The following is a 485046-nucleotide window of genomic DNA, read 5'->3' as shown; positions in this document are numbered from 1 at the left end:
GTGCGCTCACCCAACCAAACACCCAAACTCTGGCACAAAGTGCAAATGCACTATTAATTCTGAGGTTACCAATGTTACTGATCTTGATGCGAATATCAGTTAGACTTTAGATTATTTAGGGCAAATCATTATTGATGAGGTAATCTTTTTGCAAATGGGAAACATGCACAATTTCATTGGAATTGAATTGATGGAATTTTAATCGCCCCTTAATGTGAATAGGTATTTTTGTTAGTTTGACTGTTTGCAGAGCTATTTCCGAGATATGAGATGTGTATGTATTTCTAATGTGCAACTTTGAGAAAAAGTATAGCCAGAGGGTTGGAGTCAGCTGGGTGTTCCCCACCATATTTGACCTTTGGGCCCCTGTGGTCTGCCACCAGCAGCGCATGAAGTCCTCTGGTCCAATGGCAGCATGCTCAGCTCGTGAGTCATGGATTTCAGAGAATGGGTGTGCATCCTGTTGAACTGATAGGCACAGTAATTTTTTCATTTAACTCTCCTTTCATTATGTTTGGGGTCAATTTGACTCCATTTAGCGTCTTAAAAATCAGTTAACCTTTCATATTGATACTGTATGATTTTTCAATTTCTACAGGACAGTTATCAGATGAAAAAGTAAATGTAATAAATGCTGGACTTTTATCAAAACAAAGCTTTTTACAATCCATTTTCCAATGCTGTTATACCAAATACGGGGTATTCCACAGCAATTGAAGTGTAATCACCAGGAATGCCCTAGAACTGTACTGATAGTCTATAGTCATAGCAAAGACACAGAATGCAAAAACATTCTTTCTGGATGAAAGATATTTGTAGGATCTGGAGACAGCCGAGTTAGGAAAAAAGTAGACCCATTATTGTTTCATGAAGAAAAGAATAAAGAGAATAGAGACATAAAAGTTTTGCTTTCAACCTGCTGAGGACTCTTGGAAGTGAACAACTTTTTGTGAAATGACAAGATTATACTGTTGATGCCACATAGACTTTCTGTACTTGGATTTGTGTGCTTCAAATCCAATTTACATTAACTTTAATAATATGTGGAGTCATCCTTCTACATGATATTATCCGAGTTGAGTATACAGTAGGCCTTCTTCGATCTTCTTTATATGTTTGATTGGAATCATGATTGAGGGCAGGACATGTTGTACCTGAATACTTTTCAGAATACACAGCACAATGATTTCCATCTGGAAACCCATTTTCTTTGTTGAACTGATTTCCATGATTTCTAATTTTCATCAAAGAATAGGCATTTCATTTTCTGTGGCGCCAGTCATAACTGGTTACACTTGATTGAAACTGGAAACAACTGTATTGGCTCCCTATCTAGCTTGAGGAAGTGGAAATAAAGATTTCAGTTTGCGCATTTGCAGTTTATCACAGATTTGCCTGCACTGCTCAGAATGCACTGCTTTTAGCCACCTTCCAGGTTATACAACAACACCAGACAGGTGGCCTGCACTGTGGAGATAGATGAGCAGGTGACAAATACAGCCGTGTAGCCCTGCTATGGGAGGTCAGTCTGGAGGCGAGTTCATAACGTGCAGCTGTGATGATTCCTGGAGCAGATTTGTGGCTGACTTCATTGTTTGGATGGCTAGGGCACGATGAAAGCTGTGATGTGTTACCTCGCACAAGGTGTGTGTGTGTGTGTGTGTGTGTGTGTGTGTGTGTGTGTGTGTGTGTGTGTGTGTGTGTGTGTGTGTGTGTGTGTGTGTGTGTGTGTGTGTGTGTGTGTGTGTGTGTGTGTGTGTGTGTGTGGGGGGGGTTCTGGGTGACTCATCCGGCTACTGTAACACCCAGTTCCACGGCATGGAAGCCGTCAACAAGCTGACTGTGCCAGCGAGGGCAATGTCTAATTGGCCGTAGTGTAACCCGAGGTGGAGAGGGGTCCAGCCAGCAGGCCTGTCCGTTGGCGCCAGAGCAATATCCCAGTCAGCACCTTTGACATGTACGAGAGACCCTCATTATTTTGAATCAACTTCGACCTCTAATGGTAAAAAAAACAAAACAAAAAAAAAACCATTATGGTCATATTTGCTGTGGACAGACAGACAGGAATACAGACACAGAGCCAGCAGCAATACAGCAAGCATGACATGAGGTCTCACTGTGTTGTGAACAGGCAATATGCTTTCACTAATCACTGACAAACAGCTAAGCAAGCTTCCTTATGAAAGCTGTAAATAAAAGCCCAAGAAAAAAAGAAGGGATGTGCCCAGGCTACCTGGCACAGCAGTGACTGTGCACGTTATCCTGTGCCTGCAGCTCTCCCACAGTCAAATAAACACAATTGTGTTTGAAAAGCAATTATCTAGCATTCTCCTGGGAGAGAATGATGATTGCACTAGTGCCCATTGAGCCAATGCCAGCAAAGCACTGCATCACAGACAAAAACAAATAATAAACTCTTTACCCTTTACCAGACCAGGTTTAGGTCAGTGACTCTATCTTTATCATGCTGCACCTACTCAGAAGAAATAGTATACACAACAACTAATGCAGGAGGATATGCATGTTTTAAGGTAGGTTTCATTTGGCAGAATTGTCACTGTTTTACAGGAACTTCTCTGGTCAATAGAGGACCTACAAACGTCCCAGACGCATCACAGATAGAAGAAAAACAATTCATTCTGAAAGCTTCAGCAAGCACACCCTCCTTCAACATGGCACTGATAACCTCCTTTTCAGGAGTTGAACAGAGATGGGAAGACAGGCGCTCTGCTGTCTGTGTTAGCGTACCTGTCATAGTTGATTATGGTTACACATAAGACCAGCACAGGCATGTCATTGAATGTCATTGATTATGTTTCCTGCTCTGAGACAATCAATGGTCAATGGTCACTGGTCACTGGTCACAAAGTCTACTAAGGTCCAATAACCACCAAGAACATGAAGAACAAGAAATTCTTAAGCTTACAAACGAAACCCTATAATTTCATGGAGAAGAAATTAAGACTTAAATATTTTGTCGCTGATGCTTTATGCAACGCAAGTACTTGAAACATGCAACATGAGCAAACATTGGTAACATTTGTATTCATTTTGGTAACTTCTTGGCACACAGCAAGTATCCTGGACAAAAGAAAGGGCATGAATTGCCCATTAGGGACTGCTATGATCTCACAAAGTCAAACCTGCAATCCATTTGTCCTAGAGTGGCCAAACTTGATACATCTGTGTATTTCCTCATACTTCACATTTTCGGCCTCTGGGATTCAGAAGCTCCATATATTATTATTCGTTGCCATTTAAAGATTTACTGTCAAAAGACAATATCTGAAGAACTATATCTCTGCATTATGCCCGATTTGTTATGTGTTGTCAGTGAATGTGTCTGAAACAAATGATAAGGCAAAAAATGAAAGCAATATTAAAATAAATTTCAATATACTGTCAATGGAAGTCTGAAAGGTAATTTGTTATAAGTTTAAGAATGCCACATGATAAAACGTCATATTCCAAGCTCAGTGAGTTGGGGAAGGGGGAGATTTATCATTTTATGCTCACAGAAAGAATTGTGTATACATGAGCGGAGAAACACAATGAAGTTTTGCCTCGCCCCTACCTTTGGAAATGAGAGATCAAAAGCTTGGATGATGTCACATGGCTCATGGAACCTACGCGTCAAAAAGGTTAGAAAAATGGCACAATGGCTTCATTCAATCTTCATTCAGTCTTCTGACAGGACCTTTACTACAAGCACTCCTGAAAAACAGGGCCGGTATGATACCAGTCTAGGAGGGCTGCCATCCACTCTGCTTTCTTTTCCAATCATGCAATGGAACTGGTAGCAGCTGATGCTACTGCTTTTTGCACTGCATTAACCGGAACTGCCCCAATCCCAGAGCCTGGCAGGTCAATGTTTCACAGTAGTTCACATGAACAGGAGACAATAGCTGAGATTCAATCAAAATTAGTCCTCAGCTTTGACAAACACTTAAAATCTCATTGTTTTGAGACATATGAGAAATATTAAGACATAGGACAAAAAAATGTATATAAAAAATAAAAAAAAGACTTGATTTGGGATTGAGCTTTCTTTCATACAAAGTAACGCAAAAAAATAAATGTGTAACAAAATCACCTAATTGAATAGTTGGTTAGAGAGGAATCATGGATTATGTGGAATCAGTATCTTGTCTACTATTCAGGAATGAAAATAAATGGCTTATGAAAAACAATCGTACTGTTAAAGGTTCATTTTTCTTTACTGCACTCAAGAACTAACCAGATGCCAGACCCTGAATGATCCTAAACTCGTCTCTGCCAACTAGCAGTCGGCTGGGTTTCCCCAAGTTGGACTGATGTAACGGCCAACTGAAATGACACACAGGGTTTAAGTGTGCCTGTATTTCAGAGTGAGGAGAAAGACACGGACAAAGAATACAGATCAGATTGAGAGAGAGAAAAGAATACACATGAAACAGAAAACAGACAAATGCCTTTTAAAAGTCTCACCAAACTTTTAATTTCGATTTTTTCGAAAGATGGATGCGGAGTATAGTACCTTCACGTTTGCCTAAAGCAATGTATTTTTTCAGTGATTCTTTAAAGCAATCAGGAGTACATATGGTAACGATGCAAAGGACATGTTCCATTTTCATTGACTTTTTTTGTTTTTAGAAAATAAAATATGGAAAAAACATAAATGAAATAAAAACAAGTTTAAGTTTATAGAACAGACATTGGTGTTGGTAACTGTACAGTCCCGCGTGTGCCAAGAGTGCTTGACGATCACACCAATGGAATGAACGGATGACACGTCTACAGCCAGACGGGTTGCTATTTCTGTGTGGCGTTCATTATTGGAAAGTAAAGTTGAGTCAGGCAGAAAGGGTGGTTCTATATAATACATTCCCTAACAGGACAAAATAAAAATGTTAAAATTTGATGAGGATATAGAGACAGCTGTATAAAAAAAAGAAAAGAAAAGAAAAAAAGTTTTGAGGGCATTAAACATGTATGTGTCTGTGACTGCTACTATAAAATCCCCCCCGCCCCCAAAAAAAACAAAAAAAAAAAAAACTAAGTAACAAAACAAAGAACAATGTTTCCTTTGATTGCACCAAAGCAAATTAAGTCAGAGGACATTGTCCCCCATCAAACATAAGATACATAAGTGCCAAGACAAATTCTGTACAACATGTTACACCATTAACAGCTATTCCAAAAGCATAACTCAAGATAAAAGAATTCCTTCGATGCAATGTCAGCCATGAAAAGCAAATCACACTGACATATTAAGGTGAAATTACCACATTAGTCCGAAAAAAAAAAAACCAAGTCATCTGTGCAGTCAGCCACGCAACGAGCGCCTAATGCCCTTTATCCCCCCTCTGAAAAAAACACCACAATAATAAAGGAGTGTGAAAGGTTGCATGCAGAAACAGAAGATAAAACAGGCTGCATGCCTTTTCCCGAGTCAAAATGGTGTACGGACGACTGGTAAGACTTCTAGTTATTGGGAGTTGCGTTGGATCTCGCGTACTGTGAGACGGCACTATCCTTTGACAATTCAGGTGGTTCGGCATCGGTTTTTGCCAAACCCTGTCTGGTAACCCTGAGAATAGCAGAACCCTTTGTGTGACAGAAATATCATGCATTCTCCTAAATATACTAATACCACTTCAAGGACCACTTCACATTGTGGGAGCTTTTCTGGCTCCAAGAACATTACCAACCGACTTGCAAACCTCTTGTTCCCCGCTTCAAAGCACATACACATGGGCAGTGAGTGTGGCCAATCTTAATGGCTACATGCTAGTGCACCAAAGACAACAGAAATGCAGAATTACTGGAAACTATTTCAATATCAGGGATATTGAGAGACGTTGATATGTGGGTGGATGAAGGGGTAAAACAGACATTGAATCAAAAACCTGTTTCTCAGTAATCAATTTTTAGAATGATATGCTTTAGGTAAAATAAATAAATTCAACAATAGTTGTTCAAATAAATGTTTAGCCTCAAATTTTAATTCACCTTGGATGAAAAAGCGACAAGGCCTTTACTTTAAAATTTCAGTTTCCCTGGGTCATGCTATGGCTGCTTTTTAGGAATTCAGACCAAACTGTACAGTTCTGAGTTTCCCCCTTCTACCCATTTTCTCCACAAATGGCCATTGGACCAACAAGTCTTATTTCTGTTAGTAAACACTAGATATAATGAGGTTACAAAGATGCCAGTGGCAGAAAGTAGCAAAAAAAACTTTTGTCTGAATTTCCTCTCCTTATTTTAAGGCAAGTGGTGACCAATACGTCAGAGGAGCAAATTAACACAGAGACAGGATGAAATTAGTGATTATAGCAAACACACATTTAAATATGCCACTCCACCACCACCTGAAGGAATTTTACTTTGATGGGTGAAGTCGGGCTAGCAGGCCATCCCATTTCTGACTCCTGTGGATTGGCATCCACTCTTGGTGGAAAGGGTTCAGAAATAAAGGACTAAAATGCACAGTCATTTTCTATACATAGAGTATTAAATAAATAACAATAGTGTGTACATAACCTCACAAATGACTGGTCACAAATTCACTGTACATTATAAATCAAAGGGAACCATGTATGTATGTATGGAGCTTTCTATACAATGAGAGCTTAAATTACTCACAGTACCATGTGGCTGCAAGCACAACCTTGCTCAGTTTTTACCCCCAAAGAGAGTTTCAATAATGGCATAGGCCAATAATGGGACTTATTGCAAATGCTTTTGACACACATGAAATTTGGACCTTCGGGCCTATGATCCTCGGATGGAAGAACCTGCTCAGAAGATGTTTGCTGCGTCTGGAAAGCAGTCACATCCCTGATTCATGCAAATTTTAGAGGGGGAAATATTTCACTGGAACTCATGTCTGGGCAAACGTGTTGGTCACCACAGTGCACCACAAAACAGTAAATTCCTCCAACTCAACAAGGGACATATCTATACATATTCAATTACTTTCTTACAAAATCTCCATCAATACTAAATCTACCACAACACACTATATTACACGTACAACTCATTTTTTAAAATTTATTATTGTTTTTTACAAAGTTATATATCTTCATTATAAATATTGTCTGTGCTGTTGTGCCCTCTATCAATATAAATAGCAAAATATAGTGTCAAATTTCCTATTCCTAGTTGTATCCCTTTATTCTCTCTAAATTAAAGTATCTCTTTTTCATACATTTAAACAAAAAGAGTTCACTATAAAACATGAACTAATTCAATTGTCCATAAAAACGAATTCAACTGAATAGAAAAAATAATAAATTAGGGAAGAAATAATCATCAGACAATAAATCACATGAAGTATCCAAGGGTCTAGAGAGTGCATAGATATGAAACTCACTACATATTACAACCACTAATGTGAAATGAGGCCCTGGGGACACAGAGAGCTGTTCATCAGTGGAAAGCAAAATAAGCCGTTATTGTCGTTCTTCTGTGTTTTCGATGATTTTATGAGTTCTGGAGCCGTCAGGTCTTCTTTCTAGTCCTTCCGCTTCTTGACACGGACTTTTGTTTCTTTCACCTTGACTTTTTGTAAAAAAAAAACCAAAAAAAAAAAACAAATAACAAAATAAAATAAACAAATAATCAAAAAATAAATTTACAAACAGTCCATTCTTTTTTGAGGCCAAAATATTTTGAACACTTGGTGGTGGTACATTCAGGAACATTCATTTTTAAAGTGAAGAAAAAAATGATGATGCAACAAAAAAGTTAATGGTAAACATTATGATTATTAATAACAACCATTTCCATAATAATTTATTGTATATTACAAATTATTCCTATTATTTGCAGTTTCAGATCCATGGCCTGGGTTGTCTTTATAATTTCTCTTTCGAAGGAATCCAGATGTAAGGTCCAGACTGTTCCTCTATCACCAGCTTACAGTGGTTATAAATGTCCTCTAACGTGTCTCCTTGCACCAGAGCTAGAAGAGAGCGGAGTTTGGTTAGTAAATTCCTTACAAAACGACTGCGTATCTCATGCCACCTGATCTCCCCCCATTAAGAAACCCCTCAAGTAACCTGTGGGTTTCATATACAAAGTTGACCCCCTTAAAACCAGTGCATATCAAGTGGGACTACTACCGACGCGTAACAGGTTGCGGTTTTGTTAAAGAGACCATCTTTGAGTATTATCCAGCCGCTCCTGAAATAGAACTGCTGCCCCGCGGTGTGCGGAGGGGTGAGGAGCGGCCGCTCTTCAGGAGGGCTCTGCTGTCCCCGTTTGGAGAAATGAGCCGTGAGCCGGTGTTAATTGGCCCCGTGGATAGAAACCTCTCACAGCAGTGCCCTTCTGCCCGGTCCCAGGGCCCAGGAGGGCGGCAGGTTTTACATAAACCCCGTAAAAAGGAGGTGTCTTTACCTGTGAAGAACTCCCCAAACTCCTGCTCCAGCTTCAGTGCACGATCGTACGTCTTCTTGGCCTGCTCCTCCGTCAGCCGCTTGTTCATTTCCCTACGGAGGGAATGCATTTAAGCAGGAGGCTCGGAGAAGCGGGAACCAATGAGATTAATGTTTAAACCGGAACACTATAACAAAACACTCCGCTATTGATCCAGTGCTACAAAGGCATTCTGCACTTCTACTTACATTACATTAAGCCCCACTTACATTAAGGACTCCATAGATCTGGGCTTTATAAAGATGGCAATAGGGTAGAGTTGTGCTACTTGTAATCGTTTAATGGCATTCCCTGACACGTCCAATATGCAGTGTTTGCCCTGGAGGAGGTAAAGAGAGAGATCAAGAGACAAAGAGGGTTCAATCTTCAAACGTCACATCAGTTTTCATTTTTTCTTCCACATCTACACTTCTATTTATCCCACCACGGCTTCATTCGAAAAATGTGTAGATCGGAAAAAGGTCACCTAGGGCTCTTTGATAGTTACAGTGCACCACTGTAATTTAACTTTGATTTGAACATTTTTAGATGTTTAACTCCATACATTCATGAGGGCTACTGGAGACCAGAGGTGCCGGCGTGTTCCCTTACCCGTTCAGCCACATATTTGACAGACTGGACGCTGGTCCCGTACAGATTGTCATTGTACTGGCCGGCCTCTATGAACTTGTGCTCCTGGATGTCCTTCTCCATCTGCTCCCTGGAGACCACAAAATGGTAGTCCCGCCCGTCCACCTCATACTCCCGCTTCGGCCTCGTGGTGTCTGCTCCCGGGACGAAGACCACCGGTGGGAGAGAGAGAAAAGAGCTCCGCATGAGAATTCACACCAAAGCCCAAAAGAGTAAATTAACAAAATTCACAATACGTTTCTAACACCAGAACGGATCCACAACAAAGCTTATTGCTCATTACTAATAACTCAGCTCATTATTCTTCTGAGTCTATGTGAAACTGCACACAACCATTACATCTTTCCATTAAGTTCAATTAAGCCTTCGATGAGACAGTCACTGAGGTGCCAAAGACCAGCGACTCTGCAGTAAACATATCAGCTTGGATATGAGCTGAGTCTTCCCCAGATGCAGCTGCCTTCCTTAGATCAGTTAAATCAAAAAAACGGTGTTGTGTCAAAAAAATGAGTTTGCTAAGGGCACTATTAGACAGTCTCAGCAACAGCAAGTATAAGCTTTGCTTCACACAGGAACAAACAGCTGTACATTGTAACAGATGTTCACAAACAATCACAGTTGGGGATATGTTACATTTATGACACTACTTGCTTTATAGCAATGACTACTTCACTTACTCACCCACGCGCCCTGAACAGTTAGCCGCTTCAAAAGGTATTAAAAATGAATAAAAAGAAATTTGAATTAAAACAAACAAAACAAGATGTTCAAACTGAAAATGACCACAAGACCATGAAGAAGACACATTAAAATATGTGGATTATAAGCCAGGTGTCAGTTCTGCATTTAATAAATTGAGTTGGATAAACTACTGAATTAAACATGACGAACACACTGTGCAAGTATCTCAGCAATTGTGAACTTTATAAATGACAATGCTTGATACTGACGTGAGCTTCATTGCAGCTCACTTGAATGAGTATGACTACTCTATTCTTTTGAATAATGACAATGATACAAAATACAATTGTATGAAGGTACAAAAAAGGAAAATGAATAGAGTAAGAGAAAGAAAAATTGACCAACAGAACAACGTAATATGAAATGAAGACACAAATACTGTACCTACTTTGTAAAATGTTACAAAGAACAGAATTGAGGCATTTATGGTAAATAATTATAAACAATAGATGTCCCGTATGTGGGAAGGTGGTTACCAAGTTACCTCAGGACAACCATTCAAATCCTGACAAACTTTGTTTCACCTTACCGAGAGGTCTTTGCACTGCCACTCCTACTTAGTACAAAAAAGCCTGCTTTGTGTTTAGACTGTATATATGCTGAGAACATCTATGGCAGAAATGAAGAGGCCAAACATACATAGGAACATTTTTGGACCATGAGCACAGCCTACATCAGGCCTTTCACCTATTATTAATGCACATGAAAAGCATCACAAACTACTAGAGGTTTGAAAACCAGAAGAACTGCTTCCTGAGCAACACCATCAGACGAGCATCAGAAGAACAGATATGTATTGGGGCATTCTAGGTCAGGCTCACCACAACACACCACTGTTTGTAGGAAACTCGTGAGCCTAGATACGGCTGAAAGGCCTGTATTATGTGTTCTTACATTTGTATGCCTATAGCGTCTCAGTCACAGTGGTTCCCAGTGCTGCATACTTACGTGGCACGCACGATCCAAACTTGTCCGGGAACTCCGAAATTAAATCATCGTTGATTCTGTCCTTCATGGGTCCGAGGATGATGACTGGTCTGGCATAGTTAACTGCTCAGGAAACACAAGGCCAGACATACACTGTCATGTATTCATTTATGAACCTCCCCATAATGAACCCACAAACCGCGTAAACTGTGGTGTTTCTTTTTACCTTAAAACCATGACCTGACGTATACATGGAAAAGGAATTTCTATTACTGAATATACACAATGTCATATACTGAAATGCAATGCATGTTAGATGCCATTCAATGTCAAAATGTAACTCTGAAGGCTAGAAACTAAAACCCCAGGGCTTTTGGGTGCTGCATCACTATTCTGCACGGATGAGCAACAAGGTCTGATTTCACATCCGGACCGGGCGAGTGACGACTGCAGCAGCAGCTGCATAGAGATATGCACAATTGGCTCAAGTTGCTAAGTAACAGAAAGCTTTCAGTTTGGCCAGGAGCGGACAGGTTAAATGTGCTGTCCCCAAATAGGACACTGTGGCTGCCTTTGTCCTTTGGCCCATAATCTAGCGCCCACATCTCTCTAAACGGAAACAGCATCTGATACTGCCACCTGCTTTGTTCTGCAGTAAAGGAAAAACTGATGTACCTTTGCCTGAGTGTGGTGAACCCCCTTTCTACCACAGTGAATCAAATCTCATAAACTGTACGTATATAAAAGAATGCAAACAGATGTATTCATTTAAAGAAATTCCCCTGCCCCTACAATGAACAATACACTTGAATCTGTTGAATATACTCTAAATGCAAACAAATATGTATAAGTGAGTGTGTGGTATTTAATTTCATGGTTTGCACCTCCTTGAAAAAAAGTTCAGTGACACAGGACAGTGTGCAAAAAACATCAGCAAGTCCCTTGCCAGTTAATCAATACAAACAGGAAGTGCCTTGCCAACCAAGGAATACTTTTAAAAAGTTGTGATTCACTTCTTATTTGGCTCATTGAGAACCTCATCAAACGAGATAGCAGGCCTTATGGGAATGTGGCATACTGAACTGTTACGCATCACCATTATATAAACATCCCTTCACATGACGCCATTTTATAACAGCACTACATTAACTCCTGGGTGAACAATTACACTGTGTGACACAATCACTGGGAGCAGTTATTACATATAACTACTCCCAGTATATATAAAAAAAAAAAAAAAAAAAAAAAAAAAAAAAGAGAGGCACTTACTCTCTTGCCGGACGACGGGCTCATAGGACAGGATTAAATCTTCTTGGCTCCCTGGTGACAGAAAAAAAAAAAAAAGGCCATTTCCGATTGGTTGCTTGGACATAGCGGGGGAGTAGGGCAAGTGCCAGGGAGATGGGGCATGCAAAACATTCCGATGTGACGTACGATGCAACTGTGGCTACGTGAAGGAGACAAGGATCCAGCAAGAAGAACGCAGGGCCCGACATGAGATATGATGGGCGTCCTAATGCCCTGTGAATAATGTGATCAACACTGTAACACTGCTTTGAAGATGCTGGCCTGGAATTGATCAACATCTCTCCTTAGTTTTGCCTCTCTACAAAAGTCAATTTAATTTTCTGTACAAACACAGCTTGAGAAGTTGGTTTTGACCATCAGTGAACTTGTGAAAATGACACTTGAATTTACGCTGTGGACAAATGTTGATTGAGTCCAGCCAGTGTCTCCCCCTCTGTGTAGATGAAACTGAATTATCCTAGACCACACCCTTCAGAAAGGTTAGGAACATAACCAGGAAAAACAACAGCGGTACCCAACTCTGTACTGCAGTACTTATTGCACCAAACACCACATGAATTAAAACTGGAATACCAATATCTTCCTTCAGCGGATCCAAGGGAGGGAACAGGAACCCGGGAAGTGCTCCAGGGAGAATTTCCAAAATCAATTTCAACTTGGTACATTCATCAATATAAAAGCCTTGGGAAATGCTGCAGTTATGCCTCCACCCACACCCCCCACACCACTCTCCAGCACATGTTGTGGAGCTGCGTACTGAGCATGTGCAGACAGGGGCAGCTACTGCAGTGTTTTGTGACGTCTCTCGTGATTGCTGAGTAATGAAGGTGAGTGAGCTCAGGGGTCCTGCAGCGTGCGAGGCTGGGGTCTCTGGTTAGTCCGCACCCATCCCCCTCCCGGGGCGGAGGTGCATCGCTACCATCCCAAAAAGCAATCACCCCAGCCCGTCCCACCTCCCGTGATGGATGGCTTTGAGGAGGAGTGCAGACAGTGCATACATCACTCAGTCCCTCAAAAGACCCTTAGAGGCTCCACCCCCCACATTATCCTGCTGTGGGATACTGGATATGGGGGGGGGGGGGGAGCTGCCCACTGATTTGTGGAGTCCGTACAGATTTTATCAGTTTGAAAACAAACAAGCGCGGAGAGCTCGAAATAGGCATGGAAGAGAGAGAGAACTGGAAGACCGTTCTGTGTGTGAGGAATCCACACCAATGTGACATTGTACTTTTTTTTGGAGCACGGCCGAATGCACATAAGCCACAATGATTGCAACAAAACTACAGATATTCCAGAACATGTATTACTTGGCTAGCAGTTATGTTGTGGCTCTGCTGCTATTCAGAGAAACTGTTTTGGGATATTATAAAAACATACTGGGCAGCATTCACATTTATCAAAATAATGCACATTGAAAAAAACAACTTCTTGTGCCATTTCTGCTAAGTGGTATGAGCAAAAGTCTTGAATTCGGGTATGGGAAATTAAATGAGGTAAAAATTATTTTAAAAAATATAACTGGAACCCATGTTTCAATCTGTCCAAATGATAAGATAGATTTTAAGGATAAATTCACTTATACACCATCATATGTACTTGGTATAATTTCTACAGCACTGAGTTTAATGAGAGATTTGAGGAGACCACAGAAGCACACAGTCCGGCACCCATGAAACAGTCAAAACTGCAGTCCCTTCTTTTATCATTCGCTAATGACTAACTTATCTGAAGGCAAAAAGAGAATTTCTAGCATTACATTACATTACATGGCATTTAGCAGACGCTCTACAACAAAGTGCAGATCAAACACAAGTACAAGTGCGAAGAGGACCTGAGAGGACAGTACAGTTCCCAGTTCCGAGCAGTGTATAATCTCAACAGAATTATTTTAGCACCACTAATAACCTTCTCTGCATATCATGACATTTCATATAATGCTTTAAAGTGTACAGGCACAGAGCATGCAGGAACTGCCACAGAACAATGACTGAAGCAAGCATGGGCAACTGTTCACATTTCTGCACTGTAAAATATGTGGGTGCACAACAGATGGCTTTAATAGCAATATGTCACTAGCATTAGGAAAAGTGAGGCTTGCAGGGAAATAATAAACATTTTCGACACGCTTCCCTAAGAGGGGCGGTTGCATGCGGATGGAACAAAGAGAGACACAGAGAAAGGACCTTGCCAGCTTGTTACATATTTTATGAAGAACCAAAAATGATTCAGCATTCCAGAGGCACTGCCAGTGAGCCATCTGAGGCATGGCAGATTCAAATGTAGAGCAGGAGAACACTCATAGGACTGTCGTACGACCGAGAGAGACAGACAGGCCGTCCGCCAAATAAATCCCATCTTATCAAATGTGGCTGCGCACCAAAAATGTGAGAGTGCCACGTGACCTTTCTGTGCCATGCATAATTATTATTATTATTATTATTATTATTATTATTATTATGTCTCTTTTAAAATGAAAATAAAACAGAAGACATAGGTGTAAATAAAAGACGATGGAAAAACAAATAACTGGGGACATTCAGGACCCGACGAGGGGGTTAAGGGTCAAACATACGGCTATTCCATCAGTGCATGCTGACAGGTTTCTCAAAGAGCTCGTTAAAGACAAAAAAAAAAAAAGTTTAAATATACAAAAATATTAAAAACATTAACAAAAATAAAATCATGTTGATGTTACAGACGAGACCATTCCTGCCCAACTTACTCAGTGTCTTTGTCCCATACCCGTCGTCACCTAGCCCTGGGATGTCCTATTCAGCGGTCCCCAGAGAGCGGAGAGGGAGAGAGAGGGGGAATAACCGCAGAAGAGGAAGGAAGAGGTCAGTGGAGTTAGGAGGGAATTTGTCCTCTGGAGCCAGGTCCGATTCTACCCCTGCTCGCCACTCGCATGACCAGACACCGAGCAGAACCAGGCTCTCTCTGACCTCTGACCTCTTTAACCAATGTACTCTGCTTGGTTTTGTTTTTGGGAAAAAAACCTGGCATACAAAATAAAAGAATACAAAAAAACCTTTAATCGGCCAAATCAGAGAGAGGTGATTGGTGTCTGGACAGGTGTTAGCCTGCGAGTGGCAAACAGACCTTGAATAGGCCTTCATTTCCCCACCGTTCCAGAAGGAACCAGAAACAGCCAGAGACGGAGCCTCCCTCCAAAGAAGGACCCTACACCCTGCACGCACGTCCGTGTACCTGTGTGTGGTCCGCTAGCTGTAGCCTAAACGTGTGTGCTTGTGTATGGTGCGTGTGTGTGCGTGCGCACACGGCCCCTGAAGGTCTACTTACTTTCAGAGTCACTGCCCTCGGGCTCACCCGCCTCCTTGTTCTTGTAGAATGGGAATTTTCGTGAAAAGATGAAGTTCTTTTTACGCTTGTCATTGAATGACTGTGAAGGAGAAAGGGCATGGGGCAAACAGGGATGTCTAATTGTCGTCACAATCATGCTGACAAAACAACTAGTGGCAAAGGTGGGAGGAACAGCAGTGACAGTGTATTTGGTGGGCATGCGAGATGCTGCAGGCCATGAGGGCTCTATCAGCAGGGTCAGGCCCGGGTCAGTCGACACTGATATAATGTCGCTGGATCTGTATTTTCAGGGGTTTTAACCCATTAGGGACTAAGGCACCCGATAGAAAGCCCTAGGAATCACTATGCATTTAAACGGCAATGAGTCTTGATCAAATACCCACCCATAAGGGGTTAATGACAGAAAATACCAAATATGGGTAAAATTATGACCGTGCCACAGAATTCTATATAATTGACCAGCTGTCATTTTTCATTAAAAACAAAGGCAATTAATTAGTGTCAAAACACTGACTGGAAGCACTGAAGGAGTTGAGGAAGATTGTTATTATGGTGCTTCAGCTAATATTATGGTTCAAAGAGCTGTCACAGCTGCTCATGCCACAATTGCACCTGAAGCATTCAGGAACATTTGTTAAAATGGTTAAACATTCAGGATAAAATTACAGACATGAAACGTGAAAACATCTGCAAAAATAACACACTTAATGCCATGCAAAAAATAAAATATCAAGAGCCATGCTATGCATGGATGAAGAATGAAAATGTGCAAACAGAAATGTATTTCTGAAACCCTGTTATCAACCATGCAGATTCCAGGAACACAAAATGGGATCCAATGAGATGTATTTAATGGAACTAAAACCGTACTGTTGTAATGATCTGTTGGAGGCAGGAGTGAGCGGATTTATATTATACAGTGTGTCTAAAAAGAAAAAGTGTCACGAAATGAAGTTTATTGGTTAAAAAATAACTAAGTCTGAAAGTTGAAAATGAAAAATGACTACCATTTCATGACCTTGATCAATAGTAGATAAATTATATTACTCTCCTTTTAACAAAGGGTTTAGTTCACAGTCCTTAGATGAATGTTCCATGTTAAAATAAAATGTTGCTCTATGCTGTAGTGCAAGCATTAACAGTAAGCCTACTATAACAATCATGCAAATTATCAATAGTTAAAAATAAAGAGCCATTTTTGTCCTTTCAATATGTTGATTTTACTGATGTGTATTTATTAACTTGGGACATTAATGTGCCTCTAAATGTTGGAATATCACAAATACTGTAAATGCAATTGAAGAAAATCACATTTTTAACTATTTATCATACCCAAAATAAATAAATACATAAATAAATAAAATGAAAAAATAAAATAAATACAAATCATACCAGTTGTTTAAATACAGTATGGCATTGTTAGAAATCATACTATTACACTGACACTGTAGCCACAGTGACTGAACTGTGAAGAGAAGGCTACGCGTTTATTCTGCAGGGTGACAAACTGAACCAGATACAGTGTTGTGTATTAGCCTGCCATACAAACAATATGTCAGTCATGACAATTCAATTAAGCAGGCATCCAAACCTGATCAATTATGCAAGTTGCCGGTAAAGAGCTTAAGTTGACAAAAGACCTTTAATTAAAACTTGCCACTTAAGCCTCTTCCTGTCCTCAAAAACATGGTGTACAATGTGCTTAAGATAGAAATGAGATTAAGAGGCACCGCACTACACTATCACCGCATCAAACCCGAGCCCACACGAAACCTCTCTCTCTCTTTCTCACACCTTCTATGCTGTCAAGTTGCCATGGATACAAAAGGACTTCACACAGTTGCGTATGTTCATTTGAATTGCAGCTTTGTTTAGAAAATACTACTCATGAGAAGGCTAGACTGTAGGCTAGACTAAGCTGTAGCCTACTGCTCTGTTTTTAAATAGAGACACATGAGGTGATTACAACTGTGAATCTCTGCTATTCTGATGTAAAATATTTTAAAAGAATAACAAGGTAAATATAAACATATAGAAGTAACATTGACCTCCACAGTTTCAAGAAACAATCAGACAAACCGATGTGCAGGAATACAGGAGTGGGCTGCAGTTGAACTGTGTCAAACTCCTGCTCATGTGGCCAATGTTACAGTAGCCTAAATCCACAGTGTATTTGTTGGTCTGTTGCAGCTCGAATGATTGAAATGAAAATCTCTTGGTACAAATAATTACATAGTATGGTAATTGCAGGCCTATCAGGGAACTGGGCTGGCAGTCACTAGGCTGGCTTAACTAGATCCTGCCAATCACAAACATTGAAGGCTAGCCATTTTTGCTGCACTTATTGACCTACAGTAAATACAATAATAAGCCAAGGTCAGGCAAGGTACAAAACATTACTTTTGGCTGTGCATTCAAACACCATTTCATGGCCCACATTTCAACAATTACAATTATAGTGGCGTACTAACTCAAGTGCGCTTGTGAGATGAGGCATTCTGTTAGTCGGGGTTGATAGCGATGCGTTCGATTTCTATTCAATTTGTATGACAATGCATGCAATTAAGCATATAATATATCCGATTCAGTCATTTTGAGGATGTGAGGCACACTAAAAAAGTTAGCACTATAAAATTCTAGCTTAAATTAATCTGTCTACAGGGCGTTTCTTTCTTTCAATAGTCTACATTTTCAACTCCAGCAGTGAGGGTACTGTAAATTACAGCAGCATTGGATATTTCACAAGTGAACCCACACTTATATGAGTGGTTCCGTGCTAGTACAGAAACCTCCTTATTCAGAAGTCATTTGCTTACCAGCCACATTGCCCTTTAGTTTTTCAGCTGTCAGGTAATGTCGACTTACCCCTTTAGAATCAATTGTTCCTGGTTTGGCATTAAACTTGACTGTCTTTAGCCTTGCGCGTTCTTTCCTCTCCACCCTGTGAAAGCAAACAGACTAACGTTAAGAGATTATCAGATCATGCAAATTGTGTAAGACATTCATTATTTATTGTCACTGCCCACTACCATTTCTAATTTGTGTGGTATGCACTTGGCCACATTTAGATGAACACCTGAGAAATGTTATCCACAGAAGCAGACGCCTACTTAATGCTGGTACTGTAGTGACACTGAAATATAAAGGATTCAAAGTTTTCTGATGCAAGACTAATTAAGACTAACTAGTTAATAAGCACACTAAAAAAATGGCTTCATATGATTATGGATATGCTGAGGTTTATGTTCTCATATACAATCAAATATTTACAGTATATTCAATAACATTTACATACATTTACATGCAACTGAACATGCTTTGGTGGTGAACATCTATTCTCAGCAATCTCTTGGCATGGGGGTGTAGTCAGGTCAAGTGTTCACAGTGCATGTAATGGTCACGGTTAGGTGCCACAAACACACGTCGGCCGAGCATATGGTAATGTCATGATGGACACGCCAGAGCAGGCGGGAGACCCGTCGCCGTGGCAACACTGACAACACACCTCCTCTTGCTGGGGATGACACCCATCTCCTCGCTGTCCCCGTCGGGAGTGACCCTCCTGGCCTGCCACCACTCGTCATCGGAGGCGTTGGTGACGTGGAGGATGTCCCCGTACCTGAAGCTGAGGCCCTGGCTGGGCAGGCCGCTGTCCTTGGCCTTCTCATAGTCAAACAGGGCCCTGTGAGCACCAGAGACAGCGGGTCATTCCCCCTAAATATCCCCCTAAATATCCCCCTCCAAATATCCTCGCCCCGTTGCCATGGCAGTCCGGTGATGCCAGGGAGGCGGGAGAGAAGAATGCGGTCACTGGCATCACGGGAGGAACACGTGGCCAGGCAGAGCGAGCAGCAGACGGAGGCTGGCTGAATGGCTGTCACTGCAGGCGGCTTTCCAAAACGCAAACAAAGACGCTTCCTGCGAAATGGCGAATCCCACCTGTCACTGACTAATGGTCACGCAATCTCGGGCCAGCGATACTGTAAAAATCGCACGTTTCACGAAACACTTGCATTAAATATGTTCAGATGCATCTCACATTTTTATTATTCAGAGACCTCGCAAAATGAATGCTCTAAATATTCATGACATTGTGCTTTTAAGAATGAAAACATATTTTTAGACACCTTTCATCATGATGGGAAAAAATGAGGGTAATATTATAGGATTAAAGCAGAATGAATAAACACCATACATATTCAAAATGTTAGGGAAACCATATCATGTGACATGTTTAATATGTTATGAAACAATATTTCACATTTTATGTGACCTATATCATAGTAATTTTTGAAGAAATAGCTGCTTCGGTCACAAGAACAAATGGAAGTGGCTTAAGGAGGTGACTGCTTTAATCTAATTTGTACACTTAAGTTATTCGAGTAGTTGCATTAAATTACTTTGCTGACTAACGGTAGCTTTGACTAGCCTGGGAAGCCTTCTCACAGAACTGACCAAGGTCATGTGATGTATATAACTTGGGCAGCCTTATGTAAGCAGAATTATTTTTTCGGCTGTAAATCAGCCTCGGAATTCAGTGGACCCAGCAAATCTTAAAATAAAAATATCCAAGTATTAAACGCCAGCTTAAATCACAAACTGTGATAGAGACGGTTATGTGAAACTCATAGAATTTTTTTCCATTGAGAAATTGCTTTATATACATATGGGCCTATACGTATTCCACAGGCGATTATACAGTCGATAAAAACACCTTCTAGATCTTGAGAACGAAGGGAACATCCTGTTCCTGAAAATCATATCCCACAATCACACTGTAGCTACATGAGAAAGCCTGTAAATAAGAGCTGTACAACACTGTTCCTGGAGATCTACCAACCTGTAGGTTTTCACTCCTACCCAAACAAAACACACCTCATTCAATGACTAGATATTTCATTGAGCTGCTAGTAGAATCAGGTGTGTCAAATCAGGGTTGAAATGAAAACCTACAGGTTGTCCAATAACAGGGTTGGGCTGCCCTGCTGTAAATCAATGCATTTATGTGGTCAGGCTGAATAAAAGCGGATCTCAATTTCAATTTCACCTGCTGGGGATGGGTGTGCCAAATGGGGACATAAAATGTACCATGATTGAGAACATCAACCCTGCTTCCAGTCATGATGGAGAACTGATAAAAGTTTTATATCATGACTGTCTGTAGTGAGTACCCTCGAGCTAAATCAAAATGTTGTCTAATAGGAGAGGAACTATTTATGACCCACATGTGCACCAGAAGGTTCTTCAATAATCCAGTGAAATCATGAAATGAAAGCTTTCGCCTTGACATCATCATTGGCCCGGTTTCCCTCATAACAACATGTTGCTTCTGGTCCTCTTCTCAAGAGGGCTAAATAAAAGTTTAAATGCGGATATTAAAGTTTAAGGAGACTATATTTAGTGCTTGAAGTCTGTAGCGTCCAGGAGGATGAGTGAAAGTGGTTACTCCAAAGAGACGAGTGGCTGAACACCCTGCCAGGAGAGGCAGCAGATGCAATCTGGATGTCAGGAGGAATCTTCTAGACTCCTCAAATGATCACGTCTGCATCATTGCTGGTGTCACGCTGTGCGTCATGAACAGCCCTTGCCTCCTTCCGGCACTGCTGAAATGACCAGAATGTCGCACACCCGTCTGCTCCAATTCCACCATAATTCTCCAATTTGGCGACAGCAGAAATATATATGGTTCTCCCCAAAGAATGTAAGTGTACCTTCACTTGCACCACTATGTAATAAAAACAGCAACCTGTGTCACCTGTATGTCACTGCCACTCTCCCCTACTGTACATGCAGCCAGGGGAGACCACTACTATTACTAACACTACATAATAATAATAACAATAATAATAATAATAATAATAATAGGTACCAAACATTTTTTCCACACTTTCAAAAGGCAATCAGCTTACTCTAAAGCTTTGCTTTTTTAAGTCACAGAGCTTTGGGACATATGCCGTACTGCAGGAGTCCTCACAAATGACCTGGTTTCAGCTCTGCTTTTGAGTCTCCAAGGTAACAGAATGCTAGCTGGCATTGCCTAAATGCTAGGCTTGGAGGAGGGCCACTTTCATATGGCAGACTCCACACAATGGATTCAGCTGCAGAAGACCGGGAAACCAAACAAGGATGCTAAGTTTAGCAACGAAAGCACGTAAGCAAACGTGAACCAAGGGTTTGGTGCGCTCATCATTCCACCCGACTCAAATACTCTTCAGTCAGAACCCATGGCAAACAGTCCCAGAGTACACTACATGTAGCCAGTGTGCATATCCTAAGCATCCATGAGTCTGTGTTGCGATCTTACTGCTGTATTATGAGAAAGGATAGGCAAATTCAAATAGTTGCATTTGTGGAAAAAGCAGAGCTCGGGTTTATTATGTTTTTTTCCAAAAAATATTAAAAGATCCAAAAAAGGCACATTGTACCTCAAATGTTTTTTCTTCCAACTGAGCATGAAAATCAAAACACAAGTTCAGGTTTTATAGACAAGATACACTGTGCAAATCATCACAAATCATCCATGTTTTCCAATATATTTATTGCATTTTCTATTGTGATGCACACAAGCCAAGGTTGTCGCTCTCAAATTATACAGCGTAAAGGTCACACAAAATCAAACGTCAGTTTAAAGAGAAATGGTTTTTATGAGAAAATAACACGCATCTTCCAGAAGGTCAGGTCTGCCTTTCTGCCGACCCTGCTCTGCTCACTGCTGATGTCTAGTGCATGGAGCCTGGGCTATAATTGGGTTATGGAAGACCCAAGATCCTCAGAAAGACCTCAGGCTTCCCAGAATTCCTGGCTAATTGGGACATAAATGCCACAGGCCCTGAGCACAAGCGATGACTCACACACTGAACCCACCCCTCATTATGAATAATGTTGTTCTTTGCTTTAACTCTTCTTTTTTTCTTGCTTTGTTTTTCTCTGAGTTCTCTACGGCTGGCTAAATCATAATCCTTAGTCCTTCAATGTCACAGCCTCAAACCATGAAGGTTATATGCCACTAGCAACTAAATTCATTGGCTTTCAGTGCTACATATGAGTCGTAAGGTTATCAGGCAAGACGAGAGTTACAAGCTAGAACCATCTAGAATCAACACACTTCAAGGTTATTGGCCAACTAGGCCTTACTCGCTGATGTCACCAACACCTTCCAACGCCTGAGCACATTCAGTTTCCTGTCGCACACAGGCTGCACGGGGGCTCTGGAGAAAGACAGGTATGTAGGAGGGAGACGGAAGGGCGGAACTGAGAGGGAGATTTCAGCTGCACCAGCAACAGCAAGGACAGGTGTGTGTCTCTGGTCTCTGTTCTACACTCCCACTCTTTCCCCCTGACTGACCACAGCTCCCAAGGTGGCAATTAGCATCGGTGCCACGTGTCCGTCACAGTGGAAAAGTATCTTAATGTTGTACACAGATTCAGCCATTCCCGGCGATGCACTGATTTCAAATGCTGGACTTCTTGTTTAAACTTTTTCAGTTTAATTTTAGAAAATGTATTTAAAAATATCCTGCTACTGTGGCATGTGACATTTTGAATTCTGCCTTTTTAAATATCAGGTCTTCTCCTCAGCCATGTGCAGGCTGAAAAAAACTGAAACGCTTTAGTGAAGCAGTGTGGCCCGAGTGGTCTTCCATTAATGATTGAGAAAGATAGAGAGAGCGGTGGCTGTTTCTACACTGGACTGGGGCCCCGCGCCGTCACCATAACAACAGTGCTTTTTTGGAAAGGTGCCCCGTGACGCAGACATTGAGACATGGCAACCGCATTCAAATGAACGCACGGCTGCTTTGTTCTGAAGCCGCTGATATTAAAAGTGTGAGACGCTTTAGACGCAATGGGAAGCCCCACACTCTCTTCAGGCACTAAGGGCTTAATGCAAGGCCACACTCAGTTAAATACTGATTTACATGCGAATATAGAGGTGTTCAAAACATCTCTTCCTGATTGTGATGGTAACTGGCTGCATATTGTCAGATACGATCACCATTTTCCTTCTTCTGATGGAATATTGGAAATTTTAAATGAAATTAAAATAGTATCAAGTTTTTTTTTTTTTTAAACAATTGTGAACTGTTGTGTTCATTAAAGCATGCAGAATTTAACCAGAGCAAAAAAAATAAAAAATAAAAAATAAATAAACTGTATGATGGGGAAAACATGCAAGTATAGATACTGTATATTTTCCTTACACCCCAAAATGTTCTTACAAGGCTATAGATAAGCTTTCAAAATTGCACTGCCAGTCAGTAACAGATACACACATTAAACATATCTACATCCTGGTAATATATATATAATATATATATTCACAGAACTGCTATGAGGGCTACATCATCCAGCCATTGCAGTAGACTAGCACTCTGCTCTACGTTCAGCCGACAGTCTCAGGGGAGGCACCTCTGGCACCATGCTACCATTGTAACTGCCTGAGGAATTTTGTTTAAATAAGAAAAAAAAATTATGACCTTGCAAAATGCAAGACTTTCTTGCAAATTTCGCAGCAGCCAGCCAAGACACTTTTAAGCACTTACAAAAAGTTGCACAGAGTCAGTTATTTTACAATAAGACCAATCTTTCCATTCCTCATTATTTAATAATCCTCATCTCCCAAACTTTATGCTCACTTTCTTCACTGTCACCGACTCTCACTCTTGGATGAAACTGGTCCCTATCATGCTAGCACATAATCCACCACAACATACATCCATCATTACTAATGACACAAGTGAACGTAGTATCAATCTCTGCCCAAAAGCAATCTTCTTGTGAGTTCACTACTCTTGCGTCTTAACGTTATTGAAGAGCTATCAGGATGAGAAGGCTAAACTCCTAAAGGAGACAAATCTTTTCATTGAAAAAGGCTGGTGAAGACAATAGCTTTTTTTGTCTTCATTAAACAACCCTGGAGCTGTGCACTTGGCAAATGAAGCACATAAAACCAGTGTGGCTCTGTGGACGCTAAACAATTTGCGAGCGTTAATAGTTTTCAGGTAACAGGCCAGTTGCGTCTCTCCCCCCATCGCTCAGGTCGATCATTGTCCAGGAGAGGAGCCTTTTGGCAGCTGTACACGAGTCCTTCAAATGCTGAAGGACAACTGACGGCCAGGCCAGCAGTGACCTTTCCAAGGATTTTTATGCTAAGCTACACCAAAGGTGGGCATTACGCATATGCAATGCTAAGTTGGCCGTCGTCACGGAAAAGTATTCAAGTGAGTCCAAGGATGGGCTCCGATTGGCTGTTTTACAGTCCAAGCCCCAGGCCAGCTCCCTCTGTTTCTACCTCCCGCTGAGCGGAAAAAGTGCACTGCGTGACACTGTCAAACTCCGCACAGGGAAATCGCATACCCTTCATTCTCACAGGCCTGGAGAGACAAGAAAGAGATGGCAGTCGGCATGGCAACCATATGTAATGTACTGAAACAAACTAAAAAATAATAAAAAATGAGAGAAGAGCTTCACCACGCTTTGATCTCTCCCTCCGGGAGGAAAATTGTGAGAAGAAAGAGGATGTCACCAAGAGACACATACAGTAACATAATGTAAAGGCAAGAAATAATATTATTATACAAAATACAGTATATACAAAAATACATTAAATCTGAGTAACTTCATCTGAGATATCATATCATTCCCAAGTGTATGCTTTGGCATTACTACCTTGTTTGTCCAGTCCGTAAAACACCATGGAATTGAATGGAATTTAAATTGGGTTTTTATCAGGAGTGTCTCTTAACAGAGAATACATGCAAATATGTAATGGTGCTGTAAAATTCCAGCCACACATCAGATTTACACTCATGGAATCTTATGATAATAAATAACCTCAACGAGACCACACCACCGCATTGGGTGACTTTATTGTCGTCCTCTCCTTATTGTCTTGCATGGGGAAAAGCGACTATATTTGATTAAACGACACATCACCCGAGTTGAGGATTTGGGTATACAGAGTAACAATAGAAAAATTGGAATTTCAGATGGAGGACAAAACTTCACGAGGTGCGTGAGCCCTAACGCTAATGCATTGAATTCATCTTTGTTGGCCCAAGGAGTTTGTTTGGTTCTTCCTCCCCATTGACAGGAGGAAGAAATGCGCCCAAAAGGCGAGAGGCACTCCGAACAAATTAGAGCTGCTGGGTGAACTCTGTGCTTTCCACACTGCATTAGGTTAATGTTTCATCAGTCTAGTGACGCACATATGGGAGCCAGCAGTCTCTACTCCCTCTGTGAGTGCTGAGCATTGTGTGGGGGTCTCACATCTGGCAGTTGGCGGCCATTTTGTGCTCCTGTGCACTGGAGCCCGTAAGAACCTGAATGTGGCGGACATCTGGCCATATGGTGTAGCCATACGAATGGTTCGGTCGCCCAACCATTAGTCAGACCCCATCAGAAACTGATGTGTGCTAGAGCATGAGAGATAATCGGCCAGAAAAAAAGACCCTGCAAAGAAATGGCGGCTGCTTTGAGAAAAAGTGACACTGGTCAGCTGCGGATGGATGGATGAACGGATGAGAGGCTCATACAGTGCACAAACATGTGAAACACTGTAAATAGTGTTCAAAATGAAAGGAGACGTGAAGAGGCTGGCACACTGAGCAGGGGGCACAGCGCTAGTAGCGGTTTTTCTTTGGGCTGCGATCTGTCTGGGTGAGACTGGATGTGTGCTAGCGCACTTGGCTAGCAGTGGCTGGTCCAGCAGCCAGTCACGCTTCCCTCCCAGATATGAATGACACAATCAGAGGGAGTCCTGACAGCTCCCAGCTCAGAGCGAGAGAACCACCACAGCAGGCTACGACAAATATATGCACACACACTACATAGTACTGCACGCATGTACGTATATGTGATGTGTGCAATAAAGAGAACACTGACTTATGCCATGCACTGGAGCGGTTTGCAGCCGAGTGTGAAGTGGCCGTGATGAGAGTCAGCACCTCCAAGTCCGAGGCCATGGTTCTCTGCCAGAAAGCGGTGGATTGCTCCCTCCAGGTTGGGAACGAGTTTTTGCCCCAAGTTCAAATATCTCAGGGTCTTGTTCACGAGTGAGGGTAGAAGGGAGCGTGAGATCGACAGGCGGATCGGTGCAGCGTCAGCAGTAATGCGGGCATTGCACCGGACCGTTGTGGTGAAGAGGGAGCTGAGCCGGAAGGCGAAGCTCTCGATTTACCAGTCGATCTACGTCTCAACCCTCACCTATAGGGATGTGTACCGGTTCCTAATTGGTTCTGGACAAACGATACTGTTTTCGGAGTCTACCTAACCGTCGCGTAATTATGACACTGCCGCCGTCGACAGGTTATGACGCAGCGCCCCGTTGTTTTCTCTAGTAGTCAATATGTCAGCCATAAGAGCTAAGCGCTCCAAGGTATGGGCTGACTTCATCAAACTCAATGAAGCCTCGGCTCAATGCAATATATGCAAGAAAGTAGTTGCGTCAAAGGGGGGTAACACCAGCAACATCATGAAACACTTGCAGTCTACCCATAGCATAAAGCTGAAGGAGTGCGGCGTGTTTGACTGCCTAAACAACGCATCTAAAGTTAGCAACCCGGCAGACGCTAACAACACCGTGCCCTCCTCCGTGCAGGCAGACTCTGACAGTGCTTCTTCATCAAGTCACGGTGAGTATATGAATCATTAAAGGGGAAGTGAAATACTAGATTAAGTTGGCATAATGTACAAGATTGATTCCCAATATCCTTAAAGGTTTAAGACTGCCAGTAAAGCTGGATAAAAAATAATAAGTAATAAAATTACCCTTTTTTAAAACATGCGCAGCGCCATTTTATCCGAGTGTATAGTGTGACGTCACTCTGTCCAGAGCAATCTCGGCTGCTGCCAGAGAAAGTAAATATGTCGCTTTTCCTTAACAAAAACTGTTAGGGCTAAATGCGTCAGGAGAAGCGCCTACTGTTCCGTTTACATGTATGTGTCTGTTGGGTTGAACATGTAGGCAAGGGCTTTGGTCATCTCCCTAGGTTTTTTTAAAATTTCATCTATTCTGAGAAGCATTTGTAATTTTAAGTTAAGCTTCTTTTCTGTTGAAGCATTATCACACTGACAGTTACCTTTAAGGCTGTATGGAGCTGCCTGCTCGTTTTTTTGACATACCTCGCACTGCACATGTTGACTTGCTAAGGGCTTAAAAGGCAGGTGCTGTAAGTTGTTTAATGATGTTGCTGGTGTTACCCCCCTTGTGGTAATAAAAAACGATTGAATCTTTTACCATCTTGTAACGTCTTTATTTTATACACTAAATTACATGCCGTGGTATCGATAAGAGTATCGATAAATACCGGCATCGATAAGGAGTATCGGTATTGGTATCGGTATCAATAAAATCCTAACGATACACATCCCTACTCACCTATGGTAACGAGCTTTGGGTAGTGACCGAAAGAACGAGATCGCGTAGACAAGAGGCCGAAATGAGCTTCCTCCGTAGGGTGGCCGGGCTCAGCCTTAGAGATAGGGTGAGGAGCTCGGACATCCGGAGGGAGCTCGGAGTAGAGCCGCTGCTCCTTCGCGTCGAAAGGAGCCAATTGAGGTGGTTCGGGCATCTGATCAGGATGCCTCCCGGGCACCTCCCTCTGGAGGTTTTCCGGGCTCGTCCAACTGGGAGGAGACCCCGAGGTAGACCCAGAACCCGCTGGAGAGATTATATATCGCCTCGGGATCCCCCAGGAGGAGCTGGAATGCGTTGCTGGGGAGAGGGACGCCTGGAATACCCGGCTTTGCCTACTGCCACCGCGACCCGACTCCGGATAAGCGGGTGACGATGGATGGATGGATGGATTTTTAAGGCCAGTGTGAAATGCTGCATTGTCAGTCTTTATGTCCATGCTCAGGTCCTAGTGCAAAACAGATTGCCTTCAGGAAATGTATTAATGAATTTTATTTCTTTCATATAAAACTAAGCTATAATAGCATACACAGCAATATTAGCACAATAACACCTCTCTATGAGTATATATCATGAGTTGCTGTGATTTATGCCTTATGTAATATATATGTTGATGTAGTATGTATGTATGTACTTTTTCCAATTCTCTAGTCTGTACATTTTGCTGGTTTGCAAGAGCGTATACATATAGTATGCATACACACGCAAGCATATAGTACACACAGATCAGCAGAATGGCTTGGAGAAAATACCTCCAGTGAGATAATGCATGCTTTGCTACAATGTATAATGAGGTGCATTAATCTCGGGGGCTATGAAGTAGCTAGGTTAGCCAGAAATGGAAGGATACTTCACAAGACTGTCCTAAACATTTTAATTATACACATTCATAAGTGCACAAAATAAATATCTGGTTCTAAAAACACAAACACAGGAAATATACTTATCATCGATCTCGATCCCTTGGGGTATTGCACATGGGGAATGGAAAAAGGATAAGTTAATGTTGTCACGCTGCCCTTTGGAACACCCTTGTCCTATCGTGCAACTGAAATGCTGAACTTGCAAAATGGGAGAACAAAAAGCATGTAATTTGATTAAGCGCCATTTCACGATGGCGGGGGGGAGTTGGGGGGGGGGGGGGGCGGGGATGCTGAGTCATCCCACTGTCTCTCTGCCTTCATCTTCCTGCTGGAAACGCTTCCTGACAAAAGGCCTGCAGAGATGGTCTGAGTGACACAGTCTCAGCTCCCACAGACATCTGAGGAAGGCTGTGGCCAACCAGGGGTCACGACAACAGCCCTACATGCTCGCAACTTTCAGCCCCGTTCACGCTCCACTTTTTTGACGCCTGAAGCGCTCCTTGAACAGAGTACTCTAAACACAAGAAATCAAATACAGATTGGACCTGTCCAATTCTAACCAGAGATCCGGACTTCCAATGCCTTCCAACTGACTGTGACTGGTTATGATTGATATTGACTTTGAGCTACACCAACTTCTTGTGCTTCAACATGTACCTTATTTTGTCAAGAAATTGCATCTATCTTGTGTAAACAGGGCAAAAGTAATGGCATTGGACATGACATGCAACACGTAAAATTAAAAATACCAAAACAGTAAATATATAGTCATATGTATTAGCTGAGTAGAAATGTTATCTAATTTTAGTGAAAAAAATTCCAAACTTAGATCAGTGGGTACTGCGGCTGTTTGAAAAGACGGCGAGTGCACTGATCTGTCAGTGACGTGGGCATCGGAGAGCAGCTGAGATAGCACATTTGGGCGGTATAAACACGTCTTTGATTCATCAGTCTGAGGAAAGAGCTGCATTAATGTTAATCACTCCAGTGAAGGTGACAGGTTTATCTTGGCACCGTCAGGCAGAGAGAAATTGCCCCTGCGTAAACGAGAGACCTGGAAGCCCATTCCGTTCAGACGGGAACAGGAGGGAGTGGGAAGAAGGATTCTCAACGGTGTTGTCATGGTAACCTGACAATGCCACACTGACATATGAAAAAAAAAACATAGCTTAAGTAGGAGAAATTCAAGCAGCTTGGACTGGTAGATTTAGTGTCCGGCACACCCTCAGTCTAACACAACAAAAAGTTATTGCTTAGACAGGCTACCGTTTGGCATTACATTTCTGACCTGTTACAGTCAAGGGCCTATTCCAGAATAAGTGAACCGTTTCCATGTTACAGCTCCGCTCGGTTTAACATCAAATTAATGTCAGAAGAACATGGTTTTATCAGTCTCGAGGTATAACGGCGATTTGGATCACTGCAGAGGTCTGTTGAGAGACTTCCCACGTAATGTCATTTACATTGTAGAAATGCTCTCTCTGTAGACTGCCACCACGTTTTAGCAACACGTGTTCCTGATGAACATGAGCTTGTGAATGGAAGCACCATCCATGTCTGGGCATAGACTGATGATGCACTTTGATGATGATGCTTTAACTTCCTACTGTTTGATTCTTTATTTGCACCTACCGCATAGCTTGAAGGCATGGACTTATTGTGAGTGGACAGGCAGTCAACATAGTAGATGCACCACACAGCAAATGTTAACGTTATTGAACAATTTCGCGCAACATTAATGCCAAAAGAAAATGGTCCATCAGTCACTGACTATTGTATAAGACCGATTCAATCAACCACATATCGTATAAACCGTAAAGCTGAGACTGTGCGACTTATTAAAATGTAATGTTCACTGTGCAGGCTGCGTGTAGGTAGTGTTTGACAGGCCTACAAGGCTTGCAATAAAGTCTTTCTTTTTCCGCTGTCAGCAGTGCGGTCAAGTGCGCGCAATCTCTGCCCGCCTCGCGTTTCGCCTCCATTACGTCCGAGGGGCCGGCCGCCATCTGTCACCCGCTGCCGGGGCAGCTGGGACGCAGAGGGCCCGCGCCGTCAGCGTGCGTGAGGCTCAATCTACGGAGACGTGTCACTTCCTGTGCCAGGCCTCGATTACAGCTGTCTAAATTCAACTCCGTGTAAACAAGTCCCTCCGGGGGTTGGGACGTAGTGCGGCCGGACCCAGCTGCTGCCCTGCGCTGCGGCCCGTTCGTAGCACGGGGCGGCCATCTTAACCATCAGGTTTCCATTAAGTGTCTATTAAGTTGGGACATTGCCGAATGGGTTAGGTTAACGTTGCCCGTGGGTGGGAGATTTGTAGTTGCAAGCTGCAGCTGATTTATTTAATGGACCGACTGGTTTGGCTCCAAAATTATCACACCCTGTGCTCTTAGGATTCAGACACATTCTCTTCTCATTCAGTTATCACAGCCAACCCGCTAACAGATGGTCAAAGCTTGTGCCTGAAGCGAACGCACTCCGCATAACAGATCTTGAATTAATCTGATGGAAATAAAGGGATGTAGAGCATGGTACGTGCTCAAAAACATCCCTGCATGCTGGTTTGGTTCGACTGCAGATGCCACATAAAAGCATCTCTGGGAGCGTCCCCACAACCCACTATGTTTAGGAAATTAGCAGATGCTCTGACACACACACACACACACACACCCCCACACACACCCAGACACACCCACCCACACCCACCCACACACACCCCTCAATCAAAAAAAAATTGCTTGATCTCATACACATTACAGCTAATTACCTCATCATTATAAGTTCACTAGAGCATAGTTGAAAAATGTCTTCCGCTTGTCATATTTAGCTTTTTCAGCAGTGTGTCAGGCATAAAGTCAGGCATAAAGGGGCACAGTAAAATAGACCTATAACTGTGAATGAAAATCTCCAAAAACACACCATGACCTTCCATTCGACAGAACCTGGCTCTGGTCGGACACCCTCAAGTAACAAGCCGGCACTCTCCGCGGCGCTGACTGGAACAGGAGAGAGGGACCAATCCCGGGCCGCGATACTGCAGACCTGCTCCAGGTCACAGTTTCCCCATCCACCACAGGGCCCTCTAATAAAATAACGTATGTGGCTCTATTCGCTTTCCCCCGGAGAACTGCTTGTGACTCCAAATATTCAAAGTCAAATTATAAAAGTCACCTAAAGGTTAACCATATTAACCGCCAAATAACACTGTTTTCCCTTGGCTGCTAAGAGGGGAGCGGTATGAAAATAAATCAAGTCAGCAAGATTAAGAATCTCTATTCGTGAACTGAAAATCCAGCCAGCACAGAGAACGCAAAGGTAGTCCACACAATGCAAAGATTTCCTGCTTACGCTATGAAGTTATTTAGAATGATTACATTTTAGGTCAACTCAAGGGTGGAGTGGAGGGTGTAACAGCCCATAGTTGATGATTGAGCAAGAAGGATATACTTTAATAGTAATGCATTTTTTCTCTCAGAAGATATTTAAATGTCAAGTGATTCAGCCAAGAAAATAAGTATTTTAAATATGTAGATTAAATAATAATTGTTGAAAATGCTGACTCTATAATGTTTTTAAGTATTATTAAATATACATTTACAGAGTATCTTTGTAATGCACTCTGTAATAATATACCATATGAATAGATATCAATGTGGATGTCAGTCAGCACAGATATCCTGCACACACAATAATTTGAACTATCAATATACTACATAACATATGCTTTCAGCATTTATGTTGCTTATCAAGACAATATTTGCTGTATTTTGCTATTGAAACGGGACAAAAAGAGACAAAGCTCCATTAGCCAAAGAGGATGCACACAACCCCGACTCAAATATGGGACCTGGACGTTGAGAGAATGAGAAACATGATCACAACACGAGAACACGCTGGGAGAGAATTGCGTCTCACCTGACGTAGAGTGAGCGCTTCTGATTGGTTCTCAGCGATCCTGATCCGGAGCTCATGCTGTGGTTCATCATCTGCTCCCGCAGGTCATGGATTTTTGCCTCGAAGCGGCCGTACTCTGAAACGCACAGAAAAGAATGACTTACGCCCCGAAGCCGGCCCTGGTGAGCCGCATGGCCCGACCGCGGCGTCCCGGGTTCTGAAACGGGCCGGGACACGGGGCGGCCTGTGTGGGAAGAGGGTTCTGAAACGGGCCGGGACACGGGGCGGCCTGTGTGGGAAGAGGGTTCTGAAACGGGCCGGGACACGGGGCGCGCCGCCCGGCCTGTGTGGGAAGAGCGCGACGGATCGATGCCGTCGGGCCGCTCAAACGATCCGCTCCGAAGGCGCCGGGCGTCCAAGGTCACTGCGCTCTCTCTCAGGAGGGGCGGCTTTCAGAAAGCCGTGGGTCCTTTTCCATTCCCGATCACCCCGCTATTCAGCGTCCTTTCACCCTGACTGAAAGATATCTTGTAGGTTTTCATTCTGAGGAAAGTATTTGAGGAAGAATGCATGTAATATCCAGCTGTGGGCAAAATACAAAGCGCGCAGGGTTTCTCAATAGACAGGAAAAGGGAAAATGTCACCTTCATAATGCTATTCTGGGAAAAAGATATTAAGATGATACTGTCCTATTGGATGACAACATGGGCGAGGCTGCAGTATCCTATTCTTTTTTTAATGGAAACTGCGATTCAAAAATCAATTGGTTGTACATTACATTGCCAAAGGAAGAATACAGGAAGGACATTACCACAGAACCTCAAATACTGCATGTGATGAGAACGAATGACTTGACACCATCCCATTGAAGCTCATTTCAGGGCAAAAATCTACAGTAAAGCTTTGCCTAGACAGATTGCTAAAAAGGTTTTCTTTTCTTGCAAAAACTTGAGGTATAATAATGTAGCAGATGTACAGTATGGTTCCTTAGCAAAAATAGCAGTGTCAAGCATCTCCTAATTACATGGGAATCTGCTGAAACACTGCAAGGAATATCAAGGCTCAATTGTGTCTCAGTAGCCGAACTATAAGACTTAAAAAACAAAATCCAATACCATTTCTTTTGGAACAACACGGATTTAGCAAGTATATTGCAAAGGATGCATACACACAAAATTCATTCATGCATACACACACACCGCCAAACAGCCGGTTCTTTGAGTTGTCTCCCTACGACAGCACTGAAAGCTACTTTAGTTTATTTATTTTCAGTCCATTTATTTTCTGACTTTGGACAAATGGAGTAAGAAATAAACAGAGTAAAAGCCACCTGTTATACAGGCGAACAAGAAAATGCATTGAGGACTGCAACAACTACTAAAAATGCTGTGGTGTGTAGCATAACCAGTAATCTAAGCTTCAACTGCCCAATTGTGCACAGCAACACTGTGTTCACTGACCGGCCCCAGTGCACCTCACTTCACCTACCTGTCCCTCCCAAACCACAAATGCACACTCGAAACTGCTGCACTCAATATTTTAAAAATCTCAATATTTAAAGGCACAATAGGTAAGATTTACGTGTCAAAACATTTGTTACAAGACCATTGTAAATCCCTTCCTATCGTTGAAAAAGGCTCACTGACATGTTGACTCAGCTTGTGTGTATAGTCCTTAAATTCGGGTTTAAAATATACCGTTGACGGTCCATCACTCTGGATCAAAACATTGTACAGCTGTATAATAATTAAAGTTTCATTGGTTGAAAATTGGTTCGAATTACCACAGCCAATGGCGTGGGGGCTTATACAGATTGGCTGCCCAAATTGCACTCCAGACAAGCGATCACGGAAACTCTGTTTTCTATTGCTTATTATCCAAGTGAAGACTACATATCAACTTATAAAATAATACCAGTTCGCTATCGGTAGCAATGGATATTTGTAAATTCGGCAAGCTAATAGCACATTTGCCATGGCCAGCCCACTTTGCTGAGGAGTGCTAATGCTGTGCACAAATGCAAAAGTTTGATAGAAACCGAAAAGGAAGCAAGTGGACGAGAACGATAGCCGATTTACCGACTGCCTACATGAACGTGCTTGCGACATGCGTTTGAGGCTTGCAATTGCGATTTCTACGTGAAACGCTCCAAAAAGTGCAGGAGAAATCTGTCGCATCTGACAGATCTCAGCTCACACATCGCAACTTTTGTGAAACAAGCCCCCTGGTCATGAAGCTCCAGAGAGATACGGAAGGAACCTCCATTTCAGAACTAATAAAATGTTCCTGCCTCAGACTGTGGCAGCCGGGCAGCTAATGAGGCAGGGAGACTCGTCTCTGTACAGCACACACACAGACCTGAGTAACAGCACACCCTCCACCGTGCTCCTCTGTACAGCACTCACACGGGCTTGAGTAACAGCACACCCTCCACTGCACTCCTCTATATAGCACTCACACGGGCCTGAGTAACAGCACACCCTCCACTGCACTCCCCTATACAGCACTCACACGGGCCTGAGTAACAGCACACCCTCCACTGCACTCCCCTATACAGCACTCACACGGGCCTGAATAACAGCACACCCTCCACTGCACTCCTCTATACAGCACTCACACGGGCCTGAGTAACAGCACACCCTCCACTGCACTCCCCTATACAGCACTCACACGGGCCTGAGTAACAGCACACCCTCCACTGCACTCCCCTATACAGCACTCACACGGGCCTGAGTAACAGCACACCCTCCACTGCACTCCTCTGTACAGCACGCACACGGGCCTGAGTAACAGCACACCCTCCACTGCACTCCTCTGTACAGCACTCACACGGGCCTGAGTAACAGCACACCCTCCACTGCACTCCCCTATACAGCACTCACACGGGCCTGAGTAACAGCACACCCTCCACTGCACTCCTCTGTACAGCACTCACACGGGCCTGAGTAACTGAGCCTTTCAGCCACTGTGACAGCCAGCACTCTCGGGCTGGCTCCTTCCCAGCGCTGGCTACTGGATCCTGGGGGCTGGGACACAGCCAGTACTCATCACACACATCCCCAGACCCAGAAATACAAAACACACACACATACACACAACAGCAAATACATGAATACATACACACATGAACAGCTACACATACACTCGTATATACTCGATGGCAAAACAAGCACGCACGCACGCACGCACGCACGCACACACGCACGCACGCACGCACACACGCACACACGATATCCATACACTCTCACACAGAAATACAAAGACAAACACAAGTGCAGAGGTATACGCCTATATACACACAGGCATATAAGCACACACACAAATGTGGGTCCACAACAGGTCCACATACACTCATATACACATATAGACACTCATATGTGCAGTTTCTGAATGTTGTCTTTTACTGCACCAGTGGATACCACCATCAGCTGGCACCAAGTGACACACACCCACTAAATCACTTTTAAGTACATTCATGAAAGTGCTTACCTAAAGGATAATACTAACTGGAAACAAAAATTTCTTCAGCGATGCAGTATTCATATAGTATAATCGCATTAAATGAGCTCAGAATCGCCCTGTCTTTGCCTCTGGACCTCCCTCGAAAATTGCCAAGTTGTCCGAATGGCAAAGAAACATTGACTGCAGTCTAATCTGCCCTGTACTAGACAGAGTGCCCATGCTGAGGACTGAATGGAATGGATGAAGAGAAGAAAAACCCACACATCCTGAGAGTGAGAGAGAGAGAGAAAGAGAGAGGAGAGAGTGTGAGCTTGAAGATAGAAGAAGAAACATACAAAGGTGTTTCAGAATCATATTCAGCATCAGTAAAGCAGGAAGCAATACTTGCATTAGAGCAAGTGTTCTAAAACTGCCTGCACACCACCATCCTCAGCATTTTAAACAAACGACAATATCCATTCATCTGACTGCACTGAACCTTGTCTGAATGAATTACTGCTCACTGATGAGTCTGAATTTAAAATGAAGACCAGACACGCTGGGAAAACAGCATACATTCAAGCACCGGGAAGCACCACGAACGCTCCTTCAATTTAAGAAAAAGACATAAAATTAAAATGAACAAAATGAAAGAAATAATTACAAAAAAAACAAAAACAAAGACTCGGCAACAGAACTTAAACGGGTGCAGTCATTTAACAGCCACGAGGACAGAATCAGCGAGAAATCCAGGCTGCAGCGCGTTTCCCAGATGTCAGGAGCGGTTCCGATAAACAATGCCGCGACCGGCAAGCGGCTTGAAAACAAAGCCCACGCGCCACGATGATTCCCAATAACTCACCGCCGTGTCGCGTCGCTCAGACCCAGCGCGATGGCGAGCCTCCTTCCCCAGCCTTTCCTCCTGCCACCGCCGCTCGATCAAACAGACGCTGCGTCTCCGGCACAGCGCAGCACACGCACGCACACACACACACACACACACACACACACACACACAGACGCCGGCGCGCACGCCGTGGGATACACAGAGCGCAGGAGGAGAGACTCGGGGCTCAGCAGAAGCCGGCTCTTGACGGTTAGCTGGATGACTGGGGGGGGTGCGGGGTCTCTGCCAGCAGCGATGCAGCGATTGGCTGCGGATGTGCCAAACGGAGTCCAGTGCGCCAAATTGCCGGCGCCTCCTCCCACAGCGGACCCACACTTCGGCATCGAGACCCTCATTAGGGAAGGGGATGGAGCAAAACTCGCACGCACGCGCACACACACACACACCGCCAGTCGCACACAAATACACACCCACTTCACGTTTTTCCAGACGTCTTGGTTTCCATTATCGACCTGAGACATCCGCGTTTCCACCCCTGAAACATGAACTTTTTTCTCTCCCAACCACTGTGGCAGTCAGATGAAAATGTCTACATGTCACTCAGAATTTTTAAATGCCACTACTGAAAACCACAGGGGAAAACAAGCGCATAACTAGAATTACAAGCACAGAATCTCACAAGGGACTGCCTGCTCTTGACAGCAGCTAGCTCCCAGCACACAAGGCAAAACATGCCAATGCCCACATCATAACCCAGCATCCTACCCTTTTCTCAAAACTCTATTAGTCACCGAAGAGCCACTCTTTTTTTTTTTGCTGTTCCCTGCATCCCCAGTTCCTTAGCTCTTGCTTCCTGGAGTTATTTCAGGAAATGTGGCTGCATATTGTACGTTAACACACCTGCCTCCGATAAGAGCAAGCAGCATTGAGTGAAAAGAGTGGGAGGGAATGTCTGGGCGTATTTTTGATTGATGCTCCTGATAACTGACCAATGCAAACATCAAAGAGAGTGAAGTCTTGACTGTTGATCTAAAGTTGCATAGCACCTATGGCACAGACTTTAGGTTGCATGTGCGACATTCAAATGTGTAACTATATCCAAGTATAGACATTTTATAGTCAATTTACCCACCACAGCCAACAATTTACCTGCATTAGGCAGGTGTTATTTCAGACCCTGCTCTGAAACTACCTCAGCTGCTACATTACAATCGAATTAATGTGCAGTATCCAACTGACTTCTATATCAGCAAGTTCAAAACAAATGAAGAAAGAGACGAATGGTGTTTTTTGTTGATAAATTGCAAGTGGCTTATTCACCAATACTGCATTTAAGTGACTTTGCCTACCAACAGATTTAACAAGCTGACTCTGATGTTTTAAATAGCCCTATACAGATATGTATAAAACTCACAATAGTGCCTATAATCCTTCAGAGGACACAACACATCCCCAGGAGAGTCTGCTGGGTGGCTCACCCTGCTAAGACACTGTTGCACTAGTGCATAGAGAGGCCCCAAGTTCAAATGCTGATTTTCACTGGTACCCCCATCCAGGAGCATTGCCCTTTAGGGGGAGTCCAATTGGCAGGGAACCCATTGCTCTCTAACGACCCCCACTGGTTGATTGGGCCTACAGCTTTGCGCAAAGAGTCTTCCTCCAACTCATGTTTGTGCGAGGCAGGCTTGTGAGCCACGGTGTGAAAGGAAGCAGCTGGTGACATCACGTGGTCAACAGGAGGCTGTGCTGGTCCACACTCTCCCACATCAGCTGGGGAGATTTCAGTCTGGGTGTATATGGCTGGGTATCCCAAAACAAGAGGAAGATGGAGAAATGGGAAACGATAGGATGAGGCTTCTGATTCAAATCCCAGCTGGGACATTGCAGTTGTGCCCTTGAGCAAGCCTGACTTGCTGCAGCAAACAATTAGCTGCTTACAAGGGTAACACACTGAAAAATGCAAACAGTGCAAACTGCTCTGGCTAAGGAGATGTACAGAGCAAGTATATTCTGGAAAGATTTTAAAATGATAGCATAGTTGGACTACTGCTCTTAAGATTACACCGGTGCCAGTTCATACAGTATCAGCAGAACATTTGGCATGGGCCATTAAATAGAGTATACACTCTCCAGAGATCAGATAGCTGAACAAATTAACCCAGCACACCACAGACTATGGGCTTTACACAGAATTGTCAGTTTGTGGAGGGATGGACAAAAAGTAAGGCTGTTATTTAGCTTGGCCATAGATGACTATCTCTTTTTTCCATTTAATCTCAAAGCTTTAGTTCCAATTTTCTCCACGGCGTTCCTTCTGAAATCTCAGAGGAGTTTCAGCAGCGGGAACATCTCAGGGCCCAGATGGAGGCTCATCCACGCACGGGCTGAGATCCTAGCCGATTAAGCGCTCGATTGCACTGGAGAAAGTGGCAAGAAGACTCGGGATGGGATCAGCTGGATTTCATTCTACTCAAAATGGGATCAGCTGGATTTTATTCTACTCAAAATGGGATCAACTGGATTTTATTCTACTGAAAATGGGATCAGCTGGATTTTATTTTTCATTCTACTCAAAATGGGATCAGCTGGATTTCATTCTACTGAAAATGGGATCAGCTGGATTTCATTCTACTCAAAATGGGATCAGCTGGATTTCATTCTACTCAAAATAGGATCAGCTGGATTTTATTCTACTCAAAATGGGATCAGCTGGATTTGATTCTACTCAAAATGGGATCAGATGGATTTCATTCTACTCAAAATGGGATCAGCTGGATTTGATTCTACTGAAAATGGGATCAGCTGGATTTTATTTTACTTAAAATGGGATCAGGTGGATTTCATTCTACTCAAAATGGGATCAGCTGGATTTCATTCTACTCAAAATGGGATCAGATGGATTTCATTCTACTCAAAATGGGATCAGCTGGATTTCATTCTACTCAAAATGGGATCAGCTGGATTTCATTCTACTCAAAATGGGATCAGCTGGATTTCATTCTACTGAAAATGGGATCAGCTGGATTTCATTCTACTCAAAATTGGATCAGCTGGATTTCATTCTACTCAAAATGGGATCAGCTGGATTTTATTCTACTCAAAATGGGATCAGCTGGATTTCATTCTACTCAAAATGGGATCAGATGGATTTCATTCTACTGAAAATGGGATCAGCTGGATTTGATTCTACTGAAAATGGGATCAGCTGGATTTTATTTTACTTAAAATGGGATCAGCTGGATTTCATTCTACTCCAATAACAATATTCACACTGCATTTGGCGGCAATTTGCCCCATACGTTTTCAGTCATGCAGATGTCCTGGAGGTGCTGGAAAAAGAAGAATACTGTATGATGTCTCTAAACTCCTCACTGTGGGGTACCCATAAGAATCAGGCGTAAGAAGAAAACTGTATGATGTCTGTAAACTCCTCGTTGTGGGGTACCCATAAGAATCAGCCTTAAGAAGAATACTGTATGATGTCTCTAAACTCCTCGTTGTGGGGTACCCATAAGAATCAGCCGTAAGAAGAATACTGTATGATGTCTGTAAACTCCTCGTTGTGGGGTACCCATAAGAATCAGCCGTAAGAAGAATACTGTATGATGTCTGTAAACTCCTCGCTGTGGGATACCCATAAGAATCAGGCGTAAGAAGAAAACGGGAGCAGTCGAGGCTGCGCCCCAGTGAAGGAGTGCACAGTGAGGACACTGTTTGCGAGACACCTGGATGTGATCTGAAGGATAGGGCCTCAGCTGGACGTGTGTGCATGATAATGATGTACAAAACAACTACTTTAAACTGGCAGGAAAAAAGCATTACACAGAACAGGGTTGAAGTAAAGAATAGCAGAGAATGAATTACCTCTCGTTTCTCTGAGAGATTGCTCATCATCCTTCTCAGTTCAGTCTTGATAGAATACATTCTTCAATGTTTAAAATGAGATGCACATAAGCTTCTAAGATTTTGATGTGATGTCAGTTCTCATTTGATATTTTAAAATTGAACAATGGCTGTTCATTATATCAAGTGTCATTGTAACACTTGCTCACATTGTTAAATTTGTATTTCACACGTTTTATTGGTTGTAAGTAAACATTCTTCATTGAAGACATGTTCAAGAAATACATTTACAGACTTTACAGGCACCAACTTTTTTGAGGAGGTGAGGGTGAAAGTAAAAGAAATTATCATCCATACATTATCAGGGGTCCATCAAAAAATATTTTCAATGTGAACTAAAAAGTGTGCAATAGAGGGATAAAGTCACTTGGTCACATCCGTCCCCCAGTGGAGTGAAGATTCAGCCTGACAACAGCCTCGGCAGTCACTCTGACCCACTTGCCGAAAAAGCCACCCAAAATACAAAGCCAATTATTTTTTACGACTGCAAAAGGCAAGGAGCAGTGAAGCACAGCAGTTTAGTCCGCTTGGTCTAAATGCTTGGTTATATTAGCTCCATCTATCCACAGACTGGCCTCTTTGGACAGAGCCTTTCGCTGCCCATTTCCCGTCTCTATTTCAGGGAGCTGCACAGCTTGGCAGGCAGGAACGGGCCAGCCGGCCGCTGGCACGACACCCCGCCAGAGAAATGAGCGATTGATGCCTTTCACCTCGCCAAACCAAAGACGCACAAATCTCAAAATGAGCTTTCTCAGAGCTTTCTCTTTTCCCTTAAGAGCGGGACTTATAACTCTTCACTGCAACCGCAATGTTCCACATCGCTCAGTAACGGGAAACCATGGCGGGTTTATGCAGTTCTAATGCTTTTTTTATTCATTCAAATGGCTGGCTTTACTCGGGTAAATAAGTCACTTAAACAACGAAAGTGACTGATGCAATGGTTCTTTACATCGACCACAAAAACGTAAAGAGAAATCATGTTCGTTTAGACTGACCCTTGACCACCGCACGGTACAACAGAGCAAACTGTTGTCGATATTATGAGCGCTATAAAAATGTTCAGTACTACTGGGAGCCCAGCTCACTCCTTTGGCAGACTGGAGATGTGCCGCTCTGTTGCCTGCGGGCACAGTCACCAGAGCACCCCTCCACCCCCCTCGCACCGCTCCAAACCGCAAGAATTCACTGTTAATCTGCTTACCCCTGGGCTCCAGGCAGAGCAAGCCACTGAGCTCCAGAGAAACGGACACACGCTGAGGGAGAGGGGAAGAGAACACACAGAAACGCTGTGTGACAGACGTGGGGGAGTGGGCCTGCAGCCCGCCTCCGGGCCCCGGGCCCGCGAGGGCCGCTGAGTCACCGGGGAGGCCGGCTCTGGCTGACCCCTGCCTGGGTTAGCCCATGACAAAGGCCGCTCTCCCTGGGGGTGGCGCGGGGAAGACGTCGGGGCGGGGTCGGAGGCACTGCCGGGCGGCACTCCGCATGTCTGCATCCTGCTAAATAAAGACACGCAGCGCTGCCAAGAGAGGGACAGAGGCAGAGCCGAATCCTCTCCTGACTCACCGCCCGACGCTTATACATAACGCAACAAAGCTGCAGCCGCCAGCCCGCCTCTGTAAGCAAGATGCTGGGGGAGAAGGGGTAAGACTGGGGAACGGACAGTGGAACTCTCCAACCACAACGAGGGGCATCATGTAAACTGGACAATATAAAAAAAATTGCGAATTTGCAATGTGAACCACGGTACGCCGGGCTAAGTGGAAACGACAGAGCTCTCTCTTTCTCTCCGCCTCTTTTCTCCCTGCCTGCCCTTCCCACGGTGACGGACGGGTAGATCGTTCAGGGTCGACTGCACTTCACACAACGCGGACGCACCGTGCCATTAGGCTGCTGAAGGAGGGTAAATAACGGGCTGAACGGAGAGAAAGGAGGGCTGAAGAGACAGAGAGCGCGAAGCGGGCCCAGGCTGGCACCGATAGGGCACGGCGGGAAGTGGGGGGTATGGACCCTCAGCCTGAGGGGCACTCAGACGTTCCGCGGTACGGCACGGCGGGAACGTGGGGGGTATGGACCCTCAGCCAGAGGGGCACTCAGACGCTCCGCGGTACGGCCGACCATGCCGCCTCTCGCCGTCCTTCCTTACACACACACCGATCGTTGCTGATTTTTTCTACAGATGAAAACGTGCAGCATCGGAGAGAACCGAACAGAGTAGCACACACACCCCCCCCCCCCCCCCCAATTGCTAATGGCCTTGAAAATATCTCTATCAATAGTAAACATTTTCTGGTGCACGTACTCACTGTGCTACACTTCCTGTAACAAAAAATGCTCACGTGTACATCTGCAGTGATAACACAGAATAACAAGGTGCCAGTGAAGGACAGTGGAAAATTACTATATACTAAAGTATAACAAAACTGATCATTAATTTTGCTTCAATGTGCACAAAGTGCTTATTAACGTCCAGCACCCATGTCCTATGATCTCTTCTCAAAAACGAACATGACACTTCTGGCATTGCAGCAGGACAGTGAATGCTATAATTGGATATTTCTTTCACGAGGCTGTCTTCTGTCAGTTCCATTCATTGAAGAATAAAATGGCTGCATACAAATCAAAATGAATCTGACATTTCACACGATCGCTCTGTACTGTAAATAATGCCTAAGCCAAACATTATTACCATGCAAATGCAGATACTGCACAGAAATAGATTGCATAATTATAATAATGTATGCAATAATCGCTATGGAGAACGTAACCTACCAGCCAGAGGGTTTAATTCATGATAAAGTGGAAATGCACAAAATTAACATTGCAGGGGTTAACACAAACCTTCCCTTGTAAATGCAGAGTTAATTTCTGTCTGTTTCCGCCTGATCTCCTGGCTGTGGGGGATTATGTGACAGCTCAACAGAAAGCCAAGAGCTTTATCTGTACGTTTCCAGCCCTGTCTCCGACTGTCTTCCCGCGACGGTAACACTATCTGCCAGCTGAGACAGTTAAACTTTCCCTTACTGCGGACTTTTTAAAAATTGTTATTTAAATTTCCCCCCCTACCATTTCAGATGCGCAATATAAAGTTTTTCCAAAGTGCTCCACAAGGAACACAATGAAGGAGCAAATTACACTCCGCAGAATTCCACACTGTGACGACGGTGAAGATGAATAAGACACAGAGAAACGCATGCACACACACGCACGCGCACGCACGCACACACACACACGCAGACAGACAGACACACAAATAAACACAGACAGACAGACAGACAGACAAACAGACACAAACACACAAATGCGAGTGCGCACACAGACAGACAGACAGACAGACAGACAGACACACACACACACGCGCAGACAGACAGACACACACACACACGCGCAGACAGACAGACCGATACAGACAGACACACACACACACACAAAGACAGACAGACAGACACAAACACACAAATGCGAGTGCGCACAGACAGACAGACAGACAGACACACACACACACACACACACGCAGACAGACAGACAGACAGACGCAAGCAGACAGACAGACAGACAGACAGACACACACACACACACACACACGCAGACAGACAGACAGACAGACAGACAGACGCAAGCAGACAGACAGACAGACAGACAGACACACACACACACACTATTGGTCCCTGTGCACTACCCATCAGACAGGGCGCATGTCTGTGGCCCTCTGAGTGGCAGCAGACCTGACTGTGCGAGTGCTCCAGCCCCAGCGAGCTGGCTGATGTTTCATCGGGGCGGCGATAGGGAGGCCACGCGGCGATAGGGAGGCCACGCGGCGATAGGGAGGCCACGCGGCGATAGGGAGGCCACACGGCGATGGGGAGGCGATGGGGAGATGATGGGGAGGCGGCGCGGCGATAGGGAGGCGGCGCGGCCGGGCTGGAGGAGATCGGGAGTTGGACGGAAGCCTCCGGAGGCGGGGCGGGGGCACCGCTCGCCCTCCCCAGAACTGCACGCTTGCACTTTGCTCCGAGTCTAATGAGCTGCACTTCCCCCGGTAATCAATCGTCTCTGCACCCCGCTGAGCGAGCGGAGTCCCGGGGGGCTTATCTAATGGACACCGGTGCAGGAGGCAGAACCAAACGCTGACTACACCCCTTTAAAAGCACAACAACCATAAACTACGCAGAGAGTGACTGCCAGCACAGCCCACTGCTCAGAGATAAAACAGACCTTGTTAAAACATGAGGCGTTTATTAAAAAAAATAAAAACATTTTCAAAGCCTGACTGCTTACAGGGTCTGCAGGACTCACACATTTCAGGTGCGGCCCTGACATTACTGGCTTTGACTGGGGAAACTGATGTGTGGAAACTGACTGGCTCTCCTGTCAGCCTTTGCAGCTGTGAGCTTCATTAGATCTGTTATTTTAAAGAGCCCTGGACAGAAAGCTAATGCTAATGCTAACATCTCTCTGTAGCTCTGCTGCTTTGAAGGGCATCGGCCAGGGCAGGGGCAGGGGAGTCCCACGGCGAGGAGAGAACCCCCAGCCAAGCAGGCATCCTCACCAAAGCCTCCTCCGCTGGTGCCCGGAGCTTTCCTCCGGTCCCCCAAGCCCATCGGCTGCGCCAGGACCCCACAGCCAGAGCCAGGCTTGTCCTACACGGGCTGAAGGCACGTACCGACCCACAGGGCACAGGCCGAACGTGCTTTAATTAATGGCTTTGACATCCAGAGGACGCGTTTGGGTCGAAGCCACGCGACGGCTGAGAGAAAATGCGCAGGGCTGGCCCCGTCCACAGCTCCGCGGTCTGTCAACGAGGAAATGAGCGGCCAACAGCTCAACAAGCCGTGGGCCGCAAGGGAGATTCCACAACCAGCAGACCGTGCCAGCGTGAGCGGTCATCTCCAATAGGGACCATATGTGCTCTGTAAGAGTTCAATTAACACTGAACATTTTACTGTGCGGCCTGGGCAGACTCCTTGTGACACCATTTTATAACTGTTCAACTCAAAATGCTACCAAAAACACACTCCCTGTAGAAGACATAAATACACACCTGCTCCTTAATCACTAACGGTTATGAGAAAAGTAGTAACGAAACAATGAAAGGAAATGTTAAAAAGTAACAGAAGACTTGAAGAATACAACACAGACTTGAAGAATACAACACAGACTACAGCTGAGGGTGCATTATTTTAGCCGTTTCTAAGCAGCGCTGGATGATTATGACATACGGTACAGGGTGCAGGCGGAGGGACAGGGTTCTTGGAGACTTTATGAGGTGCTGGGATTGGATCAGTGTTTCTCAAAGTGTACCGTGTGCTTTAGAGTGGGGGATAGTACTACTATCCAAGATAGCTGCGAGGGAAGTAGAAAGTGGTGGGTGGAGGGTGTGTAACAGATGTAGAGTGTAGCAGGGTGTGTGGGTGGAGGTGAGTAACATGTAGAGTGTAGCAGGGTGTGTGGGTGGAGGTGAGTAACAGATGTAGAGTGCAGCAGGGTGTGTGGGTGGAGGTGAGTAACAGATGGAGAGTGTAGCAGGGTGTGTGGGTGGAGGTGAGTAACATGTAGAGTGTAGCAGGGTGTGTGGGTGGAGGCGTGTAACAGATGGAGAGTGTAGCAGGGTGTGTGGGTGGAGGTGTGTAGCATTCAGACGGTGGGGGAGAGTGTAGCAGGGTGTGTGGGTGGAGGTGTGTAGCATTCAGATGGTGGGGGAGAGCGTAGCAGGGTGTGTGGGTGGAGGCGTGTAACAGATGGAGAGTGTAGCAGTGTGTGTGGGTGGAGGTGTGTAGCATTCAGGCGGTGGGGGAGAGCGTAGCAGGGTGTGTGGGTGGAGGTGTGTAACAGATGGAGAGTGTAGCAGGGTGTGTGGGTGGAGGTGTGTAGCATTCAGCAGTCGCAGAGAGCTGAAGGGGGCGATGCAGGTAGAGCTGGAATGGCGTTACTGTAATGGTGTGCATTACAGGATGAGGGGGAGGGGGGCTGCAGACTGCAGCATTAGCAGTGGGAAAACAGACACTACTGCAATGCAGAGGGAGACTCACTAAGACCAGCCTGACAAGACAATAACGCCTCCACACTCATGCACCTCTAAACTCACTTTCAATGAGAATAACTCTCCACCCTCATGCATCTCTAAACTCACTTTCCATGAGAATAAACCTTCACCCTACATGCACCTCTAAACTCACTTTCAATGAGAATAACTCTCCACCCTCATGCATCTCTAAACTCACTTTCCATGAGAATAAACCTTCACCCTACATGCGCCTCTAAACTCACTTTCAATGAGAATAACTCTCCACCCTCATGCATCTCTAAATTCACTTTCCATGAGAATGAACCTTCACCCTACATGCGCCTCTAAACTCACTTTCAATGAGAATAACTCTCCACCCTCATGCATCTCTAAATTCACTTTCCATGAGAATGAACCTTCACCCTACATGCGCCTCTAAACTCACTTTCAATGAGAATAACTCTCCACCCTCATGCGCCTCTAAACTCACTTTCCAGGAGAATAAACGAGGCCTGTAGCCTAGTGGTTAAGGTAAATGACTGGGACACACAAGGTCGGTGGTTCTTGAGCAAGGCCCTTAACCCTGCATTGCTCCAGGGGAGGATTGTCTCCTGCTTAGTCTAATCAACTGTACGTCGCTCTGGATAAGAGCGTCTGCCAAATGCCAATAATGTAATAAACCTTCACCCTACATGCACCTCGAAAACTAGCGGTCCCTTTTAAATACCATCGTGTGAATATCCTGACATCTTCATTCATTTTCCAGAGTAAATTGTGTTTATACTCTGGTGGGGGGGTTAGAATCATGGTTTAATCAGGGATGCAATCGGGAGAGGACAATGCTATCAACACATTTCACGTAGAGGAGCTCCACCTATTATGGAGTACGCTGGTAACAACAAACAGAACTACGGCACTGGTGATTGGAGGACACTGTTAGCCTGTGTCTGTTGGATACAGTCCAAACCCCTGGAAGCACGGCAAAAAAGCATCCTCCAATCCAATTTGTTGTTCTGTTGCTTATCACCAACATACAGTGAAGTCCGTAAGTATTTGGACAGTGGTACAACATCTGTTCTTTTGGCTCTGTACTCCAGCACATTGGATTTGAAATGAAAGAATGAATATTACGTTTAAATGCAGACTGTCCATATCAAGTGATCCGTGTTGGAATTTGAATACAATTTGAATACATTTTCCCATCCATTTTTTTTTTTACTTCTCAGCAATTTCTGATCGCACAGGTGTATTCAATCACTTCCTTAGTGCAGGTATAAGAAAGACTTTAGCATCTAGTTTCAGGTGCGGCTGAACGGGGTGGCCCTGACATTACTGGCTTTGACTGGGGAAACTGATGTGTGGAAACTGACAGTGCAGGCTCTCCTGTCAGCCTTTGCAGCTGTGAGCTTCATTAGAACTGTGTTATTTCACAGAGCCCTGGACAGAACGCTAATGCTAATGCTAACATCTCTCCAAAGTTATGCCAATGGGGTGTCAAGGAAGCCATTATTCCAAGAAACAAGAAAAAACAAAAACAGTCCGAGACATAGGCCAAATAATAGGCGTGCCAAAATAAACTACTTGGAACATAATTAGCTAGAAAGCACTGGTGAGCCCAGTAATTGCAAAGACGCTGGTAGGCCAAGGAAGACCTCAGATGACTGAAGAATTTTCACCATAATGAAAAGAAACTCCAAACACCTGTCTAAGAGATCATAAACACTCATCAGCTGGTAGGTGTGGATGTGTCAGTGATAACTCTCTGCTCAAGTTCAATAAAAAACACCTCCAAACTTATTGGGGGGTGCATCATCCCAGAGCCAGGCAATGATTCCAAACATACACCAGTGCTCTCTTCTTAATGATGTTCCAAATAGTTTGTTTCAGTATGCCTATTGTTCTCATTTCTCAGTCTTATAATGACTTCCTTGACCTTCATTGGCACAATTCTGATCCTCATGACCAGACACACATGCCAATAACAGACTCCAATGCTAATCAAAAGCCTAGACTCAGGACTCAACACTGAAAGCTTTCTTATACCTGCACTTAGGAAGTGAGTGAATACGCCCGATTAATCAGAAACAACTGAGAATCCAATGTATAAAATGGGACGTAATCCCAACACAGATCACCTGATATGGATGTAAATAACCTCAAATTAGAGGCTAAACTGCACTTTAACCTCAAATTCATTGTTTCATCTCAAATCCAATGCGCTGAACTACAGAGCCCCCCCCCCCAAAAAAAAAACAATAAAATAAAATTGCACCACGTCCAAATACTTACGGACCTCACTGTACTCCCTGATTGGCGGAGCCTCTCTTCGGTTTCTGTGTGAAAGGTGACAACATCCAAACTCCATTCAGTTATTCCTGGGTTCAGTCCAGAAGTGACCTCCGCGGGTGAGGGGAAGGGTGATGAGTGGGGTCGGGGCGGCAGTAAGACAGAGAAGGGAGGGGGGGTGGGGGGGGGGGGGGGGGGGGTGGAGGTATTGGGTTCGGTGCAGGCACGGCTGGGACACCCCAGTGCTAAACAGGCAGCATTAGCAGTGCACACGCTCTCGAGGGACCCCGCCCCCCACCCCTACCCGCCCCGCTCGCGGTGCAAGTGCACATGCTGAGCCTCCTCTGGGCCAGACTGGACTTTGACCCAGGTGCTGGTTACATGTTACGAACCTGGTGCTGGAGGCGGAGCCCGTCTCGGGGAGCACAAAGCGAGCTCTGGCGATTTGGGGGGGGGGGGGAGGGCAGGGAGGAGGAGGAGGGGAGGAGAGAGAGAGCAGTTATCAGCACCGCCGTCCGTCATCGCCGGGTCAGTTATTCGCGGTTAAAGCCCTGAGAGCATTTCAGCAGCAGGTCTATGTGCAGGTACAAATCTGGTGCTGGTGCATTCCTGAAAGTCACACTAATGTTCCCCACTAGTGTTCATCACTCCGGATAAATGACAGCAATGGAATGTAGCTTATTATTCTTTTTCATTCATTATTAATCGTTTATTTAACCGGGGAGGTCCACGGAGGTCCATAGTTTCACTTTTTCAAAGACAGCCAGAGAGAACAGTTGCAAGTGAGGAGAGTGAGAAAGAGAACAGGGCTAAAGCCATGGGGCAGTTTTTGGGTTAATAGTCTTGCTCAAAGTTGCCCAAGTTTTTCAGGACCCAGCTTCATTTATCTAGCCACTAGGCTAACCTGGTGCCCAGGGTAGCTTATAATACACAGTACACTTAAAGCTAAGCATTAATGTCATCATGAAAACATAGTTTCAGCCATTTTCTTGACTGCTGAACCCTGGGATAAGATATGAGGCAGCAGAGCTGTGCGCACCCCCGTGTTTAACAGCAGACTGGATCTCTGTGTTTCGGGCTCACCCCCCTGTGACTGCTGGCCCCAACCTCACTGCTGAGCTCCACAAGGCCAGGCTGTCTAACCGTGCTCAAACAGAGCTCCCGCCTACACTCATCCATATCACAGGTGGTGACTGAACACAGGCCACTCAGGGTGGGGACAGGGTTTGACTGACAGGGAGATTAGCGTATCCGGGCCTGCTAATCAGGCAGGAGCTGTCTGACCCGCAGGGAGGGAGGGCGGGAGATGGGCAGGGCTCCAGTCTGGCTCTCCTCCAGCACATTTAACACTGCACATTTAACACTACTCTGCAAACGCAGCTTGGTCAATTCCCCTTTGAGCAGACCTGGGCAAATTTCTGTCAGGTTCCCTAACTGTGAGCCATCTGCAGTAGGCCATTCTTTACATTCAGTACCATAAGAGGATGAATTTAATTTTGCCATATGCTGTCTAACCAACAGGCCCTCACAGAGATGGAACATACCGATTACATATTCCACATATATGGACTTATAACTATAAACACATTTCATAGCAATGTTTTTTCAAAATATCCACGCCAATCTTATTGAATATTTCATACCATACATTTATGCAGTATATATATTTCTTTTACCACATTATGTATTTTACAAGACTATGGCACATTATATTCCCTTTCAGTAGGTAGGTATCCAGCTGACCATGGCCAATGAGGCAATCAGGAAAGATAATTCGTACTGATGGCCGAGGCATGAGAAGAGAACATCATTTGACAGGTGGATTGTATTTGAAGTCATCCCTGCATCCCCCCCCCCCCAGAACGGACCCCAGAGCCGACACTCACCCTCCGGGCGGTACTGCGCGAAGATGGTGACCGTCTGGCCCGCCCCTTTGAGTGCGGCGGCTGCCTGCTCGTGGGTGGCGCCTCGCAGGTCGATGCCGTTCACCTGCGGAGGACCAGAGCGCACGCCTCACCAACCGCACCTCCACATCACCCAAGCGGTTCGGGGAGGTGCCGTACCCAGGGTGCAGGGGGGAGGAGAGGTGTAGGGGTGCTAGGGGTGGATCCTAAATGCTCATTTCTACTTTGGCGACCAAGTGCCGTGCGACAGTGTCTGCGGACAGAACTTCGCCGGATGGCGTTTCGCATTTATAGCTCAGCGGCCGTGCCCATCGTTACTATAGCAACCCCACCCCTTCTGCCAGCTTCTCCTAAAACCCGTCCATTTTGCTAGCCTGCTTTGTAAACAAAATGTCTTCATTCATAAAAAATAAAAAAACTTAAAAAAAACGAGTAGTGGTAAACTAGCTTTGCCGCTTTTCATCTTGGTTTCAGCCAAACAATCATTGCTGTGCGACACTTCTGACAGGCTTCTGTGACCTGCAGGCACGCAACACCAATCACTGACCCTCAAATGCGTCAGCTTGATGTCAAAACTGTTAAATTTACATTATTTGTAATGCTGCATGACACTTTGTCGGCAAGGCACAAATGAGCTTTAAGATGGCGGGGGGGGGGGGGGGGGGCAAGGGAAGGACTGTGAGGGGAGTTGTGTTAATTAGAGGGGGAGAGGCGTGGCAGGGCAGGAATAATTATTCTGTTCCACAACCTACCAGGAGCAGTTCAGCTCCACTCTTCACAGTACTGAGACAGGGGCCAGGGTTATAGGAGTGGCAGCACCACTGACATCACTCCAAGGTGACAAACCACAGTGACAGAAGCTGTCAGAGAGCTGCACGGAGGGTGACTATCAACACAATTCACAAAATGGGGATAGGAGGGAGGCACAGCCTGTGGCATTTGTTCATGACAAACTCTGCATCCTCTTCGTCTGAATTTACAGTGCGGACCCAAATCATCTGCAAGCAGAGATCAGCAGTTCTGTCTATCTCGCCCCAGCTGAGCTGCAGTGGTAACAGATGGAAAGGGCATGTTGCTCTTATTAGGGAAACTGTAATGGCTTGGTTCTCAGAAGTGTTGAGTTGCGTGGGGGGGTGTTTAAAATTGTACATCTGTCTCAGCCTTCGCCAAACTCTGGAGAGATCTCTGCCCTCATTGTGCCGGAACGCAGTGCTGAGCAATTTCCTCTTTTATTTTTACCAACGGAGAAGTTAAAAAAACAACTTACGTTATTGATAAGGCAGACAGATGTAACCTACAGTCATTATAACAACATTTTTAAATCAAGTGTGTGTGGTGATTCAATGTATTTATCTCATGGCATGCAAATTAGCTACAGAAATCATTTCGACTTTGTATAATCTGGGTCATTCCATGAAAGGCGTGTGACCACTCTTTTTGCTCAAACCTTGTAGAAATGTTTATATATTCAATGAAGAACACCCAAAACATTAGGATTTGTTGTTCTAGAGATATCAGCTCTTAAATAAAGGGTGGAAAAAGAAATGTTAAAACCTTGGTCAGGTATAATCAAATGCCCACCGCTTAAGGAAATAAACGCAAAACAGAACAGAGACGGGGCTGTGGTGAAATCATCATTGGATTTTTAATTCTAGAGATATTGGCTCTCTAAATAAATCACTCTCAAGTGGAAATTGGGGTTTGTGTTGATTTTGTAGCACCATATCTTTGCCATTAAAGCAAAGGGACAAACCTGACAACATGTAGTTTAACACCATTTTCTGTTTATTTTCAGATTATTAATTTATGAATAGACAGAAAATTGTGTCAGACTACGCATTTTCAGGTTCAGGTTAATTCTCTAGAATTAAAAATCCAATGAGACTATTGTTTTGGATGTTCTTTATTGAATACATAAAGAACATTTCCATAAAGTTTGAGTGATCAAGACCTCAGACCTCATTTTTCACAGAATGACCCATCTAACTTGTTGCTCAACAGATTTAGATCTGCTGATGGAAGGTGGTCGATTTCACCACAGCCCCGTCCTCTGTTCCGTTTTGCATTAATTTCCTTAAGCGGTGGGCGTTTGATTATATTTAACCAAGGTTCTTCCATTTCTGCTTTTTAAAATCAGTTTGGATAATCCCTAGAAAAGAGCAGGGACCGATTAAAAAGAGGTTACTATTTTCTAAATTAAGAAAAGCATAGCAGACCACATCACATTGTATCACTAATACTAATCAGATATATTTCACACTAAAACTCCAATAACGTCTAATGATTTTATAGAAATGCTCGGTAATCCAAGGCAGAGAATAGACCCACCTAATAGGACACGGTGTTACATTTTTAGATTCAAATGAGTTTTTATGGTGTTCTAGTGCCCTCTGTTGGCATTTTTTATTTTTTTATTCCATTACTACATCTTTAAGATATGTTACGCACATTGTTTAGCCTTGCTGTGGTCCTGCATTAACAATCAAAGAAGTCTCCTCCTCTGTCCTCAACCCGGTCCACTCACCTGTATTATTTTTATATCTCTGTTTTTCAATAGCTGTTGCCATCAAGGAAAGGCAATTCTAAGGTTGACCCTGTTGGCTTGTTGTTTCACTTTGCTGTATTTGTGCTACTTCACCTGCGCCATTGCAGTGGCTAGTTAGCTACAAACACTGCTGAAAGCCGATCCAACCCACAGCCTCTGTAGCCACACTCACTACCCACAAAGAAAAGGGCAGTCCACCCAGAAACATCCCAGAAACATTTCATCACAAGAAATACAGGCAGGGGAGCACAGCTGTGGCAAATGTGTGCAAAGACAGAGATTGCCAGTGCATTGTAGATATGACTAAGCATGGGGATTTCATATTTTTTCAAGGTAAAAATCCTGCATAGTATGCCTTTAAAACACTTCAAGCTTCACTGTGACATCATGAGGTCTAACACAATGAGAGCCTCAATGCAACACTACTGTCAGACAGGATGGATAAAATAATTAAAGTGAGGATAAAATAATATCAAGATAAATGCAGCTGTAAAAGGGCACCACCTGGTGGAGAATTCTAAATTCACTCCAGCTTAAATCGATAAGAAAATACATACCTTTACAAGATAAAATCATATTTTGAAATCGACCGCAGGAAACAAAAACAAAAACAAAGAGGAGCACAAATGCTGCCTGTGCTCAATAAAAGGCACAGAAAAAATGAGGTGAATTGGAGGATGAATGACCTGTAGGGTCATCATATGATCAAAGCACAGCCCGAATCCCGGTACTCTCAGTGTAGAGAGTGACATGGGGCGACATGGCTCAGGCAGTAAGAGTAAGAGCAGTTGTCTGGCAGTCGGAGGGTTGCCGGTTCGATCCCCCGCCCGGGCTGTGTCGAAGTGTCCCTGAGCAAGACACCTAACCCCTAAATGCTCCTAAATGGTCGGTACCTTGCATGGCAGCCAATCGCCGTTGATGTGTGAGTGTGTGTATGAATGGGTGAATGAGAAGCATCAATTGTACAGCGCCTTGGATAAAGGAGCTATATAAATGCCAACCATTTACCATTTAGTACCGGGAGTACCCTGAATGTATCATTTTGCATCATCACTTTACCTTGAAGGGAAGCTACTGAAAACGTTGCATCACAACAAACCAAGAATACGACCTACATATTGTTCAATAATGTACCAGGGATTAGTCATGGCTAACACTGCTATAAATACACAAATATGAAAGAATTCATAATGATTCACATAAAATACTGAAGGGATGCCTGGAGGTCCGGGCAGTTCACACTGCGAGTTTTAAAACGTGCTAGCTTTATCATCTTAAGAAAATAACGGAAAATAACATCCCGACAACGACTGCGCTCTATCAAATGAAAGCAATCTTCCTGTCACCCCAAACCGCACTGAGTGCGTCCCTCCTCTGATATTACATTCCAGAGCTCATAAACGAAATGTCTGCGGGGAACAGGCGAGCACAGTGTGTTATAACTGTACGGGAAACGCATTCCTCTCTGGTGCACGGACACTATCTGTGTGCGCGTGTTTTAGAGGAGGACGGCGTTTTACCCACAGACTGGTTCTCAGCTGGAGAGCGCTCACTGCACGGTGTTGTATGTACAATGCCTGCACGTTCTCGGAGTGACAGAGATGGTGTTATGGTCACAGACAGGATGTTGGTCTCAGACGGGGGATGGTAGCCCACTCATTTTGACACAGGATTGGGTGCGCTAGAGGAAAGCGTGGTGCGTTGCTCACACACATCAACTGTTTGTTAGAAGAGGATTTGTGCGTTTGTGCTTGTGTGTGTGTGTGTGTGTGTGTGTGTGTGCGTGCGCATGCATGAGTGCGCCTTTGTGCATGTGTTTGTGCGCGTATGTGTGTGCATGACTGTGTGTGTGTGTTTGTGTGTGTGCATGCATGAGTGCCTGTGTGTGTGTGTGTATGTGTGTGTATGTGTGTGTATGTGCTTGTGTGTGAGTGCATCTGTGTGTGTGTGCGTATGCGGACATGCGTGAATGTCTGTGTGTGTGTGCGCGCATGCGTGAGTGCCTGTGTGCGTGTGTGTATGTTTGTGCGCGTGTGTGCGTGAGGAGGATTGTGCAGTGTGTCTCAGCAGAGGAGGAAAACGGTGTGAAACTCACAGACAGGATCTGGTCTCCTCTCCGGAGCTCCCCGCTCAGGTCGGCCGGCCCTCCTGCCAGGATGAAGGAGACGAAGATGCCCTCTCCATCCTCTCCGCCCACGATGTTGAAGCCCAGGCCTGTGGAGCCCTTGTGCAGGACAATCTTACGGGGCTCCCTGTGTGGGGCAGAGAGAGAGAGAGAGCGCTCAGAGGGGCCTGCTGGCGGCTGGGAAACACTCGCTCGCTCGCTCACTCACTCACAAGCTCATACACACTCACACCCACACACACATACACAAGATCACACACACAAGCACACACACGCTCACACACGCTCACACATGTACACATACCTGCCCAAGCACAAATACGCGCACGCACAAGCACGCATGCGTGTAAACATGCACACCAGCACACACGCATACATACATACATACACAAACCACACACACACACATAGAGGCACAGACACACACACATATGCAAACACACATGCATTCTTCCAATGGCACATGCCCAACAGGGGCTTGCCCAACTTAAACATTTCTCGGCCCATTTACGACAGAAGCGTCCGCATGAGCAGAGTCAGCAGTGTCCCTGGACACACCTGGAGGGAAAGCACTGTGCACCTATCCAAAGCTGCCCCTCTGACAGTACATCTGCACAGGCTATCAGAGTTAGCAGCCAAAGCCCTGCCAGCTCACCGCAAATGGCCCGAATTCAACTGTCCTGGTCTGAACTCCTTCATCATCTCAGATTTGAGTTTATAGCTCTCATTTCATTAATGGAAAACGTGGCTGCTCTATGCCTCCACACCCCTCCCACTCAGTCATAAATATTTTGCACTGCTTATAATGGAGATATTATTCCAATACAAAAGACATAATAAATCTAGTGCAGCACACTGCAAAAATGAAAGAAATAAGAGATGAACAGTAACACTAAAAAATTCCATTAGGAAATACATCTAACTTGCAAAAGGATTCAAACAGATTATGAATATGACATGAGAATTCAACCTTGGTCTCATTTTATCGATGTGATTAGCCAGCAGGCAATGGCATTACATTTAAAAACCTGGATTTACTGGGGTGTCTCGGTGGCGCAGCCTGTAGAGCACTGACCGCATGCTCATTGCGAGCCGCGACTTCAGCGGTTCGAATCCGACCGTCTGACATTTGTCGCATGTCTTTCCCTCTCTCGCTCCCATTCTTCCTGTCTCTCTATACTATACTGTCCAATAAAGCTGAAAAAGGCCGAAAAAATATCTTTACATCCAACTGTCAGTGAAAAAAAGGTTGTGCACATTAAATCACACCACTAGGTGGCAGCACAATTAAATAAATGTTTGTTAACGTGGCTGAAGCAGAAACAAGCACGGAAAGCCGGCTTTCCCATTTCAGAATGCTTCATTTTCTTCTGTAATTCCTCATCCAACAGTGCACATTCAGGCCACTTCTCGCATCCAACTGCACAGCAGATGGCTCTGATGCCCTCAACAATGACAGAATGAAAACTCAAAGCCAAAAATGATATCAACAAGGTAAAATATTAGCAGTGACTTCCTTGAGAATACATATACAGGAGATTAATATCTCCAGAGATAATACTGTTAATATAATGTAGTTCACTCAATCAATCAATCAAGTCAGTTCCACCAGAGGCATGAATGAGTTGTTCTCATGAGGGTTTCATAAATTCATAAAAAGCATTTGAATAAGCAACGTTTAAATCTCAACTGGTCCAATATGTGCGCAGCCAAATATAATTAAATCCACATATCCCATATACATAAGAGAATAAATTTCAGCCTAAAAGGCGGTTTTGAATGCAGTGAACAGCAGTGTCCTGTCAGCTAAAACACTGCTGTAAATCACCATGTCCTTTTCAAATGTTCAAGGTCAATGTGGACACCTTTTAGTGTTCCATGACTTCCAGAGGGCGTATGCTGGCTGGAGGCGTATGCTGGCTGGATAATTTATCACAAGAAAGACGAGCCAGTACTCACAATTAGTAATGAAGTGCATTCGTTTATTATTCTGTTTTAAAAAAGGCTAGAATAATTTACAGTGTCAAAGCTGTAGCCAGAGCTTGGATGATATTTTTGGGTAATAATGTCGTAACTGCGCACAGATAGGTCAGATGGGTAGTGGTATTTACTTTTGCTTTCAAAACGAATTGCTGGTTCAGCTACGCCTTCTGTACCTTCTTCATGATATTGTACTTTTGTATCCCTGAGACAAATGTTCAGTATTCGGACTAGTATATCTGTTGTCCTCCATTTTGTAAGTCGCTCTCGATAAGAGGGCTGCTAAGTGATTATAATGTAATGTAATGCAATGTCAGGGTTCCTCTCACAAGCAGCCATGACTCACATGCCTAAAAACCTGCCTACAAGACAATTTGTGGCAATTAAAGCAGTAGTTAGGCCATGGCGAAAATTACTTCAGACTGACACGTCAGGAGCATTTAAGGAACTTCCAAGAGCAGTGATCATGAGTCTACCCCAATGCTACTGCGTGTCATTTCAGTTCCTAGATGCCTCGTATAGTTTATTGAAGATTTGGAAATGAAATCTAGGGATAGTGGCTGACAGAGTACTGAGCCAGGCATGCAAGGCCACTTCAAAAATGTGGTAGAGTGAAATATCCTTTTTTTTTTCCAGAATATTCTCTTGAGCCCTTTTACAGCAGAGACCACTCTGACCCTGCCTCCATTACATTGCATTAATGGCATTTGGCAGACGCTCTTATCCAGAGCAACGTACAACAAAGTGCATACCCATAACCAGGGATAAGTTTTTTTTTAAACAAGCAAACAAACAAACACATGCAAAAGTATGACCAAACCCCTTAACTAACCAAACACTGCTTACCTAGCCAAACTAAAAATACTGATACACAAAAAAGTACATCACAGAAAGACAACAATTAAGGTTCACAGGGAGGTAGGGAGGGACGGGGGGAGGTGCTGCTTGAAGAGGTGCGTCTTCAGTTTGCGCTTGAAGATTGGAAGAGATTCTACAGTTCTGACCTCAACGGGGAGTTCATTCCACCACCGTGGAGCCAGAACAGACAGTAGTCGTGAGCGTAAGGTGGGAGTTCGGAGAGGAAGAGGTGCCAAGCGGCCAGTGGAGGCTGAACGAAGAGGTCTGGCAGGGGTGTAGGGTATGATTATTTTTTGTAAGTAAGCTGGGGAAGACCCCTTAACTGCTTGGAAGGCTAGCACCAATGTTTTGAATTTGATGCGAGCCATGACAGGCAGCCAGTGGAGGGAAGTAAGCAGGGGGGGTGACGTGAGTATTTGGGAAGGTTGAAGATCAGACAAGCTGCTGCATTCTGGATAAGTTGGAGGGGTCTGATGGCGGACGCTGGGAGGCCAGCCAAGAGGGAATTGTAGTAGTTGAGGCGGGACAGAACCATCGCTTGGACCAGGTGCTGGGTCGAGTAGGGGGTGAGAAAGGGGCGGATTCTCCGTATGTTGTATAGGAAGAACCCGCATGACCGGGTCACCGCCGCAATGTTCTTGGAGAGGGACAGTCTGCTGTCCATCACAACGCCGAGGTTCCTTGCACTGGGTTACATTACATATGATGAGCTTCAGTAACACGTGACATGTGCCAATGTCAGGTACTACACATATAACAATTCCCATCAAAATCTGAGATTAATATTCTTTTTTATTAATATTCCATTTTTCCACAAAAGCATTCCCAAATGCCCTTTCGTGTCCAAGGGCCGACCTTTAAAAACCACTCCCGTCAAAGCCGCCTTCTTCGAATGACCTTTTGAAGGCTGCAGAGAAACGCTTCATATCTCTGGCATGTTGTCAGATAAATAACTCATTAATGTCATATGCTCTGAGTCAAAGGTATCATCCCTCTTTCCTAATGCACCGGCTCATAGAAGGCTAACTGCAAAAGCGTCAAAACCCACCGGACAGCCTGCGAAAACAAAACCGCCTTCGTTTCATTTCGTTTGCCGTTTTGACCATGATCACCTCGCCTATAGAAACCGTCGGGCCTTGCGCAGGAAGGCGGGCCTTGAGACGGACCAATGGGACGAGAGGTGGACTGAAGGAGCGGTAGCCTCAGGGGGTAGGGGGAGGGGCGGTGTGATGGATTCAGTAATACATTCGGAGAGTCGTTTCTTCCCGTCCGCGGGCAGTCATCAGCTCCGTGGTGCTCGCAGGGCAAATGCCCTGCCATTTCCTTCACTGGGATCTCCCTTTGCAATAAGACATATACCGCTATTCTGCATATTGAAAAATATTAAATAATAAATGGAATACATGGAGGCACTACAAATACATTATGCAATGCATCCTTATACAGTAAATCAGTTTTTTGCTTCACACATTCTGTTGAACATCTGGATATAGCTCACTGAGACAAAAGTGCAATAACTGGTGTATTCTGCAGTATATTTCTATTCATTATTCATAGATTTCTCAAAACAAATTATGATAGAATGTACATTACAACTTAGTGTAGCTTATTTATAACACAAACATCAGTTATGTCTTGAAATGATTGCTGAAAGAATGACCAGAGAAATCCCTAAATTGTCACAAACAATTGTATATGTGCATATTTGTTGTATATTTTGTCGCATAAAGGCTGAAACTCCCAGGCTGGTTGGGAAAGAGCACTGCTGCTTTAAGCACTGTTGTCAACATGGTTCTATGAGCCAGATTAATGTCCATAACCACAGTGATTAACCAGCATCCTGCCACTGTCTGACCCTCGAATACAGCCTCCTCCAAACCCTCCTTCCTGTGATGTCCTGTGCCAGTGACAGCTGAACAGAGACAGGACCACTCACAGGGCGACCTGCATTGTCAGAGGACGCAGGAATCCTCTCATTGGTGAAGGGACATTTGCATAAACAAACAAGCCCCAATGATTGTGCCCGATGTCAGCCAAGCAGCTGCTGCCATACTAAAGGCTAGCAAACCACCGAAGCCATCAAGTCCCTGAGCACATCCATATAGATGGGGGGGGGGGGGGGGGAACTAAACAAGATAAACTACTATTAGAGCATGCAATTTCCCAATACTGGGGGTCATTTTCTCAGCCTCAATGCTCCAAGTCAACCCCCTACTGCACACAGCCACTTAAATGTAGCAGCAAGCTGTGGGAGGAATGATCTATCCTCACCATCAGTTGTTTTCCAGTTCCATTAAACCTTTTGATAGGTCGCAGGAGATTTTGGCTTAAGTGCTTTTTCGGTACACGGCCGATTGTCCCGGACCTCGGCCGCCTACAACCACCTCTCTCACCCGGCAGAATGTTCCGGGAGCTTTTGTGTGCCGCTGACAGTGGCCTGAGCTCATCCCTGGCGTAGGCCGCGAGCTCCACTGCATTAAGGGCTGCTCACGCACAGAGGCAGCCTTGTGCATGGTACAGCCATACGCACAGGCAATTAGACTTCAATAAACACATCTGACTGCCCATGGTCACAGGCACAGGTCCAAGTTCACTATGAATCACAACATTCTGACAGGAACTATTAAGTACTCATAACAGGGTAGGAGTGGACAAAGAATGTTATTATTAACAGAACTAGGCTAGTGTTAAAAATATATATATGTATTGTATACATAGATGCATATACAGTATACACATTTTTTCTCTCAACCCATGTTTAGGAAATATGTACATTTATCCGAGTTCATCTCTCAGGTCATGAGGTTCAATTGAGCCCTTAATGCTTATCTTTGCTAAATACCGCTCTTTACATGATCTCAACATTTAATCAGTTCCATATTCTTTGCTGTAAGAAAGATGAAATAAGATGAAATATAACAGTCCCTTGAACAAATGTGATAATGCGGTCTCAATGGTTCTTAAATATCACTGTTCAATTACCACTGGTCAAGGGCCCATTTTATCTACACTTCATACAATGGGGCTAAAATGAAAATCTATGAAAAATAGAAACCAATGGAAATACTACTTGTATCACTTCCATTACAACATTTCTAACAGACCGTAATTTGTTAATTCAGGTAAACAGCTGAAGTAAAACGAGGGCTCTGAAGAACAGGGAGAATACATTCACCATCAAATCACTTTAGACCTGAAGCAAACACGACTGGATCAGTAACCAAGTATCAGTATTGAGTTCTGGGGACTGACGGCGGCAGGATGGAATGAAAACCCAAGAACATAAACTGTTTTTGAAAGTCACTTCAGCTACAATAAAAGCTACCAAATGACTACATTTTAAATTGTATAAGGCTTCAGTCTCAGTTAAACATGAACTAAGAGACGAGAGAAATGTTTGGGGCCCAAAGTGCCAGAATTTATTCCAACTGGTCGATGAGATCTTGAATGAAAGCAACAGCAGGCCTGACCTGGGAGGCTGCTGCCAAAACCACAGTAGTATGACCGTGGTTATGATCGTTATTCAAGCTCCAAAGAATGTTTACATACATGACTGGAGTCATTCCACATTGCCGTGACACCAATGCAGCTGTTAGTGCGGAGAGTTCAGCAAATCACTAAAATGAACTTGCCAAAAAAGCAAAACAAAAAACAAACCCTTGCGCTGAACCAAAACAGTAAGGACAAAGCACAGGTCGAATCGAGGCCGTTGCGTCTGTATACCTGCTGTCAGTCAGTGTGAAAGCCACTCCTCCACTGTGGCTCTGGAGTGGCGGTAAACACGGCGGGGGGGGGGCCGCACGTGGGCTTACGGGAGCTGTGGGAGGGAACGGCTACGCTCTAGTTCCCGCGCGCGGCGAATCGGCGTGGAGGGAAGGGGGGGGGATGAGATGCAGTGTTTGACCTATTTAACCCAGCTCTGGGGAAGAGGCGGAGAACGCGAGACCCCAACAGAACAGGAACGCGGGAGTAGTTCTCTTTATCGCCGTAGCCAGCGCTCACGGCTAAGCTGGTTGCCCCATATTTTGCCTGGACTCCTATGAACTGGGGGGCATGGGGGGAAATTTCAGCCCCCTTTGCTATGACAATTAGCTTTGATCTGGCCAAGACAAAGAAACAGGTAGAATGCAAAAATATCTATCCCAGATCAAAGCCTTCTGAATGGGCGGGCCTGCAAAGCAGCCTGCATGACAGGTATAAATTCAAAGGGACTAACTGGAGCCTCCACCAGTCCCACTCACAATCAGACTCAAAGGAAATGCTTCGCTAATAAAAGCTCTTGTTTCTGGGGGAGAGGGACAGAGACCTCCGGGAGGCGATAAAACTCGCTCTACCTTCACGTCGGATATTCCAGAGTCAATCCTGCACTTTGAGAATGTGAAAAGGGCTGCAAATCAAGCCGAGGGTGGCTTCCTTGACACGGCGAGCAGCGGTCGGTTAAGCCGGGCGCGGGGGGTTCTGACAGCTCTGTATTGGATTCCATTCAAACCGGCTGAGCGAATCACACACTGCGAATCGATAGCCGACAACTGTATGCTCACATTCAGCAAACAAACACACTCTGGGGGGGGTGGGAGGGGGGGCGGTGCATCCTCAGAGGAGCGCACTGATGTACTCTGCACCATGGAGGACTGCCCGAACAAAAAAAACAAAACAAATGCCCCTTCCCGCAAAAGCCTACGTCAACCCAGTTTGCAGATCAGAGCTCGTTAGCTATTTGAGGCTGACACGACACAAAAATAGACTCTCTTTCTTCTGGCTTCGAACCTCCAGCAACGAAACAAGAACGGCCATGTTGCAAAGCTGTCTGTTGCTTTGCCTCAGAGAGTTAAGTAAAAAAAGAAAAGTGGAAAGAAAGCAACTGGAGAATTAGAATAGCAGCATAATTTCAAAAAACAAAGAAAATGCTCAGCTTTCACCAGCTAGTACCCAATCAGACATCATTGGTCCTTCTCACACACCGCATGTAACCCACGACCAATTAATTAGCAGTAGGTGCACAATAACCTTTAGTCACCACAACATGTGACCCAAGGACAATAAAGCTAAGGTGGACCTTATAATGCTAGCAAAGAGCTGGCTGACAACTAAAGGCATCAGGACATGCTCCCTTTACGAATCTGAACACTGGAATAATGAACATGAGAAGTCCGTGGTGAAGGTGAGTCCGTATCTGCACATCACCCTCCCCCGTGCCCCACCCTCCTCACTAAGCGCCATCTCCAGCAGGGCTCCATCACGGAGGCCCATTCCCCTCTGTCAGGGCCTCTGGAGCGTGACCCCAGCCTGGCCGCAGCGCCGAGGTGGTCTTCACCATGGCGACAGGTCACCTTAAAGTTCACATGACATCACATACAGTACAGTCACATCCCCTCCGGACGAATGACAATTCTCCTTCCAACATCTAAAAGGATCAACTGTCCCTCATTGGTCAGGAAAGCATAGCTCCACCCACATCTTCACAGGCCAGTTCTCTCTTTCAGCTCTGATTGGATCACGCCACCTCCCCTCCTGGCACTCTTCTAAAACTCATTATGGGGAAACTGGCTGTCTTTCAGACCATCGGCTTTTCCATTCAACTTTACTTAATCAGACTTTTTTATGGCAGTGAGCGGTAATATAAAATGATGTTCAATAAAATTCTGAAAACTCCTATAAAAACATCAGAGGTTGGCGCACTGTAATTGATGGTGACGATGACATGTTCCGGTTCACAGCTGCGTTCCGCCAAGTAAGAGTAATCAAGCTAAATCTGCCAGATGACAGGATAAAATCATCAATGGCCAACTCTTAAGGCTGTATTTACAAAGTATTTGCGTGAAGCCATTACTGATGTCTGACAAAAAAAAAAAACGAAGCAGTCACACCTGCACTGATATCAGAAGAAATGGGATAAATACCTTAGGCACCTTATAAAGAGCATATACTGTATATTTGCATGCAAGCGTCAATACTTATGCACTTCTGAAGGCACTAATGAGAGACTGCAGGAGATGAGCATGCATATAAATGCAAATTAACCACCTGATGGGAATCATCAGAGAAGGCTGCAAGTATGGGAAATATAATTTACTGTGTTTTTAACACCGGGGGGAAACGGGTGTTAAACTTGGGTTAAAATGAGAATCCTGGCTTATGCAACTTTGCTAAGAAGGAGATGGTGTTGAATCAGACAGTAACATTTGAAAGGATAGCATTTCCCTGCTTGAACTTCTCTCTTACAGTTCAAATCAAACATTGTTGGGCTCAGGGCTGGAGATGCAGCACAGTAAAATGTCCACCGTAAAAGCAGCTCAGACAGGCTACATATACTGTGTACTACGTACTCTCAGAAGAGCACTTTTGCTCTTGGACTCATTTAAACTCCGGGTTCATTTAACACAGAATATTTTATGTGAACGAGATGAAAGAAGATTTGTAACCAGACATTCCCACACACACTATTCTTACAGCGCATAAAGCTTCTCCCTGGGCTTCTTTTCCTTGCTTCATGCTCATTCTAGATAGAAGCAGCATTTGGAGCATTATCTGACATGAAGCAGGCAGTGTGTTGCCTCTTGTTCTGAAATGAACAGGTTTCTCTTGCTTTTTGAGTTGGTGCCATCACCACCATGTACCGCATGAGATTGTAATAGCGATAGCATTAATTACACAAGAAACGTTGTGGCTGCATTAATTTACATAACAAATCTACTTAATGAAAAAACAGCCACCCTGCTAAACGGATAAGGGGCGCATGCTTCCACATTACGTGCGGTTTGTTTGGCGGCAATTAAAGTACATTTGCGTCGCAGTCCAAGTAGCACAAACCCTCCCACCGCCCCCTAAAAAGTATATTTATTTACAGTTCTAATGAAAAAATAAATAACCTTTTGCAGTATGTTAATGCTTTGTTTGGATTGTTGCAAGTTGAAAGGAAAGGTTAACAGTGACAGGCTGATTATTTCCTGGTTCAGTGGAGCACATTGTTCAGGAAAGCGAAGCCCTCTAAACTTTAATTGGATTATAAAAAAGTGCCCGGGTTAAGGTGGCAGGGGAATACCAGATGCAGGGGGGACCGGCTTGCAATTCCGCTTGCACTGAAAGCACAATGTTTTCAGCCAATTCCTCCAAACGGGGAGCAACGGACAATGTTCTCACAGGGCTGACTGATTATCCAGCCAACAAACAAATCAATTAACAGCCATTTTTAACAGTCAATGTTTCTAAAAACAAATGGACAGCCACACATCAAGTATTACTTGATTTAAACAAATATAAGAGGGCTCTGGGACCCATGGAGACAGAGACAAAATATACTGTAATAAAATGCAACAAAAACTTTAAAGATGAATGGATTTCTTTGTTTCTCTGCACTGGAGACAAATTCTCCGGCTGAATCTTTAATATATACAATATTAATGTGATGCATTTCAATGTGATAAAGAATACATTTATATCCTTTTTTTTTTTTTACTGAATTGAATATCATATTAACCTGCCAGGATTCTAAGATTGGTGTTTATTAAAACAGAATGTCTCAAGATTAAGATGAATGAGCACTTGCTGTACTAATACAACACGTTTAACATTATGAAGCAGAGAAAAATGCATGTGCATATTAAAATGTCATTTTCGTTTGTTTGCCAGAAGGAAATGAACGGGATCCACATCTTCATTTGCGGTCTTGTGATTTGGAGGACGTGCACTCTCAAGAAAGTGGCTATCACAGTGATTGACTCTGTCAGCCGTCTGTGCGCTGGGACTAAATGGCTCATGAACACTGTGCTTCTTGAAAGGAAGCTTCTAGGCACAGGAACACAAGCCAGTTTTGCGTGGCCATTTTCTGTATTACAGAGAGCCCCCAATGCCTCAGTTATGGAACTAAGATTAATAAGTGTAGATAAGACAACCAGATCCATTGCAACAACCTCTCTGGAAGCACTTGAAACTGCAAATTAAAAGATAGACATTTTATTGACATATCGCTAGCTGTCTGACTCACTCGTCTCAGTGCCAGTGATGCGAGTGAACCAGTGGGACATTCACTGACACTAGGGGAAATTTACTTGCAAAACAGAAATGCCAGGTCACAGTGCTGTCAATTTGTGTTTTTCAAATGTTATGGTGAGAGGCAACATAAACCTTTCCACAACATTAAAAAGACAAGAGAAAAATCTAAATAAATTCTTGCTAAATTCTTGTTGGATAGCTGGGCTGGCTATATATAGTCGATTTACCTAAAACTAAACTTGTTCTCTTTCGCAAGAATTTTCTTTCAAGTAGTTTCTAAAATGTTAATTGTTTTTACTCCCATGCCTAGAAATTGAGGGAGAAATACAAAAACCGATTCAGATCCAGCACAAATAAGAAAATGACAAAAGATTTCCAGATAGCACTGGTGCCACTGAGCTGAAAAAGCCGCCATCGTTTATGAATGCGCATCATTACCAGCGTTAAGGCAAGGCGAAGGGAAATAGTCCAATAGAAACCGCCAATCCTGGAGGCCGTCTCTGTGCTGTGCTTGTTAACGACAACCTTGAGAATCACCCGCTACAAAAATACATAAATAAACAAATAAATGAACAAATAAATAAATAAAGGCGCTCAAAATTCAAGTCGACAGTAATCCATCAGAAAAGCAATTAAGGGCTATAATTTTCAATCTAAACACAAACCGTGTCTGATCCATTTGTAAAAGAGGAACAGCAACCGAATCTATTCCCGCATGGGGGGGGGGGGGGGGGGGGCAGAGAACGCACGCCAAGCAGATGGCTCGCAGGCAAATAGGTTTGCAACACCCATCCTGACCTTGTAACAGTTTGAGTCATTACATATTAGACAAACCATTTGTAAAAATAGCATAAAGACTGATTATGAGTGGAAAAAACCCCCCTCAAAAAAACAAGCATTCATCACAACAATTCCAGGCGGGTTGAAGGAAGGCACTGTAAGTACTGGACAGCAGAGAACAGCCCCGGTACAGCAGAGAAAGGAGCAGAGGAAGAGAGCGGACAGGGAGAAGCGGGGCATGCGGGCATGCGGGCATGCAGGGTGTGGCATGCGGACGGCCCGGGGGGGTGAGGGCGTCGGTACCTGGTGATTTCGGAGTCAGGGAGCAGACCTGTGTGATAGTGAGGGAAAGGGACCGAGTGCAGGAGGCTTTTATCGCACTCCAGGGGGGAGTAGTGGCGGGGAGACGGGGCCCTGTCACACAGTTTGTTCACAGTGCTGTAAACGGGCTCTGGAGGCCTGCTGGCAGAGAAGGGCAGAGAGAGACAGAGAGCTGTTAGTGGAGGAGGGAGAGACAGAGAGAACCGGAGGAGGAGAAGAAAATATTTTGATGTCAGAGGTCAGATTTATCATGTGATTATGCCTCTTGATTTCATCAGGGGGTGAGAGGGGGAACCCAAAAAACTATATAGATAAGAGCTACTGCATAGCTTTTATGGTATGCTTTGGGAAAAGAGGATAGAGATTTGCTTGCACGGCTGAAAGAGAAGAGAATGCACTGTACCGTTCATGCAGATCAGGCTTTGAAGCGCCCCGTTCAAACTTAAGTACTCATCCTCCTGCCTTGGTCACAGAGAGCCACTTTCTGTTCTGCGTGTTAACTTGACCCGGTTTCGGCAAGCCCCAACAGTTATATTTGAAAGTCTGGAGAATCATGGGATAGCTTTCCCCAGGGTGACACGCGCTGGAGCCACTCCCCGCCATATCCCTCCCGCGTCAGCGCTCGTATTAACAGAATTATGTTAGGTGTTGGGTGAGATGTCACGATTCCGCCGTGTGAGCCAAGCCTGTGCTTTTGTAGTGAGATGCAGACGAGCGGAGTGAACGAGGCGTGGTGAGTGTGAGTGTGTGAGCGCGGTGAGCGTGTGAGCAAGGTGAGCATGTGAGCACGGTGAGTGTGTGAGTGTGAGCGCGGTGAGTGTGTGAGCGCAGTGAGTGTGTGAGCGCAGTGAGTGTGTGAGTGTGAGCGCGGTGAGTGTGTGAGCGCAGTGAGTGTGTGAGCACGGTGAGTGTGTGAGCACGGTGAGTGTGTGAGCACGGTGAGTGTGTGAGCACGGTGAGTGTGTGCGTGGTGAGTGTGTGAGCGCAGTGAGTGTGTGAGCACGGTGAGTGTGTGAGTGTGTGCGCGGTGAGTGTGTGAGCACGGTGAGTGTGTGAGCGCAGTGAGTGTGTGAGCACGGTGAGTGTGTGAGCGCAGTGAGTGTGTGAGCGCAGTGAGTGTGTGAGCGCAGTGAGTGTGTGAGCACGGTGAGTGTGTGAGCACGGTGAGTGTGTGAGCACGGTGAGTGTGTGAGCGCAGTGAGTGTGTGAGCACGGTGAGTGTGTGAGCACGGTGAGTGTGTGAGCACGGTGAGTGTGTGCGTGGTGAGTGTGTGAGCGCAGTGAGTGTGTGAGCACGGTGAGTGTGTGAGTGTGTGCGCGGTGAGTGTGTGAGCGCGGTGAGTGTGTGAGCGCAGTGAGTGTGTGAGCGCAGTGAGTGTGTGAGCACGGTGAGTGTGTGCGTGGTGAATGTGTGAGTGTGTGAGCGCGGTGAGTGTGTGTGTGATCATGGTGAGTGTGTGCGTGTGTGAGCACGGTGAGTGTGTGAGTGTGTGAGCGCGGTGAGTGTGTGTGAGCACGGTGAGTGTGTGAGCACGGTGAGTGTGTGAGTGGGTGAGTGTGTGAGTGTGTGCACGGTGAGTGTGTGAGTGTGTGAGCGCGGTGAGTGTGTGAGCGCGGTGAGTGTGTGAATGAGTGAGTGAGAGTGTGTGAGTGTGTGTGTGTATGAGTGAGCGTGTGAGCGTGTGAGTGAGTGAGTGAGCGTGTGAGTGAGTGAGTGAGCGTGTGAGTGAGTGAGAGTGTGTGAGAGTGTGTGAGTGTGTGTGTGTGACCGCAGTGAGTGTGTGAGTGAGTGAGTGAGTGAGAGAGTGAGAGAGTGAGAGTGTGTGAGAGTGTGTGAGTGTGTGTGTGTGACCGCAGTGAGTGTGTGAGCGTGGTCCGCACTGAGAGGACAGACGGGTGAACACTGACACAGAGACACTCACGGCTGACCGGGAGGCTCACCTCAACTGGAAGTGCTGGGAATCAAACCTGTGACTCTCCCCATCATCTAACGAGGAGTTTCTGATCAGAGACAGAAGTAAAGCATAATAAATACAAGATAGACATATAACTGCATATATATTTTGTCCATACGAAAAGAATGTGAATTGATGTTTTCATTTCAGACATTTTGTGTTTTGCATTGACATAGAGTATTACTTTTTCATATCAGACATGCTTTGTACACATTTATACATATATACAAAGACATTTGACTGAGTAGACAACAGAAAACAAGCACACGTTCTGAAGACTTTCATAAACAGAAACGTGAGACTCCACATCACACCCAGAGACCTGTGTAAACGCAACTCCAAATTGTGACGCACAAACACGCATTCCCAAGAATCCACCACGATGCAGCCTTAATCACGAGCGGTGGGAGAGCTCTTCAAAGGGGACGTAAAAACCACACACGCTTTTTAAGAACCTCTGACGGTTGCCTCAAGACTAAACTCCCCGCCCGACCCTGGCAGATTCAGCGTGTTCTCTCGCGCGCGCCGTGTTCGTTCCCGATAGCGGAATCTGGTGGGTCACGGGCTGCTGGCTCCGACTCCTTGGGATTTGGTCGGGTAGGTGGTGCTAAGCCTGGGCTCCATGGCCCACTTTCTCAGGCGCTACGCGGATTGTGGCTCAGCCCCGCGTTCCCCGCCCAATCCCCGGGCGGCATGCTTTATTTACGCTCGGACGACACGCCTCGCGCCCTCCCTCCCTCCCTCTAGGTCAGGCTAAAACAGCAGAGCTGGGTGCGGAAGCCTGGTTAATTCATGCCTGCTCCGTAAACCTCCAACAAATTTATACATTTATAGCACTCAATTAACGCTGCAGCACACATCCTTCAACAAATGTCGCCAATTGGACATTAAACGGACACACCGGCCTCTCTAAACACTAATAACGTAATGTTACATAATCTCAATTACACTGTTTTGCAGGGCCGTGGTTAGATCTGATTCATGTTCCCCTGTAATGCTGCCTGCAGTGACTCAGAGGTAATGGAGCTCGTTGGGCCCACACTGCCCACTGCCACGGAGGGGTAGGGTCAGAGACATCAGCTCTGTGCCGGGCAGGCCTCCCGCAGGCTGCGACTGTAACATTATTTCTGTGGTGGGCCACAGCGAGGCCTCCCTGCATGCTCTAGTTAAAAGAGAGAGAAGAGAGCAGCCTGGAGAGGGAAGAGAAGAAAAAAATCCTGCATGCAGTGCCGGGCTCTGAAAAGCTGCGCAGCTCAAATGCGGAGGAGATTCGTTTTTCCGGAGGTCGTCGGCAGGGTTAGATTTGCCGCAGTGCCATCTTTAAAATGGTGCCTCAAGTCTCTTCCTCTTGCCGTATTCCAGGGAAAATACGTTTTTTCTTGTGTATTTCTCCCTCCCTCCCTCCCTCTCTCTCGCTTGCCATCAGAGCGTCCCTCAGTGGACCAAACTGCGTTCTCGTTCACTTGACAAACTCTAAACTGTCCTTACATCCTAGATAATCTCAAAATGATATCCGTGTATTCTAGAGGCTCAGAACAGCCAACGGCAGTACATTGAGAGAAAACAACAGCAAGGGGAAAACTGATTGGCAAGGTCCAACCCATGCACCTTTAACATACAGATAGATATGAATGCTTGTGCTCAGACTAGCAATATGTAATTAGAGTATTGCGTACATACATTCTGCTTTAGCACAAAGACAGAAGTGCCTAGATTCAGCCTGGGTGTAGAAATAAGTAATGCCATACAATTACAAACGCAACCACTTAACAAGACTGAATGAGCCGCAATCGCTGATGGTCACATGGTGCTTCAAAACTAAACGTTCAAAACAATTTATTTAAAAAAATTAAAAAAACTTGACAGCTATTCAGTAAAGGTCGGCTTTCACCGCTGTCACAGGTAGCTCCACGGTGGAGCTGAGCAGTTTTATTCAATAGCACACTAAAAACACACTTTAAAAGTGCTGGGGGCCAGAACTTGATTGACAGGCACTTGAGCTGCAGCATAATTGGCCCACTGGCTGGCTGACTGGCTGCTGCACAGTCTGTCGATATGAATGATTCATGGCTCATCGATGGGGCGGATCGGGACCTGAGAGTGACCTGGTTTCCAGCACATCGGAGCTTGGTGGCTCTGAACATCCTGAGTAAACTCCTCCATTTCCGGGAAATAATGCTCATTTTCACAGGTAGGCACGCTGACCTTCATGAAAAAAAAACGTGGATGCTTTGTGAAGCCTCAAGAATTCTAACTAGATAGCAATGATTACTGGATGTATGTTTGGGTACTTCACAGAGAAATCTATCAAACGTGCAGAGCTAATTTTTCCGGCAAGAGACACAACTCATTTATCACTTAAATCAATTCTACATTTTCCAGGAAGAGAAAACTAGGAACAGACTGCAATAGATCTGAGGATTAACAGAGAAGATTAGGCTTTCCATAGAGTGACACCTGGCTCCAATAAACCTCTTAGTCCAAGAGAATTGAGATCTCTCATCCTCCAATTAGAGCTGAAAACCAAGAGGTCTGAGCTCCCAAGTTCTCTGACGCTTAGCATTTCACGGCAAACGTACCTCACTATGATAAGTACAGAATCGTATCTTAAAAGACAGACTTCAGTTGATGCCAGGCTTAAAAGTTGAAGATTGCAAAAAAAACTGAAAAAACACTGCACTGTCCTGTTGTTAAATTTGAAGAGAAGTGTTTTATTAGGTCTGATATTTGCCTCTGTATTGGCACATGAATATGTCCTTGGGACTTCTGTTGTCCTTGTTCTTGTATTGACGTGAAGGGTTGACCGTGTCCATCACCGACGCAGCTGGCAATGTGACCGTCTCTCACAATGACCCCCTCGCTCCTCGCCGCCATTTTGTGCCCACACACTTGCGCCTTTGCCATTTCTCTCACAGAGCGTCCTCCCATTAGCTCTGTGACTCACGCTCTCCTTTCTGAGACACCACTTTGAAGTCTCTTCTCGAAATATCGCGCTGGAAATCAGAAAATGCCTCGGGATCAACCGGCGCATAAGGCGACTGAAGAAGAGGTTTAGAGCCGGCTCTAATTCTGAGGGCTGCTTTCTTCAGAAAGCTGTGCATAAGTATGGTGCTGTGAGTCATACCGTGAGAGGACCAAATACTCTCTAATGCTCTGTTACAACAGCCACTAACACGCGCCCGACACAGGCCCTAATAATAATAATTAGAAATACACGTGCGGGGAAAAAAATTATGAGAGACTTCGTCTTCGAGGAAGTTAGAAAGTTGGAACTAGGACCGCTGAACACGCATGCATCCTCTTCCATCTTCTGCTGGTGGAGCCCAGTGACCCACGCACCTTCTGAAGGTACTTGTAAAACGTATAACTTCTTCAAAAACAACGTCTCACGTTTTTTTAAAAAGAATTTCCGCACATATATTTCAAATACTCATGATACCTTGTGTAAATAAGGCAGCTTCAGAGTTGCTGTAAGGAGTATTTCTTCACTTTGTAGGAGGTAGGCTACTGACTCTGACAGGCTTCAAGTCTGGCTAACACATTATGCTAACACGGAAATTAAGCCTCTCCTAAGTCTGGGTATGTCTAAAAAACATTATAATCCCCAAAATATTGGTGTTTCCCTTTAAGAGCAGGCCAGCATTTACAGCCAGAGATCCTGCGTCTCCTTTAAGCTGAAGGCTGCAGAAAAGAGGACCGCGGTGGATGGACGGTGCTGCTCGGCGCTTTGCGGCAGCGGGGAATAAGAAGTGACAGAAGGGGCTCCAGTGAGCTGACTTAGCGGCTCTCTTATTCAGAGGGGGAACGGTGTTATAATGAGGGGCAGCCGGGCCTGTCGAGCCTTGGCCTCAGAAATGCCAACCGCCACAGAAAAGTGCCGGCCTTTCTCACTGCAGCATGAATAAATGAGAGCCGCTGTAAGCAAGGATCTGTTCCAGGCATTCCTATAACTTTCATGATACAGGATGAGATGTTGAGAAGCCCTAAAAACTCTTTTTAAAAATAAATAATAATTTTCACTCCATTCGCTCGCTTGCACCCACGAGGGCGAAAGTTTCACACCATTCCACACAATTTCACACAAGTGGATAAATAAATTAATAAACAAATCCTAACAGTCACATTTGCGCAAGTTCGCACTTTGTTGTTGTCAGTCTACCACATACCCACAGGTGAATTTCCTTTTTGCGTTTCCACATGAGATTATGAGATTAGGCTGAGGATTTGTGGAGTTGTAGGGGGGGGGGAGGGGGGAGGGGTACAATAACAACCACGGCAGCAGCACAGAAAACAGAGAGAGCACCATCACACAAGCTTGGGACGGGGACAGACGGGGACGGACAGGGGCCCGGAAGTCATCGGCGTCGGGGGCCGAGCCATGACTTCTGGACCGCGTTCGGGACGTCGGACGGAGACGGCAGACGACGGCTACGCGGCAGCTACCTGCGGGGGGCGCTGTCTCTCGGGCAGGAAAGCGGGTAATTACCGTAAGAACGAGAAACCATCCAACCTGTTAATGTCCTCCTCCCCAAGCAAGTGTTTCGGGATGGGGGAGTACCTTCCAGGGGAGACGGGCGTGAGGCCGGACTTGTACTCCAGGGAGCCGTTGTTGCCGGCGGGAGAGATATGATTTTCCGAGGCCGGGGAGAAGGCTGCGGAGCGAAACGGCAGACGCCCAATCACATTCGCGTATCCGTATCGTGACATGCCCCCAAACTGTCACTCGGCCAATAGAAAATAAATAAATCTCTCTTGATCAAGTCTATCAGATTTCATTTAGTCTGTTGCCTCTAACGGTGGCCTTTCCATACGGCCTGACAGAACGAGAATCCACTGCCAAGACCATTATGTTCAAAGCTGACGACGAGGCTAAAAATAAAACCAAGTTTAATTTGTTTGTGCACAGTAAATACTGAAAATATTCACCCACGGTATATCAAAACAGACAAAAGGTTCTGTATGAGAAAATACTAAAATTGTTTGTACTATACAAATGACACATTCAAAGTCAAGTCAAAACTTCCCAAAACAGTAGGTTGTACTGGTTTAGTCAAGTTGAACAAAATTCTAAATTGAAGAGCTATTCAAAAAAGTATCTTGAATTTAAATGTGAATTTCCTTATTGCTGGCCTATCAGGAGTGGGGGCAGAAGGAGGCGAGGACTCACAGTGTGTGATGTCCGGAGGCCCATAGGAGTCCGATAAGTAAACGCTGGTGGGCTTGCCCACCTTCAGGTACACCACATCAGACGTGTTCTTCAGGATGGCCACGGCTTCCTCATGGCTTACTTCCTCCAGAGTGTAGTTGTTCACCTACGAGAGGAGGGGGAGGAAATCCCAGGTTTACGCCAGGCGGCCAGGGCACGTGACCCCGTCTGTCGGCTGAGCGAGCGCGGCTGTGTGTGTGTGCTGACGATCGGATTATGACGACAGATTGCCAGTGGAGGAGCAGCGACGTGCGCATAATTCACTTAAACTCCGCTTGAGTGCCCGGCTAATGCCGCGCAGCGGTGCCGGGGCTACGCGGCAGGGGGAAAACATTGGCCGCCATCGTGGCTCAGGAAGGGGGTTTAGTACCGTTCCGTTCCGAGTAAATCTGGCCCGTCCTGTTTGTCACGTGACCCGGCCCCACCAATCGGGCGGCTCACCATGAGCAGCCTGTCCCCGACCTGCAGCCTGCAGTCCTTCTGCGCCGCTCCGCCCTCGATGATCTTGGTGACGTAGATGCTGTTGTCTCCGGGGATGTGCTGGTTCCCCACCCCCCCTGCGATGCTGAACCCCAGCCCTGCGGACAGACGGGGGGGACAGTGTCGTTGGCATCACTCCCAAATCCCTGAAGCGCCCTGAAGCGGTACCGGCACACCCATACACCACCGTCTCAGGAGGAAACACTTTGCTGAAGCTACAGCTCCTCCTGTTCCCTGCTGGGAGTGACAGCAGCTGTGCAAAATGTAATTAAGTTCCTCTATCCAGCCACTGACTAAAATATGACATCATTAAAAAAAATTCGGAACCAATCCCCCACCTCCCTAATGCCTTTACCTATTTCCTGACCACCAGCCTTTCAAAATATTGCATTCCACAGTATCAGTATTAAGACAAAACAGACAGTTGTGAGGCAACAGTACAGCGAAACACACATTTGAAATCCCATCCTCCACTACCAACCTCTCTGAAACTACCCCAGCAACATAAATTGTGGTACCTAAACTCTCTCATTTATCATTCAATTACCCAGAAACCTGGTCTCTTGTGCCAGCAAGTGCATAAGTTGTACCTTAACTGCATAATTAAAGTTAAATTAAAAGTTTTTGACGACTTACCTCTAATTACTGCAACTGGAGCATCTACCGTACGTACAGTGACACAATGAGGATAAGAGCTGAACTTAAATCCACACACTGAGAAACCCCCAGGGATGCAATGTGTAATGAGCATGCCAGCCAAATTACCTTCACTGAACAAGGGGATACTGTCATACAATATAAACTCACAATGCATGCCATGAATTAGTTTTTTCTTCCAAACCAGAGCGACCTTCGGTTAAGATTAGAACCGTTCGGCGCCGCGGTGGAGCATGGCTAAGGCACGGGACCTCGATGCAGGCATCAGTTTGATGCAGCTGCACACCGAGGATTGGGGGGTTCGCGCCCTGGCCCTGTTAGCCGAGTTTGGCCGGCTCATGGGGAGCGGCATAATTGGCCTGCTGCTCTAAGGGTGTGGGGAGGAACTCGACAGGGAGGACCCGCTGCATACAAAAGCGTCCCGATTGCCCCAGAATCACAATCCTGGCTTGGAGAAGGTGTGTCGATCTCTTTCTGGCTGCTGGGGGGAAGGGGTCGTTGTGGTGTTTCCACAACTAACACAGTTGATTGAAATGAACAGGGTACAATTGGCAACCAAACTGGGAGAAAATGGGGAAAAAATTTATTAATAAATAAATAAAAAATAAAAAATAAAAAAAATGAAAAAAAAAAATGAAAAAGAAAATCGCATCAAATCTGGCAGCTGAGGCTTCAGGGAAGAATTTCACAGTTTTCATGAGGGACATGAGATACCTTGACTGAAACTAAACTTGCTCAGCAGCATTTCACTGAAATGCTGTCTTTGTATTGTTCAATAAGGGGGTTCGATTGAGCTCTGTAAATATCAAACTAGCATCCAGCACACAGGGGAATTAATTCATGGGGCACAAAAACCTGGATTCTTTTCTGCCCAAAGAATTTCCACTTTCAAATCCACAGCGCTGATCCGTGTCCACACATTTCCAACCACGTTATTTTAGGTCTGCTTCGTGTACAGGGAGGCCTTAAAACCTGTTGACACCTTCTGACTTTTTCTGTGAAACCAGCGTGTTTCCACTCCACCCAGAATTGTTTGTGCTAATTTTTGTTAGGGATGACACAGTGATGTGAATGCAGTCACGGTCACTTAATGCACTCCTACTTAATGTACTTAACGTAAGAGTATTCTCCAGCTTACCGCTATAGTACTGTTCACAGTGAAAGCACTAGAATCGGTTATGAAAAGGGAGACCATGTGAAAAAATATCACTCTGAAGTACACCTGAACTATACTATTACATACTTAAGAATAGCTGAAGTATAATTAATGTTTATCTGAAGTACGCTTAGTATGCCACTTTATTCACATGGGGGGGGTTGAGAGAAGAACGAACAAGGGATAAAGAGAAAATGTTTGTGTGTGTGTGTGTGTGTGTGTGTGTGTGTGTGTGGTTGTGTGAAAGGAAGGGAGAGTGAGAGAGGGACTGAGAGACCGTGTTGTACCTTTTGGTCCTTTAATGAGTTTGATTTCGATGACGGTCTCCAGCATGGGCCTCCTCCGCCTGACGTAGAGTCTCACGATGGAGCCGGCTATCTTCAGCGCCTCCACGGCCTTGCTGTGAGACACCTCGGACACGTCCGCCTCGTTCACCCGCAGGATGCAGTCGTTCACTCTGGGAGAGGGAGAGAAACGGAGAAATGGAGGGAGGAAGAGAGAGAGTATGAGTGTGTGAGATAGAGATTAAATTTTATTTTTATGTCCCCATTATTTGAACATTGCAAAATAAACCATGTCCTTTAAACCATATCAATCTTCCTAAAATAGATTAATAATGGACAAAACACCAAGTATAAGAACCAAATAAAAAGCACAATGAAGCCAATCGCTTTAAAACAGTCAGAAACAGAGAGAGAGAGAGAGAGAGAGAGAGAGAGAGAGAGAGAGAGAGAGAGCAAAATGGACTCTGCACGATGGTCGAGGTCATGATGCATCTGAAACTCAGGAGACAAACAAAATACAGCCCCGGCTCCACCCCGCCCAACCGCTACCCCACCAAGGACAGAACTCTCCGGAGGGGCCGTCGGAGGGCTCAGCTGTGCCCGGGCTCTCAGTCTCCAGAGGCAGTCGAAGCAGAGGTTCTCGCTGCTGACACGCCTGCCACGTCTCCCAGGCACCGTGCGGGGGAGGGGCTGGAACGTTCCAGAAGCTCTGGGCCAGCGGGATCATGGGTACTGATCTCATGAGGGAACACTCTGGTTATGCCCTGCAGTGTGATACTGCAGAACCCCTTATACACTGTGACCACTTTATTTGGTAAACCTGTACACCAGCTTGTTAATGCAAATAGATAATAAGTCAATCAGGTGGCAGCAACTAAATGCATTAAATCATGCAGATGTGGTCAAGAGGTTCAGCTATCAGAAATGGGAAGAAATGTGACTTTGACCATGGAATGACTGTTGGTGCCAGACCGGGTGGTTTGAGTATCTCAGAAACTGCTGATCTCCTAGGATTTTCACACACAAAAGTCTCTAGAGTTGGTAGAGAATGGTGAGAAAAACAAAAAAACATCCAGTAAGCAGCAGTTCTGCAGGCAAAAAAAAAACACTTTTTTAATGAGTGGTCAGAGGAGAAGGGCCAGACTAGTCAAAGCTGACAGGAAGGTGACAGTAAACTCAAATAACCACGCATTACAACAGTGGTATGCAGAAGAGGATCGCTGAACACAAAACATGTCAAACCTCTAAGTGGATAGGCTACAGAAGCAAAAGACCAATACTTCTAAAAAATATATGTTTAATAAATACTTAATAAAGTGCTCACTGAGTGCACATCGTACCATACATGTATGTTACTGTGGGTAAGAATGAGGTAAAGGCCAGTGCGTATGCAGTAAATGCTTCTGAAGAGTCTGAAGACAATGTAAACACTCACCTGCACAGGGTACTAAAGCATCTCCATTAAAGTGGATTGATAAGTGCACCACATTCACGGTGACTGACATTCAAACCTGCATTAAAGTCTTCAGAACCAGCCTTTCTAATTCTCCAATGTTAACACAATGCCAAAAACCATTTAGTCTCTGCAAAATGGCAAGCTCTTTCCTCTAATGCATTTATCTCCTCTCCCATCTCCACAAAAAAGAAAAAAAGAAAACATTAATTGTGATGTCGTAGTGAATTCTCCATAGCCAATCAAATTCAAACCCTTCAAAGTCAAACAAGGGTACAAGTATGCCAAGAAACTGCAAAGAGTAATTTGGCCTTGGTCTAAATTGCAGACACTCTTGAAAACAAATTTGACGCGGTTAATATTTTATTGGCTATATCCCAAGATGCACATCCCCGATAGCTCTTGCTTACCAGAGATAGGAAGGTAACTGAGTTTTACCACCCCTGTTTGCCGCCAGCTATGTAAAAGAAGCAGTGCCGTTTCACGCTCTTGGAGGAGTCACCATCCCGAGACATTGTGAGGAGTGGTGCACACCTTCAGGGTTTGGCAATGAGACAGCATTTACACAGCGTGAGGGGGACGTTTTTGTTCCTGTTCAAATCCTTCCCGCAAGCAAGCCCGCACGTAGCAGTCCCGCTGAAGGACGCAGAACTCCTTTAATACGGTTGACCTGTTAGGGAAGCACTCTTCAGAACATGGCTCACACAAAAAAGAAAATACTGCAACAAAAACCTCAAACAGAGTGAATCTTAATACATTCAAAACTGCTTCTCTGAAGACCTTGACGAACTGGAAAAAAAGTGCGATATGCCAAAAAAAAAAGAAGCGTTTGTACTTCAGAAGATTTCCTTTGGCAGAGCAATGTACTTTGGAGACTTTTAATCATGCATTCACACTAACAAAACTGACAATTAGCAAACTCTAGCGCTAAACAAGCTCAGTAATTGAGAGGGCTCAGTCAGAGTGCAAGGCCATTACAGAGCCTTCACCGCAATCTGGAGGCCTCAGCTAAAAAGCCCAACCAGCGGACCTCTCAGGGGACCAATTACAGCTGCCCCGGCAAGGCTAGCGCAAGACTGAGGGATTTAATCACTACCAGCAGGGACCCACGTTGCTGCACTGTGACATCACCTCTCCCAGAATAGCGCTGTTTGCAGGTAACTGCTGTCGACGCGTTCGGGCCGAGAGGCGCAGTGCACTGACGAGGCTCTTGTTCCCTCCTTTGAGACTGCTGCAATGCTGCCACGGGGATGCTGAGAGCATGTTTTGGCACAAAATGGCTGCCGCACATCACCCAGGTGCTAAGCATTCATGGTGGCTGAGATGAGTTTCCCCACTTTTAATGTTCAATGAAGGAAGCCCATTCATCTGCAACAGCCACAAAACTGCTGAAAAACTTGAAATCGATGAATTGATACTGTAGATACATGGTTTTCAGTTTGTGAACAATTTTTTCAGCCGTTTGCTTCACACATGTCTTTGAGCACCCTTTGATTGCAATACACCCAGGGGTCCCACCAGGAACCCAGAAAACTACTGCATGTTCTCATATATTTTGAGGGCCCCTGTCAGTCAGTGCCTTTTTGAAACTCCGCCCCCGCTCTTTGCCACTGTGTTTAAGAAGGAAGTGGTGTCTGAAATGAGTCTGATTCAATAAGCTGTTGGGAACTCCAGAGGGTTGTAGACCATGACAATGTCTTCAATATTTCCATCCATAAGTTTAATGGTTCTGGTTTAAAGCTCTTTTTTTCCTTTTTGCAAAACTAGAAATATGTATGAGAAACCTATATGAGAAATATAGGGGCCAAAACCATGCAGTTTCTGAATATATAATATCATAATTAATATGAATTATATGAAATGACATTGTGCGTACAGGTAACAGGTAATAGTCCTGGGGGTAGGCGCACTTAGCCAAAACCCTCAGAAGGTGTTAGAGGAGGGGGCCGCTGCTTACCTCAGCCGCCCATCCTCCGCCGCTGCCCCTCCTGGGATGATCTTGGTGATGAAGATCCCGGGGTCATCGCCGATGTGGGGGTTGTCCGTTCCTCCAGCGATGCTGAACCCCAGCCCTGAGTTCCCCTGTGGAGCCCAGAGAGAAAGAGCCTGTTGTGTTCACACGCTACCCACACAAGGTAAAACCGACACCATGGACGTTTGCGATGAAACAGAAGAAAGGCAAAAGACTGATGTGTGGGTGTTGTAGAGTGGGCCTCAAGTACCTGCAGCAATAAACCTGCTTTTCAAAATTTTTACATTACATTACATTACATGGCATTTAACAGACGCTCTTATCCAGAGCGACGTACAACGATAAGAGAGGACTAAAAGACCAGACGTCAAGGCTGAGATGAAAGCTTTCACCTACCCAAAGCTCTCTAGATTCAGAGCCAGAACACTGACAGAGGAGTGTAGGTGTGACTGGGAGTCAAGAGAGACGCTTTGAAAACGTTAACACCAGTCCTTATTGTCTCAGCTGACCATTTGCATTAGAGACCTTTCGCAGTAATGAGTGGGAGTTCTTTCACACAGCACAATGCAAAACTCAAGACACGCTTTGTCAGTGATGCCTTTAACACAGACTATTCGACAAACAATTTTAGCAAAGTTTGGCTACACAACACTTTACACCTACAGTCAGCTTCTGACTGAAGAGGCAACCCTGGGAATGAAATAAAACAGATCCTAAACGCAGTATTTTATGCAGTAAGTGGCGTGTAAATACAGATACAGAAAAGAGATTACAGTCATGACCCAGGGAGGACAGTGAGGTGGTGCTACTCAGATACAGGGCCTGATGTCAGTGACACGCCATAGTGTTGAGCAGGGGACTTGTGGGTATCTTCCTGGGTCCTCTCAAATGCCATAGGTGCAATGCTCTGTACTCAGAGCTCCCTCTGTCTGCATGGAGGTGCACCAACATTGTCTGGAAGTGTCCTACCTCAGTCATTGTAATGCTATCTGAGGTCTCCCATTGTAAACCACCTCTGGTTGGCCTGGGACTTACCTAATGCAGCAGTAGGTTTAACCAAACCAAACCTGCTTCCCACTGCAGTTCAGGTGGTGCTGAAACACGCAGCCCTGGTTCTTATAACTGAGCCTAACTGAAGCGGTCACACTGAGATCAATTAGCTTAAAAAAACAACAAACAATGAGTGTTTCCTCTGTAGGGAGATTCACAAAGACATCAATTTTGCCCAGGAGAGGATATTGCTTTTGTGGTTCTCACTGTGTCTGTTTATGCCACAGGAGAAACTGAGGGTATTTTGACAGCTGCAATTAAAGAACATATATGCGTAGAAGAACTTTTCACGTCATGCTGTGGGCCTCCTGTCCTACTGGTGTCGCTGGATCAGAATACCACTTCCCTTGTAGACTCCACCCCCCTTTTACTCCTATATCTGTCTGGGAGACTTCCTGTTCTGGGAGTATTACCATCATCTTGCTACAGATGTGGTTTGCTTCCGTATATGTAAACAAAATAGAGACCAACAGCATTCATTCGAAGTGTGATCTTTATACACAACGCAGAGAAAGGGAACTAATTAAAGTTCCACAGCATATGTATCCATCTCTGTCTTACCAACTCTTTCTAACTCTATCCAAATCTGTTTCTACAGCGGTCTCTTTCACTCCCCTTCTCGCTCGTTCTCCCACCTCCATCTCTCCCCTCCCTTTTCCTCGCCATTTCTCTCTCTTACATCCATCTCTTCTTCGCACTCTTTCCATCTCTCTCTTCTTTCCATGCCCTCCCTTCCTATGTCCCTCTCGGTAATGATCCCGGTTGTTCTGCGAGCGGTTTGAGTTCGGGGCCGCTTTCAAACGGCGTCAGCCTCAGTGTGGCCCCTGTCTGCTCCAGTGCCCCTGCTGTCTCTGAGCTGTAGTGAAAGCTGGCCTTGTTAGTGGGCGGCCAGTCAGGCTGTGCAGAAAGCTCCCGTCCCAGAAGAGACGCAGAGTCTAACCAGGCACTGCGCATCACAGCCAGCACCTCACTACGCCCTGTCTGCCCCACAACAAACTCCCTTCCCGATTTCACCGCATCTCATATTTAATAAAACCTTTCACGATAAGCTCCGCTGCTTCCTTTTGCCTCTGGTTAAGGCAAACCGAAACACTCACCCGTTCTAGCGTGATTTCCTCAAATTCATACTCGATTTCAGTCCCGTTGACCTGCAAAGCGAAAACAATTGAAAACAATTTAAAAACGAGTCAAAACAAAACACCCCTCACCAAGCACATTTTCTTCTTCAACCGCAACCCGTGACAGTGTAAAAGAACTGAACCAAAAAAACAAAAACTGTGATCGAAATAACAAGGCCATCCGAGCGCTCTTGAGTCGCATGAATAGAGCGAGCATATTCTGATGACAGCTGGGGCCAGTGCATTGGCATTAGACACAGAATATATGCAGAAACCTAATCCTTCCTCATCCTGCCTCTATTCGAAGCCTGCGTCAATGACAGGCTGTACAGAACACAGATGCCAATACAGGCTGCAGGGTGGTTGTTTGAGATAAGAGAATGGCCCTCAGTGAGGGTGAACTCAATTCTGGATTTTTACAACATGTTTTATCTATGGTTCTCCTCTGACAATTTGGGATGATGTTGGCCATTTCCTCCACAAACGGAGTAGAGTGCAGGGAGCAGGAGCAGACATCCGAAGGCTGCAGTTCATACCCAGTTGCTGCAGGCAGATATCAGGGGCATGTGTGCGATGAGAGGAGGCCAGACCCACTGATCAAAAAGGTGATTCTGGAGACTATGTGTAGTCTGTACTGGCAAGGTGCTTGCTATCCAGATAAATGGACTTGAAAACATACTGCTCTGAAAAGCTAATCAAACTCTGAACCCATCTTTAAACAAAGACCATTTAAATGATCTAATTAACGTTAATGACACTATTACACATGCAAAGCAAAGACCGTGCTAACGATCCAATCATAAAAAGACAGAAAGACAGAAACAAACCCAATAAAATAGGAAAACAGGAACCTTTTCCATATTCACATGGTAGCTAAACATAGTCACCTGACCCAACACCATTAACACCTCTTGGCTAACAATGATGGTGAGTGCCTGCCAGATTGGTTGAAGGCTTCTGCTGTATAACGATTAGAATGTCTTTCCTGGAAGAATAACTACCTCCTCTACAGCACACAATGGACAGCAATGAACATTAATTCATTTCATTTTATTTTTTTTTCTCCATCAGGCATGAAAGCAGTCCTTGGGCCATCCTGGAAACCTGCTATATACAAGCTACATGTTTAGCACCAGAACTATGCCATGTTAATAGAGCGCTTCCTGATATTTGCAATACCTTCACTGACTGGCAGCAAATAACTCCTCAATTGGGGGAAAGGAAGTATGAGAACGATCAAAAAATGATTCATTTTGTTCTGCAAAGCTGTTAAAGGCTTCTTTGCCATTGGAAAAATACATAATTTATGCTTTTTATTTCTTTCTTATTACTGAGTTTATACCTCGGGTATGAAAAGCAAAATGAGTCTTCATGGGTATATACAAATTAGGGAGCCAGCGAATTTCAGCTGGGTCCCCTTCAGCTGTTTAAATACAGGTGAGAGAGAGGAAGAGAACACATGAGAGAGGAAGAGCGGAAGAGAGAAAGTAGAGTGAGTGTGAGAGAGAGCAAAAAGCTACCTGCTATCGGTCTTAATACAATCAAAGCCTGGCCAATAATTCACATCCCTTCTTTATTATTGGATTGATTTAATTTTCTGTGCAAATTATATACAGAGTAATTTCTATCAAATTATCAAACAGGATATTTGCTTCCGCTAATGAAGACTAATAAGAAGTTCACAGAGACAGAGCCGAATGCAAGCATAAACAGACTAATGCAGGGCCACAACCATCCATGTTCTGCACAGAGAGGTACCTACTCTACATACAGCCTTTAGCTGCTCTCGTGCATTCTGGTTACACTGATGTGGGTACAAATACTTACACTCACTGAGCACTTTATTATACGATTATGTAATCAGCCAATTGTTTGGCAACATTGCGATGCATAAAATCATGCAGATACGGGTCAGGAGCTTCAGTTAATGTTCACATCAACCATCAGAATGGGGAAAAAATGTGATCTCAGTGATTTTGACTGTGACAATTTCTGTACCTGCAGATCTCCTGGGATTTTCACACACACAAGTCTCTAGAGTTTACAGAAAATTGTGTGAAAGACAAAAAAACATCCAGTGAGCAGCAGTTCTGTGGGCATAAATGCCTTGTTAATGAGAGAGGTCAGAGGAGAAGGGCCAGACTGGTCAAAGCAGACAGCAAGGTGACAAAAACGCAAATAATCACACATTACAACAGTGGTATGCGGAAGAGCATCTCTGAACACACAACACATCATAACTAGGTGGATAGGCTACAGCAGTAGAAGGCTAATAAATACCTAATAAAGTGTTCGTTGAGTGTATATGAAGCAGAGAACCTGTGAATGAGGACGCAGGTGAAGCTTAGTGACTGTGGAATAGGTTGACTCAGTGCCCTAGGCTAGGGCTCTAGCAAGCCTATTCCTAAACAAGCTTCTTTCTACATTATAGCCCTCATCCACATTCGGGCATAAGGCACTCACAGAGTACTTCTACTTGCGTATGTGCATAGCTGCTAAAACTGAGCAAATAGACAAAATAGAATGGAACATCACAAACTGAGCAGTTTAAGTCATCTGTAACACCAGGGTTCAGCAGAGGGATGCTTTTAAATAATACAACCACCTGACATTTCATATCAAATAACTCAGGCAGGAGGCAAGGCAGGAACAAAAACTCATTGAAAAAGAGGACACACAAAAACACAACATGCCAAAATTACAACCTGCAGGGTTATTACAACGGTCTAAAAATAAGTGGTGGAAAAACAAGCACACTCACACACTCAGTCTGCGCTCGTTAACAGGGTTAGCCATCGTTAACAGGGGGAAGAGTTACTTAACGGGGAGGAGGGGATTCATGGGGGGAGGGTATTTTTGCTTCACAGTTGACTCATTAGGCTGAAATCATCAGCTGAAGATAGTGTCATGAACAGTTTTTTAAGGTCAAGAAGAAATGTGCCCTTTCCATCTCTCTCCCCTGAAGATGTGACCCAATTATCTCAAGTCGAGTGGTATTTGCATTGCGGGAAAAATCTGCATTTTAAATCCGAAGCAACTGGGACTTAAGGAGTGGCACTTTCTGGCAAAAATAAAATACAGCAGAAGAGGGACAGGTAATTTGTCAGCTTCCCAAAATCTTAGATACTGGACCACAGGTAGTGGTAGGTTAACATTAAACTAGCAAGTAACCTAACATAAACCCCCCCCCCACACACACACACACACACACACACACACACACACACAAACACACACACACACACACACACACACACACACACAAACACTCAAACACACACACACACACATCAACAAAGGCAAAAGGCCCACTGCTGGCATCACAAACGGTTAATGGCACATACACATTCTTCTAAGACACTGTGTAAATGCACTAGACCCCTCATGTCTCAGTTGTGTCTGCTCATTTGATCTAAAAGAAAGTTGTTGAATTATTCAAAGGAAGCTGCTGTTGTTCCTCTGCACCATACAGAAGGCATTGTATTATACTACTTGGCTTGGCAGTTGACAATCCAGGGACACTTACAGCACTGGAACATTTTACCGTGTTACACTTTTCAAAGCTGATTATAATGGATGTGCTGAAGAAGAGAGGGTGCTTTACTGAAGTGTACAGCAGCAGTGGCCCCTGGGAATCACACCTACGAACCTCCAGTAACAAGCCCAGCTCCGTATCTTACTAATCAGAACTGGGTCAAATGCATAGTCTCTACACTAGCTGAACTCTAGATGCTGGCAAAATGTGAAAATTCTGCTGCAGAACCCTGCGAAACTTTCAACAGAATACATTAGCATCCAAAATGTAGAATTGATATGAGATATTAACGCTGCTCTGGGACTATGACACCAGATAGCAATAAAGCACTGAGTTACGGTAAATCAACACAAACAAATAACAGCCAGCAGGAAGCCAGAGGAGGGTTTTTAGAGAGACTGGGAGTGCCTCTAAAAGGCGATGGATGACTTATTCAGTTCAGGATTAACTGTTCCACAATGTAAGCTGGGACCTTTTTGAAACTAGGCCGCTATGCAGCACTTTGTGTGTGCCAATTGGAAGACAAGCTAAGAAACACACATTGCTTTTTATCGATGTCATAATGTAAGCTTGTCTTTGAGGTCGTGTGATCATTCAATGACAAAAATGACAGCCATTTTTACAGGTAAGAGAATAAACACTTGTAACCTTGTTCATGGGGAAATTACTTTTGATCGAATACCTATACCTCAAAGTGCACTCAAAGGTACTGTACCCCCCTAATGGTAAAATGGGCAATGCACCAATTCACCAAAGTGGAAAAACCTTATTGATTCACGATTGCAGGCATCGCTGCATACAATGCATAAAACATGCATCATAAATTCAAGGACACATGTATAATTCACAATAAAAAAAGGTGTCAGATAAAAGGTTATATAAAATGTGCTTTGCACAGCTATGAGCTTAATGTCAAATGGGAATGGCTCACGGAAATTCGAAAAGGCATTGCTTCAGGCATCTGACGTTAATCAATCAATATAATCATTAAAAATATACTTACAGATGGAATGATACAAACATCTCATTTACATTATTAGTGAACTGCCATATTATGTCAAATAAAATCGTGAACATTTGGTATTTCTACCTTTTGCACAGCAACAAAAGATCAACAAAATCAGTCATTTGGTCAGATGATGTGCGATGAAATTTCACCCAGGTTTACAACAGACAGATATTATTTCATTGTAAAAATTGGCCATTGTAAAAAGTAAGCAATACAGAAACAGCAAATGTATCACATTTCTGGTTCTCTGAAAACAATCTGAAATTGCATGCATTGAATGCCTTATCGGATAATATTCATCTCAAGCTCAGAGAAAATATATTTTATTTTGAAATTGCACACAAAGGGACAGGGTGCGGAGGAGACAAGAACACACTATAAAAACGGAGGATCTGTGATCTCACACCAGCGTGGCCACCTCGTTATGCTCCACAGTAAGCCCCACTAAACAGCATCCTTGTGAACTACGCATCCGAGACTTTCACTTACACCTCCTCCCTTTCCACAAACACTTCTCTCTCACACTTATGAACATGTATACACACACACACACACACACACACACACACACACACACACACACAATTACTCACTCATTTACGAATGCATGCACACACACACCCCACGCTTCATGGTTAGATGGGCAGATGTCTCAGGGCAGGGCCTTGAGCCTTGCGTTGTCACTGAGGATCGCAGCCTCGAACATCGATGCCCTAGGGCTGTACTGAAGAGAGGGAGATTCCCCCCGGAATGGACCATTACTGACCACATGAGCTCCGACCAATTGCTGCACTCTTGGGCTTGGCAGGAACAACTTCCTTATGGTTAATGGGGGCACAAGTATGAAGAGGTAGCTTTAGCAAACAAATACCAAGACAAATCATATAACTGAATTTGAAAGGTCTGCTTTTCGTCAATATCATTCTCCTTTTATTATTTTTTTTGAAAATCAAACGCATGTTTTGGGTCGATGGTGAAGCTACATGAGCTCAGAGTAGAAGAGATGCTGCTCTGTGCTTATTGACATTATTGCCATTTAAGCATTTCATGTGCAAACTGTGGAAATGTTTCAAATGTTAACATCAATGAAGAACTTAAAGTATCAGGGAACATTTGCAAGGCCTAAATTCACTAGCCTTTCTTATGCAAATTGCTCTTAACATTCCACTTCCATTTTACATCTGTGTCAAGGTCTTACACATGGCCCTTTACCAAAACAATATCAAAAAAATTAATAAAAGTATATGCATTAATAACTGATTAATTGTATAATTTTACTTCTTATCAAAGGCGCTATACTTAAAGGAATTAAAAAGTGCATTTTCAAAAGACATTACACCTCACAACCTCCTATTCCAGGCCCAGAAAGAGCAGAGATGGCTTTCACGTTCGAATGCGTGTTTGATTTTCCGCTTCATGGCTGTTACCATGGTGTCCCGCTGCTCAGGCATGCAAGCATGTCCTAAGACTGAGAAACCGCAGGGAGAAGCAGCGGACATATTAATATTGCAACATCCAATCCAGAAAAAAAAAAAAAAAAAAAAAAAATTCTTTGACATAACAAATAATAAAACACCAGGGCCAATCAAATATTCACTATTGAATATGAATATGGAATGATGTTGAATAATTAATATACAGAAATGTGCTTTGACAAAGACAAAAGAAAGCAACCACAAAGAGCACAAATGAATAAAGTGAGAATAAAGAACATTTCACAAATAAACGTAAAGGTTTTGTAGTTGGTCTACCTCCGCTCCTGTGCTGGCGTTCCAGTCAGGAGTTGGATGTAGGAGTTTGTAATTACACGATTCATCGCTCCGGCTGATGTTCTATCAGACAACATTTGTTTTCCAAAATTGTGAGCCCCGAAGCAGGGAGGACTGGGACTGCTCCTGCAGGAGGGGGGCAGCTCCAGACACCTCCCCTGCTCTGCTGGGTTAATTATTTGGGAGGCTGCGGGGGCAAAGACGGCAAGGCGCAGGTCCAAAGGAGGCCAAAACACAGCACTCCGATCTCCTTCTATCTGATCTCTTTCTCAAGCGTGACCCACCTGCTACAAAATGCTCTCCATAAAGTGCAACTTCACACCAATTCAATGTTAATATATTTGCTTTATTCCCCCCAAAAAACATGTTTTTTTACCCATCGTGCCTTGCATCTGAAAGAGGTATCTGATGGAGCTCTGCTTGGTTATGACACAGAGAGCATCGGTGAAGCACTTTTCCTGGACGGGAGATGGATATCAGAAACTGGTACTGCGTGCTGCAATTGGTGTCTATTTTTAAACCATTTTACTGGTGGGCACCATGTTATTTGCTCTGCCATTATGGCTCTTCACCTGAAGCTGCGTGTGATCATAAAATTGCATTGATCGCCTTGTAATGCATTCTGTAAAAATGCTGCCCACCCATAGACATGGGACTGGATAGAGTGGCAAGCAAGGGATGATGGGGGAGAGGAGGAGGAGGAGAGCGAGGGCAAAGGGAGGGGGATGAGAGAGAGCGATAGAGCCCGCGCCACACACAATGCATTTCTTTTTAATAAATGCGTATCTCCATAAAACATGCTCAAAAAACAATGTTGTTCAGATCTACAGCAATTTAAGAGCTGTAGAAAATGAGATGGACAAAGTATGGAAAACAACATGTGGGTTCATTGTGCGGAAGTGAACACATTTCGGAACCTACTCCTCACACTCAAGACAGCACACTGACTGGGCTTGTCATTTGTTTCTGAGCCTGGCTATTAGCGTCACCACCAAATGTGGGCCAGGCACGTACCACAGTGTAAAAGGGGGGTGAAGTCAGCCCTTCAGCTGCCCCATGAGTGCTCTCCTTTCCACATTCATATTCAATGGACCCCTGCGTGTGGTTTTGGGTCAACATCTTCTTCAGTGCTGCAGAAAACATTTACTTCCACAAGCACGCGCAATGAATGGTGTGTCCTTTTAGGCAATCATAAATTTACTCACTACTTTTACCCCATAAATCACTACCCTTCATCGTGTCCTTAGCCTATTTAGCTTGCCATGAACACTAATACTTACCTACAGTAGCAGAGTCTGTAGAGCGGTATCCAAAAACTTCCATTTGCTAATTACATTATAGCACAGACATAAAAATCTGCGGAACAGCAGAAACAAAACAGTCCTTTATTGTGTGTCATCATGCTGTATTGTAACAGCATTGTATGTGCAGAAGCACAGTGGTTATCGTCATCAATGCTACGTATACATAGACCGTAACTCACTATCTCAGCTTTATTTTCCCCAAGCGACACCGTAGGTGTCCTTGTTAGCACAGACTGCTGCTTTAACGCACACAACACTGATGCAAACTTCACTCAGCCAGCCACAGCCACAACAGCACTACGAGTGCCATTTAAAAGCACGGTCACGATTCCCTGGGAACAGAGGCTGCCGGCCTTGTGAGAACATCGATCCCCCTTGTGCATCGTTCACGTCCTGACACAGACCCTGCCGACTTTACAGCTTAAGTCTTGGTCAATTGCCCCGGGCTCGGATAGTTCAAAACTTTCCTCCCCTTACTGCAATATATCCAGCCTCCTTCCAACAGCTCCCGCTTGAAGAAGCAACTCAACCCATTTGTGTCAATGCGAGTGGTTTACGGTGTGGTTTATCTCGCTGTCCTCAATACACCCAGGTTTCGCAGACACTGAGAGGGGGGCGCTCTAGATATTAAGAATGGCTTCTCCTAATAAAAGAATGGGTTTACAGAATATGCAGTCCACACGCTGGGAAAAAACGGCAGGTAAAAGTTTGTTGCTAACTGGAGTGTTAGCAGTATCCACATTTGTGGGTGAAGATAGTTGATTATTTGGTTCGCAGAACACATCAGGTATGAATTTCAAGCCTGTTAGCAAATACATTTTTCATAATACCTGAAAAAAGGTCAGGGAAAAGCAATGGCCCTCCAGTCGAATTTGGAAGAAACGTGAGGGGGAGACCCCAGCTATGTGAAAGCTTTTCAAACTCTACCCAAAGAGATTGTTCCGGGATGTAAATGTATTACAGTTCAACCCCTAATGGGCGGATGGACCTGCACGTTACATCTCCCTGAACAGACGGATGCGACACCAGCACTGTATCTGATTTCCGAGACACACGACTGTTTGAAATGCCTTGTGATTCTAGGCCTTTCTATTGGTTTTCTATAGGGCGCCTTAGTCCATAATGGCTTAATGAGTGGCGGATCTCAAAACAATACCCCTCGATTATTGCAAATTTGCTATTTCTGCACAATACTGTTTATAAACATAGGGCCTGATTTACAAAGGCTTTTAGTGCAAAACCTTTTAGCACGTGCAAAACTAAAAGGCAAAACTAACAAAACCCATGATTGGTGCAAAACAAAAGACATGACCAATCAGTGGTCATGTTATTGGATCTGTGTGTGAATCAGACCCTCAATTGTTTATGGCAGAGGGAGGCAATGAACTGAAAAAAAAAAGAAAACGGACATTTTCCAGCAGGTCATTCGGGAAAGAAAATGACATTTCAGTGAATGTTTAGTGACATTTATTTAGATCAGATGAGGGCAGGCATTTATGTTTCACATCAGAGAACAAGTGAAAAGTATAAAAAACAATCTGAGAGAACACATCTGTGGTCTTTTAAAAAGCCTTTTAGTGATGCCCTTTATTACAGAAATCACAAGTCACTATTTCAACTGCGCAAGCTGACATGCCAATTATATTTTTCTTAATGTCCTGCCATTGAGTCTTATCTGAAGACATTAATTGATCAATGTTGCATAAAAGTCATTATAAACAGTGTACAAATATTTTATAACTATACACACATCAGAATATCAGAAATTTAATTGTACAGATGATATAGAAAATAGAAGACCAGTTGCAGTCTGAAAAAATGTTTTTCCACGGCTGTTTCTAGCTGAAGCACTGCGGCACGACGTCACCTGTCCTTTCCTGAAGATTGATGCCTGTTGGATCGACTGGAGAGGAACCACTGACGGCATACAACGCCCTTGTGCCGACATCCAATTGCCTTTGATTAATTAGCCCTCTCTCACTCAGCCCTCTCTAGCACCTGCTTTCTTTCAACTTTGCAACATTAACATCTCATAAATTCTCTCTGTTATTTATTTCTTCCTTTCAATCTGCTTTAAGCAAAGAACTTTCTCATCTCCACACAGAACGTCCATTAATAATGAATAGCCGTGAAAAGAAAAGTTCTGATGCAAATCTGCACTCAGGCTTTCTTAATGCAACAAATATCGTTTTTCTACTTTTCTTTTTGCTATACTTTGAAAGCTACAATATAGCCGAAATAAGCAACCAATGCCATGCTTCACCTTGTGAACTATGTACCAAATAATTGAATACAGGGCAGGCATACACACTGAGTGCCCTTTCCCTGAATGCTTGGCAGGAGTATTTTACAATCTGTACAATACAGTACGCCTGAGATGGCATCCACACAACGTCCTTTTGCAGGAGAGCTTACGGTACACTACGGGTGTGCAGTGATGACACAACTTGTATCTGTACAACCAACACATTTGTCTGTATCTGTATTCAGCCTGGAAATGGGCCTGGCTTAAACCAAAAAAAAGTCAGAAAGGGAAACCACAGATACTTGCAAACACTGAGGCCCTCCAGGACTGGAGATGGGCACCCCTGTTCCAAATTATTTTGCCATTATTACAGTACACTACATTATTGGCATTTGGCAGACGCTCTTATACAGAGCGACGAACAGTTGATTAGACTAAGCAGGAGGCAATCCTCCCCTGGAGCGATGCAGGGTTAAGGGCCTTGCTCAAGGGCCCAACGGCTGTGCGGATCTTATTGTGGCTACACCGGGATTAGAACCACCGACCTTGCGTGTCCCAGTCATTTACCTTAACCACTTATATGCAAGTACATGTTATAATAGTCTCTCTGCAGATTAATGGCATAAAGAATGTGGCCTACATGTTTCAAGAGGCTAAAAGCTATTAACCAATAAAAGCGCTAGAAGCATATGCTACAAGTGGGCACTTGTCTTTAATGACATGATGCCAGTGATGGGACATTGAAAGGCGAGCAGCAGTCTTATGACTTACAGCAACCCAGTTTGAATATACATTAAACCACCTCTAGCACTGTTAATGATTACACACATCAATGTCTTAAAGGCATTTAAAATGCACGTCATATGCTACACTTTAGGAGCTAGCTGATTTTAGATGGACCCAACCTAACCTCGCCACAATCCAATCCTTGATACCATTTGGCTACAACAAAAATTAATGTTCCAATACAAACACAAAAATATACAATTCAAAAGTTGCATGAATGAACATAGGTCAGTTTTATTCCATGTCAGGCCGACATTTCCGGTTTGGTAGAAATACACGTTTGTTTTGCAAATTACTCTATACATTATTCAATGCTACACTGCAGCTTTGATACCAATATTCTTACCCGTCTACTGAAATGAAAAGTAACTGAAAAGTAATGTTAACAGGTAATCTGGTCAATTACAAAAATGGGGTAGGGGGTTTTAAACACAATTCTTTAACATAAACATGAGTCAATTAATAATAAGTCAAAGACTGCATTACTTACATACGGTACGGTCTCCAGTGTCTCCGTGTTGACTATTATTGGGGCAGGACTGGCCTGTAAAGGAGAAATGAAGAGAAGGGACATGAGCCACACACTGAAGTGTGATACTGGAGGCTGGAGCTCCCTTCAGTTGGCCCAGTCTAAAAGGGAAAAGCAATGCTGGTAGCAGACGCTTCCTCAGATAGTATCCCATAACTGTTTGAAACAGAACATTCAGCTCCAAAAGAAGCTCACTTCCATTCAAACACAGCATGGTGGAAAAATATGAAACGCTTAACAGCTAAGAGAGATAGTGGGGGACAGACACCTCTGGAAATAGAGCATGTGAGATTACAGATCTGCTGTAATGGATTCTCTGCAGTTCACTCCTGAGTAAGCTATCTATGTGGACTCTTTGGAGCATGCTGCAATACCACATGTATTATACATTCAATGTTATTATAATGTACATTTAGCAAATTAGTTAATTTAATGTACAAATGGTAAATTGGTAAATGGTTGGCATTTATATAGCGCCATTGTCCAAAGCGCTGTACAATATATGCTTCTCATTCACCCATTCATACACACACTCACACACCAGCTGCGGTTGGCTGCAATGCAAGGCACCAACCAGCTCATCAGGAGCATTTAGGTTGGGTGTCTTGCTCAGGGACACTTCGACACAGCCCGGGCAGGGGATCGAACCGGCAACCCTCCGACTGCCAGACGACTGCTCTTACGGCCTGAGCCATGTCGCCCCATATGTACAAGAAAGACACACACAAGCATGCACATACGCACACACGCTCACATACGCGCACATGCGCACGCACGCACGCACGCACGCACGCACACACGCACACACGCACACATGCACACACGCACAGTGTCAAGATACAAAACCAGAGCAGTAGGAAAAACAAATTAACAAGGTAAAACATGTGTCACAATATATTTCTTTCCCCCACAAATTTCGGAAAGCAATTTACGAGAACGCCATCAAGCAGCATCACAGATCCGCCTGGATAAAGAAGGATGTCACAACCTTTGCCAAATCTACTGCCATCGCTTTTAGTCACTCAGGGTGCAGCTGTGTTTGGTCAGCTGACCAGATGGGCGATTTGGGAGCGGGGGTGTTTGGAAAGGGGGTAGATTTTTTTTTTCCATGGCGCTAAATCAGGCAGAAATTAAATGGCACAGATTGCTGTCGGCCGGAGACCGGGACAGTTATTTAGGGCTCAGGCCCCGTGTCAGGGGCTCAGGGAGGAGGAGAGGAGCCCCAGCACAGGGGCAGATGCTGCCTCTGATCACAGCCCTGTGGGAGAGAGGCCTCCGTGCAGGATGTGGGCCGACAGGCAGGGCATGGTCCCCCTCCCTCCCCCCCCCCGGGGTGTGCCCTCAAAAAAGGCACTTATGATGGCAATCACTCCTGCACCCCAGTGTGCAAACCCACAATCCAGGGACTGTGAGGCTGAGATGACATCAGCCATACACAGTTTCAACAGTGTTCAAATGACATCCATTTTAAGCACACTAACTCATTGATCCAGATTTTTTTATTTAACTCCCTGATTTTCCCAACCCGGACGTCAGGAGGACACGTGACTCCTCTGATTCACGTGAAGGCTATTCTCGCCATTTCCCATGCTGCAGATGCACCATACATTGCCTACATTGCAGGGGGATAACGTATTCTTAGTCTTTGTGCTGCTATAGAGCGATGAGACCAACTGAAATGGCGGCTTACCCCTATCATTCCAGGCTGAGCCAACTGTCGCCTTGCCAATGCGGACCTCTGGCCAGAGCAATGGCATGACTGAGAATCGAACCTCAGGGCTGCTGAGAATGAGCGTCTTTACAGCCTCCCGCAGACCCTTATCCAGAATTATGCGCACTCTGTCAGGGCATATCTAGGGCATATCTAGGGCAGGATGTGGTGCAGCGGTTAGACCACAGAACTAGGACCTGGATTTATGACCTGTTTGTGATGCTGCTGTAAAAAAACAAGGTCAAAAGAGAACAGATGAAGGCAACCTAAGATGTGACATTTAACGTTACCCTTGATGGGGACAAACTAAATGCACGTAATATTACATTCAATGATGCAATTTAATAAATATACATTTTCCACAATTGAAATAAATGCTTTTTCGCATTAATGTTTCCTTACATTCGGACACATTAATTCCCCATACATTTACACTGAATACATTTTGTCAGAAACCGGTACAGTCACACTCCTGAAATGTAGTGGATTGAATGCAGTATGGCATGCCAGTTAAGAATCAGCCTTCCCAACAACAAGGTAAATGGCTTAGCTCCCAGATGGGCCATTCTGCAGAATGCACAATGCGCTTTGAGCCGCTATACGGCTATATCAATATCGCTCAACGTGAGGCAAGCAGGCGTCTCGGACAGAAGGCCCACGGCTTGCGGTGAGCGGTCAGAAGGGGTCTGTGCTTGCCTGTCAGTGAGTGGACAGCGTGACAGCGGTGGGAGAGGTTCTCCACACAGGGCCTACAGAGACCACAGCTCCACAGATAGGCCTCCTCCTCTGCACGGAGGGGTGGGCGGATCGATAAGAGGCGATTCGGAAAACAAATACAACTCGTTCGGACGTCCGCCAAATTACCCAGGGGACCCCGCTCCCCCTCAGCCCATCTCCACGAATTACCTGGAACACATCAAATGAGCTTGGCTAAAAGAGTTCCCATTAAACTAGAATGAACCCACTCTAATAACCAAACGGCTTAAAGCAGCTAATAAAGTTTGTAATTAAGTAACTGCTTCTTTGTCTGAAAGCCAGAACGGAGCATGAGCAAAGATATTTCATCCAGACCCAATCATCGCAATCCCAATAGCACTGGAAAATCCAGACTCCTGAACCGCCTTTCAAACAAGACGAGAGGGAAGCACGCCAACGAGCACAAAAAGCTCCCAAACGGCAGAGATGCGCCTCATTTCGGCACATTAGGGTAAAGTAGCCGTGCGGGCGCGTGACGGAGCTCAGCGCTGGCTGCTGAGGCACGCTCGCCTAACCGCACACTGCAGGTAATTGCACTAATGGAGGTGGCGCCTGAAAAGTAATGGCTTCAAACAGGTGAAAATGGATGGGAGAGAAAGACGGAGAGATTCACAAAGAGGTGCTGCCTGCAAATGCTCCGCGGCACAGGTAAACGCTGACGAGGAACTGTACAAAGAAAATACATTCATGAGCAAATAAAAAAAAAAAAAAGCGTTATTGTGCGATGTCCTTGGGGTGATGCCAGCATGAATGAAAAATGTCTCCTTTGTCCCATCTTGTCAGCGTACACAGCTTCATTGCAGTTAGGGGAAGGCGGAACAATGGTGTTCTACCGGGTGTGGACAGCTGTGGGTGGAATAGGGGAAGAGATGTGAGCTACATCAGGAGAGGATGGAGAAACAGTCACGACAGGAGGGCTCTCCTCCCCCCTCAGACTTCTGCAGCAGCTCCAGTGCCACAAGAAACTTCTACACCAGGTTCACGTCCCACTCATGCTTCAAATGCTTCATGCTTGACCGGCTCCACCTTCAGGGCCTGTTGCACCTCTAACCCCTCACTCTTCCTTCCACTCCCAACCTCTTAGTCCACTTCAACACGTAACACAAGCTACCCTGGAGACTCATAGACAGGCAGGCTTGCGTGGGAGGGTTCTCGCATCAGAGCAGGTCAGTCATTGTCAAACTCAACACTGGACTTTGTGTGTGGGACAGCCATTTCCATTTGAACTTCTTAAGTGCACAGGCATGACAGTTATCATGACTGCTATCGATTTAGCCCAAATGCAGTGGGCACCGCAAAATTGCTCACTGTGGAAGTGGGCTGCAATTCAGATGGAGCACGGAGCTTTTAAAGGCAAAATCACAGGGCTTCAACGGTAACATCATTAAAGACAGACGCAAACCTGGAGGCCTCATTACTCATGGATTACTACCAGGATTTCACCATTCTTCCTCAAATCATACCTGGATTCCACCATTCCTCCTTAAATCATACCTGAATTTGGCCATTCCTCCTTAACACATGCCTGGACCTGGAACTCACAATTCACTCTGAAATGAAAGACCAGTTTTTTTTTCCTCCTTCACTGATGCCAACACTTGTTTATTTTTAAGTCCCGAATGAATTCACGTAACAGTCCACGTCTGGTCTGACCACAGGCTTTCTGCACTGATTAGAAAAGCAATATCCAATACAAGGCACCCTCAGCATACTAATACCAAGGCAAACAGCCCTGCTGGACTGATGAAGTTGTGCTGATAGCTGATGCAGTGGGCACACTCTACAGTTACAGCATTAGGCTAGTGGCAGCATCATATCCACTGTGCTGAGACTGCACAATAGCCATTTATGCACAAGGGGATTGCATTCCGCAGGGCAGAAATATAATGAATGAGGACATTTTTAAGCTACTCAGTAGAACACAAGGACCGTGAAACACAGTGTGCTCATCGAGAAATGCCCAACATTTGAATGTGAACAAATTGCAAAAACAAATGAACCAACCTGCATAGATCAGCACACGAGGGCAATGAATATATCAGTAACACCACTCTAATGTTAAAATAACTAGACCCCCAATGTGAAAAATGTAATGCAACATAATACATAATTAGATTACAGTAGTTCCTGAGGGAAGAACTGGCTTAGTTCAAATCAAGCAAAGCAAGTTAAAACACACAGAAACTCTGCACTGAAAGATTTGAGGTAGGGGGATCAGGTAAAGTATACAGGAACTGCAACCCAAATGGACAGCTGTGTTTGTTAAGTTAATGCTTCTTGACACGTAGACTTGGACTTCTCTGTACAACAGCTGGTAACACTGGCATTCTGGAATGATAAGCTGAAAGGATTTGGTGACCAGGCGATACCTATGGGATGCAGCCACTTTCCAGAAAGCTCTGGGAAAATCACCGCTGCTGTCATCCAAGTGCAAATGTAGTGGCCAGACATTTACCAGGGCTTTATGAAAGATGCTTCAACTTACATCTGAGACAAAACTACTTTCATGTGTTACATTACAGCCCATGTATTTATTCAGTTAAATAATTCCACCATTTTACCAGCCTTTAAAAGAAAACACTGAACAAAATTAGCAGACAGTAGACAATGGTAAGTAATGAAGTCATATGATTGAATATGGATCAATATTTATACTAATTCTGCATGAATAATCTCATATTTATATGGATCCATGCACTTCCAGTAAGAACCCTTTACTCCTTGACAGAGCAAACAGCTTCTGTTCATCAAAGATAATAATTTCAGAAATATAACTAGCATTATGTTTATGCATTCTCCATTCTTCTATAAATAAGGCAACAGTACTTGAAAAAAGTACATTTGTATTGCCATTTGCAGGTAAAGCCTATTACACAACAATGTGAAGACAGAGGGAAATCATCTAAAGTACACTTGTAAATGTATTTAAAAATGATCAAGTCAGTTAGTAAAATGAAAACGGGTTTATTCCTCACAATTTTACGAAGCAGGGAAAGCAGGAAGATAAAGTGCATTTCTGCAGGTAAGTTGAAGCAGATGGCAATGAAAAGCAATTCCCTGTACATGCATTTTTTTACCCTTGCTTTTTGTCACCAAGGCTGATTTTAAAGGAGTACTAATACAGAATCATGGGTTATCACTTGGGACACTAGTTTATCTAGGGCATGTAACCAAAAATAATTTCAACTTGCATTACCCAACTAAATCCCCATGGGGCACTGCAGGCATTGTGTTGCCAAAATCACCTGACTTAACATACCGTGCTGTACAGTTAACTTCTAGGTTGACTTTAACAGTGTAACTGCATTTGTCTTGGATAATGCAAGTTACAGGTACATGTTGAAAGCACACAATTATATCCTCAAAGGCTGGACGCCAAATGCAGTCCAGAATGCAGTGCCCATATTATGACGAACATGAGTGCCATGCGGGCTACTATAGGTTGACCACCTTCATTAGTTGGCTTATTTTTGGTTTTACTATTCTGGATTTGGAGGTACTGTACATGTTTATGAACAAGGCATGTTTAGCCTTCCACCCCATCTGGCTTTAGTCTGGGGAATTACACAAGAATAATTAATATTGATAATATCCACCCAGGTCTGTCAGGTGAGGCCTGCTACACCTGGGGGTACCGTTCTGCAAGCACAGACGTGAGAGCTGTCAGGGGCAGGCGAGTATTTGGGGCAGTGCTCGAGCTGATTGAGGGACATGGTGAAGGTTTGTTTGAAATGATCTGCTGGTTTGAGTGGCGCGATCGGCATGAATCATGCAGTAAAGGCTGAATAACATAGGGATGAATAGCAAACACTGGGGCCACAGCAGACGGCACTCTCGAATGAATAAACACCCATTGCGTCACATCATTCAAAGGTGTTACGGACGAACTGAAAACATGCACTCCAAAGAAAAAGCGGTTCTTTCAGCCGACTTATTGGCACACGAACAAAGCACTGCAATGATACTCGGGGAGCTCTGATACAGAGGCGAGAAAACCATTCCAAATATCGCACAGAAGTAAGAAGTAAACAACTTTTCCCATGGACACGTTCACACTGGGCACCACCAGAGAATGACAGAGGAATTTAATCAAAGTTTCGAGTTTAAAAGTTTATTTCATCTGAGGCTAATCCGGGTTTTTTAAGTCCATTTTGTTCAGGAAACATAACTGCAAAATATCAGCTCCACACCTGCGGTTCTAAGCAGTGAAACTGGCAGAATGTGGCAAGATAACCGTATTGTGTATGCGTAATTACTGACTATTTCTTTTTTGAAGGTTTTATGGGCACTGCAGGGATACCTGCTATGGGATGACTGAACTGCATGAGAAAACTGCCCTAGATAAACTGGTGTCCCTAATCACAACTCTCAAATAAAATGAAACAGCCTCAGCCATTTGCATACCGCAGAAGAGTTGACAACTGGGAAAGCATAACACAAAAATGTATTCTCTTTTACCTACTGCCAACTGACGTCAGATCCACTGTACGAAAAAACCAGAGCCCAAGGGGTTACTAATGAATTCACCTGACACCTAAAGATATGCAAATATGGATATGGGCATTCTCCAATGTGTTACCTTTCTGGATAAATGCTTCATTATGCATCCGTCATATTCACATTAATAGGACAATAGTTGAGTCCGCAACCTTGGGATGCAATGGGTAAAGTCAAAGGAACAGATATGCTAAAGGAGGAGAGCTGCCCGTTTTCCCCTCTGATACAGAAGAATCCTCACACCAGGAGGAAACTGTGGAGTGGTTGTGGGGCAGTGCCTTCTGTTCTGCTGATAATCTGAAGATGACTTCATTAACAGCATATTTATGTAACTATGTCATATGCACGTCAATCTATTCATGCATTTCTCTCTCTAATTGGAAAGTGTTGGGCATTGTAGGGCATTCAAAGAGATCACTTCTGATTCACAGCTTCCGTGCAAATATGAGGGAAACGTTGAAGTGAAATCTAATAAACATAAGCAACTTTTTGTTAAGTCGCGTCCTCCGTTCAGAGACAGTTACGCAGTGATAGCGTTAACCGTATCAAACACGTTTCAGAGATGTTCTCCTAGTTATCAGTGTCACACTGCATCGCAGTGTAGCCTGAATGAGTGCAGTGTCTTGGTAACGTTACTACGGGCAGGGGGTTAGCGAGCTGATCAGCGCATTGGACCACAGGGCTCCACCCGTGGTTTGGGCCCAGTCAGGGTGCTCATTAAAGGCCGTCAGCAGTCCCTGCTACACCACTTCATGCTCCACTGCGGAGGAAGGCCTCTCGGTTGCCATCTCCCCAAAAACCGGTTGACGGGCGAATATATTTCCCTGTCTCACTCACGCTCTCTCTCCAGGCAGACAAAGTCTCTCCATCTCTCTCCTCATCTCTTTCTCCCACACTGGGCGGACATGCACAGCACTCCTCTCTCCCTCTATGCATCTCTCTCTTTCCCTCCCTCTCTCCATCTCTGCATCTCTCTCTCGCTCTCTCACTCTCCATCTCACTCTCGCACTCCATCTCTCTCAGGCACATGCATGGCATTTAAAGACACTCACATATGTACACACACGCATTTACCGCACTTACCTCACACACACACATACACACACACACATGCACAAGCACACGCACACGCACACGCACACACATACAGACTGAAGACAAAGTGGGATTTGATGCAAAAAAGTTTCAGTCAGATTTCTCAGCTTTACTAAAGTTGAGCTGCCCTGAAAACCCAGCGGATTTTCTCCACAAAAAAAAAGAACAAAAAGAAAAAAGTGAGAGTCTGGGCTGTGCCCATTAAGCAGTGAGGACAGAGAGAAGAGCTGCTGAGAGAGGGATGGAGGAAGGAGGAGTGGCAGCCGCTTGCGGAGGGAGGGACGGGGAAAAGGGAGGGAGCAAAACCAGGGAGCAGGCCGTTTCTGGGCCAGCCAAATTGGGTCAAAATTACCATTTCCAGAAGCTGGTGTTTTAGCGTGGTTTCCTCCACGCGTTCATGACCCGGGACGGTGACAAGCTGCACCTTCCATTCCAGCACTGTTCATCACCACTCCACACAAAATGAAGGGTGTAAGTCATGACGCTCCTATGAAATTAAAATGTGCTGTCAATAAATAAAAACAGCGGAAAAACAAAAACAAGCGTAAGGCAAACGGGTGCTTCAAAATCTATCTAAGGCACTGTTGGTCAAAGAAAATTTGGCGAAATAAATAATAAACCAATGTAGGTCCCATGCAAGGAATGGACTGGAGGAACTTGCATTCGTCAAGGTGGGGCACTGAGTAAGACGTCAGCAGCAGGTGTCTTTGAGTGCCTCTGATTGAAGACAATGCAGCATGTGGCGCATTAAATATTCATCAGAGGCTCATCTCAATGCCAGCGCCCAGGTTCTGTACAGTACAGTCTGGCGCAGAGTGGTCCCTCTGTGTCGTATGAAGTGACTTCGGGGCCAACAGTTGCAGAACACAGCATAGTGTGCTCAACATTCAATTGAACAGGGGAGCCCATTTGACAACCATGATTAATTATGTACTATTAATAAGCATATTGTACAATTTAATTACAATTCTCAACGCTGTCTATGGAAAATCATTCTCGCAGTGGGAATCACTTGATGGAAATTGCTATGGGAAGTTTAATTTATACAGGCTGAGTTATTTTAATTACCCCTAAAGTATATTCTTAAGGATCACTGCAAATTGAAAAAACTGCCTTTATGTCTGTACAAATGTATGAATGGTGGTCAGTTACAGATTTGCACAGCACTCCCTTGTAAAATTTAAATAGACTACAAATATTAAAATATTGTAAAATATGACTTTTTGAAAAAAGAACTGTTGTTAATTCAACAGACACTGGCTTTTTTCGCACCTGGGAGGCAAGCATTGCTCATTTAAGTTAATTAAAAAACATTTTCAGCACCACTGCTTGGCACTTTCCTTCTTCTCCCGAATTGAAAGTCAGTCTCCTCTCCGTTTTAGATTTTTTTTTATCCATCGTTCGAAATGAGAGGTGTAGGTCAGTTCTCCTTTGTAGTCGATGCTTCAAGCATACTGTACAGCTTTTTTCTGCTCTATAATTCAGTGCAAAATCTATGAATAGCGCAAAAACGGCTACTATCAATACTTAAAAAGCAGTTGTTTTCTTGTAACAAAAACACCTGTGTAGAAGCTTTACCTTTTAATTATTTGAAGAACACAAGAACACCTGCAAGCTCAGCAAAGAGCATCAGATGTCCAACTGTGAAGTCGGGAAAGACTAAAGCAAAACAGAAACGGGCAAGTTGCAAAGATGGAGAGAGAGAGAGAGTGAGACAGAGAGAGAGAACAAGCCAGTGTGAGACCAGAGCTCCATACAAGACCTGGCCTTGACCTTGCGATTTAAACCCAAGGCCTGCTGCCCTTGGGTTAGTGGAGAAAGTAATTTTTCATAGCTGATCTGCAGTTAGGGACTGCTGAGTGCAGGCTCACATTGAGATTCACTGGACTTGAACGTTCAAGCGGTGATGAGCATTCTCTCTGTACAGGGATGGGCAGAAACCCGCGTGCACCTGCCCCACGTCACGCTACGGGACCGATGCCACACTCTCCCACAGTCCACCTCCTGCGCTGTTCTCCTGCCATGTGCGCTTTACACGTTATTCTCCTCGCAATTTTAAATCATTTTTCATTTATTCGCTTAGCAGACAGCTTTGTTTAGTAGTAATTATACACCATTTCCAATTAAGTAACCTGGACAGTTCTGATCTGGAAGATGCTGCATTGAAAATGTTTGAGGGCAAAGTCAGAACAGCTAGGTGATTGAGTATTTCCAGCATTGTCCTAACAAACAGCACGGCTCATCTCCGTTGGCCTTGCGGGGGGGAGCCCCAGGGGGGCAGAGAGAGTGAGAGGCGTTCAGGTGGCCAGCGGATCGGAGGTGCGCTTTCGTGAAACTGAGTCGCCTGAGTTCCTGCCCGCATGCGGCACGCGGGGGTGCCCAAACTCCAGAACCCCGTTTATTTACCGCAGCCCTGCCCCCAAGCACACGCTCTGCAGAGCCACAGTGACCGATTTCCTATACACATCCGACTGCTCTCACAGATCACACCCCGCTCACGGCCTTACCGGATTCCACTTCAGAAAGAGTGGCAGCAGCATCGAGCAACTGCAGCAAGCCCCCAGACTACAGCACGCAACACCAGCCCTGCACATTTAGTATACCTCACAAACATGCAAAAAGTACAAACTCTAGAGATGGAAGATAAGGCACAGCAACGCAAAAGCACAGATGGAGAGAAACCAGACAAATTGAATTGTGTGATTTCTAAGAAAGGTGAAATGGATCCTGTCTCTTTATCGAGTCGCAGAGCGAAACACTGGCCCACCTGAAGCTGATGCGCTAACACTACGGTTTACACATGACAAACGTCTGCACCCGAGTGTGAGCAAAGAGTCACCAAAAGGTAGCCAAGCCAGCTCCTGAGCAAACAGCCGCACTGCTCCCAAAAAGACTTTCCACACCCTCACCCCGACTAACACTGCACCCTCCACCTAAACACTCCCTCGTTCTTTCTCATCGTTCATCCGTTTACGCTTCGAACAAGAGGGCCAGCTGATTACAGCCACCCTGCAGTCCGTACGCACAGAGCCGGGTCCGGTGGGTTTTTACCTGGTAGGGGTCGTGCCAGCCCTGGCAGTCACACTCGCTCCACAGATCGCAGCTGCCCGTCTTGGCCCGGACGATGGTCCGGCTGGGGCTCCTCCACTCCACCTCGGAGCGGGTGGCGGTCAGCCGGCCGCGTTGCCGGGGCAGCGTGGCCCCGGCTGACTGGAGCGCCTGGGAGCCCCCGAAGTGGTACTGGGGGGGCTGGTGGGGCTGGGGCGGGTATCCGTGCGGCTCCTGCTGCCAGCCGTAGGGGCACGGAGACTCGCACAGCGCCAGATCCATGCCCCTGCCCTCGCCGTCACGGCAACAGCTCTGCTGCTTGTTCAGGTAAGCGTTCATCCCCGACGCGCTCTGTCCCGCTCTCCCCGCGCTGGAATCGGGCTCCGGTCCTCTCTCTCGTTCGCTCTTCTCGGCCGGCTGCGTGCGGACGCTGAGGTGCGCTCTTTCTCCTCTGGCAGTCCCCCCGTCAGACGGCGGGCATGGCGGCGGTTACACGCGGAGACCGGAGCGGCGGATTGGCGGCGGCTGGAGGGAGGAGCGGAGGAGCGGAGGAGTGGCAGCGAGCGAGGAGGAGAGTGAGAGCGGGAGTGGAACAGTGGCGTACCGCCCGCTCGCCGCTTGCTCTTTGTCAATAGATGACTCAACTCGCACAGCAACTTGACAGCATCCCCGGCTCCAGGCAGAAGCAATCTATGCCCCGCACAGCTGGGGACTGGAGACTCGGGGCTGCGCTGAAAATCCTTTTAGGCGGAAGCCCAGTCGGGTGGCGCGGACGGCAGCGGCAGCAGCGGCACTCAACATATTTACTCATCAATTACTTCCCCTGGCTTAAGCTATAAATCTCCCCATCCCTCCCCCCTCACGCGCTCTCTCCCTCTCCCTCTCCCTCTCCCTCTCCCGCTCTCTCCCTCTCCGGCTCAACAAACCGCTTATACAAAAAGCATGAGAAAGCACGGCGAGGAAACAAACCCTAAATAATCAGGGAGATATTTACACCGAGCACAGCAAAAGCAGCGAGCCTGCTTAACTTAGTGACACAGAGTAATCCCTCAGCCACATTTAACCAAATCCAGTGTCTTTAATGTGAGCGGCTGATACTAAACCGCTCACGCTAAATGCTCCGAGACCAAAGTGCTGTCATTTCTGAGCAGGGCTAATGTATGTAACATCTACAGTATGACTCCTCCTACTGGATACAAGGCTATAATTCAGGCCAGCACTCTAACTCCGCGTTCAGCATTGTCCCAGAGGAAAGAACAGCACACAGTACATTTTCCTTAAGAACACCTCACTACAGGTTAAGCAAATGTCTTTGTGAGAATTCCGTTTTTACCGTCACGGAAGAACAAAAGTGAAAGACGTCTGCAGGAAGACACAGAGATCTTATTTGCAAAGGACACATTTAGCCAGATTAATTACATTTTCAAGATGCTTCAAAAATGGCACCAGTCTCTCAGCCAGAATACACATTTCCACAAGCATATGTCAATCCGCCATTAATCAAACACCATTTACTAGAGAGGTGGAGCCAGGGCACGCCATCTCCTACCAGTCATCACTCAACAACCTCTCTCCAGACTCCTGTTCTCCTCATATCCGCCTCTCCTCCACTGCAATTTGGTTTCTGCTGTCCCTCTCCTCCTTTCTCCCCACCTCTACTCTTGCTCTACCCCCTCTTTGTGTTCCTTTTCTATCCTCTCCTTTTCTATCCTCTCCGTCCCTCAACTCTCGTCCCTTCTCTCCCCCCCCCGCAGGAGGACTGCCAGTTTCACACACCGCCACACATCTCACAAATGGAGAGAAATGGGCTGGGAGTGTGAGGTTAAGCTTCAGAGCCCCGGTGAATGATGGGATATTAGTCATCAGGCCCCACCAGAGCCCAGATCCTACTCAGGCCTGCAGCCATCCCCTTCTCACTGTGCTTCTCTGGGTTCATTTACATTAAGCTCCCGTGACATCTCGTTCACGGGCCAAACACAAACATCTAACAGCACAGTGGAAGTGGAGCATTTACATTAAACTCCCGGGACATCGCGATCATGGGCCAACCACAAACATCTAACAGCACAGTGGAGACGGAGCAGCTTTCTTTCTTTTTCCACATTCTGACTGCCCAGGCCTGGAAGACTGGAGTAACACAGAATAACTCGATTATAAATCTGGAACACTTGATTTAAGAGCGGTTTGGAGAGCTTGACTCCAAAACCCATCACTTCTGAAACACTTTGGCGATTCCATTACGGCCTCAGCCATCCAGCCTGCACGCAAGAGCTCCGCGTGCTGCAGGGGCACCAGCTCCCTACTGGCCGCACTCCTACGATTGGACACATCTCACCGGGGCCGAAAGTGCCGCAAACAACGGCTCTTCACCGGCAGCCGCATGAGGGGTATCCATGGAAACGCTATGAAGAGTATCACACGCGTGTGATTCAAACGAGAGATGAGGAGGACGATCTTTTTGAAAAATGTAATCCAGACCACAATGAGAGCCTCTGCCAGACTGAGTCACCGAGTGGCCCTTGTTCAATGAGCGGGCACTACAATAAAGAACATACAGTGGGCTCCAGAATCAGTGACACCCTTGATAAATATGCACAAAAAATATTGTAACCTAAATACAACATGTGTAATATAGTGTGCTCTATTAATAATTGAATGGAATTAACAAAAGTCTTATGTTTTTTAAATAAATACATATATTTCCAAAATTGTTTGACAATTATTGGCAACCTTGGTTTAATACTTTGTGTAAACACCTTTTTCTATAATTTATGATAAGTATTTTTGACCATTCGTCCATACAGAATTATTCATACCCTTGGGTTTGTACTTATGGTCTCTTCAGTGCAGACCACAGGTTTTTAATGGGATTTAATTCTGAAGACTGAGATTGCCATTATTATGCAGGCTCTCAACATCAACCAGAAAATCTAAACTAAAATGGAAAAAATAGTCCCTCTCCCCCTCTCTTATTTGGGAGGGAGAAAGAGAAAAATATTTAATCAGTAACTGCAGATGGTTCCGGCGGCCTGTAGCATAGTGGTTAAGGTAAATGACTGGGACACGCAAGGTCGGTGGTTAAAATCCTGGTGTAGCCAAAATAAGATCTGCACAGCCGTTGGGCCCTTAACCCTGCATTGCTCCAGGGGAGGATTGTCTCCTGCTTAGTCTAATCAACTGTATGTCGCTCTGGATAAGAGCGTCTGCCAAATGCCAATAATGTAATGTAATGCAATGGTTCCAAGTCAACAGGTTGCTGTGTATTTGTATGGTTGTCTCACTAATCACACCTACCTGTTTAAAAATGAAAAGCAAGAACAAAGGTTATTCTGGACCACACTGTCCAGCATGATCATGAGTTTTTTAACGTAGCTGAAAAAGATTGATTTCCTGACTAAGGCAATGTGCTTCACGGAACGCACAAAGAGAACATAAAGCTCAATTCCTGCCCGCGCCGGTGAGCGTAACCCTTCCCCTGGAGTGGTGAAGAATGGGCCGCAACATTCAACTAAAACAAACATGTCAGGTTCCAGGGGAAGAGGAGGGCTGCCGGGGCTTTTACCGCTTTCTCTTAATGTTCCTCTACGTCACCCTTCGCTGGAAACCGGCACGTGCACGCACACTGCATCCGTCAAGCGTCTGACAGCCGTCGGCTACGAGGTGGAAAACTACCGAGCTTAGCCTTACGATGATGTCATCTCACTTTAGGTTCAGAGACTCGGTGAGGTTCAATGAGCATAGCATGGGGGGGGGGGGGGGGGGGCACGCTGTCGGGTACTGACTGAGGTTGAAGAGCGTTTTCACACAGGCATCTATGAGGACACCACATTGTCAATCACACACACGGCGCCCGAGGGCACGTGAAACCGTTCTTTGCTTGCACGGGAAAACAGCTGCGGCACGACTGCGAGAGACATGGCCGTGCCAGAGGATGGTCGGGCGAAACAGACGCTGGGAGGGGCCGCGGTGACAGTCGCTGGTCTCAGGTTTACAGGAACGACCTCTCTGCCGCCCCCTTCTGGATCATGTGAGCGTCACGTGCCCTCTCCATGGAAACACATTGTCAGTTCCCACCCCTGAGAACAATACCTCATCACCATGAAAGAGGCCTAAATGAAAATTACACCGAGAATAAGCCACAAGCACCTGTCTGATTTACATTCAGATTGATATGAAGGACACCAGGTGTGAAATAACATTTCATTAAAGAGGATGCTCACGTTCAGAGAGAGAGATAGAGAGCAATTCGAACACACTGCATACTAATGCATAAGCATCAGGACTACCTTTTCCAAGGCTACCATACCACGACGCCCTGACTTCAAGCATGATGAACAGCCATGTTGCCGTAGATGCAATTTCTCTGTAGTGCATGCTGGGACATCTCCCAGCCAATTTCCATCGAAGCTTAACTGTGGATGTTAGAATCAGACCCTCAAAACCAAGTTCCTACCTTGGCTGGGGTGTTGTAAAATGTATAATCACTAATGTATAATTATCATTCCTTGAAGGATGTCCGTATGTCAGAGGCTCACTAAATAGCAGCATGCTTCGTTTATTCGGATCGCAGCACGACCGCGGCGATGGATCTGCCAGCCCTCGCCGGGTCCAGGAGGCCAGGAGGGGCTCCCCAGGGGCGCTGGAGACTCGTGACCGGGGGCCGGCACTGCCACGGGTCTGTGAGGCGAAAGCCCGGGGAGAGCTTCTGCTGAAAGGGGTTGGAGGGGCCAGCGTTTGAGGGTTCTGCTTCCGGCCACAGCCCACAGCGAGCAGCCACACCGCGCTCTGAATGAACTTCACATCAGCGCTCATTGTGACCACAAAGACAAACAACTGAGCATCATATTAATAAGCAAGGCCACGTTCCACGTCGCCAAATGAGCCATTTCTTTAAAATAAATAAATAAAACAAACACAAATGTACCCATTGTGTGCCCAGCTGGCATTTATGCTAAGCTGGGAAGTGACACAGAATTTGATTCAATGAGGGGTAAGTTTCATAGAACTATTGACTGTCAGAAATGCAGTGGGATTAGTGAATTCAGCTGTCGCACTTTGGCTGACCCGGTGCCCTGGGGGCCTCTTGGCGTGTGTTGCGTCCTCGGCCTAATTATTTTGAAAATAAGAGGCCCATAACATATGAGACCAGACTCAGGTTGACAAAGTGTAAATTAACCACTTAGTTGTATTAAACAAACACAACGGAAAACAGATAAGCAAACAAAGAACGGCCAATTCCAAAAAATTACAAAAATAAAAATAAAAAAAGATCTCAGAGACCCGATCAAAGGAACAAAAGAAGGGTAAACTCTTAACCTTGAGCTAACCTCGAGCTAACCTTGAGCTAACCTCGAGCTAACCTCGTACTGGGCCATAGGACCCAGAGCTTACCTTAAACTGTCAAAAACTGAAAGAACTAAACTGACAAAGCCACAAAAACTGCTTTACTGGATCTCCATTCCCAAAAGAATAAAAGGGAAAAAATAAATGCCAAGGTTACAGGCAGAAATGAGTGCCAGCAAAAATTTAATTTGAGTTGCACAACAATTATTTGAATTTGTAATGTTAACTGAATTATCGTATTATTTCTTTTTTTTTCTTTTTTTTATTTAGTGCTGGGTTTTGTTTGTCAGTGATTGTGGCCCTGGGAGCTGGCACAATGATAATAGCATTAGGAAAGCCGTTCACACCCTATGAATAATGCATAAAAAAGAGAAAAATGTAAAAAAAATTTAAATTTAAGGCCCATGGGTGACTGTGGGCCTAAATGTCCACATAGAGCTCTGATGACAGCAGCCAGCATCATCCATTCCACTCGGCCTGCTATGACATTCAGCTTCCAGCAGAGGGCGACCTTGCCCTCCGCCGAGAGAAGAGACGTGCGTTTACCCGCACACAGCAGCCCACCCAGGGAAACCACGGGGGGACAGAAAGTGGCGAGCCATCTCTTCCACATAAATCCCCGATTTCTCCACAGGCTGTGCTAATTAATCTCTAATAAATGGGAATCCCAGATAGCTGTGCGAGTGACTCAGGGTGCCAGTGAAAAGCGGGGTCTCTAATTACCGCGCAGGGAACGGACGGAAGCGCCACTCAGTACATGCAGTGTGGGTCTCAGCCGTACAGCATCAGAACCGACACTTAAGCACTAATGAATGCTGCTAAAACGGAAACAAAACACATTACAAAACTTCATTCTCAAAAAAGAACACAACGGAATGAATTTGAAAGGCCCTCATTTGCATTCTCTAATAATAACAATAGACAACACCTGCTTTAATAATTATTATTATTATTTATGACCCAACATCAGCCATCTGGCGAGACATCAGTAGTGTGATCACTGTAAATACGACTGTGGTTGCTTTGCGGTTTGACCCTCTATATTCATTGATAAGGCAGTGTTGATTCAGTATGTGGACTCACATCCATGATTTCCCCCAGGTATTAATAGCGGAGGTGCGGTACCTCCACAGAATTCACCAGCGCACCTCCGCGAACAAAGAAAAGCCCAGACTCAGACTCACAGATCTCCAAAATCTTTTGTAGAACCATTCAATAAAGATGCTATTTAACAAACCTGGTGTGGTGTGGTCATGCCTTCACCAGGTCAGATGTCATCTATACTGTGTGTTACACACAACAGTGATGAAACTGTTCTATGATCCTATGCTCAGTGAGGAGAACCAACAGATTTTCTGACTTACAATTCACATTCTAGCCACCAGATGGCACTGACAAATCACATTAAGTGAAAAGTGGTCTTGCTTAGGATCGATGGGCCTCATGCAAGAAGCACAAGTATGAAAAGATTTGCTGTTTTGTTTGGAATTAAGAAAATTGAGTAAGGTTTTAATAGGGGCTCAAAGCAATAATATAGCAGTCATTTCGATTGGGTGAAAATGTTTAAGGTTGATAGTGCCAAAGTGGCGTATTCACCAATTTTGTCTTATTTAGATTTTGCTTGAAAAAAGAGCAATTTATGATAAGAATACGGAAATGTTCTTATATGTGGCCCAATGTGAATGCTGCAGCACAGTTCAGAATCCAAGACAGAATGTGTGTTTGAAACATATCAAGATGGTTGTGTTACAATCAGTAATACAGTGCTGTGGATTGCAACACCCAGCAGAGGTGCTGTAAAACTGGACAGAACCAAGCAGAACACTGGAGGGCTATCCTGCTCTCTTTGTGTAACTATGGCACCTGCAGGAGAAGCCAAACCCGTCGAGGTCCCAGTCATATCCACTACACAATGCATGTGCACTTGTGTGGTATAAAGAAAGCCTCATTAAAGGTCAGACCACATCCTTTACAGATGAAGCTCATTGTGGGATTTCATAAGGAAATGTGTAATGAAAGAAGATGCAGAGGTGTGCACTCAAAGAGGAAAGATGAACTGGGCACTCTTGTGCTCATTGTTCAAAATGAAACGGAAGAAAGAAGGCACAGAGAAAAGGTGTAGCAGCTTTTCAACAATTTATCTCACCAAAAACCTGAAGGTCAACAATTATGAATTGCTGGAGTAAAAATCCCTTAACAAAGAGATGTTTTATCTGTAACATGCAGATATAATGTCCAGGCTCTAACCTATCAACCTGCAAAAAGCTGTGAGTCCTCATATAGATCCTCACACTGTCACAGTTGATCCCAAATAGCAGAGTACGTACAATTTTCCCAAAAGACAGTTTGAAAGGCAACAAGCAACATTAACTGCTACCCGCACGACAGGCACGAGTCGGAAGTTTCCAGAAGCCCCATAAACACAGCCCAAATGCATGATACAGCATTTATATTAACAAAGAATCCTTCAGGGTGATTGAAATGCATTTTTTTTAAAAGGCCTGGGAAATCATAGCCTAATGGACCTTGTTTTACGCATTACTGCTGCCTCCAACACTCTTTCTCCTTAGTTAGCGTGCCGAGTGAATTATGATTTCAATAACTCACAGGCTGCTGACCTACCGGCCCTCCGCTGCGTAATTATATCAGGCCAGACCAGATGAACTACTGAAGCAGGAGGAATCTGAAGCCCTGAATGCAGAGCACAGAGTTGATTATAAATTCATTAGGAGGAAGCAAAGGTCGGGGGAAGATGGAATAATCCGCGGTGGTCACTGCTTATTTTAGACAGCCCGCATCGAGGCGGCCGAGGGGGGCGGGGCCACCCCGATGTGGGCGATTACCTCTCTCCCGCCGGCTCATGAATACAAACATGAGCCCTGGGCCGTGAACCCATCTCCACACGTCAATCCTCCCGCGGGGCCGCCCGCTCCCCGCCGCCCTCTCTGGCCCCCCTGAGTCACCTCACCCCCCTGCACACCGGGCTCAGGGGTTTGAGTGAAGGTGTGGGCCGTGTGTGAGCCATGCTATTATACCCTGTTCCATACACACATGCTATTACACCCTGTTCCATACACACACATGCTATTACACCCTGTTCCATACACACGTGCTATTACACCCTGTTCCATACACACGTGCTATTACACCCTGTTCCATACACACGTGCTATTACACCCTGTTCCATACACACACATGCTATTACACCCTGTCCCATACATACACACGTTATTAAACCCCGACCCATTCACACACACATTATTAAACTCTGTCCCACACACACACACATCATTACTGTCCCATACACACACGTTATTAAACCCTGTCCCATACACACACACACATTATTAAACCCTGTCCCATACACACACGTTATTAAACCCCAACCCATTCACAAGTTTTAAACCGCTTTCCATACACATACGCACATTATTAAACCCTGTGCCATACATATACACATGCCATTAAACCCTGACCCATTCACAAGTTATTGAACCTCTTTCCAGACACATCAATGTTATTAAACCCCTCTCCCATACACACAATATTAAACCCCTTTCCCATACACACAATATTAAACCCCTTTCCCATAGACACAATATTAAACCCCGTCCCATACACATATGTAGATGTTGTTAAACCCTGAGTCATACACAAAGGCACACTATTACCCCGTCCCATATACATGCAACATTAAGCCTGTCGTACACATACGCGCATGTTATTAACCCCTTTGTGTGAGTTATTTGCTCAACAACAATATACTGTACAAACACTTTTAGAATCGCATGGCCATTAAACGACATTGTGACTACGTCATCAACTACAACAACGCCAAAATGGCTGACAAGTATACTGCTACAGCTAAGATAGTAGAAAACAGATTCCATTAGATATATGAAATGCGTGGGTTTCTTTGGGCATATTTTCCTCTCCGTTTGGGTTCCCAGACTGAGGGGTTCTGGATTAATGCCTAGCACTGTCAGTAACTCTCTGAATGATGAAATGCGTTCAATAGTTCAGCAGCAATGGGCAGGGTGGCACAATTCCCTGTGGCAGCTTGCAAGGCTGCCATCTCACAGAGCTGTCAAGAGGAGCTCAAAACCAAAAAGGCCAAAACGCATCAAAAGCACAGCTCGACAGAAAATAAATTCAGCCTTTTATAAGAAGCACCACACAATAAAAGGCGTTTGACATTGACATTAAAATCTTGAATGAATGAGCGTGAGATACAATAAGTATTAAAAATTGCTTTGCAACATCACCGTTTAAACTCATCTGGCTTAACAAAAAAATATCCTTGGCCAGAATGGGGCAAGGTGGACTTGCCTCACCTGGAAGTGGCTGAGGTTACCGTGGCGACGCGTGAGGGTTCGCTCCCCCAAACCCAGGGCTCATTACGATAGCTCGCCCTTCCTGGACAGGCCTAGAAATCCAGCAAGGTACGTCATATTTGAGGACATCCCAGCCCGTTAGATGAAACGCAAGCGCATGTTCTCCCTTAATAGACAGCTGCCACACGGGACCCCTCTCGCACAGTGACGCCAAACATCGCTCGAAGCTCAGGTTTGCCACTTCTGTCCTCAGCCTCAATGTCAACGCCTTGGCAGAGCCCTTCGATGTCTAATACAGGGGGCGGCCGGTAGCGTAGTGGCTAAGGTAAATGACTGGGACACGCAAGGTCGGTGGTTCTAATCCACAATAATAATAAGCCACAATAAGATCTGCACAGCCATTGGGCCCTTGAGCAAGGCCCTTAACCCCTAATTTCTCCAGGGGAGGATTGTCTCCTGCTTAGTCTAATCAACTGTACGTCGCTCTGGAGCATCTGCCAAATGCCAATAATGTAATACAGAATTACACTTTGTCTAAAGACTGCAAACCATTGCCTGACATACCGTACTTAACAATCGAGGAATTCAGGACAGGGCTAAATACTTTTTCACGACACTCTAGCAACTGTGTTTCTCATCTCATGGGGCATTTGTGGATCCGTATCACACACAGGGCGTAGCAGCAGCTCCTCGCCCGTGTGTCACCGCACAGGGCATATTAACTGACAGGAGGCATCATTATCTGAGAGCCGCCATTCCCCTGTACCTCATTGTGCGGCAGAGGATTATCCTGTGCTGTAGCACAAGAGATAAGGATGCGCTCCCTTCACAAACAAACCCCACAGCCAGGAAGAGGAGGAGGAGGAGGAGGAGGAGGAAGAGGTGGAGAGACCCGGAGGCAGAAAGGCGCACGGGCGGAGACGCGAGTGCAGCCAGGCAGAGCGCGGCGGATATCACGGAGAACACCTAAAACCGCCATCTGCTACGGCTGGTCAGGCGCCGGACTCTCCTGCTCCATAATTCAGAGAGGCCGCCCACACGAGCGGACCTGGCCATTCATTATGGATGCAGTTCGGCAGGGAGGCCTGGCTGAAGGCAGGCAGCCGCGGCCTGTAAGGGGACCCAGCCCGAAACGAGAACGACACAATATGATTAAACGCCAGGAAGGGAGTCGGATGGGTTTCCACAAATGCCTTATAAACACTTTATAGCAGGTTTACAAATACTCCATGGGGTTAGTTTACAATTATATGGCCACAATTTATTTCCAAATTAGACACACATGATAATTCATACAATATATATATATATATATTTTAAAGAGAATAGTACTTTGTATCCTTTGGTTGGCAGTGGATAAACAAACAATACTGTTCATTATTCACATTTAGATTCAGGCACTTGCCAGATGCACTTACTCAAAGCAAGTCTGTTTATTTCTTTTCCATGCAATCCATTTATAAAGTTGGATATTCGCTGAGTGCCTCACCTGAGAATTGTATGCATTATAGCTATAGACCCAATTTCCTAACTATTATACTGCCACCGTTTTTCAATTATTTTGATGCACCATGTTTCCCCGGAGAGGAGAACCCCTAAAGTCTTAGGAAAGAAATTAAGTGGGGGAGATGCAGCCGCGGCAACCGTGTTAAAGTCGGGCTTCAAACAAGTTGTAGCGGATATCAGGTCTTCCATCTGCGAGCTGCAATTTGGGTTTGAGTCTGCTCGAGGGCTTGTAATCTTCAGACGAGTTCAAAGGAAATCATATCTCCGCATTTTAAAGAGGTGCGCGGTCCAATCTCCATCGCGTTAGCGAGGCAGGGAGAGGGGAGGGAATTAAAAGGCGGACAAGGCCGCGCGACCCCTCTGAAGCTCCCCGGTGCGTATCGCTTCAGCTCTGTGAAAGCACTTCTGGGCAAGGGCTGCCTCGTCGAGCAGCTGTTGCTGGTAAAGCGACGCTCCCAGGCCCTTTGAAACGCGTTCGGTTCAGGTTCGTAGCGGAGCGTTTCAGACGCGGGGGGGTCTTGTGAAAGCGGGACGACCGCTCCCTTCTGAAGACCAGGCAGGTAGCCAGGTAGACCGTGTGCAGGGGGGTGAGGTCTCCGTGTTTGTGTAGAGGAACGGACGGAGCAGAGAGGCAGTCGGCCAACCCCCGCTCACCGCAGCTAGGCTCGCCGGCTCCGCTCCGCGGCGGAAACCGCCAGACGGCTAATGAGGCTTAGAAACGGTGACGGCTGCAGGCCAGGCGGTGCTGTGCTGACAGCACGCCGCATGACTGTGGCCAGACAGCCTAAATGTTGATGGCAACAGTAACAAAAGCAACAAACCCAGAGAGGCGGGGGGGGGAGAGGTAAAGAGAGACAGTCCGGCACATGACAAAGCACCCAAATTTACATGAGCCACAGATAAACCCAAAACCTAGCCTATTCCAGGAAGGGGTGCGATACGGACAGGGACGTTAAGAAATGCTGATCGGCACCAAGCCAGGGGACGCAGAGCCCAACGCTCTTCCTTTTTCAACTTGGCGACAGCTACTGGAGCTCACAAGCTGCCAAAGGCGTCGGTCGCCTGCCTCAACTCGCCTTCTCCTCACCTGCCGCCTCTCGATGCCGCTGAGCCGCGGTAATCAAGTTTCCATCGAAGCCGGCAAAACGGCTCCAGAACAAAGCACGCTATGGCTGGCGAGATAAAGACGTCAAGGCTTCTCTGAGTGTATGGGTATTAGCAGACTCATTTTAGGACTACAGACTGGAGGATTGGGTTGCAGACCTGCCTGAGTCATGGTCCCATCACCCTCCACACACGTGGGCCTCTTAAAAGTCCCATGTTCTACGTTATAGAGAGAGCAGAAACTCTCTGGTGATAATGTTCATAAAAACATGGACTGTAATTATCCACGGATTGAGACATGTTGAGCAATAGGAGATGTAGAAGTCTGCTGGGATCAGGGTACTTGTGAATCAGTTTTACGGCAGCCAACACAACCGAAAGTGAAGTCTTTTTACAGACAGAGCCGATCCTTTGAGACAACTCATTAATTTAACACTGTTTCACCTTTAGCACGGCGGCTGCGTTTCGCAACGTCAAAGCAAATTCCCGATTCGCCTCCAGTGCTCCAGGGGGGCTCTGAGACGCAGGAAAGTTCCTCCAAACTTCTCAGACTTTTCATCAAGGGCAACATCAGTGACCCGGAAAACACAAGGCCTCCGCGGGGAACTGACGACCCCTGCTGGTCTGAGGGCGGTCGGCCCAAACGAACTGATTTTGATGCCGTTGCGGAGCTCATTAAAAGCAGTGACACTCATTAAACACTCCTTAATGTGGTTTCCATGGCTGCACTGGAAAGGAGCAGAAAAGCACCGTCGCTTTCGGGTTTGAAAGCGCTGTGGCCGACGCCCAGACAGAGCGGTGTCGAGAGGGACGAGAGCCTTCTCTGATAAGAAGTGATGCGTCCCTGCCGCCCACGCCACGCTAGAATCAGCCCTGGAGCCCAGAGGGGGACGGGAGCGGTCCCGCTCCCTCCCGCCACAGACCACTTCTTTAATAATGAAACGCTGCTGGTGGATCCAACCGGGTCTTTCCGGAATAAATCAGTCAGGGGAGGGAAGGTAGCCTCAGCCAGGGATCTTGGGCTGAACTGGATGGTGAGCTGTACGGTCAACTACATTTTAACCTGGGAAACACATTAGTCTGCAATGTGTTGTATAATAAAAGGCTGTATTACTCTTATTATTATTATTATTATTATTATTATTACTACTACTACAGTCTACATTGAGCTACATAACTCTTTGGTACATTTGTGGGCCTGTGAGGATCAGCGCTAAAACCCAACGGGCTCATCGCAGATATAACCCGAGCTGTAGAATCAGGCTGTGAGTCTCGTTTCTCCTGTTGTCATGGTGGTGTGTGATGTGTGGGCTGGGTCCTAACAGCCACTCTGGAGCGGACCGCACACTGCCTGGAGACCCGCAGGGTAATGCATCACCTCGTGTCTGAGAGTGGCCGAGTCCCCAACGAGACGCGTCAGGAAATCACTCACCGTTCTGAGGGAGAGCGAAAGTCATCGCGTTACTCCACGCGGCTGGCTAAGACTGAGTGACGAGGCAGCAGGGAGGAACAAGCGGTGGAGAAATGAGGATGGATCGAGTCTTTCTTCAGGGCCGAGGAAGGGGGGGGGGGGGGAGGGGGGAACGCTCGAGCGGTAGAATCCCTTATCTTTTCAAACCGATTTCTAATTTACTTTGATAATTGTTTGGTGTAACTCACTACAGGAATTCATCAGTATGAAGACCCTTTAATGTGGACTGTCTCCGACTCTTGCCTTAAAAAAAAGCAATTACCGCGCTGTGCCGAGAGAATATGGACCACTCCATCTCGGGCTGCCACGCATCGCCCGGGTTGGCGCTACACATTAGGGGTGGGTGAGGTGAGTTATCCCCCTTCACTGCGAAACCCTTTCAGATGAAAGGCTCAATGTAAACATAACAGATTACAATTGGACACATAATTCAGAGTTTCCCCCCCCCATCGCCACAACAGCAACAGCTGATGTTCAGAGAGAACAGAAAGCGCTTTCCTTACAGATCTCGGTCTCACATTCAGATTGAAGAATAACCAGTGTATTGCTGTAGCAGTCCTGTCGTACAGTTTCGCAGGTTTTGCCTCACGTCCTCTCCCGTGGCACTGCTGTCCGTCCGGCTTAATCGGCCAGCGCATTAGCATGCAGTCCAGCCTGTCTGGCAGCCTGACGACCGGCCCGCCCTTAATTACACTCTTTGTAATGAAGCTGGCCGAGACGGTGGCCACTCAAAAGTAAGAGAAATAAAGTGAGATTGAAAGGGGGGGAATTTTGGCGGCTCACTCCAGCACAATGGAAATGCAGTGCATGAGTCTCCCACTAGACCCCTTCACGGACTATGTCAAAACAAACCTGCACGCGCATTTTGGGAATATTATGGAATTACTATTGATTGCTATGACATTTGCCTTTATCCTTCATTGACAATATGAAGCTAGATTTGTTTGTCCATCATAAACAGTTTGGTGACACTAAAACCCCATTCAGCAAAAAGCTTGTGATGAGAGTAACATTTCCATTGACTTGCATTTAAGACACAGTGAAGGACAAACATTGATTTGATACAGGGCTTTAAACTAAATTAAGTAGCTAGTGTGTTTCACAGAAACCACAAAGTCATCCATGGCCAGCACATGCCTAAGAGTAAAATAACATTTGTTTTCAGTTACAGAAGAACAGCAACAGCAACAACAGCAGCAGCATCAAGAAAAAGGAGGCAAGAGATCCAGAAAACTCAACTCGACTGTTGAACTGCAATCCTTTTAAAAACAACATTTTCTGTATTGTTATTCGGCTTCTGGCTCTCAGACAGATGGCGACTGTGTTCCTGCCATTATACTCCTTATTCTAGCCGCTCTAAATAAATTGCTGAATCATTTAAACTGACATACATCATTTCTTTTCTGCTTTTTTTTTTAATAGGGATTCCTCATTTCTTGCCAACAAAGAACAGCTACAGTCCAGTGCCAGCTACTGCTGGGAACAATTGAGTAACTGGAGTTTTGTTAAATGAATCAGTGTGATAGGATCCTCTTCCTGAAAGCAATTTAAGAACCCCCCACTGCACAGCGATAAACATGGCGGAGGGAAACAGGTAAAAAGGATCTTCAATAGCAATAGATTTAATAAGATTTGGCTTTGTGGGAACATTCAGGTTTTTAAGCAGTACTGTGCATTGCTGATTTGTACCCATGGGGAATAAAAAAAAAGGACTCAGAAGCACATAGAGTAACAAGAGTCACTTCAAATTAAAGAGAACTATTGATAAACTGTATTAGGAAATGAAACGATTTTACTGGATGCTGTCAGACATAATGAGTCTTTTGTAAACTGTTGAAAATGTGTTATAACCAACCCATTTTCTGAGAAATAATTTTTAATATAATTAATAATATATACTGTAATAGCCCGCCCTTTATTTATGCTCTTCTCTTAACAGACCGGATAAAACACAGGTCCTGTGACTGTCATGTCAAAATGATAAATAATGAATTCCATCATTAGCGGGTATTAATATCCATCAACCTGGATCTGCTGGCTCAGCTGTGATTATTAGCAGGGTAACATGTCTTCATGCCGCTGTCTCGTGACTGTATATTCTCACGCCAAGGTTGCCAGCAGGGGTTTTGAGGAAAAATACCACTCAACATACTGAAGAATCCCTCTCAGAAAAATGCACTTAAGCACTCAGACATTGAAAAAACCCCCCACTTTTTTTCTTAAAAAAATAAAAAAATAAAAAAATAAAAGTCTACAATTGTAATCATTCACACAATAAAAGACAGCTTGTCACATCAATCTAGCGAACAGTTTGCAAGCCATCACTTTCCAGCGCTTTGATTGCTTTGTATCCCGAACACAACTCCATCAACATATTCAGCAAAGGAGACCCTGAAAGCAATGCAATTTCAATATGGATGAGTGTCTGCATGGACACTTCAGATTTCGATCAACCTCATCAATCACAAAACAAGCGTCAGGCCGTAAAAATGAGCCCAGAGACTGCCGCAAGGTCTCCCTGAGTGTTCGAGTCACAATCCATTAATCTGTGCGGGGTGGAGCTACTACATACTACTAATCACTGGATTTCATAAAGGAATCGAATAACTTCTCTAGGCAAAAAGGATAGTGGCGTTCATTACTGGAGGCGCCGTTAGCCATCGGTGCGGCCTGCACGACTCTGCACACACGTATGACTGGGTCTCCTCCGCCGCTGCCCTGCGAGCGTGCAGCTTGTAGCAGTGGTACGAAAGGAAGAGAAACATGAGCTGCCTTCACTCTCCCGAGCTGGCAGCAGGGGGCGTATATTACATTACATTACATTACATTAATGCCATTTGGCAGACGCTCTTATCCAGAGCGACGTACAGTTGAGGAGACAATCCTCCCCTGGAGCAATGCAGGGTTAAGGGCCTTGCTCAAGGGCCCAACGGCTGTGCGGATCTTATTGTGGCTACACCGGGGATCGAACCACTGACCTTGCGGTTCCCAGTCATGCACCTTAAGCACTACGCTACAGCGTAATGATTGTTAATCATAGCCCCACCTGTTTAAGAACACATATAAACCGCATGAGGATCATGTTCTCTAGCACAAACAGAAATTCTGATTTACACACAGGATGTTTGCTCGATACTAAATTTACATATGAAAATGAATGCCAAGCAAAACAACTCCAAAACTATGATGGTATGCATCTATCTGGATTCCTTATTTCAGTAAAAGGTCAGTTGTCCAGAGGCAATATTATTTTGCACACAGATAAGCACACACAGTGCTAGAATTCGTCAGCTGTGTAGGTTTGAGGACATGATGCTTACAGCACGTGAATCCAAGCAATCAACCTTCACTGCTTGAGGCCCGACTGTGATTGGTCCGTTGCCTCTAAGCCAGTGAGTGTCGTCTTGTATCTATGGCTCTAGGTATTCTCTCCAACATCTGACCCATCTCCCAACCATGCAATGGCGAATCTAGGATGAATCTTAATCTGCTAGGATTAAAAAATAATCATTCTTCAACAAGCTGGTGTTCTTCTCTTCAAAGTCCCCACATTCAGCAGTGAGGGATGTGTGTCATAGCAAAGGGGGCAGAGCACTACAGACAATAAACAACATTTAACCAGGTAATATACAACCAAAGCATACCTCCGTTTTTCAACAACAAAATCACCTTTTATTTGTTTGCTTTCATAAAGGCAAAAGAGCAGACTGCGTTTGGCTGATCCCAGGACCCAGAACATCTGCCAGTCATTCGGTACGGCAGTGAATGCAGATAACACTCAGGGGGCCCCTGTGATATAAACTACTGTACGCTTCTGTTCAGGTGGGATGGCCATTTCTCTTTTTATCTTTCAATTTCACAACTAAATCACCAACAGCTAAAAGCAGAAGGGGAGAGTTTATGGGAAATCATAATGTGCGTGCTCCTTTCTCAAATTTTCAGTCTAATTTTACCGCTTCAGTGGTTGTTCCCTCTTAATAAGATTTGTCGTTGAACTGCCCTTCTGTCCCTCTTCCTTCAGGCAGAAGAATGCTGCAAAAAGGCTTTATCCTCACTGACGAACACAACTGTGGTCCCCGGGGCCAGTCAGAAACAGGGCTGGGACGCAGATATGACTGTTAACATCACCATGCGGAAGCAGGTAGGCACAAAAACCACCGGCACAGTACTGGCAGGGGTCCCCTCAAATAAATCACATTAAAATAATAATATTACCCCATCCCCATGGAACATACCCGCTCTTATTTCTATATGAATGTAAATGTCAAACGGGAATATAGACTAAAATATACAGCACATGTGTGTGCGTTCATCTGTGTTTGTCTGTCTGTCTGTGCATGCCTCTGTGTGTGGGTGCGTCTTTGTGTGTGTGGAAAGTAAGCAAACAATGTATATGTAACAGTTATGCAAGTAAGTTTACAGAGGTGGAGGCAAAACTACTCATTGTGTTCAGACACAATGTTAATCCATATCCTGAGGAGAGGAAAAAAAATCTATAAGTGCATACATATATACTCTGGGTCTGTAGGCTCAGGATCAATGACAATCTATCTTCTATTGGCAAACCAGCAAATTATGCCCCGGCATGATGGCCTCCAGGGATGGGCCTCAATGCCATGGTCAGGATTCAACACCAGACTTCCGGGCACTTCACCATACACAAGTTCCTTTTCAACGAGAGCCAGCCGGCAAATTCCCGACAAGCATTTCTGTGGCATTTATTTCAAAGTACCAAAAAGAGAACCGCAGATTCTCTTCCTGCTGATAATGCGAGCCGGGTCAGATAAGTCCAACAACGCTTTGTGGATCGACTCCAAAAGGTTTACAGTATATCACCGCTGACGGTCTTGCAGCCGGACAAAATCCTGAATGGTTAGGGAACCGCATTTATCCCTTCGCTTATTTCTTTAACGCACAAATTGATAATGGTAGGTTTGCCATCGGTTAATGGGAGTGCTCTGGAGACCCGATATTTTGTTGACTGGAAGATTTGAAGAGCTGGCTTTGCTGATCCCTCTTCCAGTTGACCTCAGCCTGAGCGGAGACGCAGAAGTAATATCCACCTTCCCACAAAGACGGCAGACATCATTTTCTCTCTCCGCCACAGAGCGAAGAAAGCCAAAACCAAGTGGAGGACCCGGACCCGGGCCCCCGGGCTGACTGAAAGGATCCATCTGACCTGCTGCGAGGCCGGGTCAGCGCCGGCTGCTTCCAGGAATCGGCTGAACCCCACGCTTGAAAGAGACCCTCCACTCTTCCCTCACCCTGCACACACTCCGCACACACGCTGCTTTTACCTGTTCAGCACAGCCCGCCTCTCCTTCCTCTTCAACCTTGATTCGCCGGATGACAGTCTTTCGCTTCTCACTCGATGTCATCTACAGGCCAACTGTTACCCGGGTCCCTGGCGCTTTTCAAAAGGGGCGAACAACCCTGTTTTCTTCCCCGAATTGAATACAGCCAGACACACGTCCCATCCACTTGCCGTAATGAAGCATTGTGTGGAACCGCACTCTAGCCATGATGTTCAGAGTATCCGCTGAGTGCTTTCCACAGTTACTGTGTCGACGCTTTGATCCCGCGTTTAAGCTCCCTCTTCGCTCGGAAAGAGGGGCCGGTTGGCTTGGAGAAAGGGCCGTGATGTTGTCTCGGCTGCTATTTAGGCGTCTTTACAAATGCCAGGTCTGTTGTGTTCCACCTCATTCCTCCCCCACCCCCGCCCCATGACCTAATAAAGGGCAGGTACGGCTGTTCTCCGAGAATGTCAGCGTGTCCGTAAAATGACCATCTCGGCTTTGAAACTAATTGGGAGTTAGCCTGGAGATATTCAGAGCTAACGTCGAGAGCTGTAAAAGGCTGATCAATAGGCAGTATGTTCAATCGATCGCTCACATGAGGTTAATTTCGTCACTGAGTACAACCAAGGTGTCCTTGAATGTAATTATGGATGCCTAAAGTGGTAAGAACTGTCAGATTCCCATCAAAGCAGGGGAGGGGAAAAAAAAAACACACAAAAAAAACAAAAAACAAACACATTTTCCACAAATATCCAGATATGCATACTTCACACACTGCTGCTGAAACTGCAGAATCCTGTGCTTAAAAAAGCGATAATTACCGTGATTCTGAGGTGTACCGTGCTGACTAAGTTTCAAGCTCACACCTCAACTACAGCACCCCATTGCATAAGAGAAGAAAAGAGTCAAAGAGTGGCCATCTAAAACAGGAAGAATACATTTAAACAGGATGAAGAGTCAAAAGACAAAATCACAGAAAGACTGCAAGTCATGCAGTATTGGTAGATGACCAATTGGGTGTTGTGCAGCAGAAGAACAGAGGAAGTGGAGTGTGAGAATCCTTCCTGTTTGAGTCAAGGGGGAAAAGTCACCACTTTCACATTCACCAGAACAAAGGGACAACTGAAGCCATTTTTCACAAAACAAGACAATTTTGAATCTGGATTCCACATCTTGACACCTTCAGCTGTTTGCATGCCATATAAATATTATTGTCATAATATCAACAGACAGAGAGCATGGCAGCTTTAGCTGGGCGAGCTAGCCATCGCTCTTTTTTCTTTTCATATTCCTTGGACTATCCTGAACTTGTTGATCTCCCTCCAGCAGCCACTCGACACTTTATGTGACGCCTATACTCGCTATTTTCCCACCTGCAGGCGCACTGCCCATGTCGCTTGAGGAGAACAGGGTCAGCGTAATCTCGGTTTCAGCATCCGTGGGGCACCTGGTCTGACCGCTACAGAGCGGTGAGACGGACCTGTTCACCCCTATCTTTCCCCGGCGAGGCTGAGCCAACTGTTGCCCCGCCGACGCGGACCTCCGGCAACCAGCCATAGTGCGACCAGGACACACCCAGCGGCGTCAGGGGGGCACTGGCTGTCGTTCCCGAACTATAGCATTTGGTGAACAACGTCAGCAGTACGATGCTCTCCTATGATATTATCCATAAAGAGGAGTATCAGAGCCGTCTACCCTTCCATTACTCCTCTCTTCCCAGCCAGGGTAAGGGGCCCTTCCCATCGCATCGCCCGATATTTCCCCTACAGATCAGGGTGATCTGAAACCCTGTCACAGGGCCCAACAGCACTCCCTCTGCCCCCTTCCCAATAAACACCACCATGTCTCTGGAGTGCACACTCCCCTCCCTCCACCTCCCAGGGACTCATGTTGCCTTGGCAGCAGCCTGCAACACATCTCAGCAGGTGTCCAAACGAGCAGAGTGCGTACTTCAAATTAACTACAATGATGACACTCTTCCGATCTGCTACACTGACTCAAAGCGGGAAAAAAGAAAACACTTCATCAGCGTTTCATCAGAACATCACAGCACATTGCTTTAGAAATCCATTACAAAAACACATTTAGAACATTAGACACATGAAACATCTGGGACACGCATATACACTTGATTTACTCGCTCAATCTCACATTAGATTTTTGTGAACTTGTACCCACAGTGGCCTTGATTCGAGCGACCGACTACGTTCCCCCCCAAACCTCAATACCAGCACATACAGCAGTGTATCGGCTGAACAGGACACAGTGCTGGAGCTACTAGTGTTGGAGCTGCTGACAGACTCTGAAGCACGGGCAGAGCAACAGTTCCGGCGCGGGGAGGGACGCAGACGCACGCGGGCGCCCGGAGCAGCTGGGAGACGGGCTGGGGCGGGGAGGAACACGCGCTGCACAGGCGCACGCTGACGCTCAGCGGGGAGAACAAGGCACCGGATGACAGGGTGATTAGAGGACAGATCGCAGTAATAACAGAGGGGAAAACGGAGCGAAAGAGACAAACGCTACTTTAAGCCCCCTGCGTGAGCAGTGAGGTCACAGGGGGAGAGCTCGACTGCGTACAGCATTTATCCTCCCCCGGCGAGGGGAGCGGAAAATCAATACGTCCGACCGGCACTAACAACATTAAACTGCACTCTCCACACAACCGTCGCCGGAGCGAAAACACGCACCTGACGACATTCCTCACGACTTTACACACACGAGCGCACAAGCAACTTATCCTCCGCCTTATATCCAGCACCGAAAAAAGAGATTCAACAAGGAATGGCTCAACAGTTTGTGCTAATATAAGCACTGCTCATATTCTAGATACAATAACTCTTTCTGTAGAAAGTGAGCATGAAAAAACCCTTATAAAAACCCATTCGCTTCAGTTTCACACCCATCAAATGAAGCATACTTTCTCATGCACGTACAGACAATGTATTGAAATAACAGTTCAGCAAAAGTACTCCGGACCACAGCGCACACCTACCTTCTGCATCTTAGCTTTCCTAGCGTTGAGCACCAGCCTTCTCCCCAGCTTCTTGGCATACCAGATAGAGGCGAACATAGCAGCAGGGTGGAGGAAGGCTCTTGGTTCAGAACAGGACGTGTAAAAGCTCTAAGGATGCATCAGTTCTGCTCGGAGCTGGCAGGGAGGCGTCTCCGTGTATTCCACAGGAGAGAGAGTCCGTTTGGGAGGGGTGGGGGGGGGAGCCAGGAGCAGGATGTGGGAGCAGGACCGGAGAAATGAGTGCACCTGTATCTCAGCGCTGTGGAGTCCGGTCTCTTTCCCTCCCTCCCTCTCTCTCCTTTTCTCTCTCTCGCTCTCTCTCTCAATCCCTCCCTCCCTGCCTACCCCCTCCTCTCGCTCTCTATGACACACTCTCTCTATCCCCTCTCCCTCTTCTCCTGGTCTGTGATTCTCTCTCTCTTTCTGTCTCCTTCTCTTCCTCTCTCTCTCTCACTCCCTCACTCTCCTCCAAACAGTTCCCATCTGTAGGTCTGTTTGCATATGGCGCATGCTTTCATATCCCGCTCTGATCCAGCCCAGGGCACCACAGCGCGGTTGCTGCTGATGAGCGGGGCGATCGACAGCCCTGTGCCCCACTCGGGCCCCCGCCGCTCGTCCGGAGCCCATAAAACTGAAAGGGCCATGCCCCTCAAGGCGCTAACCAAACGTTCATCTCCCTCTCAGGGGCATGACCTGCCAACACACTGGACTCCACGGACGACTAGTCTGCTGGTGGCGGTCTTTTTTTGGGGGGTGCTTTTTAACTGTGACTTTGCTGCCAGCAACCCAAACCAACCTTCTGGCCAGCTATGGGCCAGTGCAGTCAGAAAACCAAGGCCTCTCTCTGGGCAGCCGAGGTCTGGAAACAGGGTTGGTTCCAAAGCGACCGGAAACGCTGTGGTCTCATCCTGCAGGATCGAACCATGCCAGGGCATTCAACCCATCACTCCCACAACCGCCATTACACAAACAACCCAAACACAGGCAGTATCTACACCATGATAACAACACTAATAATGAGGGCACTACTTTCCCGCATCTACATATAACTGATATAAACGGTTTTAAAACCATAATTCCACATTGTCCACTGGCCCTGTTATCTCTGCTCATGGCATCTCATATCATTGTTACGCCGATGACACCCAACTCTTTCTCTCCTTTCCCCCATCAGATACACAGGTCTCTACCCGTATTACATTACATTACGTGGCATTTAGCAGACGCTCTTATCCAGAGCGACGTACAACAAAGTGCAAATCAAACACAAGAACAAGTGCAAAAGTGGACCTGAGAGGACAGTACTGTTCCGAGTCCTAGTGTAAACATACAGAAATTCAGAACCCTTGAAGAGTACAATCAACTTTCAAACTAGCATACCACAGTTGGCAGCTAGAATACAACAATAATATCTCCGCCTGCCTGAGAGACATCCAGAGCTGGATGGGCAACCACCATCTAAAGCTCAACCCAGGTAAGACGGAGGTAACCTTCATCCCTGCTCTAACCTCTCCCTTCTCTGATTTTTCCATCTCACTAGGGGATACCACAGTGACCTCATCCCCTAGTGCAAGAAACCTTGGAGTGGTGATGGACAACAGGCTGTCCTTCTCCGAAAACATCGCTACGGTGACCCGGGCGTGCAGGTTCTTCCTGTCCAATCACTCATCAAGACCTATACACCAGCAAGCCCCCTCCGTTCTGCCACTTCGTGCCGTCTGGCGCCTCCCCCTCGCCACACCTGCACTTCACGCTCATGACTGCTGTCTGTCCTGGTCCCACGGTGGTGGAATGACCTCCCGGTGGATGTCAGAACGGCAGAGTCTCTGACCTCTTTCAAGCGCAGACTGAAGACTCATATCTTCAGGCTACACCTTTCCCTCCCTAACTCACCACCATGATTAGCCTTATATATGTCATAGACTGTCATGGCACTTGTATAGTTGTATAGATATTGTTGTTTTTTGTATTAGTTATTGTATTGTTGTACTCAGGGTATTCTAGCTGCCAACTGTGGTATGCTAGTTTGGAAGTTGATGTATTCTTCAAGGGTTCCGATTATATCTGTATGGCTACACTAGGACTCAGAACTGTACTGTCCTCTCAGGTCCTCTTCGCACTTGTACTTGTGTTTGACCTGCACTTCGTTGTACGTCGCTCTGGATAAGAGCATCTGCTAAATGCCTTGTAATGTAATGTAATGTGACTTACACCAAGGAAATTAACTCTATAAAACAATCCATGGTGAAACTTAACCATTTATCATACAGTACTCCTCAGAATACTGATTGTGTTCCATTTTTGCCACTTGACTAACTTTTCTTGCTCCCATTAAAGCGATTAAAAAAATGGAGACAAAAAGTTTTTTTTAGTTTTTTTTTAAGGAATACTTTCGTAATAGGAAACTTGACAATTTGCTGACAGTGTGACTGTTCCTGTGAGGATTGTTCAACACATGAAACAGTAATATTAAACATATATTATATAATAAACACACTCAGTGAGCACGTAGACCTTTACACCAGCTTGTTAATGCAAATATTTCTGTGTGTATATTATACATTATGAGAAGCAGAGTGGGGCAGGACAGAGGTGTCGTTCCTCCTGTGGCCCACAGGGCGTTTGATTAACACACCTCCTGCGCCTTCATTAACACCCCGACCATTGCCTTAGCAAATACGAGAACCTGCTGCCGAGAGGCGTGTTATTGACAAGCCTTTAAATAACGCAGGTTAGTTTGCACCTCTGAAACAGTAACGGAACACTCCAGAAAGTCTGGGGACTTTGGAGCACTGCGATCTCGTAGGTACGGATTGAGAGTACATCTTTTTTTAAACGTGACGACTTTGGCTGATGCAGAATGTGACGGTTGAGCGTTCTGCGGAGGGGATTATACGGTTCGCCTCTGTGCGCGTCAGACACGGCGTCGAGTGGGAGCTTCAGGCCTGGTCACAGAAACCTCTTTCCAGTGCTTTACAAGAGTCGACGAGACTCCGTCCCTCCTTCCGAGAGAAAGCGGGGCCCTTTTTCAGCCGGTACCTGCTTATAAAGACGGAGCAAACAAAAGGCTTTTCTGTCCCAGCGGCGGACCTGGACCGTGCCCAAGCTACGGCACTTCATCAGACGAAGAACAGGCCCCCGACGTCAATGCGCCGATGCGTCTGTGCTGTTCCTGTAAGTTACAGCAGCCGCAGCACCAGTCCCCGTGCGGCCGCCTCTGCCTTATTATGTGGGCTGGAGACACCCCACAGCATATGAAGATAGCCATTTAGTCAGAAAGCCTGCCTTTATTTATCCGCCATTTTCAAGGGGACGGCAGACCGAATATCTCGCGGCAAGCAAGATACACGCTAGCGTCAACAGCAGCCATGTGTGAAACTTTAATACCCGACCGCTCCTGAAATTAATATTAAGGGCTTTCTGTATTATCTTGGCTCCACTGGATTTCCCTGTATGTGAGAGAGCCACGTCACATGATACGAGCACACAGTGGAGTGGAGGCATTCTGAGGGAGGGGAAGAGCTCCACAACGCAGCAACCATGGCGCTACAGTAAGAGGTTGGGCCATTTTCGGAGGCTTAAAAGCACCATTTTCAAGCCCTTCCGGATAATGGCTCCCAGTGTGCCAAGCTGTAACTGAATTTAGAATGGAGCAGCCGGCTACCCTACCGATTATGGAAAGCCATTTTAACAGTCCACCTTTACGGATTTCAACAACGTTACTCCTGCCATCTGGGAATAGCTGTCACTACTGTTAGCTACAATTTGGATGTGATATCAACAGTTCACATGCAATTTGCTGATGTTCCACCATTACAGGCTCCAACATGAAAGATTAATGGACTTTGCATGTATGAAGAATACATGCTAAATAAAGACTGTTTCTCTTTCTGGACAGAGGAATGCTCTCGCCATATACAGCAGCATATTCCATTTGAAATCTCTTGACAATAAAATACCTAAAATAAGATATACAGAGATGCACATTATTAGACTTAGGGTCTTGAACTGCACATTATTGTTATTCTTTGGTCAGCTAATTGGAAAAAACATTTCTGTTCATGTTATTGAAGCATTATTATCTTTTAATCTTTTTTATCATTATTATCTTGAAAGCAGATAAAGTTAATCTCAACGTTACACTTCAATCGTGAAACAGATTAACTTTGCATTTGTCTGTTGCCTTTTGGCTTAGGATGTAACCTACATATTTAATGTGCTTAATTTTGCATGACAAGAGAGACCATCAGAAGACAGTTGAGATCATTCAACGTGGGAGCAGAAATGAAATGTCCCCAACCCAAGGTTAGATTAGACAAGATTTATTTGACAATAAGAGATGCATGCAAGACTGTATTCATACAGTCCTTACATACATTTTAAATTGGCAAGGATAAAATACACAATAACACCCAGAGGGTTATTTCTATTGTGATTGAGAGGAAGGGGAAGGGACAAGAGGGGAAGGGTTGCATGTTAACTGAACAAAATCTGCTTTCTGCACTAATTAGCCTGCAAAATTACCCATCTTAGAACAATACATTTATAAAAAGGCTTTCTTAATCACTGTGCAGCCAGTTGCTGGTGCTAAATAATAAACTCTGCTATGCCTATTTGCTTATGGCAGTATTACTGGATATCCAAATTATGTAAAGGCTCCTTCAGCATAACTGGAGAAAAAACAAAAACAGAAATGCATTTCCCTCACTAAAAGCTTTGCATTTGCTCGTAGAGATTTCAACGTAACCCACATATCAAGACAGTTCAGAGTGACAGCATTTAAAAAAAAAAAAAAAGTAAATGGAAAGCTAATTCACAAAATAAAGGGAAACCGGTGTCGGCTAATTAACTTAATTAGCATGCATTTTTGACATAAAACATTCAACTGCATTTCTGGGTATTAGCACTCTGTCTGTTCATTTGTTACCCTTGCATCCACAATTTCTGATTTAAACAATTAGTCATTCACCATAATTGTTATTCTCCACATCAGACATTCTATCCTTCCTGCTCTTCCATCATTACTATCTATGAAGGAAATAGGACCAGTATAATCGGGCTAAATCTGTGTGCACATTCACATAGATTTAGCCATTTATAACATATTTACATTATTATTTCAACTGTGTCCTACTGTTGCCTAGACCAGAATATGTGACTGTACACAGGCTCTATCCAATGTAAAGTCAGAGTTAGTGTCAACTTTGCTGTCCCTGGCAGCCCTGAAGCATTCCAGTCGGCTGAAAATCTGGCACTGGCAAAGCCGGTCTGTTCAGCGCAGATAAGTGCAAATCATAAACAATTTGAAACATTTAACCGTAGACTGTGCGAATTACGACTGAGTCAAAAATGCTAATCTCCCAGAATTGTAAGTACAATATGAACAGGTATTCTGCGACCGAAAGTGAACAATGCACTTGAACTTTAGAAAGAACATCTTCTCCCGCATCCAGGACAAGCGCGACAGCCACTGAATGAGAAACAGACTGCGTGTTTTCATTAAATAGAAATTCTCCACACAAATCTGCACTCAGGAGCTCACAGGAGGAACAGAAAACACACATAATTGCTGTGTTTAACCAGACTGTTTTCATTGCTGATCCAGCCCATGAAAATAACTCTGGCTAAAATAATACAGCCAATTGAAATCTAACGCTAAATTGGAAAAAATTGAATGGAGATGGTGTGCGCATACGAGCTAACATTGTTATGTTCATTGTTGTTTTTTGTTTAATTATGCTCAAGCTTGACCAAGCGGGAAAAAAAAAAAAAATGTGATTCTTTTCCCAGGTACAGCAGTGAATATTAATGTTTGAACAGTCAGCGTAAGCAACATAATGACGCAGCGTTCTCCCCTTCACAACAGAATTACAAAGGCAGCCCGTCTGCCGATCATATGAATACCTATTCATCTCAAAGCAGAAACGGGCCTTGAGCAAATTACATCTTCTGTTGATCAAGCACTGGCATAACATTAATCTACAGCCTGCTGTGCATGTGTAACCTCAAAGAGAGACGGACCTATCCACATTCCCTCAACAACAGAGACGCAAAGGCCCACGCACGCACAAACTGGACACATCTATTATATTACTTGTCATCACCCTCGCCAAGTTAAACTGCTTCCGTTGCCAAAGCCTGCAGAGAACCCGATCGAGAGCTTTTTAAAATTCATGATGGAGACACGTACCGGTGCTCGCAGAATGCTTAAAAACGAGAGGGCCTGGACTTGATTTGACGAATGGCGTAAAATGGTTCCTTGACCATCTGCCACGGGCACCTCGGAGGGTCCCCGGTGGTCAGAGCGAGAGAGCGTCCTCGGAACGGCGCCGTAAACAAGGCACTCCAATCCCCCGGCTCCCCAAGCCCCCCTCCTCCCGCCATCCTTGGCCAGCCCACACGCACTTAAAGGAGCCCGGCATGCGTCAGCATTCACGCCCTCCTGGGCCAGCTCCACACCTAGCTCCCTACGCGGTCCACACCCAGCACCCTACCCTGCCCCGTACCCCCTACGCAGCATTTCTCCTCGTCCAATCCTGCCCGACTCATGGCTCACTCCGTCTCCAAAAAGGTCCCTGTCATCGTCGACCGAAGTGTCCATCAGGGCAGGGGGACTTGTGAAGACCGGCCGCTTGGTGTAACCGGAACATCCGCGCCGGACCGTCCGTGCTGCGCTGGCCCGACGGTGGGAAGCGATTCAACGTGCACGGCGAGGTTAATGGTGTCTGCAACGTCCTCGACGGGGGGATGCGCATGACTACTGAACTACAGGCCGAGGGAGAGGCCTCAGGGCGCTGTCTGGGCCAGTTGTTCCTACCGTCCACCCCCACACCTCCTCCAAGGAGATGCACAAACATAGGGAGGAGGGAAGGAGCTTCTGACAGGTTACACAGGGAGATTAGAGGACGCAGCAGAGACACGCAATAACCAGAGCTTCACGCAACAACCAGAGCTGCACGCAACAACCGTCTTATCTCCACTCCCCCACGCAAAAACCAATCAGGACCTGCGCAATCTGCTCTCACGCTGGAGTCAGGGGAAACCGGTCGTGGCCGCGCTAGCAGGCGAGGGGATCGCGTATCTCCCGCCAGTGGCCGAGCCTTGCCTGTCCAAGCCCTTGGCCTGTTCAGAAAATGCACCAGCACAACCCTTGGTTGTTATTGCTCCCTGGACAATAGCATCACAGAAGCTAACAAAATGAGGGACAGCCCCACAATTGCTGAAATTGCATGGCACAGACCTCGGTTGTTACTGTATACTGCACTTACAGCAAATATACAGCAAATACAGCTCATCTGAAAACAAGTTCTGAGAAAACCGTATGCTTGTCCACGGTTGCGCAGCAACGTGAGGGATTTGAGGTTAGATTTCAGGACTCAAGTTAAAAGTATGGTTATGGTCATAATTATGGGCGGGGGTGAAAGGAGGGGCAGCATTAATGCAATTGTCGGCTAATGGATCAAACCATCTTAGAATGTTCTGACGGTTACAAAATTGGTTACAGAGTACACAGATTTATCAGCAGAATTGAATAAATCAGAACCAAATGGATCTTATGACCACAGAAAGTGTGGTCATAAGGCCTATTCAGGCATGTTGGGAGTTATTCAGGCCTTATGGCATGTTAGGTGTTATTCAGGCCTTATGGCATGTTTGGGTAATCCAGGCCTTATGAAATGCTGCAACATAAAAAATGCACACAGGCCAGCATGGGTTGAAGAACAAAAACCCCCAAAAAACAACAGCTGAGATAAGACATGCTAGTATTTCATCGCCCTCTGAGGAAGACTGCTTTTTCTTCTGACCAACGAGATAATGCAGTAAAATAAGGGCTCTTTAAACAATTTTGTGTTATACTTTGGCACTTGAAAGATTACTTTGTTATTCTGCACTTGGAAGATGAGATAATGGCCATATGATCAATACTGTAGCACTATTAGTAACTTAATGATTGAGCTAGTTCGTTTGTTTTTCATCATAACAAGACAATGACATTGGACAGATCACATTATGTGTAAAGCGCACTAAATGTGAATATCCACACATCTACATCATGATCACATCATTACACAACAGACATCTAGAAAAACACACAATCCTTAAAGTAAGCAGATTCAATAAAAGATGAATGCAGAAAGACTCTGGAAACCTCATTACAAGGGCTACTTTCATTGGAAAAACGTTTCTGCGACAATAGAGAATGGCATAAGCGCTGCCTCTCTCATAGAAAATCAATTTCTGAGCATTGCATATGGTGTAATGGCTTCTCAGAGGGAGTCAACTACCACCTTTCCTATCCATTATTTCCTAACTTTCTGGGGAGGAACAACAATACAAACCAGAAAGCCCTCTGCTGTGTTGCCTTCTGAAGTGGAACGCGAGCGCTGATTTATGCAATCTCTCCCTCCGAGAAGCAATCGGCAGCCAGCTATTTCCTGTCGGAGGCCAGAGCGAGGGTCACCGGTGCTCAACGCAATAATGAAATGGCGGTAGTTCCTAGGCGCTCTCTTAAAAAGTCTGTGCGCCAACACGTGTCGGGGGTGGGTGGGGAGGGGTGCCAGGTCAGGAAGCCCGCTTTCAATGTCGTCCTCCTGCTATGGGGAGAGCTTCCTGACCAACCAGCGCTTGTTCTCCCTAACGAGGGGATGGCGGATTTCCATGCATCCGTTGCCAATTTGCTCCTTCGTGAACGGCCATCGTCCCGGTGAGATGAAGCCAGCCGAGGGAGTGCAATCGCAAGGCAGAATCGGACAAAGAGCACTGCAATATCCGGGGGGGGCTTAAGCGCTTAGCATGCCGGTGTGAAAAATGGCTACAGACAGGGGTCGATCAAATGCTTTGTTTAAACAAATGTCACAGACACAGAAACGGCACTGCAAACGACTTGTAACGCGTGATGAAGGCTGGGGGGACGCGGCACGCGCGTTACCGGCTAATCCCTGGAGGCTACAGAGCACCCTGTTCCTGAGGACAGTCCCTCACCGGCTGCACGGCTCACAGCGGGGCTCCCCGAAAGACAAATCTACAGGGACCAAACACAGCACGGAAAAAAACATTCTGGATTTCTGCTGAAAAAACTTCATTTCCTGGCAGGTAAACAACCGCATTTCGGAAAGGAAGTACCTTGGAAGGAAGGCCAATGAAAACAGAATTTTTTGCCATCTTGGCGGTGATATGCAGTGGATTTTTGACCAATCAAAATGCTGGTTGAAGTGGTCCAATCAGCTGACCAGTACTTGCCCCTAGACAACTGAATTTGTTCACAATTCACAGCTGCGGTTACCTAATAAAATTCATAAAACAACTAATATTCGAGATGAGTGACACAAAAATAGTGCATTCCTCAATCCGCTATGAATGGGGAACACTCGTTACAGGATAAAAGGTATAATTGTTCAATGGTGGAAAAACAATTTTGTCAATCAAACAAGACGAACTGACCAGATGTACTGCCCTCTGGGTACCCATTTCCAGGGCCTATTATTTCACTAGCAACATATTATGCCCTATTACATGATTCATCTCTGTTTGCATCATTAAGCTAGTCCTCCACAGCACTGCTTTACCAACAAATGCATTTATAAATTCACACGAAATAAAGTGTAATGCCAGGAAGCATTAGGAACGCCATTAAAACAAGGTTATGGGGTATACATCAAATTCGATTATTAGAATGATCTGGTTACCAGGCAACCACACTCCGCTCCCTACGCACAAGGCGTTTCAGACGGAGTCTGGCACAATGCCACTTTCCTTGTATGGACACAATCCCTCTCCGAGATGAACAGATTATTGTTTGTTTAATACAGATTAATGCTCTGAAACAAGTCTCTCCAACAGCAGATATTGCCTGAATTATCCCAATGTTTGTCATTCCTCTCCCTCTATGTAGGTGGCAATGTTATCAGCTAACCATATTGCGGTTCTTAGTCACCACAGTGAACTCATATTAATGTCTGCAAAAATTGGACTTGGTGCATCATAAATTACAAGGGACATATTGCATGGAGCTCTCAGTTCTGGCATCTCAGAATCAAGTTCCGTCAACTCAGCATATTATAATCTATTCGCAATGATCTGATAATTTATTTCTATTCCACATAAAAAGCAATTCTCCTGTAGAAGACTGTGTGGTACACTGAGTTCATTCAGAGTTCATGGGTCATAGAAATGCACTAAAATTAATGTTCAAGTCCTCCGGATTACATCCTGTTTTTATCATATACAGTATAAGCTGCCAAACAACTCTGCTTTTGACAAGTATAAATAAAGGTTGGATAAGACGCCTGCTCACGATCAAACCTGCCAGGGAACAGTGCAGACCTTGAACAGTGTTTGTAGAGGAGAGAAGGCTTTGATAGCTTCACAACATCTGAAGGTACGAAATGACAAATCAAATCAGTCTGTGACCGCGAAGGGTGACTATAAAAATCACAGTACTTCTCTTCATAACGAAAAGATTTTTAGGCGGTTGGGGACTACATAGACAATGCACTTTATGGTTAATGGACTCCAGAGGATTGAAGTGAAATGGATGTAAAGATGGGTTTCTGTATAGGTAACTGGTAAATACCTGCATTTGTGTGTATCCAATTAAATCACGATTGCTTTTTCCATATTTGCCTGTCTTGACAGATTTTTCTCTTATAGAAAGCCCCTTTAAATATAACGAGGGGAATCCATTTCAGTTGTTGTTGACCCCTACAACCTACGTACAGAATTAATGTCAACTCCGTCTGATTTTAATAGGATGAACCATGGACCTATTACTTATAGACATAGTTTACACTTCATACGGCCTGAGGCATATGAGACAACAGACAGAACTGTAATTGTGTCAGCCTTTCAGAATAAGACTCACTAGAATATGAAATATAAATGTTTTGACATCACAATTATATTGTCTAAAACATAAAAAGAACATGCGCGCACGACTGCCCTCTTTACTGCATATCTGTAGTTTGGGTCTATATATTATAGTGTGTATTGTAAAACCACTAAGCGTAACCATTTTGTGACCCAAATTCTATTCAGTACTCGTGAGACCACCAACGCATGCAGTGCTGTTAAAGCAAATGTACTCATCGATTCACTGCTGTCATTGCTAATATACAATGGATATGAGCCTCATAGTTTAATGACCTTCTAATCATACCCTTCATGATCAGAATTCATATCCTGCAGAAACCAGAGTATGTGGTAATTCTACTGTCATTTCCTTCAGTGACACATCATGAGCTCAAAAATCCTGATAACTGCCTTTTCATAGCCTTTTTGTTTTAACGCTGTCTACTATTCTTAATCTAAACACAGCAAGAATTTAGACTATGTGAAACAGTTCATTTTCTTTTGCATTCCCACAACAACCATGCTAATTTATAAAGAATGATGAAATATGAGAGCATTTTTAATATATTCCTGAGCAATAAATGTCTAAATAATTATTTGACCATGTTGACCAAATCCTGTCATGAAGGCTTTCTTGAGTAATGGCAAAATGGAATAGCAGCTGATAATGTGATTTATGCAAGTATCATGACTAATTTGCATCTCTGAAAAACAATAAATCTTTCCTCCACACTCCAGGCTCAGTGGATAATATCACTGGCATGAAAAATACTTTTTCCAACTTAAGAAAGCAACTAAGTACATATAATTCCACAGAAATTCATGGACATTTGTAATGGTGAGAAAAAGTACTGTGCTCTATCAACAGCAACAAACAAGGCATTCAAAACCAGTACCTATGAATGAACTAAAAGCCAATATTTAGCCTGCAATTGTATATGAACTAAACTTTTACCAAGAACGTCATTCTCTTTGTATGCAATAATGTGTTAATGAAATAGACAACCAAACTTTCATCAGCCAAGAGGAGACAATCTGGACCTGCAGCAAAGCACACAAAGTAGGCCTCAAGACTGAAGTCAAGGTCACACACTCAAATTCTAATTATTCACTCACATTGATTACTGTTGGTAGCTCTGGTGGTAATTGTGTTGAACTTAATAGCCACTATAAATTAATTACCATAAAATTGTATTAATAATGACACATCCCAGCTGTTTCCATCACAAATAAGCATGTGCAATTTCTAAGCTCAATACTGTTTGACATCATGCCAGAATCAACACTGACTGAATGTACACATATAGTGTAACAAGGTATACAGAGGCATTGAACAGCAGAACTGTACCATACAGTACATGCAGCACTATGGTGCCCTGTACTACATCTGTACTGAAAAGGAACATTATGATTTCATAATCATAATTTTATCACCTTCATAAATTTAAATGCAGCAATTATCTGTAAGGGCTGAGGGGGGGTCCACACCTTGCCCTCCTTCCCAGATCCCACCTGAGCGTGCTAAATTAAGACTGTATGCGTGAGCAGTAAAGAGGGAGTCTTCACATCAGCACAAGTGTTTAGAGTAGCTATACCCCGAGTTACAGAGCCCAGTATGGATTTGAGTTCACCCAGGCACCATTACTGGTCTCATTAACATATGGTCTTGACCATATGGTCTATAACTGTGGCAAGGCTATTTCGTATGAAAAAATGACCCTGCTTTATTTATTTATTTTTTACCTTGAACACACACTCACCTGCAATCATTCCGTCAACTGCTGTACCTTTTATCTCAGACGGTAGAGAAATTGTCTCTCTGGCATTGGGGTGACAACCTCTAATCTCGATGACTTAAAGAAGAAGCAATAAATAAATAGCATCAAAATTCCAACAAAATTCTCCGAACTATAATTATACAATGCAACAATTTCTAAGCAATAGGAACCAGAAATTACAAAAAAGCAGTTTCTCTCAAAAGGAAAGCAAGTGCATTTTGCCAAACGTCTTCTTAGACGACGACTGCTTGGCATCATAGCATCTTTAACCTGTGTAGCATTTTTTAAAGCTCGCTATACATGTCCTAAATTCCCTCTGGATGTGAGCCCTGACAGCAGGCACCAGAGCCCTAAAGCTGGATGCTGTGACAACAGACAGGCACAGCGTCTCTATTAGAGCAGCGCTTACCAACAGTCCTCTCTCTTGTCAATCAATCTGGCAGGTGGAGCTAGACAGGTGTGCAATAAGCTCTCACTGACATTTTTGATTTGCACTAAAGCGAGTGGCTGCGAACGAGAACGACCAGCCAATGAGGACGCGGCAGCCTGAATTACACGGATGTGGGATGTGTCTACTGAATGTAATTTGCCTGTCCAAGTCAACATGTTACTTAGTGCAGCAAAAAAACGAAAAAAAACCCTGCTCTCCCCTTGCCTACTAGAGAGGCCTTGACTGTCATGGGAACGCAGCAACGACATGACAGCCTTCATGAGCTCAGAATAGAGAGGGGAGGGGAGCCTTGAGCTGCGTCTTAAGCTGCCACATGTACGGAATACCCAAAATCATTTCTAAATGAATGAGCGTTGGCATGACACCTGAGAACCCTCAACATATGCCTTCTAACAAATTAATGAGTTCTTTTCTATTAAAAGCCCCTTGAGGCAAATTCATTAAGCTTTTGCTTGAAGGCCCAGGATCTACGATTTTAGTTGCAACAGACCTAAGCAATGCAAAGGGGAAGAAATCAATTAGTAAGTCAATGTCAAAAATTAAAAGCCTATTTTCAGCTATAAATAGCAGTAGCACTCAAACAGTGCCTCAGCTCTGTTTGAGGGAATTACATCAGTATTGTAGGTATCGAAGCACAAGCTCAGGTTGCTTCTGAAGCGTGATTAAAATGAATCGTATTAGAACTGCCACACATAATATTACTTTGTAGAGCTGCAAGAGACTAGAGATCATTTCTTCAGTACAAGAGAACACTGCTCCTACATCACATTCACATTCTCGAAGAGCACCTTAAATTCATCTCCAGGAGAAATCAAGACCTATAAATCCACTAACTGCCTTTAGGCTGACTGATATTTGCTGAACTACAGCCTTGTATTTCCACAGTAAATGACCACCCTTGCTCCCTCCACTACATTCCTCAGTCAACCCTTATCCACACAGAGACAAGAGGAGTCAGAGGAGGACCATTAGCTGCACAGTTAGCACTTTGCACTGAGAGAAAATAAAAACTCAGAGGTAATGTTCTCTGGGGAGAGTTTGGATGGAAGCACAGGCACATCTCCATACACTCGACTCTTCCCCAGAGGGACCGGCTCGTAATTAAGACCGTTCCTCACACATAAACCCGATTCCTCTGATAAATACCCCTCACCGTCTCTGTCCGAGCTTATAAAAGCAACAAATATCACTTAAGCAGCTCCGTGCGGCTGACTGATATGGGGGTAATTGTGTCCACGCAGCGACAGACATTTTCAGGGGGAGATATAATCAGGGGCACGGGACGACAGATCGATGACCTGACGAGGCAGATGAATCACGCTCCGTTTGCGCCTTTCCCTCGTACTGACGTCCGACACTCCTCACCACGTCTAAGGCGAATAGAGCTCTCACTGGCTACTCAGTTCCAACGTTGTATTAAAGCTATTTTTCATTTTAAGACCCAAGGCCAAGTAACAAATAGGAATATAGTAATTCACAGGCACCGGCCAGTGTGTTATTCACGTATAATGGAATGAAACTCTCGCCATCCTTCTTTCACTCAGCATAAAAGATTTCCTTCGCCGGTCAAAGCCCGACGAAAGCTGGAAATTACGTTCGGAGTAAAAGTCGATACTTATTCAATCAGAGAGAGAGGGGGGGAGAGTGAGAGAGAGAGAGAGAGAGAGAGAGAGGGGGAGAGCAAGAGAGAGAAAAAGAGAGCGTGCAGAAGAGAGGAGGCCAGGAGAGGAGGGAGGTGGAAGTTTGAGGACAAGTGGGGCCCAATTGAAAAGGATCTCAGACACGTGGCAATGGGCACATTTTTTTGTTGGGGAGTGACCTTCCAGAAAGAGCAGGCAAGTGAGGGACCCCCGTTCATCACCCTGCTGCCTCCGACGCTCTGATTGGACGACTTAAGCACAGCCACACTTTATGCTCCATGAGCTGACTTCTGTGTGGTCTGTCTGAAAAGTACCACTGAGACTTTACAAGAGAAGGCATTTCAAAGGTCAAACTCTCTCCCGAAACGACACAATAACAGCACTACAGCTTCTGCCACAACCTACGCTCTCAGAAAATAAAGAAATACCTCAATGTTGTGCAATTTTCTACGCCATATTGGAGACGTCAATTCTCCTTTGATGAATCAATACAGTGGCCTTCGGTGCAACACAGCTTAAAGAATGCATGTCAGGGCCGCCTGAGACCATACCATACTCTTCGTCCTGCATCATACCTCAAGCTCCACAGTTATCAACCACCTTTTCTCAGGAAAAAAAATAAAAGTATAAAACAGAACAAAACTCAAGCTACATCACACTCAGCCAACAGAGGAATTCTATTAACATAGCTGCTCTGCGCCGAGTAACTTATCCTCCAGATCACTGGAGCGACAGAGCCATTAGCAAATTACCAATTATTGCATTTCCATTTTTCAGTAAAATGGAAAAAAAATTCTGTTACTTGGAAAAAAACTGTGCCTTTCCAGATGAAATACCACTAATTAAAGGCATAAATAATAGATAATGCAGAATTTAATCCAAGTTTAATGTAGAACTTAAGCAAAGAATTTCAAAACCCGGGCCAAAGATGCATTGCACACAGTTCTCCATTGATCTCCAATACAGCAGTGCATCAATGCAGTTAAACAGATCTCCAAACATTACCGGTTCCCATGAGAACACTGGAAAAACATTGTCAAAATAAAAGTCCCACTTGCCAGGTAGCTTGCTGCAGTCAGACCCGGGTATGTTAGATCAAAACGGGTAACCAGCGCAGGCTGCAGGTGAGAGATAAGAGACAGAATCACTAGCAGGTTCACCTGGATGATGGTGCACAAGATGGTGAAAATAATCAATTTTAAGAAGGAACATTTGAATGAGGTCCCAGTCACACTGCATGCGCCATGGAGGCTGGGTGGGGGCAGGAGAGGTGGATGAAGGTGGGGGAGGGGTGTGAGGGGAAGAGTCTGGACTTCCTCCATAGCGAGGATGAGGAAGAGCCTCTAAGAACCGCCCAGCGTACAGCAGAAGGACCAACAAGCGATGCCGCACCCCTGGAAGATGACAGAGAGCTGTACCAATACTGTATCCCTGCGAGAACATTGCTAGCTAGAGCTCAGATGTCACAGTAACTACTGTAGAAGGAAGCCCCAGAAGCTTCCATCCTGTTCAATGCAGGTAGCGAGAGCTGGGAATTGGACGTTAACCGTTACCATTAGCAGCACAAGGAGAGGAGCTCCCACGTGACACTGTGGAGAGGGGGCACAGAGCAAAACAGAGTTAGGGCTTTTTAGCACTTCCTTTGCCCTTCGCCAATCTGGGTCGCTAACAGAACACACGCGCTGCATCCAAAGTATTTTCACAACCTTTCTCTGCAACACCCAAGCAGTATCACCTGACTTTGGCATCCAGATACCGACGGTAAGCAGAACTACAGCACTGGCAGCACAATGACCTTGAAGCACTATTTCAGTAGTCATGTCTCAGTTTATTGAGAACTTGTCACCAGTAGAGGAGGGAAAAAAGGGATGCTTTTCCTGTGCTCGGGAGTCCAGCTGTCCAAGAACACTCACTGCTTTTATGGTGTTAGGAAGGGAGCTTATGCAGATATAATTCCTTCAGTAACATACATTGTCTGTGTATAGCCATAACAAGTAAGAAAGCTATTTGTTTAAATCCACGGACATGTTGCCTGAACCGAAGGTCATTCTCAGCAACAACTGCTGTGCGTAGAGGCAACTCGACAGCTTGCGATGGGCTTTATTTCTGATACCAAAAAGAACCTGAAGATAAAATGCAGACTACAATGTTGCCTGCAAACAAATGGCAGGCATTTGTCTTGTGCCTCTGCGCTCAGGGGGGAGGAAGAAAAAAAAAAAAGCTTGAGCTTGTGCTTTTCCGTCATCTCCGTCAAGCCTTTGCAGAGAGAGCGCTGAATTTGTCAAAGTGACTATTCTCACCCTTCCGGAACAGTCCGCAACAGCGCTGTCAAGATTGTGACGTGAGGGAAAGACTGTCACTTAACTGCTATCTAACCCTCAGCTATGCGAGTGTGAGTGTGCCGTGCCTCTCTTTCCCCTTTACACGTGTAACCGAGCCAAATGGGCTTCAAGAAGGCAATGATACGGACGCACGCCCCCCCTTATTCGACAGGAAGGCAACAACACCTGAAGTCTGCAGGTGTGGATCAGCGTGGCAGTCGCAGTTGTTTTGCAATGCAAATCCCAAGTGCTGAATGTTTAGCCACCGTCTGTTTTCACCAACAGGGGACCTACTTTAAGTCCTACCATACTGTACGCAGCCAGCTTGTGTTAGCCCACCCACTGACAGGGGAATTTAAAAACTACTTCTATTTTTTAGTCACTGTAAACAATAAGACACTGTAAGACACTGACAAACAAATTCCGACGCTATCCCAATGTAGACAACTTTCCAACTGTGGGATGTTTGTCTCATACCTCGTTAGAATCATCCCGTCTAAACTTTGACAGTTTCCACTACCCAAACTCCTGTGGTTTACAACAGCTTGCTTGCTATTTGCTGTGGTGCTAAAAATTTCACCAACTAATTACACAGCTGAGTAGCTATAGTTGAATAAAATGAATTAGATTATTCATTGAAGTGCTTGTCAGCTAACTGGGCACATAATAATAATTAAGATAATCTCTGAACAATAAATGCCACTTTTTGGAAGTTTGACCATGTTTAAATTATCGTTTCTCTAATCCACATGCTGGAAACAAGAGCCAACGACAGTAGCCGTTTTTTCAAATATCCTGTGTAATAATTAGATACCTTTTTACTGTAAAACTTTGTCATATTGCTTTGCTTTAAACAACATAATTAATTTAGTGAACAACAGTCTAACAATGCTAGAAAAATAATCTCACATAAAGCTGCACAACACATGCATAAACACTTTCACACAAAGCTGTTTATGCATGTAGTTATCACATACTACAGATTTCACATGGTATTAGCACCATTTCTACAGCATCCAACATCCAATTATACAGCATCCAGTTGCTGCCGACCCTATTTGTTATCCCAGAGCACCAAATGAAGACTGTTGTTTAATTTCAGCCCTATAGTACTCGTAATATATCAGGCCTGGTACTACAGCAGTTCAATGTCCGTAGTAGTACTATATCAGACCTGGGCGTTATACCTGAAATAAACAGATATATAGGCAAAGAGAACCTTCCTGGTTTCGTGCTCGGAAGATCCAGCAAGACACAACAATCTCATTCTCAAAATGAACTTACAACAAACTCATGCAAAATAAAAACTATAAATAAATACAATATATAAACGGACTAAGACCTTTTGGAGCTTAAAGATGACTAAAATATGGTTTTTTTTTGCCATGATTCTGAATCACACAAGTATTATTATGAAGCTACTCAGAGAGCATGCAGTAGGAACAGAAATGTGTGGTGTATTCATATACAGATAAACACTCAGTCTGATAGTATGCAGTTTGAACTAACGCCACAATTAATTTAACCTGAGGATCAGGCTCCACCTAGTGGTGATCAGCTGCATCACCTCAGAGCTGGGAAACTGCAATCCAATCGGAGGTACAAAACCAGGGCCCTGTCCGAAACGGCTTACTTGCTTACTGTTCCATGGGTATATTGAGTACATTATTAGTTATTAGTAGATTATAACGTTGTTAAGTAGGGAAAAAGTTTCCCTCAATGTAGGATGATTGTTCACGTATTTCCAGCGTTTCGCTGAGTGTGGGCGTGGCCCAAACTACCGTGTCCTGGAAATATGTTGTGTCGACTAAACATACTGCAGACTCTCCCATTCTATTTTCCATCAGTACAGCTGAATGGCGTAAGACGCCCGCCCTTGTAATAAAATGCCCCCGCCGCTTCCTCGATGATCTATTCGACTGTGACTGGACCTAAAAAGATGGCTCTGCCTCTTTCTCTCTGTGGGACCTCCTAAAAAGTATGGTTTACTTACTCGAAAGTCTACTTGTGAATACACTCACGAAAATATGTATATTACTGTACACTATACAGAGAGAAAATTTCTCCAACTTAACTCCCTCATGCACAAACTCATGGTCTGCATTTGGGAACACACAGTACTACAGTGTACTAATATAAGTAAGCAGTACGTTTAGTAGACAGTAAATATTTTGAGGACCCGGTAGTTAGGAAGCTGTTTTTAGAAGACTGCCCAGGTCTTCAAGCACCCTTAAACATTAACTGTACATCCAAAAACGGCAGGACAAAACACTGATTTGACAGGAAAACATGCGGTCTGAAGTGACAAACTCCGAAAGCAAGCAAGCAAGCAAGCAAGCAAGCGAGCAGAATCATGTTACCAGGTTGTGCGTGTTTATTTTATTTGAAAGATCACAGAAATCAGAACTTCAGGTGCACCATATGCCATCTTTGAACAACTATTTACTGGCTGCATTTACTGCCGAAGTGTGTAGACTGTATATACGTATGTAGTACCTAAGACTGAGCTTATGGGAGAGGGTACAAGACCCATATTCAGGACAGTCATGACCCACACGTTCACTGCAAAAATATGCTAGACATCCCAAATTCTGTCTTTGTGGTGTTATCACAAAACCAGTCTGAGACCAGGTTGTGTATCAATAGAACAGCAGAAGTATCAGATATACCTTAGCAATATTAATAACTATCAAATACAATTTCATAAATGTCTGAAAAGGTGTTTATTTTTGTAGATACTGTTTTTAATTATTAATTACTTACTCATCTATGAACATTTTCCATCAAATTTGGAATGCCAAATCATACTCGCAGTCGATTGGGAAGAGCACGTCAAGCCAGCCTACAAATCGAGCTTGCACAGCTATGAGCTGGCCTGGGGCACTACAAGCCAATAGCCTATTTGACAAGAAAAAACATCTGTTTTTAACGAATACCTAGACAATTCACACACCATAACAGTTACTTCTGTCTACAGTAAAACCTTTTTTTGTTGCTGGCTTCCTTTAAACTTTAAATGTACAATACGGTCTTATTTGTGTGCTTAAATTAATACACGATTGACATGAATAAATACTGGAAAATGTAAAATGCTCTGGGTGAAATATCTGTGTATCAAGCTCAGTAGAGACAGCCAGAATGATTTAGTTGAGGTTTTGTCTGATTTGACAGCTGCCCAAGGAGTCTGATAATTCCAGAATTAGAGGCTAATGCTATAGCATCACCATAGCAACCGATGCCGTAAGGTCACTCCAATCCCATTGAGTTTGGAACCCAGTCTGGTTCGGCAAGATGCAGGAGCAGGAGACCCCTCCAAAGGTCACACTAAAAGCTGGGCTCAGTCAGAGGCTCAGCTAGCCCAACTCATCTGCCTGAAGGGTCACCTACAGCCATACCCTCACCTGGCCTACACAGCCTACAGCCTAAACCCCAGTCCTGGAGACCTACAGGGTCTAATTTCATTGTTACTTTGCACTTAATCAAATAGAGCAGTCGATTGCACAGTTAATTCACCTCACCTGGTTATCTGGGTCTCAACAGGGTGGTGATTTTAAGGTGAAACCAAAAACCAGCAGACACAGTAGCTTTCCAGAACCAGGGTTGGAGACCACCAGCCTTACAGCTTAGCAGGTTTGCGTCCCTGCGGATACTTTCGAGCGCATGCAGCCTCTTCACGCGCTGGAGGAGAGCGAACGGCCTACCCCGCGGCCGTCCATTCTGAACGGACGACCCCCCAGAGAGGCCTTTCAGAGGCGTTCTCCGCTCCGGTGGAAACGTGCCCCGTTCGTAACGGCAGGCGGAAGCTGTACGCATCTGGCTTAGAGAGGCTTTTACGGAGACTCGGGGTGGAGAAACGATGGCTCAGCGAGGATGAGAGACAGAGGAATGGAGAAACAAGAGACGGAAGACGGATAGAGACACACTTTGCACCAGGGGAGAGGAGGACCCCATGTAACAGTCACACCGTAGCCCGACCCCGCGCACTGACCTTGAGCGGGGAGATGTGTGAGTGGGAGACGTAGCCGTGGACGTTCTCGATCTCCGACAGGTTCTTCTCCGACACGTGCACCAGCTCCGGCGCTCGAACCTCATTGGTCAGACGGGGGAAGCCGTGATCCAGCGGGGGCGAGTCTTCATCCTGGTACCTGTACTGCTCGAGGGGCGGGAGGAAAGGGCAGACGGGCCAATCAGAAAGACTGCTGAATAGACCACACAAATCCCAGGGTGTCACTTTCCCACTTAAGAGTAGAGAGTAGGTTATTAGTCTTCCTAAAGCAGAGCACATGGTCTGCACCACACACCCACTCAGAAATAAGGACATGGTTAGAGTACAGCACATTAAAGTAATTAAAGTGCACACTAAAATCTCTAACCGCAATGTAATCCAACTCTGACACAATCCATATGAGTCTGTTATGGATCTCATGTACTATACTGTATATTTAGTTATATAATGATATATTGTATAATGTCTAATATGAATAACAATCTTCACATGGAACTAGTTCTCATTTTCATTATAAATGACATAGAGATCACTTTGCTCATCACTTTACCATCAGCGACAATGTGACCCGGAGCTTTTTTCAGAGATAGCAATGTAGCAATGACAAATGGGTGATGTTTTTCCATGTCAGAGTGAAACCTGAAAATGATGTTTCATTGATGGCACACATTTTTCTCCTCAGTCTAAACCTTGGCATGCTTTAAATTTTAGAGCTTTCAAAATATTCTGGCTTGATATGTCCACACATAAAATTTGAGTGTTTGTGTGTGCGTGCACGCGAGTCTGTGTGTGTGTGCGCACGCAGGCATGTGTTTGTGTGCGCACATATTTGTGTGTGCGTGCGTGTTTGTCAGAGATAATTGGTGTAGAACATTGGGACACGAGGCTGGTGAAACAGAACGGGAGAGGGGGAGTGAGTGTTACTGCCTGTCGAACAGAACAGTGTGCAGAGATCTGTAGGGATATATTGCCCTCCAGCGACAGATGATGCCAGGAGGAGAGATGACAGTGCAGATTACAACTCCACAACTTTTACATGCCTCCCCGGACCTGTCCGTTATCCCGGGAATATAACATGCAGCGATTACCGCTGTTTTTTATTATCGTGTGCACTGTATGTGTCTGCCTACCTGGTGCTACAGGTACAACATTACCCCTGCGCATGCGTGCGTGCGAGACGCATTAGCGTCGCTGCGAAAGACCCGCTGATTGCACGGCTGGACGCTTATTTTTTAGGTCAACAAAGTCTGTTCAATCCTCTTGAAACAGCCCCAGTGAAGCCTGGACTGTGGATTTAACTTTAATGCTCTTCTGCTCTTCACATCGATCTGATGTAGAGTGCAGCTTACTCACAAAAGCTCACAAATGGAAGACGCCGGATCTAGACAGAATATATGCCAAAAAAGAAGATTATATGACTTCACCCTAGGCTCGTCTCTGAATAGTGGTGAAACGTTTTATATTTTAAGATAGAGGTCTTTCCGCAACTATAACTTTTTCAGATTTTTTTTTTTGCCTTTTTTTCAGAAAAAACTCAATGGAGAAACTAAAGCCCTGGTTCTCCTTTCTCCGAGGTAATTAGTGACTGGCCAGAATGTCTTCAAAACTGACTCCCAGATAAAAGGTGAGAGGAAAACCAGGAATTAGTCATCCAAAACAGTGTGACAGTGCTTCAGATAAGTAATGATATCTAGGCAAGAACTGAAATATCAAAGACCAAATGTTCTGGAGATGGTGCTGACATCATAACCTAACTTTGGTGAAAATTTTATCTCCAGGTTTTTTCACAAATCACAAATCAAATGACAACCTATAAATAAGATATCACAACCATTTCTATACGACCTTGAGAAATGGAAATGGGGCCGTCAAGGTCATGGAGTCACACAACTTAGTAGTGTGTAATTTTGGTTAGAGGGGTTTCTTATGAGACAAATCAACATGTCAAATGTCATTAAAATCTGTAACAATGCGTGCCAAAAGTGCAAAAGTGTGTTGAGTTGACATGGAATTACCCCAAGATGGATGCATCACACACACACACACGTTCAATGATCCTTATGGCCCCTGGTACATGCCAATCAAATCCAAACCCCTCCCACCCAGGGATCCCCTTAGAGCCACCCTCGTCTTTTGAGACACAACACTGAATACGAGTTTGGACTTTCTTCTCAGTGACCGGCCCATGATTGGTGGAAGCAGAACGGAATGGTCTGGTCGGTGGCGTGGATGAGGTGGATTAAGCTCGGGGGCGGGGCATGGATGGCGGGGCGGGGTGACCAGCCCCTCTCTCACCCAGGGCGCGCTCATCAGGGCGGGGTTCAGACATGTCGGGGGCTGGGGGGTGGGCGGGGAGCCCTGCACCGCGGCCGGCCTGTTCTGTGGACAGAGAGAGGATTCCACGGTGACCACTCCAACGGCGGGAAGAGAGAGAGAGAGACTCACACAGACCCCACAGTGGCAGCAGGGGGGGCAGACGCTGACCCATGGCGCTCATTTTTTAAAAACCCAGCGGATTTCTTGAAGCTTGCACAAGCACACTGACACGGGTAAACCACGACACCCAGCCAAGACACAGAAATGGACTTCCACAATGCGTTAGCAGTGACAAGAAACATACATGGCCATCACAGGGAGGAGGACATTTTCAAACAAACAAACAAGCAAATAAATGTCCTTGGTTACCCTGGTGTAAAATCCAGCTATGACCAGCTTGAAATACCAGCTACCAGCTCTTTCAAAGCATAGCTTGAGCTGGTCAAACCATGTTGAGTATAGAGCTGGTCTAACTGGTCAATCAGCAACTCACTCAAAACCGAGCTTGAGCTGTTTTTTACAGCAGGGTCTACTGACTTAAGCAATGCAAAAACTGACAGCGGAAGCAAAATCTGTTTTTGCCTTCAAAGAGATAATTTTATACACTAATTACAGTTTTCAAAAACAGACATTGCCCACATCCAGAGGACCTTATCAGCTTTCTGAAGATAACTGGCCAACAGCACTTGAGAAAATATTCTAGAGTTACGCCATTATTACCCACAATTGGGTGCAAGACCTAAAACAAGGATGTTTTATGCCAAAATACATTTAGTACACTATCCCACTGGCTACATTTAGAAAATAAACAGATTTTTACAAAAATAGTCCAGCAAGAACTTTAAATAACTCCCTTGACTGCACAATATGAACTACTGAAGGGGTTTAAAGATAATGGTGAAATGGTAAACTACAGTATATCATGTTCCCATGCAATACATAAAATAGGCCACAAGAGGGACTTCCGACACAAAAACCCCCATCAACGTCACACTGTACAGCAATTCTCACTGTGAAAAACTCCCGAGGCATTTAGGAATGACATTTAGGAACATAACCTGCTTACCGATCTCAGTATAATACAACTGAATGCAGCACCATTTGCAATCCATCACTTGGTTATTCAGCTGAATTTTAGATCCAGGCTCTTCAGACTCAAGGAAATAACAAAAGCATCTCCTAACATGGGTCAATGGCATGTGAACTAGTGTGAATCACTATAATAATAAAATGGGGCGACATTGGCTCAGGCGGTAAGAGCAGTGGTCTGGCAGTCAGAGGGTTGCCGTTTCCCAGCCTGGGGGAAGTGTCGAAGTGTCCCTGAGCAAAACACCTAACCCCTAAATGCTCCTGACGAGCTGGTCGGTGCCTTGCATGGCAGCCAATCGCCGTTGGTGTGTGAGTGTCTGTATGAATGGGTGAATGAGAAGCATCAATTGTACAGCACTTTGGCCATTTACCATTTACTATGCCAGAACTCTAAGAACATAAGAACACATAATGACAGAAAAGGCCACTGAGTCTCTCTAAGCCCACCCTTCACCTGCAGAGCAGAGAGAGTATGAAGCATCACCAGCGCCTCCCACCTGATGATTCCCACTGTATACCAGTAATTCAGGAAAGAAGATGTCACATCCTGTTTCTATTTTTATTTTCCACACTGAGCTCCATCCATCAGAAAGATCTGTACGTGTGTGTGCCCACGCAGGGAAACGCTCTGAAGCGAAAACGCTAATGTCGCTGATACTTCACCGCCGCGCTCTGACCACGAGCACGCCAACCGTGCGGTAATGCGTAATCCACTCGCCTTCCCTGAAACAGGGCCCCAAGCGTCTACTTCCAGGTCAGAGGTCACGCGAAGCCAACTAACAGCTGCCAGGGCAACAGCAGCCCACGGAGCTCCCGCCCGTTCGGTGGGGGTGTGTGGGGTTTGCACTCGTTCGTTCTGTGCAGGACGGGGTGGGGCAGAGGGGTTTGGGTGTAAATCCCGTGCTCAAACAGCAGGGCCTGTCAGGTGACAGACCGCGGCCTCTTGAACACAGAGCTCATTCTGCTGGGGAGCACGGCTCTCACACCAGTGTGCGTGACAGCAGGGTCCGAGCGTGAGACGCAAAAGAGAAGGTGCCTCAGTCACTGCACAAACACGTACGTAGATACGCACACACACACCCAAAAGCACAGCACCTACACGTACGTACATACGTACCAACTAGCACACACCTGTAGATACACACGCACCCACAATCACACCTGTACACACACACACGCACACACAAGCACACACCTGTACACACCTGTACACACCTGTACACACACACACACGCACACACAAGCACACCTGTACATACACACGCACCAACAAGCACACCTGTACATACACACGCACCCACAAGCACACACCTGTACATACACACACCTGTACATACACACGCACCCACAAGCACACACCTGTGCATACACACACACCAACAAGCACACACCTGTGCATACACACGCACCAACAAGTGCACACACACACATGCACACACTAGTGAGCAAACCGTAACCTCCAGCAATAAGGCGTGCTACCAATTCCACAGCAGAGCATAACCGTAATCGCTGCGTACAGACACTCAGCTCTCCACTTCATATCATCACTATTCACCTACGCTCAATCCTGCACTCACAAATTACTGCTAATTGCAAAGATAACACCCTGGCTTCTAAAAACCGCAGAGTCTAGCTAAAAATATAAAAGCAGAAGGAAGGAGAGAGACTTCCTGTGAATTCCTCCTTTCAAGTGAGGAGAAATGAAAACACAAGGACAGCAAACCTGCACAGTCCGACGTAGCGAAAAGCACACATGAAACCAAGAGAAGAATTCATTCATTGTGCGTGAAAGCAGAACAGACGTGATATCGGACAGTGAAATCTTCACAGTCATTATTAAACAAGTCTGGCGAAAAAACTTCAGGCACTTTGTGGATAAAGGCTTGAACGTGTTAGGACCGCCTCCCCTGGAGAGGATGAACTGCACGCAGGTCTCTTCCTACGACAGTCTGCCGCATACGGCTGTTTCCCGGCTTCGCGCGTACAGCCGGATGGCAGGGGGGTGGGTGCCTTGCGTCGGCCCGCTTTCAAACAGGGCTTTTTAATGGCCCACTGTACTGTGTGAACCCAGTTCTCATTATACAGTGAAGATATAATTATAATCGCGGGACCTCACCCAGGGCAAGGCACACACTGTCTGTGCTTTCAGATGAGACAGGCCTGTCTTACCGAGGGCTGAAACGGGCACCTGGGCATCGCTGGGCGGTCTGCGTCTGCCGCCGGCGTTTAACACGCGCGGCGCACAACCCCTGCAGCTCCGCTGTCACCCGCGACAGAGCGGACGCACCGCCGCCCAGGGCCAGACAGCTGTCAATCAATCTGTTCTCCAGCCCCGGGAGGGTGGGGCCACACGGACAGCGGTCTGGGTCCAATATTCACATTCCTCAAACACGGAGCCTTGGCAACGTTATGAAAAAGGGTCTGCCGGTACAAATACAGAATCTTTTGGTCAGCACGTTGTAAATTGTCATAACTTGACATGAGTATAAAGTAAGCCTGCATACATGGGAATTCCGGATGATACGACCTAAAACAGGACTGAATACTGCTGGAGTTGCACACAAGCCTGGTTTCCCCTCTACCTGGTTCTTAATGAAGTACAGGAAAAGGTCTGTGTGCAAGAGTGTACTTCTCTGCTGTAATACCAAATATATGCGCAATACTGAACATAGCAACACAGAGCTAAAATCAATGGAGATTTGATCTCCAATCCAACAGTGACAGTACGCTCGATGCTGCTTTTGACAGAAACAGAAATGACATTCTCAACGCACGGCGTTTGCTCAAAGTACCTCCATTTCCTAGCTTCGGGGTCCATTTCCACCCGTTTCTATTTTGAACAGATCATGTGTTGTGTTGAACAGTATCGTGCTGTGAAAATACTACAATGGTTTTCCCCAATACCGATCAAACAGTACAGCATATTAATTCTAATATAGCATTTCAATAATGCCATAAACATCATCTGTCTCCAAGCCTGTGTATGCGAAATCACATATAAGCGCACACGCGCCCACAAAGACAGCATCAACACTGAGTCATGCTCCAACCTGTCACTCACAATACACGTGTAATTATCACATCAAAGTACTCCCATTCACTTTAGTGGCCCTTGTGGGCAGGACCAATTGGCAGTGGCTCAGGTTAGTTTCCCTGACTTCAAGGGGCTTTATAAATCCTGACATCTGTGCCAAATGAATGCAATGCAAAGTCAATTACACTCATCCCGTAAAAGGCCAGCACACTTTCAAGCTACACGTATCAGATCTCACTTGGGAGTCGGATATTATACACCCTGCATTAAAAAGGACCAGGGGGCATTCTGTTCCCAACGCTTGCAAAGCAGGGACACTGAACGTCCAGTCCACCAATCTGTCCCTCAGTCAAGCTCAAATTTCATGGGCTTCTACAGCAATATGTCTCTGCATTGAAAATGCAGCGATGAGGTTAGCATTTAATTACACTAAATACTGCATTCCTCTTGCTGTAAGCCAGAGGCCAAGCATGCCATTTGCTGATAATTATTTTTTGGAAAACAATCGCTGCCACTTTCTGTGCCTCTTGAACACCACAATGACTCCCACGCGGGGGCAGTCCATGAGCTGAAAACTGGAGGGGCACAAAACTTTCCTTTAAACTGTTCGTTGACCACAACCTGTTTTCATTCATTTCCCTTCATTAACAAGAATGCCAACGATGTGACTCATCAATTGGCCAGTAACACGCAGCTTCTACATATTGTGTTAAAGAGAATAAATGATTCATTCAATTTAGAAATGGAATTTTTTCAATATTCACTAAGTACACTTTACAGTAACAAAACAAATTGACAACTATGTGTTAGCTTTCAGCAAAAACAGAAGTAGCAAATCTTGCGCTTCAATCTGTGCATTCCAGATGATTCTCTGAGTGCAAGTGCATGAAAGGAGAACGTCTACATGCATCCACAGATATTGTTGATAAAACGTGCACAATTTTGCCACGCAAATAAAAATAATTGTAGGTTATAAATGGCCTAATTGAGGACAACTGGCTATATATCTGATGGTATTGAGTACTTCACGATTTAATCACGGGATTGCTAATCAAGGAAAATTACATTACATTACATTAATGGCATTTGGCAGACGCTCTTATCCAGAGCGACGTACAGTTGCTTAGACTAAGGAGACAATCCTCCCCTGGAGCAATGCAGAGTCAAGAGCCTTGCTCAAGGGCCCAAAGGCTGTGCGGATCTTATTATGGCTACACCGAGGACCGAACCACCGACCTTGCGGGTCCCAGTCATGTACCTTAACCACTACACTACAGGCCGCCCCTGTAGCGTAATTACTGAAAATTTATGAAAACAGGAGACCAATAATCTGTTTAAAGAAAAGTTTTGTGCCACCAATTTTCAGCTCACCAGCCACTGCACGCACATCAGGAGAGCATTGTAGCTGCACAGAAAATGCTCCAGCGCGCTCATCTTTTAGCTAGGGACTGCTTTACACAGCAAAGTACAGGTCACACAGTGCGAAAGAAGAGCTAGCTCAAAACCAAGCAAGGCATTTCTCACTGACAGCATCTGGCCCCCTGTGGGCACCTGGCGTCTTGTTGGGAGAAACTAATATAGTGATATCCTGAGAAACCCTGTCAGAAAACACCAGACCTTAGCCTATTACGTTTTGCCACTGTGGACTCCGCAGTGACAGCTGACTAATGGCACAGCCCTGGTTTAAACCCTGCATTGTCTCTGCCTGTTAAATGGCCGTTCCCAAGACTGGCGCTTTTAGTGATGGAGCCATTGGAAAGGCCCCAGCACCATTTACTCCCATAAGCTTATACACTCATATTCAACCCGACTCCTTTTCATGTAATGTAGGGATTGAAATAATTTGGTTCTCCCAAATCCGACTGCATCTTCTCCCGCTGTCAATTAGGGAACACCGGAATATACAGGAGGTAAACACTGACGGATAGCAGCAGGGAGGATGAGAGAGAGCGGGAAGGAAACAAAGGGGTTGTTGTCGAAATGAGGAGCCGGAGAACAGGAAAGGGTGGCTAATTTGACAAGAGGCATATCCACGAGAACACCCACACAGTTTCCGAGCAAGGAAAGGATCAGGGCTGCTGGCTGAACTACACGCCGGGCGCGCTCTTATTTGACAGTGCAGAGTCATTACTCTAACGAGCAACTCTACAACCGCAGATATAGCAATGTAAAAATCGGAGAGAAAGCCTCGGTTTCTACATACCGCTATGACTGTGTATTCTGATAAAACCTTGTGTATGAACTTATACTGTGTGAGAGCAATTGGATGCGATTTAAATGGAACGTCACAAGTTTTGTAGCTATAATATTGAGCAATCCCACACTACAAGGTTCATTAACGTGTTTCAATGCGTGCGCGACAGGGGAAACACACCGATGGATTTGTCCCACTTTTAGCTGAAACTAAGCCGTCACACACCTTTAAGACGGGTAAACACACCGAGAGCAATGAAGATGCGATGCTATATTTACTCCCCTAGCGCAGCATCCATAACAACAAGGGCTGACATTTGAGGAACGTGAGCTTTTCCGATCCTGCAGTGAGTCATTGTGGAGCACGCTCGCTGCATCGTTCACTGATTAAAAAGTGCGCGTAAAAAAAGAAGAAAAGAAACGCGTGCTGCAATTTCTACTGGTCGGATAACTAAGACATGGATACAAATGTAACTCCACTGTCTCATGTGAGAAAGCGTCGAAGAGAGATGACTCAACTCCATTATAAAAGCCACACGGGGCACGGAACAGTCAGTCACGATTCGTAGCACTACTTACTTCCAGGTTTACATTTGCAACAAAAAGCCATAGGGTAAGATTGTCAAATCTGAAACCAGACAGCGCAGGCGGAAAGAGCTGGACTTGAATCTGGACTGAATCATGACAATTAACAACTCTGGCTTCATCAGGCATACGTATCCTCCCATCGCTAAAAACTGCGCGGAAGCGAGTCATACTGCAAACTCAATGTAGAGGGCCCCACTCTGTTGCTAAAGAATACTACATACATAGTTTAACCATGAGGAAGTAATGCTAACTCCAGGACAAAAGCCCATCTGACAGTTGCTGTAAAGGGTATAACTGTCTGACCCTTTAGATGAGCTAAAACACACTTAATAGTTCAACTGAAATTGAATTGAACTTGTTCTTAGGTGTTTAGCAGCTAAAAGTGTGCCAATTTGTGTGTTTCAAAAGCATGTACTAGAAAGTGAAAAAAGTAGGCCTTGATACAATAACAATACAATACAATAACCATCTATGAGATGACAATAAAATATAAAGGAATTAACCATTAGATATTGAAACAGAAAGAGTAAGAAAGACAGGACACCACAATACCACTCCACCAGAGTCAGTCTACCAGCAAATCGGATCACGCTTTCACGGGTGGAGAACTACAAAGAAAGAAAGACTGCCTGCATTGACAATGGCACAGGGGTAAATATACATCCATCTGAACAGAAAATCAATACACTTCTATTTTAGAACTAATCCAGCCAGTAACATGGTGAGGCAAGTTCTCCTGAGCCACTTCAAGAACAATGCGAAACGGGGTCTTCGGTCACCACTGCATGATGGCCATTGTGTGAAGCAGCATTTATCAGTGAGTATAACTCCCAAGGCTTTTACAGCCTGGCAAGAGGGTTGCTGATAACCCCCAAGCCAAGTGCATTCTGGGGGAAAAAATCTTTAATGGCCTGAAATGGCCCTAGGGCATACAGTACAGAATTCTCCCTGCCTGTAGAATAATAGGACTGAGAATCTAGGTCCAGGAGGAAGTTGAAGTGAACGGTCAAGTCAGCAAACATGCGATTTGCATGAATTTAATTTAATTCACTTGCATCTTTTTAGTGGAGTAGAGTCTCTGTGTGGTAGTAGAACCTCCTGAAGAGGTAGTAGGATGTGACCTGGCATTACACTAATGCTAGGTTCCAGGCAACGTCCTACTACGGAAAGTGCAATAGAACGTCATTAAAAGTCAGAAATCCTACTTATAAACTCTGGCCATCTACCCAGACTTCACAAGAAGCAGTTATCTGACATCACACAACAATGGCAGCACCTAGCATCCAGTGTGTGGATTGATGTAAAACATGTTGCCAATGTTATTAATTAGCTGGTTAGGACAAACAATCTCTGAAAGTTATCTCTGCACAAAAGTTATTTGGGAAAATGTAAAAAATATTGAAAAACGAAACAAAAATGAAACAAAAAAGAAACGTGAAACCATTCAGAAATATACCATTTACTGACTTTTGTAGATTACTACCAATATAGCTAGACCGGAAGAGAGTTAACAAGTAGTATATTTCTGCCGCTGAGTCAGTGCAGAATGCGGACAGTTCATGTGGTTATGAACATAAACACCACCAGTTTTTCACAGTCAGCCATGTTTTTTGTTTACGTTTGGCGTTGTGCACCTAGAATGCTTGGAGGTCGGAAATTGGACATTTCAACTGGGAAATTCCATCCTGGTAAATGGAACACAGCATAAGAAGTACATGCTATTCATGACTAATGTAATTATGACTGCCATCAGCACTGTCCTTGGATCAAATGGGCTGAAATAACAACCTTCCCCTCGAGATTAATTCAGTTTGGCCACTCTTAACTTACAACGTGGACCTCAGTGGAATAACGTACTATGGGTGTGTCATTCGATATGAGATCTCGTGTGGTCACAGATCTCGCATTGTGCAATGTTCTGTCATGCCTGTCAGATCGCTTCTGTGTCTGTGAGATCTCCTGTGGGGTTTTGAGATCTCGTGTGTAGTTGCGAGATCTCCTGTGTCACTGTGAGATATGCGTGTGGTTGCGAGATCTCCTGTGTGGCTACGAGATCTCCTGTCTGGTCATAGATTTCATATTTTGCAATGTTCTGTGCCCTTGTTGGATCTCCCGATTGCCTGTGGGATCTCCTATGCGATTTTGATATCCCAGCAGTTACGCTCCTCTGTTTAGAAGTTCATATGCAGGCTATTTGGCGGAGCCATCCCCACTGCTAGCCCCGCTCATTGGAGCTCCGCTGGTGAAGAGGACCTAGACGAGAATGTGAGGTGGCATGGCTGCGGGCAAACCTCGGCCTCCGAGCAGAGCTGGGTGGAATCTCCGGCTCAGAGCGGGGTGGGGTGGAATCTCCTGCCGGTTGTGTGTACTGACTGCTTTTCTATGCCGACATTCCCCCACACACTCGCACACAGAGATACTCAACTCCACACACAGACACTCAACCCCACACAGAGATACTCAACCCCACGCAGACACTCAACCCCACGCAGATACTCAACCCCACGCAGATACTCAACCCCACACAGATACTCAACCCCACACACATACAGACACTCAACCCCACACAGATATTCAACCCCATGCAGACACTCAACCCCACACAGAGATACTCAACCCCACACATACAGACTCAACCCCACACACAGATACTCAACCCCACACACAAACAGGCCTTTCTGTAACCAAACCTACCGACAATTCAACCGATTTCTGCAGCAGCAGCTGGTATGATCCTAAATTAACATCTTGCGTACTGTAGATCATGTTTACTCAAATGGAGGTTTAACCTTCCATGTCAAAATAGTAACCACGATAACAAGTGGTTTGCCAAACCCCGCCCCTCCGGCTGCCAGGCTGGCAATTGAGGGGGAGCTGGGTGTGCAGTCAGGTTCAGGAGCTCTACATGTGTGTGTGTGCATGCGTGTGTGTGTGTGTGTGTGTGTGTGTGTCAGAGAGAGACAGAGAGGAACTGTGTGTGTAAATGTGTGAATGGGAGAGAGTGAGAAAGTGTGTGCATGCAATTAGGGACTGAGTGAAGCAGTGAGAAAGTAATTGCAGTTGTAATATTGTTCTTTTAACTGATCAGTTGTTTTTTCAGCATTTCTTTTAAAAGTCATAAATCAGCAATACATTTTTCAAATTACAAAATTGAATTGTGTGTGTAATGTGTGTGCGTGCGAGTGTGAGTGAGAAAGATAATGTGTTGGTAATAAGATAATGAGAGGGAGAGTAAGTGCTTGTTTGTCTGTGTGTGAGAGAGAGTGAATTGGTGCATGTGTACGTTTCAGGGAGAGAGTGAGAATGAGTGTTCGGGGGAGGTGGTAGTATTGAAATTATACTGACCTCGATCTAGAACCAGCATCTGGAGACACATCAGTATCTGAGGAACACCACTGTGCCCCTTTCCAGCTCCCTCCATCTCTCTTTCCCCCTACCCCTCTTTTCTCCATCCTCCATTTCTCTTTCAGATACTATGAGAGCAAGCATGGGCTGAATTAACTGTGCCTTTTCAGACAGGAATTAACTGTAATGTGACTCTGTCCCCACACAACCATGAGCAAATAACACAGGGACACAACGCAGAAATCAGCTTCAGCTCATCAGATCACACCGACTGCATGCGCTTCCCAACACGCATTAAGAGAAATGCTCAACTAAATGTACGGTAAAGCTAGTCACAACGCACCACTCGGTGTAAAGTAACTGAACACAAAAAGTGAACATGAACACAAGTTGCTTTCAAATGAAAAGCATAAAAAAAAGAACCGTAAGATTGAACATAACTCATTTAGTGTTAGTATGAGGGGGGGTGCATGCAGTTTTCATATCAACTGTTTGGCAGAATCAGCCAACGCGCCTTGCTGTTCCTAAGAAGTGTGAATCACTGGGTAAACACTGGTAGCCTGAACAGCGACAGTGCACACAGTTCCCGGTGATGAAAACGGCTGGTTTTCAGGAGTTATTTCCCGTGTTCTTGGCATGATTCAGTTTTGCATATGTTCTGAATCACCACGTTAATGTGCCCCAGGAGGCTGACAGCGGTGCGGACATTAAATCATTTGCTCGGAGAGTCGCCGTCGAAGAGGGGATGGACGGAGAAGCTCAAAAGCGAACCCGCGCCTCTTTCTGCCGATTCAGCCGAGGTAACGGTGACCTTTAAGTCCAGGCGTAATGAGGGAAGCCAGCGGAACAGAATGTGGGGAAAGGAGGCAGTGGTTAAGCGTTTGCTTTCGAGGGAGATTACCAGCCTGTTCCACTGCACTAAAAAAAGCAGTTATCCACAGCCACTCTCATTTTCTGATAACTCCGGCTGGATAAATGTATATACTTTGGAGAAACAAGTGCCAGACAGATCCTGCGCTGCATAATTATCTGCCTCGAAAATAATTCCCCTTTGAACTCAACGGCATGTTTCTTTTGGTCTCGCTCTCTCTCTCACACACACACGCAAGCACGCACACACACACACACACACACACCTGTGATTTCCCTCGTAGCGCCACAGCTAACTACACTGACAAAGTAATTACCCTACAAAGTAACAGTGCCATTACTCACACACACACACACACACAGACAGACTTGGGCAGTAGCCTACCTTGCATCCGAACATTAAGGACAGGGTGTTGTCGGAGCAGGCAGCTTTGCAGTGGCACAGCATGGGGGGAAAGCAGTCAGGATCTTTGACCAGAGGAGACATTCCATCCGCGACGGGAGTGCAGCTCTCGCTCCGGGGGGAGAGGCATGGAGAGAGACCACGCTGGGAATCTGCTGTGCGCTTGGTCAAACAACCATGATGCTCTGCTCCAATCTCCCTCTCCTTCTCCGCTTCCTCACGCTCTCTCTCCCTCTCTCTCCTTCTCTACCCGGCTACTCCTCTCTCGCTCACAAGCTGGCTCGTTCTCCCTCTCTCTCTCTCTGTTTCACTAGCCTAGTCTCCCAGCTTTCTACTCCAATTCTCTCGCTGTCAAACACGCATGCATGCACACTCATACACGCTCGCACGCACGCCTGCTCGCACGCACACACACAAAGACACACACATGCATGCACACACACACACTCACAAAAAGACACACGCACACACACACACACACACACACACACACACAAAGACACAAAGACACGCACGCCCACACACACACACAAGCACAAAGACACGCATGCGCACACGCATATACACACACAAGCAAACGCACACACGTGCGCACACAGGCACACGAGTGCATACACACACGCACATACACACACACAGTCCCTCTCTACATCTAGTTCTCACTCTCTCATGTCTCTTTATACAGATGGGAAAACTACACACATGAAGGCGATGAACATATGAAAAAACACTTCCCCGCCCAATGCTGCTCATCCCCCCATCCCAGCGGCTGAGAGACGGACGGAGGGATGTTAGCATGCGGTAGTAAAGGACAGAGCTGCAGCTAACTCTGCCAGGCTGCTCAGACACACCGCAGCGGGAGCAGCAGATACAGCACCCCCCAGCAGTGCAGGGAAACCCCAGTAATCTCTCAGAGCCCAGCCCCTGCACTCTGGGCGCTAACGCTACGCTAGCTCATAAAGGCAGACCTTCATGAGCCAGCTTCCACTGGTGAGGCCGGGAACGCATTTCAGGCTAAAAACATGATCTATTAAACATAGCGCATTAACATCTACACATTAAGAGCCTCTTAATGTCCCCCCCGCTCTTACAGGCAGTCTTTAATGATCCAACTGCTCCATTTTCAACATGAAAAAACTTTCAAAAAAAGGAAAACGGAATCGAAGCAGAGAGAGGGACGCCACGATGCGCTCTGCACTGATGCACTCTGGGAGAACGGAGGTGGCACCGCTCACCGGAGAGACTCCCAGCGAGTGCCAGCCCCCGGGACCTGGACAGCAGCCCACATAGTGATGGCAGCCTGCCCACGTTCTGCCTGGCTGGATGGGGCTGGATGGGGCTGGATGGGGCTGGATGGGGCTGGAGGGAGACGGGGTGGGGCTGGAGGGAGACGGGGTGGGGCTGGATGGGGCTGGAGGGAGACGGGGTGGGGCTGGATGGGGCTGGAGGGAGACGGGGTGGGGCTGGATGGGGCTGGAGGGAGACGGGGTGGGGCTGGGTGTTTCAACTCCTCAGCCAGCGACCTGCAGCACTGAACCAGGGGGAGCCTGTAAAACACCGCGTTAACGCAGGCCCCCAGCAGAAGCCACCCTCGCCCGCTCCGTGAGAATAACGGGAGGGAGGGAGGGAAGGAAAGCAGCAGCTCCTTCTGATCAAGGTGGAGCTTCAAAGCCACCCACACACCGAGGCAGGCCCTCAGGTAGACTACCCACTGGGGTTTTCCCTGGGGTGAGCCACAGGTACCCAGGGAAAACAAGGTCTGCTCATAAGTTGTGAATAGTACTGAGGAAAACATATTTATGATATTTGATAGGATAAAATGAAATCCTTTCGGATGAAAGGCGAGCGGTAGCATCCTGGCTCAGGGAGAAAACACTGCTCAGGCTGCGTCTGCTTCATTACCCCCAAGACCTGCAGCGGGAGAGAGGGAGCAGGCCAGTGCAGCGTAGACCGCTGTGTGTTAAAGGCAGGACTGGGGTAATTGTATTAGTAATGACCCCCGGGGTGTCGGCACTGAAGCTGGTTCTGCCCAGGAAGAGGGCTGCTGTGATCAAACACACACACACACACACACACACACACACACACACACACACACACACACACACACACACACACACACACACACACACACACACACACACACACACACACACACACACACACACACACACACACACACACACAGAGCTACACCGCCCTCTCTCCGCAACGCATGATAATCTTTCCCCAGTCAGGGTGCTTTTACAGTCTCAATATTAATTTTAATGCCTTAAAATAAAGATTTTATTTGGTGTGCTCAAAGCAGAGATCTGCGTGTCGTTCTAAAAACTGTCCCCAGAGAAGTGGATGTGTTCAGAGGAGTCTGTGAAAGGTACTTTCAGATGCTGCGCAAAGTGGAGTGGAGAAGGGGGAGATGGTCTCTGTTCAATGTTTTACACCCAGCTTCTATCCCTACTTCATTTCTGCTTGAAGTTTTGTTGCGGTTCCTGCACATGGTTTCAGATACAGCTGCAACACTTAATCTTAAAAAGCAGGACCCTGTGTGTATGTGCGTGTGTGCACATGAGCTCGTGCACGTGTGTGTGTGTGTGTGTGTGTGTGTGTGTGTATGAGCTTGTGCATGTGTGTGTGTGTGTGTCTGTGTGTGTATGAGCTTGTGCACGTGTGTGTGTATGAGCTTGTGCACGTGTGTGTGTGTGTATGAGCTTGTGCACATGTGTGTGTGTGTGCGTGAGCTCATGTACGCACACGTGTGTGTGTTTTAAGGACAGCAGTCTTTTTATCCTTCATTTCACTGTTGCTCCCATTTACAAAGAATGGGTCAAGTTGCCAATCATCTCTCGGGTAATATGCAACCAAGCCCCACACACACACACACACACACACACACACAACCTCAGGCAAAATGCATAGCAGGGAATGTGGACTAATGTACCAAACACAGAATCATAAGACCCATCTTCCTATGACTGATGAGTAATTTAACCTACATCTGAATGCTCACAAAAAACATCAGTAATATGATGACACAATGAAGTATTGGAATAACAAGCTAAACATTATATGTTAACGTGAATAGAAAATAAGTATTTTGTATTAACAAGTCCAGATATAATTTGGGTATTTTTCCTCCTATATATCATTTATACAATATGTAATGTATCCAGAACTGGCTCACATGCAATAGGCTATACACTGGCATTTTCTTAAGATATAAATAATTTAAGGCAGAGAGTGCAGTGATTCAGAATCACAATGTCTCCACTGCACCATCAACCGCAACCCTGATCCTGAGGTTTTGTGTGTGGCCAGTAGAGGGGGTAATGGGACTGCAGGTCCATCACATACTAAGAGGGTCTTGGTCAGATTGTTGATGAGATAATTGCTTTAATTAAATAATTCCCCAAGTTCTTTTTCAGGGCAGGATTTATAGAAATGTGCCATCCTTGCATAACCAAACCTGAGGACCGTCATCTTTACTGTATCAAACCTGTTGACTGAAGCCAGCCTTCTCTCAACAAATACCCTGCAATTATCCCCGACATTAAATACTAGCCTAAATGGTGGAGTGAAATGCTCCATAACATCACTGAAAAACATAAACATGGCTTTTCACAAGAGGTAAGGATCTTTACCGATGCCCTGCTGCATTCCCTTCAATCTGCAAGAAATGACCAAGAAACACTTCCGAGAGAGAAGGCCCCACAGAGAATCACTGTGAGACGGAAACACTGAGACAGAAAGCCCCACAGAGAAACACTGTGAGACAGGACAAAGAGAGAACCCCACAGAGAAACACCCAAATGTAATAGTGGTGCAACACAAAACAACAAGTATTCTGTAGTGAGAAAATAATACATAGTAGGCATGAGGCCCAAAGGTATTCTTCAGAATTTGTACAACAATTAATAATTAAATGTATTTGAGCACTGATAGGTTTAATAGAATCATAAGAGACAGCCTGGTACACCGGGGGCAATGGGGCACAGTAGACCAACGGAAAAAGCATACACGTTTCCCACAAGTGATTTTAAAACTAAACACAATACACCTCTGTCAGTGACTCCGTGTTCATGCATAATTCATGCCAGCTTGCAGTTAAAGACCAGCACTATGCCCTCAGGTAATGTACTGCAAACCAAAAAAGAAAAGAAAAAAAGAAAATCTATTCTGTACAAAAGTTTATCCAGCATGTCGGCGCTGTTCGGCTTTGATTTGGGCAAACAAAATGTCAAGCCTGCTGTAGCAAATAATGCATTAGGCCAGCTTTCATTTTTACAATGAAATCTGTAATATGAATTATTAATATGGTCTATATATTAGGCAACTTCAATTTTCATGCTATTTCTGAGACTGCAGTAATCATTAACAATTTGACATTTTCACACAACATACCTCTCTGCAATACAGAATCATGTGGCTGTAACACAATATATAAAGCATACAGACCTGGTTAAGAAGTTTAATTTTGTGCAATCTCAGGTCGTAAGAGCAGTGGTCTGGCGGTCGGAGGGTTGCCGGTTCGATTCCACCCGGGGTGTGTCGAGTGTCCCTGAGCAAGACACCCAACCTCAATGCTCCTGATGAGCTGGTCGGTGCCTTGCATGGCAGCCAACCGCAGCTGGGGTGTGAGTGCATGAGAATGAGAAGCATCATTTGTACAACGCTTTGGTCAGCCCTATATAAATGCCAACCATTTACTATTTAAGCAATTTATTAATCATGGTTTGATTGTCGGTGCCGGCATCTCAAACAGCTGTCGTTTTGGGATTTTCAGACTACACTCTCTAGAGCTTATTGAGAAATAGTGGGATAAACAAAAACATTTTCCAAACAATGTTGATAATGTGCCCCAGAACACTGGCATGTTTTCAGACTCTGCACGGATATAAACAGTTGGTGTACTTGAGTACAAAGTCGTTTTAGCCGTGCAGTACAAAGCCTGCGGAAGTTCACAAGAAAACGTATCATTATATTTGGAAAGAGAAAGTGCTTGAGTTTTTTTTCGAATGCAAATTTTTGCCGCTTTGAGCACCACAATCATTAGCCCTGTTGAGGCCTGTTGCATCAGAGTGAGCTGCAGCAGATATCTAGAAAACATATTTTTACTTCTTTTAAAACTTTATAACAGGGCCAGTGTTCAGCCGTGTCCTTCAAATACTTACATCAATTATGGAAAAACTGACATTTTTGACAAAAATGAGTGTCATAAATATGTTGTCTATAGGGCACTAAATACCTGCGTGAAGTTTTATACAAAAATACAGTTTAAAGATAAGAAAAAAAGCTAAATTGATAAGGTTGTATTTGCTTGGTGCCCATTCACTTTGGAATCTTTGAAGCTCAGTATCTTAAATCTACTGAGGATGCAGACAGAACCTTCTCATTCTCAGCTCGAGGGGTAGGGCCCCAAAACCACCTCAGCCGGAGACACGTCCTGCTCTTACCCCCGGATTCAAGAGCAGCTCACGGAACCAACCTCCTGACACACTCCAGTAATGTCCCATCCATCTGCCAGACCTGAAGCTAGAGACAGTACAGCTGCTATATGAATAGATCGGTGCTGTCAAATTTTTATAAGCCAGTTAATCAGGCTTTATTCATCCATACATTTTAGAAGCGATTTCCTTACCAATATTACAAAAAGACTGTAGGAGGTATTATATGAACTAGAGATAGCTATTCTATGAGAGAAATACAGGCAGCACTGGGACATTTTTGTAAGGTAACAGGAGTAACCAGCAGGTACCACTCTAATTCACAGTGCAGGCTGTTGAGCAGATTCAGTGACCTCTATGAGACCCAGGCTCTGGGAGATGGACACACCAGCAGGGGGCAGCAGCAGTGAGCTCAGGATTGAGCCTGACTGGGGTTGCCCAAGTACAAGAACAATGGCTACCATATTTAGCATCCTAAAAGTCTTATCTCATGCACTCATGATTCAATTTTCTGCTTTCTATTTCTTCTTCCAAAAACTCTGAAACCACAGCCTGGTTTCAAGACGAGTAAATCACTCAATCAATCAATGTTCCCTGCTCGGAAATTTGTTTTGGAGCCAAGCTGTCGGTTGTGACAATTTATGGTGCAAAAAGCACAGTCTGGAAGCGTGTGAAATTTGCTCTCAGTCATATGCCATGTCCAAAACAGTTGCTAATGCCATTTTCACACATGCAAATCGTTTCTGACAGAACGTAGTTCTTTACTTCAGTGCTGCTGTATCCATCAGGGATGGACAGCATGCATAATGTAAAACTAATGACAACATCCGACTGTACCTGTAACAGTAATATATCTCTGTCCTGAAAGCAGTGCACAATTATACTTTCAAAAGGTCTTTGTGTTTGTGTTTCTTAGCATTCAATCGTTTGGCATATTCCTGAAGCATTTCAAAGCCTTTTGAAGGCATTGCAACAGCAACCTGGGATTTCCTGTGGACAAAGAACAACCAGTGTGAACTGGCATCTGTGTGGCACATGCGGCAGACAGGCTACAAACACACCCGACACAAGAGGCTAACATTAATTAGCGCGTGCTGAGCAGGAGTTGTCTTTAGGAGCGCTCCTTGCTGCGTCACCCCACAGGCCCCCTCCCCCACAAGCGGTAAGGAGATTATCCCTTCCTCCCCCGTCATGGGGTCCTGACGGGGCAGTGTACAGACAGGTAACAGGGAACACAAGGGGCCCTCTTCACAGCAATAATGTCACCAGGAGGAAACCAGCTCACAGCTCAAAGGCCCTTTCAATCCAAACAAGTTGTTTGGTTGTTACAGCGAGGACAGTTCCCCCATTTGGGAGAACATGCTATGCCACACACACACACACACACACACACACATTTGCGAGTTGTTACTTCAGGGAGTCTCAGCCCTCAGAGTGCCGAAATAAATGTGCGCCTATTAATTACTTTACACTGTTGAGTCTTGGCACTAGCAAGCAAGCTACACTTTTCAGCTGTCACTTTTGGCTTGCTGAATTGAACACAGAGTACCTGTTTTTCTCACTTTTCAGGAATTACATACCCTCAGGCTCTGGGTATCTCATGGGCAAACTGACCCCTTTCCACAGGGCTCTCTGAGGTAACTGGAGAAGGATTTTCTGCACATGTCCAAAAATTCTAACAGACTAAGGTTGCACAGCTGTTCCAGTTGGTTGGTACATTGGTACAGGTTCCACTACAATGTCCTTCCAGAAAACACTGGGCCTGCGTCAATCTTTAAATCCCTACTGAAACACAATGTTTCTCATTACCCGCCATCACATCTGTATTATTATTAGTCATGTTACTTTTTTGTTTGTCTTGCCCTCAGCTTTTTTATATTGCTGTATACAGCTTATTTATTTACCATGTGCTTCCAAAGTTCAAGATAGAAACATGTATGTATGTTTGGTGGCAGTGTTCGTCTCCGATTGTGTTTATAGGGCGGCCTGTGTAGCGTAGTGGTTAAGGTAAATGACTGGGACAGGCAAGGTTGGGGGTTCGAATCCCAGTGTAGCCACAATAAGATCCACACAGCCGTTGGGCCTTTGAGCAAGGCCCTTAACCCTGCATTGCTCCAGGGGAGGATTGTCTCCTGCTTAGACTGATCAACAGTACGTCGCTCTGGATAAGAGCGTCTGCCAAATGCCAATAATGCAATGTAATGCAAGATATCTCAGAGAAACTGGTCTGGAGTTTGATTCAAGCTCGCCGATCTGCAGTCTCAATGTGGGGGGCCCTCTCCCACAACATCCAATTACATAATCCCTCTCTTGCCAGTGCGAATCAAAGGCCCAGTCGTATCAGCCAATGAGCAACTCCGACACAAATTGTATTTAATCAATCCAGCCAAGCAATCCGAACCAAAGCAAAGCAGCCTAAGCCATAAAAACTGTTCTTGGCTGGTGTTTTCTGGCACTGCGATGCGCGCATTGTCCTTTGTGGTGGCCGCCAGCCAGTCTTGTGAAACATATTGCGAAATGGAAGGGTAATGACAATGTAACTGAAGGAGGAGGAACGGCACAGACCACACGCTGGATTAATACGCGAGTGGGTTAAGCGAGAGCAGCCTGCGTCTCATGTTGAATTTATGGGCGCTGTGCCCAGTGACGATTTGAGAGAAATCTTCAAGACCTCTCATTAAGGGCTAAGGTAAAAAAGGCGTGTTAATTATTCATCCCACCTTCAAAGGACATTGCTTAAAATGTCACCCTTTAAAGTAGCCACCACACACTGCAAGCCCGAGAAGACGCACACTGACAAATCCAAGTCACTGTGCAACATGAGAACAATAGTCATTTTTAAATGAAAATTCAATTCTCTGAGACACTATAGCAGGCGTAAGCAGGGCGTTGTCTATGTTTGATGAAGCTGGCCTCATCGGTAGGTACTGAGAAGTCTGGACCCGACCGGGGTGCGGTCTGCCAGCGGAGCACCTTTGGCAGGCGGGCTGAAGCCCGTTTTTAGGACAGCTGTTGTGTACGAGAGGGACACTGCGCAGTCCGAGGTGCTGCAGTCGGGCAAAGCCAGGCACTGCGAGTGTGTCAGCGGCTCCACACACATCTAAAACGTGATTCAATAACAACCCATATTCATATTCCTTTTTCTGTAGCGCTGCCATTAAACCCACCTGAATGCAGGTGTGCACCTCCTTTTGAAAGGCACTCTGGATAAAAGCACTGTGTAGACTGAAGGTGAATTAGGGACGATTTTCAGGCCAATGAAAACTGCTGTCCAATAGCTGTACTGACCGGTTTTAAGACCTCAGCACCAAGACCGAAGCGGAAGGATGCGCTATACCTCCAGAAGCCACCTGCATCTCTGCAGCGTGTCTGTAACAGACTGCGATGCGAAAGGCGTCCTCTGCATCGGGGCGAAATATCATTTTTAATGAGCCAATGAATAAATCAGGTGGCGGGCGAGAGAAGCGGTCGGCACTGTGCCCGACGCGCTGCAGTGTGTTGGCGGTTCTCTTTGAAAAACGCAGCTCTGGGCGAAGGGGGGGGGGGGAGAAAGCAGAAGAAGGCAGCGGATGTGCATATGGCAGAGTGAGGCAGAAACCATCCTTCCAAAATCAGGTCGAACAAGGGACTCTGACACACCGCTTACAGATCCTCCCGTTAAGACAATTGGTGTGACCCCAATATCTGTGCATTTGGTGTGCCATTTGAACTTGTGTACCAAAGCGAGGCCCACCTGTTATAAAAGCCCTAATGATATATATCAAAAATGTTTTAAACTGGGTGACACTGGCTCAGGAGCAGTCTTCTGGCCAGTTCCTGCCCTGGGTGGGTCGAAGTGTCCCTGAGCAAGACACCAAACCCCAAATGGCTCCTGAACGAGCTGGTTGGTGCCTTGCATGGCAGCTAATCACCTTTGGTGAGTGAATGTGTGTGTATGTGTGTGTGAATGGGTGATTGAGAAGCATTAATTGCACAGCGCTTTGGATAGAAGTACTATATAAATGCAGCCATTTACCATTTACCATTAAACACTCATCAAAAAAAACACCATTCACCAATGGCCATCGTCCTGACAGGTTTAAATAAAAGCTCAGCTGGACTACATTACAGGTACTCCAGATCATGAACAGAACATTCGGCCATGTGCGGTACGGACAGTAGAAAGGCTGAATGTTGAAATTCAGGGGAGAGTAGATAAATCCTCTCCACTCGTGAGTCCCTCCCGGCGGACGGTCTCAGAAGGAGTTGCAGGACAGCCCGTCGACAGACATAGCACACAGGAACGAAGCCTAAATGAGCGTGGAGTCTGTCTGCTGCAGCGCAGGATTTAATGAGCGCTGGGGAGGGCCGATTCCAGCTCACCACTGGAGCCTGATGGCATCTCTGGGGTTTGGGATCAGGAGAGAGGCCTCCAACAACGACCCCACCCAGAGGCCTCGCCTCAAACCAGAGGTCCCGCAAACCTCCTCACCTGGACTGCAGTGCAGGAACACCACTCCACAGTCTCGCCCACTGCATTAATACACGAGACACACGGTGTCTCAGACTGCTCGCAAGCCATCTGCTGAGTGGTTAAATAAATGAAGAAATGAGGGCAGACTCACTTTGCGAATGCTAATTCAATCAATGCAACAATTTTAAGGCCTTTTGCACAATGGTTTCTTGCCATTTATTGTTATATGTATAAGCAGGAAAAATGTGCTGTCCCTGTTCTGCTAATACCTTAATTGAAATTAAAATACAATGTGAACTAAAATCATAAAATTATGGATGGCAGAGTACATGTCTTTTAAAGTGGAAATCAAAAAACATATAAGTACCATTTCACAAGCAAAAAAATGAGACTAAGACTACCTTGACCTGGCAGGCCCAATATGACCATGCTAGACAAACAAACATAGCACTGAAAAGTGACACAGCGCTGTCATCGGGGATGTACATTCGTAATGAACCAATGGAGAGTTAAAGGTACAATAGGCAATTTCGGACTTCAAGAGAGGAAAAGCAGCAACAAACACGGTCAAACCACAACACTGTTTATCCCTCCCCCTTCTCTGTAAACGTTCTGACGTTGAAACACCAATTAGAACCAATTTTCGTTATATAATGTTTTGGTATAGAGTGTCAACTGTATATTTTGAAGCCCGAATTTAAGGACTATTAACACAGGCACATGGTGAGTCAACATGTCAGTGAGCCTTTTTCAATGACAGGAAGGGACTTAGAATGGTCTTGTAACAATTTAACACAAAAATCTTACATATTGTACCTTTAATACTTCTGACAAATCACGATCTTGTGTGGGCGAGCCCAATTAAAGCGGCAAATCAAAGCTGGAATGTTCTCCAGCAGTGCTGCTTTAAGTAACGTACACAGAGCATAACAAGCCACAGCCTTTGTTTGTAGTTTACAGCAACTTTTTGAAACTTTTGAAAAAGCCAAAATACAAGTCAATGTGACAAGAAGCCACGTAATTCAAAAACTTTAACAGCAGTGAAAAGCCCTGACATTTTATTTCATCATTAAATTAGATCACTTTTCCTGAAGTGACAGTCACCCAACCATTAGAAAAATTTAACATTGCCTGTTTATTGTATTTTTATACAAATTGGTCATTTTTACCCCGCTGCAGTTATGAAATCAGAAGTCATAATCAGTTATGCACCACATATTACAGCAAATTAATTGCTTTGTGGCTTTGTGGTTTTTTTTGAGACTGGCGAAATACGACTGTCTCTCTGGATTGTGAAGTCAGATACTGTGACAGGTTGTTCATACCTGAGAAATATTTATTTAGGGTAAAAATGAAGAGGCAATATCCGGTGGGGAAGGGTAGGTCATTTTTTACCCTGGGTGTATTCAAAAAAATTAAGATTACATAAAATACAGTTAAATAAAACTGCTTTGGCAGATTTGATTAAACACAGGGAGAATAGCAGTTTTGCAGCCTGCTTACAGAAAGCTGTAGAAGTCTCTCCATCCTTCCAAGTGCAGTCTAAGTATTTGGACAATTTCTGTTCTTTTAGCTCTGTGCTTCAGCAGACTGGATTTGAAATGGAACAATGAAAATTAGGTTAAAGTGCAGGCTGTCACCTTTAATTTGAGGGAATTTACATATATCCGTATCAGATGACCTGCATAGGAATTACATCCCTTATACAGACTCCCTCCATTTTAGGGGACCAAGAGTAATTGGACAGTTGGCTTTGCAGCGGTTTCTGAAAGACTTCAATGTTCTTCTCCAAGCTTGCCAGGCTTGAAATGGTCTTGTTCCATATCTTAGTGCACAATTACTGTATTCAGAAGGGGCTGGCTATTTTGAAGTTTGAATAACAACTACAATTCCAATGGGAGGAAGAGCCTTCTCTTAGAAAGCTCCTATTTTATAGCTGAAAACTTACCTTTTCTGTCAATCCTGAAGTAACAGATGTATGGGAAGGGAGGACCATAGAACTGTCTGGTGAACTGCACTGGTGGTGTTGGCGCCCTATCACTAGACGTGAACATGTCTGCCATTCCATGCGGCGTTGGGGTACCGTCAGTCCAGGATCACTCTCATGGTTACAGTGGTGTGAAAAAGTGTTTTCCCCCTTCCTGATTTCTTATTTTTTTTGCATGTTTGTCACACTTAAATGTTTCAGATCATCAAACAAATTTTAATATTAGTCAAAGACAACACAAGTAAACACAAAATGCAGTTTAAATGAAGGTTTTTATTATTAAGGGAGAAAAGAAATCCAAACCTACATGGCCCTGTGTGAAAAAGTGATTGCCCCCCCCTGTTAAATCAACTTAACGGTGGTTTATCAAACCTGAGTTCAATTTCTCTAGCCACACCCAGGCCTGATTACTGCCACACCTGTTCTCAATCAAGAAATCACTTAAATAGGACCTGCCTGACAAAGTGAAGTAGACCAAATGATCCTCAAAAGCTAGACATCATGCCGAGATCTAAAGAAATTCAGGAACAAATGAGAAAGAAAGTAATTGAGATCTATCAGTCTGGAAAAGGTTATAAAGCCATTTCTAAAGCATTGGGACTCCAGCGAACCACAGTGAGAGCCATTATCCACAAATGGCGAAAACATGGACCAGTGGTGAACCTTCCCAGGAGTGGCCGGCCGACCAAAATTACCCCAAGAGCGCAGCGACGACTCATCCAAGAGGTCACAAAAGACCCCACAACAACATCCAAAGAACTGCAGGCCTCACTTGCCTCAGTTAAGGTCAGTGTTCATGACTCCATAAGAAAGAGACTGGACAAAAATGGCCTGCATGGCAGAGTTCCAAGACGAAAACCACTGCTGAGCAAAAAACATTAAGGCACGTCTCAATTTTGCCAGAAAACATCTTGATGTTCCCCAAGACTTTTGGGGAAATACTCTGTGGTCTGACGAGACAAAAGTTGAACTTTTTGGAAGGTGTGTGTCCCATTACATCTGGCGTAAAAGTAACACCGCATTTCAAAAAAAGAACATCATACCAACAGTAAAATATGGTGGTGGTAGTGTGATGGTCTGGGGCTATTTTGCTGCTTCAGGACCTGGAAGACTTGCTGTGATAAATGGAACCATCAATTCTGCTGTCTACCAAAAAATCCTGAAGGAGAATGTCCGGCCATCTGTTCGTGACCTCAAGCTGAAACGAACTTGGGTTCTGCAGCAGGACAATGATCCAAAACACACCAGCAAGTCCACCTCTGAATGGCTGAAGAAAAACAAAATGAAGACTTTGGAGTGGCCTAGTCAAAGTCCTGACCTGAATCCTATTGAGATGCTGTGGCATGACCTTAAAAAGGCGGTTCATGCTCGAAAACCCTCCAATGTGGCTGAATTACAACAATTCTGCAAAGGTGAGTGGGCCAAAATTCCTCCACAGCGCTGTAAGAGACTCATTGCAAGTTATCACAAACGCTTGATTGCAGTTGTTGCTGCTAAGGGTGGCCCAGCCAGTTATTAGGTTTAGGGGGCAATCACTTTTTCCACACAGGGCCATGTAGGTTTGGATTTTTTTTCTCCCTTAATAATAAAAACCTTCATTGAAAAACTGCATTTTGTGTTTACTTGTGTTGTCTTTGACTAATATTTAAATTTGTTTGATGATCTGAAACATTTAAGTGTGACAAACATGCAAAAAAATAAGAAATCAGGAAGGGGGCAAACACTTTTTCACACCACTGTATATACACCCCCTTGTTCAGATATTTTAGACATGCTGCCATAGCATTGCACCCTCAGGCTTTTATAACATTCCAACCCGTGCAATTCTTACACCATTATTATCTAGTTTCTAACCCATTTGCATTTCTGGTCTTCCCTGGGGCATCTACCCCTTTCCTCTATAGTTAAAAAAATGACCTAGCCCTAATCCTCTTCTGGGTTTCAAGCCCAACCTGGATGTATCGTCTTGATCTGCATATTAATATAGCCTACATTTCTTGCTTGGATTGTCGACTTACCAACTAGTTTATATCTCTGACAATAATCTGCCCAATCATTCATTTTCCTATTTGCTATAATATACTGTATCCTCCAGTATCTGTATTTTACCATTTAGCTAATCTTTAACTATTGACACTTTGGCTAGCCAGCAGTGGATAGGCTCCCCGTCTATTTAACAAAACTTACTTCATTCTAATTTCCAAAATATAATGCTAGAGCTCAGGACTGGACATCTTCCCAATGGGGAGTTGTAGGGGGTTCAGGCTTGGTCTTGATTAAATTGTCCCTAATATCCTGTCTGCAAAGCATCTTTGTGACATTGTCTCTGTAAAAAGCCGGTAAAATTGAATTCAACTGAATCAAATGAATGAGAAGAAATGTGATAAAGGTCTGGGGTTGTTTCTCAGAAGAATAATTGGATTAGCTTGGAGACCCATCCTTTCTGCAAAGCAACAATGCTAAAAATATTATTGCTGATCAAACACAGCTGTTCATTGGTCCATGTACCTACAGAATTCAAATTAATTACAACCTTGGAATCACACAGTACAAAATCTTACCACTACAAGCATGCAGGAATAAACAATTGTTCAAAATATAGATACATTTGTGTAATGAATTTGGTTTTTGTAATACTAATTGGGTTCTGTTAGGATAACACACAAGCAAGTGTAACTCCACTCCATCTGCGCTCATTTCCACGTGCCTAAATCAAGGACAAAATGGGAGCCATTATTATCCACCAGATAATGTGTGTAGGATTGTAGGAAAAGACCACAGATTATCTCATGGAGCTGTGATATTGCACCACTAGACACACCACTGAGAGGGTTCCATCACGGTCCTGCTGCTACCTGCAGGCTCAACAGCAAGGCTCTCTGCACAAGGACACCCAGCCGCATGGAGACCACGCCAAAGTCCACGTCTCAGCTGCGAGCAGAAGGGCGCGCAGTGGGCGCTAATGCAGGTTAAACTGCAAAATTATGTGTGGGGAAAAGTGTGACATTTCGCTACTAAATATAATTACTATCTCCACCATGAGGAGTCGAAGGAGTTTCTGGAAATGGAAATCTGAACCCCTGCTGCACGTGTTTTTGGACATGTTCTTAGATCCTCAGTCAAATGCAAAAAGAGCGGAACAAGAAGTCCAGTTAGGCTACCTTTACGTGGGAGAGGGAGTGCTCAGGAAGCACGGCTAGAGAGTATTACATGGAGTGATTGACTCAAAGGCCCCTTACTGAAATGTAGACAAGGAAAAGAAGAATCAAGAAAATATCCTTTCATAAAGATTCTACTGTCTTGTAAATTCCCTGTTAGGACATTTTAACTCAGAGAATCTTTAAGATCTATAAAATTGGTTAGGGTGACAATATTTCTTCAAGGACCTATCAAACAATATTCTATACTTCCTTGATGGAGTCATAAGGAAGAGTCTTTAGCAGATATGTGACCACAGGCAGCAAACATCAGATGCATCAGTCAGTGGGGTGGGGGGAAAATGGGCGTAAACTACATAAATCGCTTAGGAGGCCAAATCGTGATGAAATCTGCACTGCTGCGGTTTGAAGAATTGATGATTCAGGAGGATGAATGAGACGTGCCTTAAGAAACAAGATTCCCAGGATGGGCTTGGGTTTTCCATGAAAGGCCCTGTACATCTGTGGCCAGAGAAAACGTTAACAGGGACTTGCCGAGATGTCTTGTCACCAGTGAAGTGCCTCGTGGACAAAAGATTTCTGCTTGATGTGCCATCCATGGAGAGGTACGGTAGGTGAGGTCAAAAGTGACTCGGTTGAGTGGACTGACAGAGAAATCCCCTAACTGGCAGCAGCCATATCGGTACAATGTCAATCACTTAACTCAACACTCCTCGCAGGGAAAATACCTCAAGGAGCAGGAGTCTAGCTTGAATCCCATTACACCCACATATGCAGTCCGACGTAATAATATTATCAACAAAAAAAAATGTATTGTGTCGGTCAGAACACTTCCTACATGCTACTCCCACGTTGATGTAGGCCACAGGCCCTGTGCACAGGATGATGGGACAACAACACAGACATTCTGTTTCCGGAATAAATCACAGCCAGGTGATAAACATCTCAAAATGACCACTGTTGGAAGAAGGTAGTTGGCAAAGGCAGAAGTACTCAGATTCTCTGGCTCATTGAGAGCAGTCTTGAAGGACCATATTTCACACAGCAACGTGGACAGCACATAAATCTCGACAATGATTTACTGGCCCCTCCGAAATAAGGAAGTACAGAGGGCTGAAAGAAAGAACACGAGTTCACGCGACCCTTAATGGTGTTTTAGTCTCAGTTCTCGAGTCTAGCGTGTCCTCCAAAGCAACACTCTCCCATAGGGATTGGTTGAATCAGCTGAGAGGTGGAGAGCCAGTAACACAGCTGTGCTGAAGAGTCCTCAAGAGGCAGAATGAGTAACAGCAGGACCCCACCCACAGGGGGACTACACAGAAAGGTAAGCATTCGCATCATTACCATACCCTGCACCTGGAAGCCTGGTCTACAGCACGCTCCATCACACCAATCACCATTAGGGACATAACTAATGCTGTGATCCAATTAGCACTGTACTGGCACTAGCAAGGGCTGCACTCAATCTGTTCAGCAGCATACTTTCCCTGCGATTCACTTCCAAAAACTTCTCAACTTTTCTACAAAGCATTTGAACTTCAGGTACACCCCGGCTGGTTCAACTATAACGGAAAGTAAAATTTCAAATGCCTTGTCAGCAAAATTGCCATTAATCCTTTTGATGGTCGTAAGTTGTCTTTTTTAATGAAGTGGAAAGCAGTAGCGTTGGAGTGAGAATGCTCCCCCACCGCAGATGTCACTGTCAGCTGAGCTGTTTGACTCACGGGAGTGAAGAGGGGGGGGCTGGAGGCACCATGAGGGAGGGAGAGAGAGAAACCAGGCTTCTGTCTGTGAGGAGCCTGTGTTTACTTATCTCCGCTGTGAGCGAAAGCGTAATTCGAGCTGCCTTTCCCGTCTTTGGTTGGCCAACGGGACGCTGACGGCGAAACATGAGAGGGCTTCCCTTAACAAAGGCCACATTCTCGGCGAGGCAGCGAAGAATGCACGGGGCCCGCGGCTCGATTGCTGGTTGTTGGGATGGGGGGGGGCCTAGCGAGCCCATCAATCGTGAAACCCCCCCCCCCCCACAATCCCACCCCCACAATCCCACCCCCACTACTTTATCCATCCCTTGAGCCTGAGCGGCTGCCAGGGTTCCCCCGCGCCCGCCCGCGCCCCCCCCCCCCTCCCCGGGAGCAGCCCCTCTGCGACCGCCTGTCAGGTCCTCAGCAGGAGCAGCACATCTCCCTGAGCCTGACCGCAGCCCTGCCCCGGAGCAGCACATCTCCCTGAGCCTGACCGCAGCCCTGCCCTGGTCCCAGCGGACGAGCGCGGACGACACGCTTCTGTTCCCCGACCCATCCGTCTCCCGCCGTGCCTCAGAGAGCGAGTCCCGACCCCCCCCGGCCTCCCCGCTTCCCTGCAGACCCCCCCCCCCCTCCCGCTCCCTGCACCCCGGTCCCGCAGTTGGCTCACAGCGATGCCCAGGATGAGAACTTCACACAATCCGACTGTTCGGCAGCGGTACGAACTTTGGCGAATGCGGTCTCGTGCGCCCGCATGCAGCATGAACTCCTCTGAGCAGTTTAATGGGAGATTTTACAAGCGCATTACATTCAGTAAAATGAGACCGTTTTGGCAGAGAGAGATTGCCAAAATGTGTGTGTGTGTGTGTGCCTTTAACAGAGCAAAAGAGACAAAGAGAAAGTGAGAGAAAAAGTGAGTGAGTGCAAGCAGAAACACTTTTGCTGCATTGTTGTTCTTCCGAGTTGTACAGAATCTCACCGAGGATCTCTGCTAACTGAAGCGGTCCGGGCTCGCCCTGATTCACAAAGCCGACGGTGAGGAAAAGCGCCCGGAGAAGCCCGGAAGAGCCCGGGCTCGGTCGGAGCCCGACGCCGGCTCTGCGGCTCCACTTATCTCCGGAGTCTGAAGTGCTCTCATAATTTATTGAGTGCATTCTTACCTCAGCTCTCGCTGCCTCGTCCTGCATCTCTGAGCTCTCTCCCTGTGTGCCTCTGTTTCTCTGTGGCTGGGGCTCAGCGATGCTGGCTGTTTATGGAGTTGCTGCCCTCCCCCTGCCTGGCCGATGCGGAGTGCTCTGCTCAGTGCGCTGGGGTCCGACGCGTGCCAGGGAGCTGCCGGGATGTGGGACAGCTACGAATCGCTTCCCCATCGCCGCACCGGCCCCCAATGCGGCAGAGAGTTTCCTCCGCTGCTGGGAGAGCAGCCAAGCCGGAACCCAGGGAGGGCCGGGCCATGCGGCAGCCCGGAGCCTTTTGGACGCTGCGCGGGCCCTGGCTGACCCCCGGAGCCCTGGCCCAGTGGAACAGGGAGGGGTGTGATCCGGACAGCCGGTGCACCACCCTTTTTTACATTCCGACACATTATCTAAACGGTATAACCACCCCCTCCCCTCCCCTCCCCACACATTTCTGTGACTGGGAGTGAGGGCTGATGGGATTGCTGCAACACCACTCCCATGTTACTGACCATCCGCAGCCCTGTGCTCTGCACACACAGATGAGTGGGGGCGCTGCAGAAACCTCACACACAACAAATGAGGAAACATCCTATGAGGAGCACAGGCCATTTTATACAAGACACTGTGCCTTTAATCCAGTGGTAAGCAGGGTAATGCAATATCTGTGCTGAAGTCGATGAAGCAGGGAGGCTCTGTGTTCTACACAGGGCAGCATGCGGAGCTTGTGCTGTTGATAGATTGTACACTCCCTGTATTGATCGGAATAGGGAAGCAGTGCTCTGTGGGATGGGCAGGTTATACAGGCGGGGGGACGTGGGTGGCTGGGGCAGCGACACAATGAGGCCAGCAGGAGAAGAGGTGACTGTGTGTGTGCGTGTGTGTGCGTGTGTGCGTGTGTGTGTGCGTCTGTATATGTGTGTGCGTGTATGCGTCTGTATATATGTGTGTGTGTGTGTATGCATCTGTATGTGTATGTGTGTGCGCGTGTGTGTATGCGTCTGTATATGTGTGTGTGTATGTGTGTATGGGTCTGTATATGTGTGTGTGTGTGAGTATATATATGTACTTTCTGTGTGTGCGTGCATGCATGCGTGCGTGTGTATGGGTACGCGTGTGTATATATGTGTACTGTATGCGCGTTTGTGTATGTGTGTACGTGTGTGTATGGATGCTGTGTGACAGGCTCATGGGTGAATGATGGGTTAGTCAGACGGCCTGTCTGTGTGTGTGTGTGTGTGTGTGTGTGTGTGTGTGTGTGTGTGTGTGTGTGTGCGTGTGTGTGCGTGTGTGTGCGTGTGTGTGCGTGTGTGTGAGAGAGTGAGTGAGTATATATATATGTGTACTGTATGTATGTGTGCGTGAGTGTGTGTGAGTGTGTGCGTGTGTAGTGTATGTGTGTGTGTGTGTGTGTGTGTGTGTACGTGCGCGTGTGTGTGTGTGTGTGTGTGTACGTGTGTGTGTGTGTGTGTGTGTGTGTGTGTACGTGTGTGTATGGATGCTGGGTGACAGGCTCAGGGTTAATGATGGGTTAGTCAGACGGCCTGTCTGTCTGTGTTGGTCTAGTGGGGCCGCCCCTGCCATTGGCTCTGTGTGTTTAGTGTCGATCGGCCAGCGCTAAACCCCACGATCAAGAGCCCTGCATATCGATGAGCTGCGGGAGGGAAATGCGGCAGCGGACGCCAACAGAAGCCCCACACACCCACAGCAGGCTGGGCCTTTGTGTGCCTTTAGCACATATGCTAATCAAGGGTAATGCTCCCCTCCCGTGTCTGCTGAGAAAGGTATACATGGTCAATGCATTTCTACCAATGATCACAGCGAGGAACTACAGCTTAGCGTGCCACGTCATATCGCTTAAGGGTTCCGTGTCATTTTACCACGGCCGTAAGATAAGATAGTAAAGCGCCCGGTCTAATCCAGAGCGAAATGAAAAAGGAAACCTACAAATAGAACGTTTATCTTAGCAGCACACAATTGTTCCCCAATTTACGCAGGATGTCTCGAGAGATGAAAATCCCTTTTAAATCAATACAGACAATCACCAATGAGATCCAGCGCACTTCTCCACTGTGAAAGCTTAACGGAACTACCATCTAAAATGCATCACACAGGAATCAAAATGAAGTCAGATTAACATACTATAGCTACAACACTAACATGAAGAACTCGTGAAGATGAAACTACCTCACTGTGCACTTGAAGACTGAATGCTCCAAAAACAGCATCAAATATCATGGAGCAGACAATTCTGTATGAACTGTACAGCAACTCTGAGGCACAATATTAGATGATACACGTGCGCACTAAACGCAGTGCGTTCCCATAGTGGTGAATTCTGCTGACCTAATATGTTCTCAGTCCCGCGTTCCGCTACGATTTCGCGGTTCATTTTTAGAAGCTGGGTCAGAAGTGACGAAATCCACCCACATTTTCCGCCAACACAGCCAAACTACAGTAGAGCAGGACCGGCACCCACTCGTGCTGGATCCTCAAGCATCATCCCGCTTCATAAGGCAAAAGTTACGGTCTATCACAATCCATCTCTATCGTGTCTGAAGCTGCCCCGATTGGAAATGAGAAAAAAGGACATCCAAACAGGGCCGTGACAACGCAGAATGTCTTGTGAGGCAACTCAACCGATGTTGTAAGTGGAACCGTTTACAAGACTGAACGTGAATTGTTTTGTTCTACACTCTCAGAGATAAAGTGACAGTGGAGGTAACATGTTTGTTCAAGGATCACATTTCTCCCCCAAAGTAGTATTCTCTCTTTACATTTTCCAAGCAAAAAAGGTACAAATTAATTATATATTGCTGGCTCGGGGTACAATTCTATGTACCTATAGAGTACCGCCACAGCAACAAGCATTTGTACCTTTTTAGGCACTTTTCATACCTTTATTACTGAGAGTGCAGGTCCTTACACCAGGCAGACCGATATAGTCTCAAATGTCCCAGAATACTGCAAGTGGTAAAATGTGCTGACTGGAGACGTGAGTAACGTCATAATGAACGAGTCAGGCCTCTTCTTCAGTCACTGACCTGTAGCTTCCCGGACAACACCGCCCTCAGAGGTGCGAGTGTCAGCGACCCACGGGTCACTAATTAAAAGTGAAGAAATCCTGCCACTTTTTATTCTTCCACTGCTGAGAGCTGAATCACCGGCGACTCATCTGTGGGTCACGCGGCTGTAAGCATTCAAACCCTTCTATACCGGCACAAAGGCTTTAATCGAACACAAGCCCAGGTGGCCAAACAGAGGCAGCGGCCAGTGTAACCCTGATCCCAGTATTGATCGGCAGCGTGCGCGCTGGTTATATGATGTGGACGGGGGTGTGCTGTAGTGCAGCCGAGCCCCTCGGGAGGATCGGGGCCTTTGGGTACGTGGGAGCTGGGATCTTAGTCACGCAGCCGGGAGAAGAGGCCTTTTGAAGCTCTGTCCACGGACGTCTTCCTTTCGTCCTATTGGCCACGGCCGCCCTTGCCCCGCCCCTAACCAACTCTGAAAAAAGAAGTATTTTTTCTCTACGGAATCGGCCATGGCAACACGAGTCTGCGCTGCCTCAGTCCATTAGCAATAGCAAAACCGGTTGTAAAAACCTGTTGGGTTATTGCAGACTGCATGCCTATAATTAGCAGCAGACAAGGAATGGGGGAACCCCTAAGTAATAAGCAAGCAACCATTCACTTAGGGAATGCAATAAACTTTCCACCACACTGTCCTTACGGAAATGTTGATATCAATGATATGATATCAATGGTTTCAGCTGTATGGTAGATGACATTGACATCATTAGCTAAGCAGAGGCTGCACGTTTTGAACCTCTCAGCTGCAATAGGCAGCAATGAATTGCAGATTCAGATTGACTCTACCATGGACGGTGGACCTGTAGGGGTTGAAGCAGAATTAAAGCTAAAGTTCTGCAGATGGGCAGGTGTATCTTTAACCCCACATACTTTCAAGTGTGAGTGGCACGAGGACCGGGCCCAAGCAGGGATACCACCCCTGCGTCAAGAAGAGACTGAGACGCTCATGTTCTCATGAGGCCCAGGAGAATTTAGTCTGAGTCTGTAATTCTGTACGCTGGGAGTAAGATCTGTGGGCTATGTTAGCATGCACAACCACCCCCACTCCCAGCCTCCAGGCCCGCGCCATCGACTGGGGGATTGCCACTGATCACACACCGGAGTCAAGGAGTTCCAAGAACTTTGAGAACTCAGAACGGCAGCAGATGATCATAACAGGGAGAAAAGGAAGGGGGGGGGGGGGGGGGGGGGCATTGCATCAACAGATGTTTTATCACTCAGTAATGTTCTAGAAACATTCTGCTATCCTACTGGAGCAGCCGGTCACAAAAATGCCATTAATGAGGCGAGTCGTCAGTAAAAAGCCTTTCACAGCTGCCACAGCGGCTCGACACATTTTATTTGTATTTTTTTGTCACTATGCCAGGACTGGTGGCGGTCGGCGCATAACGGCGGTGCGCCCGGGGTGCCCAGCCTTGAACCAGGCGTTTTAACACGGCGGTAACCCCACGCTTTCTGCTCCGGAGGAGGACAGGCATCTCCGCCGAAGAAGCTTTCTGTCAGAGTGAGTGAAAAGCCCCTCGCGTATCTCAGTCGTTAGCGACAGCGGCGTGAATGCGGTCGCCTTTAAAGAGTCAGAAGGCAGCGGAGATCACCGTGCCCCCCCCCCCCCCCCCTTCCAGCCTGAAAAATGCTAATAATTCTACTTCAAGGCTTCGCCATGCTAATAATTCCACTTCAAGGCTTCGCAATGCTCTTTAGCGGCAACTTCACGACCTCTTTCGATTATCTCCGTCTCCATTCCCTCCGGTGACGCACGGCACCGTTTCTCACAACAACCTGGACGATGTGTGTGTGTGCAGCTGCAGTTCCAAAGAATCAGCATTTAAAAGCACGAAAGCACATACACGTAGTCCCCCAAATCTACTCCAACTCTCGCTCTCTCTCTCTCTCTCTCTCACACACACACACACACACACACACACACACACACACACACACACACACACACACACACACACACACACACACACACACACACACACACACACACACACACACACACACACACAGACAGACTCACACTCACAGACTCAGACACACAGACCCTATGCAAACGTGCGCAGAGCTTACCTTCACATTAGTCCTCAGTGCACAGTAACATGCAAAGAACATTGCAAAGCAACAACAAGCACATGGACCTGCAGCAAGTGCGTCTCAAGGTAAAAAAGAAAAGGAAAAAAGAAAGCAACCAAAAAAAGCCCCAAAATGAAGCAGGGCAGGAGGCGAAAGATCACGGTCACATCACATCCCTGAGCACGTGCGTCCGCAGGAGGGAGCGCTGTCCGTCTGCGGCCGGCAGCTCCAGCGCCAGGCTGGTTTTGGGAGACTTTCAGAGAGGCTCATGGGTAAGAGACATGGCGTGAAGGCTTTATTGCTGGATGGAGGACAAGAGCTGACAGATACTTCACACTGCGGAGACACACGCGCACACACTCCAACTGCCTGCGCTGCTGTCAGGAGGATGAAGATGAAGAGGAGGAGGAGGGAGGAGAGCGGTTAAAGTATAACTTGTTACTCTCGGCGGAGACGAATCGGGAGAACGAGGAGGAAGAGCTCAGGCTTCCAAAAGGCAGCCGACCCTGGCGGCGCCGTTCTGAAAACGAAATGACTGCCTTTCCTTTTGTATTTCTTTCAACAACCCCAAACGTTACATAATGCCCCTGCCAGCTTGAGACTCTGTAGGAAATGCAGGCTCCTTAGCGATGAGGAGGAAAACGCGTGCAGTCTTCGCGATACACTGAGCATTTCCTGTGAACGCTACAATTGAATTTATCAACCTCGATGTGTGATTGAGGGAAGACTTGGATGACCTGTTGGTTTCCGCTGCCAGCTTCATCTCCCAGATCTCCCTCTTCGCAGAGGGGAGCTGATTCCATTACCGTCCCCAATTCAATAACCCAGCGGTCTGATGCATTGAAGCAGTCCGCTACAGTATGAAACTTTTTCAGCATTTCCTCGTATTTCCGACAGCAGCAAAGAAATAACTGAATTCAGTATAATGGCACATCACATCGTAACTGCCAACCAGAAAGCCTGAGAGAGAAGAGCAGCTGAGGCCTACCAATCAGAAAATCTGAATCAGATTTCCACCCATGTGACAAACAGCACTGCCATTCTCTCATGAGAGTCCACTGCAGCCTCTCCCCTGACAGGCAGCATAGAGTTTATAAGTCTATAGTGTTTATATTGGTAATGTAATCGTATTTCTCCATTACACAAACATCATGGAATCCATTTGAAGGAGGAGCTATGATAAAATTCTGTGGCTCCGAAAACGAGTCAATTCTTTTTTTTTTTTTTTTTAAACAATGATTTCATGTCGACAATATGATGACTGCAGAAGAAGGTGGTGCTTATCACTGAAGTGTCTGGTTGTAGACAGGCATATCTGCCCCCGACAGTCAATATCAACCAAACCCAACCTTGTGGTACAACCCCAGTAACATTAGAAAAGAGTGAACATTAGAGGCTGCCATCAGAAATTTACATCAGACCACAAGGAGAACCACTTTTTTTGCTTGGAGGATGGTGACAGTTGCTGCAGTTGTTACTCAGTTTCAGTGCAAATATTACTTCACGTATGATAAGGTTCAGCATCCAGTGAGGGAAGGTAAACTGTCTACATGTACTGAAAAAGGCATGCACAGTTTACACGTAATGCATTCTGGCTGCTTTCTGGAGATGTGTGTGTCAAGAACATTTCGTCAAGGATGAGTTGAGGAGGTAATCAAACATTTGCATTCATTAGATGGCCTATATGCTATACTGCAGATTTTTTTTATAGATTACAGATTATATTATAAATACACACATTTGAAAAAGATACAGAATCACTCTTTAGATTTCAGCTTTTGGGTGAAAATACCCAGTAAAAGAAGACAGTTATTACACAAGTCTAATACAAGTCAGACAATATTTCCAAATGGAACAACCGACAGTGAACGAAACGCACCGCTAAAGCAGACCCAGCTATTAAAAAGGCAGCAGGGCTCCAATGGCCAAGGTCACACGCTGTAATGAAGGGAAAGGGTGGTTATCTCAAATGTAAAATTCCTCTGGACCGTCATGGGCCAGCCACTGCCCTGTCCTGGTCCATCTAGCATCAGTCGAGTTGACGCGGATTGAGACGCAGCCCGTCACAGATTGGAGACAGAGGCGCTCACCAGGCGCGAGGAGGAATGCGGTGGGAGGAACCGAAGGCGCTTTATAGAATATATTTTTGTGCAAGCCTCCCCGTTACCGTGGTAACTAGTTCCGTGGTTAGCGGCTTTACAGTACAGATGAAAAAGATCCTCCCCTCCCCCCCTCCCTTTGGTTTAAAGGCATTTGGGAACAAACGGAATGTGTGAGATAGGAGGTGGGGGAGAAAGAGGGAGAGGGGCGAGGAGGTGGCAGAGGAGTGAATGAGGATGGAGGAGGAGGAGGAGGAGGAGGAGGAGGAGGTGGTGCAGGACGGAGGGGGTGGGTGAAGGAGTAGAGCAGCCCGGGGGATTGCAGGGACAAAGCGTACAATTAGGATCTGAAAACCGATAATCACGCCGCTCCTCGTATGCGGAAATACAGCCTGGCGTGAACCTTAAATTCTCCGAAGCAGAAGGGGGGAGCTGCAGCACGTCTCCCGGGCATCCATGCCTATTTGGTTTCCAATAATTCAGCCGCCGGGGATTTGTCCGCCGTCGAATGAGACGTGATCCATGAGAGCGGTCAGCCGCAGTGTTGTGACTCATTAACTGTACCTTCACCTCCATTATCGATGTCATTACTTAAACTGCATTACATCACACACACAGTCCCGGGGAAATAAAAACTCTCATTTAACGCCACGGCTGCACGTGTGCAGCATTGGGATTTCGATTTGACATCAAAATTCATGAGAGAGAAAATGACTGCTCCAAGACGGCATGTCATTTTAAATGGATGGCACAGGAAGCACTGCCAACCACAGGAAACTGAGGCGAAAACCCTTGTTGCTAAGGCTCAACAAGATTGGAACTGAGAGGTGTTAAAGCCATGATAAATGGCATGATTGGCTGAGATCACACCTTCTGCTAGGCGAGTCAGAGCATCTGCCCTCATGCCCTGACCACTAATCTCCTTACAAGTGCTTCCTCTGGAGGGTTTAGACAAACACGGCAAAAAAAAAAACAAATCAAAAATAAGACAACCATAACAAGCGTTTCAGTCTTATATTTACAATACATTCATATTACTTTTATGCTACACAAGGCAAAAAGATAGCCAATGAGGTGAGACGATTTGATTGCTTTCAAGAATGCTTTACTGGCAAGGAAGAGGTAACTTAAAACAGGCACAATATTTCTACTTGAGAGCAAAGAAGTAAGACATTAAGCTTTTTTGTGCATTTCACTGTTGCCTGTTTGCGAATTATTTTGTACTACTTATTTTTAGCAAATGGCCTCATGCCAGAGAAGCAATTAATAATGCCAGAAGTAATTTAGGTGCCTTTGTTGAAGTTGCAACACAACTTGAATCCACAACAAGTAGAGCTTAATGTATTTTTATTATTTTTATACATTTCATTAAATAATTAATGTGCCGTTTCCTTGTCATTGGTGTAACCTATAATGTAAACAACATTAAATTAAGAAACTATTTTCTCATTACAACTTGAATATTTAGTTATTTAGAGTGGTGGAAGGATAAGACAAAGAAAAATATTTAATTATTAAAATGTCACGTTTGATTTGCACCATCATTTTTTTCTGTCAACCCAACAACTGAAGAATATTCAAACAAAAAGTGTATACTAACTCTAAAATATCAACTAATGATTACATCACCAATCAACAAACAAAATAACCCAAGATCGTTTTTTCAGCTACAGTGGTAAGCAAAACATTATGTCAGTGAAGTTGACCTTTGACCTTTCGGATATAAAATGTCATCACTTCATCATTTCATCCTATTAGACATTTGTCAGAAATTGTCATAATTAGCATATAAATTCTTGAGTCATGGATAAAAATGTATTTTATGAGGTCACGACCTTTGACCATCAAAATCGAATAAGCTCATCCTTGAGACCAAATGGGCACATTTTAAGAAGTTCCCTCAAGGTGTTCCTGAGATATCGCATTCACAAGAATGGGACGGATGGACGGACAGCGAACTGAAGGACGATGGACGAAGAGACAACCTGAAAACATAATGCCTCCGTGCCGGCAACATCGAGAAAAACAGCATGCTTCATTATTTATGTGAATTATTTATGCAGAATTTTATTCATGCTGAACATGAAAACCCAGATTCTCATTCTGTTCTTCTGACAAAAAGACTTTGGCTAAAAGATGTGTTGCATCTGTGACTTCACATGTTTGGATCTCTATAAAAAAATAAATAATATATTTATAAGACAAAATACTCATTAAAAAATAAATCATAAACATGAAAACAAGCTGCCGTGTTTTAAGTCTCTCTGTAAAAAAGTGTCTCCCAAATGAATGCAATGTAACAAAGCACTGGCAAAGCAGCTGTGGAACAGAGACTCTGAAATGAGGACATCTCCTCCCAAGTCTCACGCCCAGTCCCAGAGTGTGAGCCTGAAGGCCCCTCGGCATTATGGCCCTACCGATGCTTCCTGCTTTTAAAACTCCTCAGTCAGCACCACACACAGCTACACCCTGCCTTCAAGTCCCATTCTCACGTCGCCCGTTCCTAAGTTAGGCCAAACACCTTCCTGAGGGGTAACCCATTGTAAGTAGGGCTGAGACAGACTCGGTAGACAACAAGGTGGAACTCCTCCAATCGAGGAATACGCGCTGGGAATAACTAACAACACAGTGTCGGCACTAACTGGTAGACGCTACTCCCCACTGGGAACTCATAACTAAAATGTAACCACCAATTACCATCCACATTGCCCTGCTGGTTGTCATCAACATGCTCTCTGATTTGTGGAGCTCCTCTCTGGTATCTACTAGTAAGCCTTACTGCTATTGTATTATGCGTCAGGGATGAGTCTGAGGCACTCTAACCTGGGTGAGCGCTGGGAGGCTGGGATCTTCAGGTTAAGTTTGCCAGTTCAGTTACCAAGCCAAGCGCTGATGTCACATTTCATTACATTTACAGTAAACTAGAGAGGTATGAAAGACCTGCACACTGGCAAAAAAGTACATTTACAATGAAATGGGTTTATTCATTTGACCACAGGTATGATTCAGAAGAATATCCCCTGCCCCACACTGTTCACATCCTCACTCACTCCAGCGGAACAGAAGCTGGCAATGCAGTCAAACGCTCACGAGACTGCATAAGGCTGAGAGAAACAGAGATTCATCTCCTGGGATGAAGGCTGCTCACTTGCATGTCCGATTGACCATTTTTGAGGACCCCACCATAAAAATCATTGAATCCTGGGTCGTATTCTGGTAAAAATCCGAGTCAGATAATTCAACACGCTAATACATTAATTTGCCACGTGTGTAAGCGTTTCAGCAGATGTGCTGATCAGCAAAATGCAGGACCGTACACTAGCATTGTCCTCTGTTTTGATTAACGTCGCAAGGTGCTCAGTGATTTGTGATGAAAATAGCTTCTTGGTGCAGGGGAGCGATATGATTGGCTCACTGAGCGTAAACAATGATGTGTGCTGACAACTCCAGACATGCTGAAAAGAGGGGGGGGGGGGGGGGGGGGGGGTAGATAAGCGTACTTGGATTGCCCGCAGTTCAAGTCCGATCAGCTGACTGCTTAGAATCCACATTGGGCTTTCTTTTATTTTTTTCATACACAACCATTTCTTACATTTGAAATGAAGGCCACCTATTATAGCACTAGTTTTTGACAAGCTGTAACTTAAAAGGTTCGCACTGCATTTGATTCCAGCCAAAGAGAAGTCATGGCGTACCACAAGAGGGGGTTGTGCAATAACACAACACAACACTGTAAATGAAACGGCAACACTTGAGAGGCCCCAAGCTCATGCAGCATCTGTATTCAACTGTTAGCAACCATAAGATCCCTGAGATTAGCAAAACCACTAAATATGTAAAGCCTTATTTAAGGAAGGGCCAAATGAAGAGAGAAAGAGAGAGATAAGGTGACACGGCCTTCTCGCTCTCACAGATCTGCTCCGCCGGCCTGGCGGAATATGCGGATCATTCCCTCGCGTTAAAATCTGTCCGCCGGGATTGTGCCGTGCTAGGCCTACACGGGGAAGTGGGCCGGGGGCTTGTCTTCAGCCCCTTCCACAGGGCGTCTCCCAGGGGCGGCACGGGCCACGGGAGGGACCAAAAAACACGAACACAGAGCAGAAATGGGCCGGGATCGCAAGGGCGGGGCGGGGCGCGTCAGTCGCACTGATCCCGTTACACGTTTCGCCAGCGCACTTTCTGCGCATACGGCATATTAATACTCCAGCCATTTTCTTCTCTCTCCTGCTGCTGCTGTAATGTGACAGCATTAATCCTCTTTCTTAAACTCAGTCTCAAGTCCACGGAGCGATAAACCCCTTCTGAAGAGCGACTTCCCGAACTGCTGATGGTTCGCAGAGCTGCGGTGGGGGGGGGGGGGGAGGGGGGAGGGGATGTGATTTCAGAAGCTGCCGAACTTGCTCTTGCCTCCAGAGGCTTGTGTGGTAAACCGCAACACCAGAGATCAGCCGTTCTTCACCCCTACAAGGGCTTACACAGGAGTCTTTACATTAGCGTTCTTTGTGACTCACCTTACTTAAATAATGCTGTGATATTTTAAGAGATACGCAATATCATTTCACCTGCCTCGGTAAATATAGCATAAGCCCTTCGCTAACAAGGCCCAATATCGAGCAGTGGCATAACAGACTATCTGTACCCTGCATGTGGAAGAAGAATAAGGGTTGTGACTGTCACGGTTTACCGGCTCCCTTTAAGGTGACTGGGGGTCTGCAGTCGGCCTGCGCAGTTCGGTACAGTACACCAGCCCAAAGTTGGACTGCAGAGTGGAAACAGGGGTGGCCGGGTGCCAAAGCTTCAGCGAATGCAGGAACATTTTGCTGGGGTAGGTGGGGTTCAGAGGCACGACGAGGCTTTCCAAATTAAGCTTGAAAAAGGGGGACAGATCCGTTCCACGTGGTTTCAATTGGCTCTCTCTGAATCCCCTGGGTTTTTGATGTCTTTTATTACAAACTAATTGCAACTGAAGTTGTAGCTCAGCTATGCCCTTTTTGCGAATAAAATAAAATGAGCATCCATTTCAGAAACTAAAAGGGTAGACAGGGTTTTCATCCTTTTCTTTAGAGTGAATTTCTTTACAATGAACATTGTGAAATTAATTTATTTCCAGTTCACCAGTAGGGCCCTGCACACACCCAAGAAAAGCCAGCAAACCGTTTCCTGGCAACAAACATGCCACATATCAAAAACTGAAGGGACTGCATTGAGAAGATATTTTTAACAGTCACACTTTTCTGGTTATTAGACAAACTGGATTATAACACTGGCAGAATTTTCCTTTTCATCTTCATTCTCAGTTCAGAGTTTTCGTTCTACAAATATTTACAGTGGGCAAGGTCAGTTAAAAAAAAAAAATGAAATAACAAATTAAAAAGGCTTGCACTGCACTAGAGACCGGCAGTGGAACAGGCAGACGTGTACTCTCAAATTAGCACCTCACCTCCAGGCTAAACCTACATGACACGCAACACTGTATGCGTTATGCTCTTTGGGGCAATATCTGCAGTGATGTCACCATCTGCTCATTACCGAATGCACCCAGACCCCTGTGTGTCCAACACTGCTCTCTGCTTACGATCGGACCGAGCAAACGTAACGCAATCACACTCCCAAGTCCAAACGGACCCGGTCACAGACGGCGTACCGCGTTCATAAGCGTTTGCGCTTTTGCGTCGGTTCAGGCCGCGGCAGACTGAAAAAACGCCAGCGCTGCACATCGGCAGCTGAGAAGGGAGCTGAGGGAACGTGACCCTGAGTCCGCTCTTCTGATATGCGTCCTTTTCAGACGCGCGTCATCTTTTTCTGTAAAAGCGCAGCACAGCGCGGCTCCAAGCATGAGCCAGCACATTCGGTAACGCCCAGGGCCTGCTCCGATACTAACCGCTGGCTCCGCATGTAAATAGGGGGCAATAGAGGTCACGTTTCCCACGTCATAGTGAGACTGCTCTAATACAAAGCAGTCAGCTCCTGGATGCGGATACACCGTAGCCCCGTAGTAATTCAGAAATCAGGTTCATGTAAAACTAAGAAAAGGAACAAGTACTTATATGAAGAGCAGCAGTGAGTCGGAAATTATTTTTTACATTTCCATTTATATTTACAAATATTTACACATACAACACTGAGCACTTTCCAAAAATGATTAGAACAAGACCACAAATATAATCAGGATAGGCTCTTGATATTTTACTCCAGTAAGAGAATGCAAAAACATAATACAGGCCAATTTAATAATAACAATAATAGCACACACTGAAAGCCAAAGTCAAAGAAAAAATATGAATCAGATAACTATTTAATCTGTTGTACGAGAGTTTAAGCGAATTAGAAAGCAGCATTTGAAAGGAAGTTGCCTAAATGGTCTTGTGTAGTCTCTGTCGTTTGAAGAATGAGTAGATGTGGCTATTAAGTTAAAAGGTGAATTTGCTACTAATCTATAAACACAATGATATACATAATATATGTAAAACAGGTAAAAAAAAAAAAAAAAAAAGAAAGAAAAAAGAACTGTGACTGTCACCACACAAGGGCAACATTTGTCACCAAAATCCAAACATCAAAGATGTAGATCAAAAAGTTCCTTCTTTGAAGAAAGTAAACTTACATAATTAGGTAATACCCCTTTTAGTAAACTTATTTGTGTAAACATGAGATCGTAGAGAAATTTGACAATACTGAAACAGCCGCGTTTTCAGGACATGACTTTTAGGTGTCGTTCACATTCAGATGCTGTACCATTCAATTCTCTCAGGTTCAATGAGACTAAGGAAAATCACACGACAGCAACATTTTACCTCAGCCGCAAGTACAACACAGACAAAGAGGTTATGAAATGCCCTGTAAGCGCATGGTCTGTAATAAGAGTACTGTAATAAGAGCACTGCAAGTTCCCCAAGTCTGACCCCAGATGCCCCTACAGACCTGACCGTGGTCTTACCACGAGACGGGGTTCAAACTGTGCTGTGCTCAGTTTCAGCACAATTCAGCACAAGCAGGGCTACTGGAGTCCTTGTGGGAGCATCCCGCTGTACAGGGAGCGGAGGAAGCCAGATCCACAGCCTTGGGCAGATCCTGACCACAGACATGGTTGTTACCTGTAATGCTACGTCACAACCAGAATATGCAGGCCCTAATCATTGAGAACTAGTATTTCAAAAACACACATTGAATGATGCATTTTCATGTGTGCATTTAAATTTTATAAACAGCGAGTAGCTGTTGGACAATATCGTATATTTGGACAGCAAATAACAAATATTGCATTTGGACAGCAGTACAATATTTGTTATTTTGGCTCTGCACACCGACACACTGGATTTGAAAGAAAACAATGACTAGGACATTAACGTGCAGACAGTCACCCTTCATTTGGGGGTATTTAAATCCATATAGGGGGACCAGTGCTGGATTTACATCCTTTTTATACATAGTATTTTATACATTCAATTCATTGTGCCTAATTACCTTTAGGGGACCAAAGGTAATTAGACAGTTGGCTTCTCAGCAGTTTCTGGTTAGTAAGGTGTTGTACTCAATTGCTTCCTTAGTGCAGGTATAAGAAAGCTTTCAGTATCTAGTCTTGATTGCCTTTGAAGTCTGTTATTGTTGTTTGTCAAGATGAGGTTTTGCCAAAGACAGTCAAGGAAACTATTATGAGGCTGAGAAATGAAAAATGTCACAGACAGGCAAACAATTGGCTTACCAAAATAAACAGTTTGGAACGTCTTCACAAAGAAGAAAGAGACCACTCACTGATTTGAACCTCATTGATATCAACTTTGATTCACTTGATTTGTTTCATTGTATTTTGGTGAAGAGTTAACCTTCTCGATTTGGTCAAAAAGATTGAGGTAATTGAAGGTCCACACACTGTCGGTGTCATACCTCATTCTTCGATCCCTGGAATCCCCATTCAGTGCACGTCAATGTGTTTCTTCCCCATTTCTGGTGTGGATGAACTTACCAGAATCTAAAAATCTAGCGTGCCAGATGGCTCGTTATTCAAAAAAAAGCTGATCACATGATTGCTGTTCCCCACAACATCTAGCAATTTAAATAATGTCTTTCCTGATGGAAAGTGAATTCATATGGAACTTGGTTGGCGATTGAATTTCCTTTCTTCCAAGACGTTCAACCTATTTGATGAGCCTGTAATTACATGTAATTACAGGGTAATATGAAACACTTAATTCCAATAGGCCTTAGCCCTTTAATTCAGTAGCTAGACAATTATGTGCATTTCTGCAGGTTAAATCCCACACAACAACAAAAAAATAATGGGAACTAGCCTATTTTTTTTAATCGTCACATATAACTTGTTATTTAAGTAGTGGGTAAAAGGGCTCTAGGGCTACAGTACCTGACCAAATGAAAAGCACGACTGTCAAAACAGCCGTGCACCTGAGCACGCTACGTTCTGAAGGAGTTGGCGGCTCTGGAAGCCTTCCTGCCAAACCACCGGCAGACCGCTCCTGATCCCGAGCTCACCTGACCGAGCGGGGACCGCTGGGGGGGGAAGCGTTCTTCAACCCCGCCGTTTAGTTTGGAGTTACGCTACGTCAGCCCGCCCGGCAGCCATGAAAACCCCAGCTCTGCTCGCCTCATTTCCCACACAGCGTGGGGGGAAAAATAAAGCAAATTCCAGTTTTTTTACATTCGCGAGACGTCTTTTACCGTGAAAAGGACCTCGCTTTTTCACGCAAGACTTGCAGCAGATGGCGTACGGCCTTTCTGGCCCTTCGTGTGACAGCAGATGGACCTCTGGCGAGCGAAGGTCGTGTCAAGGTCGTTACCCAACGACCGCACGGCAGGGCCAGAGGCGAGGCAAGGAGAGGAGAGGCGAGAGAGCCCCTCTTCTGTTCCCCGCCTTGGTGCTGGAAATATGCTTAAATATACTTAAAACTCCAAATCTGTGTAGATTTCCAGTTACGTGGCACGTAACTGGAAAGTTACGTGCCACGCGACAGTGTGGGCCCGGTACTGGTGTCGCACCTTCACGCCGTCCTGCCCTGCTCCCTGCTCCCTGCTCCCCGCTCAGAGAATCAGAGCCTTCCTGCGGCACGAGCAACCGATGCAGGATTCCAATTAGACACCATAACATCCCTGCTGCTTCATGAATGTTGCATGCCGAGCAAGCTTTCGGGCGTCGTTGCCGAGCGCTCCCCGTTGCCACGGTGTCAGCGTGGCCCGCCGTAACTCGCCGGGGACGACCTTCGTCATCACCATCCTCATCATCGCTGCGATCGCCGCGGGTCATCCTGAGAGTGGCGGGGTGTCGACAGCAGGCCCAGGAGGATCATGGGAAGGCAGAGTGTTTACCCGTTATGCAACGCCGCGCGCTAGCAGGGAGCCTGCGCAATCTAGCACTTACGCATGCCAGGACAAAAGGAAGCACAATCTGCAAGGGTTTTTTTCTCACCTAGCGTCGGCAGGAGTGACGGGGCACCACCCCCGCTGTAACCAGGGGTTACTGTTAGGCAGTAAGGGGCCCACAAGTCCTGCATTAACGCATCTTAACCTTCACAGCGAGTGAGGTGAGCTTTCAGTTTCAGAAGCCAGTCTGGCACTGAGAATATGATTCGCCCAAGACAAATCCCACACAAGCACTTACATGACTCACAACGGAATGCATTAAGGCCACAGTGGACATTCTCACTGAATAGAAAAATAATTGTGATAAAAAAAATAAAAAAACCTTTTATCAAGTATACAAAGTCATGGTCTTTTAAGAGGGTATGTGTTATACAGACAAGGCTCTTATGTCACGACTTTCCCTAAAGACTCTGGAAGAAAAGGCCTTTAAAATAGACTATATTAATTTAATGTTACGATAATCCAGTGTGAATAACGTGACATTTTCACATGCTGTCCATTCCTCTCTCACTCCTTACCCTGATATCCTTGTGAGCGTCACAATGTGCAATAAATTCACCTGTTATACTTCAGTCATCTTTTACATCACAGTAACAAAGCCCAAAAATAAATAAATAAAAAATAAACACTTTTCAACATACAGATTTCTCGGGATAACCGTACCGGATCGAGTCGAGCCAATTTGATTCAAAACAAAAGCACGGTGGGTTCATCAGGACGACTTCAAAAACCTCCGCGTGCGTGAAGCTAAACCATAACTATTCTGAGCGAGAGCTAAACCACGCTATTAATAGGCCGTGGTGGCGGGCGGAGCAGTTTGCAGTCAGAGGTCTTCGAAGAAAGTGCTGGAAGAGAAGACGTGGCACCAGCGACAGAGCCCAAAAAGCAGACCCAAGGAGACGAGGGGGTCTTGGAAGCACCCTTTGCAAATGCCTTTTTCTGAAAGGCTGGCACATATTTTCCTGCTGCTAGGAGAGAGAGAAAAGAACCGCAGAAGGTTTCTTTGTATTATATAAGAAACCGTCTGGCCAGAATAGCTACGGTAATTGCTACTGCCAAAAAAAAAAAGAAAAACAGACACACACACACCCCGTACAAGATATGCAGAACTGTACACCCTACAGCAGGAATCCGGCAGAAATCATCAATAATTGCTTAACCTGAAAACCTGTCCAATAAATTACACGTTCAAGAGATTTCCATCTTGCATCACTGAACCGACTCCACCCACAGCCGCACTCGCTGGATGGAGTGAGTGTAGCCAACGCTGTTGAGGCAGAGGCACTGAAGAGCCTGTGTGGAGAGCCCTCCTCCCCCAGCTGAGAACAGGGTGAGGAGGAGTTTGTGTGGTGAGAAATCAGCGAGCTGCTCCTACGCGGGTGAGCCCGGGAACCCACACCGTACGGTCACACTCTAATTCCACCTCCTGGATGCCTTTTTCTGCATTACGTCATCAGTGCGGGAAAGGGGGGGTCCGTCTAAAAAGAACTTCTTAAGCTGTGGGCTTCGGAAAGATTACATAACCTCTAAATTATTCTCTCGGTTTTTGCCATCATTAATGGCGTTCGTTTCTTTTCTTTCTTTCAGAGCTGCTGATATTGTCATTATGTTAAAGAAGGCTCACTGCCAGCTGTTGAAATGGCTGAATGTTTATAGGGTTCCAGTCTTCGGTTTGTTTTCTGTCAAGATCTGGTAATGGTGTGGGGATAGAAAGTGATGGCAGAGAGCACCAAGAATTAACATGGAGCAGGCCTTCCCAGATTCAACAGGGCAATGCACATTCTCTCATATCCATGAGTTCATATTCACAATCTACGGGTCTCCTTCAGAAGCTTGTTTTAAAAACTGATAGTATGAACTGTGCAATTATTTAAGCTGAAATTTGAGTCTGCCCACCAAGTGAGACATTTTTGTATTAACAGTAATATATACCAAGTGAGCACTTTATTAGGTATTTATTAGACTTATTTTTTAGACTTATTGGTCTTCTGCTGCTACCCACTTAAGAGGCTTGATGCGTTGTGTGTTCAGAGAAGCTCTTCTGCATACCACTGTTGTAATGTCTGTTTACTTGTGTTACTGTCACTTTCCTGTCAGCTTTGACCAATCTGGCCCTTCTCCACTGAACTCGCTCATTAACAAGGTGTTTTTGCCCGTAGAACTGCTGCTCACTGGATGTTTTTCATTTTTCGCACCATTCTCTGCAAACTCTAGAGACTGTTGTGTGTGAAAATCCCAGGAGATCAGCAGCCACAGTTGAACTTCTTGACCACTTCTGCATGCTTTTATGCATGTAGTTGCTACTACACGACTGGCTGATTAAATATTTGCATTAGCAAGCTGGTGTGCAGGTCTACCAAGTGTACATTTTTAAACAAGGGAATCATTTGGATGTCATCAGAGAGAGTCCAGGCGCACAAGGTAGAACGCAGCTGACAACCCCTACAGGTTCATCCCGAGATTTCTTCCCATCAGGGAGTTTTTTCTCGACACTGTTCAGGATCCATCTTTCTCCCCGAAAGGGGGTCGTTTTCCTCATATGCTATTGGGGGTTTAGGGCTGATATGTTTAATTCTCTTCTGTGTTACTCTGTAAAGTGTCTTCAGTGAAAAGCACTATACATTAAAAAAATTATATTGAATTGATGGAGCATGTCTCCAGTACAAACAGGGTACTTCGTACAGACATAGTCCAGCTCCTGTACAGGCTTTTTCCACAATTCTTCTCTCGGTTTTTTGGTGTCGCTAAGCTGTAACTACTTTTTTCTCCAGGAAAACTGTACCAAGGATCTTCAATTCATTTTTAACATGACAAAGACTACCAATGTTTACAAGACTTACTACACACAAATTATGAGAAACACAATTTGTAGATGGATTAATTACACTAATAACAAGCGCATGTACTCATCAAGTTCTTTTCCAGAACTCTCTGTACTTTCTTACTCTACCAAACATGACAGAGAAAAAATAAGTACGTATGCGAAAATGGTTTCATGCAAAGCACACAGTGCTTACCGTAAATCCTCAAATTGTGGCCGGGGTTTTTTATTTACTTAGGCTGCACAAAGCACAGGCCTTTATTTGGGGCAGGCTTGTATTCGAGGCAGGCCTTTATTTCTTATTAGGCTTCTGTTGCAGAATTTTATTCTTAGAAACAAAGTAAAAGGCTACACTTAGTGGGCCAACACTGTTCAACACGTCCTGTAACCGTTCAGAAATCAATTAGTGTAGGCTAATCAGGAACACCGTTTGGTATGTCATAGTGTTAGTCTTAACAGACTTAGTTTATTACGCCTTCATGAACAATAACAAATTAGCGTAGATAACAGCAAGTTAAGGATCTTTTTTTCCCCTAAAGTGCGTTTTATTGTGAGACATGCGTTTCGTTTGGAGCAGCAAATATCAAAATATTTTCGCTTTGGTTTGGGATTTAATTTACTTTTGGACTGTTTGATTCTATTGCTAAATGTCGGGACTGATGGGCACTGAAATCTGGGGGGTATTTGATGGTTCACTGTTAAGTTTTATGTAGTTGAAAGAGTGTTGGGATTTCCACCTGTCTGTTTATTGTGAGCCAAGGCAAATGCTTTCATTCATTCATTGAACGTGCACGGTGCTGTAAATATATGGAAACCTTATTGTGTAGCCAAGTAGCCTAAATTGAGTAAATTTTTTATTTTGCCTGATTTACTTTTTATTAAATTCGTAGGCTGGAATGCCTCGCGGCAACAATTGTGTTTAAATGTATACTGCTTCAGCCTTTGGCAAGCTACTCAGAAGGGGGCGGCAAGGGACTGGTAGCTTGAGAGCAACATGTTGGAGACCCATGGTGTAGGACAACGACTTTTCATTGGCAACAGTATTAAACCAACCAACAATTCAAAATATTAAGAAGAGCTCTTATTTCACTGAGTTAAATCAAAACAATTGTTCTAGTGCTCATGGACTGATAGCCCTACAGGTAGGCAATAATACCCCAGCTTGTATTTGGGGGCCGGCCTTTATTTGTCCGAATCGACCACGCCCCCGGCTATTTGAGGATTTACGGTAATTAAATCTGGATTTAAAGTCAATAAAGACAGACGGCAACCCGTTACCGCAGGAAGACGTTAACCGCTAGAAAAATGAACTCCTCAGCGATGCAGTACACACGACATAAAGAAGTTGACAGCCAAAAGCAACAGGCCAGTGGCAGCAGAAGCGGAAGACACTTTTGGCCTCTGCAGCAGGAGAATGAAAGAGGGGGGACCCTGGGGATTGCGCTTGTTCTTTGGATCAAATTTTTCCCCAGTCTCCCCTGGACTGCCATTTTAGCCCCAAGACAAATATCAAGCTCTCCATATTCCAGACACAGTCTGTAACACTCGCCACAGTGGTACCCAGTGAACCATAAATCAAGCCCTGCCCCTGTCATGGTGGCCATCGGCCCAGTCTGCTAGAATGAAATGGGATAGAGCTCTTTTTCCACAGCGCAACACTGCAAACTCATAAGAGTGTGTCTCTAAGTAGCCTAGTTTCTTTCAGCACAAAGCATTGGAAACATCAACATGTTTTTTTTTTTTTTTTAATGATGTACAATAAAACCTGCTGGGAGCAAAATAACAGGGCAGTCTCAACAAGCCATTTTTAAAAACAATATTCTAATTTTCACTGTTTCACTTAGCAATAAAACTTTAAAACAAAGCATGCAACTTCATATTTGTCAGCACTATTAAATAGGTAGCTGCTCGGTCATTTTGTTGTAGTGAGGATGTATGACCTTGCTTCAAGAGATAGGTATAGCACCTTGTCTGAACAGGTTAATGCAGAGTATTCCCTGTTCATGTGTCTAGTGTTAAATCAACATAACCACGTATTTACACAATTACACTATAGTACAGATGGAATTTTACAAATATTTAGGCAATGTGCTTCCAAAAATAAAATTGTGACTATAATTTTACACTCAAATTTTTTTGTTTCCCCTCAGAAAAGTGCTATGCCTGGCTCTGCTAAATACAGCACACTTTTTGGTCAACAGAAGACATGGAAAAGCTTCAAAGACCTTTGAAGAGAAAAATGACAGTCATTTAGTTCATCCTTACTTCTGTTAAGTTTCTTCAGAAAGATAAGGTTTAAATCAAACCAAAATAGAACCAAACAAAGAGCAAACAAAATAAAATTATGAAGATTTTAGAATGTGAGGACTGCTCCATGCTTTTCGATATTGTCCATCTTTACATTATTGGCATTTGGCAGACGCTCTTAACCAGAGCGACGTACAGTTGATTAGACTAAGCAGGAGACAATCCTCCCCTGGAGCAATGCAGGGTTAAGGGCCTTGCTCAAGGGCCTAACGGCTGTGCGGATCTTAGACCGGGATTAGAACAACCGACCTTGCGTGTCCCAGTCATTTACCTTAGCCACTACGCTACAGGCCACCCTATCTCATGGGCAAGCTTCTGTCTGCACACAGTGAAGATTGGATATTTCGCCCACATTTATTTTAGAGGACTAAACACACTTTGGAGTCGAGTTTATGAAGCTGCTGTATCAACACACATGCGTGAAAAAGCAATAACAACATCACTTACAACATCATTTACAAATGCAATTACCAGCCCGTGCGGGACTAAGGCACCTTATATCATTCCGGCACAAATTAGAACGATGGCTCGGAAACAAAAATGTTTCAGGAAGGGGTCATCCGTGGTGAAATTAAACTCACATCTGAATGCCAAATTTATTGCACGGTTTTATTACCAAGATCTACTGCATGTGGCAGAGTGCTGGGTGAGGGATGCAAGCTGCTTCTCTATGTAATAATTGTTCTTCACTAATCACTTCTTGAAAATGCTGGCTAGCTTAGCCGAGGAGTCAGGCATGTGGTCTTTGCTCACTCTTCCAGGAAATTGTCCAATCAGTGAATGCGTATTGAAGCGCCTAACTGACAAGTAGGATCCACACACACCCTGTACATCTGACACCCTCCCTCTCCCTTCTCCTTCTCCTTCTCCTTCTCTCACGCACGCACGCACGCACGCATTGAATTGCAATCACATATCTGTTTGAGCACTTTTATATTTGACTAATATCCAGAAAGGAATATTGGTACCAGGGTCTAGATTGTAGCCCTTCCCCAGAAATTCACCCAGCGAGTTAAAATCACATATGGTTACCAGTTGTGTTGGAACCATCATAGCTTTATGCTTGCACCATTAGGACTGTTTTACTGCAATATCAGTAACAGCCAAAACAGCCAAATAATAGTTCACATTATTTGTGAACAATACAATTTATAAATGTCTCTGGGATGCTGGGATTTCAAACCAGTATACAGATGCTCCTTTTCCCACAATGAAAGGGCATCCACATTCACAGTGGAACCTAGCATTACTGGCCATGCCATCACATAGCAACTAATCCACATCACTAAAGGCCTACTACACAATTTCTGGATGACCACTTTCATTTTAGGGCTGCCGTATAGGTACAATTACTACATTCGGACAAATGAACACTGGAAAAGAATATAAAAAAATAAAATAAATAAAAAAAGGCTACAACATAATGGAATATTATGTAACAATATTTTTTTTTATGGCACTCTGCCTGATGGAAGAGAACACCACACGTTGGCTGAATCAAGCTGTAGCTCTTTTTAGCGGCAGCCATTCTCATCATAGATTTAACATGGCATGCAAATAAACATGAATATTTCAACATGCTTTCAGAGAGAAAACAAACATTCTAATCACCCAAGAATAAACGACGGAAGCTCAAACATTCCAGATGAGACGTTAAAAGCACACAAGATTTGCGTGTCTTTACTTCCTCACTGAAAACTCACACTTTCACAAGTACTCCCTTCAACGGAAAGCGAAATACAGCGATAAAGCTATGGGGGAGTTCTTCACACAGATGGATAACCATACACCGAGTGATTTTATCCACCCTTTTGACAAAGATAACAGCCTTTATTCGCAAGACACCGCTAAAGAGCTCAAATATGTATATTGGTTTCAAATCATTATGTACAGTTAAACTGCCAAAAACCGAACTGAGACCGCGCATAAATTAATCCACGCAAACGAACAGAGCACAGAACGGTGTTATTTCGAAATGGAATTTAGAGCCGCTACAATAAAGAAGCCAGCCCCATACAACATCCCCACGTCGAGTTCCAGTCATTTTCTCATTGTCCTCGGGACTAATTAGCAAGGTCCGGAGCGACCGTCTCTCTAAAGGAGGTCATTATCTTTTGATTAACAAAACAGTGGCCGTCTAAAGTTTCCGACAAGTTCCGACACAACGTCTCAATAGAGGCGGTCGCGGCGGGGTTAATCCTTTTTCCCTATTCCAAGGATCACAGCGACGCTAGCTCATGTCAGTGGAAGCACAGCATTCACAGAAAGGAAAATAAGGGAGACAAACAGGGAAGCGTGTGGTTATACCACTTTCAACAAGCAATGTCACTTTAAGGTTAAAAACACAGGTGACAAATAAAGACAAACGACGTCCGCTGTGCAATATCAGACATATTCCGCAATCAGGCGGCCGTGGAATATGCTGAAAACACCGCTGTAAATGCGCCGGGGGAGAGCGTCGTCCCTTGTTCTCTCCGCGCTCTTACCTTGGTTGTTACAATACAAAGACAGTCCATTCTGGGGGAAGTGGCTTAACCTCGGCTCGCTCTCATCACCACAAAACCAGCGTTATGCAGAAAGGGAGATGAACTAGCCGCCACGGGAGAAAGGCACGCGGGCTGCTATTGGAACCGGGCCCCTTCTGAGTAATGGGAGTCCTCCTCCACAATGCTACAGGCAATCATGTTTCCAGCGCGATCTTAAAGCCCACCAGACGTCGTCCGGCACAAACTTGCAGCGGTTTTTTCGGGCTGATAGCCAGCGGCTTGGAAGGTTTAAGTCTGCTCATCAGAAATCTCTCCTCTCCTGGAGCCGACGACCGCACGCGGTGGAAGGAGGAGAGGCACAAAGCACACCACTGATGCTCAGAGCTCAAACGGTGGCTAAGAGGAAAGATTCAGGTTTTCTTTCTCAGTCTCCCTATCAAAAGCCGGATTTGGCGCTTCAAAAATATCCATTTCTTTTCACCAACTTTCTTTTCCTCCTGCTTACGTGTGTGTGCACGCGCATGCATGTGCGTATGCGTGCATTTGCATGTGAAGGCTATGTTCGAGCGTGCGTGCCAATGTATACGAAGCCTGTGAGCGTGTCTCAGAATGAGTTAGCGGCAGACCCGAAACCTCTATTAAAGTGCTGTCTCAGCTCTGCAGAAACGATCATTTCGGAGGATTTATTTATAAAGACCAAGTCCTGGAGATTTATACGCAGAGGAATTTGAGCAAAACTGTCAAGACGAGCTGTTTAAAGAACTCGTTATTGCGTCAGATCAGCGAAATATAATTTAAATAAAAATATACGTTCCCACAAGACTTAAAAGGAGCCAATATCTTGTCAACCAGCAAAAACACTGAGCTCAAATTACCATACTGATGGACCACGCAAGCTGATACAGATTTGTTTTTAAGATTTGGAAGCTTTCCTTGTTTCCTCTTATAAATTGTGATAAATAATATCGGGGCAAAAAATGGTGGAGGCCACTTAAGGAAACAAGCAGGTTCAATGACAGAAGGACCTGCTGAAATGAGCCTGAAGAGAAGGACAGAACTTGTTTCACAGAGAAAGAAAGAGAAGGGACATCAATGCCCTCCATTCACAAGAGCAAAACATTTCAACCAGCTGGAGCTTTGACAAGACCGAGGGGGAACGGCCGTCAAACACTCACGTTACACTTCACCTATTCAATATCCCGGATATGTGATCCTACAGTCATTGCCATTCTCAAAAAAAGAAAAGAAACCCTTTTTTCTCCATTCCCCCCTCCACAAATCCCTGAAGCACTCCCTCAAATCCAGTAGAGAGTGTCTCTCCCTCTCTTTAGATCTTAATATCTGTGACAATGGAAGAGATAAAGATCACACAGAGAATCGTTTGTATCAAAATCCATGCTGCCATTGGCCTTTCTGTTCAAAGCTTCAAGCGCCACTAGGACCACCAGGTGTGTAACCATCGTCATGAAGCTGCATGCTGGCTATTAGTTCCCACAAAGTGAGGTCACAGCCATACATGGAGGGGGAAAAAAATCAATGAGTACAAATGACAAAGTCAAAGGACAGGGTAGCAAGAATTCATGTGGAGAGCTCAACAGGAAGTTCACTCGGGGCAGGTGGTGAATCGCAGGGTCTGGTTTGTCAACAATATGGTTTTCTCTTTTAAGACAAACACACTTTCAAAAACAAACTGTGGCCAGCTTTGAAGCATTAAAGACAAGCTGAAATCTAAATTCACTCACTTTAGTCAATTTTTCATAACCTTACGAACATGTCTTAAAGTAGTTTAAAGTTCTTCCATGCACTTTCGGGAAAACAAGATGTTATGTTATTGTGTACCAGTGGGCGTTCATGTTGATTAAATGTCCGTCAATTTTCCCTCCCCTTCCCCACAATCAATATCCTTTTCACACACGTCCTAATTTGTCGGTCAAATCAACTCCCTGCCCTTCAAAAATTCCCCGGAAAGATCCATTTCACTTGTGTATATATGTGATATCGCAGAAGCTAGTGCTACTCTAACTTTATTTTGTCTTTAAACCAAATGCAAGACAAGCTGACAACTTTCTGCCGGAAATGCACCCAGGATGCCATTACGATGACAAACCCAGTCATCAAAGTTGTCTTTTTGCCAACCAAAAAATACTGACTATACAGTAAATTAAAGACAAACGGTTCCTGTAACTGAATTGTTACATTTTTACAAAATAGTCGTCTTCATTTTAAGGTTTTTTTCCCAGAGTTTGCTAGAAACAGGTCATGAAATCGGTCCTTTGAACATGTCAGTGTGCTTAACACACCAAGGCACACCTCAAGGGGAAAGGGGCTAGACCAGGCTATAACAACTACTGTGTAAAGCCTGCAGCATGCTAGGATGCTAATACTAAGGCTAATACGAAAAAACAACTTAAATTTCACCATTTTAAGCTTCAGAAAGAGTCTGCCTCTCCACTTAAACGCATTAGGATTTCCATTTTGTGAAGTGTGCTTCACGGTCACCGTGGCCACTGAGACAAGCTTCTGAGAAAGCACGGCTATGGACAGTGCGACAGGTCTTACTGCCTCATCGTCCGGGAGAAGGATCAGGCAGCGCGTGCGAGGAGAACAGCCATTACAGTCACGCCACATTCAGCTTCTCGGCGACACCTTGGGTTTACCTGCTGCTTGTAGGATGCCTGGTCGCCCAGGTGGAGCTCCTCACAGAACAGGACTCTTATTACGGCTCTCATTTGTGGACACGCAGTATCATGGCATCTTGCACAAGACCTTCTGCGCAGAGACCAGCGGGCTGGGTAAGCTTTTCAACAGATGGAGCCCCAAGCAGCTTTTCCTGATCATATTAGAGAGCGAGAATGCTTTAACCGCCTTTGCCGTTCCTGTTGCCTAAAGACGCAAGTGGCAATAATTAGTGAATCTACACAAAACGAGAGCTTTGGACTTTATTAAACTGGATGAGAAGGGGATGCTTACAGGCCTTGATTTTCTCTTCGTTGGCAGACAGTTTGGCGTTGCCCTTCACACGACCTTCAGATAACAAACACCAGAACCGTCAAACAGATTGGTCAAAACGCCACTTTCAAGATTTCCAAATACTGTTTGGTTCTCACTAAAATAATCGAGAAGGAAGTGTGACTGGCATGTAAGGAAAGGAGTGTGAAAATATTTCTGGAGAGACTGCAGTGAAGTGGGAGTCTAGCACAAACAGAGTACCATCATTGCCACACAACAAACTAAAACTAGATTCCTTGTCATGAAGTGGGTAGGGATATAGGCATATTACCCAGGATTATCAAGTGTATCAAGTGTGTTTTGAAGTCGATCGGCGTTATTGCACCAATCCGGACAGTTAAAGATTAAAGTCTCCAAAACCCGTTGAGTCTAAAGGGGTGATATAATCATCTTACTCTGGTTCCACGATGTCTCTTCCTCCTTCACAAGCCGATTAAATCTAATTTACTTTGCTGAGCTCCTCATCAACCACAGACGACGTAACCACTCTCTCTCCACTTCTATTCTTGTGAAACCAGAAGAGGGGAAAGAGTGGGGTCCCAATTTTATTGGGCCATGGGCAGCTGCCTCTCACTCCGAACCAAACCAAGCACCCTGCCATGCCTCCTAAAAATATGTTCTGGAGACACCAGCAGGTACCCTCACCTTGCATGACCCACGACCAAATCCTCCCATGTTCAGGGAGGGGAAATGGCACCACGCCCTTGAGCAGAGCCTCTTGTATGTACTGCGGGCGTAGAGGCAAAGGACACTCCGCTGTGTTCACCTGCTGATACTGCTATATGAACACAGGATGATGATGATGACAGGAACAGTTCATGCAGACCAATTAGGCTTTCCACTTATCTACACGCCAGAGTATCCAACAGCACAACAGGTCTGGACTTGAGTACTCCAAGGGTCTGTGCCTCCATTACGGGGCCCAGTAAGCAAGCCCAATACCGATGTTATTCCCAAATCCCACACCCACCTCCACAAACATGCACAAACACACGCACACAACAAACATACGTACACACCTATTCACATATATATTCATATATTCAATATACATGTACACAGGCAGACACGCAAGCACGCGCGCACACACACACACACACACACCTGCCTAAGTTAACAGCTGGTTCCCTCCTACAGCTGAATCATAGCCTAGGTCCTGGCATAGCCTAGAGACAGGAGGCCGCCACCTGCTGCTTCTCCACCACCATGTCATCTGCGCATAGGAAGTCCATCATCAGTGGCGACACTTGGCACCGCCAATACTCCCACGAGCCGACACCCAACGCATCCTGCAGTCATCTGTACAGTCAAAGAGCTTTTCCATGGGATGCAGTCCTACACTAACAAAGCTTGGATCCCCACACAAACCCAGAACTTAAAGGCACAATAAGGTAATGTCGGACTTCTAATGGTCACGAGAGGAATTGCAGCAACAAACACCCTCAAATCACAACACTGTATATCCCTCCCCATTCTATAACTATAACTATAAACACAGGCAGAGGGCGAGTCAGCATGTCTTTTTAAATGATAGGAAGGGATTTACAATATTCTTGTAACAATGTATTTACACAAAAAACTTACCTGTTGTACCTTTAAGGAATTCAATCCACTTTGAGTGGTTTAAGTCATTAAACTACCATGCCTCACCAGACAGAACAAGAGGAAAATATTAGTGTTACGATAGTGATCACAGCACCATAGTGATAATGTTAGTGCAATTGGTCTATCAATAATTAAAAGTCTTTAAGTACTGGGTGTTCTTAGACAACTGGATATTTCCACATGCAATGCAAAATCTCCTAGTCCATTCGTCCTCATCCTTGGCATCGATTACTGCATACATTACACATAAAATTCAACAAATGCTGTGCTCAGTGCTGCCTCTCTGAACATAATATTTGACAGTGTAAGTACTGTAGCTTTGTGTCCTGAGGGTTAAAGGTTTTGTTCCGTGGCAAGACACCTGTTATACCTTAAGTAAGGCACCAAGTGTGAACTGCTTCAACAGATATGAGCATAAAAAGAGAAACGGGTTGAAATATGAGCTATATAAACCACCCCGAATAACAACATTTGTTAATGAAATAAATCAGGCAGGGCTGTGTTACGGGATTAACTAGGAAAGGGATACCTAAATGCTACATTGAAAAGTCTGTTCCCTTTGGTGTGTGCACGGGATTCAAGCTCAAGACAACCCCAAGGTTTCGACGAGAACAGGGAGTACGCAGGCGAGGAAATCTGCGGCGTGCCTGAAATATTTACAGTCTGGTTCCGCCACACTGCAGCGGGTGGTCAGGGAGGCAGGGAAGGGGTGCAGCTGAAGCGAGGTGGCTGTGTGGGTGAGACGTGAAAATGAATGCTAGTACCAGCACCACGCAGTGAGGGGGGGGGGGGGGGGGGAAACCTGGAGATGTCTTCAGAGGCCCTGCGTTACATAAAGCCATCAAAGCCAAACGCACACTGCATCCCTCTCTGTCAAAGCACAGGTCTATTCACAGTCCACAGTGCCTCTGCTTCACCCAATTTATTCCTCTACGGCAACATCAATTACGGCCCTAAGCTGTGGACAGCACCCCTCTGCAATCCCTCCGTATGCTTACACACTGCTATCTGTATGCCCAAATAGGTTTTTATTTTTTTAATCTGCTGCACACACACTCACATTCTCAAACAGACACTCTCGTGCCATCTCTCACCATCTTTCTCTCACACACACAAACGCACCTTTTCATGGCAGTGTTCAGTAATAGTTAACTGCGCCCATAACCAAAGAGGATTTGCATGCGCAAGCTCAGGTGCTAATCCTAAAATAGATATGACTTTTAAAAATCAGAAAGTGTCAGGCATGCAAGTTACTGATCAGTATTCCACTATGAAGTAGTATCTATTATGATTTGCACAAAAAGCCTCTTATTTCCACAGCACTTTTGTACCGTGTTTGACAGTAAATCTCTGATGTCTGCCCAAAGGATGATGGGAAGGCTGACTCTCTTTAAGCTGGTGTGCACATGTGCAGAATAGGAGCTTGGTCTACTGCCATAGTAAAAGCCTTTGCTTGCATGCTTGTAGCAAGTTCAAATTTACACCCAACCAACATATTCTATGTACAAAGAACTGTAAATACAGTATCTGCTCTCTACCAAACCCAGTGAACTCTGCAGGCCAGCTCTGGACTTTGTCCAAGGATGATACAGATGAAAAATCAGCAAACGCTAAACAACCTCCCTCCTGACACCACTGATCGCCCTGTCGCCGATACGCGCATGTTAATTAGATCTAAACGGAGAGATGGCAGATGTGAGCTCCCACTGTTGCCTCTAGCTTCAGCTCCCTCAGTAATATCTGTCCTGTTTAGAAACAGGTGTGGTCCATCACTGCCCGGCACTCTCTCCTGCATCTCTCCTAGGGAGCGGTCCAAACGGGGGTTTTAACAGTGCCGGCTCCCAGATGGACGCATAAAGCCTCCATCTGCACTATCGGACGATGGCCTAACCGCAATACCTGCACTCTGCAGCATCAATTTTACATGCAGCAAGTCATCATTTTCACAATGCATGGCAGCACATCCTGTGCATCAGACGTTAATACTTTTAGAGTATTACTATCGAGATGAGCCAATGTGACATGGAAAACTCTGTTTACCCACTATGAAAAACCAGAAGGCATGTTTTTGAATTTTGAAGACCGGTTTGTTCTGTCACTGATGGCAGTATGCCATGATCCCGTTGAGACAAGACGCCGCCTGTATTTCCCACAATCCCGTCTGCCCCCCTTGCAGCCATACACAGCCCGGAGTGCACTCACCTGTGCGGGGCTGTTCTCCACCTGCTCCGTCCCGTTCTGCTCCGAGCTGCTCAGGTCTCGCGACTGTGGGGGGGAGAAAACGCCGGTCAGGGCCTGTCATGCAAACGCATGGCACATCGAGGGGTGCTGAGGCCTGTTTTCTCACCTGTATTTACATCACAATATTCAGATGCAGGATATGTCCCCCGTGCGTGTAGCATGTTTAACACGAGCTGGAGAAACTCCCTATTCTAGGGGGAACTCTGGAAAAATATTCAGTTGGCCAACGTGGAAGACATGGGAGATTATTGATATTGCTTGGTTTGGCACAATAAGAGACTTGCGTTTTCATCCAGCCTTGATTGGGCTGCCCATTTGGTTAAGGCACCACGCCACAGATCAGCCTCACAGTCTCTGACGAAACCTGGTGCCGAACGTGACCGGTAGCTCCACAGGTTGACACCCAAGAGGTGACTGCGTCTCCCAAGGTATGGAAGGGTTCAGTTGGTTACGTATCCAAGTTCACTGCTAACTAGCGACCCCCGCTGGTCATTCGGGTGCCAGTGTACTGCATGCCAAAGCCACAAATGAAAGGTTTTCCTCCGAACCAACACTATGCAAGCTTAGCTGGTGACATTACATGTTTCAGAGGAGAAACATGGATGTACACACTCTCAGAAATGAGCAGTGGGGTTTGCAGCATGAACACGGCTGTGATTACAAACCACTGGCTATTCCAAATTGGGGCACCAAATTTATGCATAAGCCTTTTATGGCAAAAGTGTGTTTACTGTACTGACCTATTTTCAGTAGAATTAAGCTTGTTTACTGAATCAAGCCCCATGTTTGTTAACAACTCCAAATGGAGCAACTGGGGGAAAAAAAGGTGAATAAATGCTTATTTCCAGTCATGGAGTAGGTGAGGATGGTGAGCAGCAATTACTCAGTGAATTCCGCTACATTAGATAATTACAGCAAGCTCTCTTACTCAAAACAGCTGTGCGACAGCGCTATCCAGTCAATGTTTGAAACATATCTTCCACAACAACTACACATCTGGACAATACGCTGTAAAAGTGAACACACAAAGAAAACTCCCAATACAAATAAGGATTTTACTTCCAATAAAATATAAAATGTGATCAATTGAACAATACGAATTATCTTAATGTGTTAAACACAAATTGAAAGACTTCACAATCATGTGAAAAATAAAAATGACTTATCCAGTCAAAATGGCATTCAATAGAACGGATAGAGATGAAATAAAACATAGTTTATTTAGACTTGTGCACATAAAGGTCTTCCTGACAGTTTAACAGTCAAAAACAAAAGCTTGGTTTGTGATTAACTGGGCTTTGTTGTCGCTCATTAATCCAGTGACTTTAACAGTGGGCAGCACTGAGAGAGCCGCTTTGCAGCCTCATAGCCAAGAAGAAGGGTGTTAAACAGGAAGGAGGGTGACCTCATTCCAGGCCTCCCTTCCCATGGGAACGGATTAATCCCTTTTAATCCTCTGGTACTCTTCGAATTTAACCGCCCATGTTCAACCTGCACCGTCCTTTCTGCTGATTGTCAACACGCACAACCAAAAAAACCATACAGGCATGCATAGGAATGCTGCAGCTATGTGCACACAGGCATACACTCTCTCTTCTCTTTCTCTTTCCTTCACCCGAGGATAAAACAAAATGGGACCAGAAAACACTGAATCTCAGATAACAGGATTATTCCCTAAAGGAGCACGTGGGCCTGTGTTGTTTCCAGTCTGACGGTCCAGTCTGTCCCTGTAGTGTGCGCTACAAATCGCCAGAAACTAACAGCGTTTCTTCAGCCTCTCTGCAAATTAAGTAAAATAAATACCTTACAGACAAGAAGCAGAGTGGTTATTTCTTCTATATTTATGCTATATTCGAGGCAGTCGGCAGCCCTGGAAAAGATTGAAAAAAGGCTGCTAAAAATAAACAGGCAATGAGTGATATATTATGCGCCAAAAACATGTGAAACTACATTCTTTAATTGTAAAAAACAGCACAGAAAAATTGTCAGAATTACTGGTAGCCCTGTTGAAACTTCATTGAAAGTAGGTGTATGCTGTGCACCCTAGCATCAGAAGTACTATGTTTATGTTGAAAAGGACATCATACCTACTGTAAAATATGGTGGTGGATCTTTATGCATCCCCTGGTCTCGGGTCAATGGAATCATAAACTCCAGCAAATGAATCTTTCAGAAAGAGAATGATCTCAAAAATATCTCAAATCAACCAAGAAATGTTAACTGACCACATAATTACTATTTTGCAAAGGCCAACTGAAACTTGAACCAGAGTGAAAATGTGTGGTTTGAATCGGAGGGCAGCCCAAAAATCACAGACTGAAGGATGTTGAAAGATTCTGTATGGTGGGGTGGTCAAAGCTCACCCCACAATATGTTCAACAATCAGTGAAAACACTATACAAGATGATTTGATGGTGTTACCCATGCAAATGAAGTGTGCACAGCAAGTACGGAAGCAAGGGTGCCAATAATTTGTGACACCCATATAAAATGTGTTAATTGACAATAAATCTCTGAGCATTTTTTGTTTTCCCAAGTTGAGTCTTGTAATTTTATTTATATAACAACTTGGCTTGGACAATGTAGAACCTCCTACCATTTGTGACAAAAGCCAAAGCCATAGAGCAAACATACATACCTAAACTGAAAACATTTGATGAACATATATTGTCCCAAAATGTATACACATCACATGCATAGACCCTCAATAGCCTCTTTATTAGGTACACCTTTACAGTACCAGGTAGGTAGTTGCCTCCAGAACAGCCTGAGTTCTTCACACCATGGATTCGTAAGTAAGAAGGTGCTGGAAACATTATTTAGGGATTTTAGTCCATGCTGACTCAATGGCATCCTGCAGGGCTTTCAGCCACACATTCACGCTGCAAACGTCATCGGATTGAGATCTGGGGACTGTGCAGGCTCAACTACTGCTCTACATATGAGAATATAATAATAGTACATACAGTGTATAATATAATGGAGTGTAATAGTATATAATACTATAATTTACAAATGGGGAAAAAATGAAGATGGACAAACAAAATTCATATAGAAAAAGCACATGTTAAACAAAGAGTGGTCCTTTATAAAATAAAAAATAAAAAACACACACTATGAACAGACTGAGGGGAATATACCTCTCTAATCCTCAATGGCTTTTCTTTCCTCAAAGAATTAGTTTCCCCCTAGTGGAAGGACAGGAAACCAAAGCATCTGTGTCCGTCTCCCTCACCCTCTTCCTCTCCCTCTATATCCCTTTAATTTTCCCCTGCCGGACCTGCTTTACAGATGCCTACAAAATCATTTAGAAAGGCAGCCCTGAGGTAAAAACACAGAGAAGGCACTGTGCAGACTGAAGCGGGATGATTTATCCATTTCATTCAGACCCTGATTGTCTCTTCGAAGGTATATATTGAATGAGCTGTTTACTGCTCAGGACAACAAAGTTTGTGAACAGGATGTACCAAACTGTCCCAAGCCACCTCAATTATTTCCCCTTTTTCCAAGACAAGGTACAAAGTGGCGGTGCTTTACACCAATTGGAACAGGCTTCCTTTTCACTCTGTTTCTCAGTCTTTTGGTCGTTTAATCACTCGCCAGCCAAATGAAGCAGGACCCATAAGTCAATAAACTCCAGGCAACTCCAGAGGGGAGCTGTGTCTAGAAGAAGTGCTTTTCCCAGGGCCCAGTGCTTCGGCCCGATTTCAGTTTACCCGCTCGTCAATGCAACGAAAGGAGTTTGTGGCAACTTTACCAAAGGTGCAAAGAGCCAGAAAAAGCTTGTCAAGCGCAACAAGTATCTAACTGTTTAGGCAATGATGACCACTTTTTCATATTATTCAGTTTTCTGGATTTAAACATAAGCAATCAATATCTGACATAAGCATAAGGAATCTCTGACAGGACAAAACCAAAAGCACCCAGGCAACCATCAGTAAAGCAAAATTGTCTAACCGCAGCATTTAAATTCAGCGGCAGTGCAGTGCCCAGCTCAGTTTCTTTAAGGGGAATGTCGGGTGCCGGTACATCACTGGAAAAGGCTTCAGGCAGCTCTTCTTCACTGAACAAAATGTCTGCCTGGGTAGGATCAGGCAAAGCTTCACTTCCACAAAACGTGTCATTTACATTCACATTATAACATTACGTACAACTGTATATCCAATACCTACTACTGTGATTTACAGTCGGAAATTGAGATTTACAACACAATTGACTGCCTACATAAACTTGAGGGAATGCAGGCTTCAATCCAAAAATTGTCTCACCTGCTCTCCTACACTACTAGTGGATATTCAATATTCGTTTGTAGGTTACATAGCTTCAGTGAGTTTATATTAAAGAAAAACAAAAGGGCTTATGTCTGTACTTGAACACAGATGAACACTATTTAGGGATGTTGCCTTTAGCTTTTGACCAAAGCTCCAGCACAAATTACAGAACAAATATTCGGCATGAACACAATGCAATTTGCATTCTGGACATCAAAATAACAACTCCTACTGATGTAAGCCAACTCATCACTTGTCTGGCAGGGATAGAAAAAATAAATGTAAAAAAGTAAGCCGACTGATCATTTTATCATGGTTGTAAAAGCTTAACAATGACACAAACTCATCATTCCAGTGCGGAGTCTGACTGACCTCCTGGCCGGGGCAGGGGTGCTGCAGGATGACGGTCGGAGAGCTGGCCCGCTCCCACTGGTCCGCCATGGAGTTCACCTCCTCCACCTTCTCCTCACAGCTCTTCTGAGTGTTCAGGAGCGTCACCTCGTAGAATTCCTGAATATCTGTGAAGAGGGAAAAACATCCCGGAAATAAGCAATGGGCAGTAAAATGCTGTATACAAGAGAAAACCTCAAAAACACAGCTGGGCCAAATGTCTCTTTGTGGGGGGGGGGGCGGGTTAGGGAACATATACCAGAAATTAAAACCTAGGATTAGTCTTTGATTGGCCACATACCAAACATGTACAGTGCAGAGCATAAACTATGGGCTTTGTATCATGTGGTACCATTAGTCAAATTGAGGAGTTGCCATGTAAAACTAAGTATCAACAAAATAAATAATTTCATAAATCCATGAATTGTTGCAAAAAAAACAAATTTCTCACTGGTCTGTGAATTTATATGCCAATATGGCTGGTAATATGTAACACAACCACTATCAGCATTAGATATACAGTAGTACATACCTCTATGTTGTTATAGGTTTCTATTAAATGCGTGCAAAAGACATTTCAAAAGCAGACATGGTTCTGATGTGGCACAACAGAGTAAAAGGCATCAGTAAGATCCAGGAAAGCCAATAATCCATCATGGATGACCAAAGGCCAACAACAACAAGAACATCTCTCAGGTGCAGGATTGCCCCATTAGCTAAAGCAAGAAGACTAAACATGCATCATGCTCAAACAAAATTAGTACTGACCTAATTGAACACTCACTGCTGATAAGTTAGTGTTTCCATCCTTCCTCAGGAAACTTCTGCCACAGATTCTCCCATCTGAACCACAATATTATCTCACCACACACTAAATAATTCCTATAGCCTTTTTGTGCTGTGAGGAGTCTGTTTTACTCCTGCCATAACAGGCCAAAGGAAATATTACAGCAATGTAGGAATGCTGCTTGAAAAAAAAACTTAATCAATTCATATATTCAGTCTTGTGATGCTATGGGCAATGGTCTGAAAGGCATAGTAGATAATTATCTTTTTCTAGGCCATCTTATCCATAGTTAGATAATAAGATTAATATAACAGATTATTATTTCATCCCTGTGTGTCCAGGACAAAAATATTAGAAAATATCTATGTGCTGCATGCTAGCGGTGCTAGCTCTAGGAATGGCTCCAGATGGAAGGAACATTAGCTTTGCTAATTAATGATGAAAATACGCCTTCCAGCAGCTCACAAAGCTGAAGTCTTCACACTTGTATGTCTTTAATGAGATAAATAAAAACTGAGAAACAAGATAGTTTAGTTGTTTTAGAGGCAGCGAAATTCAGAACTAAGTTGGGCTAACCCTTTAAGGGTTTTCATAAACTGCATCCAATAGACTCTACTGAAAACATGAACACATTCATGTTAATATTATTTCACTACTCACTAGATGTGAACAACTGAACTTAACGTCCAGCCCTTCAGTCAAATGTGGGTAAATGCATGCGCGTGTGTGTCTATGTGTGGGCATTAAATCAACAACTAAATAGCACCATTTTACATTCAACATTACTCTTGTTTTGTGGTCAAATTGTGCCACATCTTTCAGAATTATTTTTCATGATTTTCTCTTTATTTATTAAGAGAGTGTCCAAAACCTGGGAGGTTTACATTCCCCTGAGCTGCACTTAATGCAGGGTCCAAAAAACCATGGAGAAAACATTATTTCTTTAATGTTCCCAAGAATGCCACACAACTGCCCTGAATCCAGCGTGTCCATTTCTGCTTCAACATTAACACAGCATGGCAACACAACTGCCCTGAATCCAGTGTGTGCATTTCTGCTTCAACATTAACACAGCATGCCAACACAACTGCCCTGAATCCAGTGTGTCCATTTCTGCTTCAACATTAACGCAGCATGGCAACACAACTGCCCTGAATCCAGCGTGTCCATTTCTGCTTCAACATTAACACAGCATGGCAACACAACTGCCCTGAATCCAGTGTGTGCATTTCTGCTTCAACATTAACACAGCATGCCAACACAACTGCCCTGAATCCAGTGTGTCCATTTCTGCTTCAACATTAACGCAGCATGGCAACACAACTGCCCTGAATCCAGCGTGTCCATTTCTGCTTCAACATTAACACCGCATGGCAACACAACTGCCCTGAATCCAGCGTGTGCATTTCTGCTTCAACATTAACGCAGCATGCCAACACAACTGCCCTGAATCCAGTGTGTCCATTTCTGCTTCAACATTAACACCGCATGGCAACACAACTGCCCTGAATCCAGCGTGTCCATTTCTGCTTCAACATTAACGCAGCATGCAAACACAACTGCCCTGAATCCAGTGTGTCCATTTCTGCTTCAACATTAACACAGCATGCCAACACAACTGCCCTGAATCCAGCGTGTCCATTTCTGCTTCAACATTAACACAGCATGCCAACACAACTGCCCTGAATCCAGTGTGTCCATTTCTGCTTCAACATTAACACCGCATGGCAACACAACTGCCCTGAATCCAGCGTGTCCATTTCTGCTTCAACATTAACACAGCATGGCAACACAACTGCCCTGAATCCAGCGTGTCCATTTCTGCTTCAACATTAACACAGCATGGCAACACAACTGCCCTGAATCCAGCGTGTCCATTTCTGCTTCAACATTAACACAGCATGGCAACACAACTGCCCTGAATCCAGCGTGTCCATTTCTGCTTCAACATTAACACAGCATGGCAACACAACTGCCCTGAATCCAGCGTGTGCATTTCTGCTTCAACATTAACACAGCATGGCAACACAACTGCCCTGAATCCAGCGTGTCCATTTCTGCTTCAACATTAACGCAGCATGCCAACACAACTGCCCTGAATCCAGTGTCCATTTCTGCTTCAACATTAACACAGCATGCCAACACAACTGCCCTGAATCCAGCGTGTCCATTTCTGCTTCAACATTAACACAGCATGGCAACACAACTGCCCTGAATCCAGCGTGTCCATTTCTGCTTCAACATTAACGCAGCATGCCAACACAACTGCCCTGAATCCAGCGTGTCCATTTCTGCTTCAACATTAACACCGCATGGCAACACAACTGCCCTGAATCCAGCGTGTCCATTTCTGCTTCAACATTAACGCAGCATGCAAACACAACTGCCCTGAATCCAGTGTGTCCATTTCTGCTTCAACATTAACACAGCATGCCAACACAACTGCCCTGAATCCAGTGTGTCCATTTCTGCTTCAACATTAACGCAGCATGCCAACACAACTGCCCTGAATCCTGTTTGTCAATTTCTGCTTCAACATCAACACAGCATGCCAACACAACTGCCCTGAATCCAGCGTGTCCATTTCTGCTTCAACATTAACACAGTATGGCAACCAAACTGCCCTGAATCCAGCGTGTCCATTTCTGCTTCAACATTAACACAGCATGCCAACACAACTGCGGCGCAGTGGAAGAAGGGAGACGGAGAAAGACATGAGAAAGAGAGAGGGTAAATTTTCCATGTATTGTGTATATGCAGATTTTATTTAAAAAGCTGGTGAATCTGACAAAGGGTGAGTGCGCCTCTTAATTTCATAAACTAAACTGCTAGATGCTTAACATTAAACATGTTACCTGAATCATTAAATTAGAGGGGGGGAGGATATAACTGTTTATTAAAACAACTGTCAATTTGAATTAGGGAATGTGTCAATTCTCTCAAAAGCCAGAGACCATTACCTGCTTAATTGCATGAGGTACAATTGTCGCTTTCAGAAAACTAAGCTTACATAAGCTAACAGGCCTACATTATAAATACATTTGTTATCATTTAGTAATTGCACTTGTAAATTACTTTAAATATTTTGTATTAAATATTTCTTATGTCTAATCAATTTTCAATATCAATCCATCAATTTGAGTACAGCGCTCATGCTATACCTGTCCCAATTCAATTCAATGGATCAAATAGACAGCTCTGCACAGGAGCTGTAGAACACAGGTAACCACCAGCAAACCAAACAGTCAATATTTTAATGGCTATATGGTTTGCTAATGAATAAGATTAAAATTTACTGTGAGAGGCTTCATTAAATAATCAGTACTGAAAATGGATACAGAATCAATTGGTGGGTAAATACATTAGTAAATGTAGGCAATTTAAGTCACACTGACAAAGAAAACAATAATAACAATTTCCAAATACACAAGTTACTGCAAACAAAGGGCATTGAAAGAAAGCACTAATTAATGTCTACTGGCAGATAGCACAGTACATACAGTATGTGTACTGCAGTTCCAATGTAATACTTGATGCTAATCAAGTATTCGCAAATAGATAAGGAAGTTAAAATCTATATATATAGGTTATATTCAAATATAAATCAATCACCCAAAATAAAAAAAACACTGAATAACGGTCCTAAATATAAATTCCAGCAATATTAATAGATTGTTAATAGATTGACTTTATGTTGCATATCATGGGAGATGCATAGAAGCCATTTCACACCAGAATGCTCTCAATTAATCAGCTAAGCTAGAGAAGGCAGAATATGGCTAACTAAGATGGGGGTGACAAAATGTGCCAATTACGATTAGACTTTTGGCCACATCAGCAGAGAACCCCCTACTCTGTGAAATTCAACTACTGCTAAGGGATCTGTGGCAATAACTAGAACTGTGCTTAAGCCAAGACCCCAGATTAACATCTCATCTAAAATGGTTGGCAGTCCTAAAGCACGGTGTCCATTACTGTACTGGGGGGCACTAGGGTTTATTTATTATGCTTGGTCCAGAGGGATGACTGATGACCATCAGCCCACCAACACTCTTCCGGAAAACAACCTGGAGGCCTGCCATCCTCTTACTTGTGTCAACACAATGAGAGAAGCTGCAAAATTCAATACAACAAACTGGAAGCAATTAGGTACACGATAATCAGATCTGCAATTATGAGAAGAACAATGTACAGCCACAAAACACTGAATTCAAAATGAACAACTGTGGTGTATGGCATATCATAAACGGTATTCTATGGTGTATCCTGACAGTCACGTATAGTATTCGAATAGCATGGCACAGGGAGGCAGAGCTTCAGAAGCAGGATATGCCCTGCCTCACTGTGCAGTCTCCTCGTGTAAAGGCCCAGGGAGGCCCTTGGTGTTCCTAAGGCAGTGGGTAGGGTCTCCAGTCCCCCTACATGAAGGCTGAGCAGCTCAGCTGGTGGACTGATCAGTGCAATCAAGCAGTGGTCGCTCTAACACATTTTTGTGGATGCTCACTCAAGAATGCACCTTCCTGAGAGTTTTACCACAGTGGGACAGGGATTATCCTTACAAGGGATGAAAATGTTTAACTATGAGCTGTAGTAGTATGACCCACCTTGAACAAAACAACCGTGTACCTACTACATCGAATTTGCATTTGGAATGAAATGCGACATATCAAACAAAGAATTACAGCTTGCACAAAAGACAACAGGGTAAACGTAGGCTGTATAGAACAGAACATCTTTTTTTTTAACAACAACAACAACAACAACAACAATCTTAAAGGAAGGTTTTCAGAAATTCAAACATCACAACTTTTGAGAACCACCAGCATATTTGGATACATTTTCATTAGGTTTTTCCTCTCATGCCAGTTTGGGGCAGCTTAATAATATTCCATCAAGGGCTTTTTAATAAGAGCAATTCATCAAGAGCCAATAAGCAAATAAGCAAATAAGAGGGTAAAAATCCATCTGGACAGTGCCAGTCTCCAAGAAATTTCCTGAGCACAAGACAGAATTCAATATCCAGAAATACTGCTTCTTTGTGACATGCCAATCAACCATTAATACCAATAATTTGTTGAGTGGCCACTACTATTTGACAGATACGGAGTAACTGTCATTGTAAAAGGTATGTACACATTCCTTTCTGCAATGCTGGCTACGCTCTCAACATTGACTGTAAATCAACGGTTACATAAAACCATCTTAGAGGATGGAGGACATATCTTTTAAAACACTGGATGTGGTCTCAGCAAGCTGTGGGACACTATGGACAAAAGTCCTTTTGCATGAGGTCAAGGGCATACATGATACAATCATACCATTGAGACCGAAATTTAAGTGTGTTAGCGTTATAATTATGTTACCGTAAATCCTCAAATTGTGGCCGGGGTCTTTTATTACCTTAGGCTGCACAAAGCACAGGCCTTCATTTGGGGCAGGCTTGTATTCGAGGCAGGCCTTTATTTCTTATTAGGCTTCTGTTGCAGAATTTTATTCTTAGAAATAAAGTAAAAGGCTACACTTAAAGTGGGCGAACACTGTTCAACACTTCCTGTAACCGTTCAGAAATCAATTAGTGTAGGCTAATCAGGAACACCCTTTGGTAAGTCATAGTGTCAGTCTTAACAGACTTAGTTTATTGCAAATATTCTCAAACACAATAAATCACATGCAAGTCCAGAATCCATAAAATAACAACTTGCCAGACACGCCTTCATGAACAATAACAAATTAGCGTAGATAACAGCAAGTTAAGGATCTTTTTTTCCCCTAAAGTGCGTTTTATTGTGAGACATGCATTTCGTTTGGAGCAGCATACCGGTAGGCTATCAAAAGATTTTCGCTTTGGTTTGGAATTTAATTTACTTTTGGACTGTTTGATTCTATTACTAAATGTTGGGACTGATGGGCACTGAAATCTGGGGGGTATTTGATGGTTCACTGTTAAGTTTTACGTAGTTGAAAGAGTGTCGGGATTTCCACCCGTCTATTTATTGCGAGCCAAGGCAGCCGCTTTCATTCATTCATTGAAAGTGCGCTGTGCTGTAAATACATGGACAAGACAAGACAAGACATGGAAACCTTATTGTGTAGCCAAGTAGCCTAAATTGAGTAAATTTTTAATTTTGCCTGATTTACTTTTTATTAAATTCGTAGGCTGGAATGCCTTGCGGCAACAATTGTGTTTAAATGTATACTGCTTCAGCCTTTGGCAAGCTACTCAGAAGGGGGCGGCAAGCGACTGGTAGCTTGAGAGCAACATGTTGGAGACCCATGGTGTAGGACAACGACTTTTCATTGGCAACAGTATTAAACCAACCAACAATTCAAAATATTAAGAAGAGCTCTTTTATTTCATTGAGTTAAATCGAAACAATGTCTTCTAGTGCTCATGGACTGATAGCCCTACAGGTAGGCAATATTACCCCGGCTTGTATTTGGGGGCCGGCCTTTATTTGTCCGAATTGACCACGCCCCCGGCTATTACCCGAGGCCCGGCTTCAAATAGAATCCCGGACACAGGGTGTCTCGGTGGCGCAGCCTGTAGAGCACTGACTGCATGCTCATTGCGAGCCGCGACGTCAGCGGTTCGAATCCGACCGTCTGACATTTGTCGCACGTCTTTCCCTCTCTCTCGCTTCCATCCTTCCTGTCTCTCTATACTATACTGTCCAATAAAGCTGAAAAAAGGCCAAAAAAATATCTTGAAAAAAAATAAATAATAATAATTTAAAAAAAGAATCCCGGACACAATTCGAGGATTTACTGTATGTACACTTTGGCTTTTTATGACCCTTTTCTCAAAATCCAAAGCTGTTCTCAACCATGAACACTATCAAGCATCAAGGGAGACAATATAAAGAGTTATATCGTACAATGAAAATAAATATATTACCACAATAGTATGCCATTTTAACTTTAGAATATATATTGTTTTTTAATAAAAATGACATTTACACATTTAATTAATCAAGACAAGCTAGCAGAGATTGAAGGATTCCACCGAAGCTGTGATTAGGAATAAACTTGTCAAACGATTGGGTGCAAAATGATTACCAGTTTGGGGTAGGTTTCTCATTGAATGATACCACCTACTTTCTTTTTTCAGTGAAAAAGCCTCAGTGGTTCAACAGAAAAACTATTCAGCGTCCAACAATGGGAACTGAGTACACAATCCATTACTGCTCCAGGAAACCTGGGTCCCATATCCCCAGAGAGAGGCTGGATTTACATTTAAATGAAGGTTAATGACAACAGGCCATTGGTATTCATAACAAGGTCTGCTAACAAACATCAGCTCACTGCCCTGCCCACATGATGATATGGATGACTCTGTTGAGCTTGCTTCAAAGTTATTTATTTATTTATTCCCCATAGTTGGAGGGAAGCTACCAGCTCCAACCTTTGATCGATCCGTTTTTAGATTAACTCCTTACAGAGAGAGAAAGAAAGAGAGTGAGAGGGAGAAAGTGTGAATGTAGAGACCTCAATTTATGCAAATCCTCTGACTCACAAGACTCTCGGCGGCACAATAAAAGTGCTGGATTCGCAGCTTTAGCAACGCGTATTGAAATTTTGCCTCTTTCCCCCCTTTCAGGACCTTGCGCAGAAAACCAACATCGTACCACAAACGACTTTCTCCACCTCTTCAAAATTTAAACGGAAAATACAAGGAAAGAGAGATAAATTTTTGCACTTACACTGAAGCAGAACTTCCCTGGTCTCCATGAAAAATGGGGAGAGCAGCCGGTCCCTTGGAGCAGAGTGGAATGGGAGAGCCAGATGCCTCCACTAACCGCATCTGAGCAAGGCAGCCTAATCCACCGGCGAGGCCTCCTGCTCTCTCCGATTCACACAATACCCTCGCGCCCCGGGACGGCCGATTTCCAATTCAGCTCTGGGTCTGCAAATGTACTTAGCACCGCCACGCTCTTCCAGCTTTGGGATGCTGAAGCCCGGCCACCCCCCTTTATCTTCCCCACTCCTGAATTGTTTTTAGAGCCAAAGAGGGTGTCTGGCGCAGGCCTCCTCTTAAATCCACCCCCCTTCCCTGGGCAGCTGGTGGGAGGGGGGGGGCAGTTGGTTGGGGTTTAAGGCATGTAAGCTTGCAAGTGAGGGGCACTCTCGTGTCTGTGAAGACAGTACTGCTAATGGGCCAGTGTCAGGATTGGGCTGGTCTCTCATTCTGCTGGGAGGTTCCGATCCGTCAGGAACACACGAGCAGCGGCATTGGAGGGGGCCAAACACTGTAGCCATAATTTCTTCCAACTGCAAAGCTCATGGGGGGAATAGCAACTGCAAATGGCTCTGCATAAAATTTACACTGTAAAACAATTTACTTTGTTCTTTGCAGTGCCTACTGGGATTATCTGCCCATCTGTTTGAAATGCTTTTTTTTTTTTTTTTTTTTTTTTTTTTTTTAATTACACGCAAGATTCTAAAAAGTAGGCCGAAACAGAGTGGGGAGTAATAACAAAATTCAAGGAAGCACAAGGAAGTATACTTTATAATTTTCATTCAAATTGGCTTTGGCTGTGGGGAATTAACCTTATGACAGTATAAACAAAGAATTATTTTTTTTTCCCTGCAAAAAAACTGTCCACTCTGAGTGACCTGAGAGGATCACGCCCCCTCTGCTCTTTAATCACAGCGCAGACTTAAGGTGGCTCCGCCCACGACTCGTCACCATACACTGCAGTGTGTAGCGGCAGACATGTCTGCGTCATGTTTCACGTATTTTGGGGGGGGGGGGGGTCCGGGGGTTGGGCCAGTTTGTGCATTGCAGGGGAGGATGCCAGGGCCCAGCTGGGGGAACAGGTGCAGGCAGAGGTGGGGGCGGGGACAGCTGCGGCGGAGGACGAAACGGGAATCAAGTGCAGCCAGGGTCATGTGACGGAGGGGTGGGGGCGGAGGGGCATGTGACGGAGGGGTGGGGGCGGAGGGGCAGGGGGGCAGGGGGGCAGGGAGGCAGGGGGGCAGGGGGGTAGGGGGGTAGGGGGGTAGGGGAGTAGGGGGGGCGGTGAGCTCCACTGTGGAACCGTGCCAGTGGGTCCGCGAGGCATGGAGCCCTACGTCAACAGATCGGAAACCTGACGCAAACGAACATGAGCCGCTGCAGGGCGCGCGCTGCCAGACGACTCAGCCTAAACTAATCAATCACCGCAGGTAACCTGGCTCAGCCGCTGCTCCCTAAAGCCTGGAACGGCAACAAAGAAAAAACAAACACATGACACCACCCCACCGATCCCTGCTCAATTACTCACGGTGAGGAAAGAAACTGCCCCAAGTGCTTCAGGGAGCACAGATTCCTATACCATCAAAGCCAGGCCGCCTCACTCCGGGACCCAGCAGGGCCTGGGGTGGCTGCTCCCAGGGATGGGCTTGGCCCAGAATGCAACACCTGGAGACATGCCAGGTCAAAACACCGTGGATAAGGTCAGAAACTACACCAACTCTCAGGTACATCTAACGCCCTCATTTTTACAAGCTTAAGGAGGGTCTGAAGGGTAACCTACGAGATAGTTTCTTCACAGCAAATTTGGCTTGGTTTTGAAGGCTATTAATGCATTTGTGAGGTCAAGTCTGCAATGAGAAGCACTACCAGGTGGCACTACAAGGCTTAAAACCAGCTCCTCTCTATCACGATAAATGCGTTTTTTACTCTGTTCTTTTTTTCAGGAGAGCAGACGGACCACATCCTCCTTTGTTCAGAGAGGGAGGGAGCAGAGGGCAAACGGCAGAGAAGGGATCACAGCTCAGAAGGTGCCACAGCAGGACTGAACATCTGGGACTTGTTCATGGCTCGAGAGTCCAGCCACCCCACAGGACGCACCATGAGTCCCACCACTATAAATCTTTTGAGTAGGTGAAATGAAGTGGTGGTCCAGAGACCTTAATAGGACCACACACAGGAGAATTGCTTTTATTTACTTTTTAACAACATAGCAGCTAGTGCACAGCAGGCAGTTAATGACAGAATAAGGGGTGGTGCAGTGTCCCTACTAGAATTCGAGGAAAAGCTTGCAGTTCTGGATCTGCAACCTGCTGTTGATAATGTCATTGATGCTCAATTCAATTAATAGAGAAGTGCTGACCCTGAAAATCTCATGGTCACGAACATGTTACACGCGACCACTGGATGCCAAAACCTCTCACGGTCCAGCCATCTGTCTGGCCGAATGGGCTCATTTGTGTTCGGGTAATCTGGAATTAGCATTCCTACACAGATACAGTATCATGTTCCCACATTAAATTGAGTTCCACACCAGAAGTGGATTCTGCTACTGGAAGTGACACTGAAGCGCATTTTCAGCCATGAGGACGGAGGAGAGAATGGACAGTCCGGTGCAATGCACCCAGGCAGTCCGTCGATAACAAAATAATCGAATCTCATGACCGGGAGACAGGGAGTACCCAGACGCCAGCCCCTTCCACAAGCAGCTCTCAAAAAGCAGTAATATGTCTCCATCACGCCTACTTATCTCTGCCCTCCATACGGTGCAGAAGGCAGATCAGTGCAAGTCCGCAGTGAGGGCCATGTTACAGCATACCGTGGATATACCGCAACGTCAACTGCTTTCGCAGCGCTCTCTAAGGGTACAGGTCTGCGAGAAGCCCATAAAATAGGGTGTTTTATGACCACATCCAGAAAACTTCTTTACTTTCCTCCCCACTACTCTATTGTAGTGCTGCAACCATTTATGACTTTCGTAAGGTTTAATAGTGGCTATGACTGATTAAATGCCAAATGCTGTTGCCACAGAAGAGTCAAGGACAGCGTGTCTCACTGTTCAACTCATCTCTGCCAGTTTATACACAACTTTTGATGCCCATTTCCTGCCGCAGACTGAAAACACACCTGTTCACACGGAGTCATCAACTATAACTGAACTCTGAGCGTTATTATGGGTTCAGCAGGCATGTCAATACCGCATCTAATGCAATACCCTCAGACCCAGTTTCTACGACAACTATCTGGAGTAATATTGATGACTGGGCACTTCTGAATGCCACTCTGGAATATTGGGCCTGCCCAGTGCTTGATTGGAAATGGAAAATGTAAAGGAGCTAAAGTCTGGACACGAAGGTCCCCTGGCACTGCCCTCCCTGGAGCAGAATGTCCCAGCCCGCTCAGGCAGCTCACTGAAAAGAACAGGGTGGTTAGGAAGTGCTCTCTGCTTATCACAAGCTTTTCGCAGCTTCGGAGCCTTGCATTGACAAACCGCCCAGAGCAACAGCTCTGCGATGCTCGGCCTGTGAAAGGCCCAAGGAGGGGTCGAGCATTTGATCGATGCGGCGTTAAAAACAGACACTGGCGCTAGTTTAAGTCTGTGGGTGAAGGGGAGGGGAGGTGAACTCCGATGCAGACAGGCGGCCAGTGCCCACATGAGCGAGTCGTGTTAAGATTGCGACCGCTGCCATGAAGTCTGAAATCGAGAGAGAAGCTCCAGAGATGGCAGATGTCTCCGGCTCCTGAAGACACATTCACCTTGCGTTTGCACAGCTGCCACTTACACGTCATTAGACTTTTTTTTTCTTTTTACGCTCAAACCATATTCTCGCTTCCAGGTACAAGACAGCAGCTGTTTGCGTGTAGGCTTACCAACTGAGTTTCCATGGAAACCATTACACTACATTCACTAAGCAGATGCTCCTCTCCAGAGCAGTTTACAGAAGTGAAGATCAGTGAAAGTCTGAGAAATACAAAAATACAGTATCACCAAAAAATTATATTACACTTATTTATAATAAGTAACTTATTTACACGAAGTGTAAACTTAACCTAATAAACCAATGGTTTAACAGTAGTAAATAGCACTAGACAGACAATCTATCTTTACACAACTACACCTATAACATTATCCCAAAAGCAAAGGAGTGGTAAAAGATCAGGAGCCAGGGGCTGGGTCTTCAGTTTGAGTGGGAAGGTGGACAGGCTTCGTGCCGCTCTGACTGCAGGGGGAAGCCAATTCCATTATCAACAGCACCTGGAACAGCAGGCATGATGGGGGAGGCACCCGGAAGAACAACAGAGAGGACTGGTTGGTGTGTAGGGAGATAAACACGTGCACACACACGCACAACATACATGCCACTATACTCGCACACACACACACACAGGCATCCACACACAGGTGCAAACACACATACATGCACCCATACTCATGCACACACACACACACACACACACACACACACACACACAATTTGTAGGTGCACACACACATACATACTTGCACCCATATTCGCACACACACACACACAGGCATCCACACACAGGTGCACACACACACACACACACACACACATTCAAGCATGCATGCACCTAGCACACCAGCCTCTTTCTTTCGCTGCTTAATGAAGGTGGGTGGAGGGGACTTTGCGGTGTGCCACCGGTTTCTGTTATCTCCCCAGGGGCTGATTACTTCTCTTGCCTCTCCTTCCCACAGGCTGATCTCCCCCACAGTGATAGGGGTGCCGGCTAATTGGTACGTTTCCAAAGCCACTGCAATTATGGGGCTGTTCGCACAGCGTCGCGTTTCCACACAAGCGGCTTCACCTACCCAGAAATCCCAGCAGCCACGCACACGACTTGTTTTATCTTTACAGAACAAACGTGAACAAACAGCAAATTAAGTACAACACTATTACAGTGAAAGGCACATCCATTGAGCTTTTAATTTTCAGAACGAAACACTTCCGTGTATAGATAAGTCTATCCCTTCTGGAAGATGAGCTCACCGCATTAGCAAGTTGTTAGCATGCCATCATCAGCAAAATCCAAAAGAGAAATATCGAGGGAAAGATTGTTCCTTCAGCTGTGATCGCTGGGTATTCCTTCTCATCGTGTAGTGCAGTTAAAGTCCAGCGCAGTGAATGAACGCAATGCAACCAAATGAGAACTACAATAGATCAACACAGGAGGAGTCCTTCCCAGGGTTCATACTTGTGCAAGGACTATCATTCCTTCAAAATGTCAGGTTAACAGTGGTCAGAACATTGATGTAATCAAAATTCACAATAGTTACATTTTCATCTCTGCATCGCCATTAAAAGAAGTCTGAGTACAGTATGTAGAGTAGAGTATATTCATCAAAAGGAGAAAAGCTTTCTTGCTGCAAGGTAAATGTTCTTTTATTTTTTTAATATTGTTCTCAAAACCTATCTCCAGTGTAATTCTAAATTCCATTTAGTAGTGCAAGTCCACAGATTATTTATTTGCATTTTTTTATCATGCACCAATAGGGCAGTTTTATCTAACACATACCTGACAAGCAACAGCCCCACTCCAGCAAACCCAAATAATGAGAGAAATGCCTGGCAGAGGCCTTGGAAGTGACAGGAAGAGGGACTCAGATGCCAGAAATGCAAATCCACCAACAGAAGCTGACAAGACACCCCACAGGCTGACGGTCTGATTTACACCGTGGCCTCTCGGGACTCTCACGAGGGACAAACGCACTGCTTGCCAGTCCTCAACCTCCGATTTCACACTTGAATGGTCCATCTACACAGTAGACCCAAACGCACATGCCAAGAACCAATCAAGCCAGCTGCGCTAGGCCAAACTGCAAAGTCCAATATAAATTGAAATTCTTGAAACCAGAAGGACCAAAATCCCCCAGACTGTTTTAGGCAAGGATTTGAATCACAGTAATGAAAAATCGATACTGTGACCAGTGACCCTTCAAACCAGAAAGCTTAGCGCAGCCTTGACTGATTCTGAACTGAATGAAGCCCTTATGCTGCGGCGTTTTAGACCACTGTTCCCCCGAACAACCTCTCCTGTTCCTGGGTGCTCCGCTTCTGAGGAATTGTGTACCCCCACCCAAGACTGACACCCCCCCCCACCCCCCCATTCCTCTTCCTTACCCACAATCAAATCCTCTCTACTCCTCAATGAAACTGACAGACAATGGCTTCTCCTGCAGAAAGAGATATAAACACCAGCACCTATTATCATACAGTATTACAATTACACCCTCTGATTTACAATATGAAAAAAGGACTTAGGTCAAGAATACATTTTTTAAAACAGATTATTGTTCTCAGTCTCAAAAAATAAAAGTGGTCTAAATATCAGTTATTAGTTATAAACAAACATTTATCCATCTGGTGTTAACGGTGGGGAATGGACAGGAGACATAGTTCTACATCCAGTAATGTTAAATGGTACAATTAACATTAATCACCACTCATGAAATGCACTGCCCTCAAAACAAACTCCTATTTTCAGTTTATTATAACCTCGCCCAAGCCATGTCATGCCGGCCAATTTCTCACCCACGTGTAGCACACAGCGAACATAATTTGACTAAAGAGCCTAATGATTATAATATATATGGCATTTTGGCTGACCCTTAAATCAAAAGTCGCTTTAACTAATGGAAGCAGAATTATCCATTTTTCCACAGAAGCACCCAGGACATGGTGTGGGTAAATCACTCTGCGAAATCCCCGGTGGCTCCAATGCCCCTAGCCACACTCGGTGACCACTGGCTGTTTTTCAGCAGATCAGCTCTGTTGCCATGGAAACTAGCTCAGACTGCGCTTCTCACCGCAGTTTGTGAAGACCAAGGCATCCCTCCTTCTGAAGCCTTACACCACCAGCATGTGGAACCGCATTGACACGAGACACAGTCAGAACAGAGAGGTGGAAAAACACGTTTCCTTTAATCTGCCTGCCAGTATTGCAGCAATACTACCCAGTATTTGAGAATAGGATAATGGATATCATGGCGGTACCTGTAGTTTTACCTTGGTACCCACCTTTGCTGATTTAAATGTTGCCCTTTTAGCTTCATAATCATAGTGAAATCAAAGGTCAGTTTTTCAGACATCTGACTGAACGTTTGCCTGGGTCTTTGTTTAGATTTAGTTTTGTTTATTTAATCCAGAATTTGTTTACCATCAGAGTGAGGTTGAAGGTGAATTCTGTTTTATGTTAGATATACAATGCTGTAGCAAGATAAATGATTCAATTTATTAAATAAAAAAAGTTAGCAATGTGTTTTGTGTTTACAAGGGTTACTTTTGTCTAATATTACATTTTAGGTATTTATAACATTGCCCAGAGATATTCTAATTATTTATGATTAAGTGCTGAGGATTGTGCTTTAATTGACTGTCTTGCCTAATTTAACTAATGAGCTGTGGTGTACATCAGCCAAAAAAATACAGACCGCAGATTCTGTTGCATCGAGTGCCCAAAACGTTTGTAAGGGTAGAGTGTGAAGGTACAACAGCATAAGGAAACATGAAGCATGTGAAAACTAATGAAAACAATGCCAGGCAGGAGGTTTCATCACCGGGAGCTGGAGATTTGGGCAGTGAGGGTAAATGCTGTGCTGACTCGGGACTACATTAGGGAAAAGAACTAAACGGAAAGGCGTCGGATTTGAAACTCACTCACATAATATTAGTATTGTCGGTGCTGCTTGACGCAATAGAACAGATATCAGGAAAAGATGAATGATCTTAAAACTCAGGACTAAAGAAAAGTGGTCTTCGATTGAACCAAGACATCAGGAATGGGTGGGGGTCCTCCAAATGAGCAGAGACATGATGATAATGTAAGGTAATCTATGATCTTGAAGAAAGTATTCAAACACAGCAAGACATCGGAGTGTGTCTGGGATCTCAAGCTGAAATGGTCTACAGCAGCTAGGTCTGCCCATTTATGGAGTGTTCCTTACTTTAAGTCGCTGATTAGCCAAAGAGTCACACCTTACCTCCAAGGCCTAAATCAGCAGACTGAAAGGAAATCACAAAAGACAGCAGAGTACAGCCCTCCAGGACTGGAGTTTGAGACCCCTGGTGTACGGTATTGAAACCACTGAGTCACACACTGAAGAAAGGCTAATTTAATTGCACATTACAAACAGTTGTTTGGCTTTGTTTGTCGTGTACATTTAATGAATACATTTAATACAGACTATGCATAATGACCTAATTTACACTGCCATAAACTGAGCACCAATATAATTTATCACCTTGGAGAATTCTATTATCACAAGCTTTCAGGCAGCATGGGGGAAAGCGGTGGAATGTCTGAATTTGAACATTATCTACATTGTGCTGCTATGTTGGCAGCGAGCCACAATTTTAACTGTTACTACAAACAGTGTGACAAAAGCTCACACATAAACTGCAACAATATGTTTTCAGTGGCTAAACACAACATTTCAGCTGTCAGACAAAGTTTTATCTCCGCTGCATCTTTTCACAATTGAGATTAAACCTCATCTCAGTGTTCTTTTTTTCGAACTCAAATTTAGGTCTTGGTGTGAACTTCAATCCAAACGCACAAATAAATTTCACACTCGTTTATTTTTTTGGAGAAAATGCATCAACATCAACTGGAAACCTGCCTTTGATCTTAATAAGGGGTTACATTTGCACGGAAATGATAGAGCAAGACTAATAATGACATAAGGAACCAGACTGGTTCACCGAGCAGTAAATGGACCTTTGCAATATTTCTTGGAACAACTTCCTACCTCAATTCAATTAAAAAATGAGCGTATCAGCATATATAGAGGTCGCTGAAGTACGACAACATTGCTTTACATTTTTCCATCGCGTGTGTGTGTGTGTGCGGTTTAGCCATATAGCCAGCGAATCTAAAACCGAGTTGAGCGTTTGACCTTTCAGTTGATGCCTTGTGGCATACCCCATTTCTCAGGATATTACTAATGCATTAAGCTGGAGTCTAATCTGCCATACACTCTTCATTTTTCAGATAAAAAGTGTCCATTAAGAGGCTAAAGCACAGCATTCTGAAGCAGAATGGCTTGGGTTAAAAGGCAAGATAACATTAGTGTGTTCAAACAGACCAAAGTGAAGCTGTTCTTTTTACACAAGGAAGGAAGGAATCGAAGAAATGTCTTACATTTGTAAATACTGCCCTCTACAACATAAAACATGGAGGTGATCATATAAAGAATTAATAATAATAAATAGCACAATTTAACACAAAAAATAAATGCAAGCGATATAAATTTCATAATTTGTGGTCCCATGCTGGCATTCTGTTACTTCATATCGCACAACTCAAGAGTAAAATGTTTAAAAACAGAAAGCTATTCAAATGTACTGTCACAAGATGGCGCTCTTCCCTTTACCATTTCAAATCTGTTAAATCTTCATTAAATAACAGCAGTTTTAATCCTAGTGGATGAATTTATGCAATCAGCTGATGGGCTACTGTCCCCCCTTTTACATAATCAACTTCATCAAAAACTTAAAGGAAACTAGTGCATGAGACAATGTATAAAAATAAAATGACTTACTTACATGGGAAAACTTGTTAAAGTCAATACTTTTTCCCTCTTTTTTACCTCATTACACATTTCTTAAAAGCAGCCGCAATGTTGGATGTTTACCTGAGTGCTGGTGATATAAAATATTGAAGGTCCATGACACACTGAAGTTAACTTGGCATGAACCGGACACTGGGAAAATTCCAGAATCCCAGCCAGGATCTGAAGCAGGAACCAGAGAAAATGGACGAATGCATTCGGGCAGGAGGGGGAGGGCAGGGTTACCCAGAGCTGGCCTCGTGACACAGGTGATGCACCAGCGTCAGGCAAACATGACGGCGCAAAACAAGAGCCATGTTTTCCTGTCTGGGCAGCTGCCAGTCTCCCTGGCTTCACTCAAACAGCGCGCATCCAACACACACACGCATTTACCCAGGCGGGACTCCACCTACAGATCCAAGCTCATCCCAGCTAAAGCTAGCATTCAGGGAAGAGGGAAAACCCTGTATTTCCTAACAAAATGGAAATAGAAGAACTGATTTATGGACAATGGGGGTAGTTTTCAAGGGAAACCCAAAACTGAGAACACAGTGGGATGAGATGAAAAGGGCTGAGTCAGACTGTCTCGCTTCATTACAGGCTCAGGCAATGCGTGCACGTTCACACACTCACTCACTCACTCACTCACTCACTCACTCACTCACTCACTCACTCACTCACTCACTCACTCACTCACTCACTCACTCACTCACTCACTCACTCACTCACTCACTCACACTCACACTCACACTCACACTCACACTCACACTCACACTCACACTCACACACACACACACACACACACACACACACACACAGAAGGGGGAGGTCCAGGATTAGAACAAGAGCTGAAACAGGAGGAGCAGATTACCCACAGGCACAGCTGACTGCAGCAGAAAGCCCCATCTAATCTGGCTCTACCTGCTGCAGGGGCCGTGGGAGAGAGGAGCCTGCAGGTTTCCGCCCGGCGACGGCACCACAGCGCCCACGCGCCAGGCTCTGTCCCGGGGAGCGCCAGGCTCTGTCCCGGGGAGCGTGAGGCTCTGTCCCGGGGAGCGCAAGGCTCTGTCCCGGGGAGCGCAAGGCTCTGTCCCGGGGAGCGTGAGGCTCTGTCCCGGGGAGCGCAAGGCTCTGTCCCGGGGAGCGCCGGCCGTCCACCTCCCTCGGCCGCCTTCCGGGGACCGCCCTCCCGAGAGAGCCGGGGTTTAATTACACCGCAGGAGCGAGCCGCGCCTTCTCCCAGGATGGGATTTCAGCGAGACGGGACAGCACAGACACGGCTTCCCCATTAAGGGAGGCCGGGGGCCGGCCATGTGCAGCTGACAGTGACAAATGGAGAAGATTAGGAGAACTCAGGGAAGCAAATTGGCAGGCTGCGGCTGGGGCTGCAACTGCACGTCTGAAGCCCTGTGTATCAAATGCACTCAGATGAACAGGTGTGATAAGACCCGCTCTGGCAGACGCATACGAAAGGCAGGCGCTCACCGACAGCAGACAGGGTTCCCTTACATATGGGCTGTGTGTAGACCGCTCTCTACAGCTGCCCTGTTTAAAGGACACTGTAACTGCACCATAATTACACAAAAAACTGTGTGTGGGAATTTTCTGCGGTGGTAACTCGGCCTGACGCTGCCAAGTATGAACTCAGGAGTTCTGAGAGAAAATGAGGACATTCCATTATATGAGACACCTTCACAGGGACGAGCCCGAAATAAGAGACAGTGGAGCACACAGAGCTCAGAGAAATGCACTCTGTTTAATGGACAGGGGAGACTCTGGCATCAAAAGTCAGTCTCCTCTGGACATTCCCGAGTATGGTTTAATATACACATTTCCAGTGTGATGCAGCACAGCAATCATTTATGCTTGAGGTAGGGCATTGCATGTACCTTTTGTCACCAGTTCAGAATAAATAAATTGGGCCCAAATGGTTCTTGATGTATTCACCAGCCCACTGAAAGGCAGTTCTAAAGATATATTTATAAAGATATAAGTGCAAAATATGTTTTAAGTATATTTGTAAAGCCTTTCAGTGTCATCTGTCTGACCTAGCAGATAAAATGCTCAGTTTGAAGGTGATCAGTTGGATATTCTCCCATTTGAAGAGGAATTGCTTTGCAGTGAGTATTTTGTGCTCTCTGGTGAATGTCTGCAATATCCTGCGAACATGACCAAGGGTAGTTTCCCTAAAACAGTCAAATGTACAGAATGCCACATCTCGGGGCTCTCCCCAGCAGCGCCGCAGTTTCGGTTACGGAATCCCAGCTCCGTAGCGTCAGAAAGATAATTACAGGCAGGTCAAAAATAAAGCTGGAGCGGGAAGAGAGGCCGCCGCGCTATTTCCCGCAGCCGTTTGAAGGGAGGACTCGGGTCGGCCGGAGCACTGCACGGCCGCGGTCCACAGGAGCCGCCCTTCGCTCTAATCCAGAAGGGGTTAAATCGGCTGCAGAGCAGCTCCGCTCTGCAACGATGGGGTTTTATCAGTGAGTGCATCCTGGCAGATTAGATTGTACCTAATGCTTGGTAAGATGATTACGTCTATTTCAGGAGGCATTAGTTCCGCACGGCGGTTCAAATGGCGCTTTACTGACGATTCATAAAAAAAATAAAAACTTGGTTGGTGGGTGGGGTCACAAAAAAATCTGCATGCCCCTAATTGCAACGTTGAGAGATTTTGAAAATCGAAGCGCTTCTCTTAATGAAACCATTGCTACCGTGTGAGCCAAGTGACAATGAACACAGGTGCAGGGAAGGGAGAAAGTGCAGCCGGGAGGCACGCGGATGGGCTGGCGCAGACTAAGATAAATCAATAAAAATCGCCAGACTGGGGATTAGGTCCACCTTTGAAACAGTGGCCTGAACAATCCATTTAGAATGCACAATAGAAACCGGCAAAACAGGAAGAAGCACCAAGATCTGACTTACAGTTCTCATTGGGGAGCAGTTAAATAAGATTCCAAAAGCAGCCTGCTGGTCTGCTAAACTGAACAACAAACTTTTAAACTTCAAAAACAATGTACCCTTCTCAAAAAAAGAAACACCCTCTGTATATAGATGCAGACTATCATGAGAATCTCATGAAACAATAATCTAAGAACACTTTGATTAACACAATTTTTTTGAAAGAAGTGTCAAAATGAAGACATTATGTGCAAATGGTAAATGGTTGGCATTCATGGCATTTATCCAAAGCGCTGTACAATTGATGCTTCTCATTCACCCATTATACACACACTCACACACCGACGGCGATTGGCTGCCATGTAAGGCGCCGACCAGCTCATCAGGAGCATTTTGGGGGTTAGGTGTCTTGCTCAGGGACACTTCGACACAGCCCGGGCAGGGGATCGAACCGGCAACCCTCCGACTGCCAGACAACTGCTCTTACTGCCTGAGCCATGTCGCCCGTGTAAATAAAGTGTATTGAAATAAGAATGTGTGGCCTCTTTATTTCAGTATAAGATATGTAAATGTGTGCTTTCATAGATACCTAGTGTTCATCATTACATTCCACTGCTGGAACAGATGTAGCAGTGTTCACTTCAGTTTGAGGGGGGGAGGTAATATTAAAAATAATAACCTGTAATGGGACCAAAAGCAAAGATGTCAGTACTTCCAGAAGGACCACAGAAATGTTCTGGAAGTGCTTACTCTGGAATGATGGCTAATAGTGCATTAGCCATCATTCCAGAGTAAGCACTTCCAGAACATTTCCTTCATGACCCATAAAAACAGGAAATTAGATATAGAAGTGCTCCTATAGAACATCTGCTATGGCATTAAGCATTATTGAAAGAGCATGTAGAAAAAGATTAGAAATATAATCCCCCAATTAAAATCTTTTTTAACGTCTAGTAGCTAAGCCTTGCAGGGCATTAATATTAAACGTGTACTGGGACATCAAATCATCATTTTGTTCGATGTTCGTATTTCAAATACACGAAAAAAAGAAAATAAATACATTAAATGTATGGTTACTTATTTATGGTCTGTGGGCCACATTGGCTAGATAGGTCTGCAAGCCCAGTAAAAAAAAAAGGGTCCAGCACATTCCAGTGTAGCTAAGGCAGGATACTGAACTCTCCCGAGCAGTCAGTGCTTCTGACAGAAACAGGGTCCAATGACCAGAATAACAAAACGTGTTAGCGGAGCATGGGTTTTCAATGATTGCCAGTCACTCCAGAATTTGTTCCTGATGGATTCTTCCTAAGTCCTAATTCCTGGTGTAGCCTGGACCCCTACTACAGCCAGCTAACAAAAGACAAAACCTTCTGCATCATAACAGGCAAAACCCCAAACTGCATCTGCCAAGCATTTAGGGTCATCTAAATTGTTATAAAACTATCAGGACTGAATGTACTGCAAATTAATTTACATCTAAAGGTACAATAGGTAATTTCGGACTCCTAACGGTCAAGAGAGGAATGACGGCAACATACACTGTTTATCCTTCCCACAGTCTATGAAGTCGCCAAAAACAATATTAATTTATTACTTCAATAATTATTTATAAAACATAATTAATCAGAATAATTTATTGTTAGGGTCCCCAACTGGTTCTACTACAGAACTATCCTAGTTCGGTCACACATTTGGAAGCACTGATTCCACTGACAATCTTGTATCATCATCAATCTTTTCCCCATCAAGCAATACATTTAACCAACAGCTATGTTGCTGTTGCTGATATCATATTTTATTCAGAGCATTTCAACACACAGCAAGCACATAAATTATTCCTGACATTTCCATTGTGTAAAACGCAAGATATCCCTGGAAAAGAAGATTGCATCAGGGCCCCATCTCCTCATTATGTTCTGTGGACCACCTGGAAAGACTGCTTTTACAGCATTATGACACAGTGAAACCAAGACGACAGTATCTTACTGCATTTACCGGAAGCCGACTGAGTGAGGGGTTTGTTTCACCCGGTATTTTTCACAACCTGATACCTTTTCCGTGTAATTTCCAACCTGCCACATATTGATATGCCCGGATCCATTTTCACGACAAGCTAATCCAAACTAAATAAGGTTTGGAGCAAATCCAAAATTGCATTGATCAGCACTGTTACCCCACAAAATAAATGACACCTCAGACGAGGTTGTTTTTTTCCTGACTATCTGGCAAGAAAATAAGAGAAGTTTAGGGATGTCTACAGTATTGGCCTACACACATTTGAACATCAATATTATGGGGACAAAATAAACTTCTGTGTGATACCGGAAGGAAGACAAATTCAAAAAAGTGTATTTCCTGAAACTGCGACATTCCAAGCAGGGCAGTAAAGTTCAGGGCCTCTTCTGTTAATTCAGAGAAACACCAAGAGTCAAACTACCTTTTCAGTACCTGGTCAGTAAATAGACAGTACGTAACTATTGCCCAACTATTGCACATCAGAAGACATTTGACACGTCTGACAATCAAATGTAAAATGGAAAAGGCTTGACATGTTAACTAGTACACAGCTGATTTCCAATGCACAAGTTAAAAGTGAAATGGGGCTTTGCCAATTCAAACACCAATCACATGAAATGATGTTGGTTAGAGCTTCTGGCATTTGGAGGAAGTTAGAAAGATTGCTTACAAAAAAACTAAAAGTCTGCAGTACAGTGACTTATGGCAGCATTTGCCCAAAGAAGACATAACAATAACTTTTAAAGAACAATTTAATATTCAACTTAATGTGCGTTTCAAAAAGCAGTCGTCACAATGACTTAGTGCAATAGAAACACTCTTTGGCCATACTAAATAGAAGAACTAGGCTGATACACTCTATTTTAAGAAAAGACAGGATTAAGACCATTCCAGGTGGATAAAATTCATGACTCGAGAAAAACAGCCAATGTTTTCCCACCACAAAGCAGCAAAGGTGATATTTCAACTCCCACAGTTATACAACTTTAATTTCTGCTGTGACACACAGGCCAGACAGCAACGGACAATGACGTGGTCAGGCCTTGCATTGTTATGTGGACCGAAGGGGGAAGATATTCAGATATTCAAATGAGAGGGTGTCACATCAGCAGGTAATTCCAGTCTCCCTGTTAGACCTACCTAGTAAAGCTTGGAACAGGCTGCTCTTGAAGATGCCCATCACTCTCAGAATGGCAGTTTTAAGCTGTTGCTCCTCTGGCTTTCGCAGTTTAGTACAGTAGTCCTCCAGCAGCCGGAAGGCCCGAGCCGTGTCTATAGGAAGGCGACAGAAAAGATAAGACTAAACACACTGCAAGATGCAAAGCAGCAAAGAAAGAATATGGAACTGCTATAGGGAATATTAAGGCTGGCTGAAAGTTAATAGAAACCATTGCCAATGTGTCATATCTCAACAGGGTGCCAAAACAAATTGGTGGAAATTGGTGGTAAAGGTGGACATGATTTTACTTTTCGGCACAGATTTCAGTACACTCAGTTATAATATAATGTGAAAAGACATGGTGAGCATGAAGGCACCCAGGCAGAGCATTTGAGGGTATCCATTTCCGTCACCTGTACTTTGTACACACAGGTGAGGCCATTACTTTAAAGCTGGAGAATTCCCACACTGGTGGCATGTAATTTGGGGGCATTTTCATCAGAGACAGAGGCACTTTACTGCCGTACAGAAATTCTGCTTGGACAAAGCATTTGCTCGCGGCTGACGTCAGAAGGAGAGATGTCACTCAGTTCCACCAAGGCGTGACTGAGAGCTGCGGCTGAGCTCAGGCCAAGTCACAGGGTAAAGCAGGAAACAAAGACACCTTGTAGTGAAAGGCCAGGTCATTGTAACACAAACAGAAAGAAACAAGGGAAAAAACAAAAGCTAAGCTTTAAACAAAAACCAGCTAAATATTCTCCATTATACTTTCTGGAGAAACTTGATTTTTCTATTCTTAAAAATAAAATAAATTCAAATATGAACAGTTGCATGATTTGGCCAAGATGCTCCCTCAAGGTTATTCAATGAATCTAATTGCGATATTAATCTCAGTTATCCTAATTAATGTGCCCAGTTATTTAGTCGAGAAACCAACACTAAATAGTGCGAACACAATCTCTCAACTGAGATGAATACTTTACTCAAAGGCAGATAAAATATCTGTTATATATATTTATTACAGCTGCTTCGTACAACATAGCTGAGGTACTTTTACCCAACATAGCTTTTGCTAAGACTATAAACTGCCTGCAGTAACAATTACAGTCACAGCAACTCAGATAATTTGGGGTCACATACAGTGAGTGCTGTCATTGGACAGTTTTTCTTATTTTGGTTCTGTACTCTAGCACTAGACAATGATAGGTTGAAGTGCAGGCTGTCAGCTTTAATTTCAGGCTATAATCCATATCGGATGAACCGTTTAGAAATGACAGCACCTTTTGGATACGCCCCCCCCCCATTGTAAGGTACTACAAGTATTTGTTGAACTGGATTCACAGATGTGTTTCCAGGTGTATTACTTTGTGTTGTTAAATAATGCAGAAGAGAGCTGGTGATGTCCAGTCTTGATTCTAGAATTTTCAATTGCCTTTGGAGATTGTTGTTGTTGTTGTTGGGGTGTGACAACATGAGGAAGACAGCAGTTTGAAAAAAACAAAAAAAACAAACAAAAAAAACAACAACTGGTGATCCCAATTATGACACAGTGGACTAAGGAAGACCACTGTAGTGGATGACTGGAGAATATTCTCTATGGTGACGAAAACCCCCCCCCAGACAACGGCCCAACAGATAAAATACACTCTCCTGGATGCAGGTGTTGATGTGCCAAAGTCTAGCAAACTACACCAGCAGGACTACAGAGGGTACACTACATGATGCAAACCACTGATAAGGACTGACTGGGAAGATTACAATTTGCGAAAAAGCACCTAAAAGAGCCTCAAGAGTTTTGGAACAAAGTCTTCTGGACAGATGAGACTAGGATTAACATGTGCGAGAATGATGGAAAGGGGAAAGTGTGGAGAAAAAAAAAGGAAATGCCCAGGATCCAAAGCATACCACCTCATCCGTGAAACATGGTGGAGGGGGTGTTATGGCTTGGGCCTGTATGGCTGCCAGTGGAACAGGCTCATTGTCTGCATTGATGATGTGTATGTAGACAGAAATAGAACAATGAATTCTGAAATCTACAGTAATGTTTTATCTGCTCTGATAAAAACCAAATGCCTCCAAACTTATTGAATGCCACTTCAACATGTAACAAGACCCAAAACATACTGCTAGGAACTGAAGATTGCTGCAGTACAGCCCTGGCAGAGCATCACCAGGGAAAATTCCCAGCATCTGGTGATCGCGTCGCTGGCTTCAAGCAGTCATTGCATTCAAAGAATATTCGACCAAATATTTAAAATTATTACTTTATTCTTACATTATGTTTAACTGTCCAATATTTTTTGATGTCCAAAAATGTAGGAGACTATGTACAAAAGATTCTATAATTTCAAAACAGTTCATCTGATATCGTGCAGGGGTACAGAACCAAAACAACAAAAAAATGTGTCACTGTCCAATGAATTATGGTGCTCACTGTATGAGCAAACAATCTGACAGTTCATCAAAAAAGTAAGCACATCAAAGGAAAATTGGCCCATACAATGAATGGGCCAAAAAAAAAAAAAAACATAAATGAAGGGGTCCAGTTTGAAAATAATGACGTCAGAAATCATGGCTAATATTGTAATGATGTCAGCAAGTTGGTTGGACAAGTCAAGATATCATTTACATCTTTTTATTGAACGACATCGATCCTTGAATTTGGCAGGTAGGCTGCAACACAGAAAAGTTACTTCCTGCATGAAATTTTTAAAAATGCAATCGTGTATGAAATACGACATACATGATATTTGGATTGTATCTGGACAGACATTTGGATTATGCAACGTCGTTCCAAATAAAGACAAATAAACAAGGAAAACATTTTCCTGGGTCCCAGACCAATTCTGGTGTGGCTTCAACTTTTTGTAACAGTATTGTATTAATCAAATGAAAATCTGTTTTGGTAAAGAGGCGGGGAAATGTACACCTGACATAAATGGTTGAAATCATCCCTGAGAAACGCAACCGCTGACACGCATATCAACATGACGTGTGCCCCTGCATGAGGTGCACCTGTTCGGCAACACATTAACATTAGCTCTACACAGTCACTCACCTTTTTTTCTGACAGGCATCCTTGCTTCTTTGCAATCCGTTGAGTGTATTATAGTGCTGAATAACATATAAAATACTCCTCCTCTCTACATTACATTGGCTACAATGTTCAGAGTTATAAAAGTTTTAGGCGCACATGTAAACCGTTAGCAAAAGGTGTTATTGGCGAGTGTATAGCCTTAAAAACGTGCAGGCACAGAGAACGACAGACACATAGTTAGAACGGCAGATTCCAGACAATGGGGTCGCTGGCAATGCGATAAAAAACGCGAAGTTTAGTAAAACAAATATTGCGGTGCTTGACTTTGCTAAGGTTTTCTATTTGTGCTACACCCAAGAAACGAGGATTGATCCAATTCCACGCCTTACATGACTCCCGTTTGGCGTGATACATGCTCATTTCCAAACGAAGCCACGTTACAAAATTCAACGGGAAGCTGAAACTATATCACACAGGTGTATAATTTCCCCATTGGTCATGTGGTCCAGCTAAAAGCATTACAAATAAATCTTTGCTGCGCGAATTCCCGGAAGATGGACCGACACGGGTGCTGTACGTTTTCCTCTCTTCTTGGCACAAGCCAACACGCAGGAGTCAAAACGACGTTTTCAGTATTGTTAAAAACCGGAGACTGCGGCAGGTTTGGGGACTTCATTCAAATAAAGTTTCCTCAATTGTGTGAGCTCCAGGAAATATTCCCCCTGGTTCCATCACTTTTTCTTCTTCATAGCCCCAAGCAGCCTGTTGGCATGGTGTCAGTGACCCTCCCATGTGATGAGCATAGGATTTAAAAAAGGAAACCAATCGCAGTCCTAACATTAAAGGCACAGCGATAGTTCGCCAGCTGGCTTGACCAGTCCATGTATGTAGAATGACAGAGACGCCTTACATGTTTCGAGTGTGTGTAGAGGTGAATACATTTAAGCGATGGTTTTCTTCATACTTTTTGGTGAGGTTAATTTGCCATTCGGTCCAGTGTGCACGTATTTAACGTGCAGATGATCAACGTCATTTTAATCTATGCTCTCTACATTAATTTGAGTAATATTGCAGGGCAGGCTACTAAACGTCATATCTAGATCCATGGATGGATGTAAGTTATGCACCGTTACGTTAGCTAGCTAACGTTAGTCTCCTAACTTCGTTATCTTGTCCTACCTGGCTCACAAACTCCATAACGTTACGATAACTAATTAGCTATCGTTAACTAACCAGCGAGCCTAACCGTGAATGAAGTAGCTAACGTTACTCAATATTATCTTGTTTTACGCAAAATACAGATCAGGAATTTCAAACGTTCTAAACGTTATTATTTAGCCATCTAAGCTGGAACGCGTGTTTGATAGTGCTGCTTCACATGAATGACTGCCTTTAAATAGAAATGAACATTTTGGAATTTTCGCCTTCTAGCAAGCAATAGATCAGCATCTTTTTTCTATAGATCACTGTCCAACGTAACGGTACCTAGTTAGCAATCTGGTCAGTTACCTAGCAATACGTGTTCAATATTCTGACGTTAGCGAACTAGCTCGGCTAACTATAGCAACCTGCAGTAACATAGCCAATATGAAAATATCAGTATCTAGACATACGAAGCGTGCAGACTTACAACTGCGCTTGCTAGCCAGTCAGAAGACTAGGTAAATGCGGGCAGTAAAGTAGAAATATAATTCCCCAGTATGAGCGTTAGCTTACTAGCTAGATTAGAACATTATCTACGTTTTTCTCAGTCATTGCGACGCCTATCGGAGGTGCTCTGCAAGTTTTCAGTGAAAACGCATGGCTCTGCAATTACTTGTATTTTCACAATTCCAATGAATTGTCTTATAAAACGTGTCCTGTAAATATAATGTTGAACTGATGGTGGGTTTATCTGATGTCCATCCATCGCCTTGCAGGTCCTGGCTAACCACATTTGCCTCAAGTCATCTATAAGCACGAAGTAGCGCCACTCGGCGAGCTGCATCAGCACGTAGATTCCCCTTAGCAACGAAAAGGCTGGTTACTACCTGCCGTGATCGAAAATGCGTGATCCAATTGCAGTAGGCGTTTTGCTTGCCTGTGGGTGTATTGACCAATAGGAAACCTGAAAAACTGTTTCGTGGTTTTGAGTTCAAAGTTGAATTATGCAGCACATGTGAACAAATATGGCTGCGCTCACTAGTGACTATTGAAGATCAAAGCATTGCATTTCAAACTCCAAAATTCACGGGACGCGATGTAGAAAAATGATAATGTAAGTGTTAATATACAATTGCTCTTTTGTGCCTGTGGAATTATTCCAGTGCCATGTTTTACATAAATCGGTGGCCATTTAGCTGGCGCTAGGTAATTTACTTTATAAAGATGAACACATAACCTGAGAAGTGGATCTGCATTGATCGGAAACATCCATAAAATGTATCATTTTGTTTGTTCCTCCAGAAAACCTAAAAATCCACAAGTGACGGTGGATCGGGTGTAAATCTGTACCCTCAACAGATGACGCAGTGAGTTTAAGTGGACTAAATTCACAGTGCACAATCCTTAGTCAGTTATTTTAGCGATTACGTAATTAATCTATCTTTACGGGTTACCATGTCGGAGAATACCCCACCTATCAAAGACACGGGGGGAGTGCTTCCGAAATCGGTCATCGTGGAATTACTCGTATCGAAGTACGAGCGACTCCCAGAGAAAGACAAGTACGTTAACTGGCAGAAATGTCTTTTCAGATCCACCTCACTGTAAATTCATTGGTTGTTAGTTTTTGCATTTAATAAAATCGTTGTCTTCATTGTCATTATTCAGGCGGTATTTTACCAGTGGCCCAGTGTTTCTTGGAGGGACCGCTGCGGTTGTAGGACTTGTTGCAAATAGTGTTTTTCGACGAACCCTCAATATCACCCAGGGCCTGTTTACGTCAAGTCTTCCTATGGCGGTTCTACCGTTTCTGACAACAGTGGCGTTCTACCAAGTCACTATAATTAATCCTCTGTTGTCAGGTATGCGTTTAAAAATACCGTTTTGCATGGTACAAGAGTTTAGTGGTCTGTGTTGTAAAATCATTTATGACATCCAGGAGATCTCAACTGTGCAACCTGCACCATAATCCGAGGTGGGCTTGTTGGAGGGCTTGCTGGTGGCCTGTATCCGGTTATGTTGGCATTACCCGTCAGTGGCGGCCTTGCGACAAGGTAGGCAGAATGCAGTGTCTGTGTTCCTATTACTGATGAAAACAGTTTAAGTATCCGACCTATCCATTTGTTACAAGTAATTTGAAATAAATCAATTGAAAGGACTTGGTATACTTCCCATTGCTGCAACATCAGTTTTAAAAGATCAAGAGCATATTTGATGATATAACTGCATTTCAGTAGACTGTCCCATCTTCCACAGATACAACTCCTCACCAATGCCAGAGAAGGGAAATGTGCTTCGGTTCTGGATCACCCTCACTCAGCCCGTTCTGAGGAAAATGAGTGTGGTGGTGTTGCTACAGTCTCTTTTTGGCATTTGCCTAAGCTCGATGCACTACGGGATCTACACGAAGATGCTTGAATTGCCAGCCTCAGACAGCGAAGAACTGACAGAATAACTCCAAATATTTTTTATTTTTTGTTAAAGAAAAATGCCTTGTGTGCATGCCTGTTTATTTTTGTTCAGTAGTTCAAGATAAAACCTGTACACTGCTGGCTTACAATGTTCCGAATTACACATTAAGGACCCAATAAATGTTTCGGTACGACAATTCACTTATTTCCACTGACTGTTATCCATGTTTGCACAACAGAATAAATAGTTTCTTAATCTCATTCCTAATCCTCATCTGGGCCACATATACTCAAGTATACTGTTAAGGCATAACAAACATGCTCAATCTTTTCCAATGCAGAATTGAATGTTTCAAAATAAAGTATGGACACATTTGGCATTTCCTACAGAACCAAATGCATGTAACCCATCAGATGTGTAGGTCCTCTACACCAACACCGTTACAAGTAATTTGGGAGTTTAGTATGACTTAAAGCAAACTTCATATACAATCCTTTTATACACCTTGACATTTTAATATTTTAATTAAAGGGGCAGTTCACAAAAATGAAACTGAAGTATGTTTCCACTTACCCAGAGTACCATCTATCCATCCAGATGACAACTTTTTAGATGCAGTTTGCCTTGATAGAATGAACCTATATGGAATTTTGGCAACAAATCCGCCAAAATTTTACATTAAAAAACTCACAGCATATCAAAATATGCCAGTTACTTGTGAGCATTCAACAGAGCCAATAAACTAAAACAATACACATTTTAATCCAGAACAGTTTCTTGTATTGCCGGGACTCAATGTGATCGCAAGCAGCAGTTGATCCTCCGAAGTACGCTTGGGGAACTACGCCTAATAGGTAGTCAAATCAAAATTTTGCTGATATTACAGCTTTATCTGGATGGATATAGATAATATTCTTAGTAAGTGGGAGCTTACCATTTCATTTTTTTGGTGAGCTGCCCCTTTAATTCAAGTTCGATATCTTGCTCAAGGGTACATGGCAATTCTCCATCTGGGAATGAAATCCAATTTCCATTATATTGCACTGCTTGACACTACTACAAGACCATTGACCAGCCCTGACTTTGGATATCAAACTGACTGGGTGGCACCAAAACAACCACTTAAGTACACAAGTTACTAATGCTTTTTCCAGAAGCATTTACCGTCATAGGATATGCAGATTTGTTCAGACAAGTACATTTAGCATACATTTTCCACAGCTTCTGCCAATGAATCATTGTTCATTATATATGGAAGCAGTTCATAACCCTGTTCCTGAAGATCTACCATACTGTAGGTTCACTCCAACCCTAACAAAGCACATCTCTCACATCTATTCATCTTGTTGAATTTGGTAGATTCAAGTGGACCAAACTGAAATTGGATTTAAATGAAAACATACAGGTCAGTAGATCCAGGAACCAAGTTAGGAACCACTTAGTCTCCTTCGTAAGGTGAGCCTAAAAACTCAAAAACTCACAAACTCACAGTCTCATGCTTTAAAATGGCATTTTATATTTTGAATGTGGACACAAAAGTAAATGTTTATTTAGGACCATGAATAATAAAGGAACCAATTCACATACCATCTGAAATGGTCTCAGCAGATTAGGTCAGTTTATTTTTCCATTTAAATGTGATGACTGAGCTAACAACCAAGGAATTAGAGGGGTTTTACAAAATAGAAAAAATAAACTAATGCCAGAAAAACACATATCATTTTTACACATGAAATACCACATGAAATATAAATGCCACACTATATCCCAAAGCACTCTAATATTTTGAAGTTTTTCTTGTGCTCGGTTTACTTGACACGTCTGGTATAAAAACATCTAAAATGAACTTGGTGGTTTCTGATAGATTCATACATTTTATAAAACTACAGTAGAAGCCAAATATCATATTACAAAACTGACCTCTCCAGCCAAAATTGCCCTTTTCACCTGTGGTGCCTCCCCTTAAGCAAGTTTGTTGGCTCCATACGGTTAGTGAAAGCAACTTCCTCTTCCTCTCTCCGACAGTCGTTTTAATATAGAATGCTTCACTTCGTGTTAAAGCCATTGGCATAACCAATTACCCTGACAATGTTAACTATCCAACTACTGAGACCATGTTTCACCAAGAATTTGTTGGGATAGCTTTTTCCATCCATCCATCCATTGTCTTAAACTGCTTATCCTGAACAGGGTCGCAGGGGGGCTGGAGCCTATCCCAGCATACATTGCATGTTTTTGGACTGTGGGAGGAAACCAGAGCAGCTGGTGGAAACCCACAGAAACACAGGGAGAACATGCAAACTCCACACGGAGAGGCCCCGGCAGACCGGGATTCGAACCTGGACCTCCTTACTGTGAGGTGGCAGTGCTACCCACTGGGTCCATGCCACCCCTGGATAGTTTTTTGTAAAAAATAATGAAATGAGCACCACGTGCACATGCTAGGCCTTTCCTCTTAGTAAAGCTCAAGTCCAAAAAACTATTTCCCAGCTTTTCTAACAAATTACCTATACACAAAGGAAGGAGCTGTGAACAATCAGACAATCTGAATTGATGCAGAGGGGAATTTTAAAGGGGCAGTTCACCCAAAAAATGAAATTAAAGTATGTTTCTACTTACCCATTTATCCATCCAGATGGTTTAAGCTGAGATGTGACATTTTCTAGATTCCGAGAACTTTTTTTTAGATGCGGCTTATCATGATATAATGGACCTCTATGAACAATTTACATTAGAAAAACTCTACAGCAACATCTTTCCAAATGTAATGCCAGTTACTTGAAGTTACTTGTGGACATCAAGAGTTCAAAAATGCTATTTTTAATCAAATAATTTCTTCAATTCCCAGAACTCACCCACTCTGTTGGCCCAAGCAGTAGTTTCCACCAAAGCACACCAGTATTCTGGGGAAAATTGTCAATGATTTAAGTGTTTTGATCAGCGTTTTCGCTAGCTTGCATATCAAAATGTACAATAGCCAGCTGTGAACTTTAGTTCAAAATTGTGCCAAAACAATATAGGAACTCCTAACAATGTCAGACTACAAGCAAGACGAAGACTTTTCTCCAGGAATACTGGTGTGCTTTGGCAGAAACTTCAGCTTGCACAGACACAGTTGGAGAGTTCTGGCAATAGAAGAAATAGTTCTGGATTAAAATGCGCATTTTTGAGCTCTGTCGATGTTGACAAGTAACTGCGGCATTATATTTGGAAAGATGTTGCTGTAGGAGTTTTTCTAATGTCAATTGTCAGCATACTGATTTCCAGAAAAACAGATAGAGGTCCGTTATATCCCAGCGAACTGAATCTAAAAAAGGTTGTGAAATCTAGCAAATTTGTCACATCAGTGAAAATATCTGGATGGATAGATGGTACTCTGGGCTAAGTGAAAACATGTTTGGGTGAATTACCCCTTTAAGTGTATTCAGACTATCTTCGTTCCTCTGCTTGTTCCAATGACTAAACCCATTACCAACAATCCATTTTGATGAAGAGAAAAGAACGTTTGTAGACACAAAGCTTGCTGTTTGAAAAGAGAAAGGAGACAGCTGTTAATGCCAACAAATTGAAAGCAGGCAAGTGATTCAAGTAAAGAGTAAAATCTACTTAGGTCAAATAAGTGGATGATGAAAAATGGTGTTTGTAAGACACTTTTATTCCCAAGTAAATGGAACACTGCTTACATTTTAGGCAAAAAAACACAAAAAGAAATAAAAAGAAGCCTAGGATAATCTGCCTTTAGTGGCACAAGTTGTTCCTCAAATTCTTCATAAACTAAGAAACCCAGGGACCTTTCTTTGGTCAATGTATAAGTCAATAGTCCATTCTGTAAAAACCTCCATTTTATCTACCCGTAATGCACTAATCCTACGAGTCACTTTGTGATTGCGCTACTCCCTGGTTTTAACAACAAAAACTGGGAAAAAGTATATATTGCTGTCTTTTCGCATTCAGTGAATTACAATGCATCAGATAAAATCAATATCACCCGTAATATACAATGTTCAACACTTGTGGTGTGGTGAAAACTGCAAACAACTTACACCATCTCGCATACTACCTTTTAACATATACCGGGCCAAGAAGGCTGCCACTGGTCCCGTTTCTTCAGCATTCCCCAGCAGAATCCACTTTAGCATAAAAAAAAATAAGGATGCTAAATGAAAGCATTCTTCCAGGAAAGAGTGAAGTTTCACAAAGGGTCGTTGCGAAATCAAAGCAACCGCAACTTATTAAGTCAGTTGCAAGGATTTAATTCTCCAATGTGTTATGGTAGCTGTAAAATATTTCAGCAAAATGTCACCCTTTGTGAAACCTCACCACCATCTTAATTACAATATATTTACAGTTGCATTCAGCAGACTCTGGCTGTGTAAATTCTGAGAGTTCTGCCAGTCTGTACATTAACAATATTTCAAACGTGTAGTAGCCTACACACAGGAGGGACTGAAATTAGCAGTGATCCAATATTGCCAGATTCACTGCCAAATAACTATTTTAATAGTTCCCTCCACCAGCCAAGATGCTTCATATTATATATATTGGATCTTGGATAAATCAAATTAATATTTGCACATGGCAAAATTAGGGAACTGATAATTTCTGTCCCTGCTTTAACAATTACATATTTACATAGCAGTTTTAACATGCCTCAAACAAAGGCTTTGCTTTGAAACAAAAGAATGACGTTATTTCACAAAAGCTAAGTATGCTTTCTCCTCGAGCATCATCTTCCATTTTCTGATCCTTACCATGGAGTCCTGAAGTCAAGGGATGTTCTGTAACCCATATCCCGCATGGCAGATCAACCACCTAGAAGAAAACTGTCAACAGGTTTAGCAGTAACTTGTATGAAATTAGTGATCACATATGCTTACAAACTACCGCACACATGCTCTTTAGGATATATCTTTACATTCTTACACTGCTTAAAAACCGTTCACAGGCATGTCCCCCAGTAGTTCATCTAAACACTTTTTTTTTCTATTATCAAGTTCAGTCTCAAAAGCTCTGAAAGACAATGAAAGTTACTTGACCCTACATTTTAAGTGCCGTGCTTGCACTTTCTGCGCACTTAGTGCAGAATTCCACAGAGACGTGATTCTTGTCAACGTGGAGACAGACGCCGCCAGGTGTGTCCTTCTCCTCAACCTTCACCCTTTTTCTCGGCAGGGCGTAATCGTGGTCGTGTTTGTTGGGTTCCTGGAAAAGCGAGGTAGACACTTTCATGCCATTCACACCGCCGAGTCTAGACAAAAGTTGGGCCAACGTGCTTTCGTTAGCCAATACCGCTCTGAGGTACCTCGCCTCGTCTTCCAGTTCTTCGACCCTCTTGTTCAAATGCTCGTTCTCCTGTCTGAGATTCCGATTCTCCGCCGCTAAAGAGGTGACTTTGTTCTCCAATCCATTCACGTATTCTTTCTTCTTCAGACGATTCATCCTGGCCGCGATGGCATTCTTGTTGATCCGCACCGGCATGTTACTTCTACACCTCGGTGACTCCACTGCTCCAGGTGAGGAGGAAAACGAGAGCGCTTCGCTGCCTCCATAGCTTCCGTATGATGTCGGTGTTGAAAGATCCTGCAAGCCACTCCCGCCTTCGTCAAAAAATGAAGCAATTGTGTCCTTGTCCAGCTGCCAATTAAAATCGTCTATATTCAATAAATCAAGCTCCAAACCGGGCGTATTATCGCTTTCTGGTGAGGAATACTGAAATGGAGACGTATGCACGTCGTCAGTGACTTCGATTTCTTCACTTGTATCAACTTCCAGTGGCCAGGTGGTAACGTTAGGCTTCGCTTCAGGCTTGGACCCAACTCGCGCTCTTTTTCTTGTGATCATTTCGGCTTTTTGGGAATCCGGTGTCACAGAACGGTTGTCTCTGCCCCCGGTCACACCTGAAAATAGAAACAGTATTTCAATAAGTAAATGGAATGTATAACCAGATCAATAACCACAGCAGCAGATTTTGCACATTAAGTAATCGAGGCCTACCGTTGCTTACTACAGCTTGCCTGCCACACGCTAGACGAATTTGCTAGCATTATTTAATCGGTGGAAAGACCTATGTGAAACGCTCTATTTGTCGATATTCATCAGGCATAAACAGTTGGTTATCTATCCATTTTGCTTGTTCTTTCAAATGCAAGTTAACGCTCCAAAAATAGTTCGGTGGATAGCTTTGCTAACTGTAGCTAATGTTCGAAAACAACAGAGAATGACAGCGCATTTTAGACAACTACGGAGTCAAAACTTACCAGTTGTAGACACCCAGTAAACGATATTAAAATTAAGATGATCCGATACATAAAGTCAGTCACAGTAGCTGCCAACGTCCTCGTCAACAGGGAGGCAAATAACGACAAAACAATCAGCTTTCGAATTAAGTTTTTCACCGATCCAGTTTCCCCAACAAAGCAAAAGACTCACACGCACTTAAAACGTAGAAAAAAACATGGCGTAAGGTGCCGTGTGCAAACACTGATCTCGCGGTATGTGGCGCGTCATCTAGCCCTCCCCCGAACTTGCCGGAAATAGACGACTCACCCAAACAAATGAAGAAAGAAATAATAGTAATAATACGAAATGACTTTTACTTATGAATTGAAAACTAGAACTTCCTGTGGGCAATCAGTGAATGAGAGATGCCCCTCTGGCACACTTGCATTTACCCACATTCTTTAAGATTAGTCTCTTTAAAATCCAACCTTGAGATAAATGTGAAGAAATGTAATCAAAATGATTAAAAAAATTTAAAAAACAATAAATCCTGATGGAAATATAATTTTAATACATTTGAAATTACTGTGAATTTACAAATGGGGAATACTGAGACATACATACACACATACAGACAGACATAAGTAAGAGAAAAGAAAGTGAAACACAAATGTTTGTAAGTATTATAACTAAGCTTATTCCATGATTTCAAATGTAGCTGTTAACTGATTGATCAATAGTCACAGAGTTAACTTGAACAAATAACTTACTTTATTCCGACTATCCCAAATTTTATTAGAGAAATCATGTGAACATCTGGAATATTACCCTGCTTGCACCAATACACTGCACTGTGCATTATAATTAACATGGCTAAAAGCTTTTTATTTAGGCAATTTTAGATTCAATTCTTGATGTACATACATGACATCACACACAGTAGTGTGCAAACATTTGGGCACCCCTGATCAAAAAGGCCTTTTACAATTAATATCTAAGTGAACAGAAGCGAACCTCACCTTTAAATGGTACAACGTTAAATATGACATGTCTTCAAATTTTAAAGCAAGATTACTTTTTTACAGTTTCAAGATAACACAAAAAGGAAAAAGGCCCTGTATAAAGGGAATCCTGTCAGTTAGGACTTTGTAACTCCTCCTTGGGCAACTATAACATCTTATTCTAGATTTTTGGAATTGTCCCCCATTCTTCCTGGCAGAACACAGCTAGCTCAGAAATATTCTTCGGCCTCCTTGCATGAACGACATCACTGAGATCTGAGATGTTCTTTCTGGCAACTCTGCCATGTAGGTCTTTGTTATTTACACTGAACTGTAACAATTTCCCGTCAACAGCTAAAGCTGTGTCTGCTACTCTTTATTGCAGCTCATTTTTACAGTGGGTACTTCTGAGCATTTCTCACCAGGTCTCGCGCCATTCTATCTGAAATCTTTCTTGGTCTTCCAGACCTTGCCTTAACTTCAACTGTTCCATTTATCTTCCATTTTCTAATAATGTTTCTGACAGTGCAAATAGATAGTTTGAAACATTGAGAGTTTTTGTAGCCTTCTCCTTCTTGGTTTGGAAATGAACCATCTTCATTCTGAAACCCTTGGACAATTGTTTAGAGAAACCCATGGTTGTTAACACCAGACAGAACAGCCACTGTAGTTGGATACTTTAGAAGGCATGGAGTTATACTCACCTGACTCATTGAAGCCCTAACAAGTAAATCACCTGGGTCTGGGCCTTAGTAATCATCTAAAAATCATAAAAAGTAACAAAGAATAATCCAAAAGGGTTCCCAAACTTTTGCACAGGGCCCTTTTCCTTTTTTATAAATTTAAATTTATCCTAATTTATAAACAGTAAAAAATGAAAATGAAAAGCAATCTTGCTTTAAAATGTTCAGAAAGGTCTCATGTTTAACCATTTACAGTTTTGCTTTCCATCACATACAGATTCATTGTAACAGACATTTTTGCACCCCACTGTAATATACACTCAATTTAATCGCAATAGGGTAATTTGCTGCAATCAAACATACACTATTTAACAGGTCAAAATATTGTAATCCTTCTTTTTTATTTCGACATGCTGTGTGCCATCATCAACATTCTTAAAGGCAATACATCTTCCACCCATTCATTGTGTGAATCCATCATTTGTTCCCATAGCATTGCTTCAGCTGTATTAGAATCCATCCAATCTACAACTGTTCCATGACTTCTACCTGCAAAGAGACAGACCAGTACAATTACCCTGTTAATCAAGATGACTGCTAAGTCTAAGATTTACTCCTAATAGACTCTTTCAGATTTTCTTTAAATCCAGTGGCAGTAGTACAAGGGGTATTGTATTTTTATTTTTCCCATTTTCATTTACTTTGAGTTTGGTCAGGGGCCATAATAAATGTAGGTATGGAAGAACTAAGAGGAATAGACATATTTCACTGTCATTAGGTCATAAAGTCCAATTGCCAATAACAGTGAAGCTCATAATAATTTTCAGCTGGAACGGGTTTAGCAGTGGACCCACTCACCTGTGCCGAGACTCAGCCTAACTCCACCCAGGAAGTGGTTGTTGAGGCGGTCATGGTCCCAGACTGTGATCTCCACACAGGCCTCCTGCAGGTCCTCCGCCTTGAAGCCATCGTACACCATTGTGTGGTTGAACACCGGATTGGCCGTCCTCCTTAACACCCGTGACTTCTGCCTGCTTTTCCGATTGGTGTCAGGAAGTACGTAGCTGCAGAGGAACAAGACAGACAGGTAAGCTAATTCTTACATCCGATAAATAGGATCAAAGTTTGTGGAAAGAACACGTTCTTCCTCATCTTTTTTTTTTCTTAGCTTGAGATAAAGGCAGAAGATAAAGGACATCCTCTAGTGGACATATGCATGCATTACAGGTGAGAGGAAAAAAGTAACCATAAAAAGTAACCATAATTGTTAAAAAAATTATACATTCTACAAACACATGCATGCATGCACACACACATGCATGCACATATACACACATATCAGCTAAAATATATATACTGCTATACGTACCATTTTACGAAAGGATCAATAGCTGCACCCCTGATCAATGGCAGGTTTTTGCACTCTTTCACAAAGATCTGTACCAAACCGGTCTTAGGTGTTCTCTTACCTAGTCAACAACATAAAAAATCACTCATGAAAGAACTAAGAACACACATAATTCTGTCCTCTGAAATGAAAATGAATAAATCCCTCTCACAGTAATGAAGTCTCAGATATAGCAAGATGCTTACCGTGAGAGCTCTGTTGCAGGAAGCGCAAAGCCAACCGAATCTCTCCTCTGTCATCTGTGGGCTCCAGGCCAGATGTGGACTGAGCCAAAAGACAAAACATTACGATGATTATTATGATTGTGATTATGATTAATAATAATAATAATAATAACAATAATACAAATTAATCAATTCACTGAAAAGTTACTTTCAAGGCAACTTTTAAAAGTTGAAGAATAAGAGTAACTAAAGACTTTGTGCTTTCGGGTTTTTTACCTTTGATTTCAGTCTGAAGTCATTCATATGTGTGTTCCTTAAATCCCATTTGGATAATTCGAAATCCACCTCGCCCAAAAAGCTATTCCTTCCAAAGCTGTTGTGATGCCACACAGAGAGGTTTAGGACCTGACTCTTCAGGGTTTCCACATCAATTTTATACTGCATAGGGAGAGCAGAACAAGTGATATAAATTGAACAGCCAAATCAAACCCAAACTAAATGCTCAGTCAGGCGATAAGCATTTACAAACCTATAAAATGGCATCTGTCACAAAGCTAGTCATTTCTGAAAGCCAAGCTTCTTACCCTCAGGATTTCATTGTAGATGGGATTAATGGTCTTCTTCTTCACTGTCGTCTTTTTCTTTCCCAGTCTTGCTTTGTCAGGCAAGAGATAACTTTTCACATATCTACAATAGGAAAAAAACAGTGTATCACACTAAAACGTTTGAAAGGTTTGGTGAGGTAGCAGCAACATAGAACAAGCACATCTTCATTATTGATACGTTTCTCTTTTGAAATTATAATTTAAATATTTATATATATATATATATATACATATATATACACATTATATATGTGTGTGTGTGTGTGTGTGTGTGTGTATTTTAAAGGCAGGTAACAATCAGCCTCAGTATTACATTATCACATTCAACACATTCAACCATACCCATAATGCTCAGCTGGGTGCTTGCCAGCTTGTATTTTGTTTGATCGTGTTACAGAGCTCATGGATGTAGTTTACTCTTTTTTTAGGTTTCTTGTTACCTTGAACACCCCTGGCTCCCCAACAGTTGTTAGGCAAAACTTTCTAAGGCAAATGAAAGCTGGTGAAAAAAAAATGTCCCAAGCAGAACAATTTGTATCCTATCCATCTTTTTAAACATTCCACTTCAGGTGTGACTACAGAAGCTGAACTGAGAGGCTACACAAGCGTTCAACCCTTTCACCACTGAATGACACTTTGAACCACTTACGGATCAGACCGGTTCTTCTTGGAATCTGCGATCGCCAGATCCCTACACCGAACCACAAATACATGCAACTCTCCCAGCTTCTGAACATAGCTGAGGGCAAACTGGATGGTCCCTTTGACTTCCACATTCTCAAATTCCAGACTGTAGATGCTCATCAGACTGCTACTGGCCTGTCCGGTCCACCAAACGCAGAGGGGAGACCATCAGATACACACAAACATACAGTTCTATCAGACTTGCCTTGAAAAAGCAATAGTGTTCAGTTACATTTCTGTTATAGTCTCACTGTTTTAATCTGTTTTCTAATATTATATGTTTAACAAAGCTTTACAGTAAATAGGTGGAATGAAAATGGTCCTAAAGGTAGTTTTGACAAGCTTATTTTACGCCAGTTTCTGCCTTTACCCCGTAGAACCATCTTTGGAGTCCATTCAGGCTTATCCTATCCTTTTGGATTTGAATTAAGACAAACATATTTGCTCAGCTCAAGAAAACTAGCATCCAAACAGAATCACTGCCTTCTGCTAGCATTAAGCATAATTACAGTTATCTACTCCAAAGTCAAAATGCTTCATGTAAACTGACAAAAGCTTCAAGCTATTAAAACTGTTAGAGGCATTATCATAGCTGCCAACTCTCACGCTTTCGGCGTGAGACACACGCATTTGCCTGTTTTCACACGCACATGCAAATGCGTGTGTCTCACGCCGAAAGCGTGAGAGTTGGCAGCTATGCATTATGTCTATGAAATGATCATAATTACGATTTAGCTTGCATGCACAGAAAGCAGTTACAGAGGCCAGTGGTAGTTTGGTTAGAAAATGGGGGGCCAGTTAGCATCACACATACAGAGGACATTGAAGCCATGCCAGAGGAGGTGCTAAAGTTAGTGGAGGCACTGCTCTTCCTTCCGCCAATGGTGAAGCTGCTCTCCGAACCGGAGTCACTGTCCCTGCCACCCTTCTATAAGACAAGTACACACACAAGGAGAACAGCGTGTAAAATCAGCAGCTCCAGCCAAGTCGGTCAGCCAAAAAGCATGTGCGCAGGGGCTTGTGGGTTGGGGTCAGTTCCATTTAAATTCAGAAAATGCACTGAAATTCAATACATTTATTGAAAAAATCCCATAATGTTGTAATGTTTTTCTAATAAATTGAATTTAAATTCAACTTGCCTGAATTAATGAATTGTCATGCCGTCAGGAGGTAAGGTTATTTAATGGTGCTGAGAGATCACGGAGCTTAAAAATTTCTCACACAGTGGTTACAGGAGTATGACACAGACCTCATCCATCATCCCATGTGACATAATGTCCTCCATAATATTAATATAGATTTATATTCTTAAATCTTATGGGCTCAGATATACAGCCAAGAAATTACAATCTCCCCTAACCCCCTACCCCAGTCTGACTGCAATAGCAACAATTCCCAGCAAAATCATATCAACTGAGTGAAGGTTTTTTGCTAACTTCAGCAGTACTTCATCCCAATTAATGTCAGTGTAATTTTTACTTTGATGTTTACTTCAGTATAGCAATCTGCAGAGCCTGTGGGAAGGCCAGGTTGCAGCAAATTAACACTGAAAGGTTCTCTCATTAATACCCCATACTCTTAGTCTTTTATCCTATGCTGCGGAGGAAAGTGCAACAGAAGATTCTGAGTGGGATCAGTAGCTGCTGTGGGAAAGTGTTCATGCTGGCAGGGGAGGGAGTGGGATCAGTAGATCAGTAGAGTGGGATCAGTAGATCAGTAGTTCAGTAGCTGCTGTGGGAAAGTGTTCATGCTGGCAGGGGAGGGATGGGAGTGGGATCAGTAGATCAGTAGCTGCTGTGGGAATGTATTCATGCTGGCAGGGGAGGGAAGGGAGTGGGATCAGTAGTTCAGGTGAGTGGGATCAGTAGATCAGTAGATCAGTAGCTGCTGTGGGAAAGTGTTCATGCTGGCAGGGGAGGGATGGGAGTGGGATCAGTAGTTCAGTAGAGTGGGATCAGTAGATCAGGAGCTGCTGTGGGAAAGTGTTCATGCTGTCAGGGGAGGGAATTCTCTTCACCTCTCCATGCAGAAAGGCAGGCATGGACGCACACCGCTTCTTCATCTGCTCCCGCTCTGAGAAGGAGGAGCTGGGACACGTGGACACTGGGGAGACTGAGGAACAGCAGTCATGAACACACCTGTCTCTCTTTCTCCAGCACTCTCTCTCTCATACACTCACTCACTCACTCACATCACACCAAGTACATGCCTTTCCCCCAACATTAGGCATATTGCTGAAATGCAATGCACTCACTTAATGACGAGCATTAATCAGACACTAAGTGAACAGCATGTTCTCATCAGACCTTACATTCAAAGTACTACAACATTCTATTCTGTTAATTCCCACAGCAAGGGTCCTTCAGTATAGTACATCATGGCATATCTTTGTATTTAACACCCACGCAAAAAGACACAGGTGCCAATCCATGCTTTCTTTTCTTTCAAAACAGAAGCTCTGTTTGACATGACAAGGCATTATGGAATTATTTGTGCACACTTAAGATTGAAAAGCCAGAAGGAGATCTCTAAAATATGGGAGTCTATGGGACAGAGCACAACTGTCAAATGTGATTTTAAATGGTGTGCAATAACAAGAAATATTCATAAGCTTTTATTGTATGTAAAGAACACATGGCACATGGAACACAAGTAAAACACTGCACACACTGAAACAAAGCATGCATATCTGTACACATTTTGTTAATACTCACAGAACTAATTTGGATTCTGTAATACAACTACGACACACATCCAAGTGAAAGTTAAGAAGGCACACAGGTGTCCACATTCACTTATAATTTCCCGCTTTATGCATGTGTGCAGGCATGCATGCGTGTGAAGATGCGTCTGTGTCAGTATGTGAATGCATGCATGCGTGCAGTTTTTCACTGTTGAGTGCTTTGTCTCTGTACTCTGGCATGCGTGCAGTTTTTCACTGTTGAGTGCTTTGTCCCTGTACTGCACAGGCGAGGGTTTGCTCACTGGTTTGCTGCGACGAAATATCCTCCAGATTTTTGGACTCAGCTACGGGTCTTGCAGAGATTTGCTTTAAAGCCTTAACGGGGCTTTGAGACTCATCACAACCTGCCACAGAGTAAAAGAACATGAACTCCCCTCCCAACTCTGTAACCCTGCCGGCAGGCCACATAACATCTGACTCATATTTAATCAGTTCATATTTCCTGTGATCATCACTAAAAATCATGGTTGCATACTCGTTTTACTGATTTGCATGATCAATAAAAAGAAATGCTTGTTAATTTCATATATTTGGTCTCTAGTGATTCCATGATTTTTGAAGCCTTCTCATTTGGCACACACAGGTAACATAAAAGTAGACTACTGGTTACCGAAAGTGTTTGATAATGATCAAAGCAACACAGCAATAAATTACAACAGAAAATAAGGATTACAATACCCAGGGTCTAATTTACATTTCTTTTCAAAATATGAAAGGGAAAAAACGACTACCCTGCATTTTTATTTTTATTGACAAATACAAAATTCTCATTTCAAAGGTTTCTACAAGTTTTTACATTCATTTGATCATACATATTTTTTTCAAAAGAACTGAAGAAAATCCTGCAGCCAAGTAGTTTGTTTTATAGGGTATCAGTGCAGAAGCTAAGAATGCACAGTGCAGAAGCAGGGCTATTACCTTTGTTGTGAAAATATATAGGGTTATTTGTTGAGAGGTGAGGATAGTAGACTTTATAATTTTACTGTTTACTTGATTATAAAACTATTTTTTAGAGTTGTTTAAATGCATAACTCATCCAATAATATTTCTCAAAAAAATTTAATCTATCATATAAGGCTTTCCTATCTATGGTCTACAGACTGCATCCTCTCAATTTCTGGTGTAATACACATCAGTTTATATATTATAAACCACTCTTTTCCAATATAAGATCAGTGTTGAACACAAATAACTGGACCTAACCATTTATCAAGTGAAAGCCGGATCTGTGGTGTGTACTGCACAGTAATATATTCAGTGTTAAATCAACTCTTACAGAGTACACATAGGTCCCTGTTGAACTCATATCATTCTGTTCAAGTTAAACTAACACTGGACATTTTACTGTGTGTACATATTCCAGCTTTGTTTCCCCCTCCTTTCAACTAAGGTTTGGCTTTCCTTATTTATCAACCACATAATGTATTTGACAATCTTTTTATTCAAAGAACATACTGCAGGCCTACATATTTGGTGTATTTTTTATATTTTATTTTATTTGTATGTGGAGGTCCACATACTGACCCCACAATAACACCTTAAAAGGGAATGACACATTTAGCTTCTACCACATACACATTTTAATTGATCATAACAGATTGAAATCAAGAATGAATGCATTATAATTTAGGGTTAACTAAATCATTTGGGGGGATGGGGGGAAGAGAGGATGTTTTAAAATGAGAATGCTCACAGTCTGAACTTGCCAAGGAGTTAGACCAAGTTTTGGGTATGTTGCTTCTGGGAGAGTCGGGAGTGCAGTCAGTCCCATGACCCTCACTGCCCCTCCTGTTCCTAGGTTGCTCTGATGCCTCCTGGGGCTGTGTTGATGGATGATGAACATCTTTGGTTTCAATGGCTATCTTTGTGACTCCAGAATCCCATGCTATTCTTCTAGGTGAATGTACCTTCTTTTGCCAAATGGGAGGAATTTGTTTCTGTTCCTTCTCAATGAGCTCCCTTATCGGAGGGCAGACATCGACAGAATGGGATTTTGAGGAGCAGGTCTCAGTTTTGGATTTTATTGGACACCTCGGTGGGATTTGTGGGGGACAATCAGGACTTGGTTCCCCAACCAGAAACTGACATGCCTGTTGCATGACAAGAGTCTCTTGATAGGTGCTTTTTGAATGTTGGGGAACACCATCAGTAGAGAGCAACTCAGCTTTGACGGAAGGCACAGTGCCCCTGCAGTCATCAATATGCCCATACTGTGCATTATTTGCAGTCTGGTTCTCCAATTCCGTCTCAGGTTGTTCCTTAATTGATGGGAGAGAAGATCTGTCTAATTCAATGCCTACTGACCTTAGATCAGACCTAGATATGGCAAGTTCTTTCTCAGCACAGCTAGATGTGGGCTCTGGGATTTGGTTCACTTTGGTCTCTAAAGACCCTTTTTGTTTTCCAACAATAATTTTAGGGCCACTTTTCCCCTTTGATTTTAGGTGACTTATCTTGCCAGCTCTGTCATCTTGTTGCTTGTCAGTCTGTCCACAGGCAGCCAGAGAATCATGTTTTGAACCAAATTCCTGTCCTTGGTGGCCTGTCTGTATGTTAGTTTTCAACCCCTCAGGTACCTCCTCGCTGATGATGGGCTTAGCTACGTATATATCCTCTTCATTCTGGTTTGTTAAAATGTTTCTGCTTTCAAAATAAGTTGAGCTGTCCTCCAAATGTGATGAGTCCTTTTCTGGGTTTGGGTATGCTTCCTTGTGGAAGAGAGAATGACCTGACTGCTCAGTAATTGTGATACTGTTTGCTGAATCAAGGGGACTTCTCTTGACGCCCACTTCATGATCATGAGGTTCACTTTCATTCCTAGCTTTGAAGTGTAGATTATAATGTCCATAGACATTCTTCATGGTTTCAGGTGCTGGTGAAGTTTCTCCAGTCCAGAAAGGGAGTTCCCTTCCTACCTTGCACAAGTCTACACCAGACTTACTCCATTTTTGATCTGCCTCACTTCTGTCAACAAATTCCTTCATAGTTTTGTTTGTTTCTGAATATTTGCTTGTTTTGCTGATCAGTATTTTAGACCCACAGATACCTTTCTCCCAGAACAATTTCAAGTTAGCGAGCCTTTGAGGTGATATCTCTTCATATACATACTTCCGTTTCATGGCCAGTTGTGCGTCCCCCACGACTGGGTGACTGAGTGGAGCAGTCTTGTCTTCTGCTTCTCGCTGTGACATGAGTTTTCCTTCTGTTCCTGGACGTAGCTTATTTTCTGAAGCAGTGATGCATGACTCTCTTTGACTACTTGCCTCTGTGTTCAGGTAGTGGAAGACAGGGTACTTCCTAAGAGTGGGCCCATCTGTCATTTGTTCAGTGTGAGAAACATTCCCATACAGCGTCTGTGCTTCAGTGTCACTTCTGGCAGGACTCTTAACCTTTTTTTCAGATGGCTCCCTCCCAGGCTTCTGGGATTCTGCCTTAACAGAGTTTGTCCCGCTGAACAAACTCGGCTTGTCATCCAAGGCTGCATCTTCAAGGATTCCAAATTCTTCCACAGCTTCCTGAGCGCCCTTTTGATGGGCGTCATATTGGTTGCTGCCATCACAGCCCCAGCTGAACCCCTCTAGGACCTTAGCAATGGGGCATCCTTGCTCCTCTGCTAGCCCATGACTCTGCTCTGCCGGTCTGGAGGAGAGCCCACGGCCTTGAATCATTGCATGAACAGGCTTACCTTTCTGATCCTCAGACTGGCTAGAGGATTCAGCATCATGTTGACCTATAAAAGAAAGACACAGCATTCACATTATCCAAACATATGCAAATTATGATACACTTATGAAAGATATTGTCTGAAATGTGAAATCATTTGAAGTTATTCCTTTTTAAAGACTTAGAGCAGAACAATATGCATGCATTTCCCCAGAGATCTGTTCCTTGCAGTCCTAATTCACCAATCACCATTAGAGAACTAGCACATATCCTCCTGAGACCTGGCAGAATTTTTTTTTTTTTTGTGAAAGTTAAAATATTTATTATTTTATCTTTATTGAAACTTGCTTGTAGTGGTTTCAGCATAGTAGAATGAATGTTTCTCTGGATCAAGACTTGAGACTTTAATCACTGGGTCTTAGGAGGATAAAAAGCCATATGTGTACACTAGTGCAAGCTGATGGATAAATATGCTCACATGTACACATGTAGCAAACATGATAATAAAAGATCAATTAGTATGGATTCATGGAAATAAAGAAAAAAATAGATCAGAAATTAGATTTAGGGGTTAGGAGGAACCCAGCATTTTAACATTATGTTATGAAGTGTGGGGAAATGTATTGAACAGTGTACATTAGTTGGTGTATTTCCTGTGTATTCCTGTGACTTTTGCCCCAGTGATGGAAATGTCTAGCACTACAATGACGGAGTGAACGGTTGATTGATTTAGTTTTTCTGCACAACTTTTGTGAGTTGAAATGATCAGCACATTGAATTGGCACCATTTCAATCTTACCACCGGGACTCTGGGGTGGACCTACATCCCGTCCTCGTCTTACTGTCCCCTCTCCACTGCTCTTAGCCTCACCTGTGTCCACCGCTTCCCATTTACTCCCCAACCTGCAGTGCTGGGACTCAGAGGAAGGAGGTGTGGTGACCATGCCAGGGACAGACTCTGCCACTGCCTTGTTGGGGCTGGGAACTCCTCCCTCCTTCTGAAACTCACACGCTGCTCCGCTGTGTGTGAGATCATTATTGCTCTCACCTATAAATCTGCCTATGCCTAATCTGCATGCCCCGTCTTCCTCATCTGTGAATGTCTCGCACTGTACGTCCAGCAGGTCACGCTCCTCAAACTCTCCATCAGCCAGCGATGTTGACCCTTCCTCCATTTTGCTCATGCTGACTGTTGTGGAGAAGCGGACCTGCTTCCTGTCCAGTGAGTGAAGGGACTCACTCCTTTGAACAGGCCTGTCATTTCTTTTGGGCTGTTGGGCTTTCTGGACTTCGGGTGGTTCAGAGCACACGCCATCGTCTCGGTCGAAGCGTAAGACCGGGAAATCGGCAGAGCTGCAGCTGGAGCTGTGCTTGAGGATCCCCTTGGAGGCGACAGAAATGGCACCCTGCTGGACTGTTAGGCTGCTCCATTTGGGAAATGATTCATCCTTGTCTGACAGAGAATCCAGGGGAGGGTAAGCGGTGGTCCTCTTTTTCAGCAAAGGCGCAGTTTCAGGGAGAACTGCCTCTAAGGTACCTGTATCTTCTGAATTTATTTTAGCAAGACTGCCTATGTGGCTTTTAGATGGTGGTAACAGCTCTGTAAAAACAACAGGAAACAACGAAGGAAAGATAAACAGGAAATGCAGAGAGAGAAGGAAGGCACAATGCTTTTTCTGCAGTCATTATGAATCCAGTACATTTGGAACTATATATAGGCAAATATAAATAGATTCATAATGTAACGAAGAAAATGTGCAATGAAATAGCAGGCAGATGTAACATGAATGAATCCCTTCCACAATATGAAAGACAAAGAGACCTGATGAATTTAGGATGGCTGGCGCACTCAAATATCACTAACACTTTCTCTCTGTAAAAACACTGTTAGAAAACATTCCAGCAATGCATGCAGTCATTAGTCATGCAGTGCAGCTTATTGCCTAAGCACAGAGGTACATGGCTCCTGCATAATCTTCTCAGATCTTGTTCATTAGCTCAATTCCACCGTGCAACACTAACGACAAACACTGAGACAAACATGCAATGTCCACATTTAACAGTGAAAACAATCCTACAGCACTACTTTGTAGTTATAAAACTGTTATGCACATAAGCATGAAACTGCAGGTTAATCCAAGGGGGTGGAAAAAACACACACACACAATCTGTGCTTTTGTTTTAGATGTAAACATCGCAATGACGATCTTTAAGAATTTACATTTTTGTGACATTAATGACATTCTTGTTCTTCTAAGGGGCCCCTCGCATATCCACAAAACGGATGAACAAACAGGGGCCAAACACAGACCTTCCACATGGATTTACACCATGCTATTGTTGTCTTTTACTGAATGACTATCCTAAGGAGATATACCTATGTCACTTGCTTTGTGTTAAACATAAACTGCAGTGCTCTATAGATACCGTGTATATAGGCTTGAAGGTTAACTAAACATGCAGATATGGTCCCTTTCCCTTCAAGTAGAGCTAATTTCAACAATATTCATACCATATGGTAGCTAACCTGCTGATGAGGTGTGAGCAAATTTGTTCTAGTGCCAGGCCATGGATGTATACTACATGACAGCAACACGAGTACACCACTAATGCAAAAGGGACTGATGCATGCCACAAGCGTTTTCACCACAGGAAGAAACCACAGCCAAAGGTTAAAGGCAAGATGAGCTTTGGGATAGATTGATCTGACTTACTTTTTGTTTGCACGGAAATTATTTTCATAGTATGTCCTTCAAGTCGTCCACTCATTTGAAAACACAATACAAAACTTTGTCACCTAAATGAAATCTTGAAAACCGATGACCTTTGAAGGTGCTGGTGAATCAGCTCATATGGTCATAAAATGAAAGGATTAGTGATGATTACATGCACATCTTCACTGATTTATATGTTTTTCACATTGTGAAAAGGGATAATTACATCCAGTATCACTGAAGACATTAAACAGCATTACACTCAGGCTTTTACCATATCAAAAACCCTGTCATGTCAACCAGAGCTCTGTAGACACCAGATTGTGATATTCCAGGAATAAAGAGAAGACTGAATTGTTGATTGTTTTCTATTCATTTGCCATTATCTGTTTGGAGAAGTCATATATGTTTTCTCTCAGCTGCTTATTTATTTATTTGGGCTTCTTTCTACCAGGAGCACCACAAAACAGTCAGCGTTAGAACAACTCTGTACATTTTACTCTAATAGAATACATTATATCCCTTCTGGACTCAAATAGGTTCTATTAGTTTGAGATGAACATTTTATTGTGTGGTTCCAGGAAAAACAATGTTTACACCACCTTTCTGTACCATTTTTGAAATATTATCACATATAATGTTAGAGCAATGTTGAAAGAACAATATTATTAGTTGGGCTACTCCCTATGTTTTGTTGAATATTGTATAAATTTCCCCATATTGGACATTCCACCTGCTTTCAGAATGCAGGTATCTCAGTCGGGATTATTTGTTGCTGCAATGTGGTGTTCCTTCCCACAGGTAATCACATTTGTGAAGTGCTCTCACACTGACAGAAGTGACCGTTGTACACAATTACTATAGAGAGCTCTCACCTTCTTCAGATCCCAAGATCTGTTCTGCTTCCCAATGGATGAACTGCTCTCCCGGCCCCTCTGAAGCTTCGGAGTCTGAGAACACACTGTCGAAAGGGTTCTCTCTCATCTTCAGCCAAAAAGAGAGACAAAACCAGTGATCTGTGATGTCATCCACTGCCTGGGTGCAGAGCACTACCTCTCTGAATAACAGAAAATGCTTTCAGGAAAAAGTTACTGCAATTTAAGTCAATGAGCATGAGTAGCAAGGGACGGGCATGTTCAGTGATGTTTAAAAATCATTCATATAATTAATTCATATGATTTAATATACCTTGGCGGGGGACTGCAGGGGAAACACCACTCCATCTTTCTGGACATCGGGAGAATGACTGGCACTCGACCTATAGCAAGCACAGTATATTAAATAATACAGTATTAGTAAGATTTATGTACACTGGATTAATTTAAAAGCCAAGTTGCCTTTTAATAAATATGAACAAGACTTCTGGAATATATACAATTCCACTTTGCCGTTGGCTGACTCGCTATTTCGAAAGCCTCCTGGTCCATGTACTTGGACTGTTATACCTCAGCCTGCTTCCATGGATCGAGAGAAGCCATACTGCTCTATTCCAACTCTAATGTGATTGGTAGCGGTGTGGAAAAACAGCAAATCAGGAGCACGTGAGCTCTGAACCCAGAAGCAGCTTAACGGTGTGGAGCGTACAAGCCACAGTAAGGTCTGCCTTTTCTGTCTGACCGCCTCTCGCTGCACAATCACACCAATTTGCTCGGGCCTCATGAGAAAGTGGCGGCCCTCCCCAAATCCCAAACAGGAATGTGTCAGATTAGCATGACGGGGGCTATGAGAACGGCTCTGCATCTCCTCAAGGTCCTCCGTCACATGTGAGAGCACACAGCCCGCTCAAGAGCACAAACACTATGACAGCAGGAATAAGCTTTCAGTGTAACAATGGCAAACACATCTAAATGACTTTACATGATTCATTCTTTCTTTCTTTCATCTCACGATTTGTTCACTTCTTCCATGCCCCCAGAAGATATTAGTCATCAGTGTGTTTATAACTTGAACCCTATTGAGTGTGCATTTGTGCATTAAACGCTTTTACATTTGAACATTTTTACATTAAAGTATTTCAGCTTATGCTCTCATTTAATTCTATTTTCACTGCAGATGATGTTAATGCCTTCCTTGCTTTAAAGCCAAGCTCTGAGCTTTCATACAATGTTGTGGATTATCAACATGCAATGTTGTGGAATATTTTAAATGCCAGAGCCAGAGTGTACCTATATAATCTCACTTGTGAGGCCTCTATTTACTGTAGATAAATGTAGTTTCTTTAATCAAGGAGAAAGGCTTTCATCCAAGAAAGGCCGTTTACTTCTAAGCAGAAATTGTGTGTCTGACAACAATCTTCAACAAGTATCTTGAAAAAAAGGTTTATACATATACAACCATTTTCAAGTTGCTATTCTTACAAAATAACCATGATATCACTTGATATCATATCTTATGTCATGAATACATTGTATCACTTTAGTAATCCCATCTTGGTATGTACATTACATGATGACCTGACAACATAATTACCACCATGTTATGAAAATGCATTTCTAGACAACAAAAGAGGGAAATAGGGTAATCAAATTGCAAAAAACAAATGTTATACAAAATATTAGACACAATAGTCTCAGACACAAGGAATATGTCATGTATTTGTTCCTTTTTCTCCCTTCTCTTTTTGTCTAGATGGTGGCTGTGACTAAATAGATAGGTTGTGAAACTGATATGTGCTATGCAGAGAGGGTGATGCTGTCTGTCAAAGGGTGTGGATCAAAGGGCATCAAACAGTCACCTCTTTTCTGTGGGCTGTCCTGACGGCTCATCAATTAGTCCAGAGAGTTCCGCAGGAACAAAAATATCCTGAATTTCACTGTTAACGAAGCTGGGCTTCTCTGCCCATAGTTGGGTGATCTCCACTGCAGGGAAACATACAGGAGACAGACAGGTGATAGTTACAGCTGTAGTGACAAAAACAAGGGTCAAGGGTTCAAAGCAGGGTCCGTTTATAGTTACCTTGTGAAAAAACCCACAGAAAACAAGACATAATAAAAATTCACAAGACAAAACATCAAGTAATACAATTACAGAGAAAAAAAACACATACCACAGGGCACAGTTATAGCAACATTGTCAAAACCATAGGAGACATAGAGTAGCAGTAGCAGGACAGTGTTTCCATTAGTATAGGAGTCAAAGCAAACTATAACCCTTCACAAAGAAATGGTCAAAATTATTCTTGAACTTTCCTATTTTGTACGAGTTGGGCATACCTAAAGTAAATACAATTTAAAGCACTGCACTGTTTACTGGAAGCACATTGACTGCACATGAAAGCACTTACAGTGCAGAAAGAAATACAATATTCTAGATAATTAAATAGTCTCATTCTCCTAATTTCTTATGTTTTATTTAATCCTCTCAGTAAACCAGAGGCATGCATTACAGGTGCATGATGTTAGATGTTTCCTGAGAAAAACACAACAAGAAATAGTGAGTATTCTCTTTCTGGACGGTACAACAGTACTGCCCCAATGCACACATTCAGAGAATGCTCTTTCCCTCTAAAATATTAGGCTCAATTGACCAATGTTTGAATTGCCCTTTTGGAAAGATGTTATTTTGATAAGGTGGTAAAGCTCTTATCAAAATAACCAGCTGGCCAACAAATTTGCTATACGATACTATAAATGAGAGAGAACCCCCCTCCAGGTTCTCATGCACAGTTTTGGAAAGCTAACAGGAACAAACATTATTGTACAGAATGTCGGTCTGTCAACTGTATATTTTGAAACCTGAAGTTAATATAAACACAGGCAGAGGGTGAGTCAATATGTAAGTGAGCCTTTTTCAATGATAAGAAGGTATCAAATGTTGTAACAAATGTTGGCACAAAAATCATACCTATTGTACCTTTAATGGTAAATGGTAAATGGCAGGCATTTATATAGCGCCTTTATCCAAAGCGCTGTACAATTGATGCTTCTCCATTCACCCATTCATACACACACTCACACACCGACGGCGATTGGCTGCCATGCAAGGCCCCAACCAGCTCGTCAGGAGCATTTTGGGGTTAGGTGTCTTGCTCAGGGACACTTCGACACAGCCCGGGCGGGGGATCGAACCGGCAACCCTCCGACTGCCAGACGACTGCTCTTACTGCCTGAGCCATGTCGCCCCACATGTGCATTGTTTAATTACAAAATTGTGGAGTACAGAGCCAAAAAAATATGTCAAACATTATGGAGTTCACTGTAAATATCCTAATTGTCCCTTAAACTGGTGGCTGTAATGGCATTTAACTTGGCAGACTCACATATGGTCATTGGTTTTCTCTGTCGCATAGCAGCACGAATGATGTCCGACCCATGGATGCGGTCCCTGTGTCTGTGCGACTTGGTCTGGTAGAACCAGTCCCCAGTTAGATATTTCAGCTTGACTTTGTCACGCACAGCTTTCTGCAGCCGTCTGAGTAAGGAGAAAACAATGTGTTAATCAAAATGAGAACAACGGAACATGTCTGAACAGGATTATTTTTATTGCTTTAAATTATGACATAAAGGAAGGGCAGGAGTCCTGCGGTTTTCACAGTTGCCTTCCATTAGCAAGTGATTGACACCTGGAACACACCAAGGTGAGGTGACAGCTCCTGTCCAAACGGTAACCTTGGCTAAAACAGAGCGGTTGAGGCAGGAGTTGGTTGGCATTTTTTTTATATAGCGCCTTTGTCCAAAGCACTGTACAATTGCTTCTCATTCACCCATTCATACACACACTCACACACCGACCGCGATTGGCTGCCATGCAAGGTGCCGACCAGCTCGTCAGGAGCATTTGGGGGTTCGGTGTCTTGCTCAGGGACACTTCGACACACAGCCACAGACACAGGGGGATCGAACCGGCAACCCTCCGACTGCCAGACGACTGCTCTTACTGCCTGAGCCATGTCGCCCCAAGGATTAAATTGACTGCAGCGTTGCAATGTGTGTGGCCTGGTGACAGACTACCTGGTAACCTGCAGCTACTTTCAGATAAGATATTTTGCTAAAATTATTTGTTTGTGTCACACAACATGCTAATTCATTTGAGGGAGAGTACTTAACAAAATAGAAATTGCGCTGCAGGAGAAGGCCAACGTGGAACCACAAACATCAGAAAGATGTGCAGTCTATCAGGAGAAACTGTCACTGTTGATAATGGACACAGATATAATTCATCTTCATCACAGATTCTTTTTTTTTTTTTACATTTTCAGCTTGTTATTCCACAAGTCCTGCCTTCTGTGAAACCAAACTGGTCATGTGAAAATGGGGTTAGAGAGAGACTTACTGGTGCAGGGCCAGGAATAATCCTTTACACCAGAGGCCTAAAAAGAAACCTGTCAGCTGGCATTCCTCTGATCTCTTCTCATCACACCCTATCAACATATAAACATACTTGCAGTATGCCTTTACCCATTGCGGCTTCCATATAAAGTGATTAATGAATTGCATTAAATCACAATTCTCTAACAGCCATCTGGCTTGGCAGTGGCACAGCTGTGCTGAAAACACGAATGCCATAGGAGGTGAACTACTGTGGTTATTATTAATGCGTTTGTTTAGGATTGAGCCCAAGCCAGTTAATCATTAAATCAACAACAGTTCAATTTCATTACAGACATGTGAATACTTGCAGATGCATAACTTTGTACCCAACCTGTCATTTGTCATTTAAGCCTAGCTCTTTCAACATAGAAGAGCATGTCAAAGAAATGAATGTTTGTCTCTGAGGGGACTCTCCAAATTCCCATAGACATCAAAGTTCCCATAGACACAGGTCTTAGTCTAATAGAGGAACAAAATCCCATGTTCAGGCATTACTGTACTGTTTTCTTCAATGCAGCCATGAAAAAATATACAGAATTACACAAGTGTTCAGTTTCCTAACTTGCTTTTTTAAAATGTCCAAAATGTTTCAGATTTATTTAAATAATAATGGTCAACAGTGAAGAATTCTAAATCTTAATACTTTGCGTCATAAAGACCGTTGTTTAAAAGATGATTTGTAGAACTGAATTCAACATGCATTATATAGTAACCAAACTCTTTTTCTAAATTGTCCACAAAATTACCCAACCACTTTTCAATCAGGGGAAAAGGTCCACAGAAATACTCCCAGGCCCCTAAGGTACGAATGATGAGACATAAGATGTTCCTCACAGAAGTTCCCTGCTCTGACACACTCACACTGACACACTGTAAATACTACTCAAGTCATGAAATGGCCACATGTCCCATGCATCCTCATTTCCAGTATGGACAAATCTTAGAAAGCCAGGATCTCTAAAAATGAAGAGTTAAAGCACAGGACAGACAAGAGTTTGTACAGAAACGCCTCACGAGTAGGAGGGCTGACACGATGGGCGGCGGCCAGACTCACTTGATTCGCTCTTCGTCAGCCTTCTTCAGCTCGGCGTCCCTCTTCAGCACCGACACGATCCTTTCCTGCTCCTCCTCCGTGAGGTGGCTGAGGTCGATCATGATGCCCGCCCCCAGGGCCCCCCGGGCCCCCCAAGTCCCCACGTCCTCAGCGGTCTCAGGTGTGCGACCGGGCCCTGCCGAGCTTGTACCGGTACCTATTGTGCTCTCTCTGCCTCTAACGTGGCTGTGACTCAAACCCGGTCTCTCCCTGGCCAGACGGGCCGCATCTCACAGTCCCTGTGATGTCACTCGGATGGTAAGTGGGCGGAGCTTGTCAGGACCTCGCCAATGGCGCAGCCAGCCAGGAGACAGCAGCCTGAGACAGACAGGACACAGACAGGACACATGCAGGAAACGCCACCGGGACAGTTGTGCTAGACAAAATCAGCTTATTTTGGCTTCAGTTCATGACAGCTCTGCGCATTGGAAAAAGGATTTTTTTTCACAGTCATAAAATCCTTGTTTAGTAACTACTCATTTGAAATGAGGGGTTGTTGACATAAATATTTACTTACTGAATAAGCAAAGCCATATAATAAGCCGTCCAGGAGTTTGGCTACCAATTTAGTACCATATGTGCATATTCTACAACCCCAAATCCAAAAAAGTTGGGAGAGTATGGAAAATGCTAATAAAAACAAAAAGGAGGGATTTGTAATTTCTATTAATCCTGTACTATATTGAAAACACAACAACCCATTATTTGACGTTTTACCTTCGTGAAGTTAATAGTTTTTTGAAAATACAGACTCATTTAAAATCTGATGACTGCAACATACTCCAAAAAAGTTGGGACAATTGAGTGTTGAGTGTACCACTGTGTAACATCACCATTTCTTTTACTAACACTTATTAAGCGTTTGGGCACTGAAGCCACCAGTTGGTTAAGTTAAGCAGCAGGATTCTCCCCCATTCTTCCATTATGCAGGTCTTCAGCTGTGCAATTGTACTCGGCCTTCGTTGCCGTATTTTGCACTTCATGATGCACCACATATTGTCTTTGGACCTGATGCTGATAACAGCATGGATCGTCCTTTTCCTCTTTGGTCCGGAAGACACAATGGCTGTTTTGTCCAAAAACTATTCGAAATGTTGTCTCATCGGGCCACAAAACACGCTTCCACTGTGCTACTCTCACATGAGACCGAGCCCAGAGAAGTTGGCAGTGCTTCTGGACAATGCTGATGCATGGCTTCTGCTTTGCATATTCAAGCCTTAAGTTTCAGCTAGATGCTGCGGTGAATGGTGTTGACTGAATGGTGTAGTACTCCCGAGGCCATGCCATGATATCCATTACACATGACATCGGAGGGGTCCCAGATCACATGCATTCAGAAGTGGTTTTCAGCCTTGCCCTTTACACGCCGAGATTTGACCGGATTCCTTGAATCTTTTAACTATATTGTGCACTGTAGAGGGTGGAATGCCCAAAATCCTACCGATTTGTCTTTGGGGAATGGTGTTCTCAAAGTGCCGGATTATTCGCTGATGCATTACATTACATTAATGGTATTTGGCAGACGCTCTTATCCAGAATGACGTACAGTTGATTAGACTAAGCAGGAGACAATCCTCCCCTGGGGCAATGCAGGGTTAAGGGCCCAAAGGCTGTGCGGATCTTATTGTGGCTACACCGGGGATTGAACCACCGACCTTGCGGGTCCCAGTCAAGCACTTTAACCACTATCTGTTGGCAAGCCTCGACCCATCCTTGATCTTGGGAGTTCATAGTTCATGGAGGCTCCTTCTATACTATAGCAGGATTGCCTTGTCTGTTTAACATCACCTTGTTATTTCAACTTTCACAACATTATTAGTCCTAAATTGCCTAATTTAGTCCTAAATATGAAGGTGATTAGGTAAAACATGAAATACCATGTATTTTTATTCTGTTCTTGTTTCAATACAAGTCAAAGTAAATTCACTGCTTTCTGTTTTTATTTGCAGTTCATTTACTGTCCCAACTTTTTTGGAATTTGGGTTGTACATAAGCTTAGCTGAGAGTTGCCGTGAAAAGAAATATCACAAAATCTTCCCCATAGACTACAGGTATGACTAATATTTCAAGCATTAAAAAGAAATCTCTTACAATACTCAGAATTTCACTATTAATACCAAAACATAATCCGAAATATGTAAACTACAATAAATATAATACATACAGATCATATTGGTGCAATTAGACAAGGGTTAAGTGTTCGGGCCAATGGAAATTTGAAGGTTATATGACTAGTCAGGACCAACTTAATATGTGTATTAGTGGATTACCATTCCATTCAAAAAATGGCTTATTTAAAAGATGCATTCTCTCAATAGCAATGAGACATTGTTTTCATGAGTAAAAAAACAAGAAGGCGCATGAGTTGCACAAGATCCTTGTTTTATCATTTATTCATTCCTTTGCTTGTTTGAGCTGCTGAGAGTGCCAACTGCCATTTGACTACTTTCATCCAGAAAACAAAGCGTCTCTGTTACACAGGTCTTAGAAAAACATACATCTATTTCAAAGTTTAACCAAATCCCAGAGTGACTTCAAATGGACACAATAAGACAAATCAACTGCTGAGGAGCTGGTGATCCTAATTGAAACTGGATTTGAATTCACCCTTTAATATCAATCAATTCTTATCTAATTGTATATAGTGAAGCATTGCCACACTATGTGTGACATTTCCCAGAAGGAATTTAAAAAATGATACATTTTGAGGAATAATTCAATTCAGCCACATATATTTGCACAAATCTGCCTATTAAAAGTTATTGGTTGTATGGAGCAACTTACCCGCATCAGAACAAACCTATGGTGCTAATGCAGCAGTCATTCTAAAATAATAATGAGGTTGATGAAAATGTCACATGTTGCTTCCTTGTAGATTCACCATCATTAATGCAAGAAACCCACTAAACTGCACCCACAAGAACCTCTGCTGGAAGGGCTGTGACGTCTTACTGCTATAGTATGTTTCCCAGCCAAGCCCTCCTATTAGCCCAGAGTGAAATGGCAGTGCCTTCCCCTTTCTTCAAAACATAAATGCAAATACGTGCAATTATATTGTGTGTACTACAACAATCAAAGACACCGATGCATGGTGTATATGGAAAGAAGAATTGCATGTTTAAAAACCCATCATAAAATGCATATCAAAATATCTCATGACGTATTTTATATCATAACTGAAGCTGCAAACTTTCAACAAACACACTGCTTACAGCCGCAGGACACAGCTAAGGAAAGTAATTATAGCAGTATTTTAGTTAGTTACCTCTGAAACTAGTATCAATAGGATTTTATGGACAGAGATAGCTTCTTTTGATCTACCTTTTCAGCAGACTATTTGATGTATCAGAACTGCACTTTGAACTACAGTTTTAACACAGCATTACTGTCAGGTTTACAAATTTCAAAACCATTTCCAAATTGGGATGGCTGTTCAGAAAGAAAAAGTCAGCACAAATGAAAATCATCACAGCTGTAAACAACAGTCCCAAAGAGATTACTGTAGATATTTGCATGAAAGAAGACCCATTTGGAGTTTGGAGTGACCCTAACCCTAATATCAGCTGTGCTAATATCAGCTGTGCTAAGGCACTTTAGCCAAGCAGCCCAGGTCCCAGTATTGTCCTATATTCACTCTCCCTCTGACTGGTTGTGTAATCGGCCCCACCAAACACTGATAAAAATGGTTCATGCATTAAGCTAATTGATTCTGACTACTGTTGGGAATCTGACCTGAGATACAGAGATATTTGTGATTGGCACAACTTTGGAATTTTAATGGAGCATGAGAGTTTATGCTTTATTTTCATTAATGCTTCTTTAAATGTCTTCGTGTGAGATAACTCACTGGCTCCATTTTATACTGTGCCTGTCTGATCTTGCCTCCAGTCTTGAATTCAATTCAAATCTCAACCTCGTAGGCTACTAAGGTTAGTTGAACATTCTTGCCAGAAATTATGTTGAGTGTTTAGTGTGTCTGAACTTTTTTGTTTCTCATTGTCATATCTCAACGAGAATGCCTGAGGCTAGAGAGTGGGCATGTGTAGGTGCACAGATGTCTGTGAGTGTGTGTCTAAGAATTCGGAATGATGAAAACCTGTCTACATCTTGAAGTTATAAAACAAGCAAATGAAGTAACACTCTCATCCAAGCATACAAACAATGCTCAGCTCAGCTCAAACTTTGGAACAACGTTTTCTGCAAGGTCAATAACTACTCATTATGTTATATTTCAGAACAAATAATCTGTCTATTGAACTGCCATGAACTCTTCAGCTTCACTGTTGGTTGAAATGGTTCTAGATTTTGTCAAATATGGAGAGGCAAAACAGGCTTGGGGAGTCCTCACATTCTATATGTTTTGGAAATCCATAGACGACACAAATCAGGTGAAAGTCGGTATTTTTATCACAGTAAGGGTACTTTTCAGTCCAATAAAACACCAAACAAATTCTATAATTAGATATGTTTTGTGATCATCCAGGTGTTTCTGTCAATGTGAAATGAGCATTGATGTTTCTCTTGCTTAGCAGTGGTTTCCACCTTGCTAATCTCCCAAAAATCCAATTTTTCACAGGTCTCTTCCTTAGTATGGAGTCATAAACACTGAACTGAACTGAAGCTAGAGAGGCCCGCAGTTCTTATGTTCTTATAGGACCTTTGGTGACTTGCCAGATGAGGTGCTGGAGAATTTTTGGCAACTCACTGTTCAAAGTGATCTCCATTTAGAGATAATGACCCTCACTGTGGTTTGTTGGTGTTCCAGATGCTTAAAAATTGCTAAAATTCCTCCACAAAATTGTTAAAGACTGATATTAAATTATAGGAAGTGTTTGGTTGAAAATATTTCTGCTAAAGGTGGTGCAGCCAGTTTCAGGGGGCAATTACATTTTCACAGGGGTGATTTGGGTGTTTGATTTTTTTTTTCATGAAATAAATGTAATAATTTTAAAATGTGTTTTGTGTTTACTCAGGTTCCCTTTATCTAATATTACATTGTCTACAGATCTGAAACCATTCAGTGTAACAAATAAGCAGTAATAGAGGAAATCTGGAAGGGGAAAAATACTTTTTCACAACACTGTAGCCAGGTCATATCCGGGTGAAACATGGGCTATATTGGGGTTAACCGATGCCGTTTTGTCAAAACATCTCTCAACTTAGATTTCCACCCCTCTACACGTCTATACTCTGTTATTGTTCACTGGGTTTTGTTGAGTTTATCAGTATTTCAGTACAATTACTCTTGAAAAACAGCATACAGACAAATAACAAGTAGTAACATTACGACATATAAAACATATGTATTTACGCAAAGACATAAAATCCAGTTAAAGTATTTTAGAAGAAATTACGTGGAAGAGAAAACCACAGGACAAGGGACTCTTGAGCTGCAGGTAGGCTATTGCGTATGTGCCCCGTATATTATTGACATATTAACTGGGTGATGTATGACACGAATTCACAACAACCGTGTTAAAATAAATATTGCAATAATTCATCACGAACCCATGTCTGTGCAACTTAAACCAGAAAAGAATCAATTAGTATCACTGTGCAACTGTTTCAAATTTCAACAACATCAAAGAAAAACACTGACAAAAGCCTACATGAAAACCTTTAACGCGTGTATTGAATTTCTTTCAGTAAAGTTAGTTTGAAGAAAGTATTTTAACCGTTTTGTTTTAATGCTTCTTATCATTAGCAATCTAATCGAACATCTTAATTAATCGTTAATATCGACGCCTCGCCGACGTGAAGCTGAATACAAATCTACTTTGGCTTATTTCCAAGCGTTATTTCTGACACTGGCTATGTTTCATATCGGTCCAAACACAGCTGGAGCTTCATAAACTTCTGCAGGTTCAGCATTTCCTGTTTTAGCATGAAGAAATGTTTTCATGTCAGTACAAGTTCTATATCTCGCACATAAACTTAGGAAAGAAAATAAAGGAAAACGAATAATTATTAAACAACATTTTTCGTCCCGGAGCCAGGGAATAACGGGTTTAAATAAACAGGTAAAAGCTTACTCTACCTGATGTTCTGATTTCTCTCTTGAGGACAACTCGGGAAAAAAACACAGAAGCATACCGAACCTCCAAGCCTGTGCGCAGCACCGTGTGACTAGCTGATAAGAGGAAGGACTTTAGTTATAATGCCTTTTTTTTTTCAGTCAACACCCATGGACCGTTTTACGCAGCCACGCTGTTGGATCTAATCCAACAGAAAAAAATCTACACGAGATAGAAAATAAATGATGGGACACGCATAATAATCACGTATCCTAGGGTAAACTTCTAGAATTCATTTAAACTTGGGAAGAGACACTGCTGGACCTAGTGTCTTATTAAGGGGGGCGATGGATTCACAATATATTGGGGGTGACGGGGGCTCCCCGTATACAGTAGCCTACAAGACAATAGCATATTTACTTTACAAGTTACGTTGAAAAATTAAGCTTTACTTAAGGTGCACCAACATACAATGTGTATACAGCCAGGCTGTTATTTATTGGTGTTGGTTTGACTTCTGTGCGATTTGTATACAAAAATCTAGACTAGTATCTTATGTCTTTAGTGTAGGCTGCTTATTTCAGTACCAAGACAGTTTTTCATACAGCGCACAGACTGGTCATTTCCTGCTTTGGCTAACCAGAATGATGGAATTTCAGACGAATGGAATTCTATTGCACAATTTCGGACTGAAATCATGCATATCCAAATACAGTGCTGTGAAAAATAATTTGCCGTCTTCTTGATTTCCTCTAGTATTACATATTTGTCACACTGAATGGTTTCAGATCTTAAGACAAAATATAATATATGACAAAGGGAACCTGTGTAAACATAAGACACATTTTTTGTGCTTGTCAATGGAGGAAAGTCAAAAGTTGAAAAAAGTTTTTAGGATGACACACCCCATTATGTCTTCCTTATAGCAAATACATAATTTCATAGTAAGAACCAATAGTCAAACATGGTGGTGTTAGTGTGATGGTGTGGTGATGCTTTCTGGACCTGGAAAACTTACCATATTGAACCATGAATTCTTCAGAAAATGGGAACAGCCAGTCAACTGTCCATGAGCTGAAGCTGAAGCTTAATTGGCTTATGCAGCATGACAGTGATCCAAAATACAAAAGCAAGTCAACATTTGAATGGCTGAAAATAAATAAAATTACATTTTTGGAGTGGCCTAGTGAAACTCCTGACTTGAACCCAATAGAGCTGCGACAAGATAAGCAGTACATGCTCAAAAACCTACAAATTTGTGTGAATTACAGCAATTCTGCAAAGAAAGAGGAGTAAAAGTATTTTTTTCCCCTAATTTATTTGTTTAAATATATTACATACATACATACATACATACATGCAGTTGAATAAACCATTAGCAAATAGCCATGTTGCCCAGTGATGGATTGGTCACCTGGCCAGCGAATATTCCTGCCCCTCTGGAAACAGAACGTAAATACCACAGAACTATACAAGAACGTATTACTGTTCTTAGAACTGTTCCTATACAGTTCTGTGGTATTTATGTTCTGTTTCCATTTATATAGATATTTTCTATCTGCCTCTGATGCTACATTAACCATTTTTCTAACCACCTACAAGGCTGCTTATGGTAGATACATCCTCTGAGGGAGATAATAAATACGAATTTGCATGTACTATAACTAACCAAAAAGGCACAATAACTAAAAAAAAAGGCATAAGCGTGTGCCCAGCCTGTAACTGGCCAAAACAAAATGAAGGCACGTCAATTGGGAGCATAGCAAATATAAATCTTTGAAAAAACATGTCCGCCGCATTCCACGATGAATCATGAGACGTAATTAATATTTACCCAACTCAAAAAAAACGTCATAATGTTCCACTTTCGGTACTGAAACAGTTTTACAACATACAGAGGGTTGCCAAGCCAGTTCATCATTCCATCAGAAACGAGTGTAACAACTTGCTCTCCATCCTGGGCCCTGTTTCACATCCCTTAACCAATCCAGGATAATTTGATGTGCCATATCAGCCATCTCACAGGTTGGCTCCTGTTCAGGAAATGTGAATTAGACTATGATTTGATCTGTCAGTCAAGCATAAAGATGCACGCCAAAAACAGGACCACATTCCTTATGCACAAAGCAAGGTGAGGGAACCCTTTGCAGGATCATGTAACTCGTCAACATTTTTCCTCTGTTATTTTTCTTTTGTTTTTGTAGTTGTAGATCACAAAACTATGGCACCACTGGGCCACAAAGCAATCCTAACTAGCAAATCAAACAATGGGGCAACCCCAGTCAGTCCTCCTGAGGAGCCTGTACAGCAGCACAATGCCGTATCACAAACTGTGGCCAGACGACTCCCCTCAGTTAACCAGGGAACAGCAGTGTTTTGACTGGTTCACTGCTTTTGATATTGATGTTAGTGGAGTTTCAACCAGTCTCAGATTTGGAGATTTCCAGGCTGGCCTTGCTTGATTAACATTAGAAATGTCAAGCAATGCCTATCCAAAAGCCCCTGTGCATTCCTGGGAGTGGAGCTCAAAGAAGTGGTCCTGACTCCACATTCATTTTGCAGGACCTTTTCATGGTAAGGTTTTCATAATAGTAGTAGATTCACATTCAAAATGGTGGGAAGTTGGATTAATTAGCTCTATGTCTTCCGAGGCAGTGACAGCCACACTGTGGCAGCTAATGGCTAGACATGACTTCCTGATGTAAATGTCTGCCATAATAGCACAGCATTTACTTCAGCAGAAATAAAGGATTTCATGCAGACAAATGGCACCAGACATCAGAAGGTGTCACTATTACGCCTTACCATCATTCATGCAACAGGCAGGCAAAGTGCATGGTGCAGAGCACAAAGGAAGCACTGCAAAGGATAATCCAGGGTGATTGGCAGATGTGACTCTGCTGTAATAGGTAAAGGCACACTGAGGGAATTCCAAACCAGAGACACTGTGCACAGTGCTGAGGGACCTAAGCGGGTGTCAGGTTGAATTGTGGAGGTTATGGGACCACTGTCAAATACAGTGCATACAGAAGATGGATAAGTGCATTGGTGCCATGTGGACCAGCAAAGGGGTTGCTGCTGTCTGCACCTGGCACAGCACCTCTGCCATTCTATGGAGGCTCTGAGGAGTTTTACCAGTCCTCAAACCAGTCTGGCTGAGAATAGAAGCTCCCAGTCAAGGCACCACAAGAGGAAGTCCCGCGATAACCTCCAGTCACCCATCAGTGGCCCGTCCATAGTCCTTCCTAATGCTCCACCTGAGAATTATTTTTTAGAACTATCATGACAACCAACATCGTTTTGATTTTGGTTTTGGCTTGTAGATCACTAAATTATGGCATCACTCGAGAGGGCATATTTATTACCTGTAAAGAGCAAGAACTCATCAATCAGCAAATCAGGCCTTGCCAGAGCAGCCAAAATGACAGAGGAATCCTGGCAAAGTCTTGTAGATAAATTAAATGCATCAGAATACTTTTATTCACTTAAGAGTGGATAATTTAATTCTGCTAAATTTGAAAGTGCTGTGAGGCGCTTAATATTTGTGCTTTCTGACCATACAGAAATATTAAATTACATTATTTCTCCTGACTCCCCAGGGCATGTGACAACCGCAAGTTGCAGTCCGCACGTCAAAGTCAAAGATAAGAATAATTGCAAACAAGTATCCTCTTTATTGCAAGTCTACATTTTCAAGCAGCTATTGCACAAGTAGGCCTAAGAAGTTAAGCATAAAATCCAAAACTATCTTGATGGAACCAACAAGCAAAAGTCTGAAGTTTCGAAGCCCGCCTTTGCAAATGCCCAATGATAACCGCGACAGCATGCCCGGCAACTTCAGCGCCGTTGAATCGGCTCATTATCCCCTCATTTTATGAAGTGTCTGCCTCACAGAACTATAACGTTATCTGTCAAACGTTTGAATCCCACCCGGAAGCAGGTCTGTTGACGGTAGCTAGTTGTTTATTTAAAATTTGTAGGAGCCTTTTTAAAATTCATAATGTCATCCATTTTGGATTAGATTACTTTGTTTTGATGTTTTTGTAGTTGGGCATTTACGCACCTCTTTCAATAATGCCATCAAATTACTCTCGCAGCCAAGAGGCAACCATGAATTAATTTGCAGCTATGTAAACTGCCGTTTCCATGGGAGCAAAAGAACACAAATCAATATACCTAGCATTTGCTTTGTTTCATCTTCGAGGGCTGTGCAAGTAGGTTTTCAACATAGATAGCTAGTTAATGTACGTAAATATAAATGACACTACCGTAATAAATTCACCTGCAGATGTTGTATTTTCTTAAAATGACATCTTAGACAATATTTACGCAAGCGGAAAACTATTCAGCAAAGCTTAGCGCTAGTTAACGTTAATTGCTGATTAAGTAGACTAGACTTGCTAACACGTTGGGAGTATTTTAATGTGATAAACTGACTTGTGGTTTTTAAACGCACATTTTACCCACTTTCAATCAATGATAAGAGCAGGACCACGACGGCACCGAAAAACAGGCAAATTTCACTAAACATTCCATTGTTTACATTTATGAATTAACAATGGCTCTTATTGGTTGACTTGGCGCTCATATTTGGCAGTTGGTACCAGTTCGAACTGTAGCCAGGTCAATATTTTCGCTGGACACTTATTAGGCTATACCCCGCGTTAAAAATAATTAAACTTGACAATCATGCCAAAGAAGAAACAGACTGACGAAGAAAAATTGACGTTAGCAGAGTCCTTCATAACTTTCCAGTAAGGAGCCGATTCTTTTACATTTAAACTTAGCTGAGATCAATACTTCGCTGTTTTTTTAATTTATTTATTTATTTATGGACTAACAGTAAGAATGATATGTATTCGAAATGTCTCGGAGGCAGAAGGTGGCTAATAACAAGAACAGTATGTGCCAACTTTACATGACATTATTATTTTTATTTAAATTAGCTAAACCACTGAGATTTACTTATTACCTACCCGTCTATCTTGATTCATAGCATATGGCTGAATTACAAAAATGTATTGTGCAATGGGCTGTCATTGTCTGAGAGCATGCATAGCCTGTTATGTTTGGTTCTATATTTGCCTTTGAGACATTTCTAATATACATTTTATGTAGCAGTAAATGTTTATAGACTTTGAGAAAGTTTGAGAGAATTGGTTGCCTTCCATTTTCAAGCCATGTCTTGTATTTCTAACCTTTCCAGAATTCAAGTAAAGAGAAAAGAAGTAGCGGATTTCCAAGAAGAAGTTAGTCTACTTGAGTACAAGAACCAAAGATATAAGGATCAAGTAAGAGCGTTTCGCATGCATTCAAAGTAACTTCAGTCTGAATATGCACTGCCCTTTTAAATTTTCTACTCGGGAGGCTTTAGTGAAAATTCCATCCCAAACCAATAGGTAGTGAACAGGGTCTCTGTGGCAAAACGTTCACGATTTGCGGTAGGTATTCAGATGAGCCCTTTAAAGCGAATCATTCTATATGGAGGTGCAGCCTTGCAGGTACCTTCCTGCTATTAGATGAGGTTTACAAGTGTGTAGTGCAGTGATGATGATGTGAATAATGAAGTCGGTGTGTGTATGTGTGAATGTGCGCATGTGTGTGTCTATGCACATAGAGGCAACAGCTAAAAGAGGAGCAGTTGGGCCACATCAGGACTCTGCATAAGCAGTTAAAGGACAATGAGGGAAAGCTTGTGCAGAAAGAGGTGGCATGCAGGGAGGAGGTAGAGCAGACCCGACAAGAGAATGTGGAGCTCATCAAGACCCAGGAGCTGCAGCTGGAAGGTACAGAGTGCCTGACAGGCACCTCCGTATGTACCCTGCCCTCATCTGTGTGCGGATGCCCTCCACACTGCAAACGGGCAAAACAATGTGCTTTTAAATGTGGCATGGTGGTGCATTTCAGCTAAAATTGCTTTCCAGTCAGTCATGGGATATTTTAGTCAGCTGTTATTCTGAAGGAAAAGAAAGCACTTGATGTAGAACAGAGCACAGAGAACAGAGAGTACAGTACTGTACCAAACGTGTGTATGGATGCTCTTGTGTATATGCATGCTTGGATGTGCACCTGTGTGTTTACGTCCGTATGCGTGTATGTGGGTTAAGAGTTGCAGAAAGAGCTCACCAGTCTGGAGAAGCAAGTCAAGGCCTCGCAGACAGAGAAGCAGATCTGGGTGGATTATAAACTGCTGGGCAGCCAGGAAAACCAACAACAGATCCAGCAGCTGGAAGATGAGCTCACACACATACACAGTGCCTTCCAGGAGATGACAGGTATTACATTACATTACATTACATTAATGGCATTTTGGCAGACGTTCGTATCCAGAGTGCCTTACAGTTGATTAGACTAAGCAGGAGACAATCCTCCCCTGGAGCAATGCAGGGTTAAGGGCCTTGCTCAAGGGCCCAACGGCTGTGTGGATCTTATTGTTGCTACACGGGGGATCGAACCACCAACCCTGTGGGTCCCGGTCATGTACCTTAACCACGACACTACAGTCCGTCAGATGTCTCCACCAGCACAGATGTATGACGGACTGACAGAAAGCGTCATTTTTTATAATCAAATACAGCCTCACACATGCACACCCCTCACACATATCTATACTGCTTAGCCCCAGATATTTTACTGCGTGACATCTGATGGTACTTCGAGAAGTGCAGTCCATTCTTTTACGTATGACTACATCAGAGACTACTGTTCATTTCTGGTACTTATATTCAGGTGTATTGAAATTAATATCCACAATGGTACAACATTTAAGAGCTGTTTAATATATATATATTTTAAATTACCACTGGACGCTGAAGGAAGTTTTGCTGAAATTAGTTACTAATTGTTGGGCACAAAGCAGCAGAGATGTTAACCAGAATTTCTCCTTAAAGGCAATACAAGCCAAAAGACTTTAGCTGGCTAATGCCTCATTTGAGTACTCTTCCTATCGTGTTTCTGCAGAGCACTTTAAACTGTACCTGTAATAATTTCTATAAGTCTATTTAACGTGCCTATTGAATCACTCCAGAGAGCATCGAGTGGACCATGCAGGAGGACATGAAGAAAACTGACAAGAAGACGGACAGGAAGATGGAGAAGGAGAAACATCTCGCTTCAGAGGTCCTGAAACATTTTCAGCACTCAGATTCCACAAACATCTGTCTTTAACTTTCACTCATCATTAAATACTTGAGTATTTTTTTCCCTTAATTAAAATAATTCTGTTCATGGCCAAAGTTTGCAAGTTGCATTTGTGAATGAATTAAAAACTTAACACTAGCTTAATAAAGTTAATTTTCCTTACTGAATTAAGTTAGATGAGCAAGACAATTTTAAGCAAACATGTTTATTGAATTCAGACTTGAGGTCACAGGCTTAATGAACAAATATCATTCGTTTTTATGATGGTGCCTTTCTCTTTCCTCAGAGAGCCATTAAACACCTTGACAAACACAGCCGGCTGGCCATCAAGGAGAACAAGTGGCTCAAGAAAGCGGTAATGTAGATATTCATTGTAGTGTGACCCCTTTACCTGGGAGTCAGGTGTGTTCACCCTCCCAGGTAAAGGGAGGGCCAGAGTTGTGATCCCTGCCTGTATAGGGCGGCCTGTAGCGTAGTGGTTAGGGTAAATGACTGGGACAAGCAAGGTTGGTGGTTCTAATCCCGGTGTAGCCACAATAAGATCTGCAGAGCCGTTGGGCCCTTGAGCAAGGCCCTTAACCCTGCATTGCTCCAGGGGAGGATTGTCTCCAGCTTAGTCTAATCAACTGTACATCGCTCTGGATAAGAGCATCTACCAAATGCCAATAACGTAATGTAATGTAATGTAATGTAGTTTAGAGATGACATTTAAGAATATGAAGCATGAAACTGTACGCTGCAAGAAAGTATGTACAAATTCAACACCCCTGAATTAGCCTGTCTACTAGCCACACAGGCATGTATATGTTCTGTAACATGTACAAATTCTCTGAAATGACGAAATTTTGTCTTGTGGTTACAGCTTTCCTTTTACAAATTAGAAGTTGCACGGTTGGAGGAGGCTGTTCAAAAGCTAGAGGAGGACAACTTGACAGTTTTAAGTCTACTGTTTGATCTGGAATTCAGCGACTCCAGTATATTCAGGTATTAGGGGCCAGCCTGTCCATTTGCAGACAGACAAAGGTAAGATGGATTTCCACCGCAGTCTCACCCTGTCTATTTGTCTGTTGCCCACAGTGACTCCTTTGCAAGCAAGAAACCTGGCCTGAGTGTGTGTGAGTCAGAAACCGCAGGAGAGACCATAGAACAGGGCATCATGGGAAAACCAGGTAAACCTCACCCGTCCATCTGTAAATCATAGCTTATGTTACTTGTGAATGTGTGCTTTCTCCAGTCCAGCTGTTTTTGTGTCCCTTTGCTGTATGAGGCCTCTTAAGAAGCCTCGCAAGACTGTGCTATAGAAAGGCCACAAGGTGGCGCTCAGAGTACGCTGAAAGAGAATAGTCCAAGAGAGAACAATCCACACAGTAAATCCAGTGCAAATTTCTAGAACTTGGAATTGCAGATAGCTGGACTACATTTTCAGGCTTGAACGCACGATCCTATATCATGACATTTACAACTGAACTCTTGTATCCAGTTCTGTTGGAAGGAAGAAAAAAAAAGAAGTTCAACAAGAAATTTGATGAAAACGGTGTCTTAGCTCACAAACTGCCTCATTGCAATACAACTGATGAAACCTGAGAATCAAAACCTCAATTAACATCAGTGACACTTTTTCAGTACATACAATGGCAGAAAGTATTCAGACCCTTCACTTTTTGCCCCCTTTATTGTGTGTGCAGCACACTTTATCTAAAAACATTTACATTTACATTTTTTACATTTTAGTCATTTGGCAGACGCTTTTAATCCAAAGCGACTTACAAGTGCATAGGTTCTACCATAAGTCAGAGCATCACATCCAGAAACTAGCAAAATACACAGGAAATGCTGTTCTAAACATAGTTGTCATCAGACAAACAAAACATGTTTATATTTTGTCGTTAGGGGTTATTACTGTAGATTGAGGGGCTATCTAAACTATTCTATCAAAACCTACAACTTCTTCTGATGTACAGAACATAAATATAAACTCAATCAAATCTGCTAAAATAAATATTGTTAAACGTGATCCTTATTCATCAGCTCAACCAACCATCCAATACTGAAGTGAGATCAAATCCAGATAAGTACTTAATTATGAGCTAATTAAAGTCTACTTAACTGGGAGCAAGCCTGGAACAAAAAGCATACGCACCGACTCCAGAGAGATTTCCCGGAGGTATCCATTTTCAGTTCTAACCAAGCCAAACCACACTTAGATTCAGCTCAGCTGTCTGGCAGGATGACTTTACAGGGCGTTATGGCTGCCTCTGAAAAAAGCAGGTTGCTTGTGCTCAGCTGGTACAAGTAATGCTGTTCAGCCTGTGAAAAGGCAGTGAAAACCCACAAAGTCTCCTTTTCAGTCTCTCTGTATTAGCACATTGGAGAAAACAATGGACACTAGCTTTTTTTGTGATGAAAATTCTACCAAGCTGCAGCTTGCAAGCAATATTCTAGCCAGTGAAGTGGTCTAATTCATTATTTGTTCCAACCTCATAATGCCATGTGTGCCTAGACATAATATTATTACCAGCCCTCAATACAGTGTAGAGACACACAGTACTCTTTGCATACTGTGAAAGACTGGGACACTGCAAAGTTCAAAATTTTATTTCATTTCATTTCATGGCACTCCACTCTATGAAGATGCTTTTATTGTTAAAGGTACAATAGGTAAGATTTGTAAGATTATTGGCCTTGTAAATCCCATTTTCCTATCATTGAAAAAGGGAAAATGTTGACTCAACTCTGCCTGTATTAATAGTCCTTAAATTCAGGTTTCAAAATATGCAGTTGATGGGCCGGCACCAAAACATCATATAGCTGTACAATAATTCAAGCTCATTGGTTGAGAATTGGCCCTAATTGCCACAGCCAATGGTGTTTCAACGTCAGCTTGTTCACAGAGAAGGGGTGGGATAAACAATGTTGCGGTTTGAGTGTGTTTGTTGCTGTAATTCCTCTCTTGACTTAGAAGTCCATAATTACCTATTGTACCTTTAAGCTGCATCCTGAATGGCAAATCATTCAAATCCCAGACTTAATTTGTATACCGACGTTACCGTATACACCCGACTAATAACATGCCATACAGCCCATGATCAGTCATGCCATGCTACACATTCACCACTCCTAGCAGTATTAGAGCCCTGCTTTGTATTGCTTGCTCATACAATAGGCTCCCTGGTGATTAGGGAGTGGGTGTGCACTCCTGGCACCTGCTCCAGAGCAGGCAGACAGACCGCTGGGCTCTGAGCTCAGTATCAGGTATTGGGAATGTGGACAAGGGGTGGCGCTGAGTCACATCCTGTCAGGATCAGTCACAACACACCCACTTCCCTGCGAGACGGCCGGCGTCTCTACAGCCTAAACACGCAGGCGGAAAGAGAACACGACAGCCACAGCACCAAATGCGGGCTTCGAAGGGCATCCCAGCAACAGAGCATCATGTCGACCACATTGCAGCCACGTTTGGTTTATACTCTGGGCGACTGGAGTGCGTTTATACTTTTCGCACTAGGAAAACAACCACAGTCTATGATTGGTTCATGAACACTCTGTAGCTGGACTATAAACGGGCCTGAAGCATATTGCAGCCTTGGGCTTTGCCTGACCCTCTCCCCCTTCCTCGCCCCGCCCCACAGCGGAAGCAGACGGGACTCCGGGGTGGCCAGAGGCCCCGGAGAGCGACAAGCCGTGCACCAGCAGCAGCCAGCCGAGCGCCCAGTCAGCCGCCTCCTCCACCCAGCAGATCTGCAACCTGCTGTACGGCCGCCAGGGCAACTTTCAAGTAAGCCAAACCGTGGGCCGTTTATGCTCAGGGGGAGAGGGGCCCCAGCAGTGGTGTGACACACAGAAAGGCTTAATTCCCAAAGCCAGACTGGGCTAATATTTCACAGACCTCATCCTATAGCTGCCCTGGCCAAATGCCCCCTTGGATATGCCCTGATGTATACCGCTGGACCGATAGCACTGCGAAACAGAACCTCTCATTGAGTTATTAGTGTTGCGGCACTGGGCCCACTCACGAGACAGGAAATTGTGAGTGAATTATGCTTTTGAAGTAATGGGAACATAGTGCAGCATTAACTGCCAGCAAAGTATAGCCACCTTTACATTTACTCATTAGATTTATCACCCACCGTTAATGCCAGTCATTTGCATTTCAGTGAAATGAGCAAATATGGAAATATAGTAAAATATACTAGGCATATATTCATTCCATGTTTTCAAGGTTTAAATTTTACATTTTTTTAAAATTGTGCTCACCAATTGGTGAATGGGAAGCTGTGGAGTGGATCTCTGCAGTAAAAATGAGTGTGAATCATGTGTGAGTGAGAGACTTACTGTACCTGGGAGAAACAGTGACACAAGCTACAGTAAGGACTTGGAGAAAAGTTACACAATATCTGTCGTGATAACAGAGCATGAAGAGACACAATATGACCTACACTAACAAAAAATAATAGTAAATTCTTAAGATTAAATTTGAATTGTAATACACAATCACACCATTACAGGACATGAATTTAAGTACAGGGAGGCAAAAATATTGTGGAAATTCTGTAAGGCAGGTAATCTGTGGCAACCTGGTTTTATCTCCAAGGACTACATTTGTCTGACTCGAGGATACTGCAAGGATCTATAATGCTGAGGGACATAATCCAACAATGAATCACATTGGTGTGTGTACACATCTTTACTGTAAAGCACATTTCAGTCTGAAAGATTAAAAGATAACACCGATCCAGCCTCATCGGCTGCTGCATGTACACTGAGTGAGCACTTTATTAGGTAGACCTGTACACCAGCTTGTTAGTGCAAATATTTAATCAGCCAATCATGTAGCAGCAACTAAATGCATAAAAGCATGCAGACATGGTCAAGAGGTTCAGCTGGATTTCAGACCAAATGGCAGAATGGGGAATAAATGTGATCGAAGTGACTTTGACCATGGAATGATTGTTGGTCCCAGACAGGGTAGTTTGATCTCACAAAAGTCTCTAGAGTTTGCAGAGAATGGTGCAACAAACAATGCATCAGACCTCTTAATTGGATAGGCTACAGCAGCAGAAGGCCAAAGTCTAAAAAATAAGTCTAATAAATACCTAATAAAGTGTTCAGTGCGTGTATACAGGTCAGCTTTAGCTGCGAGGCAGCACAGCGGGGCTACATTCATGTACTGCCACGGTGTTTGTTTTCTGAGCAATTACTCTTAAGCTGAGATGTGCTTTCAACATCAGTCCCCAAAGGCAGGATCAGTATCTTGGGGAAAATGCCGACATCACCTTACAGTAAATGTTTAGCCTTTTTAACACAAGGATGAAAGCACTGAAACAGAAACAGGGAACCCATGTGTTAGTCAGGATTATGAGTGAGAAGACATTAAATAAAAAGGTCCTGCCACCAAACGTTTCTGATACATCACGACACGGCCCTTAGAATTTTCCGGAACACATTCGCACACAACCAGAAACGATGCCGGCTGCACCAAAAATGCAATTTACCTATTCACACCTAGTGACCCTTGACCTACAGACTTCAGCTCGGCTAACTTAGCCAAGCTGCCTGCGTTTGAGGTCCTGTGGAGTCGTCTCCAAGAGCCTGCTTCCTCTTGGCATCGCTTGGAAGAGAGCGATGGTCGGGCGATATCTTAAAGAAACAATGCCCCTCCTTGTTCCGGGGGGAAGGGCGAGCTGATAGCCAGCCAAACAGGAAGGGTCTTCAGTGTGTGAGTGCCTCTTCTCTCTCTGTAGCAGGACCGTCCACACCTGGGGGCCCTGAAGCTGCTGATTCTGAAGGGCCAAAGTGCCGTTCTGCACCGGGTGCCCCCTTCCTGGGACACGCTGCCTCCAGGCCTGCAGCAGATCACCTCGGACTGGCCCGTCACCACCAGCATGATCCTCAGCAGATTCAAATAGCCCCCCTGCACTCACACCCCACAGCCGCTTAATAAAGGTGCGTTTCCATCGGAGGGCGATATTGAGGCCATTGTTTTGCACTTTTTTTATTTAAATTTTTTAACATGCATCCATTTTGTCGTTTCGCAGGTGATCACGTTTCACACGTATCCAATCGACTCATTTTCTTCCAAAGAGATTTTCACCTTCTTTATAAAGAAGATGCAAAGAAAACGGCATTTGTGGAAGCTGCACTTTATTTGAAAATCAACCAATTTCTGCTTACATACATTTTTTTTTATATATAAACAAAAATAGAATCTGCAAGGACAATGCAGCAAATATGCTAAATTAATGAACAGAATTGCCTTCATATTTCTGACCATCCTTCGTACTCCCCCTTGTAGACACCCCCCCCCACCCCAAAAAGCCCTCCCCGCCCCAGGCCCCGCCCACCCCAAGGAAAACCCTCCCCTGATTGGACAGGGTCCTTTATATACACAAAGCGCCGATCAACAGCGCTCCTCTTTCTCCCTGTTCAACTGGATCTCTTTACTACTAATTTACAAAGATGCTACAGACCCTGCCTCCACGCCCGTCGCCTACAGACGCGCTCTACTCCTCCAAATGTGCTGACCTCTGGAAAGATGGCCAGAAGATGAAGGCTCCTCCTCACATTCAAGTTGGAAAGGCAGCCATATAACTCTCAAATGTAAAATAATGACATGCCAAGCATAAAGCGGTACAGATCCTTCCCAATGCGATGCTGCTCAATCACAAATGTAGTGCTTTGCTAGCCAGAGAAATGTTCCCCTGCAGAAACCCTAGGCACAGAGTTCACTATGTGGAGTATTTGTATTCCCCCCTCCCCTTTTCCCTTAAAAACGTAGGGCTGTGAATTTCTCAGCTACAAATTATTGTACTAGACTTAAAACTGGTTCAGAGAATATTTAGTGCTCTATCAGTCAGTTTAAAGGTGTTTTTACATTTTTTTTCTTTTTTTTTAATATTTATTTTTTCTTAAACTCAGTCACACTCAAATTCCAATTATACAGTCAGCCACACCCATGTATAATCCTGATCTCACTCTCACAAGGAAGTGTTTGATGTAATTAGTATTTTTCATGTTTTCAACAGGTAATCATAAATAAATACAAACAATACACAAGGAATGTCTACTGCAAACATAATAGTTTAAAAAAAGAAAAGAAAAATAAATCAAAGTATAAACTGTAGTTAGCATTTCTAAATCGGTGACAGTTAAATTAGGTAATGCATGATTGATGATCAGATCGAGATTCCATGATTCCTCCCCACTCTAAAGCCCACCCCTCCCACCCCACCCCAAAACATCAAGCTGTATGAGTTACAACCAGCTATGTTCCCATACATAACTGAACAGTCTAAATCCCCCTCCCCCCAAATTCGGCACCCACATTTCATCTTTACAGACATCAGACAGGGTGAGTTTATCCCTGTCGGGGTAATAACAGCAGCTCACACCGTTATCTTGTTAGAGAAATTACAAAATAGGCGACGAGTCCGCCAGCGCCATTTTAAACATGTTTCCCCATCGGCGCCCTCTTTGATTCCTGTCCTTACTGGGCTGATCTTCTCAGTGAAGACTAAAACAGCAAAGTGGATTTTTACTTAAGGAGAAAGTTTTTGCCGCTTTGCGCCCCGTCTTCAGAAAGCGACGTCTCCCTTCACACTACATGAACTGCATCTGGGGGTATAAAGCAGACAGACGGCAGCAGGTAGACGTTAGAACGATGCACTCTCAGAAGCCCTGCACTCAATACTGCATTTCCCCCCAACATCCCCCAAAAATGTTGTTTTATGGGCCAAAAAAGATCTGATAATAAAGAAGATTGAGTGTTTGGTTTCTTTTGGTAAAATATTGCTTGTGCAAAAGATAATTATTTATGTAGTTGACAGAATAAAAAAATAAAATAGGATTAAACTAAACAAAATTTCTTAGGCCACTAACCAGTCTCTGGTTGGCCCTAAAATGTACTTGTGATAAATAGAGTCACTTCCTGTAAAAGGACAAACATGATCTAGCATTAAACTAATCTTAAAAAATGAAAAGATACGTGGTCCTTAAAATGACAAATGAAAATAAAATATACAAAACAGAAGAAGTGAGCTCTTTACCTCCAATTCTGGATTGCCAGGATTATATTTTCCCCCTTCCAACCACATTCATTATGTTATGCATCCAATATTCAATGAGTAACAGTTTACAAAATAGAATAATTAAACCATCAGGATGTTCCAAATTGAACAATGTAAACTATGTATGTGGAAGTGGAATCACAGTACGATAACCTTGGAAACTACAATAATGTCTATTGAAGCAGCATGGATTTGGACAAGAAAACCCTCAATGGAACATAAAATACAACCATGTCCCCTAAATTTCACCCCAAATGGAATTGCCCATCACTGCAAATGGAAATCTCAACTGTAGACCCATCCCATCACTCAAGCTCACGCCTCCAAGGAGCATTCAGAACAGAGACGGCCAATCAACCAGAGGAGATGGGTAGGGATCACAGTGAAAAAGATTCCATTAGTGATCAACTGTCCCATTCTCTTCAGTTCAGAAGAAATCATTGTACCTCTAAAAACACGTGGAATACTCAGCATCTTCACAACGACCACTGAAAGTCATGTTTTTTAGAGACTGAACTTCCAGTGAACACATCTATAAAGAATCCATATGTTTTGGGAGGCTCCATAAGTCTTGGGACAAAGATGTTTTTTCTTGATTTGGCTCTGTACTTTGCAATTTTATATTTGTAAGAAAAAAATTGTATGTGGTTAAAGTGCAGATTTTCAGACTTGATATACATGTTGGTCTCACCTTGTAGAAACAGCATATTTTATACATAGTCCACACACTTCACAGCATGGTAATATTTTCCAGAAATGGGTTCACAGGTGTTAGCGATTAGTCAGGTGTGGTCAAACAGCTTAGTGCTGGTTTAAGAAATCAGTATCTAGTCACGATTCCAGGCTTTTGACTGCCTTTGGAGACTGTTATTTGAGTCTGTCAACATGAGGACCAGACTTTAGCCAAAGAAAGTCAAGGAGCCAATATGAGGCTTACCAAAATAAACAGTTTGGCACTGGTGAGCTCTCTTTCTTGGCAAAGGGACTGGTAGGCCAATGAAGACCTCAGTTCATGACCATAGAATTCTCACCATAATTAAGAAAGCCCCCTCAGACTGTTTTTTTCATGTATTTCTCAGCCTCATAATGGCTTCATTGGCAGGAATCAAGACTAAATACTGAAAGCTTTCTTACACAGTACCTGCACTAAGGCAGTGATTGAACACACCTGACTAATCAGAAACACAAGTGAACACATGGTGGATCCCTTTATCCACATGTAAATGGATTGATTACAAATAAAAAAATTGTGGAGCACTGAGCCAAATCAAGAAAAAATATGTCTTTGTCCAAAGACTTGTGAAGCTCACTGTATATAATGGTCTTATTCGACTAACAGTGCTCACTTGTACACTAGATTATTGCAGCAAACCTTCACACTCCAAAAAGTGCACACTTTTAGTGCAAGACGAATCATTCCTGGGTCTGTGGTTGTCAGTAATTTCAGGGCACAGGGTGAATGGAGACTTCTCAAAAAGGTGATTTAATGAGGACATGAGGAGTGGGGACATTCATGGTCAAGATGAAGCCATTACACCGTTTAGAGCCTGCAGGACAGCAGTAGGGGGGTGGGAATATCTACATGCAGGCAGAGTAGAAGTCAGGGAAGGTCATGCAGTACCCGCACACGCACACACAGGACACACACAGGACATGCTGTACCTAAAGACGCTCTACAAGAAATCCTTGAGAGAGAGCTGTGCAAAGGGGTCCTTTCCTGGAGCTCTGAGGGGACTTTGACTGGAGGGACTAGAAGCTGTGGAAGGCTGAGTTCAGAGAGAACGAGAGAGAGTGAGGGAAGTCCAGGAACAGCCAGGAGAAATTACACAGGAGAGAGGAAAAAAACAAAAAAAAAAACAAAGGAGTTTTTTGGTTTTTTTTAAACAAAAACAAAGGGAGGAGCAGCAGTGGGCAGATTGAGGAAGAGGGCTTGGCGGGGGGGGCCTGAGGCATGGCTGCCCGGGGAGGCTGCTGGAGGGACCGGCAGAAAAGAAGCCCTGCTTCACAGTGCAGCACTCTCGCTTCTCTGGGCCTACGCGCAGGTAGTGCCGCGGACACTCAGCTACCAGAGGAATGGGGGGTAACCAGGATACACATTCCCCAAAGGGGACAAGGAATGGGTATCCTTTGTATCCGCATGCCAACCGTCATATTCAGAGGAGCGCTGGAATGGTACAATGGAAGGTGAGGAGTGGTTAACTCGAGCGCTTTCTGAATACGGGTCCTCGTGCGGCAGAATTCCTATTGCTCTCAGAATAGGATTCCACAGGAGGGAATGCCGCGGTGAGATGTGGAATACTGCCGAGCGTATTCCCCCACACCAGTTCCGTGAGGCGCGGTAATGCCATTCTCCAGCCAATCAGGTTTAGTCTGATTTGCACGCTACGGGCTGGTGGCCCCGCAGTGGGAGGGGGGGGGGGGGGGGGGGGGACCTATTTGGCCGTAGGGGACCGGGTCCCCCCCCTCCCAGTGTGGGGCGGCACTTCCCGAAAGCGGTTTCGGCAGCAGCAAGCAGGAGCGGCGTGGCGGCGGGGCGTGGCATGTACCTGTGCCCCCGGGGCGGGGCCGAAGGGGTTGGCCGGCCGCATCACAGGCTGTGTGTACATCATGGTGGGCTGGGTCATCACTCCCATGGAGCCCATCTGTGGAGGCTGCAGAGACGAGGAGGAGCAGGATGTCAGAAACACCGGCGCATGGGGATCACCCTGCACTCTCAGAAACAAAGGTACCAAAAGTGCCGAAAAAGGAACACATGCTTGTCGCTGGGGTGGTACCCTATTGGTGCATAAAATTGTACCCCAAGACAGCAATATACAATTAATTTGTTCCTTTTTTGCTTGGAAAATTGACTCATTTGTACATTACTGTACATTCAGGATATATTTGGGAAATTTGTACACAATTTCCTCCCAAAATGTACCTCCACGGTCACTTTATTTCTGAGAGTGTGGGGTTTTATGTGATGCAGGTCTGGGGGCTGACTAGAATAGTGATCTTCATTCCTGGTCTTGGAGGGCCGCAGGGTCTGCTCTTTTTTGTTGTTACTGGCACTTTATCAATTAAAGCAGATGATTACACAGTTAATTCACCTCACCTGGTTTCTTGGTTGCCAATGTTAAAATGAAAACAAAAACCACCAGAGCCTGTGGCTCTCCCCGACCAGGAATGAAAACCACTGGGCTAGAAAGCTTCCTGCCATTATATTGGTTGGCAGAGAGGATTCTTTTTGCAGTTTACATAAACATACTGTACATAAACAAAGAGCAAAGTGCTCGTTTCCCTGCAAAGGGTTGCTTGTTCCTGAGCTGTAAGGACTGTACATTTGACTGCTGTCACTCGATGCTGAATATCTTTTACAATTCAATTGCAGGAAACAAAAAGCTACTCCTTTTCCTCCGTAATTTTCAGCTGTAAGAATGATGAAAGAGCAGAAAGCCGTTTTAATGGTGCAGGAAAGAAGAATGCCACTTATCTAGTGTAGCTAACCTATTAATTTCCAACAGATGACCTGTAGTTGGCTTCTCTGGCATGCTGCTTGTTTCTCATAGCAACAATCTAAGGTGAGTTTAACATTAAGGGCAGGGGCACTTGAAATGGATGTGTCCTACTTACAAAGGTTTTTCATTCAAATAAAGTACAGACAATAAAGTGTGTGACTTCACTTTGGATGGCATTTGAGAGCAAATATTTTGTAGCTTTCCCTGGCTTGACTCCAATTACTTGTTAACCAATGATCCAGAACAGCTAACTGTCCGGAAACAAAACACGGCAAAAACCAAACAATCAGTCAATCTCAACAAGTATTTTCTCTTGTCTTCAGACTTGGATTTCTTTTACTCATTACTCATTTTACTTTTTTGTTTACTCATTTCAAGATTTGCCAATGGTGTCAGGGAATTCAAGCAAATAAAACCTTAAAACAAACTAATATTTTACTTGAGAAAAAAAGTAAGTCTCATTACAGACTAAACACGTACGACTATTTTCTGCAGTGCAGGCCCATGTAGAGCCTGCAATGTAGCCATTTGACCTTATATTAAAGTACACAGACGGGATCTCCTTGACACTTTTTCCCTGTGGAATAAGCCATTTTCTAAATATATAATTAATTGTGCAGAAAGCTGTCCTTTTGGAGCCTTGATCTTTCACGTTCAGTGTCCGAATCAATGATGGTATGGTCGTGCTGCACCCCTTTCAGAATGGTCGTCATCGCATGCGGCGAGCAAATATTTTCAGCAGCAGAAAGTGCCTCTTCGACAACAGCATGGACTGACGGCTGGAGCCCTGACAGACATGACAGTGATGTCATCACTCACTTTCCAGGAGCGGCCCGAGATAACCCATAGGGTGATGCCTCACAGTGAGCTCAAACACAAAGATCACAGGCGCTCACGGCACAGCGACAGGGCAGGCAGGATCTGTCACTCAAACACGCACACACCCCGCTACGCACAAACTAACTGTGGGAAAGGGAAGAAGATCTATAGAAGCTCTGGAACGGGTCCACGTGAGAAAAGGACATCCCGCACACAGTGCAGATGATGTCAGGGATCAGTGTACCGCTCTGCGCGGTGCTGTCGGGGGGGGCCCAGTCGTCATGGCGATCTTAACACTTCCCACTCCCACTGTGCCAGCGAGGGTAGCCAATACGAATCCTTTAGCTAAAAAGCCTCCACTTCTTCAAAAACCTCCACGGAGACCTCCACCCCCCAGGGCACGAAAACAGTCACAGCTTGAACCAAAAGCATCCATTCTTTTGTTGTGAACCAATACTGTAAGGATACTGATGGTGCCTACAGTTTTGCATGGTAGCCTATATGTGTCAAAATATTTTTATTTAAAAGGATTAGAAATTATTTAGTATCTAATTTTTCAGCATACACAAAGCTCTGTGAAATACCCCCTAACACTCTCTGGAACTCTCAGCACCGATGCCTACATCCACAACATGAGAACCGAGCGGAGTGTCACTCCATTCACCACCAAGAGGCTGCGCGGCCGCTCTCACAGGCTGTAATTATAACTGTTAGCCGTTTAATCACATCAATCACTTCGCTTTTACGCTGTGCCATTTTCCCAGGGCATGACATTCAAAACACGAAAAACGTAACATATGGCAAGGTAATTCCCGAAGTGGCGTCCCGGAGTGCTTACCATTCCATAAGCCATCATCCCCGTGGGCGTTGTGGCAGGGAAGGCCATGACAGAGGGGGCCTGGGATGACAAGTGGACACAAATGAGATGCTGTTGCATTAATTAGAACATTTTTATGACTACCTTTTATTCCAATATACAAGTTCTTAGAAGAAGGCTGATGACTACTTTCCACCCTCTCTTGGGTTTTTTCCCCCCTCAGCTCTCGACACACAGCTCACCTGTACAAAGTTCCCTTTATGTGTGCACCCGTCCCCCCTCCCAACAGGCCAGGCACACTCGTCCTGTTGCCCACTTCCACTTTGGCAATGTGCACTTCACATCTGGGAGACATTAACCTAATGGTCTTTTTCTACAGTAAGCATAAAGGCCAGTCAGTAGCGCTGTTCTGGGAGAGAAAGCGATTTCCCTGGGAAGGCCGAGCTGTAACTGGCAGCTGCGGCGGTCAGCTGAAAGGGAGAGAGGAGCTCGATTGATTCTCAAACGGGCCCCGCGCCTGTGACAGACGTACTTTTGTTTCTACAGTATCACGGCCCATTCACACACGTGAAAGGGCTCTTGGGAAGGAAATCTTTGATTAGGGATGCAGTTAGCTGGAGGGGCTCGCCGTGCAGGGTGGAAAAAAAAAAAACTGGACATATACATAGAGCAAATGTTTGTTTCACAGCATAGTGCTTACTTGTTCCTGCTCTTCAAGGGCCCTCCCTTTGAAGCCATTTGGCTTAACGCTGAATGCCTTTTTAAAATTCGAGTGCGGGAGACAAAAAGGAACTCCGCCCGTTTCTTGCTTGCTGTCATACATGCGTGTGATCGAGTTCCTGCTAAATAAACTGAGGCTAGACAGGAAATGTGCTAATTAAAGAGACCCAAAGTTCCCCCCGCTGTATAAATGTCCAGGTGCACCGTCCGGCATCTCAGAACAGCTAATCAGTGTTTGCGACTGCTATGACTTAATCTAACCAACTACAACACATCAAGAACACAATAACACACTATAATACATCACTCTCTTGATTATATTGCCCAAAATATCTTTCCTGTTCATCTAAATGCTATAATTTCCTATTCCTGTAATCCCAGTAATTTCCTTTTAAAAAAATGTGCGCACATCTCGTGGTAAAATAGCCTGATCCGGTACACTTTTGCAAACCCCTTGCTATTTATTTTATAGTTACATGAAAGAGAATGTAGCCTCCAGAAATAGTACACAAGCCAACTCCTACTTGATATGTGAAGACAAATCTCATAAAAAATATGGCTTATAAAGGCTTAAAAAGTTGAGGCTTGGTGCCACTGCTGACAGCTGGTGACATCCCAATTCCATGAGAGAAAGACTCCCATTAAAAGACACTGGGAGAATAAGAATAGAGTGAAGGAATGAGAAAAGAATTCAAGCTTTGTTGTGATTTACCTCAGGCCACTGCTGTTAATGAGCCTGTGCAATACAGGAGATCCAACATTCACAACAGCCCTTCATATGCAAATGAAGTGTAGTGAGGGACTGAATTAAAGCCTTTCAAGTTATGTGAATGACAAAATAAAAAAAACAAAAAATAAAAAACAATAAAAACTGCTGTTGGGAATTCAAATATTTTCACTGAAGACAACAGACACAAAAATACTGCAGAACAAAAAAAGGGCAGGAGGAACCATGTTTTTTCCAGCAGGTGGTCACATTGATCTTTGTTAAAATAAGTATGCTTTGACATTGCCAAGACCTCCGAGAATGGCTACGTTAATTTTGGGAAAACTTTTTGGGAAAGGTTTTACCTACACAGTGTGTCCCTCCCCATGGCTTTTTGTTACATATGTGGTTTCTTTGGCATTGCCTTCACACTGCATTCAACACAGTGAGATTAATGGCGTGGTTATATTTTCCAAAAGTAAAGTCAGCTGACAAAATTTTATCTAAGGGGTCTAAGGTGTCTCTTTTAAATAGGAGGAATAAAATGTATGTGTCCTTTGATGAATACCATGGGAGGAGATTAATCAAGGTCTTGGCTCTGTAAAACATTGATATTTCCACACCGACCAGCCAACGTGTCCGAAAAAGATCAATTCTTTTTGGTGATGATGCTTGGCATAAATTTGCTAGTTAAATGTCAGTCAATAAAGGTGCCATAAACTTCAAAGCATGTGCGTGACCATGCAGACACTTAACTATTGGTTTCTTCCCCTACATGTAAGCCTTTGCTCCATAACACTCTCACTCCATCAAACTTCTTCTCTCAATGAGATACAAACAGAAAACTCCACACTGGACATGTTTCCAGTAGAGAAAGAAAGAGAAATAAAGTCTCAATTTAGGCCTTTTCCAGTCCAATCAACCAGCACCTTGAGATGGGGGTGACTTGAGATTATAAATGGACCTTTACAATGCAAATACAGTGACTCTCCTCAATCCGAGGACATTCCTTTAATCGTGCGGGGGGTCTACAATTTCTCTAAGATTTAGTTTAATAGAGGCCTTCAACAGGCACACTGAAATGTATTTCGTCAAACTCCTAATGGAAACATGGCCAATAAAGAAAAGAGACCCAAACAAAGATCACCCAAGCGTGTGCCAGAGTGATCTGAGGAGCACAGAGAGAAGGGAAGGGGTCCACCATGCCGATGCTCAGATCCGTTAGACCAGCAGCTCCGTGGAGCCCGGGCCAGGGCAGAGTTCTGACCCAGGTTATTCAGCACACAGATTAGACACAAGGTGACGTGGGTGAAGGCTTGTGGTTAATACAACGCATGCCAGTTTTTTCAGAAGCAGCAAGAAAAGGTTCAACCGGTTGACTTACGTATTGTGGGAAATGCAAGCCATTCTGTTTTTCCCAAAAGGAGAATGATTATACAATGCAATAAACACCAGGTTAGAAGACATCACCTCAAACAACCCAGACAAGCTTAGTACACATTTATGACATCAGGGAGTTTCAGACAGCAAAGGTGTGTCCAGTCGGGAGGTTGGAATGGTTATGTTGGGAACACTGAAAAGACACTGGTGGGAGGGTTCTACTAGCACAAAGTTCACTAAAGGGACAGTTCACCTTCTGGAATTTTTGATCACTTCAGTTTTAGAGTGTTTTTAGAGTGTTTTGGATTGGCTCAGACTGTTTTTGTGTGATGAAGGATATTCCAGATATTTACAGAAGCTTCTGAAGGCCGGCCAGCTTCAGAGTGCCAGGTATAGGGGCATCCATGGCTTTGTGGTTGAAAGCAAAAAGATACACAAAGAAAGAAGCCAATGACTGCATGAGGGAGGCCTCAAAGCAATAGGCTGATGAGACTCAAAATGGTTTTTTGCTCTTACAGTTCCAGTTGGCGGAAAGGGGGGGGGGGGGGGAGAGTGAATAAATGGTCTCCTGTTATTGTCACCTTTCAACATCCAAGAGCTACCAAAAAAGAACAGCCAGCTGTGCATCTCAAACAGGATGTGGGCACACTCCTTTCCCTTTTCAACCTCTCAGACTCTATTTACTGCATCTCCTCATCTGTACAGTGGGGCTCATCTATAAACATTAGGTATTAAACATTAGATGACCACACAGCTTGTGCAGGAGACTACTGGCCTGTGGCTAGGCCAACTGCATCTATATATACCGCGCCAATCTGGTCCCTGTGAGTGGAGAGTCTGCACTGCTTGCAACCAGAGATGGGAAGTAGTAGCACTGATTTTTATGTTCATAACAGTTAAGAAATATGATAGAAGTTATCTGCCCATATGCATAGCCACTGGAGGCATGTTACTAGGCTAAGCTACTTTGGAGTTATTTCAAGTGCACTTCCTGCTTAAAACCAGAAAGCCTCTCCAAGTTCATCAGAAACTTTTGTAAGGACCTAAAAAAAAAAAAAACATCCCAATTGCTCCCTACGAGTTGACTGGTGCCTTACATGGCAGCCTGGTTGCTGCTGGTGTGTGAATGTGTGTGTGAATGAGTGAATGAGAGCCATCAATTGTAAAGCACCTTGGATAAAAGTGCTAAAAATGAAATTATATTCAAATCAAAAAGTGAACGATCCCTTTAAATTCAGGAGAAGGGAACTGTGGCTAAGCTTTTAAAACCCTATGTGCAACACTAGAATGATACAGAGAAACATGGGCACCAAATAAAGGTACAATAGGTAAGATTTTTGTGTTAAAACATTGTTACAAGACCATTCTAAATCCCTTCCTATCATTGAAAAAGGCTCACTGACATGTTGACTCACCGTGTGCCTGTGTTTATAGTCCTTAAATTCGGGTTTCAAAATATACAGTTGACGGTCCAACACTCTACACCAAAACATTTTATAACAGTACAATAATTGAAGTTCATTGGTTGAAAATTGGTTCTAATTGCCACAACCAATGGCGTTTCAACGTCAGCACGTTTAGGGAGTTGTTGTGCTTTGAAGGTGTTTGTTGGTGCTATACCGTTAGAAGTCCGAAATTACCAATTGTACCTTGTAAAGCAAATTACCCACACAGAGACCCTAAGGTCCTTTTTTTGAGACAGAGAAATTGAAATCAATACACCATGGTCAAGGTCCACCAGTGGCATATGGAGATGAACAATTTATGAGGCTATATAAATATATCCGTACACATACACACACACACTGTATATGCACACTTACTGAGCAAGTAATATGCCCCCTGCTGCCCTTTTAAAGCTACAGAACACAGCAACATTTGCATGTAATGTCCCTCTTGTGAATAAGAGAGGAAGAGGTATGCAAAGTGCATCATGCTGTGCCAGGAATTTTCAGTGACATCAGAAGCTCACCAAGGAGGCGGGGTTCCAAGTGGTGGTGGGGGCAGTCTTTGGTTGCCAGTTGGTCCCGCCTGTGAGCTTCTTCTCGCCAGGCTGACTCCAGTGGATGTCACTGTGTGGGGGAAAAGTCAACGAGAAACTGCAGTTTCAGCACTTCATCTCTGCATGAACCAGGGTCATGAATGGTAAGACACTGGACTGACTTGTAAATTCATCCAAAGTCTTACTTTTTTGTTGTGCCGTTGCCAATTCCCAGATCTGGGGGGGGGGGGGGGGGAAACAACCCAAAATCAAAATCAGCCATTGTCAAGACACAATACAATGGAGACAAAAATATGTTCATAGTAATAATTACTAGAATTAAAACAGGCATTTTCGTAGACTGAGGAACACAAAGCATGTCAATACATCATCTCTGTGGGGTTACACAGTAAAAGTTCTGACCGATTATATTCACACTGTTGACTGAGAGGGAACGGTTGTGCTGAAATGCATAAACCCATTGTGTGGAAATGTGATCTGGAGGTATAATGTGCTTGTGTGTTCTGTTTCGTTTTTCCATGTGTGCATGCATTTTTATGCATTAAAGGGTTAACATGCTTTTATCCACACTATGGTTATATTTTAGAGGCTATAAGAGCATTTCATTCCGTTCTATTGAAACTTGCTTGTAATATCCTATCTGACATTAATTAAGAGTTGGCTGAGCAGCTATGGGCCAGGTCCCCAGGCATTACAGGCTGCTTCCTGTCCTCCGCCAGTAAAGGGCCCAAGCCCCATCTTCCACCCCTACCAGCCCTGAGACCCTGTCCTCCACCCCTACCATCCCTGAGACTCCATCCTCCACCCCTACCAGCCCTGAGACTCCATCCTCCACCCCTACCAGCCCTGAGACTCCGTCCTCCACCCCTACCAGCCCTGAGACTCTATGCTCCGCCCATAAGGGCCCTGAAATCCCTCTTCCAGGCCCTGTCAGCCTGCCCTATAGGCCCTGAGTGAAAAGGAGAAGGGAGTACAAGAGAGAACAGATGCATCTGGATGCTGAAGATGGTTTTATTTTTCCACTGAATGAGATGCTTGCAAGTGGTACCGACACACATGGTTGCACAGCGCGTCTGGGAGTGTATAAGTGATCACTGTAAATAACATCTTTTTAGTGCAGCATTGGCTCTGTCAGCAGGAGTACTCTTTCTACAGAAATAAAGGTATATTTGGATCACCCAGTGTGACTGGACCGCCTCTCTATTTCAAGACTGGATTTTCGTGTGCGCGTGTGCATGTGTGCATGTGTGTGAAAGCATGTGACACATACTGCCTACGAGGTTGGCCAGGGAGGAGTCCAGGTCGTCGGAGACCAGTTTCCCGGGCGGCTGACAGCTGGGGGGCAGGCTCTGACTGGGGGACGCCACTGTGGGTTTCAGGATGCCACCTAAAACATCATCTTAAAAGAAGGGGGCACAACCACACGCAGGAGGAAGGGGGGGGGGGGGGGGGGTTCACCAGAGACGAAACAAACAAAGAAACAAGGCAGAAAAGGACATTTAATGGGGCGAAGCGGCAGGCCTCGTCTGATCAAAGTGAAGGCTTGCCGCAGGGAGGCCGTGCGGTGTGATGTCAACTCACCCAGTCATGCATGCCATGCAAAGCCAAGGCCCACAGAGTTTTACCACAGAGCACGGGAGGAAGAGGAAACAAACAGACACAACATGGGTAATGATGAGAAAAGTACCCTGAACACAAACATTACAGCACCATCCGCTCCGCACTAGCGTCAGTACAGTAGCAGCCACTCGACAGTGTGTGATTATGTGCACACAACCGCTACGCTAAAGTGGTGATGAATTGCACGTTACTGACAATACAGTATACTTTACATAATGACAACTTGCACATAAATTATTCACGCTACACTTTCATGTAAATTATTCACTTTACATTCAAACAGCATTCACAAATGTAGCTAAATTGGTACCGAAGGGCATTCTTCTAGAAGAATGCATGGACTGTAACGTCAGCAAAGCAAAACAGAACTTGAGTCATGAAGCTATAGGACCATTATCCTATCCAAGTGATGGATAAGAGCACTACATCAGCTTTTCAATTTTTTTCTGAGCCATCGAATACCTGTTGAAAAAAACATTATACTCAGCTTGGATTAAGGTATTAAACAATGCCAGTGATTAAATTATGAAAAGGCTTAATTGCAGTTTGTGCATGACAGAGATCAGCAATTTAAAGCAGCATAATGTGAGCAGAGCACAGTGTAAAATAGCGCAAGCTGAATAAATTTTGGTCATGGCTCCGGTGAGTCTTAGTTCTAGGCCTGTATACTGGAGGCTGTTGAGAGACTGCAGTGGCAGGTGCCATGGCAACGGGGTAAAATGTCAGGAAGCAGGCCGGGAGGGATTCAGTGGACTCGGGTGCATCTTTATCAGAAACGCTGCCTTCACATACAGGATGGCCCATTGCGTGCGTGCGTGCATGCATGGGTGCGTGCGAGATTAATCTCCCCATCTGATAAGATGAACCGTAGTGTTTAAAAGGTGCAGTATTCCTCTTTTTCAGCCAAATATCACTAAGCAACCTATGCTATGCTCTCTAAATTCACATAAAAAAATGATCTACCTTTAAAAATATTTGAGGGAGAAATTAAGGGTCTTGCCTGAAGCCTGTCAAATCTTGCTGGGGCTAATAGTGCAATCGCAATAGCAGACAATGCGAGGTAGTGAACTGCTCTCACAGTCATCCGTGTCCTCAGTGTCCGGACCAAAAAATGTAGGCTAGTTAGATTTCCTGTTTATTTAACTTCATTCGATGTTGATGCAATTTACATCCTTCGCCACAAGGGTGAAAACTGGTATAGTGCACCTTTATTTGAGAGCCAAGATTTGTAACGCATGAGTCAGTGGATAAAATCACGCAGTAAAACATGGTAACACTACACATATTCATATTTTTCATGGATAGTGAAAAATGCACTGCCACAGAGCTCATGCCAGGAGGTTCCCAGCTCTAACTAACCCAACCCAGGGCTTCATGGACATTGTGTGAAATGTTTGGAGCAGCAGAATGAATGAATGAATGAATGAATGAATGTTCATAATGAAAAATTGACGAGTGGAGCGGTGGGGGGGGGGCAGAGGGTCCGTTCTTACCGGCAGAATCAGAGTTGTTGGCGGAGGCAGACTTATTGCCGAACACAGAGTCAAAGTCGACGTTAAGGCCTCTCGAGGTCTGCGGTTGAGGGGTCGGAGATGCCGTGAACCCTTTGGGAGAGGAAGGGGGGAAGAGAGGGGCGCGATCAGGTCTTGTGGGCGGCTGGCGGCGCAGTACGTGTCAAAAAATAAAAAATAATAAATATGCTGGCTTGGAGCTGTATCTGGGAGCGCGGCTGGAAGCGTTAGCTCAGTAAAGGAGTCACTGCACACCCACACACCAACGTCAAGCACAGGAAATGCATGGGACCCATGCAAGTGCACTGCGTCAAAGCCATATCGACAGATTGACCATTGAAGAAGCACAGGTGTCCTGGGTAATGCCTCTGACTTTCACTGCTGTCGCACAAATACCTCTACTGATACACAAGCCATAAAAGGACAATATACGTCCATGTAAAACTACAGTGGAACAAGAGACCAGGCCCACTCCTTTCAGTCATCTGCATACTTCATGTTCCTCCAGTACTAGTAGAAAAGCAATTTAACCTAATTCAGTCATTATCACAAAAAGGATCTTTTCTGCAGGGCTAGAGCAAATGCACTGATCGCATCAATGCATCAACCTTTAAAAAAACAGCGTACGCACAAAATATTTTAAAAAAATTTAATGGACCAATTAGCTTGCTGTAATATACAATAATAGTGTCAGTTGTTTAACTTGTAGTCATCTGTGAGCTGCACAATGGGATATAATCTTTAGGGATTTTTTAAATGTAGATAATGTGACAGTAGAAAAACGGGAATTGAACTTCTATACTCCACAAGCTGATTTTCAGTAATGAACCATTGCAGAGGCAGCACCACAAATCAATATTCCAAAAACTGTCACAGCCCCTGCCAAAATGTTCAGACGGCACCAATTCTCCAAAACTGTTCCCCCAAACTGAGCCAATTCCGTGACACTTTTTTTATTTAAGAACACTACACACTGGGTTAATATGCCAGATGCCATCAACCCCATGGCAGTGTTTCAGTTCTGGACAACACTACATCACACCACTATAAGAATCAGGCTGCAATGTTTCCCTGAAGTCTCCAGGTATTTTAATGAAGGCTAAAAGGCTTTGTTTAACATGCTTTAAATCCCTGAATTCCCTGGATTCTCCTCTGATCATTTCAAATTTTTTCTGTTTCTGCACTGCGAGACATAACCTGTTGGTCCCAACATGACCAATAAAATGCCCTATAAAACAAAATCTTTATTTAAAAAAACAAAAAAACCACAAAACATCCTTGTGAAGTGGTGCACATACGTACACAAACAATGCCAAAACTGTCTGAAGCGCTCACTAATTTGCCTGTCTCAGCTTGTCTGACGCTGGAAACTAGAGAAAAAAAGGTCACAGAGAGGCCAGCGTAAACCTGTGCAGACGTTTACGTAACAGTCTGTTAACCTTCAGACACCGCTCTTCACAGACCCAGAAAAATAAACCAGAAAAATAAACCGGATGCAGAGCTCCACCTTCCTTTCCTCTATTTGCATAACCCTTCCCCTTCAGAACCCTGTCCCTCTTTTTTTGGGGCTTTTGACAGGAAGGAGGACAGGCGGAAAAAAAGCCAGCTATCACTCATAACACAGGAGGAGAGAGGAGAGGACCAGCCCGTGGTTACCTACCTCCAAATAAGCCAGCTACAGCAGGAGACTCAGAGTGGAAGAGAGGGGCGTTAGGGTAAGGCGCGGGCCCACAGAAGGAGTCTGACAGGTCGAGAGAAGGCATGAGAGGAGGAGCAAGAAGAGGACTTTTAAAGCACACAACGCCCACAGAAACAAGCGAGAAACAAAGCAGTACAAAATAAAAGCAAGAAACGGCTAAATCTACAGAGGTGAAATCAACCACGCAAAAAAAAAATATATAGATCAAACAAGTTCAAGCAAATCAAAAGCAAGGAAACCTTGTTAGTATATACTAAAGGTAAACACCACCCAGGGGCAAGGGAAGGGGGGTAAAACACTGCAGACAGTGAACCGGCCAGGGTTCGAGCCCCTATGGTTTCTGGGTCACAGAAAACATAGGTGGGCAGCTGGTCATGGAAGTACCTGAGGTAAATTGCTCTATCCGACATGCGTGTTCGTAATTGGTTGCAACAGAAGAGCTTGAATCAATAAAGGGATTGTAATGATCTAGAGAATCAAAAAATATTAAAAACACATTCAGGGACAATTAATGCCTACTAAAAACAAAACAAAAAAAGGCTAAATAAAAGCAAATCAAAGTACAGAGCTAAGCAGTCAGACAGTATACAAATGCATCTGGGTTGAAAACATTTAGACATAAAAACCTTCAATGACCCAGGACACAAAGTCATTGAGCAGGTGGTAACAGTGTGCATCTCTTAGAAAGCCCCCCCTCCTGCACAGTTGGTGGTACACACGGTTGCTTTTGAAATGGACGCGAACGTAAAGGCACGTCCTATTTTTCCCCCCCGAACCTCATTGTTGCAAGCATTCTTACAGACGACCACTCCCTCCGGGCGGTCTCGGGCCGCAACCCCCTCACCTCTGACCCCTGACCTCCCTTCAGAGCGAGGCGACCCCTCCCACTCAGCCAGCAGTGAACCCCTGGCATGGCACTGCTCTCCTGGGATTCCCGCCACTCCCAAGCAAAGACCCCAACCCTCAAGCTCCTACCACACACAATGCTGCGCTTTGGGGTTCCGTAAGCATTTATTCCCCGCCCCCACCGCTGTGCACACCGCACGCCCACCCAAGGGAACACAGTCATTCCTCTGGTCTTCTGCCCCAACCTCAACTGACTACATGTATCCAGTCGGTGCAAATATCCAAGTAATCATTTTTAAAGCTGAAGACGCATTTGTTGCTTGAAGTGATCTACGGTAGGACACTGGACTGTTTTTTTTTTTTTTTTGTTAACCTACTGATGAGTGTGACTGCAAAGGACAGGACACAGAGTCTATGTTGGAACACATAGAGCAATGGAGCATGCATGTCCGGCTTGGTAATGGACAGTTACCAACTGCCGATCCAAAATGTAGAGTGGATAGAACAGAACACAGCAAAAAAACTAATTAAATGGAGAAAAAAAAAAGATTTTTTACCACCAAACATCTCATGACTGGGTGTCCTAGAGGAAAAACTAACACCGTCAGAAGACACAACAGGTAGATGGACAGCGTCGACAACAGGTTTTGTGAGGAAAGGGTTTAAGTTTGGAATGGAGTCGTCGACAGCTTCGGTAGAAGTGAAAGGATCTGCACAGGCAGAGGGAAAGAGAAGAAAAGAGAAGAGGGAAATGTTAGAGGAGGACATGACAGGTAGAACAAGAGCATGCAGAATAGGACACGTGATGAACACAACTCAACGGAGCCCCACCCAGGATCCTTCCACGGACAGCGGGGGATGGGAATGAATGAGCTGGCCGCTTGTACATACCGCTTCAGCGTCTTCTACCGCATCCGCGTTAGAGCTGCACGACTACGCAGAATGAACTTATGTGATTTAAATGACGATTTACATGAAGGTCAAATGGCTCCAGAAAGCTCAGATGCCTGACAAGGTTCTGAGCTTTTTAAACTCTAAGACTGAATGAACAAGACAAGACATACAAAAGACAGATAACACAAAATGTATGGCTGTGGTCATGAACTAAGTAGTCTGTAAGAATATCTGACTGTAAATCTTATGGCCAATCTTGTTGGCATGGCCAACAACGATCATGTTGGAAAGTTGTAAGCAAAGTACTACAGAGCAATCAAAAATAAAAATAACACAAACATTTTCTTACATTTTTCATTGAATATGGATAATTAATTTGTTTATTCACTACACATTTACCCTCATCTGAGCAAATTAATTCCTGTAGGCTTCTGGGTGATCAGCATAATGGCTTGTTGCAGAACCTGTCCAACCCCCATTAGAAACAAACTGAAATTAAAATTGATTAAAAATTTGATTTGAGATTTGTTACAAAATGTATCTAGGAAAGCTTATTCTGCTCCCATCAAAGGTACAGTACACATTGAAGTCTGACCCGATCTTACATAACACTGTCCTTTCAGCAGTCATTTTAAGCCGCGTGGACACTGGTGCATTAAGGAATCCTTTGAGCTTTGAGCTGCAAAAGCGGAAATGCTTTCCTGATTTAATGAAACGGCAGAAACAAGAGATTAAGGAAGTCATGTGACTAATGCGCTTTATCAGTTGATGAGAGGTACTTTGCAGTTTGGACCTGGAGACTAAATTCTGGCCTCTCAAAGAACCCTACCTCAGAAGACGTTCTGATGTCCGATAAGTCTTTTGAGTTACACCAAAAGTTATTCCATTAAAAGACGCATTACTGGCACATATACCCTACCACCCTACCAAGGCTAAACTTGGTTTCTGATTTGTGCCCCATGAGAGGGAAGCCTGAAACTAGCTGGAGATACCTGGCAGGAGATAATACAATGAAACAGTTTATAGACAAACTGCACACTATACTGCAGGGAACCATAAGACTGTTTAATCATCTCCAGCTTATCATTATTTACATCTCAACAGCCAAAGAGTCAGCAGTCCTAAGCACACACTGCTGCAAGGTACCATGATAAAAAATAGTTTATCTGAGTGCACCTTGCCAAATAAAGCGGTTGAATTAAATCACCGAAAACGCCAGTGTTTCCCCTTGTGTTTCTGTTCCCCTGGCTGGTCCCCTGCCAGACTGAGAAAACCTCCTCTGAATTTTAACGATCCATCTTCCCCCTCTCTTCAATTTACACAATTATCTAGATTGTCTTCACATATAAAACAATGTGTAGGAGACTCAGAGGCATTGAAACAACAAATAATGACAGTGGTCTTTAAACACAGTACATGGAAAGTTATATGGTGTGTGAAAGAGGTCCAAACTGTCAACCTGCCAAACTAATGGCTAGCAAATGCAGGCTTAATTACCTAAATGCAATCTTATTCTCCAGCTATGCCATTCAATTTGCCAAGGCAACTCTGTGTATTACATTGTAAAAAATTGCACACAGACATCATTTATTACTTTAATAGTAATAGTGACTTTGGTCAGTAACAGTATATTGAAGGAACAGGACATAGTGGGCCATCTAAAATCAGAAGCAGAATTACTACCTCTACACACTGTAATGACCCTCAGATAACCCTTCATGCATTTCCCTCCTGTTGCCATGCAATATATATGCAAGGAATATCTACACACAAAATGTCAATGTTCACAGGCTGCTGTATGTCAAAGCTCTGAAGGCGTATTACTTGAAAGCTTCCAACCGCCACATTGCTCACTACTACCTCTCTGTCCTTCACCTGCAGTGCGCAATTCACTACAGATAACCATGTGAAGTGTGCCCAAAGGGTTCATATGGCGTTTCACACAACGCCCCAGAGTCTCACACCGCTTACCTCCCCAAGTGTTGGCTACAGGCAGCCCAGTAGAGATGGGCAGGGCCGGCGGGAACGTTGGCTGCAAGTCAAGCAAGTCGCTCCCCACCTTTGAAGCGCTGGAGAGAAACAAAACGGAACAGAACAGCTGCTTTAATCTCCCTGGCTGGAACCCCCCAGACACGCAGAGGGGCCTTTCAGAGTTCCACCCGCAGTCACACAGAAGGCACAGTGGAAAAATACCGCACCTACCGAACGGAAACGGCCAAAAGCCCCACGGCCCAATTCAAGAAGCTCCGGGAAGATCGCGGGCGTGTCTCCAACGTTCCTTCCCAATTAATAGCACCATGCCGGTCGAAGGTACCAAGGACGGCTGTGCATAACCAGCCTCCGCATAAACAACGGAATGAAATCTGGATAAGCTACGTCGGCTATGTAACGGAAGCTCCTGCCAACCAGGAGGTGAATGCGACCGCTCACTACGCTTGATGTTTCCAAACACATCCAGACAGGCTCTGCGTTTTTTTGTTTTTTTTTGACACTGACGAAGACGTTGTAGATGTGGAAGCGTCAAGTCTCGCCCTGTCCATTAAGCAGTGTGTATTGCCGTTTCTTATTCCGGGCTCATCCCTGTGAAGTTGTACTGAGCAGGGAGTCTTATATACACATCCAGACACCAACTCTGAAGGTTCGATTAAATTTCCATCAGAAAGTGACACAAGGGCTACAGAGAGCATGGTAATGCATTTTCCACTGCTCTGCTACTCGACGTGAATAATGGCGGGTCTCTAAACGGCGTTGGAAGCGTCTGGCCTGTGGAATGTGAGCGTTAATACGAAAGCTCCTTTGGATCAGAGTGGAGAGGCAGGAGCAATCGACCTCACCTGTTCGTGGAGCTGGGTGTGGAGAACAGGTCGATTGCCGGGGCCGTGATAATGCTGCCCCCGGTGGTGGATACGGGCGACGCAGCAGTGGTGGCTGAGGAGGCAGGCTTCTTGGACAATTCCTTCAGCCTCTGCTCCTGGACAGACATAAAATATAGTTACACACTCTATTATGCTCCCAAGCCATTTATTACGAAAAATAATGTTTCCACACACAATGTCTTCTTCATGGTGTATGGTTGGAATTTATATAGCGCCTTTATCCAAACCGGTGTACAATTGGTGCTTCTCATTCACCCATTCATACACACACTCACCCACCAATGGCGATTGGCTGCCATGCAACCAGCTCATCAGGAGCATTTGGGGGGTTAGGTGTCTTGCTCAGGGACACTTCGACACACCCAGGGCGGGATCAAACTGGCAACCCTCCGACTGCCAGACCACTGCTTTTACCGCCTGAGCCAACCTCGCTATGTGAGTGAAACTCACTACATTTTTGGGTCCTCACTACCTATCTCCAGGATTTTTTATACATTTATTTATTTCGGCTCCCTCACACACCCAACAGATATCCGTTTATTCTTAACTATAATCGCTCATACAGGCAGAGTAAAGTCATGAGGTTCATGCTTTTTCGGGGCAGCTGACCCAAACACGATCCTTTCCTTTATAAGCCTTCCTGCCCTCAGACCAGGCCTCATATTCTGAGAAAGAAACAAGAATGGAGTCTTCTGCACAGCCCACGACTACTTCATATCCAGTATCTGTTCCTGGCCCTTTGCTCACATATGACGCTTCATGGTAGATCAAACATATGACTGAAGAACAACATCGACGCAGGCCATTAACTTCCGGATGGAATTTAACTGTACAAATTCTGAAAAAGGCATCAAAACAAGCAGCTTCCAGCTTCAGCGGCACTTGAGATTGTGCATCCTCCTTCTAGATGGGAAAAAAAAAAAAAAAATACAGGGGGCTGGAACCAAACTAACAGTACCTTAAGTGCTTTTAAGCGTGCCTGCTCTTCCTCTAGTGCTGCCTGCTTTTCCCTTTCATCCACTTTGGTGAAAGATATGCCGGTGTTTGCAAGCGACGACACGGCGTTGGAGAGAGTGCTGGCCCTGAAGAGGGAGGGGAGAGAGGAGGTTCAGGTAAGAGCAGCGTAAAACACACTGAACAGGGCACAGACAGAAGTGCTCTGCCTGCACTTTAACTGGGGGCTCGGTACCTTCCAGAATAAATACATCAACTTGGGCCTGAGCTAAAACGATGCCTTGTAAATATCAAATGAGCAGAAATTGATTTTTTGTTTGCTGCAACGGGCCATTCAGTTACACCGTGCGACACGTTGAGTAAAACATTGAATAAGCTGATGTCTGTAATGTTTAAATGCATGCCTTAAACCCCATAGAATGTAGCAGCTGGAGACCACGACCAAATGGACCAAAAATGCCAAAATAAAGTCTGGGTCAGCCTTGTCTGAATCACACATTGCTGGGCTGGATGGGCTGGATCAGATAAGAGCTGATGAAATGCACCAGTGCATCAGTCTGGAGATCTTAACTGACCTCTTCACTGGTATTTCTCCAAAGAATTTGTGAAACTATGGGAACAAGCAGTGAAAAACAGAGGAAACCCTTCTGCACAAAAATAGATTTGTTTCTGGAGGCTCGCTTTCCAAAATATCGCCCTTCTGGGGAAAAAATTTATTCGCCAGCACAAATTAAGCCATTACAATACATTAAGCATGATAGTAGATACTCTTATCCTGAGCAAGCGCACACACACACAGGTTTAGGCAACAAGTAGAGCAAATAACCATGACACAAGTTATAGTAAGTAATAGCCAGTTCATAAACCAACAACATATCGTTAAGTGCCACAGTACAGTCGCAAGAGGGAGATTGTGATTGAGTTTGAGGATACGGTATTAGATATAGCCCAGGAAGAGATTATCAACCCATAAAATGCTCAAAGTTCAGTATTAGATGCAGTGTAAACATGTTTTCAGACTGCGGTCTAAGACAGACAGTGAACTGGAGGTCAACCTGGGTTCTTGCTGTGGCGACACAGGACTGCTAGGAAAATTAAACCAAAACCAACAAAAACAAGCAAACACATACCTGCTCGCTGCAGTAGAGTCTTTGACCTTTTTCCCTTCCAAAGAGGCCAAGTGCTGTTCTAGAGCATCCAGAAGGCTGCTTGGGGCCTACCACAACACATACACGTCTTCAGTACCCAGGCTTTGGTCAAAAAAATGTTCACAATGATTTAGACCAGAAAGGATAAGCATGCAGAATACTGTGACATGTACACAATAGAGAACGAGCGATCTCAGACACAGAAAAGGAGCGAGATGCAGATACTTACACAAACCGTAAACTGAAAACGGAAAGATAAGGAAAGATACAGAATATAAAGGTGGTAATTGTCAGAGACGGGGAATAAAAATGGTTAAAAAATACAGCTAGCTCTACTAAATCTATTGAGCAGCTTATTGTTAAATATACTCTTACTACAATAAGATACGCAATGTCTACTGGAAAGCATGACATGTAGTGAAACAGGCAACATTTGAGCATGAATCAGTCATCTAAAAATCGGTTTTGAAAAATTGGTAGAATTTCACATGACCAGGTATCAAACACAGGCACACAGATGAAAAAGAATTTCATATTACCCTTGTTACTGGTAACATTTATTCATGTAACATAGATTTGTCTACCAATACTTAGCTATGCAAGAACTTGCACTGGTGAAAAACAAAGCAAGGTTTCTTCCCCACCTTCAGCATGTAGGCCTTGCCTGACCGCTATACACATTCCTTCACTTTGGAAACCAAGCCTCTGGAGGGGGCACTGGTGCCCCACAGTGCCATGAATTAACACCTTTATTTGCTGTATGATGTGAGAAGTCAGGAACAAAAGAAGTAAGAGATTCCTCCCCCACTACCATGGGTGACATGCACTGAGCCTTCATGCGCTTGGCAGTGTCTGGCTGGTGAGGTGGCGTGGCAGGTGGAGTTTGGAGAGGGAGAAAGAGCTTGGGCCAGGGAAAGTGGGATAAGCTGAAAGTAAAGGTCGAGCCAGAAAAAAGGAAAGTGTTTCTCTGTGTGCTTGCCTGTGCTTGAGAGAAGGTGGTCTGCAAGAGGTCTTACCTGTGACAGGTCTGGGATGTCCCCCCGGTCGATGCCCACTTGCTGAGGAGAGAGAAGAAAGGGGGACGAGTCAGGATCCCTGCCCCTGCTTGCCCCAAATGCTCCAATAATGGGCGGATTAAGAGAAGCTCACCTCTGCGACTTTCAGGAACTCTGAGATTCTCGTCATTCGAGTGAGGAATTTCTTGTAGATGTCCAGGCCCTCTTTACATTGAGTTTTCTTCATGTCAAAGTATTTCTCTGTGAGAGACACATAGTGGAAATGAGCTCTGCACTAGAAGATTACACTCAGTGTGCTTTAGTGCAGCTTCATTGTCATCAGAAGTTGTGGCCAGTCAATTCCCTAATGATCCTTGATTTGAGTAAGAGTAAGCGTCCATCCATTATCTTTAACACACTTATCCTGAACAGGGTCGCAGGGGGGCTGGAGCCTATCCCAGCATACATTGGGCAAAAGGCAGGAATACACCCTGGACAGGTCGCCACTCCATCGCAGGGCACACACACACCATTCACTCACACACTCATACCTACGGGCAATTTAGACTCTCCAATCAGCCTAATTAACTGGTGCTACCCACTGCACCATCCATGCCGCCTTAAGAGTAAGCACCCAATCATTAAAACTAAAACAAACAGGTATCAATAGTTACTCCCACAAACATTCATTACTTTGATGCCTTTAGAGGGAAAAGACTTTAAAAAAAGAAAGAAGAAAAAGTGACCCCACTGAAAAGGTACCAGTTTAATGATCCAAAAAATATGTTATGTAGATGGTCCAAAAAATTGATTTTCAGACAAAGAAAAAAAACCAATCTGCCATCTGCAGGAGGCAGCATACAGGTTACAATTGACTACATCTAAGCTCAATGCCATATGAATAGCAAAATATGTCTCACTGCCATGCAAACTTGCAAAGACTATTTTGCACATTTCAAGTCTGGTCTCCCCCACAGACATAGGCTGCCATGTACGGTTCTATAGGCCCAGGCCAGAACAAAGAAGGCGTTTCACACAAGCGTGCCCTTATTTCCCCAAAAGCCAACGTGTGTGCCTGGAGACAGCCCCAGGAAAATAAAGAATGTCATCCTACAGCCCTTTCCCAAAAATACGTCTGGAAGCACGTGACCCGACAGGTTTGCGAGGTGCGGCGGCCCTTGAAAATGGATTATGTGCCTGGTTTACCTTCGGCACATTTCACAGTTGGAGAACAGCGCGGTGGAATTGGGCGGTTTGGTGGCTGCAGCTCCCCGCAGCGTTCAGCGGTCCGCACTGTGCGTTGGCAGGGAAGCGCAGTGCCCGCACTGAGCTGTGACATCGCTGACCTTGGCCACAGTGCCACCGAGGATCCCAACCCCCCTCCAATCGCAGCCACACAGGCTCATCCACTAATTTCACCCTTCTGCTGCTATCATTCCATTAATGATAACAATAATAACAACAACAATAACAATAATAATACATTTTCATATTAAAAAGCCCTTTTCCTCCACCCTAAGCTCTTGACATATTCACCCACAGAACATTAAAATAATGGAATATAAAAAGCACTCACCCAAGAGATTTATGATCCCTTCATTGTATGCAGCGAACAGCCGGATGGCATCTTTGAACAGAAGCATGAAGGCTGCATTGATTACCCCATTCGTGAGTTCATTGGCATTGACCTGGGGACACACACACAACACCAGGGAGTTTAAGCCCTGACGCACAGCCCGAACAACCATTTCCTCTGATCTTCTTTAATAATATAGGAAGAGGAAAGCATGTCAATAAAAACAGAAATTGGCAGACAAGACTGTAGATCTTGGTTTTGGCCATGGCAAAAGGCATGACAAGTCATACTATTGCCTTGAGACAGCTCTGTAAACTGCTTCTGGAAAAATCTATATAAATTGATAATATTGAAAAATGCAAGTTGCCCTGGTAAGTGTGTCAGCCATGCAGATAAATAATGTCAGTTAATAATGCAACAGACCACACAATCTGCTGACTCCAAAATGATGGCTAATGCTCTCATTTGACAGTTTGCCTATTATTAAATGGATATCGTTTTCAATGAAATATAAAAGCACAATTGAGTGGTATTACCACAAAAATTGTGTTTTACTTGTTGCACCAAAACTGCAGCCTTTACTGGTGTGCAGTACGTACTCATAGCCGGCTGAACAAAGACTGCACTAGGCAGTTCTGATAAAGTGTCATGTTACTGGCCTGGCACATGATTAAGACCTTTATTGCGTAGTCTGAGCATTGCATTACCGTCGCCGTCTTTTCCTTGTGATGCTAAGTACGAACAGGACTTCCTGCTCTCAGAGGTGACATTGTCTCATGTGCCCAATGCAGGGCTTATAGAGTGCAAAGTTCATTGTGCAGGTGTTCATGAACCTGCTGGTAGACCTGTCGATGGAACAGTACTGACTGTCCTTCCCCCTCAAATGTTCTTGTTATACTCGTGGAACGAAAGGTCAGACATGATTAAGGGTCATATTGTGTTACCTCAGACTCGAATTAGAAAGCAGGGACTTTGTCTTAAATTCTGTTAGCTATTCCATTTCACTATGTCTGCGCAACTGGCCTGAAGACCAGAAAGTCACTACAGAGGTTAAAAATCACAGAGCCATGCGATTTTTACATTCACATAACATATGCGGATTTGTGGCTTAGCTCAGGGGATGGCAGGTCCGCTGGAGACTCACATTGAAGTCGAGCAGCGCGTCCATCTGGTTTTGGATGATGGGAATAGTTTTCAGGAGCTTCTCTGTGTTCATGGTCCTCATCACGCCGTCCGCTCTGTGAGAGAGGGATAAAAAGGCCAAGTTAACAGCATCATAAGGACAAGATTGCGAACACGCGTGAAAAAAACGTGGATACTGGAAGGGATTTTTGGCAGACTGCTTTCCCAGAGGCAGGAGGAGAGCAGGAAATAGCATGCAGTTCACTCATGAGGCCTGAGACCATTTTTTAAAGGACAACACGCACACACACGCACACACGCACACACGCACACACGCACACACACACAAGCACGCACGCACACGCACGCACGCACACAAGGCAAACTTGTCCAATTGCAAGTAAAGCATCTATTTAAAAGCCCAATATTTATAGTGAATATTTTTGTGATTTCGGGTGACAGTAAGAGCAGGAGCCCTGGGAGACTCCAGAGCACAGGCTCAGAGAACAGACTCTTACCCTCTTTTCACTTTTGTGAAGTCAAAAGCGACTTGTCTGTACGACATGGCTTTTTCGTTCAGGTATCGGCTATACCTCCTGATGAAGGTTGACATGTCGTAACCTATGGAAGAAAAAGATGATGTCAAGATGGTGCCTTGACGGCCATATTCTGTATATTCCCACCCTGAGCTACACCTGATCTCTGGGGCCCTTAGTTATGGCAAAAGATACCTCCCCGCCCCCTAGCACTCCCATGTTATGGTTTTAGGCTATAAATTACAGTACATTAAATTACAGTTATTTAGCGGACACTTATCCAAAACAACTTAATTGATTAGACTTAGCAGGGGCCAATCCCCTGCAGGGTTCCGGGTTCAGGACAGCTGCACTGATCTTACTATAGACAGACTGTGGCTTGAACACCATTCTCATGGTTTTCTTAGGGCTTGTAATGGATGCAATCTGTATGAATTCAGAACATGTATTTTGGCTCTTGGTGAGAATAGCCGAATTGCAGTTGTGCATCTATACTCACTGGTCTTTGATTTTTGCTCAGCAGGTAAGGAATATTGCTCATACAAATCAGGTAAATGCAATTGTGTTCTCCTACACTGAACGTAGGCCTTGATACAAGCGTCTGCTAAATGAATGTAGTACATGAATGTAACAGCAAGAGAGGCAAGAGAGAGAGAGAGACAGAGAAGAAGGGAAGAGGGAGAAATAAAAGAGGGTGAAAAGGACAGGGAGAGAGGGGGAAAGAATGAGAATGACTGCAGGTTGCTACGTGGTATGAGCCTGTAACAAAACCAGCTGCCAGTATTAAAAGGACATTTTAGCACAGATTTCATTTGGACCTTGAGGTCGCAACATTACCTAGTTATGCCAAATGTTCACGGGTAATAAAGGTAATAAAACGGGACAATTTAAAGGGAGAATCTATGGCCAGAGGGGTAGGAGAGTGGGGTGGTCGGGGACAGACCCCGGAGTCAGAGGCGCTGGGTTTGGAAGCGCTCCGGGGCAGTGACCACCAGCACAGCTCAGCTCCAGTCAGCACTTTCCCCCAGCCCGAGTGACAGCCGCTGGGAGCACTGGGTCAGTTCAGCCGATAACCCCACCGCCTGGCCCTCCTCCCCTTTCCCATAACCCCCATCACATGTCCATGAAAAGGGCCCAGTCATTTCCTCGCTGGGTGGAGGCCCTCCACTGCGCTGCAGTTTCCTGCAGGAGGGGAAGGCTGGACTGACAGGGTGGCAAATCGCAGCCATGACGTCATGAAGCAGTCATGTTAGAGGGTCTGTGAACGGCCCTAGTAATTGCTCTGGAGCAGGAGTAAAGAAAATAGAAAAGGCACCCGCTTGTACCCAACAAGAAAGACAAAGAAAGGCCAGTACTGATGGGCCGAATGATTATGGGTGCTTGTGACATTACCCTCCTTTCCCATCACACCAAACATGGGAAGAAAGCCCCAGCATAAATAGTGCTGTGCTCCTTTTAAACGGAAAGCCAGTGTGGAGGCATCCCCTGGGACCCTGCATAACTGGAAAAGCAGACGCAGAGAGGGGTGCAGCAGGATACGAGAGAGAAGGAGAGAGAAACACTGAAACAAGAGAGGAAAAGAAATGAGAGAAAATAAGCAACAGAGAAAATAAGGAGAGAGCAAGAGAAAGAGAGAGAGACTGACTCCAGGCTTTTCTCACAGAGCTCTGCTCTTGACAGCCGGCCCTGGGGGCTGTCACCGACTTCCCATCGCATCGACCCTTGGCCACACTGTCATCTTTACACAAATGGAAAAAGCAGGGACTCCCCACATCTACTCTGCCACAGTAGATCACTTTTCGCACACAAACATCTTTAGCAAGATGAAATGGGAACAGTACTGAGAAGATGCCACTCACCTTGCAAACCACTTTTGTCCAAAAAATTGCTCAGGTTGAATAATGTGTTTCTTGATGCCAAGTACTGTATAAATCGCTGCAAAACAAAACAAAATAAAAAAAAGTTTTGGTTGTGTAATTCATTTTTAGGACCTAGTCAGTCGTTTTGTTAGTCAATCAATAACAATTACATATGACTTCAAGCATAAGAGAGATTTGTCTTGCATAATAAGGTTTTCACAAATGCATAAAAGAAGCCTTTGCTAGAACATTATGATGGCATTAAGCATGTTGCCAAGGGATAAAAACACAGAATTTATTTCAAAGATATTCAAAAGCTATAACAACAATACAAGATTACAATATAATACTCATGGGCAATAAGAAACCTCCTGAATATGCAAAAACAAGTCAATCCATCAAGAGAGTTCAAAACTGTTCAAATAGTGTCCTATACTCATGACCTTTGGAGAAATAAACATTCACAGTAGTTTGGTAGATCTCACCCTCCATCATTTTATCACAGACGTTTTGCGTTCATTTTCACTTTTCTTTATTGCAGCTCTCTGCCAGGCCAATATTAATGCCGCCCTCCTTTGAAAGCCCAACTACTTCCAGATTGGCTCTACACAAGCTCAGAATACAAGGTCGTTGAAATGCAAGCCTAATACCACATGTTGTTGCATTAATGAGAGCTGGCCATCATGCACATTGAGGAGAAACTGGCGGGAATAATTCATGTTTTCCCTTCTCCTCCATGGCCCAACTTCAACAGACAGCCCAGTTTGTGCTTATGGTGTAATTGGGTCACACGCATGAGAACTGTGGCTCTGACCCGGGTCCGAGAATAAGACTCACCTCGTTGCCGTACACCATGAGGTGGTGTGTGGTGATGAGGGACTTGAAGACCACCACCCAGCTGGTGTTGGTGGTCCTCTCGAACAGCGTGTCGGCCAGCTGGGGGATGTTCACATTCATCTCGTTGGTGCACTGGATCAGGTCTGGAGAACAGAGATAAAGGGGGAGGAGAGGGTTATGGGTACTGACCATAGAGTCATGGTCACCCGTGCTGCACATATTAAAAACTAATAACGCGAATGGTCAAAGGAACCTGAACTGGGGCCAAATTTGGGTCGCGACTGAAGTTATGGACCTGCGTGGAGTGGAAGAAGAATGCTGTGGGTACTCTCCTTAGCTGTGAAGAATCACGCCGCAAGCAAAATTAAGCAATCAAATGAACGCTAAACAAGATCAGCCTACTTGGTCAACTCAAATGGAGGCCGCAGAGCTTGAGTAGCGTCTGCACCCCTGCGATGAGTGTGGGGAGTTTGCATTCAGACTGCGGCCTCGGCGTCTATCGGCCGGGGGAAAGGACTCCTGCGTGCATTATGAGTCTTTGGCGGAGGGCCACCGCCATCTGGCCTGCAGTGAAAGCGCATGCCTTATGGCTCACTTCCACCCCGGCTATGAGAGCTGCCTTTCAGCCCACAGCTTATCCTGCCATTTGCACACACTGCACAGGGACTCCCTCTCATCGAGACTCGCATTTGTTTTTTTATCTAGCGAAAAGGAGACATTTCTTATCAATTGTCGCAAGGTCTACAATATTAAACCAAAACACACACCCGAATGTTACTCGGAAACGCATGCAACTCTGGAAGCGAGTTCACAGAAGGGTCAACTGCCTGGAGTGGAGCATCACTGAGGGAAACGCATGAGATAAATCAAGAGGGACAGGCCACATCCCGCCCCCCGCCCCCTCCCCTTCTGATGTCCAACGGACACATGAGCTGCGCGTTAGCCACCGAGCAGGTAAAATTGTGTGAGATTAAAGGCCATATTGGCACTACAAAGGGAGCGAACGTCTAATTGCTTTAGTGTCGGGAGCTGACGGGTCTGACGCCTCAACAAAGGCGAGTCCGTCAGCACCCGGGCCCGCTTGTCATCGCGCGTGGGAGTGGCCCGGCGGACAAGAGGCCGCCGCGCTCCACAACCCCGAGGCGCAGAGTGACGCAGCCGCCTGAGCCAATCAGAGAGGCCTCCTAATCCAGGCCCGATATCCCAGCAGTTCCACAGGGAACAGCCCTTTGATATTCAAGCGAATTTCTCTCTGTTCCATGCGTAGATGAAGGCTCTGAGCACAATACCTGCTGACAGCCTGCTTCTCCCCTCCAAATACTCGCTTTCCATGAACGTGCTTACATTTTAATGCTGCATGTTGCTTTCCATGGAAAGCCCGCTTTATGAGCGATATCCCACAGAGCACTGGGAAGTGTCATTTCAGCACCCTGCGTTTACGGATAACATCCTGGACATGCTCGCGTAATTAGTACCGATTTTAGAATCTCTGTATTCGTGCCAATCACAAAATAGAACTGTGAATAGCAGTGTGTCAAAGATTGAATGTAAAATTACAAGTGCGGTTTCAAAAATGAAAGGTTGTCATGTTCCTTGCCTTCATTTTTCCAATCACTTCTTGATGTTAAGAAAAAAAAGGAAAGAAAGAAAAAGAGACTAAACCAACATTCAACTTTCATGGCCACTTTCATTCAACCTTTCAAATAGTATATATAAAGATGGATAAATATATACACAGATAAGTTTTATTTTTATTTTTAAATAAAGCACTCAACTTGCAATGGTGTCAAACAGTGAAGAGCAAGTAATAATGTAGGTCATGTGTGAATTTTCCTTTGTGGTGAGGACTAGAATTTGACAAGTTAGCTTATTTTTTCTGGCATGGGTGTTCTAGAGAACATCTTTACTAACAGCATTTACTGCCATTCTAATGTCAACAAAAGAGCTCCTGTGACAGCACAAAGAGCCCTTTTGAGTTGCACAAAAGCCATACGTTACAACATGGCTTTTCTAATAAGTAAAGCAGGTATCTGTATGACAAAATGACACCCAAAAAACCTATTTGGAGTAGTCTCAAAAAATGTTATTAAATTCTGTTGGATATTTAAATATCCAAAAGGGAACAATGTGGTTACATAAAATGTTCTTTTGGAAGTCTGTAAAGAATGGCCTTCGATTCAGAGTTTTCAGGTAATCTGGCCCATGTGCAGACGAACACTACGGACAACGTGAGTGTTTGCAAAGCTCATTCCTTGTGATTGTGCTGGAATTTCCTAATGGGAGGACTGTGAATTAAATGCGTTTAAGAGGGAAGTGTCTTATGAGACCACTGATGTCCCAATCAATACAATCCACAAGCCGGGGTTGTGTGAGGACAGTTGTCGGGGCTTGGCTTCTGTTACAGTCCAGGCCTGTTGTTACAGACGGAGCCCAACACCTTCTGTTCACTTTCAGATGCAGCTTGATTGACTCCAAAGGAGAGGGAACACCAGTGATGTAAGTATTCTGCAGGGGAGTTTCTAGGGGAACCCTTCCACGCACAGGAGCCACACGGCTCCAAACCTGCTGGAAACTCACATGATCTTCCTCCTGCTCCTGAAACGAGGGCAAACCTAAGCCTTACTTACACCACTGTGACCTTATATTCACCCTCCCACCGCCACTGCAATGTTTAAAAACACAATTAGAATGAAAGAAAATATTGTTTCTTGAATCGTTTATATTATGTCTGCACAAGTCAAGTACCCCAAGTTGTCTCAGAACTGGCCAGCATATCCAACCACAGTGAGACTTGCATCGCAGCGCTGAAGGCAAAACATGTGATTTCAAAAGAACCCCAGGGGTAATGTTGCCCTAATATAATATTTACCACTGACACATGCCAAATAGCCTGGCAGATGCATTACAGATACATATTTCATTAGATTGGTTCACAGAGAACTATATGCAGTTCCCGCTGCTCACTTGAAAGAAAGGTCTACGTGCTAATTATACAAACGTGCTGTTGCACAAAACCAGGAATTTATCTGAGCAGGAGTGGAACTCACAGTTAGAACATGTTATGCGGAAGAGGTCAGCTATATTTACTTTACGTATATATCACCGTCACTGTGGCCGAGCGCCTGGGAAAATCGTTAAACATTACAAGCATACAAAGCAGAAGGTCACTGAAAAGTTGTGCATAATTTCAATGTTCCATAAAATGCGAGTCCAAAATGTTTCCTGCCAAAAATGCCCATGTTAAACCCGTAACAGAGCAGAGTAGGGGACTACATCCCCACAGCAGGGAGTCTCCCACTTCCTCAGTTTCAGGAAAATGATTCACCAATTTTGCCCCCACGATAATAAGCTGATGACAGCTGCCCTGGATTCCACCACCCCATCACACACGATGAAAAATGCGTTTGTCAAGAGGTTTCTTAATGTGCTTATGGAAGAGAGAGACGATTGTGCTTGCCAAAACACTGGAGAAACTGTCACTCGGCATGCTAGCTTTCCCATGCCGGGGGAGGATGCAACGGTGCTTTTACGTGGAAACAGGGCATTGCTTTCAGCGCCGTGCGGATGACGCACTTTGCTAAATCAATGTGTCATTACAGCTGACTGAGTCGTCGGGGACACAAAGGCCTTCAGCTGCAGCATTGTGACGCACGGCAAGAATTGTCCGGCATTCTCTATCAAACAAATAAAACTTAAAATCATACGGGTGACAAGTAAACAAAAAAGCAGTGTCCGTATGGCTATTACTTTGTTATGAACTACAGAGAATCAGTAGTGGTAACTACAATATTGCTACATGTTGGACAGAGCGAGCGGTCAGTTATATCTTGGCACACTGCCCCCTAGCTGACTGGATGACCCAGGCTGAGACCCCTTGGTGGTGCAGGGCCTCTGGAGAGCAAGACAGAACGTTTTCGCAGTTTCAGCACTCTGCGAAACATTCAGTGAGATTACCACCTTCTTCACTGCTTTAGCACTGTGTGTGCAATTAACAGCAATTATCACTGAGCAGCACCTCAATTAGACTGTAGTACCAGGAAATGTTGTGATAGCTGCAACAAGGACACAAGGAGATGTGTTAATGTGGGTAATTTCACAACAAATAGGGCCTTCCAGCAGCTGGGGGTGCTTGCGACTGCTACCTTGGTTTCTCAAAGCCAGTAAAGGCGCTGCACAACATTATCGGCCGATTTTAAATACATTTTGCACTTCCCGCTTCTGAAGCCCAGAAGGGTTTACTGTTCTTCTGGTGATGAGAACACCCTGGGCCTGGCAGCAACTGTTTTTAGTCATTCCATAGTTTCAGTGTTAGTATTTTCACTTTCAGTTCAGTTTGTACCTGGTGGAACAAGCATGGAATGTGTAGATTTTTTTCAAAGCTTTTTTTTTTTGATGAAGCAGGAAAATCTCAAATGCTTAGCTGGCAGATTTGAATCAGTTTATAACTCATTCCCACAATAAATATCTAAACATATATAACATTTGTAAAGGTTTTTACAAAGAATAGACCCTGTAGGAACCTCTGGCGTGACACAGCACACTAACACTGGGCTGCAGCGTCCAGAGTGAACTGGGTGGAACATGACCGGACCTGGAAGGTGAACAGACAATTGGAGGGGGGGAGTGCCACACCAACAGAGCTCAGATTCAGCTATTCATGCTGGCGTGAGCGTGTTCCGACAGGAATGCGGCCGGGAATGAAAAGGGCCTAAAATCCAAAGCATGCAAAGGAAGTGTGGGAGCGCGGAGCAGCTGGGCCGCATCACGGGCAAGCTCCGTCCTGAGATCCCCGGGCCCCGCGGCGCACCGCCTAACCCACTCGCAGAGAGAGACGGCGGAAGAAAGAAGGCAATGACAGGGCAAAGGATGAAGGGCTGCCGTTTAGTTCACACGACACGCCGTCAAGGAGGAGAGGAAAATTGGTAACATCTCTCCGACGATCAGCAGTTCCAATCTCCGCGGCAGAAGTGGCTACAGCGGGCTGGGTAGTTACCACACAACTTACATAGCTGGCATTTTTTGCACATCCGTTTATACCTCAGGATGTGGGATTAATTATGAAGCACAGCTGAGCTCTGACTGACGTAAACATAACAGTACTTAGGAGACATCTTACTGGTGGCACCACAGATATGATATTTGCGCTGTCGACACTGCTAACATGCCAAGAAAATACACACTGGTGTAAAACGCCAGCCCCGATGTTAGGGCAGGTGCAAGGCAGTATTAAGAGTGTGGCTGTGGGTTAAAATGTAAAGTCCTCAATGTAGGACAGTCAGAGACATCTATCTTAGAATCTCAGTACCCTCGTTGGGTCAAAGGGTCCTAGTTTAGGTCTTAAGGTAGTCTAGACCTACCTTAATTAAACAATAACTGCATTAAAAAAATGGTTTCAATATAGTTTTTAATTCAGGGTTGGATAATTTATAGCATCAGAACTACACCGCTAATTACATCACAAACATTAAAGCAGAGAGACTTTTGCTTCAAATTACAGGCTTACGTATCAGTTTTGCTTGCCATAAATGTAGCAGTAAGCCTACAGATTTATATTCAGCCATTATGTTTGAAGACATTTAATTTAGTATTTCTGTATGCTTGTGTGCAAACAGGAGTACTAGCACATAAGAGTGCTTCCTTCTAGTCCCAATGGAGAAAATGGATGAAAGAGATATTTTATTTGCAGCAGCGAACTAATCAACACAGCTGCACTGTCAATACACAGGGGACACAGTGCAAAAGCACAAGATCAGGGTGTGCAGCATATGATCGATGACATCATACACTCACTGTCTAGGGCACCATATGGCAACATCCTTCAACTGACCAATGAGAAAGTGAAATTCCACTCCTCAGAATGTAATTGGGTAGAGAGAGGCCCATCTAGCCCAGCCCTCATCACTTGCTGAACAGCAGAGAATTCAATCTTGAATGCCATAATATTCAATTCAATTCAATTTTATTTGTATAGCGCTTTTTACAATACAAGATTGTCACAAAGCAGCTTTACAAAGAACCCGGGCCTAATATGCATGCAATATGTTCAGAAATGCAAGCCCAAGCTGTCCCCAGGGCATATCCCCAGGGTGCACAGACCCAGGCTACAACCAAACAGACTGTGGTTTATAACACATTTTTAGAGCAAAATGTATAAAGTACATCCAGACATTGTGATCATCAGACCATGTTATCATATTCTAGCCCTAATTACCAATACAGTCAAAACATGGAAACATGGTGATACATTCATATAATACTCCTGACAACAGAGTCAGTATTCAGAGATAAGAAATGTACAAACCAGGTAATGAGACTAAATATTATGTGATACAGAATACATTTTATCCCTGCATTTTATTCATGTTTTCTCCTCTCAGCCACTGTTATTCAAACACAGCGAGTACTGCAATGTTGACAAAAGGCAAAAAAAGAAAAGCTACACAGTAGAACATCTTGTCACTTTCAGAACAATTTTTTAGTGTACCACTGCAGAGAATTTCCAGACAGGAGTACTCTCTGTTTCCTCAAGCTATTGTTAGATCTGACCATCTGGGATATTTCAAAGTTAGTATTTGTCATTACTGTCATTATTAAAAGAAATATAGGCCTAGCCATTGAGACACTGCTCAAAGGGGGATTCTACAGTCGCTAAATAGTTTTTCTTTGCTTAAAGGACAACCTGTCAGCTGCAGCTTAAAAGACTACATTGTTAAAAACAGACAGCTTCCTGGTGCGTGTGGAGAGAATGGCGGGTTTGTTTTAAAATGATTTGCAGCGTCAGTCTGTTCAAACAATCGCACTGTTCTTTCCCAAGATGCTATGTCCCTTCATATTAAAATCACAATCATCTTAATGGGTATACGAAATGAAGGGGTTTATGGAGTGGTTTTGAAAGAAAACTGAAAAAAATAACTGTGAAAAATTGATTCAAACAGCCCCCTCCCCCAACCAGAAAAAGGGTATGTTTACTCTGCTGTACATGTTACCCATGTGCTATATTTTTAAACTGAAAAATGATTTGGCCTATAAGAGATAACAGTACATCTGTGTTACTGTAGGTCACAATATTATCTAATTTGCAGTAAGACGTTTCTCGACAACATGGCAAAACCTTAACTGCAATGCAACTACAACATTTCAGCAGAGTACTGTCCGCTTGCCATAATGTGGTTGACAAATGTGAACGTGTGTATGGGCATTTGTGTGTAGCATATACTGTTTTTGTAAATATATGTGTAATACATTATACAGTGCCCTACATAATGTTTAGGACAAAGACCCATCATTTATTTATTTGCCTCTGTACTCCACAATAGGGCATTATTATACATTTATATACATACATCTATATATTGGCTTCACCATGTAGAAATTACAGCAGCGTTTATACATATTCCCCAATTTGAAAGTAGTCATGTTTAGTATTTTGTTGCATATCCTTTGCATGCAATGATTGCCTGTGAAGTCTGTGATTCATGGACATCACCAGCTGCTGGGTGTCTGCCAGGCCTGTATCTTTAGCTCATGCGTGTTTCAGGGGCTAGTCCCGTTAGTTTTTTTTTTTACTGAAATGCTCCCAAGTTTGTTCTTATGGTACCCTGAAAAGATGGCGAAATATGTATGATGCATAATTTCTACATGGTGAAACCAAAATGTCTAAAAAAAACAAAAAATACCCTTTAATAAAATCTGAGAATGTGCACTTGTCACATTCTCACCTTTGTGTGATTCCAAATCGAAAGCTGTGGCAAATCATCAGAGGCAAATCAAGACATCATGGATCATTGTCCCAAACATTATGGAGGGCACTGTATACGGTTAATAACACACTGTGCATGTTGTAAATGTAAAACAAAGCATTGGCCATTTTAGCATCCTTTTCACCACCTTTATTGTTAATTTACTAACTACCCTTAATCTTTTGCATCAAATTATCTTGTGCTGAAACAGCAACCAGAAAATCAAACTAAATTTTAGCAGATGTTAACGGGTACTTCTTTCAATAAATATCCGCAAAAACCTTCAGAAGAACTTCTGTAATTGTTTACCCTACACCAAGGCCTTGGTTTACATAAATGCAGATCAAAGACCATTGAACAAAATCCCCCATCCTCCAAATCTGCTATTTGATCAACCCAGACATTTTTTTTAAATTACGCAACATCCTGTTGGCTGTTTACTCTTTAAACAATCCTAGTCCTTTAAAAAGGCTAAAGAATGCAGGAAGTGCATTTCTTTTGAAGGGCCTGCCCCTCGACAGGAGTCTGATCCTGGCTTCCCCTTCTCCAGCTAGGAAAGCCGATGAAAGCTGAAGGGCGAAACAGTCTAGCCGATGAGGGCTTGCATTATGGCCTATATTTTACTGTTATCTCTGAAAAAAAAAAAAAAAAAAAAACTAGGACAGCATAACCTTATTGAGCTGCAGCATTCGCTCTGATTGGCTGTGTTATCTGGGGATAACTGCGAGCCGTGTGTGGTGCAGTGGACTGGAGGCCGATGGCAAAGCTATGAAGGCTTGCACGGCCGTTCAAAGCTCATTAAAAAAACTGAGACATGAACCCAGCATGTGGCCTGCTCCGAGGCAAGGGCTGTGCTTTAAGGTGATGCGCTACGACCAAACTGGACGCTCCAACCTTGTGTCTTTTGCACAAAGGGGCTCACAGATGATGCTCAAATTCTCCAATTTCCCCATTATGTGGATTGGTAGATATTGGTAGCACAGGAAACGGGACAAGCCTATCTAGATTATTTTTATCAGACAGACGATGCCCTAATAAAAAAAAAAAAACTAAACCCTCATTTGGTCACAAGATGGACTTCTCCCATTCACTCTGCCCATCTGTGTAGCAGACAGATCTGTGGAACATGTGGGCAGCTGGAACACAACCAGGGCTTTGGGACGGAAAGGGGAGGCAGTCTTATTTTTGGACACACTTCAGGTGCGTGAGTGTAGGATCTTTCTGGCCACATGCTTTCAGGATGTGGAGGCCACAGGTATAAATAGCCTGCGCCAACAATGGTAGAAAGAAACAGCAACAGCAGAAAGGCCTCGTGAACTCAAGCACTCGCGCCATTAAATTGAGGGAACAGCTCCAGGAACGGGAGGGAAAAGACGGGTCACGCAGCTCTCGTCAGCAGAAAGCCCAGAGCGCGCAGATGAATGGCCCACGGACCCGCGCGGCAGTTAAACATTAATGTCGCCATCTCAGCCTTCGTCAGGAGGCGAGGGAGAGGCTGTCCTATGGACTGCAGATCTGCATCACGGTCTTCCAGGTGTGATAGAACCCATTCACATAAGCAAAGTTAGACTTTACGGGGCGTTTCCAGCAATAACATCAGCCCGAGGGATGACCCAAACAGCTGTCGCAGTCGGGCATATTGTGGCTCCATCTGCAGGATGGTTGCAGGTTCTATACCTGGACTGGCCAATGCTGTACCCTTGAGCAAAGGATATACCTTTGAGCAAGGCACTAAGCCTGAACCAGTCTATAAACAGATACTATTTTTTGAAAAGGATGCTGTACAAGTTGTTCAGGAAAAATTATTTCTGCAAAATGCACAAATGCAAACAGCATTTCAAGCCGATTTATTATTACACACCCAAACCAGGATGTTAACCAAAATATACAGTATATTCCTGATGACCAAACCATAACACAAGGACACAGGCTTGAATTCACAGGACCGATGGGTGAAGGGCTCTGGGAAGGTGTCACAGCACGGACCCCGGGAGGCACAGCCTGCAGAGCGTCAGCGCTCCCGTGGAGGGTCTGTCATTCGACGCTCTTGTGGTTACATGCCTTCTGGAGCCAGGCTGGCGTGGGGACCAAGGGCAAGAGACGCCGGGCAGGCCGCATAGCGACAAAGGCTCTGGGAGCAGCACGTGAAATACAGTCTGCTTGGGTTACACAAGATATAGGCCAATGCCTCTACCCCGAAAAAGACAGAAGTAGGTTCACGCGAGTCAAAGACATGGGCAGAGAGTGGTTTCAGAAGAGCTGTAGCATTGTTTAAAGGTTTAGGAGCCTTACAGCATTGGGGGGAAATGCTGCAGACACTGGAAATAAAGCCTGTAGACCACAATGGAAAATGTAAATACGGAGACTCAGTCAGTGGCAGCAGAGATCAGAGGCAGCTAATGGGTAGTAACCAGGAACAAGACCCCAAAATTCAGCAAGATTTGTCGTACTATTACTACCAAGTGCAGTATTCAGAAAATAAAGAGTATATTTCTGAAACCATCTTCTTAAAGGGAATAGCCGTGTAAATTCTTTCATCACTCATTTTCACACTTCTGATTTCAAACTGAAATTGGTGCACAATAGTTTTTGTTGCATGAATAGTTTTTTGGTAAAAATAGTACACATGCAGTAATTATATTCCAGGATCAGAGTACAGTATGAGCTAATACCACCTGGGCTGGTCCTCCAGATTTGGCTGCTTGGTAGCACAGAGGACTGCCATATGAGATCATCATGTCTCTGGACTATGGAGTCTGACGCAACAGTGAAATTGCTTGGTGTGGGGTTTAAGATATAATATACTGGGCTGTTAGAGAAAAGGAGTCTCGCACTGGAGACCAGGCTCAATCTTCCAACAGGAAATATTGCTCACAGAAATATGAACCATACAGCCATTTTTCAAATAATCTGGCAGGACTGCAGGAAGGGGAATAATTTCAATTTCAAGTAACGTCTGCCGAACCAGTGTGAAAATGATAATGTAGGAATATGCGTATTCACACATATTTCTGGTGGCAGTGCGTCACAGGAGGAGGCGAGGTACAAATTCAGTCAAATTCATTCAACGGAGACGCCATAGCAGGGACCCAACAGCAGAGATGTGAAGTTAGCACGGAAATCCAAGCAATGAAATCCGCTACCTACACCTGTGACGTGAACAGGCCTATGAAAATATAGATACAGAAATAGATTATTGGTGGGTGCCAGACTATGATTTGACTATCTCAGAAACTGCTGATCTGCTGGGATTGCAGACTGTACAACAGTCTCTAGAGTTTGCAGAGAATGGTGTGAAAAATTAAAATCATCCAGTGATCAGCAGTTCTGCGAGCAGAAACACGTTTCTTAATGAGAGAGGTCAGAAGAGATTGGTCAAAGCTGACAGGAAGGCGACAGTAACGCAAATAACCACACATTACAACAGTGGTATGCAGAAGAGCATCTCTGAACACACAATGAACGCGTCAAGTGAATAAGCTAGAGCAGCAGAAGAAGTCTAAAAGTCTAATAAATACCTAATAACAGTGAGGTAATGCGTGTACAGAGTTTGTTTTGTTTTGTTTGTTTTTTTTAGCAGAGACCACCCCTTTTTGTCCAGTGCAATTGTTGTGGAACTTGAACGATAGGCCAATTAAAAAATGGGGTGCTTTTTACCATTTGCATATGAATTAAGGTGATTCACACTCTAAATCACAATGCAAAGAATACCACCTACGCAAATTGTTTTTTTCAACAGGTGGTGACATTAATGCGTGGGGATGGCAGAGTAGTTACTGTTATGCACTTAGATGAGAGAAGAGTGCTATTCATTGAGTTTTTTGCAGGGCAATTAATGATCTCCAATGTCATTGCTTCTGCTCCATAACATGTGTCTGTTACGCTTGGAAGAAGGTGTGATATGTGTGGCTAACGCAGCAGGGAAAGTCTGGATGGCTTGGAGAAGCCTGGCAGCCCTGCTACCTTGTGTCATACTGTGTATAGAAGGCAATGCCTTTCACACAACAGCATCTTATCGGCTGTCATAACCAGCACAAGTTTACCTTGTCCATTCAAAGCAACGTACAGGGCAATATAGGCTGACAGTGCTAAAATCAGCACAGTAGTCAATTATGCTTAGAAAAAGCAGATTCAGAAGGCAAATTAAAGCACCTCTGTATCCTCTGACAGGCCAAGAAGCTTCTATATAAATGTATGTTTCTTTTACTTTCTTAAGTGGAATCTGAGGGGAGCTGGGCTGTTGCGGAAGGGGATTAACTGTCTGAAGGGGTGCCGCATGGATGGATAGACGGATGGATTAGTTAGTTGTCCACGATAGTTGCAATCAACCCAATTTACTGAGGAACACCAGAACTATCAGGGACCAGGACACCCAATGAGCCTCAATGAGCTGATGGCCTGTCCTCGTCGCCAAAACATTCTCATGATCTTCTGCTAACATGACCAGGAATCTCAACAAAGCAATCACCCTTGTGCTCAGTGCCAAAGATGCATCAATATGGGAATGTCTTTCTTCCTATACGGTCCAAATATCAGACAGGCTATCCCACAAAAAGCATTTACCTTCCAGCTCAGTTGTGGTCTGGGGTGACTTCTGTAAGAATTGACAACCCTGTGCCAATTCATTGCTTACTCTCTCAAAGGAAGAAAAAATAAAGCCCTCGTATGCCTGCCTGAGCCACAAACTGACAAAGCAATAATATTGTTCAGAGGGAAGAATGAAGCAGGCACTTTGTGTGACAGCACCATTTTTACTTGGCATGCATTTTTCTTGTTGACTGGTACTATACAGTTACAGCAAGCAGAACTGTATTTTGCTGTTACATAGTGGCCTTTGTGCTAAACGTCTTTTCACTCCCAAGCCTCTAACATGCAGCTACCTCTTTTACAGTAGATCGTGAAGAATCACCAAGACAAGGAACAGGTAAGTTAACTGAGGCCTATCAGGGGGTTGGGGGCAAGCAGCTAAGGCACACTTTCATAATGTGGGCCACAGACCAGTATCAAAGCGTGACCAAGTGCTGACTGTGGCTGGGAGACAGATGATTTGGTGTCATTGAGGGTGTCCCCGCTCCCAGGGCCTCCATCCATCCATCCATCCATCCATCCATTATCTTAACCCGCTTATCCTGAACAGGGTCGCAGGGGGGCTGGAGCCTATCCCAGCATACATTGGGCAAAAGGCAGGAATACACCCTGGACAGGTCGCCAGTCCATCACAGAGCACACACATCATTCACTCACACACTCATACCTACAGGCAATTTAGACTCTCCAATCAGCCTAACCTGCATGTCTTTGGACTGTGGGAGGAAACTGGAGTACCCGGAGGAAACCCACACAGACACGGGGAGAACATGCAAACTCCGCACAGAGAGGCCCCAGCCGACGGGGATTCGAACCCAGGACCTCCTTGCTGTGAGGCGGCAGTGCTACCCACTGCACCATCCGTGCCTCCCCCATCAATTTCCACCATACAAAAAAGCTACGAGGCAATAATCAGCCACATTAAACTGCTGTAGCACAACTGCAGTTTCTGCCATCACTCAGCTATTAATAATAATGGGTCGACAAACAATGTAATGTCAGGACTTATGATGATGGACAGTGTTGTTGGCTGCGCTGCTACCAAGTGTCAGCAGGAGGTCTAAAGAGATCAAACAGGAGGGCATTTCCACAACTGAAGCAGGCTTGACCTGGGGCCATATTTCCTCTCAATATGACAACACACTACAATATACTCATAGTCTCTAGTCTGAAAACAGGCTGTCCATGCAAAGGTGATGGGCAAAATAAATAGAACCAGGCGCAAATAAATGCACAACCTACCTATAATCTGCAGCAGATTATCTAAAGGACCTAAATAACAGTGGAAAAACCGATTAGTCATCTAGCAAAAAAGTGCCTTTTTAATCGGTTTGAAACTCCTTCAAAAGATGCCATAACCTAGTCCAATAATTTATATTTAAATTAGCACAAATAATGTTCATAATATAACCTTAGTCAATGTCACACCCCACCATTTTAAAATCAGTGTCAAAGGAAATTACTGTGAAAGTGAGGAGAAGCCAAGCTGGCAAGTGTCCGAGTAGGGCATCAATATTCACAGCACCTGAACGGCACTGCACTTGCTATGAGGGTAGAGGCGGCAGTATTCGATGACTTCTTAATTATTCAGACTATATCTACATTCCTGTGCTGCATTGTAAAACAGGCAAGAAAAAAAAATACCTAAAGCACACAAAATGGTATGGTTTATATTCAAGGTGGATATTCACTTATCCACTTTGTGTTAAAGGTACAGCACGCACAGCGCCAATAAATGTAGCTCAATAAACAGTAGGCCCAATTACCAGGGAGAGCATTTTTAGCCGAAAGTAGAAAAGATTGGCTTGAAACTGAGATTGATCTCAGTGGCCCACTGGCTGATGACATATTAAAACTTGCAATAAAGCAACCAACCGCCCGCCTGAATTTATACCTTTGGTGGTTGGGCAGTCGCACCCCTGCCTGCAAGTATACTCATATTGGATTAAAATGTGCATTTCCAGCATTAATACGTGACCTCATCGGAGTGCCCTGAGGTCTATGGGCCTTCTTCAAAACTGTGTCAGCTGCAGGGCTCTGAAACCTCTTCACCTCTTCCCATTTACTGCTGTACATAAATTCTAGTGAGGCGAGTGTAGCTGGAGTTCAACAGTCCTTCACACTGACATCACCAGTCCCCAGCCGTGAAGATCCCAGCACAATGTGCATGTCTTCCGTGTGGCAGAACTAATATGGACTGATTATCAGGAAGAAGCTGAGACCCCCCCCAAAGATGACTGGCAGTTGGAGCATCAATGCCCAGGTGGGTTTGCAGATTATCATACAAATCATGCGCGTTTCATTGCAACAAATGGGATGTGCTTCAGAAGGGTTTCACAGGCACAGTCTCCCTACCGCAGACCACAATGCCTCTGTGTGTCCGAAACAGCCTGCCCTCAAAATATACCGTCTGCTAGACATACTGCATACTTATTTTAGTACACGCCCGAATGCAGGCAGTGAGTGCACTGGATAAAAAAAGTTGAGTGGGCAATATTTTCTCTAATTATAGTGTACTTAACATCCCCGGATGATATACAGTGGCTTCAGAAACCCCATCACATTTTGCACACTTTATTGAGTCATCTTTAGATACAATCACAGTCTAATAAATCAGAGGAAGAGCCGGGGTCTTTTAATTAGAAGGGTGGAAATCTAACAACACTTCTGCACCACCGTTGGACCATCGTATGGAGGATGTTTCAGGCAGTCAGCAGTATCTTTAGTACAGAGTATTCATTTTGAGAACTGAGTACTTAGGAGGCCGTTTTGGGCATGGCTACTGTATCATCCAGGGATTAGGTATACTACTATGTTTAGAGAAAGGTTTGCCAACTTAACAACTTTTTCATCCAGTGTACTTACTCAGTAGTAGGCAAGCAGTTTTGGACACGCCCAGTCTACACTGAAAGCAAATCAACCCTCATTTTAAACAAACAATGCTTGTAATCAGAAGAAAGAGGACTGATTATTATGGAAATTCCCATCTGTGACTTGGCTAACGTTACAAAACCAGTAATGTCCATGATTAGCTACATGGCAATTGTATTTCATGGCCAGGAAGCCTTCAGTGCTTTTAAAATGATACACACTGTTGAAATGTATGAGCCATAAGGTCAGATAGGTATTGTAACTGAGTGGTGACGTGAATGAAGAATGGCAAGTCTGTACAACACAAAAACGACGGTAATCAACGCTCCTTTGTCTTTGACAGGAACACTGCGCAGTAATAAATGCAACACTCTGAACTTCTGTTTGGAATGGAGTAACAGACAATAAGCAAAACTGTATTCTCAGTACAAAAGCTCGACCAAGGAATATTTTACGAATCCAGCAGTAAGTATATTTTGGAATTAGTACTGCGGTGGAAATGATTTAATATTTAATGGAATGTATTACTTTGAATTTCGTAACCACAACCATTACGTTTAGGCAAAGACCAAGAGACGTGCGGCCCCACCCAGGGGAGAAGAGTCAGAGCTTCCAGGAGGTGAGTTCACTTTCAAGAGGAGCAATCAATTCCTTATCGAACTAAGATAGCTCCATCGTTGTGTGACCCAGTTATGCCATTCAATTGAGCTCAGCTTTCACAGTCCAAATAACTTGCATACAAAATGAACTATTTGTAAACTCTTCTCCAGACATCCAATAATGCTAATCTGTGTTGTCTTACATTTCTGGAATTTGATAACATGGACTAATTCCACAGCATAGACACAGAAGACAGGAGCAATGAGGGTACCTTAGACTTTGCTCCCACAACTGGTAAGTTGCAATGTTCCAGTAATCAGACCATGATATTTACAGAGTTCAAAGGTAATGCCCAGCCTTATGACACAAATAAAAAAAGAAATTGACTGACTGATGTCTAAAGTTCACGTAAACCTTTTCCAGGAAAGCATTTCCAAACAGGGCATCCTCAAGATTCTTGTATGCACAACTTTTTTTTTTTTTTATTAAGATATTTTTTAGGCCTTTTTCAGCTTTATTGGACAGTATATAGTATAGAGAGACAGGAAGAATGGGAGCGAGAGAGAGGGGAAGACATGCGACAAATGTCGGACGGTCGGATTCGAACTGCCGACGTCGCGGCTCACAATGAGCATGCGGTCAGTGCTCTACAGGCTGCGCCACCGAGACACCCCTTGTATGAACAACTTACATTCATTACATTATTACTATACATACACGGATCAGGCAAAATTGACTGCCAATAAACAAACGAACTGGACTCAGAGCAGTCCAGGACAGAGAAAAGGCCTCGTCTGGATGCTAGACTCCAACATGCACTTATTTACATGTCTACAGTCATTTTGGAATGCGTTTTCTTTCTTCACAGTGTGAGGAAATGGGGAGTGGGTGGAGTGTGAAGGAGAGCTGGTGCCGCCCAGAGACCCAGCGCAAATGCAAGGCGGTGGCACATATAATAAGAGAAACATAAGGGAAACAAACTCCTGTGTCATGAACGTGAATAACATTTTTTTTTAAGGCAGAGAGAGGGACTATTTTTGGACCAAAGCAAACTCAGACAAGTGCTCAGTCATCCAAAATTCCAAAAACCTTTATCATTACACGACTAATCTTCCTCCTCCTCTGCTTCCTCCGGCTCCCACCTACAAAAACAGCCCCCTACAGCGCAGAGGGAGCCTGCAAATGAATAATGCGCGCGGTGGCACGGTACCGCGCGTTCACCCCTTCTATCGGCCGAGAATTTCCCACGTGCCCTTTAACCAGACAAACCCGCCGTGCGTTTTCTTATTTTGGAGACGTGGGTAAAAATAGCTCCTTGGAAGGAAATGAGGCATACGGGTCTCTCGCCACGGACGGCAGGAGCCCGCGTGCGATTAAGCAGAGGGGGTCTGAGAGGCTCCCGGTGCAGCCAGGGCCTGCTGCCATTCCTCCACTGGTGCACCTCAGCTGCTCCGAGGATGGCCCAGAAACCCTCCACACTGAACGAGAGTAACCCCGAGCTACGCCACGCAGACGTCGCTGGCCCCCCGTGCCAGAAACGCAGAGATTAAGAAAGGGAAACCAAGATTATAACAAAATAGGTCTCATTTTACACTCCGCTATGAATTTGGAAACCAAAGTGTAATGGTCATATTTAAACAGATGGCAAAAAAAGAGACCAACCCTATTGCAAAAAAAGAAACAACCACAGGCAATTCTGAATTTGTTACCAGGGAAATGTTTTACCTGTGTGAAATGTCATTACTGCAGTTTATAAGGACTGTCGATATCCTAAATGATATTTCTGTGTGAGCAGAACATTCGTTGATGGAAAAGCCCTCCTTAATGAGAGAGTAGGAAAGGAGCATCTAATGGTACACCATCATTTTATTCAAAGTGATAAAGCCTCACCAACTCGTTTGACTTTTCCCAGAGTACAGGGTAAATAAATTCAACAATTAAATAAATCTTTCTTTTTTCTGCTCTTATATTCACTTGTTTGAATGCCCAGTCCAAATTTCTCCAGAGGCCTCTGATGTGAATATCTTGCATAGCCATCTGTACAAAAGCATTTAAGCCATCTTCAAAACCGCTGAATTGTCACATTTTACATTCCGTTGAGTAGCTGCACAGTCGCTGCACAAATGAGGACCAAATTGTCTATTATAGGCTTGCCATTACAGTACATAGAACAGAATGATTTATCAGTCCTTGGAATATACTGTATGCTGCAAATACATTTTAAGAGCAAGTTCTCAAATACTACTGCATACTACTACAGTACTACTCCGTAGTGTACATCCATTGTGGACACCACCTCCATGGGGGTTTACAATAGCCAGAGATTTGAAGTAGCACCAGAGAACTGGAACCAGCACTTGTTCATTGCCCAACAGAGGTGAACCCTGGACCCCTTACAGTTTTTGCCAGGGTTGGTCCCTCATCTCCGGCCATAAAAGACTGGCACAATTCTAAAGCACAATAAAAGACCTGCCTTTTCAATACAATTTACAAGGTGTAGGCCCACATGTTGCCTTTTTCTGTAATGTACATAATGTTACATGGTATTTCTAAATGCCTGGGTTTATTGGGTTGAAGTAGAAGTGAATCATAGTCAAGCTAACTCTTTCTGTGATGGCACCATGTCACAGAGTTAACAGTGCCAATGCACTTGCACAGGGAATATGAACGACACAGACAGCAGCCAGTCAGTAATGTCTTATAAAACAGTATTCAAATTCAAAAGGACTGGGGGATATTAAAATTGACATTCAAATCAGAGCTTTAAAACATCACCATGTGCGTAAAGGTTAATTAGAGAGGAACTGCGAATGGGTCCATGCATTCTCAGTAAGGCTCTTCACAACTTTCTACCTTGTAGCAGACAATAAAAAAGGAATATGCATATTTAACAGAACCTGGATGTACAGAAATATCAGGGGGTTTTCTCAGTAACAACTACAAGGTAAACAGCCATCTACTGAGCACAAGAAAGAACTCAACAGAAGCCCACAATAGATCTTTGCTCCTACAATGCTTGTTTGAGGATCAAACGCCACAATTAGCCGCAAGTAATAAGGATTACACTGGATGCACTTCAAAGTCCTAGCTCTTGGTAAACCAGGCAAAAACTTCTCTAAACCACCACTATGAGGCGAGTCTTTAAGTGCCAAAAAATAATTATCTGCTGTGTGCCAACCTTCCTGAAATAATCAAGAGCTGTTCCTGAGTAAATACGCTGGTGGGACTGAATGAAACATTACATTTGCACCCATGCTTTCCCCCATTCAAATAATTTTGGAATACCACTGCCGCATAGCAGTATGACAGCAGCAGGTTTTTTCATGCCCTCAATTAAAAGTGACCTTTTTTGGTGAATTCAAGAGCATACAATCTGTCTAGCATCTTCCTGCTTCCTCCCATAGCCCATGATCCCATCTCATATGGTATGGAAGCAGAGTGGCAGGAAATAAAGCAGAGCTGGCAGACCACCGGAAACAGATGCCAAGCTTCTGATCTTCCTCAGGACACTACTTGCAGCCTTCAGTGTGCTAACAGTCACTTTCACAACATTACATTAGTGGAGTTGGATTGTTTTCCCCCTGGGTTGGCTAATAAGACATACACAGACCCACAGAAAGGCCAACTATTTCCAGCGTATTGGCTTCCATACATGGCTAACATAACCTGGCACCCACCACCCATGTAGAGAATTCACCTTATACAACTATGGAACATACGGTAGGATCTCATCTGGACTTGTCTGGTTCGTCACAGAGGTTACCCGCTGGTGACCACTATAATGTGTATCTGTATTTGTGTAAAAACCCAACTTCATGAAAACCCACTTTTCATACGCTTACCCATTTGTTTCTCTTAGAAAACAAAAAAACATTACAAATGGCCTATGTAGATACTGTAAATGGTTAGACTTGACCATGCAGTTAATGGTGACAGACCATGCAGTTAAGATAGTTTGGTGTGCTGTCCGCAACTGTGCTACAGTTGTTGGCCAAATGCAAACCAAAACAGTTGGATAGTTTTGTATAATGACGCGTCCAAACGTGCAAGACCGGTGATCTTTGCCCAAGTCTCACAGTATCCTGTCATCCGAGAATTGCTGCACGTTTTTCCTTCTGCTGACAAACGCAGACATAAATAGTACGTTGGGTCACCATCACGATGCCAAATATATTGCCCTACACAGACAATACACTTGCCCAATAGGCAATACATCATATCCTCATCACAGTGACAAACTTGAAGAGACAGCCTACCGCTTGCTAACGTCAGGTCTTTAAAGAGTTTGGGCAAATAAACCAAACAGAGGTGCACAACTCACTGGCATTATGCGTTTGAATTATTCATGTTATCATTAGTTACAAATGTTATGATACAATTTACTTTGAAACATTTCGCGTATGCAGATAACGGAAATGTGTGTTACTGGGAAGTAGCGTACACAAATTAATTCGCAGTTAAAACGGCGCTGGGTCATATTTACTCAAGCCAAGAAGTCAATTTATTTGCTGTCCAGCCAGGGTTCATTAACGCTAGAAGTTATTTGAAAAGGTGACAATATTTCACCTGACACACCACAACACAGACTCGTTTCAATGTAAATGCGAAGCCCCAGTATAGGCAGGAAATCCATATGGCACTGGTGTTATTAAATAATACAAGTGTTTCTACTTAGGCCTCAACCCCTGTCCCACCAACGTCCTTAAACAAGTGAGCACTGTGCGCAAAGGGTAACAGAAAACGTTACCATGCAACAAACCGTTGACAATGTTGATACTTACAATCCAAATGTTTCTTTTTTGGCCCCATTATTTCATGCGTGGTCGCCTTGCATACAGTTTTGGACACTGCAGAACCAGTTACACTGTGTTGAGCTGCAGTTATCCTATCCGTAATGCTTTGTCCAGACATCTTCGCAGATTTGCAGAAAGAACAAAATACCGGTTATATCTTCCAGATTTAGAGGAATTTGGATTGCCCTCGGGGGCTTCCACGGTTCCGCCACCTGACAAAATACAGAGGAAAGAAAGAAAAAAAATAAGACCGGCCGTAACGCGACTCGCGTAAAAAACCAGTAGGATAAAAAAAGAATTTTGCTTGTATCCACAGATGCGTCCTAGAAGCCCCAATGTAGCTTAATACAGATGCTTACGGAACGTCGGGCTTAAAAGATATATAAAAATCCAGTGCCTTCCTTTTTTATTTTATTTTAACGTCCTCACTTTATCTTACCCTCACCCTGTACCACACACTCTAACTCTCTCTCTCTCTCCCCCCTCTCGCTCTCTCTCGCTCTCGCTCTCTTTCCTTATGTGTCTCCTATCTTTTTTCGCCTCCCCCTGCTGGGTTTAAATGGACTGGAGGCTTGCAGGAAAATGGCGGGTCTGTTTCCTCCTCTCACTGGAGCCTCCCAAGGTTTGTGAGGATACTGTAGCGTTGACTGTCTAGCTGTAGCATTCCGAGTCAGTGGCTGCCGCCATTGTGGCTCAAAAACCGTTTCAATCGAACATTGGTTTCGGTGTGAATATTAGAGCCAATATGGAATGACAAATTCGGCAGTTGCCCAGTTACTCCTTAACGTTATATAGAACTTTGAGCTTCTGGGATCGTTTCACGTGACATATTGTATCCAACCACAACGAGCGTGATGAATTTCGCGATAGGAATGATACAATTTAGCGATAAGATGAGATACAGTGTAGTGGTCCAGAATTTTTGTGATGAGAGTGGAAAGGTGTGAAATTCAGGCAAGGAATAATTGACTGCATTAAAATCTTTATATATATATATATATATATATATATATATATATATATATATATAAAATATTATTATTATTATTATTATTATTATTATTATTATTTCATTAAAAATGACGGACACAGTTCAGTTCATACGAGGTAATGTGCTTTAGGTCGGATTGCCTAAAACATTGTAATTTGCTATCAAGTAATGACAACTTGATTCGAAAATTACTTTATTCGAAATTTATACAAGTAAAAGTTTATATTTGACAATTTAAGCGTTTGCCAAGGGAAAAAATATAATTACGACTGAAATATAATGTGCCTACTTGTTTTATCTTAGAAAATAATATCAATGTTCAAGTAAAGATAACGTCCTATCCTTGGGCATTATGGAAATCGGAATTGGCTATTAAATTAAAATATGAAGTCAATTCAGAATCAGTGCTTTCATTGATGAACTGCTCAAGTGAGTCCAACAAGGATTTTGTCTGGACTTGTTTTCACTTCCTGAATGAATTCCTGGAATTAGCCCAAATGGAAATAAACAAATCCAGTAAACATCAGGGCCAATTCACAAGATGGTGTCTGCTTGCTGGGAGTTCATTCATTTCTAATGTTGTAAAAGCAGACCTTGAAAGATTTGTAGTATGTTAGTTGTTGGTTTTTCATGTATGGGTGTGAGTTAAGGAAGGCAACCAATGGAGAGTAAATTAGACCGTTTGGTTGCTCAAGGCAGACTTTACTGTCCTCTGTGAAGGTGATAAAGACAATATTGACCCCACTCCATCAGTGAAACTCACAAAGGGTATGAAGGATACCAGTGAAATGTGAGGCTTATGGAAGGCATTTACGGCATATCGCTAAGTGAAATACGAAGTTTATGGAAACCTTATGGCTATAATTTCGCCACGCATCCAGACTATATAAAGATAAATTAAAATAATGAATGCATTTTTTCCAGGAAAACATTTTAATCAGACATACAGTGGGCTCCAGAATTATTGGCACCCTTAATAAAAGTGGATAAAAAAGGCAGCATATAATAAACAACATAGGTAATGATCTATATGTTATGTTCAAATATATGGGAAAACAATATCTTTTTGTTTCAATACATTTACTCTCATGTTTCTATGTCTTTTATTTAGTAATCTAAATGGTAAATGGTTGGCATTTATATAGCACCTTTATCCAAAGCACTGTACAATTGATGCTTCTCATTCACACATTCATACACACACTCACACACCGATGGCAACTGGCTGCCATGCAAGGCACCGACCAGCTCGTCAGGAGCATTTAGGGGTTAGGTGTCAGCCTCCACAGGCCGCTTGGCACCTCCCCCTCTCCGAACCTCCACCTCACGCTCACGACTGCTGTCTGTTCTGGCTCCACGGTGGTGGAACGAACTCCCCGTTGAGGTCAGAACTGTAGAATCTCTCCCCACCTTCAAACGCAAGCTGAAGACACACCTCTTCAAGCAGCACCTCTCCTCATCCCTCCCTACCTCCCTGTGAACCTTAATTGTTGTCTCTGTGACTTGTGCTTTGTGTATCTGTATTTTTTAGTTGGCTAGGTAAGCAGTGTTTTGATAGTTAACTTTGGTCACTTTTGCTCTGTTTGTTTGTTTCTTGTTTAAAAAAAAGAATTTTTAAAAAAAATTGGTCCTCGTCCTTATCTTTGTTGTACAGGTAGCAGTTCAAATTGTACTTCCCTCTAGGGTCTTTCAGCGAACTTATCCCTGGTTATGGATATGCACTTTGTTGTACGTCGCTCTGGATAAGAGCGTCTACCAAATGCCAATAATGTAATGTAATGTAATGTAATGTAATGTGTCTTGCTCAGGGACACTTCGACACAGCCCAGGTGGGGGATTGAACCGGCAACCCTCCGACTGCCAGATGACTGCTCTTACTGCCTGAGCTATGTCGCCCCCCTAATTTTTTTCTGAAAACCACAGGTGCCAAAATTTTAGGCACCCCAAACAATTATTGTAAGTAAAATCAAACAAAGTGTAATTGGCAATACTATTTTATTTAATATAGTTAATCTCAGTCTAAAGGAACTATATTGTGTCATTCCATCACTTCCTGTTTCACTGGAGTATAAAAATGAGAAAACAGGCATGCATAATACCTTTGTCAACCATCAGCATGGGAAAAGCCAAAGAACTGTCAATTCAGAAGACACAGATGGTAGTTGACCATCACAAGTCTGGTAATGGGTTAAAAAAACAAAAACATAAACAGTTAAACATACCACTTAGCACTGTAAGAGCAATAATAAGAAGGCGTAAAACAAATTAAATGGTTATCAGGAAGAGGACGCAAGTGCATATTACACCCAGGGATGGGGGTTTGGGGAAATATTTTATTTTATTTATTTATTTATTTTTAAAAATTGAAAAATGTAGATGAATAGGGTGACTAATTTCATTATATCCAAAAAAGGCAAAAAGGCATACACAGAGTCAGTGATTGGCTAAGAAGTCCACACACCTTGTTCTCAAGGTCTTAATTGGCTGTTGATAGAAAGGATACCATAAAAGACACTGCAGCCCTCCAGGACTGACATTTCAAACCCCTGGCTTACATAGTAAATAATGTTGTATTATCATTGGGAGAGGAATGCATAACTGTAATATTCATCTTAAGCTTTCTCTTCGAAATGCCTGTATCCACATAAAAGCATCAAACCCTTTTCTTGAACAAATACGACGGCAATTTTAAACTGACAAAGTTAGCTTAATAATATCTTCATAAATATGAATACATGTACTGGAAGACAAACATTTGTCCAAGATTATACTATTTAATATTCCAAATGGTTTTTTGAGCAATTCTTGTGCTGTAGAGCTTTAGAAACACTATAATTAATGTGCTGCTGGAGACACCTGTGGTCATTTCAGAAATATAATGTCAGTTTGTGTCTAGATGTTCGTCGGGTTGCCATCTAGTGGCCAATACGCACAATTACAATATACAGTTTCGTTTCAGCCATGCCATTCCAATAGTGTTTGCCTATCTGTTGCAACTCTGTGGACAACGGGGTGAACTTTACGCTCTTGGGCTCTTCTGAGTCTTAATTATTGAATGATTTCTAAGTGCATGTCAAAAGTGTTTTGCTATTTTTAGGCATATACTGAAATGTTATGGATGGTGCTAGGAGTAATGTGGTTAGAATAGTTTGGAAAAGAGAAGATTATATGTACCTGTTTATAATTTCAGAAAAGGACGGAAACAGATGAGGGAAGCCACTGTGAAGCCAAAAATGAATTAAAATGTGAATTTCAATGGCGAAGAATTGAGAAAATGTGCATCAGCCAACAATTCCAGGAGTGCAAATCATTATTTCTTGTGCAAACCTAACACTGCACATGTCTCATTCAAACACCATCTCTTCTGGTGAAGCATGGTGGTAGCAGTATCATGCAATGGAGATGCGTCTCTTTGCTGTGAAATGATTAAGAATTGAGGGTAAAATTGACAGTGACAGTCATGGTTGTGCTGGAGAAATTTGCCCCTGCATAAGGGGCAGGGGGCAGATTGTGATCACCAACTTGGGGGAACAGCATGTTGCCACCAGTGGTGCAGGGTACAGCTAAATACTGGCAAAAAAAATCTGTGTCAGTCTGCTAAAGTCCTGACGCTGTGAAGAAAGTACACCTTTCAGCAGGTCAGTGATCTAAAGCACCTGGAGAAAGGATAACTTTCAACTGGACAGTGACCTAAAGTACATGGAGAAAGCGACATTGGAGTGGCTCAAGAATAGAAAGTGAACAGTGCAGAAATAGGTGTCTTTGAGTGGCCCAGTCAAAGTCCTGACCACAACCCCACTGAGAGTTCAGAAATATAAATATTTCTGTGCATAGGTGCTGTACCTTGAGAGAAGCCAGGACCAAATCTGCAACAAGGAATTGGTAAAAATCTGCCCCAAATAGTGCAGCCGGAAAATATTGAATCCTATTTTTTTGGTGAAAGAGTGCATTCACAAAATATTAATGTCAGGGGTCTGATTACTTATGTAAGTCATATAGGCCCATTTCAGATTTTAGCTGATAGCGAATTTCACCATTAGTTGAGCTTTTGAGTTTTTAATAAAATATTAAACGTATAAAAATGTGAATGTAAAATTTTAGAATGTAAAAATTGTCCAAGGATCTGAATACTTTTGCAATGAAGTAGGCCTATACTGTATAACTTATGACTTATGAAGTATAAATTATGAAGACATTCTATTTACTGAATGAATAAATGAGAAATTAACACAAACGCCATTTTTCAGTTTCAGGTTGCAGCTGCACAATACGCACTGAATAAGCCCGTCAGGTGTCTTTCCCTTTAACGTGGGGTAAGGAACTGCACTTTCCCAATTTTGTCCTCGGGTGTCTTAACCCGAGGGTGCATTAGGGGGCAGTGTAGTGCCATTGCATTCATATTTTTAACATACTGTAATTTCAATGAAATTGGTACTTTGAACAGACCATACAACCAAGAAAGAAAAAATGCATTGTTTTCCCCCTATTGTAGTACACCTATACACATATTCCCCAGTGTTTATTACCTTTTTCCATCAGCATTACGGCTTGCTATTGACTCTCAGGCAAGGTCATTCCTCTACTGAATGGGAAATTCTCACGGGAAAATATACATTTGGTGTAAAATATCATGGTAAGTTCATTTAGATCAGTCAGGATTAGAAACGTGCTGTAATGGCAACTTGTCGACACGCACAAAGCCAACAAGTAGAAATCAATATAAATATGTTTTGTCAAAAGAAAGCAGCAAAATGTGCATTGAAGGATGAATATAAATATGAATATACCATCATAATGAATCATGCTTTTCCTACATTGAAAAACCTTCATAAAACATTTCTAAATATTTATCATACTTAGTTGAGCCATGTCCCACAAGGTCGATAATGCAATACAGCTTGGTCTATTTCAAATTTCAGTACTTGAGAAAGTTTCTCATTTTCTCAAAGTGAGACTGAATATCAAAAAACTGCAGATTGAGATGTTTTTTTCCTTATGCCAATGAAACACTGTATTTTATCATTAACAGCAATAACAACACACCCCCACACAACACAATTTTCCCCTTCTTCTTTCAAGATGGAAGCCTAGAAAACGTATAGATCACATACGTGCTTGTTGTCCTTTGACTTTTGTTCTTTGTGCAGTCAGAGCAATGAAGAGGTGTGTTCCTCTGCTCTGAATACCGTATTCTCTATGTAAAAGGCTTGTGTTTCATACATAAACAATAAGGCATCCTGTTGATTTCTCCCACCTGGGACTTCTAGCAGGGCTTTCCTGTCAGAGCAGTTGCACAAAGGCATTCTCTCTCATTCACAGTGCAGCGCAGAGAAGATTACACACTTTTCTCCCCCCCCCCCAAGCTCGTGGAAATAAAGCATGGCAACTCGCTTTCTGCTTTCGGAAAAAAAAATTGGTTTGATGTGAAAATGACAAGAAGACAATTCCACTGCTGCACACACAGCGTGGTTCTGGTGCCGTAATCTGCCAGTCTGTGCAAATAGATGGTATTTTTCTATTCTGATATTGATGTAATTTCATATCATATGCTTCTTCAGAAAAGAAAATCCAGTATAACACAGACTGCCTTTCTGCAGAGAGTTATATTAGTTTCATAGAAAGCATATGCTTTTTGTCACTTGCTACTGTATGTACAGGTAATTTATCCCACAATACCGTACACTGATTTGAACGGTGCTAATTAGAAAGCAGGAAATAACGAGGGTTTGTCAATAACTGCCCATGCCCCAAAAATAAACTGTTAAAAACATGAATTAATATTCAATTGTGTCATATTTGACATTGAAATGACACTTTGGAGACAGCTGTCTGTGTGCTGTTACTGGACGATTTTGTTTTCAGTACAACAAAAATATAAAATAATGGGTCATTACAATATATACAAAAACAAGCTTTCTATACTATCCGCCAAGTAGGTCATTTAGTGGGAGGGGTTTTGTAACAGTATCTGTAAAATATTGGGTTCAGGACATTCAGCTATGCAACTTGTATGCCCTTTACAAGTTGCATAGCTGAATGGTAATTTGATCCTGTTTGCTAATGAACTACTGTATGGTTTCTTATTTGCAAACATATGTCTTTGTCAGTGCGTGTCTGCATGTGTGTTTGTGTGTGTGTGTGTGTGTGTGTGTGTTAGTGTGTGTGTGTGTGTGTTTGTGTGTGTGTGTTAGTGTGTGTGTGTGTGTGTTAGTATGTGTGTGTGTTTGTGTCTGTGTGTGTGTGTGTGTCTGTGTGTGTGTGTGTTAGTGTGTGTCTGTGTGTTTGTGTGTGTGTGTGTGAGTCTGTGTGTGAGTGTGTTTGTGTGCGTGTGTGTGTGTTAGTGTGTGTGTGTGTGTGTTTGTGTGTGAGTGTGTGTGTGTGTTCGTGTGTATGTGTGTGTGCTTGTGTGTGTGTGTTTGTGTGTGTGTGAGTGTGTGTTTGTGTGTGTGTGTGTGTTTGTGTGTGTTTGTGTGTGTGTGTGTGTTTGTGTGTGTGTGTGTGCAAGTACATGTGAGCAGAATATCCTACAGCTTTATTAAATGTCCAAAGATGGAAATGGCTTTGTGCACAAAGTAGGGCACTACTATGTTTTCAGCATAATTGTGTCCTCTTACAATGACTGTCTTTGGTTTGATGCTGAACGTAGCACTGAACTGTGACAGCACTCACCCCCACTGGACAATTAATATGCATGTGGGCCTTAATCAGAAAATATTCAAGAATTCACAGATTCAAACAAACATTATTAGCATAACAACAGTTATCCAGTGTTACCAGAGCATGTAAGAAAATTTAAATTAAAAACTAAGTCCCTTGCCATAAATAAGAGCCAATGAAAGAAATTATCAAATGACAATTTCACAGAAATTCATTCATCATTCATTATCCTCACCCGTTATCCTGAACAGGGTCGCAGGGGGGCTGGAGCCTATCCCAGCATACATTGGGCGAAAGGCAGGAGTACACCCTGGACAGGTCGCCAGTCCATCGCAGGGCACACACACCATTCACTCATACACTCATACCTATGGGCAATTTAGACTCTCCAATCAGCCTAACGTGCATGTCTTTGGACTGTGGGAGGAAACCGGAGTACCCGGAGGAAACCCACACAAACACGGGGAGAACATGCAAACTCCACACAGAGAGGTCCCGGCTGACCGGGAATCGAACTCAGGACCTCCTTGCTGTGAGGAGGCAGTGCTACCGACTGCACCATCCGTGCCACCCTTGACAGAAATTGTCCTCACTTTGTGTATTGTGCTGCAAGCTACTGTCTGAGATTCCTCTCTGAGGAAGTATTTTCTCTGGAAATGTTCGAGTGGGACAATACATGTGTGTATGTTCGAGTGGGACAATACACTACTCCATATACAGGTTATACACCATTATATATATGCTTACTATTTTTCCTGCAATGCAATTATCTTGAGATCTCTCTCACTTTTTCACTCTGTATATCTATATTTGGAGCATGTGAATGCTCTCTTGCTGTCTCTCTCTCTCGAACACACTCACATGAGAATAATTACTTTTCAGCAGTGAGATCAACACTGGTTAAAACACATCAATGCTTTATATTTTTTATTTACTTTTAATCTGATGACAGTTAATTATACGATAATTCATAATACATACTGTATATCATTTGTTATATCGTATCAATGTATAAATAGATTTGAGCAAAAAAAGAAGAAGGAATGAGGGGCTTGATGAATCATACTGTGCGTAGACCTTGTCTGCTTGTACGTTAGCCAGGTGATGACATTTCACGCAACAATAGCTTAAATGTGCTTTCATCCTGCAAAAGACAAGATAATTGCTATTCCCCTTTTCAAGCCGAAAAAAGGCTTCATTCTTGCCCTCTCAATCTAGATTAATTTCACCTTAGATAATAGATGTCCAGCTCTTGCTTTGTTTTAAAGACAGCGTATCCATTTTTCTAGCAGCTTAGCTTTCAAAAGATGTTTTAAAAGTTATATAATGACAGGTGGTTGTCCTGGTTTGAATATGAGTTATTAGTGGAAAGGGGAGCCAGTAACTTCCCCTTGACCCATATTTTTAATCCCCATAAATGGATAAGGTATCAGCAAAATTATTGCGCTATTTTCCAACACAGCCAGTCGATAGGAATAGCATAAGTGATAGGTGTGGACAGGTATCTGCTGTATTATAGTCACAGATGTGACTTCAGGCCTTTCTTTTGTATTTTTTGACTGCAAACTGAAATATTTATTGAAGCTGTTGAAAAGTACAAGAAAGTTCATATTTGGAGAAGGGTTCAATTCCTATTCCTCATGCTCAGTAATTCCTGGCTTTTGGTTCAAAGTTCCATTGAACATTCATTTTGATGGGCACTGAGCTGAATAGAATCTGTACTGTACATATCAAACCCCTTACAAAGGACACTGAACACACTTACAGAAATAGACAGGTCGAGAGAGAAACAAAGGAAGAAAGACAAGAAGAGATGGAGAGATAAGTAGTGAGATTGGTGGACTGTTAGACAGTGACACAGACAGACAGATAGATAAAGACTTGTACATGTAACAGAAGTACATGGCTTAAGTGAGAACTTAAAGAAATAAACTTCAGTTTATCCTTGATCATCCTTAAAAATGTCAGTGTTATATTTCTAAAATACTGTATGTCCCTATGCACATTTCAGTCATCAGCAGGCCATGGATCACTGTGCACAATGTCAAAATGATATGTATCGGCTAGCGTGTTGTACACTGTTGTGTCTCTCATGATGGTACAGTGCCTCTATTGTGAACATCACGTTTATATGTGAGCCGCAGAAGAAATGTCTTTGACAAGGACAATGGATAGATCTCATCTAATCTGCTCCTTTTCAAATCCTTTTGAGCATTTCATTCTCCTTGCCTGCGACTCCCCCAGGTGTGTGCGATACACTACGAAGGTGTTAAGTGTTTTTATCATTAGAGCCGGCAGTTACCTTTATACCCCCTGCAGACCTGAGCCTGCTGTGCACATTGGCAGATTCAGAAGCTTCATCCTCACGCCCCCCCCCCCCCCCCCCGCCTTTTCCAAATTGTGTTTAACCTTTCAAGTCTTTTTACAGGCGGACAAAAGTGAGTGAAAGTGCCAGCGGGCACTAGATTTGTGACGCGATGAAAGGTCCTTTGTGTGAGGCCTGTGGCGGTGGTCCTAATTTGCCTCTGTTCTATAACTTGCGATTGTTTCCAGCTGATAAGGAGTGCCTCAGGCCACCGGGCATATGGGTGAGATGCAGCGCCGAAAACTGAAAGAATGACATGTCCTGGACCCTCCGGCTGGAGATGACTATCTTGGCACTCTGATTTGGCCGACTATATGCCCTTCCTCGGGCATTTGCTGAAGCCTTTTTGTGTTTTTGGGGTTCATTCAGGTAAAGGCATATAACTGCTGCCTTGAGTGTGACTTCTCCAGATGCTCAGGGACCAGACCTAAGACGGGGCTGGAGGAAGTCCCGGGGCCCCGGAGGGAGACAGGAGGAGGTCACTCGTGTGTTGGATCAGAGAGCCGGAGCTCCATTGGTCTCACATCGCCTTGACAACACGGGCGCACTGAACCCCCAATTACAAAAAAACAAAAAAAGAGAACGACAGAAACACATTAATATGAATGAAGAAACAACAACTACTCAAATGAAAATCGTTGGAATTGCATTAGTTTAATTGTTGTGAAAATGACAACCGTGTTCTTTCTTTGTGTCTCTTAGGTTATGTGGCCATAGGCATTGGCTTACGCTCAGAACACTTAAGGAGTGAAGAGCACGGAACTTGAAGAGACACTGTGACCTTACCAAGTGTTCAGCGCTGGTGAACATAATGACTGAACGTCAGGGGTGAGCACGGCGGCCTTTTCTAAAGAGGGGATGCTGGGTGGTGTGTCTGTGCAAGCGCAATCTCAATACAAACTCATTTCAGAGACAAGGACTGTTTGTGGTTTAGCACGTTCATGGGGCAATCATGTCCTGACTCACTTGTCTTGTTTTCTGACCATCTAGTCTAGCGGCTCTTACTTGCTGTGGAGATTTTATGATGCATTGGACAGGCAAGTATCTCTTTAACTTCTGGAAGACCTGGAATACTTTGAACTCTGATTTGAAAGACCGTAATGCCAATACATGCAGGAATTCTGTAGGGCATCAATCGCAGTGATGACTGAAGGGTACTAATACTACTAATATTTCAAATTCCATGAAAGCCAAAAAAGAAAGCTCCCGTCCTTATCCTCCATATTTCCTTCTACAAAGTTAGTGGAAGCTAATCCTAATCCTGCGCTTGCCTTTGTGGTGCTGGGCTTTGGTGTGGGAGAGCATATTGGGAGCCTGTGAGGCCCGAGGCAGGCACAGGTGGTTCTGGCGTTGGGGTGGAGTGAGGGCGGGGGTGGATGGGTGCGGTACGGCGCGGTGGGGAGCTTGCGCGCTCTCAGGTGCTCTCACTGCCAGTGCCCAGCCGAGCCCTGCTGATGGAGCCGTTTAGACACAAAGGGCCTGAAAGCGGGCCAGACGGTCTCAGGGCCAGGGTCCTGGGCCGCGATCGCGCAGAGAAAGGGCGCCTCAGTCAGCCCTGGCAGCCGATGAAAAGATAATTCCCCCCCAGAACGGACCTCATGCGGCGTCAAAACGTTTGTGCGCGTTGACAGAGCCAGATCAAGCAGAAAAGATATGAGTGGGAAACTTCAAAACCTGCTCATGTTTCTGGGCCCGTGAAAAGATTTGTATAATATATTCAGATTTGATGGATTTTCCCATGTTCCCCTGGACAGCCCTTTATTGTTGATGTGTTCAAATAACGAATCCCAAGTCCCCCCCCCTCCCCCTCCCATACTGAATCCATGTTTCTAGTTGTTTCACAGCGATGTGGTGCTGACCATTTGATCACATGCGGTAGTCTGGAGCACATGGAGTACCGCTGATTCTCCAGCTCAAGGGACCAGGGTAAGTGGTGTGGATTTTGGGGGAAGTGAGGTGGGCCTGTACCCCATCCCTGGAAAGCCTCGTCCAGCTGTTTGGAGGGGAACCCACCGAAGCGGCCGAGCTTGCTGTTTTTAGGCTCTGCCGCACCTTATCTGATGACGATAAGAGCTTTTGTAAGTGTAAGTGCACGGGGACTTCTGGAGCGCAAACAAAGCAAAAAGTGACAACAGATTTGTTTTTAAATAAATAAATGCTACTGCGGGTGGTGTCTCTTTGGTGGAGGCTGAGATTAAGTAATCGAAAGAGAGAAAGGCTTGCTCAGGCCAGGGTAATTCTGCTGTTAATTGTAATTGACTTGATTTGTTTTGTTTTGTTTTTATCAAAACACAATAGGTTGTTTGGCATTGGATTAAATTACATTATTTACATAGTGACAGGATATTCAGCTGAAATTAAAACATTTTTCTTAGCAATGGTCCTTTTTGTTGGAAATGTGTATCTGTTGAAGACTGATGAACATTGTCAGCATTGTATTGGACAATTCTGTGATCAAATTGCCTCAGGCGTGATGCCACATTGACCAGGGGTCGCATTGTTTTAAAATCAACTCGGGGGGTGATTACCCCAATGGGACAGCATACAATTTATTTTTCAATTGTCTTTATTTCTAAAGCCTCAGTACAATTATGTAATTACATAATTGAGCAGCAGAGAACAGGAAACAATGCTCAAAAGATTCAATTAGTCCCTGATGAACTAATTTCCAAAAATCTAATATGCACAATTCTTTCTCTGAACATTGCTTATTAATGCCATGTTACTGTAGGTTATCCCTATTAATAGTTAAAATATTTATTCATTGTTAAGATAAGTTCTCCCACTGAATCTAATTTACAGATTTAGTTATTTCTTTCTTCTAGGTGCTGAAATGGAACGGATATGTTTGATTCTTCTCCTTATAAGTAAAACTCTTTCAGTCGGTGCACAATTCAATGGATACAACTGCGATGCTAACTACCACAGCAGATTTCCTGGTGAGCAAATGTGACTAATGACTTTGATCCCTGTACTGTTCTATTTTAAGCTGATTCTTTATTTCAGTCAATTTCCTGCTTTGCCTGTAGGAGCACAACCGAGTGAAAGTCACACACGTCAGTAAGATGTTCAGATGGTGCTTGTGTGTGGGGGACTGTTTGACTTTACTTTAAGAATGGGGTGTGTGTCTGTTCCAGCGGAGAGAGACATCAGCGTTTACTGCGGGGTACAGACCATCACCCTGAAGATCAACTTTTGCCCGGTGCTGTTCTCGGGCTACACCGACACAGATCTGGCCCTGAACGCTCGCCATGGTGACGCACATTGCCGAGGCTTCATCAACAACAACACTTTCCCAACTGTAGTGCTCTTCAGCATCAGCCTCAACACGCTTGAGTCCTGCGGCAACTCCCTGGTGGTAAGAGACTCCCGCCCTGGCCCCTTCACTGTGCTAGACTACATTCCAGACCCTTATGCAGTATCTCTAAATGTGCCCATACTGACATTCATTTTAGGTCAGTGTGCCAAGTCTAATTCAGCCCGCTGGCATATGCCCACTTTATTCATATTTGCCTCAATGAAATGAGCAAGCTGACTTCAGAAAGAATCAAATATCAGTAATCGGGATAATCACAAAAAAAAAAAAAAAAATCACCGTGTTTTTCAATGTGTTTTTTTTTACTAAAAAGGGATTTCTTTTTTGTGCCGAGTGATGAGTCAGGGTTGTGTGGTTTGGCAAGACTGATGAAACGATTAGGGGATCAGGTTGGAGGATTAGTGGGGTGCGGAGGCATTAGTTTAATGGCGTTGAAGATGCTATCGGGACGAGCCTGCCTGTTAATAGGATTTCAGAGTGGTGCACGACCAGGCTGGACAATGTCGGAGAGAAGCAGACTCACAGATGATATCTCTCCATCGCAGGTCTCCACGGCTCAGGGGATGAATGCCTATGGGAATCTCTCCCTGGTGCAGATTGGAAATGTATCGGGGTACATCGATACACCGGATCCTCCCACCATCATCAGCTACCTACCGGGCCTGCTATACAAATTTAGCTGTAGCTACCCTCTCGAATACCTGGTCAACAACACTCAGCTTGCTTCGTAAGTGCCATCAGACAGCCCACTCGCTCTGCCACACGAATACTTGTTACACCTTGAGATATTTCTGCTTTGAAAAATGTGTGATTTGTGAAAATTCTACATTTCAGACCAGACTGTGGAAAAACTACTACTGAAACCATGTTTCATATACTGAAACATGTGATGTATCTTTGTCATGTAACCAGGTTTATTTTATTATGCAGAGAGATGTGTCTGACATTTGAAAACCACTGTTTTTATATCAAGGCATACTCAGAGAACAATTTTCAAATTTATATTCTAAAAGGACAAGGTGTATGAAATTGTTATCTTTTTCAATTAGCCTACAGCTGATTAGGAACCTATCTCAAAACAAAGCTGGCAAGCCATTATGTAAATTTCCTTATAATTGTCACATATGACTACCAATGAAAAGGATGTCTAATGTCTTGTATTACTGTATGTTTTCAAGGTCAGCCGCTGCAATATCTGTGAAGGACAGCAATGGTACTTTCATAAGCACGTTGAGTTTACTCCTCTACAACGTGAGTAAAGACTTGAATGCAGATTCATCTGAAAATAATAATCCCCTGATGTGTTTACTTTTGTAAATTACAAATAACCTAATCTTTGAATGACACACTCCCCTTGTATTATAACTTCTGTTGTAATTGTAGGCTGTATGAAAATGCAAAATGCATTTCATATTAAGTCTGAATATCTACATATGATTATATACAATTGGCATTGCATTTTAAATAATTAAATTGGTTCAACATAGATTTTGCCAAATTTACAGAGAGGTTTCTGTGGGCTGAGAATTTCACCAGCTGAAGACATAGTTTAAATGTATGCCAGGGAAGTGACGTTTATTCTTTTGTTTGTTTTGAAGGATTCCACATACAACCAGCAACTGGCTATTCCTATGGCAGGCCTGACCCTGAAGACCCGTGTGTTTGCAGCAGTGAAGGCCACAAATCTGGACCGAAGGTAACCTTCTCTTTCTTTGGGCTGCTTTCGGGGAAACCATTTCTGCATTGACTGCAGTGCTGTACAGTACATATGCAAGCTCAAGCAAATGCACTAGAGCCATTTAATAAATAATTTAATAAATCGCTCAGTTTTAAACTAAACTTAAGAGCATTTATCGGTATTTTACTTTATGGTTAGCAGCAAAAAAGGGAATGGTTGAAACTGCAGGTTTTCTGCTTTAAAATGGACTCCCCCAGAGAAGTACTGAGTTGGATGTCCCAAGCACATTTCAAATAAATATTTGGATTGAAATGTATTTTCTTGTGCACACAAGATTTATCTTGAAATATGATAGAACATAGATATTGTATGTATAAAACAAATTGTTATATTTGCATATATTTTCAGAACTCCATGTGATGTTTAAACAATTCAATAAAATGAATGTACCTTAATGAATGTATTGTGTTTTTTATATGCTATGTCATGTTCTTCTTACAATAGTAACCAAATGGAATCATAGCCATCTTGAAATCAATCACGAAAGTTGACAGTGTCAATCACTGTCGACAATATTTGCATTCTAGTGCTTCACAGTTATTATGCAATTATTTAATTATTTGGCTGTTATTGGATTACTTTTAAGATCTGATAGGGCAGTCAGCATTCCCAGGAAAGCAATGCGTTCCTGTTCTAAGTATGGTGACAGACACACGGGGATGCCCCAACGTAAGCCAATCTCATACAATCTCTGCAGATGATACACCATAAAACAGGGTCAGAGGCTAAAACAGAAACAGAAAATAGGCCACGCTCAATGGCCATCCTTGTTGGCTGGCAGGAGGCGCCAGCCCCGAAACTTAAATAATGGGGTGCTCGTTCCCTCTATTGAAACGTCCCCCACTTCCATGGCCTGACCTGCTCTTTGTTTCCCCACAGATGGAACGTTCTGATGGACTATTGTTACACTACTCCCTCTGGGAATCCCAATGATGAGCTTCGCTACGACCTTTTCTTTAGGTACAGTCACTCCATATTACAACCATAATCCCCTGTCAGGAACCTGCTGGGGCTTTGCCAGTGAGGACTTCACTTTTTGCGCATGTGTACATATATATCAATGTCCACACGCACACACACACAGACATGGTTTATAATGTGGCATACACAGAGACAGAAAGAGAGAGAGAAGTGTGAGTGAGTATGAGAGAGAAAATGATGTCATTCATATTCAGGAGGTGTTTTTTTAGGTTATGCTGTGAGACAAAAATATACGTGGTGAAGAAATGCTCCCATTATTCAAAATGGTGAAAATGAAGAAGTACCATCTGGACCCTGACTAAGAAAACAACGGACAGCGGAGTTAAATGCAATACAAACTTTACGCTGACAAAGCATTTTCTCACGGCAGTCCCAGAGCTGTGCTCAATCACATCAAAAATGAGATACAAACAACAAGCCCAGCAAAGGTATCACAGGCTTGACAGATTCACAATGTTGCCAAATTAAAATGACAAAAGCAGCTAATGTCGATAACTTACTAAGCAAACCTGTTTTCTTTTGTGCTCTGTAAACATAAATCTTTACACTATGCATGGTTGGTAAAAAAGGAACGCTATCGTGACTTCAAATTGTGGCAATTATTATCAAAATGGAGAATTGAGTCCCTTGGAGTGCTTTAGTATTTGCTTCCACTTTGCATGGTTATTTTTTAAGACATTTTTGATACAGGCCATTAGCCTACATTGGATGGCTCATACATCCACTGTGACATGCTGTTAAAACATCATTAAATTACTTTGTGGACCAAATTTATTGAGAAAAAGGGATCATATTAATAGTATTAAATTGTTAGAATTGGCCCTGTTAACTGTAAATCTGAGTGAAAAGAACAGGCCTACTTCATATATTGGCATATAGAGAGTGTACATTACCTGAGAGAAACCACCTGAGAATTCAGCTGTAACCAATCCCACCTGTAACCTTTTCCTGACAAACGATCAAAGGTATCTCTGTAGAATTATGGTTTATTGACAGTACATATGTACGCACACTGTGTGTCCCAGGATGTGTTACAATAAACCTTTCTGCTGCACTGAAACAGCTGTGACAAAGACCCACAAACGACCGTCTTTGAGAACGGGAAGAGTCAAATGGGCCGGTTCTCCTTCGAGGTGTTCCGCTTCGTCAAGCACAAGAACCAGAAGATGTCCACCGTGTTCCTGCACTGCGTCACCAAGCTGTGTCGGGTTGACGACTGTGCCTTACTCATGCCGGTAAGGCCACAGGGGAAGGAATGTCACAGACTCTGTGCGTCCACATACAAACCCACCATTCTGACCTCTCCATCAGCCAAAAAGTCCAGCTGTTATGGGCAGATTTGAATGAACAGAAAAGTATATCCTCATTTATTTTTGTCCCAGTAGCACCGTTTGCTTAGAGAAGCATGCCGAGATACACGCCGTGAACCTATATGTTATGGACAGATGACCAATCTAAAATCATCACTTAAAGTCCATCTGCACCACTAAAACATCTAACAAACTTTCAATTGACAAAACAGATCTGTGGCAGCCGGAAGAAACGGGATGTGTCGCAGAAAACAGAACCGAGCTCAGTCTCTGGGAACGCCGTCATTACTGCTGGGCCCATCATCACCCGCAGCGGTATGCCTAAACCTCCCTCCGATCCGCTCTCCTGCATCTACTCTCACCCAGAAGCCCTATCTGGAACTCACACTACATAATCCCCTCCAAATTTGCTCCATTGCTATGTTACCAGTTTACAATGGGAACATGAGATCAACATATCATAACAAGGCCATGGCTACAGCCACTATCTACCATTAACCTCCAGTCAATGCTCACCTCCTTTTTACATGGTTTTCTTCTTGTCATCTCTCAGAAAGGGGGCGGCCTGTAGAGTAGTGGTTAAGGTGAATGACTGGGACACGCAAGGTCGGTGGTTCTAATCCCGGTGTAGCCACAATAAGATCCGCACAGCCATTGTGCCCTTGAGCAAGGCCCCTAACCCTGCATTGCTCCAGGGGAGGATTGTCTCCTGCTTAGTCTAATCAACTGTATGTCACTCAGGATAAGAGCATATGCCTGTAATGTAATGTAATGTGTCTAATTTGACCATTTTCTGCTCCAGAAGCATTGTAAAAGACAGGAAAGTCTAGGGAAATCTAGCTTGCTCCAGCTAGCTGGTTCATTTGGTCCTTTTAATTTCATGATTGAATATATATTTAATTATAAATCAATATAAGAGTAATAATAATGAGTTATTAGTAGAATAATAATTACTCAAATAACACAGGGAAGAGGCCCCTTCCTCCAGAAGTTAACATCTGTCCAATGGTAGTTTTTCTCCTGAAACCTGTGGTTTATGATGATGGTTGCGTATTGACTATCTCAGACACTAAAACACTTTGATTGAAGTGAATTGGAACAATATTTATAGAGGAAATGACAAATAACTGCACAGTGTCCCTGTGTGCAAAAGACTGTGTTAGCTCATGATGGTGCAAACGCCCATAAGACTGCCCGGTTCAGAGTCACTCGTTAGCAACAGCTTCCCCGCCACAATGTCACAGGGAAACACCATGGAAACACCCCCTATTAACTTACAGGGAAACACCATGTCACTGTATACTGAAATGGATCGCGTATGTAACTCATACCAAGTTTTTATGAAAACTGAAGGAATTGTACTTTACACGCACAAGAACCAAAGCTGATCTGAAAGAACATTTTTTGTTATTCGTAATGAAAGTTGCACTGTTCAGAACACAGTGAGCTAACTTGGTGTCCGGAACACGGTGAGTTTACCTTATTGCAAATGAAAATGGTCTGTTTGATTGATGGTCAATCGGGAACACCATTTGCCTCCCACTGTAGGTGTGGCCTTGTTATGATCTCAGCTGAGTGCCAGAGAAATGGAGTCATTTCAAAACATTCCACCTATACATTACATTACACCTTTACAGTATAGTAATGCACATTATATCCAACACAAGGCAGTAGAACAAAAGCACATTTGACAGCCAGGGGAACTGCTTGCACAGCTGATTTATAGTCCAATATCTACATCACATTAGCAATGTCGCAATGCCAGGACTCTCCAGAAAAATATTTTTGTTTGAGATGGATGTCATAATTAAATACAATGTATATGAACTACATCTAAGTGTAAATAAATGTGCTGTATATGCTATATTCCGGATAAGTTAATAGGGGTGTACCTTTGGGTATACCTAATACCTCAGTGTAATATTAGAATATTGTATTGCCTCAGATGAGATGTCAGTCATTGTAGTGTTGGCGTAAAAATAGCTGTAATGCATGCTATCTGGAATGATACCCTTTTTCTCTTTTCAGATGAGACACCAACAAACAATTCCCAGCTGGGTAAGTCCGATAACTTTGATATTATGTGCTCTGTGGCTGTGATGTGGCAGAATGAGGGTGTGAATAAAATGACCTCATAAATTTTAACTCAAAAAGGCAATTCCCCGCAAAGATTGTGGGTAGAACTGTAATTTAGAGTGTGGATGAGATAACCTTACTCATGTTCAACTGTGTGATGGACCTGGTTGAATATCTCAATCTGTCTACACCCTTTCTATTTAACCTTAGGTCTGGGAGTGGTGGTGGTGTTTGTGTGTGTTTTTGTATGTTTATATACACACACTGAGCACTTTATTAGGTAGACCCGTACACCAGCTTGTTAATGCAAATATTTAATTAGCCAATCATGTGGCAGCAACTAAATGCATAAAAGCATACAGACATGGTCAAGAGGTTCTGTTTTTCTGCCCAAATGTGAGGATGGGGAAAAATGTGATCCAAGTGTCTTTGACCATGGAATGATTGTTAGTGGCACACAGGGTAACTTGAGTATCTCAGAAACTGCTGATCTTCTGGGATTTTCACGGACACTGGTCTCTAGAGTTCGCAAAGAAAAAAAAACCTTCCAGTGAGCAGCAGTTCTGCAGACAGAAATGCCTTGTTAATGAGAGAGGTCAGAGGAGAAGGGCCAGACTGGTCAAAGCTGACGACAGTCACGCAAATAACCATGCATTACAACAGTGGTATCCAGAAGAGCATCTCTGAACACACAACACATCATTACTCTAAGTGGATAGGCTACAGCAGTAGGAGTCTAAAAAAGAAGTCTAATAAATACCTAATAAAGTGCTGACTGAGTGTATGTATGTGTGAACATGCATCTGTGCGTGGGTGTGCGTGTGTGTGTGTGTGTGTGTGTGTGCGTCTCTGAACTGGCATCTCTCCCCTCTCCCCTGGTGTAACACAGCCCAGCTGAACGGGCCTGCGTTTCGGCTGAATTCTGTGACCAGCGCCCTGATCTCAGGCATCATCATCCTGGGAGTGATGAGCCTGTGCTTCTTCGTCTTCTCCCTCACCCTCCTCCGAGGAAAAAGGGCGAGCCCATCCTCGCTGTCAGGGGTCAGGAACCCTGCCTTCAACTGACCCCCTCCCCCCTGCTCAGCCTGTGATTCTCTCATCTGTCCTCGATGTGGTAGTGCTCCAAGAGAGAGGATGGCAGACATAAACAGGCTGTCCCATGACAAACGCAAACAGTGTCTCCTGTGTGCAGGTGGGGGTAGCTTGTCATTTGTGCATTTGTTGTACTTCATTTATGCTTTTGTCTTAAGTCTAAGGAGAGACGAGAGGCGTGTTGTTTTATACAGGTGTTTGTTTCATTGTCAATTTTTGATATCATAAAACTGACCTAGATCAGCAGGTAAGATGTAACATTACTACAATACCTCAGCTCTTTGTCTTTTCATGGCAGGGTATAGGTTCACTTATATGAGGACACTATATAGTTATATAAACTGGTCTGACACCAATTTCTCATCAAGTAAAATGAAATGGAAATATGACAAAGAAATGAGGTGGCATACAATGTTGTATGAAATAAGTCAACTTGAAAAATGACCCAGAAAGAGAGGCCTTGGATCGAATTTCATGAATTGCTAAAAAAAAAGAGTAGATATGTATGATATGGTTATTATTCATGAGAAAAAAACTTTGGAAAAAAAAATTAAATAAAAATAATGATTGTAATTAATATTGTCTAATTATTAGTTGAGATTAATTAACAGTAGCTCTAAATTAATGCAATTCTTCTTTCTGAAATATTTCTCAAAAATTATGGGAAATAGAATTCTATGCATTTACCATTCTTTACTGTGACAATGTTGTTTTTGTAAGATGACTGTTACTTTTTTGCTGATCAGTGTCGTACTTTGAAGAATAACAGTAATTTGAACTCAAGTGATATTTCAATGGTCAATGTCGAAAACAACATTTGGCAATAATTGCATTATTCTGTGACATTTGGAGTAAATGTCATTTTTAGAACTTAAGGACCTGGCAACACACCTCTGTCAGCACACTGTAATTTTGAAGTACTATGCATGAACATTAAGCAAACAAACACAGACACACATTTGCACTAGTAGTCAATGTGCATACATGCCAGTATTCTACAATAAAATTATTAAACTATTTATATGTTGGTTCTGATTTTTACTATTTTTATTTTATTTTATTTTCTATTTGGGGGAGGGGGGATTTTCTATCACCTACATTTCATGCAATGGCTTCCCTGTCGCTGCCTCCTGATGTGCTGTCTGGAATCCTCAATATGGAAAACTTCCATGTTAAAATGGAAAGGGTTTGACTCATAAAACTGTTATTGCCTGCCAGGAAAACACAGGACAATAAAAAAGAATGAAGTGATTTAAAAGTGCAGCTGCGCCTCCTCGGTCTGTTAATTATACAGTTTTATTAAATCGACATTTGCTCTAGTTAAACTTACTTGTCCTTTACTGAGATAACAAATAGGCTAGTATTTTATGGTTCTTCTTTAATTCAGTCCTATAGATTACCCTTAATGTGAGACATTAGTACTGAGAAGGTCATCTACACAGTAAGGCAGAATAGAACTGCAAACGCTTAAGAACTGTAATTCTCGATAATGAAATACACTGACTGAAAGGTATTATTATCAATTATATTAATACCAATAATATACACTCTTATCTTTGGAATTATTACACATTATTACTTTAAAAAAATTATTTTATTATTATTTGATTGTATTTACTTCATATTTGAAATTAGAATTATTGGCTTCTTTTTAATACCGTGGGTGGATGGACATTTTATACATAAGCTATGATGTGAGCTGGTGAGACGTTTGCGTGTCTGCAGACAGATAATGAATGGGTCCTTGATGTGAAGTGCTGGGTGGACCTGTTGAACACAAAAGCTGGACCTTCCTTAGCCACTCTTTGAGTCTTAAGTGGAGGAAGAAGATACATTACATGACATTTACTCTGTGCCCTTGTTTAGCTGTACCCTATGTTCTCATCTCCAAGGCTACTTTTACTGTAGCTTAACACCGACGCCCCAACTTCAAAATGAGCGCATATTGTGTGTCACATAGCTTTGCAAAATCTGTAGAGACCATTATTGATTGAAATGTGCTAAGAAAGCTGTATAGCGGTATAATAACGTGCTTCTTACAGTCTCCATCCAAATGAGCAGAGCGGTTTCTGGATAAACCCGAGACAGTGCACCGATATGCAAACCGATGTGAAAAATTTAAACAAACATGAGGAAAATGGTTCTTCACTAAGTAATTTCCATAGGCTTAGGCAAAGACGTAAGGGGGCTGCACTCTTCCACGGCGCCGACGCCCAAATCTCTGACATGGCCCTGATGGAAATAAGCCTTTGCCTGCCCCAGAGTCTCAACTGTCAAGCATATGGTCATATTTCACTTTACCATTACTACAAATAACCCTTCCTTTAAATTCACCCCTGAACAGAACACCAGACAACAATGACTGACCAAAATATGATACAACGCAGTGCACTACCCACCTGATGTTTTCATGACCAGCCATAACCAGACTTTTTTTCCTTTTCTCTTGACAATCAGAAGTAGGCCATAAAGACTGATGTCTCTTGGAAGTTACGTGCTTTGAATACAATGTTACATAAATGTGTACCTAAATGGGGTAGTCAAATTGACATTGACAGAACATTTCCTGCTCTAATTTCAACCCAGTAAGCCCCGGTTTCATTCAATGCACCCTACATTAACTAAATTAGAACCATACATTTCAGGATTCACACTTGAATCATTCACACAGAATCAGCAAATGACACAGTAATCATGTGGTTTCTAACATGTAATTTCAGGACACATAGTATGACACCAAAGGCTTCAATCAGTAAATTGAAAGCCTGAATGAATAAAATTGAAGGATTAAATTAGTCAGCTGAGGACATGACTTATTCACTTCAGTTGAGGGTTTGAAGAGGAAATGCATTATGCTGCTCAGAATTAGACCGGGTGTGAAAAACCCTCATGAACATCTGCCAAAGAAGAACAGTAATTCACTGTGAAAAAAAAAACTCCAGCTCCATTTTCTTTATTCTAAGAATTTGTGAACCTGCATGCATACATGCATAATGGAGGTTCCTGCCTATTTTTGCACAATATCCTTTCATTCTTGGTCCCACCGGGGTTTTCTGTTTTCATTTTCATCCTGTCCAGGAAGAGGCTCTTCACAAATTCAGTGATCAATCAATAAAAGTAATATACCCCCCCCCCCCACCAAACCAAGCTGTGGCCAACCAACGCTGGAACTCTCCCTACACAGCATATGTCTTAGTGTCTTGAAGGGCTGGTGGCAGCTCAGTATTTCTGAAGGGGTCTCTGAGGGACATGTTGTGGAAAGGCTGGCATAAGCAATGTTTTCATATATACACATTTGAAATATGCATGTTAATATCATTCATAGTCATCATAATAGTATCATATGTAATAAGGGTTGCTTGACTCTGTTTCCTGTTACCTCTATGCCGACTGCAAATAAACCTACCCCTCCACCATTATTTTTTAAAGGAGAGCAGATAGCCTGTCTTTCAGTTTTCCCCTCTATTCATACACTAGGAAAGCAGAGAGGGTTACAGATAGAGATGAGATCACAGCACAGACAGTGCCTGGGACTCACACAGCTAGCAGCAGAGAGGGATTTGTATGTGAGTGGAGAGCCAGCAACCCCTAGCATTACATTACATTACATTACAATCACTTGGCAGATAATGTTATTGAGAGAGACGTATAGTGGATAACATCAGTGAATGCAATCTCATGAATACAAAAATGCAGTAACCCCAAGAAGGCACAAACGCCCATTAATAACCACAATGTAATGTTAAGCTAACAACCAACAATTTGTATTGTAATAAAAGAAGATACCACAAAGCAGATAACCTATTATTATATGGCTATACATATGACATTATCCAAATGGAAAAATAAATTATATGTAATGGGGGCTGGGAAGCCATGGTGCGGTCTGAAGGGGTGGCTTTTCTGTCTGCGCTGGACGATTGGCAGGACTTCCGATGTCCTGACTGCAGTGGGAAGGGACCAGAACAGACAGGAGACCATAGGGTGGGGGGCATGTGCCAGACTCCCAGTGGTAGTAGAGCTGAGAGGTCTGGGAGCTGCATCACACGCTCTTTCCACCTTCCACCTTTTCGGGAGGAACTTTGTATTTTCAACGGAAATACATTTTTAATCCAACCACTCAATTATCCGAGCCTGATCCTGCGTGTGCGAAAATGCCTGCAACTACTTTTTGTTTCACCCAGTCATTTAACAAACAGTTTCCATTTAATCACCGGCTGTCTGAACCAATTTAGCCTCCCTCCCCAACTTCTGACAGCTTGAGCTTCAGAACGAGCCGGAAAGCCCGCCGGGCTGTGGCAGCGTTCAATCAAAATGGCCCAGGAGCCACCCTTTCTTTCACAAGACACTTTACTGCCTTTCCTTTCAAATAACACATACATATTTTAAAATCTACTGCCGGCTCATAATGCCATATTCTTCCAGCTCAAGGGAAAGGCAACACAAAAGACAAAAGCACAAACAAATGTAGGTGCAGATGAATGCACTGCATGGGATGTGGCCGCAGGGGAAAGGCAGCCATTTGATCTGGTAGCCTCTAGTGCCAGCTATAAACATCATTGCTCTTGGTGAGAGGTGGCGTATGCCAATGACAGAGGGCCTATGTCCTGTTGTAGCTGAGGGGGGAAAGGGAGAAATGGCGCTCGTTTCACACAACACAGCAGAGCCCCCCACAACACATTCACCTGTCTGTCTGAGAAGCACTTCAGTCGCCTACTACGTACATGGCTTCACCCACAGCATCAACCGAAAATCCCACAGATGACAGGGAATAAAGGGCACAAGCTGGACTGTGTCACTGGCCATGCAGATTCCATCAAAACTGCCTCATTATTAGCAAGAAATATGACTTTTTTCCCCCCTTGAAATCGTCAGAGGCTCCTCTGACTTCCTCATTATAAGTGAAATGTTGGAAAATGGACCTTCCCACAACAGAATAGGTGCCTGAAGAGCTCTGCTGGAAGCATAGGCAAATAGCAGCAGGCTTGAAGAATTAGTCACCATCCTATTTATACGAGGAAAACGGCCAAGGAAACCTGACATGGCCATCTCTCCCTACCCCAAACTGTAACTCGCAAGTACCTTTTTCAAAGGGATTTTGAAATGAGCTGTCTCCATTCTGTATAATTCCAGCATTAGGCCTCAATGACTGATGGGCAGCAGAAGAAGGCCGTATTTGTTTTGCAGTTGCTGGACCGGCAGAACAATTGGAAAACAATAGTTTGATGTACGATTTTAGGCACAGGATTCTGTGACTCACAATATGTTTCTGCCAGTGTTGTTCTAGCAGGGTCCTGACATTTATAAGAGACAAAACAGTGCAAATTCTAGCGTCATTGGAGAATTTAACATCCTTGCTGTATCATTACCAATAATCACAAAGTTGCATAACATCATGCACATCAGTACTAAAATAGCGTACATACATACATTCTGTTCATATTTAGTAAGGTAGCACCGGGATGGTTTCTCAAAGGTTGCAGGATCAACAATGAAGCAGCTAGGAACTTCTGAACAGATTAGGCCATGCACATAGACTCATAGAGGTGTAGACTTGTATCAGAATGGTTGCCAGTTAAAATCTCTGGTGGGACTATGACACTTGAATAGAGTGCCACTTAAACTAAGCAAATCCACTTCTCATCAATACAAAATATAATAATACAGCTCCCTACCTGTTCATATTTACAACCGATGCTGATGTGCAACACAATGCTCCCTTTTAAGACAATGTTTATTTAACATTTTGAACAGGCCAATGAGCTTAAAATATTTATCTGAACTGAAATCAGCCATTTCTCAGAGAAATTCACATCTATTTCAAGACAGCACATGAAGGAATAAGTCTTATTGAATTTTATTGACTCTTTTGCCTAATAGCCAGGATATAATACTATTATTTTTCCCACATACTATAACCAGATAAATACTCAATGGGCATAAGTTCATTTGCACTCTTGAAATTCAAGTGGCCTCCACAATAAATGTGCCATTAAAAAAAAGTTTTTGATAAGAGTACATAAACACATTACTCATGATGGTTCAGTGATCCTGGGCTATTCATTGCTGACTATTATGAATTCCCTAGTCTACCTAAGCAAGGATGAATCATTAAATTATAAAAACCTTGTACTGTAATTAAATTCTGACATTTTTATGTAATCCTATTAAGCTCTAAGAATAGGCTGTCAGGCTGAAATCATTTAGTTTGTTTCTTCAGAGCTCAAAGAGTTAATATCATATCATTAACCCTCAGAGACCTAGTTTCCTTCCTCTTAGTTTTAACTCAAACCTTAGTCTGCCTTTAATTTCACCGTGGCTCATTATTTTTTAGAACAGGCTCAGTATACAGGAACAAACCACGAAGCAGTCATCTCATTGTATAATATGTGTGGGAGCTGCAAGAACTACAACTTAAAGTTAAATTCTTGTATTTCATAACACAAAGCCAACATAATGTGTTCCAATGCTTTTTACTAATATTTCTATCACTTCAAGTTCATGAGAAAATACACATGAAGAAAACATATTTGTGTTGCTGATATTCCTCTCTTGGCCATTAGAAGTCCGAAATGACCTAAACCGCTTTCAGACAGACACGGTTCTGACTCTGGTTCCGTTCTGGAGTCCCAGAACCTTGGTGCTTTCTGTCGAACCAGCCCGCGTCCATACCAGTTTAAGCAGAACCAAAGTTCTACCGCCCTCCATCATCAACGCTTTCGTCTCCTTCTTCCTCTTGTCTTCAGTGCCCCCACTGATGACGGAAGGAAAAACGAACACTTTTTTGGTTCCAGCTGAGAACCAAATTTTCAGGTTCCGAACAAATTTATTTTCGGTCTGAACACGCTGGCCGGTTCAAAATTAGGTTCTGGAACCGGAATCGGCATAGAGCCTTGCCGGTGCGAAAGGCCTACTATTGAACCTTTAACAAATACTCAATACTGCTATACACGAAATATACGCTCCTAAGACATTCCTCTCTGTTTGGCTTCTTGACCGAGCCAACGTGGGAGAATCTTTGTACTGTAGCTGGACTTCCCACATCATCGAGATATATAAGAACTTGTTAGCTGATAAGCAAGCGAACAAGACTGAATTACAGTAAGCAATTGAGGGTAGCTACTATGTTATAGCTGTTATGTTTGAGAAGCTAGATATCGAGCAGTATTTGTAGCTAGCCAGTTAGGTGAACAGTAGGACATTTGTTAACTAACTTTTCCAAACAAACATTCTGTGGCACTCGACTCTAACATAAGTAATTATAGCTGGCCACAATCTGACTGAAATCATACAGCCAAGGAAAGTTGTGTACCGTCAGCCATTATGTGATATTGTAGCTTGATAGCATTTTCAAGATAATGTATCTTGAAAAGCTATGGTTGCAAGACAGATGTGGACTGATTTGTGATAATAATAACACCATGATTTCATATCATTCCCAATAAGCTGGTATTGTTAATGCCTGGTTAATAACTGGCCCATTGGGAATAAATGACATTACATTCATTTGCCAGACGCTTTTATCCAAACCGATATATAATAATTCTTAGCAAAGGTCACTGGAACAGGTAGGATTTATGGTAAAACCCACCCCTATTTGAATGCGTAAAGGACGGGCTTTCTTTATTAGAAAAAATACAAAAGTGTGACACAGTGGCTCAGCGAGAATCTCAGCGCTTAACAGGATAAAATATGTCTAAAGAAATGTTGTTTTTTTAATTAACGTGTGACAGGGGAAGTTAACTACTCAAGAATGATGGACAGGTATTGATTAGCCAACTGATGCTATACACGGAGCAAGGCAAGGCTTCGTCTCATACACACCCATGAAACATGGAATTAACGTGTGATTAGGAGCCAGTTGGTCTCAGAGGGTTCAGACCTTGTGGGACCTGTGCAGTGCCACAAGAATGTATCGATAACGTAAATTGTGACAGCACAGCAAAGCAAAAGCAACCTATTTAAAGTATCTATTCACAACTAATTTCACGATCAACTGTTCAAAGACAGTCCATTATACTGTAAGAGCAGTTGCAAATCTATCTCAACTTCTTCCACCCAAGACAGGATAGCAAATGTACATACAATAAAATAATTCACTGCAAAGGAAATTGATGAAGAATTTAGCAGAACCAAAAACCAATTTAAGAGAAAAAAGAAGCAAAATGCCACTCTTGCATTATAATGCATAATAACTTGTACTTTTGTGTGGTGTCAGTTGAGAATTGGTTATCTGACTTTCTTGGCATTTCCTACTTTATACTCATACACCCATTCTCTCATTTAAGGTGGCTTGCTGGTTTGTTGTAATTGAGCACACAGTAAAAGCATATGTCATAGAGGAAGTTAACTATTCAAGAGTGATGGACAGATGATATTATACACTGGCTTGATTCTTTGTTTCTACACACCCATGAATGCATGTAAGAAAGTATCTTATAAGCCAAACTGTCAACCCAAAATGAAGTACATGAAGTAAACTGGTTCTTCCATGATTTCCGTGTTCCAACATTTTCAATGGATAAAATAAAAATGAAAGACTTTTCTTACATTAAAGACATACTATCCTTTGCTCCTGTGCTCCTTTGCTCCACGGCCATCTGCAACCCCACCTCTCTGTTGCAGATAACCGTGTGCCGTGATAGCAACGAGCTAACAAACCGCAGTCTATTATGATTTGTAAAACATCTTTAGTAGTTGCTTTCAACACAAACCATTTAGCTAGTTATTTAACTGAGGTTACTCGTGTGTGTATTTAGTTAGCTGACTTTAGCTAAATAATAACTAGTGGTGGTTGAATGAAACAAGGGTTGCCACTGCTGCTAACAACAATGGATGTTTCTTGCTCTTCCTCTGCTCTTGCCTGCCTGGAAGGAACATTGCACAATAATTCTGTAACATAAGCACGCATACTCACAAACGCATCAATTCATTGTCACTTTTTTTATCAGACATCTCAAGTCTTCTGAAAGTCATGAAGTCATTTGGATTCAAGCATGAGCTCCCTGACCAGGACAGGCAATACGCTGGAAGAATCTCATAGAAATATAAGCAGTGACATTAGCACTTTGCATTGGAACCCAGCTATCATGGCCAGCCAGCAAACGTACAAAACAGAATCTAATTCAGGGGAGTCAAACTCCAGTCCTGGAGGGCCGCAGTGTCTGCATATTTGTGGTTTCCTTTCAATCAGCAGCAATTAAGGCCTTGAGAACAAGAGGTATGGACTCTTTACCCAAAGAAAGACTTATAAATGTATCTCTTGTAGTGAAACACACCAAAAACCAGCAGACACCGCGGCCCTCCAGGACTGGAGTTTGACACCCCTGATCTAGTTGGCAAATAATGCAAAGCTATCTAAGGCCAGGAACTTGATTAACGGTTAGCCACCAAGGCTAATCTCTTGCAAACCCTGTAGTAGCCAATCGTCTCCTCTTTCCCTCCTCCTCCTTCTATTGGATCATAAAGTGTATGACTTCAGTGTATTGGACACGTGCTTTATAGACAGCACAGAAATAAAGACAGACACAGGTTGCCAGTGTATCATAATAATGACTGAGCATGTTTGTTTTATAATATTTTCAAGGTGGAAATCCTGCATAGTGTGCCTTTAAGGCACAACCAGCACAGTTTTCATATGCCTGAAATGCACAAATTGTCAATAAATGATGCTGCCAATTTTATTTCATAAAGGCTTAAATAGAACTGGTAGTTGGTAACTTTCCTTGTTGTATTGGCATTAAGAGTAAAAACAGCGATTGATACATCTTCTTTGTGCTTTCGTTACATGGTCAAGTAAATATATTAGTTTGGTAGTAGAATATACAGTGTAAAATATCAAAATAATTAAAATGTAAAAATACTCCATTTTGTATGCATTGATAGAAATTGGTTGAATAAGTCCTAACAATTTACTTTTACTTTGCAGTCTTGCCTGTAAGGGTGGTAAAACACCATTCTGTCACTTGCTGTAATATTCAATTTAGAGAACTAAAAAGAACAGAAATAAACACACAAACAAACAAAAACTTAAAATACAAAAATAAACCACAATTATAATGGTCAATAGACACATTTCTCCAGCATATTGAAAGATTATCGATTCCTGTGCACATCATATTCGTAAGCAAGGCATTGTGGGCTCATCTGTGGCCTTTCAACCTTTCACTTCCCAAACAGAATGCCTGCATAAGGCCTGCATCTTCTGATCTCATTTTTAAAACGTCAAGTTATCAAACTGAATCTTTGTTATGTTCTCAGAATCACCCTTGGTTCAAAATAAAGGCCACTAGTGCATTGTTATGGATCCTTTAAAAAGCGGAACACAAAGCATTGTAAGGAATCCATACTTACTTCATTAAGTTTCATATTAGAACGCCAAGGTGATCCGTATTTTAAACAAAATCACAAAGCCAGTTGGTCATTGTTTCTCATGTAACTTTAAAGGTGATGTATCAGGTTTCAGCCATTGCCTCCAGGGAAGGTCCATGGCATCTTATCCACAAAAGTGAATATTGTTCCCCCAAAGTGGACCGGGGCGACCACACCAAACAGCACTGACCTTGTTTCTGTCCAATCCCATGGAGAAGCTCTCAGTATAAAATAGGCATATGACCAGGTCCCCATAGACTGGAAAGGCAATAGCTAACCTTAAGAAAGTCTAAAGAAGACCTAGCAGAGACAAGAAGCAGTACTCAAGACCACATTCAAGAGCTTAAATCTTCTTTCACCGTCCTTGCCTTGGTCTGAAAGCTCACTGCAAAGTCAATCAAAGTGACTTAACTGCGCCTTCTACATCTGTAAAGACATGTGCACTGGAAAGATGGACACAATATATTTTCTCAGTTTCTTCATCTTCACCTTGGCATTCTTCAAAACCAGCCAATCTCTGAACAGCACTGATTGCGGAGCAGGATACAGGCGTCCAGGTAAACGCTTATCTCTTTATTTCAGCTATACAATGGTTGGTAAAGCTACTCTTAATTCTGGGCTGGAAAATGCTGAATTGCTTTGTTGCAAATCAAGAGAGGAAGCTGACTGAAAGATACAGATTTTCTGATGACTTCACATTTCAATTCCATTGTGTGATTTTTTTCTAAGTAAGTTTGCGTGGCATATCTCCAGCAGCTGTCAATGGTACATTTTTTATTTTTATTTGTTAGCTGAAGCAACTTAATTTTCAGTATTTAAAGAAAGCGAAAGCAAAAGCCAATTTTAAATTAATGCTCTATTTAAAAGGATGCATGCTCTATAAATGCATGATCCACGTAAACAAGAGCACTATAGCCTATTAAGCCGACAATCCCAGTGCAAATGTCATGAAGTCTGTTCTGAAACCCAGTCTGTGGGAAGTCTCTAACCACAGCCTTGCGTATTTCCCATCTCATCAGAGTACACAGACATCTCTGTGGAGTGTGGGACCACCTCCATTGGCCTGGCTATTCTCGTCTGTCCAGTCATATACACTGGCTACAATGAATCCCTGCTGGTTCTGAACGAAATGATGAGTGATCCAGACTGCAAGGGGACCCTGGACACCAATGCAAACCCCCCAGTCGTGCGGTTCAATTTCCCCCTGAACAAGACCAACTCCTGTGGCAGTCAGTTCATAGTAAGTGGGTGTTGTATTGTAAGATGACGCACATAGCAGAGTTATTTTATCATGTAAAATCTTTTTTTAAATCCTTGAGAGGTTGATTATAATTCCAATAGGGTACATTCAGTATACTATATACTGTAAGCTCTTAAAAGATCATACTATGAGGGGAAAATTTGCTATTTCCTGTGCAGCCTCTGTGGGTGTGATGGTTGTGGGTTTCATTCCTGAGCGGGAGACTGCCTGACAGATCCTAAGATATTAAAGTGTCCCTCACCTTGTCACCACTGAAAGCCTAATTAAGGCTTGAATGGTCTGTGTTCTGGCTGCCTTGTATAAGTAATGACAGGGAGGCAGCATTAAGGACCTACACAATACGATGTAATGAACCCATAGCCTTATTATTGAACCTACAGACATCAAAGAACTGCATTTCATTTTATTTTATTGGGGAGGCATGTTTCAGAATTGATTACTTTTCACATCTATCAGCCTAGAATTTCACTGCACAGCCTAATTCCTAGTGTAAAATAAACCACTTTATAGTGTAACTGGGACCGTATTAGTTTTTTCAGTACATTTTACTGTGTCCCTGTTCACTCCAGACGACCAGCGCCCCTGGCACTGGGATATTTTCAGATTTCTCCAACATCCAGACGGTCAACATCAGCGGTATAATTCGGTCAAACGACCCCACCACAGGCACCATCACCTACAACGCAGAGCTGAAGTATTTCTACTCTTGCGCCTACCCTTTGGAGTACCTGGTCAACAACACACAGATTGATGTGTAAGCTTATCACAATGCCATCTGTTGTACACATCCCTTTCATACAGGTCTTTCCTTCTCTGTAGGCTGTATATACACATTTGTCACATTAGTTATGAACTATTTTTTACTGCATTTACTGTTCCGGTGCTATATAAAAAGTGGTATCATATTTTATGGATATTTCAAGGGGAGGATGCATAGAGACACTCACGAGAAACAGCTTTCTCACAAACAATAAGCTACAGCATTCACCTCAGCTCTTTATGTCAACAGTCAGTCCCAGCAAGAGGTGACTTTACCCAAAATAACTGGCTGAAGCATAGCCTGGGAATCAATGCTAGGCATTCTCCCTGAAGCCCTTGTAATCTTGGTGGCGGGAATACTTATGTGAACATGTTCTAGGAATCACAGTGTTGCCTAGTTAGCAAGTCTGAACCCATATTCTTTGGCGGTGATGCTGGTAATGCCTCTGCTATGATGCCCTGCAAGTATGAACCCTCTCACCATTCTTTCCTCCATCTCCCCTCTCCAGGTCGGCATCCTCCATTGCGGTGAAAGACAACAATGGCAGCTTCATCAGCACACTGAGCCTCGATTTATTCAGCGTAAGCCAAAAGAGATGCAGTCAGGCTGCCAACTCAGATAGATTAAACTTCCAGGGTAGAGTCTGTAATTTAAAATGTGTTATTTAGCTGGCACTTTTATCAAAAGTGACATACAGGTGATTTGACTAAGCAGGGGGCAATCCCCCCGGGAGCAACGTGGGGTTAAGGGCCTTGCTCAAGGGCCCAACAGCTGTGTGGCTCTTATTGTGGCTACACCGGAGCTGATAATGCTCTGTTGCAGTCTAGGATGTTGACCAAGGCCGCTCTGTTAATACAGATTAATTTCTTAAGCTTGAGGGGCGAGCAAAACGAAACAATTGTTCCAAAAACAATTAAGCATTGGCAAAAATAGAGGGCAAACCCAAACCTATGCCAGAATTTACAGCCTACTGTGTTTACTGCCTTGTGCTCTGCAGTGAACTACTTATATTCAAGCAATATGCATTGTGTTTTTTCTCAATATCTCTCTCCAGGATCCAGACTACACCTCACCAATGGTCATTCCACCCTTGGGAGTTGAGCTGAGGACTAACATCTATGTGCAAGTCAAGGCAACAAACTTGACCTCCCAGTAAGACTCTTGTTGTTATTGTGTCTCTATCCTTGTTGTACTTTATCCATAGTGAAGCTTCCTGTTGGCAAAACTGCTTTGATGTTCTGTTACAACTACAATGCAAGGCTTATCTGTCTGACTACAGATACTATGTGCTTCTGGACCGATGCTATGCCTCCACGTCTCCATACCCCACCAACTCAACCTTTTTCAACCTCTTTGTTTCGTAAGTCGACACTTCATGAAAGTAACGCATTGCTGTACATTTATTCCACCTGGCTAAACTACACCAGGAGTTTCATGTAATATAGTGGGTAATGCTTCCTTTTACAGTTCACTAGTACTAAGTATTCACCACTCAAATACATTGTAAATAATAATCAGGTAATTACCACTAATAAAAAGTAGGTAGATACTAAGAAATAAAAAATGTGAACACCTCTTCAATTCCTGTACCTATAAATGAAAGTGAATTCCTTGTAGTTATCAAAGGCCTGAGTTTAATTGTGTAAGTTACTTCCTAGGAATTTCGATAATACTTTCTTTGGAAAAACCTCTAATAGAAAGTAAGTATTGTCTAATTTCCTAGGAAGTACACAATCACACCCAGGCTATAACCAAGTTAGACCTTAGATAACTACAAGATAGTCACTAGAATTTTAGTTTCTTATCATTTACTTTTACCAGTGGTAATTACTGCTTTTTAATAGTAATTATTGCTATTCTTATCACATATTTACCTGGTAAATACCTACTGTACGTACTTAAGGGACGGTAAAAGAAAGAGTTATCATATAGTGTAATATATAGCTTTACCACTAGGGGTTGCAATGACTGATGTTCAATATAAAAGTAACCGTTTCTCCTCTGCACTGTTGAAAATGCACTGTTGAAAATGTACTAAATGAAAATGTTAATTTGAATATAAAATATAAAGAGTGCATGAGAAATGATTCCTTCCTTCACAATTTCCCAACCTTTTGTGTATAAAAGGTGCTCAAGAGACCAGCTGACGACGATGAGTGAGAATGGAGAGAGTCAGAACGCCCGGTTCTCGTTTCCAGCTTTCCGTTTCCTTGAGCAGCAGAATGAGACCGTTTCCACCTACTACCTGCACTGCATTACCAGACTCTGCGAAAGGAGCACCTGCCCTCAGTTCAAGGTGATGTTACCATGGCTACCTGAGACAGTGGTCCAAAACACCTGGAGTCAGAACACCCTTCTTCACACAACTGCTCTCAAATAGATACGATAATACCTTTAAAATACAAGTCATACTTTTTTAACTTCAAGTTCTGGCATTTTCCCACAGATTCATAACAATAAGGGATTTAAAACATTTGGAATTAATTTCTATCACAGCTATTGCAAGACAAAAATACTAAAACCTTTTTCCACCCCTCAGGAGTGCAACAACAATGGCAAGAGGAAGAGGAGAGATGTAGAGCCAACTGGAATTAGCAATGGCTTGTCCAACTCCACCACCATCACTGGAGGGCCAATCATCACCAGAGCAGACAGCAGTATGTGTCTCTTTCTCTTCCTCCCTCACTGTACACACTTTAAACATAGGCCTGTGATGAAAAATATATATTTCCAGGGGTGCCCAGGCCAACAGGGTACAGCAAACAAAACAAAAACTTAAAAACAATAATGATGAAGCACAATGAGCCTTAATGAACTTACTGGTCTATCTGCCAAAGCAAGAACATGAACAGCTTTTATGGATTGCATCAAACTCCCTAAAACAAACACTATTTGCTGCTGGTGATCCAGTACACTTCATAGGTACAGGTGTACTCTTCATACTAGTTGCCTTTTCTTCAACCAAAATACTTGATATTGCATACACTATTCTCCAGTTGTCCATCTGGCACTGTCCTTGAGTATTTTACAATCTGTTCCCTCCCTCTGTGGGTACTGTCCACCCCACTACTGTATCTATCTTCCAAGAGCCAGTGTTCATCAGCTGAGTACACTTCACCACCTCTAGGACCATCATGAAGACATACAATATCTTCTGTAATAGCACCTGGGAGGTCCCCTGGCCATATCGCATTACACATTACATACACTGTCAGCCTTATTGTCTATACCTGCTGTGCACAATGGGTACCACAAAGGCATGGCATTGTTTTTGTTTTTTTTTATAAATGTGACCCATGTCACATTTGATTAACAGTTGTATCACCCTGCTACATTTGATAATTTTCAGTCCTGTTGTAGATATTGGTATAGCCATTGCCTTAATGTGATGAATTGTAATACACAGAGTGAATGAACCTGCACAAGCGATGCCGTCATTCTCAATAAGCATCTCAGAAGACTGGCAATGACAATGATTAATAATACCTTCTTATTGTACACATTCTTCGAAGAGCATTGGGTGGAGATGTTCCTGGATCTAAATTTCACAATAATTTTTTTATTTTTCCCCTTTGCTTTTCAGTTCAAACATCGAAGGAAGAAGGTAAGCTATACTCATATTTAATACTGTAATATCTCCTCTATTGAGCAGTATTTCTCAGCCAGCCCAGTCAGCCTATTTGAACCTTCCACTTACTAACATGGTGGATAGTTTCACTGGAAATGCACACCATTTTGTTTCAACCACTGTGGCGGACAGAAATTAGAACAGTCTCGCAATAATGAAGTGGTAGTTTTATAGAGAGATGGTACACATTAACAACAATAATGTTTTTGCTCAGTCTGCCCTTTCAGAACTCAAACAGTGCTTTTGCCTTGGTCCTTTTGTCAGGGTAATTCTGGGGCACTTTTTTTTTTATTACATTACTGGCATTTAGTAGAAGCTCTTATCCAGAGCAACTTAGAATGCAAACAACAGTACAGAGGAACGGGATCTAAAAGCAGAAAAATATGTTACACACATAAGGTGTTAGGGCTAGTTAAAGGTGGTAGAGAGGGTTACATGCTATGTTTATTCATTTAGTGAATGTTTATTTAACCAGGCAGTTAAATTGGAAACAAATTATCATTACACAACATTGAACTGGGCAAGCTACAAGCATTGCCGTGCCAATGTCAGCAGCACATTACAAGAAACAAGATAAACAGCCACACAGACATCTCATGGGGAACACTGTCAGCGAGGAAGCTGTTAACATGGACATTGAAGGAGAGTAGCATAACTCAAGTTAGCAGTAGCACACACATGCGCAGAAAGAGAGCCGCCCTTATTGTTATGAACGCACAAGTGAGATGGTAGCCTAAACCGCGCTGGCCGTCAGCAAACTGAACGAGTACCTTATGGAGTAGATGCTATCGCTACCGCCCCAACTACAGAACTATACCTTCTTCTTGGTGTGCAGTGCTGTCTGGATCCAATAGCCCCGATGCTTCAATCGGTCTGGGCGTGGCTGTTGGTGTTCTGACCCTTGTCTGCATCGTTGTGGTCGGTATGGCATTCTTCTTCTACAAGAGACTGCACCCCGGCACCTCCAAGATGCTTCGCAGCTAAGCGCCGAACAGGCCAGGACCTGATTTCTCATGGTAACTTGGGATCATATCCCTCAGAGATACGTTTTTAAGCAGTGTGTTAGCGTGCTTATGTTACGGCGCTGGTGGAGGACTGAGCGCAGGCTCATTGATGCTTTTGTTTATGCTTTTTTCCAGAGCTGTTTATCTTTATTAGCAAGATCTTTGTTAGCGATATGTGATAACTGTAGCAAGACGTATGTGTATATACGTATTAAAAGTGCACAAGTGAAAAGCAACAATGCATCTTAAGGCAACTCACTTGAACAAGACTGTTACAAACTGGGTTTGTTGTCATAGTACTTTATGCAGAAATGCTGGAAATTTTTATGAATTTAAATCAAAGTCATCAAACTAAAGAGATTATATTTTAAAACAAGTGTGTCTGTGTTTGTTAAAATACAAGAAAATGAATGCAATTACCTATACACCCAAAGATGTGTGAAAGTGTGTGGTGTTATAAAAGTGAAAACATTTTGTTTAGGAAGAAGACATTGTTGTACCCTCATAAGTGTTATTCTCTTGTTATTTATTAATCGTACTATATTACACCAGTAAAACAGACCCTTAAAAAGATGTTTTCAAAATGATCAAAGCTAGATTTTTATTCTTTGACAGCCATTCATATAAAAACAAAATGGAACAATGGTGTCTTCCCACCCCTCATCTATGAATATGCACTTTCAATATGCCCCAATATAAAGCCACACTTTCAAAGAAAGAGACTGAGTATTTACTAAATTATTTGTTTTGCAATGTTTTAATATACATATATTATTTATGTTATATATGGAAGTAAGAATCATTTGGTGTGGTTAATGACAAAAGTAAAGATAATATTGCTTGTGATTTAATATTTAAGTATAAGTCCCATCTTCTGGAAACTGTAAAAGCTCTCTGTTTTTATTTCAGTTTCAAATAATTTCTGTACATCAGATGTATATACATGTATCATTTATTCATAAGGGCATACACCATTACTATTAAAGCTTCCACGAACAAGAACAAACTGAATGTTTACTAAGAGTTTGTACACAGAGACACATCCTGTTGCACTGGAAAATACCTTCCCAAAGCAAGTTGGAGTTTATTGACAAAGACAACCTGTGATGTATCTTGTCATGTCATGACCTCACTTTCTTGACCCTGTTTTAAAATTGTTTGTTTTCACCCCATTCAGTGTAACAGAGGTTTCAATTTCAGTGAAACTCTATACTCTTTTGTGTCCACAAAACCCCAGAAAATCTGATCTTAACTTCACTTAAACTCACACTAAAACTACTGTCACTTACACTAGTCCTCGGGATGACACATTCATGGGTAAACAAAAAGCTGGAACAATAACCAGAACCAAAGTCTGGGTTACCTCAGAAACACTATCCCCGTTTTGCAAACATGAGTCATGTGTTGTCATAACTCATGAATCTTCATTAAAGCCCCCAAATCCTTATTTTACCTGCAGTGATGTAAGCAATGAAACGGGCATATATACTTTGATCAGTCAGAGCAAGGACACTGTTGATACGGTGGTAGCTCCTTCTAAAATCTGATAGTGATATGAAACAAAATGTAAGCAGTGTACCCTGGTGACCCTTACTGTCTCCAAATCTATACAAAATGACTAAATTGCATATCCAAAACCTCTCCGAAAATGAATACAATGCTTTTTGTCCGTTATAAAACATAGAAATTTGTAACACATACCTAAATATGTAATCATTGACTCTTGTAAGTCCTCTGTACTCTAAAGTATGTAATCTTTTGTTGCAAGGGGATTTCAACACTCAATTTCACTGTGAGTGGTATGAATTCTAACAACTCTAACTCACTAACACTGCCCAGGCACAGAGTCCTATTTGAAATCTAGAGCACAAAAGTTGGTTCTAGGCAGACAGATCTGATATGAGTGACGTGATGTACACATGTTAAAGAGGGCTCCACTGGGTTACTAATGGCAATAAAATTGCAATGTGACCACAGATGCCTTCCATTTCCTTGAGAGGTAAGTGCTCACAGGAAATTGGAGAGTGTTCTAAGAGGACAATGATTCAGCACTTTATGAAGAACAATTAGCTACAACAGCAGGTTTATCTCTTTCATAACATGGGTTTGGATTCCAAGGAAATTGAAACTGGTTGAGCAACAAGCCTTAGTGCTCAATGCTGTCAGCTGACTTCCTATGGAAATAAAATATACCGCACAGAAATATGGGGATCCTCTCTAGAAAATACATATTTGAAAGTGGTGTAATATCGTAAAGCAGCTCAAATTTGTCATTTGGCTTTTGTAGTGAAGTGTTGCGACATACTGATAATATTGTAGCAGTACACTCCTGAGGCCGCCCAACTGCTCTGCTCACAGTGAGCAGCATGCCAGCTGGAGGGCACACTGTGTGGAAAGGTGGGGTAGCAGGGTAGTGGAATGCTGCCTAACTGCCCCGCTAATGGTGACTCTGTGGTTAGCCCAGCCGCCTCTTACCCTGAAGATCCTAGAGTTATGATGGTACATTCATCTCAACTGTCACTGTAGTCTCGCCATAACATATTAAGGTACCAGCTCTCCGTTGAACTCTAGTGAAGCTTGAGGGCTTCCCAATCAGTGAGTTTATAACAGGAATTGACACATTACACCAGTCATCTTATCACATTACACAGTAAATAAGCTGCCAATTTCTGGGCTTCTCAGAACGGCACGGAGGGCGGTGGTTTGCTCTTTAATTGGCTACATGTAAAATTGATAGAAATCTAGTTTTCATTAACATTCAGCTGAATTTTTTGGTCGGAAAAACTTTTCAGTCCAGATAAGTTCAAACCCACACACACATCCTCACATTCTCCTTTTCAAGGTCTGGGTAAGTTCTTGCAAAGATAAAACATGAAGAAAAAAAACAATTCATGGAAAAAATGACCTTTTGTGTGCCCTCTTTCATACAGACTTCTCTTATCTCAGTTCATTAATGCCAATGATTTCCATTTATTCTAATCTGAATCAATTGAAAATAGAGCTCTATATTATAGGGGTGACTGATGAAAGCCAATGTCTCAGTAATGATAGCAGTGGCTGATGCCATCCTGATAGTGCACTTGTGGGTTCATGAAAATGGTTACTGGGGGCTTTGAGTACCTCCAACACAAAACCTGTACCATGGTTAGAACTGCCTCAATTTTATATTTTCATACAACTACGGTGTTTCTTGAATGTGATGTACAACTGCAGAAGAATCAGCTGCTCCACCATGGCACAATGCAAGGCATGAAATGTGGCAAATATTTCACAGTGCACTTTCTGATTTAATAGCAGAACAGAAAAGGTTTTTAAACGAATTACCTGCATTATCTGCAAAAGAAAAACAGCATCTTGCCCTGTGGTGCTTGGGCAAGGCTGTATTTCAACTTGAGTGATGCTTTTTATTTGCTTGGCAAATGCTCTTATCCAGAATGGTGTACATAACGGACTCCATTTACTGTACAAAGCTGAAGCAATATTGGTTATGTAGCTTGCTCAAGGACAAAGGGTAGGTACTTTCTGTTATTTAACCATTATACTACACTGCTGCCCTTGCACTGTCCAAAAGTATTTGCTATCTAACATAAAAATGTGTGTGTATTTCTTTCTTTGTGTACACATTCATGGACGGCATAAATAGTTGGCAGTATTCAATTTTTCTGTGGTATTATCTCATGAGTCATGACTCACTATGTAAAGATTATCTTCAAGAATGAATTTGCCATTAAAATTGCCCTGAAAATATAGAATAATGAATAATAAAGAAACATAATCTAAGACGAGGCATTAGACACACAGCTGCACAACTTTCAATTTCTGATGGGATACGGCCAATTCATTAGCTCTTGATTCATCCTTTCTGCACACACACTATATATATATATATATATATATATATATATATATATATATATATAATCTGATATTTGGCAAAGCAAAGTTCCTCCCAAATTTCTTTCTACAACCATGATGAAAAAACAGCTATCGTTGACTGAAAATAACTTGCTTGACTTTCTTTTGATGGGAAGGGGTGGGGTTCCTGTATGCTCATGAGCCAGTGGTCATCTCACTCCCACTGGACACACATAGAGCTCACTGAGACGGGTGCGTGGGGGGTTTGGACCCAAAATGCACGACTCAGAAACAATGGTGTGGTAAAGTCCCATCAGGGCTTTATTCGGGGAATATCCAGAGAGCGTAGTCAACAACAAGCAATGTTCGTACATGTAAAATCCAGCCACAAAATCAAAGCGCAAAGCAGGGGGGACATGACATCAATTTCGCAAAGACATGACATGAAACTGAGCATTATATGCACGTGTAGACAGGTGTAGACAATTAGTTTGAGAGCAGCATGAGAATGGAAATCAGGTGTGGAGGATTGACAAGTTAACCAAGTAATTAGTAATCGTTAGTAATAAACCTATCCTGCCCTAGCGTTAGTAAATTAGTAAATGACATGCACAAGAAATGTAAGGTAACATGAACACATGGTTAGAATGTTAGTATTACCCAATCCTGATCTAGCGTTAGTAGATTAGTAAGAAGACAAGGGAAATTGAAACAATTAGGGTGTGAGTGACAGAAAGGGAGATAGAGAAAGCAGGTATGCAAGGTTTGCAGAAAGACACAAAAAAGAGTATGCTAATCAATGAACAGAACATAACATGAAACAAACATAAATCGTGACATAACAAGTTTGCAAAATAATTACATATATATAAAATAACATGACATGACAAGAAATAAATGGTAACAAGAACTAAACATGAAACATAACCTGACAGGAAAATGAAACTAGAAATAAAACATAAAAACGTGGCGAGACTAGACTAACATAATACATGACATGACAATAACATAACTAAGACAATAACTAAACATGAAGCATGACGTGACAAGCATGAAACGTGACACTCACACCTGCTTCCTGCGCTTTATGTACCGCTACACTAACACATGTGTTTCAACTACTAGCGTTCTTTCAGTACTAGTTACTAATTGGGGAGGACGGTTTAAGTATCCTAGTTGTGTTGCCACAGGATCTGCTCACCTATTCTGAAATTGAAATGACCATACCAGTATTTTTGATATTAAAACCCAGTTTGTGTGCTTTACTACTTTACATTTCTGCAAACCAATGTCAAAAGCTTACAATAGCCTTTTAGATTTGTTTGATTTGTTTTGCCATCCGTCCAGGCACAAAAGTGGTTGTTTCTGTAAAATGGTAAAACAAATACATCTGTAAATACCAGAAAATAAAAGCTGATTGCCTCATATAAATGTTTTCATTTCAAATCCAAATGCTTTGAGTTTATAACAAAAAATTTCACTGTGTAAGCATTAATAAGGCATTAATAGAGTCATGCTCGGGTAACCTATCATAGATTGATTTTACACAAGTTTCAAAGCCTGCGACTTTCATCTCCAGCTGACGTTTCTTTCTCAAAAAACTTCAAGACAATAGGATGGAATTTCATATTAAACTTATTCATGATTCAAAGAGAGAGCCACTCAATCTGTGACACATCCAGCCTATTAATATTGGAACAAGTGTAGCTGGGGGTGGGGGTCTTTCGTGGGGGGTGGGTGTTGGAGTGGAACTATTGAACCCATTTTGAACTGCACAGCAGGGGCCTCGTGCTTCAAAGCTGCTTCCTTGGATTATACCCGCAGACTCTAGTTCTGCTCTTGTATCGGGGATATACAGCTTTACTGGAAACCTGCAAAGAATTAATCCTGTAAGATGCCTGAAGGTTTTGAAAGGTGTAACAGGAAGTTTAGATTTTTTGGGAAGTGTGATACTCTTCCACACCTTATAAAATCCCGGTGAAGCAGAGCTTTGGTCAACCGTGACTGGCGGTGGGGGGGAGTGGAGTTTTTTTGCATCGTTATCTTAAATGCTGTTAGAGCCATGGGCACTGGCGTCAACTATGAATTAACGGCATCCACATTTTCCTTGTTTATTCCATGTGTTTCCATGTTTCCAGTGTATTTCAAATGATGGAACTGAAGGAAAGTACCAAACGTCAGTGTTGGCCCTGAGCATGTCATTTCACCTGTAATTTGAGGTCTGCAGAGTTATGTATAATGTAATCACACAGATAACAATAAGACTTGAAACATAACAGATTGTCCACTATGAGCTGTGGACTGGAGCAAATTAATGCCATAGTGATATTTTAATTGTTTAACATATATTTGCACCAATCAACAATTTGTCAAGTTCTATGCTGTGAATTCTTCCATTTACCAGAAAGAAGATTAGCTGACCTTTAATATTATTAGTGCTAGTTTTCATTTGAATTCACTCATAGGGTCATACCTTACGACAAGGTGATGAACTTAGAACACCTCTTGAAAACGACCTTCAGAAGTCCTTGGGAAATACAGGGCTGCTTCATTTTTTCGAGATTACAATATTCCTTTTTACTGTAATTCAGCCGTTCTGCCGCTAGAGGGAAAGCTTGTGCTTCACCGTTATTCTTGGTAAAACTGTCACGTCTGTGAGATATACAGAATGAACGTAATGACTTAGCAATGAATAAATACGGCATGCAATTTCAACATGGTCGCAGTGTCCATCATAGCAAGTCAAAAACTAAACAAGAAGATTCAGATGACAAGAAGATTCAGATGGCTTTTGGGGGAGCAATTCTTTAACAGCATACAATAAACAGCTCTGTATAAAAGCAACTGCAACACGAATAAAGAAAAACAACACTGTCGATGCAGAGCAGTTAGGCCAATATAATATTTACAATCCAAATATTACAACCAAAATCCTATATCGTAGTGGATTACCAATCTCACGGTAAATATCAAATCATTAACATATCCACTGTTTCACCATCGCAAAACAACGCGATAATGATTATATCCGTATATTAACAAGAAACGATGGCTCATGCATCACTTAAAGTGGACACAGTATAATAAACCAGATGAGAAACTAGCAGTAATTACAACTCTGATAATACTGGGGATTCGGTTCATTGAGCAAGGTTAATTCCAAGCACACATTGTTTGTTGTGTTTAATTTTACACCGTTTGGCTGCTAGACATGTGTGTAATCAGAAAGTGTTTAATATCTAATTTAAAATACAAACACATACATTTATCTAGACAAAGAAAATACAATATCTGACCAATCCCATCACTGTACGGAACATCTTTCACGGACGATTCAAATTAATAATAAACAACGTTCTACTTTTATGCATATTGAATAGGTAAAATAGCCTTTATTTTGGAAGGCGGTGCACGTTAGCCTAATTACGGCAATTTTCTGATCTTGACCTACATTTTCTACAATGTTCTGATCTTAATTGCTTAACATCGGCTTCCAAAGACCTGTTCAGTACCGCGGTCCAGTCAAAGCTCAGGGCTTATGTTTACGGCTAATTCAAAAGGAAACACATGTTTCCCTAGTCCATTAATCACCACCAATGCGAAAATAAAAGAATGTATATGTGACATGCTATGCTATTGTTGTTTGCTTAATAGCTAGTTCGCGATTGTATTATTAATTGCCAAATAACATATATGGTAGCCTACGCATGCATGACGTAGCGGAGCCGTGTTGTTGTAAAGTTCGGTTACAGGGGGAAAAAAGTCCACTGTTAACTCAACTCTTACAAAGTTTATATGAGTTTAACACTGGACATATTACTGTGTACTCTTGTGGACAGCCGCGAGGTTTAAATTCAAACCCCCAAATTTGTCCAATCTTGCACGGACAAGACGAATGGCAACTAATTTGTTGACTGAACTTATTTTTGATTGACGGGGAAATTATTTTCCCCTCAGACATATCTTAAATCATAGCCTTCTCACACTCGATTGATCGACTCCGCAGTTTCGCAGCACCAGTGACCATAACAGCCTATAGCGCATAGCAGCACAGACAGCCATAACTCGGAGATTCTGAACTCCTGTTGAATAGGAACAACATAGGCTACTGTTGACTAATCTGTCAGGTCAAAACTATTACTGGCCCATCTACAGTACACAATTCAGACAGTCTATGAAGGGAAATGTGTAGGCCACTGCATGACCGGCATGTAAAATAATGACTTGATATTATGAACAAACATTATTTCACCATTGTTTGGAAATCTTCTGAGTACCTCTGTCTGGATGGGCCTTGCACTACACTCCGGTATCAATTCATCACCATTTCTACCGCATTACACAAGTATCTGAGCATATGTTTTTTGCTTCTGTAAAAACTGCAGTAGCCTACTGGAGTGAGGGACACTGTACCGTGTTTGTTTGACATGCTTCGTGTTATGCAGTTGATGTGAAGAAAGGTCTTCCTTATTCTTTTGTCTCAAGCTGAGCCAAATACACCTGGAACCACACATAGACCTAGAATTTTGATGCATCGCTCTCTGCCAGACAGTTCAGCCCACAGGATCCCAACAATTTCACTCACACTGCCTCCTGGCTCCAACAACTCTGTTCACAGCATACCCACCCTACAAACATTGAGGGAAATGTACCGTCTGAAATTTCAATGTCTGAACTAACAAAAATGAAAAGGAAACCCACAGGGCCACAGTTCTTCCCATTGTGATTCATCGACTGATTTCATGGATATTTTATTTCTAGATAATCTGCCATCTAAATGAGTGCAGCATTCTTACTTATCTATTTATCTGACAGACACGCTTATCCAGGCCATCATGTCAAGATACAGTAAATTATCACCCAGCAGGAGAAACAAGAGTATATAGGCCAGTAACACCACCGTCAATAACACAGTGAAATGTGATTAAACAAATGTCTTCCCAAAGTATCAAGATCATAGCCATTTACATACTGAATCTGACAATGAGGTTTTGTGGTAACATTATGGCATACCAAAGTGTTCATGTGCTGCAGAAAATTATACATAATAGGAAAAAACATTTTCTATCCATGCACATTCACAAAGTGATATATTATTTCCTCAGTTTAGAGTGAATTAGTTCTGAGTTAAGGGATGGAACACATCTGGTAATGAAAAATGTGTCTGAACATGTTGGATTTCAGTTGACAAACTGTATTTTAGTCCAGACTCCAGCTTGACATTGAGCTCCCATTAAAGTTACCCAAATGAAGATAAAATATCTGTGGATAAAATGTCACAGGAACAGGGAGGGAATATGTGAAGTGACTCAATTCAAGCAGTTTCTTCATTATGACATTAACGGTGATTGACAGATTCAGAAGCTTACAGCAGACGTGGGCAAGATAAATGCCAATGCAGCAGTGTGGGTGCTTAGATTTATTGGAATAAACATAGTAAGAGTCTTAACTTAAAAATGACATAATTTTGGCAGCAACAGGCCCTGACAGCAACAGGGTGGGAAAGCCATGCGGGCGCAGTCCGTGATCAGGTAGCTCAGCTAAAGCCTTGTCGGCACAACATATGCAGTGTGTAAGGGCAATGTCTGACAGTTTGCACAGGGACACATACCCTGATGACTAGCTAAGGTCTCAGGAATCAGATCCATTCTGCAGTGGCACATGCATTTGCAGGCAGACAGAATATGTTGGCAGTCGAATTCCATTAGGGACCCGCTACCAATGAGTAGCCTACAGTCCAGTATGTGGGCAGTGATTCAAGCCAAATCAGGCTTTAGACAAGTACTTTGACAAGTACTTTGTGAAATATGTGCCACAGCTCCAAACACACATATGCTCACTGTGTTTGCAAACACACAATGCTACACGTGTGAATCACAGCCAGTCAAAGACTCCATTAGCCTCACCTGTGGCATCATCTGGTTCATATCATGGCTGTGCAATATTCAGAATTTGAGCATTTTCTTCCATTTATGAGTTTGACTTTGAATAGAATTGGCCACCACCCACAGGATGTTGAATTGTAATTTTAATTGAAATGACAGGGAGTGGAATTTAATTGAAATTCCGATTAGTCACACAAGATAACTTAATTACATCTGACTTATAATGTACCGCAAAATACCCAAATACCATCATTCATATGTTGAAATGATTCCTGTCAATTCACATTTAATCCCAGTTCAAATAAGTGAATGCGCTGTAGGCTTTCGGTTCAGACGAGATGAGCAGCAGACGAGAGGTCTTTGTGACCTTCAACATCTGGAACACCTCAGCACAGAAGCAGCTGTACTGTCACAAATCATTTGAAATTCAAAACAACCAAATTAAGGCTGCATGTGGAATTAAAGAGACAACTACCGCCCATCCAACAAAAGCAAGAAAGACTCACAAATTTCAGTTGCATCACAACCGACAATTTCCAGAGGCGACCACAGAATAAATCATTTGCGAAAGTTCCATCCTCCATGGCACCTGTAAGTGGATTGCATCCAATAAATCACCGTTCTTTATACAGTATATGCCCTTAAATTGGTTAGGCTAAGTGAATTAAAAGCATAAAAGAGAATGCGCATGTATGCATCTGGTGATTTTCATGGCAGACAGATACAGTGAGGTATCATGCAATTACGTCTCCTCTGCTTGTCCTGAATCTATTTTCCTTCTGCAATTATGGAAGGCGTTTTGCACCTGGTCCATTTCTATAGCTTCAACCTTGGAGTTCGGAGTCGCTGCTTATCTTCTGTGTGACACCAGAATGCGCTTTCGTTGGTCAGCGCCGAATGAATATTGAATTCGTCACCTGTGGTGTCCTTATGAAAAAAAAAGGATAATACATTCTACCTATTTTTTCTCTAAGCCTGAACGGCATACAAATAATACAAAAAAATCATCTGGTGTCAGGCATGATTAGCAAGTGGTAGTCCATCGGCCGGAATTCACAATGGCTTTATTTGCCATTAAAAATCCAGCGCACATGGCCCATGTCTCTGGGGAAATAGCAGGGGATTGTGAAGTTCTTAAAATACTGGGCAAAATATTTGTTTGGACTTTTAAATTATTTTAAATCTTCTCCTCCAACCAAAATTGCTTTTGAATAATTTATTAGACCCAATAACGTACTGGGAAAGATATCACTTTGATGCGCCTTAAATAACGTTACACAGCAAAATGTTCAGTGGGCCAACGTTTTAACAGGAATAGCGTGTAGGCCTATACGGCCTCATTTGGACTTGTGTTAATCAATGTTTTCATCGAGTGAGCTCTTGTTGCATTGCATACAAAGAAGTAGATGGGGGCAGGGTGGGAATACTTGGCTTGTTGGCTTCACAGGTTGCTTCGCTGGTCCTCCAAAGCCTTTGGATTCCACGCCCTTACCGACTGCACGCAGCTGCAAATAGGCGTATTTATCAATTCTGGCCAGTAGGTGCAAAAGTGTGCTGAACACTGTGTTGCAGTAGCTCAACTTGAAATTTGTCAGACGGCGTTGCATCTGAGGCCAGTAGCATAATTGATTAAATTTGATGACAACATATAATATGATAATGGCTATGGTGTCAGTCCTCGTGAATTAATTCACAGTTTCTCATTGATACGAGATAAAATTTATATCCAGATTCCCAAGGCCAGCATTCAATAATTGTAATTGTTGTACAATGAAATACACATTAAATTCCATCTATAATACTTAAACATTTGTTAGTTGTGTTTTCATTTTAATTAGTTTATATACAAATAATCACAAAGATTTTTTCAAGCCCCCCTCCTATTTTCCCCCAGATTTGGAATGCACAATCACATTTTTGTGCCATTGCAACCTCTGCTATCAATTATGGTATGGTTCATATTAATTTCATCATATTAATTATTTGTGCAAGCACCCCAGTGAGGAGAGACATTACTCATTGTGCATGGTTGTTTGAATGTGAATGCATTTGGAATACATTTATAATATAATTTATAATTTGCAGACTGATTTCATTCACTAGAAAAAAGGAAAGAGGAAAAAAATAATATTCCCTGTTTACAACAGAGATAAAATATCCCTAGTCAACATAGGTAAACAGATAAAGAAATATTAAAGTTGATACATGACTTTTTCCTGATGAATGTAGCTAATTTTAAGATATCAACCCATCTTGCCTGCCACTCCAACAATTGTAAGACCACCGATGTCTTTAAACAGCAGTCTTTGAATGAAATACATATAAATCATAAATAAAGAAATAAATACATTCTTCATAAAATAAAATCAGTGGGCATTGATATCCACAGGTGGTGCTGTTTGTTTGGCAACCTACTAATAGCTTTTTTTCTAGACATGCTCAGGGTCACTGTCAACAGGCGAAAATAAATTAAAATCAGTCCACCAATTCTCGACTTCTTGAATTCTTCTCCCCATTAAGACCCACTGGTTTCTGTGAATAATACCAGTTTACTGGTAGGGAAATACAAATATCACACACAACTTTTACTCAGCTTCCAGGGAGGGTAGGCTGTGCTCAACCACAATTTATAAATGAACAATGTGCGTGTGAGGATGAACATTGACAGCAATTAAAAGCCAATGTGTTAGCAGGTGCGAAGAAGCCTGCTCATATGTCCATTGAAGTGTTAGTGTGACATTCAACAAATAGCAAAGATAATTATATCATTTTATATAGTACAGCATTTTCTCATTATGATAGTTCTGCTATCTGAGTAATATTCAAACAGGTGTAGCTCTGCTTAGCCTCAGACACTGGCCAGGTACCCAGTCAGCAAGCGTGCAGTGTCCACTAGGTGCCCTCTAGCAGTCTGCTCTAAGCACAGCTGTCCATCTGCCAACGTTTTGCAAACTGGGACTACCGCTGTCCGGTAGCGTGCTGTTGAGGTAAAGCAGTGGAAATAAGGCTCAGCTGTTAAGAGGAAGTAATGTCCTTTGTAAGTGGTCCTTCTGCTAGCGGACTGCTGTAGACCCAATCTGCTCAGCACCCTTTCCATGGTTGCCCACAGCAGTCGAGTAGGTACTTGCTTGTTCCTGGATACAGTATGGTTGTTGAATGAACATTGTAGTATAATTGACAGGGAAACTACACTCAGAGGGCACTTTATTAGGTATTTATTAGATTTTTGTTGACATTTTAAGTCTTCTACTGCTGTAGCCTATCCACAGGTTTGATGTGTTGTGTGCTCAGAGATGCTCTTCTGCATACCACTGTTGTAATGTGTGGTTATTTGCGTTGCTGTCACCTTCCTGTCAGCTTCGACCAGTCTGGCCCCTCTCCTCTGAACAAAAATAATAAGATAGATAAACGCATTGATAAACACGAAAAAGGTGTGTTTTGCCAACAGCAAAAGCCCAAATTTGAGGTTTCATATAGCACAGCATTTGTAGCTCACATGTTTCAGGTTTCAGAATGTATGACTGCATCAAAATATTTTCATTTCACAGTGAACTTCATGGATATCACACCTGTGCCTCTGGGCAAGACTGCATCAATCTTTGCTGCTGCCCTTGGCAGCCAAGATGGTTTTATTACCCTCACACACACACCTGTGAAACTATGTGGGCTAGCTTCATGTTTCTGCATGCAACTCTGCATTGTGAGAAATGTAAATGAACACTTCTCCACTTCTTAACTCCTTTAGATGAATCGTGCCACACATTTTGACATCTAAGCCCTACCTTGTGCTTTTCATTTTTACATATTACAATATTTTCATTTTCATATGCATTTTATAAGAACAGTCCATAATTTAAAACATGCTGTGTTCATTTAACTTTTGTGATATGCCAAATGTACATAATTTGTACTAACAGTGCATTCATTTACATTTGACATGTTGATACAAGGAAAACAGAAATAGTCAGATTAAAAAACTGCTTTAATTGCATCAAAAGAATATCTGCCTGGAAACAAATACATTTACACTCACTGAGCTCTTTATTATCAACTGCATTAAGTGGCGGAAGAATACATTTTTATGGAGACAGGTTGGCAGGCTATTTGTTTCACAAGAGGATGACATCCCAAGATGTATGAGTAATGTTACATGCACAGACAGGGGGTGATATACACTTACCGAGCACTTTATTAGGGACACCTGTACACCTACTCATTCGTGTGATTATCTAATCAGCCAATTGTGTGGCAGCAGTGCAATGCATAAAATCATGCAGATATGGGTCAGGAGCTTCAGATAATGTTCACATCAACCATCAGGACTGGGAAAATTTTTTATCAAAGTGACTTAGACCGTGGAATGAATGCTGGTGGCAGACAGGGTGGTTTGAGTATCTCAGAAACTGCTGATCTCCTGGGATTTTCACGCACACTAGCCTCTAGTGTTTGTAAAGAATGATGCGAAAAACAAAAAACATCCAGTGAGTGGCAGTTCTGCGGGCAGAAACGCCTTGTTAATGAGACGTCAGAGGAGAATGGGCAGACTGGTCAAAGCTGACAGGAAGGTGACAGTAATGCAAATAACCACACATTAGCACTAAGTGGATAGCAGCAGGAAACTTAATTAAGTCAAGAACATAAGCCTTATAAATACCTAACAAAGTGCTCACAGAGTGTATGTGCTTTATCAGTGAATGTATTCTGAATGACTGAAATAAACTTCAAATTACCCACTGTGTTTTCAAGCTGACAACCTTAACTTGAAATGGTCTTCTGAAAGAAAAGGTAAGGACCAAGGAAGCAGTAATATCATGTTACCCAGAGAAGTACACACCTGCCCTTTTCATAAACTAATTGAAATCAATCCTGGGTATTGTTTTGTAAAGTGCAAAACATTTCTTCTGCCTTCCAAATTGTGTTTGTATCTTTGTTTTAATAATTCTGCAGGCCAGGAAATGCTCATTTTTAATGTTGGTTTTTCTCTGTGTCCACTGATACGATAAGGAGGAATCATCTCAGTTCTAATAAGCGTACAGTCTGAAATTACTGCCGGCAATAAAGAGAATGAAAGCAAAAGTTAAAAAAAGAATTCTCACTGCTCACTTGCAGTGTGTGGGATTACCAGCTGAGAACAATAGGGATGCGTTGAACTTACTGCAGTATGTTTGAGAATTCAAGCTGTTCAATCAGTTTTTGCTGGGCTGTGGCTATACCTATTAGTGTTCAGCAGCTAGCAGTGCAACCTAGGTAGCTAAATGAGGGACAGAGAATGGGAGATACTACATTTTTCAGTAGTTTGCATGGCACATACACCAACGATTAAAGACTGGAACAGGTGGGTCCTTCGACCCTGCCAGAAGCAAAAACCAAGCCATAAAACAGACAAAGTACAGTATGAGAACAATAAGTCTAAAGTCTTCAATTAACAAATGAATGTCAGGGGTGATGTAATTGAAGTTCTACTCTCTTTTACCCTCACACAACCTTTTTGTGTTCATAAGAAAGGTCAACTTACAGGTATATCAGCCTACACTCAGGAATTTATTACACTTATTGAGTATTCTGCTGCTGTAGCCTATCCACTTAGAGGTTTGATTCGCAGTGTGGTCAGAGATGCTCTTCTGCATACCACTGTTGTAATGTGTGCTTATTTGTGTTACTGTCTCCTTCCTGTCAGCTTTGACAAGACTGCCCATTCTCCTTTGACGTTCTCATTAACAAGGCATTTCTGTTTTTTGTTTTTTGCACCATTTTCTGCAAACTCTAGAGACTGCTGTGCGTGAAAATCCCAGCCGATCAGCAGTTTCTGAGATATTCAAATCACTCTGTCATCAACAATCATTCCACAGTCAAAGATTACATTTTTCCCCATTCTCATGGTAGATGTGAACATTAACTGAAGCTCCTGATCTGTGTCTGCATGGTTTTATGCACTGTACGGCTTCCACACGATTGGCTGATAAGATAATCGCATGAATGGGTAGGTGTACAGGTGTTCCTAATAAAGTGCTTGGTAAGTGTATATCACCCCCTGTCTGTGCATGTAACATTACTCATATATCTTGGGATGTCATCCTCTTGTCAAACAAATAGTCTCTGAACCTGTCCATAATTTTCTGGCCTAAAAATGTATTTTTCCGTCACTTAACGCAGCTGAGATGAATTGCCTCTCCCTTTAAGTTTATTCTGATATTTATATTTAAAGAGCAAACCCTCCTGTGAGGACCATTGGGTCTTTTCCCCCACGTTCGGTGGTCCGTGTTCAGAGAGAAAAAAAAAGACAAGTAAAAGCACTGAGGCAAAGCAGAGCTCAATTGAAAAATCAGCGAGGCAGGACCAGGAGGCTGCAGGAGTCCAGAGATCCGTACCTGGGATGCCATTCCCTGCACCCCACTGGACAGACAAATCACACTGTCTGAGGCCTGGGTGAATACATACATCTTATTTGCTCTTTCCCCAGAACCCCTATTACAGGTAAGCTCATTCAGAGTCATGATTATTATTCATTAGTTGGATATAATGGCAAGGCCTATTGTTCAGGACGGAACACCACCTAACTGCTATGGCCATCTAAAAAGATACTGCTACGATGCATTAGCACGAGCATGACTCCATAACTTTTCACCCACCTATAGTGTCCCTGCATGGGGGTCCAAGGAGCTTCCAGGGCAAGTTTAACCAAGTTTAACAGTTTGACTTTTCATCCTTTGTGCACGACCAATGACATACCTTTCTTTATTGCTCGAGTTCCTTCAGGGGATCTTCAAAAGACCTCAGTCTCCTTTAAGAGGAGAAAGCCTGGAATGCCCCAATCACACGGTCACAAAGTCTGTGGCTGCCTTTTCACTGAAGTGAAATGTTAAATTTGAAATATGAAAAGAGACGACTGTCGATTGAACACATCTCTCCATCAATTCTTCTTATCCTGGATTGACCGTACAAAGATGAAAGCCCTATCTGGTCACCTCTTCCGAGTCTTCTTTGTGATCTGTCAAGATGAGGTGCAGGACAAATGGGGGGGGTGAACTGGCACTCATTTGACGGGAAGCACTTCCCGGTCTTTCTGGGAGACTGGCATGCACACTTGATCATTTTATAGTTTGTCATATATTTCTGATCATTCTCAGAAGCATTAACAGGAATTTCTTAAAATCAAATGTAAGCTCCTACACTCAGTGAACACTTTACTAGGTATTTATTAGACTTATTGGTCTTCTGCTGATGTAGCTTATCCACTTAACCCTCCTATTCTGTTAAGAGTTCATGCCCGCTTTTATGTTTGGGGTCAAATTGAACCAAACAGTTTAAATAAACGCAAAATTATTGCAACAGAAAAACGTATTGTCTCCAAAATGACAAGACTTTTATCCATAAATATCTGTGAGAAACATCTCATTTTAGAGCCTGAGGTACAGGAGGTGAAAGTTTGCCACCTGTATGGGAAAGTGCCACCAGAATCATCCACCAAGAAATTTTTCAAACATTTTATACATTTACAGAGGGTTATATTAAGCCCACACAACACATGCAAAGTTGGCACAGGACTTCTGAAATCAAACACTATCAATATGAGAAAAAGGTTAACTGGTTTTTAAGAGATGTGAAACACTGAATACGGTCACATTGACCCCAAACATAATGGGAGGGTTGAGAGGTTTGGCACATTGTGTGTTCAGAGATGCTCTTCTGCATACCACTACTGTAATGTGTGGTTATATGCGTTACTGTCACCTTGTTTTCCGCACCATTCACTGCAAACTCTAGAGACTGTTGTGTGTGAAAATCACAGGAGATCAGCAGTTTCTGACATATTCTAACCACCCTGTCTAGCACAAACAATCATTCCAAGGTCAACGTCACTTAGACTACATTTCTTCTTCAGTCTGAAAAACGACTGAACCTCTTGACCACGTGTGCATGCTTTTATGCATTTAGTTGCTGCCAGATAATTGGCTGATTAAATATTTGCATTAACAAGCTGGTGCACAGTTGTACCTAATAAAGTGCTCAGTGAATGTATATTATATTAGCAGTGCGGACAAGATAGATGCACCTGCAATAGATGCTGAATGGAGTTTCCATATCAGACAAAGGATACAGACTTCTGCAGAGAGGGACTCAGAGAACATTTGGGGACAGTCATTACTGTAGCTGCAGTATCTGCTCCCACACAGAGCAAGCAGGCTGAAAGGGCATTTGATAGCCCTTAAGTGAAGTCTGAACTGCATAGCCCTCTCACTGTCTCATCCATAGCTCATAAGAAGCAGCCAGAAGTGTTTCATGGATTTTCTGTTATGCTCCTTGCCTCCTGTCTCAAAAATAATTATATTGATCCCCTTTTTAAAAAGGTGACATTTTATTTTCTGTCATAATCAAAGCAAGATAATTTGTAGCTGCCAATTTAAATGGTCTCCTATCGCATAACTATTGGCTGGCATGCTGATCAGAGACCAGGCAACCTCGATATGAACCACATACACAGGCAGAGCAAAATCAATACTGGTATAATTCTTAATTAAACCAAATTAACTATATATGCTGCATCATCTGATTTTCTGAGAATCCCAATTAAAGTGTCAGATTAAATTTATATTGTACACTGATTTCTATTACCTCTTAGAGCTAAACTCATTACAGCTATGATTTCATTAACCGCCTTGTTAATTGAGGAAAAACAGCATCATTCAATTGTAATTTCCGACCTAATGTTGTCGTGGACAGATGCAAGATCACTCATGAGCAGCTTGGCTTTTGTTGTAAACATTACCAATATCTCCAGACTCCAGACACCACAGACGTGGTTACAACATTGTCCATTTAAGAGAAATGTCCATCAACAAGACTAATTTTCTGAACCTGTGTGTTCAGCTACAACCCAAGAACTGCAGACAAGTTATTTCTATAATGGCCGACATTCCACAAATGCATGAAAATGCATAACTGGGCCTGCATCGATGGAGCAATATATTTGAGATGCAGAAAATCATTTGGGCATTATTTATGTTTGATAGTGGTTGGTGCAACTGTTAATCCCCCGCCCCAATCCTCTTTTTTAAGATGATAAGTAGAAGCTTGGAGGCTTCAGGAATCCAGGCACATGCAAAATAATGTGATGAGACTACTGATATGTGAAAAGCAAATTAAGCAAATATAAATCCATTTTTAGGGCACACTGCACTCGTATTTACTGTCATCTGGTGGTCTGCACTGGTTCCCATCTACCTCTCTAAAGGTTACCTACTACCCCATGCTAAAACACGACAATAATACAGATACAGTGATAAAGCAAATTTTCCACTCAATGGAGCCTTAAGCTAGTTACATTGATTTGACATTGCCAGTACAACTTCCCATTTTATGACACCATTGTTCTTGTTCCGTAGAGATGTGAGGTTCAAGCAATGCATTTTAAGGCCTCTATATTTCAGCATAACCTTGCACTCTGTGGTGTGTCGCATAGCCACTGGTTTGATGCTCTTGCACTAATAATAAGGTAGTCTGTGTTCGTGTTTAAATGCATAACCTTGTTTGTCTCTCTTCCATTAGTCTGAACTGTCAGATGGGGTATGGAATTGACACTGAGTAATGGAAGGTCTTCACCCAATGATGCAAGAGTGCAATATAACTGGTGTCAATGGTTGATGATAGCACTGTGCCCTCTCACCTCTATTTAAAAGTGAAACTTTTAAACATAAATAAAGTGAGCAAGTCCACTCTCATCACATTCACATGCATACTCATGTGTTTGTGGGACACACAGGCAAGCACACATGCACACACACACATGCATGAACACATGCACACACACACACACACACAAACACACACACACTCAGATAGTCTACAGATTCAATAAGTCCAGTACCCTGTTTGGCCGTGTCTTGAAAATTGATGGGCACTCAATTTTCACCGCAATCCTGGTAAGATAAGATATTCCAGTCACCTGTATGACATTAAATTTGCGAGTATAGTACTGATAGGCATTCTAATATATATTTCACTGCATTATTGCTTTCAAACAACCCTGTGCTAATTACATTTCCAGGCCAAAGTTTCCTCAGTCGTTTGTAATTATCCCTGTGACCTCAAACTAGGCTTTTCTATTAGCTAAATTCATGCACATAATAACAGAGTAACAGAATTTCTTCCGTGGCAGGGGCAAATGAGGTCGAAAATAGCTGTAACGTACTGGAGCCAGATCAGGTCTTTATTGTTCAGCCTTCAAAGAAACACTGCATACTGTATGTGGATGTTTGCCCCCTGAAGTGTCTCCATAAACACATTCAAAGGATTTCATTGAATATTGCTCCAGTCTTTATGTATAATTAACTAAGCTGACCTTCAGAGTAAAAATCAGGCTCATTAAAGAAACCCCCCAGCATTGAGGTGTTTGAAGCTCCTCTGCTGACAGAATACATTTCAATTGAATGCTGTGCAGACTGCAGCATTCATTAAGATCCATATTGTCCTTTATCAAAAGAATCAAACCGATGAATGGAGGGAGATTGCTGATTAACCCTGCTTTGGTGTTTGTTCTTGTCACTTGTTAAACGTGTTACCTTCCTCTTCGGAGCATTTCAATTCATTATGTAAAATGGCCGTCGGACTGCTAATTGGCCAACATTTGCCTGTGCTGTTGGATCATTTGCAGCTGATGTGCTAAGGCATCCATTTATGTGAAATCCTTGCTAGCTGGCCGGTGCAATGAATCAGAATGCTCTCCTCACAACAGCAGTCCTGAAAAGACAGAGGGTTATCCTTTTAAGAAGTACTGTAGATAGATGCTCCACAAAATCTCCCCCTTTTATTGAACAGTGCGGAGGAGAAGTTGGAAAGTTGCAGGCTACTCCTTGATGTTGCACCATGCAATGGGTCCCTGCCAGGCTTTTAGCTGGTTGTGTGGCACTGTGAAATAGATTCAGGAGAAAGAAAGAAAATATATACCAGCTTGTGATGAAGCTTTGTTTGAGCTGTTAACACATAAGTAATAATAAGCAAAGCAACTTTGCATATTGTGAAAACAGCCAGATAAGTCAAGCCAAATCCAGTTTGTTTAAATATTGTTGTTTAATTGAAACTGTAAATAAGAAGCTGTCTAATTGCTAGGCCAGAACTGACACTTTCCACGCCGCTACATGTGTGGGTGCGCTGTCAACAGATTCGGAAGCCTGAAAAGGCCTTATTCAGTTACAGCTTTAGCTGTAACTCTGCTAATGCTGGGTCAGGAGAAGTACTTCTTTCCGGAAGGGTCCACCCACAACATGACTCAGCCATCCTGCAGTTGTGTGACCCAGACATGAAAAGCCTTAAGCCCCCCCCCTCGAACATTAGCCTATAGCACCATAAGTGGAACATCATAGAACCATGAAGAATACAAAAACCCTGACTTCACTCTCTGGATACTTTAGACATCGACACCCATAAAGCCATGTCTGGGGGGTATTTATCTACACCTTATTCTAAGCAGACAGTTGGTAGATGCAGTAATTACATATAAGTAACTAACATGGAACCTCTATGCAGTGAAATCTTGTTATAAAGAATGCATTTACCTTTTCACCGTGAGTGAACAGTGTTACGACAGACAGTTCAATTAAGACAAATTTAGTTGTGTAAATGAATTTGGTAGCTGGCTGACCACTTTGGGACATGGGAGGTTGGAAGGGAGGGCTGATGTCTCTAAAAACCACTCTGCATTGTTTTTCTGGCAAATCTGTGAAACCCACTCACTTGACTTTTCTCTACAGCCACGAGTACTTCAGAGAGGGCAACCAATAAATCAATTTTGAACGTCAAACAGGCATTTATTATTGAAAACATCAGTGCAAAATATGGCTTCAAAACAGAATACTGAGAAGTGTGGAATGTTACATTGTGCTCACTGTAAGGTTGAGCTTTGGTACTGCATGAAAATGCAACACAAATTAATTTTTATCACATATTTCTATGAAAACTGTAAATCAAAAAGGTAACACGATTTTAAAGAAAGGAGGCCCAGCAACATAAAAAATATGTTCTTTGCTGAAATATGGAATTACCCCACAGAGGACTGTTAATATGAAGATAACAGCAATCTCTGCAAAACTCAAAAAAGGCACCAAAACAGAAAACACTTTTATTTAAGTCACTAGCTGGCCATCGTTATTTTTAATTGTTGGACACAGAAAAAACTGCTGGGTCCCAGTAAAATCTTTTTCTTCAATGAAGCTGATTCCTGTTTTAACATGACAGCACACATAGAATGGTAACCGTCCTTCTGCTTTCTGAATAGTATCTCTGCTGTTGATATGCTCCAACCCTGAGCAGGGCAAGAGACATACTGTACCGTACCCCCATACTGTATCTGAAAAGATACCGCTGAATGCCTGCCTAAATAAGACCAGTGACTCAGTAGATAGAGCACATTAATACATTCAATATGCGCATTAAGTAACTGCTAACATCATTACTAAAGCAAAGGGAAAAAAAGTCATTACTGCCAAGCCAGCATCAGCTTTAAATACCTTTATTCCTTCCAACAGTGATTTTTAAAGAGGTCATCCGAAAGTATGGAATTTAGTGCATTCGCTGACACAGGCCATATTACAGTTGCAAATCCTGAGAGGCTGAAATCCAAGATCCTGTAAAGAGTATTCCTTCAAAGCAGCAATTTGACCCCCCCCCTCCCAATTACAGCGCTGAAGGGCATTAAAATGTACTAAAAAGACACGCGTACTACGGCTTCGAGAGTCAGGGATCTGCCATTAGCTGTGAATTACATAAACAACTGTATGCAGTTTTGCATTAATTTAACAGATGGTCTTATCCAGAGCTGCTGGATGCAGATGGCACAAATACATTCAGCACGATGAACAGTGCTACAATGCAGGATAATTACAAATCTTAGAGATATTCAGTGTTAAATCCGCTCTTGCAGAGTACATATGGTCCCTAATGGACTCATATAATTATTTTAGAGTTGAACTAGTACTGGGCATCGGAGTGGAGTAGTGTAGGAACAGTATGGTAAGAAGCGTTCGATTAAACCGAACTATGCTGATGAAAATATTCACCTCTTCTTTTGACTCCTGAACCACCTCCTAAACCTGTTGTTTGCCATCTCCATCTCCCATCACATCCCAGCATGCAGTGTTTCCTGACCATTGTTGCCTTCTTTTCATCCTACTTGCCTGTATGTTCTAATATCAAAAACAAGTGGCCTATTGCAAAGTAATATTTAGCGTTAAACAAAAAGAAACCTTCACCTATTTCCCTTTTCCCTTTTCAATCGTAAGAGCAAACGATCACCAGGAAACAGCTCTGATATAGCATGCACATTCAGTCTTTCACGGTTCATTTGCACTAAACCTGACAGAATAAAATGTTGCCACCATGAATTTGCATGCAATGCTTTCAAAACAACCACAATGCAAGGAATAGGCTGTGCTGTAAGTTTATGTTAATGCTTAGTGGATTGTAAAGTGAGTATTGTGTTAATACGTCTACTTTTTGGTTATCAGTCAATACCAAAATCGATGGGAATATGCTAAAAGGGTAATTACTGTACATCTTCCCTCCAACTCAACTTCAAAAAGGACAACCAGAGCCCCCCCCCCCACACACACACGCACATGCACACACACCCACAGGCACACACATACGCGCACACACACACATGCACACACACACGCACACACACACACGCACATACACATGCACACACACACACGCATGTACACGCATATGCACACACACAAATGCACACACATGCACAATCACATGCACATACACACACACACACACACACACACATACACATGCACCTGCACACACACACACACACGCACAGGGTTCCTCCGAAGACCTACACCCTGATCTCTTACAGTCTCTGCACCCATTGCAATGCACAACACAATTTCACTGTCTTCTCACAGACTGCTGAGTGAATAGATTTTTATCAGGGCAGCGTTGAATGCTGGCAATATCCAGCATTCAATGCTGGTGCAATTAGCCCGGTGCGTCCCATTTCTACAGAGAGACTCCTGATCTGAGGGTGGCCATGCACCATATGGTGATATTGGCTCAGACAGTGTAAGCAGTTGTCTGGCTGTCGGAGGGTTGCCGGTTCGATCCCCCACCCGGGGTGTGTCAAAGTGTCCCTGAGCAAGGTGCCTAACCCCTAAATGCTGCTGACTAGCAGGTTGGTACCTTGCATGGCAGCCTATCGCCATTGGTGTAAGCATCAATTGTACAGCATTTGGATAAAGGCGCCATACAAACTCAATTTACAACTTTGCCTGGATTTACTACGGGAGTGAAACCAAACCCAGATGGCATAGCTGCTGCTCTTTGCTCTCTATTTTGCAGGACAGCCACTACGTTGACTAGATGACCACATCCTCCAGGTAAGGTCTGGAGTCACAACTGGAGTGCATAAGTATATATAACTGCATAAGTCCACATGAAGAGTGGCCAGGTAAATTCTGACTTTGTTTGCACCCTCTACTGTACTGCAGTGAGGAGAAAACAACATCACCTGGTGTGGCACAGTATGTGCATTTCTTACTTGCCTAATGCTGGTCTAGGCTGGTGCCTTTCTCCCCACAGGGCTCAAAAGCAGGCCATACCATGGTTATACGTTCACCTCCAGCTGCTCTTAGCTTTTTTCCACAGCTAACTTTTATATTGAAATTTGCCATCATATCAACTACAGTAGTCTTCCAAACCTTTACTGAAACGGGAGAATGCGTAATAATGAAAACAAACCATTGACTCCATTTAGGCCAGCTATTTACTGTACCTTCAAGACAGTGTCCAGCACTGTTTGAACTTGAATACCAAGACGGTCTCTGCCTGTACTACATTAGCTAGCAAGCTGTTTAATACGTTGACAACTCTGGGTAAAAAACCTCAGGCACAGGCTCAGAGAAGTGTGGATTTAAAAAGCTCAAAACAACAATCAAAGAAAAAAATCAAACCTCCTACCACAGTCAAGGCAGAGCCCCATTAATAATATAGGGCTTTAAAACTTGAATGGCTCCAATCTCAATTTTTGTCAGTTCTTCATGCGGAAAACTGAATTTACATTCATTTTAAGTGATAACGATTAGGAACATTAAAAACATTGACTCATTGACAAGAAGCTTGTTATATAGGCAAAGAGATGAAACACAACAGATAACATTAGTAGCAGAGATAAAATAAATGATTTACAAACTGCAGGAAATCCTGCAAACGCAACAGATAACTGGATCCAACTAAACCCAGAACCCCCCAGACAAGTGAATCATCACCACTTGACAGCGAAATGTGTATAATTTGCACAGGAGAAAAAAATTTGTGGAAGTGGCAACCACAATGGAAGGTATTGTTATACCATACGGTAACATGGGAAATGTAGTTGGAATGATTTATTTGTAGTCACAGAACTAAGGATTCATTTAAGAGTAGAAGGTTGAGGAAATCATTAAAATTCTAGGGAAATACAGGATTGACCTATACTTCAAGTCTGGTTACTTTAATTAGCAATCGAAAGGGGCTTTGTCAACCATCTTGTTAAAATTCTAAGCTTTGAAACCAGCCGTTATATACTAGGCTGAGGTTTGATATTGACACGACCAGTATATTCATCTTGCTGTGGACATAAAAGGTTCCCTTGGGCTTTAAGTGGTTATATTTCACAGTTAAATCCAATCACCAAGTCCAGGCCATGGCCTTAGTCTATATTTAGCAGACAAGCAATTTTTATGCACCCTGGTTCAACTGACCTTAAAGGTGGTGCTCAAAGGGCCAAAAGTTTACATGTAAAAATAGAACACTGGTCACGGCAGTGTTGACACTGCACTCCAGAATACTGCCGTGCTTTGGTTGTGGATATACTGTGCACAGTTGCCGTATTTCTGTGTATGTTCATTTGGAATGTGATGCTGCTGGTTTGATTGTACATTTTTGGCACTTTCAGTGCTACAAAAACTATCCCCTTTGGTGTCTGTTTTGTCAGGGTGAGCTGCAGCATATATCTAAAAAACCTGTCAAATCTCAGCACTGATAGATGGCACTTGGGGTAAGTAGAAATATAGTGGAATATAGCTTTATTTAATGTGTGGGTGAATAGCTCCTTTAATACTTGAAATCAGCTTGAAGGAAGTTCCTGACCTAATCACAAAGCCATGCCTTGATACAGTATTGTAGAATTAACGTTAAAGTGTCCAATGAAGTGATCAGCATAAGGCATGATGAGACTCAATCACAGGGTGGCAATTAGCGTCATACTCATGCTAACCGTGCGTGCTCAGATTGAGGTTTCTCATCTTCCTGCAAAGTAATGGGCACACAGAAAGCCATTCCGTGTTAAATCGTCTTTTACAGAGTGTTCATGGTCTCAGTCAGACTCATATTGTTCAAAGGCTATCTTTTGCCTGTGCAGGGAGGAGGACATTGTTGAACGGGGCACGGCGGATGTGTGGGGTGTGTAAGGAAGTGGAAGAATGCGGGCCACTGGTACTTCATTTTTCAACATGATGGGGCATCTTTCACAGGTGAGGCCCCAGCCTCGCAGCGAAATGGCGGCTTTGCTGCGAGGCACTCATGCGAGAACCTACACCCAAATGCCAGATACTGAAGATTCAGATGTTATCAGATCAGGTATGCACTCCCCACCGCTGTTATGTCTGGAGTTTATCATCTAGATTTACACAATAAGGACTCATCCGGAACCATTCATTTTGAATTATATAAGTGCATAGAGTTATATTCCACGTCATGAACATACATACATGCCTTCAGGTACAGCATTATTGCCACCCAAGATGGTCTATATGCATTATTGAGCTATATAGTAATTTTCAGTGGAAAATATTGCACCTTTCAATTATGTAATGGCATCACCCAAGATAACACATTTTTGTGATAGAATGATGGAAAAATGATAGAATGTATCTATTCATTTAAAAATAGGTTTCATATTATAGGCACCCACCCATGTGATTAGTACTTAGTGCAGCCTTCCCTGGCAAGGTTGATGGTACTCAACCTTTTCCTATCATCTTCGATAAGCTTGGAGAACATTTTGGAGAGTGCTTGAACCATTCCTCCATGCAGAACCTTTCAAGATCCTTGATATTCTTAGGTTTGTGCTTATGGACTTCATTTCAGACCGCAGGCTTTTAACTTGATTGGGGTTAAGTCCGGAGACTGAGATGGTCAGCACAGATTTAGAAGTATGGGTTTGTTTTCTTGTTGGAAGGTCCATCTATGGCCAAGGCAACCAGGATCATGGCTAAAATTACAGTAGTTATGAGGTGCTTCTTGGTGTATGCATCTCTCCTTTGACACCAAAAAGTATGAACAGCATACATAGCTAAAAGAGTCATTCTGGTCTCATAATGTATGGTTGTGTGCATCTGTATACTGTACACTGTATATACTATATATACACAGGGCCAGTTCATGATGTTCAAGGACCCCCATTTTGCTCTTTAAATTGCTTTTTATATTCCTGGGTACATACATAATAATGTAAAATGGAACATTATGGTGGCAACCTATAAAGTGGAGCTTTAAGCTACCACACCGGAAACACAGCTGCAATTTAGACCAGTGAAGTGGAGGAACTGAAGGGTGTTAATGTTCCGACAATGAACTAGTGGTTTTCCCCAAGCTGCTAAAGAGCGTTGATGGAAATGTTCCAGAACCGCTAAAGGAACTGCTCCCCGGTTCAGCAGTTATCTCTGACCGGTGCTGTCAGAGGTTGCACAGCCAGATGGCTGCATCTCCTCCCCCTTAGCCATGTGGAGAGTCAGAGAGGGTGCCTGTCTTTTTGGCTACGTGCCGCGGGGCAGCGGTTAGATGCAGTCTCTCCACTAACCGGGAGCGGCCCCCGGTGGGGTCACGGCGGCCCCTCCTTTCGTACTCGCGGCCCTCCCTCCAGGGCACCTGAGCTTCTGCCCGGGGTTGCCCCGTGACAGGGGTGGAAATCACAAACCCAACAAACCTCCGCAGCGCGCCGCCCTTGATGATGATTAATACAAGGGCTCCAAAAAGACAGATTAATGCGATGACTTTGCCCAGAGGGAGACCCGTGTTTAATTCCGCCTCAGCTGAGACGCAGAAAGCTGGGGAAAAAAACGTCCCTTCAATTTAACGGCCATCAATAATGCATGGGCCGTCTCTCAGTCTTCGTCCTGCCCTTTGTCTCATATTCCCCCTCCAAATATAAATACCCACCTCTGCTCTGAGTTTTGTCAGGTGCGGAGCTGTGGCGCGGGGGCCGGGAGGCGAGGGGTCAGGGGGCCCCACGTCACCGCGCCTCGTGTTTTCTGTCCCTCCCGCGGCTCCCGGGCCGTTCCGTGGGACCGTCGTACTGACACTGTGGTCTCCCCCGCACCTCCCACCGCTCCAATGTGCGCTCCAGATGTCCGGCCAAAGGCGAGGTGAAGGCCCCCTCTCTCTGAAAGCTTCCCCCTGAATTCCTGAGCCGCTCGGCGAGACCTGAAGAGGGGTCTCTGTCTGTGGACTGACACAACATGCTGGAGATCTCATTCCGTGTCATTAGGCTTGTAAATGTGTACCTTTATGCCCGGGAAAAACATGTGTGAATGAATTTGGTTAACAGCTTTTCCTTTGGGGGTGGAGTGAGCGGGCGGAAAAGGTGCAGGTTTGCGGTGGAGTGAGCGCGCTCCTCTGGGACTGGTGCTGTGCGATGGGGGGAAAGCCTGACTCGCCCACACATGCTCATTAGCAGGTAGAGCACTAATGGGAGCTGCTCTCTGCAACCGCAGTGTTTCTCAGAGACTTGTTCCTCAAGCTGTTTACCCCCAACTTCCCAACGCCTCGTCTAACTCTCTCTCTCTCCCTCTCTCTCTCCCCCTCTATATCTCCCTCTCTCTCCCTCTCTCCCTCTCTCCTTCTCTCTCGCTCTCACTCTCACTCCCCCCTCTATCTCTCTCTCACTCTCACTCCCCCCTCTATCTCTCCCTCTCTCTCCTTCTCTCTCGCTCTCACTCTCACTCCCCCCTCTATCTCTCCCTCTCTCTCTCTCACTTTCACTCCCCCCCCTCTCTCTCCCTCTCTCTTGCTCTCACTCTCACTCCCCCTCTATCTCTCTCTCTCACTCTCTCTCACTCTCACTCTCCCCTCTCTCTCTCCCTCTCTCTCTCACTCCCCCCTCTCTCTCTATCCTTTTCTCTCTCAATTAAATTCAATAATGCTTTATTGGTATGACTGCATACAAACAATATCGCCAAAGCAATTAACAATAAAATAATTAACAATGACACATAAAACATAGGATTAATACACTGCAATAAGAAGTATATACAAGATGTACTAAATACAGTACATACTCTCTCCTCTCTCTCTCTCTCTCTCTCTCTCTCTCTCTCTCTCTCTCTCTCCACACCACGCTTCTTGTTGACTCTCCACACTCATTTGTGGGACTTTTCCGGGCCTCTTCTGGAAGAGCAGCGGTTCTCTGACTGAGGGCTGCCGCATATCACCATTGGCGCTGCATTCCTGGCAGCCAAGGCTGGCTCTGCTGTGTGTGCGCATCGCTGTGCGCCGTACTGTGCGCGATAAGGTCATTTGGAACCTATATTCTGTATGCTATACTTCAGAGAGCGTCAGGAAGGGAAAATATGTTCATGCAATTAAACTGCCTGCTCAATTAGACATGATGACAGTGTGATCAGTAACGCTGGAGGGGCCGGAAGAGTCTCGGCATGCCGGCACCTGATTAGAGCGGCACTACGCGCTTTCCCTGTTGCTGGAGAGGAATGCTATTGCTTTGCTGCCATCGCCATCCATTCTCTCGACTAACCTCCAGGGCCACTGGTATTTGTGGAAGTGATGAAGGCTGGGACCACATGGAATAGAGATTGGAAAAGGAATTATGTCCGTCTGTGTGCGCATGTATGTGTGTGCGTGTGTGTTTGTGTGTATATGTGTGCCCATGTGTATGTCCACATGTGGGGAAGGAGAGTGTGTGAGCATAAGGGCACATGACACTGTCAGTGTGTGTTTGTGTGTAGGTATCTATTTACTTGTGTGGGTGAAGGCTTATATACTGCATGTGGCCCGTTCTGTCATAATCAACGGTCAATTTCATAAAAATGAATGTTTCTGTAAAAATGTTTATTTTTGGATATTTTAGATTTCATCTTCATTTTGTAGAACAATATCTTGGCTTTCATAATTTGCATTTCTTAATGCCAAATCCAGAGTAAAAATATAGTTTTTAAGCTTTTAAACTCAAGATGTCAAAGTGAAAGTAACACGTTATGTGCGTGGTTTGGAGGCTAGCCAGTTTGTCACCGTTCACAAGTCACAAACAGCCAGATCAGCTGCGTTCGAGGCTACATTTTAATGTATTTGCTTTCATGGTCTGCATGTCTTAATGTCAAGAGTAAATGTTAAAAATATCGTTTTAAAGGGTTTATACATAAAATGACAAATTATAGCCTCAGAGTTTCTTTAGCCCAGTGTCGGTAATCTCTGAACCTCATGTTTTCTCTTTCAAGAAACTTTGCAGCCATTTATCTAAAAAACATGGTTTGGTGGCACTCAACATGAACTGGGACACAACTCCCTTGATATCTGGGGTAGAGAGATAACTTTCATATTATTAGGAAGCTTATATTCTCCTCTTTTGATTACTAAAAATACGTTTTGGGGTCAATACGACTGATTTTGATAGAGCAGATCACATAATATGTATATTATACAGTCTGTAGCAGTAGATGCAGTCTGCACTACAGAGCAGTGGATTTGCTTGTGTGGATGAAGGCTTACCTGTAGGCACTTGCATGCATCCATTGTGTATTTCTGTATTAACTTTCCATCTTCTCTTCACACAATCAATGGCGAGCCTTTGTTTTATTGTTCACATTTTGCATGCTAACGTCAATATTTCCACTAATGTCACATGGTCGTGAGTTGGTGAAACGCCAGCTACTAAACTGTTCTGTAATGATGTGATGTAGGGCAGCACATGTGAAAAAGGTGTATATGATTGTGTAGGTGTGTATTTCCGTTTGTTTCTTTTTGAGTAAGCCCTGCTGAAAAAAACAGCTCAAGCTAGATTTTGAAACAGCTGGCAGCTGGTTGACCAGTTCAGACCAGCTCCCAGCTCTATATGGTTTGACCAGCGCAAGCCATGTTTTGAAACAGCTGCAGCTAGTTGACCTGCTACCAGCTCAGACTAGCTACCAGCACTAGCTGGTTGACCAGCTCATACCCAGCTAGACCAGCTTATGATCAGCTTGACCAGCTCAATTTAAAAACTGGTCAAGCTGGATTTTACAACAGGCAGGGTACATATGCTAGACAATGCTACTGTGTGTGTGTGTGTGTCTCTCTCTCTTTGTGACTGCAGATCAGACCGAGGGTAATGAGACAGGCAGTGAAGCACACGGGGGTGGTGCTGGGGGAAGGGGTCCACTTCTTGGTGTGTTAGGAGGTTCCAGTTGAACAGTAGAGGGGAAGATTAGGTGCAGCGGGGAGAGGTTTGGTTAATTAAGACGACGTTTGGCTGCCCTCGCAGTCCCTGGCAGAGCGCACATCTAATTAGCTCAACTGACCTGGCAGCTGCACAGAGCTGGCTCTAATGGAGGCTCCAGACCACAAGGCCAACCGATACCACAGAGACTGCGGGAGGAGGAGAGAGTGGGACAGAGAGAGAGAGAGTGAGAGACGGGGGGGGGGGTTAGAAACGGATGGGGGAAGAGAAAGAAAGCGAGATAGAGAGATAGAGGGGGAGAAGCACTCAGAGCTATGTCCTGCCCATCACACAGCACAGAGCTCTGTAGACAGGCTCTTTGGTGAGTAGAGGCAAGCCGGCATGAAATCCCCCACAGCACTGGGAGCTCCCCCACGGGACCTGGCTCGCTTTGCATAATGGACCGAGCGAGCTAGCCATCTAGAATACACAACCGCAGTCGGTGGGCCGGGAGCAGAGGGGGGAGCGGCGGTTGTGTACAAGCACAGCCTTGCATTATGCGCTGTGCCCTATACGCCGCAAGCCCTTGCAGCAATCGATGGAGCGGCGCGTTGTGATGAAGACGTCGCTGAGTACACATCGAGCTCAGAACAGTGCCTGCTTCCCTCCAACCTCTGAAATACTCCAGAGTGACAGACAAAAGCCTGTCATTTCAGAGAGCGTCCCTCAGAAGCAACTCCAGAATAACACACTGAACCGGGTTCTTCCTTGCAGTAGAAGTGTGAGCCACCAACAAAATCAGGCACACGCTGCTTGTTTGGTGTGGATTTGTTTGGTGAATTTTATACTAGCACTGTTTTATTCCCAGGAGAATCATCCATGTTCTCATCAGTCATTTGTTTAGCGTAGGAAACTCTGCAGATTCCCTCATAATTTCGCAAAAAGCCCACCCGAAAAGGAAAATGATCTTCCTTCGGCCCACAGAATTCAGCTCTTCCAAATGGCCAACCCACAATTGATTTATGAGATTGTTAGTAATCTATTAAAATGCAATTAAAAGTGCATTTGGAGTGATAGAAAATGGCTGGCATGGGGAAGGTGCTAGAAGGAGAGAGGGGGTAGAGGTGAAGGCAGGACATCTGTGGGAGGTGCTACAAACATTTATCTAGTGCTGGTGGTATGAGGTCATTTGTCAGCCGAAAGCCTCACCTGGGCAGTGAGATTTCGCAGGAGTCCAGCAGACCAGTGCACAGAAATCGCTGAATCGCAAAAGGCTCCTCCTTTTCAGCAAATCAACTTAGACGCTATAATGGAAAATGCTTTTTGTAAGCCATCAACTCTGAGACTACCAGGAAAAAAAAATTGCATTATGTCTTTATGTCTGCATTATGGGTTTAAAAATTATATCAGTAATATGAATAATAAATATATAAATAAATACCATACATTAAAGAAGACAAATGAGCAAAACCTTTGGCGGTATTGGCAGCATATCGTTTCTTTTTGAGTTGGCATTCTTAAGTTTGAGACAGGTACATTGGCAAGGCAGTTTTAATCTCAAAGGACCAATGAGGAAGACTCTTAAAAGTTTGACTCTGCTGGCCCTAATTAACAGCCGTGGTGAATTGGAGATAATATAATTTTGTATTTACTATAGAGTCACATTCTCAGGGGTGCTGGAGAGTTCTCCTTCACTCCTTATGGTATGCTGCAGCCCTTGATTAGTGCTCTGTGGGACTGATGAATATTTAAAGACATCTGCTGAATGCCAGGAAGGAAGAGAAGAGTCCATCTTTTAAAAAGGTAATAAAAGTAATAAGATTAAGCTCAAAAATTGAATTTATCGATTAGCACTTTTCTTTATTGCTTCCATCTCTTACCACGGATCATCCGAGGCAATTAGCATAATTCTCAAAGGGAGACGCGTCTTCCTTTCCGGAGAGGACTCCGGCCTTCTGGTCCCCAGTCCTGACCTGGGCTACACCGGACCCCCTGTGCACAACCCCCACGTCCACTGAGAGAGACGAAGAGGCTTTGCCGTCATTCAGTCAATTACAGGTTTTCTTAAAGCCCGTCTGTACTTCAGCCAGTGAGGTAAGGCAGACGTTTTGCTACACCGCTGCTCCGCCAGCACTGATAATAATATTCCCACAGCTGCGCTCTGTCTGGGTTTATGTGTTTATCTGTTACGACAGCACGTGGACGCTGTGGTCGGGAGAGACTCAACGGCAGGAGAAATCCGTGGAGCCTGGTTTTGGCAGGGAGAGATCGTCCTGATATTTACCCCCAGTGAAATTCAATTTCCCGACCCCTGACTCCCTCAGAAAGCCTTGCTGATCCACCCCGCTACTGATCCTCCATAAAGGCTGAGCTGCAGCTCTGCTGTACAGCAGAAGCGTGCGACTCACAAAATGAGAGATTTCTGGGTTATAGGGATCAGCCAGCAGCTGTGGTGAGCATCTTCACTGAGATACTGAGATGTTCACCTATTTAAAAATATATTTATTTCAGTTTAAGCTGAGTTTCTCCCCCTCTCCACCTCAGCTAATGTGTGGTGAGCATCTGGTTCAAAATGGCTGCCGTGCATTACCAGGTGGGTACCACACATTGATTGTGGTTGAGGCAGGTTCACTATATACTGTGGGCTATTTTACTGTTTATTGTATAGGTTTTGAAAAATGTGTTACAGTGTAAGACACATGCTGTAATTTGCATCTAATTATCCTTTTATTCTCTTTCCAGAGGAATCTCATTTGGGATATAACTCAGCATCTGTCTCCAAGCTGGATGACACCTTTATAAGTGGCATCACTGATGCTGTCATCGCACACTGCCTAGCACTGTTAGCGGAGAAACCCTTGGCACGGCACATCGGGCTGCATGGATGAAATCAGAGCTGTTTTTACTTGACTAAACACCTCTCCGCCATGGGAGGCAAGGTGGCGGAGCACATTATTTCTCATATTATACAGCACTCCAGTCCACGACAAGTCGTCACCTCTCTCCCAGGCAGCGAGAAGTGAGATTGGATCATCCAGATTAGACAGTGACAGACAGAGCACTTGCCTCTGTTTCCTTCATTTAGCGAGTGGGTGAAGTCATACAGAAAGCGCAGAGAACAGTTAAACAGATAGGCCACTTGACTTTCCCTCACCAGCTTCACCCAGCAGTTTTCCATTTGCCTGGAAACAGATTTCCCCAAAAGATCATATCTAACATAAACAACATGGAATGGATTATAAAAAAAATTCCTGTACCTTCTACCTTTCTAGCCTTCGCATTGATGACTTTTTAATTCAACTTGTATAATAATGAACTTTGAACAAGGTTAATATGCTAAGCAAATACACAGGTTCTGACTGATTTAAGCTGTAGTGTATTGTCCTATAGTTATTCTATTTTCAGTCCTGCACTTCATTGAAGCCTATTGATCGAAGCAGATTCTGATCTCTCACTCCTGGTTGCTACTCTACTGTTAATGAATGTGTACCAATGGTTTTATAGTCATGATAAAATCAAGAGACCACTTGGGCAGCAGAAATGGTATCACAGTCTGAAAGACTGACTGTCTTTCTTATACTTGTAACATTCTTTAAATTACACCATAATCACAGGCAATAGTAGAAGCTATAGTTGTATAATTGGATAGCTGACATTTTGGAACAATACATTTTTTCATTTAAAGGTTTCACAAAGAATAGAATACAATTGCATGACATTGGGCTGGTTTTGCAGACACAGACCTGGACTAAATTGCATTTCGGATGGACATCCTCCATACAAAGGTCAATTTAATCCAGGACTAAGTTTAATCAATAAAACTGCCCCATAGACTTCACACAATCACCAAAACAATGGATACATTTTTGAAATGTTCTGTCATTGCCATTCTAAATTAGTCCTCTGATGTAATGTGAGTTTATGAAGTTTAATCTTGATAAATGTAATTAAGGGCATTGTAATATTGAAACTGAAAAAACAGCCATATCTGCGACATCTGTTTTAAAAAATGTAATTAAATGCAAAGGGCATAATCTTTGAGTGCATTCTGTGAGTATTTCAGAACTCTATTATGCAGTATTGTCATTGGTATGTCAGCAATGCATTTTCCACACAAAAGGATACCATGCCACACCACAGACTCGAGCAAGGACATTGCATTACCTCTGCAATATACACCGTATCAGTTATCTCCTGATGGAGAAAGCCACCCAACTCCTAATCCAGGCGGTCGTTTCCACCTGTATTACTGCAATTCCCTCCTAGCCAGTCTCCCAGCTTGTGCCATCAAGGCCCTCCAGCTGGTCTAGAATACTGCAGCCCACCTGATCACCAGTCAGCCCAGGTCAGCTCATGTCACCCCACTCCTCATTGGCCGCCACTGGCTTCCTATTGCCGCACGCATCCGCTTCAAGGCCCTAGTGTTGGCATTTCACGCTGCTAAGGGGACTGCCCCACCTCACATACAATCCATAATCACTCCCTACTCCCCAGCTAGACCACTCCGGTCTGCCAGCTCTGGTTGCCTTATGGTTCCCTCACTATGAGCACCTGGCGGTCGAGCTGCAAGTTCACGCCTGTTTTCTGTTCTGGTTCCTCGGTGGTGGAATGACTTGTCTACCACTGTCAGGACAGCAGAATCCCTCCCCCTATTTCGACGCAAAAATAAATAAATAAATGGCACTTACGATGATTGTATTTTTGTTTAGAACATGCATTTTACTAGTTATGGATGTGATGCTTTAACTTGTTGAAGAACCTATGCACTAGTAAATCGCTTTGGATTAAAAGCGTCTGCCAAATGACTAAAATGTAAAATGCAATAGCAATGTTCATTATGTTTTAGTATGTATATAGGAGAATCAAGACCTATAATGAGATACATTTGATTTACTGTATATTGAATTGAATTTCTATGGGTTGCAGGACACTTACAAGATTATTAAATGTATTTAAGCATTTGCATATTTCTGGGATTCACCATAGCATAAGGTAGCCTTTAGCTGTAAACATGTTCAGATAGATGGAAGCTATGGGCTTCTTACATAGTGTTCTAAGCTACAGGCACATTCGTTTTTTTAATTTTATATAATAGCTGAACAAGCAGTTTAAAGGGGGGCTTAAAACTGCTTGGGGTGGGACTTATCTCTCTCACCCTTTGAAGGAAACATTTATTTCCTTACCATTCCTAAGCAACAGTACATTGAATTGTCTAGACAGCGAGGTGTTTTCTTGATTTATTTATATATAAGCTGAGACCATAGGTGCAACATGTGGGAAAAATGTAGGAATGTAACTCTCTGAATCACTGATTACATTAAATTAATGACATTTGGCAGATGCTCTTATCCAGAGTGATGTACCATTGATTAGACTAAGCAGGGGACAATCCTCCCCAGGAGCAATGCAGGGTTAAGGGCCTTGCTCAAGGGCCCAATGGCTGTGCGGATCTTATTGTGGCTACACCAGCGATTGAACCAGTGAACTTGCGGGTCCCAGTCATGTACCTTAACCACTATGCTACAAACCGCCCCCACTTATCTTTTAACAAACCACATCGGATGCCTTTGCTCCTCGCAAATCAACTGTGTAGCACACATCGTATACCCAGTACAGACCTATATGAGCTGTGAGGAAATACACTGGTCACACGTGTGTCAAGGGAATGTTGACTTTGAATTACATGAAGCGCTGCATTTACTGGAAACATTTCAGCCATTTGTAAAGACAAGCTAGTATTTGCAAACATAATAAGGTAATATTCTACCTCTTCCTTAACTCAAGGTTTCACAAAAGCTACCAAATGCAAGTTACCAAGGAAGGAGAAAATGTAGTGTGTCTGCATAAAATAAGGCATGACAACAAAATACTTGTTGTGGAAGTCAGTTTTAACAAGGCTCCTGCCACCTATGGCAATGTTCGTGGGTGACTGGCGTAGCCTACCCCAGCAAACTCAATAATTTCTACATGAGCTTTACTGGAAATCCAGAATATAAATAGACTGCTTACAAGTGTGCTGCACCTCAAATCCCATACTCCCATGAGAGCTCTGTGTGAACTGAGAATGTTTTCCATTGCATAGGCGTCATGACACTCTTACACCGTGATGGAGAAACTGACTCCATTGGGTTGGAAAGGAAACCAAAAATAAAGAGACGCCTATTTTTAAAGATGACACTGCACTGATCCATTTCCCTGGTGGACGTCTTTTTACACACCCGGAATCAGTCAACCATTCGACCTCTCATCCCGAAGGAGATGACGTAGTTAGGGGTTGTGATCATGGGAGGTTGAATCCACCTCAGGAGAAAAGGAGAATGTTTCCCCCGAGGTGCCGGTGCCTGGTGCGGCCGGGGACAGCATCTGTCTCTCCTTGCCTGACATGGAGCCTGAGTCTGTCGAGCAGGAGGGATGTATTGAGACTGCAGCCTGTTTCTCAGGCCGCTTTGCTCATGTTTATCAGTCGGCAGGTGGTGTTCCTGCATTTTCAAAGTGCTGACTTCAACATACCGCAGGCCCTGATTGGCTGATGTTCAAGCGCTGGCTCCCACTATGCAGAGATGGCAGTGGGCTCCCTTCGTTTGTTTTCCCTGCTACTGGTTCTCTTTTTAGTTGCTTACCTAGAACTGGCAGCCATTGGAGGCACATGAAAGACGTGCAACAGAAAGGGTCGGCAACAGTGCGAGTGAGCTGTCAAGGCACGCAAACTCCTGCGATTCATTTGTCATGGTAACCGACGAAAGGAAGGTTAGAGCAAGTGAGAGAAAAGTGCAGTTTGCAGATGCATATTTTGGAAAGAGACAAATGGGGAAGTAGACTGAAAATCCATAATCCATTATTCCCATCCATCCCTGTCTGAGGGAAATTATATTATGTTATTCCGGAGAGATTTGTGCAATTACCGGATGGTTCTCAGTCATTTCAATTATTTAATTGATATTTATCTGAGTGCTGTACTGCACAAGTCTTTTTTGTTTTTCTTTATTAATATGAGAAAGTACAATTCCTTCAAGACGAAAATAGGAAGAGAATAATTGAGTAACAATATACACTATACTAAATATTCCATAATACAGTATATACTGTAGGTATTAGGCCTACTACATGATAATATCATTATACAGCTTGTAAATGCTCATATTACTTATTACATATTACGTATTACTCATATTACTAATTACAATGACAATTAAAGCATAATACCTTCATGAGCCTAGCATTAGTACTGTACATAGCATTAATGAACAATTACTGTGACAGATTACATAATGGTACTATTTAACATTCAGTAAAAACTTGAGACTGAATGAACATGAGACTATGCATGTGAAAATCTGGTGTATACTGCACTAACAAGTCCCCTCAGTCAATTTGATTATCATTACAATACTGCTCCTGAAGGTATAGTAGTTATGCTACATGAACCACTCATGAAGCACACAATTCAAATTGTGAAAAATGCTTCAGCGACTGACCTAAATTTGCATTTAAATAGTTACATGGTAACATGTCATTGCCACAAGAATTTTTCTTTGGCAAACAACTTGTTCTTGCCACTGTTGTGATTTGCCTTAAAAGGGAACATTCAAGAGGTAATCTTTTGACTGAGGAGAAAGGTGAAAGGGTGACTATAGTGCATCTAAAATAGTATGATTACATACAATTACAGGCATCTAAATGCACAGTGTGGGTCGCCAGTGCGCCGTGCTCATGTTTTACCTTTAATTCAAAGTGGAAAAACAGAAGCCATTCCTTGTTACTTCCTTTGCAATCATTTATATGCCTGTAGCAGGAGCCGGCATCATTCTAAGAGCCCACCCCACCTTTTATGATTTCCTGTAGATAGGACGTGCAATAAATTCTGACTGCTACTGCTCTCGCCGGGATGCTTTTAATAAAGACATTTTTACACTATACTTCTTGAACATCAGACAAGTTAGGTAAACAGGGGGAAAAATCACACCAAAAATGTTTTAGTGATACGAGGGATATTTCATAAACACGGCATTTTTTAATATATTTTCTTCGTTGCGCAAATGGTTAGGTATATTACCGAAACTTGTGATGATGAATGACTGCAATTAAGCTGGGTAGAAAATGCAGCCCTTTAAAGGAGTGATTCAGGGCTTTGTCTTTAACGGCACTTCGAGTGTAATTTGAGAGGCCTTTACACATGAAGTGCGGCAGATATACAAGACTATCATCTGACTTCACTGCGGCGGTAATGTTTTTCCCAATTTATAATCCACAGATGACTGGAATGGGTGCCATATAGAAGGTAAAATTGGAGCCGCTGAAAGTCTTATTCCAAGAGTATTAAGACTCAATATTTCTTATTAGCATACTAGTTTGATCAGCATGATATTGTTTTTCTCCGATTTTGCATGGCTGATGACGGTACGAAGAAAGAATGCGTGAATGACCGGGATTACATCCTTTATTGTGTAATGAACTTGCGAAGTACTTGAAGTGGAAAAGCCACTTCATTGTCAGGCTGAAGTGAAGTGAAAACGTCTGTCTCTGTCCCGAGGTGACACCCGCGCAGTCTGGTGAGGCATCTTTAAAAAAAAAAGAAAAAAGAACCCGACTCAATGTGTCTCGAGTTCGTCTTCATGAATGTCACGCGCACTTTTAACAGCAGGTCACCTCACTTCGTAAAACAGACAGCGGAGCCAGGCACTGCCATTAAATTCTGCAGACAAATGGGAAAGATGTGGGGGAAATGGAGTGCATATAGAGAGGTCTTATGTAAGCACAGGGTGAGAGTATGGACTCGGACTGTATCTGAAGATCTCGCAAGGATATCATCTTGTTATTAAATACTGACATAAATGACCACCAAAGATTGATGATAACCCAAGTCAAGAGCTGTTGTAGACCTCTTCCACATGGCTTTACAATTGCAACCAGGGCCCCTTTCTGCATTAAAATGGCAGCAGATTGGACTGAGAAAATATCAAATGTAATATTTTCCCCATGAGGACACATAACCAAAGATAACCACTGTATAAGTTCATATACATGCGATAACTTCACTGTATACCTACAGTGAAAACGCCACCGCCAACCCCTACCCAAGCAAATCAGTCGTTTTTAAAAGGAATTGTGAAACTTAGAAAGAAGTAATACAGTTTCCATAAGCTGTATTGTCAAGTCTACCAAGTGAGCTCCAGGGTACAAACACAGTTTGGCTCAGAAGGCCAGAGGCTGACCACAAGTAAGAAGCTGATAAGAAGCTGTTTGATTAAAGATTCATAGCAGTGAGTACTACTTTCAGTTACAGTACTAGCTGAGATAATTCTCCATTTTAGTACAAAAACAGACATTGTTCTTTCTGGTTTCCAGGGACTAGTCAGTGAGTTATTGGAGTCTTGCTGGATGCATTTTCTTGTGTCCCTCTTGTACTGTACCACAGAGATACATAAGTGCAGATCTCCATAGTCATTCAAACAACCTAATATTTATGTAAAATATCCTGATTTTTCATCACTGGCTAGTTATGTTTGAATAGATTAATATTGTTATGTACTTTTCAATCATAACCCCCCACCAAATCAAGCATATAAAGCCAATGTGTTTTTGCACACCACAGAATCAGTGGTGTGCGAAACAGTCAACAGAATTACAAATGTTAATTTCAGAAGTATGTGCAAATGGCCATAATCCATTACCAAAGTATTTCTCTGTCCCTAATGCAATACAGTTAAAAAAAACATTCAACCATTGCAACCGATGAATTGTATAAATGGGTTTTGAAATGTGTTCAACATAAAGGCTGAGTTAAACCATCAGGAATGATATTTGCTCAAGGATTTGTTTTAAATCATCACAACATATTGTTAGAAAAACAATAGAACTACTTAAAATGTTGTTACTTCACGGACCTTTTTTTGAAGTCAAATGCAACAAATATGACTGATACATTATTTTGGCATGGTCTTAAACTGAGCATGAAAGTAAATGTAATTAATTCCTTCTGTCTTTAAAGTAGTTTTTTCCCCTCAGTGAGAGAGAGGATTTTGCGAATAATTAAAATGACTCCCCTCAGACAGGAGGCACAGTTGTATGGAATGATTTGTGGCAGGAATATAAAGGTAAAGGATCACATGTTCATTCTTCATAGAGTGGGGAAGGCTGCAGGCTGCACAGTGCCGTGTGCGTGAATACCCGCGGTTTCAGGGCCGGGGAGAAACCCCCCCCCCCCCCCCCCCAGAAACAGCCTGCTTTTTGATTCATGGCCTGGTGGAAGCGATGGGCTCTCCTTTGAATTGAAATGAGTTCGAGCTCGGGGAATTTGGGCAAGCTGGATTTTTGACCTCTGCTTGGAATGTGACCAACACTGGCAGGGTTAGAGTCCTGTTTTGTTTGAAAAACTGCTAGAGGGCTTTTGAGATCCATTAAGCGGACAGGACAGGATCTCAATCAAACCGCAGGAGCACAATGCAGCTCTTGTCACCGCGGCGAAAGCTGTCCGTAGGGTGGCACCGGGAGGATGAGGGTCCCCCGCCGGCCTTGGAGATCCTCGGAACAGCAGCGCTCGCCGTGGCTCACGTGGACACACATCTGTGGGCGATCAGTGGGCGAGAGGCAGCCAAAGACATTCCAACGCATTTAAGCCAAAGACATTCCAACACATTTCCGGAACTTTCCCCAAAACACTCAAACAAATTCCCCTTTACCCGCCGGGCAAGTATACATTTATACACCTTGCAGAAAACATCATATTCGAAATTATGAATTCTGAAATTGGTCATATTGTCTCTCCCATTTTTATTTTTTTTCAGACACATTAGTGTAATGATTTTCTGCAAGTCAACAAAATACACTCATGCCTCATTACACCTGCAGGTGCTTGATGTGCTAGCCAGCCACACTGGCCCTGAGAAAACATTGTTATGGGGTAGGACACAAAAAATGTCTTGCAAATTAAATTCATTTTGGGAAAAGTCATATATTTATTTTACTAATTCGTTCCACACAACAAGCATTGAAGCCTGCACAATCGTGGAGACAGGGCAAGGAGTAACACTAATCTTACCATATGTGTGCTCTTTGTTAGGTCAGATGAAAAAAAAACAAGCCTCCAATTGAGAGTAGATCACTGCTGAAAGCAAACTTTGGTTTCACTTCAGAGAGTTGTTCAAACTTAGTGCTCTCCTGCTGAGTTGCTATTTTTGAAACACAATTTATTTTCACCAATAACTAGCCTAATTAAAACCACAACAATGGGTAGCAGCTGCAAAGCTGAGCCAGCTTGGATGCTGGTCATATTTTTGGGGTCAGAACCACCACAGCCCAGGTTTAACTGATCAGCATTTAATGAAATTATTGCCCATATACACTCACTGAGCACTTTATTAGGAACAGTATACTAATACTGGGTAGGGCCTTTCTTTGCTCTCAAAACAGCCTCAATTCTTTGTGGCATGGATTCCACAAGATGTTGAAAACATTCCTTTGAGATTCTGTTCCATGTTGAGATGATTGCATCACCCAAATTCTGCAGATTTGCCAGCTGCACATTAATGCTCCTACCACATCCTAAAGGGGTTCTATTGGATTGGGAAGGCCACTGACGAACATTGAACTCATTGTCATGTTCATGAAACCAGTTTGAGACGAGTTTTGCTTTGTGACATGACGTGGGGCATTATCATGCTGGAAGTAGCCATTAGAAGATTGTGGCCATGAAGGGATGCACGTGGTCAACAACAATAGTCAAACAGGATGTGGCATTCAGGCAATGATTGATTGGTATTAACAGGCACAAATTGTGCCAAGAAAACATTACCCACACCATTACACCACCACCACCACCAGCCTGGACTGTTGACACCAAATTCTGACCCTACCATTTGTATACCTCAGCAGAAATTCATCAGGTTCATCAGACCAGGCTGCATTTTTCTGTCTTCAAGTCTTCAATTGTCAAGTTTTGCTGAGCCTATGCTAGAGTTATTATTCTTGGCTGACAGAAGTGGAACCCGACATGGTCTTCAGCCCATCAGGCATTCTGAGATGCTTTTCTGCTCACCACAATTGTACAGAGTGGTTATCTGGCTTACCGTAGCCTTTCTGCCAGCTCAAACCAGTCTGGCCATTCTCCATTGACCTCTCTCATCTACAAGGCGTTTCCATCTGCAGAACAGCTACTCACTGGATGTTTTTTGCACACGACATTACATTAATGGCATTTGGCTGACGCTCTTATCCAGAGCAATGTAAAACAAAGTGCATACCCCTAACCAGGGATAAGTGTGCTGAAAGTCCCTAGAGGGCAGTACAATTTCAACAGCACCATTCTGAGTGAACTCTAGTGAGTGTTGTGCATTGTCCCAGGAGATCAGCAGTTACAGAAATACTCAAACCAACCCCTCTGGCACCAACAATCATGCCCCGGTCGAAATCCCCATTCTGATGGTTGATGTGAACATTAACTGAAGCTCCTGACCAGTATTTGCATGATTTTATGCATTGCACTGCTGCCACACGATTGGCTGATTATATAATCACATGAATAAGTAGGTATACACATGTTCCCAATAAAGTACTCAGTGAGTGTAAACTGTATGTTTGGGGTATGAAACTAGATTTCTTTTTGGTTAGTTGAGATTTATCCCATAATGCATTTCTTTACATTGTGCCTGTTGTGTGGAAAAAATGTAATAGATCCTTGTCATAGATCAACTAAATTTTTAGTCACTGCCATGTACATGACTTGGCACACATGCCAAATATGCAGTAGGGAAAGTTATAGGAAAGTATCAGCTATTGAATTTCACATGTGATTATGGCTTCTGTGCTTCTAAAGAACATTTCCCATTCACCAGAATACAGTAACAGTGTAACTGTAACAGTGGAAATGTATTATTTCAGACAAGTCAAACAAATTGGCCAAAACAGAGCAGTTGCAGCATATTCCATGAAATCCAATAACTAAGTGCTAACAATGCCTATCACAATGATTATGCTATCTGAAGACATCTAAAACAACCAAAATAAAAAAGCAGGACAAACTAATTACTCATCTCAAATATGCCCAGCACTTCAGGATTCACTGTTTTTTTCCATTTTTTATTTAATGAAAACTGTCATCTGTTTCCACAGAGCATATTCATTGTTACAGTAATAAAACACTTGTGGAGCAGAAATAGTTTTTTAAGAAACACTGTTTTAATAGAAGTTCCATAAACATGTCAGTGTTATTAAATATGGACTAATGTCTTGGATAATTACACATAATCATCCAAGCATCTTACAATATACAACAATACAACAAGCAACAGAGATTTAGTCCTCTGTATGCTTTGTTAATTCATGTTTATAACAAAAATTATTTTGGATGAAAAGTGACTTCATTGCCTTGTAGATGTTCATAGTCTTAAACACGCATAACAATGGCCAATACCATTGTCAAACTCAGGAATCCTGGGTTAAAGGTACAATAGGTAATTTCTAAAGGTCAAGAGAAGAATAGCAGCAACAAACACCTTCAAAACACAACACTGTTTATCCCTCCCCCTTCTCTTTAAACATGCTTACATTGAAACGCCATTCGCAGTGGCAATTAGAACCCATTTTCAACCAACAAGCTTGAATTATTGTACAGTTATACAATGTTTTGGTACAGAGTGTCGGGCCATCAACTGTATATTTTGAAACCTGAATTTAAAGACTATAAACACGTCAACATGTCAGTGAGCCTTTTTTAATGATAGGAAGGGATTTACAATGATCTTGTAACAATGTTTTAACACAAAAATCTTACCTATTGTACCTTTAAACTCGTGCCCCAAAATCAAGTTATCCTGATATGTTTGCGAATGAGATTCACTGCTATAATGAACTCCGATAGAGAAATTCAGATTCCATCAGTAATCTCATGTCATCTCTGTTCTCTGAGTTAGATTAATTCTGAGTACTTTGCTCTGTTGGAGCAAACTTATTGTCAAACTGATATTGGCATTTGGCTTTGAAACTACTAAAGATAGAATCGCATGAAAATATTTTTTATGTGTTCAGCACTTCATCGTACTGTAGATGTCAATCCTTGCTTGTGAGGGAGGGACAGACAGATGGACACAGACAGACAGACATATAGGCGTGTCAAATATATTCTTGTACTGTAATGATGCGCTGAAAATCTTGAAAAGGCATGGTATTGTTCACTACTGCAGGCTGTAGTGAAATACAATTTGAGATAAGTACGCACATGTATTTTTTGGTGAAAGGTTTTTCAGTCAGTTGGTATTAAAGCCATGAGAAGTTTTTCATAGTCAAGGATATAAAGGCAGCCATACATCTTGCCCATAAAAAACTAAATGAGAAGGCAGATTTAGACTTGACCAAATAATAGGGCATGTTCAATTACCATGACCTTTCCTGAAACATTTCATATCAAATCACTACCTAATAACTGTTGCCAGCACAGAAAATATAATTTTGAAAGAAACTTCTGACCACATGACAACGAAAAGGGATATTACATCTTCAAAATGTGGTTGCATCATTGAAAATTCTTTTATTTGAGTTCTTTATTTTTTAAATTAGGGTCTGTGGTGTGCGCTGAAGTAATTTCTTTTTCTTTTTCAGCGGCTGTAAAAAGCACAGAACAAGACTAACCTCCAAAATAACTAAAATGTGATTTACTGTCCATGAAAAAGTAATTCTCCTGGCAGCATCCCAACAGGAATATACTGAATATATACTGAAAAAACATGTCTGCCATATTTCATTTCCAGTGCTATGTACTCTATGTACTTCTCTGTATAGTACAGTATACAGATAAATCATCTTCAAGAATATGTATATAATAATACATGCACACATGCAGACATAACAATGAACCAATGTGTACAATATATTGGCATTTTAAGTAAAGAATTATCCTCCAAACCATAAAAGCCACATCATATCGGATTCAGCTGTGATTCAAGTCAAAATTATTCAGTCTGAATAAAAAAAAAACAAGGAAATATTGTTGAATATTACTACGTAATCACTGCTTTTGCAGTAATTGTAGCCCAAAAGCAGCTATATTATAAAGGCTAGTCCATTTTTAAGCTCTTCAGCTCTGTGTGCTGAAGACAGGGGATTAGCGAAATGCAACGTGAACTTGCAACAATAAACAGCATTCTTTTAAGTTTTAGTAAAGCCTTGGCCTTTAATCCTTTGGCACATGGGAGAGATGTGAACACATTACTGACTGTTAAAGCACTTGAAAGAAGTCGTGCTGCTTTGCCTACAATGATGGCAACATAAAGGAATGACCTTTGGTCGCGTAGAAGTTTTGGAAGTTTTGGACTTTACCAGAACATTTGAGGAGGTGGTTTGAGGTGATAGCGTAAAAACGTACATTTACAACCTCAGAAATTTGTCATGAGGGCCGAGCAGATAGCTTGTGGGGTCTGGGGATTTGTAAACACAAAGTTTTGCAGGAGCACTGTTTGTGTTCAGGCATTGGCTGCTACGTGCGATGCTGAACCCCCTGCCTGTTGCATTCCTGATCAGATGCGTCACTGTTTCAGGATGGACACAACACACCCGTCTTCGACTTGAAGGGTATGTCAGAAAGAATGTCTGCCGTGAGTAAGTGAATGAGTATCACTAGTCTTAAGGTTAACTGACCCTCTAACAACTCACTGACCTGGAATAGTGGACCGGGCATCTCCCGGCAGACTCATTGCGTAAGAATGTGACTACGAAAATGACCGTGCAACTTTCCTTTCACTCAAAGCATTTCAGAACAGCCCTCCCATGCCAACACATTGTTGGAATCTTCATGGTCAGCCAAAGAAGGGGTTTGCTGTCCAACTCGCTGAGGTCATTCTCCCAGTGATGAAATCGGCGAAAGGAGTAGTTCCCAACCAGAGGTCAGAACTGAGACTGCGGCATCTCTGCGACATCCTTTATGTTCTGACCTGCTGTGTAATGGACACAGTCAGTGGGACTGGCCCTGCTAATGCTCACTCCAATAATCCTCCAGATTGAATGTCCTGCAAGTGCATTTCTGCTGAAGCCAAAACAGGACTTTATGTGGAGAACAGGAAAATTATTACAAAACACAAGTGGACACATTTGGCATTCATTCCTGGCCGACATAATTCAATCGAAGTGCCACAGTTCATTCCTTCCACAAACACAGCTCAGTGTGCACAGTAATTAATTGAAGGCATAGCAAAAAAATGTTGACTGACTCCTAGAGATTGGTGAATTGGTCCCATTTTACAGACACTAAAAACTACTACGACTGACTGACTTAAAGCAATGCTAATAAAAGCAAGGGCATCATTGGGTCACTGTAGCACAGTATTTTGACTGAGGGTCAGCACTTGTAATCCTAGACAAAAGCAGCATCCCACGGGCCTAGCAATAGCGCTATTTTATGGCTTGAGCACGGAGGCCCTTCCCTTAAAAATACTTGTTTGTGACCTTTAACGTTCGCAAGTACATGCTATGATTGATTAGCGCTCCTTCTGAAACATCTCCCCCGGTTCTTCCTGTTCAGGGTTCAGGGTTTTAGGGGTGAGGACACTGAGGCAGAGATCCTGTCAATTAATCACGGGAATCAGTCTAAATATTTGCTACTACCGTGCTGCAGCGCAGATGATGGTGTTATGGCGGTAATCTGTGGGGAGTGTGGGAAGATGAAAGAGGCATTAATCAAGATTGTGCAGGACACTGGCTGCCCCCGGGACCGCATACTCCTCCCCGGTGGTGAACGGAGTACAGGGCCCTTTGTTTCTAATTAGTCATCTCATACAGATGGAGTGATTAATTTTCCAACATTACAAGATTAGATGACAAAATGTAAATGCGGGAAATGAAGGCGCTAGATTTGGTGGCCACATTTAATATGAACAGAAATAAATTGGCTGCTGAACCCTTGCGAATTGAATTATGTTCCCCTAATTGACTAGGAAATGCAATAATTACTGGAATTCTTCCGTATGCACGATTGGCTTCATCGCACAAAATTGAAAGGCAAACTTTCCTCTTTCAAAGGTGGTGGGAAAACTTTTTTTTAGTCTCTATCATCACAGGGCTCATGGTCTGGAATCAATTATTGTCTTATTGGAGAGAAATACTTGCTGCTTTGAAATTTCCTAAGTACAGCCACAGTACAGGCCACCTAATCTCAAAGTAACAGAATACAATATACAGCATGAATACAATATGGCAAAGCTTATCATTTTCAGAGTTCACTGGAAGATCAGGTAAATTTTAAAAACAGCAATCGATTCAAATTAATCTCTAATAAAATTAAAAATACAGGTCGGATCTTAGCTCTTGACAGTTGCACTGTCAAATTCTGACATGACTATGTGACTGGGTTTGAAATGTGTCAGTTTTCAGAATACTGGATAAACTGAAACAAGCACATGAATACTTGACATGGATTGAGAGCCTTGCTTTCTGAGAGGAATTTCTATCTCTTAAAGGAGCAATGATGAAATGCAATTCCTTAATAGCATTTTTATTGCAGACCATGAACACAAGGACAGTAAAACTCTGTGGACGTTGGTCCACAAATTCAAAAGGCAAAATAAATTGTTACAATAAAAAATTGAGTTGGTGGTTCTCAAAGAGCTTTATGTGTTATCAGGCACTCAGATTTCGTTGTATCACTGCAAGTGTCCCTCAACTCTAATTGATTGGTCATTATTTTTCAGTTCTCAATAGTGTGTCATTACTTGTAATAACTTGCTACTTTCATTTGGCTATGTAAGCTGTTTATTGTTCATACGTAAGTCATTCTATCACGTTGTGCTGTATAAAAACAGTTTTTGATATAATCCATTGTCACGATTAATTAAATAGGCCCAAGCCCTTATCTTTGTTGTAGCCTGAGCACTTGAAATTGTACTTCCCTCTAGGGTTGTTCAGCGCACTCGTCCCTGGTTACGGGTATGCACTGTGCACTTTGTTACATGTCGCTCTGGATAAATGCCTATAATGTCATGTGATGTAATGAGCCCATGCACACACACACATGCCAACACACATAAGCATGCACACACTTGCTCACGCATTAAACATTTACACAATAGTAGTTATCACTTTCCTACTCCATTTTGCCATGCTTTCCACAAGTGTCCCTGAAACAAGCTGATGAAGAAAGGAGGGGGGGCCCGGCTTTGACTTGCTTGCCATGATGAGAAAAACAAACATTTGAATAAGACGAGGGCGTCACGTCGTCCTTGTCACCCTTGTGCTGAAGGATGAGACTAATACATTTGCATAAATGAAAATGGAGACAATGTGTCTGCCAGAGCTGCCGCATCAATCAACATATGAGGATTTGTACCACCTATTGTCAACGGACTGTCAGAGTGAGGCGGATATGGCAACATCTTGGCCTGGCCTGTGCGCCCCATTTGCATACGGGCTATTACCATTCTGTCGCCGAAAGCAGATTATAAATAATTCCTGTCCAGGCGGAGGGAGAAGCCTTTTTTCCCCCAGAAGAGTGTCTCGTGGCTTTATTCATTATGGAAATTAAAGGGCGAAAGTTGATCTGAAAGAGGCTAATGAGGCAACTCTGAGACCTGGAGACATGCCTTTAAAAGCTGATCTAGTGTTACTGTGATCACAGCCCGAAAATTGTACTTGTGAAAAAAGGCAGAGAACAGGCACCCCCAAGCACTGCGAGTCCCTGTTAGAAACGGACAGCATGGGGGTGGGGTGGGGGGTCTATGGAAAGCTGGAAAGCGTAATGGCTGGAGGGCTTTGATCAAGCTCCAAATCAGCCAATCCCACAGAACTGTGCTGAATCTGTACTCGTCTAATCCACTTTCCTCACTGGAACCTAAAAATGAGATGGAGGATGACTTAACTCAGTCAGTGACTTAACCCACACCCCACCCTCCCTGCATCTTAATCATTTCACTTCCCTGTCAGCTGACTGCTGAATGGGATTCAATATAGTCTGTAATAATGACTAATAGTCACTGAAAATGCCAGTGCACAATATAACTGCTGCCTAAAACATGCCCCGCTGCCCAGTCAGCTGAGAATTGTGTCGGTTTCAGCTAGAGCTTTGCCAGTGCCAGCCTTAATGAAGAAACAGCTCTACAACTTTAGGGAACAGGCTGAACAACAGCATAAATGAAGCCATCTTCGACAGAAGTAGACATCCAGAACAAGGTGGACGAGAGCTTGTTTCTATCCTGTGATGGGTAAACTGTTGTTTCCTCGCCCTAATCTGAATGTGGGCTTTGAGGAAGCATCTTAAATGACAGTACACTCTGCAGCTCCACTGTGTAACAGAAAGGGAGACCATGAGATCCAATTACATTTGCATGCTTACAGTCTTACAGTAAAAGCGACAGTTTCCTGATGCAAAAACCTTCCAATTTGACACCTTTCACTCCTATATGAACCGAAACCTGCTTATCCAGACAGGTTTCCCTGTTCAGACTGAAAATGTTTCTTCTCTTGGTCTTTTCTTTTTTGGACCAAGAGTAAAATGTCCTCCAGCCATGCCATTTCCTGTTTACATGTGAACCAGAAGCGCTATCCACTACATGCTTTTAAAAAATAGCACTTTGTCTTTGGCACACACACACACACACGGATATAAAACGTGCACAATGAAAAAACTCAGAGACAGGGAATGGACCAGGGAAAACCATATTTGACATTAACAATAACAATGTTATGGTGACATAACTGCCAGCAGTGTCATTCACTATTCCAGCAGTATTATTCAGCTATTCCCTTTTCTGTGGGCAACAGGAGGGCATTTTACATCTATCTAAGGACACGCGAAAGATCACAAAGAATAAGAAATGGCTGATCAGGTTTCTCTTTCTGCACCGTCTTCACTCTAACTGAGAAAAGAGCTTTAACGACCGCACATCTACCTGCTTGAATTGAAGCTCTATGGGTAATGCGGAGCAGCTAATCACACCTAATTAACCAATAAGTGGATTTTTTTCCTTCTGCAGTGCAAATTGTGGGATGCAAAAAATTCCATGCAGTGCTTCCATTGGTTCGGAGATGGCAGGGTAAAAAATGGAATGCTGCCAAAAAAAAAAAGCAAAACAAGGAACTTGAAATTGAACCTGGTGAGGATGTTCAGGAGGCCCGGGGGTAGGATAACGTTGAGCAGCATGGGTGATTTGGGTGAGCAAGGTCAGCACCGACCCCTGATTGGTCCGTGTCCTGTGAGACAGATGACAGGCAGGCAAAAATATAATGCTAGGGTAGTGGGGAGGGGGAGGGGCTCACATGGACAGACACCAGAAGTACCAACAACATCAAGAAGAATGATATTGTCTACCTTTGTCTCCGTGTTGTCGAGCGAGATCAAATTGCATGGTTGTTTGTCTTTTTAGTATAGTTCCTTGTCAACAATTCAGCTGTGATATTTGAGTTTAATTATCAGTCTTAACTTTAATGATGTCTTTCTGTATGGGGGGGGGGGGGGGGCGGGGTAAGCACACAGGGTATAATTATTCCACAACACTTTTCACGTTGCGCTATTTACTTCCTTTGTTGGCTCTCATATCCAGGCCATTTTACACAGCTAACATTTTAGTTTTTGTCTGTTTGCATAGCAGCCTAATTTACAAAACAAAGCATATTTTCAATGAGTGCTTTGTTCCAGGATACAAAAATAGCAGCCAACAAGTGACTAGAACCTGCTGGTAAAAGAGACTTGGGGTGAAAAGCACTGAGACAATATCATCCTATTACAATGAACCGTGGATGACAGAAACATACTATATCAGATTTTTGCATATTTTTCCTGGTTGAATATAAATCTTCATAGCGATGCAGATGATGCCCTTCATACCTGATGGAGATAGGTTAGCCAAGTGTTTGGCTTTAATTTGCTTTACAAATGTGTGCCAAGCTACAGCACTGGAAAGCCAGCATATTTTTTAAAGAAACTGCATGAAGGAAGAGACAGACAAACACAGAGTAAAACATATCTCTATCAGAATGGTCATGTCCTCCAGTGCCAGTGAGCATGCAGTGCTGGACATAACACGCTTCATTCCATTGATCCTCTCACTGGAATTTCACTCACAAAGCCATGTGAATTGTTAATATTAACCAACGGATTTGTAAAGTTTTAATACAGGATTATAGTATAGCATCCTGTAGAAGGATACTGTTTGGTAAAATAGTACAATGATTTCTAATAGACATAAATTTATAAAACAGAATAACAGAAATACAGTTGTTGCCACTCCTTCGTGAGGAATTTCATTTGGTCTAATAATGAAGGCAATTACCTAGTTAGGGATTTGGATGGAGCAAAAAATGAAAGATGTCAAAGACATTGGTTGCCTACACTGGTCATGTAGACAAGGTGTTTAGTCAGCATAAGACATTAAACTATAAGAGACTAAGGATTACCAGTAAGTATGAATTACTAAATGGGGCACTTAAGTTTGGCACCTTAGTTCAAAAACACCTTAGCACCCCTGAGGTACCATTTCCCTTTGCTTTTAACAAAACTCAATTATCAGTCTTGTGTCATGAGCATGCAAGCACGTTTTTCAAGGTTACAACCATAAAAAATAAGAAGACAATTAATGTTTTTTTTTCTTCGACAATATGCATATTAATGTATGTGACTGTTATTTTTTACATTCTATTATGTGGTTGTTGACTTAAGCTGAAAAAGGACGGCAAATAATGCTTGTTTTACATGCCGACCATATTGAGAGAGAACACTCTTATATAAAGCACAATAAATTATTTACCAGAGGTCTCAGTATTCTGCAGGGAGAAAAATCCGGGTCCTGCTAATGGGCGCTTTCCAAGTGAGTATGAGAAAACAATGACGTGAACGATGGCACTAATTTCCCCAAACTGCAGCAAGAAAAAAAATCAGTATGAGAGGAATCAACACCCATGTGAATTTGTTCTAGAAAGATGTTTTATTTCACACCTCGCACTAGTAGTTTTGTGAGCCACTATTTTCCATGTGCCAGAGCCATTTGGATTATTATGACAATATAAAGTTTCAATCTGAGGCTTTTCCATTAACGCCTGAAATTTTAAACAGTGCTTTACAAGATTACATAGTGAAAAGCAGTGGTGAAAAAAGTATTTGAAATTTGCTGAAAGCCATTCAGAAACAATGGAAGCAGGAAGCAGAGAAGAGGAGGGCATAAACACATTTGAACTTGACAGCAGTAAACTGTGGTCTCAACGACACACTTGCCAAAATTATCAGCACTCAGTGATGGCTGTCTGTTTAATCATGTGCCATAATGTGACTAATAAAAGGCTGGCTTGATAACGGATTTGAACAGCCTGACATAAACAAACATCTTTTAGAATAGTCCCAAAGACCTATACACTCACCAACATTTTTCCTTTATTACACCTATTTATTAATGCAATTATCTAACCAGCCAATTGTGTGGCAGCAGTGCAATAAATACATTCATGTAAATACAGGTCAGAAGCTTCGGTTAATGTTTACATAAACCATCAGAATGGAGAAAAAATTTGATCAAAATGACTTTGACCGTGGAATGATTGTTGATGGTAGACAGGGTGGTTTGAGAATCTCAGAAACTGCTGATCTCCCGGGATTTCCACGTGCACTAGTCTCTAGAGTTTGCAAAGAATTGTGCTAGAAAATAAAAAAAATCCAATGAGCAACAGTGCAAATAACCACACATTACAACAGTGGTGTGCAGAAGAGCATCTCTAACCACACAACGCATCATGACTCTACGTGGATAGGCTACAGCAGTAGAAGTCTAAAAAATAAGTCTAATAAATACCTAATAAAGTGCTCGGTGCGAGTATATGCTGAGGGCATAATGACTTTTCAGCGAACTCTGGAACACAGCCTCAGTGCCACAGGAAGTATGTGAGAAGGGTAGCCAATACAATACACTTGCTACAGATGATATGTATATTCAGAGAACATATTTCCATGCTACCTATTTTTGCACTTGGTTGTAGTACAAACAAGCACACTGTGTGCCAATATGTGAGCCTGAAGCATGAACAACATTGGTTAGATTTGGGACAAACTTTCATGTTACCATTACAATTTGACCTTATGTGTACACTGAGTATATTTATATGCATAGTATATGTATTTATCTTAATGTGCTGTATATGTATGTATATCAACAGAGGTCATTGGTATGTCCAGTAGTACTTACACTCAGTCAGCACTTTATTAGGTATTTATTAGAGTTATTTTTTAGACTTATTAATTATTCTGCTGCTGTAACCCATCCACTTGACGCACTGTGTGTGTTCAGTTACTGTCACCTTCCTGTCAGCTTCAACCAGTCTGGCTCTTCTCCTCTGACCTCTCTCATTAATAACACGTTTCTGCCCACAGAATTGCTGCTCTTTGGATGTTTTGTGTTTTTCACATCATTCCCTGCTAACTCTAGAGACTGTTGTGTGTGAAAATCCCAGGAGATCAGCAGTTTCTGAGACACTCAAACAACCATTCCACGGGCAAAGTCACTTAGATCACATTTCTTCCACATTCTGACATTTGGTCTGAAAATCAGCTGAACCTCTTGACCACGTTTGCATGCTTTTATGCATTTAGTTGCTGCCACATGACTGGCTTATTAAATATTTGCATTAACAAGCTGGTGTACAGGTCTACCTAATAAAGCGATCACTGAGTATATATTCAAGTACTATACAGTATGTTTATGTTTATCTGTACATAAATCCCTATATTGTTGCTTTGACTTTTGAATTGTTACTGAATGAAATGACCTCAGGGAACTGTTAAGCTATGCTTGCTATACTATGATGCTCTGTTCCCCAAAGTATGTAAGAACATGCATTTGGATACCTACTCACTGCCAAGTCCTTCTTTTTGGACAATACTTCTGCAGATCTGTCAGCCACGAACTTCTATTATTTGGGATACTCACAGTAGCATTCAAAGATGTGTTTTACAACAGGGCCTGAGTGAAAAGTGTTGTACTATGTTAGAATTAGAGTGGGGTGGAATTTTATTGAACTAGACAGCTCCCTAAACAATGATTTGTTGATGGCCTCAAACCAGCAGCTGTGAGTCCCTTTTCCATGGCCAAAAGTTATTTATCTCCACTAGCGCCAATATTTCCAGTTTGAAGTAATACTGCACTTAGCTGTAACTTCTTATACAGTGCTGACTGTGGTCACAAATCTGTTTCCTTTCAGCAGCCCTAATGGCAGAGGTGCACCAAGACAGTAGTTTATGACTTGTTCAATGTGAGGTCTCTTTCAAACCAGATCTGTTGCAGAGCTGGAATCCAAAAACCTTTTAGTGCAGCTCCATATGGTAGTTATTCTCTGTTTCTATCAAAACATTAGCTTTGCAAAATGATTATACAGAATTTGCACATCCTAATTATTGTACCTTCTGAAATGTTTTACCTCCATTGTGTGCTTAGCATGAGACAAAAACTGGACAGTACAATTATTTGTCAGTCTCACAGCTGGGATCACATGATCATTACTAGAAATACAAAGATTGGATCTTTCAGAGGAGTGGGCAGGATAAAATCTTTACATTTAGCAGCTGTAGGCCCCAGAGTGAAAAACTAATCATTTCACCTCTCTGTCAGAAGGAATAAGGATGAGTCCCACTGGCTTCGTGATGCAGGAGTCTGGAGGACATGGAGAAGTAATTAACTTTGATTATATCAATGTGCAACGAGTAAAATGGCCTGACTGTGTCAATCACGTTTGGAATATGGATGGCTCTGAAGAAGTGAGATTTGAATAATTTTGATGGCAAAACGGGGAATTACAGAAATAAACACCATTAGCACTACATGAAAGAAAAAACATAGCAGCCTATGAATCCATTTCTCATTTAAGGTTCCTCTTATTCTGACTGCTTCACATGCCGCCTTTCCTGTAAACTCGGCATCACCAATGAAGAACGTTTTCCAAGGGACTGTTTTGTTTTCCCAATGTGATGCATTACAAGGTTAGCAATTTATTTCTTTTGTAATCAGTAATTCAAGCATATTATACTGTGTGCATTGCCTAGTGGGCCAGGGTGTAACTGCCAGCGACATATCTTTTCAAGTCTGATACACACTATATGAAAGTTCTATATTTCCCGCATTGTCCCGCAAAATCGTATTGTTTGGACTGTGCATCTGGTCACTCTCTGCGCTGTTGCTAATTTATCCCCCAAAGCTTTTTACTGGTGAAGTGCTGTCTTTGTAATTTTCCACTTCCTGGACAATTTTAAATCAGTTGGATATAAAAGGCTGACCATTGTGCTTATCCTACATTTATTGTATCCTGTCCTCTTGGTATCTTCCTCTATATCGTTTCTGCATCCTAAGTGGAAACCATAAAAAGTCCCTGGCCTTTACTAAATCACTGCAAAGTGATTTCAAAGTGGCTCTTTGTGTTTATATATTGAAAAAGACTGTGCAGGTTTAACTAGCATTCATGCAGTGTGAATCTATGAAAATGGGTTAATAGAATATATCCTGTTTCGCTAAATATAATTGAACTGATAGATTGTGAGATGACTGGTAATGATAAACTATACCATACAGGGAGGCAATGCAGGGTAGATCCCCCTATAATGTATGTATCCTTTAATTAATAATGTACGGTAATGTATCCTTAAGATGTACAATGTATGATTTGATCCCTGGTGAAGCCACAATAAGATCCGCACAGCCATTGGGCCCTTGTGCAAGGCCCTTAACCCTGCTTTACTCCAGGGGAGGATTGTCTCCTGCTTAGTCAAATCAACTGTACGTCGCTCTGGATAAGAGCGTCTGCCAAATGCCATTAATGAAATGTAATGTAATTAATGTGCACTCTCTGCATTTCGAAGTGAAAGTTTTCCGCAGTCCGTAGCAGTTAGCAACAATTGCTAAGCAACGAGCAATCTGATTGCTGGTCACCTCTGCAATGAGAAGGTCGACCTCACTCTGGTACTCTTCTGATAAAGGTGTTTTTCTCTTTTGGTTACAGCTGCTATCTTAAATACTGCATTAGCTGCAATTGTTTCATGATGATGATGATAATAATAATAATAATAATAATAATAATAATAATAATAAGAAGAAGAAGAAGAACAGTAATACATTTGAAATATTTTAATGACAGGTTTTGTGGAATCAAGGGCTATTTTCTGAGCAAATAAATGATGCTGCATCATTGCCTTTGACATTTCTGAGAAAGCTGACAACCTGGCCTTCTTTGGCATTCAGCTACACTGCATATCTCTGCCTCAGTTCTCTGCAGTGCCACACTTGCAGAATGCGGTCTCTGATTAAACGACGTATATCCTCTGTCCATACTAATGTCACTACTCAAGGGGAGCCACAGATTCTCACACAGAGAAGGCTTAATTTACTACAGTATGATCGGGTAGCAATAAAGGCAGTCAATGTCTAACTGATTTTCTATAGCTCCTCGGAGTTTGAAATATATCCTGAAGCCATGTAGAAATGAAAAGATGCCTGTGCTAACTACGGCATGTGCAAACTCATTCCAGACCATCACCCTGGATACGTCTCATTCGGCCTCAGCTCATACGATGGAATGAGGGTCAAAAGAGACTGATACCAGACACAGCAGACTCGCGGTTGCAGTTCGCTGCAGTTGCACACCGGGGACCGGGGTTCGATTCTCGGTCCTGCCAAAAAGCCAAGTTTGGCTGGCTCACGTGGAGCAGCAATAATTGGCTCGCTGCTCCAGAGGGAGGGACTTCGCAGGGTTAGTAGATCGCCGCACAAAAAACAAGCACCTCGGGCGCCTCGGAATCACGGTTACAACTTGGTAGGTGAGACGGCTTGAAGAAGGCGTGTCGCTCTCCCGTTGGCCGCCGAGGGACAGGGTGTGGGCGGTGTATCTAATACTACCTCTAATTGAATCAGACGGGGTCCAATTGGCTACCAAACTGGGAGAAAAAGGAAAAAAATTGGATAAAATTTATTTAAAAAAAAACAAAAAACAAAAGAGACTGATACCTGTGCAGGCCTGTCAATGTAAACTCTCACTGTTAAATCAATTCAGTTAATAGTTCAGAATACATTTTTCCCCTTAGCATTTTGCTACATACAGTAGGTATACCAGTAGGTATACCAGTAGGTAGGGCGGCCTGTAGCGTAGTGGTTAAGGTAAATGACTGGGACACGCAAGGTCGGTGGTTCTAATCCCAGTGTAGCCACAATAAGATCCGCACAGCCGTTGGGCCCTTGAGCAAGGCCCATAACCCTGCACTGCTCCAGGGGAGGATTGTCTCCTGCTTAGTCTAACCAACTGTACATCACTCTGGAGCATCTGCCAAATGCCAATAATGTAATGTAATACCTGAACTGTATGTAGTACAAGCACCACACAAACCCAGGCCCCACAGAGCGGTAGCTGAATCAGGATGAAAGTTAATACGTTGTGACCAGTGCATCTCAATTTTCACTATCATACCTTGCTCATGGCGAAAGCAGTGCTCCACCTGGGCACCAACCAATTAACCTTCAGGGCCATCACCAATACATCACAGGATCACTCATTACATTACATTACATTACATTAATGGCATCCCAGTCATTTACCCTAACCACTATGCTACAGGCTGCCCTAGACTTTTTAGACCAGGAAGGGTCTCAATCTCTCCTTCAGGTACTGCATCTCCAAGGCATATTATATTGTTAGCATGATTACTGTTGTTCCTGAGATATTTTTTTAATTTGGCTCTTTTAAAAGGATAATCACAATCCTCTTTACTCAATTTTCAGTAATCAAGAAAACACAAGATTGCCTAACAAGGTTGGATGATGCTGTTCCAAACTGTGTGGTATAAATTCCAGATTGCATCTTTTCTTTTCTCGCAGAGGAACAAAAGTGTTGACAGAAACTAATTTTCATGTTTTATTTTTTGACATTGGCACATGGCAGCATAAATCAGATAAACTCTTAACAGTACAACAAATTACTTTGCTTACGTTTATTCACACAAAAACTGGTGCCTGAAAAGCAAATCGCAATTCTCTAACAGTCGATCATTTGTGATCATAAAGATCTTGCTTGTATCATTTTAACCTGTGTCATTTTCATTGATTAATCATTTGAGGCCATGAAATATATCCATATTCAGTTGACAATGTATCCTTTCCTGGTCACTCATGGTCAAAAACATTTTGTTTGTACTGTGCTTTTTACAGAGAACTGTCACAAAGATGCTTTACAGAGTAAGAAATACAGAGCTATGGAATTTTCTATGCAGTATTGACTGCATAAAATAATTACAGCTAGTTAGCAGGCAGGATAATTGAGCAGATGCTATATCTGCTTGCCTGCAAAAACTGCAAAAACTAACTTCTATAAAATAGAAAATGATGTTTGTGTCCAAACACATATACTGTAACAGGGTGTATGCCATTTTAACAGTAGAGAGCACAATCGAAATCTGAATATAATTTAATGCCACTAGGCATGGTAGCCATAATTCCACATGATTGGTAAGCCAATACACTGTAATACACAATGATATTATTGATTAATTATTAATGGTATTGGACTAAATGGGGGCGGCACGGATGGTGCAGTGGGTAGCACTGCCGCCTCACAGCAAGGAGGTCCTGGGTTCGAATCCCCGTCGGCCGGGGCCTCTCTGTGCGGAGTTTGCATGTTCTCCCCGTGTCTGCGTGGGTTTCCTCCGGGTACTCCGGTTTCCTCCCACAGTCCAAAGACATGCAGGTTAGGCTGATTGGAGAGTCTAAATTGCCCATAGGTATGAGTGTGTGAGTGAATGGTGTGTGTGCCCTGTGATGGACTGGCGACCTGTCCAGGGTGTATTCCTGCCTTTCGCCCAATGTATGCTGGGATAGGCTCCAGCCCCCTGCGACCCTGTTCAGGATAAGCGGGTTCAGATAATGGATGGATGGATGGATGGACTAAATGGGGCTAGATAGCAGGGTATAAACTATAGATTTTGAAAAAAGGTGTTGTTCATTTAAGAGTAAATAAGGGAAGTATATGTATTTTAACAAAAAAATACTGTAATTTCAGGTAATGTGAATGGAGAAATTATTTAGCGTTAATTATGGTTTTACAAATAAGAAGATTATGCTATTACAGAGTAAAGAAGGAAGAAAAGTATTGCAAGACATTTTATGGGCACTTTCTTGTGGTAATCATTACAAATAGTGTTTTTAGCGCTGAGCGTCTACTCGTGGTGTTTCTTGAGAATAAGAGCAGAGTGTAATATGATGTCACTTACTTCACATAAATACAGAAAAACTAAGATAAACGTGGTGCTTTCTGAGTATGCTGGGGTAAATAAGGGGAAGAAGCATCTGAGCTTTGTTCTGGGAAAAGATAATTTATACTTATACCTTTTAAGTTGCCTTCTACAGGAGGTCAACAAAATAATGGAGGATGGTGGTTATGGTAAGATTATGACGAGGAGAATAAAGCTATTGAAAACATTTGTATTTGTGTTTCTGCAGGTCTGTTATTTTCTGTCAGTCTGATTAATGATCCAACAGTGAATACAGAATAATCAAATTGTCAGATGCCAACCTAGTTTCTTGGCATATGCTGCATTTCTTGGCACCAAGCCAAGTTTTCTCAAGGGTCATGTTTACTATAAAAACATTTCTATTAGCATCCCAAACTCTGCTGATTTCCAAGGAAGTTTTCCTAAACACAGTATGTGAAATAGGTCTGCCCTTCTGTTGCTGTTATTAAAACCACGAGGTGTCCCCTATGCTTGGCTCAATTTTTAAGAAAATAAGGCCACATTATGTTCTTTGAAGAGTTGCTGTTGTCAACAGGGGGGTTAAAATCTTTACTCCTGCCTACCCTATATCAGAACAGATGTATGTATTTATGGGTAGATATATATATATATATTTATTTTTGCCAGCAAATATATTAAGCAAATTGCACAATGGCTTTGAATGCTTCAATGCATGGGTGTCCAAAACTGTTTCGTTCCATCGCTAATACAAGCACAGATATAAGAAATTAATAATAATGTGGCCATATTCCATTTCGACTTTCCTTATGTTTTATTAGGTATTCATAGTCTTCCATTTGGTGCATACTGTAATATTTATGTTCATGCTTTAGTGTTTATGAAAAAACACTGTGACCTCAACAACAAAAAACAAGAACAACAACCGGACAAATTCACTGTGTGTTCCTGCAATGTACTGTAAGCTATGAAAGCAGCTTCGATGGGAGTTTTGTGCTAAAACAGATGTAACCTATGTGTCTTTTTGGAATATTCCCCATGGTCTAGGCCTGGCGTTTTAGACACACGGTCCACTCAAATTCCTGTAGTAGTTTGCCTTCCACTCCTGTGGCGTGGGGCGCACAGAGACCCCCACAGGCCCGATCCAGACACCCAACGTGAGGAGATGAGGACAAAAGGTTAGAAATGAGGGGCTGTTTCTGACCATCTGGCCCCTCTGGTGCTGGGGAAAAAGTTCATCCACAAGGCTTCTCACATTTCTTCTGGAATCACTCATTTATAGGACCAGCAGGACTGCTCCCTGTAAAATATCAGCAACTTACCTTACTACTACCATTTATCACTTCACTCACACGTCAATTATCAACATAAGATTTATTCAGCTTTCTGCAAAGAAAGTTGGCATTACAAAGATTTTGTCTTTTTCCCCCAGATGAATATGTTAACACAGTTATAATTATCACTTTGTATGTGCTATGTGCTGTAATTTTCTACACAGTGAAACCAAAATGTATAAAAGCTGTACAGAGCCAGTCTGTGTGTGTGTGTGTGTGTGTGTGTGTGGGCGTGTGTGTGTGAAAAGTGATGTACTTGCTAAAGTAAGTGTTTGCCTCTGTGTGACACCTCTATGGACTTCTCTCAAGCTGCTATTTCACCTAAGGTGCTATTTTATCTGTGTGAATTGGTTGATTTTGTATGTGTGTGTGTGTGTGTCTGTGGACATGTGTAAAAAAGGGTTGGTGGAAAGGTGTGCTTCTTGCTAACTTTCCTATTACCATGAAAAGCATCTTTATGACAGCCCTGTGAATTGAATTCAGAGCTGGTCATTGGTGTAGTCAACATGGGCAGCCGCCTAGAGTGCCATGAAGAGGGGGGCGGGAATTTCCCAAGCCTTAAATTGCGTGTTGAACTGAACGAACGCGGCGATCAACACCAATATGCAACCCCCTCTAATGTACCACTGTCGTCGCTCTCGAAGGGGGGAGGGGGGCGCGTGTGGGGGTGACAGCGGCTGCAGAATGTATTTCAGATACAGTACGAAGGCTGGAGGAGGTGAGTGGCAGTTTCACCAAAAACACAGTCACATTGCACTGTGCAAGTTAGTTCTGGCTGGCACAATGCAACATCACATTTTTCACATTTCTAATATACCATAACTTTTCATACATAATAATATATTATCATATATAGCTATAATATAGCTTTTTTCCACTGTGCACAAAGATATAGGCCAGATTACAACTATCAAGATCATTATCAAGACAGGCCAGCGATGTGCATAATAAGAAAAGACTGCCATAGGCAACATCATAAGCTTGAAAGAAAAGCTCAAAATATAAAGGCAAAAGCCATCAGGTGCTCAATATAGAAAAAGGGAAAAAGAACAAGAAGAGAAGAGTGCTAAAGACAGAGGTAGGTAATTTAGGTAATTTCTTAACCTTTGTTTTGTTTTAAACATATTAGCTAATGAACACACCACCTGCCAAGCTTGTTAAAAGGGAAGACACTAGCCAGCTAGCTAGCGAACTTTAGTAATAGCCTCTAATGTAATGTTAACCATTCAGTCAGTGGCGGCTTGTAGTCGGTAATGCATAGAAAAGCTTAACCTCCCCATTCCCAACAGCTAGCAAAAAATAACTAGTAATGTTGTACTGTATTCCTAGCCCGCTCGCTAGCAGATAAAGAGATAAAGAAATCCAGGTACTTTTCCCTCTTTTTAGACTGTCCCCCAGATGCTAGCCATACTGAACAGCAGTCAGTGTTAATCAGAATTGTGACACTGGATGAAGACCCCAAAGTAAAAGAACACTTTGTGGGATTCCTGGTAGCAGAGTCCACTGGGACTCCATTCTGTTTGACCACTCTAATTTTGCAGAGGCTAGAGGATTTATAGATTTACAGTCATATGACAATGGCCAATGAGAGGGGAAAACAAGGAGGTACAGTTTTTGGTGTCTTGCAGACGCTATACTCCCTGTTTTCTGCATCTGCACAGAGATGAGCCATGCTCAAGAAATATGTGAACCTTACCCGCAAAATATGGTCAGGGACAAGATGGGAGATGGCAGATTGAAGGCTGTTGAGCCTCTCTGATATGAGAGAACAGCTGTGAGAGAGGCACATCTTGAGGTGAGGAGCCAATACAAAGACCCAATCATGAAGATTGAGGCGCATGACATCTTGAGTCAAATACAGCAGGTGAGCAAAGTCACGCAGTCCCAAACAATACAAATTGATGTAGCAGTTAGTCTAATCCAACAGCGCCACAGGCTTTGTGGCTGCACAAACCTCAACTAAGAAAATGTATGAAGAAATTAATGTGGAAGCAGTCCTTACACAGAAGAGGCTGAGGTCCAAAAAGAGGTACTTTTCCCACAAGTCTCCTGATGAGCCATTGCATGATGCCCTGGAAAATCTGGAGGTGACCTTCTTTAGCATGATTGTTCATGCTGCCATCTCATCACTTAAGGAGATTCCTGACTCTTGGAGATGTGGAAAGCAAGTTTGGTGTTCTCTCTAACTTCCAAAGCCTGCCACACCAGGAGCTAATGAAACAAACAGAGGCCCTTAGACACACCTTAAGCTGTGGAGGACAGTCTGATTTGGATGGGAAGAAGCTGGACCAGGAGCTGAAAAATGTACCAGACTTGCCATCAAAGGGCATGGCAGCTCTTGAGTTGCTGAAATTCATGCATAGGAAGCAGCTGACAGAAATGTACCCCAACTTGTGGATTGCTCTCCGGACTGCTGTGACTCTACCAGTTAGAGTAGCTTCAACGGAGAGCTTTTCAAAATGAAAGCTCATCAAAATGTACCTAAGGTCGGCCATGTCTTAAGAATGCCTCAGTGGTCTGGCTGTAATCAGTATTAAACACGAGGTTACCTTTCACATTTCATATGATGATGTGATTGACGACTTTGTAGCGAGGAAGGCCAAGAAGGTTGAATTTGGAAAACTTCAGGTCCTAAGTGGGGATGGATGAGGGGGGGGCACCAGGGGTATAGCTTACCTATCACACCAAATGTGCACTGATTGAATTGAATTGAATTGAAGTATTTGCAACGGTACAGCACTTTCTGTGGAGACACCTGTCTCCCATACTCAGCCTTCTGACATTTACATTTCTGTACCAACAATCATTTTTGCATTCTTATTGGATATGACAAACCTCAATTATCTGTTTACTGTTGGGTTGAGAACAGCCAAAAAGAAAAACACATTTCGGAATATGTAATGTCGACAGCTGACTTTTAACCTTGAAACAAGTGTGTCTCCAATGAGCACACAATTTGATTGTGAATAATTTCGCTTTAACTGTGAGACAACATAAAATGATGAATGTTGATTTGATCTAGCCCTCTGTTTCTGACTAGTAATATCAATTGACCCAAATGTAGTGATTTGTGTCATGATTCAACATGATTTCAGGTCACCAGCATTCTGATTGGTGAGTCCTTTCTCAGTCAGACATTTGCCCTGTTATTGTCATTGGTAGGAGCTTATGTGGGGAGTGAGTCATCCAGATACGCAGGCAAACAGGAACAACAGGACTCAATTATGGCAAGCAAAGACAAATCACATTATCTTAAATCAATTTCTAGAAACAGATAAGCTGCACTCACAGGAGACAGGGTCCTGGACTGGTACATAATCAAAAACCTTGCTGTGCAGGAGGACACTGATTCATGACATCTTTTATTTATTGTTTACAATGCAAGAAAATATAAGTATATAAGCCACTGCATGATAATGACAACCTGTAGAGGGAAAGATCTGGAGGCTTCAACCCCTGACCTGTTCATCTAGTACTTTTCCTCAAGTGCTTTCCTGGATGTTTTTTTTTCTTCTGGCGTGCCTTGATTATGATGAACTATCTCAATAAAAAGTAAAAATAGACTGGTGTTGGTTCATATTTTGTTAGTAGCAATGAAGGAGGATGGACATCCAGGTCCTTAATCCAATCCAACTACCTAATGCTTTTCGGCATACTTATCGTCAAGCTGGCAACTGCTCATGCTAGCAATCACAGGGTAAATTTAGCCAAAAAAGGAAGGGCTTTCTATGCAGTGATCAAATTGCTTAATTTAATCGAACAAGACAAATAGCCTTCTTCCGTAATATTTAATAAAGACATGGGTTTGTTGCATTGTACTGGGTCTGATAAATCTTGTTAGATGCCATAATTAGCTTTCTAGCAAGAATCTAATTGCTAGAAAATCGCTAAATAAAGAACAAGTAGATGTACATCATAGGTCTATTGACAGTAGTTTTGATTTTCTTTACCCGCTAAACGTAATTGCTAACTGTATTCCAACTGCAAAACCTTTAAGTGAATTGAAGGTAATATACAGTATAATATAAAGTTGTGCAAAAGAGGTCAAAACTGCTTTTTCTACTGTTATAAATCTACTATGTTTATTTTTTTATCTATGTATTTGATTATTACATGAATATTTCCATGTTTGTAACATCGTTTTGATTTATTAATTTTGTTAGTTATATATAATTTTCTTTCATAAAGGCCTGTTCATAACTGATGTGCAACATGAGCAACACTAAGGAATCAAACCTTATTATGGTTTTATGTAGCATTAATGCAATGTGGATGTGTCAGTGTGCAGAAGCAATTTACAGCAACGCTGTTGGGATGTTTAGTGGGAGCTGAGAATTGGAATGTGCACTCTTTGAAAGAGTCTATTAGGGCATTTTTAGTGATTAAATACAATAGATTTATCAAGCAACTGCTAAAAATCTGAAGTTAGAAGAACATGCATTTTTCATTGTGGCCTGTTGGCAATTTCACAAGCACAACATTAGCACAGTCTCATGTTGCAGGTTAATGACATTGGTTTCACAATTCAAAAGCTTAGGAGTGGCCAGGAAAAATGGTTGTGAATTTCAATTCTGACATCTGAAACACACTATCACACGACATCTCTATTTTCTGTAATTACTTAACCTCTGTAAGATGCCTTTATTGTTTACAGTATATTGTATGAGGCTAATTAGTGAATCCTATCTTATTAAGGGGAGAAACATCAGGCTCATTGAGTTGCAGACCAGCAGATAAAGCTTAACTTAAGAAAGCAGGGATAGAGAGAAATATTTGCATACCACAAAATCTCAATAGCCTGATTCTAGCAAGTATTTTTGTCAAAGAGTGTGTTTGCTCCACTTTCAAAGTGTCTGATTTCTAATTAAACCTTTTTTTTTTTTTTTAGTTCTGGCAAAAGTGCCTGGCCACTTTTAGTAAAACATGGTACATTGATAGAGGCGGAAATGGTTGCTTAATATTCTATGCAGTCATTTTACAGCCACAACCCCAGTCCAGGATCACTGCTGATATCACTGCTGAGAACACCAACTGAGTGAGCGACCTTGGCCACTGACCCAGAGTACTATCTATCCATCCAGATAGATTCGCTGAGATGTTATATAGATTTCACAATGTTTTTTAAATGCAGTTTGCTGTGATTTAACGCAGGGGTGCCCTGTCATGTGCGATAGAGAGCCAAAAGTATGCAGGTTTTCATTCCAACCAATCAGTACACCAGCTGATTTTACAAATTAGTTCTCACCTCTCTGGCTGAAGGTGTCAATTCAGGAAATCAGCAGGTGTAGTGATAGGCTGCAATGAAAACCTGCATGCCCTCGGCCCTCCTGATTGGGTATCCCTGATGTAATGGACCCCTATGGACCAGTCTTTTCTGGAATATATTGATAATTTACATGATAAAAAATGTCATAGTTACTTGTGAATTAAGCATATTTGGGTATTCTGGCACGCCAGATTAAAAGTAGATTTTTGTTGGATTGTCAAAATCTAAAAAGAAAAAGGAACAAAGATGATTTTGTCTGTCTGGAAATGACCCGCTTAGTGAACTGTTTTATAAACACTCCATTGATCTCCAGGCATTCTATGAGTGTCTCCTGTCTGTCTCCTGACGTTCCAGCCTCAAGTTTCACCTGTAACTGATAGCAGCAGCAGAACAAATTCTGAAGTGTACAAAAGCATGGTATCTTCTTCAGTTGAAACTCATTGGACAATGCTCCATCCCTCAGCAAGAGAATGATCCCAAACATACACCACTGTTCTCTTTCTTCTTAATTATGTTCCAAACAATTTATTTTGGTAAGTGTATTGTTTGTCCTAGCTCCTTTTTTTTCTTTCTTTCTTCTTTCTCAGGCTCATAATGGCCTCCTTGACTGTCATTAACACTATTCTGGTCCTCATGTTGACAAATGCTAGTAAAAGACTCTAAAAGCAATCAAAAGCCTAGACTGAATACCCCTGATTAATCAGAAACACCTGCAAAACATTTGTCTCAAACATTGTGGTCCCATGAAATAGGGGAACTATGTATAAAAAGTCCTGTAATTTCTACATGGTGAAACCAAAATGTATAAAAGATATTATTTCATTAAAGCTGGAAATCTTAGTCAATATGATTGAACATCTAAAATTGTGGAGTACAGAGCCAAATGAAACCCTACCAACAATAATGGAACTGTATTTATACTTTTAATAAAATATTTGCCCAATAATGTATTCATTTTCACAGGTTTTACCCTAATATCACTTTTAAACAGAATATGCCAACAGTTTGGAAACAACAGTTAGCAACAATCTCATTTGACATATAGCCAGGTTTAATGAATTACTAATTTAGTGCTAATTGCAGGTGGGATACAAAATGGTCCTGATTTAAGCTGTGGGAAACACTTAACTTTGACTGCAAATGGATTAATCATAGCATGATGCATCATCAGTTAATGGTATGAACACTCAATTTTCCTTTTAAATCCAACAAAAAAATTTCACACTATTTTATGATGAATGTAAAAATGTCCAAATTATTATATTAAGTTATTATATTACTCTGATTACTCAGAGGAAACCATTTTGTTTAATCATATTTAAGATATTTGCCACAATTATTCATAGCCCTAATAAATATTTTATGTAAAGTCAGACAAAGATGCATATTGTTTAAAATGTGTCTAAGTATTATTGAGATGTAATGTGTGGCCTCCCCTGGCTTTCTGTTGTTCTGGGGTGGGGTATTAAAATGAAAAAAGAAAAAAGGCTTGTTGACCTTCACATACATGAAAAAATAAACATATCACTTTCCAAAATGATGAGTAGGACGTTAATATCCATTGGAGCAGTGGTAACCCTGCCTTGTAGAGGACAGGTGCATCTCACCACCATGCACAATGAGGCTCATAGTTTGGAAGGCAAAGAAAAGGCCATAGCAAGGGCACAATGAGATCAATAATTTTCCAAAAAGGTGTTTCCATCAGGCTATTTACTTTTGTCAATCTGCAAATGTCTTTGTTTGTCAACCAGCGCAAGTGTAGCTAGCACTAGATACATTATTTAACATCTTGCTCAAAAATGGAGCCACACAATAATAGACAAGCGGACAAGGTAAAATATTTGGTGAAATAATTTTTCAGTGATAGGCGGCACGGATGGTGCAGTGGGTAGCACTGCAGCCTCACAGCAAGGAGGTCCTGGGTTCGAATCCCTGTCGGCCATGGTCTGTCTGTGTGGAGTTTGCATGTTCTCCCCGTGTTTGTGTGGCTTTCCTCCGGGTACTCCGGTTTCCTCCCACAGTCCAAAGACATGCAGGTTCGGCTGATGGGAGAGTCTAAATTGCCTGTGGGTATGAGTGTATGAGTGTTTGAGTGTGTGAGTGAATGGTGTGTGTGCCCTGTGATGGACTGGCGACCTGCCCAGGGTGTATTCCTGCCTTTCATCCAATATATGCTGGGATAGGCTCCAGCCCCCCTGCAACCCTGTTCAGGATAAGCGGGTTAGGATAATGAATGATTGAATCTCAGAACGATGATAGGCCAGCCTTCACTGCTTCGTAGGAAACCAAATATGAATTGTGAAACACCTCTCTTGACCTTCCTTACAAAACATAAATAAATATAATTAACTTTTTTGCATAGATGAGAATTGATGGAGCAAAATAGTACATCCATCATCAATTTCCATCATGGCACCAGAATGCAGCAGATGGAGGATGGTGTTTGGCATATAAAATATGTGACACAGGAATTTAGGAATAAAGTGAGTCTTTATAGCAATAAAGGTAATTGCTTGAATATAACATATTTTTGTTGGATGACTTCATTTCATTTATGTCCATTTTCCTGGTGTCTCTCTCACTATTTTTCACTCTCTCCTCCAATGTGAGATAAGTTAGTCAAGTTTTAATGCGAATGTTGTCTTTAAGATTATGTTCTTAATTTCCTTGAGAAATGCTGATTGTTTCAACCTAAGATATACTGTATACACAGCATCCTTACAAGAAATGTAGGTAAAATGAATGTGTAAAATTCTGTGTTATGGCAGATTTCTGATATGGTAACTTTGAATGAGAAGTTTTTTACAACATTTTGGAAACATACAGTGTTTGCCCCCTTCCTGATTTCTTATTTCTTTGCATGTTTGTCACACTTAAATGTTTCAGATCATCAAACAAATTTAAATATTAGTCAAAGACAACACAAGTAAACACAAAATGCAGTTTTTAAATGAAGGTTCAATTTCTCTAGCCACACCCAGGCCTGATTACTGCCATACCTGTTCTCAATCAAGAAATCACTTAAATAGGACCTGCCTGACAAAGTGAAGTAGACCAAATGATCCTCAAAAGCTAGACATCATGCCGAGATCTAAAGAAATTCAGGAACAAATGAGAAAGAAAGTAATTGAGATCTATCAGTCTTGAAAAGGTTATAAAGCCATTTCTAAAGCTTTGGGACTCCAGCGAACCACAGTGAGAGCCATTATCCACAAATGGCGAAAACATGGAACAGTGGTGAACCTTCCCAGGAGTGGCTGGCCGACCAAAATTACCCCAAGAGCGCAGCGACGACTCATCCAAGAGGTCACAAAAGACCCCACAACAACATCCAAAGAACTGCAGGCCTCACTTGCCTCAGTTAAGGTCAGTGTTCATGACTCCACCATAAGAAAGAGACTGGGCAAAAATGGCCTGCATGGCAGAGTTCCAAGACGAAAACCACTGCTGAGCAAAAAGAACATTAAGGCTCGTCTCAATTTTGCCAGAAAACATCTTGATGTTCCCCAAGACTTTTGGGAAAATACTCTGTGGTCTGACGAGACAAAAGTTGAACTTTTTGGAAGGTGTGTGTCCCATTACATCTGGCGTAAAAGTAACACCGCATTTCAGAAAAAGAACATCATACCAACAGTAAAATATGGTGGTGGTAGTGTGATGGGCTCGGGCTGTTTTGCTGCTTCAGGACCTGGAAGACTTGCTGTGATAAATGGAACCATGAATTCTGCTGTCTACCAAAAAATCCTGAAGGAGAATGTCCGGCCATCTGTTCGTGACCTCAAGCTGAAACGAACTTGGGTTCTGCAGCAGGACAATGATCCAAAACACACCAGCAAGTCCACCTCTGAATGGCTGAAGAAAAACAAACTCCAAAGACTTTGGAGTGGCCTAGTCAAAGTCCTGACCTGAATCCTATTGAGATGCTGTGGCATGACCTTAAAAAGGCGATTCATGCTCGAAAACCCTCCAATGTGGCTGAATTACAACAATTCTGCAAAGATGAGTGGGCCAAAATTCCTCCACAGCGCTGGAAGAGACTCATTGCAAGTTATCGCAAATGCTTGATTCCAGTTGTTGCTGCTAAGGGTGGCCCAACCAGTTATTAGGTTTAGGGGGCAATCACTTTTTCACACAGGGCCATGTAGGTTTGGATTTTGTTTCTCCCTTAATAATAAAAACCTTCATTTAAAACTGCATTTTGTGTTTACTTGTGTTGTCTTTGACTAATATTTAAATTTGTTTGATCTGAAACATTTAAGTGTGACAAACATGCAAAAAAATAAGAAATCAGGAAGGGGGCAAACACTTTTTCACACCACTGTATATAGTGGCTTCAGAAAGTATTCAGACCCCTTCACTTTTTGCGCACTTTATTGTGTTGTAGATTTAATTTTAAATCGAGAAAATAGCTATTTTTGGCCATCAATCTACACTCAAATATGTATAATGACAAAGTAGACTATTAGTAGTATTAACATTTTTAATGTGCTATTTTCATACATCAGTACTTTGTAGAAGCCCCTTGGCAGTAATTACAGCATCGAGTCTTCTTGAGTAAGTCTCTTCAAGCTTTGCACAGCTGGATTTGGCCAGTTTATCACATTTTTCCTGGCAGATCCTCTGTCAGATTGGATGGGACGCGTCTGCGAGCTGCCATCTTCATCTCTCTACAGATGTTCTATGGGGTTTAAGTGTGAGCTTTGGCTGGGCCACTCGAGGACAGTCAGAGACTCGGGCTGAAGCCGCTCTGGCGTTGTCTTGGCTCTATGCTTCGGGTCATTCTCGCGCTGAAAGGTGAACCGTCACCCCAGTCTGAGGTTGCGTGCGCTGCGGAGCAGGCTTTCTTCAAGGACCCCTGTGGCTGCATTCATTCTTCCCTCAATTCTGACCAGTCTGAGAAGCTGGCACCACCATGCTTCACCATAGGGGTAGTATTAGCCAGGTGATGAGCAGTAGCACATAGCACGTGTAGTCCTACCGAAAGAGTTACATTTTTGTCTCATCAGACCAGATAATCTTTTTCCTCATGCTCTCAGAGCTTTCGTCTAGCCACTCTACCATAAAGGCCTGATTGATGAAGTGCTGTTGAGATGAACATCCTTCTGGCAGGTTCTCCCATCTCTGAAGCTCAGTTAGAGTGACCGTTGGGTTCTTGGTCACCTCCCTGACCAAGGCCCTTCTTGCCCGGTTACTCAGTTTGGCCGCATGGCCAACTCTAGGATGAGTCCTGGTGGCTCATAAATGTCCATTTCACAATTACTGAGGTCACTGTGCTCCTGGGAACACTCATTAATTACAACAATTAAAGCAAAGGATGCACCTGACCACAATTTGGAGTGCCACAGAAAAGAGTCTTATGTACATGAGAGATTTCTATTTTGGATTTTTAATACATTTACTAAAGTTTTTAAAACCATGTTTTCACCTTGTCATTATGGGTTATTGAGTGTAGATTGATGGCAATTCTAAATATACAACACAATAAAGTGTGCAAAAACTGAAGGGGTCTGAATATTTATTTTCTGAAGCCACTGTATGTAATACAGTTCAATATGTTTGTTTTAATTAGTTGGATCACTTCCAGCCCTGCTTCTAGCATTTTACCCTTTGCATGAAAATGCAGAAAAAGTATAATAATAAATGAGTCAGCAATTAAGGAAGAAATGGTAAAAGATAAAAATAACAAAACACAATCAGAATACTAATCAGAATGCTAATATAATACATTTACATACGCACAATATGAATTAATTGATTTCACATCTGAAATGTATTATAAAATGTGTTGGCCTTGTTGCTGTACACAATGATAAACATTCAATAACATGGATTTAGTTAGTTCATTTTGTGTGACCAAAAATATTTAATGGATTTTATTTTATTTTATTATTTATTCAACCAAGAATAAGCCAACATGCAGGAATGTGCCCTGTGGGTGCATTTTCACAACACACATACTTCATGCAATTTATCCAGTAGGGTAAACCAATAATACGTAAACACTGGCAGTTATGTACTGACTGACTGCTCACATGGTTGGAGCTGTATTGACTCTTGCATTTATGAAAAGACAGCAACAGTTTTTGTCCCAAGTTTTTTCCTCACTGTCTGTGCCAGGCTGTGATTAGTCCTGCGGTCCATGTGGCTCTCAATTTGAGGCAAGAATAGTTTCTTGTCAGCTTCAGATGGCAGGGTGACACTTTTATGAAATCACCAATGCAAAACCTTAGTGCTAGTATATCAGGCAGCTAAAAGAACAGCTGTTATATCTTAAATAGATCATCAGACCCTGCACACTGCATAGACTTCTCTGTTCTGCTATCTTCTGTGTGTCTGGCTACTCTGCATGCTTGCACTTCCAGGTCATGTCTCCTGCCTGTTCTGGCCCCTTGGTGATGGAACAGTCTGGCATGACTGCACAGCAAAATGAATTGTGTAAAATCAACTAGTTGAACTAACTCTACAAGAGACAAGTTCCCTAGTAGGGAAAATTGTATTCTATTGAAAAAAGTATGCACTTTGTTTGACAATAGGTATTAGACATTTTCTCCTATCTTACTATCCTAATTTACTATCAAAGTAAATTGTAAGCTGAGATTTTGCTGTGTGTTTCAATAGCCTATTTTTTAAATGACACACTAATATGCACCATTTTCATTCTTTTGCAGTCTGCAGTACACAGCACACCATGCAATGCACTTCAGCAGCCAAGGCATGATGATTTTTTTAAAAGACAGAATATGATAAATATCTGCGAGATCCTTGTTGAAAGTGCGACCTACTCATTATTTATAGAGCCAATTAGCCATCTTCAGATCCACGCTTTTCCTTTATCCTTTATATCTCAGTTAACTAATTGTGTTTCACTAGTCTATTTTTTATCCTCAACTCTGCACTTTAGTGACATTCATTTTTTTCTGATTAAGCTCACACCCACATTTATTTCCAGGAGAACGGAAGGAATGTGCAAGGTGAAAAAAGGAGTAAAATTGGCTTTATCTTAATAATAATAATAATAATAATGCATTTTATTTATCGTGCACTTTACATTTGGAGACCAAATCTCAAAGTGCTACAGGGTAAAAACAGGGAATAAAACACCCAATGGCATGTATAAAATATAAAAACTAAGAAAAAGCTTACTCTTTTAAAAGCATCAGTGGTCTGCGGTGCTCTCAGGTAGTCAGGGAGGGCATTCCACAGGCGGGGAGCAGCCGAGCAGAAGGCTCGGTCGCCCATGGTGCAGAGCTTGGTCTTGTGGGGACGGAGGCGGTTGGTGTTGGCAGAGCGAAGGTTTCGAGTGGAGGGTTCTGGGGTGAGGAGTTCTTTGAGATAGGGGGGGGCATTTCCATAGATGCACTGATGGGTCAGAAGGGATATTTTGTATTCAGTCCGGGAGGTGATGGGGAGCCAGTGAAGTGAGTGGATGATCGGTGTGATGTGGTCGTACTTACGCACTCTCATCAGGATCCTAGCAGCGCTGTTCTGGATATATTGGAGCCTCAGGAGGCTCTTGCTAGGGATCCCGATGAGAAGTGCGTTACAGTAATCCAGCCTGGAGGAGACAAAGGCGTGGACAAGTTTTTCTGCATCTGGGAGGGTGAGTGTGGGACGGAGTTTAGCAATGCTCCTGAGGTGGAAAAAGGAGGTTTTGCACAGGTGTTTAATGTGGGCCTCAAAGTTTAGGTGGGGGTCAATTTTCACACCCAGGTTGGTGACTATGGATGAGAGGGGAAGGACTTGACCGGAGAAAGAGATGCTGGTAATGGAGGATGAATGAATCTGATGGGGGGTGCCAATTAGGATGGCCTCGGTTTTGGAGCTGTTGAGTTGTAGGAAGTTTGATTTCATCCACGCCTTTATCTCCTCCAGGCAGGTAGTGAGTGTGGATGATGGAGATGGTGACGGCGGAGCTGCAGAGGGGGGTGAGTCAGTCTTAAGGTACAGTTGTGTGTCATCAGCATAGCAATGGAAGGAAATTCTATACTGGCTGATGACACGGCCGAGGGGGAGCAAGTAGAGGGTGAAGAGGACGGGGCCGAGGACGGATCCTTGGGGGACACCACAGGTGACAGGATGGGACCGGGATTTTTTCCCTCCCAAAGAGACGTACTCGGTTCTGTCGGAGAGGTATGATTTGAACCAATTCAGAGCAAAGTCAGAGAGGCCGATAGAGTGTAGACGGTTAAGGAGGATGTGATGGTCAATGGTGTCAAATGCTGCGGTTAGGTCAAGCAGGATGAGGAGTGAAGGGGAGCCAGCATCAGCCGCCATCAACAGGTCATTAGTGACCCTGACTAGTGCTGTTTCAGTGCTATGGGCGGTGCGGAAGCCAGACTGGAACTTCTCTGCAATGTTATTGAGTTGGAGATGGTCCTGGAGCTGTGCAGCTACCACTTTTTCCAGGACCTTGGAAAGGAAAGGGAGGTTGGAAATTGGTCTGTAATTGGCAAGGACTGCCGAGTCCGAGTGGGTTTTTTGAGGAGGGGTGTAATGATGGCAGTTTTTAGAACAGAGGGAACGTGGCCAGACTGGAGGGAAAGGTTTATGGTTTTGGTGATCAGGGGACTTATGGCACAAATGCTTGATTTAACCAGAGCGGTGGGAATGGGGTCCAGGGCACAGGTGGAGGATTTCATCGTATTGATGATGGTTGGATGATTATCTTGGTTAGATTCACTTCGGAATGAAAAACTAGTCAAATGGATGCTGCTCTACCTCTTGGTATGCAGGACAGGCTTAGCCTTACAATTGAGCGATACAATTTGAGTTGAGTTGCGGCGGCACGGATGGTGCAGTGGGTAGCACTGCCGCCTCACAGCAAGGAGGTCCTGGGTTCGAATCCCCGTCGGCCGGGGCCTCTCTGTGCGGAGTTTGCATGTTCTCCCCGTGTCTGCGTGGGTTTCCTCCCACAGTCCAAAGACATGCAGGTTAGGCTGATTGGAGAGTCTAAATTGCCCATAGGTATGAGTGTATGAGTGTATGAGTGTATGAGTGTGTGAGTGAATGGTGTGTGTGCCCTGTGATGGACTGGCGACCTGTCCAGGGTGTATTCCTGCCTTTCGCCAAATGTATGCTGGGATAGGCTCCAGCCCCCCTGCGACCCTGTTATGGATAAGCGGGTTAAGATAATGGATGGATGGATTTGAGTTGCTCACAAAAAAAGGAGATAAAACGAGAAGTTCTGAAGTGCAGAAGTGCAAACTTTGGTGAACTGACCCCCATTGCAGCGATGTTACAGTTCAGTGGCCTCATTGGTCACTTCCTGAAAAAGTAGGTTTCTCTTGATCTCTGTCACACTCTGTGCTCCCCAGCCATAGCGTTTTCTGTTTCCTGCCTTGTTTTCGTGTCTCTTGTCCCAGCTCACTTACTATAGTTTTCATTCATTCTTTCATTCAGTTCACCTGAGTCTCGTTACCTGTTCTCCTTCACTCACACCTGTTTGTCATTTCAGTTCAATTATTCTGTGCATTTAAACCCGCCTGTTTGCCTTAGTCCTTTCCCAGATTGTAATGTGTTCACTCCGTTGTTTCCAGCGGGTTTCTGCCTGCCTGTCCTGTGTATCAAACTCCTCTGTGTACCACAACCTCTGTTTTTTGGATTATCCATCTGTTCTGTCTTTGATCACTCACAACCGGACTTTGCTTTGTTTCCTGGATAACGATTTTTGTACTGTTCCTTGTTCTGCCTGCCTCTGTGTTTGGACTTTCGCCTGTGACCTTGACCAAGAATTGGATTATACTTGTTATACCCGTTTGCCCTTTTGCTTGTGACCCCGACTACAAACTTGATTGCCTTAGTTGTACCAGTCTGCCTGCATTTGACCATTGCCTGCCTGACCTGCCTGTTGTCTAATAAAGACACTTATTCAGCTTATTTCTGGGTTGCTATTGGTTCTTTGGCCCTGACACCTGATAATCTCTAGATTTGCACCTCCTCATTCAGAGCTAAGACTGAAAGATTGTCCGTTTTCCTCATTATCTTCTGTGTACAATAACAGCATCTGTTCAGCCCGGCAGGCAAGGGTTGCAGATTTTGAATTTGTGAAAACCAGACACCACGCATACCTAGGCGACGTAGGGTTGCTTGAGGCTTGAACTCGAAAAGCGGGGTGCTGTCCGAACCAGTCACGGACGAGGGAAGGATTAGAAGGAAAAAAAGTCAGTGGAGATGGAAGATGGGATTCATTGCAAAAGTCAAAATTCAGTCAATTACTCAGAATGTGCATTTATATTGTCCAGTCAGGATTTTTGAGTACTGCAATTAGGTTCCCCTGCTTAGGCTTGCAAATATCAAACCGTAAAAATACTGTGATAGATCAGAAATTGAAGTCCAAACTTCAGATTAAAGTTTGCAACTAAAAAACTTTTTTTTCACTTTTGATAAAAAAGTATATGTTATGCTTGAAAAGACGTGTCCTTCCTAGAACATAGAACTGGGGTATACTCAAAATATTACATAAAACTTTTCAGATACTGCACTTTTGTGCAGTAAGTCTGCATCACAGAGCAGAATATCTGCCAATACAGAACAGGAAAATCAGGTCCAAAACATTCCAGTACGGATTATGGATGCAATGCAGGTATTCTTGGGGAGAGATTTAAGTTAATAACGTATTTCCCCACCCACATAAAATTATAGTTTATTACTGGATTTTTTTTCCAAGGGCTCCATCTGCTTTAGATCACCAGGGGGGGTGAACGATACAAGGGTACTAAGAATAAACATAAAAGCACCACAGCAAAAAAGCTAATGGAAAGAGATTGCTGTGGTGGGCAGAAATTGGCTCAGTATTGGGCTGGGAATCAGTGGAAGTGGTGGGGGGTGGTCAAATGGAGGGGTCATGAAACAATGGAGAAAAATCCTCTTGTGAAATGCGAGCACACCACACCCACAGTGTAGCATTGAGATTAAAGGCTTGGACATTGGGAGGTACAATTCTGAAGGGATAACACGCTTACGCAGCTCTAATTTTGATATCAGTCTCAGGTTTTCATTGAGAATTAAAGCCATGGGATTGGTCGGCTACATAAGAAATCAAGTCAAAGACATGTTAATGCCAGGATGGTGTGCGGGAGTGGTGCAGAGCCGCAATGCAGAAATTAGTTTATTTAATTGACTCCTTCTCCGTCTCCACTTCAGCTGATCTGTGGTGAGGATTCTGCAAAATGGCCGCTGTTATTAGGGAACCGATCGGAACCACACGCAGACACCAGGATGTAGAAAATGACAGGCTTTATTCGATGTGAACAGACACAGGTCGATCTCCAGCAATCAGAATACTATAGGGTAGGCAGAATCGTAAACAAGTCCAAGCAACTAGAGCAATACGGAGAGGGCCCTTAACCCTGCATTGCTCCTGGGGAGGATTGTCTCCTGCTTAGTCTAATCAACTGTACGTTGCTCTGGATAAGAGCGTCTGCCAAATGCCAATAATGTAATGTAATGTAATATAACAGGAGGGCTTGGACACAGACAGGCAAGGCAAGCAGGAAAACAGAGGCAGGATGGGACAACATGGGACTGGAGACGGGAACTCGGAATAGGTAAGGGACAGGCAGGAGATGATTAAAACAAGCACAAAGGCAGGACACAAGACGATCTGGCACAGAACAAAGAAACAGGCAGGCTTAAATACACTGGTAATGACGAGACAGCGTGAAACAGGGGAGCTGATTACCACAGAGGAAATACAAATATGGTGTGGGGTGGCATGGACATGTAATAGGGAAGACGGAAAACATGAAGCGGAATCCAAATACTGGAAACACATAGAAACTAAGAAAGTTAATCATGACACGGAGACACAAGTCGTGACAGCTGTTGCATCACCCAGGTGGGTGCTACCAGGTGAGTGCTACACATTGGTGGAGGCACTCACCTCCACTATCATTGTAAAGTGCTTCGAGTATGAGAAAAGCACTATATAAATGCAATTTATTATTATACTTATGGGCCTCTTTTTACAGAATCGTTTCTTGCTGACCCTGATCCAGCCAGTGCGATGCATTATAATGCCAGACAGTGATCACTCAGGCTGTCTGTGCATTCCACATTAGTATGATCAGACAGCATTCATACAGATTGTGTGCGGCTGTGTTGTACTAGTTCTCCAGTACAAACTATTTTTATGACAGTGTTTGCCACCATTTGGTTGAATTGCATGGCATGTGTCATCAAGCACTTAAAAAGTGGGAGCAGGGGGAATTGAATGCCTCAGTATCAGGATGGAAAAAGAATGAATATGTAAGTGCAATTTGTAATTTATTTCATTTGGTGGTAAAGTTTGCAGCATGCAATTTTCATTTTCCATCCTACCTCTTTCCTACAAAGTTTCACACTAAAGGTGACACTCATTATTCAGCCAATATACGGTAAGTGAATACCTCATCTTTTCTGTGGAATTTGTACAAGCAATTGAGAATTCATGCTGCCAGTTGTACATTTAATCCTGACAAAAAATAAACTGTTATATATAACTTTTATGAATTAAAGTGCTATACTATCGCTGATATTAACTTGATATTAACAGGCAAAAGACAAGTAGATATACATGTATAGTCATTGTATTGCTGTTGAATGTGATAATTATATCTGAGAGAAGGAATTCCAGATTTAGAAATGAGAAAAAAACTTTCTGGGCACAAATAAACCAATTGATGCATTGAAAAGAATGATGGTGCTTTTCACATAATAATAAATAATAATACATTTTATTTGAAGTGCAGCCTTTCTAGACACTCAAGGTCACCTTACATTGGACAAAATACAAAATAAACATGGTAAAAACATGCAACATATCCAATAAAAAATTATTTACAATGAACATACAATTCATATCAAACAAACAGACAGCAGACAGAGATAGACACAAGAACATGTAAGGGAAGGAAACAGTCAGGGGTATGCAAGAGTGAACAGATGAGTTTTGAGAAGTTTTTTGAAAGATGACAGTGACTCTGTATGGTGGATGTGTATGGGTAGAGAGTTCCAGAGGCTGGGTGCTGTAGAGCTGAATGCTTGAGCACCCATAGTAGAGAGTCGGGTGGTGGGGATAGACAAGAAGCCAGCTGAGGAGGAACGGAGAGTGCGAGTTGGGGTGTAGCCGTGAAGAAGGTCAGAGAGATAGAGGGGTGCAAGGGTGTTTAAAGCCTTGTATGTGAGTAGGAGGATCTTGAAATCAATGCGCTGTTGAACTGGTAACCAGTGTAGCTGAGTGAGGATGGGTGTGATGTGGTCATGAGATTTTGTGCGGGTGAGGATTCGGGCAGCAGAATTTTGTATAATTTGAAGTTTGTTGGTGAGTTTGGTGGGGAGTCCTAAGAGGATGCTGTTGCAGTAATCCAGCCGGGAGGTGACAAAGGCATGGATTAGAGTTTCAGCACTGGTGTGGGAGAGTGAGGGAGTCGGGAGATATTGCGTAAGTGAAAAAAAGCAGTCCTTGAGATGTTTTTTATGTGGGGACCAAAGGATAAAGTATTGTCCAGGATGATGCCAAGGCTTTTGACTTGTGTTGACAGGGGGACAGGGAAACCATCAATGGTTGTCAGGAAGCTAGGTGTTTTGGACAATGTGGATTTTGAACCAATGAGCATGATTTCAGTTTTATTGCCATTGAGTTGAAGGAGGTTTGTAGTCATCCAGGTTTTAATGTCATGAAGACAGCTGAGGAGGGACGGGGGGGGGACGGGGGGGGGGGGCAAGGGGACAGAGGGCCTGGTTGAGATATAGAGTTGCGTATCGTCTGCATAGCAGTGGAAGTTGATGTGATGGTAAGGCATGATACGGCCAAGGGGGAGGAGGTAAATGATGAACAATAATGGACCAAGCACTGACCCCTGAGGGACACTGCGGGTAACTGCAGCTGACCTGGACCTATGGTGTTTTAGCTTGACAAACTGTTCTCTCCCCGTCAGGTAGGATGTTAGCCAGGGTAGGACAGTACATAATTCTCTCCTACACTTAAACGTGAGAACAACCTGTAGAGGGGTTTTAGCATTTCTGTTGCATCAGAGATGTTCCATTTCATTCATGAATAAATAGGAAGACTGCACACTGTTTGTGCTCCCCAGGGCCATAAATCTATTAACACTGAAAAAAGAGTAATGTCTTGGCCTAGCGGCCCTGCATCAGGCTTACAAGAACAGTACCTTTAAATACCCATACCTGTGCAGTGATCTCTGTCAGACACATAGTGATTCACAGGGACAGTCATCTTAAACAGTGCAGGATAGACACAGATGTACAGACACAGAATGTGCACAATGTCTACAAGTGTACTGTATACAAGTGAAATGAGGGCTAAACACAACCATGGCTATGAATCAGGTCTGTCATTCTGTTATGGGGAATAGGCTTGCTGATCGAAAAACTACAACTCTTTTTTTTTAGCTGAACAGTACAATAAGAGTTAATGAAACTTATTCATGGTTACTGCACCAACACAAAAGGCTTGTCACAGGAGCTCAGAATTTGTAATCCACAGAAACTTGAACCTTGACAGTTGAGCAAAATTGCTATTGGAGTTTTTGGGTGTGCGTGGATTTTCTGTGATCTATTGAACATTTCAATTTATGATATGCAATATGCAGAAGTTGTTTGCAACACAGGAAGTGCCTCTTTGTTATCTCCGCATAATTTGCATTTTGACAAACCATCATGAAGGAACAAAAATAGAACCAACCTAATAAAAATGCCAAACGCAAAGAAAGGTCAACAGTTTCAGCCAAATTCTGCCAGGACCACGACAGATTTGATAAGACACACTGACGCTGGGTCTTTTGGCAAGACTGAGCACATACCTTGTCATTGACCGGGTACTAATGAACTAATGAAGTGATCATCGATTTGAGTTTTTGCCACTGATTTATGCAGATGGGGCCATTAAAGAGATTCACACCTCCCACAGATCCCAGAAGGACAGTATGGGCCGATGGAACTCACTCGCTCTCTCCCTTTCTCTCGCTCTCTCTCTTTCTCTCACACTCTCTCCTTCTCTCACACTCTCTCCCGGGCCATTTGCAGGAGGGGTAATAATCCCTTTTTGCCATTTTTCAAAGGAGAGCTGTAGCTGGAGTCACTCGTACATTCTCTGTGAGCAGTAATTTAATGTCCTTTCAAGCCTGAAAAAAGGAACCTGCTGGGTGTCATACGAGCTCTTATCCATATTGGGTTTCAGAGCGGGATTAGTGTAATGGCAGGGCTTATTGGTTGCATCCACTGCCTTTCCGAACGAAACTTGATTTCATTGCTTTTCTCTTTTTCCCCTCCTCCTTTCTGTGTTTTTTTGGACAGTCGAAACAATGTGCATGTGACTGAGAAATGTTCCACCCCCCTCGGAATGCACAACAAACTTCCTGGAGCCTCACTTGCACTACAGACCCACAGCCTGCACAGCTCCACAGCTTCCCTGCCATTACACCCCTACAGACCGTATGAGTGCCTTTCATTCAACTGACAAAATGGCAGGAACAGAAAACTCCCATAAAGGTTTTAGTATAGGCTGATTTGATGAATGTTTACATTTTGTACTTCAGTCAAGGGATAAAGGAACTGGTTATGAATAATAATAAAAACTAAAACAAAACAAAAAATCATGGTCCAATTAATATGAGCAAAAATTAATTCCATGAAAATTAAGGGTCGTTCTTTGGATTTGGAAGACAGAGTAAACAGGGGAATAGCTTCTGCTTGTTAAATAATTCATCATCATAAACCTATACGAATACAGTAAAGCAGTGAATTTGTCTGTGGTTTTTATCAGGTCTTCATGGCTCTTACACAGCATAATGAAGTACAGTCTCTTCCAGTAGAAAACAAAGCCAGTCGGCTGGCTCCTCATTCCCCATGCAGATAAAAGCACAGCTGAAAAAAAGCTTTAAAATATCACTGTAATTGGAAACTCACAGTGAGGCGCATGCTCTTTTGCTGATGTTAGCGGTTTTCTCTGTTGTTGAACAAGGCTTACAATATACAATGAAGAAGCTTAAATGTGTGATTGAATTGTCAAAATCTCATGGCCCAAAGCCTTTCTCCCCATTGAAAACATTGTACCTTTATTTATCCTTTGTGTCCTGTTACATAAATAAATACATTTTTCTGTTTAACATGGATGTTTTGCGTAGTGCAAGACCGTGTTTGCAATCCTCAGATCCGTGACTGTGCCAATGACCTTTAGTAAATATTCGCACTTGCCTGTCCTGCTGTTTGCTGACTGTAATCCATGCCCGGTTGACTCCACAGGATATAGGTAAGGGTCACCTAAGAAGTGCTGTATATGTTTAGGGAATGTGTCATATAATGACAGCATGCAGCCCACACAAGGGTGGCTTGTTTGGACAGTGGACAAAGGACTGATCACTATCACTATCACAAGGATATGTGTTTACATGTGATATTCATGGTGTGAAGTGTGTTGTTCCCCCTATATCATTCTCAAAGGAATATAACAATATCCACTAAGTTAGGAGTGGGTGCACTCACAACACATTCCCAGGTCAGTAGCTACATTAAATATCTTTGTTAAAGCCTAAAAAACATCCTATACTCGAGAGTAAATAAATGTCTTTCTATTGAATATAGTGATCTTAACAGCTCATTTTTAATTAAACATTAAGCACTGCAAATTAATTATTTGTTCCCTTAGCAAACACCATTTTACAAAAAGACTTACGTTGCTTAATTAAAAGACAACATGCATCTATTCAGTTTTATATGCTATATTTAATACAGCAATACATGGTAAATACTTAGCTCAAGGGTACATAATTTACCACTCCAAATAATAATACAATAAGATACAATCAAGTAATATTACAATAAGACATAGAATCATCATAAGTAATGATAAATAAACATGGGGGAGTCTATGATTCAGCTGTGTGAGTCACAGGCTGGAGTCAGAGGTGATTTAAAAAAGATAAGTTGTGCCCCGGGTTATAAAAAAGAAAACATCCATATTTAGCGTGGGTTTGCTTACCTACGGCACGAGTGAACAGACTGTCAGCTCTCTGTTAAACGCAACACTGAGCACTCAGAATGACAGACAGTCTATCTATAGAACTGCGTTCAGTGTTACTGGGGAAATGAAAGGGGCTGAGGCGGAAGGTGAGCTCGTGGTTAGCCTGTCTGCGTTCGTGATCCAGCGAGTGGGAGAACAGATGGGCTGATTTGCGGGGATGGGACGAGGTGAGGTTGGGGCACTACCTGAATCCCCTGAAGCGCAAGCTTATTCACATTCAGCCCGGCTGATAGAGAGCGTGATGATGAACTATGCTTTCCACACCATCTAAAGGTCATGATTATTCCCGCCTCTCCATCCTGAGCCTTTGTTTTCTGGCCCAGGTAAGGACTCTTTGTTTGTATTGTCAGTATTGTGTGTCATTTCCAATGCTCCCCACACAGTGCTTACGCAAAGCAATGCAATGCGCAAACTTGTTCATCCTCCAGTTTGTTGGATGTGTACACACAGAGCCAGTTTGATCCCTGAGCTTTATGGTGTTCTCACATTTTGTAAAGGTATTTGAGGACTTAAAGACATGATTTTCTTGTCCCCTTTTCAAGAAAAGAATGTCTTGATTTAACAGGAAATAAAAGACATGGCCTCTCTCTCTCTCTCTCTCTCTCTCTCTCTCTCTCTCTTCTCTCTATTTTCTCTATCTTCTTTGTTGTAGTTGTGTAGTTGTTGAGTTTTGCCTTGTCTGCTTGGTTTCTTTTCTGCATTAAATGGCCTGTGATGTGTTGTTAGTATCACAATAAAGGTGGCTTAAAACTCCAAATCTCTCTCTCTCTCTCTCTCTCTCTCTCTCTCTCTCTCTCTCTCTCTCTCTCTCTCTCTCTCTCTCTCTCTCTCTCTCTCTCTCTCTCTCTCTCTCTCTCTCTCTCTCTCTCTCTCTCTCTCTCTCTCTCTCTCTCTCTCTCTCTCTCTCTCTGAGAAGCATCCAAGGACCTCTATCTTATTTAAAGCTCTATTAACCACCAGAGCTGCAGCTTGTTGGGGGTGACCCAAAGGAAAACAGAGTAGACCCTGACCACCACACTGGCTTCCCCACCCCCAGCACTGACATTTCTCCCCCGTTCTGCACACACGCACCCAGAAGCTGGAGATATTGACTGCAGGGGCTATGAAAAATCACGCCTCCAGTTCTCTCTGCCCCTCGGCAGCAAGCAATGACAAGCTCCTCCAACTTTCATGCTCCCTGCTTTTTCTAGACTGTTCTACTTTAATTAACTATTGATTCGCTGACTGTTAAAAGACTTCCTTTATCCTTTATAAAAAAGGAGAAAACACTATATATAGCCCTGATATATCTGGGTGGTATTTAAACTTTTATGACTGAAATTGACTAAAGTTTGTTAACAACTGGAGATGTTAGAGCAGCTCATTGCCAAAGCTCAAGGTGTGGTCCCTTGTCTGTCACTGGACAGATCTAGAAGTGGACACCAGAGAATAAACACAATACCCTGCCGTTCATGATGTTTTTTATGACTGAAGTTAGAATGTAATATTTCCACACCCCTAAAAACTGAATATTTCCTGAAAATTAGATCATTAGAATGCAGGTAGCATTTCCCTCCTCACTTGACACATGAAAATTGATGTCTGAAAATGGATTTGCTTTTGTTTCCAAGAGTCCACTGATCCTGAGTGGATGAAATATTTGCATTCCTCCTGAACCTTTGACACTTTTGGTGTGAGTCAATGACTGATGAGGAATTAAGATGTCTGGAGCACAAAGCTATTGTTTTACAGTGGCTGGATTTATAGTGTGAAAGAGGATGTACATATGTATATCATGCTCTTAGTAGTAGATTCACACCTTCAACATATTTATGGCACATTCCATGACCTTTTATTTATTTAAGAATGGTTTTTGGACTTCGGTATAAAAGGTGGGTAATAAAGTAATCTAAATCAATAAAATAGCTTTACCATTTAAAATAACTTTACACACTGCAGTGCATTTTCTTCGTGAAAAGCCAAAGAAAGAATAGCAAAAACTGTGATGGTCTCAGCTTAGTTGAGTGTATACTGCAAATTTACGATGAGGGTGTAGATCTATTTGAAACTTTTCATCCTGTGCTTATCAAGCGCATCCTGATGGCATTAGTGTTGATGAAGGCAAGACCTGTGTGGCTTCAGCTCATTTTTCCCAGTCAATAAGCAGGCACAAATAGAGAGAAACTTCGCTCTTAAACTTTTTCTTTTTCATTGTTATATGAGCTCTGCAATTTACTATCTTCACTTCAGTGAATCCCAGATTGGTTTTCAGGAGCTAATAAATAACGGTGTTTTAACATTAGTATGTGCAATCCTTGGCAAAAAAAAGGAAAAATGATTTCTTGCAACAATCCATATACTATATGCAGAACAAGAAACTACAGCCACACTCACTCTCTCTCTATCCTCTTTTTCACTCTATCTATCACACACACACACAGAAAGATACACACAGACACACTCTCTCTCTCTCTCTCTCTCTCCTCTTTTTCACTCTATCTATCACACACACACACAGAAAGATACACACAGACACACACACAAAAATCATACTATATGATACAGGACATCTCCTTTGTTAATAAAGCAAAACCATCCAGAACTCACATGCATTACTCAAAACCATATATCTTTTAATAACTGAAAATGTATGTAATGAATATCTGCTGTTCCCCTGGCTAAAGGCATTTCTGAGTTACAGAAACTAAGGAGCTTCAAAGCTGAGAATCTGAAGCTCTAAAATGCGAAAGCATTGAGATTCGATCTGTTGAGCCAAAGAAAACACACACCTTCAGCACACACCATCAATATGCTGCATGTCTAGATGCAGTGCTTGGCTGGCATCCTCAGCACACACCATAAATATGCTGCATGTCTAGATGCAGTGCTTGGCTGGCATCATAGGCACACACCATCAATATGCTGCATGTCTAGATGCAGTGTTTCTGATTGGCAAGGCTACCACTGCATATAAGCATACCCATGTCTTCACCTGCTTATATGTCAAATGCTTCATAAATATTCACTATAAGTAACTCTTAAGTGGTGTAGCCCATTGAAGACCTAGTTTAAAGTACTGCACCATCTGCTCTGGATAAACACCACACAGTAAAATGAGTCCAATAGGGACCATATGTGCTCTGCCAGCATTGATTTAGCCATGAACATTTTAATGTGCACATTATGCCATTGCTGACTGTGACCAGGAGTCCAGTAGCCACTGGATTGGGGGGCAGTTGTAATGGTGGGGTATACCTGTCTCATGGTTCCATATGTACCCCTCAGATTAATGTGGTGCCTGAGCTCCACTTGTTCCAGCTCATTAATGGCTGCCTCATGCCACAGCTTGGCGGATGGTGTGTTACAGAATGAGCAGAAGCAGCTAAAATCAGGGTTCTGGATGACGTCTTGCAGTTGGTTGCGTGATCAGGTCGAAGTAAGACAGTCAGTAAAACAGTTAGCATTGCTTCAACTGTAGCAGTTGTAGCAGCAATGGACCTAAAATAGATAAAATTACTTGGTCAGTGTAAATTCTACAACCTCAGCTGATTTAACACGGGACAATTTTGCTGTGTAATAAAAAGGAGTCCTCTGAAAATTTATCAATTTTGCATTCCAAGGCAGACTTTATAGATTTTTAGGCTAATCTCTTTTAGAGTAACAATTTGGGATTCCATTTCAAATGATAAGGGTGTGTAATTCTGAAGTTGTAGAATTAAAAAAAGAAAAAAAACTAATGAGCTTTCAACAGAGCTACAAGAAGTCAGTCAATGGCACTCAGAAATGCACAGGAATAGAAAATACTGAGCAGCTTAACTGCCAATATAATTAAGTACACACAGGCTTATTTGCAAACGCTTGCATTGTAGCTTAAGGTGAAGAGCTTAGCTTGGAAAGGAGTTAAAGAAGGCCCTTTGATCCAAAAGTAGTATGTCACACACATACTTGGGTTTTTGTCTAGGCATTCAACAGACAGATGATGAGTTTAGCTGCTAGGAACACAGCACATTCTGTCGTCGAAGAATGCAGCAAGACAATGCACAAAATATATCCATTTAAGAAACAAAATAGGCTTTGTATTACTCAAAAAAGAAGAGAATTTTGCTTCTTCAAACAACAAAAAATAAAACTTAATAAACTTATAAACTTAATATAAATATACCGGGCATTTAAACTGACAGATATTTGATAAATAGCAGAGGTCAGCCCTTACAAAGTCAGATCATAGCCCAGACTGAGCCAACAGCGTTGACAGCTGACATCACCTGAACCGACTAAACAATATAATGAGGCTCTCTGACAAAGTGGAGAAGTTCCCCCTCTGGGTCCAGCTGTCAACATGCAGTACACCTAAACCATAAATAGGCTACGCCCCTACCCACTGGGGGGTTCTACCAGTTCATTCCCTCTGTAACTTAAGGAGCGTATCCAGGAACATATGAAGTCTTGGTCATAAACCATCCCATTCATACAAAAAAATACAACGAAATTCACAGAAAACACTTCAGATGAAAGTGCAGCTATTAATGTTTAATGCCATATTAATAATTAAATTATGTATTCATAACAACCACAATGATTTTAATTCTTACTCAATATTTGTGCACAGCAAATTGGAAAAAAAACAAGGATTCTGGAGTGTGAACTCCACACAATGCTACATATTGTAACGGGGCAAAATTAGCTCAGGAGGTCGGAGCGGTCGGAAGTGTCCCTGAGCAAGTCACCTAACGCCCAATTGCTCCCGAGAAACTGGTAAGTGCCTTGCATGGTAGGCAGCTTCCGTTGTTATGTGTGAATGGGTGATTGTAAAGCGCTTTGGCTGAAAACGTTATATCAAACTACAGCCATACTCACTCTCTCTCTCCTCTTTCTCACTCTATCTATCACACACACACACACACACACACACACACACACACACACACACAAATGATACAGATACACACACACACAGTCATTTTACCATACCCCTTATCCTTATATTGTGTAGTGAGATGCGTGTACTACCGATCACGCAGATATTCACATTCTCCTGCAGTGTGCAACGCGCACTTGTTTCGTCTCGCCCCCTTTCTCTCTCTCCCGCTACTATCAAGCCAAATATTTACCCGTCGGCCAGGAAGTGATTGATATCCGTCAGCGCCACTGAAAGTGCGTAGGGCATTTAATGTAGGACAGGTATACCCGCCTCTTCCATCCTCGTGGCTGGGCTGTATGAGATTGTCCGGCGTGTGTGTGATCCTCTAAGATAATTGAAATTGCGAATTTAACTCCAGTATTTGTCCACATTTTAAATTATACTCTGTTGTAATCTGAACACTTTATGTTGTCCTAGTGCGTGGTTATTGTCGGGTCAAGGTTGAGGCGTTATTACTGTCCGCAATAGTCAAGATCTGGTCTGTCAGAGCTTGGTCTGTCTGCCTCCGCTGTTATTATTAGTTTTACTACAGATTCTCTCATGCCTTTTTGTAAACGAGGTTGTTGTTAAACTTTTACTGATGCTTTCTCCAGTAACCGACCAAAGGATTTATTACCTGCATACTGACTGTATGATTAATTTATTGATGTACGTTCGTAATGTTGGGCATTTATTGTTCGTAGACTATTCATCTATGCATAATGACGATGCGATTCATTATTGATGTACGTTCATACTGTTGGGCATTTATTGTCTGTAGTCTATTCTTCTCTGCATACTGACGGTGCAATGCATTTAATGATGATGCACGTTCAATAAAAACTGTTGGGCTTTTATTGTTAAATTTACTCCGTAGGCCATTCCTCTTGGAGGGCTGTATGGCCACTGTTTCCTTTTCCCTCCAATATTAAGATAGAAATCGGTTGAGTCACCATAGTTGTATTATTTATTTATCATTTTGGTCGGCCTTGGTTCACGTTTGGTGTACAGTGATTCAAGTGTGTATTTTCGTAATCTGGTGTATTTGCTATTTAAATGTATGCCCATGTAAGGTGTCTGAGAACATTCTGGCTTGGAGATTGGTACTTGGGCTAGTAACCCCGCCCCTATTATCTCACAGCAGTTTTTTGTGCTGTTCAGTGACTATTGCTTGCTGTAAAATGTGTCTTTGCGAACAGCGCGTGGTAGCAACGGGTTGTGCTGTGCATCGCATATTTCTATTATTATTATCTTGCTGGGTTCTATTAACTGTTTTGGCGTGACTCACTCGTACTCTTTTTTTATTTATTAATTTACCTATTTGGTGGGGAAGACTACTTGTAATACCAAGGGCCTGCAGCTTTGACAATGTGCTCAATTATTATAGTGAAACCAAACAAGCTACTATTTATGGATAAAACAAATGAAATCTTTATTTTTATACTAACAGTTGTTGCTTTTCTTGCTGTACCTTGCTGGATTCCCCTACCCTTTATAATCAGGGGTGGCATAGTCACTCTTAGCCTTCTAATGTTGGTGCGTGAGTGTGTATGAATGGATGAATGAGAAGCATCCATTGTACAGCACTTTGGATAAAGGCACTATATAAATGCCAACCAACCACTTCCTTACCACATATGGATTATTCTTTATTTGACCACCCCCTGTCTAATGTCATTTAAAAAACATGTATTAATCTTGACTTGCATTAGCCTTAGCCGTTTCTTTTTAATGATGTACGATGCAGTCGACAATGATTTATTGAGCACTTATAATGGAATTGTATTGTAAAGTGGTTCCAAATAACAATTTGAACACACAGATGACAGCACCGGTGGCGCTGGCATACCAGTTGCGCTTTATCATTTGCCAGCGGCTAAAAATTTGGTTAGTGTTAGAGTGGGTAACGATTCAGTTTAACTGGCTTCCCTGGCGCCCTGCAAATTTTGGATATGCACCCTGTATTTAAAATGTAAATTAAATCATTATTACATTTGAAAATGGCTGGTCAATTTGAGCTGCTGCTTCTTCCCACATGCAGGATCCTCAGATTGACCTTGGTCGAGGGCATCACATGTGCAGAAAACTGCTAGTGATTGACATTGCTGGCGTTCCTGCAAACGGCTTCAGAGGAACGCTGCTGACAGATAACACTCCACAATGATTCCTGAGTATGCACGGCTCTGAGAAAACATTCCAACCCTATTAACAAATTGTTTCTGAGTATGTTTTCCGCTTTTGAAAAGCCCACCCCCTATACCCCCTGCTCCTCAAATCATAGTCCTCAAGGGCTGAGAACTGCTGGTTTTCTCCACTCTAGGAAGCCGGGGCACGTTCGATCTGAAAACGTTTTGCCACGGTTTCTGTGTTGAATGATATGTTTCCTCCCAACAGTGTGTGATGTTTTGCAACACACTTTGAGGTATGTTTGCTCATGTTTGGTGAGTCTTTTTCAGGGGTGTAGGCCTGAAATAAAGATGTAGGCCTACGCTTTAAAGCCCGACTGGCCTTCTCAGACACCATCGTAGCAAACCGTCCGCCCACAGTTTACAGCATTGTATTCAAGACGCCACCACTTTTGTTTAAATAAACGTTTTTCAATGTTTTGTCAGGGCTGAACATGACCGAGGTGTGAAGATAATTTAGCCAATCAGTAATGCTAATTGTTCTGTTAATTACTCGGGAGTAAAAAAAACCAGGACTGGATTTGGATTTGAGGGCCAGATTTGAATATCACTGCCTTAGAAATTGGGCGTGTTTTTTGTCAGTCTAAGGCATTATTGAAGGCGTCATTGTTTTGAATCATGTTCAGATTAAAATGTTTTTGTGTATGTGACCACTTGGCATGCATTTTCATGCTGTAATTTGTGTATGTAGGTTTTCTTTCCAACCACAATTGCAATCCATAACTTTGAAAGAGCTCTTAATGTTTCTTCATTAGGTGTTTTTCGTGTGTAGAGAGATTATTCTCTTAAACTACATGAGAACATGAAGACATGAATAATCTGTAGCGCCCTCTCCCTGGTCAGAAACTGTGAAGGACACTGGGTTGCTTTTGGAGATGGCACTCCCGTTCTCTTAGTTCATGAGATGGGCTGAGGATAGGATTGTATATTTGGTTAGGGACATTGGCAGTCCTGCTCAGTTACTGTAAGTCACATTTGGTTCTGCTGTTGAATTGAATGCTGCAAGTACTGTAAAATGGATGCCTGATCCACACAAATATGCACATCTTCTCTAATGTTCTTTGATCATATTGTAGACTTGTAGAAACCATTATTATCAATTCATGTAATCTTTTTTTATTCTATCCTTTTTTAAAGTACTGCAGATGGTTCCACATTGCTTACAAACAATTAATTAATGTGAATTAAAATCTGAACATATCATAAAGATGCATTGGACCTTTCAGCTTCATTGCAATTCTTCTTTGAGAATCATGTATTCATACCATATCTTTTTGACTATGCAGTTATGTAACCAATAATAATTATTTCATGATTTGTGCTATTAACAATATGAATCATATGTCTTTTGCAGGTCTTGCAACAGTCTTTGTTTTGTCATTACCAATTCATTGTGTCTAAAACATTTTTGAGCTTATTACATTGCTTAGCTTTTTATGTTCTTGCTTTCAGAAACATTTGTATTGATTGTGAGCGTACATTCTTGGAACAAAGGATCCTAGTTACTACCAAAAAGGGTTCTTTGTTTGCCTCTGTAGGGGAACCGTTTTTCAGTGGAGAATTCTGCATACAACCTTCTGTAAAAGGTTCTGCATGTCTCTTTAAGGGGATTCTCCGTAGACCCTTTTGTAGAGACATTAACAGAGGGTTGTCTGTAATGGCAGACCATTCTTTGTGTGGACATGGTTCGACACAGAATCATCACGCATTCCAATGAACCCGTGTACAACTATGTCAGTTTATGGTCCTTCAGTCTTCACAGCAGTGACAATGTTTTCAGTTAACAAAGGGTTCAAATAGTGCTCAAGGTTCAATACAGAATCATACCAGAAAACCCTTTCTAAACCCTTTTCAGAAAGGATGTATTCTATATGCATATGGGCAGGGGACTAAAAGGGACTTATCAGATTATCAGATTTTTTTCCTTGCATAGTGCAAATGCACTAAACCAGCCTTTGCAGTCATAGGACATAAAAATGTTGATGAGGTTCTTGTTTATAGTGTTTAGAAATAATGCATTCCTGTTACAATAACAACAGAAAATGTACTGCATCAGGAGATATGAATGTCAAGAATTTATATAAATGATGCTCTGGTATTTGATAGCATTGTGTAAGAATCTGACAAATAGAACCATATGACACTTACATCACACTCATTTGCACTACTATGACTGAAATAGTTGTTCAGTTTTCACTTTTCTGTTATTTACCTGATGGCTGTATGTAGTGGAGCTTAAAAATCTGAAGCAAGAAGGGTAGACACAATTAGCAAACACAGTGAGTACAATAACCCCTGTAGCAAATGACTGTGTAAAAAAGCAGCATGGGACAAGCTTAACTAATTAGCAGAAATGAGTTATTAATACCAATATAAATCTTAATCTAGTATGTCTTATCAGTCCAACGGAAAAAGGCAAACCTGCAGTGCTCTTATCACCGTATTCATTTGTGTGAATCGTACCTACAGGAGGGAACTAAGGGCGGTGAGTGATACATTTGACGAAAGACCTGTAAACAGTCAAAGTATTTTAAAATGTAAAATTGCCGTTCTGAGTCAAAGCAACTTTTATCAAAGGACAGAAAACAACCCAGAAATACAAACTTTGCGACCTGAATTGCAAATGTCTGCGTTCCCTCCCGTTCGTTATTTCTGACTGTGTTTGTTACTTGTTGCTAGAAAAAGAGCAGTAGTCCCTAGAGGCGCCAAACAGTCCTTATTATTGCCAGCTTACGCCTACCTGTTCTTCAAAAGATGTCACAAGATACCCTGTGACTCTCACTGCATAGCAGTGCAGTGATCAAAACTGGAAAATGCAAGGAGGGGGGAGAGGGGGGAGGAGGCAGAAGTTAAGGTGAAAGATTTTCTGCAGGAGTCGAGAGAGCTCACTACATGCATCACTGAGCACAAAATGTCTTTGTTATCCACAGGAACACTTTCCCTTCCTTATAAATGATTACTCGGTTTATCTAGGATGGAGAAGGAATGCAAAAATAGGAAGCACAAGCCCAGCTGGAAATTACTCCGCATCTCAGACAAAGATCGTTTAAGCCAATTACATCACCCAACCCTAACTTCGGGTTAATGTTTGTTTATCGGGAGTGAATGTCAGTCTAACTTTGGAATCGCAAGGTGGTGTTAATCTGTCAACGTTCCCCGGCACAGCCAGGTGCGTTCCAGAAGGATTCATTTGCAAGGGGATGTCACAGCTTGGGATGATACCGGCATGCTAATGCTTTATGTTTACACCTGAGGGTCTCCAGCCCCGGGCTACATCTGGAGATATGCTTCCCACGTGCGCTTTAAAAAAGAGAGAAAAGCTCAACACTTTTGCAATCCCCCTTTTCAGTTCCCTGCAAACTGTCCTTTGGCATTCTGCTAATTAGCCTCTCGACTTGGCTTTAAAAAAAGAGCCATTATCAGCTTGGGGGAGGTCAAATTCCCACACATCCCCCCCCTCACATTCTTTGATTCTGTGATCGTACTGTTATCTGTGCTAGTGTGTAGGAGGTATACAAACAGCCTCCCCCCCCCCCCGCCCTCAGTAAGAGTGAAAGAAATGTCCATGTCTATTTTAACTTTATTTTACCTGAGAGAGGAATAACCTCTGTAACCTCTTCCACTAGAACACTTGGAACAGATTAAAGCTATGTTCCCATTAGATTCCCAAAGAAACATTAGCTGTGCTGCATTCATATGAATGTTTGTAAAGATTTTCTCACTTACTTTTTATTGGCTTTCTTGTGCCCCTGATAATGGATAGTTGTGTAAAGTATGTAATTGGTTTTGAAATACTAATGAAAATTCACTTAGTACAATTTTATTTTTTATTTTTTTTACCAGTGATAAGGAACAGGTGCCTGGGGTATGGTAAAATATTAATGTTCCTGGAATTAACCCAAACAGGAAGCAGAATCAATACGTTCTGTGGGGTTACTACAAAATGCATTTTGTCAATGTTAATGCAGTCTTCCTTGTTCCTAGCAGAAAATGCTATTTGTCTTTGCTTGTTGGGCCTGCACCCATGCTTGGCATATACAAACATTGTAAGCCTGCTGCACAGCTGTTGGTAAAGTCATTCTGGAGTGCGTGTTGTATACCTGAACATATTTGATGTAACTTTACACGAAGCACTGATCTAATTTCTTCACTTGTTCAAAGATAGAAAATATCTGGTATTCTGAAGCGCAGGAACTTTAGGTAGATAAAGCACTAGTGCACAATGGCATCATTTGATTGAATTGAATATGTGCAGCAGACAGAAATGACAGTTTCCCCCTCCCCCTTTGTTGGGGGGAAGAAATATTATATCTACATTAAATGTACATGAGGTTACATACCATATAATCATAGACTGCAATTCTTATGAATATTTCACATATATAGAATTGCATTCTATTATTGCATTCCATCCCTCACAAAAGAAATTGCACGAAAATCACATGTGAATACCTACCCAAGTGAACTATGATGAAAACGTCCCCACTTATAAGATGAGAGCAGAAAAGGGTAGCATATACTATTTATTTCATGTCACGTTTTGTTTTTACATGTGCAAATTGCAGTACACATGTTAAAAAGCCAATCACATGTGACTTCAAGTGACCTATTTTCTTTTCAGGTATCAAAAGTTTAATCTCAAAAAAACCCAATCATATGCAGAAATGTCCAATTCACATGTAATGATATTTTCTATTCGCTATGGATGGTGCAGTGGGTAGCACTGCCGCCTCACAGCAAGGAGGGCCTGGGTTCGAATCCCTGTCGGCCGGGGCCTCTCTGGGTGGGGTTTGCATGTTCTTCCCGTGTTTGCGTGGGTTTCCGGTTTCCTCCCACAGTCCAAAGGCATGCTGATTGGAGATTTTAAATTGCCCATAGGTATGAGAGTGTGAATGAATAGTGTGTGTGCCCTGCGATGGACTGGCGACCTGTCCAGGGTGTATTCCTGCCTTTTGCCCAATGTATGCTGGGATAGGCTCCAGCCCCCCTGTGACCCTGTTCAGGATAATGAATGAATGAATTAATGATTATTTTATGTGAACGGCACTAAACTGCACTACACCATTCTAAAATGAAAATTTGCAAGCCTACTCATGCATATTCATCCATGCAGTCCAACATGCAGTCCAGCAGGCCTGGGTCTGAATCTTCTCCTAGTGATTTTCCACTTAACCGTTGAGGCTAAATGACACCGGCAATGCCAGATGGGCGTGTAGACATAGATCTCAAGTGTTACGCATCAGACATGAGAATCTCACCACGGTCCAAAGGCTCAGCTTGCACAGATGAGTCGGAGGAGTTCACTTCATGCACAGCTTGAGCAAGCAGACTGTGGGCACCCAATTGACCACCAGGGAGGGAGTGATATGACAGGGTCATCCCAGCCACCTGAATCCTTCACTTCCTGGCTATGCTATGAGAAATTGTGTTTCAGTCCTCAGGGGCTGCCAGCCACTGTTGGCACTGGCACAGTCTGGATTCAATACAAGACCACAGGGCCCATTCACACACAATGCTTTAACAAGATGAGCAATGTAGCACTGTGGCAGCTGCAAGAATATTCGCTTCTTTTTTTTTGGTTAAAAATTAAGTTTTTGCCCCCATTTGCATGCCAAATTCAAACTGTAATGTCTATTGCTGCCATGTCATGCGCTTTTGGAAATATGGCCAAGAACTCTACTCCGCAAGCTGTGGGCTATTGCGTAGGAGGACTCTGCAGCTGAGCTGACATACTGGTCCAATTGCAGGTGCCCAGCTGAGCAGATATTCTATAGACATCATGCAAATTCAGGGTTGGAAAAAAGTCAACATTTCTATTCTTAATTAAGACTTTTATAATAATCTCTTTTACTTCATCTCAGACACATACATGCACTCAGTGAGCACTTAATTAAACATGTCAGGCTCATACTAATGCACTTGGACTTGCATGTGTGTGTATGTGTATGGAGAGTATTCCAATGGGGACATTCCAATGATTTGCAACATAGCTTTTGTTGAACGTGGCTTTGTGTTACGTTGGTCAGTGGCTGATTAAAGTTACAGTTGTCCATATTGTAAATACCGGTTATTACGGCGATTTATATCTTGGATTAGGTTAAAGTGTAAAGTGATCTAATGAGCTTTATAAGATTGAAAGATTTTATTGATCAGCATCTTACTTTTCTCAGAGAGGAAGAGCATCAATTGATTCATACATGGTCCTTATACTGCAACATCCAGTCTTTCCAGACTCAAATTCAAACAATGCTATGCACTGTCAGAGAGAAACAAAGACTTCAATAAAGCTAGGATGGAAAAAATACCTTTTATTCTAGTCTGGCAAATATTCTTACAGTGAATAAGTCCACAAGGGCATGGTTGGACTTGTATTGTATACACTGGCTGAGATAAGGAATAATAGAAACTGCACAATTTAAATAAGTTGGTCATAAAACATGGTTACCCTGAGTACCAAAGGTAAAATTTAAAGACCCATAGTCATATACAAATAGGGAAACCTCCCAAATGGTCTGGCTGTTTGTCAATATTTACGTTCAGTTTTATGTGTACATCCACCGATGCTTGAAATGTATCATTTCTATGCATAATTACCCTGAAGTGTAGCAAGCATCAGAGTCCCTGATTTTATGCACGTTCTGCTGCATTACAGCAGAGGGATCTGTCTTAATTTTCCAGGGTTTTCTGTTTCCTGTCTCTTTTAATATTTCTTGGCTGCTTTCATTCTCAACACCTGTTGGACAGCAGCATTGATCAGTTCCCTTGTGCAGCCTGTGCCAACTCTCGTATGAACTTGTGGACATGCTCGTGGGTAGTCTCTACTCTGTTAGCCTGACACGGAGATCAAACATTGACAAAGGAGTGGTCCTGTTAACAAAACTTTGCGAAGTCCATTACAGCCTTCTCAATTTTTATGGTAATTGTTGCATTGTTTTACTTGGTTGAAGCATGACTAGATGACGGACTGGCAGAGATTGCTGTACAGATTTACAGAGGGGTAAAGATTGCAACATTCCCACGATAATACAGTAGCAGCAATTAACTGGGGGGAAATTAATCAGGGCATCTAGACTTGCCTTTGACGATGGGAGCTTTAATTAAACTCAATGTTTTCTGATGCATGCTGTATGCCCTGTATGTAGAATACAAATATAGATAAAATACCCTAATCACAGAGGGTCTATTGCAATGTATGGTGTGATGTCATCAACTATTAGTGAACTTCATTTAAATAGCAGTCCAGTATGATTTGAGTTAGCAGTAACAGCCAGCATTGCATTTGAACTTGATAGCTACGAACTCCTGTCACTAATTTGTAAAACAGCCTGGTGGTTGAGTTAAAATGTCCAAAAATAGTTCTACCAAAATACAGGCATCCCCAGATATTACATTAGACAATAGGACTGCCTGCTTATGTAAGGCTGCAGAGGAGCCATCAGCTTGTGTTGGTTGCTTTTATTGACACCTCTTAAAACCCACCAACGTATCAGCACTCAAACTCAATCCACTCACTCCTCCACTCACCATACTCTCTTCTGAAAGCAGTCCTGCGGAGTGGCGGCCCCATATCTAAAGACAGGAAATTCATATGCACAGTGCAGACAGAGCCAATAAATAATTCACAGTCCCTGTAAAGAAACTACTACCATTAACTCTTAGATACACAACCTACTGTGAAACACATACGTATGTTCACAAGGGAGGTAAGACTCCAATCAGAATAGGTGTATTGATACAATGTTTCACATGTTTTCTTTCTAGTTTTAGACCAGTCATTTCTGTAATGAAATTGAACATACAGAAACACACTCACTGAACATTTTATTCGGTAAACCTGTACAGCAGCCTGTTAATGCAAATACTTAATCAGCCAATCTTCTGACGGAAAACTAAATGCATACAAGCATGCAGACATAGACATAGACATAGATTCAGATGTTTTTGAGACCAAAAGTCAGAATGGGGAAGAAATGTGAACTAAGTGACTGTGGAATAATTGTTGGTGCCAGGTTTGAGTATCTCAGAAACTTCTGATCTCCTGGGATTTTCACACAAACAATCTGTAGAGTGTGCAGAGAAACATCCAGTGAGCAGCAGTTCTGCGGGCAGAAATACCTTGTTAATGACAGAGGTCAGAGGAGAAGGGACTGGTCAAAGCTGACAGGAACAACAGTGGTATGCAGAAGAGCATCTCTGAACACACAACACGTCAAACCTCTAAGTGGATAGGCTACAGCAGCAGAAGAGCAATAAGTCTAATAAATACCTAATAAATTGCTTAGTGTATGTTAATATTTGATATATTCCTCACATTTCCAGACATTTGAAAAATATAGCACAAATAATTTTCCTCATATTTTTGATATGATATGATTGGCCTAATTATCAACTAGGCCATGCCATTAGATTCATTCTGATTCAAATGCTGTGCACAATTACTTTCCCTCAGTTCTTACCTTTTCCCTGCATATAATGTAGATTGTTCACTGTTTTCACAATACTGTGTGTTTGTAGGGGGAGTATTGTAGATTTTTCACCAGCATTGAAACAATATTAATTGCACCATTTTAAATAAGGTGTTATTTGTGTATAACTTCATTAAGCCATGTTTTCAGTTTTACAATCCAAACTTCTCACCCATCTGGAAAATGACAAACAGACAAGGTCTAGTACCAAGGGGGTCTTTAAGGGGGGAAACATGGGGCATAATGAGAGCTGTTGAATGTCCTTATTGAAATAATAGTATCATGTCCTGTGTTATAATTGTTCTGTTTGTGCACTCTTATTGCTGAAACTATGACTCAACTATGAATTAAAGCCTCCATTTGCTGATGCATCATAACACAAACATGGTAAATGCAATGCCATTAATTTAATGGAAAAGTTGTCATTAAAATTTTTAAGTGTTGTAGATTCTTATTATGTGCAATCATTTCCAAGTCTAAAACTGATTCATCCAATTAATCACAGTACAAATACAACTCACAAAGCCTCCAAAAGCCATTTATTCATTTTCAGTAGTTGGTGAGCCGTCCATTTGAAAGGAGAATTCTGCCAACTGCAGTTGTGGACTGCCACTTTCAATTCAACCCACAAATCTTTAGTGCCAAAAGGCAAATTTCCCCATTCCCTAAATTTCGCCATGTAGCAGCTGGGGCAAATATTTATTTTAAAGCAAAAATTGTGTACAATAAGTAAACTCCTGATAATAACAAAACTTGCAAATGACTGCCATTAAGTACTTCACATTTTGTCTTGGAAATACAAATATGATGTAATTATCTACATGATGTGAAAATCAGGTCTTCCGTGTGCCATTTGCCGGCTTTCCAAAGCTCCCACACTGCTTCTTTCAAGAAGCGTACAGACAGCATTATCAACAGTATCAATAATATGTTAAGGGGGAGGATTGAGCATTCAGTGTTCATGCTCTGAATCTCAAACTGCGTCATTCAGCTATGCCAAGCCTCAAAAATGTAGACTTTATATTCAAGGGTGCCTGCATCTGCAGTCAGGGGAAGAGTCACTTTCACGCCTTTTCATTCGATGAATTTTGTTCTGCAAGTTAGAGCAAAACCTTTTTTTATTCTTTGAATTGTACCCGAGGCAATCACAGATACTTCAGAGACACTCCATTTTCGGCAAATCATTTCCAGGCCAAGGCGAAGTTTTGAGAACACAGCCTAATGTAAAAATAAAACTACAAGTGAAATGAGTTTTTAATTTATTTTAATTCATTATTGCATTGTTATCCGTAGCATAAAACATGCTAACTCTATCCACTGAATTGAATCACTTAGGTAGCTCAAATTGTTCTCTATTTGTAGATGTACTGGCACTGAACTGAAACACTGACCCTAAGTTACAAGCTTATCTACTGTATGTAACATTGCTCCATTTTCATGACATTATAAAATGGCCGTGCCCAGCCAAACGATCCAGTATTTCCTTTCTTTCTCTTAAAAATAAATTTGGTGGCCAACGTGGGGCTGTACCCACCCCATTCTGCCCAATTATTTCCAACCACAGCTGTGCTCTTGTGCGAAACCAACCGCTGATTCCGGAGAGTGCGAGCCTTGCCAATTGCATGTCACCCTATGGAGCCACATTCAGCTCTGGCACAGTCTACTGCAGATCCTATCCCAGACCGGAGCTCATCCACGCGCCACAGCACGGCGCTTTAACCGAATGTGCCACCCAGCAGCTCCCGAGTACGTCCTTTTGAAATAGGAAAGGAGAGAGTTTGTGAGAAACAGAGAGACAGGTCAGTAGTTCTGGATGGCAGAGGGGTCACGACTGAGTTTTTTCAGTAGGGGGTTACATAAGCTTATTTCAAGAGTTTTCCGTTTGCACGGTTATATTTATTCAGTTGTATTTATAAGGATTTTTTTTTTCATCAAGAATAATCTACATTTTTTATTCAGTATAGAAAGACAGGTGAGCTACAATAGAAACATGTTATAAACCTGTTGAGAAACTGTGGCTAAGTTAGCTGATGAATTGTAATGAGCTGTCAGAGTGGAATGTGCAGAGCATTCCAGCAGTACCTTCATCTTCATACTTATTGATAGTGCTTATTTGCATAAATAAAGTGACTAGTGCAGAACATCTATTGTTGAAATTAAAATGATGGTCCAAAATAAAATATAATAGACCCCACAACTCTCAACTCTTCCCGTTCTGGAAATTCTAAAAATTCAGCTGCATATTCGCTCACTGTTAAAAATCTTAGCATGATTCCCTGTTCCTCCGAATTCTCGAACTTCCAGTTCTGTATAGCGCACTATTTGCAGTCCTTTCTCCATCTCTTATCATGGCCAAAAAACCTGAAACCCAGACATTTGTTTTTTGAACAAAGCAATAAACTCAAATATACAACCAATCACATTAATAGAACCATGAATTATATATTTAAATTCTGCTGTGGCCCTTTGCACCTCTGGGTTTTTTGTCAGCAGGCAAGTTGTTGGACCAAAAAGGTTAGCCCTTGAAGGTGTGAGACCACAAATAGGTGATTACAATCTCCAAATCTACTGTAGAATCAGCACATGTAATGGAGAAAACAATGGAGTTCTAGAACAAACATTACAAAAAACATACTCTTCAAAGGGTTCAGCTCGGATTTAAAAATATCTACATGTACAGTGTGGCCCCTGGACTCAACCTGCACTCAATCAACAACTGTTTGTCTTTACGTTTATGTTTTTTTTTTTTAAAGCAATAAATGAAGGAGAGCGGGCAGTCCATCCTTCTTTTGTGTTGTTTTCCTGTTGTTCAGGTGGTAACACATAGAAGGGATCACACTGCAAAGGATGTGCTGGCAGGGAAATTGAACCTCCAGCCGCACAGAGGAACTCATCTATGGGCTGATAAATGAGTCAGCCTTCTTACAAACTATGCCGCATCTCTGTATTTGAATCTGCATGCAGGTTTAAGTCGTTCATTACATGGTGTTCAACTGACATTAACCCCATCAATTCCTCTGTGTAATTGTGTGAGGAAAAAGTTAATTAAAAAGCTATTTCAAGAGCATACTGTCAGGCACAAGGACATCAGAATGGAGTTATGTATTCCTGAGCCTATTAATGGCATGGAACTCTCATGGGACATAATATATTTTGAACAGTTTACACTGACACCAAACCGGTACTCTAATTCTGTTAGTCCCAAGAGCTCAAGTCCTTCACCATCCCTGGCAGTGCAATATGCAAATGGTTGGCTACATGTGTATTTGCTCGAGCTACGACCCCACAGTGGGAACGTGGAAATGACCTAGAAAAAGAAATGATATTGTTTTCATTTAATTGGAGCTCAGGAATGTGACATTAAATTTGCAACATTACCGCCTTTACTTTCAATAACCTAAACAGAATTATTAAATCAGGCACATGCATACAGTATGTCATCAACCACCAGATCCTCACATAAGCCATAATTAAACTTTGAAAATCATTCACACATTTAAATTGTTTCAGTTTTGAGTAATTCAATCAATTTATCAGTTTAACCACCTTATATTCAGGGTTTACATATAACAGTTTTGCTACATTGGATGTTTTCTTAAAATACTTCTGTAACTTTTTAATTGCTACTTATTGTGCTGTACTTCAGAGGTCAATGTAGCTAGTTTTGCCATGATGTTTACTGTAGTGGTGCTTGCAGTCATTTATTTCATTTGTTTGTTTTTTAGGTGCTGTGGAAATATCTCATTTACGTATAAAAATGACTTTCCGTTAAAATAAATTGTCCTTTGTGGCTACATAAAGTTGTGGCAGCAAGGGTGTGAGGGGTAGGCCTTTCCAAAGCCACAGAGAACACAAGGTTTGATAATATTTCTTCTGATGGAGAGATGCTTCCTTCTCCTTCAGCTTTTACACCCATTCAAAAATCTCATGACGTGCTGTGGTGGAAATTGCTTTTCAACGGTAGCTTCATAGTCAGGTCTGAAGTGCTATCTTTAAAGCTTGGGCATGCTTTGCTTCATTGTGTTGACAATGTCAGGTTTGTTTTCAGCCTACGCCCATATGCTTCAATATTTGTTTTCCTACCAATGAAAGGAAGGAGGAGGGTTTTTTTTGTGTTACTGTTATATATTCTCTCTCTGAAATTATACCCTTTTGGGAACCTGATTTGGAGTGACCTGAAACCTTCTCACTTCAGGCAATGAAACGAGTGTGTGAATGTAACTTTATGTTCAGGTCCTGTGTCATTGATCTGAGTAATTGACTGTTAATTTAAATAGATGAAACACTGTAATGTGGGAAGTGCACACGCCTTTATACTTTCCAGTCATTGTGAAAGCATAATATTTACACATGCATACACATATACACACACAGACACACACACATAGATACCCACATGCACACACACACATATACACACACACACACAGAGTCTCCAGAATGCCAGATACATTCCTGAGCCAATTGAATAAAGAATCTCAAACAGTAAGTTGGTTTCAATGAGATTACCTTTAGAATTCTCAGAAGAACTCAATATTCACTCAAATCATTTTCATTCATAACACAACCTTTTCATTAGTTTCCATAACCATCACATATCAATGATTTCCTCATCCTACGTGTTCTCTATAGAGTTGTAAGTCACCCCCGTTACAATACAGTCACCATGCATTGTGAGCATATTCACCCATTGTCAGCTCTCAATGCCTCTAGCAAGGACAAAATGAGCTCAAACCTCTTTATGACCACAAATACAGTTTCTCAAGTCAAAAGTTAAAACTTTGACTCCTTTGTGCATATATAACTAAAAATAAAATGTCAAAGCAGCTAAAGAAGTTCAGATGTTTTTTGTGCCACTGTACTTGAGAACTCCACCCTTCCCCCTGCACAGCATGTTTTGTCTTCTAGATTTTCACAGAATTTTCAACTTGAATTCGATTGAATTGCAGCCTTAAAATAGCCTTTATTT

At 43.2% G+C, this 485046-nt stretch overlaps 8 protein-coding genes across 47 annotated transcripts; 4 read left to right on the top strand and 4 right to left on the bottom strand.

Annotated features, from left to right (window-relative positions):
• Positions 1 to 4452: 4452 nt before the first annotated feature.
• Positions 4453 to 243704, bottom strand: dlg2 (discs, large homolog 2 (Drosophila)). 5 transcript variants are annotated; one of them, XM_061247616.1, is made up of 28 exons: positions 243009 to 243704; positions 239932 to 240063; positions 215770 to 215915; positions 211088 to 211150; positions 150520 to 150603; positions 148207 to 148368; positions 93967 to 94020; positions 82808 to 82858; positions 80646 to 80770; positions 77239 to 77408; positions 75100 to 75236; positions 74620 to 74764; positions 73939 to 74104; positions 69439 to 69498; positions 67480 to 67638; positions 55537 to 55693; positions 50879 to 50981; positions 49385 to 49429; positions 32536 to 32650; positions 18854 to 19030; positions 18214 to 18289; positions 15328 to 15427; positions 11989 to 12039; positions 10741 to 10842; positions 9013 to 9185; positions 8631 to 8740; positions 8383 to 8474; positions 4453 to 7945 (listed from the first exon to the last, which is right to left on the bottom strand). In XM_061247616.1, the coding sequence occupies exons 1-28, from the start codon at positions 243073 to 243075 to the stop codon at positions 7839 to 7841; spliced, it is 3129 nt and encodes a 1042-aa protein (XP_061103600.1). In that variant the 5' UTR covers positions 243076 to 243704; the 3' UTR covers positions 4453 to 7838. The 5 variants fall into 5 exon arrangements, with proteins under 5 accessions (XP_061103600.1, XP_061103601.1, XP_061103603.1 ...); XM_061247617.1 differs by having other exon boundaries at positions 67480 to 67635; XM_061247619.1 differs by lacking the exon at positions 49385 to 49429.
• A 1403-nt stretch (positions 243705 to 245107) lies between these two features.
• tmem126a (transmembrane protein 126A) lies at positions 245108 to 246742 on the top strand. The gene is made up of 5 exons (XM_061249056.1): positions 245108 to 245244; positions 245433 to 245692; positions 245799 to 245992; positions 246070 to 246184; positions 246387 to 246742. The coding sequence occupies exons 2-5, from the start codon at positions 245586 to 245588 to the stop codon at positions 246583 to 246585; spliced, it is 615 nt and encodes a 204-aa protein (XP_061105040.1). The 5' UTR covers positions 245108 to 245244; positions 245433 to 245585; the 3' UTR covers positions 246586 to 246742.
• Positions 246743 to 250179: 3437 nt separating this feature from the next.
• Positions 250180 to 252994, bottom strand: crebzf (CREB/ATF bZIP transcription factor). 3 transcript variants are annotated; one of them, XM_061249054.1, is made up of 4 exons: positions 252800 to 252994; positions 251584 to 252439; positions 251294 to 251365; positions 250180 to 250672 (listed from the first exon to the last, which is right to left on the bottom strand). In XM_061249054.1, the coding sequence occupies exons 2-3, from the start codon at positions 252381 to 252383 to the stop codon at positions 251347 to 251349; spliced, it is 819 nt and encodes a 272-aa protein (XP_061105038.1). In that variant the 5' UTR covers positions 252384 to 252439; positions 252800 to 252994; the 3' UTR covers positions 250180 to 250672; positions 251294 to 251346. The 3 variants fall into 3 exon arrangements, with proteins under 3 accessions (XP_061105038.1, XP_061105037.1, XP_061105039.1); XM_061249053.1 differs by having other exon boundaries at positions 251294 to 251354; XM_061249055.1 differs by having other exon boundaries at positions 251294 to 252439.
• A 331-nt stretch (positions 252995 to 253325) lies between these two features.
• Positions 253326 to 278955, bottom strand: sytl2a (synaptotagmin-like 2a). Of its 6 annotated transcripts, none has more exons than XM_061250200.1 (16): positions 278866 to 278955; positions 272790 to 273146; positions 270685 to 270836; positions 269161 to 269284; positions 267615 to 267684; positions 267302 to 267410; positions 260292 to 260393; positions 259324 to 259418; positions 258121 to 258234; positions 257272 to 257441; positions 256602 to 256704; positions 256294 to 256455; positions 256039 to 256117; positions 255815 to 255914; positions 255304 to 255509; positions 253328 to 254994 (listed from the first exon to the last, which is right to left on the bottom strand). In XM_061250200.1, the coding sequence occupies exons 2-16, from the start codon at positions 272888 to 272890 to the stop codon at positions 254846 to 254848; spliced, it is 1836 nt and encodes a 611-aa protein (XP_061106184.1). In that variant the 5' UTR covers positions 272891 to 273146; positions 278866 to 278955; the 3' UTR covers positions 253328 to 254845. The 6 variants fall into 6 exon arrangements, with proteins under 6 accessions (XP_061106183.1, XP_061106182.1, XP_061106184.1 ...); XM_061250201.1 differs by lacking the exon at positions 278866 to 278955 and adding an exon at positions 275613 to 275708; XM_061250202.1 differs by lacking the exon at positions 260292 to 260393 and having other exon boundaries at positions 253329 to 254994.
• Positions 272889 to 291888, top strand: ccdc83 (coiled-coil domain containing 83). Its single transcript, XM_061249383.1, has 9 exons — positions 272889 to 272981; positions 284460 to 284628; positions 284950 to 285117; positions 285870 to 285961; positions 286269 to 286337; positions 286845 to 286966; positions 287060 to 287151; positions 289612 to 289757; positions 291724 to 291888. Exons 1-9 carry the CDS (start codon positions 272889 to 272891, stop codon positions 291886 to 291888), a joined length of 1116 nt encoding a protein of 371 aa, XP_061105367.1.
• A 1327-nt stretch (positions 291889 to 293215) lies between these two features.
• picalma (phosphatidylinositol binding clathrin assembly protein a) lies at positions 293216 to 343776 on the bottom strand. Of its 29 annotated transcripts, XM_061247428.1 has the most exons (26): positions 343409 to 343773; positions 343038 to 343261; positions 322460 to 322602; positions 321623 to 321698; positions 319746 to 319848; positions 319250 to 319343; positions 318106 to 318217; positions 316684 to 316790; positions 316551 to 316592; positions 315764 to 315775; positions 315517 to 315602; positions 314391 to 314514; positions 313391 to 313527; positions 312528 to 312625; positions 310220 to 310372; positions 309201 to 309284; positions 308778 to 308858; positions 307100 to 307210; positions 305257 to 305385; positions 304172 to 304202; positions 303957 to 304056; positions 301989 to 302012; positions 299200 to 299259; positions 296592 to 296696; positions 295708 to 295811; positions 293216 to 293593 (listed from the first exon to the last, which is right to left on the bottom strand). In XM_061247428.1, the coding sequence occupies exons 2-25, from the start codon at positions 343165 to 343167 to the stop codon at positions 295719 to 295721; spliced, it is 2235 nt and encodes a 744-aa protein (XP_061103412.1). In that variant the 5' UTR covers positions 343168 to 343261; positions 343409 to 343773; the 3' UTR covers positions 293216 to 293593; positions 295708 to 295718. The 29 variants fall into 29 exon arrangements, with proteins under 29 accessions (XP_061103412.1, XP_061103413.1, XP_061103415.1 ...); XM_061247429.1 differs by having other exon boundaries at positions 313391 to 313521; positions 343038 to 343776; XM_061247431.1 differs by having other exon boundaries at positions 305257 to 305373; positions 343038 to 343773.
• An 11080-nt stretch (positions 343777 to 354856) lies between these two features.
• On the top strand, positions 354857 to 363548 carry zpld1a (zona pellucida-like domain containing 1a). Its single transcript, XM_061250228.1, has 11 exons — positions 354857 to 354988; positions 355888 to 356001; positions 356200 to 356420; positions 356924 to 357105; positions 357557 to 357629; positions 357977 to 358074; positions 358996 to 359076; positions 360161 to 360332; positions 360620 to 360722; positions 362436 to 362465; positions 363373 to 363548. Exons 2-11 carry the CDS (start codon positions 355896 to 355898, stop codon positions 363546 to 363548), a joined length of 1242 nt encoding a protein of 413 aa, XP_061106212.1. The 5' UTR covers positions 354857 to 354988; positions 355888 to 355895.
• An 11512-nt stretch (positions 363549 to 375060) lies between these two features.
• On the top strand, positions 375061 to 380950 carry si:ch211-103f14.3 (zona pellucida-like domain-containing protein 1). Its single transcript, XM_061250390.1, has 9 exons — positions 375061 to 375186; positions 375777 to 375961; positions 376476 to 376548; positions 377022 to 377119; positions 377247 to 377327; positions 378095 to 378263; positions 378507 to 378624; positions 379551 to 379571; positions 380431 to 380950. Exons 1-9 carry the CDS (start codon positions 375076 to 375078, stop codon positions 380577 to 380579), a joined length of 1005 nt encoding a protein of 334 aa, XP_061106374.1. The 5' UTR covers positions 375061 to 375075; the 3' UTR covers positions 380580 to 380950.
• The last annotated feature ends 104096 nt before the right edge of the window (positions 380951 to 485046 follow it).

This window comes from Conger conger, chromosome 7, assembly GCF_963514075.1.
Source record: "Conger conger chromosome 7, fConCon1.1, whole genome shotgun sequence".
Classification (NCBI taxonomy): domain Eukaryota; kingdom Metazoa; phylum Chordata; class Actinopteri; order Anguilliformes; family Congridae; genus Conger; species Conger conger.
This window is presented reverse-complemented; position numbering and strand designations above follow the sequence as displayed.

Coding starts and splice junctions, on each gene's coding strand:
- crebzf (XM_061249053.1), bottom strand. CDS start 252,383: ATGATCACAAGAAAAAGAGCGCGAGTTGGGTCCAAGCCTGAAGCGAAG. Junction 251,355..251,583: donor GCAAGCACGGCACTTAAAAT/GTAGGGTCAAGT, acceptor GTTTTCTTCTAG/GTGGTTGATCTGCCATGCGG.
- picalma (XM_061247428.1), bottom strand. CDS start 343,167: ATGTCTGGACAAAGCATTACGGATAGGATAACTGCAGCTCAACACAGT. Junction 321,699..322,459: donor TCATGGTGTACGGCAACGAG/GTGAGTCTTATT, acceptor TTTGTTTTGCAG/CGATTTATACAGTACTTGGC. Junction 307,211..308,777: donor TGTAGCTGGCTTATTTGGAG/GTAGGTAACCAC, acceptor CCTCTCCCAAAG/GGTTCACGGCATCTCCGACC.
- sytl2a (XM_061250198.1), bottom strand. CDS start 263,717: ATGATTCAAGGCCGTGGGCTCTCCTCCAGACCGGCAGAGCAGAGTCAT. Junction 257,442..258,120: donor GCATGGCTTCAATGTCCTCT/GTATGTGTGATG, acceptor TGGACCGGACAG/GCCAGTAGCAGTCTGATGAG. Junction 256,456..256,601: donor TCTACAATGAAATCCTGAGG/GTAAGAAGCTTG, acceptor CTCCCTATGCAG/TATAAAATTGATGTGGAAAC.
- dlg2 (XM_061247616.1), bottom strand. CDS start 243,075: ATGTTATTCAGCACTATAATACACTCAACGGATTGCAAAGAAGCAAGG. Junction 49,430..50,878: donor CGCGCAGTACCGCCCGGAGG/GTGAGTGTCGGC, acceptor CCAAATCGCCAG/AGCTCGCTTTGTGCTCCCCG. Junction 7,946..8,382: donor GTTTGGGGAGTTCTTCACAG/GTAAAGACACCT, acceptor GCTCTCTTCTAG/CTCTGGTGCAAGGAGACACG.
- zpld1a (XM_061250228.1), top strand. CDS start 355,896: ATGGAACGGATATGTTTGATTCTTCTCCTTATAAGTAAAACTCTTTCA. Junction 358,075..358,995: donor GCCACAAATCTGGACCGAAG/GTAACCTTCTCT, acceptor GTTTCCCCACAG/ATGGAACGTTCTGATGGACT. Junction 359,077..360,160: donor CGCTACGACCTTTTCTTTAG/GTACAGTCACTC, acceptor GCACTGAAACAG/CTGTGACAAAGACCCACAAA.
- tmem126a (XM_061249056.1), top strand. CDS start 245,586: ATGTCGGAGAATACCCCACCTATCAAAGACACGGGGGGAGTGCTTCCG. Junction 245,693..245,798: donor CGACTCCCAGAGAAAGACAA/GTACGTTAACTG, acceptor GTCATTATTCAG/GCGGTATTTTACCAGTGGCC. Junction 245,993..246,069: donor AATTAATCCTCTGTTGTCAG/GTATGCGTTTAA, acceptor TATGACATCCAG/GAGATCTCAACTGTGCAACC.
- si:ch211-103f14.3 (XM_061250390.1), top strand. CDS start 375,076: ATGATGAGTGATCCAGACTGCAAGGGGACCCTGGACACCAATGCAAAC. Junction 378,625..379,550: donor CATCACCAGAGCAGACAGCA/GTATGTGTCTCT, acceptor TTTGCTTTTCAG/TTCAAACATCGAAGGAAGAA. Junction 379,572..380,430: donor TCAAACATCGAAGGAAGAAG/GTAAGCTATACT, acceptor CTTGGTGTGCAG/TGCTGTCTGGATCCAATAGC.
- ccdc83 (XM_061249383.1), top strand. CDS start 272,889: ATGATGCCCGCCCCCAGGGCCCCCCGGGCCCCCCAAGTCCCCACGTCC. Junction 286,338..286,844: donor ACAAGTGGCTCAAGAAAGCG/GTAATGTAGATA, acceptor TTGTGGTTACAG/CTTTCCTTTTACAAATTAGA. Junction 286,967..287,059: donor AGCGACTCCAGTATATTCAG/GTATTAGGGGCC, acceptor TGTTGCCCACAG/TGACTCCTTTGCAAGCAAGA.